This window comes from Hemicordylus capensis, chromosome 3, assembly GCF_027244095.1.
Source record: "Hemicordylus capensis ecotype Gifberg chromosome 3, rHemCap1.1.pri, whole genome shotgun sequence".
NCBI lineage: Eukaryota > Metazoa > Chordata > Lepidosauria > Squamata > Cordylidae > Hemicordylus > Hemicordylus capensis.
The window spans coordinates 149,222,852-149,695,498 of NC_069659.1; the positions used below are offsets into that span (position 1 = coordinate 149,222,852).

General features: G+C 42.8%; 2 protein-coding genes, 4 long non-coding RNA genes and 1 pseudogene across 10 annotated transcripts; 4 read left to right on the top strand and 3 right to left on the bottom strand.

Moving 5' to 3' along the window:
* Positions 1–9,396: 9,396 nt before the first annotated feature.
* Positions 9,397–339,604, bottom strand: CLYBL (citramalyl-CoA lyase). Of its 5 annotated transcripts, none has more exons than XM_053304757.1 (8): positions 339,456–339,604; positions 147,506–147,692; positions 50,295–50,483; positions 46,267–46,368; positions 44,303–44,396; positions 42,735–42,902; positions 32,230–32,349; positions 9,397–9,695 (listed from the first exon to the last, which is right to left on the bottom strand). In XM_053304757.1, exons 1-8 carry the CDS (start codon positions 339,536–339,538, stop codon positions 9,592–9,594), a joined length of 1,047 nt encoding a protein of 348 aa, XP_053160732.1. In that variant the 5' UTR covers positions 339,539–339,604; the 3' UTR covers positions 9,397–9,591. The 5 variants fall into 5 exon arrangements, 4 of the variants coding, with proteins under 4 accessions (XP_053160732.1, XP_053160730.1, XP_053160731.1 ...); XM_053304755.1 differs by lacking the exon at positions 339,456–339,604 and adding an exon at positions 238,163–238,292; XM_053304756.1 differs by lacking the exon at positions 339,456–339,604 and adding an exon at positions 238,163–238,292 and having other exon boundaries at positions 32,225–32,349.
* LOC128349436 (exosome complex component RRP40-like) lies at positions 141,571–142,390 on the top strand (annotated as a pseudogene).
* On the top strand, positions 238,463–274,043 carry LOC128348963 (uncharacterized). The gene is made up of 4 exons (XR_008318454.1): positions 238,463–238,536; positions 266,303–266,463; positions 270,712–270,833; positions 273,788–274,043. It is a non-coding gene; the product is annotated as an uncharacterized LOC128348963 (long non-coding RNA).
* Positions 277,153–278,511, bottom strand: LOC128348959 (uncharacterized). Its single transcript, XR_008318451.1, has 2 exons — positions 278,399–278,511; positions 277,153–277,449 (listed from the first exon to the last, which is right to left on the bottom strand). It is a non-coding gene; the product is annotated as an uncharacterized LOC128348959 (long non-coding RNA).
* On the top strand, positions 303,838–313,612 carry LOC128348961 (uncharacterized). The gene is made up of 3 exons (XR_008318453.1): positions 303,838–305,117; positions 307,778–307,854; positions 312,808–313,612. It is a non-coding gene; the product is annotated as an uncharacterized LOC128348961 (long non-coding RNA).
* Positions 339,488–355,114, top strand: LOC128348960 (uncharacterized). The gene is made up of 4 exons (XR_008318452.1): positions 339,488–339,665; positions 347,634–347,687; positions 348,056–348,283; positions 352,585–355,114. It is a non-coding gene; the product is annotated as an uncharacterized LOC128348960 (long non-coding RNA).
* A 2,787-nt stretch (positions 355,115–357,901) lies between these two features.
* TM9SF2 (transmembrane 9 superfamily member 2) lies at positions 357,902–429,543 on the bottom strand. The gene is made up of 17 exons (XM_053304754.1): positions 429,264–429,543; positions 420,823–420,890; positions 417,976–418,069; positions 415,170–415,297; positions 411,914–412,043; positions 409,044–409,168; positions 407,292–407,406; positions 406,575–406,654; positions 406,365–406,473; positions 380,285–380,417; positions 377,855–377,974; positions 376,577–376,634; positions 375,848–376,007; positions 375,252–375,403; positions 374,668–374,779; positions 371,428–371,599; positions 357,902–359,200 (listed from the first exon to the last, which is right to left on the bottom strand). The coding sequence occupies exons 1-17, from the start codon at positions 429,393–429,395 to the stop codon at positions 359,133–359,135; spliced, it is 1,956 nt and encodes a 651-aa protein (XP_053160729.1). The 5' UTR covers positions 429,396–429,543; the 3' UTR covers positions 357,902–359,132.
* Between the last annotated feature and the right edge of the window lie 43,104 nt (positions 429,544–472,647).

A 472,647-nucleotide genomic window follows, 5' to 3' on the forward strand; every position in this document is an offset into this window, starting at 1 on the left:
AAAGGTCCACGAAGACTAGTCCGTGGTCGCGGACTTTTCGGACACGCCCTCTGATACAAGAGCCCAGGCAAGAAACTGGGAAATCCGACACATCTCTAGATTCTTGTTTGATCAGCATTTGCAACCCGGACAGAGGGGCACCTGGGTAATTTTGGAGCCTGGACCGAAAGGCCTTTGGAGGTCCACGCTGCAAGCTAAGCATCACCCCCCCACACACACACATTTACACACAGGACACACGCAGTATTTTTCACACTGGGTTCTTGAGGGCGCAAACAACAGCAGAACTCACAAGAATGTAAGAATATGAATCAGCTACATTTATGCAAATATGCATTAACACAAACATTCCCACAGGCAAACTGAACATATTCCCACCTCATCGCACATATTTCTTTCCCCACTCGCCTCTCTAAAGCACCCGTCACATGTCACAATCACACTTGGCTGCCGGGCACATCCCGGGCTGGCAGCGCAGCGACCACACCACCCAGGATAGACTAAAGAGGCTTTGGGGTCCCCCAGCGGGTGTGGAAACCCTGGACTTCATCCCAAATCCAGGGGTAAGAGCACCTCTGGATTTGACTCCCCCTCCCGCCCTTCCCAATCTTCTTTGGTAATCTTATCAATTCCCCATCATCCCCTGCCGTCCATCCATTGGAAGAACATTTACCAAACAAAATGTTGATAGGAATAAACACCCCCATACAATCTCAGGGTTCTTCCCTGTTGAAGAACCTGCTTGTGATCCTACCCCCGAAACCCGTGTAATGAAAGGAGAGCCTCCTATACCGGGGTTGACAGCTCGGGTTTTCTTGTAAGGTTGCTGTATGTTTAACAACTGCACGACAAACAGAAATTCAACAGGTGCAGCTTGAACATGCAGTTACGGGAAAAACTTCGCGTCTTCATTGAACTGAACACTGTTAAAGGAACCCCGTCGAGGCAATGGACAGGGATGAAAACGTAATTTTAACCTTCGCATAACATATATATCGGCAAATTATAGTCTATCTTTGCAGATTTCAGATCGTTTCTGTAACTGAGTTCCTTAGGATAAATACTTCAAATCAAGTTCGATTAGGCGTTGCTTAGTACCCAATCTTTCACCCGTGGAAGAAATATTTGGAATGACTCCTAGGCACCGACTCTTTAAGAAGGCAAACTCTTAATTTGTTTAAATAATTCACAACATGCCCCGTAAAAAAAAAAGAAAAAGAAAAGATGAGTATATTTTCCTTTTGGGCAACTTCGGAAAGAAAGAAAGAAAGAAAGAACGAACGAACGAAAGAACATTTTCTTACAAATATCAACCTCATGAAGACTTGGTGCATCTCTCCCGCCCGCCCCTCCAATTCTTACATAAGTTTTTTTGCGGTCAGCCAATATAATTAATATGTAAATAAATAAATAAATAAATAAATAAATCCTGCTGTTTAATCCGATAATCTGTTTTATTTCACCTATTGGATTCCTAGGATCCGCTTAGAAAAAATGGATTAAAAAACCTAACCTAACCTAACCTAACCTAATAATAATAATAACAATAATAACAATAATAACAATAATAACAACCTAAATATTCTTTTAAGTGAACTACGGAGATTTTCCGTGTGGAAAAAAATTATGGAAAAGAAAACCACAACACATAAATGTTGCTAAAGCCAGATTCACCACCCCCACACAAGCACACCCAGTAGTCGAAGTTATGGACTTTGATTCTTTGATCACTTAAATGGACCGGTTAATCCATCAAGCATTCTTGATGCCTTGGGGACGGACACTCATAGATAGATAGACAGATAGATAGATAGATAGATAGATAGATAGATAGATAGATAGATTCGTTTCTTCTCTCCCGTAGAAATCACGAGTAGTGCATATAGCGTTAACTTTTCCGTTATCTTCCCCCCGTAACATTTTCTTGATTTTTGTTGACTTGGTGCCACAACTTTTCTCAGAGTGAAGAAACGAATCTATCTATCTATCTATCTATCTCCGATCCCAAGGCATCAAGAAATATGGTATTATAATCCATATCCAAAAGCCACTGGCTACATGTCTTTCCTTCCCCGCACTAATTTTTAATCTTAAAGAGGAAGAAATCCTATAAAATGGAACGGATCTTTCCCACACCTCGATTTCCCCTCTAAATGCACCCCATTGCCCACTGCTGGGGCAAAGGCGGATCTGACCGAGTCCATTGGCTTCCACCCCCACTAAGGAACGAGCCTCCTCCTCCCTCCCGAAGTCCGTCTGATCATCCTTGCTCATATAATACCACCACCCCTTGCTCCAGCAATTAAACGAGGGATGTCCCCGGTTGTCATTAAGTCTCCCATAAAACAATGAAGACATTATGTTTGAAAAACTCCCTCCGGGCAAGGGATTAAGAGAATACAACAATCCGCATCTCCAGGGACCGATTGAGAGTAATGAAGAAAAAAATGCAGAGACAGCCAGAGAGGTCTATTTTTGCTCCCCACCCCCGCCCGGGACGTCTTACCCCGAAGTCTGCCGCGGGAGGGAGGTGGGGTCGTCGAGGCAGAGCCGTCTAACTCAGTGCACTAGCCGCTGCCATAGCACACCCGCATGGAGGTCGGTCCCATCCATGCCAATGGGAGTTGATGCTAAGAAACCAAACCTGCCTAGAGTTGCTGCAGCCCAAGAATTAACTAACGACTCTCCTACATGGAAAGCATGAGGGTACTTCGGATAATACTGCTGGTCCAGGAAAGATGGGCAGATGATTTCAAATGGCAGCTTCAACTCAGACGTGGAGGCAGGGTAAGTCGGCAGAGATTTTGTGGCACAGCACACCCAACATGTACACTCAAGTCTGCCCCATGCTCTGCAATGGGGCTGCACAACTTCAGCTCTCCAGCTGTTGTTGGAGGACAACTCTCATCATCCTCAGATGCAGGAGGGCCGAAGTTGTGCAGCTATAGACAATACAGGCCCCGGTCTCTATTGTTTAGGACAGGGGTTCTCCAACTTGGGTCTCCAGGTGGTGTTAGACAAAGAACATTGTGGCTGGGGATTAGGGGAGTTATAGTACAACCACATCTGGAGCCCACCTTGAAGAACCCCTTAGTACTGAACATGGGAGTGGCATGAACGCCAAGGGTTACCCTCTTCTCCCCACTTGCAGGCCTCCCAAATGCATTTGGTTGACCCAAGGGTATAGCTATAATTGAGAGATGGGCTCAAAGAACCTGCCCCCCCCCAGCTCCAATCCTCCCTGTTGTCTTCATTATCTCCCTCAACCTGAGGAGCCGCCGGGAGAAGGGTGAACAGGGCCACCTTTCCCCTAGCTACATCCCTGGGTTGACCAGGGTGTGAAGTCCGATTCTGCTGGACTAGCTGGGCCCTTTGGCTTGACCCCAGAGGCACTCTTACCCCTGGACTTGGGGGAGAAGTCAGAGGCCTCCACACCCCCTAGGAGCCCCCAAATCCTCTTTAGTCTTTCCTGGGTGGTGTGGTCTGTGCCCTCAAGAACCTTCACGTGAAAAAATGATGCTTAATTTGCAGCTGGGTCTCCAAAGGCCTGCAGGTCCAGGCTCCAGAATTACCTCCTGCACATCTGGTTGATCCAGCAGGTTTTTTCTTATTTCCTTCAGTGCTCACGTGAGAAAAACCTCGTTTTTAAGACTTCATCCCCAAGTCTTAAAAAGAGGACAGCAATTTTTTTTCCTCTGCTGAAGAAAGCAAGCTATCAAAAGCCTTCTGAGAGTTGAAGAAACCGTCCACCAAATCCAAAGCCCCTTCAATAAAATCGTTCCTAGATAGACTCTGCGAACATTGGGCTCATACTAACCTTGGGTGTAAGCTCAACGGTATTTTAAAAGGCACAGGATCTGGGATTTTAAATAAAACCCTATAGAATAACATACTGTAAAAATTGAATTTTTATTTGAAAAAAGATAAGAGTCTCCAGATGAGTTGGGTAACAAGATATGATGGCAAGTTTTGAGGGGCTATGTTTGTAAGGGTCCATTTGTTTCTCCAGGAAACCGAAGACTGTCTCCCACCTAAAACCAAACCCGAGAAAAGCGTGAAGTACCAAGAGACAAGAGATGGGCTGGCTGCTAGTGACGTAGGACAGGGCCAAGGGTGGGCAGCAGGACTCAAACAAGAGACCACACAGGGGAGCTAGCCCACGACAAGCAGGGCATCAAGGCGCCCTTTTGGACGTCTATGCCCAGCCATTGCACCCGAGTCTGACATACCTTTAAAATGTCCCCCTCGGCTGCAGGTATTTGAGCAAGGGGGCTAGGTACTCCTTCTGTCACCGGGATGGGATCGTGGGAGTCGATGCTTTCTGGGACATGATGGGAGGAGGAGAATCACCGGGCCACAACCCTATTACCTCTTCTGGTGTCTAGCCTGTTTCCCTGTCGGGAGACCCGCTTCTCGACTGGCTGAGCGTTTGCATTTGAAGGACCTTCGCCTCCCTTCGATTCTCAGACACAGGAGATGGGTCACAGTTTAGAAATTGGGAGTCCCTTCCGCGCTAGCCCCCATCATTATCACCACCATCCACGGACTGAACTCCCTCCGCCCGATTCCCCCCGCCGCCTTTCTGCCAGCTCACTAGGGCTGATTTAAGTCTTTTTCCACGGAGGAGGCGTGAATAGCAGCGCCACTGGGGCGGGCGGGTTGGGGAACCGGGCTTGATATACGAACGTTCTTCGTGGGGACTTCTCTGTTCTAGTGCCTGCTGTTGCATACATCAAAGTCGCTGCAGCCCGATCCCAAGAAAGCACATTTACTCCGAAGGAAGTCCCGGGGCAATCGCAGCCGCCCTGTTGCAGTCTTGGAGTGTTTGCTTCCTCCTGAGTGAGCGCACTTCGGGCAGGGCTGGCAGATGCAAAAGGCGCGGGAACGGCGGGGTTAGGGGTGGTTGTGGTTGAAGGCCGCAGCAGACATTTCGCCGTAACAGACCTTGTTTTGACGGCGTACACTGATTGCAGAAACTCAAAGCTCCTTGAGTCGGGAGGGACCTGTTGCCAAGCACCTGTTTGTCGCATTCACTGTGGATATTTTTAGATGTTCACCAAAACATGTAGTGTGTGTGAAGAGGCCCCGAGGCCGAGGCAGGATATGGTCTCTCTCCAAGTTACCCCAAGACCAATCGGGCTGCCGCGTTTTGGACTAACCGAAACTTCCTTGGGCTTGGAAAGAGGCCTTTGAGAAGACGACGGCAAGCCCAGTAAACTACGGACTCCCCAAGGCAAAGGGTCCGCCGCCTCCCAAGCCACGAGTCAGGGGAGGACAGGCAGGCACAACGGCGGGCAAGTCCATTGTGCTGCTCTGCCCGCTGAGGGAAAAAGGAGCCCCAGACAGTCCTCCAGTTAACACAGGGATCCCATAATAAACCGCGCCACCCAGACAAAACATTCTGACTTCTGGCTCTCCATGAGTTCTGGATCAATCAGGACCTGGGTCTGTTTTCAAGAACTACGAACGCGGGCGAGAATTAGCGATCACCAAAGTGTGTGTGTGTGTGTTGTGTTGAACAGTTAGACGAGTCCATCTGTGCGGAACGATCTCCCCAGCCTCTGTCCAGAAGGTCTGCCTCCCTCTCTACACATCCAGTTCTTTCACACCACCTTTACCATGAGTTCACTCCTGGGTCAAGTGACCCATTAATACCGCCACTTTTTGACCGAGCGTGCCCTAGCAAGAACCGTGTGTGTGTGTGTGTTTCGCGCCGTTTCTTCTGTCTCGTGTTAACACTCCTAGCGTAGATTTCGCTGTCTGTAGACGGGAGGAGTAAATTCTTGCCGCTCATCCAGGGGCTGGACATGAGCAAGGGGCAACCTTGCCCTCTTTGCGAAGGAGAACGGGAACAAACCATTCCGTCCCTTGTGCGGGAAGTCGGTGCTTCAGTGCTCTTCTTTGCAAATCTCCAGGTTCCTCATCGCACCCCTTTCCCCTGTCTCTTGAGAGTCTGTCAGTCAACAGGTTCCTATCAGACCTTCTTTGTTTCTGTCTCCCAAGCTCCCTCCCCGCTCCCTGGCATGGCAGTTTACTTGCGATTGCAGATCGCCCTTTCCTCTTTGAGTCTTCTCCTTCCTGGGCTACCGATCTCTGTGCAGCGGACTGTCGCGCGTGTTTTCTTGGAAATAAGCTCCACTTGGCTCATTGGGGCTTACCACAGAATTGAGGCATAGTCCAGTGGGCTAATTTATAAAAAGATAAGCGTCATGGCCCAAGCTTCTCTGATAGCCGCCCCCAGCCCGCCAACCTAGAGCTTGCTCAGCGCCAAATGCACTTTGCACATGCTCGGAAACACTTTGGGGCAGATTACAGGACTGAGCTTCATTATTAGGAACAGGTCGTGGTGCTGAACCGTGGCTCAAATGCAACCCCGTTTTCTTTCCTTAACATGGGGAAAAACGAACTTAAGCAGAAGATGGGCTAAATGACTCACCTCCCCCCACCTCGCAAGTGTTTTCTATTTACCCGTTTAAGCAAACAGAGCAGCTTTCCCGGGGCGCCCGTCTAAGAGCAGCTTGTAGGTCATGAAAAGGTTGGGGCCCGGTTTGCAACTCCGCATTCTGCTAATTTCTTAAGAAACACTCGTGGCGGGGCCCCCGCACAAAAGGCGATGATTTAATGAGGAAGAGAAACAAACTGGCTGATTGTTGGCGCTTGCAACTTCCTTGGGAGTCCCCCTGGCAGCCACAAGCTGATCTCTGCGCCTTCAATGCGGCTCGCCTTCGGGAGGAGAGGCCGGCCTGAATAGAGGACAAAGGCAGCTTGTTCTGTTTATTTACCCTCCCTACAAGCTGGGTTAACCTCTCCCAAACAGCCCGGCTAAGCCCGTTAGCCGCACAGCCCAGATGACCCGCTGCAGAATCGCCACTGTCATGCAAACGAGCCCTCCGGCCCTGACGCGATCCCCACCTAGCATCGCCTTCTTCCACCAGGACGAGGCACCACCATTCACCCCAGCCAGCGTGGGCCAGCGCTACAGGTAGCCAAGAGGCTTCCGCAGGTAGGCCTTTGGAGCACGTTTGCACAGATCAGTCAGGGAAACGATGGACTTTACAGCAGGGATTGTCAGCAGGAATCCGGTCTGCCCTCTTCCAGGATCTCATCACAGAAAGGTGGTGGTGGTGGACTTCCGGAAGTAGGGGCAAAGCTCTGATGCTTTCCCGTCAAGAAAAGCTGTGGTGAACTTTGAAGGAAGCCAAAGGTGAAGGGAAAGAGGGGGTGGGTGTGAAAGGGCTGGACATCGGGAAGTATTTCCGGGAATATTTACAGTGATACCTTCAGCTTGTTTAGGCCTCAGAAAACCATGAGTAAATCATTCAGATTTACTCCGCTGATAAGTGTGCTTAGAACCACACCCTCAGAACTAAGAGGGGTAGAGGGATAAAATGCCATGACCTCAAATGGTGTTTTCCAGGACACATTTGCGGCAGATAAGCCTATTAATGGCTCTTAGTGAAGACAAGCCAAATGGAGCCTCCATGATTAGAGGCACTTCCCTCATGCATCTCCTGCCTGTGAGTTTCTTTCTCCTGTCCTCTATTTGGCTCCTATTGGAAACAGAATGCTGTTCTCAAATGTGGGTCCCCTGATGTGGTTGGGTCATCCCCAATTCTGGTCATCCCCAGCCACAATGGCCTTTTCTTGGCCTGATCCAGCAAGACCATTCTTATTCAGAAAAGAGTGGGCTCAGTGGTAGATCACCACTTTCATGCAGATGGTCTAGGTTCAGTCACTGGCATGTCCAGTTAAACGGATCTCTGGAAGCAGAGCTGGGAAGGGAGGGGCCTCTGCCTATTGGAGAGCTGCTGCAAGTTGGACCAGCCGATAAGGCAGCTTCGGCCATTCATTTTGTGCTCTTAAGGATTTTTACCACACTTCCCATGAATGTTTCTGCTTATATACACAAGGTCGCCTCCTGCCACTATGGGGCTTAGTGGTTGCTTGTGCATGGTTTATGGCACAATGGTTTATGGCATGGTCCTTTACAATCATGGAAAGAATAGAAAATCACCTTCTGAAGACCAGTTCAAAGAACCAACGTTCTCCATGGCTTGGAAACATTGGAACTTGACTATATGAAGGGGCTCACAATGGACCTAACACTTGGACAAGGCCACAAAAAGCAAGGTTTCTAAAAGTACGATGAAAAAGAGGGAATGTGTTTATGGTATCTCTTGTGAAGATACACTAATTCTACTGCTGTTTCCCTGTGTCATGACTGTACAATCAATGCAGAAAGAGTTGGTAAAAAGTACTTGAAATAACTTTCAGAGTAGCAAAAATGTGGCCTTTAAAACTTTCCAGGCATGGTTGTAGATACAAAGTGATGCTAAATTGTACAAGTGCTTGTGAATGGCACAGATCTGGGTTGTAGAAATGTTTGCAGAATGGTTAAAATGCATCCATTTCTGTGCTGAGAGGAATATTTACAAAACATCTGTCTCAGTAGCATGGAAATGGGCATACATCAAACTGTTCTAGTTATCGTACTAAGCATCTTAAGAAAACTAATGTAGGAGATGACTCTAAATCCTCCCTGGCTATGAGTACAAAAGGCTGGCTTCAGGCTTCTTAAGGGGTAACTAATCCATATTAAGTGTTTTTGAGTTTGCACTCTAAGTGCATGAATGGTGAATCTAATCAATTAGCAACTGTCAGTATTGAACCAAGGGGTGGTTGTTGTTTTGGATTAATTAATCCAGCACAAAAGGAAACGCACCTTCAGACCGAAAGCAGCTAGAGTTGGGAAGGGCTGCCAAGTCAAGTCACTGAAGAGGCTTCTTTACCTTTAAAAGTTGCATCAAGGGGAGCATTTCACCTGGCTTGGCTTTTCTGGTAGGAGATGACTTAGGTGGTGGAAATCCTCCCATCTTTGCAGCTCTTAGTGGTTCAGGAGCTGTCTCAGGGGCTGACAGTGGGGATTTCCATTAATTCAAAGCCAGTATCTTTTGGATATGGCTTACTCCAGACACATGTTAATTCTGCAAAATTTCTGTTTTTCATTACGGTAACCTGATACAAAAGAGAGCAGAGCTCCTATGCCTTTAATAGTTATGCAAAAGAGGGAATTTTCTCAGCCTCACATGACCAAGAAGAGCCCCTCTTCTACACAACAAATAAAAGGTACAGGAGCCCCTGTCCTCCTTTCATCTCATCACTGTGCTTCCCATGGAAAGTTTGCACAGTCAAAGATGGGATTGGTTGGATTTGTCTTGCTCCCCATTCATTAGTTGGAATTGGCTTTTTAATAAGTCAGTTTCCCAAATAATCAATTTTGTTTTCTGCTATGTCAGAACTAATGTTATGTGATGCAACACATACTGCCCTGTGATGTCACTGCATTGTCTTCTGCTTGGGAAATGGGTTGTATTTTACTGCTATGATCTGTAGTAGTAGTAGTAGTAACAACTTTATTTTGGTATATGACCAGGAAAAATGATCTGTGATAAGGAAGAAAATAAATGACAAGCTGTAGAGCACACGTAAACAGAGCTCCATTGCAGTATGAGCTTTTGCATTTTTCTACCTCCACATATTACATGATCCTTCTTTAAGCTGCTCCTAGAGCCCCCCTAGGGGAAGGTTCATTTAGCAGATCATTTTTTCTTGATGGCTGTGGCAAGCGTAACAATGTTCTGGGCTTGCTTCAGTAATGGCATGTCGATCATGCTGCCACGGAAGGTGAAGGCGCCCTGCAAAACAGAGAATATCAGATTCTTGAAAAGGATCTTGGGAAAGGAAAATTGCAGGCTTGGGTTGGTTTTACTACTTTGCTGCAAGACAAGAATCATTAGATCCCACATGAATCAAACTGATTCTTCTTGGATGTTGACTTTAGAAAGAGCCAAGAGGCACAAGAAAGGCAAATGTAAAGCAAAACACAAAAGATGTGAAAGAGACGAAAGAACTCCCTGCATAGAAGAAAACAATATATTTAACTCCTAGCCTGAAACCAGACCGAGCCAGAAATGATCCACAAGCTGAGGCACATTAGCCAGGGCGGTGGGAGAACAAGACACAGACAATTCATTCTGGCTCTTCCTTGAAAAGGGGGATGGGAAACAGCACAGCACTGGGCCCCTGCCAAAAGGACAAGAAGCTCTTCCTTCATGCTCCCCAGGAGAAAGTGAGCTGAGATGGGTGACTGGCAATAGTAGCTTGCAATTATAGGAGATGATTTCTAAATCATGCTAGCACTAAGATAAAGTAGCAATTCTTTTCTTTCTTGAGACAAAACACCTGTACTTGCCACATGTCAAAATGCTGTTCAGTAATACAATGATGCTATCCACAGGGAACATTGTTTTCAGCAGCCAAATTTCAAACTGGCTAGAACAGGGGTAAACAATGTTAAAGGTAATACAATTAAAAATCTTGTATTGCCAACTGATCCCAGCTTGGCAAAGCTGCAATCAGTGGCTGACCTATGAAGCACTTTGTGAAAGGATGTTGCCCTAGCACAAAGCTGTTGCACTAGCTATTTGTGCTAAGGCTGGAGCTTGCGGTCCTGACTAGTGTTTGCACTACTGCAACAATGCTTGCACAACTACATCACAACTCATTTGTTTTAAAGAGAACTTTTGCACAAATCCCTGTTTTTAGCACAGTTACATGATCTTCTTGTACTAGTGCAACTTTGCTCATTATGCAAGTACATTGTTAGGATGTCAACCAGTAAGAATTAAGAGGCACTGTACACAGTTGCAGGGACAATGCCACTGCTGCCAGGAATATGTCCCTGAGGGCTGCACAACACTCAAGGACAAGGACATAATCCTGGCAGAGAAAGGGGCTTTTGGAGGGAGGGGAAAGAAGTGAAAATTACCTCCCCTTTCATCTGTGCTGGGCTGTGGAGCAAGCCTCAGCGAAGGTAGATGCCTGATGCTCAGTGAGGGTGGAGCCCTTCTTCCACCCTAGTAGTGCTGCAGAAGATGTCAGTGACTACATCTTTCATTTTAAAAATGTAAATAAAAATTCATTTTTTTTAACTTAAAATGAAAACAGTATAAGTGCATGCTATTGAATGGTCATAATATTTACAAGTATTTCAAGAAAAATAATTTCCAACTAAAGCTTTGAATTCATTTGACTATAACTTATAAACTACATTCTGTATACATCTGAATGTATAAATATAACATTGGCTATGACATATAAACCACATTCATTATATAACATATAAACCACATTCAGTATAGATGTTTTATACACAGCTTTATATTCCCTACAATCAAGTATTTCAGTTTCAATAATTTTGATTATTGAAAATAAACTTTTAAAATATTCATACAGCATATGACATTAACATGGCATATGTTCTAGTTTTGTTTACGAAATATATGTATATGCTAAGTCAGATAACAATCTGTTTAGGGCCCTGGAAAATGTTCTGATTAAAATTCTTCTGGAAAACCTCACTGATTCTAATGAAAGTACCTCTAATTTGTGAATAAGTTCTGAGAGGGCTTTTTGAATAGTTGGCCATAACCAAGGTGTATCATGGATTTCCAAATGGCATAGAAAAGCCAAATATGTACAATGCGGACAATTAACATACAACCACAATCGTCGCTATTTTCCAAGTGAGAGGTCACTGACCCAAAACCTTCAGTGTAAGAGCCATTTCCCACCATGCTGACCACTGTGCAGTGCTGCACTTTTCCTAGCACAGTGAGGACCCTTTAAGAGAAACAGAGCCTTGTCGACCCCCAGTGCCATCTTGGAAGGCACTCCCAGAGCAGATGGAACTGTCGTTCTTCCCAGCGCTTTCCCCACAGAGCTCTAGTGCACACCTTCCAAGATGGTACCGGGGCTTTGTTTCCCTTAAAGGAGTCCCACTGACACTGGGCAAAGCACAGCACTGTATAGTGGCAATGGCTGCCTACCTTTGCACAAAGCCAGCAAGGTTGTGTGGAATAATTGGCTAAAGCTTCGCACAGACCTACTAAAGAAGAAGCCAAGGATTAAGGTTGATGGGTGCCACCACTGGCTCCTGCGCCTTGGAATGAAGAACACTGACATACACTTTCACAAGCAGAAAAGGTTGCATTGTAACAAGTGCAGTTACATTCATGAAAATGTTCTGAAGTTTCGTATTCCTTTTCATTATAATAGTTAGAGAGACAGTTAAAATATAAGGGTATCCAGGGCAAAGAACTGCATGCAGAATGAGTACTGTCGCTAGTGTAAGAGGATGGCTTAGTTGCGCTAAAAATGGGGATTTTTAAAGTTCCATTAAAACAGATGGGGTGTGCTGCAGTTGGGCAACCGTTGGGCAACCACACACAAACTTAAAGTTACGTGACTCTATTCTGGAACACAAGTTCCAGATGTAGTGCAACAGCTTTCTGTATGTGGTTTGCTACTCTGGATGTTGGCCAATATAATGAACATAATAGTTAACCAATACAATTGTTAAGAAATGTAACTAATATAATAATTAAAGGACACTTCCATTCTCTTTTTTCTCTCCATCATTTGATTTTTTTTAAAGTAATAGAAAGCAGATAAATATGCAATCTAAGAAATCAGATACATCTCAAAACATTTCTCATGAAATAATGTTTTTAATAAACAGATAGTTTTCTATTGGATTGTACTTATGAAGTTTGTGAAATATGATCTAGATATTTCAAGTATGGCGGCAAGAAAGAATTGCTTAACAGCTTTCAAGATCCAAGCATCCCATCACATTTTTAACATTCTTGTAGATTCCCCATATTATCATCATTTAAACATGAAATGCAGACTGAAGGAATAAAAAGGCTCCCATGACAGAAATGCTTGCCCAGTTCAAGGGATAATCAAGTAAATTCCAGATATCCTAAAAAGAAAGTCAGCATGGTGTAATCGCATCACACACTCTTCCCATGTGGTCTCCTTGTTTTCTGTCTTAGTAGAGCAGAGTAGAAAGCAGCAACCACATAGTAGATAATCTAATAACCAGCTCATAAACCAGAGCTTTCCAAGCCTTCTACTTTTAGGGAACTCCTTCCACAATGGGCTGGCTTGGACAATACCTTATTGGCCCACAGGATTAGAAAGGGGGCACTTCAAGAGCATGCCAGTTGTGACATCTTCTGTGGATGTCCTGATACCCTCCAGTGCCATCCCTTTGTTGTGCATGGGAGCTGTTAATCCAAATGCTCCAAATATTTGGGCCATTCACCCCCATGTGGTAAAGGGATGTGCTGGGAGGGTGTCAGGATGTCCACAGAAGAATCACAATGGTCATGATCTCAGTGTGTCCTCTTTCTGATCATGTGGGTTGAATACTTATTTATTTCTCTATGTAAACTGCTTTGGGAATGTTTGTTGAAAAACCGTACATAAATATTGGTAGTAGTAGTTGAAGATCAGTAACGGCAGATAAGCTTCCCTGAAGAACAGCTTACCCACTATTATCAGTCTTCCTCTGCAATGTGCAACCAGTGGAGAGTTATTGTATTTTTTTTGCTTTTTAAAATTTTTATTGGTTTCTACAATATCTTAACAATCCCATTAAATCTAAATAAGTAAATATAGACTTCCCGCTCATCAATCTGCACGATTCATTAACTATACAAATCAACCATTGCTATAGTAATTCAAAACATATATCCTACACATTGCAAACTCGATTTTGCTCTAGCCAACCTGCTATTATTATTAAATTTCAAACCCTGCTGAAAGGTCCATATTAGAAAAATCGTTCTTTATGTATAGCAAGAATGGTTTCCAATCTTCTTTAAAAGATTCCAGGTTTTCATCCCTTATCTGTACTGTAAGTTTTGCCATCTCAGCATATTCCAAAATTTTTATCAACCAATCTTCTTTTGAGGGCATTTCATTGTCCTTCCGTTTCTGCGCATATACTATTCTGGCCACCATGGTTGCATACATTAAAAATGTTAAATTTCTTCTGGAAAACTCTCCTTGCGTTATTCCCAGCAGGAAGGATTCTGGCCTCTTAGGAAATATCATTTTAAAAATGTTCTTCAACTCATTATATATCAGTGGAGAGTTATTGTAGAGGGACCTCGTTCATGCAGGGCAACAAAGAGGCCCAGGATTCTGCATCTGACCAACATGTCCCAGAATCTTCAACAAGACAAAGTCATGCCATACTAAACATGTTATTCGTCCAGTTCTTTAAAGTATCCCAATAGCTTGTTTAGTGTTGTTCTACCCCTGTTGTTCTACCCCTGCTAACTGGGCAAAGAGGCACATTTTTACATGGTGATTCTCTTTATTTAGCAGGGGGAGAATAACTGGCCCTATCCACCCCCACCACAGTATTTCCAGTGACTGTTGTGGTGTCTATCTTATGTTTCTTTTTAGATTGTGAGCCCTTCGGGGAAAGGGAGCCATTTTATTTATTTATCTGTTATTTCTCTGTGTAAACTGCTTTGAAAACCCTTGCTGAAAAGCGGTATATACATATTTGTTGTTATTCTGCATGAACGTATCCAGCACTCTCCACTGGCTGCACATTGCAGATGAAGAATAATAATAGTGGGTAAGCTGTTTTTCAGGGAAGCTTCTCTGCCGTTACCGATCTTCAGCTACTACCACCAATGTTACACAGAGAAATAAATAAATAATAAATAAGATGGACCCGTACCCAAAGTGCTCTAGACGTAAAATAAGGCAAAGTGTGCCATCAAGTCAATTTCGACTCCTGGTGCCCACAGAGCCATGTGGTTTTCTTTGGTAGAAAACAGCAGGGGTTTACCATTGTCTCCTCCCGCACAGAATGAGATGATGCCTTTCAGCATCTTCCTATACTGCTGCTGCCCAGCGATACCAGCAGGGATTCGAACCAGCAACTTTCTGCTTGTTAGTCAAGCATTTTCCCGCTGCACCACTTAAGGTGACTGCTCTAGGGGTGCACCTTGGTAATTTTGGAGCCTGGACCTAAAGGCCCTTGGAGGCCCCGCCCCCCGCTTCAAGTTAAGCATCACCACCCTACACACACACACGAAGATTCTGCGTGACACTAACACATGGTTTCTTGAGAGCACAAACAGCAACTGAACTCACAAGAACGTAAGAATATAAAACAGGTTTGTTTGTTTGTTTAACATATTTCTATACCGCCCCAAACCCACGTCTCTGGGCGGTTTATGCAAATATGCATTAGCAGAAACATTTCAACATGTAACTTAACATATTCCCATTGCACATATTTCTTTCCCTACTCTCCCCTCTGTCTCTAAAGCAGAGCTCACGCTCGGTTGCCTGGTGGCCACACCACCCAGGACAGACTAAAGAGGATTGGGGGGCCTCTGGGGTGTGTGGAGGCCCCTGGATGGCCGCTGGGAAGTCCAGGGGTAAGAGCACTGCTGAAGTGCTCAGAGATGAAGAAGCAACACTAGACAAATCAATCTATCTTCACATTGCAAAACCTCTGACATTTCTCAAAATTCCCTGGATTCTCAGTTTGGAAATTACTGTCTTAGATGAACAAAAGTAAGAGTAAGCAAAGGCACCACCTGCCATGGTGGCATCACTGAGGTTACTTATATTTCTTAAATATTTGAATATAGCAAAATAGCTCAAATTCTTCAGTCCCACTAAACAAAAGTTACTTGTGGTTTTTTTAACGTTTTAGTCACAAATTTCTTTGGAACACCACAGAATCTACAGATGGGTTGTGGCAGAGCAATATTAAAAGTGAACTTAAGTACTATTTAGAATTAGTGCACCTCTTTAAATGTGTCTGTTTTGCTATACTTTCTCACTGCAATAGTCAGGTTTTTTTGGGAAATGTTCTTGCAAGAATTCCCATGGAATGTAACAGTGAAAACTGGATGCATAGCAGCATCTGCCATTTGAGAAAGCACCAATTTAAGGAAACTGCACCCCTGGAACCATATTATCAAAATAATAGGTTGAAAACCTAAAGAAGGAAACTGTAGTGTAGAAAATGTCTATGAAAACAAAGGAGGATTAAGTGCATACATGATAGGTTATCCAGTAGGTTTAGATTTTGCAAAAAAAAAAAAAAAAAGGGGGGGGGCACTGAAAATTCTAACGAGAGAAAAAGATTATCCTGTTATTGGAAAGTGTATTGTAGCATTGTTGTATCCTGCATAAGCTGAGAGTGCACTCTAGAACACACCCAACCAGGGGTGCACCTAGGTAATTTTAGTGCCTGGACCACCCCTGCTGCAAGGCCCCTCCATACCTACCTTTGGGGGCCTCCTGCTGTGTCGGTCCGTGGTGTTTTTTAAAAAAAGGTTCATCCTCTACAAAGCCAAGGGGTGGCTGCCGGGGGTGAGCTGAGCAGTCCACCCACGACCGGTGACGGCAGGTGGAGCGATTGCTGGGCCTGTCCGTTTGGCGCTGTGGCTCTTGCTAACTGCAAGGCATGCCTGCACAGTTGAGAGAGATTATTGAAAGCCTGTGATGTCACCTCTTCGGCCAGAAGTTGCCGGAAGTACCTGGCATGCATGTGCGTGCTGGGCACATGCGCATGCACGTTGTGCTTATGCATGAGCCCACCCAATGCGCACATGCATGCCAGGTACTTCCAGCCACTTCCGCCCCAAAAGGGGATGGGGTGGCTGGGAGGTACGCTGCCACCCCAAAGGACTTTACAAAAATTGAGTACTGGAGGGGGGAAAGCGGAGGAATGGGTAAGTGTTTATTTCTACCCTTAAAGTCCAATTCCCACCCCCCGCCTTCAAACCTCCCAACCTCTCAGTGTTCGAACCTGTTCAGAGGTCCATTCAGAGGTCTGAACAGGTTCGTGCACATCCCTAGTGCAGGGTTTTCTCTCTGGAAATCTGATGAAACCTGTTGCTGCATGTAGACGTGCAGTGCTATTTCATGTCCATCTAATGCTCAACTTGTACATTTGTAAATAAACTAAAATTGCAAAGACACTTTAATCATTCAGTGATCACTCCTCCCGAGGAAGCCAAACTTGGGTAGTGCTTTCTCTGTAACCTCTCACTACTTGGGGAAGTGGGGATCACATATAACTATATAAACTCTAGTGGGCATAAAAACATCTTGAAAAGAGTTTATGCAAATGGCAGAACCTGGCTATCTATGGGATAAGTTTTCCTATGCATTGGGTTATGCATAGGTTGGAATGGCCTTTCATGAGTGGAAGAGACTTCACTAGTGGAAGGACACCTTTGGATCCAAGCCATCTCCAGAATATATGACTGCAGTTATAAAATATTAAGCAAAGCAGGGACAAACATTGAAACTATACTAGGGCAGTGACAGAAGAAATGTATCAATGTACTCCATACAGTATTCTGTGTTTCCTCTAGCTTCAGACTTGTATTTGAACCACCATTTAATGTGAACAAAATGTGGCAATTTTCAGCTGACAAACTCTGAGCAGGAATGGCTGCTTAATTCTAAGAAAATCCATGCCAAATACAGTGAAATGAAATGTAGGATTGCTGCCACTTAAATTAGCTGAAATGATATTTAGGCTGTATTGCTTTCCTTTGAGTTCTCTCAGTATGCCTTGAAGAAGGCCATCTGGCTAGAACATTACTTCTTTTGTTATACCCTGCTTTGGAGAAAGAAAGAAGGCAGCTGAGCACCATTATACCTGTGAACACTGGGGGAAAACCAGATATTTAAGGCTCGGAAGGTATGCTTTTGTGGCTTTTTTTGCTGCAAGCCAAATCCATATCCTATCATGCTTAATAACTCAGCCTGTTTCCATGAAGTGAGTGTGAAATACATATATTTATCACATTTTTATCCACCCTTCCATTCCTACAAGGACCAAGATTTGAGGGCTGAGGAGAAAAAAATGGAAACAGCATCAAGGTAAACTGTGTATTTCACATGTTTGGTCCATATTTAGAATGCAAAGCCCCAAAGGTTCTTGATGAAGGTTCTTTGCTATCATGGGCCAGATAAACCACTAGACGAAGTACTCTTCAAAGCAGGGTCCCAACCCAAATGGATTGTGGCTCCCTTACTATGGTTTTAATTAGCTAGAGCTTTAGTGAGAAAAATATTCCCTTCTTGAGCAAATCTTATCAGAATATACTGTGGCTACCCCATGATGATATGGTAAGGGGAGTAGTGGCCACATTAAATTTTAGGGTAGCGCTTGAAATATAGGTACCCTGGTGACTAACATACACACTTATGGAAGTATCAATCAATCAATCTTTATTACGGTCAAAGACCAGCCTGGATAAAGTACAGATACAATATAATAAAACTCATCCTCTCTAATAAAACGCTTGGTGTCCGTCCGTGGACGGACACCAAGCGTGTGTCCGTGCCTCCCAGCCCTGTTCTGGGCATGCGCGAAGCAGGGCAAGGGAGACACGATCGCCGGCACCCGGCAGCCATCTTGGGCGGCCAGAAGCGGCCGCCCCGAAGAAGCCGGAGAAGCGGCGGCGGGGGAGAGTGACTGATGCGGCGGCGGAGCCGCTGCCTCGGCCGAAAGAGACGGAGGCCGGGGCGGAGCGGAGGCCATGTAACTTTTTAAAAAAATTGCTCCCACGGCCGCGGCCGCCAACCGCCCACCCTCCCTCCCAGCTGCCGAGTCCCCCTTACCCTGGCCGACTGCTGTCGGCCGTAGACAGCCCTCAATTTAAGAGGCAGAGAGGAGCTCGCAAGCAGAGCTCCTCTCTGTGCAAAGCCTCTTGCCGAACTCAAGCGCCCAAAGCGGCAGTTCGGCAAGAGGCTTTGCACAGAGAGGAGCTCTGCTTGCGAGCTCCTCTCTGCCTCTTAAATTGAGGGCTGTCTATGGCCGACAGCAGTCGGCCAGGGTAAGGGGGACTCGGCAGCTGGGAGGGAGGGTGGGCGGTCGGCGGCCGCAAATTTTTTTTAAAGTTACATGGCCTCCGCTCTGCCCCCAGTCCCGGCCTCCGTCTCCCCGGCCTGGCGGGGGCAAGTGCCTGGGCCGATTTGGCCCTTAAAGGTGGGGGGGGGGGGGGCGGACGGCGGAGGGAGGGGGAATGGCCCCGTTACTAGCGCCCGTTATTCAACGGGCCAACATTCACTTGTGCTAAATAAAATATAACTCTAGAAGATAAGTATGATTATAATAGTAAAATGCAACTCTAAAAACTGTATGGAATTAATAAAATTAATTTTAAAATGCTACCGGCTTAGCCTAAAACCTGTAGGAAGATTAATAGAGTAAATGAATAGCTATCCTTAAAAGTAGGGCAACTAAAGGTATACAATGGTTATAATATATATAAGCTACATTAAAGCAATATAAAAGCAGTGAAGTAAAAGGCAAATTAAAATTATTATACAATCCAGCAAATAAAATGCTCAATAGTCAGACATCTGCTGCCAAGGATATTAACTGGCAGTCAGGACCCTACGGATCTTGCACACTTCCCCACAGAACCTAGCAACTTTGTACATGAAGGACTGATGGTCATCTGTGAGCAGCATCTTGGTGTAGACTTGACTAGAGCGGCCGGGGTATTTAAGAAGCAGGGGAGATATGAGCCTATCTCAACTGTCTTTATAAAAGGGACATGAAAGGAGCACATGGTCTATGGTTTCCACCTCCCCAGAGTCACAAGGACAGAGCCTTTCCATGAATGGGATCTTCTGTATTTGCCTTCCAGAATGGCAGAGGGAAGGGCATGACACTAGGCGAGGGTGAATGCCCTTCTATGGCTTGCTTATGGAAGTACAGTTTAATGACAGAAGCCCTTCCAAATACAATGAAGGCCATCTTTATTGGAGCAATTCATACAGGTGAGACCATTCTAACAAGCCATTGTTGGTCATTAGTAGAATTAATATGCTGGCTTGCTGAGTCCTACACCCCCCACCCCCAGCCGCATACTCGCTTCTGTCTTGAGTCCCTGCAGTCCCTGTTCCATTCCACCTTACCGAAGAAAGACACTGCTGCTGTGTGTGGAAGCCAGAGTCAGTATGCAGAATTGAGTGGCTTTTCCTTTCTGCACCCTTCTCTTGTTTCAGTTTTCTGCTAAAGAGACACATACTGGAAACAGCTGAGCTGGGTTATTCCTGGGTCCCAGCAGGAAGAGCAATCCTTTTATGTTAAAATCTGAATGAAGTGACCTTGGGCCAGTCACTCCCTCTCAGCCAAACCTACCTCAAGGGTGGTTGTGAGAATAACAAAAGAAGAGGGAGAACCATATGCATCACCCCTGAACTCTTTGGAAGAAGATGAGGAAAATGAAATACATATGTTTATACTCTTTTCTCTAAAGAGTAAGGCCATAGAGCTCCTACAGGTGATTTCTCCTCCATGCAAGTGACCATGTCCCTCCTCAGGCACGTAGGTACCTGAAATCATGTAGGGAAATGTAAGATTAATTGGATGGTATAAGACTGCAGTTCTTGTGGTCATGGAAGTTGGAGAAAGTAGAGAAATCATTGCTAGGCATATCTGCATACAGTCCAATTCATACTATAATTTCCCCACATGACTGGAACAGTGAGGCTGCAAGATAAAAACTATGCATTCTTTTAGACCAGGCCTGCTCAACTTAGGCCCCCCAGCTGTTTTTGAACTACAGCTCCCATAATCCCCAGCCACAGTGGCCAATAGCCAGGGATTATGGGAACTGTAGGCCAACATCTGCAGGAGGGCCGAAGTTGAGCAGCCCTGTTTTAGTCCTACCTTATGAGGGCTAAATTAGTCAAAGGTCACAGTCCAAACAATTCCAGTATTTAGTCTCATGTGTCCAAGCAGCTTTGGACCTAGGCTTCTTTTAAAGTAAAGACAAATGTAAGGTTTTTACAGCAGCAAAGTTACTCTGGAAGTGTCCTCAACACAGTCAGTTCCAACATATTTATCTCTCTCAAGGGCTGAACTTTGGAAAAACAACAACCTGTCTCTGCATGTTTCAAGCAGAAGCTGGCTATGCATGGTGTTGATAGGCCTGTGGTGTCTTATGAGTACACCAAAAAGCCTTCACTCCAGTCACAGGAACAGTTCTTCCCTCAACAAAAACGTTTTCCATTTTAAATTAACATGGTGACAAATGAATGGATAGATACATTCACTTCACTGGGGCATTCTTATTACATTAAAAAAAAAAATCTGATAGCTTTCCTAAAACATGGAGGATGGGTGGGAAGAGACAAAGTAGTGACAGATGAGCCAGCATTTGCCTCACTGGTATGTATGTCTGTCACTTCAGTTGTGAAGCCAGGAGAAAGCCAGGTTTGCATTGCTGGTTGAGAATGTTCTGTGAGCTCTGTTTTCACGTTATATCTTGTTCATTCTGACATCATCCACACCATGTCACATGGCAAACCATTTCTGAAATGGAGTGGATGTTCAAAAGCAAGTTGCAATATGGTTTGGGGACCTGCAATTTGAAGGAAAAAAGTTTTCTGTGGTTTTGATACAACTCTGTGTGCCTCGACCCAGTACAGGGTTGTGTGTGCAGAGTCTGTTAGAAGAGTACCAGTCACAACCAATCAGCTATTTGGTGGGGAAATGAAGTGGAACAATATCCACCCCGCTTCCTGATTTTCTTACAGGATTCTGCTTATGCAGCACTAACCCTGGATCGTGGAACAGATACCACTCATGTAGCACTCCTTTATGTATGTGCTTTCTCATATTTATTTATTTTATTTATTATTAAAACTTTTATACCGCCCTTCCAAAAGGCTCAGGGCGGTTTACATTAAAACACCATTAAAATCAGTTAATAATTAAAACAAAAATAATAAAGCATAAAAACAATAATGAACAATTAAAAACTGGCTGGATCAGAGCATAAAATGCTACTTGGTTTATGTGAGCTCTTAGTTTTCTTCTGCTTGATTATTCTTGATCATTCTAAGATCCTTTCTCTGAGGTTGCACCAGAAAGTAGTGTTAAAATAGCGGTCCACACTGCACATCAACAATTTATATTACTTTCCCAAATAATAGACTCCTGAGGATGTGGACAATCTTCTTGGAATGGTGCGGCCTACCACCTGTTCTCTTGACCCTTGTTCAACATGGTTTATACTATCAGGTAGCGGGGTTGTTGTAGAAGGCCTGGTAGATATTATAAATGCTTCTCTGAAGGAGGGCAGGATGCTTAGGGATGTGCACAGAATCAGCTGGACCAGTTCAGTTCAAGTCCTGACCGGACTCAAACCTGACTGGGCCAGTTTGACCAGGCCCTCAAATCCCCCCCGGTCTCATCCGGTCTGGTTGGGGGGGGCTTGCGAGTTTTTAAAAAAAATCTTTTGTCACTTACCCCCTTTGGGGGAGTTCCTTGAGGAGACAGCGGGGGGGGGTGTCCGTGGAGGTTCCCCTCTCACTGTTGGCCTCCCTTATTACTGCTAGTGGCCCATTCAGCCACTTTTTCGGCCCCTTCGGGCCTTCATACTGAGGTGCAGTGGCCATTTTGGACACCGCTGCACCTGTGCAATTGGCCTCTGTGAGGCCTTGGTCATGCCACTTCAAGGAACTCCCCTGAAGGGGGTAAGTGACTTAAAATGGGGAAAAACAACAACCAATAACTCACAAACCCCCAAACAGTCAGGGGTGTTTGGTCTGGGGTTGGACCGAACAGGGGGTGGTTCGGGTCGACCCCAGACCATTGAATCAAACTGGCTCGACTTCGAACCTCTTGAATGTTGAGTCGGTTTGCACACCCCTATAGGATGCCTCCTTGACTTGACTTAAGAAGGCAATTATTAGACCTTTTCTGAAGAAGCTTGCATTGATTCCTCGGATAAGCAACTACAGGCCTGTTTCCAACCTTCCGTGGTTGGGAAAGTAATTGAGAGGGTGGCGGCCTCCCAGCTCCAGGAAGTTTTGGAGAAAATTGATTCTCTAGACCCATTTCAAACTGTGGGGTGGAGACTGCCTTGATCGGCCTGATGGATGATCTCCAGTTGGGAATTGACAGTGGGAGTGTCTTTTGGTCCTTTTTGATCTCTTGGTGGCTTTCGATACTATCAACCATAGTATCCTTCTGGAGCGCCTGAGGGGGTTATGGGGAGGAGGCACTGCTTTGCAGTGTTGCCGCTCCTACCTCTCAGGCAGGTTCCAGAAGGTGTCTCTTGAAAACTGTTGCTCTTCCAAATCTGAACTTTCATATGGTGTTCTTCAGGCTTCATATTGTCTCCAATGTTGTTTAACATCTACATGAATCCACTGGGAGAGATCATCAGAAGATTTGGTGCAGGGTGTTATCAGTATGCTGATGACACCCAAATCTATTTCTCCATGTCAACATCATCAGGAGGAGAAGGCATATTGCCTCCCTAAATTCCTGCATGGAGGCAGTGATGGGCTGGATCAGGGATAAGAAACTGAGACTGAATCCAGATAAGATGGAGGTACTATTGTGCAGGGTCGGAACATGAGAGATGGGTTTGATCTGCCTGTTTTGTATGAGGGTCACACTTCCCCAGAAGGAACAGGTACATAGTCTGGGGTGCGTCTGGTGTCCCAGGCTGAGGCGGAGGAAACTCTCTGAAAAGCCAGAGGTGCTTTCTATCAGCTTTGGCTGATACGTGAGCTACATCCGTTTCTCGAGATGAACAGTGATACATCTGCTGCTAACCTCCAGACATGATTACTGCAATGCACTCTATGTGGGGCTGCCTTTGTACATAGTCCAGAAACTGCAGTTGGTACAGAATGAGGCAGCCAGGTTGGTATCTTGGTCATCTCGGAGAGACCATATTACTCCTGTATTGAAAGAGCTACACTGGCTGCTGATAAGTTTCTAGGTAAAATACAAGTTGTTGGTTATAACCCATAAAGGCCTTAACAGCCCAGAGACTTGCATTTTGGGCGGTATACAGGGGCGTAACTATAATAGAGCAAGGGGAGACAGTTGTCTGGGGGCCCACTGCCTTGGGGGGGGGCAGAGGCAAGTCACATGACTCTCTTCCCCAGCCACGAACCTGCCCGGGCTTCCTTCAGTTGTATTCATCCTCCAAAACTGATGTGAATGTTAAGACCTGGAGCTACCAGAACAGCACGACTTTCTCTAGTACCATTAAATGACTTGCATGCATCGTCCACAATTTACAAAACCCACCCCGGGCAGTATACAAACGTGCCAAGTAAATCAATAATAAATAAATAACCAGCCTAGGCCCTGGGTATTTAAGAAAATGTCTTCTTCGCCATGAATCCCACTGCCCATTGAGAGAATCAAGAGAGGTTCGACTGCAGTTGCCACTGGTTCATCTGGTGGCTACTCAGGGACAGGCCTTCTCTGTTGCTGCCCCAAGGCTTTGGAATATGCTCCCTGCTGAAATAAGAGCCTCCCCATCTCTGACAACTTTTTAAAAAGCAGTTAAGACACATTTGTTCATCCAGGCTTTTAATTAGATTTACAGTTTTAATAGTTGTGTTAAATTTCGAATCATTGTAATGCTTTAACCTTTTAATTTTGTTTTAATTTGAATTGTCTTGTTGTAAACTACCCAGAGCCACCTAATGGCGCAGCGGGGAAATGCTTGACTAACAAGCAGAAGGTTACAGGTTCAAATATCCGCTGGTACTATATCAGGCAGCAGCGATATAGGAAGATGCTGAAAGGCATCATCTCATACTGCCTGGGAGGAGGCAATGGTAAGCCCCTCCTGTATTCTACCAAAAGAAAACCACAGGGCTCTGTGGGTGCCAGGAGTCGAATTTGACTTGACGGCACACTTTACCTTTAAACCATCCAGAGATGTCAGTTTTGAGCGGTATACAAATGTGCTTACATACATACATACAGACAGACAGACATAAAAATAGCCCTGTATTATTCATATTTTACAAACAACCAGGAAAAGGCAATCTGTATATCTAACAATAAGAATTCAAATCCCCTCTTTGGCCCATGTGCTGGTTTGTTTGCATTATTGGTCCACTGATTTCAGTGAAAAAGTGAGAAGTGTTTCACTGATAAGTGCTTCTAAATCTATGCTGGATTGCAGCCATTAACTAAAAAAATACTACTTGAGATTTAATATATACTAGGATTTTTAAGATGCATTTTATCACAGTTTTGCCTGTGCTTTCATTATCTGTGTATATATAGATAATAGCATATCCGTGGCTAATGCCGTGTGTGGCAGCTCTCGTGAGAGTTCGTGAGCAGAAGCACCTGATTGGGCAGTAGGGATTCCATATGCAGATAGGGAGGAGGAGCCTGTGAGAGCAGAAGCACCATGGTGATTGGGCAGTGGGGATTCCATATGCAGATAGGGAGGAGGAGCCTTTGGTGGTTAAGGTCAGTTGGAATGCAACTGTTACTGGTCAGAAGATGTTCTTGATTGTAGAGGAGAGGAATCTATATATATATATATATATATATATATATATATATATATATATATATATAGGGTCTGCAAAGAGAGGGGTTGTGAGGGAAGAAACAGCCCCTTCAGGAGAAGGAAGCTGCAGTTGTGTGAATTAGATGAGGAAACAAGATGAACAAGATCTGTTAACTCAGGAAGGGAGAGCACGAGAGAGAGAGAAAGAAGGGAGGGGAAGAAAGACAGAGGGGAAGTGTGAGTGGAGGAGAGAGAAAGAGAAAAAGAAGGGAGGGGAAGAGAGAAAGAAGGAAGAGCAAGGGACAGGCCCGAGCCTGTTAGCAACCTGAGGGGACGAACAGCCATGGTGATGGCGGCAGCAAGGAAGGGCCCAGTCAACCACTGCTGCTGTTTGGGGCTACTGAGGCCATTGGTGGAGGAAGGCAGGCAAGCAAGGGACAGGCCCAGGCCTATCAGTGGCCTGAAGGAAATGAGCGGCGATGGCGGTGGTGGCAGAGAGGAAAGGCCTGGTCAACCACTGCTGCTGCTGTTCCTGTGGGGAGGAGCAGGAGCAGGGCTTGGGTGATGTTAGGGAAGTCTCTGGGGATAGGGGGCTGCAGCTTGACCAATAGGTGCAAGCAACGCTGCATCCGTGACCAAGAGGGGTAAGGGGAGATGGATGGAGGAGTGACCAATAGGAGTGAGGGGATGGAAGCAACCAGATGGAGGAGGAGGAGCAGGAGTGAGGGCGGAGGTGAGGGTGGAGAGATCTCTGAGGTGAGGGGGTTATGGGAGGGGTTAAGGGGAGCAATCAAGTACTAGCATGCAGATGCTCTGCATGGGTTAAGCTAGTATTTTTATTTTAATTTAATTTTATTTTTATCCTATTTTTCTACTAATAAACACTCAACAAAGCATCTTACATAAAATAAAACAATATAGTCAAAATTACAAGAAAAGCGATAAAGCTAAGACAATAAAATTGCAGAACTTTGCATAGCTTTAAACTGCTTACTACTTTATCTTCTTAGTGCTCCTATTTAGACGTCTTATTTTATTTACTCTGTTTTAGCCACTGCTTTTTGCATTTTATATATTTCACATTTTATATGCTCATATTTTTAAAATACAGATGTTTAATAATCTCATAGCTACCCTCTTTTCTAAGGGTAGCAGCTGTATAATATTATAGTTTTATAGTATTAGAGTAGTAATTCTAAAGTAATATAGTTTTATGATTCCATAATTTGGTTTTATTGTTATGAATGATGCTCTACTGTTCTCTACTACTCTACTCTTCTGTCTTATGCTGGTCTTAGACCCTAATAAAGATGACTGATTGAATTGCAGCGCTAAAAACATAACAATTTAGAGACTCTTAGATCAGAAACTGTCAAAAGCAAACAAGATAATGTTTGTAGATATTTACATCAATTTGGAGTTGTGTATGTTCAAGTATACACAAGGAGGAACCAGTGTGGTTTTGTATTGGATATAGACCAGGGGAAGTGTCAAACATTTCAAATATCTACTCATCTATTGAGATCACTGCATAACCTTCGGCAAGCCATTATCTCATGCAGCCTGGTTCTATGCATGTTTACTCAGAAGTAAATCTCACTGAATTCAGTGGTATGTAGCCATAGTTTAACCTACCTTTTAAGACTGTTGTGAGTCTCAGTCTGAAAGCTCCATGCACACAGTTTGGAGCATCCTGGAGGAAAGGCAGCCTTATTCATGTGTTAATTACATAATTCTGCATCAGTGATCATTTACAGATAGCTTTTGTATGCCAGTTTCTTTGCCCAGATTTTTCTCCCAACAACATATATGGTCTACATTCACCCCATAATTTTGTGAGCTTCGCAACATGATGTTTACCCCGCCCCCCCACTCAACAGCAGGCTTTTCTCCTAAGGAAATTTCAGCCCAGTTCTAGATATCAGAGAGTTTCATTTTTTGAGGTGTTTGTGTGTGGCGATGTAAGTGGGGTTTTGGCTGCATGCGCTTGGACTAGGGAGTTAATAGAATATAATTGCTGCCATGCACACACTAAGTGCTTTTTTCCAGGATAGAGCATAATGTGAAGCCGCTCTCTCTCTTACTCTCTCCCCCCACTCTCTCTGCAAAAGCTATTTGCCCACCAGAAAGAGGTGATCTAAATGTTGACAGGAGTACAGGATAAATACAGGGGGTAGAAGGGAAGGATAATAGAACAAGTCAGGGTGTGGCTCCACAAGTCTTAATTGTCCCTGGCCACAATCCACATTTTCTCTCCACATCAGTCTGAACAGGACACAAAGTCTGAGGTTGGCCCACATAAGAATGGAGCAACCCTTTGACTAGTAGCTAATTGCAGAAGAAGCGAAGCTCCTTTGTACCACAGCGACCTCTTGTTTATTATTTTCTTTATTTCCACATATTGTCAATCTCCTCCCTAAGGCTCAAAGTACAGCACTATTCTTGACCATATTCATCATATTCATAACTTTTCAGTGTGGCTGATCATGGATCTTTCCATTTTACAGATGAGAAACTAAAATGATAAGAAAGTATCTTGCCAAGTTGTAACCGGTAAATCCATGGCTGAGCTGGGATTTGAATTCACATTTGCCCAATCTACAATCCCCACTTCATACCCAAGTATTTCAACCTCTGAGCTAAATAAAATAAATAAATAAATTAAATTAATAAAATGAATAAATAAAGGTTCTGAGAAAAGAAAAGTTGAAATTTGCAACCTGTATAAATGATGCATATTGAGATAGCAACATAACATTTGCTTGTTATGTTGTTGTTTTGCAGGATAATAATTTTGCAATAATTTTTCAATGTTTACTAATTTACATACTTTATTTTTCACTGCTGCATTTAGAAATCACAGCAAATATACTGCCTGCCTATACCCTCGGATAAACAACTGGGATCTGCATTGCTGAGGGATCAAAGGTTTTACTGGTCTGAGTTGACATGGTCACATTTTTAATAAATTTACCTGTTTCATTGGTTGTTATATAATTGGTTATATTATTGATGTAAATAAACAAAATTTAGCCATCAAATGCCAGTTACATCATCTTGCCTCTAAACCTTTTCGGTCACCACACAGTTTCTAACAGGTATTTCTAACAGTTATGCTAAGCATAGCTAGGGTTTCCCCCTTAAAAGGGGCCCTGATCTATCTAACTCTAAATAAACTTGTGACTAATTCGACATTCAACACATTCAAAGAAGTGCTGGAATCCATTTCCAATTAAAAACAATATTGTAGGATAGACTGAATCCTCATTTCATGCATCAGGTTTATGCCACAGGTCCCAATCCACAATGTAACTTACATCTATTTCCTCAGCTAGCGTGGGCAAATGACACTTCTTGGTTAACAACAAGTGACAATCATTCAACTAAATATTTTAAAATTGCTTTCAAAGATGAGTGTACTAATAAAAACTATTAAAAACGAACAGCATGTGCATAGTTTTTATTTTTGTTTAATGCTTTCTAGATTCTGATACTTATTTCACACTGGCTTGTATCTGCTAGTTTGAAAGGCAGTATAAATGCTTTTATATAAATAAATATGCTTCTTTAAACAGTTAGTGGCATTACCTTTGAATGTATTTATCACTTATGGCTTATTTCCCATTATTATTTTCAGTTATAATTTTAAAGAAAAGTTATACAGTACTTTAGGCTAGATTTTCCACTTCTATTAGAGCAAAAGGGAGACCAGGACAAAGAGGTATTATAATACAGATGAAAAAGCATTTAAGGTTGTTTTTTTGTGTGCTTGTCAATAAGCTGTTGATTAGAGATGCTAATCAAGTATGTCAGATCTTAATAAAGTATAGTAAAAAAGGATACACTGACATATAAAAGTCATAGTGAGAGTGCCACTGTTCTGTTAGTTTGCTTTATAACAGGCTTCTATTCTATTTTTCTATTAAAATCATAATTAAAAAGTCATTAAGCATGAAGTTGTTACCTGATCAAAATGTCAGGTGCTGCATAACACTATTGAAGTATCCACTTATATCTCAATTTCTTTCTGATTTTGATTATTGCTTATTACTAACCCAATGTATTTTATTCTTCCAGAAGCAGCAGTGTCCTTCCCTCAATGAGAGCTGTTCTGTACCTTCCAAACTGTGATAAATTGTGTGAACTGATTGCTGTATGTATGTTAATGTAAACTATTGTTGATTGAGGGCATCAAACTTTGTTAGCTAAGAATTTCCAATTAACAATAAACTGTGATCCCAGAAGCTCAGGACCAGCAATTTATCTGTGAGCAAACTAGTCACTCTAATCCTTTGCATTTTGTTTTTTTTCCAGGCCTTCACTTTTGATTAATAACACACAAAAACACCACGGTAGGCTTAACAGTGTCAACCCAGAGTTGTAGTTTGGCTTTGCTGAAATGAACGCTAGTTTAATAGAAGAAATAGGGGGAGCAATGAAGTAGAGAGAGCAGCATCTATAGCAATTTGCAATCTGTACATTAGTCCTATAAGGAATACAGAGTAATATTTAAATAGAATATTCCCAGACAAAGTGGGAGGTGGCCTTAAATCATGATGACATTTTTAAGGCTGTCTTTGGACATGTCACACAAATCTCTTGTCATAAGAAGCTGCTTGTTTTGGAAATTTTAGTAATCAGATGTGATCAGGCTTTTTAAGACAGAGCTTTCAATACAGCAATGCAAACTCTGATATTCTGGAAACATTGATCAAACAGCATCCTATTTTACCTCACTGAGTGAGACCAAGGATTTGCCGAAATCAATGGCAAAGCTCTCGCTTACTTTGATGAGGTCAGAATTTAATCCTGTCGTGAATGCCCAATGTCATATTTATAAATACTAGGAGTTAAAAGCACGTCACAAAGAATCTATATATTTCCATGTATCACATTCAGAGGAAGCAGGCAAAACTGTTAGTGGAGAAGTTTAGCTAGGATTATGAAAGTGTTCTCTGAACTACCTGTTACCATCTAAGTGCTAATCATTATTCCAAAATTATCATCAGAGCACTTGCAGTATCAAAAAAGCAAATTTGGAGGAAACGAAAGTTTAAAGCTAAAGCACTTAAAAACAACTTGGAACAATAACACTTTTTCTAATGCCAGTTGTGAAGTTTTTTATATAGGTGTTTGAACAACAGGTCAGAAATGAATTTGCTGTTTAAAATGTATATGGCCTGATAAGGCAAACGCAGTAAACATAAATATTTTGTCTTGCTCATTGTTCCCTGCATTGCCTTTTTGTGTATCCTTCATAGTTTCCTGGAAAATATTAGCTGCCATGTGTGCATGGCATTGGCATACACAAAGATGGGCACAGAGAGATCTCAGGTACGAGGTGTACGGAGAATTTTTTTAAAAAGCATTTTTGTTTTGTTTATATAATTCATAGTAAGCACATGCAAATAAAGGGATGGCATATCTACAAAAGGGATGTAGGAAGGTAGTTACAATTATTGTAAACCTTAATCTAGTGTCCAATCTGGCCTTCAGTATCATAGCAATTTAATAAATTATGGTTTAAAGCTGAAGAACAGGCCTATAGATATACTACAACTAACTTACCTGAAAAGTAGGTACATCTTATGATAGAGCATACATTTGGTGCAAGCACTTAATATTTCTGCAGTAAAGTCATATTGTGCACGCAGATAATCTTGTAAGTACTAGCAGGCAACAAACACATGAAATACCACTATATATTTTCACATATCAGTCAAGTGCTAATGGAATTTGAGGGGGACAGCAAGAAGTGCATATGCATCTATATATTGTGTGTGCGTCTGTTAGCTTTGTTAGCAATTTTTTTTTGGCAATTACATAGTGTGCAAATTGCATTGGAAGAATCACACTCTCTCCACTGCACTTCTGGACACTTAAACTTCACTGGCTTGATAACCATTTCATATTTCGCTCTTATGAAAAGAAGCACATTTAATTGCAACTTTCCCCCCTCAAAAGTGGCAAACTACATTATCGCAAATAACCTTTAAGATAATTAGCTGACAATGCTGCAGTTAGCATAAAATTTTCCTTCAGGCAACCCCTAATTTAAGTGTTACTGGCACAAAGTGAAGACAGATTGTGCTTCACCACCACAATGTTTACATAGCAGAAACCCACAGAGCAGGAAACATGAGACTCAATGATGCACTAAATTAAGAACAATCATATTCGAGCGCTAATTTGCTCTCTTTTCTATCCAAAAAACCTCCAATCCAAAAATAAGTTCATATAGTTTCACCCTAACTGTACAGTGAGCAGAGGTCTATCCTGTGTAGAGCCACATATTGTGGGTAAGTGACACACAAGTGTCTGCAAGATTAGAACCCCAAAACCAGTCCTTGGTATCTGCTGCTTGAAAAAATGAAAATAAAAAGTGTGCATCATTTTATCTCTCCCTTGAAGTTATAAGGAGCCAAATAATGTGTGATTTTCTTTCCATTTTCTCCTTATCAAACATTTTATTAAAATAATCAAACATCTTACTAAGATAATATTATTAGCCGAATTAACGGGATGTCTAAATATACTACCCTCAGTTGCTGAAAGGATAGGAACACACACACACACACACACACACACACACACACACACTCTCACTCCAAAGGACCATCCAAAAAGTAACAGAACAACAAACAGAGAGCTTTTGAGTTGTTGCTTTGTTACTTTTTGTTCAGTCCTAATAAAAATAATACCTGCTTTGGATTATGGATTTTTCTTTTAATGGACCAACATGGCCATCTTTGATTTTGCAATTAAAAAAACAAAAATCAATACACATGATTGAAACTGCCATGTAAAGTGAATGCACCATATACTTTTATGCAAAAAAACCCCTCTCCTATTGGCTTAAAGAGTTACTATATTTTGTTAAAATACTGTATACTACTATTCTATCTAAATATACTACTGTTCTATCAAAAAGCTTACTGCACACATTACACTGTCAAGGCAGCATACTTTAATTTTTGAATAGCACTCTATTTTGCATATAGCAGGAAGAAAAGGGTTACCTTGCCTATGTGCTGATGTTCTTCGAAAGCAGAAATCAGTTCTTGTGCCCACTTTATTCTTTCAGGGCTTGGTGAGAACTGCTCCTGGACAACAGCAACTTGATTAGGGTGAATAACCTGCTTACCTACAACAAAGATTAATAACCTAAGGGTCAAGCATTAACAAACAGATGTTCTAGCAAAATGTTCCAATCACTTGAGGCTCTTGAATATTGCATAGACTCTCATGTTTGATAGCTAAGTTTTGAAAAACAAAACAAAACAAAACCTTAACTTCCTTCATTTTTAAGCTGCACAATAAGTAGTCCAACTTATATGAACAAAAATGTGCACAACACTAGCTACAACTTGAACTTTAAATATGCGCCTGATATTTCATTATTGTTCTTGATCAATTGTACAAAACATGGGAAGACTGATACAGTACAACCAGACTTTCAAAGGGATTCCTGTTCTCATGAAAGCGCCAGCTATGAAAACAACACTAACACTGAAGCCTAAAGTGTTTTTAGGGCTAGCTTTTTCTTCTGACAGAACTAATTATCTAAATTTCCCTCAAATTGTCAGCAACTATATTTTGTATAAATCCTGCATTTATTTGATGTATACCTTTCCTCGTTTCAAGGGCAAAATCATGAAACCCTTAAAGTCCTGGACATAATCCACCAGAAAGCTTACCTGAACAAGCCCCATGAAATGATGGATGCTGTTCAAGAGCATTACTTTCAATGGGGCTTGCACAGATAAAGTTTCCCCGGGGATGGTGCCCATTAAAACATCACCTTCATTCCACCTCTGCTCCCTTGGTCACCAAAAGCTAAATAAAATGTAAACAAAATCTTAACAGAATCATTGCTTATCTCAACTTTTTGCTTCAACGATCAGTTAATTGGTGCTGGTTGTAATGCACTGCATTCTGTTATTTGTTATATATATATATTTTATTGATGATAAAATATTGTGATAGACTGACCAGTGACTTTGTAATGTTTTGCTTGTATAACTGAGACAAAAAAAGAAAAAGCAATAAAAATATTGGAAACGTTTAAAAATCAGTCTGTGCATTCCTAAACTTTAAAGTTTAATGATTTTTATTTTTTATTTTTGCTTACAGTTATATCAGCAATATACGCTGACAAGAAAGAACATTTGATGTGATTATCTGTCATGAGAAAAATATAACATCCTTTAATTGTTGGAAGTTATTGTTCATTGTTACATTTGTAGCATTCCATTTCGTGACATAATAGCCTGTTTATAGTATTTTAAAATATATGTATGTGTAGGAAAAAATAACACACACACACACTACAGCAGAGTGGAAAGAGGGTTTTTTGCGGGGGTTAAAATAAACTAATATAATCAGGGCTCAAATTCTGAAAATACTTTCTTTTCCTCACAAATGCTCACATACTATGAAGATCCTGCTCTTTTATTAGATATTAAAATGAATTCTTTCTGGCATTATCTTGAGAAATGGAGAGGAAACAAAGTTAGCCAAGCACTATAGCAAATAATTTCATATAAAAATTAAATTATATAGCCCAAACTCTCATTTTTAATGCAAACAATATTTTTAAAAATTACTTTATGCAAGGTGACATATTGGTTTGGAAATGTGTTCTTTTTAAATAGGTTAAAATCCAGAGAAATAATTTGCAAAAATTAGATATAAATAATATAATAATGAAAAAGATGTGTCCCTAATTCCCATGATCTGTTGTGCAATAAAGTTTGTTGTTCTTCTGTAGTGTATAATAAATATACTGATAATAAAAATAAAATTGAAATCAACTTTACACAAACAACATTCTTCTTTCTAGCTGTCTCTTATTTAGGAAATTATATCTCAAGATACTGCATCATATTATTACATGATCATTCATCATAACTAGAATAATTTAATAATTTGAGATTCAGATTGTCCTATATATTCCATATGGATTTAAAAAAATTCTTCAAACACTGTTGTTTTTTGAAAGGAATTAAATAAATTAATGTCATGTTGTATAGGTGGTCTAACAGAAGCATCATTGTTCTAAATTAGCAGATATTTAACAGTGAAATATTGCTACTGAAAGTGAATATGCTTGTATTCTTAATTTTCAATCTGTTTTTCTTGACAGACTCACTTGTTTTTATTAATTGTAACTGATTGTAAGTAATTGTAATAATAGTTGTATGCGACTTTATATAGAAACATAGAAAAGTGCATATTTTAAGAGGAAAGGTTGCATTGTTAGGAGGAAGCCCCCCCAAAATCAGCCTTTTTTTTTTTTTTTAAGGTGAGTGTTTAGCTGAGATGAAAATCTGGGTGAGCTTTAAAAGTGACATATAGCTTCAGCCTTTTTAAAAACTGTGACATCAGCAAAAATATAAAAACATACCACTTGATTTATGACCCTGGGTTGCCTTTTGTTACACCTTATGTACTCAAACAACTGTATAATGGACTTCAATGTCATGGAGAAACGAGGGAAATATTTTAAACCAAACTGTTGTTATTGACAAGTTACGGAGAGGGTGCAGAATTGGAAGGCATTAAAATTTATGACCATGAAATCGTTTTTGCAGTACCACTTGATATATCGTACTTTAAATCAATACCTGTCAAGTCTTTTATGTAACTCTATGATGGTGTCATTTTTGTCTCCTACAAAAGATTGTAAAAAGAGAAAAACCTATAGTGTTTCATATTTATATCTAGCTTCTCAGCATGTTGTACTGGAGTAGCTATAATGATTGTCAGTTGTTAAAGTGTCATTCCAGGGTTTACTATTTTTATGTATATAAACATTATTACAGCTTATGGACATTTATCCAGACAGAATCCTGATATAAAGCCCATGGGTTACACCACACTGGCACCGGTAGCAGATCCTTAAAAATGTGCACATACACACACAAACCCACACACACACACCAAAAGACAAGGAAGTTTAAGGATCAATGCCAGGAGTCAGTTGCCATTACACTTTTGGGGATATGCCATTTTTGTTCTAAAGCTGGAGTGAGATGAGGGCATCTTATTGAACACAGAAGGCCAGGCTGGAAAGCTATTATGATCCAGAAGCTGTACTAATTAGCATATTTGACTGCATGCAATTAACATTATGCAAATTATTTAAACAAACTTAGTGAATGCCAAAGTAAAGTTGGAGGACATGTTGCACTAACTCAACAATATTCTTATTCCGACATTTGTACTCGCATTTGAGGATGGATCCTTGAAACAAGTTGATGCCGGTACAAGAAATTATAAAAGTTTGAAATAATATTGATTTACTATGAGTTATTTTAATGTACCATTTTCTAATCTGGTAGCATACAGATGGAGAACCACATAAGTGGAGTCAATGATCTGGTTGCTTTCTTCTCATACAAATGCCATTGCTATCCCACATTATTGGATGGTATAGTAAGAAGCCACAAAGAACCACCACACTATATGAAATGGTTCGAAGTACAGCTGATATACATTAGAAGTGATGACAAGTGGATGTATTTCTGCTTCTTGTGCTTTCAGTATAATGTCTGAAGTGGGAAGGTGCACAAGGTTGCAAGCTGTCGCATATTTGAGGTATTTCCCCTGCATGAGTTCCCCTTCAGAAGTGCCCCAGCAGAGAAAGCACAAGACATTGGTACATCAGCTTGCATCACTTTGAATAACATCCAGACCTGCTGTTACTTTTACAGAAAATACAAGATGGGATTTGGGTTCCAACATAAACTAACTGTCTGCACAAAACATGTCTCAGTATTAACATGGGACCCACAGAGCTTATGGTAACTATTAATGGCAAAACATTTAGTAACATCTTCTTGACATCTTAATACATCTTTCTGATGTTCCCTTTTAGTAACATCGTACACTGCAAAATAACATGTGTTTATTAGTTTTAAAAAGAAAATCGTGATAATTTTGCATGAGAAACCACATCTTAGAGGAATATTAAGACAGTAAATAGCATGAAGTTCTAACAGTTAAATATGGCTGATTTTATTACAGGTTGATTTTACCAACCATTGTCTTTGCATTTTGAAAATATTTGGTGAAAGTAAACATTGTTCTACATATAAAAGCCTCCTCATAGGAAGGGCCAGGCTTAGCCACGTTCTGTTAACTTTCATTACAATAAATATGTTGGTTAAAAAAAGATTTGAACGAGTTCCTGGCATCGAGACCAATGGCAGCACTGGTACATTATGGTTGTGCTGGTGCTACAGGGGTGATTTGTGTAGAACAGCTCTGCTGGATGAGGTCCAAGGCCTATCTAGTCCAGCATCCTGTTTCACAGTGGCCCACCAGATGCCTCTGAGAAGCTCACAAGCAAGAGGTTAAGGCATGCCTTGTCTCTTGCTGTTGCTCCCCTGCAACTGGTATTTAGAGACATGGTTCCTCTGAGGCTGACCTATAACCACCAGACTAGTAGCCATTGATAGATCTGTCCTCCATGAATTTGTCTAAGCCCCCTTTAAAGCCATCCAAGCTAGTGGCCATCACACATCCCGTGGCAGAGAATTCCAGAGATTCCACACACTGTGTGAAAAACTACTTCCTTTTGTTGGTCCTAAATTTCCTGCTCTTCAGTTTCATAGGATGACCTGTGGTTCTAGTGTTTTGAGAGAGGAAGAAAAACATATTTCTGTTCACTCTCTCTATTCCATGTAGAATTTTATACACCTCTATTATGTCTCCCCACATTCACCTCTTTTCCAAACTAAAAAGCCCCAGATGCTATAGCCTTGCATCATAAGGAAGGTGTTCCAGGTCCCTGTTCATCTTGATTGCCCTCTTCTGCACTCTTTTCAGTTCTACAATGTCCTTCTTAAGACACGGTGACCAGAACTGTATGTAGGACTTCAAATGTGGCAGCACCATAGATTTGTATAAGGGCATTATAATATTAGTATTTTTATTTTCAATCCCCTTCCTAATGATCTCTAGAGTGGAATTTGCCTTTTTCACAGCTGCCACGCACTGAGTTGACACTTTCAACGAGCTGTCCATCACGAACCCAAGATCTCTTTCCTGGTCAGTCACTGACAGCTCAGACCCCATCAGTGTATATGTGAAGCTGTTTTTGGGGTTTTTTTTTTGCCTCAAGTTGCATCACTTTACACTTATATACATTGAACCACATTTGCCATCTTGTTGCCCACTTGTCGCCCACACCCAGTTTGGAGGGATCATTGCTCCTCACAACATGCTTTGGATTTCACTACCCTAAATAGTTTAGTGTCATCTGCTAATTTGGCCACTTGGTTGCTGATCTATGTCTCTCTTGTAGCCCACTGTGCTCCCCCAAAATTTGTCCCTTAGGGTTGTCCCTTAGTTGTGACTCAGGGATGTATTCTCAGGAAGAACAATGGTCTTCAGATTGAAGGGGAGATTGACAAAAATCATACAACAGTGCAGTGTTAGCAGTACTAGCACTGGATTAGTCTGGATGTCAACCAGTGACTTCAAACCTTAGTTATTATATTGTATAAGATTTTAAGGAGATCAGAAAGTCCATATTAAAAGCTGATGACTTCACATCTATCTACAGTTATCATTGATTAATACAGTTTACCAATATACAGTCTAATCCTATGCATAGTTAGGTATGCCTGTTGCTACATAGGATTGTAGCCAGATCTCTCAGAGGTGACTATTAAGGCTGGAGGAAAGAGCAGGTGCTATATGTTTATGTTGAATGGTTCTGTGCAGGGGCATAGCCACCATTGGGCGACCGTGTTCAAAGAACCCGGGCCGCCGCCCCTCAGGGGCCACGCTTCACGGCTCCAACACGCCCCCTGTACCTAATGTCAGATGCGGGGTGGGGCTCATTTGGCTCCTGACCGGGGCCACACGGCCCCATTCGGGAGTTAAATAGCCATTGCTGCATTTGCAGCATGGCCAGGAGCAGATCTTCCCTGACTTAAAGGCAGGAAGGGCCGCTTCTGGCTGCACTGCAAACACAGCGGTGGCTCCGATCTAGCTCCCGAATGGGTCCACATGGCCGTGTTCTGGAGTTAGAGGGCCAGTACTGCATTCGCAGCGTGGCCAGGAGAGGCTCTCCCTTCCTTTAAGGCAGGGAAGAGCCACTCCTGGCCGCGCTGCGAATGCAGCGTTGGCCTGAATCTAACTCCTGAATGGGGCTTCATGACCCCGTTCAGGAGCCAGACCATGCCCCCCGCGTCTGACATCAAATGCGGGGGTGTGGCTAACCCCCCACATCTGATGTCAGACGTAGGGGGCAGAGCGAACGGGGCTGCAGCGGCAGCTGGACACAGGCCACCGCTGGTCTGGCTCCGCTACTGGTTCTGTGTTGTGGGTAAGTTTTTAATCTTGATTTAAAAAGTGATGCTTATGGCTGATTGGCTAATTATCTCCGGGCCCTGAACTGCCAGATTATCTTGCTCTCAGGGTCCAATGGCCTGCAAGGGTCCAATGGTCAGCCTCTAAATCATCCTTACCTGCTGTTACTACTTCTATCCCTCTAAATAGATGGGAATTTATGAAAAGGTTTGCTCATTCGGTGTAGTCTCTCATGCCAGAAGTATTACCAGTTAAGGACAGAATTCACTGACCAATCAAGTCCTTAAATCTATTCTTCATGCATAGGCACATTGAAATGAATGGAGATGACTAAATTGTGCAGTCTTGCTTTGAGTATGATCCAGATCTCCAATTCTAGGTCCAGCCAGTATTTTGTTAGTTTCTTATTTAAATTTATCTTGCTGAATATATAGCAGAGCTCTTAGAGAGGCAACCATATGGGCTGTGCCTTAAATTGTTGCACATAGTAGCCATGATAAACTAAGCCATTTGAGTGCAGTGGCTCACCATAAAGAGGGCGTTAATTTTGCCTTGCCAGACCAGATTCTGGAAGAGGAAGGTTTGCAGTGGCATGGTGAAACACACCTAATCCACACAGCAACATAATTATGATGATGATAAAAGCCATGACCTGAAGCATTTTTGATTACATACAAATTCTGACACCTTCAGTGGTAAGTATTCACAAGTTTTAGAAATACGGGCCAGTTTAAATCCATTATCCATTAAACCCCTGCTAACTTGGCAAAGAGGCACCTTTTAATGTGGTGATTCTCTTTATTTAGGAGGGGGAGAGTAACTGGCCCTATCCACCCCCAGCACAGTACCTCCAGTGACTGTTGCTGGTGTCTATCTTGTGTTTCTTTTTAGATTGTGAGCCCTTAGGGGACAGGGTTCCATCTTATTTATTTGTTTGTTATTTCTCTGTGTAAACCGCCCTGAGCCATTTTTGGAAGGGTGGTATATAAATTGAATTAATAATAATAATTAATAATAATAACTGAAGATACTAGCATGATCACAGAAGAAAACTATAGTCTTATGCCTTTGGGATACGCTATTCAACTCAATTATATTAAGGTGATTAAAGAATAATGAAAGGGTTGATTTTTCTCCCTTCTCCTGAATAGCGGACAGGATCCAGACTAAGTTAGCTATAACTAAGCTAAGCAACACTGAAATATATGAGACATGGCTAACTTAATTTCTATTAATTTCAATGGTTGATGTCTAAAAATATTCAGTAGTACTTTTCATGGTTTACTCTAAAGGACTACTTAATTTCAATAGGACTTCCATTGAGTAATTTAGTCAGGATGTGGATTTAGTCATGACTAACTTAGTCTGGATCCTACCCAGTGTTTAAATATTGAGCAGCAATTCTAGTGTACTTTAGTGATTATAAATACAATCTAGGCTAATGATTCCAGATTAAAAATCTGCATTAATATAAGTTTATGAGAATCTCCAAAACATTAAGTGAAATTGTGGAGAAAACCCAGTTGTTCAGCACATTGCCTTGATTGTGTGATGTAATTAAAACCAATTAAAATTAGTTTACAGTGCCTGACATCCAGACTAATGTTGTGCCATCGTGTGACAAGAGAGGGCCAATTTTTGACAACTCCCCTTTTCCTCTGACACCGTGTGTCTCCCAAAAATATGATTCTGAGGGCTGCACAACCATCAGGGACATATTTTTGTGATGCACAGTGGGCTTCTCAGGGAAGGGAAGATAGCTGAAAATTGTCCCTCCCTGCCTCTCACAACAGCGCAGCATTAGTCTGGATGTCAGCCACTGCCAGTGCTGGTCTGGATGTCAGAGAGTAAATAACACCCCCTGCATGTAATCAGGGATGGGGATGGCCTTGTACTCAGTGGCTGCATATTATAAAAAATGACACTGGAATGACCATGGCGGACTTAAAGGAAGCTGTCTGAGATAGGATGGCATGGAGTGCAGTAATCCATAGAGTGACCGAGAGTCGGACACGACTGAACGTATAGAGAGAGCATGTAATCTGGATTTTGTAGTAATGGATGAATACAATCTTTACCTGGTGGTTACTTTTGTTGTGTATGTAACCACTTGGTTAACTGGCTTGCTCTTTATCATCTTCCTGATTAGTGCGTAATCAGTGGTTGTATTCACCCAGAATCATGAAGTGTGGAATAGCTGCTTATTATTTTGTGAATGCAATTAGGAAGTGCTTTATTTAATCTGAAAAAGAAGATCCTGGTCTTGTGAACATCCTCCTCATCAAGAGCAGGTATTGGGATGAACGGGATCTATTCTATTTTTTGTGTCATTAACTATTAAGTGAATAGAAAATCCAGTTGTTCAGCACATTGCCTTGATTGCATGATGTCCCCTGCTAACTTGGCAAAGAGGCTCCTTTTAATGTGGTGATTATCTTTATTTAGCAGGGGGAGAGTAACTGGCCCTATCCACCCCCAGCACAGTACCTCCAGTGACTGTTGCTGGTGTCTATCTTGTGTTTCTTTTTAGATTGTGAGCCCTTTGGGGACAGGGAGCCATCTTATTTATTTGTTATTTCTCTGTGTAAACCTCCCTGAGCCATTTTTGGAAGGGCGGTATATATTATTATTATTATTATTATTATTATTATTATTATTATTATTAAAATAATTTTCAAGCAATTCAGGAATCAGAAAGGTCCATGTGAGTGCCTAAAGCATTCCTGAGCACACACAAGAAAGTGGGGGCTGATCTTTTTTCTGATGGTACCCCATAGTTTCATGGAGTCCCAGAGATCCCCTGATCTCTGGCACCTGTCAGGAGGTACATGGGGCTGCCACTGGAAGATAGGAGCTAAAAAGATTCTGTGCATGTGCAGAGCACTAGTGTTCTAGATCCCAATCATTGGCTTCAACAGGAGTGTGGCTGGGCAAAGGATGTAAAATCAGTAATTTTATACTATAATTTCAGCTTGACGGTTATACAAGTTCAACAAAACAAAAACACACCAAAAATGAGAAAGAGAGTAGACTCTTTGCTGAAGAGTGTCTCGTGTAATTCTCTGTATTCAGAATAATATTAATTTTGTTTGTTTTTGCTATTGTAGTTGTTAGATAAATTAGTGATCCTCAAGTGATTTTTCAAGCTGCATTTCTCCAGCAGTCAACAAGTACTGGATGCATTAGATTTTGGATGTCTTTCTTTTTATTTTAAACATATCTCTTATTAGATTAAAAGCTTTAAAGAGTATTTTTCCATAATAAAATCTGCATATCCGTACAAGTGTCTTGTACCTAACTTGAATGAGCTGTATCATTGAAATGCTGGTACTGTTGTTCTTTAAAGAACTCTATGATCGGTGTGTGGGAGCCAAGAAGTTGATTTTTATCACAAAGCTGCAATCTTTGTTATGTACCACATCTCATAGGGGCGCCTGCATGATCTAGCACACCAATCATGGGCAAACCGTCTGCGTTACAGGGATCGGCTGCAAGAAGCCTGCTGGTTGTGCTGTCTTGCCAGTACCCGTAGGTGTCATCAGGTGAGCAGGCAATTACTGGGAAACAAGCCAGAATATGAGAAAGCAACTCAAAGAAAAGACTGACAAGAAAATAACTATCATACCCTAATTAGCATATTGAGTTTTCCAACCCCAGCCCCTCATAATAAAAATGCAAACTATCAGGATTTTCCCCATTTACAGAAATGTATACATATCTGTGATGTGCAAATTAGAAAATAGTTTTATTCAAATGGGTGAAAGACTCTTCTAACCATTTGATTCCCATAATGCAGCAACTGCAGTTTTGTGCATAAATGCACACACATTTATGTACATCACTACAGAATGGGGAACTGAGCTATGTGCAGGTTTTCTGCCAATGTTATCTCTCCTCTGCATTGTAGGAACAGGAGGGTCTACAATACTGCACCCATAGTTTACACGGTACTTTCACGAATAATAAAATAGTAACACACATGGGTGTGACTTGTTGAAAGGCTTTTAAGGGACTAATTTTGCACTTGGAATTTTCCACCTGCTGTTTTACAGACAAAAGTAATTGCGAAATATTTTTCCGCATTTGGACGTTTCTGCTACTTCGCCAGTGAGCTTAAGCAAATGAGTAAGAGTCATGGCTGTGAAGCCCTTCTGTCTGATGATTAAGCAGAGACAATATCTTTTAAACATTATCTAAAAGTCGTACCAGTGAAACCCATTAGGGCACCCTCTCTTGACTGCTTACGGAGCCCCTCTTCATCTTGAAAATCAATATACACCAGGTCTATGGCCTGCAAGCCAAAAGCCTTTGCTGTGACAATAATTTTTTGCCTGGCATAAAGAATATCGTAGGTTTCTTTACTACTCGTTGAACCTGAAAAGAAAGAGCAAAATCAAATAGTTTTTAAATTTTGACTTCATTTTTAAAAATGTGGTAAAAGAATATGTATTTGACATGACATTTGTTTTCCTTTTGGAAAAGAAATATGGTGAACAGTTGAAAAGTTCTGTTCTCTAAATTTCTATGTAACAATTGTAAGAATGTTTTGTTGTTATAGACAAAAAACCAAAGGTGAGTCTGCAAAACTCTCCTTTTGAAATGTAAGGTTGAGCATTTTTGTCAAACTATAGGTCCTGAGAACAAAACTATTTAGGAGATTTTCCCTAGTATAAACTACGAAATGGATCTATTCCTATTAGCTATTTACTGTTATCTATTGTTATACCCTGGGAATCAATACTACAAAGATAGTGTTATGCATATAGTTGAACCAACTCACAGTGAGGCTCAAATTGCTTACTCTCAATAGCACCATGTTTTTTTGGTGGGATTACCCTGGAATAAGTGGTATGAGGAATACAGTTCTAGCTAAAAGGAGTTTAATTTTTTTCCATTACAGACTGATTATACACATTACTTGGAAGTAAGTTGACTGATTTAATAACAATTTCTTCAAATGTAGAATGTTAGCAAAAGATAAATGTTTACCCTAAGTCTTTAGATGGAAACTTTGAGGAAAATGATGGATAATGTCTGATATTTGCAAAAAGTATCCACAAAATCTGATTCCAAAGAATATATGATGCCTTCTACTCTATATATTCTTACACAAATACTAGAGCAAAAGAATAATGATCTCTAATGGGTATCACTTTTCACCATACAATAACCTTACATTGGATGAGAAATAAATTAAGGCTTTGTTCTTAAGTATTTAAAATATTGTTTCCTTTTATTTGACCTTATTGGAGCTGAACTTCATTCATACAGTTGTATACAGATAAACTAGATCAACAGGAGTATATGGCTATCAGAGGTAAATAAATATGGATAGAAGACTTTTATGTTCTTTTTGGTTCTTGGGAAATTATCTGGGTCTGAAGACAGGAAGACAAGAAGTGGCTGTTTTCATAGGGAAAGTCAAGGTTAAAATAGAATTAAACACTCAAGAGAACTAAAACTGAACCTAGAACAAATTATATACTGTAAGAATTCAAGACACCTAGAACAAATTATGTATTGTAGGAATTCAAGCAACAATAACCTTACTACAGATTAGCAAGGATTATGGGAGATAATGTACAGAAAGGCCTATTAAGGCAGTCAGTTAAGACAGCTAGATTCACTAGTAGTGGATTTCATTTTATAAAAAATGGCCACAATCCTGCATTGAGTTAGATATACTTAATAACACTGATTTCAATGGCATTGAATGTGACTAACTCTATGTAGGACTCTTGGCTGAATGTGTTTAAAAACAAAAAGGGAAACACCTATGCTGGCACGGAAATCTTCACCCCCGAAGACTACTGCATCCAAATGAAGGCCAACACGGGGTCCCCTTCTCAGTGTTTCTTCACAAACTGCCTTTAAAAGCAACACAAATGTTAGTGCAAGCAGCAGGTTGTCACAAATCATTTTTATTGTCCCCAAAATGTTAATATTTGAGCGAAAATTATTCCTGGGAGGAGGGGTTGTCAGGACTTCCCTGCATAGTTTTCAGCAGCAGCAGCAACAAAAATACATATACAAAATACATCCAGAGTATTTAAAACACAGATACAAATTAGTGTTTTTTTTAATTACTAAGCTTTTTAATGTACCAAGTACTTCAGAAGTATTATTAACAGTGAACACACTACTTTTCTCAGTAATATTTAACACTTGCATAGGCCTGCAATGCACTGATCTTTGGTTTAATACACTGATATCCAGTCAAAGCTACTCAATAGTACTACTCAGGTTTTACTCTATAAATCCTAATTGCAATAAGACTTTCATAGAGTAATTCAGTCAAGATGTCAGCCTCTGTAAGTGGAGGATGCAATCCCCTAAACACTTGCTGGGCAACAAGTTGCATTAATAACCATGTGAGGGGTGGGTGGGTGGTTCTTAATCTGGACTTTCCATCATTTATACTGCATATTCTCAAATAAAAGTAGTTAATTAAGAGGATATGGAAAGTGCAACAAGTAGCATACAAAATACTTCAAAAAGCCAACAACACTTCAAACTTCGGCAGGGTTTATATAATCTCAGTATTTATTATTATGTTTAAATGGAGATAGGTGGGACATTTGAAATAGTACATAGATGGCAAGAAAATTATGACCAGGCAGCTTTTGAATTGCTGTGCTCCTGCTAATACTCAAAGCTGCCGTTAGGGAGATGCCTGTTTGTTTTGAATATTATAATGAATATTGTCTATGGGTCTATATATAAGCTTCTATGAAACTTCTTGCACAAGGATATGCGATATGAGTTGACATTTTGCAGTAGTGACTTTACTCAGTCTTATTTCTTTGCAACTTGAGAGAGAGAAAAACAATTACATATAAAAAATAAAGTTAAACTAATGAGTAAGCTTTCCACTGAATGAGATGTGTATAATTAGCCATCCTTTACATTTAAGTTGAAAAATATCTTTGAAACACGCTGGATATTTTTATGTTGATCAATACAGTAGCTATGAGGGCCTCCGAGCAGTTCCTCAATAACACAAAACTTGTCCAGGAAACCTTGGCATAACTTGTGTGTGTACTCCAGTTTCAATTTCATCCTTATTATTATCTTTCCTCCACAGAAACAGACAGGCTTGGTGCCAAGAGAAGGAAGCTATTTGCATACATTTGATCAACGTCATATCTCAATGTAAAGATAGGGAAAGTAGAAATAACATTGATGTGGAGATGAGGAAAGAGTTCCACACACCTTAATACCATTTTCTTTATATATTGGATTGATCGTTCTTATTGTCATCACAGTAGAACACACGCTTCCCCCCCACTTTTTTTAAAGAACTGCTATTATTAGGCCTTGGGGTTTGTCATAATACAAGGACTCCCGAAATTATATATTTTAGGTCTACTTGAAAGGACTCGGTGAAGTCATCCATGGGATTTGCTAGTATATTCAAAAACATTCTATCTATATAGAATGTTCCGTATTTATTCAAGGCAAATATATTTTTATTAGTTTCCAATAAAATAAAATAAAATAGAAAAGCCCAAACACTAGTAAATAACTATTATGTATTACATGGAACTGGAACATCAATTAATTTTTTGACTAATTAATGCTTTCATATAAGAAATGCATACATCTGATATTGTAATCCAGTCTTTTCTTTACTTATCTAATAAATAATTAAGATATTATTTATTTAATGGTATCTATTATCTTGAAATCTAGGGCTTTATGCAGAAATGCCAGCTAAAACCATACTAATGTTTCTTACCTTAAAACTGAGCAAGCCCATTGCTGTTTCCACAAAAGGGATGAAATGAATAGGTTCTACAAGTGTTCGGCCTTTTAAGTGGCATGCAAATTTTTCTGTAAACTAAAATCAGAGTGTTATAAAGCGGGGAAATTATCAATTTTCGCTCCCAAAAATATCTATAAAACAGCGTGTCTGTCTAAACTTTGCACTCAAGTGGAATACAAACAAACAGAGAAAACAAAGCCCAGAACGCTAATGAAAAACCCCACCAAGCTTTGAAAGAAGTCTGTTCTGTTAGGCCTATCATTTAGAATGCCAGCGTTACTGTAAAGGTTTAGCTGCAAAAATATTTGCCTAACACCTATCACCCGGACTTAGTTAAATGCAAATCAGCAGGCTCTTAAAAACAAAGAAGTATTGATATACCTGACATTCTGTTTTGTTTCATGTCTGACACTGACACGGCTGTGAATGTTCCCCTGCTTTCCAAAGTGGCACCCACATTATTCATTACGGCACCGTTACCCTTTGTTCCAGGGGCCTTTTCTTCATAATTTTTAGCTTACCTAGGAAGGGCCTTAAAAAGGAAGTTTAATTCTTTGAAGACCAAAGCTTTCCAATTTTTTCCATGAGACCAGTTCACAGCTAGCTCTGAGCTGTCGGTGGGGTAGCCCAAATTCCAAAATCTATCATCTGGAAACATACAAAAGCTCTTGCACAGATTCCCCCCCCCCACTCCTTTCAAAAGGGAAGGGAGGGGGGGAAACACCTCTGTATATTGTAAATCTATTATGTCTGTCTAGATCTAGTAATGTGTTGGGAGATAAACATATCACAGGTACACTAAGGAAATTTCAGTCAATAAAGACGGGGAAAAAACCCTATGCACCAATTTTATATTTAAGGAATATTTAACCATTAATGGATATCAAAGGAAAGGGGAATTTTAATCATCTCCCCATTCAGTCTCAGTTGGGTAAATCATATCTAAGAGATTTGCATAAATATAAACCATCAAAGACTTTTCATCTTCAAAGGGGGTTTCAAGACCCTATAAGCTTTGTACTGTAATCATTGCAGGTCACAACCCTGCAGGAATAAGGCTGCTATGGCAACATAAAAAACTAATGCTTAAGGCTTAGCATAATATTCTGACTAATAGAAAGGAAACTCATTTTAAAAGCTGGCAGCCTATTTACCAGAAGCTGGATTAGAGGTGTTATTTCCCCTTTTAGCTCCCCCTAACTTCACCCCTCCCCAAAAGAAAGAAAAATCTAATCACTGAAATCTTTAAAAAGCTTCCAACCAATTTGCAGCAACTTTACATTAAGCCAAAATAAATCAGGCCTCTCTGCAACCAAATGTTTTGTGTACCCTCACTTTTGTGTGTGTATATCATCATCCTCGTCATCACCATTATCAACAGCATGATGATGTGGCCTGTCAAACCATTCTACAGACAGAATAGTCAGCCACAGAATATAAGGAATTAAGAGAGAGCCTGCAATTTAAATGTATGAAGTATACAATGCAAAACAACTAAGGGGGGGGGGAGACAACCCAAGCTTACGTATGCCTACTCTAAAGTAGGCCCCACTCTTTAGGGACTTACTTCTTAGTAAGTGTGCATAGGATTGCAACCTTAATCTAGCCAAAGGCCTGACTGAAGCAAAACATATAATAAAAAAACAATTTCAGCATGTCATTTTCTAGACTTGATAATTTTAAAAATTCAGCTGTTATAAACTGGTTAATGCCTGAAATGAAATCTTAAACAGCAACCCTTTTGTATTCCAAGCCATCTACAAACAGAAACAACATTGGTCTATTTATCTAATGCTTTATTTTAATGCATTTCATTTTGGAGCTAAAGGAGGGAGCTTTTAATCAAATATTGTTTCCCCTTTCCGTTTTGAGTTTAAATTTTTTTTATTAGCACTAAATACAAAAGGCAACTAGTAGAGAAGTTTCAATTAATCCCCCCCCCCAAAGGAGACAATTAAATGTTTCCGGCCTGGTAAAGTGTTCATTTCAGTGAGAGGGGGTGGAAAAAAAAGGAGGAGGCGAAAGAAAAAGAAAAAACAAAGATCAGGGAGGGGATGAAGTAGCAGGCCTTAGCAATTCTTTCAATTCCAGTGCACACCCGATAGTGTGTTGGGAAGAATGCCCACTGTTCAGGATTTGTGGGAGAATTGTCCCATGACAAAGGAGCGAGAGTTACGCTTGTTATAGTCCAATAAGCCATGCCAGTCAAACAAGTACCCATACTAGGGACAAAAGGAAAGCAGGAGATTCTCACACAAAAGAAAACAAGTAAGCCCATCTTTTAGTTGTGCATCAGTCTCCAGGTTCTATGCTTCACATAAATAAAAATCAAGGGAAAAAATAAACAGCAAAAAGCTTTCTATTAAACTAGCCATCTTAAAACAAAACAGACAGCATCCCTCAACTTGGTGCATCCTCCAGATGGAAAGGTTTAAGAGAAACAGATGCAGAGATTATTGTAGGCCAATACTGATCTATTTTCCAAAAAGAAAACATTAGAGATTAAAATCAGATATGAGAAAGGTGGGGTTGTGGTTTTCTTATATGTGAAGAAGATATGTGATATCTCATATATTATATGTGATACTTATATTAAGGTAAAACGACTGATGCCTTTGCTGGAATGGAAATATGAATACCTATCAAATTCCAGAGGCGTAGCTGTGTTAGTCTGTTGTAGTAAAATCAACAAAAAGTCTTGTGGGCTTGACTTTCAGATTTCATGCCATAATACATTTGTTAAACCTTAGAGTGCCACATGACTCTTCCTTGTTTTTGCGCAACCAGGAAGTAATGGCAATACTGAATGGTAATCAACACCAGTTCAATTTATTTTTAAAAACTGGGGGCAGGGCAGGGGAATAAATCTTTAGAGGCTGGCAAAACTGAAGGCCAGTTGTATAGAAAAGTGCAAAAATATTAATTCAGTTATTTATTGGTAATATTCTGTTTAGCCAATATTGTTTGGAGTTATTGTTTGGGGATTATCTTGCTTTTTTCTCATTATAGACTTTATATGAATCCTCTGTGTGCATTCAAAGTTGCCCCAAACTATGAAACAGCATAATGAAGCATGATGACTTTAGTGGTATTTTTCAGAAATAATGGTATCACTAAATAAAAATACCCCTCCTTAACAATTAAGACAATTATAGTATAATTAGGCCTATTTCAAAGTTTTCTTAAGTAATTTGACATGCCAACCATTTACATTTCAGGATTTTATTGGCTGAAAAGTCAGTCATGAAACACAAACACACCTGTCAGCAATTAAAAAGGAAGAAATAGAGAACTGGGCAGGAAATAATATCTGAGCTAATTAAAAACACTAGTTAAAAGCTTCCTGTTTGTTCTTCTAGTTGCCCTAAGGAATGACCTTTACGTCTTCTCCTCACTATAATTTTTTCATATGTTGCTAAAATGTTTCCTTCATCTATCCATAGTTTCCTACAACTTCCAGGGCATGTACCCTACACATTTACATGACAGTCAGTAAGGGCTGTGTGTGTGTGTGTGTGTGTGTGTCTGAGTGAGAGAGATCGAGATCGATCTTAACTATTTTTATTTTGACTCAGTGATATAATAGTGTATGAGAGAAATGTAAGTAAAATTAAATAATGCTTTGTGCAGAGGTGCAGATCCCGCCCCCTGCAAGTATTTGTGGAATTCCCCCTTCATTTTAGTGATTTCCCCCGGACAAACCTAAAAAACCCCATATCTTCTCCCCAAAAGTGTCTTTCTTCTGCTTCAAACAAAATTGTGAGGAATTGCTACTCAGGCTTCATCTCTTTGCATGAAGAACACACCCCTGGCTTTGTGTGTGTTTTGCATGCAATTCCAGTCTATACTTGGAACAATTACGCTCTGAAAGTTAGTTTTGAAGCTAAATTCCAATTTTGCTTCATGACACAGTTCTAGTTCATTTGTTCCAGTGGCTCGTTTGAAATTAGACCAAGACTTTCATCTAAAGCTATGAGAATAACAAATCTGTATTAACTCACCCATCTTATTTCTTCTACACTTTCAACTTTTGGTAGCATCAGGCTTGTAGGGAGAATGCTGGACTTCAAAATGACCTTTATATCTTCTTCAGCAAGACTACTGGACACTGAATTGATCCTCACACACTTTTCAGTCTGACCAAACTCAAATTCTTCTAGTGCTTTCACAGTTTTCATTCTTGCTTCTGCCTAAATTTTGAAAAACAAAAACAAGTAAAAATCTAAGCCTACATTTTATTATAAACTTAATAATTTGTTTGTTTTTTTACAGAACAGCACGGTAATCTAAAAGTCACCGCCTTAAACATAAGTGCCTAGCCACCACATTATAAGTTCAATGGGCTTAGTATTTTCAATAGTCTTCTAAGGTATAATGAGGCACAGATCTGTTACCACTTTCCAGATAAACATATGTACAATTAGTCAGTAACAGAGTTGTGCCCATGCTGAAAAGCTGAAAGACACAATAAAATTAAGATATAATTCATCCAATGTATTTGCATGAAAGTAAGATTATTGTTGGTATTATTTGTATAATTTCGATTTCTTACCTGTCCATACATGGACTTACTAATATGTTTCTTTCTTTATACTTATTAACCCATAACATAAAATGTGTATAAAAAGTTGAAAATCCCCCGAGTAAAGAGAACACCCAATATTCCAATATTATATTCAGAATTTACAATACATCCTGCATCAATGAGACAATAAAAAACCCAAACACATCTTCTCCAGTTGATACAGATTATATGAAAACACTGAAATATTGTGGACCATATCGGAATATTTGTTTTCTGAATAGATTTGTTGAAGTAAAACAGCTTATTGGGCCAAAGACAGCCAGAAAGCAAGCAAGCACTTGGACTCTACTTCCTGCCAATTTCAGTTTCAAAACACAAATTCCTTCAACTTGGCAACGGCCCTTAACCAATCCTCTTTGTCAAATGAACACTTATCAAAAGCAATTTCATTTGTGAAGAGTTTTTATAGTACTAATAAAACTTTAAAGCTTCTGACTGATGAATGTTTTAAGGGGGAGTAGGCAGGTTGATAGATACCTATTTGATTTGACCAAAAATATTTATCAAGGAAACAGGCAAACGAAGAAGAAGAAGGAAAAAAAAATCAAAGTTAATATGCAGAGCAAAACCAATCTGTTAGACAACACATGCCATTAGATTCAAACCAGACAGATTCAAATCTGGCCTTGTGCATAGAAGCAGAAGAGGTTGCAAAATGTGGTCTGATTTAGACAGTGTGAGGAAACAGTAGCTTACAGTTGTCAGGACTGATCAGGATAAGGTCTCTAAGACCAGTTTAAGACAGCTGTAAGATGTACTCATTTATGAGACCAATAATTAGGATAAGTTTCAACAGAAGACAGTGATGGCCCCTCACCAATGTGAAAGAGGCAGAAAGTTAATGACACTCAAAACAATAATCAACTTGGAACTACCACCCATGTATCCCCAATTGCTGGCTTTCATATGTGCTTATCAGATGGACAGAGAGGTAAAATTAGTGTGCACAGGCTGATCAGGATAACAGGAGTGTCATTGACTAGAGTTTAGGATGCATATATATAGGAAACAAAATTAAAAATCAATTTGTTGCTAATGAAGACATAAGCTGAAACAAACAACTAAAATTTGGTTTCCTCTGATTATCTCTGTTCCCAGTCATTTTCTTGTGTTGTGTGTGTGTTTTATAAAAACTACTCTGGCCCTCAAAATGGTTTGACATCCAGACTAGCACTATGGTGTTGCAACAGTACTGACCTCCAGACTAAGGCTGTACCATTGTGAGCAGTGTTCTTTCTAAGAGGGATTTGCAGATGTTGTTGACTACAATTCTCATAATCCCCAAGCAAAAGCCATTGCAGCTGGGGATTCTGGGAGTTGTAGTCAAAAACATCTGGGCATCCCTCTTAGAGGAACACTGATTGTGAGAGTGGAGAGAAATGGCAATTTTTGATAATCTTGCCTTCCTTCAGAAGCCCATGGTGTGACATGAAAATATGTACCTGAGAGTCGCACACCCCTCAGTCTGGAAATCAGCAATATTGCACCCATGCAGTGCTAATCTGGATGTCAGCCAGCATTACTGAAGATCAATGCTTCTTGCTTTCATGGATGGTGGAATCTTATTTGGCATAAGAACAGCAATGCCTACTTCTTCTGAGACAAAATGTTCCAATGTGCTAGGCTGCTTCAAGCAAGAGGCGAGTTGCCTTCTATTAACAGATTAAATCACCAAATGATAGCATAGTCCCGATTTTTAAAATACAAAAATGTATACATTCCACTCCCCCACCCCAAGTTATGTTAAAAGTCTTCTAAATTCCCTTACTCATAAAGGACAGATGATGCTTTTCTAGATATAAAATACTCAAATCAAAGTCTCTCTGAGGTGGTAAACCTGTGTCTGGGTCATACAACTGCAGACTGCTGGTGGAGTTTCATAGGACTGAATGCCCTTCCATTCAACAACAACAACAAATCCCTAAACAAAGAAAAATAGAATATCACAAAGAAGGTTCTAGTCTAGTCTTTCCCTTGGCATATAAATATTTAAAGCTGTCACCCAATTAAAGAAAAATAAGTCCTATTCACACACTATGTTCAACACTCATATGAGTATACAGTACATCCAGGTACATATCTGTATACAGGTACAGTAATTCACATGTTATGTTTAACACAGGTATAACAGTACACTTCCTATCTGTACCATGCTTTTGAGAGTCCTGTACCCACAATCACTCTTAAATTATATGCAAGTACAGTCTTTCACATAAAAACACATACAACTGTACAAACATCTGTAAACTCATACAATTTAATGTCCGAATAAGGCTAAAGTAAATTAATTCTCTGGGTTTTTGCCAATCGATTACAATTGCATACATCTGTATGAATAAAATTAATATTTCTTTTTAAAAATGAGAACAGCATACTTGTTATTTAGATGATGTGCAACCTGTGGGTCCATTCAATCTCATAAGAGGCAATCTGTGCATTGTTCATTGCACTGATACTCATGTTCATTGCACTGATATTCATGTCCCAAACAGATCCAGAAACACCCCATATTTCTTGGAATTTCTCACACTTCCCTCGCTTAAGGTCGGTCAATTTTCTTTAGGTGACAGCAGATTTCTTGTCAGTCTTCCTTTGCTAATACTTATTTTTAAATGCAAATCAATTGTATGATATTTGATAAGAACATGGGTGGTGAGGAAGTAAAAGCAGGGCAGAGAGCTGGTCAGAGAGGACAGGGGAATGAAATAGTAAAAGGGAAGGGGGACGATTAACAGGGCATGTGTGGGTTGTGGAGTGACCAGTTTCAATCTTTCCTGTAGGTATGTGTATCTGCTATAAATAAGGAACAATTTAAAATGTGAACAAAAAAACCCGAAGAGGCATTCTCCTTTCTCTCTCCTGCAGGAGGGAACACCTGCCTTTTGCAGTTTTTGTAAGTATTTGTATTAAAATAGTTAAAATATGTTTTGCAATATATTTAATTGGAGGCAATGTTTAAGTCAATCCAAAGTGTTTAACTTCTTTATCTGTTTAATTAACAAAATGTTGCAGCCCCCTACCAGGATTCTGTAATATTTTTGTGTGAAGGAGCTTTCCATCAGATGAGCCTTCACCTGTAATCAGTAGTATAACCCAGACACAGATTTCCCACCTCAGCAAGGAGGAGGCCTCAGGCAGTAGCTGTTAGCAATTTTTATAACTCAAATATGTCCATCCTTTGCTACATAGCTCTAAATAACCAACCAGCAACCACGTTATTCTTCCACTCCATATTTCAATAGCAAAATGTGTTACTGTGAGAGATAATATACTCTTGCCATCTGTTGGGTGGGGAACATAACCACTACATGTTAGCTCTGTTCATTTAAAGAGAAATAAGATCCCTTAGCAACAACAATGTTCAAAGGAAAAATAATCACACTGTTGTTTTCTCAAAGACAACTCTTTCTTCTAGTATGCCAATAACATGATTAGGGGTTTGTTTGTTTGAAATATCAGGATCATAAAAGGCTATAGGTAAGAAGATTCCAGAAACTCCAGTCATGTTTAGCAAACAAGATATGTGTCCTGCACCTTGTCTGGTTTCCTTGCCTTTTCTCAGAGATTACTGAATTGGTAATTCAGTGTGTGGTACATATGATATGAAGTGAATTTGATAAAATTCACATCCAAATAACTTGAAGCCATATTCTTACATTTTTCAGCGTTGAACAAACTCTGAAGTTTTTTCCCAACTAAAAAGAGAAGCAGCAGAATTCTTTTTAAAAGTGTATGTGTTCCTGAACTAATTCTTTGTGAAATCTTACTTAGAGTAGGCTAGTCTTCACCACCTATCAGGAACTTTCTGTCTATCACCACCACCTATCAGAAACTTTTCTTTTCTACTCCTATAGGGAGTAGATTTACGTCCTTCCTATGAAGTTGCTTGCCTCCATAATATGTGCATAGAGGAAGTAGAGGAGAGATTTTGAATACCTGCATGACATAGCTCAGAGGTTCCCAACCTTGGGTCCTCAGATGTTGTTGAACTACAACTCTCATCATGGCTTTTGGCCATTGTGACTGGGGATGATGGGAGTAGTAATCCAGCAGCATCTGGGGACCCTACATTGAGAGCCCTGGCAGGGGTGTAGCAAAGTTGAAGTGGGCCCAGAGACAAGATTTTAAAATGCCCCCCCCCGAAGCTCAGCTCATGAAGTAAAGAAATCTTAAATGAGGCTGAATAGTGGTAACAAAAAGCATAGTAAAATATATTTATATACCTATGTGCCACAATAGAACATCATCCTAAATTTTTTTTTTAAGGTTTTGTGGATGATGCAAGTCATTTAATGGTTCTAGAGAAAGACATGCTGTTCTGGTAGCTCCAGGTCTTAACACTCACATCAGTTTCCGAGCATGAATACAACCGAAGGAAGTCTGGGCGAGTGCATGGCTGGGGGAGTCAGTCATGTGACTTGCCTCTGGGGGGGGGCCAAGGCAGTGGGCCCCCAGAGAACTGTCTCCCCTTGCCCTATTATAGTTACACTCCTGGCCCCTGGTGTAGCAAAACTTACTCCTTGTTGAGAAAAAACCTAAACCTATTTATATTGTTATTCAGTGGCTTTTTCTTCTAGATGGGAGCTCCACAGAAGATATGGGAATCATCCTTCCAGAAGGTCATCCTCCTTCAGTGTAATACTGGATGGAATTTTTGAGTGTGCAGACTATGCAAATGGGAAGCTCTTAGGTGTGAGCAGTGCATGTGAACTGAATGCTTGCCAAGTTCTGGACTGGACTGATACTCAAATCAGAGAGGTTTATTTCCAAATAAATGTGTTTAGAATCAGTTCCTGGAAAATCCCTAGAGATATACCTAATGCCCATGTTTGCCCATGAGTACATCAAGTTTGCCCATGAGTACATGGTCTGAAGCACACATCTTGGGCCAGTCATACTTGGTCTAATCTACCTCATAGGATGCAAGCAAGCCTGGGCAATTTGGAGAAAGGATGAGATGCAAATGTAAATAAATTCATTCCATTCTACTCTATTTTTTCTATTTAGCTACTTTTATGCTGACAGGCTGCCTTATTTATTTATTTTCCATATATTATTTATTAATGACTACATTTATATCCTGCCTTTCTTCCATGATAGAATTCAAGGCAATATACTACATGTAGTTCCCAAGCAATCTCCCATCCAGGTGCTGACCAGACCAGAAGACTTGCTTAGTTTCAGCAAGGTTGCTGCATCATGACCTTGGACCTTCTCTATGAAGGGCTTATCTATCTATCTATCTATCTATCTATCTATCTATCTATCTTTGCAAGTACTGTTTTTGTGAGTACTGTTTTTGCAAGTATCCCCGAAACAGCTGCTGTGTACAGGAACGGGTAGTTTTGCTGTACAGTTCCCCCTATAGTGAGGGAGAAGCTTCTCCAATTGCTGCTACCTCCTGATCTCTCCTTTGCTCTGTAACCTCCCCCCACCCCTTTGCCTTACCTGTGCCTCTTTTGAAAGGCCAGGCTGCTGCACAGCTACACCTTGCTGCTAGTGTTCCACAGCCACAGCCATTTCCACTTGCAGGGGGTTGGGCCAGGGGGAGTGGTGCCATGCGCTCAGCAGGGCAGTGGGACCAAGTACCACCTGTCGTACTGTAAAGTGTCCCCAGTGGTACTTCTACCACTGGTTGAAAAGCACTGCCACATTACTAAAATTTCATGCTAGGCAATGAGTAATGTAAAAATTGTCTATATTTAAATGAATTTGTGTATGTAAATGTGCAAATATTTCCCCCTTTCTCTGCCAATGCCAGTAGCTCTTATTACAATAATATACACAAGTGTACAAATCACTCTGGGCTCCTTGGAGGAAGAGCGGGATATAAAATGTTAAAAAAGAAAGAAAGAAAAGTGTCAGATCTGAATTAAATTAGTCTACGTTCTCCCCAGTATATCTATGCATATATATAGCCAACCCAGAACTTTTATCAGAATAGTTTATATTTTAGAGTTATACATGTATCTTGTCTAAACAGATAAGTAATCTAAGTGGTTCATTCCTCAGGTCAGATCACTGCAAGTTAAACAAATTGGGACGATCCTATGAAAAGTAGCATCCAGATTCCATATAGCCTGAGCAGTGAATAACTATGGATTTAAAAAGCAAGATCAAAGAACTATTTGAGATTTATGTGGTAAAATATTTACTTATAATCTGTTCTAAGGGATGCTTAGCTATGTAAACTGATACCAATCATCATATTAATACCTTCATTTTAATATCTAATTCTGAACTGATGAGAAGCATGGGAGCCCTGTAATTTCTGTTACCAAATGGGAGAAAGATGGTGATTTCACCCACATAGGCACTGCTGATAAATCAAGCATCACCACAACGAGCAGACACTGAAATTAAAGAAGAGAATATGTGTGCAGTTGGTTCAACTGGCATCCATTAAAGCTAATAACTAATCATCTTCACAAGTTGCTAGCTCTGAATTATCAAATCTGCAAAGAAAACAACATCCGTCCACTTTTACACTCCAGTGGAAGAGGTGGTCCCTCGCAGCGGGGCTGCAGAGACTCGCCATCTGGAGAATAAATCGAGTGTGAAGTACAGTATAGCTTGGGACCAAGCTCCGTGGCAGCAGCTCAGCAGTTAGTTCATTAGTTCCAAACTTCTAGGGATTAGAGTGGTCTCAGTTCTACTGTCGGATAGGATAAGACAGACAGAATATGAGACTGGTGGCAGAAAGTGACAACTAGGACTGAGATCCTTAGGCTGCCAAGTATAAGTATAAATACACCTAAACAAATACCTTAAATAACAGCTTTACTACAAAAATGTCAAAACTACCAAGTATAAGTATAAATACACCTAAACAAATATCTTAAATAACAGCTTTACTACAAAAATGTCAAAATGTGTCTGAATTAGCCCCCGTCTTTTTAAACAAAACAACCACTAACAGTTATGTCAATGAAGAGGAGCCTCCACTCTTTAATGAAAAGAGGACCCTAGAACTTAAAAGGGAAATAAAAACCAAAACATTAATATAGGAATGGCTTGATAAAGATGTCGCTATTGATCTTTTTCTTTGCTAGACTAGAACAAAAGGAGAAGAGTAGCATTTTCTGCTTTTAGATCCAATCTAATGTGCACAATTTTTCTCTTGTCGTAGTTGCTCGAACCAGAACAAAAATGCAGCTGTAAATACTTCCTGGCTTATTGGAGTTGTATTTATTTATAGCTGCTCATCTTTCTCAACAACGTATCAGGTTTTGTGACTATACATAATCCAAGCGCTAATATAAATGTGGAAGTTCTTCTCCTTTCTAATGCTGTTAAAAGAAAATGAGAAGTTTGAACTATATGGAGAAGATGTGCAGGTTTTAAAAAGGATAAAAATATTTATCTACATCACAATTTTTACAGTGATACATGCAATAAGGATAATAAAGCACATCACACATTAAATGTGCTAAAAGTAATAAAGTAATGTAAATTAGAGTCTAATTGAATTGGGGTACTAAGCTCAAATTATTCCACAATGCACCATCCCAAGACTGATTAATTACAGTACCTTTCAATTCATGAAATGTTAAAAATCTGATCTAGTACAGTGTCAAGCAGATTGCAGCTTCTGCATGATAGTTAAGGGTAACTCCGTACATTTCACATGGCAGTAGAAAATTAATTACTGTAGTCGCAGCCAGAGTTAGCTGTTTTGTGACAGTACTGACATGATAAAACATGCAATTATGATTTAATGTTAGTCCCCTGTAGTGGTTTGTTTTTGCAGCCTGACACTGCTGATGCTTTTGTGTCTTGTCTGTAACAAATGCCACCATACTCTGGATTTCGGTTTCCTTTGTCAAAGTCAGCCTACATATTTCCTAAGGAGGGTCATTACTCTGGCAGGATTAGTTTGTGCCAAGGGAGGCACAAGAGGCTGGCACCCCTTCTCCAAAATACCAGTGTCTAAATGGTCAGGTCATTTTGTTTTGGATTGCCAACTGAGAACGCGATTGGGTCAGAAAATCATTAGGGGGGGAAATGAATGAATACACAGACATATATCAATTTATTCTGAAAATTTGTAGGGAAGTAATAGTTTGTGGTGGTTACTGCCTTCACATTCTAAACACACATTCAAAAGACCAAAGCTGAACTTGAGACCCTGTCCCAGTGAAAAGAAAAACAGATTTTTAAAAATGAAACCCTCATTCTTCCTTTTATTTACTTCCTCATTTCTTTTAATGGATTTTTTAAAAACTGTGAGCCCTGTGTTTTGTTCAGCACCAGGTCAACTGATGACTGTCACAAATTCAGAAAGATAGGCATCTGATTGAAACCATTTCCCACATGGTTTTATTAAAACCTCCTCTCTTAGTTATTTTGTACTTAAATAAATCACCAAGAGGAATTATTTTCATTTTTTCTTTAAAAAAATATTTTTACTTAAAAATAATAATCAAGCACACATCAAGAACCAGTGCTGAAAATAAAAATGGAATGAAAGAGAGAAAAAGCTCCCTTCCTTACATGGTTGCTGCTGGCATAGGGTGCAGATAAACACACAATAAAATGTATGTCATGATATGAGGTAAGTTATGCACATTAAAGAGAGGAAGGGGAAATGATACACAGCATGTTGTTTTCTATATTCTTTTGTAATGTGTAGTTCCATCCTGATCAATGCATCTTGGAAGCAATAAGTATTGGAAACGATAACTTTCTTCAGTTTCCCTTTGGAAGATGCAAGCTTATTTTCAAAAGCTTGCAAAGGCTCTTTCACACTAGCACTTTGGCATCTCTTCCTGACATGTCCCTTCATAAAAACACAGTACTGTTTCTCTATACTTTCTCTGTCTGTAGTGCCTGCTTCCCTCTGTATGGATCTTGTACGCAAGCCAACTACTGCAGTAAGTAGAAGCTCAGAGTATTTTGAACATTGCTTTAAAAAGTGAGAGTTTGTAATCTAGAAGTTTTTTTGTTGCCTTTTCAACAAACTTTTCAATGCACTCAGCACCTGTGCTTCTGTCCCAGTGTAGGCTGTTCATACCTGAAATATTAGTATGGTTGGTGTATGGGAAGTACAAGTATAGGAAGCTGTGCAGGAAGATGAATAGATCGTACCACCACTAGGCCAGTGTTACTGAGCAAGAAACAAAAGGATTGAAGGCAAGAGACAGAAATATAAAGAAAGAGATGGGTGATTTAGGCCTTGTAGCAATCCCCAGAAATACATGCGGCCACACAGCCATTAATTACACCAGGCCATAATTCTTACTGGAGACCACTACGTGGCCTAGCCTACACATGTCCTCCTTCCTTTCCTCAGTTTTTATGAATTAATGGGCATTTCCTGACTGAGACTCTCAGTCACCGAGACACCTCAGTCACTTGTTTACAGTCTGTAAACTAGTAGCAAGATCTACCTTACCATGAGTTATGGCCAGCAGCTGAGGCCTGGGATCAGCCCTACACCTCTTTTTTTCACCCACTACATAAAAAGGCAGGATCTTCTCTTTATTGATTATACTGAAGTTTCTTACTGTTTTAACATATCGACATAAGTGAGATCTGAAGGTCAAATAGTATTGCTGACCAGTTTGAATGAACTGCTGGTTGATGCCACCGATATTGTGATGACATCAATAACATTACAGAAGCTGTAGGAACTCTCAAAGGTTTTATTGAAACAAAAAGTGTGCTTTATTTGTTTTATTTGTGCTATATTTGTTCAAGCACAGCTCTTTATCAAGGATAACATCTATATAACCATTCTCACTGTGGAAGTACCACCTATTAGATATTTGACTAATTATCCACGATGAAGAAGTGTGCTCAGGATCTAAAAGTCACTTCCTACTTTAATATCCTCTTTGAGACATCTGCAACTTTGCTCTTCTGTGATATTCTTTTGTTATGCCTCTGCTTACCTTTCTATACTGGCTTCCGTTCCTATCCATGTCCAAATCATACAAAAGCTTCTTGCCATTACCTTCAAAATGCCCCATGCCCTTGCTTCCCTTATCACTCAATTCTCATATCCCTGTCTGTGACTTTAGCTTATCCAGCTCCAGACCATCAGCCATGCAAAGGTCACATCCGACCTCAAATGATGCCGTTTTTTCTCTTTTACTGCCTCTTATGCCTGGAATGGCTCCATTGATTCTACATCTCTTACGTTAGTCAAGAACTGCTCAAACTCACCTTTTCTATAAAGCTTTTAGCACAATAGTCCCCCTACATTAATTTCATGTAAATGAAATCGTTGCATATCCATTTCCCTCTCGTTCTTCTGTTGTCTATATAAATTGTAAGCCCCTTGCAGCAGGGACCTATTCTATCATACTTTGTAAAGCTCAAATCACAGAGATGGAATAATAGCAATACACAGATTTCCAATATTAACTTATAACTTTTGTTAGGGAGACACAGTAAGCCAAGCATCTATTCTCATACATTAAAGTTGTTAACATGACAGGGTAGGGAAGACAGGATTGCTTTTACCTCCCCCCCGCCCCGCCAGACAATCTTTTCACTTCCTTGGGCTGCACAGCCTGAGCGCCCACATGAGTCATGCTGCCAGGAGCAGCACGGCCATCTGGAGGCCGGGGAACACAGCCTGGTCTCCATAAATCCCACAACACACTGTGTGAGGAGTGCAATGCATTGGGGGATTTCCCTGCTGCCAGGCACTCTAGCCACCCAGCTCTGTAGCTGCTCTGCCTTCAGGCAGCCTGAACAGCCACACAACTGGGGACTTGCGCCCTTCTAACTCAGTAAAAGCCCAGGGGGAAAACTCGGGCTACCTGGTGGGGCAGTGCTGGGATTGGGTCCGATCCCAGCACTGCACACAAGCAGCCCTACCCGAGTAGGACTGCTTGTGTGAACAGCCCCATTATATTTATTTTAATCCCACTGCAGAGCCCGATTCAAATACTTGATGCACTGTCACAGAAGTGCTTAAGAATGGCACAACACAAAACATTTGGTTATGCTAGCAAGACAGGCAGGCACTTCAGAACAATTTTCCAAGTGCCATTATAATGGCACATCATATGTAAGCAACAGAAATGAAAATATTTAAAAGAACACTTTATAAAAATGTTGACATTATTTAAATGTGCCCACTTTTTATTTTTTGGTACGAGATTCTAAGGGTTTCGGAACATATAAAAGTTTTCTGCCTTTGCAGTCTGAAGACGTATGGGAATAATACTAGCAAGAAGAAGATGACTTCCTCTCCAACAGCAGGTTATTGTTGGAATAATTTTAAGTGAGACATCAATCTACTGTGTCAAACGCAAGAGGAGAAGTGTTATCTTCTTATTGGTCCTGTAATTACTTCTTCCATTCCCCAAGGATGCTGAAATGCAGCTACCAGTTAACCTTCCCTTATTTTATCCTTACTGCTGCTTTATCAAGTACATATGTCTCCTTCCATTCTAAGCTTTATTTCTCACTATAGGCCCTCTGGACAGGGCCCATATCATTTCTTTGTACTATACACTAGTGCAGCTTTGCCGCAAGATAAGTAGTAAAAATAATTACCAAAATTAATAGACACTAGTCACCAGCAGCAAAAGACAATGGCTGTGATCTAGCTTTAGCTGCAGGCCACTAGGTATAACAACTGTTGGTTATGGATGTGGATGTATATCCCCATTCGGCCCAAAGGCTTATCTGAGCCTAACTAAATAGGCAAAAGATGAGCATTGTGATATGGAAGGAGATAGGCATCTAGATGCACATTCAGTTGTGCATCAGTTACCCAAGAAGGCTGTTTAATCAGCCTCCCTTGCTGAATTAGAGTGGACACATCGCCAATTCAGAATAATATGGTAGGAAATACACATTGTAAGAAACCTTTATTGTGCACGTAAGTGGGCTTATGAGGGCATATGCTTGCCTACGGTAAACAAGAATTTGCTTAAAAAAAGAGAGAGTCAAGTGTTGTCAAATGTTTTATGTCTTTTCCTCCTAGGACATCAGGATATCTAATATTCTTAAATTAGTGATGTTCATTGTTTCACTCTCTCTCTCTCTCTCTCTCTCTCTCTCTCTCTCTCTCTCTCGCTATCATCATGCACTGCAATGGCTAGAATAGCTACTTCCTAGTTTCTGAATCGGTGTTACCATTTACTATTTAATATGTAAGGTGCGCATTTAAGTAGGAATGTCCTTCCTCTGTTGCTTATTTGGCATTTCTTCTTGGCCTTATTTAGGAAATTTAAATTCTGTTAGCTGTCTCTTGGCTAGCTTACACTTAACCCACCAGCTTTAATGAAAGCTAGATCTTCTCTTTGTTCAAGCAAGAATGAATCTTCCTTTTCAGTTTCAAAACGTTCTTCTGCAGTCATTGTCATCCATTCCAATGGAAGCTTTGTAACAAATTTCAAGCAGTTTAAGTTATAGCTGTATGCACCCTGAGCTGGGGAAACTTCTATAACTTATGCATTGTGTGAAGTTCTTTATTTATCATAACCTGCTCATAACCTGCTTCATAATGGAGAGGTGTAAGAAGCAATGAGGGGTACTGAAGCTCTAGCCTGAAGCTCTTGTACTGAAGCTCATGAGGTACTGAAGCTCTTGAGGAATCCTGATCATCAGCCCTATGGCTTCCAAAAGGTGAAGACAAACATAATGGCTTGCATGCTGTGCAGCGAGCCCGAGAGCATAGCGAACAGAGCATAGCAAACAGGACGTTGGAGTTTTGCTGGAGTTTAGTGGGAAATGTGAGGAGGAGACTGGAACAAGTCCCTGTGATCACAAGGAGCCTGGTGGAGAAGAGAAGGTAAGTATAAATCCCTCCCTCATATTCTTGAGAAAGGCTGTTTGGACAGTTAAATAGCTGACCATTACAGCTGAGATCTATCCTTCTAATAAACAATCTCTAAATACTGTAAACAGCCAACAAAACCAGTATGAAAGAAAGTCAGCATGGGAGGGGGCACTTCCCAGTGTATTGCACAGAGTGCCACATGTATGACTATTTGCCCCATGGACAGATGTGTGTGGGTGTGTGCTCAGGTTATGGGTGTGTGCTCGGTGCAAGGAGTTCTTGGCTCTCAGAGAACAAATTCGTTCCCTTGAGACCAAGGTGGAGGATCTGGAGAAGCCCAGAGAGACAGAGAGGCATGCGGAGGAGACCTTCAGGGACATGGTAGAGGCATCCCACTCCAGGGCTGACAGCTCCTCTGCTGTCAGGGAGAATGAAGGTCTTGGGCAAGGAGAACATCGGTCTGAAGAAGAGGGAAATGCTCCTTTAGAAGGGACCTCTTCAGTGGAAGATGAGCCCATATCCTCTTGCACAAGGGATACTCCTCCGGGGAGTGAGGGCCTCCCTGTAGTGGGTGACTCAATCATTGCCTGGTGCAAAGGTTGCACATCAGCACCAACGATGTGGGGAAATGTAGTTGGGAGGTCCTGGAAGCCAATTTAGGCTGATAGGTAGCATTTTGAAGTCCAGGACCCCCAACGTAGTATTCTCAGAAATTCTACCTGTTCCACGCGCAGGTACAGTGAGACAGGCAGAGCTGAGGGGTTTCAATGCGTGGATGAGATGTTGGTGCTGTGAGGAGGGGTTTAGATTTGTTAGGCACTTGGATACATTTTGGGGCAAGCAAGGCCTGTACAAAAGGGACGGGCTGCACTTGAACCAAGATGGAACCAGACTGCTGGAGCTTAAAATCAAAAAGGTTGCAGAGCAGCTTTTAAAATGACACCTGGGAAATTGCCGATGGGAGCTGGGCAGTATCCGGTTCGGCAAACACCATCCTTTTAAAGTGCGAGGGTGCAATAAATTCAGATAAAACAGAAGGGGACAGAGCAGAACCACATAAAGAGCAGACAGAAGGCTGTGCCAGCTGGTCAAAGAGTCAAAAGAAAGATAGCACACACCAGGGAAGAGATTCAGCGTATAAGTGCTTATATGCTAATGCCAGAAGCCTCCGAGCCAAGATGGTGAATCAGGAGAATTACTTCACTCCACAACACATGGAGTTTACTCAAAACCACAATACTAGAAGCCCAGTTAGGTTGTATACCCAAAAGGGGGAAAGGTACCGCTAAGTCCAGGAGGATGCCAGTATGGCTAACAGGTACCATCATGGAAGCCATAAAAGGGAAGAAGACTTCCTTCGAAAATTGGAAGGCCTGTCCAAATGAGGAGAACAGAAAGGAACAAAAATTCTGGCAAAAGAAATGCAAGGTGACAATAAGGGAGGCAAAAAAAGAGTTTGAGGAACATTTAGCTAAAAGTATCAAGGGGAATAACAAAAACTTCTTTAAAGATATCAGAAGTAGAGATGGGAGATGGCTGGACCATTAGACAATGAGGGAATGAAAGGGATTATTAAGGAGGATATGGAGGTTGCAGAGAAGCTAAATGAGTTCTTTGCATCTGTCTTCACGGCAGAGGATACTGAGCATATACCTGTTCCTGAACCAGGCTTTTTGGGGATGGAGGCTAAAGAACTGAGTCAAATAGAAGTGACAAGAGATGATGTTCTAAACTGTCTGGAAAAACTAAAAACTAACAAATCACCAGGGTCGGATGGCATTCATCCAAGAATCCTCAAAGAACTCAAATTTGAAATTGCCAGCCTCCTTGCTAAAATATATAACTTATCCCTGCAATCAGGCTCAGTACAAGAGGACTCGAAAGTAGCCAATGTAACACCAATTTTCAAAAAGGGACCCAGGGGCGATCCAGGAAATTACAGGCCGGTTAGCTTAATGTCTGTTCCACGCAAATTGATGGAAAGCATCTTCAAGGATAAAATTGTAAAGCACATAAAAGTACAGGCCCTGCTGGGAGAGAACCAGCATGGCTTCTACAAAGGTAAACCTTGCCTCACAAACCTTTTAGAGTTCTTTGAGAGTGTCAACAAGTGTATGGATCAAAGCGATCCAGCTGACATAGTATACCTGGACTTCCAAAAAGCTTTCAGCAAGGGACCAGTGCTTTTTAATTTATTCATAAATGATCTAGAAGTAGGGGTAAGCAATTTTATTATTATTTCTTGTTTACACAGTCAGACAGGTGTTATTGACTGGTTTGTTTTATCCAAACATCGAGTCCTTCCCAAGGACCTGGGATGCCAGAATTTTATTGTCAATTGTTATAGACATCGCCGCAGAATATAGGCTGTTCCCAGTAAAGCTGCTTTTTGTAATTGGCTGATGGTGATTTCTGTGGCCCCTATGGTGTTGAGGTGCTCTTCAAGGTCTTTTGGAACTGCACCCAGGGCGCCAATTACCACTGGGATTATTTTGGTCTTTTTCTGCCACAGCCTTTCAATTTCAATTTGTAGATCTTTGTATTTGGTGATTTTTTCTATTTTTCTTCTATTCTGCTATCCCCTGGTATTGCTATGTCGATTATTTTCACTTGTTTTTCTTTCTTCTCGACTACAGTGATATCTGGTGTATTGTGTGGCAGATGTTTGTCTGTTTGTAGTCGGAAGTTCCATAATATTTTTACATCTTCATTTTCTACCACTTTTTCAATTTTATGGTCCCACCAATGTTTGGCTACAGGTAGCTTGTATTTTTTGCATATGTTCCAGTGTATCATCCCTGCTACTTTGTTATGCCTTTGTTTGTAGTCAGTCTGTGCGATCTTTTTACAACAGCTGATTAGGTGGTCCACTGTTTCATCTGCTTCTTTACCAAGGCGGCACTTGCTGTTTGTGGTGGATTTTTTGACTTTTGCTCTTATTGCATTTGTTCTTAGTGCCTGTTCTTGTGCAGCCAGTATTAAACCATCTGTTTCTTTCTTCAAGTTGCCATTCTTATGCCATTGCAGGGCTTGGTGATGTCTGATTTTCCACTTAAATTGTGCAAATATTGACCATGCAGTGGCTTATTTTTCCCTTTTTCTGCTCGGTTCTTGACTTGTTCTTTCTTGTAGGTCTGCTTTGTTTCATTGGTGTTGAATAGTTTCGCATTATTGACCATTTGAAGTGCATCTTCTTCACTGCCCATTATATATTCTTCAAGGCCTGTTTTCTCCTCCTCTACTGTTTGATGGACTTGCAGCATTCCTCTTCCACCTGAGCTGCAAGGGAGGTATAGCCTATCGACATCACTGTGGGGATGCAGAGCATGATTGATGGTCATGATTTTCCTGGTCTTACGATCTAGCATCTCTAGCTCTGCCTGGGTCCAGTCTATTATTCCTGCACTGTATCTGATAACAGGTATAGCCCAGGTGTTTATGGCTTGTATGGTGTTCCTGCCATTGAGTTTGGACTTGAGGATTTTTCTAACTCTCCTGATGTATTCACTTCCTATTTTTCTTTTAACTTCAGTGTGTGCAATGTTATCAGCCTGGAGAATGCCCAAGTATTTGTAAGGTTCTTTCTCTTCCAGGTTCTTGATCTTGCTTCCATTGGGCAGTTCTATTCCTTCTGTTTTTCTTATTTTCCCTCTGTTCATTATTAATGCAGCACACTTGTCTAGTCCAAACTCCATTGCTATATCGCTACTGAATATACGGACAGTGTTTAGCAGTGATTCGATTCCTGACTGGGACTTTCAGTACAACTTCAGATCGTCCATGTACAGCAGATGGTTCATTTTACTGGATGTTTTAGATGTTTGGTATCCGAGGCCTGTTTTGTTTAGTATTTGTGAAAGTGGGGTCATGGTGATTACAAACAACAGAGGGGATAGTGAGTCCCCTTGGAAAATGCCTCTTCTAATGCTAACCTGTCCAAGTGTCTTGCCATTGATTGTTAACTGTGTACTCCACATGCTCATTGCTTTTTTTAAATAAATATCTGAATGTTTTTGCTGACACCAGTTGTTTCTAAACATTTTAGTATCCATGTGTGAGGCAATGAATCAAAGGCTTTCTTGTAGTCAATCCATGCAACACTTAGATTGGTTTTTCTTCTCTTGCAATTTTCTAAAATCATTTTGTCAATCAGCAGCTGGTCTTTTGTGCCTCTGGTGTTGGGGCAATTTCCTTCCTGTTCAGCTGGAAGCTGTTTGTTAGTTAATAAGTGTTGCATCACTTCATCTGCTATTATTCCAGTTAATAATTTGAACATGGTTGGCAAACATTTATTATTATTATTTCTTGTTTACACAGTCAGACAGGTGTTATTGACTGGTTTGTTTTATCCAGACATCGAGTCCTTCCCAAGGACCTGGGATGGCTGAATTTTATTGTCAATTGTTATAGATATCGTCGCAGAATATAGGCTGTTCCCAGGAAAGCTGCTTTTTGGGAAGGAAGAAACGTCGCTTAACCGAAAAAAATATACGGATGATGATGATGATGATTACTACTACATTTATATCCCGCTCTTCCTCCAAGGAGCCCAGAGCAGTGTACTACATACTTGAGTTGAGAACTTGGCCCCATACTTGAGAGCAGGCCCTGCTGTGAGTGAGCCAGCATTGCTTCCGCAAAGGTAAATCTTGCCTCACCAACATTTTGGACTTCTTTGAGAGTGTCAATGAGTGTGTGGATCAAGGCGATCCAGTTGACATAGTATACCTGGACTTCCAAAAGGAACTTTGACAAAGTTCCTCATCAAAGACTCCTGAGGAAACTTAGCGGTCATGGGATAAGGGGACAAGTACATTTGTGGATTGCTAACTGGTTGAAAGACAGGAAACAGAGGGTAGGTATAAATGGAGAGTTATCACAATGGAGGGAAGTAAGAAGTGGGGTCCCCCAGGGATCTGTACTGGGACCGGTGCTTTTTAATTTATTCATAAATGATCTAGAATCAGGGGTAAGCAGCGATGTGGCCAAATTTGCAGATGATATCAAAATCTTCTGGGTAGTGAAATCCAAAATAGATTGTGAGCAGCTCCAAAAGGATCTCTCCAAACTGGGGGAGTGGGCCACAAAATGGCAAATGCAGTTCAATGTTAGCAAGTTGCACATTGGGACAAAAAACCCCAACTTCATGTATACACTGATGGGATCTGAGCTGTCGTTGACGGACTAGGAGAAGAGTCTTGGGGTCGTAGTGGACAGCTCGTTGAAAGTGTCCACTTGATATGCGGCAGCTGTGAAAGAGGCCAATTCCATGCTAGGGATCATTAGGAAGGGGATTGAAAATAAAACAGCTAGTATTATAATGCCCTTATACAAAACTATGGTGCAGCCACACCTGGAGTACTGCATACAATTCTGGTCACCACATCTAAAAAAGGACATTGTGGAACTGGAAAAGGTGCAGAAGAGGGCAACCAAGATGATCGGGGCCTACAGGCCCTTTCTTATGAGGCAAGGCTACAATACCTGAGGTTATTTAGTTTAGAAAAAAGATGACTGCGGGGAGAAGCGATAGAGTTCTATAAAATCATGCATGGTGTGGAGAAAGTGGATAGAGGGAAATTCTTCTCCCACTCACATAACACTTGAACCAGGAGTCATTCCATGAAATTGATTGCCAGGAAATCTAGGACCAACAAACGGAAGTACTTTTTCACACAACGCGTGATCCACTTGTGGAATTCTCTGCCACAAGATGTGATGACAGTCAACAACCTGGATGGCTTTAAGAGGGGTTTGGATAACTTAATGGAGGAGAGGTCTATCATCGGCTACTAGCTAGAGGGCTAAAGGCCACCTCCAGCCTCAAAGGCAGGATGCCTCTGAGTACCAGTTGCAGGGGAATAACAGCAGGAGAGAGGGCATGCCATCCATCAACTCCTGCCTGTGGCTTCCACAGAGGCATCTGGTGGGCCACTGTGTGAAACAGGATGCTGGACTAGAAGGGCATTGGGCCTGATCCAGCAGGGCTGTTCTTATGTTCTTATTGCAGGCAGCAGAAGCTTCCTGTGAATGACATGGGCACAGCTGCTCTGACACACCATGTTGTTGTCACGGAACCTCCTCTGCCTGTGCTAGCAACGACTATAGGAAAAGCTGGCTTTGGAGGGTATCCATTAGCAATTTTGTCCAGTTTTGTATACCCGATTGTCTAGCTTTTAGTGCTTGCTCATATGATGAACTGAGTGACATCTCCCCAGAAGTTCTTTATCGGCTTGGAATGAGAAACAAGCATCTGTGCATGCACAGTCATCATTCAGCAGACCAGGTGACAAAAGCTATCTGAGATGTAGAAAGAACCTCAGTTTCTCATTGGTTGCTGCAAATTATCTGAATAGACCACTTGATCAAACTGCCTTTTGTCTGGTGAATATCTTCTCTATCATATGGTTACTCTATCTGATGGTTACTCACATGAGTTTTACATGGTTGTTTTCCCCAAACCAATTGAAAATCCTCATTTGTGTGTCTGTTGAATTTACAAATGGTTCTCTGCCACTGGCTGGTATTTTGGGTGGGTACAGTGCAGGTGAAGCTAGATGACAATTCCTAGGAGGAAATCTAACATACCGCTCAGAAATTAGACAAGCTTTTTCTGAATGCTTGCCAAAAAAGCTCACAAATACTGAGCCAATTCTGAGTTTGTCCATCGCCACTAGGTCAGTTGACTTGCCTATAGTGGCTGACATGATGTGCGAGGGCAATGAGGATGGGAGGATATTGTGGCATTGCTGTTGTGGACACAGACGCAGCAGTACCACTGAAGAGGGCACCAATTATGCTACAGCATGATCACAGTTTGGAGGGTTTTTTGTGTTTTCTTGAAGAATGACTGTGCACATGAATAAATAAATTGTCCACATAAATTGTTTGAAAAGTAGACAGCCAGCTTGAAAAAAGAAGGGGCGGGGGTGGGGGGGGGGGAGAAACAAAATCAACATCTAAACCAGCAAACCCATCTCCAACACTTCTTTGTGCAGGATGATCAGAGCACTGCCAAGTACACACAGCCCAGGTTTAAGTATATTTTTCTCATTTATTTTCTTTCCAGCATTTTTATATCACTGCAGAACAGAACACTGGTGGAGCAGAGGAAAACACCTTCTATCCAGCAGAGTTGCAATCTATTCCATCCACATTTTTCAGTTGTTGCACATGTGACCTAAAAGCTCAGTTCAGCTCCATTTATTTGATGTTTTCTGTGCTGCTGGTCTCACAGGCTGACAAGAAGTCCCACACTTTTAATTACGTTGTGTGCAGCAGTCGTTGGGTCCGCTTGTTCAATCAATTTAATTTTCAGCTGCTTGCTAAGGTCGAAACTCCTTGCTGGAAAATTGCAGGCCCATCTTCTGTAGAGTTTATTTCATTCAATATCACCCCATTGCAGTATGTGAAGACTTTCAGATATCGCCCATTCCCAGAAAGCAGGCAGTGGCCCAAACATGCCTCATTTCCATCCTGCCCTTCTGTGTTTTGTATTTCCAGGCAGCAGCTCCCCATCCTGCTATTTTGCTTTCAGTGAGGCTAGACAAACAATTTATTGAAGTGTTTTTGTTTGTTTTTGCCATTTCCCTCTCCTTGCCTCCAGTCGGTGTTTGCAAAGCATTTAACACTACACTAGACGGGTTAATTTACTGCACGGCTAAAAACAGGCTATTTGGAGTGTCTTGCAACACTGACATGTTTTCAGCTTGAAAATCAGATGTCTCCATCCCAAAGGAAAGAGTCCTTGCCAACGCTTTGTTTATACTGATGCCAGGTGCAAGCTGGCAGAACCGTAGTAGTGACACATGAACACTAAACAGTTTGCAAAAATGGTGCTCTAAAATGAAAGCAGGATCCCGTTTTATCACAAGAGATCCAGTTTTTAAAACATCCTACAACCTAGAGTGCAGAAAGTTGCTCCTACGCAAGGCCACTGTTTCCTTGGGTTCTTTTTACTTGTTTTTCAACGCCCACTTCTTAAATTAGATAGGTATTTCCATTATTCCACATGCCTCTACGGAAGAGGCTCATCAATGTAGCAGCAGAATCTCAGGCTGAGGTTAGTAAAATATTTGCCACAAATGCACTTTCAAAATGACCATCACTGGTGATCTCATGTCTCCTACATGTGTATATAAGTGGTATATAAATATCAATAATAATAAATATAATAATAAATACAATAATGAAATAAAGATGAAACGCTTCTCCCTTCTCATGCATTCCTAAATCTTTTTCATGAACCTTAATTCCCAAGGAGTCCAGGAACAGCTTGTTCAGACTGATTCTCTTTCTCCCCTTTCTCCCTACCCTATCACATTTGGGAGTTCATGCCTCATGTCTCTCCTCTACCTCCTTCATTAGAGCCAGGGGAAATGGGCCAAAAATTTTAGGCCTGTTGCTACAGGCACCCAAGGAGAAGCAAAGGGATGTGCTTAGCACACTTATCTACAATTTTTACGTGCTCTTAAAGACTCAGGTCTTTAAGATAAAAGAATGGAATCAAGTTAGATCTGCCCTTCAACATAAAGTATATTTGTACTTCTCTAGAGCTAAATCTTAAAACAATCCCAGTAATATGCAACTGTGTGCCATAACTACAATCCTATTTGCAAGGACTTGGGAGCAATCTACACATTGGTGGCCCTTTCATGAGCTGAGGCGAGGCGGTCACCTCAGGCAGTGGATTTTTGGAGCAGCAGCAGAACACTGAGATGTATCCTGCTGCCAGTGCCACCACCGGCAAACTGAGTGAGGAAATAAAGAAATAAATGGTTTGCTCTTTGGACCAATCTGATCCTTGCTGGTTTCACAAGAAATGCATCTTCTCACATTCCTTGTGAATCTTGTAGGAAGCTCAAGGAAAGAAGAGGCAACCTTCCCTCCTACCTGTCCCCTGCATCACTGTGAAAGCTTGCAACCCTTGGTTTTGAAAGGGAGCTGGTCCTCACTAGAGTCATGGGGCAAGGTAGCATTGGGTGCCTCATCTCAGGCTGCACAATACCTTGGGCCACCCCTGAATTCACACACTGGTCTTTGTCTCATTTTTGATACGAAGAAGTTACTCTGAATGCCAGTGCCGACACTGGTGGTCCCCCTGCAGCAGAGCAATCCTACCCTGGCGGCAGCATACTCCCTCTCCTGGTGGTGGCCTTCCCCCTATGATGACAGCATGCTCTTACCCTTCACACGCTGTGCTCCAGCCGTCTCTGCCCCCAAGGCGGCTGGGAATGAAAGTATTCATGTGCCCTGATAACACAGGGCACATGTGCACCCTCATTCCCAGCTGCCTTGCGGGCAGAACTCTGAGCAACTGGGAGATAGTAGTAGGCTGTAGGAGTAGTGGCTGTAGGATAGTGGCAGGCTGTAGGAGTGTGGCGCACTGCTGGGGGTGGAAGTTCAGCATGCTGCGGGCACTGAAAAAAGCGGGCAAGAGCATGGTGGAGTGTGGCAGCACAGGAGTGGATCGTCTACTGGCTGGTGACCGAGGAGAGGAGAAGCAAGTGAAGTGACCCATGTTCTTGAGACACATCCAACCAATTATAGCTCTGGCCCTGCTGAGTGCCATCAGGAGGTGGTGGCTTTGAGAACCAGGGCTTTTTCTTGGCAGTGACACCCCTCCTTTGGAATGTCCTTCTCTAGAGAGGTGTACCAGGTCCCCTCTCTGCTAGTATTTGAGCACATGGTCAAAACATATTGATTGGGGAAGGAAAGTTTGAACACTGCTCAATTTTTAATATTGGGTGTGATTTTGATGCAGCTTGGTGTGTATTTTTGTTGTGGGTAGCCATTTTAATTAACTCATATATTGCTTTTACTAGAAGTTGCGTTGAAGGTTTGATGTAGACCAAAAGGCAAACTGAGCTAACAAACAAACAAACAAACAAACAGCATGCTACTTTGATACAAAGAGACAAACATATTTTATAAATTGATTGATCCATCAGGGTAATTGATTGCTCCATCACTGTAAGAATCCAGCTGCCTTATTTCATGATGCAGGCAAAAAACACTGTTCTCCCAAACAAATCAAGAAACAGTGTGTGAACCAGATGATGTATATAAATATGTATATAATGTTCATGTAACGTTATATAATGTGCACTTAATGAAGTCATATATACCATATGAATTTCAAATATAACCACATCAGAGTGTATGGCCGATGGCTCAAAATCCAAAGATAGTTGAAGTGAAGTCCAAGCATTATAAATGTTGGGAAGTCAGTCCCCTTGGCCATTTCAGGAGACCTTCATTAAAAACTAATTTGCATGCAAGTTTTCAGAAATTAATATAATACAACAATGAACGTTCTGCAGCTTCTTAGCTCCTTATGAAGATTTAATATTTGTATATTACATAATAAATGACTTTTAATACTGGTGGTTCTCTTATATTTGCAGGGGAAGAGCAACTGTGCCTCTTCATTTCAGCACAGTGCTCCTTTCAGTGGCTGTTTACTAAAGATAAAGTGTGCCGTCAAGTCAGTGTCAACTCCTGGTGACCACAGATCCCTGTGGTTTTCTTTGATAGAATACAGGAGGGGTTTACCATTGCCTCCTCCCGTGCAGTATGAGATTATGCTTTTCAGCATCTTCCTAGATCGCTGCTGCCCGATATAGGTGTTTCCCATAGTCTGGGAAACATACTAGTGGGGATTTGAACTGGCAACCTCTAGCTTGCTAGTCAAGTCATTTCCCCGCTGAACCATTAGGTGGATACTAGGGGCTGTTTACTACCGTAGTGTCTCCCTTTTGTCACTTTTTAGACTGAGAGTTCTTTTGGGACAGGGAACCATCTTTCATTTCTTTGCTACGTAAAGCTTTTTGTGAGCCTTTCTGATCAAACACAGTCAATAAATATTGTTAATTCAAATTAGGGTCTTTTCCAAATGGTGACTTGAGTGCAAATTCTGATGGGACATCCACATAATGTTCATGTACATCATCTAACTTTTTATCTTTTTAACATCATCTGCTTTGTTAGTAGAAAAGCCATGTCTTTTTCAAGTTAGTGTAATTGACAAGACATGGCTTTTTCACAGCTTGCCAAGGGATGGTGAAATTTCAATCTCTTGTTGGAATTTGCACTGAAGTTGGAATTTGCACTGAAGTTGGAATATTTATTTATTTATTTATTTATTTATTTATTTTTGCATTTTTATACCACCTTTCGTTAAAATATAGCCCCAAGGCGGTTTACAAAAGTTAAAAACATACATACGTTAAAAAAAGTTTAAAACATACAATAAAAACACAATAAAAACAACATGCTAAGAGTATAAAAACATATAAAAACAGGCATAAAACAATGTTTTTGTATGTTTTTACAAAAGTTAAAAACATACAATAAAAACAACATGCTAAGAGTATAAAAACATATAAAAACAGGCATAAAACAATACAACAAATAAAAACACCCAGAAGCATCAGTAAAAACGATTATGTAAAAGCCTGGGTAAAAAGCCAAGTCTTTACAAGCTTTCTAAAAGCCATGATGGAGTTCGAGGAACGAATGGCCACTGGGAGAGCATTCCAGAGTCTGGGGGCAGCAACAGAGAAGGCCCTCTCTGCACAAATAAATGGATGACGTTCTGTGCAGGCTTCCATTGACACAAAGGACCTGCTAGGGCTGCAATTCTAAAGGCAGCCCTGGTGGTGTAGAGACAGGAGTGCTGCAGAATGTCAAAATATGAGGTTGCATGACCCTCAGGGTCATATTTCATCTTTATTAATTTACTTAAAATATCTATATCCCGCTCCTCCAGTACAATATTGCTCAGGGCGGGCTCACATACTGTGTATTTTGGTGATATACTGTGGGCTGCAGAGGGAAGGGGAGATTGGTGAAAATGGCCCCTTCCTCTGTTCAAGCACAGCAGTAATCTGGAACATTCATGTTCCACTAGCACTCCACATGTGCTAGTCTGGGTATCAGCCAATGCATTTCTAGAAATGGAAATTTTTACACAGAACAATAAAGTATTGGAAAATTTCCTATTTTTGAAATTGTGCTGCAGAAAAATTTCTACTCCACATCTCTGCCTGACATAGCAAGCTGTTAGCAGAATAGCAGTCTTATCTGAAGTACCAGGTGGTACAGTATATAGAGTTCCAGTCTCAGAGTAAGTCTGGATATTCAAACTGCACTTAGCCACAAAGAAGAACAAGTGTGGTGTAGTGAAAAGAGTGTTGGAAAAAGAGTGGGGAGACCCACATGAAAACCCTTGCTCAGTGATGAAACTCGGGTGATCTCACTATCTATTAGTTGAAGGGACAGGTCCACTGAAGACAAGGTAATACCTCGATTGTATGCTTGAGGCCTACATGTTTATCTTGTTGAGTGCAGAAGCAACTGCATCGGCCCTGATTCAAACTTAAGACTACACTGGGGGAAGGCAAACTTTAACTCTGCCCCTGACATAGTCCTGATCTGGACCCATTCCACCCCCACCCCCCGGTGCAATTTACTTCAAGAGGGAAACCTTCATTGGTGCCAGAGAATTGCTCTAGGCACAACTTTGCCTTTATCCTCTGTGCTTCCCACATTACCTGAACATACAAAACTATTTAGATGACAAATATTATTTAAACGCATTAAACAGTACATTTAAACAGCCTCCAGTTGTGAAATCATTCTCAAGGAACCAACAACGGCTGTAGAGGCATGGCCAAGGACACTCATGATAAGAGAAGAAGGGATGCTAGTAAGATGAGCAAGGGATCAAACAGCTGCTGTGAGCTTGGGTCCCCCTCCATGCAGAACTCTCCTACAATGGTCAGTAGCCCTGTGGTTGCAGAGTCGACACGGCAGAAACTCTGGCCCCAGTTACCATACAGAGGAAGGAGACCTGTGGGGAAGTTGCAAACCCTCTCTCGCTCACCCTGCGTCCCAGTGAGACACCAACAAAGGCAAGGCCATCTCTATCAATATATTTTTGAGACTCAAATTATTTGTGCAAGTCACTCAGAGTGCTTGGGATAGAGTGGAATTTAGATCAATTTGCCACATAGATAAGATAATTCCAACATGTAATACATGGAGATCTGTCATTTATGAGTACGTTGAATAAATCTGTTTGAAATGACAACATTAAGCCAAAGCAAGTCTTATTCTTTTTGTGATTTGTTTAAAAAAAATCACAATCAAGGATCCCAAGAAAGTCCTTGCACTTGTAGCTCCAGAAATGTGCCAGGAAAACAATTCTGACCACCTTATCCCTAGTGCTTGCAGTTTTCTAGACAAAGAAGGTGGCTGGTGGGGGGAGGAAGTAAATGAAACAATTATAGGGATGGAAAACTAAAGCAGAGTATGTATCTATCAAAAAGGTGCACAGGCTGAGTTGCAATGATTTTAATGGCTCCCCTCTTGCCCATCACCAGGTTGTGAGAGGTTTCTGGAGATCTGCAGAAAGAAATCTGAAGATGGACTGGAAGAAAGATTCATTTGGCAGATTATTTTATTATTATTATTATTTTTTTAAGAGGTAAAAGACAACATTAAGGATTTTTGGAGGAAAAAGAATAAAGCATGAATCTTGAATCCGTGCCTCAACAAAAATTGAAAGACTCAGATTTGCAGATGGCAAGTTGCTTGCTGCAATCTGAAAGGGTCTATGCTATAATGGCAGGAAATATGACTATATACACTTTCTTCCTCTGTCCATCTGCCACTGTTATGGTCTTGTGTGGGGGTGATATTATTCCAATTTGGACTGTTTGCAAGCAGATTTCTCTCATCACTTAGCAATTGTATTTGTCACAAAAGACCAAAAATATTTTTAGGGTAGATAGTTGAAACTACTACTGTCTTGCTACTGCATGATTTAGACAATGAAGTCATTGTACAGGAAGGACTACAACAGCTTTTCTCTGAAGAAGAACTCCTGCAGTTGAGAGAAGGATGACTCTTCAATAGATGAGTGTTTACAGATGCTGGGGGTGGAAGACAGACTTCTCAGCTACCACAATAGAAGAACAAGGTCAAATTAGTGCAAAAATTAGTAATTCTGACTGCATTTTCAATACCATTTAAATACTAGTACAGTCAATTAGAAAAAGTCACACAAAGAACTATCCTGTTGCAGAACACCAGTTAACATCCTGTCTAAATTATTCAGTAGTACTACTCAGGAGTTATTCTAAAGGACTACTAAATTTCAATAGAACCTATTCTAGTTTAGTCAGGATGTCAGTCACCATTAAATAGCATATAACCATGGGCCAGTTTACATATTCACAGGACCAAAGTGCTTCTTCATAAAGGAGCTGTGAATGGAACAACTCATGTTATCTATCTTGTCTCTTCTCTCCATTTGCTCCCAAACCATTCTTTTTATACCTGCTTCCCACATAAACACAAAGTAATCTTATGTCTATTTAATTAAGGGTTTATACAGAAACAACTCAATTTTATCCTTCCCCTTTCCCTCCCCTTTTCCTTTCTGACTCCACCCCACACACTCTCTACAGGATCCCCATTGGGACAAACTTCTCAACAACAAAACATAAAAGATTACTAGATAGAATACAACAATTCTCTTATTTGAAAAGCTGAGGGTGCAACTATATGCGACCTAAGAAGATCTGCAAAGAGATTTCCCTCTATTTTAAAAGTTTAATTTACCTGTGTGTTTCCCCCCATGGAGCAGGTAGCAGATAGGAAATTTTCATTGGGGAAATGGGGGGGGGGTTAGCCATCCCTTCTCCCATTGCTGTGATCCTGGTGGATTTGGAGTCAACTAACCCTTGGCTGCTCTTCAAATTAAAAAACAAAACAAAACAGTGGGAGACCTAGTTGCAGGGCCATCACAAGGTTGGAGTGGGCCTTGAGAAAAAAATCAAAGATTCCCCTCAGGTCCCCTCCATATTTGCTGCAGAACTGTGAGGACATGATGTCCTTTACAAAACATTTTCAGCACACTCTTCCTTCTCCTCCTCTACCACTTTTCAACAGCAGTATAAAAATATAACTCTTTCTTCCACTCCTATGCAAATAATATCATACACTCCCCCCGCACACAAATACACACTTCCCTGGGTCAGAAATTGTTGGACACATATACCTCCAAGTGAAGCCAAGATGAGTCCTCCAATCAGGAACCAGCAGCATGAGTCAGGGAGTCAGGAGGGGGAAAGTAAAGAGAGAGGAGTTGTCCAACCCAAGGGCACCCTTACTTCACATGTCCCTTCTTCAATTATAGCTATCACTGCACAGTTGCATCTTCTGTGGTCACATGAAGTTCGCCCCGGAGACACATACAGAAGTGAACTCATTTCCACTTGCTTTCTGGCACACTTACACAACCCATTAATTCAATAGATATTAGCAGCTCTGAAAGCCCTTGGGTTGAAGAGAAGGGAACAAATGTGCAAGTAACTACATAAAATAAGCAAAACAGATGTTTTGTGACAAAAATGGAACATATGACAAGATCTGCTACATGTATGTTACACAAGCAGAGTGCTACTTTTCCTGAACTTTTTTCTTGCAGAAAGTTTGAAAAAAAGACAAGTTGCTCTAATAAGAACTAATCAGCCTACTTTCTGTGCACTGTCTCTACAACTAGACCAAATTTGGTTCAAAGAGAGGTTCACAAGTTAGATCTCTTGCACCTCAAATGTTCATGCATCCGCCATCTTGGATCAGGGTGGATGGCATTATTACAAACTATATGATTGAGGTGTCCCTGTGTGTCATTCACTACAACTGTATCAAATTTGGTTCAAATGGGTTAGACAGTTCTCAAGTTAGTGCACTTGTGCTTCAAAAGTTCACACGTCCACCATCTTGGATCGAGGTGGATGACATCATCACAAACTACACCATTGGGGAATCTCTATGTGTCCATACAGCCGTAGCAAATTTGGTTCAATTCAGTTAAACTGTCCACAAGTCAGCCCACTGAGTCAGCCCTTCAAATGTTTATGTGTCTGCCATTTTGAATTGGGTTGGATGACATTGTCACAATCTACACCATTGAGGTGTCCCTATGTGTCCCCACAGCTGTAGCAAATTTGGTTCAAATTGTTTAAGTGGCAAGTAAGCCCACTTGCGCCTTGAAAGTGTATGCATCCACCATCTTGGATCGGGGTGGATGGTATCATCACAAAATTATGCTGTTGACCTGTCCCTGTGTGCTACTCATTGCAACTGTACACAATTTGGTTTAAATCGGTTAGACAGTCCACAAATTAGCCCACCTCAGCATCTTGCACCTCAGATGTTCACGTGGCCGCCATCTTGCATTGGAGTGGATGACATCATCACAAACCACACCATTTGGGCAGCTGTAGCAAATTTGGTTCAAATTGGTTAAGCGGTTCACAAATTAGCCCACATGTGCCTCCAAAGTTTATGGGTACACCATCTTGGATTGGGGTGGATGACATCATCACAAACTATGCCATTGAAGTGTCCCTGTGAGTCACTCACTGCAACTGTACCTAATTTGGTTTAAATCAGTTAGACAGTCCATAAATTAGCCCGCTTGCGCCTTGGATGTTCACGCAGCTGCCATCTTGGATTGGAGTGGATGACATCATCACACACCATGCCACTTGGGCATCCCTATGTGTCCCTACAGCTGTAGCAAATTTGATTCAAACCAGTTAAGTGGTCCACAAGTTATCCCACTTGCACCTCAAGTTTACGTGTCTGCCATCTTGGACTCAGGTAGATGACATCATCACAAACTATGCTGTTGAGGTGTCCCTACATGTCCCAACAGCTGTAGCAAATTTGGTTCAAATCGGTTAAGTGTTTCATAAGTTAGCCCACTTGCACCTCCAAAGTGTATGTGTCCGCCATCTTGAATTGGAGTGTATGACATCATCACAAACTATGCCATTAAGGTGTCCCTGTGTGTTACTCACTGCAACTGTATCCAATTTTTTTCAAATGGGTTAGACAGTTCACAGATTACCCCTGCTTGTGCCTTGGATGTTCATGTGGCTGCCATCTTGAATGGAAACGGATGACATTATCATTCACAATGCCATTTGGGCATCCCTATGTGTCCCTACAGCTGTAACAAATTTTGTTCAAATCAGTTAAGTGGTTTACAAGTTAACCCACACACGCCTCAAAGATAAGAACATAAAAACACAAGAACAGCCCTGCTGGATCAGACCCAAGGCCAGACCCAAGTCCAGCATCCTGTTTCACACAGTGGCCCATCAGATACTACTGGGGAGCCCACAGGCAAGAGATATGTGCATGCCTTCTCTACTGCTGTTTCTCCCCAGCAACTGGCATTGAGAGGCATCGTGCCTCTGAGGCTGGAGGTGGCCCACAGCCAGCAGACTAGTAGCCATTGCTAGACCTGTTCTCCATGAATTAAGCCCCTTTAAAAAACCATTCAAGCTGGTGGCCATCACCACATCTCATGGCAAGGAATTCCATAGATTAATTATGCACTGTGTGAAAAAGTACTTCCTCTTGTTGGTCCTAAATTTCTCAACCGTCAGTATCATGGTTGGGAAAGGGTTTTTCTAGTGCTGTGTGTTTGTGTGAGAGAAATTTCTCTCTGTCCACCCCCTCCATTCCATGCATAATTTTATACGCCTCGATCATGTCTCCCCTTAGTCACTTCTTTTCCAAAGTAAAGAGCCCCAGATGCTGTAGCCTAGTCTCATAAGGAAGGTTCTTCAGGCCCCTGATCATCTTGGTTGCCCTCTTCTGTACCTTTTCTAGTTCTACAATGTCCTTCTTAAGATACGGTGACCAAAGCTGTACGCAGTACTCGATGTGGAGATTTGTATAAGGGCATTATAATATTAGCATTTTTATTTTCAATCCCCTTCCTAATGACTCCTAGCATGGAATTAAACTTTTTCACAGCTGCCAGGCACTGAGTTGACACTTTCAATGAGCTGTTCACCATGACCCCAAGATCTATCTCCTGGTTAGTCACCGACAGCTCAGATCCCATTAGTATATATGGGAAGTTGGTTTTTTTTGCCCTAATATGCATCACTTTACACTTGCTTACATTAAACCACATTTGCCATTTCATTGCCCACTCCCCCAGTTTGGAGAGATCTTTTTGTAGCTCCTCACAATCTATTTTGGATTTCACTACCCTAAAAAGTTTAGTGTCATCTGCAAATTTGGCCACTTTGCTGCTTACCCCAACTTCTAGATCATTTATGATCAAGTTAAAGAGCACTGGTCCCAGTACCGATCCGTGGGGGACTCCACTTCCTACTTTCCTCCATTGTGAAAACTTTCCATTTTTTCCTGTCCTCTGTTTCCTGTCCTTCAACCAGTATCAATCCACACATGAACCTGCCTCCTTATCCCATGACTGCTAAGTTGACTCAAGAGCCTTTGGTGGGGAACTAAATATGTGCTTTAAACCAATGCTAATCAACACTTTACAAGGCAGAAATGAAGCAACCTGCAGTGCAGACATGGTGGGTCAACAAGGAGTCAAAATAGTTGCCCTTTGAGCTGGTTTATGTATATGAATTTAGAAAGGGAAAGAAAAACTCTCGAAAAGTGTGATCAGTCAAGATGCAATTTAGATCATTTTCCAACCTAGACGTATTGAGGTTCCTACAACCATGACTCGGGTCTATACCAGAGCTGCTATATACATGCATGTTTCATCCATAATTGACTGGAACATAAAGTGAAATAAGTCATCACTGATTAATCACCACAAATAGAGCTTTCCTATCAGTGTCAACTTTAACACAATATTTTTCAATGGAGCCAGTTCACACTTTCAGCTCTGAGTCTTCAGGTAGGGAGTCAATTTCTGAGAAGTTACTGCTGCAACCCTGCTACATTAAAAACAATGTGAGTTGTAGTGATTTCAGTATGTGCAGGAATGCACCCTAAATTATGCATGCGTGCAAGTGATCTGGTTCTTAGTTATTAGATGTACCAAGCAGCACTTAGTACCAGCTCATAAATTTGGTGATTTAACACAATCTGCTCAAAATCAGTAAGCTGGAGAAGAGGAAACATTGGGAACCAGCAGTACGTGTTTCTGGCGGGCATGATATCAAAACCTGAATAAGCCTGGTTCCCGTGTCGGATTCCCAACATTTCCCCAAGATCCTCCACAAATTTTTTTACCCTAAATTTGAAGTTGGGCAGAGGATCTCTGGAGAATGTTGGGAATCAAGGAACCAAATTTGGTGGGTTCAGACATTGCACCCTCTGGTTCATGCTGCTGGTTCCCAACATTTCCCCAGCAATTTCTCTGCTTACTGTCTTTAGGCAGATTACGTGAAGATCCCCATTGTGTTAAGTGCTTCCTAACAGAAATTATGGAATACATCCACTTACTTATGCCTCAAGCCTTTTGTTGTTGTTAGATTCTCACATGGATGCAGAGACATTAAAAACTTATTTCAAATATTTCACAATGACGGAAAGTCGGTCAAGTTGTTTGTTGATCAGCTTTTGCAGCAATCCCCCAATATTCCTTCCATACTGATGATCTTCAAGTCATTTCAGCAGTGGCACACCTAGGTAATTGGGGCACCTGGACCACCCCCACCGGGAGGCCCCCCCTTGCTGTGAGGCCCCCAAAACCTGCTTTTGGGGGACCTCCCTGCACCCGCCACACCTCAGTCCCCCCCATAATTTAAGCTGCCAAGTGCACGGCCAGGGGGTGACAGCTGGGGGGGGGGGAGCCGAGCAGGCCTATCCCCCGTGGTGGTGGCGGACAGAGTGACTGCTGGATCTGCCCCTTCATCCCAGCAGCTCTTAATAACTGCGAGGCACTCCAGTGCGCCTGCGCTGTTGAAATAGATCGCCACAAGCCCGTGATGTCATGGGCTTGTGACGTTCTGTTTCAGCTGTGCAGGAGCACTGGAGCGCCTCGCAGTTATCAAGAGCCACTGGACTGAACGGACAGGCCCAGTGGCCACTCTGTCCACCGCTGCGGGGGTAGGAGTGGGGGTGAGGCCTGCTTGACTCACCCCCCAGGCCATCCCTGGCCGTCCCCCCTTGGCTGCACAGTTTGGCACGGCGGGATGGGCACAGGGTGGCTGAAGGAGGCCCCCCTGTCCATTTGGAGCTCCCCTGGGCCTTGGAGGCCACAGACAAAGGCCCCAAGGGCCCGGGGTAAGAGCGCCTCTGCAATTCAGTTCAGTCTCTTGTTAAGAAATAGCAAAGCCTGTTTCTCTCCAACAGAATTTCTATTATGGCCTTTTATGTCAAAGGGGAAAAAATGTCTTTGTGTTTTTATGCTGTGTGTTTTTATGTTAACCGCCCAGAGACAAAAGTTTGGGTGGTATAGAAGTTTAATAAATAAAATAAAATAAAATAAAAAAATGTTCACCAACATATTACAAGTTTAATATCTCTTCTGAGTAGAAACATCTGTTTGGCACTTGCCACCTGCCACATTTTCTTCCAACTGCCAACTAGAAATAGACATTCTGATCACCTTGCAGGGCATTTAGGATAAAATTTTAATGAGGATTCTAATCTTCTAATTAGATTTATAGTTTTAATACTTTTAATGTTGGGCTTTAAATCATGATGATGTTTTAATCAGTTTTTATTTTGTTTAATTTGTATTGTTTTTCTGTACACCACCCAGAGACGTAGGTTTTGGGTGGTATGTTAGATAAAATAAATAGATAAATAAATTTCCCATCTTTCAGATTTGATGCCAAAAATTCTAAAACCAGAAGTATTTTGAAAAGACAAGTTATACATACAGAAAATTATCAACCTATTAATAGAAAACTAGGCTAAATGTAAAAGTATCGCAATGAAAGAACAAGACAAATTTAATTGACGGTCAATTAAATTGCAATTGACATGAAATTCTAGATACAATTTTCCTCTGGGTACACAATTGCAAAGAGCCACCCTTCCAGGGATGAGTGAAAGGAAAAGTAGAATCTGATTCCACTGGCTAAATAGAGCACTAGGGATTACACTGCCAGAGCTAAATTTAGGTTCCTAAGAACAAGTGGGCAGGCTTCTCTCTCCCCTCCAAAGAGTGAATTGACAGATCAGCTCTGTACCTGCCTTGTGCCTGTGGCAGATAAAGACTTTCTGTTTTAAGCAGCCTTTGGATTTTTCTTACATATAGTTTCTAATGCTGCACTTGCTGATGTTTGAGAGTGAGTCTCTTGGGCTTCTCTGCCCTTTGTATTGCTTCCCTTCTTTCTTTTATGTGTAGACGTCTGCCAATATGGGATTTGCAAACTGCTGCCAATATGGGATTTGTGCTGTTGCTACTGCCAATCTTTAATTTAGCATATGTACAAAGCTAATTTTTGGATCAGATACCAAAGCCTGGCATCTCTGCAGGCGTCAACCAGGTTATCATGTTTGCATTGTAATTGATCTAGATAGATAGATAGATAGATAGATAGATAGATAGATAGATAGATAGATAGATAGACAGAAGGAAAAGCTTTTCATCTTGTCATATAGTTATGATTTCAATACTTGGTCTTTTCTTCCATGCCTTAAATTCCCTTTTTTTTCTCTGTACTGTAGGTTCAGCCTATCAGATTCTCAGTCTGTGTTGCCTGAGCCAACACAGACAATGAAAGACTCTCAGCTCCCTACTGAGAACATCTTCAAATCAAAATGTAGACATTTTTCTCTTTGGAAGATGATTTCTTTTCAATTTTATTCAATCTACAGAGTCACAAGTAAGATAAGATACCAGTGTCATTTTTTGTAAAAACACGAAGTCCAAAAGAGAAATAAAATGAAAGATATTTCCATACCCAAAAAAGACTCTTTTGATCAGTATCCCCTTTAAGCAGGGACATCTGCAGCTGAGGAAGTGAGTCCTATAGGAAATCCTCTAGATTAATATGATCACCAGATAGAGGTGGTGTTAGAATGCCTGTGTATCTTTTCTAGACATGCTTCTGGAGGCTCCAGATCACTATTTCTCATTTCCCATCCCTCTCTTGCTGGCTCCAGCATGCCTAGTGAGGATGCAGCTGAGGCCAGAAAAAATGACTATGGACAGGCTGGGTCTATGCATGCAGAAGAATGAGGAAGGAAATGAGATAGCAAAATGGACTGTAGCATTTTAGACTACAGGTGGCAGATATCACATGTGAATGCTTTCACATATATATATTTTAAAGATTCTTCAATAAACTAGCATATAAAGGAGAATGGTTTCAGCCTAGCCCTTTGTCTGCTGGGCTGATTTGCTATTTGCAGAGAGTTTTTAAATATAGGGGATGTGACAATCTTTTATGACCCATGCTGAATAGTGAAGAATCTCAAGTTTGGAGAGAAAGAAGAAGATTCCAGATTTTGGCCTTAACTACTATAGATAGTGTATGTTCAAAACTACACCAGGATGAAATTCACTTTTGAATTGCCCTAAATACTATTAAACCCTCCAAATGCTCTCACTAGAGAAAACTCATTTAAGGAAACCAGCTCTGGCTTCGATAGAGAGCGCCAATATCTGAGGAAATATATCCCAATACACTTTTTGCTAAGAAGATGCACATTTATTTGAACACTGTATTCATGAATTAAATGATGTCTCGTATATGATAAAATCGTTAACAAAAACATAGCTGGCATGTTGTGTGCACTGTTGCACACTCTTAATGTTGCATGTGTTGTGAAAAATATTTGATGCAATGGGGGAGGGGAAATATTTATCTCCTTCCCTCTGCAGCCCTCCGTACCTCTCAAAAATATATTCCCCAGGGTCCTGAAACTTTCAGGAGGCACAGTGGGCTACAGAGAGAAGGGGAGATGAGCAAAAACCTTGCAGTCTAATGCCTACTCTATAACTTTTATAATATAAATGTAAAGTCCTCACACAAAATGCTGGTCTACATATGCCCTTGGCACATAACCTCTACATCACTTACAGAGTGTTCTGTATGAACTTGAACCTATGTGTGTACAGTAGGAATGTGCATGAAATGGATTTTGCATTTCGTTTTGAGTTTGAAATGAAATGCAAAATGCTCAAAACATTTCAACTGTTTTGAAAGCCATTTTGGAGGGCTGATTTTCCAGGGAGAGCTGGTCTACCAATTGGGGTTGGTGGGTAAACCAGGTCTCCACCCCAGACTAAGTGCATTGGCTCGCCTTGATAGACCAGTCCTCTGAGGCAGGCTAAAGCACTAAGTCCAGGGTGGAGGCCTGGTCTACTCGCCTTATGCATCAGGTACACCAGTCCTCCAAGGTGGGCCAAGCTAAGTCTGGAGAGGAGTCCTAATCTACCCGCTGACCCCAATCAGTAGATCAGCTCTTCCTGGAAAAAACAGCCCTCCAAAATGGTGCTCAAAACGTTTCGACTCAAAACAGGATTGTTGTGAATCAAGCTCAAAAGAGCTCATGGTGTCTTCTTCGCCATGAGCCCCACTATCTGTTAAGATCATCTGGAGAGATTTGTCTGTGGTTGTTGCCTTCTCCATTGCTGCCCTTGGACTTTGGAATGCAGTCCCTGTTGAAATAAGAGCCTCCCCATTTCTGGCAACTTTTTAAAAGGCACTGAAGACACATTTATTTACCCAGGCTTTTAATTAGATTTATAGTTCTAATATTTTTAATATTGGGTTTTAAATGTTTTACATTATTTTAATTGTTAATTGATTTGATGCTTTAAATGATTTTAATTGTAAACCACCCAGAGGCGGAGGTTTTGGGCGGTATAGAAATATTTTAAATAAATAAATAAAACAGACCCTTTAGTTTAAGGGCGTTTTATTTCGAGCTTGTAACACTCAAAATGACCCGTTTCAAGCTTGAAACATTTTGCACGTTTCTAGTGTACAGTCATATGTCTCTCCCACTAACATGATCAACCTGGCATAAAAACAGGTGTGCACAGATCACATGTGAGGACTACAAATTCATATGAAATATTCAATGTGCAGAAACAGCACATTGGTTGGGGTTGGGAAGGCAAGGTCAAGTCTCAGTTCCTCTTGTAGCCCTACTGAGACAGTACACAGTATATGCATATAGGTATTTGTACACATGTACATGGTTTTAGCTGTACTTGCATTCATGTTAAAATTGAACCTGGGTGCCAGCAGGAAGTATAATTCTGTAAATGCATTGAACATAATATACGAATACTGTCATGAAGGGGCAGTGTTGAGCCCCTTTGGGAACCACAGGCCCCCACAGTTATAAAGCAGGCAGTTTCCCAGACAACCACAGGCTTAAATACAAACAAACAAACAAACAAACAAACAAACACTTTATTGAACACAAAATGAGGCTTGGGCAGGACAAAACATACAGGGCATTCCCACGTGTTGCAGAACACTCAAGACAAACACGTGTCTGGGTGCTAATACTTAACTTCTGATGGATTATTTGATGTGTATGCTATGCTACCTAGTTACGTGTGTGTTCTACTATGTGTACCACAGAGTGGGAGAAAAGACATGGGTGAGGGTTGAAAAGGTGGAGACAGAACAGGGACAAACCCAGACACAGAACACAAATGAGGACGAGTCAGTAAAAATATTAGGAACCAGGCAGCTAAACACATTTGGGGAAAAGACACCAATGGAGGTTGATCGACAAAACGGGAGACAGGGACAGACACAACTGGGCAAAATCAGAGAGGGCAGACAAGCAGGCTTGGTTTCGAGGAACTGGAGAAGGGAATGGGGAAGGGAGCAAGTGAGCCTTGACCGAGACTGGGGAGAAGGAGTGGATCAATCCCATTCTGGGTTTCAGAGGTGGGGGCAGGAGCCAACTGACAGGCAAGCCCAAATGGGTTCAGGTAGACACACCAGGAAAGACTGGGGGGAAATGGTTTGGCTTTCTGGCTGCAGAGCTAGTCCTGAGGCACAGCTATTCAAACAAAGGGGAAGTGATGGATTCTGGGAGTGGAACTGGGAAAGGTGACTGTCCCTTTGGGGTCAAGGAGCCACCCAGGGGAACATGGATGTCAATGTATGATCTATGGGAGTTTAAACAATTGGAACCCATGGCAGAGGGGTTTGGGCAATCTGAGTTGCTTGGATTAAAAGGGATACCGGAGCAATACCTCTGGCTAGGGAATTGGCTGGCAGTCATCCTTTGTAGCCAACAGAGCTTGTTCCCTTGTCTCTTGACAGCAGTTCCAGTTCTCATGAGAGGGTGGTTTGCCATCAGAAACCCGGTGACTCCAGGGAGTGAAAGATGTCTCTTTTGCCTTTGATTGTGCTCCAGGTACTCTTGATGTTCAAACACCTTTCTCATGAGATGGTCTTTGGGACTGATCATCGGGTAAAGGGTCTTTGGGGATCCTTTTTATTCTGGGGAGGAGCTGACCATGGAAAAATCCCTTTTCCAGTATCTTGGTGAAAAACAGACTTGAAGCTTCTAGCCTGTTTGGCTGGAATTTCTCCCTCCCTCTCCCTCCCCCCCCCCGCCCACACTCATACCCATGCATACTCAAGATAGGAAGGGGGAAACGGGTAGAAAATGTAAGACTTTCAAGCACCGTGGAAAGATAGGTTGCCCTCTATAGTCACCTTATCCAATCAAGTTGGATAGACTGAAGTTTGAGAAAGACTGAGGTTTGAGAAAGAAGGTGAGGTATGAGAAACGTATAGCAGTTTCCAAACAAATCCCACTCTTGAAGGTTTTTGACAGTTAAATTTATAGGCTGAAAAAGGAAGCTGTCATAGGTTCCCTTCTTAATGCTTGCCCACTTAAAGAAACAAAAAGATTCAAAAGAGTGCTAGGAGCCATAAAGGAGATAGGGATTTGGGGCAATGTACAAAGCCCTTAATGGCTTGGGCCCAGGATATTTAAGAAAACTCCTTCTTCATATAAACCCCGCCGCCTATTGAGATCATAAGGGGAGGTTCGTCTGAAGGTGCCACCAGCTCATCTGCTAACAACACCGAGGCGAGTCTTCTCTGTGGTAGCCCCAGAGATGCGGAACGCACTTCCTGCTGAAATTAGAGCTGCTCCATCTCTGATGATTTTTAGGAAACAACTAAAGACACATATCTTCAGTCAAGCTTTTTAGCTATTTAGTGGTTTTTATTTATTTTAATTTGAACTTTTAAATATTTTAATTTTTTTTAAAAAAATTGTTTTCTTTTAATGTTGTAAACCACCTAGAGGCTTCAGTAGTGCGTGGTATACAAATATGCTAAATAAATAAAGTAAATAAAATTCCAAAGATCTGTGAACCCCTGGGGCGTTGGCCGAGATCTGGGAGAAAGAACTGGGCCATTTGGTCTTTACGTGCAGGAATGCATGGAGTGTGGAGAATGTGTCTTAGAAGGCCCATGTGATGGAGATGGGGTCTGGAGAAATCTTGAGGAAATGTGTTCGGAAATAACCATGCAGTCAGCCTTGTTTAGGGAACTGGGAGGCCTTTTTCAGACTCTCAAAGGAATAAAATGCATTTGCTATACTTCTTTTTCAGTTTTGGCTTCTTAGGCTATTCCTAATCCCAGTGTTAAACACTGTCACAACTTCCCCCCATCAACTTTTCCCCATTCCTGGACTTTTCCCTCTCAGACATAGCTCAATCCATGCCAAGCACCTCTGTAGGGATGCTAAAAAGAAGGGGTGTACTGGTGGTTCCATTTTGGGATCCAGTAACAATACCTGTACATTCATCCAGATCTGCATGTGCACATACATTGTAACAAAGATGTACGTGCTTTGAATATGACATGTGAACAGGGCTAAGTATACATGCTAGGATGATGTGGTTTAAATGGAAGAGATGCAGTAGCTATGGAAACATTCACTACTTATTTAGGTAGTTCTCTGAATGTCTATCCTGCCCCTTTTGCAAAGTTAAACAATAGTTAAAAATAAAATTCCACACACATAATAAAACCCCACACCTGCTTTACACTGACCATAGCAGCTCTTCCACAAAGTACATACTGTATGTTCAGACTTTGATGGCCTTCTAGTGACAGGGAGTTGCAAAACTGTGAGGCCGCCACTGAGAATGCCTCTCCATACATCTTTGTTTGAATGGGGCACATGGAAGATTCAATTAAGAAAATGCACTTGGTTATTGTTAATGATCACAGTTGTATACAGGCACAAACCATTAAGGGCTCTATAGGTCAAACCAGCACTTTGAATTGTGCCCAGAAGTCAATCGGGAATCCGTGCAGATTCTGAAACATTGGTGTAATTGGCAATTTTGAGGATCTTTCTAAAGGCAGGACTACATGCTACTTCAAACAAACTCCAGATCCCAACCACATAAGGAAAATGTGGGAGAGATGAAGCACCCTCTTTCTTGCCTGTTGCTTCTCCCCTGAAAATGCCCACAGCATTCCTTCCAAAGGGATTAATGTATTCAGTAAATTGTGTTCTGTGATGCAAGATTTAGCTCCGATCTTAGATGGCATAATAAAGATTCCATAGAAGGGACATACAGTTGTTTTGTTACCACTGTGTGTTGGAATAATTTCCTTTGCTGGAGCACATTTGCACTGTATCATCCTGACGTCTAATTAATGATGCAGGATGTACTCTCTCCCTCTCTCTATACATTTGCAATCAAGAAAAGGTTTGATTAAAAAAGAAAAGAAAAGGCAATTCTGTGCACAAAATGTATTAATGATTTTTCTTAAATGCTGCGTTGTGGAGAAGCTTGCCTACTCGCACAGCAGCAAACACTAAGCACCATAATGAGAAAGGATTATCCTTGTGCCTGCTCTTGTAGGTCTCGCTCCCCAGGCAGCCAAAAGAATGACTAAGTCACGCAGGTGATGCATTCACTGTAATGAGATGGACAAAACCTCAAAACCCACATCCAGGCTTCTAAGAGTACAGAAAAGAACTCCTTGTGTACCCATGCCTCTGGCAAAAGAGAAAGGGGGGTAGGGGGGAAATAGCGGTAGTGGTGGATGAAAACAAACCCACCCAGTGTCGGGAAAACCATATATATATAATATTTATAAAATGGCCTACTGTTACTACACACGGCACAGTCATGCAGAAAACCACAGTTTGATTTCCAATCCCAGCCTCCTGTTCCCTGGGCAGGCAGGGCTTATGAGAACTATGGAAGCAGCACACTGAGACAGTCCTTGGGGGAGGGAAGTGCCGCGTTTCATTCAACAGTTAGCCCTCTGGCTGATTAGTGAAAGGGACTGAAAAGGACTGACAGGCTCTTAAGGGAGCTCCGTCCGGTTCTTGGCTGGAAGGTTGATGGCCTTGGCACAGGCTCCTGAGTCACAGGAGGGGAGGCTTTCCCCAGCTTCTAAGCCCTATTCTTGAGGTTCCGTGTCACTGTCACAACAACTTTTCCCCATCAAGTACCAGTTAGGACTCCCACAGGAGTCTGGAGATAGCAAGCCACACACTGTGTCCCCCTTTGAGCTTTACATACACCATTCCCACTTGCAAGCACCTAGACTAGGAACAATAGCATGTCACTTCTGATTTGGTGAAAATACAAACTTGGGAAGCAAGTCATAAAACCAGCAACTCTATAGAGATCTATTTTGGTCCTTACTGTGACAACGTCCAAATATTTTCTCGGCTTTAACCTGAATCCTACAACAAACACTTTTACAACATGGAACTTCTGTCTGCAGAAGCGGTTTGAAAATTTCAAGAATATGTTTCCCCTTAATATCTGTTATGTTTCAGCACTGATGAAAAGGGAGCTATAATAAAGCCTCAGTTCTTCAGATCTCTCCTAACCGAAATCCTTCCTTACTGTTGACCTGTCTTATGCCTTCAACAATGATGGACCAATATTATCTTAATGACAATGTCAGAATGCAAAAGTGTTCTAAGAACGTTTTGTAGCATATACTAGGTTCACTCCATATCCATTTCTACTATAAGTAGTCATGGACGTGAGCCCAGTTCTGTGGGTTACATTAAGAGGTCAACAGAAAGTATGATTCTTGCCATCCTTAATTTGCCAGTGAAAAAGAACTAGAACATGTTGTGTATTTCTACAATGCCACAACTCAGGTGAGAGTTTATCCATAGTGGTGCCTTTGGCTTTAATGCTTAATTTACCCCATTGGTGGTCAATGTCTTCAGCCTAAAGATGGCTAAAGCTCCTCAATGAGCTGCTCAGGAACTGGAACCCCTCTGTTGATGATATCATTACAATGCCAAACAGCTTGGCTCAGAAGGTCTGATCTCAACAGGAGTGTCTTTGTCCTCATGTGTTAGGAGAGCAGGCCACAAGGTTGGAAACAATCTATTTAATTGTTGTTTTAACACTACAGTTATTACCCTGATACAAAGATATCATTTTACAGTACAACAGGAAGGGGAGCCACAAGAATTCAGGGTCAAGTCCAGAAGGGGCTCGCAGACCACTAGCTGGCTTGTCTCTGAGCTATGTTAACAGAGTTTGATCCATTTTACAGCCCACAGCAGCTTGAACAGCTTCCAGGCTTGGACTCAAAGCCTGGTGGTAATAAAGGGTTCTTCTATCCCATTAGGCCATGTTGTACTGATACTCAGGATGCATTAAAATCTAAAGGTTTTTCTACATTCAGCACTAAATGAGCTATATTGATTTTCCAGCAACATCGTTTGGAGGCAACTCACAGATTATCAATAAAACAGTGGCCACATTTGCACGTAACATGAAACTGGAAGTTGCTGAACCTGTGGTTAACTTTTCTAACCGTGAATTGCATTGTAGACTTTGTCCAACCGCAGCTGGGCAACTTCTTTTTTCAGGAGAGGGGAACACTTTCCATTTCTTGGTCCGCTGAGTCCACATCCCAGTAGGGATGGGCCCGGACCAGTCCGGAGGTCATTCTAAAGGCCTCCGGAATGGTCCAGACCAGTCCAGACCTGGGCGGTCCGGTTTGGGTGGGTGGGTGGGCTTTAAGAGTGGGTGGAGGGTTTACTTACCCCTCCCACCTCTTTCCCGTTCTGGCGTCGTAAGTTTAGTAGTAATTGGGGTGGCAGGATACCTCCCTGCTGCCCCTTGCCCGCTGCTGCTCTGCAAAACTCCCATTAGTCCTTTGCGCGCGCGCATGTCACAGAGATGTGAAGCACGCGCACAATGTGTGTGTGCGCAAAGGACTTCTGGGAGTTTTGCAGAGCAGCAGTGGGGAAGGGGCGGCAGGGAGGTATCCTGCCGCCCCAATTACTACTAAACATACGGCGCCAGAACGGGAAAGAGGCGGGAGGGGTAAGTAAACTCTCCACCCGCTCTTAAAGCTCCCCACCCACCCCAGTGCTGGGCCGCAGTTTGGCGGTTCCATGCACACTCCTACAACCCAGCAAGCTCTGTAGTACTCGCATCACCAGATTGTGGGCAAGGCATCAGAACATCTGCAGGGTGGCAGCCATTGGCCACAAGTTTCAAGGGGGCATGCCAAGCGTGATCATGCCTTTTTGGAATCTTTTCTAACTTTTCATTCGGCTGTTTCTTTCTAACAGTGAAGAAAGCTGATTCAGCTAGTGACTCGTACCAAAACAAATCACCCAACAATTCTAACAGCCTGGCTAAGCTTGTTGAGCCAAATTAATCCTGGTCAATTAGGGCAATTATAAAAAGAATTGACCTGGTTCAATGGCCTATTCTATACTCGTAGAAGCAAAAATGATTGAATGGAGGGACGCAGATGATCTTAAGATTTATGAACATTATTGCTAGCCTTTATGCTACAAAGGAATTATTGGACAATCACAGAAATGTCATACAGGGCATTCATTCATACAGGCCCAGGGTGAGTCAGCAGTCCCCGAATACCACCTCCCCAAACTAGCCAACATTGAGTCTACCGCCCATTTTTGGATGGGTAGTATAGAAATAATCAATCAGTCAATCAATCAATCAATCAATCAAATAAATAAAGGAATGCTTCCTGTGGTGGCAGGCCCACAACCGGCAGGATCACCAGTGAAGCGGTGACACCTTTTGTGGACAACGAGGGCCAGTCCCCTGACCCAGGAACCTATGTGTGTATTTTCTGCTTGTGTGGTAGTCGTGGGTGGGTATTTTATATTTTAGCTTCTGTTGTTTTAAGTCTTGGGTGAAATTAGTTTCTAATGTGTCTGGGTTTGTCTGGAGATGGGGCGACAGGTGGCGTATCCACTGATTATGAGGCAGTTATTCTGGTGGTGGTGGGAAATAGCAGAAGTAAAATGGCAAGTCAGCAGGCCATTACTGGGAAGGGAAATCAGAAATCTACTAGCTGTTTTCCCTTCTGGCTGTCCTGCCAGCTTTTTGACCGTGGAGAGCAGTGCCAACCACCAACAGAGCCTCACCTTGCTCCTTTGTAATGCCAGGTCTGTCCAGAATAAATCTGAAATAATCCATGATCTGATTCTGGATGAAGGGGCTGATCTAGTATGTATCACAGAGACTTGGTTGGGGGAGGCTACTTGTCCAGTCTGGTCCTAGCTTCTTCCTCCAGTACTCTGTTGAGGAGCAGATGAGGGGACGTGGGTGGGGAGGTAGAGTGGCTGTGGCCCGATAAGAACAACATCTCCCTTACCAGGATTCAACCAGGATAACATCTCCCTTACCAGATTCAATATGGTCATTTGTCTGACCATATTGAATACGTGTCCTTAAAGTTGAGGTCCAGGGATAGATTTGGACTTCTGGTTGATGTACTGATCACCCCGCTGCCCAACCAAGTCCCTAACTGAGCAGATTTACTTGGTCTTGGCCTTGGCTTGGAGTCTCCCAGACTTGTGGTGCTGGGGGAATTCAAGGTTCACTTTGGGACCAATTTGTCCAGGGCAGCTCAGGAGTTCATAGCAGCCATGATTAACATGGGCCTATCGCAAGCAGTCTCATGACCAACACATGTTGCTGGTCACATGCTTGATCTGGTCTTTCACTTTGATCAGAGTGGTGTTCTGTGGGTGGGGACTCCAGTGATTTCCTCACTGTTATGGATGGACCACCATCTGGTTAAGACTGGGTTTACAATCACACCCCACCTCTGCAGTGGTGAGGGGCCTTTTAGGATGGCCCTCCTGAGAAAGTTATTGGATCCAACAGGATTCCAAGTAGCCTTGGAAGGATTTAGTGTTGGCTGTGCTGGTGATCCTGTTGATGCCCTGGTGGGAAACTGGAACAGCAAACTCACCAGGGCAGTAGACATGATTGCTCCTAAGCATTCTCTCCGACCCACTTCAAAACTGGCCCCTTGGTATATGGAAGAACAACGTGGGCTGAAGTGGCAAGGTACATGACTGGAGCACAAGTAGAAAAAGACTTGACTCTAATCCGACAGATTACAACATAGAGGGTGGGGGAAGGCGAGAGAAATGGCACTCTGTAACTTTAGGAGGCCACTGAGGCTCTGTGGAGAGACACTGGATGCGGCAGGGGGTGGCAGCGGGGGCTCCACCAAGCTATCCACAAACTTGAGCATGAATGCAGCCTCCGAACATGCATGGAGGCCCAAAGTGGACTGCAGCTAGGCTGGGCTATCATTTGCAAGACTGGCTGGGGGCTTGGAGGAGCCCTGCAGTTGCATCCGATGTATGTCTGCTGCCTCCACCACCTCCATAGTGGCCTCCTAAAGGTACAGAGTACCCTTTCTCTCACTTATCACCCTCCGGCCTGTAGAATAGGGAATGCCCCCTTTACTTGCAGGATAGGGAATGCCCCCTTGCTGGATTCTCCTTTACAAGCATATCCCCGAAATGGTCCACAAACTGGTTTGATGGCTGGGCCGGACCTGGTTTAGCCAAACCTGAGACCTCACCTGGTTGGGTTGGTTCGAATCTGGTCCTGATCCAAACTGAACAGGCAAAACTGGTTCGGTGCATACCCCTAGTGTACTCCTCTTATATGTGGTTAGGCTGGATCAGTTTCAGTGACTCCTGAGCATGTGAACAAGCTGCTTGGAGCAGTGCGGCCTACCACCTGTTCTCTTGACCCTTGCCCGGCTTATACTACCATGTAGGGTGGTGGTTGCAAAAGGCCTGGTAGATATTATAAATGCTTCTCTGAGGGAGGGCATAATGCCTCCTTGTCTTAAGGAGTCAGTCATTAGACTTCTTCTGAAGAAGCCTGTATTGGATCCCTCAGAGTTAAGCAACTATAGGCCTGTCTCCAACCTCCCATGGCTGGGCAAGGTAATTGAGAGGATGGTAGCCTCCCAGTTCCAGGCATTCCTGGAGGAAACTGATTATCTAGACGCATTTCAAATTGACTTTTGGGTGGGCTATGGGGTGGAGACTGCTTTGGTTGGCCTGATGGATGATCTCCAATTAGGAATTGACAGAGGGAGTGTGACTCTGTTGATCCTTTGGGATCTCCTGGCAGATTTCAATCCTATCGGCCATAGTAGCCTTCAGGAGTGCCTAAGGGGATTGGGGGTGGGAGACAATGCTCTGCAGTAGCTGCTTGCCTCCAGATGATCAATCCTGACCATGTGATCCCAAAACTTTAGAAGGTACAGCTAAGGTACATTCTCCTCATAAAATAGATTCCAGACCTTGATCACATATAATTGTTACTAGCCTCTGAGAATTCATCTTCTTGGGGGGAAACTGTTAAGAGTTTTGATTTAGTAAACATTTTTGGTGGAAATCTATGGTGCTATTCCCATGACCACGCACATGAGGATAAACATAACCATGTAAACCACTCTGGGCTCCTCAGAGGAAAAGTGAGATATAAATGTAAAACTAAATAAATACCTAAATGGACAGAATGCTTACATGTATGAAACACCCATCACAAATTAAAGAACCACAGTTATCGGCTCACAACACAACATGTGAATGGGGCAGGGAGCGTGGGTGGGTGAGTGGGTGGGACAGGATCGCACCTACCCCCCCAATGATCCACTTCCTTTCCTTGGCTGCACGGCTCATGCGCCCACACGAAGGGGCCTGGAGCACCTTCCTTATGAGGCTAGGCTACAGCATCTGGGACTCTTTACTTTGGAAAAGAGGTGACTAAGGGGAGACATAATCGAGGGGTATAAAATTATGCATGGAGTGGAGAGGGTGGACAGAGAGAAATCTTTCTCCCTCTTTCACAACACTAGAACCAGGGGTCACCCCATGAAACTGAAGGTCGGGAAATTTAGGATCGACAAGAGGAAGTACTTTGTCACACAGCGCATAATTAATCTATGGAATTCCTTGCCATGCAATGTGGTGATGGCCACCAGCTTGGATGGCTTTCAAAGGGTTTTAGACAGGTTCATGGTGGACAGGTCTATCAATGGCTACTACTAGTCTGGTGGCTGTGGGCCATCTCCAGCCTCAGAGGCACGATGTCTCTCAATACCTGTTGCAGGGGAGCAACAGCAGGAGAGAGGGCATGTGCATACCTCTTGCCTGTGGGCTCCGCAGAGGCATCTGGTGGGCCACTGTGTGAAATAGGATGCTGGACTAGATGGGCCTTGTGCCTGATCCAGCAGGGCTGTTCTTATGTTCTTATGAATGGCGCTACTAGGACAGCACTACATTTCCAGGCTGGGGAAACGCCTCCAGAAATTCCTCAATGCACCGAATGAGAAGCACGGGGCATTAGATTTCCCTGCAGGCAAGGTGCTCTAGGGACCCAACTCTGTGGCTGCTCGTGCTATAGGCAGCCCAAACAGACACACGACTGGGATCCCAGGTAGAAGGATGCACTCCCACCCTTTTACCTGGGTAACAGCCTGGGGCAAAAACCTGGGCTACCTGGTGGGGCAGTACTGGGAAAGGGATAGATCCTAGTGCTCCACACAAACAGGCCTACATGGGCAGGGCTGTGGAAGCCCAGGTATATATAGTCAAACCTTCAGAACTTTCCAAAATAATTTAAAAAGGGATGTACATAGTTAACAGACAGCTACATAAATAGTAGACATTTTGATCAAATGTATGAGCGCATTTAGGATCTGCGTTCAGTATCAGATTGCTGCACTTGATAGCTCACAGTAAAAGCTGATATAAGGGGTGAAGGTGTAATTGTCATACAGGTTCAAAGAACCCATGCACAGCTGCTGTTGGGGCCACCACTTCCCTCCCTGTCACCACTACTGTGGGCACCCTGCAGTGCCTCTCCACATGTGGTGGCAGCTGCCTCCTCCCATACTGTGCAACCGTGGCCACCATGCAGCCTGGCTTCTGTGCCAGGCTGCTTGGTCAGCGGGAAGGCCACTGCCATGTGTGGAAGAGAAAGGGCACTGCATGCGGGAACCACTGCTAGGTTGAGGGAGCACGGGTCGCCCGAACAAAGGCCACCCATGCCCTCCCTATGCCACTGGCTGATGTGACCTTAGACCAGTAGTGGCTGGTGGTTCTTGGGACTGGGAGGGAGGGAACGCTAGGCAGGGCAGGTGATGGGTGGAGCCACAGGTATTAAGAGGTGGAGCCAATTGTGGGCAGCTGCAGAGGTGGAGCCAGCACTAGGCAGGTGCCTTAGGAATAACTGGCAAAGTGTAGATTTGTTGCTAACAAGTGGAAGCAAAATACAAACACCACAAGCACTTAGCGCACAAATCTCAATTGCTCATCAGCAAAGATACAGACAAATATGGAAAACATTATTGCTTTATAGTGCTTAACAGGACTACAGTAGTGTGTAGATTTGTATTTAACATGGCAAGATCAAACACAAGCACACACACAGAGGTAAAGAACTGTACAAGCTGTAAAAAAAGCACAGAACAGCTACAAAAGGCTGCTTCTGTGGAGAGTAATGCATTCTGAAGTCATTAATGCAGCTCTATCTGCCTGATTATTTCAAAAAAGAATACTACTAATAATAAATAACAAGAAAGAACGAACTCTGAGCCAGAGTGGTACAGTGGTTAGTGTGCTGGACTAGACTGGGGAAATCCAAGTTCAAATCCCCATTCAGCCATGAAACTCACTGGGTGACTCTGGGACAGCTACCTTTCAGCATAACCTTCCTCATAGGGCTGTTGGGAGGATAAAGGTAACCATGTAAACCACTCTGGGCTTCTTGGAGGAAGCACAGACTATACATGTCAAAGTAAATAAATCTCTATAAGCTACAGGTAAAGCAGAGACCAGCTACAAAAATGGAGAACAAATGCATTCTGGGCAGTCAAGCAGATAACTTTGAAATAAAGTTAGCCAAGTTTCATCCAAGAATTTGAAGTCTCTCTCTACCCACCCTTTCGTAAGAGGGAAATCCTGGGAGGCTATAAGTTGGTAGCCTTGAAACCCTAGACTAAGATAATAAGTCAAATACCAACATTCTGATTTCACAAATTCTTGTCTGGTATGTTTCCCAGACTATGGGAAACACCTATATCAGGCAGCAGTGATATAGGAAGATGCTGAATGGCATCAGCTCATACTGCGCGGGAGGAGGCAATGGTAAACCCCTCCTGTATTTGACAAAAGAAAACCACAGGGCTCTGTGGGCCAGGAGTCAAAATTGACTTGATGGCACACTTTACCTTTTACCTTTATGTTCTTGCATACTCATCATAAGCAGAGTGACATTCTAGAGGATATAGGGGAAATATCTGGGTCCTCTGCACTGTACATGGATACATCTTTTACAGTGCAGATCCTTTATATCATCCCCAGAAATAACAGCTCAAGCCAAAAGACAATAAACAAAATGTGAAGTACTGGTTTGGGGAGCCTCGGACTCCCTTCAAGGTGTGGTTTCAAAATTATATGAGCTGATTATAAACCACACATTTAGCCCTCTACTTGGCCTCAAAGTATCTTGTGAAAATGACTTCCAACAGGAAATCTAAGACCAGGAATGGTTGAACATTTGGAAATGCAAGCCAGTTACTTCCTTCTCGGCCTAAATTAAGGAGAATTTTCTCAGAGTTTTTCATTGATGGTACCTGACCCCAGTAAACTCAGCACACATTCATAAAGACTGTTCCCCACTTTTCTGGAGAGGTTGTGGGATGAATGGAACTTATTTTCATCTTTGGTGGACCTACCCCAGGGTCTTACACATTTGGTCAGAGGTATTCATAAAGATGAGCAAGATTACAAATCAGAAAATACGATTATGCCCCCAGCGGTTAGTAAATATATTTTCTGGGGTCAATACAGATGTGTCAAAAAAGAAGAAGTGTGTTTTTTGTTGTTTATTGTAACTTCTATTTATGGTAACTGATGCCAGGTTAGCTATAGCCAAGCACTGGAAAAATCAAACCATGTGGATGGATATCTGGTATAAGTATCTATGGCACATCACAATCTCAAAAAAGTTAACACATATTATTCGGTCCCGTGCAAAGCAGACCACATTAATATAATATGGTCAGATTTCATTCTTTATACCAATTGGGAGAATTATGGTTGTCTTCTTACCCCAGATAATATTAGAATGTGGATGGGTTGATGAATTGGGGTTTGTCGTATGATGTTTTGCAGTTTGTGTTTGGATTAATTTTGTTCTGTACTGTAAATTTTATACTAATAAAGTTGGGAAATAATAATAATAATAAAAAAATAACCAGAGTGACTTAGTTCTTAGTTACTTTCTTCTTGGTTGTTCAACCGCTGCAATGAGAGATGAAGCAAATTTTGAAATAAACCCTCTTTTCTTAGTGATGTTGACAATTTCAGTCAAGCATATCTTAATGAAATTAGAGATGCAGAAAATATTTTTTGACAGAGTCTATGAACAAAACAGCCAGAAGTGACTCCAGTTCTGTGAGAAAAGCTCATGCCGAGTGAGTGCGAAAGAGAGAGAAACTGGGGAGAAATGTTGATAATTGGATGATATGATTTTGGCAGGAATAGGCGTGTTTTATTAACCATCTACACTAAAAACATAACTTTCCAACTATTAACAGTTTTTACTTGCCAAAAGAAAATTATCAGCTCTGATTAAAGTACAGTACTTTCTAGCTAAAAACAATACAAAAAAAAATTCGAAGTCTCATAAACAAATGAGTATTCTTTCACATCTGCACTTCTAAGCACAGTAGAAGCAGTAAGTGCAGTAATACTTCAAAACGCCTAAAGTAAAACCACGCCAAAAACACACACACCATCTTTTAAAAATTTCACATTCTAGAAAAGGGACCAAAATAAATAAGGCAAGTTCCTAAATAACTTAAGGAAATAAAGTCCAGGAATTCAGAGTTATTTCTGAAGGGTTTGGTTTTGCATCCTGTGCCTCTGATAATCTCCTTCTGTTAGGTGACAAGGACCTCAAAGTCATGAAGGCAATGGCCAGATTTGTCCTGGGAGCCCTTCTCAAGCTTGTGAATGCAGATGTGAGGAGCGCAGAGAGTTGCACAAATGACTTATTTGAAATGGTAATATTATTTTTCAGCCTTTGGGGATATAACAATTTGTAATAATGTTCAATTTCCAGGTAGTTGTATAAAATCTTTGCTGCATTGAATTTAATTTTCTTCCTGAATATAACTCTTGAAAACAACTAACCCACTGCATTTCCCCACTTTAATTGTTACCAAAGTTTTATGAAAACACCATATAAGTGGTAGTGGTGATCCATGAGTAATATTTGAATATCTGGAGGTGTGTGTGCAAAAAGGTTAAGAACCCTTCCATTAAAGACATTCGAATAACTTATTTCAGTAAAATTTATTTCAAGGTAGTGTGCTTCCCACACTTACTTGGGGGTAAATCCCATTGAACTATGTAGGGCTTCCTTCTGGAGCAGGGGTGTAGCCAGGGGAGAGGGGGCCTGTGTTCACCCCCTCTCTGGTGGCCCCTTGGAGTGAAGGCCCCTTGGAGTGAAGGATATAATGAAAGATAGGACAGATGGAGTTGGGGAGCCCTCAGGAGCTTGGGGCTCTGGGTTCTTTGAACCCATCCGCTCAATTTTAGCTTCACCCCTGTTCTGAAATACACACCTCTAGGAACAGAATGCATGACAGACAGACCCAAAGTGCTCCGTGAATGAGAGCAAGGCACTTCTGCTCATGCACAGCGAGCCACCCATTCCCAACTTCAACTACAGCTTCCTACACTTCAACACACACCATTCGGGGAAGTTCCTTAAGCCTCAGGAGAAGCTTTTGGGGATACAGCAGTAAGAAGGGTGGTAGAAAACCTTTCTGTGCATGGGATTCTTTGAACGTGAGTCAATGTCCATAGCACTCATTGAACAACTAGGTCAGTTTTCAGCAGGTTTAGAAACCCATCCACACAGCTACACTCCTGCAATGAAATATCGAGTTTAGCTTTCTACTATAGGCCCCCCCCCATTATTTTTGACAGATATATGATGAAACATGACTGATAGCAGTGATTATAGTATGGGAAACATGCAGGCAATGTCCACTAATGGTTCCAAAATGAGAAAAGATTTGGGTAGGTTTCAAGGGTAGGCTTTCCAGTAGTCAGAGGCAAGACATGTATACATACACACCAGTGCTCCCATAGGTCACAGTTTCTCTCCATGAGCTAATCTAACTACTACTACAACTATTTTGTGTCAACCCCCCATAATCTGGGGACATGATGGAGGTCTAGGGGGAAGAGATAGGAGGAGATGAATTGGGGGATCCCCTTGACCCAAGCCCAAATGCTCTACATCCAGCTTATCCTGCTGCACACTGGAGATCCCAGGAACCCAACTCAACACCCCTTTCCAAGGCTCAAAGATTTCATCAAAAAATCAAAATCCCCCAGTGCTGGAGCCAAAACGACTTCAGCTGCAGCTTCCCCAAAGACAGGACTGAGCCAACCACCCTAAGTGGCAGCCTGTATAACCCTTGGTCCTTTGCTGGAACAATGCCGATGCTCCTGCTCTGTATTTAGATCCAGCTTGAGCTTTTCCGCTTCCTGTTGGAGCTGCCTGGGGTTTTCCCGCTTGGACTTCTGCCTCCCTTGGAGCTGTCTGAGGTCGGAATCCCCTGCTGGGACTCTTACCTCTGCATCCGCCCTTACCTTAGCTCTAACACCAGCTTGGGCAACGCCCCTGTCTGGAACAAGAAACTGCAGCTTGAATCCAGCAAATTAAATGACTACACATACAGTACTCACACTTTTACACCAGAACCAACTCCCTGATTATGTCAAACCACAAAGCACCTTTCAAATGTACGTAACAATGCATATCTGTAAACTAGGATTGCTGCCTAGGAGCAGTTGTGACTCAGACCATTGGTCCATCTAGCTCAGTACTGTCTACTCTGACTGGCAGCAGCTCTCCAAGGATACAGGCAGGAGTCTCTCCTACCTGAAGATGTCAGGGAATGAACCTAGGATCTTCTGCATGCAAGCATGCGGATGCTCTACTACTGAGCTATGGCCCCAATCCCTACAGATCTCTTACGGAGCTCACATGTAGTCTCCCATCCAAATGTAAACCAAGGCACACCCTGCTTAGCAAAGGGGACAATTCATATGTGCTACCACAAGACCAGCTCTCCTCCCCTTAATATTTAATCAGGTGTGTGGCCACCATTGAGAAGAGGAAGATGAGTGTCCCCCGGCCACCACAGCCCCAAGCACTTCCAGGGGCTGCGAGAGGCTCGTTACTGCTTTCCCCCACACCTTCGGGGGGCTGCCGGAGTCACTCGTCTATCCCTGTGCCAGGCGCACTGCACTGGGCTTTATTCATGCGCCACTGGAGTTTGGTCCGGAACGGTGCGTGAACAAGGTGTTGAGTACGACGAGCAGATGCAGGGGCGTAGCAAGGTTGGAGTGGGCCCAGAGACAAGATTTTAAAATGCCCCCCCCCAAAGTCCAGGGCCTCCGCACACCCCAGGCCCCCAAGGATTTAAGTCTGATATTCCAAAATAAGTATGCTGCCTGCAAATACATTTCACTGAATACACACACACACACATCACAATATATAGTGATATACATTGAGTACTATACATTTGTATTACTTTTAATGCCTAGAACACACTAGAAAGATGAATTATTAAAATGGGCCCCTCGCTGCAGATTAGCAAAGGAGACTTTCAACCATGCAGGGTGAACCTATGTTTGTTTTCCCAGAATTCTGAACAAATTCAGTCAAGTTTGATTGCAGGAGGTTTTTCACAGGAGGCTTTTAGAGCCCTTTAAGACACATCTCCTCTGGAATGGAGGTGCTGCATTCACATGTTGGCCAGATTTACCCTGAAGTCCCTGCAAGTTATTGGGGAGCAGTTCACACACAAGAAAAATAAAATAAAAGCACCACACATGCTTCACAGTTCTCACTCAGACCTTCTGGGTTGCAAAACAACTTGAACATAAGTCCATTTATAAATGAATGAATGAATAAATAAAATTAATAAAATACTGTTCCAGAAGTTTTTGCAATTTTCTGCCATGAAACAAGCCACTTATAGGACTTTTTAGATAGTTTTTTTTTAAGTCAGCAAATTTTCCAAGCTGTTTCAAAATAAATATTCAGAGACTTCTCGGTCCCTCCCCCCCCATATCCAAGCCCTATGGCAAGCAGATCCCTATATATGGGGGGGGGCGGGAAAGGTAACCACAAAAAGGAGTTCACACTCTACCTGGCAAATGCTGGTCTGGGTTAAGCAGGGCAGCAAGGGGTCTTCTGCTGCAGAGAACACTCTGGCTGCCTCCTCCTTCTTGGCTTGCTTGGGCCCTACTCGAGTTCAGGCTTCACTGCGGCCTACACGGAGGCCTCCGTGGAAGCCCCGCCCACCCGCTGATCAGCTGAGAGGCGGGAGAAAAGGAGCTCTTGGCAGCTTGCCTGCTGCATCGATTGCGGGCCAGCAGGACAAGCAGGAGAGACGGCGAAGAGGGCAAGTGGCTGAGGGGCCCTGGGGCTGGGCAGGGGGCAATGGGGAGTCACGTGAGGTGCCTCTGGGGTGCCCCTCCAGGCAGTGGGGCCCCCAGACAACTGTCTCCCCTTGCCCTATCATTGTTACGCGCCTGAGCAGATGGGCATCTCACCCACCTTGTTGCTGCTGACCACACCCCCTGGCGTATGACATCATACACAGGGTGTGTGGCTGGTGCATGCAGATGTGCACACACATCAGCACAGAGTCAGGGGGCTGCTGTTCGAGTTCATCTGGTAGTTGCTGGCAAGCCCCTTATGCCCCATATTTAATAATACATTAAATATAGTTAATTTAATACTAAATTAACTAGCGTTTCTCTCTATTTCTTGCTTAACATTTGATCATCATCATCATCTTTCTATAATTAGGATGTTTCCTTCCACTTGGGCACTGCAAAAAGCCATCCATGCACTTGGCTCTCAAGTGCTGTTGCTGTACTTGATTTGAATTAAATGACAAAGAGTAATGGCTGTATGCACAATTGTCTTGCTTTTAAAACTGTATAGCGATCCTCAAAGTTGAGGGGTTTAGTGCAGATATTCCCATTCTCCACATATTTTCTTTCAGCTTGCTGATTTTTCAAGATTGAACTTAATCACTCAATCTCCACTATTTTTTGAATGTGTTCATTTGATCACTCAGGGAACTGACCCCTTTTTTGGAGTGAACCAGGGAAGACTGAATGGCACCTTGACACTAAGATAAGCATTTCTAATTTTTTTGTAGAATTTATTATCAGAGAGAGTGGCAGACGTACCATATATAGTTTCTTAAGATGTATTGGTGAGAAATTATACCTTTCCTTCATATAGCAGCGTGCAGGTAAAATTTAGAAAAGTTAATGCCAGTAATGCACCATAGAAATTGAACACACATTTCACAATTGGCCCAAATCTGCTTCATACTCAGGTGTCAGAGCCATACAGGTTTCCAGCACAATGCAAAGTCACTTTTCCCATTTAAAAAACACCAATATGCCAGTATTGCTATTTGTATCATACAGCTATACTAGATGGTAATATATTATAGTTGGAATTTAAAGAGTTAACTGGAGATATTTAGCCTATCCTTTTCTCAGACAATAAGTAATGGACTCAGAGTGCAGTCTACATCCTACTGAAGTCAATAGCATACCCCATGTGGATGTGAATTTTAATTTGTTCTGAATTGTAATCTTTATGGCCATAGGCTGCTTCCACAGAAGTGACTACTACCTTCTGAAATAACAATTTTGTAGCCCATTTTCTAGTACTGCAAATCTGATCAATCCTTTCCTGCAAAATCTTTCAATGTTCTATCTGCCTCTTTCACAGTGCCTGAGATTACTGACCACAGCAGTGGGAAAAGATCCCAGTTTAAGACGTGAACATGGGATTACGACAGACAGATTAGACTGGATTAAAAATTCAACTCTTATCTCCTTTCAAAAACAGCCTTGCCAAGGAAATGGATTGCAGAGTCACAGGGATGAATTACATGGCTTATTATGCTAAAATGTAAATCTTATTAAATCAACTTTCACACTGTGGCATAGATCCTGAGAGCTGTGTCTGGGAAATGGGGGGAAAGGGAGTGACTAGGAATAACAAGATCCAATTTTTCATTCGAAATGGCAAATATGGATGAAAGAAGTTGACTCATACTTTCAAAATGGAATGCTTTCCTTCAAGAGAGAGCCCTTGTCCTGTTGTGGTTGTCTGCAAGGCAAGTTTGCAGGACCTTGGAGAGGTCTGAGGGAGCAAATTGACTAAATACCAGCAGAGGCAGACTGAACCATTTTAAGTATCTCTGAACCCAGACTATCCCTCCTAGGCTCCCTCTCCTTGCCCCTTTTTAGAGTGGGGCCTTAAGGAGGCAGCCTTTTGGCTTGAAGTCTGGCACTCTTACTGCACTCTACCTGCTTCTGCTGAGCTTGCTGCTGGCGCTGGCATGCAGTTAACAGAGGGCATGATGGTGTGGCAGTCACACCTTTTAGTGTGACTGGGTTCTGAGGGCACTGCCCAAGAGAGTTGCTTTGCAGGTCTCTGGCCTGATGTCAAGATCCAAAGCTGAAGCTGGTGCTAGTCCTGCCTCCTCAGCATCTGACTCAAGAGTCGCTTCTGTGAGCTGGGGCTATGCCCCAGTCTCTTTAACTTGTAGAACCTATGAATGTATTTATATATTCCAAAATTTCTACACCATTGCTTTTCTATCATAAACAATATTCAAGGCTGTGTACAATTCCAAGTAAAATTTTAAATCCATTAAAATACATTTCAAAATACATACAAAATATGCAATCATAATATTCATATCGAGAGCAAATGTCTGTCTGAACAAAAAAAGTCTGGGCTGCAAGATGAAACACATCCAGGAAGGGGGCCTGGTAAATATTTTTGGGGAGAGAGCTCCAGAGCCCATGGTTTCAGCATTTGCCTCTTCAGACAAATGCCACAGTAACTGTGATGAGAGTGGACAGCAGGATGAGTGACCTGCCAAGGCAGGACTTAGGGCATGCATTGAAATGGCTGGACTCACATACAGCCTTTTAAAGGTCTGAAGTGGCTTCTTATTTACAAATAAAAAACAGTGCTGAGTAAGACAGCCCCTCAAGTCACAATAAACCTTATCATTTTTGGCTCACTTTCCAAAAGGGAAGAATGCTTATTATCTAAATCTATACCTATATCTATATGTGTGTGTGTCCCACTAACAAGTTTTGCGTTTACAAACCAAATTCACAGTGCATGGGAAGGGGCAAAAAAACCAAAACAATTTTGAGGATTATTTTGCTATTCTGCCACATTGTTTCAAAATGGCAGCCTCTCAAAATATAGGCAGCAGTCCTTTGTCGCCCATGTTGGATACAAACCATATTCACAGTATGTGGCAGGGGGCCTTTAGAGTCACCATGTTAGAAGAAGCAGAAAGTAGGCTCCATTAATTCTACTTAGATCTACTTGTTTTGTTAGGGACCTTCATGAAGTGTCATATACACTAATATGTAGAGGGAGAATAAACTGAATGAGGATGAGGGAGAATAAACTGAAGCTGAATCCAGATAAGACAGAGGTACTTATTGTGCGGGGTCAGAACTCTAGGGACAATCTTGATCTACCTGTTCTAGATGGGGTCACACTTCTCCAAAAGGAACAGGTTCTCAGTCTGGGAGTACTTCTGGATTCACACCTCTCTCTAGTTTCTCAGGTTGAGGAGGTGGCCAGGGGTGCTTTTTATCAGGTCCGGCTGATACACCAGCTGCGCCCGTATCTTGAGATCAATGACCTCAAGACAGTGGTACATCTGTTGGTAACCTCCAGACTTGACTTCTGTAATGTGCTCTATGTGGGGCTGCCTTTGTACGTAGTCTGGAAACTTCAGTTGGTTCAGAATGCGGCAGCCAGGTTGGTCTCAGGATCATCTTGGAGAGACCATGTTACTCCTTTACTGACAGAGCTACACCGGCTGCCAATAGGTTTCTGGACAAAATACAAAGTGCTAGTTAGTATAAAGCTAGTTATAACTTATAAAGCTTAGGCCCTGGGTATCTAAGAGAGCGTCTTCGTTTGGTGGCTACACAGAGACGGGCCTTCTCGGTTGCTGCCCTGAGATTGTGAAATGCGCTCCCTACTGAGATATGATCCTCTCCATCTCTGGGAATTTTCAAAAAACACCTGAAAACCCATCTTTTCGCCCAAGCTTTCTCAGCTTCCTAAAATTTTTGGGTTTTAATCTCTAGTTTATTTTTAAATTTTTAAATTGTTTTAAAGTTTTTTTGTATATGTTTTTAACTGGTTTTATGCTATTGTTAACTGCCCAGAGATGAAAGTTTGGGATGGTGTACAAATTCAATAAATAAATAAATGAATGAATGAATGAATGAATGAATGAATGAATGAATGTGTATATGACACTTTCTATGTCATATACATATGACATATAAAGTGTAATATATTAATTAATTAACAACAACTACTACTACTACTACTTCTACAAAAAGACAAACGTCTGCCATGCAATACATAAGATATAACTATAGTCGAGAAGACAGAAAGTCAAAATAATCGACAGCAATACCAGGTAATAGCAGAATAGAAGAATACCAGGTAATAGCAGAATAGAAGAAAAAGAAATAGAAAAAACAATACAAAGATCTACAAATTGAAATTGAAAGGCTGTGGCAGAGGAAGACCAAAATAATCCCAGTAGTAATTGCCGCCCTAGGTGCAATTCCAAAGCAACTTGAAGAGCACCTCAGCACCATAGGGGCCACAGAAATCACCATCAGCCAATTACAAAAAACAACTTTACTGTGAACAGCCTATATTTTGCGACAATATCTATAATAACCAACAGTACTGATGATAAAATTCAGCTATTCCAGGTCCTTGGGAAGGACTCGATGTCTGGATAAAACAAACAAGTCAATAACACCTGTCTGACTGTGTAAACAAGAAATAATAATAATAATATTGATCTGACATCAAAACATATGGCCTTTGTGAACATGCCTACATGCCATTCACAAAATTCTCTTTTGATTATGATCCATTTTGTATCATTTATTTATTACATTGATATACCACCAGCTCTGGGCAGTGTGGCTCCTGAAGATCCATTCTCACTCTGGAGTTCTATCTCACACCAGAGAGGTACAATAATCCAGGGGACATAAAGACAATTTTTAAAAACAATGGCTTTAAGTTTCTTGTCCAGAAGATACATTACCAGAAGCATGTTAACATGCATTTGCACTTGAGCAGCAGAACTTACATTGTTTCCATTCCATTATTTCCATTTCCATTGTATTTTAATGTGGATACCTTCTCTAGGAAGAAGAAACCTTTAATGTGAATACCTTCTCTAGGAAAAAGACACAAGGTTGCCATAATGGTGGCTCCTTACCTGCCAGGAGCACAGGGCAAGAGAGCTCTGGAAAGAAGCACTCCTGTATGTCTAGTGGCTATCAGAATTAGTGAGCACTTTAGGCACATAGAAGCCTTTTTGCATGTGGGATCTCATGAAGAGACCCTAAAAGATGTTGAGGTTGTTCTCATGACTGGGCAGGCAGGGTGGGGTGGGGGACAGGTTTCCCAAACCTTGCCTTCCCCCCTGACAATACTCAGAAACCTAGTAGGAACACGCTCTACGCTCCCATGCAATCAGCCCTGCTCCTTGCAGTGCAGAGCCGATGGCTCTGAGGCCTGGACTCATTGTCCCAGCCTCCGAGAATCCCACAATGCACTGTGCAAGTGCACGGTGCATCATAGGGCTCCCCCAGTGAGGGGCAGTCACCCGTCAGTGTTGCAGCGCTGGCTGAAAGCAGCCGGACAGTCAGGGAAACATAGTTAAGGGAGCACTTAACCTCGTTTAAGAGGCGGGCTTCTTTGGCAGGTTTGCTGCTGAGGGGCTGCCGGCAGCCGGTTGGCTACCACAGGTTCCCACAGCAGCCAAGCCCGGGCTGGTCTTGGCTGCTCATGAGAACAGCCTCGTTCCCTATGCATTTCCTAAGCGAATGGTTTGCCTTTATTACTGGGAGGAATGAGTCATTTCCAGATGCTAAACATTTGACAGCCTGATCACATCTACGATTGATCTCAAGGGAATGGATACTTAGTTGTCAAGTCTGTCAAGCAAAATCATAAGATTTTAATAAAAGTTGAGGCATATTCCTAAAAGGGGTAAGTTCATCTGTAGGATGTTCAGATGCCCCTAGCAACTCATAATATTATGCCTTAATATTATGCCATAATATTAATATTATGCCTTAATATTATGCCATAATATTAATATTATGCCTTAATAGATTGCCATAATATTAATATTATGCCTTAATAGTATGCCATAATATTAATATTATGCCTTAATAGTATGCCATAATATTATGCCAAGATTTCTTAACCTTGGGCCCCCAGATGTTGTTGGACTACAACTTCCAGAATTCCTAGCCACAAAGGCCATGCCTGGGGATTCTGGGAGTTGTAGTCCAACAATATCTGGGGTCCAAAGTTAAGAAACCCTGCCTTAAACTATTACACCACCATAACCTCAAGAAGTTACATATTAAAGTTACACGACCAGTAGGAGGGTTAGCAGGGAGAGCGGGCTTAGCCCACTCTCCCCATAGACGATCCTGCAGTCGGGTCTGGGCAGCTGAATTGGCTGCCCACACGACTGTCGGCTCTGTTACGGAGCCGGCGGGTGCTGGGGGGAACGGGGGCCAATCAGCCCCCAGAAGCTCCAGCATGCCCCGCACGAGCTTTTTAACCCCCCTCCGGGGGTCTCCTCATGAGTTGCTGGGGTGCAGAGCCATGCCGTGGCAACTCATGATCTGAAAAACCGGGCTTGTGGAACACTTGCTCCGCAAACCCGGTTTAAGTGCCGGGCTACTTAAGCAGGTGAGGTGACCCACTTAAGAATCACCGAGCTCGCAGCCAAGCCTAATGGTTCTCATGATGGGAAGAAATCGGGCTAGCCTCCGCTAGCCCGATTTCCTCCCATCGTGTGACTGGCTTCATTAACTGCAACCACCTCAAAATTAGTAAAATACTAATTAGCAGCACAGCAATTTCTTTTCTTCATGTTCTGTATATTCTGTTGTGTATTATTGCTCATTGATATTTTTCTCAGATAGTTCCTAGATGGAAATTTTTGCTGTTTACATTCCCCATTTCCCCCCTTACTTATAGGAAATAATCTTATAGCCATTCATTTTTCTTTGTTCATGTCTAAAAAAAACCCCATTAAACTGTGAAGATTTGTTTCCTAGTTAATGTTAAGTCAGCTGCCGGTATTATAATAGGATTATGTTTTCCAGGATTTGAAAATCTCACTTGTTAGCCACAAAACATACTTTGACTAACAGCTATAAAATCTAATTTAAGCCCTACTGACATTAACGAAATAGCTAAAGCACAATTTCTGTTGAGCTACACTTAACATCCTCCTACTGCTGTAAATATATGAAATTCCCTTTGATGTGATAAGGAAACTGTTCAGTAGGATAAATGGGGTCTCCAGAGTCCAATCATTCCATCATCTCTGAGGCCTAACAAATGTTGTGTACATATTGCCAGGATTATATTGCAAGTTTATTTAAACAGATTAATCCATTTTTACATGCATTAATTCTCCCTTTTACATTATAAAAATGTAAATTTTAATGAGCTGCATTTCCTGTATGTAACAAATGGCCACAGAGGTGGTCTTATGTTTTTCTAGTGAAATGAACTGCAATCAATATGGTTATCCAATTAAAATTAGGGGCCTCCTGGATTCCGTAAGCAGCACATGTTCACAGGGCCTAGGAGGCTCCCATGTAGCTGGTGGTCCAGCCCTTGCTTGCTGCTTCTCAGCACTGGGAATACAGCTAGGCATTGAGGAAAGCACTAGGGCTGCCAACCCTCTAGGATTGGCCTGAATCTCCAGAATTGGCATCAATCTCCAGGAGGCTATTCAGGCAGCAGGCTTTACCGCAGGGCTTTACTGCGAGTTCAGGGCATAACCGATACTCCGAAGCAGAGAGGATTTTTTTTTAACCCGGGACATAAATTGGGCTAGGTTCTAATACAGAGGGGGGAAACCCGAATTGTGTGTGAAGTGCTCTCTGAAATCACATGGACTTGGGGGTAAATCTGGCCAATATGTGGACGAACACCACCCTCCAAGTAAAGCCACCATCTGAAAAAACGCCAGGTGACTATTGAAGGCAATCCTGGATATTTTAATGGCTTGATGATGTAAAAAAAGGCTGGAAGAAATTGGGGCAGGGGAATCTCCCGTAATAACAACAGTGAGAGTTGGCAACCCTCGGTGGGGCAGGATTCTCCAATATGTACCAGCTCTTAGTACGATCCCATAACCAGGGCTAGGGGGCATCCTGGACTCTGAATAACCTGTAGCTTTCTTAGGCCAACCTGAGTCTCAGTAGCACAACTCCTTACTGGGAACATGCAGCCTGCCAGCTGGCTTTAGTGGTATCTATTGGCAAGGGCGGCCAAGGTACAGGAGGCTCAATATGCATGCTGGCCTCTGGGGGCTGCATGTGGCACAACTTACCAGTCCTCAGGGTTCATCTGAATGCATGAAGGCCTCTGCATCCTGCTGTCAGGGCAGACAGCCCATAGGGTACAAGATACTTTCTTTCTTTGACCATTATAAGTTTATTAAGGAGAAGGTCCACAACTTACTTACATGTGATCATTCATGATACAATTCTTCTAAAACCATTCCTAGAATGACTTTGATGATGAAGAAATGTATAAGTGCATGGTTTTTCTAGCTGGAACTTTTTTTTTTTGGTGGAGGGGAGGTGCTTATTTGGCTAGGTGTGAGCCAACTCCAGGTGATCTTGGAAGACTGGGATCAACTGGAACTGTTTCAGTCTGATCTCCAGGCTGGTTTTGGAACTAAAACTGCCTCAGTCACTTTGATCAATAAACTATGCAGGGAACTGGAATGGGGGAGTGTGTCCCTATTGTTTCTACTGAATTCTCAGGAGCTTTGGATACAATTGACTTTGGTATTCTTCTGGACCACTTGGCCAGGTTGGGACTAAGGAGCATGGCTTTGTGGTGGTTCTGGTCCTACCTGGACACAGGTTCCAGGAGGTGGTGCTGGAGACCATTAACCTATGGAGTTCTATAGGGTATTATCTCCCTCCCTCGCCCCACCCACACTGTTTAAACAATTATATGAAACCATTGAAATAGGTCACCAGGAGAGCTGGATTGTACCATCACCAATTTGCAAATGAATCTCTGCTGCTTCCCTATGACCTTCAGAGGTAATATCAGTGAGTCCAGAGGCAGGGATGACTCAAGGTATCTAGGTACCTGAGGTTAGCTGCCAAATTCTAACTTGCTCTGCACCCACCAGGAAGGGCAAAACTCTTGCAGGCTTTGAAAGGAAATGTGAAGATTTCTCCAGCCGCTCCTTCAGCTGCCGTGGAGAAGGAACCCATTTGTGGCCTGCACCAATCCACTGCCTAATGCAGCTGCCACACTTGGCTTCATTAGCAGGCCCACCATGTCCACAGGGCCTTTTCAGTAGCCATACTCAGAGAGACTCTTATTTCTGGACCTTGGGCCCGTGGACCTTGGGCCCGTGGCCCCCCCCAAAGTCCGGGGGGCCTCCTGCACCAACCCGCCGCCGCCGCTGCCCCTGCCTCACCGCGAGGCCTCACCGCTGATTTTTTCAATAATTCTAGCTGCTGGGGGATGGGGGGGGTGAGCCGAGCAGGCCCCTATGGACTCCCCCCATTGTGGTGGCAGTAGCGGGTGGAGTGGTAGTGGTCACTGGGCCTGACTGTCCAGCCCAGCAGCCCCTGAGAATTGCAAGGTGCTCCAGTGTGCCTTCACAGTTATAATAGTGCATCATGACACTCACAGTTCTCAGGGGCCACTGGGCTGAACAGTCAGGCCCAGTGGCCCCAGTGGCTACCCCTGCACCTGCCACGGGGGGAGCCGCTCACCCCCTGCCCCCTGGCAGCTAGAATTATTGAAAAAAATTGGCAGTATGGCTTCGCAGCAGTGGGGGGAAGCTCGCAGCTGCTGCGAGGGGCTCGCGGTGATGGGAGGGACCTCACAGTGGGGGGGGGCACCATGGTGGGTGCAGTCTGTGAGGCCAAAATTACCTAGGTGAGCCACTAGCCATACCAGGGGTTCAGTTAACCAGATGGGTTCAAAGAACCTGGGCCCCCCAGATCCCTCCCTCCCTATTTTCTTCATTATCTTCCTCATTCTGAGGGGCCACTGGGAAGGGGGGTGAACATGGGCTCCCTATCCCCTAGATATGCCCCTGGGCCATACCCAGACTTTGGAACTCCATACCCCAGAAGGCTTTCATCTCCTCCCTCCTCCCCATCTTTAGGTTAGTTAAGACCACTCTCTTCCAATGGACCTTTCATCTGGACTAACCCGCTGTGGAATCTGGCCCTAATGATTTTGTCTGCTCTGGTTATGCTGTTTGCTCTTTTGTTGTCATGGCTTGGTTTATTTTTTGCTTTGATGTGCCTTTTGGTTGATTGATTAGAAGATGAGATTAACTTATAGATCAATTGTATTTATTTTCTTTATGTGAATTGCAATGAGTGTCCTTTGGGGGGCAGAAATACTGCATATAGCATTTAAATAAAATAAATACATTTGCACAAAAGAGGAATATTTTCATGGTTGTTAGTGGCAATTTTTCTGATTTGAGCCCATCGACAATCTCCTGTTGTATCCTCCTGAGATGCTGAAAATAACTGTTGAATAACTTGATAATAGAAGGTGATTAGAAAGTACTTTGGTATAGCTGTAAGGTATCAGGGTTCCTAAAGCAGGGGTTCTGGCAGGCAGAAGAACTCAAACTGTTAATTGTTTGTGCCATTGTGGGAGCTTGCCACAGGATGGAGAGACTTGCCTGCTTTTTGCTATTCCTCATCACCAGCACCGCCAGATATGGCAAGGAGTAAGTATTGTAGCTACTAGGCCTGTGCACCACCAGAAATATCGCACCAATGCTGATCTAATACTGATATGGCGGGGGGGGGGGAGGGATCAGGGAAGCTGACACAGCCTCCCCGACATTATTGGCAGCAGGTGGATATTGACCCGATATTTTTCTTCTGATCCTTACTGGAAGCTGGCTGGAGAGAAAGTCTCTCCAAGCTGGCTCCAGGCCTGGTCCCTCAGCACTGCACCTCTGATATTGGGGGAGGGGGAGTAACCTGGGTCAGGCAGCACCCACTGGGCCAGTGGATGCTTCTTGGGGGGTTATAGTTGCCCTCCATCCTGACTTTGGGGATGCAATCCTTAAAAAAACCAGCCCACAGCCCACTTGGAGACTTAGTCTCTCCAAGCCACAGGACTGGTTTTGTTCTGAAATTACTATGGGAAGTAAAAGGATTTCCACAAGAAAGCAGGGATTTTAGTCAGAATTCTATTGTATCAGAAATCCTTCTGATTATGCTTGAGAGTGGACATATCAGTCTGATAACTGATTCACAGCCCTAATAGGTACCAGCTCATATCAGCTGATAACTGTAACCAATAGGAACAGGGTTCCACTTGACCCTATGGAGCTGTTGTCTCTGGCTTGGCCCCTCATTCTGAGCAACTTCATGAGCTCAGAGATGGTTCATCCCTTGACCACCAGTATCCCAATTTAAATTGCTCCTAGACAGTCTATTATTAGGAACATTGGCTGACATGATAAGGAAAACTATGCAAAGTAATCCCATTGAAATTAAAAGGACAAGTTAGGCAATGCTTAGCTTATCCTTGTAATTTCAATGGACTACTTTGAGTAATTTCCCTCATCAGCCACTATTAATAATCATCCCTGTTCCCATACTATTCAAAATCACCATAGCAATCCACACTCAGGGAGAGGCCATAGCTCAGTGACAAAGCACATGCTTTGCACACCGATTCCCTGACATATCTGGGTATGGGCAGGAAAGGTCTGAGTCACTGCCAGTCACTGCAGACAAGCTAGATGGACTAATGGTGTGACTTGATATAAGGCAACTTCATATGTTCATACTTGAATTCAGTTCTCAGAATCTCTTAGCAACTTTGGACAAATCATAATCATGCCAAGTTCACACCAAGGGCCACGAAGACCAGCTCCAACAACCCTTATCCACTTGATCACAGTGTTCTTACTGTCAATGTCAAATAGTGAGGTACAGCTATTGATATGATGTAACAATAACAAATGAAGAAATAGGTTTGGGGTGACTGTGCCCCCAAAGAAGTCCACATATGGCAATAGAAAGACCTGGAGAAGTGGAGAGACACCATTTGGATTTCCTAAACTGAATTACTGCATCTGGTGAACTAAAAGGCAATTATATCACTGCAAAAATTACAGATAAATCAGGTTTCAGATGAGGAGGCCACATTTTTGGGGGGAGACAAAGCAGAAACTATGGTAATATGCATTTGTGTGGTTTTTTTAAAAAGCACATTGCAGTGAGGATTCTGTTAATTATATGAGGTATTGTTAGCAAGTATATCCAGGCTTTGAGAAGTTGAAACATGGACCCTGAAGCAGTCAAGACCCTTTAAAGATGCAAATTGGAGTCAAACACCGAAAACAGTAGGGTTCTGTTTATCCTTTCACAAAGGGTGCAAAGTACTAATCAGACTCTACTCTAGGCTGGCCACTTTGTTTACAACAAATAGGAAGACAGTTAGGCTGTAATTTCCCCTGCATAGTATTTGGAAACAAAAGAAATGGTTGCCAGACTTCATGTATTCAGAGTTGTGGCATAGAAAAACATTAAGAGCAACAAGTGAGAATTTGTGAGGGCATACATGCACTTTGCCACAGTCATATACACACAGGTATTTGCACAAAAAATAATGCACTTACTACTTACTGGTGCTATATTTGTGTTTATTAGTAGAAACAGGAGTAGCATATTGTCCAAAGAACATTGGAGCAAATGCTATTAAAATAAATCATATTTAACAGCGGGTGGTTTTTTTAAATCATGGAAAAAGAAGAAGAGTAACACCATCTTTTGGAAAAGTCACATAAAGTAGTTAATAGGTAGTTAATAGTTAATAATAAATAAATAATAAGTAGTTAATAGTTAATAATAAAACGTTAACTTCAGCGAGCGGGCGGCGGGAGAACTCCCTGCCGTCCGCTCGCTTCCCCGGCTCGGCTGCAAATGGCTTCTAGGAAGCCTTTTGCGCAGGCGCGCAAAAGGCTTCCTAGAAGCCATTTGCAGCCGAGCCGGGGAAGGGGACGGGGTCGGCAGGAGAGCTCTCCTGCCGGCTGCCTGTGTATTGGAAGGGAAGGGGTGGCAGGGGTCCTGTGATTAAGCAGGGGGCGGCCGCCAGCCGAGACACGGGGGTATGGAAGAGCCGGGCGGCAGGGACTGGGAGCTACCCTGCCGCCCGATTGCAATTGAAGCCGGAAATTTAAGGAGAAACGCGCGCCGCCGGAGGAGGGGGAGTGAAGCGGGCGGCAGGGAGGTATGCCGCCCGCTTACTCGAATATATACGTTCAGAATTCTTGAAGGGGTGAGTAAAGCCCCCACACACACTCTTTTGGAACCCCCCACCCAGTGCCGGACCGCAGCTCCGCGGTTCCGTGCACACCCCTAGTAGTTAAAGTGCTGAAATAATGACCTCTGAAGAGATCAGAGCTGTTTTAGAGCTAGCATGACTATATTAGTTGTACTCTAAACAGGAGTTATCACTTGTACAGCTCCACAATATTTTGTATATGTGCACCTTGACTTACCAAGCAAAGGACTACAGGTGGAACTCGGAAAATTAGAATATCGTGCAAAAGTCCATTAATTTCAGTAATGCAAATTAAAAGGTGAAACTGATATATGAGACAGACGCATTACATGCAAAGCGAGATAAGTCAAGCCTTAATTTGTTATAATTGTGATGATCATGGCGTACAGCTCATGAAAACCCCAAATCCACAATCTCAGAAAATTAGAATATTACATGGAACCAAGAAGACAAGGATTGAAGAATAGAACAATATCGGACCTCTGAAAAGTATACAGTGTACTGTGCTTGATTGGCCAGCAAACTCGCCTGACCTGACCCCATAGAGAATCTATGGGGTATTGCCAAGAGAAGAATGAGAGACATGAGACCAAACAATGCAGAATTGCTGAAGGCCGCTAATGAAGCATCCTGGTCTTCCATAATACCTCATCAGTGCCACAGGCTGCTAGCATCCATGCCACGCCGCATTGAGGCAGTAATTGCTGCAAAAGGGGCCCAAACCAAGTACTGAATATATATGCATGCTTATACTTTTCAGAGGTCCGATATTGTTCTATTCTTCAATCCTTGTCTTCTTGGTTCCATGTAATATTCTAATTTTCTGAGATTGTGGATTTGGGGTTTTCATGAGCTGTACGCCATGATCATCACAATTATAACAAATTAAGGCTTGACTTATCTCGCTTTGCATGTAATGCGTCTGTCTCATATATCAGTTTCACCTTTTAATTTGCATTACTGAAATTAACTGACTTTTGCATGATATTCTAATTTTCCGAGTTTCACCTGTAGATTACCACCATGCAGTTTCCTGTATTTCCGTCTGCTTTGGCAATTTGTTGATAAACAATACTTTTTTTCTTTTTTTAGTGAGCCACCTTGTTAGGTATGTGCAGAACTGGTTCTATTAGAACCTGGTTTGGATAGAACCGGCCCAGCTCAACTGGTTTGGACTCAACCTGGACAGGACCCCCTCAAAAGCGGTGCCAGTCTGAGTTTGAGCTGAACTGGCCACAATTCTAATGGTACCAGTTCGGAACCAGTTCATTGGTCTGAGGGACATGCTTGTAAAGGGGAATCCTGTGAGGATTCCCCTTGACAAGCAAAGGGGGGAACCCTGCATGCCTTTTAAAAACTCCTAATGGGGCACCTCTGGAGGTACTGTGCTGGGGGTGAATAGGGCTGTATAGCCCCCTAGAAACTAGTAGTGAGTGTTATACAACTTCTGAACCCAGTGGTTCCATTTGGCTATCATGAGTCTCTCAAAACCTCAATTCTCAGTGACTAAGCGTACTCTAAGCATCTCATTTGACAGGCACTTAGCAACTCAGAAAAATAAACTAACATAAATGTTGTATCTCCTGCTGTTCCTTCTTTGGCTAACAGGTCTTGAAAACAAAAAGAACCACCACTATTTTGGGTTATTTTTTAAAAAGAATTCCACACGATAGCTCTAACACAGGCATATACAACTTGCAACCCCTCAAACCATATACAGCCCACCAGCCATACGTTGTGGTCTGAATGGTGCTCAGTCACCTCTCTGTTTTTCAGAGCTAGCTTAATGAGAAGAAGGCTATACCACCACACACTTGGAACAGCAAAAATAGGGTGGATTGTCAAACACCTGGCAGTCACATAATCCAGGGCTGGTGGGCGGTATATGGTTTGCTGGGTCATCAACGTTATATTCTTTTTATGTCAATAGAAAGGTCTAATATTACTCTGAACATAAGCACTAATAAAGGCATTTTACTAACATACTGTAGTCTTCAATAATTTTGCCAAAATGTGTTCTTCACAGCATTTTTCGACACTATTCAGGGAGTAATTTTGATCGCGTCCCACTGAAAGTTAATTGGCTGTTTCTGAATCACTAGAAAAGTGCCAATTCAAAGCGTCCTTAACAACAAAAAAATTATAATTACTTTTTCCCCTGAGCTCATTAACAAGAAAATTGCTGATATTTTGACCTTCCCAGAAACGCCATGAATTCTCACACGAGGAAGATGGCTGCCTTACTGAGTAAAATAATGGAAACCAAAATAGAAAAAGAAAAGAAAGCCAGAAACATGTACTGTCAGCATTACCACAGGAGTGGCAGGCCTTCTAGGGCAATACAGGGATGAATAAGGCAATGAGAACACTTCACAAGCTATATGGATCAGGACTCTTCATGGATCAAAAACGCCTTGCAGAGTTTGTCTGTGCAGTCCAGCCTGCCTGATAGCCTCTCCCTTACCAAGGCAATTCTAGGACTCCCCAAATCTGATTGAAGACATTTCCCCAAGCTGCTGAGCCTTTTAATAATGGCAAGACACCTGGGAAAGCAGCATTCCCATTCCAATTTTCTGTGTCGTTTGAAGCAATGCGACCCCACCATGCTCCATGTATGTTTTAATCATTCTCTATCTTCTGCTCAGCTAGCTTTCTCCCTGTAGGAGTACAATTAGCTACTGCACTAATTTATAATAAATAAAGCAGAGACCTTGTAAAATACTCCGTTATCAGTGTCTCTTGTTGTGAAGTACTTGTTGAAATTCTCACTATGAGCCCAGTGAAATACCTGATACATTGACAAATCCCAACCATTTGGTTTTGTTATAAACAGATACAGGAAAATTGTTGATTTTAACTGAAGAAGTCAGAGATTCACAGAGCCCACCACAGGTGTTGTTTTTTTTAAAAATTATGCTGTAGTTGCTTTCAATAAGCTGGCATGTGTGAGGTTTTCCCCAAAACATATATCACAACTGACCCATTTTATGACTTCATCTCTTACTCAATGTTCTCGTTCAGCTCTATGGAACTGATAAGAATGAAAAATTGGAGGGCTCCTGATTAGGAGATGGTGTAAGGCAAGGAATGGGGACTCTACGTTCAGCGTACTATTTTTTCAGAACTGAGACCAAATCAAACAATTCCTGTAGAGTAAAAACATGGCCAGGTCAGCTTGTATGTGAATAGTATGCTCGTGAACCATATGGAACCTAAGTCTTCTATATATATATTGTTTAATATGAAACACAGAAACTCTTTTGGTTGTAATTCCTTCCCAAAATAAGTGGAATTGTTTACCGTAACAATAACTTTATTGTCTCTAGCCTCCTGCTGGGAATAACTCAAGGAGAGTTCTCCAAAAGAAACTTAACATTTTTAATGTATGCAACCACAGCAGCTAGAATAGTATATGCGCAGAAATGGAAAGACAATAAAATGCCCTCAAAAGAAGACTGGTTGATAAAAATTTTGGAATACGCTGAGATGGCAAAACTTACAGCACTTATAAGGGATGAAAACTTGGAATGTTTCAAAGAAGTTTGGTAACCATTCTTATTTTACTTAAAGAACTATTTTTCTAACATGGACCTTTCAGCAGGGTTTGAAATTTAGTAATAACAGCAGGTTGGGTAGGGTAAAATCGAGTTTGCAATGTGGAGTATATATGTTTTGAATTACTATAGCAATGGTTTATATGTATAACTAACATGAACCGCGCAGACTGGTAAGCGGGAAGTCAATATTTACCTAATTAAATGTAATTGGATTGTTAAGATATTGTAAAAACTAATAAAATTTTAAAATGCAAAAAACCCAAAAAACTTTATTGTCTCTAGCCATAGGGCGCTGCAAACAAAATGCAAACCACATAACAGAGTCTGAAATACACTACCAAAATGTATTCCCCTGAGCAATTGCACCAAAACATCATACAGTACTAGCCAGGCACAAAGCTGCTCACAGGGATACCTCAGAATCATTAATAGCACTTTCTTTCAAATAAGCAGCACAGATTTTCTTTGCTTCAACAGCAAACTGTTAAATGCTCATCACACAGAAGAAAATTTAAAGCTTCCTGGCCTGAACTGTCAGCCATATTAGAGAAATAGTAAGACAGAAATCTCTCTGTTGGGAGACTGTAAAGTGGATAATAAAGGACATAATTTGGAAGATGCTCAGTTTGCCCTTCCCCACATGTGCACTTCCTCAAAGGCTTTGTAATTTTGAGGTATGTAATTTTGAAGATTAAAGCGCCCAAGAATCCCATTTTAGGCCATATGACAAAACAAGTAATTTTTAATGTCGCTGTTACATTCAGATAATTATTGGGCAATCTTGTGTCCTGACAGTGCATGGCAACTGGAGAAGCAGAGAGTAAAATTCTGGAGCGCTTTTCACGATCGGTGATAAGAGCTCCGAGGCAGTCTGCGGGGAAAGTGGGTTTAACTTACCTTCCCCACAGACAATCTCCTACCCTGCCCGATTCCAGTGGTTCACACGAGTGTGCAGAACTGGGCTGGGCTCCCTTAGCCTGGTTTTGCACATGTATGTGAATAGCTTCACTATTTGTGTAACCACAACCTGCTCCCACATGTTGGCAGAAGGGAGAGGAATTCAGGGTTTCTACGCTCATTATTTTTGGATTTCAAATTAGACATTTGTCACCAGCAAGTGACCAAAGATGAAGGAACAAATCTTGGTTTTGAACAGAGAAGGCTGAACTGAGGTCAAGGTTCTTTTGGCACTGTTTACATGATTAAGTAGTTCTGAGCCACAACTCACATTGGAGACAATGACCAGGCTGTTAACGTTGATGGCAAAGATATTCTAAGTAATCGAAGACTGAGGCCCAGTATACTCACCTGCTGGGGCTAGTAGTGCTCTTTGTGTGGTGGAGGAATCTTGCCCTTCTTCACTGCGCACATAGAGTATGAGGCATGTGTGCAAGGCAAAAGCCTAACTATAGAGCCACAAGACTTTTGTATAATTATTTCTCCTCAAAATGTCTGTGTGTGTGTGTGGAGAGAGAGAGAGAGATCACCGAACTGGAGCCTATTCATGCATTATGTCCAGCGCATTCACAATCGGTGCACAGAATATGCCTGTACAAATCTGTATGCACATACAGTTATTCACACATTATATTCACCATACATACAGCAGCATGTGTTGTATTTTATCCAGTAATCTTTTGAAGTTTGTTTGGACATTTGTCCCAGAGGATACAGTAGAGAGTGTAGAGGAAGAGTCAGAAAGGAAAAAGGTTCTGGGGGCTGAAATCACTGGCAGAAGCCTATATAGCCCTGAGCAGGAAGCTTGCAGGAGAGACAAGAGGAGAGACAACATCTGCTCCCAGGTAGACCCCAGGGGGTGAGACTGGGTGCCTGCCTGTTTGCTTGTCCTGCTTGTCCTGCTGCCCCCCTGTCTGTTATCTGCCCCCCAGGACTGGTTGCTGTGCTGAGGTCAGGCCTTGCAGGATTGGGGCCGGGGAGGAGGGTGGCAGTTTCCTGCATTCCAGCTGCCTAGAGCTGCCTGCTCAGGGCTATATAGGCTTCTGCCAGTGGTGGCGGGCCCGCCACTGAAGGGGCGACACCAAAGGGGGTCACCCCTTTGGGGGAGCCACATTGGGGGACAGCGAGGGCAAGGGCCAGGTCTCTTGGCCTATGTATTTGTATGGGGGGGCATTTAATAGTGGAGCTTCTGTTTTAATTTGTCCTGGGTGAGACATTCTTAGAATGTGTCTGGGCTTAACTGGAGATGGGGAGACAGAGGGCGTGTCCACTGACTGTGGGGTGGCCATTCCAGTCATGGTGGGGAAAAGAAGAGGGATTGTTGGCAGGTCAGCAGGCCCTTACAGGGGAAGTGGTTCCGACTGCTTTGTACCGGTCGGAACCGGTCTGAACTGGTCGGAACTGGTCTTTCCTGCTTTGAACCAGTCTGAACTGCTTTGAACCAGTTTGAACCGGTCGGAATCGCTTTAAACCAGTCAGAACCGGTCTGAACTGCTTTGAACCAGTCAGGAGAGGTCTGAACTGGTCTGAACAGTTTTAAACCTCTCTGAACCACTTCGAACTGGTCAGAAATTCATTTTTAAAATCGTATGAGGGTCCGATTGCATTGGGGTTTGGTGGCAGGTACCCATAGGTGCCACCCTGTTTTGGAGCTTTGAACCGGTCTGAACTGCTTTGAACCAATTTGAACCGGTTGGAACCGCTTTAAACCTGAACTGTGATCTGTTTTGAACCACTTTAAACCGTTCTGAACCAGTCGAAACCGGTCTGAATCGGTCTGAACTGGTAGGAACCAGTCTGATCCGGTCGGAACCAGTCTGAACCGGTTCAGACAGGTTCCGAACAGCTCAAACTGGTTCTGACCGGTTCCAACCGGTTCCAACCGCTTTTGACCGGTTCAGACCGGTTTAAAGTGGTTCAAAGCAGACTTGTTTAAAGTGGTTCAAAGCAGTTCACAGTTCAGGTTTAAAGCGGTTCCGACCGGTTCAAACTGGTTCAAAGCAGTTCAGACCAATTCAAAGCTCCAAAACAGGCTGGCACCCATGGGTACCTGCCAAGAAACACCAATGCCGGTTGGGATCGGATCAAACTGGTTCTGACCGGTTCCGACCGGTTCCAACCGGCTCAAACCGGTTAAGACCAGCTCAAAACAGTTCTGACTGGTTCCGACCACCTCAGACCGGTTCAGACTGGTTCAAACCGGTTCCGCCCGATTTGGGTGAGTTCCAACCGGTTCCAACAGGATCCGACCGGATCGTACCGGCTTGAACTGGTTACTACCGGTTACGACCGGTTCAAACCGGTTCCGGCCGGTTCAAACCGCTTCCGACCGCTTCAAACCAGTTCAGAACGTTTCCAACCAGCTGAGACTAGTTCCAACCAGTTCACACCAGTAACGACCGGTTCAGACCGGTTCAGACCAGTTCAAACTGGTTCTGACCGGTTCTGACCAGTTCAAAACGGTTCTGACCGGTTCGAACCGGCTCAAACCGGTTCTGACCAGTTCAAAATGGTTCGGACCGGTTCAGACCAGCTCAAACCAGTTCCGAACGGTTCAAAACGGTTCCAAACGGTTCAAACTGGTTCCGACCGGTTCCGACCAGTTTAAAGTGGTTCAAAGCAGTTCAGACCGGTTCAAAGCAGTTCAGACCGGTTCAAAGTGATTCAGACCGGTTGAAACCGGTTCCAACCAGTTCCGATCAGTTCAAACCAGTTCCGACTGGTTTGTAGCAGCTCAAACCGGATCCGGACGGTTCAAACTGGTTCAGACCGGTTCCGACTGGCTCAAACTGGTTCTGATGGGTTCAAACCGATTCCGACCAGTTCAAACCAGTTCTGACAAGTTCAGACCAGTTTGAACTGGCTCAAACTGGTTAAGACCGACTCAAAACGGTTCCGACCGGTTCCCACTGGTTCCGACTGGCTCAGACCAGTTCCGGCTGGCTCAGACCGGTTCCGGCTGGCTCAGACCGGTTCCGGCTGGCTCAGACCGGTTCCGGCTGGCTCAGACTGGTTCCGACCAGCTCAGACCACTTCAATCTGGTTCAGACCGGTTCGGGTCAGTTCAAACTGGTTCTGACCGGTTCAAAACGGTTCCGACCAGTTCCAACCGCCTCAGAGCGGTTCGGACCAGTTCCGACTAGTTTGAAGCAGCTCAAACCGGTTAAGACCGGTTCCGACCAGTTCGGAACAGCTCAGACCGGATTGTACCGGTTCGGGTTGGTTCAAACTGGTTCCGACTGGATCCGACTGGATCGTAACAGCTCAAACTGGTTCCGACCTGTTCACACCGGTTCAAACCGGTTCAGACCAGTTCAAACCGGTTCTGACTGGTTCAAACCGATTCAGAACGGTTCCGAATGGCTCAAACTGGTTCTGACCGGTTCAGACCAGTAAGTACCGTTTCAGACCGGTTCCATCCAGTTCAAACCGGTTCTGAACAGTTCCGACCAGTTCAAAACGTTTTGGACTGGTTCAGACTGGTTCAAATCGGTTCAGACTGGCTCAAACCAGTTCTGACCTGTTCAAAATGGTTCAGACCAGTTTAAAGTGGTTCAAAGCAGTTCAGACCGGTTCAAAGCAGTTCAGAATGGTTCAAAGCGGTTCAGACCGGTTCAAAGCAGTTCCGACCGGTTCTGACCAGGTTAAAGTGGTTCAAAGCGGTTCAGACTGGTTCAAAGCAGTTCAGACCGGTTTGAACCAGCTCAAACCGGTTAAGACCAGCTCAAAACGGTTCCGACTGGTTCCAACCGCCTCAGACCGGTTCCAAGCAGATCAGACCGGTTCAGACCGGTTTAAACCAGTTCCGACTGGTTCCGACCGGTTCGGGTTGGTTCAAACTGGTTCCGACCAGTTATGACTGGTTCAAATCAGTTCTGACCAGTTCAAACCGGTTCCGAGCGGATCAAACTGTTTCAGAACAGTTCCGACCGGCTCATAAGAACATAAGAACAGCCCTGATGGATCAGGCCCAAGGCCCATCTAGTCCAGCATCCCGTTTCGCACAGTGGCCCACCAGATGCCACTGGAAGCCACAGACAGGAGTTGAGGGCGTGCCCTCTCTCCTGCCATTACTCCCCTGCAACTGGTACTCAGAGGCACCCTGCCCTTGAGGCTGGAGATGGTCCACAGCCCTCCCACTAGTAACCATTGATAGACCTCTCCTCCATAAAGTCATCCAAACCCCTCTTAATCCAGGTTGTTGGCTGTCACCACATCCTGTGGCAGAGAGTTCCACAAGTGGATCACGCGTTGTGTGAAAAAGTACTTCCGTTTGTTGGTCCTAGACCTCCTGGCAATCAATTTCATGGAGTGACCCCTGGTTCTACTGTTGTGTGAGAGGGAAAAGAATCTCTCTCTCTCCACTTTCTCCACACCATGCATGATTTTATAGACCTCTATCATGTCTCCCTGCAGTAGTCTTTTTTCTAAATTAAAAAGCCCCAGGTGTTATAGTCTTGCCTCATAAGAACGGTGCTCTAGGCCCCTGATCATCTTGGTTGCCCTCTTCTGTACCTTCTCCAGTTCAACAATGTCCTTTTTAAGATATGGTGACCAGAATTGTACGCAGTACTCCAAGTGTGGTCGCACCATAGTTTTGTATAAGGGCATTATAATGTTAGCCGTTTTATTTTCAATCCCCTTTCTAATGACCCCTAGCATGGAATTTGCCTTTTTCACAGCTGCCGCACATTGAGTCGACACTTTCAATGAGCTGTCCACCACAACCCCAAGATCCCTCTCCTGGTCCGTCACTGACAGCTCGGATCCCATCAGCATATGCTTGAAGTTGGGGGTTTTCGTCCCAATGTGCATCACTTTACACTTGCTAACATTGAACCGCATTTGCCATTTTGTCGCCCACTCGCCCAGTTTGGAGAGATCCTTTTGGAGCTGCTCACAATCCGTTTCGGATTTCACTACCCGGAAGAGTTTGGTATCATCTGTGAATTTGGCCACATCGCTCCTTACCCCTGCTTCTAGATCATTTATGAATAAATTAAAAAGCACCGGTCCCAGAACAGATCCCTGGGGGACCCCACTACTTACTTCCCTCCACTGTGAAAACTCTCCATTTATACCTACCCTCTGTTTCCTGTCTTTCAACCAGTTAGCATTCCACACATGTACTTGTCCCTTTATCCCATGACAGCTAAGTTTCCTCAGGAGTCTTTGATGAGGAACTTTGTCAAAAGCTTCTTGGAAGTCCAGGTAGACTATGTCAACTGGATCACCTTGATCCACACACTCATTGACACTCTCAAAGAAGTCCAAAAGGTTGGTGAGGCAAGATTTACCTTTGCGGAAGCCATGCTGGCTCACACCCAGCAGGGCCTGTTCTTCTAGGTGCTTTACAATTTTATCCTTGAGGATGCTTTCCATCAATTTGCCTGGAATGGATGTTAAGCTAACTGGCCTGTAATTTCCCGGATCGCCCCTGGATCCCTTCTTGAAAATCTGTGTTACATTTGCTGCTCTCCAGTCCTCTGGTACAGAGCCCAATTTCAGGGATAAGTTAAATATTTTAGCAAGGAGGTCGGCAATTTCACATTTGAGTTCTTTGAGGACTCTTGGATGGATGCCATCCGGCCCTGGTGATTTGTTAGCTTTCAGTTTTTCCAGACAGTTTAGAACATCATCCCTTGTCACTTCTATCTGACTCAGCTCTCTAGCCTCCATCCCTAAAAAGCCTGGTTCAGGAGCAGGTATATGCTCAGTATCCTCTGCCATGAAGACAGATGCAAAGAACCCATTCAGCTTCTCTGCAACCTCCATATCCTCCTTAATAATCCCTTTCACTCCCTCATTGTCTAATGGTCCAACTGCCTCCCTGGCAGGTTTCCTGCATCTGATGTACTTAAAGAAACTTATGTTATTCCCCTTGATACTTTTGGCTAAAAGTTCCTCAAACTCTCTTTTTGCCTCCCTTATTGTCACCTTGCATTTCTTTTTCCAGAGTTTGTGTTCCTTTCTGTTCTCTTTGTTTGGACAGGCCTTCCAATTTCGTAAGGAAGTCTTCTTCCCTTTTATGGCTTCCTTGACGGTATCCGTTAGCCATGCTGGCATCCTCCTGGACTTAGTGGTACCTTTTCTCCTTTTGGGTATACAATCTAACTGGGCTTCTAGTATTGTGGCTTTGAGTAAACTCCATGCACTCTGGAGCGAAGTGACTCTCCTGATTTCCCCCCTCAGCTTTTCTTTTCACCATACTCCTCATTTGGAGAAGTTTCCTCTTCTGAAATTCAAAATGTCTGTGTTAGACATCTTTGGTGATTCTCTCCCCGCATGTATGCTGAATTTGATGGCACTGTGGTCACTGTTCCCTAAAGGGTCGATGACACTGACATCACACACCAGGTCCTGGGTGTCACTCAGAATTAGATCCAAGGTCGCCTTCTCTCTGGTCAGTTCCATGACCAACTGTTCCAGGGCACAGTCACTGGCTGAAACTGGTTCTGACCAGTTCAGACCAGTAACGACCGGTTCAGACCAGTTCCAACCAGTTCAACCCGGTTCTGACTGGTTCCGACCATTTCAAAACGGTTCCAACCGGTTCAAACTGGTTCCGACTGGTTCAGACCAGTTCAGACCAGTTCAGACCAGTTTGAAGTGATTCAAAGCAGTTCAGACCGGTTCAAAGCAGTTCAGACTGGTTCAAAGCGGTTAAAACCGGTTCAAACCGGTTAAGACCGGTTTCAACCAGCTCAAACCGGTTAAGACCGGTTTCAACCGGCTCAAACCGGTTAAGACCGGCTCAAAATGGTTCCGACTGCCTCAGACCGGTTCCGACCAGCTCAGACCGGTTCGGATTGGTTCAAACTGGTTCTGACCGGATCGTACCGGCTCAAACTGGTTCCGACCAGTTCAAATTGGTTCAGACTGGTTCAGACCGCTTCAAACCGGTTCCGATCGCTTCAAACCGGCTCCGACCTATTCAGACCTGTTTCGACTGATTCAGACCTGTTCTGACCAGTTCCGACCAGTTCAAACCGGTTCCGACTGGTTCAAACCGGTTCAGAATGGTTCCAACCGGCTCAAAGTTGTTCCAACCGGTTCAGACCAGTTTTGACCGGTTCCGACTGGTTCCGACCAGTTCCGACTGGTTCCGACCGGTTCAGAGCAGTTTTAAGTGTTCCAACCGGTTCAAACCGCTTCCAACCAGTTCAAACTGGCTCATACAGGTTCAGACTGTTCCAACCAGTTTGAACTGGTTCAAACCAGTAAAGACCAGTTCCAACTGGTTCCGACCGCTTCCGACTGGTTCGGGTTGGTTCAAACTGGTTCCGACCCGTTCAAACCAGCTCAAACCAGTTCCGACCGGTTCAAATCAGTTCAGACTGGTTCCGACCAGTTCCGACTGGTTTAAAACGGTTCTGACCGGTTCCGACCGGTTCAAACTGGTTGCGACCGGTTCAGACTGGTTTAAAGTGGTTCAAAGCAGTTCAGACCGGTTCAAAGCGGTTCAGATTGGTTCAAAGCTCCAGAAGGGGGTGGTATCCATGGGTACCTGCCACCCAAACCCCAATGCAATCAGATCCTCATACAATTTTTAAAATCAATTTCTGACCAGTTCAAAGTGGTTCCAAGAGTTTCAAAGCTGTTCAGACTGGTTCAGACCTGTCCTGACTGGTTCCAACTGGTTCAGACCGGTTCCGACCGGTTCAAACCGGTTCAGACCATTTCCGAACGGTTCAAAATGGTTCGGACCGGTTCTGAACTGTTCAAACCGTTTCAAACTGGTTCAGACCAGCTCAAACTGGTTCCGACCATTTCAAAACGGTTCCGACCAGTTCAAACTGGTTCCGACCCTTTCAGACTGGTTTAAAGTGGTTCAAAGCAGTTCAGACCGGTTCAAAGCGGTTCAGATTGGTTCAAAGCTCCAAAAGGGTGTGGTACCCATGGGTACCTGCCACCCAAACCCCAATGCAATCAGATCCTCATACAATTTTTAAAATCAATTTCTGACCAGTTCAAAGTGGTTCCAAGAGTTTCAAAGCTGTTCAGACTGGTTCAGACCTATCCCGACTGGTTCAAATTGTTTCAGACCGGTTCAAAGCGGTTCCGACTGGTTCAAAGCAATTCCGACCAGTTCTGACTGGTTCAAAATGGTTCTGACCGGTTAGAAGCGGTTCTGACCAGTTCAATGCAGTTCTGATCAGTTTAGACCAGTTCAAAGCAGTTCCGACTGGTTCCGATCGGTTCAAAGCGGTTCTGAGTGGTTCAAAGTATTTCTGACTGGTTCAAAGCGGTTCAGATGAGTTCCAACCAGTTCCGACCAGTTCAAAGCAGTTCCAACCGGTTCCGACTGGTTCCAAGTGGTTCAGACTGGTTCCAACCGGTTCAAAGTGGTTCCAAGCAGTTCTGACCTGTTCCAACTGGTTCAAAGTGGTTACAACCGGTTCAAGGTGGTTACAACAGGTTTAAAGCAGTTCTGACCAGTTCAAAGTGCTTCCGAGCAGTTCAAAGCTGTTCAGACCGGTTCGGACCTGTCCTGACTGGTTCAAAGCGGTTCAGACCGGTTCTGACCGGTTTAACGTGGTTCCGACCGGTTCAAACTGGTTCAAAGCGGTTCAGACTGGTTTCAAATGGTTCAAAGCAGGAAAGACCAGTTCTGACCAGTTCTGACCCGTTCCGACCGGTACAAAGCAGTCGGAACCACTCTGAACCAGTTTAAAGAGGTTCAGACCCGTTCAAAGTGGTTCAGACCGGTTCCGACCAGTTCAAAGTGGTTCCAACTGGTTCAAACCAGTTCCAACTGGTTCAAAGTGGTTTCGCCCGGTTCAAAGCGGTTAAGACCAGTTCCGACTGGTTCAAACTGGTTCCGACCGGTTCAGACTCGTTCCAAGCGGTTCTGACTGGTTCTGATGGGTTCAAAGCGCTTCTGACCAGTTCTAAGCATTTCATACCTGTTCTGACTGGTTCAAAGCAGTACCGACTGGTTCAAAGTGGTTTCGACTGGTTCAAAGCAAATCCGACCGGTTCCGACTGGTTCAAAATGGTTCTGACCGGTTAGAAGCGGTTCTGACCGGTTCCAACTGGTTCAATGCAGTTCTGACCAGTTTAGACCAGTTCAAAGCGGTTCCGACTGGTTCCAATTGGTTCAAAGCAGTTCTGAGTGGTTCAAAGCATTTCCGACTGGTTCAAAGCGGTTCAGACCAGTTCCGATCAGTTCCGACCAGTTCTGACCAGTTCAAAGTGGTTCCGACTGGTTCCAAGTGGTTCAGACCAGTTCCAACCGGTTCCAAGTGGTTCCAAGCAGTTCAGACCTGTTCCGACTGGTTCAAAGCAGTTACGACCAGTTCAAAGTGGTTACAACTGGTTCAAAGCGGTTCTGACCATTTCAAAGTGGTTCCGAGCAGTTCAAAGCTGTTCAGACTGGTTCAGACCTGTCCTAACTGGTTCAGACTGGTTCAGACCGGTTCAAAGCAGTTCAGACCGGTTTAGAGCGGTTCCGACCGGTTCAAACTGGTTAAAAGTGGTTCAGACTGGTTCAAACTGGTTCAAAGCAGGAAAGACCAGTCCCGACCAGTTCAGACCGGTTCAAAGCAGTTGGACCCACTTTGAACCAGTTTAAAGCAGTTCAGACTAGTTCAAAGTGGTTCAGAGTGGTTCAAAGTGGTTCCGACTGGTTCAAAGTGGTTCCGACTGGTTCCGTCTGGTTCAAAGCAGTTAAGAGCAGTTCCAACACAGTGGTTCCAACCCATTCAATGCAGTTCTGACCGGTTCCGACTGGTCAAAAATGGTTCCAACCAGTTCAAAGCAGTTTAAAGCGGTTCCGACTAGTTCAAAGCATTTCCGACCGGTTCAAAGTGGTTCTGAGCAGTTCAAAGCTGTTCAGACCAGTTCAGATCTGTCCCGACTGGTTCAAAGCAGTTCAGTCCTGTTCTGACCGGTTTAAAGCAGTTCCGACCAGTTCAAACTGGTTCAAAGTGGTTCAGACTGGTTCCAAATGGTTCAAAGCGGTTCAGACTGGTTCAAAGCAGGAAAGACCAGTCACGACCAGTTCCAACCGGTTCAAAGCAGTCGGAACCACTTTGAACCAGTTTAAAGTGGTTCAGACCGGTTCAAAGTGGTTCCAACCGCTTCTGACCAGTTCAAAGTGTTTCCAACTGGTTCAAACCAGTTCCAACTGGTTCAATGTGATTTTGACCGGTTGAAAGTGGTTAAGACCAGTTCTGACCGGTTCAGACCAGTTCCGACCGGTTCAAACCAGTTCTGACCTGTTCAGACCAGTTCCAAGCTGTTCTGACTGGCTCCGACTGGTTCAAAGCAGTTCTGACTAGTTCTAAGCGGTTCAGACCTGTTCTGACTCGTTCAAAGCAGTTCAGACCGGTTCAAACTGGTCCGACTGGTTCAAAGCAATTCTGACCGGTTCCGACTGGTTCAAAGCAGTTCTGACTGGTTAGAAGCAGTTCTGACCAGTTCTGTCTTGCCAGCTCTTTGACCTTGGGGAGCAGTGCCGATCATCCTTGGAACCTCACCTTGCTCCTCTGTAATGCCAGGTTGGTCCAGAACAAATCAGAAACCATCCATGATTTGATTCTGGATGAAGGTGCCAAGCTGGTATGTATTACAGAGAACTGGCTGGGGGAGGCTGGGGGCCCAGTGTGGTCCCGGCTTCTTCCTCCAGGCTACTCTGTTGAAGAGCAGGTGAAGGACCGTGGGCGGGGAGGTGGAGTGGCTGTGGTCTATAAGAATAACCTTACCCTTACCAGGATCCCTGTTAGAGTGTCAGATCATATCGAATGTGTGTACTTAAGTCTAGGGACCAGGGATAGACTGGGACTTCTGTTGGTGTACCGATCGCCCCGCTGCTCAACAGAGTCCCTAACCGAGCTGACGGACTTGGTCTCGGACTTGGTGTTGGAGTCCCGCAGGCTTGTTTTGCTGGGGGACTTCAATGTTCACTTTGGGACCAATTTGTCTGGGGCGGCTCAGGAGTTCATAGCAGCCATGACGACTATGGGCCTATCCCAAGTGGTCTCGGGGCCGACGCACATTGCTGGTCACACGCTTGATTTGGTCTTTCACTCTGATCAGGGTGGTGTTCCGTGGGTGGGGACTCTTGTGATTTCCCCATTGTCATGGACGGATCACCATCTGATTAAGGTCGGACTCACAATCACTTCCCACCTTCACAGGGGCGAAGGACCTATTAGGATGATCCGCCTGAGAAGGTTATTGGATCCAACAGGATTTCAAGAAGGCTTGGAGGAATTTAGTGTTGGCTCTGCTGGTGATCCTGTTGATGCCCTGGTGGAGAATTAGAACAGCAAACTCACTGGGGCTGTAGACATGATTGCTCCTAAGCATCGTCTCCAACCTGCTTCAAAATTGGCCCCTTGGTATATGGAAGAACTACGGGGGCTGAAGCAGCGAGGTAGACGACTGGAGAGCAAGTGGAGAAGACTTGGCTTGAATCCGACAGATTGCAACATAGAGCTCATTTGAAGACCTATGCTCAGGTGACACATGCGGCAAAGAAGCGATTCTTTTCTGCCTGTATTGCATCCACAAGTTCATGTCTGGCAGAATTGTTCAGGGTTGTGAGAGGGCTAGTAAGTGCCCCTCCTCCCTTGAATCAGGATCTGGAACCATCAATTACCCGCTGTGATGTGTTTAATGAATTCTTTGTGGGGGAAATCTCTTGTATTCGGGCCGACTTAGACTCCGTCTCCACAATTACCTCAGTGTCTGATGTGGAGGAGTCCAGCGACTCCTCTTTTGTGATTAGGTTGGATCAGTTCCAGTTTGTGACTCCTGAGGATGTGGACAAGCTGACTGGAATGGTGTGGTTCTGTTCTCTTAACCCTTGTTCGATATGGATTATATTATCTGGCAGGGGAAGGAGGCAATTATTAAACCACTTCTGAAGAAGCCTACCCTGGATCCCTCGGACTTGAACAACTACAGGCCTGTCTCCAATCTTCCGTGGCTGGGCAAGGTAATTGAGAGGGTAGTGGACTCACAGCTCCAGACAGTCTTGGATGAAACTGATTATCCTGACCCATTTCAAACTGGCTTTCGGGCTGGCTATGGGGTGGAGACTGCCTTGGTCGGCCTGATGGATGATCTCTAACTGGGAATTGACAGAGGAAGCGTGACTCTGTTGGTCCTTCTGGACCTCTCAGTGGCTTTCGATACTATCGATAATAGTATCCTTCTGGAGCGTCTGAGGGGGTTGGGAGTTGGAGGCACTGCTTTGCGGTGGTTCCGCTCCTACCTCTCAGGCAGGTTCCAGATGGTGTCCCTTGGAGACTGCTGTTCTTCAAAATCTGAACTTTTGTATGGTGTTCCCGAGGGCTCCATATTGTCTCCAATATTGTTTAATATATACATGAAACCGCTGGGAGAGATCATCAGGAGATTTGGTGCAGAGTGCTACCAGTATGCTGATGACACCCAAATCTATTTCTCCATGTCAGCATCATTGGGAGAGGGCATAACCTCCCTAAATGCCTGCCTGGAGTCAGTGATGGGCTGGATGAGGGATAACAAACTGAGACTGAAGACGGAGGTAATCGTTGTCCAGGGTTAGAACTCGAGAGTAGACATGTGCATGGTCCGGAGCAGTCCGGACCGGCACCGAAGGGGGCCTTCCTTTTAGGGCGGGGAGGGCTTGCTTACCCCTCCCGCCTCTTTGCCCCCTCCAGCGCCCGTATTTAACAGAATAACGGGGCGCTGGAAACCAGCCGCCCCCCCGCCCCCCCCGCCGTGAGCAGATTTAGCCCAAAAACTACCGATACCACTGCCGCCGCCCGCCAGCCCTCCCTCCCTCCCAGCCGCCCGCCCGCCCGAGTCCTCACCCGATGCTTTGTAAATAACAAGAGGAGCTACCGAATGGAGCTCCTCTCGCTAGGCAGTCCTGCAGCATACTGAAGCTTTGGGTGCGCGCATGCGCACACCGCAAAGGACGCCGATCACCGGAGGCCCGGTCTACCCGCCGGGAAAGGGCCGGGTAGAACGGGCCTCCGATTGCCGGAGGCCCGATCTACGGCCCTTTCCCGGCAGGTAGACCGGGCCTCCGGCGATCGGCGTCCTTTGCAGTGTACACATGCGCGCGCGCGCGCAAAGCTTCAGTATGCTGCAGGACTTCCTAGCGAGAGGAGCTCTGTTTGGTAGCTCCTCTCGTTATTTACAAAGCATCGGGTGAGGACTCGGGCGGGCGGGCGGCTGGGAGGGAGGGAGGGCTGGCAGGCGGCGGTGGCGGCGGCGGTGGCAGTGGTATCGGTAGTTTTTGGGCTAAATCTGCTCACGGCGGGGGGGGGCCGCAGGGGGGGCGGCTGGTTTCCAGCGCCCCGTTATTCTGTTAAATACGGGCGCTGGAGGGGGTAAAGGGGCGGGAGGGGTAAGCAAGCCCTCCCGCCCTTAAAGACATACCCCCCACCCGGACCCGAACCAGCCAGGGCCGAACCGGTCCGGCAGTTCGGCCATTCTTTAGAATGGCCGCCGGACCGGTTCGGACACACCCCTACTCGAGAGATGATTTTGATCTGCCTGTTCTGGATGGGGTCACACTTCCCCAGAAGGAACAGGTACGCAGTCTAGGGGTGCTTCTGGATACAAGCCTCTCCCTGGTGTCCCAGGTTGAGGCAGTGGCCAGAAGTGCCTTCTATCAGCTTTGGCTGATACGCCAGCTGCGTCCGTTTCTTGAGGTGAATGACCTCAAGACAGTGGTACATCTGCTGGTAACCTCCAGACTGGATTACTGTAATGTGCTCTATGTGGGGCTGCCCTTGTACGTAGTCCGGAAACTACAGCTGGTCCAGAATGCGGCAGCCAGGCTGGTCTCTGGGTCATCTCAGAGAGACCATATAACTCCTTTACTGAAGGAGCTACACTGGCTGCCAATATGTTTCTGGGCAAAATACAAGGTGCTAGTTATAACCTATAAAGCCCTAAACAGTTTGGGCCCTGGGTATTTAAGGGAACGCCTTCTTCTGCATGAACCCCACCGCCCACTGACATCTGCTAGAGAGGAGAGGAGAGCTGGTCTTGTGGTAGCAAGCATGACTTGTCCCCATAGCTAGGCAGGTTGCATCTGAATGGGAGACTTGATGTGTGAGCACTGTCAGATATTTCCCTCAGGGGATGGAGCCACTCTGGGAAGAGCCGAAGGTTTCAAGTTCCCTCCCTGGCTTCTCCAAGATAGGGCTGAGAGAGATTCCCGCCTGCAACCTTGGAGAAGCCGCTGCCAGTCTGTGAAGACAATACTGAGCTAGATAGACCAATGGTCTGACTCAGTATATGGCAGTTTCCTATGTTCCTAGGTCCGTCTGCAGCTACCACTGGCTTGTCTGGTGGCCACTCGGGGACGGGCCTTCTCCGCTGCTGCCCCGAGGCTTTAGAAAGTGCTTCCTAGTGAAATAAGAGCCTCCTCATCTCTGACAGCTTTTAAAAAGTCTTTAAAAAAACACTTCTTCTCCCAGGCTTTTAAATTAATGTTGTTTTAATGGTTTTAATGCTGTTTAAAAATATTATTTTAATTTTTTTAAATTATTGTAATGTGTGTGTTCCCCTCCCCCTATTTTTGTCTTAACGAATGTTTTACTTTGTTTTTATTCTGTTGTAAACCACCCAGAGACGTAAGTTTTGGGCGGTATAAAAATGTTCTGATAAAAATAAATAAATAAATAAATAAATAAATAAATAAATAAATAAATAACCTTTGCACGTAGACTTTCTGTGCTTCCAATCCTCTAATTCTAACCCGCTACCTAATCCTCCTGTATCAAATTGGAGCCAGGACCTATCTAGTGGGTCACCTGGCTGCCAATACTGACTGACTAAGGAAGAACAGTACAGCAAGCCAATCCAGATCAGAATTTAGAAGCAGCAAGCCAGTCCTAAGCACAGACAACATTCTTTTTGTGGCTTCCATTAATGAGTTGGGAACTAATACTATTGCTCTGCAGACCTGTCTTATAGTAAAGGTAAAGTGTGCCATCTAGTCAGTGTCAGCTCCTGAAGCCCACAGAGCCCTGTCATTTGCTTTGGTAGAATACAGGAGAGATTTACCATTGCCTCATCCCGCACAGTATGAAATGATGCCTTTTAACATGTTCCTATATCGCTGCTACCCATTATGGTACTTACTGCCACATAAACTTCTGCACACCTACTAGTGACATATTTCACAATCCTTTTATAGACATTATGACCCCTGTGCACAGCAAACATGCGGTGAGGACAGTGAGATCCCACTCACTAGCACCCCACCACCACCATCATGCGGATACATTTGCTGGCCATACCTCTGAGCCTTTATGTGTACAGTGTTTGTCTGCAGGGGCAGTATAAACCATGGGGAAAGTTCTTCCATATGACATGGAACTCTGGAACCCCCAGGGTTCCACACTACATGGTGGAAATCTCCCTACATTTGGCACTCCCTCTGTAGACAAGTGTCACATGTGCAGAGGCCCAGACAGAGTGGTCAGCTAGTGCATCAGTGTCAGGGAACATAACTAGGCATTGTGCTTCCATTTGCTTTCCTCCACATGTTCTGGACAGGGCTAAAGTTGCTGGCTAATCATAAAAGTAAATTTCAACACTAATTGTCTTGTTAATTGTAAAACTATTGGCTCTGAGCTTTGTGGACTACCCAGGAGACTCAGGAGACCATGATTTATCCACAAGCTATGCAACGGAGCATAGTTTCAACTCCCTTGGCCTAAGGAGAAGTAGCCAGTAATTCATTTAGCACCACGGTAAGGACTGATAGAAATATTGCCATGTTGCCCTTACCTGGGAGCTGTAAAGAATTCTTTCTACTGCTTTAAAGGATTGAAGTATAACAATAGAAGAAGATACTGTCCTAGAAAGCATTCTAATAAGAGTAACGGTCTGATCTCTAAAGGAACGAACAATGAAATCTCTGTGCAATCCACTTTGGAAGAAGAAAGAAAGCCTGGATACACTCTGAAATAGGAGAAAGGCACTATTTTCACTCTTTAAAAGAAAGAAATGAGATAAGCCCACTGTATTTTTTTAAGATCCACTGTTCCACATATCTGGGTTATAGTGCTGCAATACATGAAGCACTGATTATCCAAAACTAAAGTAATACCTGCACGATAGGTTTTTAAATTATTTTTTTAAAACCCAGTTTTTAAAAATTATTTTTTAAAAACCCAGTTACTGCTACCAGCATCCCAGTAAATGTAGCGGTTTACCCACATACCCTCCAAGTCCTGTTATGATGCCTCATCATGGTGTGGGGGGGAGGGTGTTCCTGGGAGGGATGAGTGAAGTATGCTGGTAGATATACTCCCAGAAGGGTCATCCTAAGTGCAAAGGTCATCCCAGCTGCCCAGCTAAAGCAAGCAGGCACCTATATTGGGCAGCAGCAATACAGGAAGGTCCTGGAGGCAGACAATCACTTCAGTGACAATGACAAAGGCATCATTTCATACTCCGTGGAAGAAGGCAATGGTAAACCACTCCTGTATTTTACCAAGAAAACATGGATAGACCACATGGATAGACAAAATTTAATGTTTGTTGATGTAGTGCTGGATGATGGGCCCCTCAGGTCGGATGGTACTCAACATGCTACTGAGGAAGAGCTGAGGATCTCTCAGAGGACCAATGGTGTTTATGATGTGGTTAGACTAAAGCCTTTTGGACATGTAGCAGCTGATGTTGCTGTGCGGGAAAAGAAAATCCAAAGCTGCAAAGACAGAATTACAGTGGGAACGTGGAACAGAAGAAGCATGAATATGGGAAAGCTCAACACAGTGAAAGATTAAATGAATCAACTACAGATTGACATCTTGGGCATCAGTGAATTAAAATGGACTGAAATGGGACACTTTCAGTCAGAAAATCATACTGTTTACTACTCAGGACATGAAAAACAAAGAAGGAACAGTGTTGCTTTCATAGACAGGAAGGATATAGCAATGACAGTACTTGGGTACAATGCGGTCAGTGACCGACAAATATCAATTAGATTTCATGGACAACCCTTTAACATGACAATTCTTCAAGTCTATGCCCCAACGACTGATGCAGAAGAAGAGGAGTTTGATTACTTTTATGCTTAAGTTCAGTCTGAAGCTGACAGAACAGGCAAGCAAGATATGAGGCTGGTGGCTGGAGACTGGAATGCAAAAGCTGGAAAAGGTAAGTAGGAGAAAACAGTCAGACTGTATGGCCTAGGAAACAGAAACGAAGCAGGAGAACGGCTTATTAGTTTCTGCCAAGCCAATGATCTCTTCATTGCTAACACATTCTTCAAACAACTAAAGCGGCACTTATACACATGGACATCACCAGATGGAGTACACAGAAATCAAATTGATTACATTATTGGTGCAAGGAGGTGAAAGAGCTCAGTTATAACAGCAAAGACATGGCCGGGGGCCGATTGTGGAACAGATCACAAACTGCTCATGTGCAAATTCCAAGTCAAGCTAAAGCAGAAAAACAAAGCTATACAGCTTCCATGATATGATCTTGAGAATGTACCCACCATTTTTAAGGAGAACAAACACTTTGAAGTTTTGAACCTCATTGATAGGGAACCAGAGGAACTGTGGAATGAAATTAAAGAAGTTGTTGAGGATGAATGTGAAAAAAGACTGCCAAAGACCAAGAAATAGAAGAAAGCAAAATGGATGCCAGAACAGACGATGGAAATTGCCAAGAGGAGGAGAGAAGCCAAAGTCAAGAAAGATAAAGACTTCAGGAAGGAACTTAATAGGGAATTTCAGGAAGCTGTTGGAAGAGACAAGGAGCAGTACTACAGTGACATCTGTAAAGACCTTGAGGATGGAAATAGACATGGAAAAACAAGGAACGTTTTCCAAAAGATCTCTAAACTCAGAGGGAGGTTCCAACTTTGAATTGGTATGTTAAGGGATCCCAAAGGACAGATAGTAACTGATTCAGAAAAGATCAAACAGAGGTGGAAGGAGTATACTGAAAATCTGTACAGCAGGGATACTCTAGAAGATATTCCCTACTTGCAAGAACCTCTAGTACAGGAAGATGAAGTTAGATCAGCACTCCGGTCATTACCAAGTCAGAAGGCTACAGGAATTGATGGAATAGCTACAGAAATATGGCAGGCAACAGAAGAAGAATCTGTCAAAGTTCTAACCAAACTATGCCAGCAAATTTGGAGAACAACATAGTGCCCAACAGATTGGAAGAGGTCAGTCTACATACCCATACCAAAGAAAGGAGACTTAACAGATTACACAGACCATCACACAATATCCTAAATTTGACATGCTAGTAAAAAAATGATCAGGATCATCCAACGCAGATTAGAGCCCTATGTGGAAAGGGAAATGCTGGATGTTCAAGCTGGTTTCAGAAAAGGCCAAGGAACAAGAGACATCATTGCTGATGCATGCTGGATAATTGAGAAAGCCAAAGAATACGAAAAAGAAGTCAATATGTGCTTTATTGACTATAGAAAAGCCTTCGACTGTGTCGACAGTGTAAAGTTGTGGAATATCCTTAGGAAAATGGGTGTCCCAGTACATCTCATTGTTCTCATGAGAAACCTATACACAGGACAGGAAGCCACAGTCCAGACGGAACATGGTGAAACAGACTGGTCCGAGATCGGCAAAGGAGTAAGACAAGGCTGTATACTTTCTCCTTATTTATTCAATTTATATGCTGAACATATAGTGAGAGAAACTGGATTGGAAGAAGATGAGTGTGGTTTGAAAGTTGGAGGAATAAACATCAATCACCTGCCCTATGCTGATGACACCTCTCTGACAACTGAGAATGCAGATGATCTGCAAGCTCTAGTAATGAAAGTCAAGGAGCACAGTGAAAAAATGGGACTATGACTAAATATTAAGAAGACATGTCCAACCACGGCGCCCCTAAAGGAAACATGGTGGCTGCCATGATGTGCTTAGCTGAGGAGCGGGTAGGCCAAGTGGTGCTGCCAGGTGACGCACTGCTTCTCCCCGCGCAGCCGGAGGTGGATGGCGAGCGGCTCCGTCTGGCCACCAGCGGCCCTCAGAAAGGGCGTCTGGTTTACAGGCCAGGACTGAGGCGCGGCGGGGACAGGCTTCTGGTCACCAAGTGTGGGCTGCTGCGCTACTGGGCCCCTGGAGGGCAGGCAGGGAGTGGAAGTGGCTCCAGCGGAACCTACTGGGTGGACTCTCAGCAGAGGCGGTATGTCCCAGTCAAGGGAGATCATGTGATAGGCATAATGACTGCCAAAGCTGGAGACATATTCAAAGTGGATGTTGGAGGAAGTGAGCAAGCTTCTCTTTCCTATTTGGCGTTTGAAGGTGCAACCAAAAGGAACCGGCCAAATGTGCAGGTGGAAGACCTTATTTATGGCCAGCTCATAGTTGCTAATAAAGACATGGAACCTGAGATGGTCTGTATAGACAGCAGTGGCCGAGCAAATGGCATGAAAGCAATAGGACAAGACGGCTTCTTATTTAAGGTGTCGTTAGGACTAGTCAGAAAACTCCTGGCTCCAGGCTGTGAAATCATTCAGGATTTGGGAAAATTTTACCCATTTGAGTTGGTGTTTGGAATGAATGGAAGAATATGAGAAAAAGCCAAAACAATTCAACAAACTCTAATTGTGGCAAATGTCTTGGAAACGTGAGCACATGACTGCAGAACAAAGGAAACAAGCAGTTGCTAAACTGTTAGACAGCTGATGAGAAGAAGAAGAAAAATGATTTTTCATTTTATGTTCTAGATAGAAATCATAGATTACAAACACAAAAATAAAATTTTATTTTTTATATTTAAGATGATAAAATTTTAGTTCACTGGTTTTTTTTCCTTTTAGGCCTTGTCATGTGGCAAGCTGTGTCGGTTAATGTTCTGAGCATCAAACTCCATGTTTTGTAGTAGAATTTTTCTAAAGACCCCTGTAATGCTGACTTAATCAAGTGCCTTTGCTTTAACTTTGAAATAAAGGGAAGCTTTGTTTCTCTCATCCATGTTGTTTTAGCCTTCTGTTGGCTACTTTCAGTGATGTACAGCCCAGTCCAATGCATGATTGAGCCAGCATCAATCATCATCAATGAGCCAGCGTGGTGTAGTGGTTAGAGTGCTGGACTAGGACCGGGGAGACCTGAGTTCAAATTCCCATTCAGCCATGATACTAGCTGGGTGACTCTGGGCCAGTCACATATCTCTCAGCCACAGGGTTGTTGTGAGGAGAAACTTAAGTATGTAGTACACTGCTCTGGGCTCCTTGGAGGAAGAGCAGGATATAAAATGTAAAATGTAAACATGTAAATGTAAGGACTAAACTAATGACAACGGGTACAGCAACCAGCCTAATTATTGATAATGAAGACACTGGTGGATGGCTTCTGCCTTTTAGGATCGACCATCAACAGTAAAGGATCCAGCAGTCCATTGATACACCACAGACTAGCACTTGGTAGGGTTGCAATGAAGGCCTTGGAAAGGATATTTAGATGCTGTGATGTGTTTACACCTACAAAGATTAGAATCGTTTGGACAATGGTTTTCCCCGTGACACTCTATGGATGCAAAAGCTGGACGTTGAAGAAGCAAAATAGGAAAGCATTGATGCTTTTGAACTTTGGTGCTGGAGAAGACTTTTGAGGATACCATGGACAGCCAGGAAAACAACAAATGGACCATAGAACAAATCAATTCAGAATTTTCACTCAAGGCACAAATGACCAGGCTCAAACTATCATACTTTGGACATATGCGAAGATCCAGCTCCCTTGAGAAGTTCATTATGCTAGGAAAAGTTGAAGGAAAAAGAAGAGGACAACCAGCAGCAAGGTGGATGGACTCAATTACGACAGCAATGAATGCACCACTGAGAGACCTTAAAGGCCAAGTTGAAGACAGATTATCCTGGAGAGAATCTAGCTATGTGGTCACTAAGAGTCGATGCCAACTTGATGGCACTTAATCAATCAAACTCACTTACATAATCAGATAGGAGGTCACAACTGCTTCCTCAAGAGGCAATATTCAGGCCAGACCTTTTTGTTGATGGCCGAAATGATGAGGAAAATTACTCAAAGTAGTCCTACTGAAATTAAAAAGACAAATTAATTTCAATGGGACTACTCTGAGTAATTTTCCTCATCATGTCAGCCATTGTATCTTCTACCCTCCACCTAAGTACAATTCTCCACTTAACTTCTACAATTCTGAAGACTGTTTCTGATGAGCTAAAGAACAAACAAATTCCAATCTAAAATCTAATTCATAATCTAAATACAATCCAAAATTCTGGATTTCAAGTTTAGCTCTTTTCTAAATATAGAGAATTTCCCTAGTACTACATAACTTAATTAACAGAATATAACCATATTTGGGTAATCTGAATTTTGTTAGGTTTTTTTACTCTACTGTTTGAATAGAACTTAAACATCAAAGGCTTCACTGGATTGAGTGAGACAACTAACTACTTATTTACTAAATTTATATATTGCCTTTCAACATGGGTGTGCTCAAGGCAGTGTACAAAGACCAATAAGATATCAATGCATTAAAACAATAAAATATCACAGGCAATTAAATAATTAGACGTCAGCAAAGAATCAGGTATACATAAAACAATCTAGCAGCTAGGTAAATCAATTACAGTTAAAGGCTTGTCTTAAGAGATGCATATTTACAAGTCAGCACAAGATGGCTAACAAAGGAGCCTACCTGGCTTCTGGGGAAAGGTTGCATAGTCTAGGTGTCACCACTGGAAAGACTCTTTCCCAATTCCCCACCAACTGCACTTCAGATGGCAGTATGGATTCTGGAGCAGGGACCCTTCAGAATATCTTAATGTAGGGGCAACCTCATATAAGAGTTTAAGTACTATGGCCCTAAACTGTTTAAAGCTTTAAAGGTAATAACCAGCACCATGAACTGGGTCCAGACAAATCAGAAGCCAGTGAAGATAGGAACACAGGAACATAGGAAACTGCCATATACTGAGTCAGACCATTGGTCTATCTAGCTCAGTATTGTCTTCACAGACTGGCAGCAGCTTCTCCAAGGCTGCAGGCAGGAATCTCTCACAGCCCTATCTTGGAGAAGCCAGGGAGGGAACTTGAAACCTTCGGCTCTTCCCAGAGCGGCTTCATCTCCTGAGGGGAATATCTTGCAGTGCTCACACATCAAGTCTCCCATTCATATGCAACCAGGGCAGACCCTGCTTTGCTATGGGGACAAGTCATGCTTGCTACCACAAGACCAGCTCTCCTCTCCAGATGGTACAACAAGGAGTGTTAAATGTTCTTTGTAGCTCCGACAGCAGCCTAGCTGCTGCATTCTGAACTAATTGAGGTTTCCAAACCCGCCCCTCCAGTACACTACTGCTCAGGGCAGCTCACAACAATAAAATAGATACAATATACAATAAAAGTAATACAATTAACCAAACTATGTAAACAAGTTAAAAGTCAGGTTTAAAACCACAATCAGTATTAAGTTTCAAATTAAACGTTATTTTAAAAGCTAAAAATTGAGAATTATAAAAACTAAAAACTAAAGAACCTACCAGATATAATCAAAGATGGAGCATTAATTTAAAAAGCCTCTTTAAAAAGATGTGTTTAGCAGTTTTTAAAAAACACTGAAGGAAGGAGCATGGCGAAGCTCTTCAGGGAGGGCGTTCCAAAACCGAGGGGCCACAATGGAAAAGGCCGTTCTCTAGTCCCCACAATCGAATTTCTGTTAGTGACGGGGCCATGAGCAGGGCCTGAGATGATAAATGGAGGGCCCTGGAAGTTTCATATGGGTGAATGGAGTCCAACAGGTACCCTGGCCCCAAGCCATGTAGAGCTTTAAAGGTCAAGACCAGCACCTTGAACCTAGCATGAAAGCGGATTGGTAACCAATGAAGCTGCACCAGAATGGGTGTGATATTCATGAAGTGACTTGTGCCCACGAGCATCCTTGCAGCAGCATTCTGGACCAGCTGAAGCTTCAGAACAGTCTCTGAGGGCAGCCCCACGTAGAGTGCATTGCAGTAGTCCAATCTGGATGTTACCAAGGCATGAGTTACTGAGGTCAGGTCCAACTTCTCCAAGTAGGGTTGCAACTAGTACTTGGTAGATTTATAAATCTAAATTGGTAGATTTCTAATGCTACCAGTGCCAGCAATGTTATCAAGACAGTAATTCAATCAATTTGAATTCCTAGTTCATTTTTATTCCCCCCCCCGCACTTTATCTTTGGGGTGGTTAGTTCAACGCTTGATGGCTGCAGCATATGAGATGGCTTACCAGTGTGGCTGTGTTACTGAAGTTTGAAACGCCAAAATAAAACTTCTATATTCCCTTTCACCTAATGTTTCTCACTTCAGCTGCAAGTTTCCAAATATTATGAGAAATCAAGCAATAGCATATGCATGGGCGAACTGAAATAGCCCCAGATTAAAAATGGCTACTTAACACAGAGAAGGAGAGTTTTTGAAAGATTATTGTGTACATGGTTAGGATCCTTACATGACGTATCTGTTGCTGCACTGTACTCCTTTAGACTGCAGGTGGAAGAATGTTCCACCTGCTCTGGAATGTTCAAGTGCTCTCTCATACAGAAACAACCCAATCCCCAACAGTGAAAGTTAGCATGACAGAAAGAAGGCTAGGCTAGAGCATGCTAGTTTTGTATGTGCAGGGAATATTTTTCAGATATTCTGTTCTGTTCCACACCTGTTAGTGTTAGACTTTGGCAACAAGTACATCATGGGAGGCTGTGCACTTGTAAAACCAACCAACAAAACACCAACCTCAACCCATCCAACACTTTATCAATACATGGAACTGATAACTGTTCAAACACATTTTAAGCAAGCACAAGCCCTAGTCATTTATATGGGATGCAAAATACATGGGTAAAATTTCAATTATTAACTTGCTAACACAGCATAACATGAGCACAAGTCCAATGTCTTGTTCAATCTGTATTTTGTTCACAGGGTTTCCCCAACATAAGGATCTCATTTCCAACAAAGAGCAGCCTTCATGGAAACAGCGTGGTGTAGTGGTTAGAGTGCTGGACTAGGAACGGGGAGACCTGAGTTCAAATCCCCATTCAGCCATGATACTTGCTGGGTGACTGGGCCAGTCACTTCTCTCTCAGCCTAACCTACTTCACAGGCTTGTTGTGAGCAGAAACCTAAGTATGTAGTACACCACTCTGGGCTCCTTGGAGAAACAGCGGGATATGAAATGGTTTTTTTTTTAAAGGTGCCTTGGAAGGTAGCAGGCTGCAAGCTGGGCTTGAGTCTGGTGGCACTCATCATGGGGACTGTCTATAGGGCCTCCACAAATTGCACAATTGCAGTGACCCTACTTCAAGCCACTGCAACTGCGTGTGAAGCACAAGGCTACGTGAAGGCCCCTCAAAATAGGAATGCTAGAAACAGTGCCTCTGCATAAGTGCTGCTAGGCTGCAAACCCAGTGTTTGTAGTTCTTTGGGGCGGATTAGTCTAAACTGGACCACGATCACAAAAAACAGTGGAAATGGGAGAAGATCATATATGAGCTGGAAAAAATTATTTCAGTCATCATAAGGTTTTGCCTGCACTGTTGATTAGATTGGTGGCAAACTGGGAGGACAGTAATAAACATTCGACTTGTAAGGTTTGCAGTGACTTGCTTCTGTACTGCAGGCTTTCAGCAGTGTTTGTAAAGGAGGCTGAATTTACAGCACTAGGACACAGCATGATCCACCAAACATGGTTTAAATGCACAGCTGTACTGCAGCCTCTTACACCTTGCTGCCGTGGAATAATCATGCCCGACTCTATGAATAATATACTGCTTACCTTCCTGTTTAGAGCAACACCATCTTCACAGTCCAACACAGCAGAATCCACACCGAGGGATGGAATTTTTTTAATCTTTCTCTCATCATCCGCAGGCACATAGAGAACAGCTCTCCTGGGTATGTAACTGCGAGACTGTGTCAAGTGATAATCAAGCTTAGGAATGGCAACAGGCAGAAGAGAACTTCTGTAAAAAAAGAAGAAGTTATTTTTAGTCTCCTGGTAGGTTTTGGTTTTTTTCCTTCTATAAACACTTTCAATAAATTTTGCTGCCATTCAGTTATATATGATATATTATTATTTTGTTAACAAGTAGTAAAGTAGTGATTTACTCCATGGTAGGGGTGTGTGAATAGCTTTGGAACCGAACTGGTTAGACTTTGAGCCAGTTCAGTTCGACAGTTCGGGGTTGAGCTGAACCAACCCCAGTTTGGCTCGATCCTGGACCAAACCTCCTACAGTTATTTGGGGGGATTGTGGACCCAAAAGGTTTTTTAAAATCATTTCCCCCCCCAACTTACTCCCTCCAGGGGGAGCTTCTCCAAGGTGACAGGAGGGTCTGCAGAGGTTTCCCCCCACCTCTATTATTGCAGGCACCACTCAGTTTGGGCAGTCTTCGGCCCTTTCCGGGCCTTTCCCCTGGCGCGGCAGCCATTTTGGAGGCCACCGCACATGTGCAAATGACCCCTGCATGACCGGGTCATGGCCCAGGGGCCATTTGCACATGCATGGCGGCCTCCAAAATGGCCACGGCACCGGGGGAAAGGCCTGGAAAGGGCCGAAGACAACCCGAGGCGATGCCTGCAAAAACGGAGGCTGTCGGGAGGGAGACGGAACCTCTGTAGACCCCCTTGCCACCTCAGAGAAGTCCCCTTTAGACTTACCTTTAGAAGTCCCCTTTAGACTTACCAACTTACCTTTAGAGGGTAAGTTGGGGGAAAATTAATTTTAAAAAACACCTTTTGGTCCATAGACCCTCTGGGCCGAACCGGACCAGAAGGGTTTGAGGAGGTGCCAGACTTGGCCTGGTCTGGTCTGGTCCAGACTCAAACTGAACCAGGCTAGCCGGTTCAGTACACACCCCTACTCCATGGAGGTCAGAAGAGCATTTTATCCTTACTAGAGCCCTGTGAGTTTAAGGTTGCTTCACACATTATGTTCCTTCAGTATACACCTAGGTTTTTAAAATATACACCTAAAATGCAGTTTAGCTCCCAAACGAAGCCCTGGGAGAGCTGCTGTTGGCCATGCTGTCAACACGGTTCTGAAGGATCTAGCTCACAAACGGAGCTGCATGTTTGAGGGGTGGCGGCCCAGGTTCTTTGAATGCGTTTACTCAATGCTGGCTCCTCCCCTGATCCCCTCCCGTTTAGTTTAGCTTTGAGCAGGAATGTGAGATTGTGTCCGAGCCCAATCATCTAGCAACTGCACTATGTCCTGAACTGGAAAGGAGATAATTTTGACCTCCTCTTAGGAATAGCAATACAAATAAGCAGAAGCAACATTTCTGCAACATCTCCAGTAAAAGGGGTATCATACAATACTCATATGGAGGATGGTTGCTGGTGCTGATGGAAAGGTATTTCCAACTTCCCATGCCACTCGTGGCAACCAAGTCACAGCTCAGTTACCCATTCATGACAGTTTCCTTACACCGGGATAACCTGCTTATACAGGAATACATTATTAATATTTATATATCACCTTTGAACAAAAATGCTCTTAAAGTGCTTTGCTTAGCAAAAACAATAAGAAGATTGCATAGCAAAAAGGATCAGAAGACTGTCTTATCCCAAAGGGGCTCAAGGTCTAAACAGAAACACAAGGGAGATACCAGTAACAGACACTGAAGACACATTGTGTGGGAGTTCAATAGAGACCCTTACTCTGCCCCTGCGAAATAGAAGAGACACTACTTTAAAAGGATGCTGATGTTTAATGCCAGGTCGGTCTGCAATAAGACCTCCTCCATCTTCGATCTTTTACTGGAGGAACAGCACGACCTGGCTTGCATTACTGAGACCTAGTTGGGCCTAGATGGGGATGTTGCCCTATCTGAAATGTGCCCACCAGGTTTCCATGTGCTTCATTAGCCGTGGCGGGGTGGTGGTGATTTTCAAAGAAGATCTTGCATTGGTCAGGGGCCCTGCCCCGCACATGACTGGTTGTGAATGCCTTCTCATGATGTTGGGCCTACGCAACAAGATTGTGCTTCTGCTGATGTACCGGCCGCACCGCTGCTCAGCTGCTGCCCTCTCTGAGCTCCTTGACCTTGTGGCGGAGCTGGTGATTGAGACCTCTAGACTTATGATTTTGGGAGACTTCAACTTTCCAGCCCTAGGCGGGGCCTCCGTGTGTGTTCAGGAGTTCATGGCCTTCATGGCAACCATGGGCTTGTCGCAGGTAGTCTAGGGCCCGACTCATGTGGACGGACACACTTTAGACCTGGTCTTTGTCTTGGAGCAGTCGCAACGTGATTTGAATATGGGGGATATAGCCAACTCTCCCTTGCCATGGTCATTAAAAACAATCCCAAGGCAGTTTACAAAAGTTAAAAATCATACAATAAAAATGACAATTAAAAATTAAGCTAAAAATATAAAACAAATCTGATTTAAATATAAAATCAAACATAAAAACTATACATGGGTAAAACACACAGAAGCAGCAATAAAAACAATCATGTAAAGACCTGGATAAAAAGCCAAGATTTAACAAGCTTTCTAAAAACTGTGATGGAGTGAATGGCCACTGGGACAGCATTCCAAAGTCTGGGAGAAGCAACAGAGAAGGCCCTGTCTCACGTGCACGACAACCGAACTTCCCTCATTGTCAGCACCCAGAGCAGAGCCCCCTCAGATGATCTCATCAAGTGGGCAGCAACTCTTGGGAGCAGTATGCGGCAGCCTGCCTGTTTATGGCCACTAGGAGATATGATAGTGTGGCACCTCTCTTGAGGTCACTGCACTGGTTACCTATTTGCTTCCAGGTCCAATTCAAAGTGCTGGTTCTCACCTTTAAAACCCTTCAAGGCTTAGCACCTGCTTACCTTCAAGACCACCTCTCCCACCCAGTCCTGTCCAATCCTGTGAGATATTCTTAGGTTGCCCTTCATTCAGTCCCTGGTCTCAGAGAGGTCCATAGTACTATGGCCCATGGAAGGGCTTTCTCTGTTGTTGCCCCTTCACTTTAGAATCCCCCCACCCCCCAGATGGTCTGCCTCCTCCCTTTCAGCCTTTAAGATCTTATTGAAGATATTTCTTTTTCACCAGGTGTTTGCCCTTTAAATCTCTCTCTGTCTCTCTCTCTTTTAAATCTCGAGTGCTGTTCTTGCCCGTACAGCATCCTGAGTGGATTGGGTGGTATATTAAATCTTTTAATTAGATAGATAGATAGATAGATAGATAGATAGATAGATAGATAGATAGATAGTATCCTTTTGCATGGTTAGTAGGAGTTTACATATCTATTGCTATGTGTAAGTTGTAGCACAAGGGCTTTCTTTTTTGTCAAGTACAAGAATTGGCTGCTCTCCATATTTTGGAAGTGGCTCTCAGGAGCTGTTTTTCAAGGGGGTGGCCTCAAAAGCACCACTATGTATGGGCGTCCCCACTTATCTTCATGTAAGAAAATTACAGTGTGAAGTAGCCCTTAATGTAAAACTTAAAAAACTACAGTACCAATAACATTTTGATGTCATATCATATTTAGCAGTTATCTAAATCCAGCACACAGTAATGCAGCATTGGTGAAAAGGAGAAGATACCTAGAAGATTTGGAAATCATGAACCTCTATGATGCAGCTGCTTTGTTAAGACAGATGAGCTAATCTGATAGGTTCAACACTGGTTTATTGGTGATGTATGGAAACGCACCTATAGGGGCGTAGCAAGGTTGGAGCAGGCTCTGGGACAAAAAATGAAGATAGGTCTCTCCCTTCTGCCTTCTTCAGAGGGGTGCAAAGGGGAGAGCAGAGAGCATGGTGTCACCCAGATGGTGCCCCCCCAGGGGGCCAAAGGACATTTGTCCCCCACCTTTCAATTGTAGCTATGCCCGTATGCTCCTGGTATCTGTGACTCCAGAGCTTTAATCAGGACCCTTAGGAGACTGAGGCCAAGTGAACTAATGTAGACATGTACATCTCAGGTTTCAGAGTCCTTTCAGGGGTATTCAACCTTAGATCTTTTATTTGGCAGACAGCACGAATCCTCAGGATTAAGCAATGCTTGATACATACATTAAGAATTTGGCATGCAACTGAACAGTTCTATTTGTTCTTTTACATTTCAGACTCCAACTTCCAGCTGAAGCTGCTAACCTCAGGGACCTGAGTTGAATTCCCTAAGGTCTAAACTCAGGTACAGCTGCCCACAGTCCCACCTGTGGTGCATTCCCTAATCATGGAACCCATTTCCCACACCCACACTGCTGGTTTAACTGCAGACATTGAGTCAATTTGCTTGGCTGTTTCCTAGTATAACAGGAGCTCAGCATACATGACACAAAGAACTTTTCTTATTAAAATTCTTAAAAGAGCACTATAATCTGATATGCCATTATATACTATTTCGCTTTCTTCCATTTAAACTGATAAACCCATCAGGATATGTAAAACAAAGAACTGTAACAAAAGAAGTTTGAGCATGAGAAAAACAGGCTTTATCACAAATTATTTCCTTTGACTACAGCATGTAGGTTTCTAATGTTTTCAAAAAGCATTATGTCTTCATTATTTTCTCCATGAGCTCCATTAGTTAATGTGAGAAGTTGGGATTTTTTCCTTGACAGAATTTTCTTAAAAGGTTCAAGTCTACAAAATGCATATAAGAAGCATTTATTTATTATTTTTGTTTACAGTCAGACAGGTGTTATTGGCTGGTTTGTTTTATCCAGACATCAAGTCCTTCCCAAGGACTTGGGATGGCTGGATTTTATTATCATTATTGTTGCTGTTATTATTATAGATATGGTTGCAGAATATAGGCTGTTCCCTGTAAAGTTGCTTTTTGTAATTGGCTGATGGTGATTTCTGTGGCCCCTATTGTGTTGAGGTACTCTTTAAGGTGTTTTGGAATTGCACCTAGGGAGACAATTACCACTGGGATTATTTTGGTCTTCTTCTGCCACAGCCTTTCAATTTCAATTTGTAGATCTTTGTATTTTGTTATTTTTGCTATTTCTTTTTCTTCTATTCTGCTTTCACTTGGTATTACTATGTCGATTATTTTAACTTGTTTTTCTTTCTTCTCGGCTACAGTTATATCTGGAGTATTGTGTGGCAGACGTTTGTTTGTATGATGATGATGATGCTATTTACACACAGTCTACCAGATGTTATTGACTGGATTTGGTACATTAATTATCAGGCCCTTTCCAAGGGATAACTAAAGAAAAATGAAAGATAGTGTCATAGTATTCGTGCTGTCCCAAGTAGTGTGGCCTTCTGTAGCTGATGTGTTGTAATTTTATTGATGCCCAAGGTGTCAAGATGGTGTTCAAGTTTTTATTATTCTTATTCTTATTATTATTATTACAGTCAGACAGGTGTTATTGACTGGTTTGTTTTATCCAGACATCAAGTCCTTCCCAAGGGCTCACAATCTAAAAAGAAACATAAGATATACACCAGCAACGGTCACTGGAGGTATTGCGCTGGGGGTGGATAGGGCCAATTACTCTCCCCCTGCTAAATAAAGAGAATCACCACATTAAAAGGTGCCTCTTTGCCAGGTTAGCAGGGGTTAACAAAGAGCAGGGGTGCCTCTTTGCCAAGTTAGCATTTGTGCTCTTGACACCTATTTTAAAATAAATCTCTATAGAAAAAAGGAAGCAAGAAAAACTACAACCCAAGTCTCAGGTCTACAAAAGTACTGTGGTCACATTATACCTACTGTATAATGTATCTACCACTCCTGTATCTACCACTCCTCGCACTGCCCTCATTGCAACCTTTGGGCTAACTTGACTCTTGCACTTTAAAACAGGGGTTTCTAACCTTGTCGTGCTCCCAGACGTTGTTGGACTACTACTACTTACTATTATTATTTATTATTTAACAGCTCCCATAATCCCCAGCCACTTTGGGGATTGTTGCTGGAGACGATGGATGTTATGGTCCAAAAACACCTGGGGACCCAAGGTTGGGATCCCCTCTGCTTTAGAAACCAGGAAATCTTTAGACTTGTGCTAACATCTGAGAGCCTGTGTGGTGCAGCAAATAAAGTCTGGGTCTTGAACTGAGGTAAGCATATTCAATTCTTTATTCAGTCATTATTCTTATTGGATGGCTTTGGCCAGTCTTAGTCTATCACATGATTCTTGTGAGATAAAATGAGATAACTCCCATGTATATTGTCTCCTGACCTCCTTGGAGAACGTGTGCGATACAAATGTGATAACTAAACAGTGGCTGACATGATATGCAGCTTCGGTGGTGCAGAACTGCTGCAGAGATGCTCATTATCCCCAGTTCCAAGCATGACCTAGTAACACTATCATACCAACTGTTCTCTTAATCTCTCAGACTGTAGATCCAAAGCAATCCAAGGCCCTCTGGCTCACAGGTACAATAGCTAGGGCCACTGAGCAGACTAGGTCCCAACTCAGATTTCCTGAAGTTCCTTGTGATTATGGCTCTATATCTGACCCTACTAGTGCACTGATGTGCTCCCCATTGGTATCTATTCCTATAACCAGAGCTTTGTTATACTCTGGTGCTTGCACTGCTTTGGCAGAATAAAAATGCTGCATTTAATACCTCAAGTCTTCTGTCAAGAAAAAGTGGATACCTCAAACAGTATAAAATGTTCAACTAAATATATACTTGCTGCTGATTACACATATTGTACTCTGATGATCATGCACAAGGGCAAAGAGCTACATCAGACATGGAAATCCTAGGCTTGACCACTAAGAAACCTGGTCAGTGCTTCCTCACTTTTCAGATTTTACAAGGCATTGCAGCATATGAAATTACAGAAGGCTCCTATATGCATGATTCTCTCTAATGAAACAGGAAGATTTAAATTGTTTATACCAAACGCCACCAAATCTCGAGGACAAGCTAAAAAATTTAACTATTCATATACGCTTTTGAATTGCTTGATTGATATACCTGTGCTGCTCACTAATAATCCTGGTTATCGACCTAACATTCTAATCATTTTGTTCTGATGGCTTGTTTCGCAAAGAATTAACACTAATGAATGGCTAAAATACCTCAGATCATATATGTCTAATTACAGTCAAGAGCAGCTCTTGTCTGCATGTACATTTCAATTTACCTCTGGGGATAATGTTTGTTAATTGTATTTCTTTATATAGTGGTTGGGGGGAAAGCTGCTTACTCAAAAAGGGGCTAAGTGTTCTCTTCTTCCTCTTTGTTCCCACAAGAAGCTAAAGTCACTTCAAGAGCCACTTAATCCCATCATCCATGGTTACAATTGCCTTAAAGCATTAGTCAAAAAGAATCTGAAAGTAAATGCAGCTATATTGCATAATTAAATTCAGGTAGTTATTGCTGGGGGCACTTTCCAGGTCCAAATACATAAAATGGCACAGCAGGAATCTTAACTAAGGTAGTGTTTTAAATTTGGTCAACTACAATATTGCACAGATCGAGTAGAGGAATATGCAGGCAAACACACACAAAAAAGAGCCCCTCATACATAATGTGTATTGTAAGGCAAAAGAAAAGAGGAAGGACCTCTAACGTTTGAAGTGACAAGAACCTACAAAAGTCCATATGAAAGGGAAATAAAAATATCAAGAGAGAGAGAGGAAATGAAAAGAAAGCTGATGTTTTAACAAAGACCAATTCCTTACTATTAAAAACTAAGTAAAATTCAGGTGAATAGTATTTATTGATTTTATTCTGGATATCCTCAAAACACTTTTAAAAAAACTATGGCAAAGAAATTCAAGAGGGATTTTAGGATATGTTCTCTACTTGGCTATATGCATTTACTCAACATGAAATTTTAGTCCCACTGGTTTACATGGTTGGTTTACAAATACATGGTTGGGGTGCCAATTAATAAAGCAACATGTTTAACATGCAGATGTTTAACATGAGTTGATTATCTAACTATAAAGGGAGCTGATTTATCAACATTCTTTAATTAAGCTGAAACAAAAGTCATGCCAACCAACATATCAAACACATTCCTTTACATACGGATTTTCTCATTTCCCGCCCTTATTCAAAGACATTTTTTCATGATTTTTTTAAAAAAACCTCTCTTCCCCACCACAAAATACAATACTGTACAGATTGATTGATACCATCGAAGATTAGAAGATGTTACGCAAGAGACTTTAGAAATATGAGACAGTTGCTAGGAGATCCAATTTCTATTACATCTTACTGTAAACAGAAATTGGATAGGCACAAATAGGTTTGAGCCTACTGTAAGTGAAATCAATGGCTGACATCCTGAGTAACCAAGTGTGTGCACTGCACTCCTAGTATCAGGGCCCATGCAGTGCTAGCCCTTGTGCTGGTCTGTTGTGCTTTGGAAGCATGGGCAATCGTGTGCCAGAGAGCACACTTACTGTAGTTCACCTGGCTGTGCTCAGGGAAGTAGTGCAAGACCATCCATCATTTGGAAGTGCAGCATACCAGCACCAGCATTGCATGGACACTGATAGGAAAACTCACGTTTCATTAATCAGAATGTCAGCCAGTGTCTCCATTTCAAACTATCTAGAACACAACAGCTAAAAAAAAAAGCAGAGAAGGTACACAATTTCAAAAGTGCAATGTAGAGAAGTCCACTGAAGAGAAGAGTCAGTAATTTAAAACAAAAAACAAAATTAATTCCAGTGATGACAACTCTTAGATCTCACAGACTGGAACAGATCACACTATAGAGCAAGGAGTTGCCTGCTGGAAACCCAAACTGTAGTAGGAGGGGGATTAAAAAAACGGGGAGAGACGCTAAAATTGTAAGTTGTTTTGTGCTGGATTTCAAATGGCAACTAATATCAAGCAAGTCTCTTTAAAATAGTAGTCTTGCATGGTGTTTTTTTCTTGAAGCTATCATAAAATCAATTGAAATAAACACAAACAGGAAAGAATAAAAAAAAGAAACAATCTTCTCAAGGAATGATAGGACTGAGATCAACTAAAAAAGTAACCGACAAAGGCCTAAAATAATAGATCTCTCAACCATAAAATGATAAAATGCAATCATAGGTTAAATGGTTAACCAAGCCCAACCCTCCCACGAGCTCTAACCCCGTGACCTTTCCTTTAACCCATCAAGTAAATTATCTCAACTACACTGTGGCTTGCAACTATCCAGGAATCTTCTATACACAGTGGCCAGCTTTTCTGCTATTTACTGAAAAAGAAAGCTAAAGATCAATGGCCACAATCCAACACAGAGTTAACCATGCTTAAGTCCACTGAAATCAATGGGATTAAACATTCTGTTTAGCTAGATTGTCATAGAATAGTTAGTGGGACACAATGCAATTTTTTTAAAAAAGATTGTAAGGCTTATATTTAGAGATTTGGGAAAGAAAAAAAATAGACTCTCTCACAGGAGATTGGAACAAGCTATTTTTGTTGAGAAATTGAAAATATTGATCTTTCTCCATTTCATATATTGTAGCAAAACTTTGGCACAGGCTGACTTGAACAAGAACATTATTTAACAGCCACATTAGTTGTGCCACTTTTTCTTTCATTTTTAACCTACTTTCCAATAGTCTTATGAGATCACCTGGCATTCCGTGTGTCCGAGAGTGTGTGTGTGTGTGTGTGTGTGTGTGTGTCCGCCTCATCAACTTTGCAACACCTGAACCAATATGGACCAAATTGGGTACAGTTGTAGGGACCCACAGGGACACCTCAAGAGCGTAGTTTGTGATTATGTCATCCACCCACATACAAGATGGCGGAGGCGTAAATGTTTGAGATGTAAGTGGGCTAACTTGTAAATTGCTTAACCAATTTGAACCAAATTTGCTACAGCTATAGGGGCACATGGGGAAACCTCAATCTACCCCAATCCAAGATGGCAGACATGAGAACTTTTGAGGAGAGGGTGGGCTAACTTGTGGATTGTCTAACCGATTTGAACCATAATAAGGTACAGTTGTAGTGAGTGACACACAGGGACACCTCAATGGCATAGTTTGTGGTGATGTCATCCACTCCGATTCAAGAGAGGCATAAACCTTTGAGGAGCAAGTGGGCTAATTTGTGAACCGCTTGACCAATTTGAACCAAATTTGCTACAGCTACAGGGGCACATGGGGAAACCTCAATGGCATAGTTTATGATGATGTCATCCAGCCTGATCCAAGATGGCAGACACATGAACATAACACTAACTTGTAGACAGTCTAATTTATTTGAATCAAGTGAGGTACTGTTGTAGTGAGTGACACACAGGGACACCTCAATGGCATAGTTTATGATGATGTCATCCACCTCAATTCAAGATGGTGGATGTGTAAACTTTTGCGGCACAAGTGGATTAACTTGTGAAGCACTTAACCAATTTGAACCAAATTTGCTACAGCTGTAGGGATACTACCCAATGGTATAGTTTTTGATGATGTTTTGACCCTGATCCAAGATGGTGGATGTGTGAACTTTTGAGGAGCAAGTGCTGTCTAACCAATTTGAACCAAATTTGGTACAGTTTAGTGAATGACACACAGGGACACCTCAATGGTTTAGTTTGTAATGATGTCATCCACCCCAATCCAAGATGGCAGATGCATGAACATTTGAAGAGAGCTGGTTTATGGAGGAGAGCTGGTCTTGTGGTAGTAAGCATGACTTGTACCCTTAGTTAAGCAGGGTCTGCCCTAGCTGCATATGAATGAGGACTAGAAGTGTGAGCACTATAAGATATTCCCCTCAGGGGATGGCATGGAGCCACTCTGGGAAGAACAGAAAGTTCCCCTCCCTGGCTTCTCCAAGATAGGGCTGAGAGAGATTTCTTCCTGCAACCTTGAAGAAGCTGCTGCCAGTCTGTGAAGACAATACTGAGCTAGATAGACCACTGGTCTGACTCAGTATATAGCAGTTTCCTATGTTCCTATGAGGTGCAAGATATCTAACTTGAACCAAATTTAGTCCAGTTGTAGAGACAGTGAGAAGAAAGTAGGCAGATTATTTTTTACTATAACAACTTGTTAATATTTTCCTCTGTTGCCAGATTTGGCTTTTTTAAAGGCTTTTTTAAAGGTTATGAAAGGCCAGGTGCCTTTCATAACCAGAGAGCGGGAAGAAATCGAAGATGGCCATTTTCATATACTGCTTTTGAGTTACCAGAGGTTCACAGGTCACAATTGGAAAGAGAATAGTAGACTGGAGAGACCTTGGTGCAAACCACCAAGGCATGTATTCACATATATAACTACAATAATGTTGTTCCACTTCATTCAGAATAATCTCAAAATATATATTTTTACAATGCTTAAAAACACACACCCTGAAGAGAGCATTTAATAATCCTCCAGACTCAAGAACTTAAAGTAATTATTAACCAATACCCACAAATCTTTAATAAATGTCATTTTTATCTAGAGTATAACTTGGCTTAAATACTGTTACTTAACAGTTTTTTAATAAGTCCCAGAGGTAGCTAAATTCTCAATTAGCAATTTAAAAAATCTCCCCCTTTCTTTCAGTCCCACGAGTCAGTCTCTCATTGCAATTAATTTCTACGGTTTTTAATTATACAAATGGAAAATCATATGCATGTTGCATTAACTAGAAAAAGATGATATCGTGATATCCCATGAGTTTACTGTACATTATATACTTCACTGACTGTAGAACTCTTAAAAATAATTACAGACATAATCATCAAAACAACGCCGGCTTTAGAATGGATTCCCCAAGTAACTTTACAAAGATGGATGCTTGGGGTCATTTAAAAAACTGACTTCTTTAGTTGCTTCTCCTATTGGAGGTTAGCTGTCATTAAGGCTACTTGATCTTTTGACAATGCATCTCTAAACAGAGACACAGTGCTTCTACCATACCAGTCTCTATGGTTTTTCAACCATGATGTTTTCCTTCTTCCTGCTCTCCTCCTGCCCTCAATCTTTCCTTGCAATATTAATTGCAGAATACAATGTCTCTGATGTCTCATGACATGCCCCAAATATTCCAGTTTCTTTTCTTTTATTCTTAAAATTTCCATGTTCTTATTCATTCTTCACAGAACTTTTAAATTGGTGATTCAATCTACCCAGGATATTTTCAACATTCTTCTATACATCCATGTTAGAAAATCCTCAAGACTCATACACATATCTTTGGTGAGTGTCCAACTTTTCATTCAATAAAGCAAGACTGGGAAAACATAACACTTGGTCATTCTGATCCTTAAATTCAAATTAAGTCCATGGTTACATAATATTTTTTTCATTTTAGTAAAAGCACACCTTGCTTGCTCTATTCGTGATTTTATTTCTTGTGTATTATCCCATTTATTATTTAACCAGCAACCTAAACACCAGCAACCTATAGTAACATCATAATTATTTAACCAGCAACCTATAGTAACATCATATAGTAACATATGATGTTACTATATCTAATGCATTATTTCCCACTATAATGTTTGGCACATCAGGCTGCCCCTTTGTAATGACCATGACTTTAGTTTTCTTGGTATTAATAGTCAGACCACATTGTTAACTTGTTTGTACTACTCTATTTAACATTGCCTGCATATCATTCTCATTATCAGATATTAATACTGTATTGTCAGCATACCTAAGAGTATTTATTTGTTCACTCCCAACAACAGTTCTTTCCTCTACCTCATATAAAGCTTCATTAAATATTGCTTCAGAGTAGCTATTAAACAAAAGAGGTGAAAGTATGCATCCTTGTCGAAAACCCCGCTTGATATTTATAAATTCTGACAATTGATCCTCAACTCTAACTGCTGCTTTTTGGTCCTAGTAGAGATTGCCAATTATATGAATGTCCTTGTGTCCTCTAATACAATCCTTTTAAAGATTTCATTTAACTTAATATGCTGTACCCCATCAAAGGCTTTGTTATAATCAAGAAAACACAGAAACACATTTCTATTAACATCTCTACATCGCTGAATGAAAATTTAGATACCAAAAGTGCCTCTCTTGTTCCTAAGTTGTTCCTAAATCCAAACTGATTTTCACTTAAAATATCCTCACACTTGTGATAAATCCTTGAATGTATTATTCTCAAAAATATTTTAAGTGTGTTGCTCATGAGACTGATAATTCTGTATTTACTGCAGGTCTTCACATTGCTTTTCTTTGGAATTATGAAAAACATAGACTTTAACCAATCATCAGGGATAATTCCAGAGTCATAAACTGCATTAAATAAATCACAAAAACTGTCTATACAGTGTTTATCTAACCATTTCAATATTTCAGCAGGTATCTTATCTGGACCAACTGCTTTACCTTTTTTCACTAAATTTATAGCCTGTTTTATTTCATCTTTCTGAATTTTAGGGCCAGAATCAGTTCTTTCAATATCAAGGTTATCCAATCTTTCATCTTCAAATAGTTGTTTAACTTTTTTTTCCATGTGAAGTTTTTGTTTTATGTCTATTATAACATGCTTTTCATCATCTATTATTTGCACCCTTCTTTTCATATAAACCTAAAGTCTCCTTTATTTTCTTATGTAGGTTGAAATTATCATGTTTTTGTTGTAGTTCCTCTATCTCAGTACATCTTGCTGAAAAGATGTACTCTTTTAGCTCGTTTTATTTTCTGTTGTATAAGTTCATGTAACTTCTTATAGTTATTTCCATCCTGTGTCTTCCACTTCCTATGCTCTTCCATTCATTGTAAAATGTCTTCTGTAATCAATTTTTGCTTTTTCTTTGGTTTCTCAGCTTTTAGATTATTTTGGCATATACCAATCATCTTTTCTTTCATATGGTTCCATTTCTCATTAACATTTCCCAGCTGATGTTACTAATTTCTCCGATAGTCCTTGCTTTACTTTGTCTAGTTTCTTGATTATTTAGTTTTGCAATATCACACCTTTCCACTGCCTTACATTTCTGAATTCTCTTTACTTTCACCCTAAATTTTCCTATTAATGGATTGTGATCCAAATTAACATCTACTCCAAAGTAAGCTTTTAATGAGGTTATAGAATTCCTAAATCTCTTGTTTACTCGTATGTAATCTATTTGATTTCTAATTATTCTTTCCTTCTGTCTTGTGGGGATTTCCAGGTATATTTCAAGAAGTTTTCTTCTTGGCAGAATTGCAATAATAAATCTCCACGTTTGTTCCTGTCATCTAAGCCAAAATTGCCCAATATATCTTCATATCTTCCTTTTCCAATTTAAGAATTTATTTATTTTATATACTGCCCTTCCAAAAATGGCTCAGGGCAGTTTTAAATTAAAGTCTCCCAATATAATATTAATCTTGTGTTTTTTTAAATAAGTTTGAGTGCACCTTTTAGTTGTTCATAAAATCGATTAATATCTTCATCTCTCTCATTGTCTGGATTAGTTGCAGGAGTATATATTTGTATAAGATTAGTTTTAAAAGGTGTTGTATTTAATTGCAGAAGCATTATTCTATCCAAAATAGGCATAAAATTACTAAAAGCATTTTTAATTGCATTAGATACTATGATTGTAACTCAATTTTTATGTTCATTTCCACTACATCCCGAATAGTAAACCACATAGTTGTCCAAAACACATTTACCAGAATCTGGCCACCTCATTTCACTTATATCTAAGATATCTATCTGTAGCCTACTATCTCTTGCATTCTATTATCAAGTTTTCCAGCCATAAACATATTTCTTATATTCCATGAACCAAATCTATATTTCTTCCCGGGGGTTCTTAGCACCCTCTTGCCATTTAAGGCCTGCCAGGGACTGAGGGCCAAACTGGTCTTATTTGTAGACACATGCTGACCCCCGCACAGAGCATCTGTGCGCTCTTGGGGGCCGGCTACCTCTCTCTCCTCCCGCCTCAGTCTCCGGCCAGGCCGAGTGTGGCCGCCATCACGGCCGGGTCACTACTGCCGCCGCGGCTGCCTGGCAAGCCAATTCTCCCGCCGCCGCCTGGGCCCACCGCTGCTGCCGCCTGGGCCCACCGCGGCCGTGGCCTGAGCCCGCCACCGCCGCGCCAGGCCCGCTGCCTTGCCTTCGCAGCCACCCAGGCGCCAATTCTCCTGGGTGCGCCTTACCCAATCAGGCGCCCCCGCAGCCCAGCCAATCAGCTGGGCTGCCGGGACACACGTTCGAAAGGCACACCCAGGAGAATTATATATATAGATGATTATACATGGGAAAAATCTTTTAATGTAGTGGTTTCCCCTTGCCTTCCACATTATGCTGTGTTTTGCTATTAAAATGTATACCATTTCGCCTCCACTCTTCATCTGGAGCTGTTCTATACCCCTTGGTCTCTACCTCCAGTTGATGCTGAAAACGCAGCTGCCCACTTTCAGGGGAAATCTTATTGAATGGCAGCATTTCTCACTATGTCACAATGATTTCAACAACCATATGCAGCATTTTTTAAAGAGATCTTTCCCAGCAACCTCCCACTACAGTCTCAGCCACTGCCGTTCCATTGTCCACAACCACTTATTTGTCAAGATTAATTTCTTATTTCACAGCTAACCCCTATATCTAAGGGCCAATCCACAATCCACAACCTGTGGACACGCTCAGTAGCTTGGAACTGAGCCCTGAGAACTGGCACACCACTCTAAACCATTTGTACCCTAATGTAAGATGGTTGATAGGAACAGGATGGCTGGACCAAATAAGATGTTCTTTGGCCAAGTTGCATTAGCTGCCAGTTAACTTCTGGACTCAATTCAAGCTCAATTCAAGTTTTGACCTTTAAAGCCCTAAATCAGGCATCCCCAAACTGCGGCCCTCCAGATGTTGCTGAACTACAACTCCCAGCATCCCTAGACACAATTTTTTGTGGCTGGGTATGCTGGGAGTTGTAGTTCAGCAACATCTGGAGGGCCGCAGTTTGGGGATGCCTGCCCTAAATGATGTGTGACCCAGTTATCTACAGGATCCTATGAGTCTGCTCATCCCGAGATTGGCTAAAGAAGCCATGCTTTCTAGGCCACTACTGACAGATATATATATTAAGTAGAATTAGCTCCCTAGGAAGACTTGTCTGGTTCTATTCATGGATGTTTTAGAAGGCAGGTTAAAATGGGCTTCTAATGCAGTAGTGGTCTGATATTTTAGAGTTTGTTGTTATGCTGCTGTTTTGTCCTTTTGGTGTTCTTTTATGTACTTTTATGATTTGTTTTTATGTGCTCAATGGAAGCCACTTTGTTGACTGTTTAAATATGAAAAATGAGGTAAAAATTACGGGAATACATACATGAATAGCAAAGGGACAAAATAGTGCAGCATTAAGAATGCACCATTATAATGATTTCTTTGTCTGAATAGCAGGGTCCTAAGAATGTAAGTCATGTCGCCATGATTTTAAGATTAAGTTACGTTGTCATATTGATAATCCTGGTTCAGATAGTTGAACATACATTATCTCAGGAGTTTTTACACTAACCGAGTAAGGTAAATCAAAATTAGTATTTTCACATAGCAGATATGGGGGAGAGGGCTGAGGCTGAGAGAGCAGTGGCTAGTGAATTGCAAGATCATGACTGAGGTGAGATGGAACAAGGGCCTTCTTGCAAAAGTCCTACTTCAGAAATTTTGCGACAGTGCCTTAATCAATGGCAAAACTGGAGTAGAGTGTAATAGACTTTCAGCTATTTTGCAACATAGGAGTCTGTAATTGTGCCTTGTCTTTTGTGTACAACACCCAGCACAACATGTAGCCTAGGATCTATCTAATCTACAGCAATAATACAAAAAAATACAGTTTGGTATATTCTTAAACATTAACAAAAGAAGAAAACAACTTTGGTGTACAAAATGTAAACTAACATTTTAACAGCTGTACAGGCCAACTTGCTCCTGACAGCCATTTTTGTGCAACATATACAGTGCATATGCCCCTATTATGCACACAGTAGGAGTTTCTTATCTGTCTTGCACAGGTGCCATTAACTTGTGTGGCTATGATTGCTACTATCCACATCCATTTGGGTGACAGTGCAACACAATAAAACCAATTGAAACTTGCCCTAACTGTTAAGAACCAAAAGTTGTGCAGCTCCCAGCAGGTCCCAGTTTCCTAGACCATCTCTCTTATTTTTTAAATATCTATGGGCAGAATTTCCACATCAGCATCTTCCAGCACTATATCTGTACTCCTCCCCTTTCTTTTTTCTTCCTTAAAAACAGATCTTCAAAGCCAACCTTTTTTTCTGCTGGGTGTTTCACAGTGATTGAGAGTGAAGGGGAAGGAGACAAGCACATTGCACGGAAGACATGCTTGATTTGCCCATAAAGAGTGTTAAGGTGTTTAAAAATAACCAAGTCTTTCCAGAGAATGGAAATCAACTTTTCAAAGTTAGACATTTGCTATCATTAACTTAAAGAGTAAAAGCTAGAATGGATAGTAAACGAGGGAAAACGGGATACGGGGATAGAGAATGACAATGAAAACTATTTGTGTTTTGGGCTACGTATCTATAAGCCTTACTACAAACCTGCATTCTAATCTATAATGTTACTTGGAAGTAGATCCTATGATTTTGATAGGATCTGCTACCAACCAATGGCCAGGATCCACACCATTAGTTTAGTTCAGCTCACCCAAGGATGCTTTTGGCATGTGATTTTCAAACAGTGCCCTGTGAGGGGAGTTGCTATGGCAGTTCAGTCCCCAAATAGCAAAGCAAAACTAGTTTGGCGAGAAAGAAGCAAAGCAAGAATTCTTGAGAAAATTCCTTAGGATTGAAGAACAAAAAGGATTTATTTAAAGAAAAGGTTACAAATGAATGTGGAAAAGCCTGTTGCTTAACTTCAGCTATAAAGCATGGCTGAAGAGAGAGACCAAAACAAACAGCTATCTCTGAAGAGACAAAATGGAGACTAAAACTAGAAGAACAAAGAGAGGAGGAGTCTAGCACTTTTATCCATGACCCTAATCCCTCCCCTGAGATCACTATGAGACATTGCAGCTGAGAGCTGATGCTGCCAGGGTCCTGCTCCAGCACTCCTACTCATCGACTCGTGCTCCTGTCTATAAGTCCCAACTTCTCTCTCAAGGTTTTGAAATGATTTCTGGGCAACGGCTGAGCAAGCACATCTACCATTTGTTCATTTGGAGAATACATCATTTTACTAGTCCCTTTTCTTATGCACCCCGCACATAATGATATTTGGTTTTAATGTGTTTTGTTTTAAATTTAATTTTCTCCGTTTGTGAGATATGGATGCAGCTTTGACTATCCTCAAACATTTCGGTGGGTTTCGGTCTGTCTATGTTGAAATCCGACATTAGCTTGTGCAGCCATGCCACCTCTTGACATGCTTGAGTGGCAGATATATATTCTGCCTCAGTAGATGAGAAAGCAACTATTGATTGCTTGCAGCTACGCCAACTGACTGCTCCACCACCATAAAAGAATACATACATAATCACTGGTTGACTTCCAGTCTGTTTGATCATCAGCCCAGTCTATTTTAGGTAACCTGTTTCCATAAGTGTACTTGTTTGTTTGTTTTTTGGCCTCTGTAAGTCCCAAATACCTAGTAAATCATTTATTTTATCTTTTTGGTTAAGCAAATAGCTTCCATCCTCTTCTCTCTATGTGTTTCCCAAGATTGTGAAACAGGCCTAACTGTTAAGAACCAAAAGTTGTGCAGCTCCCAGCAGGTCCCAGTTTCTATCTATCTATCTATCTATCTATCTATCTATCTATCTATCTATCTATCTATTCTTTCTATAATTTTATTTCTAACTCACTATTCAAGTGCTTCATTATCATTATCAAGGCTGTCCTCTCTATTTTCATAACAAATGATCAGATCATCAATGAAAATAAGTATATATAGGTCCATCTGTTGCCTTGAGCCTCGAGTACATACACAGCCTTTCCTTGGGTATATCCCTCATTGAGGCGCTTCACATGACACATGTGAAGTGCCTGATGGGTTTCTGCAGGGAGAGTGAGCTTAGCCCACTCTCCCGACAGACAAGCAGCTGCTTTTAGCTGGGCAGCCGGATCGGCCACCCACACGGCTGCCGGCTCTGTCATGGTACCGGCGGGGGCTATGGGGATCGGGGGCTGCGCAACCCCCGGGAGTCCCAAGATGCCCCGCGCATGCTGGAAAGACCCCCGAGCCCGGCAGGCTGCAAGGTGGGGGTCTCCTTGTGTGTTGCCGTGGTGCAGAGCCACGCCACAGCAGCACACGAGCAACCAAACAGGGTTAGCAGAGCTCTGCTAAACTCGGTAAAGGGTAAGGTTACTTTAGGTGGTTTGCGGCGGGAAGCTGCGTGTTTCACGTGGCAACAGACGAGCAGGAGAAATTGGGTTAGACTCCCTTAGCTGGATTTCTCCTGGCCGTGTGAATAGCTTCGTTGACTAGCAACTGGTTCAATTTGAAATTCCAGGCTCTTTCCGCCTGCTTTAGTCCATGAATACTTTTCTGCAGCTTACATACAAGTTTTTCTTTACCAGGTTCCACAAATCTTGGAGGCTGCTCCATATGAATATCTTCTTTGATGTCTCCATGAAGAAATGAAGTTTTCACACCTATGTGATCCACTCTGCTGCATTTCTTTGCTGCTGCAATGCTTAGAAGTGTCCTTACTGAGGTGAATTTTACAACGGGAGCAAATGTCTCATCATAATCTTCCCCATATATTTGCAAGAATCCCTTTGCCACCAGTATCACTTTGTAACGCTGGACATCTTCTTCTGCATTTTGCTTAATTAAAAAAAACCCATTTGCACCCCACAGTCTTTTTTCCTTTGTGTGTTATTTTTGTGTAATTATTCAATTTCTCCTTTCACCACTTCCTTCCAGTTTTGTGCTTCAGTTGCAGGTAAGTTATAAATTTCCTTCTACGTGCTTGGTTCTTGAAACTTTTCTCCCTTTGCAATGTAGGAAAGTTTCTTAGGCGGAACTCCTTTATTTTGTTGTGTTGAATGTCAGGTTTAAAACTTACAGTGGGTCCTTCCTTTTAGTCATATTGACTTAATAATTTCTCTGAAAATTGGGCTCTAATTTTGGCAGTTCATTAGTGGTTGATTTTTCATTTTCACTGAAGTATGCTACATTGCATATTTTAATTCTCTCTGTGACAAGATCTAAAATCCTATATCCTTTACATCCTATGAAATAGCCAACAAGTATTCCTTCCTCGGATCTACAGTTGAGTTTTTGGCTTTTGGTATATAGGTGTATGCTTTAGATCCAAACACTCTTATATGGACTTCCTTCAAAGTGGGCTTGTTGCCATGCCATAATTCATGTGGCGTTGTTCCTGTGGCCTTTGTTGGCAATCTGTTTTGCAGGTAAGTAACAGTCATCACTGCATCTCCCCAAAATTTAGTAGCCAAACCAGCATCTACAAACATGCATCTCGTAATTTCCATAAGAGAACGATTCTTTCTTTCTGCCACTCCATTTTGCTCCAGAATAACTGTCTTTTGGTGTTCAGTGCCGTTCTCCTTTAGGAATCTTATGACATCATTCCCAGTGTATTCGCCACCATTGTCAGTTCAGAGGATCTGTGGCTTTCTCCCAAACTTGTTGCTCACTCTTGCAACATATTCTTTTAGTCTTTCTAGTACTTGTCCCTTTTTCACTTAACAGGTATGTCTATGCGTTTGTGTATCTAGAATAGTCATCAATGAAAGTAAGAACATATTCATTTCCTCCTGATGTATTAACTTACATAGGTCCACAAACATCACTATGAATCAGTTCCAAAGGATGCTGTTTCTCTTTCTTTGCATGGAAGAAAAGCAGCCCATGTTGCCTTTGCTCTTATACAGCATGCACACTTTGATTCACTGCTGCAGGGGGCTATTTTTAGACCCTTTACCAAATCCAACTTTTCAGCCTGACATATCATTTTGGCATCTCTATGGCCTAACTTTCTGTGCCACAAATCCAGACATCTTTTGTACGTGCATTCTTTCACAGTTTTGGCCTTTTCAGTCACACATTCTACTTCAAACAGCCCATTCGCTTGTAAAACTGCTTTCATAAGCAATTCCTGTTTATGAGTAATGAAACAGTGCCTCCCTTTAAGTTTTACTTTGTACCCCCTTTCTGTAGCATATTTTACAAACATCAGACTTGTTTCTAGAGTAGGCACATAGAAAGCTTCTTCAATTGTTAATCCAATGGTTTCTCCTTTCTCCAGTTTACAGGGACTCTGTGCAGCTCCTTTCCCTTCTGCATACATCACTTTTCCATCTGCCAAGTATAAAGGAATTTTACAACTTGTTTCTAGGTTTATATAGCTCTCCCTTTCTCTAATCAGGTTGCTTGTAGCACCTGAGTCAATGCAAATGCCACTGCTGCATTTTTCAGACTTAGCTTCCAAAACTTTATCTGTCCTTCCAATGTATGTCCTTTGCTTATTCACTTCAGTCCCTGATTGCTTGTGAGTTCTGTACTCTGTGTTCCCAGATGACTCACTCTCTTTGCAACTTTGTTTTGCTTGCCTTTTGTCTGCAAACTCTTTATTCTTGGAACACTTATTCTGCAAGTGTTTAGGGCTTCCACAAATAAAGCATTTCTTATTTCTTTGCAAGTTTCTAAATGCATTTTCTTTACTTTCCTTTGTTTGCCTCTGCACAAATCAAAGTCCTTTAGATGGTTAATTACGAATTGTAAGTCCTCATCCTTCTTGACTTCCATGATAGTCATGCTATAGTAATGTGGCAAACTATTCAACAGCAGTCCTTATCAAAATTGTATCTGGCATGATTACTTCTTGAGTTTGCAGTTGCCTAGAAATTTCTAACATTATATTTATGTGCTCAGACAGAATTTCTCCTTCTCTAAGTCTTTTATTACTCCATTGTCTTCCTAGATGCATTTTGGTGACCACAGACTTCTTTTTATATAATCCCTTCAGAGTTTCCTACATATCATTTGCATTTTCTTTGTCTCTTAGATGCAATAAGATTGGGTCACTCACCACCAAGCAAATCATTTTCATCTGCTCTGTCCTATTCTAGCCGCACAGAGACGTAAGTTTGGGCAGGGTATAAATTTAATAAATAAATAAACAAACAAACTGCTCTGTCCCATTCCCATGCTGGGCAGTCGGCCAAGGCAGGTCATTACAACTACAAGGATTTTTTTTTTAAGGTTACAAACAAATGTGAAAAAGCCTGCTGCTTAATTTCAGCTGTAGATCATGGCTGAAGAGAGAGACCAAAACAAACAGCCATCTCTGAAGAGACAAAATGGAGACTCACTCTGGAAGAACAAAGAGGGGAGGAGTCCAGCACTTTTATCCATGACCCTAACCCACCCACCTCCAGTGGTCAATATGAGACATTGCAGCTGAGAGCTGATGCTGCCAGGATCATAACTCCAACAGTTGCAAGGGTCTGCCATTCAAAAAGGAAACAAAAATCAAAATTCCATCTGGCCTTCCAAAGTTCCCAGTCATGCTTAAAGTAAAGTAGCTCTGGATCCTGAACATTATATTTTGGATTATAAGAATAAATAGCAGCCACTTACTTTGATGGGATAAATTAAGGTGTATATCATTGTGGAGGCCCAGTTCCCTGTCCTGGTCACCCCAGCCATGAAGGATCATGCTTCTATGTGCACAGCCCAATCTTGGCTTTTGTTCTAGGTCATGCTATAGGGTGACAGAGAGTCAGGAATGGGATCATTTGGATAGATAGATATTAGAATGATACATTTCATGACAACAGACATCCTTCCACATGTATTTCTTTTAATTTGAAACCACCTACAGGTTGAGTATCCCTTATCCAGACATCTGAAATCTGCAATGCTCCAAAATCCAGACACCACATCATAACAACCCCTCCCCCCCCAAAAAAACCCCCACATCTCAGCTCACTTGCTCGCAGATTCCCAATTTTGCTTTTAAACATGCAGTCAAAACTTACTTAGGTGAGTGGTAGTTGAGGGTATGCTGGTCTCTCTGTTGCTGTTGGCTGGCGAGACATAGCTGGGGAAAGCGGAAGCAGAGGCGCTGCTCAGCGCACTTTCCCGCCTTCTCCACAATAGGCCTGCAGTCTTTGCTGCTCCCGGATGCCGCCGGACCACTGATCGGCGGCGTCAATGTGCTCCAGGGGCCTCCTGGAGAACATGGGATCTGTGGCGGTGTTGTGGGTGGCCCAGAGCTGGCCCGCAGGGCGGGTAGCCAAGATCCCCTCAGCACTGGTATGTGAAGCACTCCGGGCGGTCTTGCCATGCAAATCTCATCTGCTCTGTCCTATTCTAGCCGCCCAGAGATGTAAGTGCCTCTGTAATGGAGGCAGGTTGGAGCAAGGAAGCAGGGTGGAGAAGATAGACTTAGAGACAGAAAATCATTATGCAAATATTCCAAAATCCAGAAAAGTCTGAAATACGGAACACTTCTGGTCCCAAGCAGTCCGGTTAAGGGATATTCAACCTGTATAATTTTTTTGCCTCTTAGGCCATCCATATTTACCCAAAATGGAACAAGAAGGACAAAGTGCAATGCAGCAATCACTGACAATTAGGATAGAACAGAACTCATAATACATTTACCCTGGAAAGGAATAAGAAATATTTGTTATACAAAAGACTGGTTAGAGATTTAGAACAAAATCTGAGGAAAGACTGGTGTCAAGAATCCCAACAAAGCACAGAATACTAAGCAACACTGCCTGACAACCTAACAAAGTGTGTGCAATAGTAGGGTCTGCAAGGATGCATCAAGAGTCCTTGCGCAACCGTCCCAGTCCTCTTGTGTTCCAGTCCTGTTGTGCAAGAGCGCCAATACTTCCAAGCAGTAATATCAACGTGCTCTATAAGAGTGAAAACATGTTGCTGATCCTCAGAGATGTATTTCCGCTCTTACAGAGCACTTCTGGAGCATGGGCAGCAATCAAAAGTATTAACACTCTTGTGCATCAAGCACAAGAGGACTGGGGGAATTGCATAAGAGATCTGCTGCACCTCCACATACTCTACTAATACACACACTTCATTAGTCAGGATGTCAGCCACTGAACACTGTCAAAGCAGAGACTGGAGATGCATAAAGGTCCTGAGAACTTGTGAAATTAATTACAGAGAGAAACACAATTGTGAAATAACCTGGACTGAATAATACTGAGGGGGGAGATCAGAATGACCACCAATTTGTAGGAGTCGGACTGAACATCCAGACATGGAACTATCTTGGAAAATACACAGATTCCAATATGGGAGTCAAATGAAAATGACAGCCCTTTTGTTACTGCTGTTGCTCTTTGGGGTCTAAAAATGCTACACAACATATGGATAGATTCAACTTACTAAAAACAATCAGAAACCAAAAACATTTTTATAAAAGTAGATCATTTCAGTTGTAGAAGAAACTTGTGTAAGTAAAAACTCTAAAATATATGTTAAATTCAACATCTTATGTTAGAATATAAATGTGCAGTAACATACCAGATTTTTTAGAAAGCACATACATACAATGAAGGCATCAAATCAACAGAATTGGGATGTACAGTTTTGTAGAATTAACATAAAGTTGTGTTTTACAAATAAGGAAGAGAGAGAAAAAGGAAATTCTACAGTCATTTTTTTAGTGTAGACATTCCAATCCCAGTGCATGGGGGGGTCTTGATTGCTTATAATCACAGGTTTTGTTCAAGTTCTTTTTGGAAGCACATTTCAATAGCTCATGGCATGCATTTCATATTTCTGAAGTTCTGAGCCACCAAGTCCCATTCATTGAGAGAAAGAAAATGTGGGATGCATTTATCTGTTTGTCCCCAAATATGGTCACCTTGATAGGCAGCTTACACTGCATGTTGCTGTAATGCCACAATTGTGGGAAGTATACTTTGTGGGTTTTGCTTTTTTAAATGGTGTTTGTAAAACAATTCTTATTTTGTCTCATCCACATTGCCAAGGAAACTTATGAGTGGGTACTGATAAACTACTGTAGAATGGATAAAGTTGTCTCTGTAAAGTGAACTTTGTAAGCATGAAACTGATGTGAATGTGGCCTTGGCTTATGTCCATCCATGTCCTCCATGATTACTTTTTCATTTTTCATTTACTGTACTGTAAAATTTACTTTACTGTAAAATGGAAACAGTATCACAGCTTGTGAAGTTATGGAACTTTCAAAGCTTCTGAGTTGCCCTTTCGGATGGCAACAGCACATGCAGTTATATTTCTGTGATTTTTCTCATTCTAAGAAGTATCCACAATTTATGTATATCAACTTCTGACATAAGATAATAGTAGGCAATTGATATAACAAGTTACATTGACAGTAGATATTGCAATGTCTTTGAAAATATTTTCTCCATCATCATGACCCAACACTATTCTTCACATGTGTTGTTTGAAGAATATTTAATACTTGGTGTCTCGAGTCACAGAATAATTGCAATTAGCAGGGCTAAAGGATCTACGAGAACCACTGCTACTCAGTGCAAACTCAGAACAGGCTAGATGGACCAATGGGATGGATTCATAGGCAGCTTCATAGATCTACATCTGCTTCTTTGTGGCCTGTACAAATTGCTCCACATTCTTGTTCTAGATTCAATCACCTACAATAGTTACCACCTGAATATGTGAAATGCAATCTAAAGTAAAGGTTCCAAACAGTCAGTTTTTAATGGAATTTTTCATAACATCCTGCCAATTCTTTGGAATGACAGAACTGGTAAGAATCTGCCTCCTAATTCCAATACACATTTACTCCTTTGCATGTTCCTTGCATTCAGGGTGGTCTATTTATACCAGATAAAGTCAATTAGTACAGGAGACATTTCCACATCTTTTCAGATATGAGGCTGAAAAGTGTCAAAGTAAAAAAACCAACTATCTATGATATATGTGGTCTCAAAATACTAGAAAGACTGTTCCATCATACTCTAAGAGCTGGTTCAGATGTCACGCGGAATTTCAGTTAAAGACTGGCTTCATGTAACATCCTCAGACTTCAGGAGTTGATGCTTCCCTCTCACATGGCTACATGAGCATCTAGTTATAATTTTGGTTAAAATTGATTAAGGTTGGTCAGGGATTTGGCATCTATTTTCAAAATCGTTGCTCTGCAAGGTGGCCTTTACCCTGGGTCAAGAGTGGCATTACATACAATATGACATTTGTGGAATTTTTTCCAATAGTGGTGGCAGGGACGTAACTATAATAGGGCAAGGGGAGACAGTTGTCTGGGGGCCCACTGCCTTGCCCCCCCGCAGAGGCATCACATGACTGACTCCCCCAGCCGTGCACCTGCCCGGGCTTCCTTCAGTTGTATTCATCCTCCGAAATTGATGTGAGTGTTAAGACCTGGAGCTACCAGAACAGCATGTCTTTATCTAGTACCATTAAATGACTTGCATCATCCACAATTTACAAAACCTTTAAAAAAATAATTTAGGATGATGTTCTATTGTGGCACATAGGCTGGCTCTCTCTCTCTCTCTCTCTCTCTCTCTCTCTCTCTCTCTCTCTCTCTCTCTCTCTATATATATATATATATATATTATACATATACATATACGTAATAAATAAATAAATTTTACTTCAGTGACCTTGCTACGGCCCTGAGTGGTGACTGCCCACATCTGGGTTCTTGAATTTAGGGACCATACAGTACAATTCTGGTGTGATAACCAGGCTACCATTCATGTAATTAATACGGAGACTTCACGAAACCCTCAGGTTATGCCTCTGGTTAGGCATTTCACTCTACATTGTTTACGTAACAATATTTTGTTTATGGCCAGACATGTTCCCGGTCTGGATAACAGTATCGCTGATGCCTTGTCTTGAATGAAGGTGTACCGCTTTCAGAACCTAGAACCTTCAGCCAGGGCAGATCCCAACATCTTTCCAGAAGACCTCTGGAGCCTTGGGAGTTAAAGGCTGAGCAGGCAATCTGCCTTTCTTTGGCTCCTAGTACCAGGAAGCGGTATACTGCTGCTGTGTAAGAGTCTGTCAAATTTAGGAATACTTCAGGTTTGACCGATGTCTGGCCTGTTCTGGTCGAGCATGTGTTATGCTTTTGTGTGCACCTGTGCGACTGTGGTCTAGCCTCATGTTCCATTGGCAGTAGGTTGGCAGCACTGGCATTTGAGGCCAGGTCATTGGGAGTTAGTGATTCTACATCTGATTTTAGGGTTCGTAAGGCCCTGGTTCATGGGCCGGTTCATCCCGACACTTGTGAGCCCATTTCACCTATAATGAACAAGTTGGTGACCCATCTTAATAATATATGCTTTTCGAATTCTGAAGTATTGTTATTTAAAGCAGCCATTTTGACAGCCTTTTTCGGTGCCATGTGGGCTAGCGAGCTGGTAGCGGCATCTAAATCAGATACCTCTGCCCACTCACTTCAGTGAGGGGATGTGAGTTTCGTGAAAAGGGAACTATTCGTCGCGCTAACTATACGTCACGGTAAAACTGACCAACGCGGTAAAGGATCAGTGGTTAAATTTTCTGTCAGTACCCCAGCTACCTTATGTCCAGTTCATGCTCTGTCCAATTACATACGTTATCTCTGCTAACTTGGCAAACAGGCACCTTTTCTCATCAGGGGCGTAGCAAGGTCGGAGTGGGCCCAGAGACAAGATTTTAAAATGCCCCCCCCCAAAGTCCAGGACCTCCGCACACCCCAGGCCCCCAAGGATTTAAGTCTGCTATTCCAAAATAAGTATGCTGCCTGCAAATACATTTCACTGAATACACACACACTCGTCACAATATATAGTGATATACATTGAGTACTATACATTTGTATTACTTTTAATGCCTAGAACACACTAGAAAGATGAATTATTAAAATGGGCCCCTCGCTGCAGATTAGCAAAGGAGACTTTCAACCATGCAGGGTGAACCTATGTTTGTTTTCTCAGAATGCTGAACAAATTCAGTCAAGTTCGATTGCAGGAGGTTTTTCACAGGAGGCTTTTAAAGCCCTTTAACACACATCTCCTCTGGAATGGAGGTGCTGCATTTACATGTTGGCCAGATTTACCCTGAAGTCCCTGCAAGTTATTGGGAGCAGTTCACACACAAGAAAAATAAAATAAAAGCACCACACATGCTTCACAGTTCTCACTCAGACCTTCTGGGTTGCAAAACAACTTGAACATAAGTGCATTTATAAATGAATGAATGAATAAATAAAATTAATAAAATACTGTTCCAGAAGTTTTTGCAATTTTCTGCCATGAAACAAGCCACTTATAGGACTTTTAAAGTCAGCAAATTTTCCAAGCTGTTTCAAAATAAATATTCAGAGACTTCTCAGTCCCTCCCCCCCCCATATCCAAGCCCTATGGCAAGCAGATCCCTATATATTGGGGGCGGGGGGGGCGGGAAAGGTAACCACAAAAAGGAGTTCACACTCTACCTGGCAAATGCTGGTCTGGGTTGAGCAGGGCAGCAAGGGGTCTTCTGCTGCAGAGAACACTCTGGCTGCCTCCTCCTTCCTGGCTGGCTTGGGCCCTACTGGAGTTCAGGCTTCACTGCGGCCTACACGGAGGCCTCCGTGGAAGCCCCGCCCACCCGCCGATCAGCTGAGAGGCGGGAGAAAAGGAGCTCTTGGCAGCTGGGCTGCTGCTTCGATTGCGGGCCAGCAGGACAAGCAGGAGAGACGGCGAAGAGGGCAAGTGGCTGAGAGGCTATGGGGCTGGGCAGGGGGCAATGGGGAGTCACATGAAGTGCCTCTGGGGTGCCCCTCCAGGCAGTGGGGCCCCCAGACAACTGTCTCCCCTTGCCCTATCATTGTTACGCGCCTGTTTCTCATGGTGATTCTCTTTATTTAGCAGGGGGAGAGTAACTGGCCCTATCCAACCCCAGCACAGTACCTCCAGTGACTGTTGCTGGTGTCTATCTTATGTTTCTTTTTAGATTGTGAGCCCTTTGGGCACAGGGATCTATCCATCTTATTTATTTGTTATTTCTCTGTGTAAACCGCCCTGAGCCATTTTTGGAAGGGTGGTATAGAAACTGAATAAATAAATAAATAAATAAATAAGGATGTGAGGTGATGATCAGGGTCCACTCTTTCATCATGATGATGCCTCCCTGTTGACACACTACCAAAATGCCAGCATTTCGGAGGCCCAGATTAGGATCATAGGACGGTGGCGCTCATCGGTGTATTGGCATTACAGTCGCACCTTGAAGTGTAAATGACAATGGTATTTACAATTTTAATATTTCTTTTATTTTTCAGGAATTCCGTGACCTCCTTACCAGGTATTGATATACGGGTACAGTTATATGTTATGAGCAAGTAGAAGAGCTCACATGACCAGAATGGGTACCCAGATGGGTTTTGCTGGCATGGTCAACTGGCTGGGTCATCATGGAATGACATGGACTGAGCTTTTCCCATTTTGTTTAAATTATTTCTAAGAGGGGAGTTCCCCACATTGGTGATTCATTTGGGGAGGTAATGACATTGGCTTGTTTCACAGCAAGGCTCTCATATTGCAAGTAATAGATGATTTTCGGAAATTTATTTATTTTATTATTTTATTTTATTTATCAAATTTCTATACCACCCAAACTTTAGTCTCTGGGCGGTTAACATAAAAACAATTAAAACACATATAAAAGTTAAAACAATGCAACAATTTAAACAATCTGAACTAAATAATTGAAAGTTCAGTTTCCGGATCTCGTTTTGGTTTGGTCCAACATGATTCCAAGGTTGCATTGGCGGGGCCAGGGCAGCATCTGATCTTTTAATCAGGCTAGACGTGGAGTTAACCATGAGATTGGCCATGCTGTGGTAGCTATGTGCGGATGTGTGATTCAGCATCCTGATATTATGGCTCAGGACATTTCCTGGTTTCGGCCAGATGGCATCCATTTGTCAGACCATGGGAACAATGTTTTCCTTTGAGACTTGCAGCGAGCAATTAGTAAACTTGTTGGTGGGTGGGGAAACCAGGAGGAAACTGAGGTTTGCCCTGCTTCTGTGCCAGATGAGTGTGGATCGGGGTAGGTTAATTGCATTGGTGTTGGGCTGGAGGGCTGTTATGGTGAGTGGGAATATGGAGGAAGGCATGGTGATCTTGCAACTTTCAGGCTGGATCCACTCTCACTCAGATGCATTCCAGCAAATGCCGCTCAGTGCCTCATGACCTGAGTTGAGGTGGCCTGGCATGCATCCCCTCATTGGGGGTAACCTTGTGGTTGAGAAGAGGTTTGATCTGGGCACCGAGCTGAATCAAAGCCTCGTCCTTTGCCCTCCTGTGGGCATACCTCTTATGAGATTGACCTACATAGGGGATACCCACACTTTAGTTCAATTCCTCGTTACAGGTTTTGTATTTATTCAATAAAGTGGCCCTAGTTTCTTCCAACTACTCGTGTTCTGTCATTATTTGGGTCTGGGTTAGCAATGCCAAACACTATGCAGCTATCCCTCACATTTTTTGCATGAACCTAATTTCAAATGACTTTTATTGTTCATAGTGATGATGGGAATCTCTCTTGGTTATTGATTTAATGTCACTATCAAACTCTTCAATTAGTCAACATATTTCTGGACCACCAGCCATCCGGCATCTTAGTGCTGAAGGATTCTCTGTCAGTCCCACTGCTCCACCTTTATCTTTGACTATGACATGATTTTGTTCATACACTTGGTCAAAACTTACTGCTGGGAAGAGGCAATTTGTTTTATTAACACACCAACCAGAGCTGAATACACTATGGATATCTGGCAATTTGGTCTGTTTTCCCTCAGTCCTTTAGATGCCCTGGTAGATAACATGCATAGTGATGATGGTAAAGTGGAGGGTGGGGGGGAAATCAGATAATCTCCTTCAGACTGTCATGATACAGAGAAAAATTACCTTCTCTGAGCAAACAATGAAAAGCAGCAAGACAATTTTAAAGCCCAGGTATAGCATCCAATCCTTGAAGATGGACTTTGCTTGGATCATATGGATCATATTATTTCCAACGTAGTACAAATCATTATTATTTTGATCTTGACATAGGATGTGCAATGGCTAATCTATAGGTGTAAATGTAAGTTTACTCTAATTGTCATTCCCCAGAGTAGATTCACTGATCAGTAAAGTGTTTTGGTATCCTCAATATTATTTCCTTTACTTTTGGAAGAGTATAGTATTAACTAACACTCCTGAAAAGAAAACATGAGGATTAAACACCAGTAATAATGTTCCTTCTAAATTAAATATCAGTAATGTTCATTCAAAAATTATTTATCTGAAAAGTAAATGTTATTAAAAACTAATTTTAATGTTCACTAGCTGATTCTCAATCTAAACCCCCCACCGAAATTAACACACATATTATCATGTGTTATATAGAGTTTTAAATACGAAAACAGCAACAAGAGCACCATTTTGACTGCCATATTAGAACCCATGCATTTTCCAAAATAACTCCACATCTGAAACTGACTATGAGACTATTACAGATCATGCAAATACAGACTTTCTTATCACAGCTTGTAGACTTTAATTAGCAGCACAATTGTTACAGAAACAGGACAGTGATTGAATACATACACCCCTTGTTGTGCTGGTCATAGCCCGTAATAAACTTTGAACTGAACTGAATACACACACACACACACACTTATATTTACAAGGAAGAAAAAGGGGAATTTTAAAGGGTAGGAGGCCAAAGAAAAGGTAAGAATTGGTGAAGTCATCCTTAACTTCAGTATAAGAGATCTAATCAGATCTCTTAGAATGTGGTTTCACTCATTTTCAAGACTGTGTTGTATATGTACATAAGAGCCTTTATACCTTAAGATCTTTTAGGATTTAGAAGGTCAGTAATCATCTACAAGATGACTATCTGGTCAAATAATGAAATATCTAAGAAAGCATACCAAATGTGATACACAAAGGAACAACAGATGAAACAGAGTGGGGAGGTGGGCACTGGTTGAATTAATAAGTCACTTTATGTATTTTCTACTTTATTAGTATTATTTTAAAAAACATACCACTTTCCAACAAAATAAGTTCTTAAGGTGATGTATACAGTTAAAGGAATGATAAAATGGTTTCTGATGTCAAAGGGCTCACAATCTAAAAGAAAAACCAAACAAAAACAAGGTAGACATGAGCAACAGCCATTGGGAGAACAATATGCTGAGATGAATTGGAAGAGTTGCTTTCCCCCTGCTTTTAGAGTCAGAGCTGTCACTTTAAAAGGTGACTCTTTGTTCAGTTAGCAGGAGAAAATAATCTTCATTAAATAATCCTGATGGCACATACAGATTGTTTGCAATGACCTTTTTAAAAATATTAGTAGTATTTTTACCAGGAGTAACTGATTTATGCCAAAGCGCGCGCGCACATGCACACACACACACACACACACCTGACTACCTGCATAAATTCACATTAAACGTATGCCATTCGTCTCAAAGGGCAAATCTGCCCATTCTTTAAAATCTTGTGCCCAAGGGATTCACAGTAGTGAGCAAGCCAACTAAGCAAATTATTTTTATGAGGTCTGATATCACACCACTGCTTTTCCATTCTTTAAAAACATATATAAATTTTCCCACAGCTCAAAAAATAATTTTTCATATTTAGATACTTTACAATTGCTATTGTTGTCACGCACCCTAAAAATATCCAGCAATGTTATGAGATCAATTTTTAAGCCAGACTGCCAGTAATATATGTATAAATGACAGTTAAGTTCTAGTACTAAATATTAATTCAGTTGGCATGGTAGCAACCAGTACACAAAGAATGAGTGAAAGTGTGTGTGTGTGTGTGTGTGTGTGAGAGAGAGAGAGAGAGCGAGAGAGCGAGAGAGAGAGAGTGTGTGTGTGTTGGGGAGGGGATATCCTGTGTATGCTAATTAAAAATTGTTGCAGTGAAGAACTTCTGTGTTATCTTTGCCTATATGCAATCATGGGGGCAGACATACACACTGAGGCCTGTGAGAGAAATGTATTTTAAGTTATAGCACTTTAAATAACCATCTCAACAAAACTGCGGGTTGGGTGGAGACCAGAAAAATAGTATAATCAAACAGAAGAACAGATGGCTGAACAGAAACAAAACTATTATTGAAAAACTGGCTCAAGGAAGCTAAGCAATGGATTATGGAGCAGAAATAATAATAAAAGAATTAGAAGTAGTAGAAATACTTGTATTTGGGGCATCAGAAATGACAAGAAAATAAATGTCATAACAGCAATTTAGCAATGTATCATGTACCCACTCTGCAGATATTAAGGCTCTGATCCCCCATAAGGCTAGGGTTGTCCCTTCGGAATTGTTCCTGACATTGAGGTAAAGTGGGGGAATCCTTGCTATTTCCATTACATAAATCTATACATATTTAAATATATTTGTATTTTAAACTCCTGGAATGCATGTATTTTGGAAGATATAATGGGTGTTCAAAGTTTCTTATTGGGGAAAACACAACACTAGTCATCTTCTATCATAAAATGTCTTCTTTAATCTTATCCAAGTTCCATTTTTCTTTTTCTATCCTATCCATAGGAAAACCACCAGCTAAAAACTCCCTTATAAACAAGGGTGCAAACATCATAATTCCAAACAGGTCTTCCTACTAAAATGTGATTATATAGAAAGGGAACAATCTGTTTATGGGATCATGCTACAGTCAACTGAAATTGCATCAGCGCATGAGCTAGTACAATGAGTGGAAAGATGCTGGACACAGACTGAAGAGTCCTAGGTTCAAATCCCAATTCAGCCAAATCCCAACTCAGGTGATGCTAACTGTGCAGCCTTCAGCAAATCACGGGCCAGTATCCAGGTTAAGGAAGCACTCATGCAGCATTATGGGAGAATGGCAATTATTTTCACCCCCTGCCCCTTCCTTCTGAAGTCCACTCAGACTCCTGGAAATATGTCCCTGGGGTTTGAGCAAACCAGAAGGAAGGGGAGATTGACAAAAATTGCCCTTCCCCTGTAGTATGTGCTGCACGTTCACTTCATGAGCACTTCCTTAGTCTGGATGCTGGTCACTGTCTTTAAAGTCGAATATATCTAATATATCTCATAGGGTTAGTACAGGGTTAGTACAAGGATGAAACCGGAAAACCTCATCTAAAATCCCATAGAGAAGAAGATAATTCAAAGGAGTCATCCTGAGAGTTGGAGGAAGGACCAGATAAGCATGAAATAAATACATCTTTTAAAAAATGAATACACACATTACAGAAGCCTTCTCTCGCCCCACAGTAAGCTAATGTGATAAATGCCCAATTAAACTTTGATTCATTCTACACTCCAGTGCAGCTGTACTGTTGTTCATACTTTGGGTCACTGAGACATTTGCAGTGTAGAAAATACCACACGTTTAAAGTGGTTTCCCAAGTAGTGTAAGGAAATTTCATGGACTACAAAGAAAAATCATATGGAAGAATGGTAGTAGGCATTACAAGGAAGCTGGGTTACAGAGTGAGCTGTTGAATTGTTGAAGAGAGAGTTGTTGAAGAGAGAGATTCCCCTCCCCAACATTTTCTTTAAATTTTCCAGATAGGCAACAGTTTTCTTCCTTCACTGTATCTAATCCCTGATTTATACTCCAGTCTACTAAATATAATTTTAAAAGGAAATAAGAATATCTTTCCTGCCATACTGTAACTATGGAGAATATTCTCTGAAGTTACTCATTTAAAACCACACTACCCTTTCTTTCAACATGGGGTGCACATTCTTTATTCTTTTATCTGTCATTAAAAAACCGAAGAATGTAATACCCAAAACTAATCACTACCTAAATCAACACAACATGACCTCCTTTCAAACACTTGTGTACCACTTTATTATAGAAGGTGGAGGACATATTTTTCCAGATATACTGGTTCAGTACACCCTGAGTGGAAGACCCTACCTTGGCCAACCTCACTGTCACTATCCTCCTCTGTTACATCCTCCATCTAGGCAATGTCATGGTTCATTTTGTCCCAGATTTCAAAGTCATCTTCCCACCTTGCTGTTCTATACTCTGCTTTGCCTAACTCTCAGCTTAGAGTTGGCACTTGGCTTCACCCTTTAGACTCAGATTTGATTTTAAAATTCTGATACAGCTTGACTTCTTGTTTTTCATTTTGACTGACAACTTTGGAGTGTGCTCTGGACCTTGGAGTCCTCTCTCCTTAGCCTCTGAGCCTTGATTCTTCTTGCCTGAACTGCTCATCCTTTTTCAGCCTTGCCCTGATCAAATCATGCTGAAAGCACATGGTGAATATGCCTTTTTACTAGTACTTTTATTTCATATATCAGCTTCAGTTAATATGTTGGACAATGAATAGGTTTTAAATTGCTCACATTTTTAACATGACATTTTGGCAGGCCGTTTCTGTGCTCTAGGTTATATAAAAAGGGAACTGCTGCTGCTTAATTCAGTTGGAAGAGAAGGAATTTTGAGAATGCATCCTACTTATCAAACAACAAAAATCTTTTAGAGCTTTTCTTCTTCTTTTAAGTGCAAACGTAACATACGCATGCGCAGCATCTGGATTAATGCAATAGGCCATTATAGATCTAAGAGCCGTTACGGTATATCAAGTGAATAAACTGAAAACGAAGACAGATTTATACAATGACCACAGTGGCACCCTGGGAGCCGTTACGGTCTATCAGGTCAAAAATGCACTCTTTAAAGAACACCTAAATATGTGTATAACCAATAGGCCTTAGGTCTCCAGAGTAACTAGCATGCACATTTTCAAAACAAGAATGGTGGAAGGGGGCAGGGGAGAAAGCAAGGCAAATCATTAATAGTTTAATGCCTAAAAGGTGTCTGCCTCATTTGAAAAGTGCACAGTTAAAAGAAGTTTTAAAATTGGTATTTTAAAGAAACATTTGGACATCTGTGTGCAATTTACTCAAGGCAAATACATTTTTGCTATCTTTAGAATAAAAGCAAAGCAAAGTGATTTAAAACTGCTGCAGTGTAAGACACATATTTAAATAAAATGACAGTCATAACAATTAAACGCCAAACCTGAATGTCAGGTTTGACGATAACATTACTCCATATTTCGTTTCTTCCACAGCAGAAAAGTTAAGGAGTCCAAGCTTAACTTCACTCATTGCTTTTACTACGTTGCCTCACAAAGCAAAGAGGTAATGCTTTTCAAACATTAAAACATCTAACTAAAAGGCCAAGTGGTACTTTCCAAATGAATCCTGCCATTAATCATTTTCTTACTTACTGTTCATTCTTGGCCTTCTCAGTTTTCTAAAGCGGTACTTGTTCCAACAGCAAACCTGCAGAAGAAGAACCCCTCTCTTTCTCTCTCTCTATGGCCCGAGATGACAGTAATGTTGAAAGAATGGCCTTGCTTGTCAGAGATTATCCAAGGGCTGTCCACTGCCTACACTTCTCTTTACTAGAGCCAAAAAGGCCTAATAAATGCTAATGCTCAGCATGACACATCAAGAACTTTAAGCCCCCAACATTGACTAAGAAGAAAGTCTCCCAAATTTACCAAAATTATCTGCAACACAATGGAGAAGAGAAGGAATTAATCAAAGTCTCTCTCTTAATGCAATGCTTGATTGAACTATCCCAATCCCTTTTCAAATGGGATAACCAAGTGGCAAGTGACCTCAATGACATATCCCAGAGAGGTACACAAGTACCACTTGTTCAATTTTTTTTCTTTTATGACCTCATTAGGAAGGATTTTGAAGATTGTTCCTGAATATTAGAACAAAGTGTCTCAACAGCACATCTCTAGGATTCTTAGATCTCTTGCGTTTTTTGCTCTTGTGATAGCTTTTGAATGGATGTTTAGAAAACATGCACACTTCTGGAGAAATAATCTACCCTGAAAAAATAAATCCCTTAAAGTTATCTTTTTCTTCTTCTAAATGGAGAACCTTGAAAAGTCTCCAAAGCAGCCAGGTTTTTTGCCAAAACCAACTCATGAGTGCATCTTTCTCTCCATCTCCCTTCCTGTTAATAGTCCCCATTAATTAGAGCTGGCGGCAGTTTTCACTTCCTTATCAGGAATGAGGCAGAGGCTGCCAAATCAGCTAGTGTGAAAATATTCCATTGCCAGTAATGTGGAGTTTTTTTTCCCCTCCCCCTAAGTGTTTGTTGATTCCATGCTTGGATTTAATTTGGAGGATTATATTTTATAATCAGAAACAAACAAACAGATTTATAACCAAAGATGGAAAGGCAAACAGCAAAAAAGCAAGCCAAGGACTGCAACTAAATGTACCATTTTTATTGACTTCTTAAAAACCAAATAACCTGGCATATTAGTGTGTGCATTCTGCAACAGACATTCAGCCCCATTGTACTACTTAGAAGAGAATAAAAGGAAACCCTACTGTTAGAAATCCAGCGGAACATCCCCACAACAGAGCACAACTGTTCCCTCATGCATGAATGGGATGGAGATGAAAGAAAAGATGGACTTCTGAGGTGCAGCAAAAAACAAAGACAACAAAAGTGCTGATCATGAGGGAATGACACAACTCATTGCTGCAAAAAGGATGAGAGAAAAGAGCTCAGACAATAGTGTAGACAGCTAAGTGACATGTAGAAGAATTGAAAAATCTACAGAAGTGCCTTTTCTCTCCACACTTGCCGAGAAACAATTAAATGTTGGTACATCTGTCATAAAAAGGATAATTGAAACCTGTTACCATCATTATGGACGGCAACTTAACTACCAAAACTGTAACTGTCCAATTAAATGTTGCCCCCTCTGTTATCTACACCACTTGCTAAAATGAAAAGCTTTAATTCCTCTGATAATTTGCCATGTCTGAATCTGTTATAAATTATATACTCGAATAGGCACATTCTAGAAGGTACATATACACACAGAGACTGGAGAGACAAGCAACTCAACAGGCATGCCCCCAACACACAAGCTGCCTTCTGCAAAATAACCAAGGTTTTCGACAGAGAGCCCAAGAACTGCATAATCGCCCCCAAACTCATTAGTCGTTGTTTACCCATCCAGATGTCCACCAGCCTGCAAAAACAATAGTCCTCTCTAAACTAATCTACTGACTGTTGCTACTTGCTTGATAACCTGCAGCAGCCGACCAAACTGAAGAGCAGTTATTGACCTTGTCAGGATACCTGATTAATGGATAAACGCTGTAATTGATTAGCGGAGAAGTGTGAATTAAAACCGAGAGTACAGCATCAATAATGAATCTCCGACAAAAGGTAGCTGACATAAAATGTAAAACGATTGCCTGCAGCTATATCTCATCAAAGGACACGCTTTTCTTAAAAACAGAAGAAGAGAAAACTTTAGCCCAGGGTCCTGTCCTCTGCAGTTCTTTAGTCTTTTCTCTTGGTAATGATGCTGTGGATTAAACCACCAGCAAAACGTTATGGGAACGACCCATCAATCCACCTTCATACATCAAACTATGCGAGGCAGTTAAATGACTCCATTATCCTCCTACTTCTTTATCCCTTCAAAGATTCCCTAGACTTCCTTCGTTTGTTCGCTCTGAAGTCCCTGCCATTATGTTTGCCGACCGTAAATTTTGCATGCACCCAGTGCCCCTTCCTACATGTTGTTGCTGCCACTGTGGCTGTATAAAATTGGGCCTACACAGCTTGTGACCAACCAAGCCAAATCCAGACTAGCAGCTAAGCACAGTGGCCCACCTAGGGCTCAATATATCTCCTGGCTTAGTTGCCCACCTTGGACTACTTACCACAGGAGGACTGCCAAGTACCTGACAGCCACAAACAAACCATGATTGGTGGGCTGCCTTTCAGGGGTGTAGTAAAGTTGGAGTGGGCCCAGAGACAAGATTTTAAAATGGGCACCCTCCTCACTGAAGGTCAGCTCATGAAGTAAAGAAATCTTAAATGAGGTTGAATAGTGGTAACAAAAAGCATAGCAGATATATATGCGCTTCTATGCAAAAAGCATAGAAGATACACACACACACACCCCTATGTGCCACAACAGAACATCATCCTAAATTCTTTTTTTAAGGTTTTGTAAATTGTGGATGATGCAAGTCATTTAATGGTACTAGAGAAAGACATGCTGTTCTGGTAGCTCCTGGTCTTAACACGCACATCACTTTCGGAGGATGAATACAACTGAAGGAAGCCCGGGCGGGTGTGCAGCTGGGAAGTCAGTCATGTGACTTGCCTCGGTTGGGGGACCAAGGCAGTGGGCCCCCAGACAACTGTCTTCTCTTGCCCTATTATAGTTATGCCCCTTCTGCCTTTGGCTAGTGAATCACAAGGTGTACAGGTCTTATACAAATATTGCCAGTTAGAATGTAGAGTTTTTTAAAAAGCTCCATATAAACAAACATATTTTTAAAAATTGCCTAAAGGTTTTATAATTAAACCCCAAATAGTTTTACAGGATCTAAACATTTAACCTAAAGGTGACTGTACCATTTCTTATTTGCTAAATTTCCAAGTTTCATCCAACCAGCATCCTTTGGCACTTGTGGTTGGACAATACAATGCCCAAAGATGTATAAAAACTGTCTCGGAGGGAAGCAAAGCAGATACATTCCCACCTCCCATTGCAACAGCCCTACCATTCACTGCCAGAAGCCAGCTCATAAATTGCACAGCCCAGGTGAACACAACCACATTAAAGTAGTCAAAGGTGTAGGGGCATAGCAAGGTTTGAGTGGGCCTAGTTGGGGCAAAATGTGAAGACGGGCTCCTGAGGGCCCCCTGCCAAGGAGATGCCTCTCCCCTCCCTCAAATCTTTGCTGAAGAAGAACTGTAAAGACATGTGGGGTATCAAAATGTTCTCAGCATGCCCTTTCTCTCACTCTATGCAAATAATACCACACACTCCTCATACACACAAGTGCTCTCTCTCTCTCTCTCTCTCACACACACACACACACACACACACCATCCCTGGCTCAGAACCATTTATTTATATATATATATATATATATATATATATATATATATATATATACATACATACATACATACTTTGGCTTGAAACTGAGATGAGTTTTCCAATCAGGAACCAGCAGCACGCAGGGGTGCCTGAGGGGGAAACTGAAGAGTGAGCTGTTGCCCAGCTAGTGCCCTCTCCCTCAGGACCCCAGGGAATTTGTATCCCCCTCCCCTACCATTTTTAGTGTAACCCAATTTACACTGATTAATCCACTTTCTAAATACTTAACAGCAGCTAAGCATACTAAGATCTGGGAATATGGTTATGGAATTGCACAAAAACTTCATAATGCATTCAGAAAGCAAAAAACAGCAAAACACCTCACACCACATTCATTCAACCACAAACCACAGTGGTTCTGTGAATCATCCTAAATACCCATTTTACATGTTGTGGTAGACTTCGTGGAATGAAGTATATTATGATACTCTATCTGTCATGTAGGATCAGCAAGTGGAAACCTTACTCAGCCTGAAGGAGAAGGTAGACGGGTTTTTAAAAATGTATCTTGTGAAAGGAGCCATTTTGGTAGCAATCTGTAATGAAGACATTCTGGCCTGACTCAGCTCTAGTTGTGTACAACAGTTTCATATGGGGATGCGAATCCTCATCCAAATTAAGAGACACATCCAGCTGGTTTAATGGGGCCTAGAGGAGTACCGCACCGTGAATGTGCATCCAGATACATTTCTGTGTTAGCTGTGTGGGCAGCTGGATTGGGGCTCCTAGCTCCCAGTCATCTTTGAATGTGTGATTCACAAAAGGGCTATTTGGATGTGACATCAAGTGGTCTAACAATATAAAAGAGGCTAGCCCAGTTAGAGCCAGGAGGCAGCAAGGATGGTGCTAGCCATTACACAATAAATTCCTTGCTTTGCTGAAATGCCTTTTGCTGGCCTATATATAGCCCAACTTTTGTGTAAAAGGATGGGGTAGTATATGGCAATGCAAACTCTATTCACCTTGACTATAACATACTGGCATAAGAACTCTGTAACATCTTGCATTTCAGTATCAGTAGGGTGAAATAGTCCAAAAGCATAACCTGCTAAGGAAGATGATCAAGGAGGTGACATTTCCTGTGGTTCTTCAAGCTGTTCAGCTAAAGAATGAACTTTACCTTCTGTAATAATGTTTGAAAGGGCAGAAGAGGTGATTGACATACATACATATCTTAGATTAGAGGATCATACATGAGCATTCAAGATAAGGAAGCTAGCTTATGAACTAGCTTTTCACCATCATACATTTGTAAAGCAACACAGAACGAAACCTAAAATACTAATGTAGAAAAGATATTGAACATACAATCGCACCCCATTAGACTATCAAATATATTGTACTATATGCATATTAATTAATTTACCTTTTAAAAATCTAATCAGTAATAAGATGCAAATTGGAGTACTGTATATGTTTTTAATATTCACTAGGGTACATTGTCCTGTCATCCTAATATTCCAGTTAAAATTTCCAAAAGCACTATAGGTACATTTCAATCGGGGGTGGGGGGACTCACTCGATCTAAGATACATAATATGATGTGGGCATACAACTGCACAATGTTTCCAACGATAAATGCGTAACATAACAATAAAAATAATAGTGAGGCTGGCAACCAGACAAAACCATGATATATTGTAGCCTAATAAGAGGATTCCTGGGATTAGCATCAACAGAGTTAAACAACATGGTTAAAAGAATGATCATCAGCACAGGCTTTCACAAGCTTTACTTCATTTCCTACCAAATATATAGTGGGCACAGCAAAGTACAACAAAGATCAGGTATTCCTGGCACTGAAAGTCCATTTAAATCTATAAACAGGAAAACCAGAGCAATTATCTTGTTGGCAATGCAGATCAGCTATTTGCTAGTTGCCATGATACAAAGAATCTCTGTGGCACAAGTGACAAAGAAATGCCTGCCGAACTAAAGAATTACAGACACATGACATTTGTATCTGATGTGCTAGAGAGCAAATCCGCCAGAAGATCAATACCATTTGAAGAGCATCGCCTGCCATGGAAAGGTCCAGTAATGAAACCAACACAGAGAACAGAACAGTAAAGTAGTTTTAAGTGCATGAGTTTCTAAAGGCTTCAAGAACTTGAGATGAAATAAAACTATTCAAAAACTGTTTATTAATGAACTTAAGATAGTAAGATGGGAAAAACCATTGTCCAAATGATTCTAATCTCTGTAGGAACGGACATGTTATGGCATCAAAATATCCTTTCCAAGGCCTTTATTGCAACCCTACTAAGTGCTAGTCTGTGGCGTATTTCTTGACTGCTGGATCCTTTACTGTTGATGGCAGAAGCTATCCATCACTTCAGTGTCTTCGTTATCAATTCTGAGGCTGATTGCTGTACCTGTTGTCATTAGTTTAGTATTCTTTACAGTTAATTGTAGTCTCATTTTTTGACTGTGCCCATTGACTTTCATTACTAGAGCTTGCAGATCATCTGCATTCTCAGCTATCAGAGTGGTGTCATCAGCGTAGTGCAGGTGATTGATGTTTATTCCTCCAACTTTAAAACCACACTCATCTTCTTCCAATCCAGCTTCTCTCAGTATATGTTCAGAGTATAAGCTGAATAAAAAAGGAGAAAGTACACAGCCTTGTCTTACTCATTTGCCGATCTGGAACCAGTCTGTTTCACCGTGTTCCATCTGGACTGTGGCTTCCTGTCCTGTATATAGGTTTCTCATGAGAACAATGAGATGTACTGGGACACCCATTTTCCTAAGGATATTTCACAACTTCACATGGTCAACACAATCAAAGGCTTTTCTGTAGTCAATAAAGCACATACTGACGTCTTTTTGGTATATTCTTTGACTTTCTCAATTATCCAGCATGCATCAGCAATGATGTCTATTGTTCCTTGGTCTTTTCTGAAACCAGTTTGAACATCCGGCATTTCCCTTTCCATGTAGGGCTATAATTTGTGTTGGATGATCCTTAGCATTCTTTTGCTAGCATGTCAAATTTAGGATATTGTGTGATGGTCTGTGTAATCTGTTAAGTCTCCTTTCTTTGGTATGGGTATGTAGACTGACATCTTCCAATCCGTTGGGCACTGTGTTGTTCTCCAAATTTGCTGGCATAGTTTGGTTAGATCTTTGACTGATTCTTCTTTGGTTGCCTGCCATATTTCTGTAGCTATTCCATAAACTCCTGTAGCCTTCCAACATGGTGATGACCAGAGTGCTGATCAAACTTCATCTTCCTGTACTAGAGATTCTTGCAAGTAGGGAATATCTTCTAGAGCAGTGTTTCTCAATGTTTTTGGAGTCATGGACTGGTACATTATTCATGCACAGGTTCCGGGACCAGCAGTTAGTAAGGGGGTCGTCCCCCTCATCCCCAACCACAGGCACCCCCCAAAAAACCATTTCAGGCAGTTCTCCAGAGCACATTTCCAGGCAACCATTGCTGCTGGATAATGTTCATTTTGAGGAAGTGAAATCAATGTTATCCAGCAGCAAAGGCTGCCTGTAAATGAGCTCTAGAGAGCTCCTGGTGGCCCCTGCTGGCCCAGAATTGGGTTTTTTTTTAGGGGGGGGGGTTGATTTTTATTAGTGATGCCTCATGGGTCAGTACCCAATGTTTCGTGGACCGGCACCGGTCCACGAACCGGTGGTTAAGAAGCACTGTTCCTGAGTATCTTGGATGTTGACCTCCCTGCTGTACAGATTTTCAGTATACTCCTACCTCTTTTTGATCTTTTCTGAATCAGTTACTATCTGTCCTTTGGGATCCCTTAACATACCAATTTGAGGTTGGAACCTCCTTCTGCGTTCAGAGATCTTTTGGAAAACTTTCCTTGTTTTCCGATGAATATTGCCATCCTCAAGGTCTTTCCAGATGTCATTGTAATACAGCTCCTTTTCTCTTCTAACAGCTTTCTGAAAGTCCCTATAAACTTCCTCTATCTTTATTTTTCTTGACTTTGGCTTCTCTCCTCCTCCTGGCAATTTCCACCATCTGTTCTGACATCCATTTTGCTTTCTTCTGTTTCTTGGTCTTTGGTCTTTATCTTAGGGCTGTGCAAAGCAGTCCTGCTTTGATTCAGGGAATGCTTCAGAGGGGTCCCCTACATGATTCAGAACCATTTGGAGGTGAAGGGACATCTTGCTTCACTTTGGGCTAAACCCTTCAGCCTGCCAAAAATTGCTTTGGTACTTTAGCACCCTCCCGCCTCCAAAAATACTTACAGGACTGGGCAAGAGACAGGTTGCTTTCCTGCATCTTCACTCCTGATGGCAAGGAAGCAGGCAATATCTTCTGGGCACTTTAACATGCCTTTTCCCCTTTGTCTTTATCTTATTGTTGGGGGCAAATAAGAGCCCCTGGTGGCGCAGTGGTAAAACTGCCGCCCTGTAACCAGAAGGTTACAAGTTCAATCCTGACCAGGGGCTCAAGGTTGACTCAGCCTTCCATCCTTCCAAGGTCGGTAAAATGAGTACCCAGAATGTTGGGGGCAATATGCTAAAATCATTGTAAACCGCTTAGAGAGCTCCGGCTATAAAGCGGTATATAAATGTAAGTGCTATTGCTATTGCTATCTCCCTTGGAGTCCTTGAAATGGCTCAGGTGCTCCTGGGAACTGATGCTGTGGAAGATGCTGCCACTAGAAGCAAATATACAGGAAAACTGCCGGTGTCCTGACACCTACCTAATCCTGAATGGGTGGGAGTGCTTTTTATGGATACTTTTATGGGTGGGAGGGCCTAAGCTTTTGATGGCCAAAGGGTTTGGTTCAGTATGCTGTGCCAACCACATGGCATTTCAATTTGGATTGAAGCAGACCAAAACCAAATAGCTTCTCACAGTCCTATTAACAATAATATTTTCAACCTACCCTTTCTCTAGAAAACTCAGAATGACATATGAGATTATCATAAGAACAGCCCTGCTGGATCAGGCCCTAGGCCCATCTAGTCCAGCATCCCGTTTCACACAGTGGACCACCAGATGCCACTGGAAGCCTACAGGCAGGAGTTGAGGGCATATCCTCTCTCCTGCTGTTACTCCTCTGCAAATGGTATTCAGAGGCATCCTGCCTTTGAGGCTAGAGGTGGCCTATAGCCTTCCAACAACTGGTATTTAGTGGCATCTTGACTCTGAGGATGGAGTTTGCCTAAAGCCACCAAACTAGAAGCCCTTGATAGACCTTTCCTCCATGAAGTTATCCAACCCTCTCTTTAAGTCATCCAGGTTGTTGGCTGTCAACACATCTTGTGGCAGAGAATTCCACAAGTTGATTATGTGTTGTATGAAAAAGTACCTCCGTTTGCTGGTCCTAAATTTTCTGGCAATCAGTTTCATGGGATGACCCCTGGTTCTAGTGTTATGTGAGAGGGAGAAGAATTTCTCTCTATCCACTTTCTCCACACCATGCATGGTTTTATAGACCTCTGTCATGTCATCTTTTTTCTAAACTAAATAGCCCCAGGTGATGTAGCCTTGCCTAATAAGGAAGGTGCTCTAGGCTCCTGATCATCTTGGTTGCCCTCTTCTGCACCTTTTCCAGTTCTACAATGTCCTTTTTAGATGTGGTGACCAGAATTGTACGCAGTACGCCAGGTGTGGCCGCACCATAGTTTTGTATGAAGGCATTATAATATTAGCAGTTTTATTTTCAATCACCTTCCTAATGATCCCTAGCATGGAACTGGCCTTTTTCACAGCTGCTGCACATATTCTGCCGTTACATACAACTTTGTCCTCAAGATTATTTCAGCTTTTATCTTTGACTACTTGCCTGGTTCCCAAAAATGACTAGGAATTATGCCCAGGTAGGTGGTGGCAGTGGGGCTTTTATATTTAACTTTTTTACACCATACCTTGATGGGTGGCAGCAACAGTTTCTGCAGTGTTTGAAGCACTGATAATCTTCCTAGTGGCTGGCTCCTGCCAGTCACTGTTTTCACCCCTCTAGAATGTACCAAGAAGCCACATAATGGCACAGCAGGGAAATGACTTGACTAGCAAGCCAGAGGTTGCTGATTTGAATCCCTGCTGGTATGTTTCCCAGACTATGGGAAACACCTATATCGGGCGGCAGCGATATAGGAAGATGCTGAAAGGCATCATCTCATACTGTGTGGGAGGAGGCAATGGTAAACTCCTCCTGTACTCTACCAAAGACAACCACAGGACTCTGTGGTTACCAGGAGTAGACACCAAATCGACGGCACATTTTACCTTTAGAATGTACCATAAAATGACTTTTCCCCAAGATAAGTGAAAACGTCATGTTTTCACTTCCCAGGTTCTGTGGCAGTTCCGTGTCTTATGTAATGTCTAGTTCTACCCTAAGAACAGAGGAAAGAGAAAGAGGAATAGTGGAATAAACAAGAAGCTCAGTTTGACATACATTAATTTAAGCAAGTGACAAGATAATAACAGAGAAACGCCAAGAAAAACAGCTGGAACGATGAGAAAGAGAAAGCAGCAAAAGTAGAGAAGTAGGAAGAAAAAGTTGCAGGTCATCCAGCGTAATGAAAAGAAAAGGAATTTGAAAAATAGGAACATCAGAGGAGTATAGAGAAGGCTTTTTTGGAATGTGAGGTACAATTTTAAAGCTGTTAATTTAACATAAATGACTTGATTGACAGTGTTTTCTGTACGGAATATATTTTCCCCCATTAAAACCCTTCTCGCCCCCCCCTCTTCAGTTCACTTTATTTTCCTCTGCTTTCTAGTAAAATAGACAAATACACACGTGGACAAATGTGTTGGTACCCCTCCACAAAAACAGAAGAACCCACAATTGTCTCTGAAATAACCTGAAACTGACAAAAGTAATTGGCACCCATTATTGTTTATTCTGCATTTAACAAAAATCAGACTTTGCTTTAGAGTTTTGATGCAACAGAATATTTCAAATAATAACACAAATGAAAATGGCATGGACAAAAATGATGGGACCCGTAACCTAATATTTTGTTGCACAACCTTTAGACTACAAACAAGCAATTCCTGTAGCTCTCAATGAGACTTCTGCACCTGTCAACAGGTAGTTTGGCCCACTCTTCCTGAGCAAACTGCTCCAGCTGTGTCAGGTTTGAAGGGTGCCTTCTCCAGACTGCATGTTTCAGTTCTTTCCAGTTCTTTCCACATCTGTTCAATAGGATTCCAATCAGGGCTCATAGAAGGCCACTTCAGAATAGTCCAGTGTTTTGTTCTTAGCCATTCTTGGGTGCTTTTTAAAAATTATTATTATTTTACACAGTCAGACAGGTGTTATTGACTGGTTTGTTTTATCCAGACATCGAGTCCTTCCCAAGGACCTGGGATGCCAGAATTTTATTGTCAATGTTGTTGCTGCTGTTATAGATATCATCGCAGAATATAGGCTGTTCACAGTAAAGCTGCTTTTTGTAATTGGCTGATGGTGATTTCTGTGGCCCCTATGGTGTTGAGGTGCTCTCTTCAAGGTCTTTTGGAACTGCACCCAGGACACCAATTACCACTGGGATTATTTTGGTCTTTTTCTGCCACAGCCTTCCAATTTCAATTTGTAGATCTTTGTATTTGGTGATTTTTTCTATTTCTTTTTCTTCTATTCTGCTATCCCCTGGTATTGCTATGTCGATTATTTTGACTTGTTTTTCTTTCTTCTCGACTACAGTGATATCTGGTGTATTGTGTGGCAGATGTTTGTCTGTTTGTAGTCGGAAGTCCCATAATATTTTTACATCTTCATTTTCTTCAACTTTTTCAATTTTATGGTCCCACCAATTTTTGGCTACAGGTAGCTTGTATTTTTTGCAGATGTTCCAGTGTATCATCCCTGCTACTTTGTCATGCCTTTGTTTGTAGTCAGTCTGTAGTCATTATTGTAGTCGGTTTGTAGTCATCATCATCATCATCATCATCATCATCATCATTATTATTATTATTATTATCATTTCGATTTCTATACCACCCTTTCAAAAATAGCTCAGGGCGGTTTACAAAGAGAAACAATAAATAAATAAGATGGCTCCCTGTCCCCAAAGGGCTCACATTCTAAAACGAAACATAAGATAGACACCATCAACAGTCACTGGAAGTACTGTGCTGGGGGTGGATAGGGCCAGTTACTCTCCCCCTGCTAAATAAAGAGAATCACCACGGTAAAAGGTGCCTCTTTGCCCAGTTAGCAGGGGTTTTAGCAGCTTTGGGTCATTATCCTGTTGGAGGATCCATGACCTGTGATGGAGACAGAGCTTTCTGACACTAGGCAGTACGTTTCAATGTCTTGATAGACTTGAGATTTCATTATTCCCTGCACAGACTCAAGGCACCCTGTGCCAGACGCAGCAAAGCAGCCCCAAAACATAACCGAGCCTCCTCGTTTCACAGTAGGTATGGTGTTGTTTTCTTTGAAAGCTTCATTTTTTCGTCTGTGGACATAGAGCTGATGTGACTTGCCAAAAAGCTCCAGTTTTGTCTCATCTGTCCAAAGGACATTCTCCCAGAAGCATTGTGGCTTGTCAATATGAATTTTAGAAAATTCCAGTCTGGCTTTTTAATTGTTTTTCTTTCAGCAGTAGACTCCTCCTGGGTCTTCTTCCATTGAGCCTACTGTCACTCAAAAAACGACGGATGGTGCGATCAGACACTGATGGACCTTGACCTTGGAGTTCAGCTGTATCTCTTTGGAAGTTGTCCTTGGCTTTTTGTCTACCATTCTCACTATCCTTCTGCATATTCTGGGGTTGATTTTCCGCTTGCGGCCGCGTCCAGGGAGGTTGGCTACAGTCCCATGGACCTTGAACTTCTTCATAATATTTGCAGCTGTTGTCAAAGGAACATCTAACTGCTTGGAGATGGTCTTATAGCCTTTGCCTTTGCCATGCTTGTCTATAATTTTCTTTCTGATCTCCTCAGACAACTCTCTCCTTTCTTTCTGTGGTCCATATTCGTTGTGGGACACACATTGATACCAAACAGCAGAGTGACTACTTTTCTGCATTTCAATAGATTGAATGACTGATTGCACGATTGGAGACATGTGTGATACTAACTAAATAAAAAAGTTAATTTGAAAAATCACTCTAATCCAATTATTTATGATCTTTTCTAGGGGTACCAACAAATGTGTCCAGGCCACTTTAGAATATCTTTGTAGAATAAGCAATACTTTATCTCTGTTCACATTTGCTTTGCTTTACTTGATGACATATCAAAGGCATGTAGGTATACATGGGATGATTACTTTCCATTTAATCACTTTTCAGAAGGCATAAAACACTTTTTCAATGAGTTGTAAGGGTACCAACAAATTTGTCCACGTGTGTATTTCATAAAATTAAATTATACATAATGTATAACATCAGTTGTATATAGCATAAACCAAGGAAGTATAGTTATCCATAAAGTAATAGTTTAAAATTAAATCACTGTATTTTGCCAAAATATAAATTCCCAACAGCTTCAATAGATTCAGGAAAAAGACTCATTTAAACTATTTTGTTAGTAACAGAGTTCAGTATGATTGTCAGAACAATTTTAAAAGGCTGTTCTTTCTTTTAGCTATTGCTATAGATAGAAGCAAAAATAAAATACAGTACAGACTTTTTGGCAGCTGACCTTAAAGCAAGAAGACATCCACAATAACAGTAATGTATTGCTTTCTTGGATCATGGCAACTTTCCAAGGGTTCTTTTCACCCTTTACCTTTCTCAGAGACAATTATACCCCTGGTTAAAATCAAGAAATTTACTACCAGACATGAACAAATTATAGCGACAAGAGACACTCCTGAATCTACAATTCATCACAGGCAACATTTGCTGAGTTATTTGGTTCATCTCTTATAATTTCTCACACATCACATAAAGCAGAGGAAAAAACATTGTTTTTACTATCTGATGAGTTTAATTAAACTGTGTACATCCATACACCAAAAGGAATAGTGTCTACAGCAGCAGACACAGTAGCGACACCAGGGGGGGGGAGGGGGCGGGGGGGGCATGGAAGGGACAATGCATTTATGGATGGACAAGTTGTGTTCCTAATATTAGATCTCTGAAACAGAAATGGGGGAAGGGGTTTAGGGGGAAAAGCCATTTGTCTGGTGGGCATTTACTCACAAATGCCACCCCTCTGGGAATGCCCTTGTGACTTAGGCAGCAGTCCTATGGGCACTTACTAGAAAGCAAGCCTCACTGAACTCAGTGGAACTTAAAGTAAAGTGTGTCATTGAGTCAGTGTTGACTCCTGATGACCACAGAGACTTGTGGTTGTCTTTGGTAAAGGTAAAGGTAAAGTGTGCTGTCAAGTCGATTTTGACTCTTGGCGCCCACAGAGCCCCGTGGTTTTCTTTGGTAGAATACAGGAAGGGTTTACCATTGCTACTTCTGAGTAAATGTGCATAGGATTGCGTTGAATCCCACACAAATCGCTCCTCATGCAAACACTTTACTTCCATAATGCCTCCCTTTTCACATTACACTACTCCTCTTCTATGATGAGAAAGACTGCATTACAAAGGTGAACAATGATTTTCCCAGGTCCTGTCCTATACAATGCTCATGCAATTAAAGGACTTGTACAAGAAGTTATCTGCATGAGTAAGCTGAGCACAGAAATGTCTGGCTAACTATACAAAGCAATCAACAAAATTAGGATAAGATTCACAAATCCTTTTCATTTAAATGGCAGATGGATTGGGAAGCATTTTCTTACAAGGGGAACTGTTGACTTTCACATAGTTTAAATGGCAGAGGTCTACAAATTTAAGAAAATAAACTTATTCACCATGGAGTTTGATTTCAGCACAAAGACTACTTGCGTTTCACATGCAAAATTTAATTATTATTCCATGACCCAAGCTGGAGTGCCACAGAAATTTTTCAGATAGAGAGATGAAGGAGTCCTACATTAATTCCATATATTTTTAATCTGAGTCTCACCTGTGTTGTTTTTGAAACAAGAGCAGTCAAACAGTTTTCCTCACTCTCAAGCAAACCTGAGAAATATAAGCTGTGGAGAGGGGCAAGAGAAGCACAATGCTGACTGGGTAAGTGCCATACAGCAAAAGGACCCGAGGAAGCTGAAGCTGATCCCAGTGGCAGTCTAGGAAAGATAGGAGGACCTTTTGAGGAACGTCCCTGAGAAACCCACTCTTCAGCAGGGGCACTATTAATCCAGGTTTTGGAAGGGGGAGGGTTTTGGAAGTTCAAATGCCCACTCTCAGTCTAGTTTAAATAGCAAAAAAGCAGGTATTTGAAGAATGTTTGTTTGATTTTACACTTTATATTTTGATAGTTAGATATGTGCTTCTGATGTCTGAAATATGAGGACTCAACCTGACCTCCTTAAATGGTGTCCCTGACTCTCAGCAGGGGAAGAAGGGATGACACCAAATATAGGGACACAAGGGAGAGAGCATCAAAGATGCAGAAAAGACTACTTATCCCTCAATTATTAATATGTGTTTGGAGTATCACAACTATTCTTCGAAGTGACTTCAATTTTAGTTTCTTAAAAGAGACCACAGAACTGTATTCTACGCCATTTTGAGATAGAACTCGGAGTCACCTCTGAGGAAGAGTTAGAATACTTGAAAAGTGTTGAATCTGATTTGCTAATAATTATTTGATCATAAAAAGTGTTATCTTATTTGCACCTTTGAGATTTTCTCTCCATTTGCCTCAATTTTCACCCCCAAACCAACAGACTGAGGCGCCTGAGGCAGGAAGACGGTTTGCTTGTTCCAACATCATTATTATCTCTTCCCCTCAAGCAGCAAACAACCCAAAGAAGAGTGACATTGTGGAGAAGGTGGTGTCTTTATTCCATCCCTTTCTACACTCTTTCCTCCATTCCATCCTTCCTTATCCCAAGTAACCTTTGAGAACCAATCATTCAATGCTGAAGAAAGTCAAATGACTATGTAGCAAACATTCCAGTGTGGTCTCAGAGAAGCAATTCCCTAATTGTAAATCAGGATAAACCTGAGATATGTGCGGGCTGCCAGAATGTTCGTCATAGATTTCTTGGGTTAAAGGCTAGAACCAGAAGTTGGTCTCATATGCAGACAGATCAGCTCAGCGAGAAAGAAGATCTCAACCATTATAGGTTACCAGTGGGGAGCTCCGTTCCATTACTCCCCGTCAATAAAGACACTGCCTACAACTCCCATCCTGTAAGTGGATGGCTTAAGGAGCATACATGTGAATAAGGTAACCAGATGAAAAAAGAGAATAGGGTTTCTAAAATGTTCAGGGCTAAATCAGAAGTGATGCAAGATATACGTAATCAGATTAATTAAAACCAGTCACAAGGAGCTCTGTTGTTAATCAAAGCAAAAGCGCTGGAGAAAGAAATGTTTAACAGTTACCACAACACAATTTCCCCAGTCAATTCCCATTCACCCCCGCCCCCCTACAATTGCTGTTAGTCCCACTGTAGGGAAAAACCCACACCTGGAACCTAGATTGTGCCTGTCTTTTCCCCACTGCTAGTCTAATAGCACTGGGGTGTGTGTGTGGCGGACGGGGGGCAGATTTTGATTGGGAAAATTTCATCTTTCCAGCACAGTAATGTTATACCTCAGCGTTTATTATATGCTTTCTCCTCTCTCAGTGCCTATAATGAACATATTTGGCTTAAGAATGAAAACTTCCTCCAACACATACATAAGGAATCAATTAGCTTTCAAAAACACAAAAAACTTTGGCAGAACCACATTTGATTTCTGTTCTTCCAGATAAGTAGAAATGTATATTAACACATATTATGAAAAATAGAGTGTGTGTATAATATCACATGGTCTCTTGATGTAACTGTTATACATAGCTGCAAGTACATGTAAGATTGGTTCCATTTGTATTGTGTGGTTTAAATCTCCATGTCTTTGGATCATAACATGTGATATGATCAATGATCATATTCCAAAACCAGAAACGAGAAAACATTCCCAAAACTAGAAGAAAGGAGAAAACTGCTTGCTCTTGGTTATTTAAAAAAAGCACACAGAAAACAGTTGAGTAAATATTTTACAGATTATTCCAAAAAAAAAGTAAATATTTTTAATTGTCATATATTTTTAAATATTTTAAATATTTAAATAAATATTTAAATATTTAAATATTTTTAATTGTCAAAAATACAATTCACATCTTGATCCTCCATGTATGAACTTGAAAGCAAGTCCTATTGGCTTCAGTGGGTCATACTTCCAATAAGCACACCCAGGATTACAACCTTCTGCTGTGTAGTATATATAGTTAATTGTTCACTCTGTTCTGTATCATGAGGGGGGGAAATTTAAAAAAAAGATTACTTGGCTATTTAAAATGTGATTTTGTCAATTTCCGAGCTTCTCTCAAGGTAAGCAGAGTTTAAGACATAACAAGATAGGTCAGTCTAAGTTGCTTTGGCATATTTGGAGTCTGCCAAACCACAGCCATGTGCTATCTTATTCCCAAGTGTTACCTATGCAGATGTTTCAAAGTGACCTGCTTTGCACCAGCAATTATGTAGCACAACTGTGCAGTCCAGATACAACTTCCAGATGGGCATGTTGAGCTCCCATTATGAAGATGACCCTTTTGACTATCAAATATGAATGACTTCTCATCTCAACCAATGCTATTTGAGAGAGATCTAACTTATGAAACCAATAAGCCAGAAGAGAAATCTTGGCAATATATATATATTTTGGTTAAGGATTTCCCCAACAATCCTAAACAAAGAAGAAACCAAGATAATGAGTTCTATAAAGTTACTTGTATTTAAAATAAACATGGGCATTCAATTATATTTTGATTGAATTGTTTCTTCTAATAATTCAGTCAAAAAGGTTTAGGTTTACAATTCTACTTCTTTAATATATTGTACATAAAATATACAAAGCACTTGCTCCAGAGATAAGAGCACAGAGCAGTTGACTAAGTGCACAAATCTGTAGGATTATCCACTTAGATGGGTAAAAAACCAATAATTCTAAAAACTAAAAAAATCAGGATCAGGATGCTCCATTAGTTTCCATCTTCAATCCAGTCTCTCAAAAAAAACCCATAACAAACAACCAACCCTGCATTCTGCAGGGAGCTTGTTGCTTCTTACATTGAGGCAGAATTTTCTGACTAGATTATCTAAAAGTCACCAAATAATTCTGGCCCAGATTTGAGGGGTTAGAAGCACCATTCTTCACTGGTTCCACTCTTCCCTGGTTGATCAGCATCAGAAGGAAACTGTTGCCCTACCCAATAGCATTTGTTTTGTGGGCACCACAAGGTTCTGTCTTGTCTCTAGTGCTCTTTAATATCTATATATGGAGATATTAAAGAGAAATAATTTAGAGTTTCAGAGTGTGTGTCAATGCTGATTACAACAAATTCTGCTTTGCATTTACATTGGATGATGCAGGAGCAATAACCACTTCCTTGAATAATTGCTTGGCTGATGGATGGGGACCAATAAGTGGAAACTGAATTCCACAAGACAAGATTGCTGACAATTAGCAGGTCAGAAAATGCAGGGATAGGTGGTATTGCAATTCTGAATGAGGTTACTTTCCCCCTGAATGATCAGGTGTGCAGGATGAGATTATATTTCCCGTGAAAGATCATATTCAGTCTGAAGATCAAATGTGCCAAATGCTGCCTTGCCAAGGTGGAGGCCAGGCCATGGGAGGCCAGTCCACTTTCAGAACTGTACGTTGCAAGCTTTGGAAGTGGCACGGGGAGGAGCAGGAGGGTGTAGGGGAAAGAAAGTTGCCAGTTCACTCTTCTCTCCTTGTGCTTCTTGCAAGTTTTGCAGGCAGTGCGAGGCGCTTCTTGCCTAACTTCCAGGGGGAAGACTGGTCCTGAAAAACCACTCAGGCAGGGGCGGAGCCCAGTGTTTTCTCTATTTTTTCCCCATCTGTGTGAGGAATGGGTTTTGTTCTAGGCGGCACTATCAAAGCATTCAGAATGGGCTTTCCTGATTCAGCCTGAGCGAGATCTAAAATTTACAGAACAGACATCAAAAAACTTGTGAGAGTGCTCACGTGTGCACGCCTTAGAAGGAACACTGGCGCCAGAGCCACAATTGTGTGAACGGGTTCAAGGACACCAATGGGAAAGGCCGCCGAAGCCAATAGGGGTGAGTGACTCGGGCTCCAGATGGGCCCCAAGTGAGCTCTCCCCCGCCCACGCCCAGGCTCCGGAGCCCTGAATGAGGTCTCTCCCATTCATTTCCGGCAGCATTTGCTGCCTGACAGCCTTTATTTCCCTTTCTTGCTGGAGGAAGATAAAGGGAAATAAAGGCTGTCAGGTAGCAAATGCTGCCTGAAATGGATGGGGGAGAGCTCACTCGGGGCTCTTTGGAGCCCAAGCCACATGCACAGGGTGTCACTAGAGAGGCCACCAGGTGGTCACAGACTGTAGTTTGGCTGGCTCCACGCCTGCACTCAGATGATAGTGGTAGGGGACATTCCAATAATCCGAAGCCTAAGGTGACTGCCTCACTTGGCCTCTTTAAAGGACTACCCCTGCAGAAGATACTCTTAACACAGTGTAACACTGGTGACCAGGAGTGCTTTGACAAGCTTCACTTGGTAAACCAGCCATGATCCTTCCGCTCAAATCAAGATAGTAATGCTTTGGTAACCATCTGTTTAGATTACTAAAATGTGCTTTACTTGGGGCTACCCTTATATGGTCAAAAGTTTCAAAATATGCTCATGGGTTTCAAAACGCTCTATTTCTTTCTTGGACTCCCTCAATCTCCTCTGCAATAAAAAGAAAATAATACTGATCTACTTTATAGGGTTGTTGTAGGTAGGGTTGGCTCTAAATTTCAGGTGCCCCACAGCAAACTGCCCTCCATTGGCTCTCTCTTGGTGGACCCCAAGACAATCACTCTCTAACCATTGCATGACACTACAGGCAGACAAGTGGTGCCAGGGATCAGCCCTGATATCAAGCAAGGAAACACAGCAAGGAAATGAATGAATGAATGAATGCATGAATGAATGCTCTATAATAAAAGGCTTGAGCGTGATCCCGTGTCTTTCTTCGGCCCATGTCTTTCTTGGCCTTTCTGGGCATGCGCAGAGTGCATGCCCAGAACAGCTGAGAAAGATACGGCTGCAGGGACACGGGCGGCCATGTTGGCAAGAGCAGCGGGCTAAGAAGAAACTACGGGGAGGGAGACGCAGGGATCGGGGAGGGCAGAGGCAGCGGCGGCGGGTCGAGCCCGGCCGCCGCCGAAGCCGGACAGGAGGAGGTGGCGGTGGGGGAAACCGGCCGAGGTGGCGGCTCTGCCGCCGCCTCGGCCAGAGAACACGGTACGGCCGAGCGGCCATGAGACTGGGCCCGCTGGCGGTGGGCGAACTGAGCCCGCTGGCGGCCGCCGGCGGGGAGACTGGCCCTGCTGGTGGCGGTGGCCGCTGCAGGGTGACTGGGGTCAATGGCGACGGAGGCAGGGAGAGGACTGGGCCTGGCCCGCTGGTGGCAGCGGCGGCCACGGTGGGCTGGGCCCACTGGCGGCGGCCACACTCGGCCCCGCCAGAGATGGAGGGAACGGGAGGTGGGGGGGGAGGAAAAAAAACGCTAGCGCCCGTTATTTTAACGGGCTAAAAAACACTTGTAAATAAATAAAATAGCCAACCAACCAGGAAAACAAGAGGGAAAGGAGAAGCTAAGTTTGTTAGGGCTGGTAATTTTTTAGGGTTTGATTTATGGCTGGCTGGAAGTGTGCTTTGTCAGAGGAGTTAGCATGAGTGGGGGATTCATTCCAAGTGAGTGACATTCCAGATTGTGGGAGGGGTCACATTCCTGAGGAGAGTCAGTTTGCCCTCTGATCTTGAATACAAGGTTCAGACCAGAGGAGCTTTCCTCCCAGGAACTTTGTGAACAGGAGTTTTCAAACAGATATCGAAGGAATTTTGCAGGAGATTGGCGGGGAACTCTATGGGGAGGTACACAAGTGGTCCCCCTTTATCATAGCGGGTACACCCAGCACAAGAATAAGGTGACTACTACCTGACTTTTGTAAAAAAAATTTAGGACAAAACTTAAAACCTTTAATTAGTTAACAACTGCACGCAGTACATAGCTTCAAGTGAATAAGCCCTATATACTTTAAATAGCCAATCAAACCAGTTATGAGGGTAGAATGCCAGCAGGGGATGGGGTGCTTCCCAGTGTATTGTACAGAGTGTCACATGTATGACTATCTGCCTGAGGGCCAGAAGTTGTGGGTGTGCACTCGGTGCAAATAACTCCTGGCTCTCAGGGGACAAGTTTGTTCCCTCCAAGCCAAGGTGGCTGATCTGGAGAAGCCCAAGGAAGCAGAGGGGTGTGTGGATGAGACTCTCAAGGATGTGATGGAGGCATCCCACTTCCAAGCTGACTGTGCTTCTGCTGCCCTGGAAAGTGAAGGTCTCAGGGAAAGAGGACATCAGTCTGAGGAAGAGGGAAACCCTCCCTCAGCAGGTGCCCCTTCCAAAGAACCTGTTGGAGTTCTTTGAGAGTGTCAACAAGCATGTGGATAAAGTGATCCAGTTTACGTAGTATACTTGGACTTCCAAAAAGCTTTTGATAATGTTCATCACCAAAGGTTCACCACCAAACGATAATGTTCACCACCAAACTTAGCATTCATGGGATAAGGGGACAGGTTCATGTGTGGATTGGAAACTGACTGAAGGCCAGGAAACGGAGGGTAGGAATAAATGGACAGTTTTCATAATGGAGGTTGGTAGGAAGTGGGGTCCCCCAGGGATCGGTACTGGGACCAGTGCTCTTAAACATGTTCATAAATGATTTAGAAGTTGGGGTAAGCAGCAAAGTGGCCAAATTTGCGGATGACACTAAACTATTTAGGACAGTGGAGTCCAAAACAGATTGTGAAGAGCTGCAAATAAATATCTCCAAACTGGTGGAGTGGGCGACAAAATGGCAAATGCAGTTCAATGTATGCAAGTGTAAAGTGATGCATATTGGGGCAAAAATACCCAACTTCACATATAGACTGATGGGATATGAGCAGTCGGCGACTGACCAGGGGAGAGAACTTATGGTCATGGTGGACAGGTCACTGAAAGTATCAACTCAGTGTGCAGCAGCTGTGAAAAAGGCTAATCCCATGCTAGGAATCATTAGGAAAGGGACTGAAAACTGCTAATAATGTCCTTATACAAATTTATGGTGCAGCCACATCTGGAGTACTGCGTACAGCTTCAGTCACCGTATCTTAAGAAGGATATTGTAGAACTAGACATGATCAAGGTGTATAAATATATGGAGTGGAGAGGGTGGACAGAAAGAAATTTCTCTCACACACACACAGCACTAGAACCAGGGGTCATCCCATGAATGTGAAGGTCTGGAAATTTAGGGCCGACAAGAGAAAGTACTTTTTCACCCAACACATAATTAATCTATGGAATTCTTTGCCATGGGTTGTGGTGATGGTCACCAGCTTGGATGGCTTTAAAAAGGATTTAGACAAATTCATGGAGGACAGGTCTATCAATGGCTACTTGTCTGGTGGCTGTGGGCCACCTCCAGCCTCATAGGTACAATGCCTATCAATACCGGTTGTAGGGGAGCAATAGCAGAAGAGAGGGCATGCACATTCCTCTTGCTTGTGGACTTCCCAGAGGCATCTGGTGGGTGAAACAGGATGGGTGAAACAGGATGCTGGACTAGATAGGCCTTGGGCCTAATCCAGCCGGGCTGTTCTTATGAGCCTTCAGCAGCTGCCCAATTATACTATCATCTTACATAATATATGTGAAGCACTTTGGCCACTCAAAATTGCTCTGTATATGATATTGTTATTATTAATTGAAGCTCGTCACTGACTTTTGTTGTTGTATTTTAAAGTGGGGAAATGATATATAGTTAAAAAAATTAATCTATAATGCATGCTCTTAAAATAGCCCAACATACAAAGGCGCTGTGTTAATTAAATACACGTATTGCTCCTACAGCATGCCTGATTAAGGCACAAGCACAGAGGTGCCTAAAATGCCAGTTTTAAAGACCATCAGGGTTATTTTCTGAGTGGCACGTTTCTAAACATTTCATTGCTGATTTGAATATATGTCAACACATTCTGCTGGTGTGCTATAAAACGTGAACCCTGTAAACAGAAGTGGGGGGAGTGACACACTCGGGATACAGAGCTTTTGTGTCAACACACTGTTTATGTATATGTATATGTATCTATATGTGTGTGTGTGTGTGTGTGTATGTGTGTGTGTGATTTTATAGAAATAAAATCATTTTATATATAAATCATTTTATATATAAAATTTTATACACACACACACACACACACACACATCATCATCTGTTTAGCAGCAAGCAACAATTAATCTTTTCAACTATCCATACAATGTTTTAAAGAACACCTGTGGAAGAAGGGGAAAGAGCTATTTAATTTCACTTTCATTGCCTTTCAGATCTTATCGATGTGAAATTCCTAAAACGTAACACACAATAAATTCTGCAATTAGAATGAAATTGTCAGCTAACAATATTTATTTCTCCTTTCCTCAGTGAATAAAAATACTTAACTCTAAACCTGTAAGTGAAAGGAAACCCCAGGAGTACTGCAAGCCTCAGAGGATTAATTTCACTTCCATGAAATGACATTTTATTCCCAAATCATTTAACCTCTGACTTCTCATAACTAGACAAATATGAACTGTGATTTAGTGACACTACTCAAAGGTGGTGTGGAAGCCATGTCAGGCAGGTATATTAATAAGTTTTATCCAATTTCTTTATAGATCACAACTGTCTGAAGCTAAATTTTTAATTTTATAAAAGTTCTGACATCCCATAATGGAATTAACATTTGTATCATAAGTTTATGTAAAGCTTTATTTAAAAAAAAACACATTTGTATTCTGCTTTTCTGCCAAGGAGCCCAGAGCAGTGTATGTGGATATACTTATTCTCACAACAACCCTGTGAGATAGATTAGGCTGAGAGATAAGTGATTGGCCCAGAGACAGGTATGTGTGACTAAATGCAACGTTATATTCCCCTTATGCCTTTCCCTTTCTCTCCACTGGGGCCAGGATTTTTTTTCTGCTTTTTTCTTTGAATACTTTGTAAACCATCATATACATACAGTGGACCCTCGACTTACGAACTACTCGACATCCGATGTTTTCGACTTACGAATGACAAAAATGGCCGCACGCTTACGAATTTTTCGAGCTACGAATGGAAACCGTTGGCGGTTTAGATGCGGTTTCCTCGACTTACGAATTTTTAGATGCGGCTTACTCGACTTACGAATTTTTTCAGACCTCCGTGGGTGCGCTTTTCGACTTACGAAATTTTCGACCTACGAACGTGCATTCGGAATGGATTAACTTCGTAAGTCGAGGGACCACTGTACATATATACTTATGTGCTCTCCCTCCCTCCCTCCTTCCCTCATCAGTCCCTCCTCCCCCATCTCTAGATAGATAGATAGATAGATAGTAACATATAAATAAGGAGTGAACAAACATCATCTCCTCTTTTATACATTCATATTTATTTTAATTTTTACAATGTAAACAGCAATCAGAAGGTGAAAATGTTTTATGGGGAAAAATAAGTAGTGAGGTGTAGTTAAAGACTACACATTTGTTAGTGCTAAGCATGCACAGAAGAGAAAGGGGAGCAGAGTCAGACATGAATGCTTGGCTGCTTAAAGCTCATGATCACTGGGTTAGTTTGGGTGCTCTGTCGGCTAAGACTACAATTCATGAGCTGTTTTCCTCCTAAATAATTCTACTAAAGTCCTCAGTCACATAAAACAACTGTTTTAAGAGGCTAGAGTGCTTCTTTCTGGGTACACTCAGCTTCTTATTTTCCCAAGTCAATTAAAAGTGAATAGATTCTATCACTCTGAATACTACCATCACTTCTGGGTCTTCCCAGATGGGAGGTCTTTTACCAGGGAATATAACTTTCATTGACTAGCTCTTTATGTACACCAGTCAATTTTAGCAATATCCCAGTTTCCACAGGGCAGTAAACCTTGCACAAGGAATCGCCCTTATAAAAAGAGAAAGAGAAAACACACCAGCAATGCAAGAAGGTATGCATAGACTCTGAAGAGGTGGTTGAGGTGGTTTTTGAAATGGCAAGCATAGATTTAAAAAATGGGGGCGGGGCTTAGTGATGTTGCAGACATTGTGCAATAGCCACTGCCACCTTCTTGACTGGGGTGTGCACAGAACTGTTTTTGGAGGTTCTGAATTCTAACCGAACCACCAGTCTGCAAATCGATTCAGTTAAACCAGCTGCCATTACAGGCAGAGTATCCTTGGGTTTTCTACAGATGGGTTCCAAGTATGTATGACTCCGACTACAAGCAGCAGCCTGAACACTGATACAGAGAAAGCAGACTAGTGGTGAAGTCTGCTGAGGCACTGGACCTGACACCAGTTTCAGCAGTCAGCTATGTCAAAGCCAAACACACCCAGAGCTGGTAACCCAGGGACTGTAAACTCAGAGCTAGGTGCCATGGAGAGGCCAGAATCCTTGCAGTCATGGGCCTCATGCTCTACAGAGCCCAATCACCAATGCAAGCAATGCAGCTGGCAAGAGAGAAAGGCAATGGAATGCTAGGCTCCAAGTCAGAGGGCTCTTCCTTTAAAGCTCTCCACTCCTCACTAAGGAGGCTAAACCTGAGGAGATAATCAAACCCAGGAATTACATAAGGGATCAGTTAATACCAAGCATTAGTTGGAACCTGTAACCTGTTTGGAGTTCTGAAGGTTTTGAAGTTCTTGGTGGACACACAGTTCTAGTGTTAGTTTCCTAGTTTTAGTGTTAGTTAGTTTGGACCATAGCCAAACCTCCTTCCTCCAAACCCCTTTGTGGGCTCAGCATCACCAGGACTAGACCAGTGTTTCTCAACCACTGGTCCGTGAACCGGTGCTGGTCCGTGAGCTGTTGGATACTGGTCCCTCACACGTAGAGGGGCGGGGCTTGGGAGCCACGGAGCCTGGGCGAGCTCTCCAGAGCTCATTTCTAGGCAGGCAGCCCTCGTTGCTGGATAACGTTAATTTAGCTTCCTCAGATGAACATTATCCAGCAACGAGGGCTGCCTGGAAATGAGCTCCGGAAAGCTCCTGGTGGTGGCCCCTACCGGCCCAAAATTGTTTTTAGGGGCCTGGGGTTGGGATGGTGTGAGGTGACCCCTATACTAACTGCTGATCCAGGAAACTGCACATGAAGAATGTACCGGTCCATGACTCCAAAAACGTTGAAAAACACTGGACTACTGAAAACTCAACTGGTCAGCTGTGAATTCTGAGCAGCAATGAGACATCAGGCTGTTCAGGCAAGTCTTCACATAGGTGAAAGATACTGGGTCTCAAAGTCCCACACTTTCTCCCCATTTCACCATCATCACCACTGTGGGGAGAGTTTCTCTCTTACAGGTCAGGCAACATTACTGTTTCATTCATTCAGTTCTCAAATTGAGGGGAGCAGAGAAGTGCAGAAGTCCCATCTCCCCAGTGGTGCTGTTCCTCCTGTGCCTTGGGGCCCAAGTCCATATGGGCCTCACTCTCACAGGGCCCCATCAGTACCCCCATGGCCTACCAGGAATTTCTTCCTTATGCTGCCACCGGCACCAACAGAGATTCCACCATACCAGCAGCCCAGTGCTTGCCAATGGGAGGTTCTCCCAGCACATGCAGGCAGGCTGCTTCTCCTTCCTCCACCAACTATCAACTGTTCAGTGGGTGGGGAATGGCTGAGTCAGAGAGTCCTAGGAGCATGTGCTGCTGCCTCTCTGCCTGCCAACCAATTCTTAGCTCTTCCAAGTGGCAGGCTCAGGAAACCCAAAGAGGCAGACACACTGTGGTGCTGGTGAGCAAGTGCTGTGTGGTGTGTGCCCACTGCTGCTGCCTGAACTTGCTGCATCCTTCCTGCTTGTGCCCCAGAGTCGTCCTGGCTTCTCCTGCTGCTCTCCACTCCATCCAGGTTTGATTGTCTCAAGAACGCTGTGTGAAACCACGGGTCGTGTGTGTGGGGGGATAAGCTCATTAGGTCCAGGTTCCTAAATTACGTAGCTGCACCCCTGCATCTCCCTCTGGGCAGTAATGCCAGAACAGGCCCATTTGAACTGTGCTGTGTTCTTTTAAAGGTATAATTTCAAGTAAACCAATGACATTTGGAAAGTAGTGGCTTCTTGTATGAAATTAAACTGTAAATTCAGTAGTTCTTTCCCATTTAGTAGAAGCAGGAAGGCTGTTCTGAAATAGCTCACTATTTCACTGTGAAAAGATTCAGGTTTTTTTACACTATTATGAGATCCAGTGAGCCATAATTGAGACATATTTTGCATGCATTCTACCCTCCCTTCCCAAACCTGAAAATATCAGGGAATCAGATCCTTTCTACAATGTGCATAAGCAAACTAACAAATTATAAAGCAAATTAAAAATTGAGCTGGAATGACAGTTCCCTCACATCTACATAAGGCAAACCTTTCATACAATTTCACTCATGCCATGTGCTGTCTGTAATAAACAACTGAAGTCAGGAAAAAACCCAAACCTGATCCTATTTAGGGCTTCTTTGCACATGATTCCCTGCTACACACTTCTCTTAGGAAAAAGGGCACACACAACATGTCTCCCAGAAACCCATTGTCTCAATTTTTATTGTAAAAATATTTGCAGGAATAATCTGTTTTTTGGTCTTCTGTCATGTACATTAAAGGTATTATATAAGTAATAAATAGAACAGTTACCTTATTAAAGAAATCTTAATCAATTGACTTCATGAGTGTTAACACATTAAATCAGTATACACTTGCATATGTATATACAATACTGAATATTTTTTTTTTTACATCTTTATCCCATCTTTCTTTCAAGGAATTCAGGACAGTGTACCCAGTTAGGGATGTTCATGCACGGGTTCAGCACTGAACCAGTTCGGACAAGGTCTGAGCTGGTTCGGCGCTGCAGGGAGGGGAGCAGGGACCAGGATTTTTTTTTTTTTTTTTTAAGGAGAGAAGGTCCTTACCTGCCCTCTACTGCTGCATGCGGCTGCTTCTTCTTTAAAATATGTTTATTATTTTATCCATAATATAAACAGAAAAACATAAGAAAAACAGAAATAACAAAAGAAAGATAGAAAAAAACAAGACGTGATCAAAACGATACAATTACAATGATTCTCATTATAGTCTGTATACTTCCATCTGAGTTCTTTACACCATCATCTCCCTCTCCCCTTCTCCAATCTGAAAGATAAATGGCTGCAAATTTAAAAACAGTCTGGTCAATAATTAGTGTACCTGTTATTTACACAGAGCATTCAGCATTAAATTTCTCTACAAAAAGAAACCAAATCTCAGGTAAGGAACCAAACTCTGTGATATCTTATGTTGCATAAATGGCTCCCATGTCTGAGGGAAAAAATCTTCAGATTTGTTCTTAATATATGCAGTAATTTTGGCCATTGATGCATAATCCCAAAATTTAAGATACTAACCTTCTAGAGACGGAATCGGATTTGTTTTCCAGCAAGAAGCACAGAGGATTCTTGCTTCCATTATCATATATAAAGAAAGTTCAGTGTATCTTACAGAAATATATGGTTTAGTGATATTTAACATAAAAATCTCTGGTGGGGGAGCAAATTCTATATGCAAGATTTACTGCATTTTCAAATCTATTGTTTTCCAAAAATTTTGAGCTTTTTTTGCATGTCCACCACATATGATAAAAAGTACCTGTCTGTTCTTTACATTTCCAACAATCCCCAAAGCATTTATTGTTCATCTTTGAAATCTCTACTGGGGTAATATACCAGCGTAGGTACATTTTATACCAGTTTTCCCTCAAGGTACTATTCACTGTAAATTTTATGTTCACCTTCCATTGAAATTCTCACTGTTGCATCTTTTTTGTTCTGTTAAAATTCTGCATCCATTTTATCATACAGTCTTTCACCTGTTCTGATTCTGAATCCTATTTCAGTAGTAATTTGTATATAAGACCCAGCAAATGCTCTGAATTCTTTGTTATTAGAGTTTCAAATTCTATCAAGTCTCTCAACTTTCCACCTTGCTTCTGTATTTCTTGGATTATGCTGTTAATCTGTGAGTACAATAGCCAGGAAAGATGTTCATCCCACTCTTGATTTAAACATTGAATGGATTTCATTTTTGAGCTTCCTACCATAAGACTTTGCAAATTGTATGCTCTCCATTGATCAAATTATTTTGCATGTTCTTCTCCATGGAAATACATATTCAATATCAAGGCTATAGGTAACAATGCTGGGCTTATCCTTTGTTTATACTTGCCCCATACCTTTAATAGGCTGTGCCTAATGGAATGATTTTTAATTTCTACATCCACTTTCTTTACCTCTGTCCACAAATATCTATGTAGACCATTAGTCATGTCTGATCCTTCCATATTTGTAACCCATCCATATGGGGCTTTGATTCACTCTGCAATCCACGTTAAACTACTGGCATGATAATACCGTTTCAAGTTTGGGGTGGCTAATCCTCCACAATCTTTTGCATCTTGCATAATCTTAAATTTCACTCTGGGCTTTTTATTTGCCCAAATAAAAGAGTTCACCTGTCTTTGCCATTCATTTAAAGTCTTCTCTTCAATTCTTATTGGTAACATTTGAAATAAAAAATTAATCCTAGGCAAGATATTCATCTTAATTGCTGAAATTCTGCCTAGCCATGAAAGATTTAATTTTTGCCATCTATTCAGATCAGCCAGTATTTTCTTCCATGCTGGTAAATAATTATTTTTGAATAAGTCTTTGTTTGTTGCCATTAACAATAATCCCCAGATATTTTACTGGTTTAATACTGGACTGAAATCCTGTTCTTTCTTCCAATTCTTTCCGTTCCTCATCCATGTTACCATCTGCATCTTACTATTGTTCAGTTTGTATCCAGAAACCTTCCCATATTGTTGAATTTTCTCCATTACATAGTCCAGTGAAATCTTTGGTTTGGTAATTGGTTAATTTACTACATCATCCGCATATAACCGCCCTGAGACATTTTGGAAGGGCGGTATACAAATCTAATAAATAATAATAATATAGCTTTAGCTTATGTTCTTGCCTGGTCATCTTAATTCCTGTTATTCTTTCTTCCCACTGTATCTCCCATGCCTATGGTTCCAGAGCCAAAATAAACAACAAAGGTGAAAGTGGGCATCCCTGTCTTGTACCTTTTGTAACAGAACATGTCTTTGATATTACCTCATTCACTATTAATTTCGCTTTCTGCTCCAGATAGATACTTTGAATCGAAGAAATAAAATACAGCCCACAATTCATCTTTCCAGCACCATAAACATGAATTGCCATTCCAAATTGTGAAAAGCCAGTGTTGTGTAGTAGTTAAAGTGCTGGACTAGGACCGGGGAGACCCGAGTTCAAATCCCCATTCAGCCATGATACTTGCTGGGTGACTCTGGGCCAGTCACTTCTCTCTCTGCTTAACCTACTTCACAGGGTTGTTGTGAGAAGAAACTTAAGTATGTAGTACACCGCTCTGGGCTCCTTGGAGGAAGAGCGGCATATAAAATGTAAAAAAAAATAAAAGACTTCTCGGCATCAAGAAAGACCATCGTTGTTTCCTTCCCCCCATGGTAATGTTCTCAATGGCATTCAAAATATATCTTAAATTATCTTTCATGCGTCTCTTCGGAACCAATTCAATCTGGTCAAAATGTATTATATCTGCTAAAAATCTCTTCAGTCTTGTCGCCAAAATAGCTGCAAACAGTTTGTAATCCACATTCAATAATGAGATAGGCCTTTAAGATTCCAGATGTGTTGGGTCCTGTCTTTCTTTAAAGATCAGTGTAATATAAGCTTCTTAACACTTGGCAGGTATACTGTAACAATGCTGTATTTCATTCATTGTCTGGGTTTAACCAGTATATCTTGAAAGTGCTTGTAGTACAAGGCCGAAAACCCATCTGGGACTGGCAACTTAATTTAGTCTTTGTATTGCCTCTCTAGTTTCCTCCTCTATGATTGGTTTATTTAACATCTCTCTTTATTGCTCTGTAAACTCTTTAATCTGCAAGTTATCTAAATATTGCTTAATCTTGTCCTTATTTGGGAATTTAATTTTATATAATCGAGAGTAGTACCCCGCATATTGTTCTGTCATTTTATCCGTTGACGAAACAAGTTCCTTGCCATTCCATATTGAAGTAATAGTCCTCTTCCCTTGCTCTTTTCACAGTTGATATGCCAGTAATTTGTCTGCTTTATTATCTTTCTCAAAATATTTCTGTTTAGTAAAGTTCATTTTTTGCTAAGTCTCTTTGGCATCCATTTTAGATTGTGAGCTCTTTGGGGACAGGGATCCATCTTATTTATTTATTATTTCTCTGTTATTTCTCTTGCCCTGAGCCATTTTTGGAAGGGCAGTATAGAAATCGAATAAATAAATAAATAAATAAATAAATAAATAAATAAAGTCTACTTGTTTCCGCAATTCTTTCATATTTTGTAAAATCTCTTCTTTAGGGTTTTATTTGTGCCTCAGTTCCAGTTGTTGTAATTCATTTATTAATGTTTCTTTCTGCATCCACACAGTTTTCTTAGTTTTTCTTCCCTCCCTCTTAATTCCACAATATCTCTTAGTTTTTATCCGTCTATCCCATTAATGAAAAAGAGAAAATGAAATTGCTCCACTTACAGCCACTGCCATCTTATCAAGTCAAAGTAAAAGAAGGGGGAAAACAACTGTCCTTGAGAATTTTGTAATTTAAATGAGTTCAGAAAAGAGTTTGAAATAAACACAACAGCAAACAACAAAAACAAAATTATGGTATTCGGCCGAACCTAATTCAGCTGATTAAATTGCTGTCTAATCATGAGAGCATTATAGCTTATTGCAAAGCCCAGAGGATGCAGACTGCTGTGGAGAAAGGAGTATAACTCAAAGCTGAATCTGTTGCCCTCCCTACGGCTTGGTCCCCTGACTAACTCAGGTTATTTTTATTTTCTTCATGATTAGCAGAAAAGCAGCCATAGCTCTTCATTGGTTCGCCATGACACCGGAACTGCACATGCCACATGTGGTGCCAGGATGCACATGGCGCTCGTGCATGCACGAACACCATGTGCATCCTGGCACAGTGTGTTGGTTCTTGGGACAAGCGCTGCTACAGAAGGAAACTGCATACAGCAGTGGAGAGCAGGTAAGGGCCTGTTCTCCTTTTAAAAAAAGAAAAAGATCCCACTCCCTGATCCCCTCCCTGCTGTGCCAAACTGATTCAGACATTGTCCAAACCGGTTTGGTGCCAAACCAGTGCACAAACCTTGTTTCGTGCATATTCCTATACCCTGTGTCCTCCTCCCCTCACTGTCCCAACCCTATGAGGTTGTGCTGAGAAATAGTTTGTCACCCAAAGTCACCAATGAACTTCATGACTGAGTGGGGGTTTGAACCCTCTCTGCCTGGCTCTAGTCTCTCTGTCCACACCACCACACTGGCTCTCAAAACCAAACCAAACCAAACCAAACCAAACCAAACATCCTTGTTTTTAGATGATGCATTAAATCTTACAGGAGGCATTTTTACCAGTGCAAGAGAGAAAAGGCAATGCCTTATCTAAGATTCTGCCCACCTGAATTTAAAAATGTACATTGAGCTGCTTACCAATTAATCAGGGTACTTTTTCATATACAAGTCATCTTTGACAAGAGAGGTAATAAGGTGATGCACACCTTTCTGACAGGTGATACTAATAAGAAAAGCGAGAAAATGAATGATCTTACATATAACTCAGTTATAAAAAGAACAACCTTCCACAGGCTTATCGGATTACCAGAGGGCAATCATTATTGGATGACCTATTGTGTATTGAATGAAAGAATGCCATGTTACCATAAATAGGTCTTGTTTCAACAGACCATTAACCAGTTGTCACTGATGAGTAAATTTTTCAGATAAGAGTTTGCCAATCCCTGCTAACTGGGCAAAGAGGCACCTTTTACTGTGGTGATTCTCTTTATTTAGCAGGGGGAGAGTAACTGGCCCTATCCACCCCCAGCACAGTACTTCCAGTTGTTGCTGGTGTCTATCTTATGTTTCGTTTTAGAACGTGAGCCCTTTGGGGACAGGGAGCCATCTTATTTATTTATTATTTCTCTGTGTAAACCTGAGCTATGTTTGGAAGGGCGGTATAGAAATTGAAATCATTATCATCATCATCATCCCCCCCGCAGTGAGGAACTACCTTGGCGTGGTTGTGGACTTGCGTGCTCTGAGGAAGGTGAGAGCTATGCCAGAGGTCCAACCATACTAGACAGGTCTCACCAGAGGAGCAAGACGAAGAGTGCCTCTCCCATCAACAATATGGTAAGACGTAACTTTAATAATTCTATACCGGATCGGTCGTCGCCCGGGTCAACAAGGACCGCACCACGTGCTGGAGTCCCTGGACATCTGGTGGCAAGTGGGCAACAGGACTCAGGATCTTCAGTTGAGCAACCAGGGCTGGAGACTGCAAGGTTAGGGAAGAAACGTCGCTTAACCGGAAAAAATATACAAAAAATGCCAACAAGGAAATAATGATTTGCTATTACAAGTCTAGTCCAACTAGAAGAGGTTATTTTAAAAGAATGTACCAAATTTGGAAAGAGAAGCATCCAGATACAGAAATAGCAGAACAAAGGCTAGCAGACCAGAGAAGATTCATAATAAGAAATAAAGTATTCACAGAAGTTGAGCTGGAAGAACTGCAAAGAGCAACACAGGCTCAAGATATGGAAGAAGAATTACCACCAACTGAAGACGTTGCTCAGGCGCAGGTGGAGGAGATGTGGGAAATAGAGGATGCCACTGTTGCTGAACTGTTTCAAAACCAAAACCAGGCAACCGCCCCTTTGCCTTCACCTCAAAAACCCGAATGCTGTTTAACAGAAAATCAACAAGAACTAAAGAAAAAAATAACTGAGCACATGAACCAAACAACCACCACGGTTCGACTTCCAGTTCTAAAAACAGTTGCCAAAAAACAACTTGCTCAGGCATTAAAAGATGTCAATGCTGCACTTGCAGAAATAACAACCAATAATTTGCAAGAAACAAACCAACTAATGTACAGTGCAGCAACAATAACAACACAAGAGCTCGGATATAAGATCAATGGACCTGTAAAAAAAGAAAGCAGTACATCACCTAAATGGAAGATTAGATTAGAAAATAAAATCGCCAGGTTTAGATTGGATGGTAGTAAATTAAAAGATAAGAAAGACAAGAAGCTGAAGAATGAAAACACCAAACAGTATCTGATCCAAAAATACCACCTAGATTCAAGGAAAATTAGAGAAGTCCTGGAAATAATAAAGCAGCTAATAACAGCAGTGTCAAAGAAGATTAGCAGATATGAAGCCAGAATTACACAGCACAGGCAGAATCTCCAATTCCAGTCAAATCAAAGATGTTTCTACCAAAGCATAGAAGGAGAAACTGCAAGAAACACAAAAAAACCATATAAAGAAGAAACAGTGCAATTCTGGGGGAAATTATGGGACAACCCAATAGATTATAATAAAAAAGCAGGCTGGGTGAACGAGGTCAAAAAATGTAACCAACAAATGCAAGATCTGATAATAACACCAAAATTAATAAGTGAAAGAGCAAAGAAAATTAAAAATTGGACTGCTCCAGGCGACGATGAGCTGCATGGCTTTTGGCTTAAATACCTAACAAGCCTTCATAAACAACTATCAAAACAGTTCAATCACATTTTGCAAGGAGGTGATATTGAACAATGGCTAACAACTGGGAACACTCATCTCATAATGAAAGACCGGCAAAAGGTGCAGTGCCAAGTAATTATAGACCGATAACCTGCCTGCCAAACATGTTCAAATTGTTAACTGGAATAATAGCAGATGAAGTACTGCAACACTTATTAACTAACAAACAGTTTTCAGTTGAACAGAAAGGAAATTGCCCCAACACCAGAGGCACAAACGACCAGCTGCTGATTGACAAAATGATTTTAGAAAATTGCAAGAGAAGAAAAACAAATCTAAGTATTGCATGGATTGACTACAAGAAAGCCTTCGACTCATTGCCTCACACATGGATACAAAAATGTTTAGAAACAACTGGTGTCAGCAAAAACATTCAGATATTTATTTAAAAAGCAGTGGGCATGTGGAGTACACAGTTAACAATCAATGGCGAGACACTTGGACAGGTTAGCATTAGAAGAGGTATTTTCCAAGGGGACTCACTATCCCCTCTGTAATTGCCATGACTCCACTTTCACAAATACTAAACAAAACAGGCCCCGGATACCAAACATCTAAAACATCAAGTAAAATCAACCATCTGCTGTACATGGATGATCTGAAGTTGCATGGAAAGTCCCAGTCAGAAATCGAATCACTGCTAAACACTGTCCGTATATTCAGTAGCGATATAGCAATGGAGTTTGGACTAGACAAGTGTGCTGCATTAATAATGAACAGAGGGAAAATAACAAAAACAGAAGGAATAGAACTGCCCAATGGAAGCAAGATCAAGAACCTGGAAGAGAAAGAACATTACAAATACTTGGGCATTCTCCAGGCTGACAACATTGCACACACTGATGTTAAAAGAAAAATGGGAAGTGAATACATCAGGAGAGTTAAAAAAATCCTCAAGTCCAAACTCAATGGCGGGAACACCATACAAGCCATAAACACCTGGGCTATACCTGTTATCAGATATACTGCAGGAATAATAGATTGGACCCAGGCAGAGCCAGAGATGCTAGATCATAAGACCAGGAAAATAATGACCATCAATCATGCTCTGCAACCCCGCAGTGATGTAGATAGGCTATACCTCCCTCGCAGCTCAGGTGGAAGAGGAATGCTGCAAGTTCATCAAACAATAGAGGAGGAGAAAAGAGGCCTTGAAGAATATATAAAGGACAGTGAAGAAGATGCACTTAAAATGGTCAATAACAAGAAACTATTCAACACCAATGAAACAAAGCAAGCCTACAAGAAAGAACAAGTCAAGAACCGAGCAGAAAAATGGAAAAATAAGCCACTGCATGGTCAATATTTGCACAATATAAGCGGAAAATCAGACATCACCAAGACCTGACAATGGCTTAAGAATGGCAATTTGAAGAAAGAAACAGAGGGTTTAATACTGGCTGCACAAGAACAGGCACTAGGAACAAATGCAATAAGAGCAAAAGTCGAAAAGTCAACAACAAACAGCAAGTGCCGCCTTTGTAAAGAAGCAGATGAAACAGTGGACCACCTAATCAGCTGTTGTAAAAAGATCGCACAGACTGACTACAAACAAAGGCATGACAAGGTAGCAGGGATGATACACTGGAACATCTGCAAAAAATACAAGCTACCTGTAGCCAAAAACTGGTGGGACCATAAAACTGAAAAAGTTGTCAAAAACGAAGATGTGAAAATATTATGGGACTTCCAACTACAAACAGACAAACATCTGCCACACAATACACCAGATATAATTGTAGTTGAGAAGAAAGAAAAACAAGTTAAAATAATCAACATAGTAATACTAGGGGATAGCAGAATAGAAGAAAAAGAAATAGAAAAAAGAACAAAATACAAAGATCAACAAATTGAAATTGAAAGGCTGTGGCAGAAGAAGACCAAAATAATCCCAGTGGTAATTGGCACCCTAGGTGCAATTCCAAAAGACCCTGAAGAGCACATCAACACCATAGGGGCCACAGAAATCACCATCAGCCAATTACAAAAAGCAGCTTTACTGGGAACAGCCTATATTTTGCGACGATATCTACAGTATAATAACCAACAACATTGATGATAAAATTCTGGCATCCCAGGTCCTTGGGAAGGACTCGATGTCTGGATAAAACAAACCAGTCAATAACACCTGTCTGACTGTGTAAACAAGAAATAATAATCCCTATCTAACCATCCTGATGTTGTGAAGCTCTTGACCAATTTCTTGTTCTTTGTCACGTCTATCCTGGTAGCTGCCAAGAGAAGCAGTAAAAAATCTCTGTGAAGGAGTTTGTTTGTTTGTTTGTTTATTAGCTTAAAAACCTGATAGCAACATTAGTTCAGGGTATGGTGCTATGATTGTGTCATTACATTGGGGCATTATTTTAATCAAAGTCTTTTTATCAACTATTCTGACTAAATGTTGCACCCAAATGATAATGAAAACATAATATGTACATTATGTGAAAGGTCATATCTCTCTGCTTTTCTGTGTGTACTAGTGGCAAAAAGACAGTCAGCACTTGATCTCTTATTATTTCTGCAAAGAACCTATTCAGTCTCTGGTGGCCACAGTTTAGTCATCCACCGCAAGTGCTTCAGATCTTGACTTCCGGTTGCAATCAAATCCCTTCTAGAAACTAGCCTGGCCCTGTGGCTAGCAGTTGACAGTTCACTTGCTCTTTAATTCGACATTCTTAGGCTCTTAAGCTATTTGCATGGGAGTAGCAACTTCTGTAGAATGTAGCAAGCTTGCAAGGCACCCTGCCATCCACCCCCAAAATAAACATGAAATCAAAGAATTACATGCAAATCAGCTTTTAAAGCTGACACAGCAATCCCCAGATGCACTGATTATCATAAAAGGTAATAATGTTCAGTGCATATGTGAGAGATTTTTTTAAAAAAACACTCTTAAAATGTGTTTAATTAAAGGGAGATCCTCACAGCGTGAAAATGGGGCACGTGTTCCTTGAAAAGCAAATTTAATGTTATAGCATGCTCTTAACTAATTACAACATCAAGCTTGGGAGATCAGTTATAAAAAGGGACATGGGAACATGATTGTGTACAGAAGAGAAAATGATGTCTGTACATGGTACTGGGGGAAAAATCTTGGGCTAACATGAATGTGATAAGTGAACACTTCCACAGTGATACTGTTGGATAGATGGTTGTACGGATGCTTACTGGATGACACTTTGCCCCTGGCTTCATGGCTGAAACATGGAAACACTATGGCCATCTGTTATATTTGCAGATATTCCCATCCTTATCACCAGGAAAATAATAACAATGCTGCTCCTGTGGAAGCTGTAAGAAATGTGCACCAGAAACTGATTGCTTGCATCAGATATTTTCAGGGAAGCTGGACCAAAGCAATGGGAAGCATATCTGTCTTTTCCGCTTGCCTAAGCACTGCATTCCAATTTTATTTCAAGAATATTGTGGGACATGAAGATGGTGACTAATGCCAGGAGAAAAAGAAAACCTTAGTATGACAAATGAAGTGCTCACAATTTGCGGGAAGGAGTTTAAAATAATTGGATGTAGGTTTTGAATTGTCCCTAAGTTGGGTTTAGCGTCCTTCCATTTACCTTTTTACTGCATTAACATTTCTTTTGTAGCAGCTGCTGCTGAGAACCTATTGTAAATTTGGGCAATTTGGACTTTTGTTCCATCTGTCCCTCCTCTCAGTCAATACTGCAGCATCAAAGGAAGCCAATTCAATGTAGGTTGGCTCCGACTCTAAATCCAAACTAAGAAAGATGTTAGAATTCAACACTGTTGTCTGTGTAAAGAATTTTTTTAAAGCAATAATAAAAATGCTGTTCAGGCTTGTACAGTTCTTAAAATAAGCATTTAAAACCTTCCACACAATGCTCACAAGTGAGACCAGAGTAATAGACTGGTATAAGTTGGTTCTCTCTGTAAATCCAAACTAAATAGATGTTAGAAATTGTTCCTGCACTGTGTCAAAGGCTGACTAGAGCTATTATCAGAAGGATGCTGCTTGGGGTTTCTTAGGTTGTGAAAATAATCTTCCTTAAAACTTCAGCATTAGTCAAGGCATGGCCGTTCATAATATTTCACAAAAAACATAACAAAAGCAGGAAAATCCAGAGCCTTAGAGCCAGTTTATTCAATGAGCAGACTCCAATGACAGTTTTTCCTAGACTGTACCATTTCAGGCTGCAGGAGGAATGTTGCATGATTTAATGTCCCCCTATTTTAAAAAGAAAAACAGACTAGAGTGGATCCTTTTCCTGGACACATTGGTTTTCTATCTTCAGGGAATTTTCCATGGCAGAGCATTCCAGCATTTAATCACCAGCTACACTCTGAAATGGTAAAGTTCAGGAAAAGTTTGCTGCTTAATTACTGAACCATCAATTTCCAATCAATAATGGGGTATTTTGCACCATCAAGATTATACTAGGCTCTTGGCAAGGAGGCAAAGAGCAACCAGCAGTCTAAATGTATGACACCACCTTTTTCTAACATGGTTAAGCCAAAGCCAGAGAAACATTACTGATACGTGAGGGGCAGAATGAAGAGTAGGATTGCCAGCTTAGGAGGTGGAGCCTGCTGATAAGGGAAACATCTGGTAGCTCAAGGGGACAGTCCCTATTTTCTGTTTAGTTTGGTTGCACATAATACATTAGGGGGTGGAGCCAGATAAACATGGGATGGAGCTAATAGGAATATTATCACACTAAACAGAAAACAGGAATGAAATTGCACTTGATCTTAGCCAAAAGTCCAAGACAGCCTTTTGCACATGCCTATGTAACTAGTCATTTCTTTGGATGCAGGCTTCTACAAATAAGCAAATATGTAGGTCTTGTTTTTTTAACAGAAGAAGAATGTGTGAAAACTGAATATTGTTACATAGAATAGATGTATAACGTTGTGCATGGACCACACCACCAGGAGGAACTGGAGGACAGATTCAGAAAGAGCGTAATGCTAACAAAAACAAAATAAACCTTATTCAATGAAAGAACATATTTTAGTTCCCACAAGTCCTCTCCAACCTAATACTTAAGAAAATACTTAAAGAAATACTTAAACAAAATATAAGAAACACGTGGTTTGGTTTTAAGTAGCATCTACCCTATTAAAACAAAAGGATCTGCTCTGAAGAAATTGCACTATAAACCTTGGGATTTTACAAGCAAAGTTTATATTAATTCTTTAGAAGCCCTTTGTGCTTATAGTTTCAGACAGAGTCTAAAATACACCAAATAAATATCAGCACAAAATTGTATACAGCTGTTAGATAGTCTAACCATTTCCAAATCATTATAATAAAACATAACGGGCACAAAGTAATATCTCTGATTTGAAAGAAAGTTGCCATCTAGTTCTCTCTTATCTTCCGAAGTGTGCAGAATTAAATGGCTACTAAAGTACTTGGTGTTGTTTTTTTTAATGGATCTACTCTGGGTTGTAGCAATACTTTTAAAAAAGTATCTTTTTTCTTAATATATAAGTTCTTAATATATGAAAAGAAAGCAAAGGTATGGGGAGAGTGATTTTGATATTCATTCTTGGGGAAAATAAATAAAGATAGCCCACATAAAACAGGAAATGAATTCAGAAAAGCATACAGCAGAAACTATAAAAGGAGGCTGAACTTCTCAAAGAAAATGTCTGCTTATTTGACTTACATTAGTTAGAATAACAAAAAGAACAAATATCTAACATCCAAGACCCTTCCAGAAGTTAAGTAGATGGCAGATCAAAGGAAGCCTTCTCTGGGAGAAGCAAAAGGAGAGAAAGCTTCTGAACAAATGTTTATAAAAGAAGGCAATAAAATGCCTAAACACTGCTTAATACCATGAATGTTCAAGAAGTCATAAGGAAGTATGCTGAATACAAAGGAGGCTTTCTCTGATCTAATGCTGGAATCCCTTCTTAGCCATGAACTCACTGGCTGACATCCAGATCAGCCTTCCAGTAGTGGCAAAGGAAGAAGCACCAGTGCAAGAGAAAGCTTTCCTAGATGTGCTGCAGTCACACAGCCTCCGGAGTGCAGGAGGAGTAGGGAGAAATTTTTTACGATTCACTCTAGCTCCAAAAGTGCCCTGTATCACCCCAAAACTGTGTTTCCTGTTTCCTGCTAAGGCAAGTTATAGAATTTGTACTAACTAGCAATACAGAAAAGACTAAAGTACAGTAAAGAAGAGTAAACTAATGACAACGGATACAGCAACCAGCCTCAGAATTGACAATGAAGACACTGAAGTGGTGGATAGCTTCTGCCTTTTAGGATCAACCATCAACAGTAAAGGATCCAGCAGTCGACAAATTTGCCACAGACTAGCATTTGGTAGGGTTGCAATGGAGGCCTTGGAAAGGATATTTTGATCCTTTAGGTATCTTTGTTGGTATAGACACGTGACGTGTCTATACCTACAAAGATCAGAATCATTCCGACAATGGTTTTTCCCTTGATACTCTATGGATGTGAAAGCTGGACTCTGAAGAAGCAAGACAGAAAAAGTATTGACTTTTCAAAAAAGCTTTTGAACTTTGGTGCTGGAGAAGACTTTTGAGGATACTATGGACAAACAGGAAAACTTGCTTCTGTAGGATTGCATAATATAATTGTTTCAAGAAGGCCAGGCAATTTGTAATGTTACCCCTGCTAACTGGGCAAAGCAGTAGCGGAGCCAGGCCAGTGGCGATGCTCGCCCCGCACCCTACGTCTGACATGGCCCTGTTGGGAGTTAGATCCAGGCCAGCTCTGCGTTCACAGCAAGGCCAGGAGCACCTAGCCTCTCCTGGCTGCAATGCGAACACAGCGCTGGCCCTAATATAGCTCCCGAACGGGGCAGTGCGGCCCCATTTGGGGGCTAGATTGGGGCCAGTGCTGTGTTCGTAGCATGGCCAGAAGTAGCTCTCCCTGCCTTTAAGGCAGGGAGAGCTGGTCCTGGCCACACTGTGAATGCAGTGCTGGCCATTTAACTCCCGAACGGGGCTGCACAGCCCCATTAGGGAGCTAAACCAGCCCCCCTGTCTCTGACATCATACGCGGGGTGTGTGTGTCAGGTTTGCAAGGTGTGGCCCCTGAAGGGCCACGGCCCAGGTTCTTTGAACCTGGTCACCCAATAGTGGGGAAAAGAGGCACCTTTTTAACATGCTGATTCTCTTTATTGAGCAGGAGGAGAATAACTGGCCCTATCCACCCCAGCACAGTACTTCCAATGACTGTTTCCTGGTGTCTATCGTATGTTTCTTTCTAAATTGTGAGCCCTTTGGGGACAGGGAGCCTTCTTTCTTTCTTTCTTTCTTTCTTTCTTATTTATTTATTTATTATTTCTCTCTGTAAAACCGCTTTGGAAACCTTTTTTGAAACATGGTATATAGATATTGTGTTGTTGTTAAGACAGAAGTAGAGTGCAACTGTTATTTAAACCTTCCATAGGCCCATGGTTCCTCTTTCAGTGGTACATTGCCATTGCATGTATTGCTTGTACCACACACATATGCAGGTGACCTTTGGCATAATAAGGGCAAACCAGAAGCCACTCTGCTCTTTCGGTTAAAGAATATTCAGAGTATCAAGAACATAAACTTGTGTGTGTATTATGCATCATAATTTCACATATTCAAAATCTTTTACTACATAACCATATTTCATTCCCAGACCAGAGATGCTAGTTTCTTTTATACTTCCCTTATAAAGCTGTATTCCAGACTTTTAAAAAATATGTGTTGGTCACCTTTCCAGTTTCTCCTTAAAGTGCACAATAACCATAAAGTTAGGGTTCCATAGGGAATTTGTTAGGTTTGACACTTTCTGCTTCATCCAGCATGTTAGATAACATAGTCCTCTGACTGACACTGCACAAAATAGGCAAGTATCTGCCCATATAAACATGTACTCCGAGACTGGTACTTCCTGAAGCAGAACCAAGTGATTTCAATAATCTACAATATACCAAAACACAGCAGGGGTGAAAGAGGATGATCATATCTGGATTTATTTCTGGCGCATAAATTCGAATGGGAAAGTTAACGGGAAAGGGACCACACGGGATGCAATTAGGTTAGAATGGTTCGAATTCAAATGGAAAAGGAAAAAATGGGGCCAAGAAGGGTGGAGCAAGGGCGAATTTACTTCACAGGTAAAAGAAGCTATCAGGGCAACTGGTCCAGACTATCTGTGTGACATTTATTTTCTTTTGAAGAAGTGGAAGATAACCCCAGAAAATCTCAAGCGTAACCATTTGGTGGAATCGTTGGAGAAAAACCTTTACATTTTAGAAAGCCTGTCTCCAAAACTATACGGAGTAAAAGGGCAACGTAAAGGATGAATACTTTAAAAAAAAAAAAAAAAAAAAGGATGGTCGGATTGATCTGTTTAAAGACCAAAGGAACCCATTCGTCCTGTAGGGTATTCGCTAGCAGACCTACCATCAGGTCCTTCCAATCAACCGAATTAAACCATGGTTACTGGAGGATAAACAGATCTGTCTCCAGATCGTCTGCTCCCAAGAAGCCCTTTTACTTGCAGAGCCTCCAAGTGAGAGAGTAGGCTATTTTTTGACAGGATGTCCCTCGACCAGGCATGTGTGGGAGCAGAGGTGCTCTTACCCCCGAACGCTGGGGACCCGGTCCATGCCCTCCAAGGTCCAGGGGGGCCTCAAAAATCCCAGGGTGGGCCTCTTGCTGCCACCCTGCCACTGCCCTGTGGCGCTGAACTGTGGTGCCAAAGTGCTCCAGAATTCTAGCCATGCCATGTGCACAGCTGGGGTCTAGGGAGTGTGGGGGTGAGCTGAGCAGGCCTCCCTCTCCCCCATGGTGGCGGTGGCAGCATCAGCGGGTGGAGCAGGAGTGACAGCTGGGCTCGGCTGTTCAGCCCAGCAGCCCTTGAGAACTGTGAGGAAGCTCCGTCGTGCCTGCTCAGTTTAGAATAGAGTGTCGCTTGCTGCTCCACCTGCTGACACCGCCATCGCCACCATCGGGTGGGGGAGGCCTGTTTGGCTCACCCTCACACTCCCCACGCCCAGCAGTACACATGGCACGGCTAGAATTCTTGAACTTTTCAGCTGTGGGGCAGCGCTGGAATGGGGTGGTGGCAGGAGGCCCCCCTGGGATTTTGAAAGTTCAAAAAATGCTCTAACTTTTTTAAAAAAAACATTTTTTTTTAAATTTTAGCTAATGGCGGTGGGGTGGGTGGGCTCCGAAGCCCTTCAGGTCTGGGCACCAAAAATACCTAGGTGCGCCCTAGGTAATGGGAGCTGCTTGGGAGCTCTTGAGTGCATAGCTAGGTTGGCCAGTCCTAAAAGAACAAACTTGGGAGGGGATTGCCTCGGGTGAAGAAGGCTGTATGGAGTTGAAAGGTCTGCTGAAAAAAGAGTGTCAGAAATGTAAAGAAACCCAGCAAGACAATCAGTTTGGGAAAACATTTGTTAATGTTTTTTGGTCCGTTCTGGTCCCCACTCTTTGACTGGTCAATCTATATGTGATCTTGGCTCTGTGCATACAAAGGACAAAGGTTCAAGCGTAAAGAAGAGCCAAATATAGAACCCTCAGTTAAATTTATGGTCAACGGACTGAGAGCCCTGGCGGACTTTAAAAAGGGGGAGCCTGTCTGTTGATCAACAGAATGTTGGGCCTGGATGCCGGAAGCAACCCCTCCGATCATGTGAAAGGGCACAAAGGCTTTCACATGACTCCTACTAACTGAGCAAAGAGGCACCTTTTAAAAGTGGTGATTCTCTTTATTTAGCAGGGGGAGAGCAAGTGGTCTTATCCATTAGGGGTGTGCATGGTCTGGAGTCCCCCCCGGTCCGGCACGGGGGGACTGTTACTTTAAGGGGGGTGGTAGTACTTACCTCCCCCCGCCACTCTTCCCCCTCCAGCTCTGGTCCTTTGAAAAATCTTCTTGGGGCGGCAGAGTTCCTCCCTGCCGCCCCTGCCCCCGTAGTTGTTCCTAAAGGGTTAAAGAGATGAGCGCTAGCGGCGTGCATGCGCCCTGCGCGGCGCGCGCTCGTCTCTGATGCTGATGCTCATCAGAGACGAGCGCGCGCGCTGCACAGGACACATGCGTGCCACTAGCACTCATCTCTTTAACCCTTTAGGAACAACTACGGGGGCAGGGGCGGCAGGGAGGAACTCTGCCGCCCCAAGAAGATTTTTCAAAGGACCAGCGCCGGAGGGGGAAGAGCGGTGGGGGGGGCAAGTACTACCCCCCCTTAAAGCTACATGCCCCCGCCCTCCCGACCTCCGAACCGGTCCGGCGGTCTTTTAAATTGTACCCGGACCGAACCGTGCACACTCCTATTATCCATCTCCAGCACAGCATCTCTCCAGTGGCTGTTGCTGGTGTCTAGCTTATGTTTCCTTTTTAGATTGTGAGCCCTTTGGGGACAGGGAGCCATTTTATTTATTTATATTGATGTAAACTGCTTTGGGAACTTTTGTTGAAGAACAGTGAGCCGGGTCTCACGATCGGTGAGACCCGGTTTGGGAAGCACAGCGGGGAAGCAGGCTAAGCCTGCTCTCCCTGCAGACGATTCAGGTGGGATCCCTGGGCAGTTGGATTGGCCGCCCAGACGATTGCTGGCTCCATGATGGAGCCGGTGGGGGCTGGGGAGCTCGGGGGCTGCGCAGCCCTCAGAAGCTCCAGTATGCCCTGCACGAGCACGCAGGGCATACTGGGGAGACCCCCGGAGTCGGGAGGCGGCTTTTCACCTCCCCTCCAGGGGTCTACTTGTGAGTAACTGCACCACAGAGCCGTGCCGCGGCTACTCATGATCTTAAAAACCAGGTTTGCGGAGCACTCGCTCCGCAAACCTGGTTTTATGGCAGGCGTATTTAGGTGGGTTACCCACCTAGGAACCACTGGGCTCGCAGCCCGGTGGTTCACACGATGGGGCAAAATGGGGATTTCGCCCCATCGTGTGAATAGCCTCAGTATATAAATATTTGACATGTTCGTATTCATTGTAAGGGCTAAGTTAGTTATGACTCTCCATGTATTAGTTCAGAGCTTTCCTTTCTAGTATGATGTCTTTGTATGTGTAAAGTGCAGTTTTGGTTTTGTATATATGTAAATTTTCTTTAGCATGTGTATTTAATTTAAAAAATCATTTCCCCCCTAAAAATCATTTCTCAAACATAAGAAATAAATTTGAAGATTTTAAAAAAGAATGGGAGCCTCTTCTTGTCTATTTAAAAATACACCATAAAATGGATTTTTCTCAGGCCTTTGAGGGCTATTAACAAATGTGTCAAAATATTCTTAAGTTTATATGATTATTGGGGAGAGAATGTTTAATCTACAGGCAAGAAATGGTTATTGTCAATAACACTTGTTCCAATGATTGAGATGGAAGTCTTCATCGTATGTCTTCATGAATGTTTGTATAAGTTGTGTTTGTCCTTTTGTGTTCTGAAACTTGAATAAAAAGTATATTTTTTTAAAAAACCATTTCTCAAACAGATAGCACATGGTGGGGTGGGGCAGTAGGTCCAGTTACAAAGCAACTTGTCCTTGATACCAAGGCCACAATATCAGGCACTCAAAGATAAGACATGAATGCTGAATGAACCATTGTAAGAGACACAGAAAACATGTTTTATACTCTGTCAAGGAAGAATGAGGTTAAGGTGTATGCACAGTCAATGGCAACCCACATTGGCCCCTAGAGCTGTGCACAACAGAACTGTGCCCATACCCTGACCATGCAGAATGCGTATACACATGGGGCAATAAATCATATCATGAAGAGTCATGGCCCATTTTGCCTCCCAACCCCCATTCACTATCAGTCCACAAAGCCAGAATTCGATCAATGGGAGGGCAAACTAAAAGTGGGCGGCCCTTCTGAGGAATGTGTTTACACCTTTAGTCCACATTTTGGGGATTTAGAAAGTGGTTGATAGGCATACTTTGTTTGCCTGGTCCCAACCAGTGTTCCCTCTAACAAGGATTCTCAGATGTTGTTGACTACAACTCCCAGAATCCCCAGCCAAAAGCCACTGCTGCTGGGGATACTGGGAGTTGTAGTGAACAATACCTAGGAATCCCTGTTACAGGGAACAATGTTCCCAATCAGTGTTTCCTCTAAGGCATGTGCACACTCACAAATTTATTTATTTATTTATTACATGTATATACCCCCCATCCAAAAGGCTCTGGGCGGTGCACAGCAAGTAAAAATCAAAGGCAAAGCTATTAAAACAAGCTACTTAAAACAATGGAAAAAACAATTTTAAAACAATTCAGAATCATTTAAAACCAATTAAAATACTTTAAAACAACTTAAAAACCTTGGAAGGCCAGGCCAAACAAGTAAGTCTTTAGGGCTCTCTTGAAAGCCAACAAGTCCAAACTATGGATATCTGCTGGGAGTGCATTCCACGGACCAGGAACAGCTAAAGAGAAGGCCCAGTACTGAGTTGTCACAAGATGTGCTGGTGTTAACTGGAAACGGACCTCTCTAGAAGACTTCAGCATGCGATGGGGATCATACAAAAGAAGGCGCTCTCTAAGATAACCTGGACCCAAGCTGTTCAGGGCTTTAAAGGTAATAAACAGCACTTTGTATTTTGCCTGGAAACATTGGCAGCCAATGCAACTGCTTGAGAACAGGCCTAATATGGTCTCTCCACATTACCCCAGAGACTGATCAGGCTGCTACATTTTGGACTAAATGAAGTTTCTGATCTACATACAAAGGCAGCCCCATGTAGAGCGCATTGCAATAGTCCAACCTGGAGGTTACCATCTGATGCACCACTGTTCTTGGATAGTTCTTTTCAAGGAATGGGCGCAGCTGTCGAATCAGTCGATAGAAAGCTCTCCTGGCCCTAACCTCCACTTGGGATACCAGGGAGAGGGCTGAATCCAAGAGCACTGCCAGGCTGCATATCTATTCCTTCTGGGGGAGTGTAACCCTATCCTGCACAGGAACATCTAGCTCATCCCTCAAATTTCAATCTCCCACAATGAGCACCTCCATCTTGTTTGAATTCAGCTGCAATTTGTTGTCACTCATCCAGCCCATTACTGCCTGTAGGCAGGTATTTAGGGAGTGAATGCCATTTGATGCTGCTGCTGCTGCTGCTGCTAAATAGATTTGGGTGTCATCAACATACTGATAACACCCTGCACCAAATCTCCTGATGACCTCACTCAGTGGTTTCATGTAGATGTTAAAAAACATTGGTGACAGAATGGAGCCCTGAGGGACTCCATATAATGTCTCCCATTTTGAAGAGCAACCGTCACCAAGCTCCACCTTCTGGAATCTGTCTGAGAGATAGGAGTGGAACCACTACAAAGCAGTGCCTCCTATCCCCAACTCTCCCAGGAGATCCAGAAGGATACCATGGCCGATTGTATCGAATGCTGCCGAGAGATCCAAAGGAACCAACAGAGACACCCCCTCTGTCGATTCCCGGGTAAAGGTCATCCATCAGGCAGACCAAGGCCGTCTTAATTCCATAGCCCACTCTAAAGCCAGTTTGAAATGGGTCTAGATAATTGGTTTCCTCCAAAATTGCCTGGAGCTGTTTAGCCACCACTCTCTCAATCACCTTGCCCAACCATGGGAGATTGGCCTATAACTATCCATCACTGAGGGATCTAGGCTTCTTGAGAAGTGGTCAAACAAGGAAGCATCCTACCCTCCCTCAGTGATGAGTTAATGATATTAACTAGGCCATCTCCAACAATTTCCGTGCTAGATAGAAGACTTAAACTGATCCAATCTAATACTGCAAGAGGGATTGCTGGCCACTACTTTAACAGACTCCACAGAAACAGTGGAGTCCAAATTGGTCCAAATACAGGAGATTTTGTCCTCAAAGAGCCCATCACAGCAGAACATAATCTCCTTTTTGATGTCCGCTCAGTTAATTTTGGATCCCGCTCACGTTGAATTAAGAATGCCCCACTCTGCATGCATGTGCACACAAACTGCCTTGATACTGCCGTCCAGAACAAAATTCATTCCGTATAGAGATTTAAAAAATTAGAGAGAAAAACTGGTTCCAACAACCAGCACTGTGTCCAACTAATTGCTGGAATCAGGAGGCCATGATGCAGCCAGTCTACTGACTCTTTTCAACTCTAACCTGCAGCCATATGGACTGATGACTCTTTGACGAACACACAGTAAAGGTCTGCACAGAGTAAGGTGCAGTTCCACCACAGCGCCGTCTGATCTCCAGGCTGGGGAGGGTAGAATTGCGTCCACAGTTGTTATTGTGTTACAAATATGAATTTGGGTGGGAGGAGATCTTTTGTAATAGAATAGCTAAGTAAACTATAAATAACACTCACATTACAAAGTTGGTAAACCCAGAAAAGCCCAAATAGAAAGGTTAAAACCCTATAACCTTTAGCCAATTAAGAAGCAGTGTTTGAGTTCTAACAATGAGGCAGATCATATATTATTACACAGGTACATGACTCCAGCATTTCACACTTGAAGCTTGTTCCAAAACCAAGTTATCCTCCTCCTGAAATTTAATCTGATTTAGCCCCATTGATGAGACTAAACTATTTTTAATCCAAACATCCTGGTCTTAATAATACTCTGGCACTCAAAGCAAAAGAATAAATATGGCCTAGCAGATTGCCCCAAATACACATGCTTAGGCTACCAGACATACAGGAGACAACATAAGAAAGAAATGAAAACTAATGTGAAATAGAACACAGAAATCAGAGTGTGTTTTGGTCTTACATTAAAAATACATCTCTTTGTTTTAAAGAAAAAAAATTAAAGCTTACATATACACATTAAGAAAAGATGACTGGTTTAGACAGATTGACTGTCTTTAACAAATTTCTCCATCGCTAGCTGCTCAGATATGCTGCATTTCCTAATTATCACCTTTAAAGGGCCATCTGGGCCCCATTCCTCACCATCAGGGGGCAATTCCATTTGCATTGTTCATGGGCTTAGTAGCCTAGTGGAAAAGTTCATTAGAAATTTGAAGAGATGCATTAAACCTAACATAGCAAATCAAGTATCTGATACCTAGCCCACAGGAGAGATAAACATTTAATACATATTTGCACACAACTTAACAAGTCACCCATGGGCAGCTCTTTACACCCCAAACTGCTAAAAGCAGCATTTAGGCTAGTCCCAAGTGGGAGAATTTGACTCTGTGCAGCTCTTCCCCCCGCCCCCAATTAAAAGGAGCATATCCACCTTCTGTTATCTTTAAGCTTAAGAAAGCAATTTAATCCCTTGGTTTTGCAGTACAAATATGGATTTTCCTAATGGTCTCTGGTATAAATTGAAAAGTTATGATACTAGCTACAAAGACAACACCACTGATTACCTGAGTCACAAAAAAGAGCATTTTCAGTTGCTATATAGTATTTTGATCAGAATTCATAGGAACACAGGAACTTGCGATATACCGAGTCAGACCATTGATCCATCTAGCTCAGTATTATCTATAGACTGGCAGAGGCTTCTCCAAGGTTATAGGCAGGAGTCTCTCTCAGTCGTATCTTGGAGAAGCCAGGGAGGGAACTTGAAACCTTCTCCATGCAGGTATGCAGATACTCTTCTGGGAGTGGCCTCTCCCCCACAAGGCTATTATCTTGCTGTGCTCATATATAGTTTCCCATTCAAATGCAAACCAGGGCAGATCCTGCTTAACAAAGGGGACAATTCTGCTTGCTACCACAAGGCCAGCTCTCTGTTCTTTGGCTGTTCTTTGGCTGGGCCAATAGAAGTCTGTATAGCATGGGATTTACTGGACCTGCCAAGGGAAGTCTGACCCTCTGTAGCACAGAGGATTTCTCTTTCATACATCACCTTATTTTGTGTAACAATATGGAAGGATGCATGCTATTTTAAATAAATAGTTGTTTATAGCATTTAATATGTTTTTGGTTGATCAGAGAGAGAGAGAGAGAGAGAGAGGATGAATGAATGAGTGGCCTGAGATTGCCCAGTCAGCTTTATGTCTGAATGGCAATTTGAACTCATATCTCCTGAGCCAAGCTGGACATTTTAGCCATCATTTATTAAAAGTGAATACTTAAAGGCATGTCTTTAGGCAGCAAACCACACAAAATGACATACGGGATCATATTGACAAAGATGATAGACTTGGCAGGCAGTCCTGTGATCACTTGTCTTCAATACTGAGAGCACTGAAATCTAGTGGTGTGGGTCAAGATTCAGGAATATATATGCCATGAACACCATTTTACATATCTTAATTGTATGGTTTTAACCTTCAGTAAGGTACTTTGGATATTTTCAACAAAAAAGTGAGATAGAAATTAATAATAACTAGCCTACCCGCACAGAGAATCTGTGTACTATTTGGGGCTGGCTGTTCCCCCCTCCCTCCTGCCCCACTCTCTTGCCCCCTCCCCTCCCTCCTGACTCCTCCTCCTCACTCTTGCCCCACCCTCTCTTGCCCCCCTCCCCCCTGCTCCACTCTGCACTCTCTTTCCCTTTCACCCCCTTTGTAGTCTCTCCGCTGCTTTCCCGCTGCTTTCTTTTCTCACCAGCCTGGCATGCCACCTCCCGCCCCTGGCGGCCAGGCCAGGCTTCACCACCACTGCCGCTGCCTCCCCTTTGCCTGGTACTGCCGGGATGGCCGTCCTGCCACCGCCTCCCGTGGGCAGGCCGGGCGTTGCCACTTCCGCCTCCCCCTTGCCTGGGATGGCCGTCCCGGCTGTCCCACTGCTGCCTCTCGCCGCTGCTGCCTCCCGCCAGCAGGCAGACCGGGCTTTGCCACCGCCCCCGCCGCCCCCTTACCTGGGACGGCCAGGACAGCCATCCCGCTGCTGCCTCCTGCAGACAGGCTGGGCTTTGCTGCTGCCGCTACCACTGCTGCCTCCCCCCCCATTTCCTGGGACAGCATGGCCTGGCCAGGCCAGGTTGTCCTGCTGCCGCCTCCCAGCGGCCGCCATTTTTTCTTTGCCCCAACTCTCACCCAATGCTAGGAACTCTCACGAGAGTTCTGCCGCCAAATCCAGGAGGACACGCACCGGCTAAGAGAATTAATATAATAGATAATGCCACTTCTCTATAGAAAAATATATTATTTTTATTTATTTATTTAAAATATAGATGTGGAATCAGCCCAAAGACTTTCCTCAAATAAACTTTCCACTAAAGATCTTCCCATATATAAATTTGAATTTGGGGTAGGTCATTAGTTTTCTGTCTGTTTTTCACTCTAAAATCTCATCCATTTGAATCACAGAGGAAGTTTTATGAACTACCAAAAAACTGTTTAAATTGCACGTTAAAAATCAGTCAAAACATGGTAATAATATACCAGAATTTAGAAATCCCTTGTCTAGAAAACAATGTCTAATCATCCTGTAACCAAGCTCATGTGATAACACACGAAAAACCCTTCCCTTAAAAAGCTAGTGTGTTGGACATTCTTGACAGCCACGTTCAGAGAACTGTGAACATAGCAGAGAAAGAGCTGTGGTTGCAGATACCAGAGCAATGTTGACTTTTTGGAATTCGAATGGGAAATACATTAAGTTCTGTATTTCTGTGTCACGGCCCACTGTCAACCAGCCCCATAATCTTAAGCTTCACTGCTGCCACCGAGTAGACTCCCCCCCCCCCAGGCTGTGTCTACTGAAACAGCCTCCCAAACCTCTCTTTCTTTCAAAGATAGGTAGGGCGGAAAGGCTTCTAAGCGTCGGGTGGGGGGAAGCAGAGTGAAGATACAAATCTTTACATCCAAAACAGGAAAACTTTACTTTAAAATAGTTCAGTTCAAAATGGTAGTTCTTTTGGAAAACTTATTACAAAGAAACAGCAACCATATGAGCATAAGGAACAAATAAAATAAGAGAAAAACACATCCAATCTAACCTTCACCTAATACTGTACCCTAGCTCAGGGTCTTTACCAAGAGTCTTCTTATCATCACCTCTAGTCAGCTTCTGCAGCAAGCCTGGCTTTCTCAGCCTCAGGTCTTGCTCTTTTCTATCCAGTTCTGGAAAGAACTGTTCTTTCAGCTGCTTTGAGAGTTCTTCAGTGAGTTTCAGCTCAACTCTCCCAGTGATTTCTCAGCTCTGATTTCAGCAGCTCTTCTCCCTGGTGCACCAATATTCCAGAGCTTCAATTCCAACTGAAATGTTCACTAACTTCAGCTCTGGACTAACTTCAAACTGGACTCCTTCACTTGAACTAACTTTCTACTGTAGGTAAACCTCCTTTTATACTCTTTCCCTCCCCTCCAATTTTTCTAAACAAACCAAATTTAAACAACTCAAGTTCCCTCCATTATTTTAAAACAGATCCAATTAAATCAAACCCTCTCTTTCCTCCAGAATTTAACCTGTACAACTCTTCTCCCTCCCAAACCAAACTGTAGAACAGGAGCTGTGAACTTTTGACCCCTGCACAGCTTCATTTTTACACAGAACACAGAGAGTCCGCAAACACATATGCAATATATAGAAATATGCAACACTAAAAAAGGAGATTCAGGTCTCATCCCTTTACACTCTGTGTGTGCACTTGTTCTTCCCTCCTGCTACAGACCCGGTATTACTACAGCAAACCCACATGCCAAATACTGTTCTTATGAGCAGAAGACTATTGCTAGTATTGGTAGCTGTGTTTTATCCATATATTATGAGAAAAATCTTATTTTTTCCCAGAGCACCATGATATCTGATGTTCATTAATAATATAAAAGCTTAGTATTGATTGGTCATATTCTAGCATGACAAGGAGATGAACTGGGGCTGTATAAATAACAAGGACTAGGTGTAAAAAAACAAACAAAAAACAGTCACTGCTATTTAAGAGAAAGTAGTAAAGTTTGAAAATACAGAACTGGGCAGACAGGAAGTGCCTGAATTTTACAAAACCTTTAAAAAATAATTTAGGATGATGTTCTATTGTGGCACATAGGTGTTTATATCTATATCTATATGAAGGAGATAATGAAGAAAATAGGGAGTTGTGGAGCTGGGAAGGCCTTCAGTAGCTGGGGCCCCCAGGTTTAAAAATCTTTGAAAATCCCTTTTATTTGATCCAAGACATGTGCTCAGCGCTCATGTGTCACTGAGCACCTCAATGTGTGTCTTGTGTCAGAAAAAAATCAAACAAAAGGATTCGCTTGTCTTGATGCCAAAAATGACCAAATCAGTTTTGGGTGATTTGGGACAGACAAAACGGGGGATGGGCTAAGAAATTCCTGTTAATGGGTGATCCAGTAGGAAAACAATGGAGGCCAGGTGTGGACAAAAAGAACTTCCAGAGGGTGCTAGAAAAACTATACAGGAGATGGAGATTGACAAAAGAGCCAATCTCCCTGGGGCAAGAGTGGATCCAAGAGGAAACTGGGCCATTTAGATACTTAAATGCAGGAATGTCAGAACATTGCAGACTTGTTCTGGAAGGATCTGAGCAATGGAGACTGTGTTTGAGGGAAGTTTCATGCTGTTGGGAATGAACTGTGCACTCAGCCTGATTTTAATACATCAGATAGTCTGTATTAGATTCTCATGGGAGTATTTGCCATGGGTTTCTCTCTTTAGAGCTTCCTAAGTTATTCAAAACTCTCATGCTAAAACACTGCTTATTCCTGGACTATTTCCTCACAGTCACACATCAACCATGCCAAATACTCCTGGAGCTTTCCCAGATTCAGAGTTGCCCCCCAAAAGCCACAAAAAGTGGATTTTTTTTAACCCCGCATAGAAATCGGGCTACACTCTAACACGCAATTTTTAAAAATCCAAATTGTGCATGAAGTGCTCCCCAATAGTTTGCGGGGACTTTGGGGTAAATTTGGATGATATGTGAAAGCACCCCCTTCATAGGCAAAATTAGGAAGGCAGCCAGGGCACGTGCCCTAGGCGCCATTTGGGGGGCACCAGTGCCATGTTACCCACACCTCCTCCCCAACTCATGAATTTTTTTAGATTTTTTAAAAAAGAATTAACCTGTAGCCCCTTCGGGGGGGCTTCCTAAAGGATACAGGGGGCAGGGGGGTCTGCAAAGGTTCCCCTTCCCCCCGCCGGCCTCTTAGAACAATGCTGCAGTCCATCCCGGTCTGATTTCAGGCCTACAAAGATCAGTGCAGCTGCCATTTTGGAGATTACTGCACATGCTCAAAAGGCCTCTGCGAGGCCTGGCAAGGCCTAGGACCTCGCAAGGACCATTTGAGCATGTGCAGTGGCCTTTTTTTTTTTTTAAGGCTGCCACACATGCTCAAATGACATCTGTGAGGCCCTAGTCTAGTTTTTTCCCTGATCTAGGGAGTCAGAAGAATGCACTGGACCCAAGCATTTAAAAAACAGATATAGATGGCACAAAAGTAAGTGGATAAAACATCCCTTAAAAAGATAATGTTGGTTTAATACCTTGTAAGCTGGCAAAACTGAAGGGTGGGTGGGAGAGGAAAGGAATAAAATGGAAATATTCACTCGCATGCTGTTTAATTCTCTATACAGAGCTCTATCTTTATCTGCATATTTGTTAAGCGATCTGATTATAAGGTTTGTGGGATTTCAAACTTGGCAAGTGCCTACCTTTAACTTGTGTGGTGCTTAAAAAACAAAACAAAACAAAACTGCTGTAAGAATTCACACCCAGAAATGTTGCATATAGAATGTATTGCCATCCCCATGTTGTACAGTCTTACCATACTGATAAATGGCTTGTCTTTTGAAATAAGTGGTTAACGTGCTGCAAATTATTCCCTTCAATTTAGCTGAATTGTACTCAAGTTTGTATTGCCTGTGTATCTCAAGTAGATTTGTTCAAGTTTCCTTGCCTTCTAAAAAAGTTATATATTAGAATGTCTTTAAAAAAAAATCAGTGCAACTACCTTTGTACTTTGAACACAATTGTTTTTAAAAGACACATTGAATAGTCATGCTGTGATTCTGATTGACTCATGCATTTGATAAACTAGACATAAAGTTTACTGTCCAGTCTGCTTGTTGCTTTCCCATTGCAACCATCTCCCTTTAAGACAAAAGCTGTTTGGACAGAAAAAAACCCATCTCTGAATTTCTTGGAGGCAGCAACCTGTAGTGAGGTGTGCAGAGGTGGCAGAGCATTTGCTAAAGAGAGCTTTCACTGCTTAGCTCTATGGAGGCATGCCCAGCACATAGATGTGCTGCGATTCCTTGGGAAGGCGACTGGCACATATGTGCCACATGTGTGGTTGTATGTGTGTGTGTATGCATGCGTGTGTTGCTTACAACCTGTTTCTCCTGAAAGTGTCTGGAATTGTATTTTTGAGCTGATATTATGGTAAAGTTATCTGAATGATGGGTGTCAGATGTTTGGACGGGGTGAAATTTCAGTGCTTGCCCTAGGTGCTATTTTCCCTAGATACGCCCCTTACCCCCTCCATTCCAGAGAAGATGTGAACTAAAAGCCAGGTGTGAAAAACTCTACATCCTGAAGGGTTGTAAACCAAACTAGGCTGTGTGTGTGTATACTGGAATCCAGTATTAGATCTGGAATCTAGTTTCCGTAACAATGTGAAACCACCCATTGATTTAATGAATTTAAAAGTGGTTATCACCACCACACTGTAAGTTTCATCACCTCCACAAGCAGTAGCCAATGGAGTGCACCGGGGGGACCTCTCAGCACAGTGACATCACACCACACATTTTGTATTACTAGTCTAGACATGACTTGTGGAGGAGAGGTGGTGGAAGAGGAGAAGACACGGGGCTGTGTTTTCCAGCAGCAGTCGTGCATAGCAATAGCAATAGCAATAGCACTTACATTTATATACCGCTCTATAGCCGGAGCTCTCTAAGCGGTTTACAATGATTTAGCATATTGCCCCCAACATTCTGGGTACTCATTTTACTGACCTTGGAAGGATGGAAGGCTGAGTCAACCTTGAGCCCCTGGTCAGGATCGAACTTGCAACCTTCTGGTTACAGGGCGGCAGTTTTACCACTGCGCCACCAGGGGCTCTTCCATCTTCCATAACATCTAGTTCTGGCCTGAAAACTGGCTCAGATCTCTTCTATACTTTGATAACATTTGTTTTGAAATGTTACACTTCATCACAGAAATACAAAATGAATTAAATGTTTACATGAACCTATATGAAATTGTGGCTTAAATGTTGCATTACTCCTCATTAACTCCATAACAAACAGATGGCAGTGATATATCTCCATTAATCTTTAGAGAAGGCCCCAAAAATGACAAGATAGAACACCAACCAATACAATACAAATCCCACTCTGATGTCTAGAAAATTACATCACTACTTACCACCACACCAGGAGCATGTTTTGTGGGTTGTATTGGGCTTTACCTACATGGCTCCTACTGACTTTAATGGGCATCACACAGCTAAATCTCCATGCATCATTTTGACACTTCAGAATAATTGTTCACTTCCATAAGAGGGTCAAGGAAAGGTTGAAGAACTAAAAGAATTCACTGAGGAGCACAGATTATGTGTACAGGATTGAATCTGCTTTTGAAAAATGATTGACCAAATGTACATAATGCATGCTAATGAACACACCGCTCGGCTTGTTTCCTTGATTAAACATAGCAGAGATGCTTTGTGCAGAGCAACAAGAACAGAAAATGGACAGGCATGCATAGCATAAAATGGAGAAGACATTAAAAATAGAGTTTTCTCTAGATATTACACTGCAAAATACACACACACACACACACACACACACCCCGCAATAAAACCAGCTTTCAAGCACGTTGAGCAAAGCTGGATAAGGTACTAGTGAACTCTTCCATGCCTCTCCTTCATCTTATAGATGGAGGAGCTTCCCAAAGTCTTGTTCTTTGGAGCTAGCCAGGATGTGGTTAACCCAGTATGAGAGCCTAGGGAGGTTCCTTCAAAGTTTCACCTTTGAGATTAGGTGTAAAGACTACATTCTTATCACATTTCAGTCATAGTTCAAGAAATTTAAATGTGAGTGAAACCAAAGGCCACAACAGAGGAAATCAACAGAAAAGCTAGACAAGCTCCCCATTTGGTGTTTTTGTGGGCACTGCCATAGTGAAACCCTTTCACTGGCAAATCAGTTCAAAACTGGCATCACCAAAGAAAACAGCAGACAGCAAAAGCTGCAATTTAATAGTGTTGTTTTCAGCTGAAGCCGCAAAAGCTAAATGTTTTAGGCATAAATACAGAAAAATGCAAACTGAGCATTCCTTTTTCTAAAATGTTTGCACAGAACCAATGCACAAGCAATCAAAATAATTTAATTTTCATATAAGCGCGCGCACACAGCGTTTCATTCATCTATTAATAAAATGTGTCAGTACTCAAGAATTATTGGCCTGCTCTGCTGCTTATTTTCAACAGGAGCTGGAAATGTTGTAGCTGTGAAGCTTGAGTAATTTCATTTAAATCTTCAAATCAACAACAGCTGGGTTTGCAGCACCATTTGGACATTAAAAACTTTTAATGTCCAAGTGGCTGCCTTGTAGTGAAAAATCTGCAGCAGCTTTCATCAGAAATGCCTCAGTGCTGAGAGAGAGAGAGAGTGCTGAGAGAGAAGTGACTGGCCCAGAGTCACCCAGCTAGTATCATGGCTGAATGGGGATTTGAACTTGGGTCTCCCTGGTCCTAGTCCAGCACTCTAACCACTACATCACGCTGGCGCTCGCTCTCGCTCTCTCTCTCTCTCTCTCTCTCTCTCTCTCTCACACACACACACACACGATCCTCTAGTACTTGTATTAAGTATGTGATGGGACACAATATATAGCACAGCAGAAGGAGGAAGAGGGCAGATATGTTTGCAGATATATGTCACAGTTAACATCACTCATCTGAGAACCAAAGAGTTCTTAAGATAAATAATACTGACATATACACTGTTATGGAATTTTTGGATGGAAATGTGAAGTTTTCTTCTTAGATACCAGTTCAAGAAAAACTAAGTTGAGAAGCAGGCGCAGAGCCAGCTGAATGGCAGCCTGGGTCTGGCCCCTCTAGCAACATCCCATGTGTGTGACATCACACGGAAAGGGGGCATGGCCTCGAGCTCCCAAGATCCTGAGTGAATTCTCCCCTGTCATTTCAGGCAGTGCTTGCTGCCTGAAAGCATCTATTTCCCTCTCTCTCCCTCACTGAAGGGAGAGAAAGGAAAATATTATTATGTATGTATTTTATTATTTATTTGATTTCTATACCGCTCTTCCAAAAAAGGCTCAGGGAGGTTTACACAAAGAAATAACAAACAAATAAGATGGAACCCTGTCCCCAAAGGACTCACAATCTAAAAAGAAACATAAAATGGATACCAGCAACAGTCACTGGAAGTACAGCACTAGGGGTGGATAGGGCCAGTTACTCTCCCCTGCTAAATAAAGAGAATCGCCACATTAAAAGGTGCCTCTTTTCCAAGTTATTAGGGGAAATAGATGCTTTCAGGCAGAAAATGCTGCCTGAAAAAGACAGGGGAGCTCTCACTCGGGGCCCGGGCATGGGGAGTTCACTCGGGGCTCTTCTGGAGCCTGAGCCATGCCCCTAAGGGCTTCAGCGGCTCTTTCCACTGATGAGAAGTCTGTAGCAGACTATTATACAGACATCTAAGAGTTCTGCAAAACTATTGGTACAAACAAAATTGTAAACCCAACACAGAGAACTGCTTCATATTTTATGTGGTGGGAAATTTAGATCTGCCGAGTGTATGCTTGATGGAGAGTTATAGCCAAACCCAAATCCCCAGTGAATGCCCTGATCAGTTAGGAATGCTTGCTTCATGCACACTTTATAATGTAAGTGTGTATTTGGGTATACTTCTAAAAACATAAAATATCAAGCAGCCCAGCAACTCACAGCATACTCTAAAATTATTTCGAATAATCTGATATAGCAAACTGAAAATCTGACTGAGATCTAACAAATAAAAAGATGACCAAGGATCAATTTTACATTCAACAAAAAATGGGAGAACGGTGGTTAGTTGCAAAAGGAAAAAGGGTTATTTTTGCCTTTCCTTCTTTAAACATCCTGCCATACTTTGCTTTATAGTAGCAAGAAGTTTTTTTGTCCTTCCAGCCTCACAAGAATGGTAAAGGGATGGATAAAAGCAACCTCATGCACATGTGGGCACATCCTCCAAAACATGCACAAACCCCAGTGGTGCTGTTAAGTCTGGACTTTCGAGCACAAGTCCAGAGCTCCGCATAGCCCTCTGCCCCATCCCTAGTGTGTGTGTGTGTGTGTGTGTGTGTGTGTGTGTGTGTGTGTGTGTGTGTCCAGCATGTTTCTGAGGCAGTCTGAAGTGCGCCTGAAAAAGTCCTCACCGCAGACCACACAGCCAGCTTCTTCTTTCTTCTCCCCTCTCCCTTCTTGCTGGATAACCTGTTCAGGCTGAAAGGCAGCAGGCAGCTAGTGGTTTTCAGGTAAGCAGTAAGGAAGAGGCTATGCCAGGTTCTTGCCCTGCAGCCAGTCTGGACTACAACTCCTAGGCTTCCTTTTGGTGCCTTGAAGGGCTGGAATCCCGAAAGGTTGCTGAAGAACTCTTACATCTGTGGCTGTTGCAACCTGCAAGATACAGGTTAGGGCATATTTCCAAGGTGGGGTGGTCATCGCTGAATGTGATGGAAGAGTCACTCCAAGCCACAACCCAGAGTTAAGCCAGCCCCCCAAACCCCTCTTCACTCATGTATCTATTTATTTTTTCTATGTATACAGCTTTGATAACTAATATTGATAAGTGAGCCCTGTAGCAAGGGATGGGTCCCTCTAAGGTAATTAGGTCCAGAGTCTGAAATTACCTATGTCTGACAATCCTCCCCCACCCCCACTCCAAATACAGGGACCTCTCCCTCTGCACATGCACAGAAATGTTAGCCTCACTATCAGGCAGTAAAAGCTCCTCCCTTTCCTTTTCAGGGCTGGAAAATGGAGTGGCTCCCTTAATCAAAGGAAGGGTGGGAGGAACCCCAGGGCATAAATAGGTAAATGCACATGCCAAACAGCAATGCAACCTATTTCCTAGATTATCTGAGAGCTGCAAATATCCAAATCTACAAGTCACTTGTACCATTATCGCTAATTACCTTTCAGAATGTACACACAGCAGTATGTGGCTTTTTCTGGGTAGTCAGGCAGAAAAAGGCTGCTCAGCAACCACTAAAAATGGCTCATTGGTTTCAATGGGAATATAAAGCTTTTGTTCAGCACTGTTAAGAACAATGAGACTTGAAGGTGCTGGATTGTGGTCTTGCTCTATTTCTTGATCTGATTTTTTTAATTGATGTGCAACATAAGATAAAAACTGAATTTCTGAGGAAATAAGCTGTAGATATTTTTACAGACAAACTATTTGTTTATTTTACACCTTCTGGTACCCTTTATTCATTGTTTACTATTAACATGCTTAATTCTTATGCAACAAAGAAAACATTTGAAGGTGCCTGCATTTTCCATTACACTTGATTTTCGTATAGTCTTCATAGACTTATCCATAAACCAGTTCTTTATACATTTGCTGAAGGGGTTAATTCTCAGCTTTAAAATGTAACTGTTCTTATTCAAATCAATCAGTTTTTTATAATAGCCATTCATAGACACTAAAATACACACAGACGCTTTCAAGGAGGTTATAGAGGTTTCTCTTGGTTGTATTTTCATTTCATTGCTTTGAAGTTCCAGCTGGCAATGTGGTAGCCCTACTTTCCAAGGAAGGCTGCCCTGAACAAATGTTGGGCAAATCCAAATCAAGTTTGATGACCATACATACAAGAAAACATCAGCTACCTGCATGGTTCTTTGTTACTCCAAATCGGGGTGGGTGGGCATTAGGTAGCTCCCAGGCTTATCTGAAGTAGCTCTCCAGGAGTTTGGGCTAGGGGTGTTTGACCAAACTGCAGGTCCATGAACTGATTTGGTCAAACTAACTGGCCGGTCCGTCTGACCAAACCAGCTCGAGCCAGTTCGGTGGTTCAAGGAGCTCTGCTTTTAAAGGGGAATCTGATGAGGATTCCCCCTTACAAACAAAGGGGAATTCTGGCTTGAAAAGGCTTCCAAAAGTTGTGGGGCAGCAGCAAGAGGATACCTTTAAAAGTATATGTAAGGTGCTTACTGGTTCGGCTGCAGCTGCCACTGCTCCTTAAATCCCCCTGGCACAGACCCAGTGCACAGCGTTCCTTCTAGAAAATGGCTTCCATGCATGTGTGGAGGCCAGGTTAGTTCCAGAACCATGCCACCGCTGTGCGGGTGGGCTATTGGGGGATGCACCATGCACCGTTCATGCACTTGCATGAACTGGCCTTGCACTTGCGCCATGCACTTGCACGAACCAAAAATTGCTGTTAGATTCGAATTTGGACTGAATTAAAACTGAACCGCATTACCCTGAACTGGTTCGGTCGAATCGACTGGCCAGTCCTGTCTGTTTGACTGAACTGGTTTGGTGGTTTGAGGTACTTGTAGAGGGGAATCTGGTAAGGATTCCGCTTTACAAGCAAAGGGATGGGGGAATCCAGCCAGGAGGGGGCAGCAAGAGAAATAGTTTAAAGTTCTTACTGGCCCAACACAGCTGTCGGTGTCACCATGCGCCCCCCTGATGCAGCCAAAGTTTGCAGAGATCCCTCTTCAGCATAGTTTCAGCCTCTGCAGATGTGCGGAGGCCATCTGTATGCCCACACAATTTGCATGCTGACACAAAAGATGGCTGCTGTGCTATATATTGTGTCCCATCACATACTTAATACAAGTACTAGAGGATCATATATACATATTTGTGTGTGTGTGTGTGTGTGTGTGTGTGTACACAGAGAGAGAGAGAGAGTCATTGACCCAACATCACAGAAACAATACAAAACAATGAAAATAATACAGTAATACAAAATACAAATAATTTAGATCAGCTCAGACCTGATCTTACATGCAGCAGCACAATATTCGGCCACACACAGTGTTGTGGATATACAGCGATCAGCTAATAAAAAAGTTGTATATCCATCATCCATTCTAACAGAGATGTTTGATAAGAGGGTGGAGATAAGAAAAATATGAATATTTCTGTAAAATGAATATTGTGATGCTGGTCACACGCTCAATTTGCTCTTTTGCTCTAATCAAGGAGGTGTTCCATAGGTGGGGACTCCTGTCATCTCCCCATTGTCATGGATGGATCTCGTTAAGGTAGAACTTACAGCCATGACCCACCTCTGCAGGGGTAAAGGACCTATTAGATTGGTCTGCCTGAGGAGGTTATTGGATCCAACAGGATTCCAAGAAGCCTTGGAGGGGTTTAGGGTTGGCTCTACTAACAATTCTGTCAACGCTCTGGTACAAAGATGGAATAATAAACTTACTAGAGCAGTAGACACAATAGCTCCTAAGCGTCATCTCCGACTTGCTTTAAAGACAGCCCGGTGGTATTCGGATGAGTTACAGGAGCTGAAGCAGCGAGGTAGAAGATTAGAGCACAAGTGAAGGACGACTTGGTGCAAGTATGATCAGGCACACACAGAGCATATTTGAAGATCTATGCTCTGGCAGTATGGGCGGCAAAGAAGCAGTTCTTTTCTGTCTACATTGCTTCTGCAAATTCACATCCAGCTGAGTTGTCTAGGGTTGTGAAGGGGCTAGTATGTACCCCTCCCCCTTAAATTTAAACTTGGAACCATCAGTCACTCACTGTGACGTCCTTAACAACTTTTTTTGTGGATAAAATCTCTCAGATTCAGGCCGAGCTGGATTCTACAGTTACTGCAGAGTCTAGAGGAGTCCAGCAACTCCTCTTATGGGATTAGCGTGGTGTAGTGGTTAGAGTGCTGGACTAGGACCGGGGAGACCCGAGTTCAAATCCTCATTCAGCCATGAAACTAGCTGGGTGACTCTGGGCCAGTCACTTCTCTCTCAGCCTAACCTACTTCACAGGGTTGTTGTGAAAGAGAAACTCAAGTATGTAGTACACCGCTCTGGGCTCCTTGGAGGAAGAGCGGGATATAAATGTAAAAATAATAGTAAAATAATAATAATTAGATTGGATCATTTTCAGTTTGTGACTCCTGAGGAAGTGGACAAACCTCTGTTGCAGATTCCAGATGGTGTTACTTGAAGACTGTTGTTCTGTTAAGTGAGAACTGAAGTGTGGAATCCCACAAGGCTTCATACTGTCTCCAATGCTTTTTGACATCTACATGAAACTGCTGGGAAAGATCACCAGGAGGTTTGGTGCTGGGTGTTACCAATATGCTGATGACACCCAGATTTCCTTTTCCGACCTCATCAGGAAATGGCATATCTTCCCTAAATGCTTGCTTGGAGGCAGTAATGGGCTGGATGAGGAATAACAAACTGAAGTTAAATACAAATAAGACGGAGGTAGTGACTGTGGGGAGCCAGGACTCAAGAGCTGGTTCAGATCTGCCTGTTTTGGATGGGGTTACACTTCCCCTGAAAGATCAGGTATGTAGCTTGGGAGTGCTACTGGACCCAAAGCTCTCCCTGGTTTCTCAGTGGCCAGGAGTGCTTTTTATCAGCTTCGGTTGATACATCAGCTACGTCCATTCTAAAGGTGAATGACCTTAAAACATTGGTACACATTTATTTATTTATTTAACATATTTTTATACCGCACAAAACTTATGTCTCTGTGCAGTTTACAACAAAATAAAAACAACCTTAAAACATTAGTTAAAAACAAAAACAAAAAATTTAAAACACAACAATTAAATTTTTTTTAAACAATATTCTAAAACATTAAAAACAATCAAAACAGTATCAGTTAAAAAGCCTGGGTGAACAGATGCATCTTTAAAGACTTTTTAAAAATTGTCAGAGATGGGGAGGCTCTTATTTCACTAGGGAGCGCATTCCAAAGCCTCGGGGCAGCAACAGAGAAAGCCCGCCCCTGAGTAGCCACCAGACAAGCCAGTGGCAAATGCAGACAGACCTCTCCTGATTATCTCAATGGGCGGTGGGGTTCATAACAAAGAAGACGTTCTTTTAAATATCCAGGGACCAAGCTGCTTAGGACTTTATAGGTTATAACTAACACCTTGTATTTTGCCCGGAAACATATCGGCAGCCAGTGTAACTCCTTCAATACTGGAGTAATATGGTCATATAGTAATATAGATGATACAGAGACCAGCCTGGCTGCCGCATTCTGAACCAACTGTAGTTTCCAGACTATGTACAAGGGCAGCCCCACATAGAGCACATTACAATAATCCAGTCTGGAGGTTACCAGCAGATGTACCACTGTTTTGAGGTCATCTATCTCAAGAAACAGATGCAGCTGGTGTATCAGCCAAAGCTGATAGAAGGCACCCCTGGCCACTGCCTCAACCTGGGACACCAGGGAGAGACTTGGATCCAGAAGCACCCCCAGACTGAGTACCTGTTCCTTCTGGGGAAGTGTGAACCCATCCAGAATAGGCAGATCAAAATCATCTCCCGAGTTTCGACCCCGGACAATGAGTACCTCTGTCTTATCTGGATTCAGTCTGTTTGTTATCCCTCATCCAGCCCATTACCAACTCCAGACAGGCATTTAGGGAGGTTATGCCCTCTCCCGATGATACTGACATGGAGAAATAGATTTGGGTGTCATCAGCATACTGATAACACCCTGCACCAAATCTCCTGATGATCTCTCCCAGAGGTTTCATGTAGATGTTAAACAACATTGGAGACAATACAGAGCCCTGAGGGATGCCATACAAAAGTTCAGATTTTGAAGAACAACAGTCTCTCACTCCCAACGCAGTGCCTCTCACTCCCAACGTCCTCAGACGCTCCAGAAGGATACTATGGTTGAGAGTATTGAAAGCCACTGAGAGGTCCAAAAGGACCAACAGAGTCACACTTTCTCTGTCAATTCCCAGTTGGAGATCATCCATCAGACTGACCAAGGCAGTCTCCACCCCATAGTCAGCCTGGAAGCGAGTTTGAAATGGGTCTAGATAATCAGTTTCCTCCAAGACTGTCTGGAGCTGGGAGGCCAACACCCTCTCAATTGCCTTGCCCAACCACGGAAGGTTGGAGACAGGCCTGTAGTTACTCAGTTCTGAGGGATCCAAGGTAGGCTTCTTCAGAAGCTGTCTAATAATTGCCTCCTTAAGACTAACAGTAATCTCCAGGCTTGGCTATTGTAATGCACTCTCTGTTGGGCTGCCTTTGTATGTAGTCCAGAAACTACAATTGGTACAGAATGCAGCAGCCAGATTGGTCTCTGGGACAACACGAAGGGTCCACATAACACCGGTTCTAAAAGAACTGCACTGGCTGCCAATATGTTTCCAAGTGAAATACAAAGTGCTGGTTATTACCTATAAGGGGTCCTTGTGCTCAGAAGGAACTAGGAGGGGGAAGAGAGAAGATGGGTGGAACATTTAATGAGGAGCAATGGAGTTTGCTGCCTCATGGTCAATAGCTAGCCTGAAGAATTATCTCATGGAGGAACATCTGCTGATACTTGGGAGACAGGACTGCAGGAAGCTTGAATACTCTCCTGGAATTTGGGGTGAGTTCAAAGGGGAAGGAATCCAGGGCTTTTTGGCTTTGGAAAGGCTTAGCCAGGGAACTGTGTGCTCGTTAGCCTGCGTTAGATTACTTTATTTTGGTGCTATGTAAATCCTTACACCTGATCTATTGTGTTTTATTTTGTAATGTAACCTTATAAGAAACTCTAGCCTGAGCCCTTTTTATCCAACCAGGGGCTGTAGAAGGCTCTGTACCCTGTAAAGGTGCTTTTAAAGGTTCCTTGCAACTGGGGGTGCTTTTAGAACTATCCTTGCAACTGGGTAACCACGATTTTTGAAGTGTGCCACTCCAAATACCAGCTGGGATGTTATTTGGAAGTAATCTTATAAAGTACGGAGTATTTCTTTTTACCTGTAACTCAAAGCTGAGAGAGCCTCAGACTGAAGCAGTCTGTAGTATTTTGAATAAAGCTTTTCTCTTTTTGTTCTTTATATTTCACCTGCCTCTGAGTGGATTTTCAACTCAGGAAAAAGGGGTTTTACTCTGGTGCAAACATGCCTCAATGTTAATTGTTCAGCAACCTACCAAGTTTTCTATTCACATGTAGATTGCATGTGGAGGGTTTTCTATATTTTTCCATTGATAAATGAAGGAGAGTTTCCCTGGAATTTCACCCACACCAGGGAGGGATTAAACTCTGTTAAAAGTGGGCGTGGTGGCAGCATTTACCAAGAAACTGTTAAGTTTTAAAGGAATAGCCTTTGTTGAGCAAACATGGAAGAAATGAATCAGCATTTTTCTTCCCCCACATGGACTTGCTCTGAAACAAAGGCTGGGCTTAAATCTGCTATTCGTTACAGCACTTTGGCCTCATAAACCTTAAGTACAGCAGGTATATGGTGGTCACTTCTGTGGAAGATGAACTTTAAGATAGCAAAGGCACTCTTCTGAGCGTTAGTTGCAACATGCTCACAGTGGACCCTCAAGAGCCATTTTCACTGAAAATACTAGCAGGTATTTATAACTACTTTACTTGATCAATTATCACCCATTAATCTCCCAGACATGTTTCTTGGGTGTATTTTTTTAAAGCAAAACCCATGATCTTAGACTTCTGACCATTTATAAATACTCCTCTTCATGGTATTGAGCTAACCTATGTAAAGCTCTTCTCATGCCAACAGATGTTCTAAATAGAATAACCTCATTGTAAGCATAAAGCAGCACTGCAATAGATTTACTGGCTAATTTAGGAGGGTGGAAATCCGGGTTATCCATGCATTCAATAAGAGTGTTGATATAAAGATTGAAAAGAAGTGGGGCCAAAATGCATCCCTGTTCTACTCCCTTCTGTGTGGGTACAGACTGGGTCAGATGTCCTTGGACACTGCATCTCACCCTCAGTGAAGTGTTCTCATGCAACATTTGGAGGCAGTCAGTCCTTTATTGCGGTCATAGATCAATACTTAGTAAAACATACATACTTGCAAAAAACAAACAAACTCAGCATAATAAATCAAACAGATTGTAACGCAAAACTGACAGGTTAAAATTAAGACAGTTGTGGTGAACTCCAGATAGAGCTTACTGAAAGCCAAAGAGAGCAGAGGACCCTCCATTACAATCATAAAACAGGATGCAACATTTGCATAAGGAGAAGCAACTGACGATCGATGGAGGAATTGGCAAGTTTACTCCACAAGCGCTCCCTAGAAAGGAGTCAAACATAGGAACATAGGAACATAGGAAACTGCCATATACTGAGTCAGACCATTGGTCTATCTAGCTCAGTATTGTCTTCACAGACTGGCAGCGGCTTCTCCAAGGTTGCAGGCAGGAATCTCTCTCAGCCCTATCTTGGAAAAGCCAGGGAGGGAACTTGGAACCTAGATGCTCTTCCCAGAGCAGCTCCATCCCCTGAAGGGAATATCTTGCAGTGCTCACACATCAAGTCTCCCATTCATATGCAACCAGGGCAGACCCTGCTTAGCTATGGGGACAAGTCATCCTTGCTACCACAAGACCAGCTCTCCTCTCCTGGGGAGGAAACATTGCCTTAAGGAGTCAAACACTGCCTTAAAATCAATAGAACCTGCATACAGTGATGAATACTTTTCAGCCAGATGCTGTAGAACTAGGGCCTGATAAAGAGTCGACTGACTGGACCTAAATCCTGCCTGTTCTTCCCTTAGTATGATCTCCTGTTCCAACCAGTCCGTGAGTTTAACATACAGGTGTCTAGAATATAATTTACTAATAATGCTCATTAGACTGATTGGTTGATAAATAGAAGGGTCAGAGCATTGGCCTTTCTTATAAATGATAACTATCACTGCTGTACCTCACTCCTCTGGAATACAGGCGGTATGATCAATATAAGTAAAGAGTACAGGGGCCCACCATTCAACATTCAATTTTAACAGTTCAGAAGGTATCTGATCCAACCCTGGGGCCTTACCCTGTTTGAGTTGGGTCACTAAACTAGCAACCTCCTTGGTGGAAACTGAGGGCCAAATCAGTAGGGAGTCTATCTGGGGGAATAAGGGCATTTCATAGGGGCAGACATCCCATACAAAGCTCAAAAGTGGGTTACCCACACATTTGCAGTGATGAGACAGCCCAGCCTAGGCCCACGCCAGAGGAATGGGCAGATACAATATTCCAAATAGTGATAGTATCATCAGATCTAGAGGCAACCCATTATTATTCCCAGGTTTCCCTAAGCAAAATTCTCTTTCCCCCTTTTATTAGGGGAAATAATATTATTTTTTCTGATCAAGAATGTGTTGTACTGTAATGCAGTTCTTATTGGCCCTATAAAGTTTAAACAACAAAAACAACAAATATTTATATACCGCTTTTCAACAAAAGGTTCCAAAGTGGTTTATAGAGAGAAATAATAAATAAATAAAAACTAGCTGAGCGGGTGCAGAGCATCTGCGCCTCCGGCTGGCTCACCCACCCACCACTGCCTTTTTCTTTCTCCCCTCCACCCACACCACTTTCTGGCTGGCCAGCCCACTTCTTCTCCCCCCACACACTTCTTCTCTGAGGGAGTATGAAGGTACCTGCAATGGCTTATCCATCAATTTAGGGGCACAAATAACATTTGAGGAAATATCCTTAGCACCATAATCACCTGCTGTAGCTCACATATCTAAGTGGCTGTCCGAAACAGAGTGCTTAGGTAGTAATGTAGATTCAGGGCAAGAAGAACTGACATCTATGGGTAAACATTCAGCTAGATCAGATGAAATGTGCGTATTCAGTGCTGATGAGTTAAAATTAGTTGCCACAAGTTCTGTACATCCAGTCTGCATGCCCTCCCTCACAGATAGGTCATTATTGTTCTCAACAGGCTGTAAAGGGATATCCCTGTAAACCTGAACAATTTCTGAAAGGTTTTTAGCAGTTCTAAAAGATGGAGGCTCTTCTCTCCTGGCTAAATATCTAGGCAGTGTCTCACCAGAGCTACTACCCACCTGACTGGGCCTTCTGCCAGGAGCTCCTGGCTGAGTTCTCATGTTATGTTGGGAATGCTGCCAATGAAAGTCAGATTTCTCTTTCCCAAGGTCAGAGTGATATTTTGTAGCAGCCCCAGTAAGAAGAGTATACTTCTGCTGAAGCAAAGGGAGGCCTGTAATATCCTTACGAATTCATACAGGCACAATACCAAATTTCTTGAGTGCCCACAGCATCAAAGTAAATTGTCAGGAATCTTGATTCCTTTGCAAAACATGAGATGTTTTAATACTGGCAGAAACAATATCTCTGTTACATGAATGATCCACAGAGTGCTTCATCTGAGGGGCAGGTTTAAAATTAGCTGATTCGTTTAAGCTAGTAGGAGGCTCCGAGTGTTGGTTCTCTCCCTTCATATCACCCCTTAATAAATCAATTGCCTTACACAAGGTTTGAAGTTTATCCTCCATCCCACGAAGTTTTTCAAAGACATTTAATCCAATTTCTGCCATGGTAAGAGCTTGTTTGGAAAGCATCTCAAATATACCTTTATCTAATTGTTCGTCAGAGTGCTGTGATTTACCTTGTGAGAGGCGAATCAAATCTGGCAGTAGCGTTTGTTCTCCTCCATCAAATGTTTCCAAAACTGAAAATTTGTTATTTATGGGAAGAGAAGTTATAACCCCAGCTCCTCATTCACCCAAAAGTGATCTAATCTCAACTGTTTTCCAGCCTGGGTATCCGACAGTTGAGTTGGTGATCACAGTCTTTTTTTCAGACCTATATCTCAGCTGGGATAGAATCCCAATGCATAAAAAGGCAGCAACAGTTGATTGTCTCATTCAAAACAAGCCACTCATCACATACAAAAACAGGGAGTAATAGCAGTAAGACAGTAAAATTTAAACTGAAACTAATTGAAGATAAAACAATAAATCAGCAGAAACACTCCAGAGCACTTGGCTGGGGCTGCTGCATTGTCGTCATCTTAACCTTCCATTGCCGAGGACCCTAAATATATAGCTGCCATACTTTATAAACTTCAGTGTGCTAGAAGTTCAATAGGCCTGGAAAGATCACCCTACTTAAGAATAAATGAGCGGCCTTCAGTTTCATAGGATGACCCCTGGTTCTAGTGTTGTGAGTGGGTGGGGGGGGGGGGTTTCTCTTTGTCCACTCTCTCTAGTCCATGCATAATTTATACATCTCTATCGTATCTCCCCATAGTTGCCTCTTTTCCGAACTAAAAAGCCCCAGATCAGGGGCAGAACCAGCATGAAATTACAGGGGGTGCAACAGGAACTTTTCCATAAAAGTTTTTTCCCCCCATATATAAAAATATTGGGGCTTGGATTTTCTCTCTCTTGCAAATGCACTATGCCAGAGGGTGTCAAACTCAAATCTGGAGGTGGGCCAGATTAGATTCTGATGCACCTCTAGGGAGCCACACATAGGCTTGCGTCCATCTCACACCACCTTCTATCTTCCTCCTCCTCTATGCTCATTCCTTTTCTTCCCCCCGCCATCCTTGCCCTGCCACTTAAATTAGCTGAATTCACTACTTTTTACACTAAAATACACTCAGGGAAAGATTGATTTTTTATTTGTTTTATTTTGTTGTAGAGAAATTCTGAACATAGCTGCCGATACCAGAGTTTGCATGGACAATCCTACCATTCTTCCCTCTTCCTCTCCCCCCTGCAGAGGTGTTGCTAGGTACCAAAAAGATCCAGGGCTTGGGTTCACAGCCTCCCCACATATTGATAATTAAACCCTTTCATGCTCTCTTAAAGATATCCAACACTGTCCTCCCAGGGGTGTAGCTATAATTAAGTGGATGGGTTCAAAGAACCTGGGCCCCCGACTCCACCCCTCCCTATCATTATATCCCTCACTCCAAGGGACTGCCAGAGAGAGGGGTGAACATAGGCCCTCTCTCTTCTGGCTATGCCCCTGCTTCTCCCCACTTGCTTACTTCATCCTAAAAATGAATCTCCTTTTCCTCCTACATCAGATTTCTCTGGCAATCAATATGCACACAGTTGAGAACCAGTGTGGTGTAGTGATTAGAGTGTTAAGACTAGAATTGTGCGACTTGCATTCCCCATTCAGTCATGAAACTCACTGTGGGACTTTAGCAGAGACTCTCTCTCTCTCCTCCAAACCTGCCTCACAGGATAGTTGTGAGGATAAAAGTGGGGAAGAAGATCATGTACACTATCCTGACCTCTTTGGAGGAATAACAGGATGTGTGTCATCATCATCATCATCATCATCATCATCATCATCATCATCTAATAGAACACAAGAACAGCCCTGCTGGATCAGAACCAAGGCCCATCTAGTCGAGCATCCTGTTTCACACAGTGGCCCATCAGATGCCGCTGGAAGCCACAGACAGGTGTTGAGGGCATGCCCTCTTTCCTGCTGTTACTCCCCTGCAACTGGTACTCAGAGGCATCCTGCCTTTGAGGCTGGAGGTGGCCTTTAGCCCTCCAACTAGTAGCCCATGACAGACGTCTGCTCTATGAAATTATCCAAACCGCTCTTAAAGCCATCCAGGTTGTTGGCTGTCACCACATCTCATGGCAGATAATTCCACAATTTGATTATGCGTTGTGTGAAAAAGAACTTCTGTTTGTTGGTCCTAGATTCTCCTGCCTGTGGCTTCCAGCAGCATCTGGTGGGCCACTGTGTGAAACAGGATGCTGGAGATGGGCCTTGGTCCTGATCCAGCAGGGCTGTTCTTATGTAGCTTTCCTGGCAATCAATTTCATGGGATGACCCCTGGTTCTAGTGTTATGTGAGAGGGAGAAGAATATCCACTTTCTCCACATCATGCATGATTTTATAGACCTCTATCATGTCTCCCCACAGTCGTCTTTTTTCTAAACTAAATAGCCCCAGGTGTTGTAGCCTTGCCACAAGGAAGGTGCTCTAGGCCCCTGATCATCTTGCTTGCCCTCTTCTGCACCTTTTCCAGTTTTACAATATCCTTTTTTAGATATGGCGACCAGAATTGTACGTAGTACTCCAGGTGTGGCTGCACCAGTTTTGTATAATGGCATTATAATATTAGCTGTTTTATTTTCAATCCCCTTCCTAATGATCCCTAGCATGGAATTGTCCTTTTTCACACCTGCCACACATTGAGTCGACACTTTCAATGAGCTGTCTACCATGACCCCAAGATCCCTCTCCTGGTGAGTCACCGACAGCTCAGATCCCATCAGCATATACTTGGAAGTTGGGGTTCTTCGTCCCAATGTGCATCACCTTACACTTGCCAACATTGAACCACATTTGCCATTTTGTCGCCCACTTCCCCAGTTTGGAGAGATCCTTCTGGATCTCCTCACAGTCAGTTTTGGATTTCACTACCCGAAAGAGTTTGGTATCATCTGCAAATTTGGCCACCTCGCTGTTTATCCCTGCTTCTAGATCATTTATTAATAAATTAAAAAGCACCGGTCCCAGTACAGATCCCCGGGGGAGCCCACTTCTTACTTCCCTCCATTCTGAAAACTCTCAATTTATACCTACCCTCTGTTTCCTGTCTTTCAGTCAGTAGCAATCCACACATGTACTTGTCCCCTTATCCCATGACAGCTAAGTTTCCTCAGGAGTCAATGATGAGGAACTCTGTCAAAAGCTTTTTGGAAGTCCAGGTATACTATGTCAACTGGATCACCTTGATCCACACACTTGTTGACAGTCTCAAAGAACTCCAAAAGGTTGGTGTGGCAAGATTACCTTTGAGGAAGCCATGCTGGTTCACTCCCAGCAGCAGGGGCATAACTACTATTAGGCAAGGGGAGGCATCTGCCTGGGGGCCCCCACGCCTCGAGGCCCCCCCCGAGGCAAGACACATGACTATATATTGTGAAGTGTGTATCAGCGAGGGGCCCATTTTAAAATTTTGTCTCTGGGCCCACTCCAGCCTTGTTACGCCCCTGCCCAGCAGGGCCTGTTCTTCCAGGTGCTTTAGAATTTTATCCTTGAGGATGCTTTCCATCAATTTGCCTGGAACAGACATTAAGCTAACCGGCCTGTAATTTTCCAGATCGCCCCGGATCCGTTTTTGAAAATTAATATTACATTTGCTACTTTCTAGTCCTCCGGTACAGAGCCCGATTGCAGGGATCAGTTATATATTTTAGTATAAATATACTTTTAGCCAAATGCACTCCAATCCTAAGCATGTAAACTCAGAAGCAAGCAATACAGTTTGATCTCTATTGACTACATTTCATTTAAGCTTAAAATCATATGCAACTATAGTGTATGTCTATATACTACAGTATATATACAGTGTATAGTGTGTGTTTATACACTACAGAAAGAAAAGCCACCAATTTGATTTCAATTAGGACAGCAGAATGTCATATATGGAGTTACCCCAATTTTGCAGAATTTAAAGACAACCAATCATTCAATGGGCAAGGGAGTTTTTAAAATGAGTTTATTTGATCTGATTTGTAAAGCCTTATTTTGAAGCAAGGATACAAAAACCAGACTTTTGGTGAGGTAGGGGAAATGCTTAATGTTCATTTTAGCAATTTGTGAGGCTAATTTCAAGAAGTTGGAGTATTTTAGTCCATTACCAGCTTATTAAAAAGATAATATGTAAGTTATTTATATATAAACTACTATTACAAGCACAAAGCAAAATAAAACAAAACATTAATGATTACGAGGGGAAACATTTTAAGAGAGAACCATTTTCTCATATTTTGCTATTTAAGCCATCTTGAGAGAGCTCTGTTGCTTAAAAAGTTGTGTGTGTGTGTGTGTGTGTGTGTGTGTGTAAAATAACAGTGCGGGGGGGGGGAGAAATAAACCCACACACAGAGACCAGATTAGAGCTATAAGCCGTGTATCTTCAGGAACAAGAACAGATACATTTTGTCAGAGCATCAAACCCACACCCCATTCTTTAAAAAGTTTTCAATACTTTTGTATTGACTAATTTCTTCACAAGAAGGTATACTGTTGGGATGTGGAGGGTTTCTCTTACAAATTTGTACTAGAACAGTTTTGGCATGCTTTGAAAATGATTTCTTTTTTTAAAGCTTAAAAGTCACTCTCTCACACACACGGGGTGGGACTTTTCTCACATGTACACACACACACACGGTTCATGGTGGGTGGGGGGAGAAAGAAACACGGTAGCTTGACAAAGGGGAACAAATCACACAAAAAGAAAACAGACAGCAAAGGGTTGTTTTTTACAAAATGTTTTACTTTCCTTCTTGGAGGGAGAGACCACCAGCCCAACAGCCAGCTTCCTTGGCTCTGCAACTACACACAAATTCCAAGCGGGGAACAGCAGAAGACTCCAGGAAAATCAATAAGGCTTGGAGATGGCAGGAGAAAAGTTAACCTTTAAAAAAACACACAAAAAAACTCTCTTCTACTGCCAATCTCCAGGAGAGTCAACACAAATTCATAGGGGGTGCAACTGCAACCTTGCACACCCCCTGGATCCACCCCCGACCCAGATGCTGTAGCCTTGCTCATAAGGAAGGTGCTCCAGGCCCCTGATCATTTTGCTTGCAATCTTCGGCAGCTTTCCCAGTTCTACAATGTCCTTCTAAAGAGAGTGTCTTCTTCATTATGAGCCCCACCACCCACTGAGATCATCTGAGGAGGTCCATCGCCAGCAGAGGCATATCTAGGGAAAATAGCACCTAATGCAAGCAATGAAATTGCACCCCCCTGTCCAAACATCTGACACCCATCTTTCAGATAACTTTACCATAATATCAGGTCAAAAATACAAGTCAAGCTCGTTAATCTTTTAATATTTCAAAAACTATTTTGCAGTGGATGTAGCCAGACCAAGAAAATGCTGGAAAACTACAAATTTCAGTATGCTGGGGCTCATGAAATACCCAAATACTATGTGGAGGTGTACTTGGAAAACTAAACAGAAGTGCCTGTCTAATTTTCTACTAGGCATTGTAGCATCACTATTATATAAGTTTTAAAAATAAATGGAGAATTTGACTTTTCCCAGATACTCTGAAAATAATTAAAGGATATACAGAGTAAACTATGTCACTGCTTGGAATATATTCTAGTATTTGACAGTTAAAATGAGAGAAAGAGAGCAAGAAACTCCCAGTGGGCCTTAATACTAAGGATTTCACACTGATTCAAAGACAAACTCACCATTAATAGCCATATTATGAAGACATCACATTTAACTCACTTATCACAAGAAGCAAAGTAAGAGCAAATGAATACAATCCTAGCTCATAAGCTTCAGCTCAGTATTCACAAGCCCTGATTCTCTGTACATAGTGCCAACTGAATATGTGTACAGTGACATATTAAAAAAAAATTAATATAATTTTTTTAACCTGTAGCCCCTTTGGGGGGCTTCCTAAAGGCTCGGGGGGGTGTCTGCAAAGGTTCCCCCTCCCTCCGCTGGCCTCTAGGGCCTCACAGGGACCATTTGAGCATGTGTGGTGGCCATTTTTTAAAATAATGTTGTTGTTTTTTTAAATGGCCGCTGAAAACAAAATGGCCACCGTGCATGCTCAAATGGCCTCTACAAGGCCTGGCATGGCCTAGGGCCTCAAAGAGGCCATTTGAGCATTCATGGTGGCCATTTTGTTTTTGGGAGCCATTTTTTAAAAAATAATTTTTAAAAATGGCGCCCCCCTTTGAGTGGCGCCCGGGGCACATGCCCTACCTGCCCTATAATAGATACACCCCTGGTCTCCAGCTACTGCCAACTTGTTTGGTAGCTACACAGAGACGGGCCTTCTCGGTCACTGCCCCGAGATTGTGGAATGTGCTCCCTGCTGAGATACGATCCTCCCCATCTCTGGCAATTTTCAAAAAACACCTGAAAACCCATCTTTTCACCCAAGCTTTCTCAGCTTCCTAAATTTTGCGGGTTTTAATATCTAGTTTATTTTTAAATTAAAAACCTGATTTCGGGATTTTAATCACTGTAATTGTTTAACTGCTGTTTTAAAATGTTTTTAAATTGTTAATTGTTATATTGTTTTTTTTTAATTTGTTTTAGCTTTTTACTGTTTTAGTGGCTTGTTTTAATTGTAAACTGCCTTGAGCCATTTTGGAAGGGCGGTATACAAATCAAATCAAATTAAATCAAATCAATAAATAATAATAATTGTGATTTTACATTTGCTTACATTTAACCGCATTGACTATTGTTAGAGGTTGTTAATTTTTACCCTCAATATGTAAAACAGCAGAGCACTAAGGAATGAGCACACACTCCAGTTACCTACAGAGGATGGCTTTGTAGCTACTCAGAGAAAACACATGGAGATCCTTGTAGAACTAAATACTAAATATTTATGGGTTAAATACACTTGGATAGGAAAGACCTAAACCTAATCTAAAGGACTACATAATGGATAGGTAAGGAGAGAGAGAGAGATGTTTCCATCTGCTCTCTAGGAGGAAAGGAAGTACTGTGACTCAGCACAGGAAGTGCGGAAGAGTCAGATCAGGGGTCATAGAGTAGAGACATATAGAACAGTCAGGGAGACCCTTACTCACTATCTCTACTCCCAATGCCCCTGGTGGTCATTAGGATAATTGGTGCAACACGTGAATTTGCCCAATAGCTTTGAAGGTAATTGAAGTCACCCATTATTACAGCTCTATCTCTCTTTGATGCCTCTCTGATTTGTTTCTCCAACTCCAGGTCACTCTCAGCATTTTGATTTGGAGGGCAATAGCACATCCCTAGTAACACATTAGATGTGCACAAACTGAGGTTTGTACACTGTTTTGGCACCACATGGAGGGGAGCAGCAAGCAAGATCTATACACCTATACACCAAATCTCTTATCTGGTGCTGGCATAAACTATCTCCCTTAGTGTCATTTGACCTTTTTGACCATCTGTCATGTGCTTCCATCTACTTTACTCCTGATTCTACTCTGTTCCCTTCTGGTTTATCTGAAATGTTTGCACCCTTGCACCTTAGGGGATTTTGCTTGTGGAACCAGATACCACCCAGTTCCTGTCAGCAATCCCCCAGGTGTCATTTTGAAAGCTGCTCTGTGACCTTTTTCATTGAAAGTGCCAGCAGTTTGATTCCATCTTGGTTCAAGTGGAGCCTGTCCCTTTTGTACAGGTTTTAAAGAAAAGGTAGTGTGTCGTCAAGTCGATTTCTTTGCTTGTCCCAAAATGTGTCCCAGTGCCTAACACATCTAAACCCCTACTCCCAGTACCACGCATTGATACTCCTCAGTTGATACCCATCATCCACACATTGATACCCTTCAGTTTTGCCTGTCTTGCTGGCCCTGTGCGTGGAACAGGTAGCACTTCAGAGACTGCTACTCAGGGGGTCCTGGACTTCAGTCTGCTATCTAGCAGCCTACATTTGGCTTCCACGACCTTCCGACTGCATTTCCCAACATCATTGGTGCTGACGTGCACCATGACAGCCGACTCCTCCCCAGCACTGCCTATCTAGATGCTGCGCGACATCCACAAACCTTAACACCAGGCAGGCAAATCAGTGTGCTGCTTACACATGGGGCACAAACCAATTTCTGTATGCCTTTAATAACTGAATCACCCATTATTAGGTGGCCCTCAACCTTCAGAGGAATATCCTCTATGCGAGAGAATATGGGCTCATCACTCAAGCAGGGGGCTCATCACTCAAGCATTCCATTCTTCCTTAGACTGACGACCTCCATGACAGCAGAGGAGCTGTCAGCAGTGGAGCAGGATGCCTCTACCACATTCCTGAGGGTCACATCCACATACCTCTTTGCCTCCCGGAGTTTCTCCAGCTCAGTCACCTTGGCTTTGAGGGAACAAACCTGTCCCCTGAGAGCCAGGAGCTCTTTGCACCGAGGGCACACCCATGACTTCTGCCCCTCAGGCAACTGTCAGCTAATTAAATGTTTTAAGATCTGTCCTCCAAGCAAATTACAAAAGTGGGGTAGTACTCACCTTCTCCTTGTGCTCGGTGTCTCCTTTATGATAAAGGGGGACTAGGGATATGTGAACCAGTTCAGGAGTTCAGTTCGGGGGTTCAACAGTTCAGGGTCAAACCGAAACACCACCACCCCGGTTCGGTCCGAACTCAGACACACACACCCAAAGTTCGGGGGGTTAGCGGTCTTAAATTTGTTTACCTTGTACTCCTCTCGGGGGAGTTCCTGGAGATGGTATGGTGGGGAACCAAACTGGGGGTGGGTAGGTTTCGAGGGGGTGCCAGACCAAACTGCCCGGTTTGGTTTGAGGCCGGGCCAGCCTTGAACCCAACCGGGCCAGCCAGTTCCGTGCACATCCCTAAGGGGAACCACTTGTGGTGTTCTCCACACACTTCCCTGCTAAACTCCATGGAAAACTCCTTTGATATCTGTTAGCAAACTCCTGTTCACAAAGCTCTGGGTACCAAAGCTACCCTGGTCTGAGCCTTGTCTTTTCAAGAGCTGCTTCCAAACTGAGCTACCTCAGGAATGTGGCCTCTCCCGAAAGTTGTGTGACTCACCTGCAGATAAACCCCACCCATTGTCTCTCTAGGCACAACTTAAACTGTCCTGTCAAAAACAAACCCCTAGCCAGCCATAAATAAAACCTCAGAAAAGATTAGCCCTAACAACTTACCTTGTCCTTTCCCCCTTGTTTTCTGGTTTTTTATTTGCATACATATATTTTCAAAGTGGAAGGTCCACATATAATTATAATAATAAACTTTGTTAGCCGTCCCATAACAAATTGTTCTTTGTGTGGCTATCCCTATTAATAATAATAATAATTATTATTATTATTTTACATTTTTTATCCCGCTCTTCCTCCAAGGAGCCCAGAGGAAACTTACATACTTAAGTTTCTCCTCACAACAATCCTGTGAAGTAGGTTAGTCTGAGAGAGAAGTGACTGGCCCAGAGTCACCCAGCTAGTATCATGGCTGAATGGGGAGTTGAATTAGGGTCTCCCCGGTCCTAGTCCAGCACTCTAACCACTACACCACGCTGGCTCTCTCCCTAGAGCCTACATGGTAGAGAAAGCAATGCAGACACTTTACCTTTGCAGAAGAATATCAGGATTGGAAGAGTCTTACCACTTTGTGGCAGCCCATGTATAATCCCTGCATGTTACTAGGGAACACCTTTGCCATTAGAGAACAGTAAACTTTCACCTCGGCAGAGCTGGCTATTGAAAAAGTGGAAAGGAAGCAGGTAGTTTTCCAATTGCTTCTTTTCAGCCTGAGACCCAAAGGGAGAAGGAGTACGCTCTGTGTCACACCATGAAGTCAATTTCCTTAACAAACTATTCCTTAAGAGGCAAGGGGGAACTTTTCATCATTCAAAGGATTTGGGGAGAGGAACTGGCCTCTGAGGAGGTACACTATGGTGTGCATCCTTCAAATTCAAAGCACACCAAGGATCTCTTCAGAAGTTGGGGCGGGGGGGGAGGGCTTGTTCCCCCACAATGATTTATTTGTGAGTAATCATGTGTAGACATCATCAACAAAACAGAACATGATTTGCTTTTTTTTGTCACAGGAAAGGTAAAGTGATGCATAATTAACAATTGACTGGTGTAAATTCTTTTGCATCTTTTAATTGGTGTGAATTAGATTAGAATTAAAATGCCTTTTATCTCACCTTTAGGGATGCAATCTAATCCTCGCAGCAATATGTCAAAGTTTTCCTCTTAATTAAACTTTTCAAATGAGAACTTAAGAAATACTTTAGAAACCAAAATATATTGTTCAGAAGCACAATGATTTTCTGAATGGTTGGAAAATTAAAAAATACTGTCTAGGTGACCTAAAACTCTAGTTAAAATTCAGCGAATAGCATCCTTACAAGGAATGAAGACAGAGGTATATGTGCAGACAGGATTGTTATATACCAGTGATTTGCAAACTTTATATCTTCAGGAGAGCTTTCTTTTGCTAAAAAGCCTCTGCATCTCTATCAGAGAACCAAGCAGATTCCAGGGTGCATGCATAGGTGGTATGGGGCACAGGCCAGGCCTGTTAGACTTCACAGTCATTTTGTGTGAATTGGGAAACTGCCATAGAACACACCCAACACTCCACCCAATACTCCTTGCAATCAGTAGAGGCCCTTGTCTGACAAAAAACTTGGAAAGTCAGAGCAGGGTTAGTCTGGATATCAGCCAGTGTGTACATTCCCAGCATAGGGGTAGGGGGTAGGTGCAAAGCTTTACATGCTACATATTTTAATGTTTGTGAAATGGCAAGGATTTCTCTTCCATTTCTTCAGCCCACTGACCGTTTCACCAAATTCTGTCTTGAAACGAACTACAGTGAGACTTTCTAGGTTCCAGTTCAGAAATTATAAATTATATAATCGGTTTTATTATTATGTTGATGGAAGTTAGAATTAATCATGAATGTTCTCATTTATTATATGAATTACGTAAATAATATATTAAATAATCAATATATTTAATTATTATGTAAATAATATATTAAATATCAAAATTACATGAGGCAATGTAACTTCAAACTAGGAGTGTGCAGAAATTAATTGAAAAAAGGAAAGGAAATGCAACTATTTGAAAGAATCATAGTCTCGACAATTTGAAAGAATCATAGTCTGAATTCTCAGGAATAAATGAGTGAGCATATAGCCTTAATACCAGAGAAAACAATTAGGACTATTTTAAGAACAATCCTATTTTAAGAAATGGGATAATTCCATTAGTGATGCCAATGAAAATTTCTGAATTAATGACTGGAGAAAAATTATGGGAGCTTGGAAAGGCTCACTTCAAGGAAGAAATGACCCTTCCAGTTTCAAACATTGTTCTCCATTTGGAGAACTTTGCTGGCATCACTCTCACCTTCCTGTTAAACAACTCTCCCCCACCACCCGCTACCTTTTTATTATTGGTCCCCCAGGGCGAGCATTTTCTCCTCTCTTATTATTTAATAGTCTTGTCTGAAAAGACACATGAGAAACTTTTTTTCCCTAAACTTAACTTCCATATTGCAGTAAAGGGGAGGGCATGGTCATTTTGGGGGGTTTTAGGCAGGTTTTGTTTGCTTGTGGTACATCTTTTTATCCAAGATAGGGAATAGAAGTGCCATTGGCCATGCGTAGGGACTGGTAAGTAAAAGGGGTGGGGAGAGAACAAGGATAATTCTTAGTCTCAAAATCACTCAAAAAAGTATCTGATTTTTTCTTCTTGTTTCCAAGACGAGGCCTTGGGAAATATCTAAATAAATAACCAGTATTTATAGAGTACCATGGCTATAAATGTAAGATACTAAATAGATATCACCACAGACAATGGTAGCATCATCTTTTCTTCACTAGTATACAGGACATAGGTAGAATTTCTGAAAAAAATAATCAATTAAAGAAATTAATAATTAATTGATATCTCATATTCATTTTATAATTAGTATTGCAGTGATCATCTAGTTCATATATATGATATAGATGCAAGGTCAATTTTCTTGCAACACTGTGATGGAAAAAACACATCCAAGCAATCATGTCATTTACAAGTGAGTGTACATTGTACACTTTACATTGTAAAGGAGTGGTAACTTTTTAAAAAGAGTTATCAACATAGCGTGTAAAATGTTAGCAGTACATTTACAATGGAAAAGTACTCCAAAGGTAAAACATCTTATGTGAATTAACTTCTCAGTTTCATATGCTTTTCCAAAAACAGTGTAAACCTTCTAAAATTGCTAATGTGCTGAATAAACCGCAAAATACATTTAATATCTTTTATGGGAAGTTGACCCGAAATAAAAAGTTATGTAGTTAAGGATTTTTGATAGTTCTTCATCCAACTTTCCCCCTTCTCTGTGGAGCAATGATGATTGAAACCTGATGGCTACTGCACAAAAGAAGGCCATAAAATATTTTATGTAGAAGTAAAACAGTAGCCATTAAAATTATGCTGTGATGTTGGAGTAGATATATAGCATGAAAACATGATAAACCACCATCAAGTGAATGTGATCAAATGCCATTACAATGACTAGTCTCAAACAAATAACATATACTAAAATGCAGTCACAGTATTTTTGCAAAATTACTTTGGGCAAAGTACCAAGAAAACACTATATCCTCTCTCCTAAAGGCAGTTTGCCAAAGAAATTGCAAATACACAAGCTTTAATATCTATAGCCAAAAACCACTTGGAAACTCATTATGGAATGGCTTAAAAATCAACTCATGATAAAATTGTTTTCTTTCACAGATTATCGCAGCATCCTGAAGAGAGCAACATAGGAAGGTGTGGGTGGCATTAAAGAAAACGAAAAAGTCCACCATTAGTAGAACAACAGAGGAAGGTGTTATTTTTTACCACACTAGACTTTGGTAAAGAAAACTACTTCCAGACTACATGGAACAATGGATGTGAGTGACTGAAGCAATCACCAGAGTAAAATACTGGACTCCTAGGGCATGTCATCATCTTTTCCCATAGGACTGTGCTATTACTGCTCAACCGTCCCAGGAAATCCAATATAGGAACATAGGAAACTGCCATATACTGAGTCAGACCATTGGTCTATCTAGCTCAATATTGTCTTCACAGACTGGCAGCAGCTTCTACAAGGTTACAGACAGGAATCTCTCTCAGCCCTATCTTGGAGAAGCCAGGGAGGGAACTTGAAACCTTCTGCTCTTCCCAGAGCGGCCCCATCCCCTGAGGGGAATGTCTTACAGTGCTCATACTTCTTGTCTCCCATTCATATGCAACCAGGGTGGACCCTGCATAACTAAGGGGGACAAGTCATGCTTGCCACCACAAGACCAGCTCTCCTCTCCAAAAAAAGAGATCCACAATGCACTGCAAGTTGGTGCTGGGAATCCATATGGCATACCAGTAACCCACTATCATCTGTACTGGGATTGGAAGCATATCAGTATGGAGTCCTCTGGGGCACAACAATCCTTTCTGGGGTATGAGATCTGAGGTTAGGTATACTAAAACTATAAATGAATGCATGTAAAAGTAATACCTTATAGTCCCCATTCTTACTTCTAATATGGCAGCACAGAAGAGACAAGCATCACTGTAGCTAGCAAGATGGAGATTTTTCCATATTGATGCAGTTATCTCTTACTGGATAAAATAAGAAACCTGCAATCATTCATTCTCAACTGAAGTTTAATGTATGCCCTTGAACAGCATCTGGTTTTCCAAAAGCGCAAAGACCCAAAGTAGACTGCCAAAGCCTCACTGCCACAGCTACTTCTACACACACCTTCTTTAGATGTAATGCTAAACACGGTTTAGCACCATGTGAACAAGCCTAACAGAGCCACAGATGAGTGGACTCTCCTGCCTTCTCATCCTCTCGCATGCATGACAGGAGTAGTGCACAGAGTGCTAAATCATGGTTTAGCACGAAGGCCTGATCCAGACACAATAGTTAGGGAGCAGGCTAGTACTCCTAAAGGGCTGGTTTTAGCAATGAAGCCTTCAATACTGATCCCTAATCTACATGTTATTATAGCCCCCGGTTTGGAGGCCACCACATAGTGGCTTCTTCAGGCAGTGACACAACATACAGTGCTGGCTAACAGCTGGATCCTCCATATCCAGACTTTAAGCTGCCTTGATGCTAATTCAGCTGAAAGGCAGAGAATAATGTCTCCAAAATAAACACATAAAATATTCTGTAGAGAGTCTCCATAGCAACACTATATATGGCGTTGAGACTCTCCATGCAATACAAAGATTTCACATGGCAAGTAGCAGTACATGATATGCCCCCTACTCTATGGACCAGTCCAGATGATACTTTTAAACGTGTGTTTAGTATATCTGTGATTTTTTTTACCCACTTGGAAAACAGATTTAGATGAAAAGACCAAAATGGCAGTGTTTTCTTCTAATCACATGTTTAGAATCCTATTGTACCTTCCTTTCAGAGATGCGGTGCTATCACTCCCCTCTCAATGGTTCCCAAGCTTCCTTTGTTGTATTTCCTGCTTCAAACACAACACCTTTCCATCGATATAAGTACATAAAAGGATAGAGGCTTACACAGTGATCAGCTGTTGAGATGCAATTCTTGTCCAAGGCAAAACTAAGAGCTTTCGCTCTTCTACAGAGACATGCTGACCTGCCTACTAGCTTGAAGTACACAAATTAAATAGGCATGTTTGGAGATCTCAGGGTGCACTAGGGGTGTGCACAAAAATGGTTTGTCTGGTTCGGTTCAAGTCTGAACTGGACTCAAACCGAACCGGGCATGTTCAGTTTTGTGCCGCCCAAACAAACCTGCCAGCTTGGCTCGAATTTGAGCTAGTTTGGGGTTCTAAAGAGAGAGAAAACACTCACTGCTAAGTCTGGCGGCCTTGGGGGTACTGCTGCGGAGGTGTATGTCCCCATGGTATCCTTTTCCCCTCCCCCTGTTCTTCTAAGGTCTGTTTCAGTTGTGGGGGGGACACCACACTGGAATTCAGATGATCATTGAATCACATGATAGTGACAACCCCACATTCTAAATGCTACAATTACATCTCGTGTTTAAATCCAGGGTAGATAATGTATGGTTTCCCATTCAGATTATCATTTGTACATGAATAGAGAAATCTAATCACACATAAAAAGTACCATCTGAACTGGCCCTATGTGGATCCTGTGAAGATGTAGCTCACCCCTTAAATTAACTGAAAAAGAAGCAAAATTCTATTCAACTGCCAGCTGTTGTGATTATTATTATTGTTTCAGTGACATACATGCAGAGGATTATTAGTTATTCAAGATTTTAAAGTACCTTTCTGTTTTTAAACAAATTTACACTAGAAAAAGATTGGTAAGAATAGTCTTATCTAGACTATACAGTGAAGCTACAGTCATGGCAGCATCAGCTGACTCATTTAAATATCAGCTTTTCTTAGGAAATGTCAACCAAGGTTTTACCCAAACAGAATTATTCATCAGGAAGAAAAAGCGATTGATTTCCATTTCTAACTAACTGTCTCATAAACACACACACACACACACACACACACACACACACACACACACACACGTAAGGAGCTGATTCCAGCCCAAAGAGCAACTTCTTTCACCCCTCTTCTTTGCCATTTTCTTCTTCATTCCCCCCTTTGTTTCACACAGACACTTGTCTCCCTCCATACCCCTCCAAAATTACATTAAGACCAGTCAAGTTCCAATTTATCTCTACAGCATTAGGTCTGTAGATGGGTGTTTACTGTGTAGTAACTATATCTGCTTACACTGCATTGCTATATCTGCTTCAACTCAACTGCCCCCCAAATATGCCATTCAGTCAAGGGAGAGAGGATCAGGCACAATCACTATTATGTCTACCCAACAGAAACAAGTGTCAAGTAGCAAAATACACACAGAACCTCTTAAAAATTTGTATCACCGTGCCATATCAGAAACCTTAATTCCACAGACAATACATCATTACTAACATTGACTGCAACAATATTTTACAGGGATGTTCATGGTAGTTTACTGAGATATATAATGTACAGTGTGCTTTACCGATATGATATATGACATGATATGATATATGACATGATATATAACAAGACAAGCAAAAAAAGAGACACGTTCCTCCTTCAAGGACCTTAATGTCCCAATTTCAACAGTAGGGACATACAGAGAGGCAATGGTAATAAATGGAAATTGAAGAGGCCAGGTAACAAGGGATTGAATGAGCAAGTTGCAGGAAGGTTTTGCAGAATTTCCTACACAGGCATATACTAGATTGTATTTGCATGGAGAAAGTAGTGATTTCCCTTTTGGAAACACAGAAAAATATGCACAATTCATTTTCCTTCCAGGCTACAACCTGGGACTTGCTGGGGGCTGGCATGAGATCATTCTAAAAATGTTTAATTCTTTCCAGTGCAAGACACATTACTCTCCTCCCCATTACTGGCAGCTCCTTTCTACCCATTGCTTGTCTTGTGTGCGTGCATTAGCATGTGCCGGCCATGTCCCTGCATATGGTGGCAGGGGGCATGGCTACTATAAGCAAGATGGACCATGCTTCCCTTCTGCCACATGCATTCTGCACTTCCTTCAAGCACTGTTTGGGTGAGGTCTCTCTCTGCTCCGAGCAAGGCAGAGAAGAAGCACCCAGCCAGCATTTGAACAAAGCCTCAGCTGGGAGGAGCAGAGAAGTCATGCAGTCAATTCTTCCCTTAGTGGCCACTGGTGGGGAAGAGTGGATGGACAAGTCCAGCAACCCCCAGAGGGATCGAGTGGAGCGGGGTGGAGAGCATTTGGTGGCCCTTGGAGGTATTGGAGGGAGTGGGGGAAAGCCACTGGAAGCCCCCAGAAATGCTCAGGGTGACGGCCTGAGGAAGGGCATCCCCCGATGCTCAATAGTAGCTGCACGCCTGCTCCTCTCAATGCAAACCTCAATTTGTCAAACATTTACAACACAAACTCTTAAGAAGTTCAATAGGGCTTTTAGAGAAGAAAAGAAAGATTAAAAACATTTCAGTGGTAAGCAATGGTCCAGTCTGCATCCATCTCTACCTGCTGCTACCACTCCAATCCATAAAAGATTATGAGTAAGTTTCAGGAATACAAACAGAAATGCTTATGAAAGTGCTACCTAAGTGTTCTATTTTCTGGTTCAACTAAGACTCTCATCATTCTAGCACATTCTACAAAGCTGAAATGGCAATAAGAGAGCATTGCTGGGTGAAGCAACTTCTAGCTGGCTTTGGTTCACTTTCCCAGACTTTTCTCAAATCGCTTCCTCTCTTTGGGGTGCATTCTGGTAAGTTACCACACTAGCAAACAGAACTAGATCAGTAATTAATGACTAAGAATTGCTCAATGTGTTTGGGTATAAAATCAAAAAAGTAGGGTTGTTAAAAAAAACAACAGATTTAAGCACCATCTGGGCTCTCTGGTCACAGTGGCATAAATTCCAAAGAAAGGCTTAACAGTGCATGATCTGAGAATCCCATCTGTTTTATCTAAAAATGAATCAAACACTTTAGCCATTTTTGAGTAATATGGGAGGAGAAAATCCCATTTCCTCAATGACTAGTTGCCTCAAATTTACTTTGAATTTTTACAAATTTTCTATCTATGCAGTTTTGTTTATATTAGTTTTGTTATATTAGTACTGTAATTATTTTAACACTGAGTGGAAAACCGGATGTTAACAAAAGACGGAGCTGCAGCCAACCTGTGTCTCTTGTTAACTCTCCTCCTCCTGATAATGTCTAGTATAACACAATACAATGTCATTGCTCTATGCATTTCCCCACCCTCAACAGCCAATGATGCAAGGTGGGGTGGGGAAGCGCACACCACAATGACATCATGTCATGTGTTATGTTATACTAAATATTATTAGTAGGAAGAGAAAAAGAAAGCTAGATGCAGATAGGCAGCAGCTCCGTGTCTCTGGCAATGCCTAGCACTGCCTTAAAAAAAGCAACTAGCCTAGATAGGTATCTTTTTAAAAATTACTACGTCTTAGCAGAAATCTCAAGAATACAAATGAACGAAAGCATACTACATCAAAGATATGCACAGTTAAGTTCACTAGATTCATTCAGCACCTCTGAAAAAGTTGCTGGAGTAAGAACGCTGTATATTTATATTCCTTATTAAAAGCAGGCCCCCATTGCCATGTTACTCCTCTCATAAGACCAGCTGCCAGCTTGTTTCTCTCCAAACAAAAATCCACCTTAATGGCCTTGAAACTCATTTCATGCTGTTTTGAATAAAAGGGACTTGTAGGTGGAGCAGATGAGGAATTTAAACTAATATGACATGTACGAAAAGAGACTACCAGTACACCTTAAGTAATCACTGGGAAATCCTACCTTGATTTGCTTTCTTGTGCTAGAAAGAATATAAATAAGGTTATTTTCTAAATGAAGACTGCCCCAATTATTATCACATCTCTTTCAGTTATAGTGATCTAGTATCAATTTATAGTTGTCTCTCTAGTACAAGTATCTAAGACACTTGTACTAGTGAATTAGTTTTCTCCAAAATTCTTATATAAAGCTGATGTGCTCTTCAAATTTACCTAGTGTTTATGGGTGTGATCATCCCAAGCCTGCTAGAGAGCCAAGGCACATATGGTGAGATTTGTGTGCAGAGCATTCTATAGGCATTTCAGCTATCGTGCAGGCTGCAGCGACTTATGTGCCTGCAGAAATGAAGTATCTTATACTGTAGCAAATAATTAGGACTGTGCTGACATGTGGCATAGTGACCCCATTTGCTTGACAATAATGGGGTGGTAGCAATGAGAGTATATGCTGTAACCATGACACACACATTTAATATGTGTGGGTCACATATTCAAAAGTGTAAGCAGCTTGCTGTCCTATTACAACCAATTTCTAATTTCTAAAGCACACACAAGCGGCCTAACTGAAAACCAACCAATTGCCCATCAAACCTGACATTCTTTACAGGAGGAACACTAAGGGCCTTTGCAGAGGATTAAAAACAACAACAAACTGGAAATCAACACTGCTGGCAGTACAGCTAGCTCAAATTCTGCACCAACAGTATGATACTCTATCATTGTATAATGACTGGTTGCAGGTGGAAGAGTGTGGTGTATTTAGCCAAAAAGGTTTTGTTTTGTTTTTGATAAAGTCTATGAAATCATAAGATAGTACAGAAGAAAAAAGGGGTGGCCTTGCTGGTTTTCAAACTTCCCCCCACCTTTTAAACCAGTAGTGTTTGAGTGCTTTAGTGCTGTGGCAGTATCCCAAGCAAATTCACAGCCAAATATGATAATTAGTTATTTTGACTAGAGAATAAAACAATTATCATCCTTAAAATAAGATTTAACCTTGTTGATGTACAAATCTATATTGTCTTGAAAGTGAAACACATTTATATAATTAATTCCTGTAGATGGACCAGGGGGATGCATAGGGATGTGGCAAGCCCTGCCCCTGCTGCCAGGGAGAAAGGGGAAAGGAAGGAGGAGGCAAAAAGAGCAGCGGGCAAAGCCCTGCCACCCAGAGGAGGAGAGAGGGCGGCGGGCAACGGTACCGGGCGGCGGGGGAGGAGGATGGGCAGCAGGTGAAGCCCCGCTGCCCTGAGGAGGACGACGGGCGGTGGAGGGCAAGAAAAGCAGCGGCGGGAGAGAGGAGGGAGAGAAAAAGCAGCAACGGGTGAAAGGAGGAGGAGAAAAAGTGGCAGTGGGCAAGAGGAAGGGGAGAAAAAGTGATGGTGGGCAAGATAAAGTGACGGCCAGGGGGAGAGAAAGTGGCAGCTGGGGAGAGGAGAAAGCGGTAGCTAGGGGAGGAGAGAAAGCCAAGAGCCCTGAGAAAACGCCTGAATGGAAGCCCCACCAGCCTTTGGAGGCGGGCAGCAGGTGCACAAAAAAATTAGCCAGCTCCAAATAGCGCACAGATGCTCTGTGTGGGGTCAGCTAGTTTTAATTATTAGATGTCCTTAAAGTGGTGCATCCATGTGGGGAGGAGAAATTTAAGCAGTTAGTATCTTGTCACTAGTAATGTCATAAGCACTATCCAAAAGGTGCCCATGACAAAGGTGCCCATGACATGCAAACCACACAGCACATCCACACTAGTATGGATGTGGTATCATACTTTTCCAGTCAAAGGAAACAAATTTCAGTGCAAGTTCTAGGAAAATGTACTACAATGTTCTATTTCCCTCAAAACCACTGTTATGTTCCATCATCCAAGTAAGGTCTTGTTAACATCTATTTTTGCTTCACAGCCTCCTCAGCTTTATGATGGGAACAGTGTTCTCTGTATGCCAAACAACCAAACTGAGAACTGGGAATTACTTTTGAGATTCTTGAATAAAAATTGCTGCGTAAGTCAAAATGATCAACATACAAAGCTTCACAAACCTTATTCCCTTTAGAAAAAATCAGGTCAAATAATGTTAATTTAAAAAGTTAATATGTGACACTTAATTTTTGTAATGGTGTGTGTGTGTGTGTGTGTGTGTGTGTGTGTGTGTGTGTGTGTGTGATGATGATGATGATGATCAATTCTGATTCTCACTACTTTGGACAGAATAAAAATGAAGACACTTTTGTTCTGACATGGCATTTCTTTAAGAGACTCAACAATCAATTTGAAAGATAAATCTTTAAAAGAAGCCATTTTCCATTACCCCAGTCCCAAATATACTTATTTCATGTGCTGGAGCAATCCACTGGTAGGGTCTCTGCCCACTGAAATAAGTGGCAACTGGACAAGAGTCCAGTAGATTATGTCCTTATTAAATATAAAGAAAAAACAGGAGGGAGGGCACCTTCTTTCAAAACAAATTCTACATTTTAATCACTGCTCTTTATCCAGCTACATTCAATATCGTTTCAAAGGAACAGACTTTCTAAAATCATGAAGATTAATAGAAATTTAAACTAAAATACGTCTTAAATAAACAAAACCTTTTGTTCTTTCATAGAAAGAACTACAAAAGTAAACTACAACATAGGAAAAGCCTTTTAAAACTGACAAAATGGCAAGTCAGAGGTCAGAGAGCCAAGCGGGGCAAGAAAGCCCTTCTTCAGAATGTGCAGGTTATTCTTCTAACTTCTGTGTCTGGATTGGCCTAATGATAAATTCCACATTAGCTCCACCCCTCACATGGAGCAGAAACACTTGAATTGCTGGCTGCCTCAACAGAAGTTTAGTTTGCTGATTGGACATGAAACAAAAGAAAACAGCAAGACACAATTTATAAGGGGGCAGCGAAGGCTGACACGCTATTGTACTCTAGAGGTATCCACAAGCTGTTAATTCCATTTTAACATTGTTAATAAGACTGTTAAACACATACGACTTTGTTCAGAGATCTTGAAAACATCAACAAACTAGTAGAAGACCCTCTAGAAGTAAAATATGATAAGTGTAAAAGCACAAAAGCTGTGGCTTTGTGTTTTTAAATAGAAAGGACATGAGCTTTGTTTTACCTACTTTGGAGGGCTAGGCATACTCATCCTCTGACTTTGACCAACCCACCCACATATGTTATTCAGGCCATATTTAGCTTATGGTCTTTAACTGGTCTACACTTTCTGTTTAAAGAAAAAATGTAAATCTGATCTGTTCCTTTTGCACACATATACCTTTTTCCTTTTCTCTCTCAGCTCCCCTCGCCGTGTGTGTCTCTATGCACGCAAATGTGTAGATTTAATCAGTGTGGAATGCTTTAAATGAATAAATTGGGTCTGACAGATTTATTGCAGTTAATTTAGCAATAGAATGGGAAAATGTTGGGATCTCAGCCTTTTAAGTATTAGGAAAACAATTAATCCATCACGTAACAGATATTTCTGCATTATACCCTCATGTCCAATTAAATAACATCAAGCAATTTTGTGAAGTAAAACAGGAAAAGCCTCAAAACCTTCAGGAAATAAGTTCAATTGCTTCAAAATCACTATTTTTAACATTTAAAAATTTAATAGCAACATTTTAATTCTTTGAATTAAAAAGGTATCAATCTTTTCTATAAATCCTTGCTTCTCTTCAATTTTATAAAAGAACGCGGTAGCATCTGTGGTAAGACAAGGAGGATCTAAGCAGGAACCACAAAAATAAAAGAACTATGCAAGGGAAGGAGGAAATTTCTTTTTATCTTTTAAGTATATGATCCAAGTGTCAAGTTTTTGTTTAGGATTGCTGCTTACTTTTAAAATTTTGCTCAAAGGAAAAAAAGATGGGATTGATCCCACAGTATATAAATGCAAATTAGCTAAAGGTTTACCTTAAAGCAATTTCATTTAATTTGCTTATTGAAAGAAACTTAGGTTTGTAAATGTTTGCACTCAGATAAGTATCTCATCACCTGCACTCACACAAGTACATATGTGCAAACTCACAGCATCAACAGCAGCAGCACATTACAACTAGAATTGCATGAATTAAATTCTTCAAAGCGATATTTTCTGGATATGGCTGTGTATTGTTGTTAGCAAAGAACAATGCAAGTGTGTAAGACTACCAGTATTGTAATAAGTAATAAAAATGTACATCTCAGTTCCAGACATACTGTACTTATAGAAGCATCCATTCAATTTATTTCAATGCTGTTTACTTTTGACCAAGCAGGTATATGTATGATTGTAAACTGCACCCCAATCCTAACTACACTATGTAGAAGTGCCATTGAAAGTAATGGGACTTGCTCTCAAGCAAAAGGTTTAGGTTGTTAAATAGGAAGCAATGTTTTGTGGCTTCATTTATAAAATTACATTCCTTGAATGTGCAAAATGAATATTCCATATATTTCTTCAGCTTTTGTCACTTAGACTCATGTTGACATTTATATGGGAAACAAAAACTGAGGCTATACAAGAGCTAAAAATATCACAAACTATGAGACTACAGGATTATAGTTTTAAGCATTTTGAATAAAAAGTGCAGTACTAAAAATGACAAGCTAAAATTCAGGGGTTTAGGGGGGAATGGCACATAACATCACTCTTGTGCAGGTAATTTAATAACATTAATAGACAAGCAAAAATAGGATTTGCTGTACTTAACAAAAATGAAGGGTCCCTCCCCCACAAAAATGAAAGGTACACTTTTCAATTTATCCCACCCCCCATTACAATGCAGTGACTGTTTTGCTGGTTTACATACCAGCTTAAGTAGTTCAGTTGCCATAACAACCTCATAAGTTTGTTCACCATTATCTGTTATTTCATAAAATCATTTTGGATCTGTTAATTCTAGGACAGCCAGGGACAGTTTCTCAAATAATTTAGTTCTCACTTTGCTCTTGAGAAGTCTGTTTCTTTCAAAATCTTGTACTCTGAAGATAAAGAAATCACCTCCCAGTTCCCATCACTAAAAATAAGCCTGCCACAATCAACTATCTTTTCAGCATTCAGAGCAGATTTATAAGAAATAAGTGACTTACAATGACTCTTAACTCTTTTAGGGGTTTTTTTTCCTACAAAGGAAAATAATTGCTGTTATAGATATGCATGAATAGTTTTCTCTACATTTCAACTATTACATATTAAAGAGATTTGTAGTTGTAATGATGAAAATAATAGTTCAATGAAAATTTGCATTCATGTGCCTTACTCCATTAAAAGATCTCATGGACTAACCAGGTAACTTCGAAAGGTGTGTTTTATTATTTGTGATGCTTTATCATGAAAAAGGAAAGAAAAGTGGAAACATTAGTGCTCTTCACTTCAAATAAATTAACATTCTTCGGCACCAAATAACAAAAACAGTGGACGACAGGATGTGACTAACAAATGCTGGGGAAAAGTCAAGCTGTGCTTTTAGCATATGCAGTGAAACCAAAGACTTTTCTTGCTTCTTACCAAGCTTGTGCATCTCAATGAGTTCAGAAGAAACACACTGGATTTATTTTCAAAGTTGCAAATTGCTGTGGATGTACTTCTAAGCAGAAGAAAGGGAACAGTGATATGCATTTACAATAGTATTCGGGATTAGAGAGAAAAAGGAAATTAGGGCTGCAATCCTACATGGAATTAGGGCATGCAATCTTACCTAGGAGCAAGTTCCATTGGATACAATGGAACTTATTTTCGAGTAGACATGCACAGGATTTGGGTGTAAATCTAGAAACTAAATATCTCAGAACTAACAAAGGGGATGATCCAGCCAAAAGTTAAACACTTCCTAAATTTAATTGACTTCTTTGTGAGAGATAAGTGTGTGCTTAACTTGTTTACTGAAATCAATGGCCCTTACAAGGTGCTATATTATGGCTGGATCATGCCCAATCTATTTTGATTGGGCATGATTGGTGTATTCTGAGCATACACCAAACAAATCATGTCAGCTGTTACAGAAAAACTGCTTAAAGGCTTAAAAGGCCAAAGCAAGGTAATATTAGATGTTTTTCAATTAAAGAAGAAGCAGAGTACAAATTTTACTTAAGGAAGAAAATAACAGAAGTGTATGTTCATATGCACACATATCAGATCATATTTATTTACATTGGTATTTTGAGAACCGACTGCATTTCCTACAGGAAAGAAAATGGTTTCCTTTTAAACGCTCCCCCCAAAGGACCCCTTTTTCATCTTTAGATCCTCAAAAACATTATTGGGGGGGGGGTGAGGGTATAATTTCTTTGTCCTTGAATGGAAATGTAGGCTGACACCAAATAAGAATGACAAGCTTCATTCATTTTACCTGAAGGGAGGGGGGAGGGACTAACAGACTTTACAACTGTTCTGCGAAATTTACACGGTATTATAAACAGAGGCTGACACCCACTGTTTCAGGGACAAAATGCAATGGTGCTTTGTTCTAGGCCTTTGCTGAGAGTTTTCTCTCTACCCTCAAATTCACCCCAGCTAATTCATAGTTCTCCCCGTACTTGTTTCCGTGTCAATACCACCACCCACTGGCCGTGATGAGAGATCGCCATTTCACTGCACTCTTCTGTATACCACAAAGCCCCTTGAGACTTCTCTTCTCAGTGTTCCAAAGGGGGGAGGGGAGCACAAGAGAGGAAAGACATCACCTCAGCATTCCTCAGTTGCTTTAGATCTTTACATTTGTTGTTTTTTTCCCCTTCCGTCCTGGAGGGGTGAGGAGAGAAAATAGCCACTTCAAAGAAGAAACTTTCTGCTTGATGCAGAGACAGAGTTGTTGTCCCACTGTTGCCATTATTATTTTATTATCATTATCATTATCATTATTATTAAAATCCTCTCATTCTTTTTGTCAGCTTGCTAATGAAGCTGTCATTATTACTGAATAAAACTAGGAGGCAGGACATGGCGGGGGAGGCGTTCACACACTAGCAGCTCCCTTTCCAATTTGTTTCCCTCTGAAGAAAATGAAAAATATCTATGGCACAGAAAATTACAATGAACAGCCTTCTGCTGTCTCCATTTTCATTTCCCACCCTGTGGTTTGCGCACATTATAAAATTCTGGCTGGCTCTATTCAATACCAGAATGCTTTCCACTTAGCTAGCTTCCATCTGTAGATTTCAGTGTGACATGTAAAAATATATTCTCATCAGCTCTATGAGGTAAAGAAATAATTCCTTTATATTATTATTGATAATTGGGGAACTGAGATGGCAGTGACTTACCGAGGGCCGCACAGAATATCCACATAAATTTCAAGAGTAATTTAAGACCGCAGAGTAACTTAGCCTGAAGTCACTCTATTGCAATATTGATTTAAGAACCACATTACCTCCCCCACCCCACCCCCTAAAAAATCATACTCAGGAATTATCTATATATATAATTCTCCTGGGTGTGCCCAGGAAAAATGCGTCCCGGCAGCCCAGCTGATTGGCTGGGCTGCAGGGGCGCCTGATTGGTCCTGGCGCACACCCAGGAGAATTCGCTGGCTGGGCGGCTGCGGAGGCAAGGCGGCGGGCCCAGTGCAACGGCGGCAGGCCAGGCCGCGGGGCCCAGCGAGGCAGCGGGGCGAGGCGAGGCGGCAGGGCGAGGTGGCAGGGCTGGGCGAGGCGGCGGGCCCAGCGAGGAGGCGGTGGCGGCGGGGGGCCCGGCCGCGGGGGCGGGGGCCTGATCCAGGACGACGGTGGCGAAGGTGATCTGGGCCCAACTAGAGGCACAGATGCTCTGTGCCCGGGCCCACTAGTGGTCCTTTAATATTAAACAGAAAGTCTACTTTCTGGAGTTGTCATTGTCCATATCTTCTGGCCTTACAAGATGTACATGAAAGTCAAACAGGGAATGATAAAAGGGATTGATATAATTTACAAGTAAATAATTACTTGTAAATTATAAGGATAGTTTCTGTGCCTAAGAAACACAGAGTTATAAGAGGGCAATGCCGTGCACTCTTTGCAATCTTCTATCTGAGCCTGTTCTGAACAGTGTTTTCTGTCACAGAATGCCCTGGAGAACTCTGCAATCCAATCACAGAATAACAGTAGCGGTAAGACTGAAAACAACAGCTATGAGCAAAGGTGATGAGGTACAGAAGTTCAAGGAATGTCTACTTGTTATGAGAGGTCAAGGTAGCAGTGTCACCTAGAAAGAAACATCCTTGAACTGAAGACTTATGCAGTGAATAAACAAACAAGGTAAATATTACACTAACACATGGATACAAATACTACACATATTTACATACCACTTTTCAACAAAAGTTCCCAAAATCATTTACATAGATATTAATAATTTAAAAAGTGGCTTACATAGATATAAATAATATAAAGTAACCTTATCAAGAACTGGACCATTGGTCCACCAAGAATTTTTTTTCCTGAATGGCAGTGATTTTCCCAGACAATCCCGTCTACCCAAGATATCTCCAGTTAAACCAATTGTCAGGAATTGAACCTCAGATTTTCTTCATGAAAAAGACATGCTTTACCACTAAGATAGGGCCTTTCCCAATCATAATCTAAAACCATGCAGGAAATGGTTTTACAGTATTATAATTGCAGTATTATAAAACTGCTTTGAGATTATATTAATGAAAAGCAGTATAGAAATCTAACAATAAATAAATAAAATAATCCTAGAAGGGACAATAATGAACTTAAACCTAAAATGAACAGATAGCCAATGAAGTAGAATGGAGATATTTCCAAAGACAAGGGAGTATCATTACATCTTGAAAATGCTCCATAAGAAAACAATAAAGAGTTTGACTCCTTTGTTAGAGCACTCTACTTATGTTTGTATGCCTTAACGCAACTCATTTGGATAGGTTTAGTTCTGTCAACCAATTACCACTTCAAAACAACCAAGATATCAGATGTCCAGGGTGTCAATCATTTACTTGAACTTCAAAACCTATCCACGGGGATGGGGGGTGAGTAAATGTGGGGAAAGACGTCAGTAAACACTGGTGTAAATCCAAAGAGAACTTGAAAAGATCCATCTAAAACAATATTTATAAAAGGAGTAGCTAAACTGACACAGCAAAACCATTGTCTTTTCTTCTTTAAAAAAAAACAGGTTCGTTTGCTGTTTTGCTATAGACAGCTGTGTTTTTACAGATGCATAACCATGTGTCTCCAGCAAAAAGGCCTACTTTTCCCCTCAGATGTGAAAGAAGATCAAAGGTTTAGACACAGAAATACAAGATCTTTTCCCCTTTGGAATGAGTGTGTGTGTGTTTGTGTGTGTGTGTGTGTGTACTTATGCAGTGGCAGAACACCAAAATTTCCATCTGTTATCCTTATGCAGTGCACAGGTTAACCTTTGCAGCAGGGCATGCAAGGCTGTTATCACAGCTAAGAAGCACAAATGGGTTCACATATATGCTCTGAGCATTTCAGAAAGAAGCAAACAAACCTGCACTAGGCAAGAATCAAATTTGTCCTCACAGAGCTGGAGGCTGAAACCTTCCTTGCTATAAGGCTGCATTGGCAAAACATGGTGCTGAATTAAATTCAGCTAGATACATTTTGATTTTTTTTACAGCATGGACTTTGGGAAACAAAAAGAGGTATTAATATATTGGTGGGGTTGGGCAAAGCTCAACTTCTTTGATACAGATTGAAATGGAACTAGATTGCACCAACAGGAATATTGCTCCCATTGTTTCTAGCTTGTACTGAGTGAGAAATGATCTCGCATTGGCAAGCATAAGGGCTAAACTAGATATGAAGGGGCAGTTTTGAGTGTTTAAACATGGAAACACCCCAATCATATAGAAAGAGGAGGGTGGGGTTGATTTTAAGAATGAAGGGGCATGCGGGAGCAGGCAGGTGGCACTGAACCCCCTTCATCCATACTGTGTGCCCACCTTATGCCCCTTTCTGGTACAGGATGAAAAGCTGGAGGGAAGAAAACCATGGGTGAGTTCTTCACTATTCACCTGTCTATCCTTTTTGCTGTTAAAATCAGCCCTGTCCCATCCCTCTTTTTATATGACTAGAGTGGTGGCATGTATAAGCACACAGAACTGCCACTAAATCACTCATTTCTGTAGGGTAGAGAGTAAAGCAATAGCCTGGGAAATGTATGTACAAAAAACATTTTCAATTTTATTCCAAATCTGTCTGTCTGTCTGTCTATCTATCTATCTATCTATCTATCACATAACCATAAACCTGCAAAGCATTTTGATTTCTCCCTTTATTGGAAACATCGGAGTAAGTCCAGAGGTAACAAGTCAGGTAAACAACAGCTGGAAGATACAATGTGATCTCCTGATCATACTGATCTAAGAAGAGCCAGGTGTTTCTAAGACACCAGGGGAGGCAGAATACTGCATTTATATGGCACAGAGGGTAACTCTGAAAATTTCTACACATCTGGCAAAATGTTGTTAAATATGGAGACGGACCAGACAACATGAACAAATTTCCTAATGGCACTAACATTCACTAGTGTATCCCCAGTATCTGGCATGTGCAGATTGTTGACAACCATGAGTGAATGTTCACAGTCTCTACATTTTTGACATTACCTGTAACATAGTACATACATTATATAAACACGGAAGGCAGGGACATATTTAATTTCATTAAAAATAAGTAGGTATCTTTAAATGTTCTTTGCTACTCTCTTATTGCTAATGTACCAATGTTAGTAATGAAGCAGATGCTCCTTTGCTAACCTCAGTTACTTTATAAATGCATCAATTCCTATTTACTTTGACTCAAGGTAATAAATTTTACACTGCCAAACTGAGAAAATGCAAAGATGTTCCATTATTTTTACATTCTCTGTGTTTGAGGGCACAAAATATTTTTTAAAAAATCTTTAAAATCAGCATGTAGTTATCATCAGTGATCAAAAGCATCAAAGCTTTCATTAGAAAATCCCCAGTGGTCTCTGCTTATGTTGCGGACTGTGCTTTAATGGAAAGGTGAGACTGCCATCTAGTGGATAGCTATAAATATATTTGTTATTTTTAAAAAATATATATTCTCAAGTACATATTCAGGATGAGTCATGATTATTATTAAATATTCCAGAATTATTATTAAAATTTGCAGCAAGTATTCACACCATTAATTGTAAATAATGTTAATTAGCTCCTTTAGGTAGCAAGGATGAAATATCAAATCTAATGTGAAGGGGGGAAAGCTTCTATTTGCTACATGTTTCCATATATTTAGTACATTAAATGTCATGCTTCCATATCAAGTCATAGAATATTGCATGTAAATCACAATTTTTTGACGATTCAGTAATGTCAATTTTCTGAAGCTCCAATTCCAGCTGGTTTTATTTATTTACATCCTCCCCCGCCCCATCAAGACAATTGACTTTATTGTAGAATCTATTGCCAAGTCCCACTGGACCCACAAATTGCTCCATGCAATTCCTTGTCTGGAATTGGTCCAATATCCATTGCTGGCAGTTTTACTGATGTTTCTCAAGCCACTATTTGAATACCATGACCATAGTTCTCCCATGTGGCTGGAAATCTGAAGAAAAACATTTTATCTTGGCGCTTACTCCGATGATGCAGAAGTATGAGGCAAGTACCTGCATGGAAAATAAGAGACCATTGCCACAGAGCAAAGGTGTGAACTCCTTTTTAAATTACCTTCTGAAATACATCTTGCTTCAGCAAGAAACAATTGTGCAAACCCAGTGCCTCTGACCTACTGTAAAATAGATGTCTGGTTGTTTGCCACACCCTTTGTAGAAATCTTCAGCATTGGGAGCTAATGGATCAACTCCAGGTTTCCACTTTCCTAGGTTTCTTCCACAGGCACTTTAAGGTACTCTGTGGCTCTGCTCCCTTCTAATTTGTTTCCCTTGAACCATAGACAAAAGGGAACATTATCTGGCATTCTTGATAGTTGCTTTCTTGAATTAGGAGATGACAAAATTTAAGAACTTATCAGTTAAAGTGAGCTTGTTTTGATTCAGAACTAGCTCTGTATCATTCAGACTTAGAAAAAGACTCTTACGACTACTAGCCAGAGGGATTTCCCTCCTATCTGCAAGAATCCTTCTGGACATCTGAGCAATGGCTAGCTTCTTACTCCAAATGAGTCACAACAGCCACATCCAACACATGTGTTTGCAAAAATAGCTCCACAAAATGGCAGCAGAGGTAACTCTACAAGTCAAATACGTTAGCAGCATGAACTCCACTGTTTATGAGTGAAAGTAATTCCTTTCTGGTTAAGGGTTCGCTTCCCCAAATGCAGCTGCACCATTTTCTACACTTCCTTCTAACATTGCATGATACCAGTAGTAGGATGGTGAGTGTGTCTGCCCTTTTAGCTCTGGCCCATTATTGCAAAGAGCCAATGTAAGTGACACTCCATTGACCTACTGACATGACTTGAATGCTGCATGGACAATAGTGAGAGAGCTACAGTCAGCCACTTACAAGTTCACAGACACTTTCAGCTTTGCTATCCAGTATGGAAGTAGTAGGAGAAAGAAAGGTCAGGACTTGTTAAAAGAGCTTCTGAAGTTATAGAGATAAGCATCAACATTTTCCAAATGCTACGAGTCTCCTATCTCAAATATTAGTTTGAATCTGCAGTGACCAGTCTCAGATTCTCAACACAGCACCGGTCTCTGTCTTTCATGCATTAAGTGACGAAGAGCTAATTTTCACATTGCTTCTTTCAGCTGCAAGGTACTCTTGCTAATATCCTGCATGAGTGAATACTACATGCGCATATTTTAATAATGTTTTCAGGAACAGCAGAACCAGGGCTTACTTTGAGCTAGGGCTCAAGCGGGCTAGTGCCAGTATCTGTTTTCACCGTCACTGCTCAGCTATTACAGCACTTTAAAAAGGGTGTGCTACTAGTGTGTGTAGAAAGGAACATTGGCTTACTGTGAAGGGTTCTTTTCCCCTGTGTGAGAAGATCATCGGGTAAGGTTGTATACTGAGCATGAACAAGGCAGAACTGGATCATGTGACTTGATTTGCAGCCAAAGGCTCCTCCCAGCCCCAGTTCCAGGGCTGGTACGAAGAGTGAGAGAAGTCAAGTGGAGAGAGAGCTGCTTCGAGTAGAGTCATCTGTATGTAAAAGAGAGCTAAAATTTTTGGTATGAAGAAGAGAACATAAGACAAGTATCATGGAGAAGAAAAACGGTGAGAAGAGAGAAAGCCTAGGAACTATAATCCTGAGAGCCGTCTCCCCTGGAGGTAAGGCATTCAGTTGGAAGCCTGTGGAGTAATCCCATCCCCAATTGTTATATAATCATACAGGTGGGGCTGATGAGCTCCTAACACAGGGAAAAAGAACCCTTCACAGTAAGCCAATGTTCCTTTTCCCCTTGTGTAGGAGTTCATCAGGTAGGGACATACCCAAGCTAGGAAGTAAAGACCAATGGGAGGGAATGATGTATCAGATCACCTGCTGAAGAACTGTGCAGCTGAAGGCAGCCTGAGGAGTGTAGAAGGGAGACACCTTGTAATGACAAATGAATGGTGTAATGGAAGACCAGGTACTGTAGCTGCCTGGCAGATTTCTGAGAGCGGTGTGTGGGCTGAAAAGGCTGTAGATGTGGCCGCGCTCCTGGTGGAGTGAGCGGTGATCCCTTCAGGAGGAGATAGGTTAAGGGAGGCATAGGTGAAGAGAATGCAAGACTTAATCCAACTAGCGAGAGTGGCCTTGGATACCCTGTTGCCCAAGGAGGGCGCATGAAAGGAGACAAAGTGTATTAGAAGACAAAGACAAAAGACTTGTGAATGTCCTTGGTTCGACGAATGTAAGTACGTAGGGTCCTGCGCATGTCCAATTTATGCCAGAGCTTTTCTTTGGGATTGGTGATTATGGTTGTGGGAGGAAAGGCGTAAAGGAGAGTATTTGGCCACAGTGAGTTCAAGGCATCTGTTGCCTCTGCTTGAAGGGAGTGCAACCTCAGAAAGAAGGAGATGGTTGGATGGGGAGGTGAACAGGTCTACCTTTGGGGGACCAAAGATGTTTGAAATTTGAAGGTCTGGATGAAGAGACCATTCTGTGGGGTCGAGGGATCTTCGACTGTGCCAATTTGCTTGAGTGTTTTCCTCCCCACTGAGGTGTTCTGCCGTGATGGACCTCAGGTTGGTCTCCGCCCATTGGAATAAGAGGTCAGACTCCTTCATAGGTGACTTTGACCGTGTGCCGCCCTGTATGTTGATGTGCACCTTGGCTGTGACATTGTCCGTCCAGATCAGGACGTGCTGACCTCGAAGGAGATGTTGGAACTGGATAATCACAAGGCAGACTGTGTGGAGTTCTAGCCAATTTACAGATATTTCTGATTCCTTGAGAGTCCACAGGGCCTGAGCTAGATGACCCAGACAATGGGCTCCCCAGCCGGATAGACTGGCATCTGTAGTCACCACGAGTCAGTGGGGTTCTAACAACAGGAGGCCTCAAAGGAGAGCCGGGGAGAGCCATCACCACAGAAACTGTCTGGTCATCTGAGGTAGAGGAATGATATGATGGGTCAAAGACATAATCAGGTCCTGGAATTGTAGGAGCAGCTACTGAAGGGGGCGGGAGTGCCATCTAGCCCAAGGCGTGCATTCCAGACATGTGATCATGGAGCCCAGGGCCTGGGATAGCTCCATGATATCCGCCGAACTCCTGTGGATAAGAGGGCATAGTTGGTTTGAGATAATTTCCCTCCATTCCAGTGAGAGGAGGATGGACTCCAGAGAGGTGTTGAAGAGGGCCCCTAGGTGAATCAGAGACTAAGAGGGGACGAGGGGACTCTTTTCCATATTCACCACAAATCCGTGGTCCTGCAGGGAGCAGAGTGTCGTCCTGATGTCCTCTTGGGCTTGAGCTAGTGATGGGGACCTGATGGGCAGGTTGTCCAGATATAAATGGATGTGGATCCCCCAGAGGCAGAGGTGCACGATAAGGGAAATCATGATTTTGGTGAATACCCGGGGAGCAGATGAAAGCCCGAATGTCAGGGTGTGATATTGGAAATGTTGGCCGTTGTATGCAAACTGGAGGAGAACTCGGTGTTCTGGCCTGATGGGGATGTGAAGGTAGGCCTCTGAGGGGTCCACTGTGTCCAGGAAGTCCCTCGGGCGTATGGTCTCCTTGATCGTGTGAAGGGATTCCATTCTGAATTTTTTCTTTTGGATAAAGCAGTTGAAGAACTTCAAGTTGAAGACCGCTCTCCAAGACCCATCCTCTTTGGGGACAAGGAAGAGGACAGAGTACATGCCTTGAAATTTTTGCATAGATGGAACACATTCTGTCGTTCAGATCTGGAGAAGATGGTGCATTGCTTGAAGCATCCGCATATGTTTGGCTGGATTGTTGGAGTGTGGTGAAGGCACGAAACACTGTGGAGGGTAGGAGATGAGTCCGAGGGTGTAGCCGTTAGATACTGAGTCGATTACCCAGTTGTCAGTAGACGTGGACATCCAGATCGTTACAAATTCTGACAACCTGCTGCCCACTGGGATCTCGTCATTGTCTGCATTGGGCGGAAGTGCAGAGGAGGATCTAGAGGTGAACCCCTTAAGTTGCCTCTGTAGCGCTGACGCCACTGCGGACAGAAATTCCAGGACTAGGAGTAGGGCTGACTGTAGAACTGCCTGTTGGAACGAAAGAAATGAGCCAGGGCTTGAAAAAACCCACGCGACTCCCTCTGGGTGGAGGGCATGGCCTTCTTTTTATCTTTAGTTTCAACTAAGACAGGATCTAGTGCTGGACTGAAGAAGAAGAAGGGGGCTGATGTCAGAGCAAGCCTTGGACTTAGAGTCCACACTCCAGCTTTTTAGCTATAAAGACCTGCGTACCGCCACCCCTGCCACCATAGCCCTAGATGACTTTTGAATACAGTCCAAGCTGGAGTCTGCCATAAGGGCTGTTGCTTCGGCTATTTTATTGATGCCCTGGCGAAGCTCCAGAGGGACTAGGGCCACGAGTTCCTTAGCCCAGAGCACAGAGGCCCGAGCAAAGATGGAGTTGGTAGTAGTGGCTTTATGGTGGCTGCTGTGGCGTTATGTACTTTTCTTAAGAGGGTATCACACTGTCTATCCTCCTGTGACTTTAACTGTTCCTGTCCCTCTGTATGTAAAATAGAGCACAACACTAGTTGGGCCACTGGAGGGTCTATTTTGGGGGTAGCCAGAAGCCTCATTACCTCTTGAGAAAAATGGTAGTGTTTCTTAGGAAGGTTGCCAATTAGCTTGGAAGATGCCAGGCATTGCCACTCTGCGCACACAGCCTGCAAAAGAGAGGAGGGAAGGGCACTGCCGCAGAGACAGGGGCATTAGAAGGAAACACATTCTGATCTAAGGTAGTCAATGGTTCCATGGATTCAGAGGGTGCCACATCATTAATTGTTCTCTTTGCCTTGGATAAAAGAATATCAACGTCTGCTGAAGAAAAAAGCCTAGATGAATTAGAGATAGCAGGCACCACCTCCTCCTCTGAGAGTTCCCCATCCTCCTTATTGAAGCCCATAGGTTCCGCCGGTTCCAAGTATGAGGAATCATAGGCAGAGGCGGAGATGGCGGCCTGGCAGGAGAAGCGGGGTGGAGGAAACTGTGGAGGCAGATGTGGGGCAGAAGCAGGGAGAAGGGGAGGTAAGGCAGGTGCCATAGGGATCAATACAGGAGAAGGGAGGGTCTAGGTCATTTTGGTCTCACAAACTCCTGAGAGGAGGAAGAGGATGAGTGTCTGCGCCGCCTTTTGCACCTGAGAGGCAGTGGCCTCAGCACGAATAGCCCCCGTTCCAAAACTGGAATGGCTTGCCTGCGCGGGCTAGAGTCCGGGGAGGAGGAAGATAGCTGATCACTGCCCCTTCTGAAGGGTAGCCGGAGTCGGCCAGGGGCAGGTGCCAGTGGGGCAGGTACTGCTGGCACATGTTTTGGAACCGCAGGTGGGTCATGAGAAGGGCCTGCCGGGGGAAGGCTCACTGGAGGTAAAGGGGTTTAAATATCCGGAGCCGCAGGTGGCTCAATAAGCGGAGCCACAGATGGCTCAATTGCGGGGCAGTCAGGCAGAAGTTCCCTCCAGAAGAATTCTTTTAGCCAATGTGTAACCCTTGGGGGAAAAGGCAGGGCAGGCATACTTACAGTTGTAGGCGAAGAGGGAGAGACGTCAGAGGGAACAGCAGGCGGAGGAGAATGCCTAAGCAGTGGGGAGGGAATGTGTGGACCAGCCGGTTCCCCTCAACCACTAAGCCCGTACTGGAACATAGGAAGGAACATAGGAAACTGCCATATACTGAGTCAGACCATGGGTCTGTCTAGCTCAGTATTGTCTTCACAGACTGGCAGTGGCTTCTCCAAGGTTGCAGGCAGGAATCTCTCCCAGGAATCTTGGAGAAGCCAGAGAGGGAACTTGAAACCTTCTGCTCTTCCCAGAGCGGCTTCATCCCCTGAGGGGAATATCTTGCAGTGCTCACATATCAAGTCTCCCATTCATATGCAAACAGGGCAGACCCTGCTTAGCTATGGAGACAAGTCATGCTTGCTACCACAAGACCAGCTCTCCTGGCAAGGCTAAAGATGCCGGGACATCACCCGAAGAGAACCGGTTGTCCCCCTCGGGAGGCAGCAGTTTGTGATGGTGCACTTTCGTTTTTGAGTGTTTGCAGACTGCTTTTATCAAGAGCCTCTCACTAAGCCAAAGGCTTTCAGCTCTAGACATGGTCTCCCTGTGGTGGTGCTGCTGCTTCTTCTTTGGTGATGGTTGGCCTCCACAATGTTTTGATTTCTTAGGAGCTTTGGAAAATAGTTGCTCCAAGGGCTTGGGTGCCTGACTAGAAGCCGCAGTCGACGCTGAGGAGGCCGAAGCTGCTGGCACCATGCAAGCAGGGGCTGCTATCCCCGAGTTGCCCAGCTCCTGCGGCAGCTGGGACCCTTCTGAGAGGGAGCCCTGTAGGAGCTCCTCCGCATGAGCTAGCTCCATAACAGTGATGTGCACGGACCAGTCCGGAGGCCATTCTACAGGCCTCCGGACCGGTCCATTCTTGGGGCGGTTTGAGGTTCGCACGCTGGGGTGGGGATTCCTTTAAGGGCGGGGGGAGGGTGTACTTACCCCTCTCACCGTTCTCCCCCCACTGGCGTGCATTTTGTTGTAAGCATTTGGAGTGGCAGGATACCTCCTTGCTGTCCCTTTTCCCTCTCAGAGGCAAAAGGCTTCAGAAACCCCCAACCCAGAGCCGGACCGCAGCTCCGCGGATCCATGCACCTCCTTACTCCATAAGTTTGTGCCCAAAAATCTCTTTTGAAAAGGTAGGACAAAAAATAATACTTTTAGTTTCATTTTCCAAACAGCCGGATCAAAACAGAAAAAGGAAATCAATTTCAAGGTTTTTTCTCTGCCAAATTGAGAACAGCTCTCTTCTCAACCTTGCACAATCTAAGGGAGAGGGAATAGGAGAAGAAATAAAGCATGAAGTGCTGTAGAGCAAAGTAGTAAAAAAAACCCTAGGTAGCAAGAGCTCTCTCCACTCACGTCCTATCACGAGCAAGACAGAACTGGAACTGGGGCTGGGAGGTGCCTTTGGCTGCAAATCAACTCACATGATCCAGTTCTGTCTCGAGCATGCTCAACCTACCTGATGAGCTCCTACACAGGGGGAAATGCCTTTCCATCAGCATTGAATAATCACATGCCCCTCACATTTGAGATCAAAAATCAGACATGAGTTCCAGGCAGGTTTGAGCTCAAGAACCTCTCTTAAAAAATTAAGCACTGGGCTAGGGATGTGTACGAACCAGTCTGCAATGAATCAAGCCACAACTAACTGAGCCAGTTCGACTGAACTGAACCAGCCTCCAGGAAAGAAAGTTCAGTGCACGATTGACCCAGATTGAGCATGATCAGTTGCAGACCATTCAATCCAGTTCGATGGTCTGAAGGGCTATGCTTGTAAAGGGGAATCTGGTAAGAATTCCCCTTTACAAGCAAAGGGGAATCCTGCCTTGAAAAGGCTTCTAAGGGTAGTAGTGTGGGCAGCAAAAGGGCGCCTTTAAAATTAGGTGCTTACCGAACATCCAGTGGCAGCAGCGCAGTCCCAGCCTCCAAGGATGTGCCTAGGTCACACAAAGAGGCTCCGCACATCCGCAGAGGCTGGAAACGCACTGCCGCTGGAGAATTGGTAGGCACCTACTTTTAAAAGTGCCCTCTCAATGTACCTCCCCCCGGCCACCCTTAAAAGCTTTTTAAAGGTAGGATTCCCCCTTTTCTTGTAAAGGGGAATCCTCACCCGATTCCCCTTTACAAGAATAGCCCTTGGACCAGTGGACTAGGTCAAATCAGTTCAACCTAGTTCGATTAAACAGACCAGACCAGTCGGTCCAACTGAACTGGTTCACGGACCTGCGGTGCAGTTCTAATTTGGTCCAAATTTGAACCTAACTGCAAAAATTGGTCTGTGCACACCCCTACACTGGGCGGGCAGGGCATAGAACCTTGACCTTTTCTTTACAAGTACTTATTATTTCATACAAGGTATGTACACGTATATACCAGAGATGTGCAAGTCAATTCAACTTGAATAAATTCAAGCTCAAATTGGGGTGATTAGAGCTTGAATTGAATTATACCTAAAATTGAGGTCGAATCACCCCCAATTTGAGCTCAAATCAATTCAAGTTGCAGAAACCAATTTGTGTCTGTATTTTTCCCTTGCTGATTGGTTTTCTGGCACTGGATTCCGATTGGCTTGAGATCTCCTTGCTTCTTGGTTGGCTTGTTGTCATTCAAATCAAGTGTTAGCATTGGCAACTGTGTCCCCATTGGCTTGGGGGAGGGAGCAGGAAGGGGGGAGACTAAAGAAGGGATTTTCAAAATGTATTTAAGGGGCTGGTTGAAGGCAGAGAGACAGATAACCATTTTGTGCCTCAGGAAAGAAGGACTGAGAAGCAGCACTGAGATGAGAGCAGAGACGACTGCTGCTGCTCTCAGCTGGCCAGCCTACCTACCTACCCACCCCAGTGAATGGAGAAAGAGAGAGAGAGAGAGAATGCCTGCTGGGCTTATCTGACTCTCTCTATTTTTTCTTTTTCATTTGCAGCACCAACAACTGCTTTCCCCCCGCCCCCGCACTTCTAATTTATTTAAACACCAGCCCCAGTGGCTTGAATTGGGTGCTGGCTGCTTGGAATTTATCCCTATACGCCCCCCCCCCGCTCATTGTTTGTAGTGAGCCCCCAGCGGCTTTAATAACTGGGATGCTGTACTTAAAAAAAAAAATCAGCCCCAAGCTGCACCTCTTTCCTACTGCTGTGTGCCGTGTGGATTAATATTTGGTTTTTGTAGGCTGGTCTGTTCTGTCTAGTGCCTGCTCGGTCTGCCAAGCACCCTCAGTTACCTCTGTTTTCCTTTTTTTCAGGATTTTTAAAAAAATTGTTTGGGTAGGTACCCAGCTGCTAGCACCCACCTCCCCCCCCCCACCGCTGCTGTTGAGTCCCGGTGTCTGCTTGTCCCAGAGTGCCTCCAACCCGCCTGGCAGACTTCAGCTGAAGATGCTGGAGTGGAAGCCCACAGCTGAAGATGCCAGAAGGTAAGATTCCCCCCGCCTTCAGTTATTAGAACTTAGAGTTATTTAAATAGGGCCTAGTTTGGGCAAGGTGGGGTTAGGTGGGTAGTGGCAGGACTGTAGGACAGTAGGTGGGCTTGGGTCAGACAGGCCACAGTGATCCCCTGCCCTTTGCCTTCCTTTCCCTTAGACTTGCCCCATTGTTGCTCGGTCCCCTAAAGAAAAGCCCCCCCCCAACAAAAAGCCTGCTTCTTTATTGAGGAGGGGATTTAATTTTTCTAGCTTCTGTGTATGCACCACAGTGCTAAAGATAGTGATGTCTGTGGCACACAAAGCATAAATAGACCACACAAACCCAACACTCCCTTAAAGGAGCTTCTTCTCTCCCCCACCCCCCGCTGCCCCCTCCAACAATCAGAGTTAGGGCTTAATTCTTTAAAAACATTTTTAAAGGGTGCGAGGCAGAGCCAGGAGCAGATTGCCAGGCAGAGGCGGGGTGATGCTGCTGGTCATCCTTACTGCTGTGGTGCCATGCAGGTTCACCTTTCCGGAGGTGTCTGGTCCAGCAGAGCAGCAGCCTGTGGCAGCCAAGGTAGAAGGGGGGTGGGAGGCTCCCCTGTCAGGGAAGGAGCTCTTCTTCTTGAGGCAGTGGAGGAGGTGTTGTCAGCTGCTAGCACTGCCAGATCACTCTCTCCATTCCCCTCTCCTAACCCCACTGGCAGTGTGTCAAACCCCCAACCCGCCCATCTGAGACTGAGAAGGAGCAGGCAGAAGTCATTCCAGTTGTTACTGGACCTTCTCAGCCCCAGACAGAAGGCGGCGGTGGTGGTGGTGGTCCCCAGAATAAACCAGCAGCTCTAGTATCAGCACACCAAAACTGTCCTGAACAAATAGAAGCATGGAGTGGGACCACTTTGAGCTCTGTCATGGTAACCCACATGATGCTGTCTGCATCAACTACAGGACATAGGTCATGTGTGGAGCGGTGCCACAAGATAGCAGCTTTCTTCCACCAGAGCAAAAAGGGTAGGTGGATACTCAAGGAGAAGCAGCTTGAGCTGGGCCTACCTGAACACCAGATACCTCTGGATGTTCCAGCCCAGTGGAACTCCACCAAGAGCCAAACAGCCATGCCCTGGCAAGGAAGTGGTTGGAAGTGTGTGACCTATCCAACCAGGACTGGGCACTCCTTTCTAAGGTTGCCTTGGCACCCAAGCTGTTCTTTGTTGCTACGAACACCTTGTATGCTGAAGCAGCAACACTAAACCAGGCTTTGCATACCACTTTCTCTTCAGGAGGAGGATGGGTGAGCTTGTTGACCTTGTTGACCATGGGAAGCAATCACCTTGGCAGGTCAGCTGAGGACAGTGGCAGCTCAGGTCTTGTATTTAATATGTTCTTGGTGATTGCTGTGAGATGAGCTCCATGTCTGGTCTTGAGACTAACTTGTGCTTCACTCACTGCTCTGGTTTGCTCTGCAATCTGCATTGCAAGGTGGACTCACTCAGTCAAAATGTGGCTGAAGATGTTGCTGTAGTTGAGCTTATGGCTACTCTTGCTGCTAACAGTGCTGCTGTGGCAGCTTTGTAAGTAAGGATGGAGTCATAATTGTGTGTGGGCGAGCAACTTGTACCAATGATGTTACTGCTGTGCAGGCACTGTGGCTGGCAGCAGACTCTAGATCAGTGATTCTTTTTTGGCCATTTTTGGATTGTATGTTTGGCAAAATGTGGTGTTTGGGGAGGGATTGTGTGCCCCTGTTCTGCAGTGTTTTCAAGGCAGGGATACAAAATTTGTGCGCTCTGCTTATTTTGGCCATAGGGAACAATGTGGAACTCTAATCACCCCACTGTTTCCCATGGGTAGGTCCTAGGGACACCAAAATGGATTGGGTGGTAGGGCATGATGGGTGCTACCTACCAGCCAACCCACAAAAGAAATGTGCAAGTGGAAGATTTTTAAAATTTTCTTAACCTCCCCCTGCCAAAAAAACCCCAAACCCACAGGATGTGCAAAAAATTCAAATGAATTGATTCTGAAACTCCTTGCAAATAATGGGATTCAATCGAATCAATTCAAATTCAAATTGAATTTGCTCGAATTTGATTCGAATTCACCGGGATTCAAATGAAACTGCAAGCAGTTTCAAGTCAAATCAGTTCAAATCAATTCATTCACATTTTTTTGCACATCCCTAATTAGAACAAATAAATAAGCAGCACTTATCAGGGACTTTAAAGCGTTTGCTTCACATACATGACATACAGTGCTCCTGCTAACTGGGCAGAGAGGCATCTTTTAACATGGTGGCTCTCTTTTATTTGGAAGGGGGACGGACAGCAACTGTCTGGTGATGTAAAATATTAAATTGTTAAAGCCCTCCCTCTTCCAGGTTTTCTCTCTCTCAGTGTCAGGGATAACCAGGCATAGCTGTGAGTCATCAGCCTTCTCCTCCTCTCTCCTTCCCTGTTGTTATGTATTACCCAGGTGTTTATTTAGATTGGGAGAAAGTCTTGGATACAAGTGTGGATTTTAAACAGTGGGATAGAGAACACTGAAGCTGATGTATATACATCGAAAAGTCTGTTCTTTGTTGCAATTCCCTTTTTCTATCTTTTAATTTATGCAATAAAAAAGGTCTGGAGAGCAGAATTATTAAAGCATTAGACAATAAGTATTAGTCTTACCATTAACATATTGCAGTAAATATTTACTCATGTCATCATTTATTATCATTTAATGCTTAAGAGTTATTAAAAATTGACAAGAAAATCACCATAAAAATGTCATCAATATCAGTAAGTAGGAGTTAGTCATTCAGCCCCACCTTCTTTTATCTTCACCATTGTTTTTCTGTCTTGAGTTGTGAACTTGCTAACCATTAATCAATATAATCCCAATAATTTAAATGTCTCCCTTAGATGTCAGTGTCTCCTTTCTGATTATTTTAAAATTGTGAACCCTTTGGGAGCAGGGAGCCACCATCTCATTCCTTTTGCTATGTAAGCTGCTTTGTGAACATTTTTGTGTTGCAAAGTGGTAATATTTTTAACCATGACATCTCAGTAATCTCTACATCCACCCTTCAGGATGGTCAGTATTATCATAAGAGGGAGGGGCTTCTGGATCAGCCCAAAGGTCCATCTAATCCAGTATCCTGTTTCCCACAGTGGGTAACTGGATGTCTTTGGGAAGCCCAGAAGCAGGGCATGGAGGCAAACAGCCCTCTTCGGCTATATCCAGGGACTTAAGTTGTAGTACCTAGACATCCTAACTAATATACTTATTCTACAAATGGCAGGTTACAGAGGGTGAGAGAGAAGGGGTTGCCTAAGCCCACCCAGTGAATTCATGGTGGTGATTTGAATGACAGAACTTCCCAAGTCACTGCTGGGGCTGTGAATCAGTGTGTCAGTCACTATGCTACAGTAGTCCTCCAAAGCTACATGTTTCCACCAGGAATAAAATAGAGGCTTATCACACATGTGAGATGCACATTATTACTGATCTCATCATATGACTTACAATGAAAGCTTTCCACGTGTCATTTACAATACTGATTTGAAAACTGAAATATACTGATGGGAGAGGCTGCAAAGACAAACAAGGGAGAAAGAAGGGTGAGCAGGTTGGATTTCAGCCACCAGGGTATTGGAATCGAGTTATAGAAAGAACTGTCAGTAGTGGTGCAGTGAGGGCAGGGGAGAAGAGCAAGTGCTGTCCCAAGTCTTGCACAGTCTAAGATGAAAGGTGAAACATACACAGGTACATATATATCTCAAGGGAGGGCACATAATATTAAAGGTCAGAAAACTGTCACTTTACTTCTTCTAATCTATTTCACCCTGAGAGAGGGGTTTCTTACCCAAAATGCCATAATAATTCGTGCTGACTTTGGTTGCAGAATTTCCAGGATTCACTGAGAGCCAAACTACATGTCGCACACTGCACCATAGTGTAACAGGAGCCTGAGATCTTTGTTTTTTGAACAAGATAATCTGCTTTGGGAGGGGGCAATTAGGAGAAAGACAAAGGGGTCCTTCTTCCACCAGCTATTTCTCTGCTCCAAATCTTATCCCTAAGTGATGAAATCACTCCATCAAAAAATATTTTGTTTTTAAGGCAGGGAAACAATCATTATACATGTTTGCATGTAACACACAGTTTGAGCTCAATAGACAGTATAGCTTGGGATAGCTAGTTCAATTCAGCTCAGCTCCCCTTCATAAACACAAAGCACTCTGAGTATCAGGGGCGTAACTATAATAGGGCAAGGGGAGACAGTTGTCTGGGGGCTCACTGCCTTGGGGGGGCAACAAAGGCAAGTCACATGACTGACTCCCCCAGCCACGCACCCGGCCGGGCTTCCTTCAGTTGTATTCATCCTCCATAATTGATGTGAGTGTTAAGACCTGGAGCTATATATTACTATGCTTTTTGTTACCACTATTCAGCCTCATTTAAGATTTCTTTACTTCATGAGCTGAGCTTCGGCGGGGGGGGGGGGGCATTTTAAAATCTTGTCTCTGGGCACACTCCAACCTTGCCACGCCCCTGCTGAGTATTGCTAAGATGATAAGTAACTGGGTAACCTGGTAAAAATGCTGTCAAAGAGAAGCTAAACTGTTGCACAGAAAAATAAAGAAGATATTTTTTCTGCTCTTACACTAACCTTACATTTTCAGTTCTGATAAACACCATAAACCAGAATTTGGAGCTCATTTTCTAAGCAGTCATTCTCACTGAAGAATCTGCAGGCAAGATGATGCACTACAATATTTCCCACCAGCGAGGACTACAATATTCCCCACTGATAGTATATTTCTAGGTTTCTTTGTCAGCAACTCTTTCTCCACAAGCATAGGCTGCATTTGCACATAAAGCAGAAACACTAGACCCATGGTTCCCTCCCCCCCCCCCCCCGCTCTCCTGTCCAAATGTGAATGTCACAGAGAGCTCCCTCTCTGTAGTCTCACTGACTGCAGAGAGGGAGGGGAACTGGCTTCCAGGGCTTCCATGACTGAAGGATAGCCCCAGCAGCCAATAGTAGCCAGACCGAGGGAGGAGCAGTGGGAGGGGTGCACTGTTTCCTCTAAGGTGTGCATACATGTGCGCGCTCACAAGTTTTTGGATGTCTGCTCAGTTCATTTTAGATCCTGCTCAGGTTGAATCAGAGGGCCCCCTTCTGAATGCAGGTGCACACACACAGCTTTGATTCTGCTGCCCAGAACAAAACTCATTCTACACAGAGAAGAAAAAAATTAGAGGGACCACTGGAGGAGTGTGCGTCGAGCCAGGGGAGGGGATCTGTGTCACGCCAGGCAAAAGCAGCAGCAGTGGGCATTGGCCGGTGGCAAAGCTGGCTGCATCCCTGAACTGACCACTGCAAGACCTCTATATTGGTTGTGGGCAATGCTGTGGGCACCACAGCTTCAAAAGTCCGACTGCACAGACTCTTTCAACAGTCAAGGTGCATTTTTCTGCATCTTAAAACCCAATTTTGAGGATTAATTCTGAAATTACAATTGATTGTGTCCTAGAGAGGGATATACAAACAGCACTTTTCTGGCATGCAGTCCAAAGGCTGAAACTATAAAAATGGACTACAAAATCATTTAAATACCACTTACATAGGAACACAGGAAGCTGCCATATACTGAGTCAGACCATTGGTCTATCTAGCTCAGTATTGTCTTAACAGACTGGAAGCAGCTTCTCCAAGGTTGCAGGCAGAAATCTCTCTCAGCCCTGTCTTGGAGGGAACTTGGAACCTTCTGCTCTTCTCCATCCCCTGAAGGGAATATCTTAGTGCTCACACTTCTAGTCTCCCTTTCATATGCAACCAGGATAGACCCTGCTTGGCTAAGGGGACAAGTCATGCTTGCTACCACAAGACCAGCTCTCTTATCACAATTCCTCAGTCTGAAAAAATGTCAGCAACTCTTTAAACCCCTATTCAAAGGAGAAAAATGTTAAACTGTTCTATCTAAGACATTTTGCAATGGATCTTCACCACATTTGTAGGGGAGGTGTCTCTTGTCACCTAGTGAATGTGTTCTGATGGCCAGGCAGATCAGACAAATTGTTTTGATTTTATAAGCAATAGAATGTTCAGAACTTATAATGGTGGAACACTAAAAACACTCTCCATCTTAACTATACTGGCGCTATTGAACCAGTATAACAACATTACAGAATGCAGACCATTTACTTCAAATCTTGCAATTCAGTATTTTACCTATGATTGCAAAGAACGTTAACTTCCCCCCATATAGGTTCCTTAAAATATTTAGATAGATTTATATATAGATAGATATAGATATAGATATAGATATAGATATAGATATAGATAGATGTGTGTAATCACACAAATCGATCATAAATCATTATCTGCATATTTAATAGACCTGGTTCCTGAACTGTGACTAAATACTTTTCAGTAAGGTGTTCTCTAGTAGATGTTCATTAAGAGTTGTTATTGCATTTGCTTTTGTTTTCTTCAGTTTTTCAACTAAGATTATTTTACCTACCATCTTTAACTGGCTGTTAAAAGAATTTGCTTCTGCATTTCATCTATAACTTTATACATTTTACTAATTGATAAATACACCTTCTCCCAAACATCCTCTAAAAGGGAGCGGGGGCATAGATGTGCAATAAAATCTGGCAACCCCAACTTGATCATATATTGCTTTTTCAGCTTTTAAAATGATTTTTAAGGCTAGAGTAGCTGTACACATACCCCCCCCCCAAAAAAAAGCTCCTAGAAGCAAATGTATTTTGTACAGTGCGTTGTAGAAGCTGTTAACATTTCACAGTTTTGGTTGGTTCCAACACTCCATTGTCTTGTGCTAGTAGTAAATCATCATGAGTGTCTAAATTATGCTTTTAATAGTACAACACACACATCAAAAAACTGAGTTGTATTTTGAAAAAATCCGTATGCTGTGCCCAGGAGAGAAGTGGACAGACTGAGAAGCATCTGTGGTATTGGGAGGGGGAATGAAAGTAGGGGAGCGGGCGGGGGAGAAGAGTGGGAGAAAATGGAGCCATTAAGTAACTGCTGCTTTTACTGAGTAAAAGTACAGTTGAATTTGTTTTATGCCTGGAAAGCACTGAGTGTATTCTTGTTCAATTTAGCTATACATTTGTGGTTTCCCTCAATTTGAAAGCTTTAGTTCAGAAAAACTGACATGTTTCATTTAACAATATATAGTAATTTTGAAAAAAATTTAAGTTGTGTGTTGCTTTCACACATTCATACAAGAGACTTTAAAGAGCAGAAATCTTATAATGAGCCATAACTTTGACATTTCCCCTCAAAAGTCTGCATGCAAAACACATTCTTAATTATGTTACTCTCTCCTCTTCAGGAAGACTGCCTCCATTCAAGACCTTTTCTAGCTGCTAGCTGCACAGGTTCCTCAGTTTTAAGAACACATTTACTTGTAAGCCAGATCTGCAGCTTCCCAAAACTGCTCCAGATAGCAAGTTAAACCTTGAAACAGCCACCTCTGCAGGTAGATAACAGCACGTAAGTAGACTAAGAATAACAAATAAGAGCCAGGCACCTGTATTCTACCAAAGACAACCACAGGGCTCTGTGGGCTCCAGGAGCTGAAATCGACTGGACGGCACACTTTACCTTTACTTTTAACAGGGAGCAGGAACCTAAATATTAAGCCCTCTATTTCTAAAGTTCACACAGAGAAGCCCAAACTGGAGGCATGGCAAGGGAAGACTGAATTTGTGCCGAGTAGCAACTCCACTATTCTTGCACGAAAATATTCCAGGGTCACAATGAAACCAATCTTTCCCCCAAATCCATTCAGATGAAGGTCAGCATATGTATGCTTCCCTCTGTCTCCAGGGAATACAGGGTAGTGTACAGGCACTAGCCCCGAGCAGGCGAGGGGGTGGGGTGGTTAACTGTGGTGGAAGTAATGTGCAATGTTGGTTTCCCTCAGTCAATACTGGACATTCCTTCCCTCACAAGTGGCTTGGGGGAAAGAGAGACAGACCCCATATTTCCCTTCCAAAGTGACTAGAGGAAGGGCACAAGTTTGATATGCTGCCTGTAAGGCCATTTCTCACACTTTGATATGCTGCCTGTGAGGCCATTTCTGGCCCTGCAACATCTCTTTTGGTAGGGGCAGAAGCAAAGTGAGGCCAAATCCTCCTTTCTCCCACAAGCAATGGGGGTGGGGGTGGGGAGTGGGAACCTTGATTCAGAGATAAATGCACCCTTTGGCATACTGTGTCTGACCCCAATCCTTCTCCATAACAACACATTGGAGGCAGAGAGAAGCTGAGTTCTCCCTTCCCTGCTGAAGATCCTTGGGGCGAGGGATTTCCTCATATTCTTGGCCTAAAATCAGGCTATGAGAATTCTTTTGATTCTGCTAATTACTTTCTTAACTACATCCCTTTCTCTCCTTTCAAATTATTGTATTTACCAGAAACCAGTAATCCTGGCATCCTTTCACAATTTATTTAGGCTTCAGTCCTGCAGATTGTTATGCTGCTTATATCCCCCTGATTTTGACAGGAGTTAAGCAGCCTAACTGTGTGCAGGACTGTAGTCTTAGATATCTTCAAATGCTAGACATTTATCGGCAGCAGCTAATCAAACATACTTGGGCATCAATAATTAAATGAGAAAGAGGAAAATTCTGTAACATTTGTACAAAATTGTCCCTACATATAAAATAAAAGCTGTTAAATAAAACTAATATCAATAATCAGATTTTTAAAGCTAGCACAAATGCTTAAATGTATTCTAAAAAGAATAAACACAAAAATACCAACATGAGTTAATTTTTAAAAGTTCACTAGCTTATACCTTTCTATTAAAATGTTTTTATCGTTTCACAGATCATAAGGATGAAAGACAATTTATGTCATCTAAAACACAGATAAAATGTTGGTTTCCATTGAAATGCCTTTTAAAAAAGTTAACAAATGGTTTATAAAATGCTCTGTACGCTAAAAAGACTAACGATATGAAAACCACATGTAGAACTTGATGGTGTAGAGTTCTAAAACTACTGCAGGTATGCCTGATGTGTGGGTTCATTTAGAAAACCATGCATCTCAAACTCTAAGACAAAAGGTGTCTTATAATAGTTACCAAAAATAAAACCCAGGGGTGAATAAAAGCAGCAAAAGTCAGTGTGCTCATATAAGAAATGACAGAAACTCACCAAGCCTTCATATGTAAAAGGGCTGATATGTATCCAGAAAGGGAATATTTTCAACAGTCAAATTACTTTTCCATTTTGTCCCAGGACTTTAAAAGTTAAAGGCATCGTTCTGCCAATTGCAAATGCCCCATCTAGCACAGACCACCCACAACTACTGATTTTCCATCTGGTGAACAAAACAGACATCTCCCTAATTATTTTTTAAAAGGGGGGTTTCCCCCCTCCCCTAACATGCTTCCTTTATTTGTCTGTGACCTGGAACTTAATGGAAAACCGGGTAGATGCCAACCATATTTCTTGTAAAGTAGCATCCTATTTTTCTCCTCTTTAAAAAAAATGCTTATTTGAAGCTATTACATATGCTGCTTTCTAACAATCTGCATCATTACACAATTCAAGCCTGAGATTAGTACAGTTTTACACTTAACACTGAATATTTTAATCAGTACATTAAAGCAGAACAGTACTCGGCTTACAGTCTCTTATGCTGAGCTCCCATATTGCCAGTGTCAAAATTTATGCCTTTTTCCAGTAAGATTCTCTCCACTGCCAGCAATACACTCAGAAATGCCAACTGTAATTAAAATCTGGCACTCTGTGCAGTCACTAGCAGACATTTTTTTAAAGCCCTTTTAAAATTATTTTTACTGTATTATCGTTATTATTGTTAGGCAAAAAGACAAGAAACATTTTATACGCTTTTGAAGACTGACAATGAACAACATGGGAACAACTGTCCAGGAAATCAGCCTTGGGAAAAGCTATAAACTATGTTCAATGTGGAATACAGGCACAGGGAAAGAAATGCACACACCAGGATCACAGATTTAAGTACTACAAACAGCATCTATATACTGTTATGTCTAGATGAAATGTACATACTGTCCAAATTGAGGCCGGCAAGCTGCTCATCATGTAGTAGAATAAACAGCAAAATAAGTCATTTATAGCTGAGTAGGGGTTAGTAGCATTTCCTCCCTTTCAAGTACTTTAAAAATGTTTTAAACTTAGTATACTTTAGGTTTCCCACAATCCAGGCAACACAAATTTGCAGTTGAAACCTGAAAATTTATGAATATGGTGGATATCCTGTATCCACCATTCCCACTACTCACTGTACCTCTACAGATTCCCCCCCTGTATATTTCTTACCTGACAAAAATCCCAATATTTTAACCAGAAGAGTTAAGTTACACAATTTTCCATATTTAGCCCAGATAACAGATAAGGAGTTTCTGGTAGAGGAGTTTCCGGTAGAGTGTTTGAATTACAATAACAGATTGCTGGATCTAATTCCTCTGGAAAGTAGTATGCTCACCTACAATGAGTAGCTGATCTAGAAAAGGATGGGCTCTAAAAATATCAGGTTCTGGATTCTAAAAACTGATGCGGCAGTGTCAAGAAGAGGTAAACAAAGCTCTCGTAATAAATAATATGAAGAACATGTTATTTCATAGGACAACCACAGGATTTTACAACACAAAGATCCTTGCTAACTGAGCAAAAAGGGACTTTTCAAAAGTGGTGATTCTCTTTATTTAGCAGGGGGAGAACAACTGGCTCCATTAAACCCCAGCACAGTATCCTTCCAGTGGCTGTTGCTGGTGTCTTTCTTATGTTTCTTTTTTTAGACTGCGAGCCCTTTGGGGACAAGGAGCCATTTAATTAATATATAAATATTCTTCTCCTTCGTTGACAAAGACATCCATTAAAAAAAATTCAGGTAAGGTCTGGGTTTTAAGTTACCAAAATCCATTCATGCTGGTGACTGGACTGTTTGGGTCAGAGATGCTAACTGTCAAAGGAAACAGGCTTACATGTATTTTTTAGAAACATATTAATTTGTTCATTCACAACAGTGCCAGTGCTTTGGTAAGCTGAACATCATTACAGTGAATTGTCTTGATCTGGGTGCAGTATAGGGGACACCTCTGATGGTGGTCTCTGTCATAGACACCACACCATTGTGACACAGATTTTAAGTCCCAGATAGCACATTCAATGACCAAGAAGCATGGTAGGAAAATTCACCCATCCATTTCCCTCAAAAATAGACCGAAATGCATCTGGCAAAATAGCTGAGTGATGCAAAGTGGTGGTGAATAAAATAGACACTCCAATATATTTATTCTTCACACAATAATAATTTTTAAAAAAACAAATTAAACTTGGAATTTTGGCAAAATGCAGACAAATTCTTCAATGAAACACTTTAATAATGAACAACAAAACAGTTCTGATATTAATCTATTTAAATGCAAGTAATTAAAAATTAGCAACAGACAAGTTAAGCAGATCTCATTGCATCATGTATCACAGATCTTAGGCAGCAAAAAGGATACGGTCACAATATGTTGGATTTTATTCCGGCTTGAAGTTCACTGTGTGACTCACTGTGAGGCCATGGCCAACACCTTAAGTCTTTGTCTGATCTAACTTGTAGGCTTAGGGAACTGTCTGGCAGGGGGCCCCACTGGCCTTACCGGCTCCAACCTTCCCTCGGCAGCCAAGGCCAGAGAGGCCCCAGGCAGGGCGGGCGGCTGGGCAGAGCAGCCTGACGAGCGGCCAGCCAAGACGCTATGGGACCAAGGAGCCAGGCTAGAGGCGCCGGGGGAAGGGTGGGGGCGAATGAGGGAGGAGGCAGCAGCAGACAGAGGCGCCGCTGAAGGGGATACAGGTGACAGCAGCCTGATATGGCAGGGCAGAGGTCCAATTAGCGGGAGCATGGGATACATCAGTTGTCAGGAGGGATTTAAGGCAGGCTCGGCCAGTGATGAGGGGCAGTTGCAGGGTGAGTGGTGGAGGAGGAAGTGGAGGAGGAAGAGAAACTGTCACAGTGATCCTGAGGAACCTGAAGGAGGAGGACTCAGGTGAACCAAAGCCCCCTCTCCTCAAAAACTCTGAGGCCCTGCCTCAGGTGGGGGGGAGGGGTGAGAAGGAGAAGTGAACAAGAGAATGGCTGTTTAGAGACTAGTGTCAGGGGCGTAACTATAATTAGGCAGGGGGAGGCCGTTGTCTCAGGGCCCCCTGCCTTGGGAGGGGCCCTCAGAGGCTCTCCCTCACCCAGCGCCTACCCGAGCTTCCTTGTGTCACTTCTTTTATTTTTATTTTTTCAATTTCATAATGTTTTTTCTCCTTGTTCCGGCGCCGGTATTTCCTTGTTGTCTCTGTCTCCGTCTCCACTCGCCACCCTCGTGGGACTGGGGGCTCCTCCCCCATCCATTGGCTGGCTGGCTGGCAGGCACCTACCCTGGTGGTTCCTCATGTGATCCAGAGAGTCACATGATCAGATCAGATCAGCTGCTGCCTGGAGAACTCACCGGCTGAGCAAGCAAGAGATCACCACCCCATTGCAGCCTGCCTGTGCCTGCCCTGACTAGACACAAACAATTAATCAATCTAGTTAAGGGAGCTCAGAGGAGGACTCTCGGAGTCAGAGACTGTGAAAGACAACAACAACAACAACAACTGTCTTAAGACATGGAGGAGGAGCGGTAGCAGGAGGAGTCCTCAGGTTAGTTAGGACACAGTGACGAGGGGGAAAGGCGCGTGGTGGGGCTAATGTGCGGTTGGTTTTTACTAAGAGAGGAGGTTGTGTTTGTCTCCCTGACCCTGATGACCAATGGCCCCGCATGGTCCCCACTTCTTTCCTCCCTCCCGCCTGCTTCTCCCCTTCTCCCGGCCTGTTCTCTGCCTGCTCGCCCGCATGGTCCCTGGGTCTCCTTCCCCCTCCCCTGCCCACATGGTCCCTGCTTTTCTCGCCCGCCCACCTGCATGGTCCCCAGCCGAGTCCCCTCTTCTCCCCACCTTTCCCTGCCCGCCCACATGGTCCCTGCTTTGTGTTCCGCTGCATGCATGGTATTTTGAATGTTTTTTAAAAAGCATTCTGTTTTTGCAGCAGCAACCTTCCTGCTGGGGCGTGGGGGGGGGGGGAGGGAAAGAGAGAGAGAGAAGCCCAAAAAAATAAGCCATCCCACCTCCCTTTACAAGCATCGTTGCTTGCCTCTGTTAAGTGTCTCCCTTATCTGCCTCTTTGGGCCTGGGGGAAGAAATGTATGTGGCACTGCCGATGGCTCATGTAACCTATGATGCTGTTCTATACTGCAATTGTGTTGCAAAGGTTGGCCTCTGGTGGAATATAGCTGGTGGAATATAGCTGGCATGATGCAGGGTTGACTTTGCATGTCTCTGTTGCTTGCCTCTGTTAAGTGTCTAAGTGTTGCTTGCCTCTGTTAAGTGTGTCTCTTTTTGCCTCTTTGGGCCTGAGGGAAGAAATGGAACATAGGAAGCTGCCATATACTGCGTCAGACCATTGGTCTATCTAGCTCAGTATTGTCTTCACAGACTGGCAGCATCTTCTCCAAGGTTGCAGGCAGGAGTCTCTCTCAGCCCTAACCTTGCAACTAGTTGGGATAGTTAGCAGAGACATCGGGCCAGGGGAAGGAGAGGTAGGCGGTGATGGTGGGCGGGGGGCCCATTTAAAAATTTTGTCTCTGGGCCCACTCCAACCTTGTTACACCCCTGACTAGTGTCATGATAGGAACTAAGAAGTTTTTAACCTTTGCAATCTTGGAATTCATGTTTAGCCTCAACTTGCAACACAAGACCATTATTTCTCTAATGTTTGTGTCACGTGCTTATATTTCTTCTCTGCCCTGCTCTACATAAACATGTAATAATTTCCAACTGTCTCTTGAAAAAAATCCTAAACAAAAACTGGCAGTGGAACGGCAAAGAGGCACCTTTTTACGCGGTGATTCTCTTTATTTAGCAAGGGAAGAGTAACTGGCCCTATCCACCCTCAGCACAGTACCTCCAGTGACTATTGCTGGTGTCTACCTTATGTTTCTTTTTAGATTGTAAGCCCTTTCGGGACAGGGATCCATCTTGTTTGCTATTTCTCTGTGTAAACCACCCTGAGCCATTTTTGGAAGGGCAGTATAGAAATCAAATAAACCAAGTTGATCAGAACCTTGAAAGATTACATATTTCAACTTATAGACCCCAGCACTCTGTATGCAAATTATACAGTGCAAAGTTGTTTCAACTTCCTTTGTTTAAAAGGGGAGAGGGAAGAAACTAATGGAAAACTGGGTGCATGTATGTGCACACAAAGTTCTAAACTAATTTCTGTATTATTGTGGGGGGGAGGTTGCATTATTTCAACTAAATATAAAATAAATATATTCTAGTTGTACAGCCAATCTTTGTAATACAAGCATACTAGTATCTAATAACAAAACTCCCACTGAGTTTAATAGACCAGGAATTCAACCTACATAAACATGTAATCATTTCCAACTGTCCAGAGAAAGCGATTCAACTTGCTGTGTTGCTTATTGAAGAGAGAAAATGCTACACTCTGCGTACAAAGGTGTACACTCCACAGTATATTATAATTCATATCTTAGAAGAGAATGATTGGACATTAAACTACAAAATTGATCTCCTCTCCAATATCATCAACTAATTATTTGGAAGGCTGTTTGGAAGCAGTCATTTAATAACCTGTCCAGAGCTGCAATACTCCCAAACTGAATCTATATTATAAAGCGAACTTTTAAAGAAAGTGTGTTTAAGGTTAAGTAGGTACTAGCTATCAAAAGAGTCTGTTTATCATGAAAGAAAGAAAGGAAGCAATAAGCTTTGCCAAAGGCAGCATGCCCATAAACATTTTACTGCAAGGTAATCAATATGATCACCAAAAGATTTACTAGCAAAAAGAAAAGTGAACCTAGAATGTAGCACACAACCAAGATTGAAGACAGTAGCGGTGAACAAAATCTAAGACCTAATAAATAAAAAGAAAAGTTTGGGAGAAACTTACTCCCTCTAATTAGAAGTACCATCACTTGAAAGTAAGCCCTTTGTTTTTGCTTCTAAGTATGCTTAAGATCAGATATTTAGTACCTAATAACAGTCTTCAAATGTGTCTTTTCTGATGTGGTACGGTTCTTATACAGAAGGTTACTGTTTCAGATTGGACTGGAATTCCTTGTTTGAAAGCACAGCTCACAACTAATTCATGTGGGGGGTAGGGTCACTGAAATTTCAACTAAATAGAAAATAAATATATTTTAGCTAAAATAGAATACAATTTTATTGCTTCCTCCTCCATATGAATATTAACAGAGGCTAATAGATGCTTCCTTCTCCATATGAATATTAACACAGGAAGAAGAGGCTTCTCCCCAACCTGTACACCTTCCATTCGGAAAGAGGTTTTCATCTGCTGATGTTCTACATTCCAGGTCTCGTCAGAAGACTGTACTGTATCCAGAACAGCACTTTTGACATGCAGAACCAGGGAATGAATCCAATATTCTTGTGTTTAAAGTTAAAAGATGCTGTTCTGCTGCTGAAGCTAAGCTGATTCATCCCTCTACATCAAGGGTGTAGCTATAATTGATCAGATGGGTACAAAGAACCTGGGCCCTCCAGCTCCTGAGGGCCCTCCAACTCCATCCCTCCCTATTTTCTTCATTATCTTCCTCACCTTGAAGGGCCACCGGGGAAAAGATCAAACACAGGCCCCCTCTCCCCTAGCTACGTCCCTGCTCTACATTGCCTAGATCCACCACACAAAAGCTATTCTGAGCTCTTTGGAGGTAGAGTGAGAGCACATGTGACACAGGGGAAGTTCACTTAGTAACCTGAAGTGGACAGTGGCTGCCTCAGCCTACCAGGGTTCCAACAATAAAGGTGTGGGACATCATGTACAGGCATCCCTTAGGTCCTTGGAGGAAGGGCAGAATAAAAATATAACAAATAAAGTTATGAGTACTATGAGACAATGCAGGTGAATTGGCTAATTCATCATGTAAAATATGAAGAGGAAAAGAAGAAGCTTCTTTCTTTTCAAAGAAGAAGCTTCTTTCTTTTCAAAGAAGAAGCTTTGAACTGTAATAAAGTATCTACATGATATACTTTATTATGGTCATTGACCAGCTGTGAGTCCATTAGATCACAGAAATACAAAAGATAAACAAAAACAGAACCAGCATAAATTTGCCCGGGTTCTGACTGGATTCTGATCTCAAAGGATGAGAGAAACATAAAATTCATCAGATGACCTTGCAGCCTCGTTAAATATGAGGAAATAAACACAAAATGAAAATCACAGTTAAAAATGCAATAGAAAAGAACATGGCCCACCGTTTCAGCTTCTATACCACAAGGGCATATGCGTACACAGAAAGGAATATTTTGATACTAGCCGACCCCGCACAGAGCTTATGTGCGGTGCTTTGGGGCCAGCTGTTTCCCTCTCCCTCTCCCTCCTACCCCGGTCTCTCCTCTCTTCCCTTTCCCTCCAGCCCCATGCTCTCTAGTCCTCCCCCCTCCCATTCCTCCCCCCCCCCACAGAGCCTCACCAGGCAGTGGGCAGCCAAGAATGGCCCCGCAGCCCACCCGCTGCTGTCGTTTTCTTCTCCCTCCCATCTGCCTGCCGCCGCCAAGGCTTTTCTCTCTCCCCTCCACCCGCTGCCTCCCCCCTTCCACCCGCCGCCACTGCTTTTCTCTCCCCCACACCCGCCGCCACTGCTTTTCTCTCCCGCCCACCACTGCCACCACTTTCTTCCCCCTCTCCTCCTCACTCGGCCAGGCCTCTCATCAAAACTTTTGCAGCATGTTGCGAGAGTTCCGCCACCAAATCCTGGACACGCATGCCAGCTAAGAGAATTAATTATATAGATTTGTCCTCAAGAAGGGTCAAAGATAGTACATTAAAATGTGCCATTGTAAATTCCCTCCAGTGTGTCAGAACAAATAGGTTGGCAAGATATCTAACTTGCAAAAAATCATATTTATTTATTTATTTATTTATTTATTTATTTATTTTATATGCCACCTGGCCCAAAGGCTGTAGGCAGTTTACAAAAATAAACAAAATAAAAACAGAATAATACCAACCATTAAACAGCAATTACAAATTTAAAACATTCAGAAATTATTAAAAGTCTGGCTAAAAAAAGTGTGTCTTAAGGGCTCTTTTAAAGGCTAGTAAAGATATTAAGCCACGAATGTCTATAGGGAGTGCATTCCACAGCCCAGCCCTGGAGCAACTATAGAGAAGGCCTGCTTCTGTCACCACCAGAGGAGCTGGTGCTATATGGAGATGGACCTCTCTTGATTATCTTAATGTGAGGTGAGGATCATGCAGAAGAAGGCATTTAGACTAACAAAGCTGGGAACCAGATTCATATTTTTTTGTAACTCAATATCCAGAATATATTGTTTAAGAGTTACTTTGGCTTTATCATATCCCAAAGATAAACGCAAGGTTCCCCACCAGGGCCTTCCTCCAGCCAGACTGAAAAACATCAACTAATGTCAAGGGAGAACTTTGAAAGATGTAAATTTCTAGGTCCTCATCCAAAATGCTACTATAATGTTCACTACCTCATTTCAAAGAGATTGTTTTTTAAACAGAAGGAGGTTCAAAAGAACAAACAGAGCAATTAAGATCATGAGCAATCTTTAAACTTACACAACATTAGAATAAAGTACGTAACTGGAATTGCTTTCTCTCTAATGCAGTACAAATAACCTCTGCTAACTGGGCAGTGAGGCACTTCTTAAAGTGGAGCCTCTCTTACATTTACAGGGAGAGAAAGCAACTACAGAATCTGTATTCAGCCCAGCACAGCACCCCTCCCCATGGGCATCCCACGTGTGTCCCTTTTCAGATAGTGAGCCCTTTTGGGATAGGGAACCATCTTACTATTTTGTTTACTGTGTAAACTGCTTTGAAAACTTGTTTTCTTGGAAAGTGGCAGTGTGGTGTAGTGGTTAGAGTGTTGGATTAAGACTGGGAAAACCTGAGTTCAAATCCCCATTCAGCCATGAACCTCACTGGGTAACTCTGGGCCAGTCACATATCTCTCAGCCTAACCTCCCTCACAGGGTTATTGTAGGATAAACATAACCATGCATACCACTCTGGGCTCCTTGGAGGAAGAGCAGGATATAAATGTATCACCATCATCACATCTAAACAGTATTAATAAATAAAATAATAATAATAATAATAAGCAAAACATCAAACTATTATTAGAAAGGCTAGTTCAAAATGCTTTTCAGTCTTTATCTCCATATCAATCCCATGAGATTATGAGAAAACTGAGGCTGAGCATCTGTGCAGACATTGTATTTGTAAATATTTTCCATTTTTTAAAAAATTGCTATTAAAATCTGGTGGAGAAGCACCAAAAATCACAGCAGCTAGTTCTGTGATTAAATATCAAGACACAGTTCCCCCAGTTACTGGAGTAGCTGTTGCAATCTTCTGGGACTCCCTGCTTCCATTTTAAACTGCCCACCATCAGTTGATCACTTACTTGAACAAATCCTTATAAGGGGTAGCCAGCTGCAGAAACCTCTGTCTGAACCAACTACAAAGCACAGTCACTGGCCGAATTCATACATAACACAGAACCGAGGGTCCAGGTTTAGCTACTGCTGTTGTTGCAGACACAGGTTTGGGGCCTCCTTCCTCAGTCACTCCCTGTGCAAATGCAGAAACTCCAATGGGATTAGATGAGAGATTATGACCAGAGATGGAAACTCTCTCCTCCGAAAGAGTTCAGTATAGCTTCCTTTCACCAGTGCCTAGCCTTCCATCTTCTGACCCGCACCCATTCCCTGGTATAGCCGAATTTGACACAAACTAAGTCTCCCTTGTTGGAAGCAGGGTGGCCCAAAGCACTGCACTGCCTGGGGCAAAGCAGCAAATGCCATTAGTGGCAGCCAGCCTCCTTTCAAAACTGACCCTTGAAAGCTCTTTGAAAGTAGCTTGGGTTGCCATATTTTGGCTTCCCAAATCCGAGTGCTTAATTTGCATATTATGTAAATCGGCTTGAAACTAATTTTTGAGCAGAATAGTGACTGCACGTTTTGCTCCATGACTCCGCTTCTACAAGGGCTAGAGCTTAGGTGTTTTTTGTTTGTTTGTTTAATGAAAGCTGAAATCTGGGTGGGCAGCTCTTGCAGATCTGCTGGTGTCTCAATAACCTGATGCCTGAAGCAATTACCTCACCTCATGAAAAGTGAGCCTCTGGTTGTAAGCATGCATCTCGGTCCCACATTTGCATGTTTTTGCAGTTTGGCCCTAAAGATCTAAGTAAAAGTCTCTAACTAGAGGAACTACAATGTTCCTACAGGATGAAGAGAAGAAAAATTAGCTACACCTTATTTAAAACAAGAAAAACAAATTATGGGGCAAGGCTACCAGTGCAATGAAAGAATGCACCATCATTCAGCAAAGTACTTTCTCTAACCTTCAAACACAGAGTGCTTGGCTGCTGGAATTAGGCAAGGTCAGATCAGATCAGGCTAGGCCAATGAAAATGCTTATGCAGAATACAGACCTGGGTGTAGATGGCGAAGGGAGCCCACGACAAAACTGCATGCATTGTGGAGATGACTCTAATTGATTATCCAACTGCAGATACTGGAAATACACTTCCAAATGTATTATCACTAGAGACGATAATGGGCTGTATGATGGATAACAAGCTGGAGTTGAATCCAGATAAGACGGAGGTACTGTTTGTAGGGGGTTGGGACACAAGAGATGGTTGAGATCTTCCTGTTCTGGACGGTGTTACACTCTCCCTAAAAGACAGGTCCATAATCTGGGAGTGCTACTGGTGGTATGCTGTGCTGGGGTTGGATAGGGCAAATTGCTCTCCCCCTGCTAAATATAAGAGAACCGCCACTTTAAAAGGTGCCTCTTTGCTCAGTTAGCAGGGGTTAGGGTTAGACCTATAAAGCCCTTAACGGCTTGGGTCCAGGGTACATAAGAGAGTGCCTTCTCGGTCTTTATGTGGCTTTTGAAGAACTGCCTGGCATAAGAGGACTTAAGATCAATATAAGGCATCTCCAATCCATGCTCTTTCCTGAGAATGACATATGGATTTGAAGTTTAAGAATACACACAAAGCATGCTTACATTCCAGCACTCTGGGTGAATATCTGCTTTTGGACAGACAATTTAACTTTAAACATTTGCATGCAAATAGTGTATAAACAACAAGCTGGAATCTGACTCCTTTAAATACGAAGATTAGAAATCTACTTTCAAAACCCTAATATTGTTCAGAAATGTGGGAGGGATTTGTTGCACTTTCAGTTTGTTTGTTTGTTTGTTTGTTTGTTTGTTTGTTATGATTTTCTAAAACTTGTTTTTATCCATTTGCATGAAGAAAGCTACAAGTCACTCAAAGGCAAGAGGACAAGAGGGATTTAAGCAAATGCTATTTGTGGGATATATCTTGGAAAAACAGTACTTGCTTCTTCTTTTTTAATATCCTGAGCAATAAAGATCTTACAAGACTTCGAAAGAGAGGGAGGCAGGGAGGTACTGCCCCATAAGTTATCAATTCCAGGCCTTGGCTTCCTAATTGACAACCTCAGGGCTACTTTCATCACTTGTCGACTTCAAACCCACACTCAATTTTTCCTTAAAGATGACGCTACATCAGTAGCTGTATGGTGTTTATGGACATATTGCAGCATACAGAAGGATTTCCGATATAGTTTGTATTAGCAGAGTAAGGAGACAGGGATTATATTAAAAGGAGCACCAAGGCTGAAAACAGACAGTAAGTACTAGTCAACATTTTGTACTGACCCAAGGATTATTTTAAGCCATCTAAGTAATATGGCACAAAACAAACTCTGAAACTGAAAGCTCAAATGTAGTATTTGTATTCCAAATGGTATTTTACATGACCTACAATATACTCAACACTATAACATGTTTTTAAGGCAAAATAAAAAAGCTGCTGTTGGAAGGGTGCACAAACACATCGTCATATTTGTGGCAAAACAGAGAATGTGTAGCATCTCTGAAATTAGCTGTACATCACCAAGAATGCAAATAAATAAATAAATAAATATTCACACAATATATTAAAAAGTAGTTAAGGCCTGAATTATATTAAATTTTTTAGCAGGTACATAACAAAAAATGAAGTAATTATTATTAAAGAAGTCTACCCATTTGATATAAGCCAGTTTCAAACTAATAAAGACAATTATTCCAAATTATCAATAGTAATAAATCCCATCTACAAGGGTTTTATACTATTGATAATTTGGAATAATTGTAGATGGGTATTATTTCTATAGATACTTTGGGATAATTATATTTATTAGTTTGAAACTGTCATGTATCAAATGGGTAGACTTCTTTATTAATCTTTACTTCATGTTTTGTTATGTAAGCACTGTAAAATATTCCCCTTAGGGGATGGAGCCACTCTGGGAAAAGTATCTAGGTTCCAAGTTCCTTCCCTGGCATCTCCAAGATAGAGCTGAGAAAGATTCCTGCCTGCAACCTTGGAGAAGCCACTGCCAGTCTGTATAGACAATACTGTGTAAGATGGACCTATGGTCTGACTCAGTATATGGCAGCTTTCTAAGGTCATAAAGTCATGCATGGCAAGCTCCCCCCACTGCAGCCGCGACCCAAGCCCCGCCCTCACTGCAGCCACGACCTGTTGTTGCCTGCCCTCTCTGGGGTGTGAGAGGAAAGGGTGAGTGGCAAGAAGGGGAGGAATGGGTGAGCAGGCGTGGGGAGGAACAGGCGAGCGGGCAGAGGAAAGCAACTGCTGAGTGGCAAATGGGGGAGAAGGAAGAGGTGAGGTGTGAGTGGGCGAGGGAAAGTAGCTGCCAAGCGGTGAGTAAAGGGTGAGCGAGGGGGGGGAGATGGGGAGGGGAGAGGGGAGGCCGAGCAGGGGGAAAGGCCAAGTGAGGGGGGGCCTTCTGCCACCCCGCCAAGTTCCTGGGGTGAGGAAGGCTGACTGAGAGATTGGGAAAGCCGGGTGCACTGATGCACAGGTGCTCTGTGCAGGTTCAGCTTGTTCAATATAAATGTCTCTCTCTTTAACCTCCCCAAGTGACCATTAATAATCCCTAAAACATTTTTTATTTCAAATCTTTACCAAATAGGATTTTTAATGTCACTAATGTGTCCAAAAGACCCCAAAAGTCATATCATCTAAGGACACATTCCTTTCTTAATCATCCCATCACAACAACTACCAAACAAGTTAGTAAACTAAAAACTAGGGATGTGCATGAATTGTGAGTCAAAGAGTGATTAGCAGTACAGCCCTGGTACCTTTAAAAGGGAGGAGAGCAGGTCCATACCTGCTCCTCCTCTGCTCGCTGCAGCTTCCTGTTTGGGCAGCACTCTTCCGTGCTCTCCTCCCTTTTAAAGGTACTGGGACTGCACTCACTCTTCAACAACAACAACAAATATTTATATACTGCTTTTCAACAAACACTTCCAAAGCAGTTTAGACAGAGAAACAACAAATAAATAAATATTTATTTCAAATCGTGGTTTGTGCACATCCCCCCCCTCCAAATACAGAAACAGGACTGAAACGTAAAGCCCTATGCAGCCACAAATTCTGTTCCCTCTCCACTAAAAAGTTGTTTAATATCTCACCGCTGAATTTCTTTGTCTGGAAATTGGGAAGGATAGCAGTCCTGCAATGGCTTGGGGATTATGGGAGTTGTAGTCAACAACACATTGGAGTCCCTGTTAGAGGGAACACTGCCAGCCTATGACAGCATGTGCAGATTGGGCTGATGATTTGCAAAGTAAGCTATTTATGAAAGATAAAACAAGATTGGATCAATAACACTTGGAACAAGGTACCACCCATTTACAGTATCACACACTGCAGCCACACAACTGCCTGGAAAGAGAGGACAGTTCAAACAGTACAGAGAGCTCAGGATCATTAACTCACTAGGCAAGGATCACAAGCTCAGAAAAGTGTTTAGCACTGGAGTGAGAACAAACAGCTATCTTCTCAGGACAGCAGCCAAAGCAATACAGTAAACTTAGTCTGGCATTTCCAGTAATTATTATTGATTACAAGATGAGAGTTAAGCAAGCAGTTATAACAATCTCATCCTAAAAATACAGTCAGTTTATGCTAAAGGAGGTTTACATGTGAGCCCTTACTGCACAAATTCACAATTTGCTTAGCATAAATAATCACTTTGGAAAGATTAAAATGACAAGAAGTCTGCAGATGATTTCTATGTTTAATTTTTATACTGTTTCCAAAAATCTGCATATCATTCATAAAAACAGTACAATAACCAAGTAACATGTTATGCTTATCCTGTTATATTCTTATTTGGGGATTGTCAGTCTCAGGTGTGAAGAGTCTGGAGTAAGTCCATCCAAATTAAGACATGTTTTTATGAATCAAGAGGATCTGAGCACACTATTATAATTTTAATTGTATTTATTAAGTAGCTGACATAGTGTGCAACATTATGAATGCAGTAGAACATAATGTTTACATCGTTTTGGAAAAGCACTGTTGTGCAAGCACAAAGAATGCCCAAATGGAACTGTGCAACAGTGTGGCCATTATTCTAATAGTGGTTGTATGTCAGCCACTATTTTTATACATTTTAAAAAACTGATTAACCTTCTGATTTATTGCAGATTGCCACCACATTGTCAAGCTTACTTTCTACGGCCAGTGGAGGCTAAAATTATGTACTTGTTTAACACAAAAGCTGGGAGTCTCAACATTCTAAATGGATCCCTTGTGACATACAAAAAGCCACGGACAACCCAAAAGCCGTATGTTGCCCATTTCCACACCTCAATATTTCTCAGGTAGTTTCACCACAATAATTCAGTCAGTCTTTTTCTAAGACAGTAGCCTACAAGCTGGGCAGACCAAGTCCTATCCCCATGACCCACATCATGATCCCCAGCGTCCCAATAGAGTTCCTTGAGGCAAATGAGAGCCAGCACAGCAATCAGAGAATGAGATGGTTGAAGCAATTTGCATCACACAAATGACCCCACTTCTATCTGTGGGCTCCAGGACTACAGGAACATCTACCACGAATCAATGGGTCCTGGCTAGAGTATTGGATCCTGAGTTCAGATCTCTGCTGAGTCAGGAACCTGTCACTTTCTGCACCTTGCTGTCCCTCAGCCTAATCTGACCCAGAGCGTTCTTCTGATGATAAATGAGATAAATATAAAGCACTTCATATGCTGAAAATAACTCTAAGTCATACATAACAATTAGATCTTCCTCTTCTCAGTTCAAAAGCAACAGGCCAGCAAATGATGGTACTTAAATGTAAGAAGAATGACAGAAACATATTTAGCAGTGCAATCCTATGCATGTTTACGTGGAAATAAGTCCCACTGAGTTTAACAAAACTTACTGCCAAGTAAGTCTGTTGGGTGCTGCAACAAACTGGAAAGAAACTCTATATCAAGAAGAACCCCAGCTGTAGACTCTAACATATATAGAATAGGTATACATCTAAATACATTTCTCCCCTCTTCACAAAGAGATATCAGCCCCGAAGACACTGAAACAATAGACTATTATGTCCACTTTCTGTAGGCAGATGTTTTCCGGTTTTCCTCTAAAAACCATAAACCACATTTGCAGTGTTGATAATCTACGTCTGTAGCCTCCATTACAAGCCGGGAACCTTCCAGGGTGTAGAATTTAAGTTTACAAGCCTGTTTTGCTTTCCTACAGGCACTTTGAGCTTGTAAATGGCACCTTTCAGTGTCCCAAAGAACGAAGGGCAGCTAGTCCCAAATTCTCATGTTGCTTAATGGTCTCACATAAAACGGGGTCCATGGAATTTTTATTGCCATCCCAGGACAAACTCGCAGGTGAAGAACCACTAGGGAAAGGATGTCTTGTGCTTTGCCCCTCCAAGCTTTCCAGGTGCATGGAATTTTCCCACTCCTTTCTTGAACAATTAATAGAGCTCTCAATATAAAGTCTCTAGACCAAACGTTAGAGCAATGGGAAGCAAATCAAATGGAGCATTCTTCAAGAAGAAAAATGTCAGAGATCAAGGCATGTTGACCTCAAAGTCAACAAAGCTATAGAACTTTTTACATAAAAATAACTAAATTAATGTATTTTTTCTTTCCAATTCCACATGCAGAAACCAACCTCTTTCCTCCACCCTGCAAAAAAACCCCACCTACCTAACTTTTCAGTTCCCATAGGAAATTCATGAAGGTTGCAAACCAATAGGTACACTGTTCACAAGTGATATTCAGAGCATTAAAAGGGAGAAATGTGTAAGGATTTTGGCTGCAACCCAAAGCATATTCAGGATAGTCTCAAAAAGTCCTATTTAATCTATGATTGTTCTGGCATGAAGAGTTTGTGGACTGCAGCTTCTGAATGCTACAAATTACTTCCAAATTTAATGACTCGCAACATGGCAAAAACAGTGGTAATGAGCTATGGGTTTCTGCTAACAAAACAAAAAAAAAGTACTAGAGGCAGACAAATGAAAGAGGAAACCAGTAAATTGTAAGTAAGATTGCTAATTTGGTTCATGCACAGTTTTAGTTCAGCTGTGGGTGTACCAAACAGGACTTGTGTCCTTCCCAATCAGGAAACAGGATTAAACATTTTAAAAATATTTTACTACAGAGCTGGATTCTCTTTCAATTAAGGGGCAAAAATTTCCCACAGATTCAGGCACTTCAAATAAATTAGGACCTTGTCTTGATCCTCTACATATTTAGGTACAAGACACAGGAGTTAACAGGAAATGTGTGTTCTCCAGTCAGTCTCATTAGCTTGTTCTGCCACACACATCCTGAAACACATGTTTTAGATGCTTAAAAAAAAAACCCAAAGCACCCAAGTAAGTGCAGTACCGATGCCATGTTGCTCACACAATATGCAAGACACTGGCACTATAGCATTAAAGAACTTCACTGGTGTTTCTGCTGCAATCTTAGACCACCACCAAGTTTTGGCAAATGTCTTTACAGACCTATTGTTACACTTAAATTGAACATCTATGCATTTACATGATATTGTACACATCTTCAAAGGAAGAGGCAATTTCAGTTTGTGTATGTACTAATGGCACAGCGGGGAAGCAACCCCTGCTCACTGGGCAAAGAGGCACCTTTTAATGTGGTGATTCTCTTTATTTAGCAGGGGAAGAATAACTGGCCATATCCACCCCCAGCACAGTACCTCCAGTGACTGTTGCTGGGGTCTATCTGATGTTGCTTTTTCGATTGTGAGCCCTTTGGGACAGGGATCCATCTTCTTTGTTATTTCTCTGTGTAAACTGCTCTGAGCCATTTCTGGAAGGGCGGTATAGAAATCGAATAAATAATAAATAATAATAACCTGCATAGAGAGCAGGAGGCTGTTGGTTTGAATCCCCACTGGTGTGTTTCCCAGAATATGGGAAACTCCTGTATCAGGCAACAACGATATAAGAAGGTGCTTAAAGGCATCATCTCATACTGCATGAGAGAAGGCAATGGTAAACCCCTCCAGTATTCTACCAAAAAAACCACAGGGCTCTGTTGTCTCCAGGAATCAACACCGACTCGACGGCACAACCTTTCCTTTCCATGTACTAAAATATGAATTTGCACCACATTTTCTCATGAACATAGGATGGTCCCTGTGATTGTCGGTGACTATGGGCACTGAATTATATAAGAGTAGCTGTCTTTGTGGTACATAGAGAAGTTTGATTATAATAAAAAAAGTGGATTCATTTTAATAGAGAACTTTACTGTTGTGAGTTCTGGTTGTGTCAGTTCTGTGTTTCCTGCAGCTGAGAGCTGTAGGCCTGTCTTGTTCATTGTTTTTCAGTCTACTTGGGGTTCTTTTTTGTGGGAGGTAGTTGCATTTATATTTTCTTTGCACTCCAAATAAGACACAGTGCTTGTTGTCTGAAACATTGCTTGCCCAGTCACTACTTATACTTGTCAGAATTTTCATGTAAACACACACGTACTGGTGTGTCATATCCGTTTCACCAATTCCCTCCCTCCCTCAGCTTTCTGCCTTCCAGTACTGCCAGCCAAATCATTCTATTGATGTTTCAAAGGCAGAGTATATTGAAAATATCCACCCCGCATTAATCCCTGGCATCTGATAAGGCAGAAGTATACTGTCTCCAAAAGTGGAAAGTTAAGTTAGTAGCCGTGCCAGCAGTAGGATAATTGCTGAAGTCACCCTAAAGCAGCAAGAGAATGATGTTTCCTTGAAAAGTCAACATTTCTGGCCATAGTTATCCATGCCCACGTTTCATCTTGACTGGGTTACTTAATGTGCTCTACTTGGGGCTGTCCTTGAACTCTCTTCAGAAACTTCAGTTGGTCCAGAGTGAAGCAGTACAGGTCTTGATTTGTACAAGACCCACTATACATAGAAGACCCAGTTTTTTCAGCTGCTGCACTAACTTACCAGGTTGTTTCCAGGTGCAATTCAAGATGCCAGTTTTAAAGCCGTAAACCAGGCTTCCCCAAACTGCAGCCCTCCAGATGTTCCTGAACTACAACTCCCAGCATCCCTAGACATAATTTTTTGTGGCTGGGTATGCTGGAAGTTGTAGTTCTGGAGGGCCGCAGTTTGGGGAAGCCTGCCTTAAACGATCTGGGGGTGTGTGGTCAACATACTTGAAGGGCCACCTTCTCCCACAGGAATGTGCCCATCCTGTGAGAACATATTGGGTTCACACAGACATCAACCCAGGAGAGACTGAATATGAAGAAGAGGGGAAGTCCGCCCCAGCCTGGATCCCTGACAACCCCTGGGATCCACCTGAGCCGAAGTAGCTAGACTGGCCCCTCCCTCGGAGCAGCCCTGGAGCACTGAAGATCCCACCTGAGCGTCCTCTAGTAGTATTCCAGGATGTTTGGTGGCTAGCAAACCCTAGGAGCTCCCTCCATCAACACCCCCCCCCCGCTCTTTAGGAGCAGAGAAGTGATGCTGAGTAAGAGCTGAGGTCTGGTAGCAGCACACACCCCTGGCTGCTTGGGGCATGTGTCCCAATGGGTCTACTCTGGAGGAGGGGGAGATCACATCGCATGCCTCCTTGGGATGAGGACTACCCTAGGAGTCCAGATAGGGACAGGACCCTTGCAAGACATAAATGCCTTCAGTTTTTGTCAGCACTTTGCTGGTTCAACACCTTCTCTAGAGAGCGTGTGCTTCCAGCCTGCCTTGCTGCTCCACATCCTGCTGCCCTGCCAGAACCAGACTTGCACAGAGTATGTCAAGAAGCCCACTTGCATCTGCCTCCTCACTTGGTGCACTGGGTGGTCATGTGAGAGGCAGCCTTCTCATTGGCTTCTCCTGTGCTATGGAACTCCCTTCCCCTAGAATTCCAAACAGCCACTGCTTTGGGGATGTTCAGTGGCTAAAAAAAACCCGCTTCTTTAGTTGGAGGAATTCTTTTTTGTATTCTATATTGCATACATTTTAAAATGTTCATTATCTAAGCTGTCCTGAATTTCTTAACAGATAGGCGGTATACCTTTTTAACAAATAAAGTTTTCAATTCCCCCCCACCCCGCCGTAACACTGTTAAGAGAAAGCGCAGGGTGAGAATTACTCTAGAATTGCGCTATTTTTCAGCACTAGATGATGCAGCTGAGATCACTATTATCTGTTTCAATTTCATCACAGTTTTTCAAATCCATTACAGTTTTTAGAAAGCAAGTAAAATCTTGGCTTTTTACCTAGGCTTTTAAGTAAGTGTTTAGTTTGCTGCTACTTTGTATCTTATGGTTATATTGTACATTTTTGAAAAACTTTTAATTAGATTTGTATTTTTATATTCCATTTTAATTCTAATTGTGTAGTTTTTATGGTTTTATACTGTTTTAAATGTTTTCTAACCCGCCTTGAGATTTTAATGAAAAGCAGTATAAAAATTAAATAAAATACATACATAATTTCAATTTCCTGAGGCTATATTAAGATGCTTCTTATCTTTCATCTCTCTCTCTTCATATATATACATGCATATGAACGAACACACACACACACAGAGTTTTCTTCATCTATTCCTCAAATGTTAACTGTCCTCTAAAATGCAGGTCCTAACTAAGGCTGTATATGCAATTTAAACCCTCTTATTGACAGGTTACAGAGATGTACAGAGGGGCAAAAAAAATCCCTATTTGACATGTACACTAATGGGATCTGACCTGTCAGTGACTAACCAGGAATGGGATCTTGAGTTTGTGGTGTATAGCTCAATGAAAATGCTAACTCAGTGTGTGGCAGCTGTGAAAAAGGCAAGTTCCATGCCAGGATCATTAGGAAAAGGACTGAAAATAGAACTGCAGTGCTAATATTATAATGCAGGGCTTGACAAACCCCAAGTACCAGGAAACCTTGGCACCTGGAAGTTTAACTGTAGCGCCTAGAAAAACCCAGCTCAGAATCATAGCAATGCCATCCCTTAGGCCAGTGCCCACAATCACCACCCTTCCATTTTCCTATCACACTGCCCTTCAGAATTCCCCCCCCCTTCTCTAACACCAGAAGTCATCCAACGAACTTAGTAGGAAATGTAGCACAGACAAAAGTAAGAACAATTACACACAGTGCATTAATCTTATATAATTTGTAGACAAAGGATGTGGTGGTAACCACCAGGCTACATGGCTTTAAAAGGTTAGACAAATTCATGGAGGACAAGTCTATAATTGGCTACAAGTCTTGATGGTAAGATTGTACCTCCCAGGATGGAAAAAAACTGATGATTAAAAAAAAAAAATCATAAGAATCCATGTTTAAATAACGTACTATATTTCTCATTTTAAAATCCACATGGTTAAAATTAAATCTCATCACCTCAACTTATAGTCTCTTAAAAATGAATTAATGTCTCTCTTCTATACATGGCTCTCTTTTGTCTATGCTTGGAGTTACCTATCAAACATGGGCATTCCTTTCAGTTTCATCTCAAGAAAGTGTCTCTAGACTGCCTGCACTGTCCAGTAACTAGCAGGTTAGATCTTGCTTCTGAAAATGTCTGAGCTTTTATAGTGTCTGCTTCTAAGCAGAGTGAAATCATATCTGCAAACAGTCAGGCAGGATTGTTATTTGTGGTTATGCTAGGTTGCGGCAGATCCATTAGAGAAAAAGAACAGGTATTACGTATTATTTCCTTTTTTTAAAAAATCATAAGAACATAGGAAACTGCCATATACTGAGTCAGACCATTGGTCCATCTAGCTCAGTATTGTCTACACAGACTGGCAGTGTCTTCTCCAAGGTTGCAGGGAGGAATTTCTCTCAGCCCTATCTTGGAGAAGCCAGGGAGAGAACTTGAAACCTTCTGCTCTTCCCAGAGTGGCTCCATCTCCTGAGGGGAATATCTTACAGTGCTCACACATCAAGTCTCCCATTCATATGCAACCAGAGCAGGCCCTGCTTAGCTAAGGGGAGAAGTCATGCTTGCTACCACAAGACCAGATCTCTTCTCCTTTTTAAGATAATCAAATTATCTTTAAAAATTACAAAAAATATACCCTTCTAGATGTTGTAAATGCTCTACTGAACTGTAAATTTACATGTTCTAATGATAAGATTTCCATCATTGTTTAAGAAATGTGAAGAAACATGAGCAGGGAACTTAATTTAAATCATTGGTTTAAATCAGGTTTTTCTCTTGGTGAGTTAAATCATGATTTAAATAAATGAAGTAAATCACTTTTATTTAAATCCTTCCAGGTTCAGAGGCATGCAGGATGCATCCTGCAAGGCATGCAGCAGCACCCTGCCAGGTTCAGAGGCAATATGCCCCTGAATGTTAGTTGCTGGGGAGCAATGGCAGGAGAGGGGACATGCATTCATATCCTGCTTGTGGGCTTCCCAGAAACATCTGGTGGACCACTGTGGGAAATAGGATGCTGGGCTAGGCAGGCCTTATGCCTGATCCAGCAAGGCTGCTGTTAGGTACTCTTGGCTGAATAGGGCAGGGGCAGGAGGGAATCTATAAGATTAACACTGAAAGGTTTCAATTGTGGCTCCAGTTCTATTTGGTACACCAGATATAACTGAGGCCACAACTTAAACCTTTCACTGTTAATCTTATAGGGGTTTTTTGTTGTTGTTTTTTTAAAAAACCATACCACCTAGTTATCCTAGTTTATGGCCCATCCCAACTTCTAGTTAATCTAGGCTGCAGCCACATAACAAATAAAAAGTCTCAATGTAGGTATTTGCAGCATTCTGTGAGAGTATCACTTAGAACATAAGAACATCCCTGCTGGATCAGGCCCAAGGCCCATCCAGTCCAGTATCCTGTTTTGCACAGTGGCCTACCAGATGCCGCTGGAAGCCACAGGCAGGAGTTGAGGGCATGCCCCCTCTCCTGCCACTACTCCCCTGCAACTGGTACTCAAAGGCATCCTGCCTTTGAGGCTGGAGGTGGCCCACAGCCCTCCGACTGGTAGCCATTGATAGACCTCTCCTCCATGAATTTATCCAAACCCCTCTTAAAGCCATCCAGGTTGTTGGCTGTCACCACATCTTGTGGCAGAGAGTTCCACAAGTTGATTATGAGTTGTGTGAAAAAGGAACATTGGTCTTACCGTGAAGGGTTCTTTTTCCTGGTGGTAGGAGATACTCAGGAAGGGTTAGGAACTGCACATGCCCGAGACAGAACTGGACCATGTGATTCTTGTGGGCGTAGCTGGCTCCCCAGTTCCAGGACTGTTGAGCGAGGAGCATCTGGCCCATAGAGAGAGCTATGTGTTCGAAACCTACAAGAAATGTGAACTAAATAGGGGAGACAGAAAGTCTAGAACAGATAACACCGTGAGGATAGCAGAATGAAATAACCTGAGACAGATTCTGAAACCCTGAGAGCTGCCTCAACTAATTGATAGGCCAAAATAACAAAAAAAAAAAAAGGCCTGTACCCCCCAAGACTGTAGAGAGAAGCTATCAACATTCGGATAGGTGCATCCGGGTGGGGCTGAGGATCTCCTACCACCAGGAAAAAGAACCTTCACAGTAAGACCAATGTTCCTTTTTCCTCTGGTGGTAGGAGATCCTCAGGAAGGGATGTGCCCAAGCTGAAGACACTGATCCCTGGGAGGGCAAGATGCACTTACAAAACCTGCTGCAGCACTGTGCAACCCAAAGCCGCCTGCTGCTCGGAAAATTCCGGAATTTTATAATGTCGAATAAATGGAGTGGCAGATGCCCATGTGGCCGCCCTGCAGATCTCAGAGAGAGGAACATGAGCAGAGAACGCCGCTGAAGCGGCTGCACTCCTGGTTGAGTGGGCCATTATACCCCCTGGTGGCGGCAGGTTGAGAGTGGAATAAGCTAAAAGAATACAAGACCTGATCCAGCCCACCAGGGTGGCCTTAGAAACCTTGTTCCCCAAGGTAGGACCATGAAAATAAACAAACAGAGCATCTGATTTTCGGATGTCTTTAGTTCTCTTAAGGTAAACGCGTAAAACTCTACGTACATCGAGGTTATACCATAACTTCTCCATCGGGTGTACCGGAGAAGGACAAAATGAGGGCAAAACAATGACCTGTGACCTATGAAACTGAGAATTAACCTTAGGTAGAAAAGTAGAATCAACTCGCAGCAGAACTGTATCAGACTGAAAAGTGCAGAACTCTTTTTTCGATGACAAAGCCCCCAGTTAGGAGACCCGTCGGGCCGATGTAATTGATACTAGAAAAAGTACCTTGTAGGACAAAACCTTCAGAAGGATAGATGAAATGGGTTCGAATGGGGCCCTAGTCAGAGCGTTGAGAAACTTATTAAGATTCCAAGTAGGGAAACGCTTGATGGGTGGAGGTGCCAAGTTGGAAGCGCCAAGTAGGAACTTCGAAATATGTGGATGTAGCGATAGATGGTAGCCTGCGGAGAGATTGAGAACCGAAGCTAGTGCTGACACTTACCGACGTAAGGTCGCCGGGTGGAGTTGTTTGTCTAAACCTGCCTGCAGAAAATTAAGAACCTCAGGTACCCCTGCCGAAAGTGGGTCCAAGCTGGATGTGCGAGCCCCGGTTAGAAATGCTGACCATGTCGTTTGATAGATCCTGTGAGTAGAATCCCGCCTAGAGGCCAAGATGGTATTCTGCACCGGCGATGAGTATCCACTATTCACTAAGTTCGAGCGCTCAACCTCCAGGCGGAGAGCTGTAGCCATTGTGGTTCCGGGTGGTGTATCAGCCCTTGAATCAGCAGGTCCTGGCGTGTTGGAAGATGCCACGGAGGACCTACCGCCAGTTCCATGATGCTGGAGAACCACGGGTGACATGGCCAGTGGGGAGCTATGAGAATGAGTTTGGCGCGTTCTCGAAGCGCTTTCTTGAGTACCTTCATGATGATGGGAACTGGAGGGAAGGCATATAACAGAGCTTTTGGCCACGGAGAGTTTAGTGCGTCCGTCCCTTCCACTAGTGTTGAGTGGTATCTTGAATAATAGCGGGGAAGTTGATGGTTCTGTGCTGATGCGAATAGATCCACCTGGGGATCGCCTAGGATTTGAGTCATTTGAAGGAAAACTTCTGGGTGGAGAGATCACTCGCCTGGGTCGAGTGATTTGCGGCTGAGCCAATCCGCAAGTTCATTGTCCTCCCCTTTTAGGTGTTCCGCTGATATTGATAGGAGATTGTTCTCTGCCCATTCGAAGAGGAGATTGGACTCTTTCATCAGTATTCTGGACTTGGTGCCCCCTTGTCGGTTGATGTGAGCCTTTACTGTTACATTGTCCGTTCTGACCAAAACATGATGATGTTGAAGCAGTTCTTGAAAGCTGAGAAGCGCCAGGCGGGCCACTCTGAGTTCCAGCCAGTTGATGGGTCGCCTCTGTTCCTTTAGAGACCAGGAGTCCTGTGAAACCTGAGTCTGGCAGTGGGCCCCCCATCCCAACAGGCTGGCATCGGATGTGACTACCACCCATGCTGGTTCCTCCAATGGGAGGCCCTTGTTGAGGGCTGGGGACATCCACCATAGTATGGACTCCCGGACGTATTGCGGAATCAGGACCTGAGCTTTGGAGCAGGCCATGATGTCGTCCTGCCAGGGGAGTAACAACCACTGTAGGGGGTGAGAATGCCATCTGGCCCACGGAGTGCAAAGGAGACAGGCAATCATGGAACCTAGGGCTTGGGCCAGAGTCATAACGTCCTCCGGGGTCTTGGTAAGTAGCGGACGAAGTTGTTGGGTAACCTTTAAACATCATTCCGGTGGTAGGAAGATCTTCCCCCAAGCAGTATCGAAGAGGGCCCCCAGATGAACCAACATCTGGGTAGGTTCGAGATGGCTCTTGGTTCGGTTGACTACAAAGCCGTGGTCCCTTAGAGCTGTCAATGAGGTGCAGACATCTTTGATGGCCTGTTCCCACGAGCGGGCTCTGATCAAGAGGTTGTCCAAATAGGGGTGAATGTGGACCCCCTGGAGGCGGAGGTGTGACACCAGTGCTACCATAACCTTGGTGAACACCCTCGGGGCAGATGAGAGGCCGAAGGGAAGGGCGCGATACTGATAATGAACCCCGTCGTAGGAAAAGCGTAGATGCTTGCGAGAGCTGGTTCTGATCGGAATATGCAAGTAGGCCTCTGAAAGGTCGATAGAGGCCAAAAAATCTCCCAGCTGTACGGTCTCCTTTATGGTGTGCAAGGATTCCATCCGAAACTTTCGTTTTTGGACAAAGCGGTTGAATGCCTTGAGATCTAATACAGCCTTCCATGTTCCGTCTTTCTTTGGAACTGGAAAAAGGATGGAGTAGGTGCCTTGAAAAAGCTGGGAAGGAGGGACCCGCTCGATTGCTTGCATCTGAAATAAGTGCTGCACTGCCTGAAGCATCCGTACATGTTTGCGAGGACTGGAAGATTTTGGTGTGGGGATGAAACGCTTGTGAGGAACCGAAGAGAACTTGATGTCGTAGCCATTGTTCACCACGTCTAAGACCCAGACATCCGATGTTGAGGACATCCACGTGGTGCAATGGTCCGACAGTCGTCCGCCTACAGGAATGGTGTCATTGTTTCTTGCGATTGGCAAAGGAGCCAAATTGCTTGTGTGGGTATCCTCTGTAATTGCCCCTGAATCGTTGTCTGCATTGAGGTCTGAAGGAACCTCTGGAAGGAGTGAATCGGGAATCTCGCACTTGATAATTTTGGTTGAAGCTATGCAAGTATGGTTGATTGAAAGCTTGTCTATATGGACGGAAAGATCTGGCGGAGTAACGAAAGGTGCCACGAAAACCCCCACGAAAAGACAGCATAATCTTTTTCTTATCCCTAGAATCTATCAATACAGGATCAAGAACAGGTCCAAAAAGCTCACTGCCTGCAAAAGGTGCTGATGTTAGGGCTAGCTTTGATTTATAATCCACGTTCCAGGATTTAAGCCAGAGAGACCTACAAATTGCCACGCCTGCAACCATGGCTCTAGAGGATTGCTGGATGTTATCTAAGCTAGCATCGGCCATTAGTGCAGCTGCCTTGGCCATTTTATTAATGCCATGGCGAAGCTTGGGCAATTCGGGGGGGACCATCTTAACAAGTTCTTTGGCCCATAACAACGATGCCCTGGCAAAAATTGAGCTAGTCGTTGAGATTTTAATAGAGGAGGAAGAGGCGTCGTGGACCTTCTTAAGAAGGGAGTCACAGCGACGATCTTCCTGAGACTTCAATTGTTCTTGACCCTCTGACTGAATTACGGTTCCCGAGACCAGCTGGACCACGGGAGGGTCCACTTTAGGGGTGGCAAGGAGTTTGGTTACTTCCGCAGGCAACATGTAGTGTCTCTTCGGAATGTTACCTATGGGCTTGGTTGCGGTGGGTCGCTGCCACTCAGCACACATGACCCTTCTAAATAATGGAGGAAAAGGAACTGCTGGACTCACCAGTTCAGAGGCGGGAAACACTTGTTGGTCTAGCGTAGAAGTTTGGCTCTCTGGTTCTGGCGGAGATACATCATTAATTACCCGCTTAGCCTTTGCTAGGAGGATCTCAAACTCTGTAGAAGAAAACAGCCTGGCCGAATTAGGGATAGGTGGGTTCACTTCTTCATTGGAAAGTTCCCCTTCCTCCTTATCTGATTCAATGGGACCAGAGGGGTCCTTAGGTGGCAAGTGTGGTGAGCCCCCTTCTGAAGAGGAGTGTGTGTGTACAGGAGAGTTTGGCCTAATAGGGCGCATGGGAGGGAGTGTAGGTGGAGGCGGCATGAGGGGGGGAGCGGGTATCGAAGGCACCGAGCGCCTAGGTTGTTTCCGCTGGTGCCCTTCGTTAGGAGGAGGAGGAGGACGAGCGCCTGTGTTTTCTGCTTGGTCTATGTGGTAGTGGTCTGGGAAAGAAAATTCCACGCTCAGATATAGGGATAGCCCTACGTCTAGGACTTGAGTCGGGGGAGGATGATGAAAGTCTATCCGAACCTCTCCGGTTGGATGAGCGCCTGTGAATGTTTCTGCTCCCTTGCACTGGATTAGGAGCGTCAGCCACCAGAGGGAGCCTGTCTGTTTGTACAGGAGGTGCCTGAATTGCAGTTACTGGTGGTTCTTGCAACATTTCCCGCCTAAAAAACTCCCTCAGCCACTGAGTGGCTCCAGGGGAAAACGGATCTTTACTCACGGGGGAAGCAGTAACTGGTCTGATAGGAACCTCCTGCAATGAGTTCCCAGGAGGAGAAGTAGCCCTTGGTGTATCCACTGCTAAGTTCTCTTGAGGCATAGGGTCAGTCGCCAGAAGGTTGCCCACCGGGCACCGGCCACCCTGTTTGCTTTGAGATCTTTTCTTGTGCCCCTCCTTTACTTTGGCGCCGTTTCCCAATGTTTTGGACTTAGAGCGGCAACACACTGCTTGAATCAGCAAGCGTTCACTAAGACATTTGTGTCCCTCCGCTTTGGCCAGGGACTCTTTACGTTTCTTTTTGGTAATCTGGTCCCCCAAATGCTTAGACTTTTTAAGGGCTTTGAAGGGCAAGTGCCCTGAGGAAGATGGTTCCATCGCCAGCGCCACTGGCGCAGCGGAATCACAAGTCAGGGCAGCATTTATCGCGTCTGGAGAGACCGCCAGGGTGGATTGATTTCCCCACGCGTTGCCCAGGTGCTGCGGCAACACAGAAGCCTCTGACATCGAGCCCTGCACGAGCTCTTCAGCATGGGTAATGTCCATAACAACAGACGAAAAGTTAACAAACAAAAGGTAAAACTAACTTTGAATTAGCCAATTGTATTCCAAATGTAAAGTAAAAAGGGTTTTTTACATTTTTATTTTTAATTTTTTAATCTGGAGCCGAATGGAGTGCGAGCTCTCCTCCTAGCCTCGCACAAACTAAGTAGGAGGATAGGCAGTAATTAGAAAACTGAAAGGGAGACAAGAAAAGACAGACCAAAATGTAGAATAAATGCAGGAGCAACTGAGCTCTCTCACAAAGGTCTAGTCCTGAGCGAGACAGAACTGGAATTGGGGAGCCAGCTACGCCCACAAGAATCACATGGTCCAGTTCTGTCTCGGGCATGTGCAGCTCCTAACCCTTCCTGAAAAAGTACTTCCATTTGTTGGTCCTAGACCTCCTGGCAATCAATTTCATGGAGTGACCCCTGGTTCTAGTGTTGTGTGAGAGGGAAAAGAATTTCTCTCTCTCCACACCATGCATTATTTTATAGATCTCTATCATGTCTCCCCGCAGTAGTCTTTGTTCTAAACTAAAAAGCCCCAGGTGTTGTAGTCTTGTCTCATAAGAAAGGTGCTCTAGGCCCCTGATCATCTTAGTTGCCCTCTTCTGCACCTTTTCCAGTTCAACAATGTCCTTTTAAAGATGTGGTGACCAGAATTGTACACATTACTCCAAGTGTGGTCACACCATAGTTTTGTAAAAGGGCATTATAATATTAGCTGTTTTATTTTCAATCCCCTTCCTAATGATCCCTAGCATGGAATTGGCCTTTTTCACACCTGCCACACATTGAGTCGACACTTTCAACGAGCTGTCCACCACAACCCCAAGATTCCTCTCCTGGTCAGTCACCGACAGCTCAGATCCCATCAGCATATACATGAAGTTGGTGTTTTCGTCCCAATATGCATCACCTTGCACTTGCCAACATTGAACCGCATTTGCCATTTTGTCGCCCACTCCCCCAGTCTGGAGAGATCTTTTTGGAGCTCCTCACAATCTGTTTTGGATTTCACTACCCGGAAGAGTTTGGTATCATCTGCAAATTTGGCCACCTCGCTACTTACCCCTGCTTCTAGATCATTTATGAATAAATTAAAAAGCACCGGTCCCAGTACAGATCCCTGGAAGACCCCACTTCTTACTTTTCTCCATTGTGAAAACTCTCCATTTATACCTACCTTCTTCTTCCTGTCTTTCAACCAGTTAGCAATCCATACATGTACATGTCCACTTATCCCATAACCGCTAAGTGTCCTCAGGAGTCTTTGATGAGGAACTTTGTCAAAAGCTTTTTGGAAGTCCAAGTATACTATGTCAACTGGATCACCTTGATCCACACACTTGTTGACACTCTCAAAGAACTCCAAAAGTTTGGTGAGGCAATATTTACCTTTGCGGAAGCCATGCTGGCTCACTCCCAGCAGGGCCTGTTCTTCTAGGTGCTTTACAATTTTATCCTTGAGGATGCTTTCCATCAATTTGCCTTGAACGGACGTTAGGCTAACCGGCCTGTAATTTCCTGGATCGCCCCTGGACCCCTTTTTGAAAATCAAGACAAGTCTCTGCACTATGCTGTAGTCAGCTGTAAGTCAATTCCAACACCAAACATTAGAGACAGCTTGAGACATTACCCAGCAGCACCTAATAGAAGATGCACAAATGACTCATGGAGAGAGACACAAGTAGTAGATGCATATATAACTCTCACACCTCCCACAGGGAACAACTAACCACTTCAGATGTTACCCAGAAGTGATGAAAGAAGATGCCCAAATCACCTGAGCATCCTCTTTACAGTGCTTCTAGATACTGAAGCTGTCTTATGCATGTGTATGAGCTGACATAATAACTGAGGAGTCTCATCCTGTCATGCGCTATGCCCATCTGCATGGCAGTGTGCATGACACTGCAACATCACATCCAGAGGAGATGACTACTTCTGTCAGATGAGTGATAATTCACACTACTTCTGAATCAGTGTGACAATGACATCTGCTAATGAATATATGGTGGCCAACACTCTCCATTCTGGCCACTTCTTTGCTGTTGCAATAACCCATTGGATCAGGTCTTAAAATTAGCTGACAACTATGAGGATTAATTACAACCATGCTGAGGACTTCACTTGGTAATCCAAAGTCATTCGAATGACATACCTTTCCACTCAGGTACATTTTTATTTTTAAAGAAGTTGACATTCTGAGCTTTAAAACAAAAAACAACCTACACTTTTAGTACTACTCAGTCCACACTAGACTAAGGCAATAATTGTATTCTGACACAGCAAACCAAGTGTAGCTGCAACTTAGCATAACAGCTTGTTAGTGTCAGCCATATATAAGGTCCTTATTTCAAGACTTTGGTATGACATCTGCACTGAATTATATCCAGCTGGGATCATGTTTCAATGACCAATATGGACAGATTACTGGAACTTTAAAACCTTGCCCTCTTTGTAATTGACGTTTAAACTGTTTGAAGTTTCTCATTAAGTCCATTTTACAAATTAGGTGCAGATGTATAAAGCTAAATGTACAGTACTAGGGGAAATTAGGTCACCTGAAAGCTCAATATAAAATGTCTCTGTTAACTGTTTAACTACAATGAGTACATTAAATTTTAGAAAAACGACTCGGTGTGTCCCAAATTCTTTAGTTTCATCACTTCCTTTTCATTGCGGAAGAGACTTCACAATGGATAGACATTTTGTAATGTCATTAAATAAAGGAATGAAAGGAAGGAAATTCGGTTGTATAATGACCAGCTGAGCTGTTCTTTCATTATAGTGTATCCAGTCATCTAGAAATGGAAAAAGGAAGAAAGGAAGACCTCAAAAGTCTTCCCAATACCATGATAACAAGTTATTCAGATTTAGACCAAGTAGTTAAAGTGTTACTTTGTCTTTATACAAAAAAGACTTCCCCTGGTTCTATTGTCCTGTGCCAAATTCATCTGGGAGAAGAAATCTCAGTACATAGTATTCATAGGATTCTGCAATAAATCTTGGCAGAGAGTATCTTTGTCTGTTAGTCAGGACAAAGTTGGTCAGGATTTATCCAGGACACAAAGGCAAAAAATGAAAAAGTATATATTCTCTTATTTATGCCAAAGAAGCAGGCCGTATAGGGAAATTATGACATGATGCTTTGAACTTAAGGGTAGAGGAGACATTAAAAAAGAACATTATGTATTTAAAAGATATATTCTTCACCTGAAACAAAACATACAATATCAAAATCAGAAACAGGAGCAACAAATATGGGAATCAGGGGCACACTTCAGGTAAATAAAGAAGGAGCAAAACACTTGTTTACCAGAATTATTGTGGAAAGGATAAAAAGCACAAATTCAACTTCCACTTTCAGTGGCTGGATCTCAGGAAAGCCTCTTAGCTACTCATGGAAGATCCTGAATCTATTTTTCTGAAGTTAAAAGCATATCAATTCTACAAAGTTTATCAGTATAACAACCCTGGGGACTTTAGGGAGGATGCTGAAAATTACCTAACAGAGATTCTTGTTCTTCCCCCTGCCCTGCCACCCACAGTTTCCAGGGTTAGTAATAACTAAAGCAATTCTAAGATGGCAGGAACTGTCAGATTTCTGATTTTTCAATGTGCAGACCAACTTCAACTTACAAATATAAAGCCTTGCCAAAGATCTCCACTGGGAATCCAGCTTGTTCAAAACTGAAAACATAGTTGGTACTTTCCAACAAGCATTATTTATATGCCACAATTGTTATATACTAACACCTATATACCAACATTGTGGTAAACAACAGTGCACACAGCACAATGGGGTAGCGGATATCATTTTCCACTGAATCATAATAAAATTAGTTCAGAATGAAGGTAAACAAATCGATATAATATATCTTTGAAATGTTCTTATTAAATATACTCAGGCCTCATACCTATGTTCACTTCTCTGGGGAAAGGGCGCATTGAACACAGTAATTGTGCTCTTAGCCATTTCATGAAAGACTAACATTTGGGGGGCGAACCCTCAAAATGCCCCGGAAACAAGAGGAAGTATTAGCTTTCAGTCTTAAAGGTCAATGTTTATACTGTTCAAAACAGAAATTTAATTGTTCAAAATTTTAAAAAGCAAAAAGAAGTAGCCTCAATTCAGAGACAGTGTTTCAAATTTGTATAATTTTCCAAACAAGACTCTGACTGTCACTGGCTCTTCATGATTTGGTTATTTCCCCTCAAGATTTTCTGTTTGCTAAAATACTGCAAGACAAGAAGGAACTTTTTAACTGATTAACAAAGAAAGCATGTTTGGATAGATTTCAACTTTCATTGCATTAGCACCCTCCAGTGTCCAAGTTTTGAAAATACAGCATTGGTGTTAGCTTTCCAGAAAGGCAGTCATTGCAACTTACTGTTCAATTGGAAGCTAAGAACATGAAGTGAAAACCTTTTATTTGCCCTATCAGTTAATTGGTATAACACCTCTTGTAGAGAAGCTGATGAGAGCCCAAGATAACGCTGAAACCATACTCTGTGCAGGTTCATACAAGGTCCATCAATATTGGACCTTGTATTGGACCTTGGAAAGGAGAGCTGGTCTTGTGGTAGCAAGCATGATGTGTCCCCTTAGCTGGTTGCATATAAACGGGAGACTTGATGTGTGAGCACTATAAAATATTCCCCTTAGGGGATGGAACTGCTCTGGGAAGAGCAAAAGGTTCCAAGTTCCCTCCCTGGCATCTCCAAGATAGGGCTGGGAGAGACTCCTGCCTGCAACCTTGGAGAAGCCGCTGCCAGTCTTTGTAGAAAATACTGAGCAAAATGGGCCTATAGTCTGATTCAGTATATGGCAGCTTCCTATGTTCCTAATATTATACAACAAAAAGGGCGAGTTTGTCAATAGCTTCACCTACTTCCAGCTGCAAACTTCACCCATCACATGACAAATATGCCATATGATGTGGACAATATTTCTGCTAGTGTACCACAACACTTGACAAGTCACAGATACTAGGAAGCCAGGGCACCTAGAAATGTAACCATGGTGCCTAGACTAGGATTTTCAGAGGTAGAGTTACTTAATAAAATGTTGATTTGTCCCAGAAAGCCCTGTTTCTGTTCAAAGTATGTTATTTATAAAGGAGATATAGAGAAACCCACTTACCCCCTACCTCCACAATGCTTGTCAGTAAGTCTAGTAATTTTGTCAAGTTTCCAAATTTTGTCTGGCTCCTAAATGTTTAGGCTTGCTCCTAGAGCCAAAGAAAAACAGTCAAGGCCCATATCACATCCACTTTCCTTAATAAAGGAAAATAATAAAGGTGTGCCCTGAGAGGAAGGCATGAAAGGAGAGACCCAGGCCAGGGGAGAGCATAACATTGGCGCCCATAGCGACCAGCTCTGCCCTGTGAGGACTGTTTGGGGCACCCCTTCCCCCCACTTTCCCAGGAGTATGGAAAGACCAGTGTGCCCTGAGAGGAAGGCATGAAAGCAGGCACCCAGGCCAGGGAGCTCTTGTCCTCAGCTCCTGAGAAGACCAACAGCCCAAGACAACTTTTTATTAATATTCTGTAATTTGCTTCTTTTAATATTGTAATCCGCTTTGGATGCCTTTGTCAAGGCAAAAAGGCGGTATGTAAAATGCAGTAAATAAAATAAATGAATAAATAAATAATGCGGATCTTATTAATTTAGCTGTAGCACACAGCACCCAGTACTATGATGCGGCTGTATAATTTGTGCAGTGGAAATCTAAGCATGCCTATTCAAAAGCAAGTGCCACTGTGATCAATGTAACTGTGTAACAGTTACAGTGCTACATAATGTAACAGTTATCATAGTAACTGTGCTGATGATTCCATTCACATGGCCTCATTACTTGTCTATCCCATGGACTAATGTTGTACAGGATATAATTATGCATTTTGTGCCAAATGGATTTTTTTTCTTTAAATATAAGCGTTCAGCCTATCTGAAGCCCAGTATTTCAAGCTTATGAATCAAACAATTTGAACTATAAATTCAACCTTTTAAAATCACTGGCTGACATCCAGACTAGTGTGCTAGGCACAAGAGAATTTGTGTGCTCTTAAGTGTATGGAGCCTCACAAAGTTGCAGTGCTCCATGATGCTACACAACAGCTAATAGTACATAGGAACATAAGAAACTGAAATATACTGAGTCAGACCATTGGTCCATCTAGCTCAGTATTGTCTTCACAGACTGGCAGCGGCTTTTCCAAGGTTGCAGGCAGGAATCTCTCTCAGCCCTATCTTGGAGAAGCCAGGGAGGGAACTTGAAACCTTCTGCTCTTCCCAGAGCGGCTTCATCCTCTGAGGGGAATATCTTGCAGTGCTCACACATCAAGTCTCCCATTCAGATGCAACCAGGGCATACCCTGCTTAGCTACGGGGACAAGTTATGCCTGCTACTACAAGACCAGCTCTCCTCTCCTTAGAATAGTAGATCTTATTTGGGATACATACAAGTGTTGTGCAATGCATTGTGGAATATGTCAGCATTTTCCTCTAACACAATAACTAATTTATAGCAAACACTACTTTCTTTGCACAACATCACTGCCTACCGCAACAGCATTACATTACAACAGCACAACACTAGTCTGGATATTGGGAATTTCCTCAAGTCCTTCTTACAACAACAGTTTCTTTATCTAAGCACAGCGTCATAATAGGATAGTGGCCACTTGCTTGGACCTTTTCTACTTTATAGCTGAAGATACTAGTTTTGATTAAATTCCTGTAGCCACAGTAAAGGTATGCACCAACATGCATTACAATTCTCATGTTGTGTGGAAACATGCATTAAAAGTATAGAAAAAACACCACATACTTTTATTTTTTTGTCCTTATCTTGTGAGGAAGGAAGATTAGTTAGATGGTATTAAGTAGATTGTTTGCTGGTTTAAATGGAAGACTTTAAGTGGAAGATTAATTACACTTTCAGTTGATCACTAGCAAGCACAAATTTTATCTTCTAAGGTTTCAAGTGCACCTGCCTAGTTGTTTTTAGCTGGTTTGTAAAGTGGTGTAATGATGGGTGATAACTTTTATTAAATTTTAGGGTGTCTCAAAGGGGGATCTATGTAGAAGGTGTCATAACATAAACACATTTATTTAAACTAGCTTAACCCGGGCAGAGCATCTGCACACTAGATTGCTCCCCTCATCTCAGAGATCTCTCCACCCTCACCTGAGCCGCACTCCTGCTCCTCCTCCTCCATCCTGTTGCTTCCATCCCCCTCACCCCTCTTGGTCACTCTCCACCCCTTTACTCCACCCCCTCACCCCTCTTGGTCGTGGCTGCAGTGTTCCTGGCGCCTAGTGGACAAGCTGCAGCCCCCAATACACAGAGACCTCCCCACCCTCACCCAAGCCCTGCTCCTCCCCAAAGGAACAGTAGCCCTGGTTGACCGGGCACTTCCTTGCTGCCGCCACCGCCATGGCCGCTCATTCCCCTCAGGCCCCTGACAGACCCAGGCCCGTCCCTTGCCTGCCCGCCTTCCTCCTCCAATGGCCTTGGTAGCCCCAAACAGCAGCAGTTGTTGACTGGGCCCTTCCTTGCTGCCAATAGGTGTCGCCGTTCCACTCAGGCCACTGACAGGCTTGGGCCCATCCCTCGCCCTTCCTTCTTTCTCTCTTCCCCTCCCTTCTTTTTCTCGCTTCCCTCCACTCGCTCTTCCCTTCTTTCTTCCCCTCCCTCCTATCTCTCTCTCTCCCTTCCTGAGTTAACAAATCTCGTTCATCTTGTTTCCTCTTCTAATTCACACAACGGCAGCCTCCTTTCCCTGGGAGCTTTCCAGATTAGACCCTGCCCTGGGGTCACAACAAATCTCTGAAGTGTGCTTCCACACTTCCTGTTTTGTGACACTGCAGTCCCTACGCTGACAGCAGGGTGCCATTCATATTTCAAATGCCTTGTTTTGAATTTAATCGCTATGATATAGTGCTGTGACATTGTATATCCAGGGTAAAAGAAGTTGCTGGTTTTTGAGGGTTGTTAGTTTTCACGAGACTGCTCCTCCTGCTGGGCGCATTGCTATTTATGTTTTCAAAGCACTTTGCTGGAAGGATTTTGCTGCTGTTGAGCGGCTAGTCTGGAAAGCACCCAGAAGGGGCTGTTTCCTCCCTCGCAGACCCTGACCACTATCCTTTTATTGTTATACTAGTGATTTTTGGCCCGTTAAATAACGGGCGCTAGTGCAGTTGTGAGCTCCGGGCCCCTGCCACCATTCCCCCTCCCGCCGCTGTCGCCCGCCTCCATGCCGCGGCCGGTCTCCCCGGCCGGGCAAGGGCCCCAAAGATTCCCCCCCGCCTGGCTTCGGCGCCGCCACCTCGGCCGGCTTCCCCCGCCGCCTCTTCCCCCCACCCGGCTTCGGCAGTGTGGCCAGGCCTTGGCCATGGCTCCCCCGCCGCCTCGGCCGTGCCTCAGCCACTTTCCCCCGCCGCCTCTTTCCTTGCTTTGTGGGGCTTCCTCGGCTTATTTGCGGAGGCCGCTTCTGGCTGTCCAACATGGCCGCCTGGTGCTGGCGGTCGTGTCTCCTTCGGCCCGTTCTGGGCATGCACTCCAGAACAGCTGAAGGAGGCACGGACACACGCCTGGGTGTCCACGGACGGACACCAAGGCTTTTATTATAGAGGATTAATTCTCCTGGGTGTGCCTTGGAATGTGCATCCCAGAGCCCAGCTGATTGGCTGGGCAGCAGACGCACCTTATTGGCTGAGGCGCCCCCAGGAGGATTGGTTGCCGCCACCATGGCCCGTCTGTGGAGGCCAGAGGTGGCGGACCCGGCCCTGCCGCGGAAGCAAGGCTCAGGAGGGGGGAAAGAAAGTCAGAAAGGGTGGCAGAAGTGGCAGTGGGGAGAGGTGGCTGGGCCTGGAAGCAGAGACTGAGGCAGAAGGGGGGGGAGAGGTAACAGCCAGCCCCAAAGAGCGCACAGATGCTCTGTGTGGGGTCAGCTAGTATATATTGATTCCTCTTCTCTACAATCAAGAACATCTTCTGACCAGTAACAGTTGCATTCCAACTGACCTTAACCATCACAGGCTCCTCCTTCATCTGCATATGGAATCCCCACCACCCAATCACCATGGTGCTTCTGCTCTCACAGGCTCCTCCTCCCTATCTTCATGTGGAATCCCCATTGCCCAATCAGGTGCTTCTGCTCACAAACTTTCATGACAGTTGCCTCACACATGATTAGCCAAGGTTCACCTTAGAGAATTAGATAGATATGCAGTACAATCCAAATCGTGTTTACTCAGAAGTAAATTGTACCAGTAGGATTTACTTGGTAAGAAATGTACTTCCACTTGCAGCTTAAATAAACTAGACAGAAAGCAGAAATTAAGGTGGCAATCCTATTACCTCAGAGTAAGTCCTCACGAGCCAGATAGGATGGACAAGCACAAATGAAGTAAATGGGACTAAGCTCCAAATAAACATGGATATCACTAATATTATTTAATAAACTGAAAGCTTTACTTTTGAAGAGCAGCTAACCTGCAAGCAATATTGCCTGCTAGGAGAAGAGACTATTTTAACCACCACACAGTTTTACTGCAAGGACGATAAAAGCGCGGGCATTGTCCAAAACATGATTCTGCATTTTGCAGGCATGCTAGCCTATCTAGTTTTTCCGCGTTAGCACGGGATATCGATCGCAATTTGTGCGTGTCGTTAATACAAGCATTGCTCTAGCCGACGTCTAGGAAACGGCAGAGAGGCAGGCGACAACGCAAAAGCAGGCAGGAAAGCCCCATTGCTCTGAACTTCCCAGACTACCCCGCGCCCAAGTCTTATTTCTCCCTCCAGACCCCCGCTTCGAGAAGGAGGGGAGGGTGCGCCTGTCAGCCCGCTCACTCGGTTTATTGCGTCACTCACAATCTCCGCCTCCTCAAGCTTGGACCCGCCGCCAGGAGACGCCGCAGCCCCAAAGCCGCCGTTGTCGTCACCTCCGCCATCATCGCCGTCCTTTGCCCAGTCTTGGCCCCGCCCACTCCACGTCGTATTGGTCGAAAAGTGGAGCGCAAGAAAGCAACTTCTGGCGCGGCGCGGCGCCTCTCATGCCCAGGATCCCTCCCGTTCTAAGAGGTGGGGCTGCCTGCAAACTGCCGCCTTCTCTCTAAGCTGGGCGGCGTGAAAAATAGAGATAGTCGCTGTAGAAAGGGAGTCTCGGGGCGGGGGGTCATTACGCTCTCACAGATGCGGAGGTTCAAAGCATGATATGCCGCAAAAATTGGGAGCCGCTTCCATTACGATTCATTGCAGGTTGTCCACAAACAGCCCCTCTCTCTGATTTTTTCCGATCCACACATAGACCTTCTCCACTGCGGGTTTCACCCACGAGGCCCCCCCATGGGTAGATGGGCTGAGAGAGGAAAGAGCACCAGTCACCCGCAAGCGCCTGACAACGGGCCCTTGCGTGCTCCCTCCATTTCCCAATTGGCTCAGGTGTTGATAAGAAGCTGGGTGCCCCCCTCTTCTCCTTGGGGAGCGCTGCCGCCCCCCGCAAATGTTCAATGCGAAAAGGCCCATGTGTGGATCGGAAAGAGAGGCTGTGTCTGTGGACAACCTTGCAGTGAACTTCAATGAAAGCGATTCCCAATTTTTGCAGCACATCCTGCTATGAACCTCCCGGTCTGTAAGAACTTACTGTTACTACAGTCAGTTCGCTATCGGCCATGCCATGTAAACACTCAGTTCAATGCAGGGCTTGACAAAACAAAAATCCTGCTATTAAACTATAGGCGGCAGCAGCATTAACATATGTCCAGTTTAAGACTGTTTTAATGCTAATGTATTACACATGGGGGGAAATACATATTCAAAACTCACTTAAAAGTAGAAACAGAGAGAATCCTAGTCTACTGATGGCTTTACAGATTATCACCAGCACTTCACATTGAGTCTAGAAACAAACAGGTAACCCATGTAGCTGGTACACGTTCCAGATAGAATTCTGAAAGATGCATTTTGGACCGATTGCAATTTCTGTAAAGGCAATTCTAAATAGGTAGCATTGCAGAAATTCAAGTTTGTCAGAAAGAACTAACATTCCTGTCAGGAAATGTGCCTGTAGCAAAATGTGTATATTTCTAGGGACCGGGGCAGATTGGGATTCCTGTGGGTGTACCCAACACCCCACTGCCCAACTGAGTCCCTCACTGAGCTGATGAACTTGGTTGCAGAGTTGGCATTAGAGTCACCCAGACTTATAATGGTGGGGGACTTCAGTGTTCACTGCAGGACTATCCAGCCCCAGCACAGTACCTCCAGTGACTGTTGCTGGTGTCTATCTTATGTTTCTTTTTAGACAGCGAGCCCTTTGGGCACAGGGAGCAAACTTTCTTATTTATTATTTCTCTGTGTAAACTGCCCTGAGCCATTTTTGAAAGGACGATATAGAAATCGAATAAATAAAATATGTTGGGTGCAATTCAGGAGTTCATAGCTGTTCAAACATTCACTTTAGTCTTTAACTCTGATCAGGGAGGTGTTCCATAGATGAGACTCCTGTAATTTCCTCATTGTCATGGATATACGACCACCACCTGGTTAATGTTTGATTCACAGCCACAACCCACCTCTCAGAGGTGAAGGACCTATTAGGATAGTCCATCCAAGGGGGCTATTGGACCCAGTACCAGTTCTGTCAATGCCCTGGTGGAGACTTGGAATAGGAGACTCACTAGAGCAGGCCTGTTCATCTTGGGCCCCCTAGCTGGTTTTGGACTACAACTCCCATAATCCCCAGACACAGTGGCCAATAGCCAGGGATTATTTATTTTATTTATTTATTTATCAAATTTGTACACTGCCCAACCTTTAGTCTCTGGATGGTTAACAATAGCATAAAACAAGTTAAAACATATACAAAAACTTAAAACAATTAAAAAATCAACCACAGATTAAAACCTAAACATTTAAAAAGCTGAAAAAGCTTGGGTGAAGAGGTGGGTTTTCAAATGCTTTTTAAAAATTGTCAGAGATGGGGAGGATCATATTTCAGTTGGGAGCACATTCCACAGTCTCGAGGCAGCAACCGAGAAGGCCCGTCCCCATGTGGCCACCCACCGAGCTGGCGGCAACTGGAGACCGACCTCTCCAGATGACCTCAATGGGCGGTGTGGCTCATAATTAAGAAGATATTCTTTTAAATACCCAGGTCCTAAGCTTTTTAGGGTTTTATAGGTTATAACCAGCACTTTGTATTTTGCCCGGAAACCTACTGGCAGCCAGTGTAGTTCTATCAGCAAAGGAGTGATGTGGTCTCTCTGAGATGACCCAGAGACCAACCTGGCTGCCACATTCTGGACCAACTGGAGTTTCGGACTATGTACAAAGGTAGCCCCACATAGAGCGCATTGCAGAAGTCAAGTCTGGAGGTTACCAACATATGTACCACTGTTTTGACGTCATTCATCTCAAGAAACGGATGCAGTTAGAGTATTAGCTGAAGCCACCGCCTCAACCTGAGATACTAGGGAGAGGAGTGGATCCAAAAGTACTCCCAGACTGAGAACCTGTTCCTTTTGGAGAAGTGTGACTCCATCTAGAACAGGCAGATCAAAATAATCTCTGGAGTTCTGACCCCACACAATAAGTACCTCCATCTTATCTGGACTCAGTCTCAGTTTATTTTCCCTCATCCAGGCCATTACTGCTTCCAGGCAGGCATTTAGGGAGGTTATGCCATCTCCTGATGATGTTAACATGGAGAAATAGATCTGAGTGTCATCAGCATACTGATAACACCCCGCACCAAATCCCCTGATGATCTCTCCCAGCAGTTTCATGTAGATGTTAAAGAGCATTGGAGAGAGTATAGAGCCCTGTGGGACACCATACATAAGCTCAGATTTCGAAGGGCATCAGTCTCCAGTCGACACCATCTAGAATCTGTCAGAGAGGTAGGAACAGAACCACTGTAAAACCTCTCACGCCCAACACTCTCAGACGAGTGTTGTAGGCAAATATCTGCAGGAGGGCCAAAGTTGAGCAGCCCTGCACTAGGGCAATAGACATAACTCCTAAGCATTCTTTCTGACCTGCTTCAAATTAGCTCTGTGGTACACATAAGAACTATGGAAGTTGAAGTAGCAAGGTAAGACAACTGGAATGCAAGTGAAGGAGAACTCAACTGCACTACACTCTGACAAGGCACAACAGTGGGAGAGTAACTGGCCCTATTCACCCCCAGTACAGTATCTCCAGTGACTGTTGCTGGTATCTATATTATGTTTCTTTTAGATTGTGAGCCCTTTGGGGACAGGGATCCCTTTTATTTATTTATTTATTATTTATCTGTGTAAACCGCCCTGAGCCATTTTTGGAAGGGTGGTATAGAAATCGAATAAATAATAATAACAAACAACAACAACATACATACAGCCATTTGAAGGCCTATGTTGTGGCAATAGGAGCAGCTGATGACACCCAAAATCTATTCTCCATGTCAGCTTCATCGGGAAATGACATGACTTCTCTAAATGTGTGCCTGCAAGTGGTAATGAGCTGGATGAGGGATAACAAATGGAAACTGAATTGAAACAAGATTGAGGTACTCATTGTGGGGGGCTGTAACACAAGAGATGGGTTAGATTTCCCTTCCAGAAAGAACAAGTATGAAGCTCAGGAATATTCCTTGACCCAAGCCTCTCTGTGGTACCGCAGACAGAGTCAGTGGCCAGGAATGCTTTTTATCAGCTCTGGCTAATATGCCAGTTACACCTGTTTCTGGGGGAAGTGACCTTAAAAAGGTGGTACATACTGTATGCTGGTAACCTCCATGCTTGACTACTATAAAGTGTTTTATGCTGGGCTACCTTTCCAGACTATGTATAAACTTCAAAATGTGGCTGCCAGGCTGGTCTGCAGGGCAAACTCAAGAAACCATAGCCCTGTTTAGTCATTCTCCCCCCACCCCGCTTTTTTAAAAGAAACCCACTGTACACAATTACAGCAGGCAAAGCAGGTCAGAAGTCCTGTCCCACTGCATCAGTTACTCTCCGGCCCAGGCTCTGAATGCTTTCATTTGAAAAGATGAGTGCCCTAAGCAGAGATGTTCAAATTTGAACTGGCCCAGTTTGGTTGGCACCATTTCAGTTTTGGCTAGTTCAAACCAGCACAGTGCTCTACTGGTAAAAGGGAATCTGGTGAGGATTCCCCTTTATGTCACGCCCTTGGTCTCAGATAGCGAGGAGGAAGGGGAAGCTGACAGCCTTCCAGCCGATGCAGGGGTGCCTGAGGGGCAGAGCCCTGCTGTCAGTTCCCAAGAGACGGCTGAGGAGGGTCCAGCTGGTGTTTCAGAGCAGGCACAGCAGTCTGGGGCAGCAGAGACAGTGACGGACAGACTAGAGGATGAGCTGTGCGGGCAACCCCCACTGACTCCACAGCACAGGCATGTCACAAGACGAAGAGCACAGCTGGAAACTATCAGGAGGAGTAAACGCCTCTTGCAGAGGGCTGATAAGCCTTGAATCCCTGCCAGCTGAGAGTTATCAGCTTGGACTATAAGGCATGTCAACAGCTTTCTGTTAGCTGCTGGAAGACAACATTTGTCAACCCTCGTGTCGACAGCTTTCAGCCTGAGCCTGATATTCCGAGCTGTGTTCCATTTCTGCAGCCCAGTTTGTATTGTGGACTATCTTCCTGGACTTCCCTTCTGGGTGGCCAGATTGCTGATACTTTACCAGTAAAGTGGCAGTGGGGCTTCCCTAAGTCTAGAGGGTCAGTAATTACAAGTACTATTTGTTGTGGTGGCGGCCCCAAGCAGCAGGGCATCTCTTTCCCACCCCCCACCGGCCTCCCCCAGAGTAGCCTGGGCCAGCGGCGGCCTGGTTCAGGCCTTCTCTGGTCCAGTTCTGGCCTTTGTGAACACATGGAGGCCATTTTAGTTTGTGCAGAGACCAGACCTGGGTCGGAGAAGGCCCAAACTGGGCCGCCACTGGACTTGGCTACTCTGGGGGAGGCTGACAGGGGTGGAGGAAAGCCGCCCCTGATGTCCCCCGGGGCCGCCACAGCAAATTGTACTTATAAGTAGTTACTTACTCCCATCCCACCCCTCTTAGGGAAGCACCGCTGCCCCTTTACTGGGAAAGGGGAATCCGGTGAGGATTCCCCTTTACAAGTAGAGCAGCCAGTCCAGTTTGATCTCAAGGCCAGTCCGGTTTGAACCCGAACCCATCAAGCCAAGCTGGTTCAACGTTGAGCCTGGCTCGAATTGAGCTGGCTCGCACACCCCTAGCCCTAAGCATGATCACTGATGTTTCCATGATCAGCAGCCTGAATGTACAGACATCTGAACATCAGTACAACATAATAGGGCAGTTCACATGGCCATAACCTGGGTAGAAGATGAGCCCTACACAGTTTCAGGAGTTGGGAGCACTTCTGTGTTAGAGAAAAACAAGGTAGGCAGTGGGGAGCTTGATCGTCTGTCAAGCATCCAGTTGGGTAGGATGATTTTCCTACCAACCACATTCAGAAACTGAGACTGGAAACTGGGTAGAGCATGCTCATCCTCTTTAGCTGGAGGCCTGGGACCTGACAGACAATCAAGCCTCCGCCTTCTACTTTGTTTCACACACAATTGCAAAATGGGAGCACACCAAGTTCTTGAAACTGGGTAGGACTAATCTCCTATCCAGTTTATGGTCATGTGAACTGCCCTGATTGCTTTTTCTTTGCTTTGGAGTGAAAACCTGTGCACATTAAAATATGACTCTCTTTCTCAGCACTTTTCTCCTAAAAGCATTGTCTGTCCAGCTCCAAGGTATGAGAAGACTGACTGTCTGAAGGCCAGACTAGATGATCAGGATGACCAACATGTTTATTGCAGAAAACTCGCAGAAAACTCCGTGGTAAAGCCTGCTGTCTGGGAAAGCTCCAGAATTTCAAATCAGTCAAGTGAAGAGTTTTGCATTCTGGAAATATTTATTATTATTATTATTATTATTATTATTATTATTATTATTATTATTATTAATTCGATTTCTATACCTCCCTTCCAAAAATGGCTCAGGGCGGTTTACACAGAGAGATAATAAATAAATAAGATGGCTCCCTGTCCCCAAAGGGCTCACATTAAAAAAACACACACACAAGATAGACACCAGCAACAGTCACTGGAGGTACTGTGCTGGAGGTGGATAGGGCCAGTTACTCTACCCCTGCTAAATAAAGAGAATCACCGCAGTAAAAGGTGCCTCTTTGCACAGTTAGCAGGGTTACACACATTAAATTTAGGTTTTTCAGCTTGTAGGTGGTTCCACTCCTACTTCGAGGCCCATTCCCAAAAGGTGGTGCTGGGAGACTACTGCTCAACCCTTTGGCAGTTGTGCTATGGGGTTCCGCAAGGTTCCATTCTTTCCCCTATGCTGTTTAACATCTACATGAAGCTACTAGGAGAAGTCATCAGGAGATTTGGTTTGAGGTGTCATCAATATGCAGATGACACTCAGTTGTATCTCTCTTTTTCATCAGACACAGGTGAAGCAGTGACTTTGCTGAATTGGTGCTGGGATGCAGTAATGGACTGGATGAGAGTGAATAAGCTGAGACTCAGTCCAGACAAGATTGAAGTACTGTTGGTCGGTGGTTCCTCTGCCTTGGTGGATGATGTTTAGCCTGTTCTTGATGGGGTTGCACTCTGCCTGAAGGACCAGGTTTGCAGTCTGGGGGTGCTCATCAATCCATCACTGTCCTAGAGGCTCAAGTGGCTTCTGTGGCTCGGAGCACCTTTTATCAGCTTCAGCTGGTATGCCAACTGTGACCTTACCTGGACAGAGATAGCTTGGCCACAGTTACTCATGCTCTGGTAATCTCTCGCTTAGATTACGGCAATGTGTTGTACGTGAGGCTGCCTTTGAAAACGGTCTGGAAACCAGCTTGTACAAAATAGGGCTGCAAGGTTATTAACTGGGACTGGACTTTTTGATCAAATTACATCCGTGCTTTGTCAGCTGCACTGGCTCCCAGTCCGTTTCTGGGCCCAACTCAAAGTGCTGGTTTTACCCTTTAAAACCCTAAATGGCTTGGAACCAGGTTACCTGAGAGAGTGCTTTGCCCCATATGTCCCTACCCAGACTTTAAGATCTTCTTCAGAGGCCCTCCTCTGGGTGCCCCTGCCAAACAAGGTGAGAGGGCTTTTCAAGGTGAGAGGGCTTTTCAAGGTGAGAGGGTTACCAGGGAGAGGACCTTTTGGGAGGTTGCACCCCATTTGTGGAATAACCTCCCCAGTGAGGTTTGCCTGGCTTCATCACTTTGTTCTTTTAGACACCAGATAAAGACCTTTTTGTTCACATAGGCCTTTGGAATTTGGGTTTTCAAATTTGGGTGTTCAGATTTGTTCTGATTTTTAAATAATTTTACAATTAGTTTTTAAGCTGCTTTGTATTGTATTTTGTATTTTCTTTTTACATTTTTTCCCTGTTATGATTTAATCTGTTATGTATTTTTATTGTATGTTTTAATCCTCTGTTGTGAGCTGCCCAGAGAACAATTTGTTATGGGATGGCTAACAAATAAAGTTTATTATTATTACTGCATGTGGAATGCATCCTATACTTTAGGTTCTCAAACATGTGCAGTAGGATTCTAAGCATGTTGACTCAGAAATAATTCCCATTATGTTTACTGGGACTTTTTGCTATGTACATAGAACTGCATTCTTAACATATGATAGCACTTGCAATGCCAACAGCATTTTTAACTGAACCAAATGTATTTGTGTTTATTTGTAAGAAGCATCCTGGGCTAAGGTAAGATATAGTCTATCTTTTCTTAATATTCAAATGAGTTGACTTGAAAGTAAGATGGACAGTAATGCCATTACAAATAGATGTACTTGTTTGTGTAAAAACAAAAGAAAGAAAAGCATTGAGGACTGTGGAGAATATTAACAGGGAGCTATTAATGAGCCTCAAAGGTAAATATAAACACACATAATCACAGTGGAGTTTGAACATAATAAGAAATGACCTCCTGTTCTGCCTCAGGTTAGCTTAAGACAACTTCATATTAACATTTCCTTGATCTTTATTCATTTTGATTTACAAGGGAGAAATGAGCATCTTGGCAGTCAAAGAGTGATGTACACCTGACTATCTGAATGTAAGTAGATATTTTCTTTGTCATATTATTAAAAAAAATAGGGAACAACTAACTGTCAAGGTCAATCTTCAAAACATACTTGATCTCTTTAGTTGAAAAGTCACTTTTGATGGCCAAGGAGGTCCATTAAAGATATCCTTTAATGAGGAAAGAAGTGAACTCAAACTGTTGGTTTCTCTGTGTGCATTTCAAGGGCCCTTAAATGGCACAAATGTTACCTGTGAAATAACTGACTGATTGTACATGTTTATATTAATCTATAAGTTATCCTGTGCTCATCTCCTTTGAGCAGTAAATCATCTGCAGTATTACCATTATGCCACTGAAAGTTACTCTATATTTTACCTTAAACCTCCTTATAAAAACAGGTTGCTTACCTGTAACAGATGATCCTTGAGTGATCCTGGATATTCACACAACGGGGACATGCACCTGCACTGTAGACTGATCGGGAAGATTCTAAAGCTCTGTGCAATGCTCCTTACTCCGTCCACTATGTGAGTGTGTTTGTTATACCGGGTGGTTGGAGCACTGCTATCCTTGGTTCTTGGACGACCGTCGAACTTCAGTGACTATCATGAGAGGAACTGGATAAGGTATGTGAGAGAACAAGTGAGTTATTAAATAAATACATAGTAGCCCAGCATACTTCCTCCAAAGAAGAGGAGAGATAGGGTGAGATGTGTGATAACCCAGGATCACTCAAGGATAATCTGTAACAGGTAAGCAACCCGTTTATCCTTGACATGATTCTGTTGTATTCCCACAACTGGGTGATTAGTAAGCTCCATCTTGGAAGTGGGTGTCCTTGGGATAATCATGCTGGGATTAAGATAGAACTTGCTTTAGAGTACCCCTCCCAAAGTGCACATCTTTGGAGAACCAGAGGTCCAATGCATATTGCTTGATGAAAGGGTGTTCCAAAGACCATGTTGCAGCTCTCCTGATTTTCTTCCATGGAGGCTCCAGCGAGATTAGTGGCAGATGAAGGTACCTTGTAGAATGGGCCTTTATGCCCACTGGTGGATCTTTGCCTTGGTGTTTGTACATCTCTGTTATGGCCTGGACTGTCCAACAAGACAAACGCTGGCGAGTAATCTTATTACCCTTTTTCTTGGTTCTATAAGCCACAAAGAGTCTTAAGTCTTTGCAGAAGGAACGTGTTCTGTTAAGGTAGAAAGCTAATGCCCTGCGGATGTCTAAAGTGTGTAGTGACCTGTGCAAAGCTGAATGTGGGTAGCAAAAAATGCAGGTAAATAATAGAATCGAACATAAGGGGGGTCCGATCTTAGCGTGCACAATTCACTGACTTGACATGAGGATGTGACAGCTATAAGAAAAGCTGCCTTGATTGACAAGAAACAAAGAGGTAGAGTAGCTATGGGCTCAAAGGGTTCTTTCACAAGGCCAGCCAGTACTAAAGAGAGTGACCATGGGGTTGCATATGAACATACATGTGGGTACAGATTCTTCAAGCCCTTGAGGAATTTTTTTGAAAGGGGGTGGGAGAAGACTGAGTTGGTGTCAATTCCTGCATGGCAGCTAGATATGGCTGCATTGGAGAGTCCAACAATTTTAAGGTTGGATAGATATTTGAAGACTTGTAATACTGAGGCTTTGGCAGGAGAGAAGGAGTGTGTAGCCATAGGCTGCAGAGCATTTCCACTTGGCTGCACAGGTTTTCCTAGTAGAGGGTTTTTTCTCATTAAAGAGGATATGTTCTAGCACGGCCTCACTGGGTTCTGGGGCATGATCTTCCAATCAGTGAGTTTCAGCATCTTTACATCTGGGTGGAGGATGTTCCCCTTATGCATCGAGAACGAGTCCGGAATCTGAGGTAGAGGTCATTTCCTGCCTATGGAAAGTCTCAAAACAGTAGGATACCATTCTTATCGTGGGCAGTTTGGAACTATCAAGATGCAGTATGTCCCTTGATGAAGAATCTTGTCCAGAATGCAAGTGATCAAGGGAAGGGGTGGGGAAAGATAATACAGAGCCCTGTCCCATGGAAGGAGTCTCCTAGGGATCTGGTCTCCACGCCAGCTCTCAAGCAGAACAAATTGCACTTTGCATTTTCCTCTGACACAAAGAGGTCTACTTTAGGAAACCCCCACGTGTAGAAGATAGGTAGGAGGTAAGTCATGGACAGACTCCACTCGTGTGCATCCAAGTGATGTGCAGGGCGGCTTAGTGTATCAGCTTCCACACTGTCCACTCCCTTGATGTGGATGACTATAGGGTGAACATAGTATTGGATACACCAGTACCAGAGTTGCAGTGCTAGACTGCACAAGGGGTGAGACACAGGGTGAGACACAGTACCTCCATGATTGTTCACACAGGCGATGGCCGTTGAGTTGTCCATCACAATTTGGACCACTTTCCTTTGTATCACGGGCCTGAATGCTTTCAGAACGAGGTAGCAGGCCAGTAGCTCTAGAACATTTATGTATAACTGTTTGGGGGTAATAGTCCAAGTCCCATCCACACGATGGGTCAGGCAGTGGGCTCCCCGCCCATCGTTGGAAGCATCTGAAGTCACAATCACTTCTGGGAAACATGACTGCAATAGAATACCCTTTTCCTGATTCAGTCTCAGAGACCACCACAGGGAGGAATTTTGAACGGTCCATGGTAGGTGTATGATTTGTGATGGTGATCCTGTTAGAAGGTTGGAATTTCTCAAGAACTAGAGTTGTAAAGGCCACATGCGAAGCATTGCATGTGTGACTGCGGAGGTACAAGAGGCCATAAGGCCCAGTAGAACCTGTACTTGCTGTGCTGTTCGCATTGGTGATATCAAGGCCTGATTTACATGGCGGCTTAGTTTGAGGATCCTTTCTTCCAGAAGGAAAACTCTTTGTTCGCATCTATTTATTATTTATTGTTAATTATTATTAATAATAATAATTAGATTTCTATAATGCCCTTCCAAAAATGGCTCAGGGCGGTTTACAAAGAGAAATAACAAACAAATAAAATGGCTCCCTGTCCCCAAAGGGCTCACATTCTAAAAAGAAACATAAGACACACACCAGCAACAGTCACTAGAAGTACTGTGCTGAGGGTGGATAGGGCCAGTTACTCTCCCCCTGCTAAATAAAGAGAATCACCACGGTAAAAAGGTGCCTCTTTGCCCAGTTAGCAGGGCGGAATCAGTAGGGCTCCTATAAAAAGGATGGACCTCCAAGGAATCATTTTGCATTCCTTGATATTGACATTTATGCCTAAAACCTGTAATGCTTGCAATAATGTCTGTAGGTCCTGTTTGAGATCTATGCCAAGTGACTCGACCATGTCAATTATAAGAGTGTGTCAATTTTTCCTCTCTTCCTTCAGTGAATCCGATGACTTTTTAAGTTCTTTCTCATCTGGCAAAGGTTCAGAAGGTGCTTCTGTAGTCTGTGATTCCACATCAGAATCTGGGTTTGGATCCTCTGGATTGCAGGAATGAGAAGCAGAAGTTGGAGATCTCTCCAGGCTGTTATTATCAGGGTTCTGAGGACTTGTAGGTTGGGTGTGGCCCATCAGGTTGGACAGGTGGGATCAGTAGTATGATTGGAGGTAAGGTCAGAACAGGCAAAGCTGGGATAGTAGGCTTTGGTGGTGAAAACATGTCAGTCTGAGTTGCCATGGTGGCTTGACTAACAGTTATGGAAGCATAGTCAGATGTCACAGTGTGATTACAACCCTTGACTTGCATACCTCTTGTGGGCGTAAGATGTTCTTGTCCCTAGTGGGTTCAGGAAAACACATTACACGTAATGGCTGAGCATGTTGAGCAGTGATCAGTGTGGACATAGCCACTGAAGGTTGGATGAGTGGCAAGGTAGAAAGAACGATATTTCAGTTTTCCATTGAATAAGGTTTCTTCCTCCATGAGCCTCTTTTGAGAGAGCAATGAAAGAGATAGTGTTTTAGGTATTTCTATCATGATGTCATCTGTGTCACCAAGATTAATCATATCAGGACACAAGGGTGAGGTGGGGTATTAGCCTTGTATTAGTGCCACACTGGCTTTGGATGGCAATGCCAGTATATTATATGGAGGAACCTCTGTGGTCACAGTCAGGGATTGAGATGTTTTGAGAGAATCTAGGGTCAAGGTCTCTGAAGACTTTTGTTGGTGCTGAGCAGTGGAAACTATGCTCAGCTTTGGTATTTTGAATGTCGGAGCGATGTCGTTCCTGACATCAGGATGCCCGATATTGGTACTGGTATTTCTGTTGACTTGGAAGTAGTAGACTTTGGCATCAAAGGTGGCTGGGAATGGTCCTCCTTTTATATCAAACATTTTACATGATCCTTTTCTGACGTTGACAGTGTTGATGTTGAGTCTACCTTCTTCTGTTTTGGGTTGCTCAATGTCAAGGAGGTATGTGACCTCTTCATCTCCGATTTAAACTTCCCATGTTTGGCCTTCTTCAAGACTGAAAGGATGAAAAGATTGGAGGACGAATGAGTCTTTGATGTCGACTACTTTGATGTCAAGGATAGCCCAGTATCAGGGCTTGGAGTCTTATGCTTAGGGGTTGGCATCGTTTTGTTGCTAAATTCCTTAGGCAGCTTAGCAGCCAGGGTCGAAGTCTTAGGCATCAGCTTTGATGTCAGGGTAGCCGTTGGGGTTGGCATCAGCTTCTCTGGTAATAGTGCCAAATTATAAAGAGCGTCTTTAAGTCTTAGATCTCTGTTTTTCCTTGTTTGTTTAGAAAATTTCTCACAAATCTTACAGAGATCAGTTTTGTGCTCTTCTCCCAGACAGAGGCAGCACAGGGAATGTCTATCTGAGGAGAGAAAAATGGCTTGGCATTTCCCATACCTCTTAAAAGTTTTCTTTTCTGTCATGAAACAAATAACAAAACGAAAAACATAAAAGAGCAATACATTCACTTTTCAGTGAACCTGAGCTGGCAAACCTTCAAATCCAAAGCAGTAAGAAGAACCTTCCGAAGCATCCTTACTCAGCAGCAGTCGGAAAGGAACTAAGGATAGTGGCGCTCCAACCACCCTGTATAATGAACACACTTATGTAGTGAGTGGAGTCAGGAGGGTCGCGCAAGGTTTTAGAATCTGCATAACAACTGAACAGAGTACAGTGAAGGCACAAAACCTTATCTTTACAGATCCTTTAATATAGTCAATTTAAGACTACCTTACAACTCACAAAAACAACTTCTTATTCAAATATGGTTAACATTACCTTTTGGTATTTTGTTTTTTCCCCATACTTCTCAATTTTATCACTTTCCTGGCGGGATCTATAGGATACTGAAAAGATGACTGGTAAATGTCAGAGATCAAAGCTTTGCCTTGTGGTGGCAGCAGATCAAAGCTTTGCCTTGTGGAGCCCCTGGTGGCGCAGTGGTAAAACTGCCGCCCTGTAACCAGAAGGTTGCAAGATCGATCCTGACCAGGGGCTCAAGGTTGACTCAGCCTTCCATCCTTCCAAGGTCAGTAAAATGAGTACCCAGAAATGTTGGGGGCAATATGCTAAATCATTGTAAACCGCTTAGAGAGCTTCCAGCTATAGAGTGGTATATAAATGTAAGTGCTATTGCTATTGCTATATGAAACTGAATTAGATAATCAGATTTTTCACGTATTCTATATGCCATAGGTCAGCCTTATAGGTTTCCAGGAAAGTGATTAAGCTGACAGGAATAGCTTTATTAGTCATTATTTTCATCTGAAATAGGTTTTCTTAGCTGATGACACACACAATTTTTATCTCAATCCATTTGTTTTCATCCTTTACATTCTCTGGTAAATGATCAGGATGAAAGACTATAACGAACTAATGTTGCCTGCCTTTTCACCATAATAAGCTTTTTATGTGTATTACAGAAGTTTTCAAAACGTTTAATGTGTGTTAGACTGGTAGCTGTTCTAGCTTTAACTCATTTAAGTCTTCTTCAAATGTTTCTTTCATTTCCCCTTTGTTACAAAGTCAGTATTTTACAATCTGTTTGATGCTAACAGAGTTAAATTAAAAGGCTTTTAAGAAAAGAGTCAGAAAAGTAAAATTATGCACTTTCTGTTTAAGATTAAGAACAAATAGTGGAAGCACTTCTAAAATGTCTGTCCCTGGTGATATTGGTTTGGGGGAAGTTTTCTTCAATTCTTAAAAGCTTTTTCATTAAAAAAAATTGTTCAAGTTTCTGAAAGATTGCCCAGTCCTTTACAAAACTTCTATAACCAAAAGGACCTCATAATTACCTGCAAAGTTTTCAAAGATACCCCCTCATTTCTATTTCTCTTACCAACACAGATTGTACATTTAAAGCGACATACTACAACCTGTTAGAGTGCAGAAGCCTCACTGTTCAGTTGTCTGGAAACAAACAAGAATTGGTCTCTGAAGGCCCCTTTCTGCAGACCTCTGCAAGTAAGCTCCTGTAGGTTACCCAGTCTTCCTATCTCTGACTCAGAAGCTGACAACTCTACCATAATGCTCCCTGTATAAAGTTATCTAAACAGCTTTTATTTGTATACAGCCCAGGAAAAGCAGGTGCTGTACACCAGTCCAAGTTAAGTACAAGCCAAATCTACAGTTTAATGATAGGACACCAAAGGGAGTGGATAAAAACAGGAAAAGAGAAAGATCAATTCAGATCTGTTGCTCTGGATCCTAAACAAAATGGTGGTGGCAGAAAGCCAAACAGCTGAACAGAAGGAAGCAATTCCTTTCCAGGAGCAAGAGAGAAAGGATACACATTAGAAATGAATGATGCTACTAAGCAGAACAGGGAGAAGGCTAGTAATAGAAAAGTAGGACAAGTAATGCAGGGTGGGGACATCAGCACAGAGAAATAGGGAAGAGAAGCAAGACTGGGAAGAATGATCGGAGGCTGCAGCATTATTTCCTGAAGGATGGAAGCTCTTTACACTCCAGAGAGTACATTCGCTTCCTATAACCTTCTAGGTCTAATCTATGCTCCTAGTTTTGTGCTACAAAGCCCTAAGCATTTTCAGTCCTCGATACTTTGGAAGCCTTTTACTCACCTTACGATCTATATCTTCATGCCCAAGGCAGATCCTCATAATATATAATGAATGCATCAGCTCAGGACAAAAAAAGGCATGGTGGGATGTTTTCTTGAGGGCTGCTCCACAGTTAACATCCGCCCCAGCAAGTGGAACAAACTCTGAGTAAACTCCATAAAGCATGTAAGAGTGGGGAGATTGGTAGGGGATCACCAGATTGAACATTTTTCTTAGGTCTGAAGAAATGTCTATAACCTAAGCACTTAAGACTTCAACACTAAGAATTAGACATTTGGGAAGAATCTATCTATCTATCTATCTATCTATCAATCATACACTAAGGTCCTATGTGGCAAGCCCTGCCCTGGGCCGCCCACACAGTGCTTTACCAGTCAGAGGTAACAGAACAGAAGCACTGTGGTGATTGGGCAGTGGGGATTCCATATGCAGATAGGGAAGAGGAGTGGGTAGGGGGCGAGTGAGTGAGCAAGGGGCAGGGAGGGGGTGAGCGAATGGTGGGGATGGGGCAAGTGAGCAAGTGGGTGGCAGGGACGAGTGAGCGGGCGAGGGCAAATGAACGGGCGAGCAGAGGGGAGAGGGCGAATGAGCGAGTGGGTGGCAGGGAGAAGGTGAGTGAGCAAGCATATGTCAGGGAGGATGCAAGTGAGAGAGCAAGCGAGCGGAGGAGGGGCGAGTGAGCAAGCAAGCGGGGCAGGAACGGGGTGAGTGAGAGAGCGAGCGGGGAATGAGAGAGCAAGCACAGGGCAAGTAAGAGAGTGGCGGGGAGGGGGTGAGTGAGCGGTGGGGAGCGGATGAGTGAATGGTGGGGAGGGGCAAGTGAGCAGCAGGGAGGGAGGGAGCGAGCAAGCAGCAGGAAGGGGGTGAGTGAGTAAGCTGAGGGAATAGGGCGGGTGAGCAGGCGGGCAGAGGGGAGAGGGCAAATGAGTGAGCGGGTGGCAGGGAGGGGACGAGTGAGCAAGTGAGCAGCAGCAGGAAGGGGTGAGTGAGAGAGTGAGCAGGGAATGAGAGAGCAAGCAGCGGGGACAGGGCAAGTAAGAGAGCTGTGGGGGGTGAGTGAGTGGTGGGGAGGGGCAAGTGAGCAAGCAATCAGCAGGGAGTGAGCAAGCAGGGAGGGGGTGAGTGAATGAGTGAGCAAGTGGCAGGGAGGGGGCGAGTGAGAGTGGGTGGCTGACCCTGAGAAATAAAGCAGGGGCTGTGGCAGGGGGCAAGGAGGACAACAAAGTCCTAATGCACAGATGATCTGTGCAGGTCCAGCTAGTAATCTTAGAACAATCCTAGAAATTCCTCAGGACTCTATCTTGTCCCGCATGGTGTCTAACCATGCTCATATAAAACTTCTGGGAGAGGGTGCCTGGACACCTGGTGTACTGCGTCACCCATTTGTGGGTAGCATCTCTCTCTATTGCTCCCATCAGATTCCAAGGAGACAGGGGAGCCACCTTGTACCAGTGTCTTGGTCTGTGATGGGTTGGACATGGCTGACAAAATGAAACATAATCCAGAAAAGACATGAATGCTTTTAGTCAGAAAACCACTAATCCAGAACGAGTGGAACAGCCTGCTTGGAATGGGTAACACTCCCTCTGAAGAACTGCAGTGTTGGGATACTCCTGGACAGGCAGGTGTTGGTTGTGGCCAGAGCCACCTTTACACACCTTTGTGCAACTGGAAAAAGTAGATCTGGTCAAACAGAAGGCTTGGTCATATTCTGATTGGACTATTCAACACACTCTGGGTGAGGTTGTCTTTGGGGATTGTTCATAAACTGCAACTGGTACATCATCTACATCTGGTTCCATTCTTTATGATGCCCAGTTCAAAGTGCTGGTTATCACGTTAAGGTTCTAAACTGTTTTGAGTCTGGGGTATTTGAAGGAATACATGCTCCCATGCGATTCTCTTGCTCCTTGAGATCAGCCAGCAAGGCTGTGCTCTGCATCGATCTTCTTTGTGAAATGTGGTTGGCAGGTATGCTGGATAGAGCCTTCTTCTTTCTGGCATCCACACTTTGGAACTCCATCTCTCTTGGCATTGCACAGATTGGGGGAAATTGCTTTGTTTAGGTGGGCCTTCACTTTGTTTTAAGTTGGCACTTTCTGACAGAATGATTTTGGTTGCTACTGTCAATATAATTATAACTGTGTTTTATTGCAATTGTACACTGCTGAGTCTGAGGACCTCTGTCAAAAGGCAGCCTTAACATTTTTATAATGAACTAATTCTAAATATAGTCTTTGTGTTCTTACCACACTATCCCACCAGCAGCATGCAAATGTTGGGGTAGCTCCCACCTAATAGAACCTGTAGTTAGTCAAATCCAAGGAGATGCATTTTCTATGACTAGAGGCCATGATCACAATACTGCAGTATTAAAGGAACTCCATTGGTTGCCAGTTAACTTTCTGGCACAATTCAAGGTGCTACCTGTGTGCTTAGATTTTCATGGACATCAAAAGATATTCCCTTCTTGGGTGGTTCATCAGGCCCCTCACTGCTTGCATTTAGACACAGGGTCAAAATGTATTTGGTAAAGATTTTGTATAGGTCCCAATGCTGCTGCCTTTTAATTATTAGGAGCTTGATTCGTGCCTTTATTGTGGTTTCATTGCATTTTATTTTAACTGTAAGTCATCTTAAGGGTTTAATGTGCAAAATGAATAAAAATAAAGGCAATGTTATCCATAAATGAAAATAGCCATCCCTAGTGAGAACAAACAGAGACTGGTTCACTCTGCTCTCAGAAAACCTTTGGCTAGGGCAGGGCTGCTCAACTTCGGCTCTCCTATAGATGTTGGCCTACAACTCCTATAACCCCTGGCTATTGGCCACTGTGCCTGGAGCTGATGGGAGATGTAGTCCAAAAAATAGCGGGTGGGGTGGGGGGGCTAAGCTGAGTAGGCCTGGGCTAGGGTCATATTTCCTATCAACTATTTTGCACAGCATGCCTGCATCTCATACAGGGCTTTCCCTCACATCATCAATGGAACAGCACCAAAAGCTGAAGCTTTATTGGTGCTAACGATACAGCCCTGCTACAAATTGGACAAGACATCACCTTTCAAGTTTAAAGCTTAAATCCCTCTCCTGTGCTAGACATGGTGAAACTTAACCAATACACACATTGCTACATGTTTTGTTTTTGCTGTTTCTAACGCATCCTGGGCTTACTTGTATAACTACCAAGTTACAAGATGTTAAATTACACACTCTTAACAAAAGATACTTTTATTGAATTTTAATATTCAAGCATCATTAGTTTATGATCTTTAGAAAGAGCATATTAGAAAAAACTTTTCTCTCTCAAACTAATTTATGAACCAAAAACGTGCAATAACATGGTAGCATGTGTGCTCTCTTAGGAAACATGCAGACATTACAACAGGCGAACATGACAAAACTAAACAACTCAAGATGATCAGTGTATTTCCATTGCAGTTTTCGAAGATGCACATGGATTAATTTCTGTTCTACAAACAGGAACTTGAACTATGTCTGTTAATGTGAGGTAAACAGTAACTCTGCTCTTGTGTATGTCAAATGACAAAACAATAATCAATTCTGCATAATATGCATCATTAAAATCTGTTGTAAACATACTTGGTAGTACATTTTACTTCTATGTATGCAGATCTTCTCAACATATTATCCAATTTCTTAATCTCTAGTTGCACTGGTAGAATAGAACTGACACTGCAGTCCAGTTATGAAGTTTCATTCTAATGCAGGACAGGATTACTATTTTTATGTAATATGAAACAGATTAACAGAAGTTAAAATCAACCAAGAATTTCACACACAATAAAATAATCTACATATTTTTAAAACATCTCATCAATATATTTGTATTTACAGGATTCTGACTTATTTATAATGTGTAATTATCGACTGAAAATGTATACAGTATTTATTACAATTATGAATGTACAGATCCCAAGATGAAAGAGGCACATTGTTTAAAAGGCCAACAACACTGGAATCTAATGAAATCACAGAAAAAAGGAGAAGGATTTATGGCCATTACTCCAGTATATATATATATATATAAAAACCAAATTAAAAATGACACACTGAAGCATCCTTCAAAATCATGATATAAAGTAGTTATTTCCTTTTCAGAAAAATAAACCCTACCCTACAAGCCTAGAAAACTATATTTACAACCATAGTTTAAGTATCATTAAATTCTCCAACCATCACTTCTAGCCTGTCTCTAGAATTTAAAAGTTCTAGTGTAGTAATATTTATAAATGCATACAATATTTAACTTCAATCTTCATTAAGAACACCCAGGTGAAAACAGATTGCAAAGTCACAATACAAATGCTTAAGTAGAGGAAAAGTGTATATTCAATATCATTTGCAAAACATAGAAGCCAACATTTCAGATAAAGCTTAAATTCTTCTCCAAGAGTATGTCTTTGAATTAGATTGATATTTTCTTCAGTCAACTTTTACCACACTGTATATTTTGGTCACAAACCAAAAGCATGCGAAGAATCCAATTGTTCCTACAAAACACATTCAGAAACAAGATTGTATTAAAAATGTACTATAAGATTAGCTGTTAGTAAATAAACATACACTTCAACTGTTATTGTGCCTAATAAAAATATAAAGAGATCCCACATCTGCAGTCTCTTAACATTTTCACTGTCGCATTGCCTACAGGAATCAAATGTGCAGTGTCAAGACACTGTTCTGCATTACACCAAACTGAGACTTTAAGGAAATCTCCCTATTTAGAGCTGTAACACTGAACCAGGAGCACAGGAAGTTCCCCTCACTGGCCCAACAAATGCAAATACATTCTACTTTTAGCACGATAAACTGGGTAGGTGTGGATGATGTAGCAGCTCTTGCTCCAGCAAAGGAATGACTATTGCCTTTGTATCCCCAAAATATGCTTTTTCAAAATTGAAGTCAGAAGGTTTGGGCCTCCACAGGTTTCTTTTGGCATGTATAGACAAAACCTGAATTCAAGTCAGACCACACTTACACAAGACGAAGAACAGAGATTGTTCATCTAGTTTTTGGGTGGGAGTGTTCCCTCTTTAGGTCTCCATGCAATGAGACTATGCACTGTGCAGTCTGATACTATGCATATTTACTTAGAAATAAGTCCCACTGATATCAAGAAGGTACACTCCTTGAACTTGATACCCTTTATTTCTAGATTAATATGTACAGAATCAGGCCATACTGTATATAGTGTGCACAAGATTTCATCCTTAGTTTATATGCATATTTGGAACTGTTTTCTCTGGCAATCATCTCTGAAGAACAATAAAATGTATACTCCATTTTCCCATAAAATTTATGCTCAAGCAATGGAAGTATTACTTTTGGATAGTGTATGTGTCAATTTCCATAACCAGATAGCATGCTGAAGGATACTGGAGAGTGCAACAGCATTTTTGGACAGTCTGCTCATGACTACAAGGTAATCAGCTGTTCCCCCCCCAACCAACAGAAAATACTATCTTTAACCACCACCACCCCTTGAAGATGCAAGTCTGAGGAAGAACATAATTTGGCATCTGTGCATTGATTTTATATATTTGAGAACTTCGCCACAAGTAGTAGTATATATAAATGGACTTAAACATATTATTTGAAGTCTGTGTTTTATGTAATTAATGGAGAATTCTGTATGAGTATACAGAACTAACCAATGGACAATATAGATGATTGTAAATAGGTATTATTCCCTTTTTTGCTGCTAGATTTTTCTGCTTTTATATGACAGGGTGTGTGTGTGTGAGAGATAGAGAGAGAGAGAAAGAGAGCGGGAGGCACAATGAAGATTTTTAGCAACAGTTCATTCACTATGAAAAATTTCAGCAAAAAACATGAATGATATCATGGTAATTTTTTTTCCACACTAGCTAAGCTACTGATGTTTAACTGACTCATTTACTCTGAGACACTGTTGTGGGCCCAGCTGTGAGTCAGAGATTTGTCACATAGCTCCCAGTACTTAGCCTGCTGCGTCTGATCAATGACCCGGAATGCAGTGTGAGAAGCAAGTGCCCCAAGCATGTGCTACACCGACATAGCAGCAGGGCACCGTCAAAACCCTTCTTGAGGCTGACCATTTTTAACAGATGAGTAAGCAGCAATATAATAGTTTTGATACAACAATTATGACTTTCTCTTTTTAGCTTTTATATCATCTTGACACAGGCAGCTAGATGCCTTTGGGGCCTGCATGTGTAATTTCTGATAACTCGCTAGAGTGATCTCATTTTAGTGTAATGAAATTTACTATGTACTCCTTGATATACTACTACTTTTCTCTTGTAAACAATTTATGAACTTTTTGGGGAATGGGGGAGGAGAGGAGAGCAAGACTCACTGTGCACAGTATCAGTATATAGCTGAAAGAGACTCAGTGTTACAAAATCTTGCACAACAATGTGCAAACACTGAAATAAATGAGAATGTTAAAATGGAGTCCACTTCACATTCTCCTTGTATTTGGATAATACAATTCTTCTGATAGTGTAGATCTATTCATATAAAATAGAATATTAGGATTTATCTGCTAAATCTCTTTTCTACAGTGGAATGCTGTGCATTTGTGTACAGTTTGCTCCTCCCGCTCACCCCAGAGACAGAGCCAATAAAATTTCAACTTGTTTTGAGTCCTATATATAGGGAGAGCAGCACATCCCAGTTACAGTTCTCTATGAGCCAGCAGCATCAATACCTAAGAACTAAAAGAACATACAGAATATTGCACGTCACATCAAATATGACAGCTGAAGAACAAGGGAAAGATCCTCATGTAACGCTCCCTAAGGAAAGTACTAACAGTTCCAAAGAACCCTGGGGTGATGGAGATCCCACCCCCACAAAACCACATGGATAACCATGTCAGATAACTGTGTTTTTCCCAAGGAAAAACAGGTTCTTGACCAAAACAAGACAACCAAGAGTGTGGGTTGGATGCACTCCATTCCACTGCAGAGAAGGAATTTAGAGGTGAGTCCCATTGTTCTATTCTCCTGCAGATGAGGAGTGTATCCATGTACAGGATATTCAATAGCAACCCACGGAGGCTGGGGTCTTCTCGACCTCGATCAGGAAGGAACCATTTGCTGAAGAACCCATGCAGTGTTCCCTCTAAGGCGTGAACGTGTGTGTGTGCACTCACATGTTTTTTGATGCCCAATCAGTTAATTTTAGATCCTGCTCAGGTTGAATCAGGAAGGCCCCACTCTGAATGCATCTTGATACTGCTGCCCAGAACAAAACTCATACCGTACACAGATGAAAAAAATTAGAGAGAACACTGAACCCATCCCCCCAGAGGCATCAGCTGATACTCAGGAATGTAACTTGTAGTGCTAAACAAATGAGGAGAGGGAAGTCTATGTTGCCACCCTACAAATATCCATCAGAGTATCTGAGTAGAGAATGCTGCTGATGCAGCCACACTATGAGTGAATGAGCAGTGGCTATCAGTCCTTCTAGAAGAATGTTTTCGCTGGCCTGTTTTAGTTCTCTTCCTTCAGCAGTACTGGAGGGCAGGGTTTAAGAAGATCCCTTACAAGGAGTGGCTATGCCTGTGCGAAGATGGAGCACTCAAATCAATAGCCCATGTTTTACTATAGTCTATGTACTTTAGAGATTTTCACATTTCTTTTATAGTTCCCTTATTAAGAAATTTAATATTAAGAAATTTCCCAGGTTGCTCAGAAGAATTTTGTGTTTGTTTTCTACTCTTCGATCAGGATTCTGAGGTTTTGTACAATGTGGCCAAATGTGTATGGTGGCCAATATAATCAGATAAATGTTAACTCCTAACTCAAATGGCACAGTATAGGATGGATTATTAACACAGTTCATTACTGTTTGCTATCTGTTAATCTGTCTACTTTTGTTTTGCTGGTCAGGGACTGAAAGTTTAACTGACTGACTGACTGACCCATCCTTCTGAATTAGCTATGGGCCACTGAGACAAGGCAGAGGGTCAATACCTTCCTCCCCAGAGATGTAGGGTGAAAGGAGACAGTCTCCTAAACTTCTCAGTGCAATTGATCTATATTCAGCATATGCCACAGTCGCTTTGAGGACACAAAGGCTTGGAACAAGAAAATGAGAGCATAAGGTCTTGGGCCCAATGGAGAAGGAATTCTCCTTTTCAGGTCTGAGGAAGACATATTCTGGGTAAAACAGACAAAGCTGCTTCCTGGTAGAAAGAGCCCCAAGTTCAGAGAATCAACAAGCAGAGGTTATTGCCACAAGGAACACCGCCTTCCAGGTAAGCACTTTTAAAGAGGGCCTTGGTTAGAGTTGTTAATACTTATTAAAATCCCAGGTTGAGAAGCAATGAACTTGTGGTGGTTGTAGCAATTATGCACACACACCCCTCAAAACACACTTAAGAAAACACTTAACATGAGTATGCTGGCTAACTGACTTCCCCCAAAGACACTGGAAGACAGGTAGAAATGGCAGACACCTGCCTTTTGAGCATGTCTGGTTGAAGACCAGAGTTAAGGCCCTTCTGTAGGAAAACAAGGATGCTTCAACAAGGATGATGGATGTTTCAAGGATAAAAACGATGTTATCTATCACTGAAGAAGAGCCCACTTACAGTCCAAACTAAATGATGAAGTAGCAGCAAGGCATGAATTAGAAGAATCAAGAAGCTGGAACATGATTCATGTTCCTTGCACACAGCAAAATCTAATCTAGAAAGTGAATGTAAAACCCTGCGCCAAATCTGGAGATTCTCAATGATGCTTAATGATGCCTGGACAGGATCTATATTGCCTGACCAGCATGATGAGACACAGAAACACCACTCATGGTGCAGATGACAGATCAAAGGGAAGGGTTTGATATTCAAAGTGGCATATTGTGTTGGGAGCCGCCCAGAGAACAATTTGTTATGGGGCAGCTAACAAAGTTTATTATTATTATCCCCCTGGCAGTAGACAAACCATAGGAACTTCCTGTAGGAAGGCTATATGGGAATATGGAGGTAGGCTTTTGTGAGATTGATAGAAGTAATGTACTATCTCTTCCTCAGGGCCACGAGGATGGTGCACAGGGTCCCCATTCTGAACACCACTGCTGTATGATGCAACATAAGTGCTTCAAATCCAGAATGGTCCTCCAGTCCCTGTTCTTCTTCAGGGCAATGAAAAAAGTTGAGTAGATGCCAGAACATATTTTGGTCTTGGAAATGGTCTACCGCCTGCAACATCAGAATATGCTTTTGCGGGTTTTGTGATCTCAAGGAGGGGAGAAAATGGTTGAAGGATTCAATGAGAAGATTCAATTTGTAACTCAATAGTTGGCGTGGGTTCCTGCCCAATGATCTGCAAATAGTTGCAGTCGGCCCCACACAGACATCTCATACTGGGCATCATTGTGCCTTCTTGGTACTTGAATTCTTGCTGATGATTGGATGTAACCCTCGTTTTGGGGACTGATGGTCTCAAAGGCCCCTGCTCTTGGGTCAGTAGCATCTGTCCTGTCTGAACTGCTATTTTCGAATGGAGCCTTGAAGGGATGCACAGAAGTGACTTAGATTTCCTCTTGTCTTACCAGCTGGAGGATGGCATGGCTTCTTTCTTAGCCTGACTAGGAATAAGAAAAGTACTTGCTCTGGAGATTCTCCAAATAATTTGCTACCCTTAGGAGGAAGAGTGGCCAGATCTGCATATCTGAGATCCACATTTCTATCTTGTAAATCTAGAAGTGGCCACCGATACTCTCATTGCCAAGAAAGCTGCTAGGGATGTGCTCGAAATGCTATTTTGCGTCTGAATCGCGGACACGTCCCTTTAAAAGTGAGGGCTTACAGAGACCATTTAAAGCAGAGGAGACAGGTCCATAGCTCCCCCAGCTATGTGTGGGCATAGCTGGGGGGAACACCGGGATTATGGCAATGGCAATCAGAGGAACAGCAGGTATGGGACTTCTCTCCTTCGCTTTAAAGGAGCTGTATTTTTAAAGGGATGTGCCCAAGATTCAGATGTCAGATCACGTTTCGGGACACTCCTAGAAGCTGCTTACATGATCTTCCAAGAATTGCATCACATTTTTTGTCATCTGAGTTTTTAAGGTCACTTCCATCCTTGGGCATACAGTGCTTGACACCAAAGTGATGACTGAAGCTTTGACCAGGGGAACTTTAATCATGTTCATGATTTGTAAAATTTCTTTGTGGCTGCACCTGCCCTCTAGAGTGTTTTGCTATTCAGTTGGTATGACATCTTGGAATAATTGATAACGGGATATTTTTCTAGCATTGGTAAGATTGGAACACCTCCTGTGCTCCCTTCTTGCTTGTTAGTGGAGGAGCTGGGGTTTGATCCTCAAACTTAAGAAGCCTGCATGCCACTTTTAACAGAATTCAGAAATGCTCTGGTAAAAAGGTAAGCAATGTGAAAGTGTGTGGGTGGGGAATCACTTTCTCATCTGAAAAGTCCCTCCTCCTTTATTTTTTAAGATGGTGTTGTCAGGCTCTCAAGCAGAATGGCTGGGAGGGGTCTCCGAAAGAAAATTGTGTGTGTGTGTTGGGGTGTGTGTGTCCAGGAAAGGTTTGATCCTCCAGGGTATCAGTATGTGGTCTAATGGGTGGAGAGGTCACATATTCTCCTATTTTACCAGAAGTCATTATGGGGCTCTCACAATTGAAGCTCACCAGATAAAAATTTTACAAATTACAAATTTTACAAATTACAAAATTTTACAAATTACAAATTTGACTGATGCATTAAATGCCAATGGAATACGTTTTAGGTGGGAACTACCAGAGGGAGTTTCCTTCTTCTACAAGGGTAAGAAGAATAGATTCACTGAGCTGCTTAAAGTGCAAGAATTTTGGCGGAAATACAAAAAAGACTTATCTCCTGAGCATTCTGCTTCCTCAACACATAATTAGAACTAGACTACATGGATTACAAACAAAATTACAGATTTTTTTCTTGGAACATTAATGGCTTAAATTCAGAAGTTAAAAGAAATAGAGTTTTTCATTTTCTTAAGAAACAAAATTTGGACATTGTGTGCTTACAAGAGACCCATATTAGAAAGCAAGATAGAAAAATTTTGGTTAATAAGGCTTTAGGACAAGAATTTGTTTCTTCAGGAAAAAAAAAAAAGAGGGGTAGTATTTTATGTCAAACAACAATTTGAACCCAAATTGATTTTTAAAGATGAAGAACGCAGGTTATTAGCATTGGAAATTCTAGTTTCCGGGATTAAAGCAGTGATAATTGGAATTTATGCCCCTAATGAAAAGAAAGTTGAATTTTATAACTACTTGGATCAAAAGATGGCGGAGTTATCGAATGTCAATTTGATTATATTGGGAGATTTTAATGGAGTTGTTTCGACATCTTTGGACAGAAAATCCGACATATCGGATAGGAACTTACAAGGTAAACTTCCCAAAGTATTCTTTGACTTAGTAGAACACATGGATCTTTATGATTTGTGGAGAATTCCAATGCAAAATAGTATACTTATTTCTCTGAAAGATATCAATCACATTCAAGGATAGATATGGTTTGGACATCTAAAGCTATTACACCATGTATGGAAAGGATGGATATTTTACCTAGGACTTTTTCAGATCATAACCCAATTTGTTTTACATGGAAGAAGAAAAGAACGACTTCATTTTGTTGGAGATTGAATGAATCCCTCTTGAAAAAAGCAGACGTTGTGGGGAAAGCTAAAAAGAAACTAAAGGACTATTTTGAATTGAATTTAAACCAGGGAATAGACAATAAAATTGTCTGGGATGCAAGTAAAGCAGTTATGAGAGGTTTTTTTATACAGCAAAATTCATACTTTAAAAAGCAAAGAGGATTGAAAAAAGAGATATTATTGATGCAGATTTCCAAAAAGGAAAGGGAATTATTATGAGCTAAAGATAAGAAGACGGTCACTCAAGCTATCAAAATGTTGCAACAACAACTTTCTATGTTGATAGCAAATGAACTTGAACGGAATTTGAAATATGTTAAACAAAGGACATTTGAGTTTGCAAACAAACCAGGCAAGTTGTTAGCTTGGAAAATTAGATCTGAGAGGAAGAAAAATTATATATCCAAAATACTTACAAAAAATGGGCTCTCTTATGATGGAAAGGAAATAAGAGCAGAATTTTAAAAATATTATTCAGAACTATATAAAGGCAAAATAGTTGAAGATAAAAAAATTGAGCAGTTTCTCAGGACCAAAAATATTCCAAAACTCACTAAGGAACAAATAGAAATTATGAATGCTCCGATAACAATTATGGAAGTAACAGAAGCAATAAATCAAGCTAAGCACAACAAGGCCCCAGGGCCTGATGGACTGTCAGCTTTGTACTATAAATCATTTAAAGATCAAATCCTACAACCTCTTCAATGGACTATGAATGATATTTTACAAAAAGGGATTATGCCGGATTTGTGGAAGTATGCAAATATTGCAGTAATCCCAAAACCAGATCAAGACCTAACGTCAGTTAAAAACTATAGACCAATTTCACTTTTAAATAATGACTACAAACTTTTTGCTGCCATTTTGGCAAGAAGAGTGAAGGTTATATTAAGGCATTTTATTCATGAAGATCAAGCTGGATTTTTGCCAAAGAGACAACTGAGAGACAATGTCAGAACAGTCTTGAATGTATTGGAGTACTATGAAAAACATAATGATAAACAGATGGCGATGATTTTTTTGGATGCAGAGAAAGCTTTTGACAATATTTCGTGGCAATTTATGTGGAGATTACTAGAGGTAATGACTGCTGGCAACAATTTTATTAGGGCAATTAAGACAATTTATTCGGAGCAATATGCTAAGATTATTATAAATGGGGAACTATCAGACAACTGTGTAATACAAAAAGGGACTAGACAAGGATGCCCACTTTCCCCATTGCTTTTCATATAGGTTCTAGAAGTGCTTTGTAGATCTATCAGAGAAGATGATAAATTACATGGTCCCAAAACTGGGAAACAGGATTACAAGTTGAGAGCCTTTGCAGATGATGTTGTGCTGTTTTTAGAGAACCAAATGGACAAGATTGAAAGACTCTTGGATAAAATACAACAATTTGGTCAGCTGGCTGGATTCTATATAAATAAGACTAAGACCAAGGTCTTAACTAAAAATATGGATCAGAAAACCAAGGACAGATTCTCTGAAATAAGTGAGTTGAAAGTGGAGAAGAAAGTTAAATATCTGGGGGTCTGGTTATCAAATAACAACTCCTTGTTGTTCATAAACAACTATGTTAAAATATGGAATTCAGTGAAAATTGATCTACAAAGATGGTCTAAAATGAATTTGTCTTTAATGGGAAGAATCTCAGTGGTGAAAATGAATGTTTTGCCTAAAATGTTGTTTCTCTTTCAGACTATTCCCATAATTAACACTTTAACTTGTTTTAAGCAATGGCAGAAGGACATAACTAAGTTTGTTTGGCAGAGGAAAAGACCAAGAATTAATTTTAAGAATTTAACAGATGCAAAGGAAAGAGGTGGTCTTACCTTGCCAGACCTAAGGTTATATTTTGATGCTGTTTGTTTGACATGGTTAAAAGAATGGATAACATTAAGGAACCCTAGAATTCTTGATTTGGAAGGATTTGACAGAAGGTTTGGATGGCATGCGTATCTGTGGTATGAAAAAAGTAAATACATAAAGACTTTTTGAACCACTATGTAAGAAGGAGTTTAATGAGGGTGTGGTTAAAATACAAAAATTGGTTTGAACCTAAAACTCCGTTATGGATATCTCCGATTGAGGCCTTATCACGTAAAGAAGTAAATATGCAAATGTGTTGGGGTACCTATAGGGATTTGTTACATTTTCAGGAAAAGGATTGTAAGTTAAAAAGTTTAACCGAAATACAAGATTTGGTTAGAGATTGGTTTCACTATCATCAGCTAAATGAGAGATATAAGAAAGACTTTAAAGTTGGATTTGAGGATCAGACTTCAAATTTTGAGAAGGAATTATGTCAAAATGATGAAAAATTAGTTTCTAAAATGTATAAACTGTTGCTTCTGGAGGAGACAAGAGAGGAAGTGGTTAAAACGACTATGATAAAGTGGGCTCAAGATGTGGGGTGTAATATAGAAATGGCAGCCTGGGAAAAGTTATGGAAAAATGATTTAAAATTCACTGCATGTTATGCTATTAAAAAAAACTATTACAAAATGATGTATAGATGGTATCTGACACCAAAAAAATTGGCATTAATGTATAAAAATGTTTCAAACAAATGTTGGAAGTGTGGACATTCTGAAGGCACATTTTTTCATATGTGGTGGACCTGTGGGAAGGCTAAAGCCTATTGGGATATGATATATAATGAATTAAAGAAAATATTTAAAATGACATTTCCTAAGAAGCCAGAATCCTTCCTGCTGGGAATAACACAAGGTGTAATCTCTACAACTAATTTAACATTTTTTATGTATGCTTCTACAGCGGCCAGAATTATATATGCACAGAAATGGAAGAGTAATTAACTGCCTTCAAAAGAAGACTGGCTGATAAAAATTTTGGAATATGCGGAGATGGCAAAACTTACAGCACTAATAAGAGACCAAAACTTGGAATGTTTTAAAGAAGATTGGAAACCATTCTTGTTATATTTAAAGAATGACTTTCCTACTATGGACTTTACAGCAGGGTTTGAAATTTAGTAAAAAACTGCAGGTTGGGTAGACTAGTTATGTTTGTAAGGGTTTGAATTTATGTTTTGAATTATTATTATAGCAAGGGTAAATTTTATAGTTGATGATTCACGAAGAGATGTGTGCGGGAAGTCCACCTTTTTGTGTGTATTTGCAATGAATGATAATACTACTGTTAAAATTAATAAAAATTGAATTGGGGGGGGAGTCATTATGGGGTCAGGTGAACTCCTCCTATAAGAGGCACCAGAAGAGGAGCATCTCTTCACTCTTGGTCATCTGGTGTGGAAAATATCTGTTTCTTTTCCCACTTTTTTCCAGGTGTCCCCTGCTAGGTAAAAAAATATTTGTATCAGCTGCAGAAGTGGGCATGTGATTGGGATTCTGGGGCTTGTACCTGTCCCACAATCAGTCTCCTGATCCAGGCTCTGACAACTTGAGGGACTGAATCTCCTCAAGGAAAGGGATCTGGGCAGGGAATGGTTTCATTGGGCCAATTGGGTGGACTCACCTTGGGCTTGGTCTCCTTATCCAGAGTACATCATTTGCTAACTTGTTTATCCATGCACCGTGGCTCCCACAGGGCCTCATGCTCTGGGGAAAGAGGCTCAGCACTTGTAGGGCTTGTTCTGTTGTCCTAATTGGAACAGGGTGCTGCTGGTGGGGATGAAGTCCTCCCTGGTCAGGTGAGTGGAGCCTTATCTGTCTCTCTTACTGCTTTTTTATTACAAATTCTAAAGCAATTTTTTAGTACCAAAAGCAACCCCCAGGTGTTGCTTTTTTAGTACCAATACTAAGCTTTCCCCATCTTGAGGTATTCCTACTTTGGGGGGAGGGGTTGGTTTGTCAGTGAATGAAACATCCTATTTGAAAATCTCAGCTCTTATGGTTGCCAACATGGATGTAGAAGGTGTGGCTTAAGATAAAAAAAATTCTGTCCCCCTTCCTACCTTGCCTACCTAATCCACAGGAGGAAGAAAAGCATGTGGGGGGACAGTGTTCCAAGTGAGATACCACTCAAAGAGCAAGCCTCTCCCTATATATCCTTGTTTCAAGGAAGTACCACCACCTAGGGACTCTAAAAAACTGAAATTCGATTGGCTGTGTCTGGGCTGAGTGGGAGGAGAAACCCATACATGGATGCACTTTTTGACTACAAGACTTCTGTTTAGCATTTCTAAAAGTAAGAATTCAGAGTGCAACAGTACAGATAAATAGAAAGAATTTACACTTTGCATTTTAAAGCTAACTCTGAGATGGTCCCAATCTGCTTTCAGGAACTACACAACTGACTGCAACCATTCTTCTGCACCAGTTTAGCCAGGAAGTTATAGAAGGAGTACAAAAATGAAGAGAAATGTATACTTATTATATTTAAACATCCTTGTACTTTGTTGTAAACCACCCAGAGATGTAAGATGGCAGTATAAAAATATCTTAAATAAAATAAAATAAAATAAAATAAAAGGTCATGACATTTAGGGCCACTTTTTACATTAACATTTTAAAGGGTATTATTGCCTTGGTAGATGTAAGACTTGGATCCAAAAGGTGTCCTCCTACTAGTGAGAAACCTCTTCCATGCACAGAAGGGCTGTTTCCAACCCAGCAGAAGAGCAGAGCATAGGAAGAGTGACCCTCAATTCATATAATTTCTTAAATTTCCACAAGACTGCTTTAGTTCTTTTCAAGACCTTTTAACAGTCCATTATAGTTTTGTGGTATGTTTTTGCATGCAGCCAGCATTTTCCTTATTCATCATGTTTTTCATACTGTTATGCTACTCCAGTAAGCTGTGGTGCTGCACAGCAAGCAGTCTTTTGCTAGCAGTTGCACCAGAGCTCATGGTACAGAATTCATTTATTTGCTCCTTCTGTTCATGAATCTTCAGATCCAAAGCAGACTTTTCTGAAATGAAGGTGTCTGCTCTAAGGCAAATGAGTTTTAAACTGAAATCCGATTACCTTTACAATTAAAGCATGGTTTAAGTATAGTTTGGATTAGTATGTATTTAGAATTTTTGTCCATTCTACCTTAAAGGCTTGGTAACAAAATGTATGCATATTTACCTGTAAAAAGGAAGAAGATCAATACCATTATCATGGTGTAGCCGAAGTATAAAATGGTGCTTGCTGTACCCGTAATTTGAAGTTTGGAAAAAAAATAGTGTACTGCATATATTAGAAAATAAACAGCAGTAAAGCCACTAGTGAGGAATGAGCGCCACTGCCAATGGTAGTCCTAGAAGAAGGGAGAAAGATGGTTGCAAAATTAGGAGTGCTATTAGACCTACTAGGTTACAATAAACGTTTACATGCAGATAAGAAACTGAAGATAAACTATCCCTAGATAGGATATTGCACATTTAACATGTAGGCCAGGCCTGCGCAGCTTAGCTCCCCCAGCTGTTTTTGAACTACAACTCCCATAATCTGCAGCCAGTGGCTAATAGTTAGGGATTATGGGAACTGTAGGCCAACATCTGCAGGAGGGCCGAAGTTGAGCAGCCCTGATGTTGGCCTTTAAGAGGAATGCTCAAGGTATACCCACCTTGAGCATTCCTCTATTTGGAACTTTTAAAAGTGTATGTTATTGGCAGAGCAGTGATCTTCACTATTGTTCATGAGTGGACCACTATGGCAAAAAAAAGAAAACCCCTTCAATGTGAGAGTCATTTCCCATTGTGCTGACCTCTCCATAGTATTTTGCTTTTCTCAGTGATGGGAAGGTTGGAAACACTAGGAGGAAAGCACTAGGAAGCGCTCCACTTCTCAGCACTCTGTGTAAGCCTTCCAAGATGATGCAGAGGCTCAAGATGAATTAGTTTCCCTTGTAGGAGCCCCCAGTGCTGGGCAAAGTACAGCACCACACATTGAGAATGGTCATCTCCACATGGTGCCAGGGAGACTGTGCAGAATACTGTGTTCAGCTTTGTCCAAAGCTTTACACAGGACCAGTAAAGAATGAGTTAGGGAGCAGCACTTAAGGTTGATGGGGGCTGCCACTGGCCCCCAGGCCTTACAATGAAGAACAGTGGCTTAGAGAAAATCATTTACTAAATGTTCATTTAGAGAAACAGTACAGCTCCATAATCAATTTCTTTTTAGTTCTAAGCACAATGACACAGGCCAAAGCCCTTTCTAATGATCACATGGGCTGGATTTCCAAATAGATCCAATAGATCTATCCCTGCTAACTGAGCAAAGAGGCACCTTACAAAGTGGTGATTCTTTTATATTTAGCAGGGAGAGAGCAACTGGCCCTATCCAACCTCAGCACATCCCTCCAATAGCAGCTGTTGGTGTTTATCTTATATTCCATTTTTAGACTGTGAGCTCTTTGGGTACAGGGAACCATCTTATTTATTTATTTGTTATTTTTCTATATAAACTGCTTTGGAAACTTTGTTGAAAAGAGGTATATAAATAGTAGTTGAAGTACTGTTCCACAATAGCCAGAGTCAGTATCTGGCCCAGGGTTGTACTCTCTTGCAACCCTTTCCTTTCCTACAGTCCACAGTAGGGTCAGTACAAATTCCCTTAAGACCATGGAAAGTTTTTTGATACGATTTATTTTTTCATTTGAAACAGCAAGCTTCATCCACCACATCTGCAAATCACATCATGAAAAATATGCAGGATGTATTGTAAAGGGGGAAAAGGCTTTGGTAAAAGTAGTATGCATTCACTTGGCCAAATCAGATGAGACGTGGTTAAAATATTGTGATGATCAGAACACACTGCCTGTACTTGATCCAATCAAGCAACTTTACAGAAGAGAGACAGCTAGGAAACTGATGAAGTCCAACTTATCTTAAATTAAAACTATTCAAATATTTGGGAGCACAGAAGTCTGTCAGATTCCTAGTCTAAAGCTTAGTAGAGCTTAATCGGTACACCACCTAGAGATTTCTATTTTTTTAAAATAAAAAAATAGATAAATAGTAGTACAGCACATGCTCTACATTCAGAAGGTCCCAAGTTCAATCCCTGGCATCTCCAGGCAGGGACCCCGTCTGAAACCCTAGAGAGCCACAACTAGTCAGATCAAAAGGTGATCTGAGCTAGGTGGTCAACTTCCATAGAAGGCAGTTTCATATGTTCATGGGTACCAATTTATGCATCCATGACATATTATGCAGAGACAGTGTGGTATATGCCTACTATGTTAGACTAGGACTGAGGAAACAAAGGTTCAAATATCCATATAGCCATGAAACTCACTAAGTGACCTTGGGCCAACCAGGAGCGTACAGCCTAACATTTATTTCACATTTGAGAAAAAAACGGAGGATGGAAGGAAGAGAACTATGTATGCTACCCAAAGCTCTTCAATGGGATAAACATGTTCACTTCAGGAAAGCAATCTACTTCCTTTCTTGGTAAGAGAAAGTGAAAGTCAAACTGCATATTGCACTTAGGCTCGCCTCCCTTAAAGTGGCTTCAGGAACTACTTTAAGAGAGAGCTGACCTGCTGCGATACAAAGGGTCCAGTGGGATTTTTCACCTTCTCTTGGCAAGTTTTACTAACAGGAAGGATCTCAGTTTCTCAGTATAGAGCAGTCCCCCCCGCCCATGCTGTTTGGGAAGAACGTTTCACACTTCCCAAAATGTCACCTTTTGCTGCAAACTATGAACCCCACAAAAATTTGGGTTAGCCCTACTTACAGATGTTATATTAAATGAGAACTCATAAATTTTGTCTATCTGACCATGAGCAAGAAAAGTCATCATCTCAGGTTTATTTCAGAATTGTTCAGGTATGCCGTTGAGCAGTAGATTAAAAAAAAAAAAATCTTTAGCAACCCATACTTGATATGTTAATGTTTTGCATTAAATAAGAAGACTTAAGAACTTTTTTTTGTTTTTAGGAATCCTATCAACATCTAGCAACAGCAACTTTTCCTTAAAGGTAGGCAAAAATCTCTTTATATTTATAGCTTGATTCTTGTTTATCAATATCAATATAGTTTAAAAACCATTAGCAAAAGGTTTTGGTCTAGAGATAAAATTATTTCACTATAGATCTTCACTGCCACTTTCCAAAGATTTATGAATTTTAGAAAATTCTCACCATGAAGGATAGTAAGTTCCAAGTTACAACCATCCTTCCTGCACTATGAATTACATTATTTTAGATTCAGTGTTTAAGCACTTGCCTTGCAGGATATACATATCTGCACTTGGAAGACAGTATTTCTTTGATGATGTTTAAACACACTAAGAGGATCTTTTTTGCTATTTAGTCTAAAGCCCAGAAAATAGAACTTTGATAAGTCTTATTTTATGAAAAGGTTTCCTGTAGCTTACCTCCGCACATAAGTGGAAATAGCAAAGTAGAATAGTAGCTTCAGAACATGTGATAACGAGAATAATGAACACCAGAAACAGGAAGCCAAACATGTAATACATCTGATGAGACCTAGGAAAAAAATATTTAAATAAAACAGAAAAGTAGTATTGGTGCAGCTTAACGTGTGCAAACACTGGGTTTTATCTAACCATCCTATCTTGTAAGTAGCAAGTGTGGTTTGAGATTCCAGCAAGATGATCTGGAGACTCCTCAGCCAGTGTGCACCCACAATGTGCCATTTAAGAGAGACCATGGTATAAGTACAGTCCTATTCTTAATTTAGCTTGAAGTTGCATGTACTGTAGATCTTTGACTCTGGATTCTAATGCTTTGACTCTATATAGATCTTTGACTCTGGATTCTTATTCTTTGACTCTATATAGATCTTTAACTCTGGATTATACTCTCCAGCTACCTGTCCCAAGGCTTGCAAGGCCCTCTGGGACATCAGAACACTAGAACCAGTAGTAACCAGAGGTGCCGAAGAGCAGAAAAATGTACTTTATAAGGAATTAAGCATTCAATAAGTACACAGGCTTACCATATGCTATTAAGAATAAAGAAAAGTTGTATAAAGATGCATCCAAAAGGTAGAATGCCTCCCATGATGATGCCAGGCAATGGTTTTGTGTAAAATGACTGTTCAGGAATCTGACGGGGAATTTGATTAGTACGAACTGGATGTTCTATTGCCTATAAACCATATAAAGAAAGGTAGAGTGAATTTCTAAACAGTAATGATTAAATATAGCTTAAACACCACAATCTGAAGCAAGTACCTATTCAAAATAGTTTACAGTTGTATTGACTTCCTTTTGTTGTACTAAGAATCTAAGATAAGCCTGGAACTGAAGATTTCAGCACACCCAATGTGTAATTTGGGTAATTATGTGTAATAATCCTTGACAAATTCAAAATATTATTCTTTGAAGCTGACCAAGATCCAGGAGTTTATGCAGGGATGCTGTAATTTGTTCATGCTTTCTACAACCACTCAGTCATTCAATGTAGACATGACCACAATCAGAACAGGACTCAACCTTTTTTATGCAGACAGCTTAACAATTTGCAAGTGTGCCATTTCTTGCATGTTACAGTATATTCACATAAGTAGTACCAGAAAGACAAATAACTTACATTCTTCTTAAAACCAAAGTAGGCCCCAATGAATGTCAATGGTACAGATATGCAAAACCAGAGTGCCAAAACAGCAACCAAGGTGCCAAACGGAATGGCTGCTGAAGAACCTTCTCCCCAAAGAATCAGGTTCATGATAAAGAAATCTGCAAACACAATGCTAAAAGAGATACAAGACTTTTAAGTAACAATGCTCGCAGTTGATTGAGTTTAATGTTACTGAAATCATATTATAGTATGCCTAGCTTAACATTAAAATCAAATGACATGCAGAAAATATCAGGCGGAGAGGTCAAGCTAGCCTTTCTTCCTTAATCTAACAGGACTGAACTCCAGCAGGAGCTGACGTTTCAACTAAACAGCTCCAAATACATGGTTGTCTTAACTACACTTCAGGGGATGGCTGCTTGCTGTGATTAAGCAGAAAGATTCAACATAGGCATTGTACAGTATATGACACCCCATGAGACCAACAACAGTGTGGTCTGAGAAGGAGCCTAAGGAATAACGCCAAGAATCAATGAAGAGCAACCCTGTCTGAAGAGGTACTTCTGTCATGCTGGCCTAATCAACTTTTCACATGGCAAAAGTAAACAAGGTTACCAGACTAAATAAGGCAAACCGTGCATAGCCATATGTCGTGTTGACAATTTTTACATGCATTACAGAATGCTGGTAGTTAAGCTTATCACAGATAAAATGTAATAGTAAACACAGCAATTAGCTTACCCAGGACAAAGGAAAGCTGTCAGGAGAACATTTGTCTTCCATTTCTCACCCCCAAATGCTGCATAAAAATAAGCCCCACACATGGGACCACCAGTTAAATACATATACTTTATACGGAGTAGGCCTGCAATTCTTCAGCTTTGAAAGACCGAAGCCGAATAACGTGCACATCACCCCCAGTCCCACACAGAGGCAGGCATCCCCACCATTCACCTCCATGAAGGGTGGTGCTGTGCTCAGGGAGGGCCCTTAAAAAGAAACCAGACCTGCAGGAAGCCCCAGCAACATCTGGGAAAGCACACAAAGAGCCCTGGGAAACTGTGTCCTTCCAGTGCTTTCCCCATAGAGGATTACACTTCCCAGCATTCTGTGCATACCTTCCCAGGTGTCATGGTTGCTTCCTGTGGCTCCAGTTCCCTTTAAGGGCCCTGCCCAGTGCTGTGAACAGCACTGCTCTGCATGAAGGTGAGCAGTGGGAACAGTCGCCTCTGTGTGGGGCCAGGGGAATTTACACATTGTATTTCTTTAAATATTTGGAGTCAAATAATTACATTGGCCTAATATGCAGCACATTCAAACACAACATTCAATTTCTTTGAGTGAATTAGGACAACATTCTAATTATCATGATCTAAGGAAACATGCCAGAGGAAACAAAAAACTTATTGTGTTCATAAGATCAAATAACGATCTTAGACTGACCACTTGGCATGTCAGTGCAAATTACTGCTAGTTTATGACTGAAAATATAAGTCTATGACATGGCATGAGTTCTATATAATTTATGGGTTAATTCTTGTTTAGTATCCCTACCCAAAAACTATTAATTTAATCATGGCTGTGAAGCTCCGATTCAACTATTTTGCATGAAATATTTATGCAGTCTTACCACATTCAACACAAAGTGTACACAGTACTGCACATATACATACTGAAACAAATGTGGGCATTCCATGCCAGTGTACAGGTATTGATTCTGCATATCAAAATGCTATGCAATTTCAAAAGCCTGCAATCTGATTTCCACATCAAAATGTCAGTTACTGTTTGTTCCTACAAATAGTTTGAAACAGGAGCAACTAACATTAGTTATATGATATGAGAAAAGACAATTTGAAAGATTACTTGAATCAGAATAGCCTAAATCTGCACACAGTCTCTCTTATTTTGAACATGTCTCTATCTTGCCCAGAGGGTGCAAAGAAGAAAAATCACCGTGATGATAATTTAGACTAACGACCCTAAGTGCTGTCATATTAAATACATTTATACACTTACATTTGTAGAACCTGGCAGCAACATAACCTGCTGGAGTTCCAAGCAGCACCCACAAGACCACGGCGCACGTCATTAGCGCCCCCCGATTTGCAGGTGACAGAAATCCCAGGCAAGCAAAGACTGTGAAAAGAAAAAGGCAATAATCTAGAGCATTCTGAAAGATGTGTGTGCATTTTACCTGGCTATCTTATACACATCATTTGGGCATATAGGTGGCCCTCGTTATCCACAGGGCTTCCGTTCTCAGCTACAATCGCAGACAATGAAACCGTGCATAACGAGACCTTGAATGAATGGGAATTGCGGAGTTAGGTTCCTGGAGGTCAAAAAGTGGGGCAGAGGCAGAAATAAGAGCAATAAAATAACCTACCATGCTCTGTAGGTCTCCAGCTGTCCAGCGATGGCCCCCCAAAGCATTGATTTTCCGTGAAAAACTACGGGGTGTTTTTTCTTTTTACAAAATAGTCATAAAATGGCTCGGTTCAGCAAAATGGTGGCTGGAAATGACCTTGGAAGTCATTGCTGGCCACCTAGGAACCATGGATAGGTGAATTTGCACAAATTTTAAAACCAAGTATAACATAGTCAGGTCTCCATTGCCTGACCACAGATACATGAAACCGCAGGTGCCGGGACCGCAGATAATAGGGCCACCTATACTGGCTAGGAATGATGGGTTGGTACAATGTTTCTTTCCTTTTTCTAGAAGTTTCAGATTTTCACTTTGACAGGTTATTTATACTTGGAACCAGAGCCTATGCCATGCTGCCTGATCACCTAAACCAGTGTTAGGCAACCAATAATCTCTGTAGGCTCACATTCTTCTATGTAAGCCCTCCTATGGTTAGCATTGCAACCACACTAGCATTGCCACTAAAAGTTAATGGCCTACTTCAGATGACCCAGACCACCATGGTTTGTTGGCTTGGGAATGCAGGCTAGCAAGTGCTGTCTGTTCCTTTCCTCAGTGCAGGTGCAAAGCTGTAAGGCAAAAATCCTGGTTTGTTAAATTATAGCTCCATATATATCTGAACCTACACACTGTGGTTTATAAGCCATATGAAACTTGGAACTTGATTTCATATCCCAATTTCCCAGATTCAGTCAACATGGGCAGCTGTGGTTTAACAACCCAGGATAAAGAGCTGTGAAACTCATGCTTTGGTAATGTTCAGATTGTACTACGTGGGGCTGCCCTTGAAGACGGTTCAGAAGCTTCAGCTGGTTCAGAATGCTGCTGCAAGGATGGTTATGGGTGCAAATCGCTTCACGAGTATTACACCCATCCTGCGTCAGCTTCATTGGCTACCAGTCCACTTTCGGGTTAGATTCAAGGTGCTGGTATTGACCTTTAAAGCCCTACACGACTTGGGGCCGGGGTACCTGTCGGACCGCATTTGCCTATATGAACCTGCCAGGGCCCTCCACTCTTCATCTCAGGCCCTGCTCATGGCTCTGCCACTAACAGAGATTCGATTGGCGGGGACTAGAGACAAGGCCATTTCGGTTGTGGCCCCTCAGCTTTGCAACACCCTCCCCGAAGTGCTTCACCATGCTCCCTCTCTCAGTGTTTTAAGGAACAACTAAAAACATTTAAAGAGGCTTTTTAATGTTTCACCTGTTGTGCATATCTGGTAGGTTCTTTAGTTTTTATGTTTAGCTTTGAGATTTTAATTTGGAATTGTAAAAGCTAATTTTGATTGTCGTTTTAGCTTGGATTTTTAACTTGTTTAATTTGGTTCATTTTATTAGTCTGATTTTATATTGTAACTGTTTTATAAATGTTGTGAGCCACCCCGAGCAGTAATGTACTGAAGGGGTGGGGTATAAATGTTATAAATGAATGAATGAATAAATAAATGAATAAATAAATAAATGAATGAATAAATAAATAAATAAATAAATAAACAAGCCAGCCAGCCAGCCAGCCAGCCAGCCAGCCAGCCAGCTACTGTATTCTGTTTTATAATGTATACTTTTTATGGCCGCATTTTTAGTGTGTTTTTGTTTTATTGTAAGTCATCTTGTGAGACTTTGTACATGAAAGGCAAGATATTAAGTCTTTTAAACAAACAGTGATTCCCATCATGCACAAGGTGAGGAGAATAGGGCAGTACACAGGCTTAGTACTTCTTCAGCTTGCCTCCCCAGTTTGTTGGACCGAGCATCAAGTAACTGTTTGAAATCATAGTTAGCAGCAGATTTGCAAATTGCTTTGGTGCAATCTTTAGTGAAGTACGCATGTAAAATTACCATACTTAGCTTTTAAACTAAAGTGGGGGTGGGATGCGAAGGCTCTTATGAGAGGGGAAGGAGAGCACTTTTGATCATCTTAACCATGGTTAGGCAATCAGACAGTAATAAGCTGCATCAGGTTTTAGAAGCACCCACCAACTGGTTTACCCACATACCCTTTTGTGGCTTACTTACACAGAGTAACAAAAGTCATGATTAAAATCTGCGTCCCAGAGCCTAAAAATACAGAAAGCAGCATTCCTTTCCTTGGCGGCCTAAATATGTCACCATGAACCAGTTTCCAGCCAAATTCCTCCTGAGCATCTTCCTGAAAAGGAAATAAATAAGTTTAGCATATTGGTGGGAATACACACAAGTTACAGTTCTTATGACTCCATCCAGGTTTTTTGTTACAAGAATGAGCAGTGGCAAGCCTCTGGGGGCTAGACTCTGGTCTGAGAGCAAACCATGATTTGTTGCGTTCAAACGAAAAGTTGCTGCATACTGAAGCAGAAGTTTCTTACTACTTCCACTTGTGTGTGAAGGGCAAGGAGAGAGTGCACAAACCCAACGTTTACCACTGCTCGTTCTTGTAACAATCCATAATTTGTTATATAAGAGTCAGGCCTACATCCCCTTCATTATAGAATTATATGTGTGTCTGGATGGGGAGAGATGGAAGCATTGGCACTCACCTGAAAGGTCATTCTCCTCAGAAGTATGGGTTGTATCCGTGGATCATGGGATTGCTTACGACCTCCTGCTCTGAGACAGGGCCAATCAAAGACTTCTCCTCCCACAGGAGAACGGGGTGATCCCCTCAGTTTCCAGTTTGTAGACAGCTACCACCCACTCCAAAAGAAAGAACACATGAACAGGCTATAAATAACTCATGCACTAGCCATTCGCCCTGCACCCCATTCTGTAACCCACGGGTGACTGTGAAGTCAGACCAGAGGACAGGGTGGGGACGGATAGAACCCATACTTTTGAGGAGAATGATCTTCCAGGTAAGTGCCAATGCTTCATTCTCCCTCAGAAGAGGGTTGTATCCATGGATCATGGGACCTGCCAAAGCTCCTCCCTGCACTGGTTGGGACCTATGGTCTAGTCTCATGAAGGCACTTCCTGCTGTAGCACCTGCCTGCTAAAGGCGGCGTTGGCCGAGGTCCAGTCGTGGATCTTATAGTGCCTCACAGAGGTGGACAGGAAGGCCCAAGAGGCAGCCCTGCAAATATCAATCAGGGGCACTAAGGTGGAGAAGGCGGTGGTAGTGGCAGCACTCCTAGTGGAATACGCCGTGCTTCCTGCCGGCGTCGGTGTGCCAGATGCCTCGTATGCCAGACGAATGCAGGCACAAATCCAGCAGGAAAGCATGGACGTGGACACCCTCTTGCCCAGAGAGCAGTCCCTGAACAAAATGAAAAAGGAATCTGATATTCTAAGAGGCTTGGTATGGCGAAAGTGTATCCGTACCACCCTGTGAACATCCAAGGAGTGCCACTCCTTTTCCCTGGGTGAGGACGAATTGGGGCAAAAGGAAGGCAACATTAGTTCCTGAGCCCTGTGAAACACGGTGTTCACCTTGGGGATATAGGTGCAGTAGGACATAGTCAGGAAAAACAAGGCACAGTTCCTTGCGCACAGAAAACATCCCCAAGTCTGAGAATCGCCTGGCCGAGGTGATGGCAACCAGGAACAGGACCTTAAGGGACAGGATTCTCAAGGGTGCCGCCCTCAGTGGCTCGAAGGGTGGCTTTGTGAGGGCCCTGAGGACCAAGCTCAAGTCCCATGTGGGAACCTGTGTACTGTGGGAGGCTTGAGCAAAACAGGAACCTCTGGACGAGGTTTGAGGAACCTCTGGACGTGTGGGTGCGCGGCAAGGGAGGGAGCCTCCTGGACCTGGAGGACGGACGAGTTGGCGAATACCTGTCTACAAAAGGTGTTGGGGCGAAGCCCTTCATCCAGCCCTTTCTGCAGGAACTCCAAGACATGGGGCACTGACACAGATAGTGGAGCAACCCCCTGTGTGGTGCACCATTTGGAGAAGATCCTCCAGGTTGATTGGCAAACCCTGACAGTGGAAGGTCAGCAAGAAGCCAGTATGGCGTCCTAGAGTGCCTCAGAGTACCCACATTCCCCTAGGGCCCTCTGCTCAATCTCCAGATGGAGAGGCTGAGCCAGTCTGGCTGCGGGTGGAACACTGGGCCCTGCCTGAGCAGATAAGGATGGCTTCCAAGGGGCAGGGACGGTTCACTGGACAATGCCACTAGGTCCGAAAACCAAGGGTGGGGCAGCCAGTGTTGGCCACCAAGACAACCTCCGCATGGAGTAGGTGGATCCTTCGCACCGTTTGCAGGATTATGGCTACTGGGGGAAAGACATAGAGAAGGCCAATGGGCCAGGGGTGTGTCAGGGCATCTGCCCCCTCCGCCCCCAGGGACCTGTATCTGGACAGGAAATGGGACAGCTTGGCATTTTCCAGGGAGATGAATAGATCCATCACTGGGGTACTGAACCTTAGGGCGATCCTCTGGAACGCACGAAGGTCCAGTGACCACTCGGCTTGGTCTATCTGGGACGGGCTTAACCAGTCCACGACCATGTTTTGGATCCTGCTGATGTGGTCTGCCTCGAGGGGCAGGAGATTTGCCTCTGCCCATCTCATCAGCCTGGTGGACTCTTGCATCGGGAACGGGACCTGGTTCCCCCTTGGAGATTGACATGTGCCTTTGCGGTGGCGCTGTCTGTCTTGACTAGCACGTGGTGATTTGGGAGTTGGGGAAAGAACAGCTTGAGTGAGTTCAGTATTACCCGGAGCTCCAGCCAATTTGTGGAGCCGTTTCTTTCTTCCGCGGACCACTGGCCACGCGCTACCAGATGCTTGCAGTGGCCTCCCCAGCCCTGAAGGCTGGCATCCGTGGTCACCTGAATCCGGTCTACCTGGAAGAACCGGACACCCTTTCAAATCACTGGGGAAACGCACCATGACAATGACCACCAGACCATCAGGATCACTCTCAGCTGAGACCTTTGTGTGATGAGGTCCTGGTAGGGTAGCAGGAACCATTGTAGGGGGCATGAGTGTAATTGACTCCATGGCACCATCCCTATGGTGGATATCATGAGTCCCTGTAGCTGGCTCAGGGAGAGCATGTCTGACCATGGCTGGGCCATTAAGGATGGCCACCCTGAGATCAGTTTTGCCCGGCGCTTGGGTGGGAGGCATATCATCCCCCTCTTTGTGCCAATGAGTGCCCCCAGTTGGAGGATCTTGGTCTGGAGAACTAGGGAGCTCTTTTGGAGGTTCACCACAAAGCCACGTGCCTCCAGGACCTGCAGGGTGGAGCAGACATCCTCCTGGCCCTTGGGAAGCAACGACTACCGGACCATCGGATTGTCCAGATAGGGGTAAAGGTGGACACCCTTGGTCCTCAAGTGCACCACACATGCCACCATGATTTTGGTGAACACCCAGCGGCGGGGGGGGGGGGGTGTCGAGAGACCGAAGAGAAGAGCTCGGTACTAGAAGTGGTGGTGGCAATAAGAAAACTGCAGGAAGTGCCTGTCCTGAGGGTGGATGGGAACGTGAAGATATGCTTCCTTGAGGTTCACTGAGACAAGGAATTCTTCCTTCTGAAGGAACAAGATGGATCAAAGGGTCTCCATGTGGAAGCCCTTCTTTCTCAGGTATCAGTTGATGTACTTCAGGTCTAGGATAGCCCTCCACTCGCCGTTCTTTTTGGAAACCAAGAAGAGGATTGAGTAGACTCCTTGACCCTGCTCCCCTGGCGGGACAGGCTTGATCATCCTGATGTTGAACAGATGCTGTATGGCCTCCATCATCAGGAGGTGCTTTGACCTTTGATGGGACTGTGGGGAGGGGAGGAAGTGATCTGGGGGCTGGGGAGTACTCCAGGGACACAGTTTGGAGGACCCACGCATCCGAGCAGGTTTGCGCCCAGGCCTGGGCAAAATCCTGTAACTTGCCCCTCAACTGGGATACCTGGGGTGGCGGAGGATAGTCATTGGGCGGGGTTACGCTTGAAGGCAGGCTCGGCCGAATGATCGTGCTGTTGCGTGCGGCGTGGCTGGCGGTCCCAAAAGGAGGGCTGAGCTCTGGTCCCGGTGAACCTGTCCTGCCTGTTCTCTGGCACGAGCGAAAGGATGACCTGTAGTCTTTGGAAGTGGGGCGGGGGGAAGAGGCAAATCTGCAGCGCTCCTGCCGCTGGTTCCCCAGGGGCATAGCCTTCTTGTTGTCCTTCATTTTGATTAGGATGTGGTTGAAGATCTCCCTGAACAGCTTGCCCCCTTTGAAGTCTGAATTGGCCAGATTGGACCAGGACTTCTGGTCCACCTTCCAGTTCTTGAGCCATAGCTGGAATCTGGCTGTAATATTTGACACCAGAGCCCTGGCAGACAGCTGTGCCACATCAAGAGAAGAATCCGCCATGAACATGGCCGCCTTGCCCAGTTTGTTGAACCCCTGCCTTAGGGCAGTTGATTCTGGGGGGAACAAGGGGGAAAGTTCCCTAACCCAAAGCACAGCCATTCTAGCAAACATGGAATTGGCTGTGGACGCCCGAATGGACAAGGCGTTTGCCTCATGCGACCTGTGTAAGGCAGCATTGCACTTCTTATTCTCTGTGTTTTTTAGGGTCTTGTCCTCATCCTTGGGGAGCACTGTTCCTGTCACGGGGGTGGCTACCTTGGCATCCACCAGTGGCACCTGCAACTTCTCCATGAGAGCCGTAGTAGATGTATACTGGCACCTTACCGCAGGAGGGGGACCCTTGCTCTTGGTGGGCTTGTCCCATTCCTTTTGAAATATGTCTAAAAATAACTGTGGGCAAGGCATAGTTACCTTGTGCGTTTGCAATGAGGGGAGCAGTGCGGGGTCCCCTTCGGGCTTACTAGTGCTGGAGTGGGGTTCTTCCTCCAGTCTGAGAGCCTCTCGCACCTTGTGCAGCAGCACGGGGAAATCCACCTGTGAAAACAAGTGATTTTGGGGCTGCTGGGTTGCATGGGACTCCTCGTCATCCCCAGAAAGTTCCCCTTACTTGCGGTCTGAATCAGAGGCGTCAGAAGGTGGATGGGTGGGCTGGGGAAACTAGGGATTCCCCAGTGTTGGGTGGCAGGGGGAGGGCACTGAGGGAGCCCTGTTGTCCTGGTGGTTCCTTGGGCTGGAAGGGCCAAAGAGGCGACCCAGGGGGTAGCTGGCCGTTGCCATGGCCCCTGCCATCCCAAAAGGGTTTGCCAAGATGGCCCCTGCTGCCATGCCGCACGTGCTTGGGCCTGGATTTAAAATGGCTGCCAGCTCAGAAGAGGCGGGAAGGCCTGGGTAGAGCAGGGGAATGGGTGGCTAGGGAAGCTTCTTGAACTCCTGTGCCATCACCCAGAGGAGGAGGGCTGCAAAGGCAGGAGGTATGTCCTCCTCGCCAGCAGGAAGAGCCTCTACACTGCAATCAGCAGAAGAGGGAAGAGTGACCGCGCAAAAGCTCTTGTTGGGGGGGGGGGGCGGGTGAGAGGCACCCATGCCCATGGACACCTGGTAAGACTCACCCTCCTGGCAGGCCATGATAGCTGGATCCTCCCGTATAGGGGTCACGGCCATGGCTGCGCCCTCTGCCCCGGTGTCTCCTTGAGAGGAGACCCTGGAGGATGCCTGGGAGCTAGTCTCCTTCTTGGAGCCCTTCTCTTTATCCCGTTTTGCGGCCTTGTTTGCCTTTGCCACCCGAGTCATGGGTGCAAGAGTAGTCGCCGCTACCCACTCAGCGTGGCACACCAAGTGCACCACGGAATCGTCCGAGAGGGAGGGAGAAACTTCCCTCTCACTGTGCGAGGACTCCGTCTCCATGTTCTGGGCGGGGGGGGGAGGAATTCCTTTCTGGCTGCTGCTGAGCTTCCTTGCTTCTCCGAGTACCCTCTCCTCTCTCTTCTGGTACCCAAAGAGGTTAAACAGGTGACTGGATCCCGAAAAAAAAAACGAAGAATGAGACAGGGCAAAAACTGGAGACTGAGGGGATTGCTCCGCCCTCCTGTGGGAGGAGAAGTCTCTGATTGGCCCTGTCTCGGAGCAGGAGGTCGTAAGCAACCCCATGATCCATGGATACAAAACTCTTCTGAGGGAGAATGTGTGTGTTCACAAAAGCACAAAAAGCAAGCAAACAGTACTGCAGAAGAGTAGGCTCTGGGTCCTGCAAATGCTGAAATAATAATACAAACAAACATAAATAAGTGAACAACATTGGAGAAGTTAAGAAGAGTCATTTTAAAAATGAAGCAACTACTATTCTTAGTATCTTAGCTCAGACAGATTTAACAGGGACTATAATAAATTCTTTTTCAGTTCTATCAGAACCCCTACTGAAACTAGCGAACAACAGAATGTAGATGCAGACATTTCCAGAAACTTGGTGGGAAGCAAAAGTAATCATAGCTGTTAGGCAAGGAAAATCGTAAGTGTTAAGCAAGGGAAAGATCCAGCTGAACCGCATATAGGCCAATAGCTCTTTAAACAAGATTTTAAAATCTAGTTTAATGTTCTTTCTACTCAAAGGTAAACTTATCTCTACGGATCAAATGTCATAGGTAAACTCATCTCAACATACGAAACAGGCTTGATTAAAAACTGTAAGCTCAATATATACAAAACTATTCATATTTATAGCACACAATGCTCAAAAACAGAATTATTGTGCTTTTTTGGTTGCAGAAAAAGCCTTTGATTGACCAGAATGGTAATATTTACTGCAGGTTGTTCTTCTTCTTTTTTTTTTTAAATGGTATTTGAGAAGGAATTTATAAAGTGGTTACAGGTAACAGAAAAACTTCCTTATTTGCCTTGAGGGAGGTCTGTTGCAGAAATATGCTCTTCTTTTCATTCTCATCTGCTTCAACAGTGCCTCCCTGGATGTGGAGTAGCTCCAGCATTTTGCTCAGTAAATGTGGGAAAGCCAAAGGTAGGAAGAAGAAACTGGAGTTGCTGTTCTCTGCCTTGTCTGAAGGCTGTGAAAGTTTCCTCAATTCTGCTGAGGCATCAGTATCCTCACTCTTGAAAGGTTGCTGAGGTATCTTCTCCCATGTGTGCTGGTCTGGGCTGTCAGCAACCAAAATTACAGTAGGCGATGGCTTATCTATGACATCGTCCTCTATAGGAAGTGGGGAATCGATGAGTCACTTGATGTTTTGCCTGGTCCTGAGCTGGAACAGAAGGTGCTACTGGCACAGTTTGGGACTGAAAATGGCTGAGGATGATGCAACTGCATTCTGCAGCATCAAGGCTGGCACATGATCCCCAGTGCCTGGAGCAGTAGTCTGGATTAATTTGTGGTTTCTGTGCAGTTACTGTCTGCGTTGCCACTTGTCCTTGGGTGACTGTTAGTTCTGCTGGTCCCCTTGCAATTGGTGATGGATCTCCCACAACATCCATCACTGGGGAGGACTTGTTTAGACAACTGGGGGTTGGTGCAAGCTCTGCAATTCCTTCCACTATGGATGCACTGCTGGCTAATTGTTTCTCAACCTTATTCTTCTCCTCATTGGTTTTATTCTTCTCCATTAACATTCTACAGTGGGAAGTTGAGACGGTCTCCTGGCAAGTCTGCAAAAGGCATTTGAAATTATTACTGCGGACCCGCAACACGGTGTCTTCCTGCAGTGTGCCATGTGGGAACAAAATGATGCCAACTTGAAGTTACCTTTTGCCCAATATTTATTTGTACACGCCCCAAACATCCGTCTCCAGGTGGTCTCAGCAACATAAAACAAATTACAAACTGAAACTAAAACCTTAACACAATTTAAAATCACTAGTCTAGTTATGTATGTATTTTACATACATAAAACGCCTGGGTGAATAAATGTGTCTTTAAAGACTTTTTAAAAGTTGTCAGAGATGGGAAAGCTCTTATTTTAGCAGGGAAAGCATTCCAGAGTTTTGAGGCAGCAACAGAGAAGGCCTGTCCCTGTGTAGCCACCAGAGAAGCTGGTGGCAACTGCAGATGAACCTCTCTGGATGATGGAGCTCATAGTGAAGACATTCTCTTAAATACCTTCAGCCTAAGCTGTTTAGGACTTTATAGGTAAAAAAAATATGACCACCTTGTATTTTGCATGGAAACCTATTGGTAGCCAGTGTTGTTCTTTTAATATAGGAGTAATATGGTCTCTCTGAGATGGCTCAGAGACCAACCAGGCTGCTGCATTCTGTAGCAACTGCAGTTTCCGGGCTATGTACAATGGCAGCCCCACATAGAGCACATTGCAGTAGTCAAGACTGGAGGTTACCAGCATAGGTACTGAGTTAATTTATCTCAAGAAACTGACACAGCTGGCGTATCAGCCAAAGCTGATAAAAAGCACCTCTGGCCACCACCTTAACCTGGAACACCAGAGAGAAGTTTGGATCCAGAAGCACCTCCAGACTGCATACCTGTTCCTTCTGGGGAAGTGTGACCCCATGCAGAACCAGCAGATCAAAATTGTCTCTTACAGGGCAAAGAGGCACCTTTTAAAGTGGCAATTCTCTTATATTTAGCAGGGGGAGAGCGACTGGCCCTATCTAACCCCAGCACAGCATCCCTCCAGTGGCTGTTATCTGCCCTATGTTTCTTTTTAGATTGTGAGCCCTTTGGGTACAAGGAACCAGCTTATTTATGTATTTATTTTTCTATTTAAACTGCTTTGAAAACTTTGGTTGAAAAGCAGTATATAATTTTTTATTTTTTGTTGTAGTAGTAGTAGTCGTCGTCGTATCCCGAGTTCCGATCCCACACAATAAGTATCTCCATCTTATTTGGATTCAGTCTCAGTTTGTTATCCCTCAACCAGCCTATCACCACCTCCAGACAGGCATTTAGGGAGGTTATGCCCTCTCCCAATGATACTGACATGGAGAAAAAGATTTTGGTGTCATCAGCATACTGATAACACCCTGCATCAAATCTCCTGATGATTTCTCCCAGCTGCTTCATGTAGATGTTAAAAAGCACTGGAGACAATATGGAGCCCTGGGGGGCGCCATATGAAAATTCAGTTTGTGAAGAGCAACAGTCTCCAAGGGACACCATCTGAAATCTGCCCAAGAAATAGGACTAGAACCACTGCAAAGCAGCACCTCCCACCCTCAACCCCCTCAGACACTCCAGGATACTATATTCAATAGTACTGAAAGCTGCCAAGAGAATCAGAATCAACAGAGTCACACTTCCTCTGTCATTTCCTAATTGGAGATCATCCATCAGGCCAACCAAGGCAGTCACCACTCCATAGCCCGCCCAAAAGCCAGTGTGAAATGGGTCTAGATAATAGGAATGCGCATGAGCCTGTTTGGCCATCTATACACAGACTGAACATGTTCTGAACCCCGATGTTCGAACCGGTTCAGATGCAGACGAGGGGGTCTTTTTAAGATGCAGGAAGGGTGTTCTTCCCTCCCCGCTGTGCTTCCCCCTAGTCAGCGTAATACCGAAAGTGGTGTGCGCGCGCATGTATATAGTGCACATGTGTGTATACGTGCATGCCAATTTTGGTATTACACTGACCGGTGCGGCAAGAGGGAATACAGCTGTCCCACACCAGTGATTTTTAACGCAGTCCCACACCAGTGATTTTTAACGCAGGGGGAAGCATGGCGGGGAGGGAAGAACACCCTCCCCGTGCCTTGAGGAGACCCCCCTCCCGCGTCCCAGGCGTTCACAGAACCAGTTCCATGCACAGCCCTACTAGATAATCAGTTTCCATCAAGAGTGCCAGGAGCTGGGATGCCACCACCTTCTCAATTACCTCACCCAGCCATGGAAGGTTGGAGATAGATAATGGCTTAACTCTGAGGGATCCAATGCAGGCTTCTTCAGAAAAAGTCTAATGATTGCCACCTTAAGGCAAGGATACATCCTGCCCTCTCTCAGAAAAGCATATATAATCTCTTCCAGGCCTTCTACAACACCCCACCCTGCCCGATAGTATAAGCCATGTCGGACACGCATCAAGAGAACAGGTAACAGGCTGCACTATGGACAAGCAGCTTGTCCACATCCTCAGGAGTCACAAACTGAAGCTAATCCAGTCTAACCACATAAAAGGAGTTGCTGGACACCTCCGCATCACACACTGCAGTAATTGTGGGGTCTGAGTCTAAGTCAGCCCGAATACAAGAGATTTTATCCACAAACAACTCATTAAGAATGTCACAGAGGGTAATTGATTGTTCCAAATTCTGATTCAAGGGAGGACGGGCATGTACTAGCCCTCTCACAACCTTGACAAGTCCACTGGATGAGAGTTTGCAGGTGCAATATAGGCAGAAAAGAACCACTTCTTTGCGGCACATATCTCCTGAGCATAGATCTTCAAATGTGCTCTATGATGTAATATTTTGGATTCGAGTTGAGTCTTTCTCCACTTGCGCTCCAGTCATCTACCTTGCCACATCAGCCCCCATACTTGTTCTGTATACCAAGGGGCCAGTTTTGAAGTGGGTCAGAGAGGATACTTAGGAACAATCATGTCTACTGCCCTGGTGAGTTTGCTGTTCCAATTCTCCACCAGGGCATCAACAGGAACACCAGCACAGCCAACACTAAATCCTTGCAAGCCTTCTTGGAATCCTATTGGATCCAATAACCTTCTTGGGAGGACCATCCTAATAAGCCCCTCACCCATGCAGAAGTGGTACGTGGTTGTGAGCCTAACCTTAACCAGATTGTGGTCCTTCCATGACAGTGGGGAAATCACAAGAGTCCCCACCCATGGAACACCACCATGGTGTTCAGATCAAGTGTGTGGCCAGCAACATGTGTCAGTCCTGAGACCGCTTGGGATAGGCCCATAGTTGTCATGGCCACTATGAACTACTGAACTGCCCTGGACAAACTGATCCCAAAATGAACATTGAAGTCCCACCACCACCAGCCGCCAGGGAGGCTCCAATGCCAAGCTTGAGACCAAGTCCATCAGCTCAGGATGGGACTCCGTTGGGCAGCAGGGTAAACGGTACATCAACAAAAGTCACAGTTAATCCCTGGTCCCCACTATTAAGTACACACAGTCAATATGGTCAGACACTTCCACAGGGATCCTGGTAAGAGAGTCGTTATTCTTATAAACCACAACCTGAATTAATCTCCCAAGAGTAGCTCAAGTCCTTGTTATAATAGAACACTGTTAAGGGAGATAAAGCTTGGCTTCTTTTTTTAAATTAAAGCCAATTAAGTTAAAGAGCCTTCAAACATAGGCTGCTTTTTATAATGGAAAGATCTTGCCTAGCATCATGCCAAAGCATATACTTTAATGGAACAGTTGTTTCTATAAAAAATAGAAATAGAACTATGAAGAAATTATATACATTGAAATCAAAGCAATCAATGTCACCTTGCAGGCAGAAACCCAAAGTTCTAAAGTCAGAGTTATCGCACGCTCTCTCTTATTTAACATTTTATTTAGTCATTTGTCTTTCACCTTTTAGGCATAATAAAAAAGCAAAACACAAAATTACATTGAAATATACACAGAGAATGATGAAAGCAGAGTCAAATTTAACAGAGCTAAAAGCCTCACAAAAGAGTAAAGTTTTAACAGCCTTCTTGATTGAGGCCAGGGACTTGACCTGCAGATCTTTCTGGGGAGGATGTTCCATTGGTGCAGTGCCACCACTGAGAAAGTCCCTCTCTTTGCTCAAGCCAAACCTGAGAAAGTGATGGGCCGGAGAGAAGGGATTGAAATAATCTTAAGCTTTGAACAGGTTGATATGGGCACCTGCAGTCCTTAAAGTATCTTGGTCCCAGTTTGTGAAGGACACTGGATGCTGCAAAAGCTAGAATTAGCACTTTAAATATGGCTCGGAAGCTAACTGGCTACCACAGAAGAGGTGTACAATGTAGCACTGTAGTCCCACATGCACACTTGCGACAGCATTCTGGACCAGTTTCAAAGACAGCCCCGCATAGAGCATGTTACAGTAGTCTAATCAGAATGTGACTAAAGCACGGGTGACTGATGTCAAATTTGCTTTCTCCATGTGGGTTCACAGTTGACATACCAAACAAAGCTTGTAACATGCACTCTTGGCCACTTAGATACTCAAGGATAGCATCTGATTCAGCAACACCACTAAGCTTGTACACGGCAAGAGAGTGTGAGCAATGTATAATGCAATGTAATATACTTAATACACTTAGCTAATTACTAGGAGGACATTTATAATACTTATTTCAATTATGTATAAGTATTATAAATGTCATCCTAGCCACTAGCTAAGTCTGTAAGTAATGTTGTCAAATATGAAGTCACTCCAAACATTTAAAAGTCATGTTTCAGGCTCATCTGAATAAGATCTCGGTTCTTCTAATGCTTTTGGGGTAAGATACTATATTCCAAGTAATGTTCAATCTTAAAATATGTCAAAAAAGGGAGAAAAGCAAGCTTCCAACTAGCTGTTCTCTCCCCTCAACGAAAAAAGCTGTGGCAGACAATGAATAATTCATTTTCTTGTATCTGTATCTCATTACTGCTCTTCCCACTCCAAAACCAAAGTGCACCCAAAGCCTATCTTCTAGATGAAAAGGCTAGGAAACAATTCTTGAAGTATAGTTTTGTTTTAACTTTCAAATTTTACTTGAAACAGAGATCTATGGAAAGAAAATAACTCTTTTAAGGAAAGTTTAGAAATAATTCTTGAGCTTCTGTTCGTATCTGTCAAATGGAAAGAGAACTGGCTTTCTCAAAAGGTTTTTTCAATCAGAGAGAAAATCACTACTTAAAAGGTTTTCAGTCCAGTTTATTTGTTCTGGCCATTGGCCATAGCAATACATAATAAAAAAGAATGCCGGTAATAGTAACACGTGTCAGGCAAATGGTGATTGAGCCATCTCGTTACTGTCAGCTGAATAACTAAGTCTCATTGACATGAACTATAGAGAAACTCATTAAGCCAAGGTAATACCTACAGTGATGTTTCCCTTAACTATAAAACACCAATTTCCTAGGGGAAGACTAATAAAATAGAGATTTGAAAAACTGTCTCACGTACCCAGTATCACCAGCCATGCAATATTATAGGGATGTGCACGGAATCACGGAGCTGCGGTTCGGCATTGGGGTGGGGGGCTCTTTAAGGGCGGGGGGAGGATATACTTACCCCTCCTGCCGTATTTCCCCCGCCAGCGCGTTCGTTTTGGAAAGCTTTTGGGGCAGCAGGATACCTCCCTGCCGCCCCTTCCCCTAGTTGTCGGCAAAAGGCTTCAAAAAGCCTTTTGCGCGTGTGCACGTCGTGCGTGCACGTCGTGCGCACACGTCATGTCTCTGCAACACGCATGCGCACGTGACACAGAGATGATGTGCACACGCGCAAAAGGCTTTTTGAAGCCTTTTGCCGATGACTGGGGGAAGGGGCGGCAGGGAGGTATCCTGCCGCCCCAAAAGCTTTCCAAAACTAACACGTCGGTGGGGGAAATGAGGCGGGAGGGATAAGTACACCCTCCCCCCGCCCTTAAAGAGCCCCCCACCCCAGTGCTGGACCGCCGAACCGTCCTCATGTCTGGACTGGTCTTCAGAATGGCCTCCGGACCGGTCCGTGCACATCACTACTATATTATAGCATCACAACAGGAATTCAACAGGTAGGTATCAGGTGCAATATGCAATGATATTTTAAGCCATTTATTTGAAACTAGTAGAATGTAACACAATGATACAACAGATAGGTAGTGAGGCCACATGTTAAAAGCAGTCTCATTAAAAAGCCTCAGTCACAGAAGATAAAGCAAATATTTTACTCCCCATTAGTATCTACTATTAACACACATGTTTATGGATGTGGAACTATGCCACAGAATATGTTGTGCTCCCTTTTTCATTTAGGGATATTCTAATCTCTGATAATATCCTAAGCACGTATGAGGGGTTTAATTTCACAAAGATCAGCTGACTAATGCTTGCCAAATGGGTGAAGAGGCACCTTTGTTCTGCTAACTGAGCAAAATGCTGACACTTTTCTATTTGGCATAGGGAGAAACATCCATCCCTGCGTTGCATCCCTCATCTGCCTGTTGCTGATGTTCCATTGTACTTTCATTAAGATTTTGAGCCTATTTGAGGCAGTCAGGGTACCATTCTCATTTCTTTTCTATGCAAATCAAGTTGACTTGGGGAGGGGTTTAAAAATGGTATACAAGTATCAGTGAAAACAGGTTGCTTACCTATAACTTATTATCTGGAGGTGATCCATTGTCAGTCATGAGAAATCAGTTACTGTGACTGTGCAGGGACCTTCTGGATGGATTAATTAGCTCCTCTCTGGAGTCCCTCCCTGCCGTGCACATGCTCAGTGCCTTCTTTTACCCAGCAGTCGATCACTTGATTCCGTTTATTGCAGAGCACCTGACGTTCAGATGATTCTTGAAGTGTCCAATCAACTGAGAGAGCCAGCATGGTGTAGCGGTTAGAGTGCTGGACTAGGACCAGGGAGACCCGAGTTCAAATTCCCATTCAGCCATGAAACTAGCTGGGTGATTCTGGGCCAGTCACTTCTCTCTCAGCCTAACCTACATCACAGGGTTGTTGTGAAAGAGAAACTCAAGAATGTAGTACACCGCTCTGAGCTCCTTGGAGGATGAGCGGGATATAAATGTAATAATAATAATAATAAATAATAATAATGATGATGATAATAATAATAATTATTATTATTATCACCACCACCACCATGTTCAAATTATTAACTGGAATAATAGCAGATGAAGTGATTCAACACTTATTAACTAATGAACAGCTTCCAGTTGAACAGAAAGGAAATTGCCCCAACACCAGAGGCACAAAAGACCAGCTGCTGATTGACAAAATGATTTTAGAAAATTGCAAGAGAAGAAAAACAAATCTAAGTGTTGCATGAATTGACTACAAGAAAGCCTTCGATTCATTGCCTCACACATGGATACTAAAATGTTTAGAAACAACTGGTGTCAGCAAAAACATTCAGATATTTATTAAAAAAGCAATGAGCATGTGGAGTACACAGTTAACAATCAATGGGCGAGACACTTGGACAGGTTAGCATTAGAAGAGGTATTTTCCAAGGGGACTCACTATCCCCTCTGTTGTTTGTAATCTCCATGACCCCACTTTCACAAATACAAACAAAACAGGCCTCGGATACCAAACATCCAAAACATCAAGTAAAATCAACCATCTGCTGTACATGGACAATCTGAAGTTGTATGGAAAGTCCCAGTCAGAAATCGAATCACTGCTAAACACTGTCCGTATATTCAGTAGCGATATAGCAATGGAGTTTGGACTAGACACGTGTGCTGCATTAATAATGAACAGAGGAAAAATAAGAAAAACAGAAGGCATAGAACTGCCCAATGGAAGCAAGATCAAGAACCTGGAAGAGAAAGAACCTTACAAATACTTGGGCATTCTCCAGGCTGATAACATCGCACACACTGAAGTTAAAAGAAAAACTGGAAGTGAATACATCAGGAGAGTTAGAAAAATCCTCAAGTCCAAACTCAATGGCGGGAACACCATACAAGCCATAAACACCTGGGCTATACCTGTTATCAGATACAGTGCAGGAATAATAGACTGGACCCAGGCAGAGCTAGAGACTCTACAGGTGAAACTCGAAAAATTAGAATATCGTGCAAAAGTTCATTAATTTCAGTAATGCAAATTAAAAGGTGAAACTGATATATGAGATAGACGCATTACATGCAAAGCGAGATAAGTCAAGCCTTAATTTGTTATAATTATGATGATCATGGCGTACAGCTCATGAGAACCCCAAATCCACAATCTCAGAAAATTAGAATATTACATGAAACCAATAAAACAAGGATTGTCAATAGAACAATATCGGACCTCTGAAAAGTATAAGCATGCATATGTATTCAGTACTTGGTTTGGGCCCCTTTTGCAGCAATTACTGCCTCAATGCGGCGTGGCATGGATGCTATCAGCCTGTGGCACTGCTGAGGTGTTATGGAAGACCAGGATGCTTCAATAGCGGCCTTCAGCTCTTCTGCATTGTTTGGTCTCATGTCTCTCATCCTTCTCTTGGCAATGCCCCATAGATTCTCTATGGAGTTCAGGTCAGGCGAGTTTGCTGGCCAATCAAGCACAGTAATCCCATGGTCATGGAACCAGGTTTTGGTACTTTTGGCAGTGTGGGCAGGTGCCAAGTCCTGCTGGAAAATGAAGTCAGCATCCCCATACAGCTCGTCTGCGGAAGGAAGCATGAAGTGCTCCAAAATCTCCTGATAGATGGCTGCGTTGACCCTGGACTTAATGAAGCACAGTGGACCAACACCAGCAGATGACATGGCTCCCCAAATCAACACAGACTGTGGAAACTTCACACTGGACTTCAAGCATCTTGCATTGTGTGCCTCTCCATTCTTCCTCCAGACTCTGGGTCCTTGGTTTCCAAATGAGATGCAAAAGTTGCTCTCATAAGAAAAGAGGACTTTGGACCACTGAGCAACAGACCAGTTCTTTTTTTCTTGAGCCCAGGTAAGACGCTTCTGACGTTGTTTGTTGTTCAGGAGCAGCTTGACAAGAGGAATATGACATTTGAAGCCCATGTCCAGGATCCGTCTGTGTGTGGTGGCTCTTGATGCACTAACTCCAGCCTCAGTCCACTCCTTGTGAAAGTCCCCAACACTTTTGAATGGCCTTTTCCTGACAATCCTCTCCAGGCTGCGGTCATCCCTGCTGCTTGTGCACCTTTTTCTTCCACACTTTTCCCTTCCACATAACTTTCTATTAATGTGCTTTGATACAGCACTTTGGGAACATCCAACTTCTTTTGCAATTACCTTTTGAGGCTTTCCCTCCTTATGGAGGGTGTCAATGATGGTTTTCTGCACAACTGTCAAGTCAGCAGTCTTTCCCATGATTGTGATTCCTAATGAACCAGACTGAGAGACCATTTAAAGGCTCAGGAACCCTTTGCAGGTGTTCTGGATTGATTAGCTGATTGGAGTGGGACACCTGGAGCCTAGACTGTTGAACCTTTTCACAATATTCTAATTTTCTGGGATTGTGGATTTGGGGTCCCCATGAGCTGTACGCCATGATCATCACAATTATAACAAATTAAGGCTTGACTTATCTCGCTTTGCATGTAATGCGTCTATCTCATATATCAGTTTCACCTTTTAATTTGCATTACTGAAATTAATGAACTTTTGCACAATATTCTAATTTTTCGAGTTTCACCTGTAGATCGTAAGACCAGGAAAATCATAACCATCAATCATGCTCTGATGTCGATAGGCTATACCTCCCTCGCAGCTTAGGTGGAAGAGGAATCCTTCATGTCCATCAAACAGTAGAGGAGGAGAAAAGAGGCCTTGAAGAATATATCAAGGACAGTGAAGAAGATGCACTTCAAATGGTCAATAATGAGAAACTATTCAACACCAATGAAACAAAGCAGGCCTACAAGACAGAACAAGTCAAGAACCGAGCAGAAAAAGGGAAAAATAAGCCACTGCATGGTCAATATTTGCACAATATAAGTGGAAAATCAGACATCATCAAGACCTGGCAATGGCTTAAGAATGGCAACTTGAAGAAAGAAACAGAGGGTTTAATACTGGCTGCACAAGAACAGGCACTAAGAACAAATGCAATAAGGGCAAAAGTCGAAAAATACACCACAAACAGCATATGCCGCCTTTGTAAAGAAGCAGATGAAACCGTGGACCACCTAATCAGCTGTTGTAAAAAGATCACACAGACTGACTACAAACAAAGGCATGACAAAGTAGCAGGGATGATACACTGGAACATATGCAAAAAATACAAGCTGCCTGTAGCCAAACATTGGTGGGACCATAAAATTGAAGAAGCTGAAGAAAATGAAGATGTAAACATATTATGGGACTTCCGACTACAAACAGACAAACATCTGCCACACAATACACCGGATATAACTGTAGTCGAGAAGAAAGAAAAACAAGTCAAAATAATCGACATAGCAATACCAGGGGATAGCAGAATAGAAGAAAAATAGAAAAAATCACCAAATACAAAGATCTACAAATTGAAATTGAAAGGCTGTGGCAGAAAAAGACCAAAATAATCCCAGTGGTAATTGGCGCCCTGGGTGCAGTTCCAAAAGACCTTGAAGAGCACCTCAACACCATAGGGGCCACAGAAATCACCATGAGCCAACTACAAAAATCAGCTTTACTGGGAACAGCCTATATTCTGTGACAATATCTATAACAACAGCAACAACATTGACAATAAAATTCAGCCATCCCAGGTCCTTGGGAAGGACTTGATGTCTGGATAAAACAAACCAGTCAATAACACCTGTCTGACTGTGTAAACAAGAAATAACAACAACAACAACAACAACAGTCCATACAGGTAAGTCATCTGCCAGTTTTACAACAACAACAACTGTCCATACAGGTAAGTCATCTGCCAGTTTTACAATGCTGCAGCAGGGAGGTATGGGTGGGTCTCATGACTGACAACTGATAACCTCCAGATCATAAGTTACAGGTAAGCAACCTGTTTATCTGAAAGTGAGCCATTATCATGAGAAATGGGTGACTAACCAGCTTTCCCCCTCATGGTGGAGGGTGAAGCCGTTCCATCCACTACTCTAGAGCTCTCTTTAGTACCTCACATCCAAATTTGGCTGTGGAGTCCTTTATTGGGGCACAAAAGATTTTAAAGCCAGAAACGCCACCATCAGTTCTAGGAAGTTGATGTTCACCTTCTGCTGTTGTGTCGCCAACAAGTCTTAAGTCTGATTACTTGATGAGCCCCCCCATCACTACAATGAGTCTGTTGTAACCCACTCTGTCAGACTCAGAGGTTCAATAGGCATGTCTTGCAGTAGATTATCCTGCACTTTCCACCATCGCAAGGACTTCAGTACAGGCAGGGGGATTTTCAGCAGCAACTGCTGAGTGTCAACATTTGGGTGGAATGACTACAGAAACTAAAGCTGTAGTTGACACATACGTAGGCGAGTATAGAGGACAGTTGCTTTGCAAGAGGCCATAACAGCAACCTCTGAACCTGTTCGGCCTACTGTAACAGTTGGTTTTTGAACACCTCCACCAAAGAACAAATGTGAAGATACTGTTCCTCCAATAGGTATGCCCATTTTGATAGCGTGTCCAACACTGCCCCAATGTAGTTTATCAAACTTGTTGGTTTCAGTTTCGACTAGGTCCAATTGACCTGGACCCCAAAATCCTCCAACAGTCGCAAGACATACTGGATCTGGGATTCTAATTCTGACCTGACCTGGTGCACCAGGAGCCAGTCATCCAGCGAAGGGAAAACAACCATACTCTGTGTCTGCAGGTAAGCCACAATTGCCAACATACATTTGGTAAACACCCTCAGTGCCGTAGACAAGCTGAAGGGCAGGACCCTGTACTGGATACTGAGCTTCCTACAGCGAACCACAAATACTTCCAGTGGTTGTGTTGAATTTTGATATGAAAGTACACGTCTTTGAAATCTAATGTAGCAAGCCACTCCTCTTTGGCGAGGAGTGAATGAATTCCTTGCAAAGTCATCATACAGAACTTGTGTGCATTGATGAACTGATTGAGGCCTCAGAGATCCAGGCCTCAGAAATCCATAATCACCCTGATCCCACCATCTCGCTTCGGGATGAAATGATATGTGTAGAATCCCTTCAGCCAGTCCATCCACCGCACTGGCACTATCGCTCCCTTCTCCAACAGAGTCCATATTTCTTCCCACAAAGCACGGGTTGGGGAAGTGATCTTCATGCCCTTGAAGTCTAGCAAAGTTTTGAACTCGATTGAGTAACCAGTATTGATAACTTTTAAGACCCATTGGTCTAATGTTATCTGGTGGCATGCTGAAGCATGACTAGCCAGTCTGATGACATAGGGTGGCAAAGGAGGTGGTATTACAGGCATGCCACTGACAGCTAGTAAACTGCAGCAAGCAATGATGGTATGTGCAGTGGATGATCTTGGAGATCAAAGGGATTCCCTTTGGAGGTGTCTTTCCCAGTATGGGGCCCTTGATTTATGTTCTTCTGACCAAAGCCCTTTTTGTGGTATGGCTTGTACTGTTTCTTAAAATCTTTACAGTCTTGATACCGGAAGCCAGAATGTTGTCGCCTGAAGTTCCAGTAGCAAGAAGAGCCTTGAGCAATTCATACAGTTGACCAGGGTTTCTTAACCTTGGGCCCCCAGATGCTGCCGGACTATAACTCCCATCATCCCCAGATATAACTTTTGTAGCTGAGGATGATGGGAGTTGTAGTCCAAAAACATCTGGGGGCCCAAGGTTAAGAAACCCTGCAGTAGATGAAAAGCTCTTAGCTATAAACTTTGACTTCTTTAAAGAATCCATTTTAGAGTCAATCAATCAATCTTTATTACGGTCACAAACCAGCATAAAGTATAAGGGTGATTACATGTTAAAAGTGAGAGTAGATAAAAAGTAATCCTCTATAATAAAGAGCCACGGTGTAATCCCGTGTCTCCCTGTCCATGTCTTTCTTGGCCGTTTTGGGCATGCGCAGAGCGCATGCCCAGAACGTCCGAGAAAGATACGGCCGCAGAGACATGGAGGCCATGTTGGGAGCGTTGGAAGCGGCAACGAAGCAGAAGACTCAACCCACCTCCCCCCGCCCACCGCTCCCTTTCCCGAGTCCAAAAAGGGCGCCAGAGAGTCAACAGCCGGACGAGTCGCAGCAGCCACTCCGCCCCTTGGCGTTGCTTTGTCCCCGACACACCACACACAGCCCGCTTGCAGGGGGTGGGGGACGCGCCGCTGCCCCCGCCCCGCCCAAAGCAGTGCCTGAGGAGAGCCGCCCTCCTTCCTTGGGGCCAGGCAGGCATTACGCCGCTACTGCTGCGCAAAGCGGGAGTGGGGGTGGGTGGGGTGCGAAGCCAACCTGAGGGTCGCCCTGGTAACCCTGGACAGCTGCCCGCCTGCCCCTCAGCCGCACTGGAGGGCTACGCGAGCCGCTCTCGCCGTCGCCCCAGACACGGAGCACCTTCTCCTCCTTACCCGCGGCTCTCTGTGGCTACAGGCAGCGGCGCGGCTTCCTTCCCTCCCTCAGGAAGGATCCCGTGGCTGGCAGCCTCTCTTAGGCTGGCCCTCGATGCCTGCCGCCGCTGCTCCTGCGGGGTGTGAAGAGTTGTCTCCTCCTCCCTCCGGCCGCCCTAGCTGGAGGTGGTGTGCAGGCGGCTGCCGTGGTGGAGGGTAATGAAGAGGGAGCCTCGCACGCCAGCAAAGGAGCATGTGTAACCAGTCTACTAGCACCCGTTAATTTAACGGGCTTAAAATCACTAGTTACATATAAAATGGTACATATTAGAACTAAAAGGACTAAAAATAGTAGATAACACCAAAAGCATGAGGGCCTAAAAGCCTAAGAAATAGTAAAAGTCATAAAAATGCATGAAAGCCATAAATGGGGGGGGGCATAAAAATGGATGTAATAAAGTTAAAAGACATGAGAAGACAGAAATATATCAAAGCCTGAGTAATAAAACTGTAAAACAGCCAGGTTAAAAGTTATAAGGAACAGTAAGAAGGGAGGAGCGTGAACAATTGCAGGGCCTGCCCAGAGTCACCAAGAGTCAGATTAAGGCTGATTGGACTCACTGCCTATCATCTGCCGACGAATGCTGATCGCAGCCACACAGTACCTGGCAACGCTATACGTGATGGCAGGCTTAGAGAGTAGCAAGGAGCTGTAGAATTGGCTCGAACGTCTTGGATACTTGCTTAGCAATGGAAGGATGACAGAGGCACGAATGTCTCTATAGAACAAGCAGTAGAAGAGAACATGCTCAGTAGTTTCGATCTGCCCTAGGCCACAGGGACATAGTCGCTCTGCAAATGGGGTCCTTCTATAATGGCCTTCTAGCACTGCTGAAAGGAGGCCATGACAGCAAGCCAAAGTGAATGCCCTTCTGTGCTTTGGAACCTCCAGTTGGGTAAGGTATGCTGCTGGAGAAGCAGAATATCTAAGCCCGTCACTGATATGAAATTTTGGGACACTGCTGAGATTGGTCTGGCGCTCACCATTGTAGAGTCTGTTGTCTCACTAGAGTCCTTTGCCATCGAGCGGCAGATTTTCAGTGCGATCTCTCATGTCATTTTGCAGGGTCGAAGAACGCAACCAGGCATGGTGCCTGAGACACTCTGCAGTGGTCATTGTTCTAGATTTAGTTTCTGCAAAGTGTTTGAATGTACTCAGCTGCTGTCTGGTAAGTTCAGCATTTCCTCATATTTAGACACAAAGACCTCTGATTTCAGTGAGGAGAGCACCTTCTGTAACGAGTCCCATAGGCAATAATTGTAATGGGCCATGCAGGCCGTGTAATTTGCAATGCGAATAGACAGGCTCTCAGTTGAGTAAATGCGGCATCCAAAAAAGTCCAACTTCCTACCCTCTTTATCAGAAGGGGTCGAATGACGGTAGCCTGATTTAGATGAGGCCGCACAGTCTATTAATAATGAGTTTGGAATAGGATGCTTTAAAAAGGTAAGCCTGTAATTCCTTTCCTCTTGGATGTGGTAAAAACTCTCTTGACACTTGGAAGTCGGGGTAGAAGTTTGCAGGACCTCTCACGCTGCCTTAGCCACTTTTGTGATAACTGGTCACATGGGCAATGTGACAGATTGCGTTGATTTGTACTGTGGCCATCATCTTGTAAATGGGGTCCTCAAGGTCTGCAGCAGGGCGTTTTATCTCTAGACCTAGAAACTCAGCCATCTGCTGTATCATTTTAGTGTACAATTTCAATTCCTCGGTAGGTAAAGTAGACGGTTATGAGTGTATGTCTGAAGATGAGCTGGAAACCCGCCCCCGCCATCATTGGTGTCTTGCTCCGACGAATAGGAGAAACCTTAAGTGTCAGAATGTATAGGAACCATTTCTGGAACCGGCAATGGGCCACCCACCATTGGTGAGTTGGCAGAGGCAGTCGTGCACTATCTCCAGCAGGAATAAGTGGCATTGGATGCTGAGGCAAGGATGGTGCCAAAGGTGCGACAGGCACATCAACCGGAACAGGTGTAATCTGAACACCCGACACCCCAACAGTCACCACTGGCATAGTATGAGGCGGGGTGGGGCAGCAGGCTGAGGAGGTAGCACTCGCTGTACAGGCACGGGTGTCTGTCATGCAACATGGCCTTGTAGCATATTTTGCACTTTCCAAAATTGAAGCTCTGCAAAGTCCAGTTGTGTTGCAGGAGACATGGTGTGTTTGAAACCACACACGTGCAGAGGGTCCCTTTGCGGCACAAAAGGTTGTGAAGGGACAAATGTGGACGTCGGTTCCCACAGTGCCGCAGTGGTGGAAGGCAGCAAAGTGACCATCAACGTAGCAGGTTGTACAGGTTGGAAAGACCCATTCTGGTCGTGGAACATGCAAAAGGTGACAAAGATGGGGTATTAGGAGTTGAGTCTCCTTCCGCATCAATATCCACATCCAAGCAGCTACTCAGGAACCCTGAAACATGGAGTCAGAAGGAGTGCTGATGGCAGAGTCCAACATACTCATTAGTGACTTCACAGTGCTCTGATCTAAGAAGGTATCAGTATTGTCAAATAATAGCAGAGGAGACCTCACCAGCTTCCATGTGGGAGACAACGTCAGGGGCTCATGAGAATGAGGAGACACTGTTGCCAATGGTGAACTCAGAACATTCTGCCGAATCAACTCATGCTTGACATAGGTCATCGATATTAACGTGTTCAGTATCGGGGTCAGCAGTGAAGTTGACGTCAACATAAACGTTGATGTTGACAGACATGGTAGAAGGCCAGGGGAGATCAGTGGAGCCTTCGATGTTGAAGGTTTTGGTAACAAAGAAACCACTGATGTTGACGAATCTTGACACTGAATAGACATAGGCAAGGGAGTTCTCGATCTCGATGGATGTGGAGTTTTCGATTTGTGCTTCTTCGGAGGTGGAGAGTCAGAGCCGGAAGAGACACAATGCCGTTTATGTTTCTTATGTGCATTGGAGCATTGGAGCTTCTAGGTTTTCTGAAGACGATCTCTCCTGGGTCACTTGCCAAGGTGCACGCAATGTGTACGCACAGACTATGACTCCGACATTGAAACTGTCAATGTTGACTTCGGCGCCAAACCCACAGATGTCAATCTCGATGTCGACTCCAGTCTCAACGTTGGTGGAAGCAGCACTTTGCCATACAAAGCCGCTCTGAGGCGCAATGATCAGTTTTTCAAAGTTCATTTTGAAAATGATTTGCAAATCCTACAAGCAGCAGGAACATGCTGTTCACCCAAACACAACAGGCAGTTGTCATGTTCATCAGTAGAAGGCAATTTTGCTCTACACTGAGAGCAACATTTGAAAGTAGTCTTTTTTCTTTCCGCTCCCTCCATTCTAACGGAAATGTCATAGAATTCCAAACAACCAAATCCAACATCCAGAAACCAAAGAATAGTAAACTAACAGTCTGTAGGTCAAAAAAACCAACACAAAACCCACAGTCAAATCCGATTGAATAAAGCTTTCTGTTCTAATAACTGAGGAGCAACAACCCGAATGTCTTGACGCATCAGCGGTCAAAATGAAACTGAATCAAAATGGCGCACAACTTCAGGGTAAAAGAAGACACTGAGCACGTGCATGGCAGGGAGGGGCGCCATAGAGGAGCTAATTAATCCATCCAGAAGGCCCCCACGCTGGTACAGTAACCCATTTCTCATGATGGCAACAGATCACTTCCAGATTAATTTATTAATGTTCACAATAGTTCTGAGCGTTTGTCCTTTTTGTTACCAAAACAACTTATCTTGGGGCTGCAAACAGCACCCCTTCCTATGACTTGGAATTGTCGAACCATAAATTCCATTTTTGGGATACCTGAGCTCACAGGATCTCTGTGCAATGCCCACATTTGGCCAATTATGCAATTCGGTAGCTTATCACAAACAAAGCATGGTGCAATACAGTCCTAAGTCACCAGAACAAAGGACTGAAGGGAATCATCCCCAAAACCTCTCTTTGTCTCCCTCCTGTCAGAGGTAATTCAGATAACCATGTGGCACATCCCCACCCCACTGTCAACAACCTAATGAGCTGGCGAGGACTAAGGAGTGAAGTCATTAGACTTAAGAAAAACTTCTCTCTACCTGGAGACACATCTCCAGGTGGCTCTTAGGTAACTTTTTAAGGTCATCTATTCAGACCTCCACATACACTTCACCCAAGTCATTTCCAGCCTTTTGTTCAGAAGGTCTACACCCAAGCTGACCAACTCCTGCCAGCATGGACTACATTGTTCTACCTGAGTTTCGGCCTCTCCAGGAAGGGAGCGTGATTTATGCATTTCCCCTGGCCATATTTCGGAGTACATTTCGGCATTTAAGCCCTTTCTACAACAAGCCTTAAGCTGATTTATCTACAGTTTGGACCTTATGCTAAAATTCCTCTTAGAGAGATTCTTGTTAAGACTATTAGTTAAGATTTTATTACTTTGCCTAATCCTCTTTTCATATTATGTTCTCCTCCCCCCACCCCAAATAAATCTTTAAATTACATATATGCTTCCTCATCATTTCCAGACCAAAGCTTTGCTCAAGATTAATACTGTAATAGATTGCTCCCCACACAATCAAGCTTATTCACCACAGTAACCCAAAAATATAGTTGGAGCACTCCGGAGCAGATCTATTAAAATCTTCTAGACACAGCTGGAACAATATAAGCTTAATGTGGGTAACAAATAATTATTTGGTCACCAAAGTATATATCCGGAACAGGACTTGACAGAAGACAGCTTCACACAATATAGGAAATGGCAATCTGCTGGTTCCCAGAGCATGGCAGGAAGCCCAGCTTCCAGTGTTGGAACTGTTATGCCGATACTGGGTGTATTGTACGAACCCGTCAATGTCTGCATATTCTGCCCAACATGTTGATGACAAGCTCAATGTCAGCACAGTGGTCCCAATACCAGAAGCTGGGCTTGCCACCTTGCACCAAGAATCAATGGTTTGCCATTTCCCATGTCACATGAAGCCACCCTGAGAAAGTCCTCGCTGATAGGCTAATTACTCAACATTCTACTCAACAGAAGTTCCATTGATATTAAAATGACAAGTTAGACTTTCATTGAATAATTTAGTCAGGATGTCAGTCAGTAATATCTGGAAACTATGTTACAACACAAGACTGTATGTAACCCGGTATTTTAGGAAATGGAAACTTTTAAACATTTATACCTGAAAAAAGCAGCTTTATAAACCCCTATACTTACAGTAGAGTCCATCTGATTATATCTTGCAATGTCTTTATGCAGAGTTCTTAGCATAATCATAGCTACCATTCCAGAGAGGAAAAGGACAATCACCAGAGAATTCATAATACTACCAAAAAAAAAAAAAAAAAGGCCAACTGTTAAGATTAACATTATACCCAAAAGACTGCTCCAATATGCGGAATTACAAAATTAAAATGCTGCCCTTACCTAAACCATTGTATATGTGTGTGTGGCATGGATTCTAAAATGTAATCCCATCTGGATGCCCATCTGATATCCTTATTTTCCTGAAAAGTAAATAGTTATGTTACCACATGTCTTATTACAAGAAAGTGAGAAGTATCTGGCCAGTTTTATACTGAAAATGGCAAAACAACTATAAACAGTTAAAATGCTACCAGTCACTCTTCAGGATACCAGACAGTTTTTCAATCCTCTGACTTGCATTTTTTATTTTAACTACAGTAAACCCATCATTGTTTTCAGTGCTGATATCCAAATGTTATGCACTCTGAAAAACACTGCATGCACACAACAGCGGAGGAACTATTTTCTTCCATCTCTACATCCTTTTGCAGCCCACTGTATTTCCTGAAAATGTTAATATTTTCTGAATAAGTTAGTTTTGAATTACACTGCAATGCCAGCATGGTGGGCACATGTATGTCAACTTAACTTGCTGTTAGACCATGATTCATGTTGCCCATACCCTTCAGAATATTGAGAATCCTAACAAAGTAAAGTTCATTTAGCTATTAAACAGAGTTATTCCCCAATATAATTCAATATAATTTTAAATGAACTATACCTCTTAAGTTATTTATCAGCCTTCACTCCTTACTTTACATTTCCTAAACACACCTAAGATTTTTCAAATCATGTTTCCTCCAGAAAATGAAAGGAATAAGCTTTAAACACACCAACCTCAAAAGAAACTGAATATGTATAGGCAATTTTGACCTCTCCAGTAGAAACTTCATTACTTAAACCCATAGGTGGTCCTGAACAGTCTGGATTGTCAACATTTGTGTGCTTAAAACTGTTTAAAAACAAAACAAAAAAGGAATATCTAAGAACAGAGATGAAGATAACAAATATGAGCACAATAACCATACTTGGTTATTAATTGGTCTAAAACATTAAAGTCATTGACATGAGTTATACCTACAATACAGAAGAAAGCAGAGGTAAAAGGAATGAGTAGCAAGACATTTTGGAGTGGTCAATGGAACTACAAAACCCTTTCCTGCTATGAGAAAGTTTCCCTAGATCAACAGACAGGATTGCAATAATAGAATATCTAATATCAATCATAATAATGTTTGATTGTGACTTCTTATACAATACAGTGGGTATAGGAAAGAATCAGATGTGCAAGGTTGATAGAGAAGTATCTCAACAGACTCAAGGCTGTTATTAAAGCAAAAGGTGGTTCAACAAAATATTGACATGGGGGGGGGTGATCCTTTTTCAATCTCAGTAATTCTTGTTTTTTTATTTCTGACACTTTTTCTGGACTGTAATTGTGATGTTTTTCAGTTGGATGTTATAGGTTGCATTGGATAAGTACAGCTGGTGAAAGGAATTTTCTTTGTGTTTTCATTTCAGGATGTAAGGGAACCGGAATTTAAGGTCTATCAAAGGGGGTGATTCTTTCCTATACCCACTGTACACGTGGAGGCTCACACTAACAAATGTATACAAATTGGTATGAGTCTTCCTGGCCCTCCAGTTTCACAAAGAATTATTTAATAAATATAGCAGGAACTTGTTTCAATACTTCGAGAGAGAGAATAAAACCTCTCTCTTTTTGTCCTGGATTAACTTCTGATTGTATAGAAGAAACAAGCTTTTAGCTTGCAAAGGATGCTTTGGGAGAGGAGAGCTGGTCTTGTGGTAGCAAGCATGACTTGTCCCCATAGCTAAGCAGGGTCTGCCCTGGTTGCATATGAATGGGAGACTTGATGTGTGAGCACTGCAAGATATTCCCCTCAGGAGATGAAGCCGCTCTGGGAAGAGCATAAGGTTTCAAGCTCCCTCCCTGGCTTCTCCAAGATAGGGCTGAGAGAGATTCCTGCCTGCAACCTTGGAGAAGCCGCTGCCAGTCTGTGAAGACAATACTGAGCTAGATAGACCAATGGTCTGACTCAGTATATGGCAGTTTCCTATGTTCCTATGTTGAGGTGGGAAAGGAAGATGACTAGCTTTCAGCTACACAAAGAGCAAGAATTGCCAGAAGTAAACAGATTAAACTGAGAATTTAACAACAAAACTACTGACAGCTCAAAAGCATTTAACTTGCATAGGATCACTTCTTCTGCTCCAGAACTTATTTCAACACATTATGAATATTAATCCCCAGAAGCAGGTGTTCTATACTGTACATTTTAGACATTTATTTGGGGGCAGGGACAGAGACAATACAGATGGGAGTCATACTGGCAGAAATGTTCTCTGCAAGTACCATGCGTATTTGTTTATTTTTGCTTTTCTAGAAGAACTAAAATCTTAGAACTTGTTTAATCCACATTCACCGCTGGATATTTGGCATATCATAGAAGTCCACCATAGATGGTATGTAAGAGTCTTTAAATCTTTTAGACCCAATTTTACAAATGGCTACAAAGTATGCTTCATGCAGCCCAAACATTTCCATACTTAAAGCTAGATGGTTACCTTTTTGGTTCAAGTTTAGCAGCTACTAGTCGTGCTCTGGATGCTTCATTTTCTACATGATGATAGATTATTTTGATGTCCACGTGGTTGAATATATAAAAGGTATTATGCTCATGAAACTCTAACTGCAGAAAAAAATGAAAAACGTTAACCAAGTAGAGATAAGATAAATACAAAGACACAAAACACAATTTCAACTTGAGTGAGCAAACATGAATAGCCTTTGAAATATAAGGAATTCTGGAAATATCTGAAAAGAGCATCTGCATCCTTGCATGCAAAAGGTTTCAAGTTCCCTCCCTGGCATCTCCAAGATAGGGCTGAGAGAGACTCTTGCCCGCAGCCTTGGAGAAGTCACTACCAGTCTGTACAGACAATACTGAACTAGATGGACCAATGGTCTGACTTGGTATAAGTCAGCTTCCTATGTTGGACTGTTACTGAGTGGCAGAGAATAAACTTTCAGTTTAGTAGAATGCTGGCTTTGAGAAAGGAATGGTATTTAAAATCTACGAAGTAGACTTTAAATACACTTACTGTGCATTTTCAAAGCCCTGGATTTAATTCTATCTCCCTTTTCAGTTAAAAGATCTCAAAGTACAGGACTGAGAAAGATTTTATCCTAAGACCCTGGAGAACTGCTGCTAGAAATGTGGCCAGTACTGGCCTAGATGGATGAGAGCTGGTCTTGCAGTAGCAAGTATGAACTGTCCCCTTTGCTAAGCAGGTTCTGCCCTGGTTTGCAATTGAACAGGTGACTACATGTATGAGCACCGTAAGATATTCCTCTCAGGGGATAGGGCTGCTAGTTCCCTCCCTGGCATCTCCAAGATAGGGCCGAGGGAGACTCCTGCCTGCAACCCTGGAGAAGCTGCTGCCATTCTGTCTAGATCAGGGGTGCACAACTCAAATGTTCCAGGGAGCCAGAAACAACCATGAGGATGTATGGGAAGGCCGAAGTCAATTTTCAGTGCATTGATTATTGCAGTAAAATTAATTATAAAGATAAATATTAAAGCAATTACTAGTTAGTTGTGTCCTTCTCTCCCCCCATGGGCTGCATTTAACCAAGAATAGTGGACAGAAAATAAGCCCTTTCCTTGCTCAGTCAGTGGGCATCTTCCCAGCCCCACACAAATGCCAAATTTCGGGGCTCCTAATAGCTACGTGGGCCATCAAAAATGTTCTCATGGGCCGAATCTGGCCCCCAGGCCTTATGTTGTGCAGGGCTGGTCTAGATAATACTGAGCTAGATGGTCAGACCATTAGTTTGACTTGGTATAAGGCAGATTCCTATGTTCATAAACAATGGTCTGACTCATTATACGACAGCCCCTTACATACTTGCTAGGAAACCGAGCACCCTCTTTTATGCTTCATTCCCATTTCTGTTCACCAAAAACAGGGTTTTGAGAACAATGAAATATTACCTTGCAAGGGAGAGAGCTTTAGGGGAAAGTGCTCCCCCTTGAAAGGCAATATTTCACGGTTCTCAAAACCCTGCTTTGGTAAAGATAGGAAAGCGTCAACAAGGGCGAGTATCTCTCTGCACTTCACTTTCACCAACTGGAGAAAGCAAGGAGAAAATGTAAAGGTTTATCCCTAAAGTATTCCCATGACCAAAAGGAATGGCTACCAACAAGTTCTGAATGGCAACATACAATCGGTACTACAGTTCCCATTTCTGCATATGAACATTATGACAACAAAAAGATACATGCATATGGGAAAAAGCAAACACTGTCCCAAACAGTTATAAAGTTTTGGTTTTCTCTCTTTCCCTGCCCCCACAGTATTCTATCCTAATCTAGCTTTCTAAAGTATTCTGCAGGCAATATAGTGGGTATATACCAAACATACAAATCATAGTGATCTGAGTTCTAAATATTTGTCCTGACATAATGTTAATATTCACACATTAGTCCAGCAGAAAAACATCTTGTGATAAGTCACTTCAGAGAATTGAGTTATCACGTAGAGACACTGAAGTCCATGTTTTGGACACTGTTCCCAAGTGCAACTTTAAATCAAATTCAAGAAACAAAATGCAATTTATTAAATTTATATACCACCTATTCATATGGGTATGCTCAAGGTGGTGAAAAAGGTGAAAAGGCCACATTTTAGACCAATGTTCATTTACAATACAAAATCTATAGTTAATGTTCTAGTTACAACTAGCTGTACATTACTTTGGTATGCAGCATCATAAATGCTGGGAATGCACAAAAGTCAAACATATGTAGCAATTAAATCAAAAGCAAGTTCTAACATATCTGACCTGCCAAAACATTGTAATAACTTTTATTTAATTTATTTTATTTATATATTGCCCATCTTAAAGTAACGCAGAGCAATTTACATTAAAAATCCAAACCATTTAAAATATTAACATGAAACTCATTTTAAAACCATTTAAAACCAGTTAATTATTATTAACTGCCAGGCTGAAAAGATGGGTCTTTATGGCTCTCTTGAAGGCCTCCAAAGATGATAAAACTTTTATACCCATGGGGAGCACGTTCCACAACCTAGGGGCAACAACTGGGATGGCCTGATCGCAAACGGAACTTGAAATCCCCATGAAACTACAGAAATAATTGTATTCCATGGCTCATATACTAGAGGTTGGCAAAAATATTCCCTCTCCCTTGCATGTGCGAAACATTTCTACATGTGTACAATGTTAGTTTGTAAGTCGATGTTTCACAGGCAAGATCTGTTCCACATGCAGATTGAAAGTTCATTTGAACCACACCACAAGTCATCATATCTACACAGATAACAGAACATAAACCTAAACGTTTCTGGGGAAAGAGACACACAAACAGATATCCGTCATGCATTAATAAAAGCTTTTTTAAACTTGCATTGATAACGCAGGCATCTTTGGCATGACCATCTTTTGTTATATAACAACCAATAGGAAATCCAGGATTGCAGAATCTTTGGTTATCTTCTACCTCGTAGCACCATGTTACAGGCATATTATCCACAATCCTATACAAGGAAATTGAAAAATATAGTATTTTGGAATAAAGTAGATTATTATTTTATTTATTTATTACATTTCAGTACTGCTTAAACCTGAGGCTCTAAGCACTTCACATGAATTAAATAAAAACAAGAAATAAGAGTTAAAAACAATGGGGGAAATGTGTGTGTATGTTATATATTTATATATATATATATGTATACATACATACACACACACACACACACACGCACACATATACATATACATACACACACACACACACACACACACAGAAAGAGAGAGATAGTGTGTGTTAGGCCATTTTAAAAGTTGTGTGTTTTGATCACAAGGTACCACACAATAGTTCTAAATGTCAAGAACTAAAGAACTTACTTTCTCAGGGTGGGGGGTGGGGAGATAAGGAAAATAACTGGGCAGCAGGGTTCTCTCTGATTTTTTAAATCTGTGTGCAGAATGAGTTTTGTTCTGAGTGGCAGTATCGAGGCAGTGTATACGCACGTGCATTCAGAGTGGGATGTTCCCAAATCAACTGAGTGGGATCTAAAATTAACCTTGAGCGGACATCAAAAAACCTGTGAGTGTGTGCACGTATGCACGCCTTAGAGAGAACACTGCTGGGCAGCACCCAGACTAACACAGCTCTGCTTAAGAATATTTCACTCACACAGAAGGGAAGTAATTTTCACGGATCCCTCCCATCTGCTGCCCCAATGCAGCAAGAAAATATGTGACTGAGGCTGATGGACCATCAGGGATATATTTTCAGAGGGAATCGGGGGTGCAGGGAAGAGGGTGAAAATCTTCCCTTCCCTGCTATGTGAGCGAATCATAATTACATGAAGACAGTGTTTGTCCAGATTTTGAAAGCAACCAAGGTTTGTGGAATGCTGTAGAACCAGCCAAAAATAAATATTTTACAAGATTAGTATTTTGACTACACTCACCTCTTTTCTACCCTATTCTCTTTATATTTACAGATTAGTTTAAGCGGAATTTAATCTTTTTAGAGATTTCAGTAGATTAATTAGAATGGTATGACAACATTCCAGAGCATGTTTTACTGGTATAATACGTGGTCAGGCTTCACTTCCACTTAATGTACATCAGTATATAAATGAAACATTGAGGTATGTCTTAATGCTACAAAACCCCTGAATCACTTTTTCCATCATGTGTCTTTTTGTTGTCATTAGCAAGTTGACAAGCAGGAAGAAAAAAGTTTATACTTTAAGTTTATAGATTAATTCTTGAGGAAGTGCATAGCCAATAGATCACTCAGCCTTATAATTAACAAATATAAGGGATAGCAACAATTTATCTTTAAGAAAGTGTGACTTAGTTCACTTAGAAACTGAACTTCTTCCTGATCTACAACCTGAAGCAAAACAAACAGCAATGAAATAGTCATTTCCCAATGTAGCAACCCACCAGCCAGCTCACATGGAATGAATTATCGCTGAGTCACCCCTCCCTGTTACCTGGCAAGCTGACTAGATTTAAAATTTATTAAAAAGAAAATAAGAATTTCTGGTAGATTGTCTCCCTGCCACCAAGAACTTCTTGGTTAACAGAGTTACCTCTGACGGGAATAGGAATGCTATAACTTCCCACTCCCTTTCCTTTCTAGTAGGCAAATATAAAAACATGGCACCACTTCTATATGCCTAAGTGGAGAAGTAGCAGGCTTTGCTATTCTGTTGAAGGCATGTGAACTAGAGGCTTCCCCTCCCCCTCTCCCAGTCAGTCAAACACTCTGAGAGGGCTTGTAAAACAAAGAAAACAATTTATTGATTTATTATTTTTAAAAAAGAACAAGCCAGTTCAGGATTTCACACATAGCTGTTACAAATATTAGCTCAGAGTATTCAAAATGCCCAGACGTTCTCAGGCGGCACTTAACTTGGCAAGACTCCATTGCTCCTCTCTCACCTGGGCATCCCTTCTTCTTCCCAGAATCCCCTCAGGAGCCCTTTTTGTCCCAACCACTCGTTAACCAACTGGGTCATGACCTAGGGTCTCCAGTCTGTCAATCAAGGTTAACTGCCTTTTCCCAGTTAACTATCAGCGCTGGCTGGCTGCCCACTACACACAAAACCACACACTTTGCCATTTTTATTCAAATCACTTAAATGTCACAGACTAAATATCACAATGAAAAATTCAGATCAATAGCTCTAAGTCTATTCTAGGGATGTGCACGGACTGGTTCCAGGGCCCTGTTATGGACCTCTGAACCGGTTTGAAGGACCAGCGGTTCAGAGGTGGGGGTTACCTTTAATAATAATAATAATAATTATTATTATTATTATTATTATTCAATTTCTATACCGCCCTTCCAAAAATGGCTCAGGGCGGTTTACAAAGAGAAATAACAAATAAGATGGCTCCCTGTCCCCAAAGGGCTCACATTCTAAAAAGAAACATAAGACACACACCAGCAACAGTCACTGGAGGTACTGTGCTGGATGTGGATAGGGCCAGTTACTCCCCCCCTGCTAAATAAAGAGAATCACCATGGTAAAAGCTGCCTCTTTGCCCAGTTAGCAGGGGTAAGGAGCAGCGAGGGTGCTCCTCCCACCACCACGTTTCCTCCACCGGCACTGGGTTTAAAAATAGTCCCGCAAGGCAGCAGTGTGCCTCCTTGCCACCCCAGTGCGCATCAGACCAGAAGTGCCCAGTGCACATGCGCACATCACGTCATGTTCGTGCACACCAGACACTTCCAGTCCAACATGAACCAAGGCGGCAAGGAGGTACACTGCCACCCCATAGGATCATTTTTAAACACAGTGGATCATTTAAACACATAGGATCATTTTTAAACACAGTGCCAGTGGGGGAAACGTGGTTGGGGGAGGTAAGAGCACCCTCCCTGCTCCTTAAAGGTAACCCCCACCCCCGCCGAACCAGCTGCCACCAGTTCCATGCACATACCTAGTCTATTCCACTAACACAAATGTTAGGCACACACTTAACTCTCTTCTTAGTGAAGTCAATTGTGCTTTTGACTGAATAATATAGCATTGGTTCTATTGTAACTTGCAATTATCTTAAAGTGCAAACATGCTACCATTTTATACCTGCCACTGAAACTAGACTAAAATATTAAAAATTAAATGTCTACTCACCAGTGATGCTGATAGTTCAGTAGCATACTCTTTTTCAGAAAATCTAGTTTTTGTACGTCTCCTGAATTCTTTAGATTATATACTTTTTTACAGACACTCTTGCATACCTCTTTTTTCTTAAACACAAACTAAGAAAAACAGAAGATTTAGTTTTTTCTTCCTCTAACACGTTTTTCACTCAAACAATCTGAAGATTAATAGCAAAAAGTTATAACTGCTGAACAAAATTACAAAGCACTGAGTTGCAGATTTATCTCTGGTTCTCCAGTCAGTGTATTATATACCGTACACTGCTTCTTTTAGGTATATGACATCACAGTTATCGTTCCTTAATTTTCAACTGATGCATTACAATCAATATACCCACGTGCCTAATAAAAGAACCTTAACACATGCACACACATGAAATTCCAAATTCTAATAAAAAATTTAGTTTGGTCACACATTCAAATCATGTCACAACAGCTGGGTGTTTGGGTTTTTGAGTCCTGAACAAGTCATTTAACTAGAGAGCCAGTGTGGTATAATGGTTAGAGTGCTGGACTAAGGCTAGGTCCAGCGTGTTCCCTCTAAGGCATGCGCTCACACATTTTTTGATGTCCACTCAGTTAATTTTAGATCCTGCTCAGGATGAATCTTGAAGGTCCCATTTTGAATGTATGTGTGCACACATGCCTTGATACTGCCACCCAGAATAAAATTCATTCCACACACAGATGAAGACAAATTAGAGAGAACACTGCTGGGGACACTCAAGTTCAAAGCTCAGTTCAGCCATGAAACTCACTGGGGGACTCTGGTCAGCCACTTATCTCTAGCCTAACCCTGCTTCACACGATTGCTGTGAGAATCAATATATCCATGTACTGGGCTCCTTGAAGGAAGGGTGGGATATAAAATGTAGCCATACCAACATATATAGGTTCTGTTGAACCCTCAACTGGAAAAATCATTCAGATTAACACTTTAAAAGCTTACAGGTTATCAGTTGGGTTTCTAAATGGCAGAATCTGCCAGCTACATGGGAGGAACATCACACACACTTAAAATGTCAGCTGGATGCATTTTTATACACACCAATCTCATTTAGGCTTCCTTGTCAGAGTCACTAAACTACAGGCAAAAAGTCTGCTGCTTTAAGGCTACTGTCTATTAAAATCTCATCAAGAAAACCAGATACTGAAATAAGGGTGAGAAACAGGACATTTGGTGACTAAGCTTGGTCCTGGGAGAGATTCTAATAATACTATAGCTGCAGGTTGAAATTATTAGTGGATCACAATCAGTGCCTAGATCAGGAACAACACTGGAAAGATAAAATCCAGTCCCAGTACAGCATGCTTCCAGTGGATGTTGCTAGTCTGTGAGCCCTTTGGGAACCATCTTCTATATATACATATACTATATGGCTTAGGTGGTCCATGGCAAATGGTGCGTGGCAAGACCCACTGTGGCAGTCTGGTGTGCAGAAATTTCCTTTCCTGACTCAGGTCAGTCAATGAATAAACTGGCTGAACACGGGATCAGCATAAGCCTGTCAGCATCCTGAGGGGAATGAGCAGCCATGGCGGCGGCAGCAGTGAGGAATGACCCAGTCAGTTGCTGCTGCTACTCCTGCGGGGAGTAGGGCTCTGTTGAGGGTGGGGAGGTCTCTGGGGTTTGAGGGCTGTGGCTGGGCAATTGGCACCAGCAATGCTACAGCCGCGACCAAGAGTGGTGAGGGGGATGGAGCAATGGGATGGAGGAGAAGCAGGAGCGCAGTTCAGACGAGGGTGGAGAGAACTCTGAGGTGAGGGGGCTGTGGCAGGGTGGTGGTGAGGGGAGCAATCCAGTACTAGTGTGTAGATGCTCTGCACGGGTTACGCTAGTCATTATTAATTTATCATTTATTTTTCTATGTAAACCACTTTGATAACTTTTGTTGAAAAGCAATTATAAGTAGCAACAGCAGCATGTTTCCAAGCTCTCCACTCTCTCTCTCTTTCTCTCTCTCTCTCTCATTTGAAACACAAACACACGCAGCACAAATTAGTCTCTTCTAAATGGAACAAATGGTTCTTTTGGAAAGGGATAATGGATTCAAAAACCCAAATTCCTTGGAGCAACAGATAAATTCCATAACCCAGAGTTATTCACTGTAAGACCCAGAGGCAAGAAGTGGCCCCCATCAACCCTAAGTGCAGCTCCCAGACCAATTGTTTATTATGTTTCCCAGACTATGGGAAACACCTATATCGGGCAGCAGTGATATAGGAAGATGCTGAAAGGCATCATTTCTTACTGTGCGGAACATAGCAATGGTAACCCAAAGATGAATAGTCTGCAAAGTCCCTCTGCACCATGCAGAGATTATCATTTTCACCATGCAGTGTTAAACTTTGCCCAATGCCAGGAGGCTCCTTTAAGGGAAATAGAGCCCCTGCTTGGAAAGCATAGGCAGAGTGCTAGGAAGCATAGCCCTTCCCAGTGTTTTCCTTCTAAAGCTCCTAAGAGAGGGCTCTGACTCTCTTAAACAGCCCTCCCAACACTAAGAAAAGCACAGTACTGTGCAGACGTCAGCACAGTTAGAAATGGCTCTCACACTGAAGGTTTTCTGCCAAACTGGCCCCCCTTTGAAAAATAGTGAAGATCATTGCCATTACCATTGAAAGAATATATACATAAATACACCAAGAAACACTTTTTACACATCTTGCCTAAGTTATATAGAACAATCTATATAAGTAAAAGTGTACCAGTAGCTGGGATCCTATTGTTATTTTACTTTTGACTCTGCATATTCTTGTGTTTAAAGCAAAGTATATACCTTGTATGGTGATGGCTCAATCCTCTCTCCAAACAACACCTGACCAAGATTTTCAGATGGACGTTTCTCACCAGGCGCTTGGCAAAAATCAAACCTATGATAGAAAGCAGAACTATTTAATGCATCATTTAATCAGGCTGCAACCCTAGTTGGAAATAGCAATCAAATTTCTTTTTACACTAATCAAATTTGCATATGAGTAAATCAAAAGTTTATGATGAAAATCAGAATTTAACATTTATATACTGCCTCATACCAATGTCTCATGGCAGTTTACAAACATGTAGGCATATTCTCTTCCATTAGACACTCACCAAACGCTAAAAAGCAAGCAAACAAGAAAGGTATGTGGCCATGCCTTCTGATAAAGAAAATGCCTATCTGGCAGGATCACTAAACATTCACCCTTTAGAGCATCCTGTTCCCCAAAGTGGATAGTGAAATGGAATTCTTCCTACCTGCTGAGAAAGTAGATTTTTGCCAGACATTTTAAGCTCCCAAAGAGGAAAATAATGTGTATGTGAAAGGTGAGACTACACTCAACCTACCAAATCACTGCCAAAATCACTAAGACAGGTGTGCAGCAGTCAGGACTTCAAGCTGCTGTTGCCTCCCAGAAGAGATTATGAGCAGTTGTGTCAGGAAAAAGCAGAGCATGAGTCTTTTATACTCCTTGTGAATCCTGCTGCAGTATGAAAGAGATACTTCTTTGCTGCTGCCTCCTCTGGGGACCCATCCCAAAAGGAAATGAGAGACTGCCACAGTGGCCTCTGCAATATGATGGGGCCTCTGGGCTCATCTCCCATTTTCCAATGAAAGCAATATCAGGAGGGAGCACCACTGGGACAAACAACAACAGAGTGTAGCTGCTATGCTTACTCTTTCAGGCACACTACTCATCAAGAAAGCCACCTATAGGGCAGTGGGGAAAGCAACCTGCCTAGAGAGCAGGAGGCTGTTGGTTTGAATCTCTGCTGGTGTGTTTCCCAGAATATAGGAAACTCCTAAACTGGGCAGCAGCGATATAGGAAGTTGCTGAAAGGCATCATCTCATAATGTGTGGGAGAAGGCAATGGTAAACCACTCCTATATTCTACCAAGAAAACCACATGGCTCTGTGGTCGCCAGGAGTCGACACTGACTCGATGGTACAACCTTTCCTTTTCTTTCCTACTCATCAAGAAGTCTAATATAAGCCCAGAGGCCCAATCTCTCATTCCCTGATGGGAGAAGTGCCCACCTGAGGCAAAGAGCTATAGGAGACCACAATATAGGATCAGAAACAAAAATAGCAAAAGATTGGCATGGGCAATCCTTGATTAATTGAATCTGCTTTTAAATCAAACAAGAGCTTCAGTCAATCCATTGGCTTGATTAACAGCACAACCTAAATACTTCATTCTAGATGTGAAAGATAATGCAGGTCTGCCAACAACTGGGTCTTTGGCAAAAAGTGATTCATAGGCTGATGTTCTGACTAACACAATGGACTGCATTCCAGACTAAAGCTGCAGCGGTACTCATGTAGAAGGGAGGCATTTCTGCCACTCTCCCCTTCCCTCTGAAGTGCTCTTTAACACCTGAAAATGCATCCTTGAGGTTGCACATCAGAGAAAAAGGGAGAGTGGCAAAAGCCATGCTACCCTTCCCCACAGCTTTAGTCTGGAATGCAGCACGCTTTGTGTGCACTGTGTTAGAATATCATTCAAAATTAATTTATCGCAGTTTGAGTTTTTCATAGACTAACATTCTGAATCACACCTTAGTCAAAGCCATCCCATCTGAAAACATCTTGCAATTGACATCATGACAACTGTATACATTAAGCATGAAACAAGTTCTACTGATTTCAGTGAAATTTTCTACCAAAAGAGTGCTTAGAGTGGCAGCTTTGAGCAATGAAAGATATAATTCTCCATACATATGATTTGCTTATGTTTTAGTCTAGATAAATTTATCTACACTAAAATTCCCAAATTAATACATGTATTGAGATAGTTTTGTGTGTTAAAGATGACTAACTAAAAGCTTTGATCAGGGATTCATCCATGTTGGCTTGACTTCTTAGCCAGCCATTATTTGGGCTTCCCACTTACCCCTCCCAAGGTGTCAAGCACACTCAGAGAAGTGGGAAGGACGAGGAATCATTTCTGAGTAGGAGGAGAGGATAACTTCCCTCTCTATCTCCCAGTACAAATGACAGAAGATATACTCCTCTCCTAACACTGTGTGCAAATAAAAGATATGAGGGAAGAAAGGGGATTGGTGGCAACCATAAATAATCACTGGCTAGTGAGCGGGTTTGAATCCCCACTGGTATGTTTCCCAGACTATGGGAAACACCTATATCGGGCAGCAGTGATATAGGAAGATGCTGAAAGGCATCATTTCTTACTGTGCGGAACATAGCAATGGTAACCCCCTCCTATATTCTATCAAAGAAAACCACTTGGCTCTGTGGTCGCCAGGAGTCAACTCCAACTCGATGGGACAACTTTACCTTTAGTGAGCTAACCTAAATTTTTAGATCCTTGGTGATGGCTCCATGACAAGCGATAAGCAGAAGGTAATGTTTATCTTTAATTTAATTGCCTTTAATATTTTATCTTCTGCAAAACCCTAGAACTGGATCACAAAATAATCTTTTATGAAGGAATGTTGATCCTATCCAATGACAAATTGAGCGGATTTAGCAAGCTAAACCTGATTCAGTTGCTTCCAACCAAAGATAAAATAGGTTCTACAGTTGAATGAGGACAAACATACATTGGGGGGAAAAGCATTCAGAAAGTAATTCTTCACTGGTCATTAACTATCAATTTAAAGAAGATGGTTTAATGTACTTACGCAGTATATTCATATGGAAGGACGGATTCTACTGAGTCGAGTCTATTTACAAACAGTTCTATTGCAGACTGCAAGAGACAAGAAAATGTTACTATACTTACACCAAAGGTAGATTGTTAGTGAGTGAGAACTATCAAAATGAAAAAATTATAAAAGATAATCAGATTATAAATTACCATAAAGCATTGTTTCCATTATATAGTAAAGATGCACTTGCCAATTTTACAAGTTATAGAGAACTGCTATTTTGAATTGCGAACACTGTATATTATCTGTCTATTAAAATAAGCAACCCAGTAAGCAAACATATTCATCAAGATAAACTATCAAACTGCACAATCAAGCAATAAATATTTTTAAAAATGGTATATACAGTGGTCCCTCGACTTACGAACTTAATCCGTTCCGAATGCATACTCGTAGGTTGAAAAGTTCGTAAGCCGAAAAGCGGTTTCCCATAGGAATGCATTGGAAACGGATTAATTCGTTCAGGATCGAAAAGGGGGGGGGCTTTACTCACCCCTTCCATGAAAGTAAGGCACTGTACTGTACTGTATTCCTTGTAGTAATCGGGCGCTTCAAGCTGCCTCGGCGCAGGCTCCCGCTTCTCGTAGCCATAATCGGGGCGGCAGGATCGCTCCCAGTCCCTGCCGCCCCCTTCAAGCTCAGTCCCCCTCGGCTGGCGGCCGCCCCCTGAAGCTCCCCAGAGGTCCCCCGCCGCCCCCTTGTTTCCAAATCTAGCCCCATTTAAGAGGACGGCAGGAGAACTCCCTGCCGTCCCCTTCCCCCTTGCCGGCTGGGCTGCAACTGGCTTCTAGGAAGCCTTTTGCGCGCCTGCGCAAAAGGCTTCCTAGAAGCCAGTTGCAGCCCAGCTGGCAAGGCAAGCAGACGGCAGGGAGTTCTCCCGCCGCCCGCTCGCTAAAGTTCCTTAACTTTTAGGGAACTTTAGCGAGCGGGCGGCAGGAGAACTCCCTGCCGTCCGCTTGCCTTGCCGGCTGGGCTGCAACTAGCTTCTAGGAAGCCTTCTTCCTAGAAGCCAGTTGCAGCCCAGCCGGCAAGGGGGAAGGGGACGGCAGGGAGTTCTCCTGCCGTCCTCTTAAATGGGGCTAGATTTGGAAACAAGGGGGCGGTGGGGGACCTCTGGGGAGCTTCAGGGGGCGGCCGCCAGCCGAGGGGGACTGAGCTTGAAGGGGGCGGCAGAGACTGGGAGCGATCCTGCCGCCCCAATTATGGCTACGAGAAGCGGGAGCCCGCGCCGAGGGAGATTGAAGCGGGCGGCACCCTGCCGCCCGATTACTACAAGGAATACAGTACAGTACAGTGCCTTACTTTCATGGAAGGGGTGAGTAAAGCCCCCCCTTTTTAAGTGGAACCCCCCACCCCAGTGCCGTTCGGATGTCGAAAAATTCGTAAGCGTGCGGCACATTTTTCCGTCCGTAAGTCGAAAATTTCGGATGTCGAGTAGTTCGTAAGTCGAGGGACCACTGTACTGTACTAGAGATATGGGTTTCCCGGGAAATTTTTAACTGGTAATTTTTCTGGAAAATTTCCCAAAGGACTCCCCCCACCCCAACATCTGGACTAGCACTGCACACATGCAGCAGTGCAAGTTCCAGACTATCCTTGCACTAACTATTGAGCAGGGGAATGGGTGATAGTCTCCAGCCTCTCCTTCCTTCTGAAGCCCGCTGTGCACCACAAGAATATGTCCCTGAAGGCTGTGTGATAGAGGGCTCCAGAAGGAAAAGAGATCAGTGAAAACTGACCTTTCCCTTGTTCACATGACAGCGCAGCAACAATCTCGAACTTGCACTGCTGCACGAGCACAGTGCTAGTCTGGATATCAGGCAACACATTTTTACTAACAGAAATTTTTCCTCAGAAAATAAAGTAAACCCTACATTTTTGTACTGTAGAAAGGATAAATGGAAAACTATATGCAGTTATTCTGACAAATTAAATGAAGTGAAAGGAAGGGGAACACAGAATGGATTTTTTGTGGAATTTTTAAATTAAAAAAAGAATAACTTGCAGTATTCCTAAAACAGCATTTATCAACACAAATACAGAACTATCAAATTAATCATTGTTGGGTCCCTTCCCTAACATTGCGACTCTGGAATTTGTACAATCTGAATTCCTACGGGCAGTGCTCCAAGTATCGAGATGTGTCACCAATGCCACTCTGCATCTGGAGACAGGCCTGATCAAGCTGGAGGCTAGGGCACTCCCAGATGGCCATTCTCTGTTATTGGCTCAGACTATCCTTTTGCCCAATTGGTCTTGCCCCGCTAACCCCATGTGATGATTACCAATCTAGCTGGGTTCAGACAATTTAGACAACAATAGCAACTCTGGGCCTTTGCCCCTTGACCCTGCTCAGCATGGGCTACGAACAGGCAAAAGCAACCATCAAGCAGCACATTACAGACATTGAGCACCTAACCAATCTCAGCAGAGTCTCAAAATTTCATATCAGTGATGGGTTTAGATATTCTGCTTCTCCAGCAGCATACCTTACCCAACTGGAGGTTCCAAAGCACAGAAGGGCATTAGGGGTGTACATGGTCTGGTGCACCCCTGGTCCGGCACGGGGGGGGACTGTTGCTTGAAGTGGGGGGGGTAGTACTTACCACCCCCCCGCCGCTCTTCCCCCTCCGGCGCTGTGTCATTTGAAAAATCTTCTTGGGGAGGCAGAGTTCCTGTGCCGCCCCTGCCCCTGCCCCCGTCGTTGTTTGTAAAGCCTTCAAAGAGATGAGCGTTAGCGGTGCGCACGCGCCCTGCGTGGCGCGCACGCTCGTCTCTGACGCTGCCGCGCGCGCCGCATACATCACAGCGCGCGCGTGGCAGTGTCAGAAACAAGCGCGCGCATGCCGCGCAGGGCACATGCACGCAGCTAGCGCTCATCTCTTTGAAGGCTTTACAAACAACGATGGGGGCAGGGGCAGCAGATGAACTCTGCCGCCCCAAGAAGATTTTTCAAATGACACAGCGCCGGAGGGAGAAGAACGGCGGGGGGGGGGAAGTACTACCACCCCCCCGCTTAAAGCAACAGTCCCCCGCCCATCCGGACCGGTCCGGTTGTCTTTTGAATTGTACCGGACCGAACCATGCACACTCCTATTGCTGTCATGGTCTCCCTTCAGCAGTGCTATGGTCTATGACCGTAATAAGACTGTTATAGAAGGACCCCATTTGCAGAGCGACTATGTCCCTGTGGCCTAGGGCAGACTGAAACTACTGAGCATGTTCTCTTCTACTGCTTGTTCTGTAGAGACATTCGTGCCTCTCTCATCCTTCCATTGCTAAGCAAGTATCCAGGTCGTCCAAGCCAATTCTACAGCTCCTTGCTACTCTTTGACTCTAAGCCTGCCATCACATACAGCATTGCCAGGTACTGTGCGGCTGCGATCAGCATTCGTCAGCAGATGACAGACAGTGAGTCCTATCAGCCTTAATCTGACCTTCAGTGACTCTGGGCAGGCCCTGCAATTGCTCATGCGCCTCCCTTTTTACTGTTCCTTATAACCTTTAATCTGGCTGTTTTCCAGTTTTATTACTCAGGCTTTTATGTATTTGTCTTCTCATGTCTTTTAACTTTATTACATCCATTTTTATACCCCCTCCGGTTTGTTTGTTTTTGTTTTTTCATGCCTTTTTATGATTTTTACTATTTCTCAGGCTTTTAGGTCCTCATGCTTTTGGTGTGTTATCTACCATTTTTAGTATTTTTAGTCCTTTTAGTATTAATATGTACCATTTTATATGGTACACCTTTTATCTATTCTCACTTTTAACATGTAATCATCCTTATACTTTATGCTGGTCTATGACCGTAATAAAGACTGATTGATTGATTGAATGAATGAAATTGATCATTAAACTGGAAATAGTAAACTGTGCAATGTAAAACTGACCATGTTACCTTTTAAAGTAACTGGGGAAATGAAATGAGTTAGACAAGCACAGTACAGATTAAAAAATCTGTACTGACTTATCTGGATGCAAGAACTGAGCTGGAACAGACCACAGAACCATCTAGTCCAGCTCCCTGTTTCCAACAGTAGTCAGTCAGACACACCTACAATACCTACAAGCAGGTTATGAAGGGAACAGCTCGATCTCATTGTTAAGTCTTGAGCACCTGGTAGTAAGATCTATCCTGCTTTTGAACATGGAGGTTCCTTCCATTGACAAACCTGCCTTTAGAACTTGTCTAATCGTTTTTAAAAACTGTCTAGGCCAGTAACTGTCACATCTTCTTACAGTGACTTCCATACATTAATTGCATGTTGTACAAAGAAAGAGACTCTTTTGTCTGTACCACAAAGAGCCTCGTATTCTGGAGATGCAAACTGACAGGCAGATTTTTCTTTACACGGAGATTAGTACCAATGCAGCAGAGTGAAATCGGCGAAACACCAGTATGAGAAGGCTACAGTAGAACAATAAAATGGGACAGATTTAAGCCTGAGAAAGTCAAAGTCAAGTATTTCAAATGATGAAACCAAATGTATGATAACAATGATTATAAAATGGCAGCTACATGCCTTGTGGATACCCCAAGATGGAGGTGAAAGAGACACACTTAAATGCCCCACACTGATTTTAGGCTCATACTGTCAAATTGACTTTTAATTTTATCACATCATTCCTGATATTCTAATGTAATGTTCACTTGGCAGTTTATTATTGTCAGTATTAAAATGTTTGCTATCTCATTCCTTTTTGCATCCAACACAACTCCTTGTCCCTATCTCCACAGTTTTTGCCACCTTCTCATTCCAGCCTTGCTTCTCATATCTCCCTGCCGAAGGCCTTTTACTCCACTTATTTTATTTATTTAAAATATTTATACCCCTCTTATTTATTCAAAATATTTATATCCAGTGTACTACTGCTCGGGGCGGCTCAAAACAATAAGATAGACACAAGATACAATAAAAGTAATAAAATTAACTAAATTAAACAAAAAAGTGTCAGATTAAAAACCACAATCGTTATTAGGTTCAAATTAAAACTTAAAATTATAAAAAGTTAAAGAAGCTACCATATATAACAAAAATAATAATGGAGCATTCGAAAGCCTCCTTTAAAAGGTGCGTTATATGCTTTTTAAAAACACTGAGGGAGGGAGCATGGTGAAGCTCTTCAGGGAGGGCCTTCCAAAAAGGCGCAGTCTCTAGTCCCCGCCAACCAGATCTCTGTTAGTGGTGGGGTCATGAGCAGGGCCTGAGATGATGAGCGGAGGGCCCTGGCAGATTCATATGGGTGAATGCAATCCGACAGGTACCCTGGGCCCAAGCCATGTAGGGCTTTAAAGGTCAATACTTGCACCTTGAATCTAGACCAGAAGCAGACCGGTAGCCACTGAAGCTGATGCAGGATGGTTGTAATACTCGTGAAGTGACCTGCACCCACGAGCATCCTTGCAGCAGCATTCTGAACCAGTTGAAGCTTCCAAACAGTCTTCCGGGGCAGCCCCACGTAGAGTGCATTGCAGTAGTCCAATCTGGATGTTACCAACGTATGAGTGACTGAGGTCAGGTCTGACTTCTCCAAGTAGGGTCGCAGCTGGTGTACCAGCCGTAGTTGGTAAAAGGAGCTTCTGCACACCGCCGCCACCTGCGACTCCAAGGACAATGTTGGGTCCAGAAGCTTTGTCTTTCAGAGGGAGCATGACCCCTTCCAAGACCAGATTTACCTCATTACTCAGATGATCAGTTCTATCAACCCAGAGTACTTCCGTCTTATCTGGATTGATTTTCAGCTTGTCTGCCCCCAACCAGTCCAGAACAGCCGCCAAGCCTCAGTTCAGGGAATCCACTGCCTCCCTGGTGTCTGCTGACTTAAAAGATAGGTAGAGCTGGGTGTCATCAGCATATTGATGGCTCCGCAGCCGACACCTACAGATGACCTCTCCCGGGGCTTCATGTAAATGTTAAACAGCACAGGGGACAGAATAGATCCTTGTGGCACCCCACAGGCCAAAGGCCAAGGGGTGGAGCAGGCATCCCCCAGCACCACTTTCTGAGTACAACCCCCTAGGTAGGAACAGAGCCACCGTATAACGTGCCCCCAAGTCCCAACCCAGAGAGACGCCCCAGAAGGATACCATGGTCAATGGTATCGAAAGCAGCTGAGAGGTCCAGTAGGATCAACAGAGTCACACTCCCTCTGTCTATCTCCTGGCGTAGGTCATCCACCAGGGCGACCAAGGCAGTTTCAGTCCCATATCCAGGTTGGAAGCCAGACTGGAAAGGATCTAAGTAATCAGATTCATCCAGGGCTGCCTGGAGCTGAGGCCATAACACTCTCCAACACTTTACCCAAGAAGGAGAGGTTTGAAACTGGTCGAAAGTTATTTAAGTCATCTGGGTCCAATGAGGACTTTTTAAGGAGGAACCTAATGACTGCCTCCTTCAGGCAAGGTGGGGACCACCCCTGCTCTAAAGAGGCATTCACCACCCCTGCCACCCATGGACCTAGTTCCTCCCTACAAGCCTTCATCAACCATGACGGGCAAGGGTCGAAGCCACACATGGTAGGCCTCAACTTTCCAAGCAGCTTGTCCACCTCCTCAGGCAACACAATCTGAAAACCATCCAATATAACAAGACTAGATGGTGCTTTAGCAACATCCAGTTCTGGTGCCACAAAAATCTTGGCATCCAAGTCAGAACGGATATGAGCGATTTTGTCTGCAAAATGTAAAGCAAATCAGTCACAGTGGGCTGCCGAGTGTTCTGTTTGATGGTCTTTGGGGTCCTCACCTAGGAGACCTCAAACCACTCGAAAAAGCTCCACTGGATGACATGCCCTTTATTCCTCCTATTCTCCCACCTTCAGCCACCTGAAAGCCTCTTACTCTCCAGCATAACTCCGCTCATTCTTCATTGCTCTGCCATACAAAAGGAACTTCCTCCCTGGACACACATGTCCATTTAATCTCTCTCTCCCTTCAATCCCAGCTCAGTATCAACATCCCAGGTCTTTGGAATAACCCCTTACATTCTCATTCCCTACTGCAGTGTTTCCCAACCAGTGAGCCGCAAGACAGTGACCACCGTGCCACACTAACTTGCTCCAAGTCAACTCCAAAAGTGGAGAATCTAAACTCCCTGCTTTTGTAATTGACTTGCTCCTTATGTACCTTAGGGGGGTCCTTCTCAGTGCCAGCTCCAGGAGAAATGGATTCAGATAAGAATATAATTAGAGGAGGAAGGAAGTGAAAATAAATAAATAACCATGTGGCAGTATCTGTGTTGGGGATTTGTGTAATCTGTGTTTACATTTTAAAATGTACCTTGTGATTAAAAAAAGGTTGGGAAACACTACCCTACTTTAGCCAGCAACATAAAACTTCACTTATTCACATTCATCCTTTGCTATCCTTCCATCCCCCTCCCTATCCTCCGCTGTCTTCCTCATAATGCACTTTAAACTGCAAGCTCTTATTTCTTATAAAATTCTGCAAAGTGCTATGCATAAAGGTGGTGCCAACAACAAACAAGTAGCTCTAAGTAGAACTAGTGGATTCTACTTTCTGCTTCTTTAACAGGATTCTAACCTAGGACACAACCTGAGGAACCATATCAAGTACACACTTGATAACCATTCTGCAGCATCCTGAAAGGAAGGGCTGCCCTTTAGAAAAAAGGCCTAGCTAACTACTTGCTGTCCACTTCCAGACAAGCTAACCTCTTGGCTGTCCACTTCCACGTGTCAGAACGCTGACAGCATACAAGTGAAGCAAGCAATGCACTTCAGGCAGGGGCGTAACAAGGCTGGAGTGGGCCCAGAGACAAAATTTTAAAATGGGCCCCTCACTGATACACACACACACTTCACAATATATAGTCATGTGACTTGCCTCTGGGGGGCCCCTCGAGGCGTGAGGGCCGCCAGGCAGCCACCTCCCCTTGCCTAATGGTAGTTATGCCCCTGACTTCAGGATGCTCTTTCAATGCTTTCCGTCTTGTTTGGTCAATGACCGTAAATAAAGACTGACTTGACTTGCTTCCTATCAATCAACTTGCCCTGTCAGATGCCAGAAGAGGAGACACCCGAACTAGCTCCGACACAGAGAGAGAGAGAGAGAGTGGGGCAGGGTCCAGGGACATTTCCTAGGTTATCAACTTAGGGGCGTGGCCGTGTCTTCGATCTTGGCACGTCGCCTAACGACAGGGGCTTAGCAAGTACTGTTTTGCGTAGCTCCAAACACATCTGTCCAAGTGGGAACGGACACAAGGAAGAGCTGCGGGGCTGTCCGTGGACAGACACATACAAGAGGGCTCCTTCCCCACAACCCAGAAGTGCCACGAGAGCAGCAGGTTGGAGGACGGGCGAGAAGTGAACAAGGGGGACCCCCAACCCCGACTTCCGCCGCCTCTCCTTCTCTGGGCAGAGCCGGCCTGCCCGCCAGACAGCCAAGTACGGACCTTGCAGTCATACTTCGCCGGCTCCTCCTCACAGAAGTTGACGGGCGCCAGTCCCGGGAGGTAGAAGCTCCGGGCGGAGGGCAGAGCGGCCGCCAGAAGCGCGACGGCGAGCAGGAGCTGCGCGAGACCCATGGCGAAGGGAAGGACTGGCGGGACCGGGAAGGACGGGAGCCGAAGCGAGCGCCCTGGCCTCTCAGCGGACGAAGAGCGCCTCCTGCGCCGCCACTTCCGGCTTCCTCAGACACGTCACCCAGCCACCTTCCCCACGCGCCGGCAAAGCGGAAGTGCGTGAGGAGTAACTTCCAGTCGACTCCTGGGTTTGCAGGACTGGTTACCATAGAAACGGCGTGGAAAGGCGGGCCCAACGGGCAGATGGGTTGGGCTGGCGCAATCTCCCTTCGGTCGGACTCGGACGCCGGGCTCAGGCTGGGCTGGGGTCGAAGTCGGATCTAAGAGAATTTAAACGCTTGGATTTAAGTGGTGTTTACAGAGGCTCGCCTGATGTAAACCACGGTTCTCATCCGTGTCTATAAACTGCCAGGGTGCAACAACGTGGATCCTGACAGATCCTTTGACTCATTGTATTTTAGTCTTAGGTATTTTATTTATATTGTTAGCTGCCTTGGGCCTCACATCTGAGTGCGCTAAAAATCATTTTTGGCACTACAAAGATGCAAAAGCATTGATCTTTCCCCCCCACCCCCATCTATGGGCAGAATTCAGGGCCGGCTCTAGGGGATCTGGCGCCCAGATGCAACACTCTGTTGAGCGCCCTTAGTTATCGTGAAGAATAATAATTCGGAATACAATTAGTGTGTATTCAAAATTTAATACACAAAGATTTTATGTAATTATGTACATAACATTGTATATAATATAATTATGTATTTTTATTATTATTTTTATTTTATTATTATTTTGCATTTATATCCCGCTCTTCCTTGAAGGAGCCCAGAGTGGTGTACTACATACTTACGTTTCTCTTTTACAACAACCCTGTGAAGTAGGTTAGGCTGCGAGAGAAGTGAAAACACACTCTCTCTCTCTCTCTCTCTCTCACACACACACACACACACACACTTAAGGGCCTGTGATGGGGGTTTCAGGCAGATTGGGTGGAAGATACTGCATGAGACGGCTGAAGATGGAGTCAGAGCTGAAGGAGGAAGGGCAGGCAAAGAGCTAAGGTGCCCGTTCCCGTTCAGGAAGTCAGTTTACCAGGGAAGAGAGTCATTGCTGGCTAGATACTGATGACCTGGGGAATGGCTACCCAGTTTTAATTGTTAATTTGTTTTAATTGTTTATCATGTTGTGAATTGCCCTGAGCCATTTTGGAAGGGTGGTATATAAATCTAATAAATAAATAAAATAAAGAGACACCAGATTGAGGACTGCAAGAATTCAAGCAAGCCATCAGGGAACAGCAGCCAAGCCTGTTTGAAAAATTCAAGGCTGAAGAAACCATCCCAGCTGTCAGAAGGCAGGCCTGGCTTAGAACCGTCCAAGGCGTGTGGCATTTAAAGGGATAGCACACCTTTGTCATCAGCTTCTGTGATTGCAACTTGAAAGGACAATTAGGGGGAACTGATGGAAATGTCAGTTACAGATTCAAACTGATACAATAGGAGGAGAGCTGGTCTTGTGTTGGCAAGCATGACTTGTCCCCTTAGCTAAGCGAGCTCTGCCCTGGTTGCATATGAATGGGACACTTGATGTGTGAGCACTGGAAGAGATTCCCCTCAGGGGATGAAGCTGCTCTGGGAAAAGCAGAAGGGTTCAAGTTCCCTCTCTGGCTTCTCCAAAGATAGGACAAAAAAAATTTTATACGACAAGATTTTTGTATTGAACCAACAAACTACCAAAGTATACAGTACGTTGCCAAAGCACAATTATATACAAAGTGGTTGTTTGTACATGATATATCTACAAAGATTTACACACAAGGATTTGGAAACACACAAGTTATGAAGTATATGCAGGTAGTACTGTAACTCGGGGGTGGGGGATTACAAGGCACATCAGGTAATGGGGTGGGGTTTTTTACGTCCGACGTCCATTTCCACAATTTGTTCTGAGAGAGATTCCTGCCTGCAACCTTGGAGAAGCTGCTGCCATTCTGTTAAAACAATACTGAGCTAGATAGACCAATGGTCTGACTCAGTATATGGCAGCTTCCTATCTTCCTATGTTCCTACATGCAAATAATGGTGGCGCAGTGGTAAAACTGCTGCCCTGTAACCAGAAGGTTACAAGTTTGATCCTGACCAGGGGCTCAAGGTTGACTCAGCCTTCCATCCTTCCGAGGTCGGTAAAATGAGTACCCAGAATGTTGGGGGCAATATGCTAAATCATTGTAAACCGCTTAGAGAGCTCCGGCTATAAAGCGGTATATAAATGTAAGTGCTATTGCTATTGCTAATGCGCCATGCACAGTGTGGCACACAAAAACATTATATCTCACCTCCAGCCCCTCACCTCTGGCTCTGACTTTACAAGAAGTAAGGTCTCCAGGATAGCTGAGAAGAGATAAGTATCTGCCTCTCAAGCTATATTATTTATGGCATATAGAAGAACAGGTTCATTTCTCATGGGGTTATGAAATCGCATGGCTCCTCTGTCCCTTACAGATTATTATTACATTTATATCCTGCTCTTCCTCCAAGGAGCCCAGAGCGGTGTACTACATACTTAAGTTTCTCTTTCACAACAACCCTGTGAAGTAGGTTAGGCTGAGAGAGAAGTGACTGGCCCAGAGTCACCCAGCTAGTTTCATGGCTGAATGGGGATTTGAACTCAGGTCTCCCCAGTCCTAGTCCAGCACTCTAACCACTAAACCACATTTATACACATGCTACATGGAAGATGCTGAAAGGCATAATCTCATACTGCACGGGATATGGCAATGGTAAACCCCTCCTGTATTCTACCTAAGACAACCACATGGCTCTGTGGTCACCAGGAGTAGACACCAACTCAATAGCACACTTTACCTTTACATGTCCAGAACTGAATGAGGAGTGTGTGTGTGTGTGTGTGAGTGTCTTTGTGTGTGAGAGAGAGATATCCGTATGTATATTCTTTAAACTAAGGTGTAACATATAAGTAAGGTATTCATTACAGCAATTCACTGGCCAGCATGAACAACCACTCACAAAATCCTTCTTACTCCCCTCTATCTCATCATTGAAACTTACACAAAATCACACACAGGCTTTTTTTTTGGGTGCCAATTAATCGGAATTTTGTGGATACATTCATGATTAAGCAGGCAAAACACTCAAGTAGTCCTTGCTCCTTATTTTCACCCTTTAAAAAATAGTCCCTACCTATGCCTGTAAATTCTACTCAATTAACTCAAAATAATCATACTGACAATTAAATTGAACATTATACTGCATTAAGCAACTAAAACATACTGCATTTTTGCATTTTTGCCCTGGATTCTACAGGCACTGCATGTTTTTCATTCAATACTCTGCCATCCCAAGAATCACAGACACAGAGTGATTCCATGCCTGATATCTCCCCATTTCATAAAACGTACATCCCCCATAAGCACGCCTCCATTTTTGCTCACTGTTTTTGAAATAGGAATGATAAAGGATGCTTCCTCTTTGAAATGAGACTGTGCCTGTGGTCTTGCTCCCCCATGTCTCCTTTCTCCTAGCCCAGAACAAGCAAGGGGAGGAGGAGAGCCTCTTTCTACTTGGCTCTGGTCAAGTTTGTTTGAGTCCCTTTGCAAAACAAAGAGAGTCCCTTTGTTTTGACTTGATGACTTGTTGACTCAGACTGAGCCAGAACCCAGAGGGGGCAGCTGGGAGAACAAAAGGAAGCCACCCCACCCATACCCACCTCTGTGAGTCTGTCTGTCTTTGCATTGCAATCCACTTCGGAATCCACTTGGCTGCAGAGAAGAAAGAGACGGAAAAGCCTATTGCTTTTCTTCAAGTTCCATCGGCACCTTCCCAGACTCCAGTGGGTGGTGCTCCGATGCAACGCATCTCGTGCTTCATAGGAAAAGCCGGCCCTGGGCAGAATAAGTTTTGTTCCATGCAGCAGTATCAAGGCAGTGTGCACACAGGTGTATTCAGAGTGGGGCCTTTCTGGGCAGGATCTAAAATAAGAACATAAGAACAGCCCTGCTGCATCAGGCACAAGGCCCATCTAGTCCAGCATCATGTTTCGCACAGTGGCCCACCAGATGCCGCTGGAAGCCACAGACAGGAGTTGAGGGCGTGCCATCTCTCCTGCCATTACTCCCCTGCAACTGGTACTCAGAGGCACCCTGCCCTTGATGCTGGAGGTGGCCCACAGCCCTCCGACTAGTAGCCATTGATAGACCTCTCCTCCATGAAGTCATCCAAACCCCTCTTAAAGCCATCCAGTTTGTTGGCTGTCACCACATCCTGTGGCAGAGAGTTCCACAAGTGGATCACGCGTTGTGTGAAAAATTACTTCCGTTTGTTGGTCCTAGACCTCCTGGCAATCAATTTCATGGAGTGACCCCTGGTTCTAGTGTTGTGTAAGAGGGAAAAGAATCTCTCTCTCTCCACTTTCTCCACACCATGCATGATTTTATAGACCTCTATCATGTCTCCCCGCAGCCGTCTTTTTTCTAAACTAAAAAGCCCCTGGTGTTGTAGTCTTGCCTCATAAGAAAGGTGCTCTCGGCCCCTGATCATCTTGGTTGCCCTCTTCTGTACCTTCTCCAGTTCAACAATGTCCTTTTTAAGATGTGGTGACCAGAATTGTACGCAGTACTCCAAATGTGGTCGCACCATAGTTTTGTATAAGGGCATTATAATGTTAGCCGTTTTATTTTCAATCCCCTTTCCCTAGCATGGAATTGGCCTTTTTTACAGCTGCCACACATTGATTGGACACTTTCAACAAGCTGTCAACCACGACCCCAAGATCCCTTTCCTGGTCCATCACCGACAGCTTGGATCCCATCAGCATATACTTGAAGTTGGGGGTTTTCGTCCCAATGTGTATCACTTTACACTTGCTAACACTGAACCGCATTTGCCATTTTGTCGCCCACTCCCCCAGTTTGAGGAGATCCTTTTGGAGCTGCTCACAATCCGTTTGGGATTTCACTACCCGGAAGAATTTGGTATCATCTGCAAATTTGGCCACATCGCTGCTTAACCCTGATTCTAGATCATTTATGAATAAATTAAAAAGCACTGGTCCCAGAACAGATCCCTGGGGGACCCCACTTCTTACTTCCCTCCATTGTGAAAACTCTCCATTTATACCTACCCTCTGTTTCCTGTCTTTCAACCAGTTAGCAATCCACACATGTACTTGTCCCTTTATCCCATGACAGCTAAGTGTCCTCAGGAGTCTTTGATGAGGAACTTTGTCAAAAGCTTTTTGGAAGTCCAGGTAGACTATGTCAACTGGATCACCTTGATCCACACACTCGTTGACACTCTCAAAGAAGTCCAAAAGGTTGGTGAGGCAAGATTTACCTTTGCGGAAGCCATGCTGGCTCACTCCCAGCAGGGCCTGTTCTTCTAGGTGCTTTACAATTTTATCCTTGAGGATGCTTTCCATCAATTTGCCTGGAACGGACGTTAGGCTAACTGGCCTGTAATTTCCCGGATTGCCCCTGGATCCCTTTTTGAAAATCGGTGTTACATTTGCTACTTTCCAGTCCTCTGGTACAGAGCCTGATTTCAGGGATAAGTTAAATATTTTAGCAAGGAGGTCGGCAATTTCACATTTGAGTTCTTTGAGGACTCTTGGATGTATGCCATCCAGCCCTGGTGATTTGTTAGCTTTCAGTTTTTCCAGACAGTTTAGAACATCATCCCTTGTCACTTCTATCTGACTCAGCTCTCTAGCCTCCATCCCTAAAAAGCCTGGTTCAGGAGCAGGTATATGCTCAGTATCCTCTGCCATGAAGACAGATGCAAAGAACTCACTCAGCTTCTCTGCAACCTCCATATCCTCCTTAATAATCCCTTTCACTCCCTCATTGTCTAATGGTCCAACTGCCTCCCTGGCAGGTTTCCTGCTTCTGATGTACTTAAAGAAGTTTTTGTTATTCACCTTGATACTTTTGGCTAAATGTTCCTCAAACTCTCTTTTCGCCTCCCTTATTGTCACCTTGCATTTCTTTTGCCAGAGTTTGTGTTCCTTTCTGTTCTCTTCATTTGGACAGGCCTTCCAATTTCGGAAGGAAGTCTTCTTCCCTTTTATGGCTTCCTTGACGGTATCCATTAGCCATGCTGGCATCCTCCTGGACTTAGTGGTACCTTTCCTCCTTTTGGGTATACAGTCTAACTGGGCTTCTAGTATTGTGGCTTTGAGTAAACTCCATGCACTCTGGAGCGAAGTGACTCTCCTGATTTCCCCCCTCAGCTTTCTTTTCACCATACTCCTCATTTTGGAGAAGTTTCCTCTTCTGAAATTCAAAATGTCTGTGTTAGACATCCTTGGTGATTCTCTCCCCGCATGTATGCTGAAATTGATGGCACTGTGGTCACTGTTCCCTAAAGGGTCGATGACACTGACATCACGCACCAGGTCCTGGGTGTCACTCAGAATTAGATCCAAGGTCGCCTTCTCTCTGGTTGGTTCCATGACAAACTGTTCTAGGGCACAGTCATTTAGCGTAACTAGAAATTTGACCTCTTTTTCCTGACTTGAATGTGAATTTACCCAGTCTATGTGTGGGTAGTTGAAATCACCCATAATTACAGCCATGCCTCTCCTTGACACCTCCTTGATTTCCTCCTGCAACTCCCAGTCAATGTCGGCATTTTGATCCGGAGGGCGATAGCACGTCCCCAGTAGCACGTTTCCTTTCCGGCCTTGTATAGTCACCCACAGGGTTTCTGTGGAGGACTCCAGTCCACTTAGGTTTTCTAGCTTGTTAGATTCTATCCCTTCTTTAACATACAGTGCTACCCCTCCTCCAAGGTGCCCCTCCCTGTCCTTTCTATAGAGTTTATACCCAGGGATAACAGTGTCCCACCGGTTCTCACTGTTCCACCATGTTTCTGTTATGCCCACTATGTCTATTTCTGCGTTAGCGACCAAGCACTCCAGCTCACCCATCTTGGCTCGGAGGCTTCTGGCATTGGCATACAAGCACCTATACACTGAATCTCTCCCCTGATATATGCTATTCTTTTGACTCTTTGACCTGCTGGCACAGGCTCCCGTCTGCTCTTTATGCGGTTCTGCTCTGTCCCCTTCTGTTTTATCTGAATTCTTTGCAGCCTCACACTTTAAAGGATGGCTTTTGCCAAATGGGATACTGCCCAGCTCCCATCGGCTGTTCCCCAAGTGTCATTTTAAAAGCTGCTCTGCAACCTTTTTGATTTTAAGCGCCAGCAGTCTGGTTCCATCTTGGTTCAAGTGCAGCCCATCCCTTTTGTACAGGCCTTGCTTGCCCCAAAATGTGTCCCAGTGCCTAACAAATCTAAACCCCTCCTCCCGGCACCAACGTCTCATCCATGCATTGAAACCCCTCAGCTCTGCCTGTCTCAGATGTATAAAATTATACATGAAGTAGAACGATTAGGCAAAGATAATTTTATGCCCCTCTCTCACAACACTAGAATTGGGTCACCCTATGAAACTGAAGGACATGAATTTTAGAAGTATTTTTTTCACACAGTGTGTAATTAATCTATGGAATTTTCTGCTACAGGATGTGGTAATGGCCACCAGCTTGGATGGTTTTAAAAGGGGCTTATTTTTATTTATTTATTTTTACATTTCTATACCGCCTTTCGTTAAAAGAAAACCCCAAGGCGGTTTACAAAAATTAAAACATACAATAAAAAGCAGTAAAAACATCAAGCTAAAAACAAGCATAAAAACAAGACAACAGATAAAAACACACAAAAGCAGCAGTAAAAAACGATTATGTAAAAGCCTGGGTAAAAAGCCAAGTCTTTAAAAGCTTTCTAAAAGCTGTGATGGAGTCCGAGGAACAAATGGCCACTGGGAGAGCATTCCAGAGTCTAGGAGCAGCAACAGAGAAGGCCCTGTCCCGAGTGCACGACAGCCGGGCCTCCCTCACTGTCGGCACCCGGAGCAGAGCCCCCTCAGATGTCCTTGTCAAGCGGGCAGCAACCCTTGGGAGCAGGCGGTCCCTCAAATACCCCGGGCCCAAACCATTTAGGGCTTTAAAGGTCAAAACCAGCACCTTGAATTGGACCCGGAAACAAACCGGCAGCCAGTGCAGCTCTTTCAAAATGGGGGTGATATGTTCCCAACGGGCAGCTCCGGATAAAACCCTCGCTGCTGCATTTTACACTAGCTGCAGTTTCCGGATATTCTTCAAGGGCGGCCCCACGTATAGCACGTTACAGTAATCCAGCCGCGACGTGACTAAGGCGTGGGTAACCGTGGCCAGATCTGCCTTCTCGAGAAAGGGACACAGCTGGTGCACCAGCCAAAGCCGTGCAAAGGCACCCCTGGCCACCGCCTCCACCTAAGCCTCCAAAAGCAGAGCCAGGTCCAGTAGTACCCCCAAGCTGCGTACTTGCTCCTTCAAGGGGAGTGCAACCCCATCCAGAACCGGTAAAATCTCCTCATCCCGATTGGCTCTCCTACTGACCAACAGTACCTCCGTCTTATCCGGATTCAATTTCAGTTTGTTAGCCCACATCCAACCCATCACGGCCTCCAGCCCCCGATTCAGGACATCCAGCGCTTCTCTAGGATCAGATGACAAGTAGAGATAGAGCTGAGTGTCATCCGCGTATTGCTGACAACTCAGTCCAAATCTCCGGATGACCTCTCCCAGCGGCTTCATGTAGATGTTAAACAGCATGGGGGACAAGACCGAACCCTGCGGGACCCCACAGGCCAATGGCCACGGGGCCAAGCAGTAGTCCCCCAGCACCACCTTCTGGACCCTCCCCCCAAGAAAGGACCGGAACCACTGCAACGCAGTGCCTCCGATTCCCATACTCAAGAGGCGGCCCAGAAGGATACCATGGTCGATGGTATCGAACGCCGCCGAGAGGTCCAGCAGAACCAACAGGGATGCACTCCCCCTGTCTAGTTCCCGGTGTAGGTCATCCACTAGAGTGACCAAGGCAGTCTCAGTCCCATACCCGGGGCAGAAGCCAGATTGAAAAGGGTCCAGATAATCCGTATCATCCAAGACCCTCTGCAGTTGGGACGCCATCACACGCTCCATCACCTTGCCCAAAAAGGGAAGGTTAGACACAGGTCTATAGTTGTCCAGGTTGGAGGGATCAAGGGAGGGCTTTTTTAATAGAGGTCTCACCACCGCCTCCTTGAGGCATGATGGCATCCTGCCCTCCCTTAATGAAGCATTAACGATCCCCTCCAGCCATCTGCCTGTCCCCTCCTTGGCAGCTTATATTAGCCATGAAGGGCAAGGGTCAAGAGCGCACGAAGTTGCCCGCACACTGCCCAGGATCTTGTCCACATCCTCAGGCCACACCAACCGAAAAGAATCCAACACAACGGGACCAGATGGTACCAGAGGCACGTCTGCCAGAACTGCCAAAACTCTGGAGTCCAGGTCAGCACGGATGCAAGCGACTTTATCTGCAAAGCGACAGGCAAACCGATCACAAAGAGCTGTAGATGACTCCTCCCCCATTGTCCGGGGGGATGTGTGGAGCAAAGTTTTCACCACACGAAACAGCTCTGTTTGTTTGCACTAAGCAGATGCAATGGAGGCGGAGAAAAAACATTTCTTCGCCGCCCCCACCGCCACGGCATAGTTCCTAAAATGGGCTCTAGCCCGTGTTTGATCGGATTCGTGACGACTCTTCCTCCAGCGTCGTTCTAGCCGTCATCCGAGTTGCTTCATCACCCTAAGCTCCGAGGAAAACCAAGGAGCAGAACGGGCTCCACCAAGCCGGAGAGGGCGCTTGGGGGCAACCGTGTCAACAGCCCGGGCCATCTCTCCATTCCAGAGATCAACCAAGGCCTCGACAGGGTCACCAGCTCTGGACACTGGAAACTCCCCGAGGGCCGTCTGAAATCCAAGTGGATCCATAAGCCTCCGGGGGCGGACCATCTTAATCGGCCCACCACCCCTGCAGAGGGCAGACGGAGCAGTCAAACTAAACCCCACCAGGTGATGAACTGTCCATGACAAGGGAGTGGTCTCAAATTCCCCCACCTCCAGATCATTTATTTCCTGGTCGGCAAAAACCAGATCCAGAGTGTGTCCCGCCACGTGGGTAGGGCCCGATACCAATTGAGACAGGCCCATGGTTGCCATGGAGGCCATGAAATCCTGAGCCGCACCCACTAGGGGGGCCTCAGCGTGGACATTGAAATCCCCCAAAACAATGAGCCTGGGGGAACCCAAGGCCACCTCCGAGACCACCCCCACCAGCTCAGGTAGGGAGACTGAAGTGCAGCGGGGTGGTCGGTACACCAGCAGAATCCCCAGCCTATCTCGGAGGCCCAACCTCAAGGACAAACACTCGAAATTCTGAGATTGCCTGACCGGGCACCTGGAAACGGGGAGGGTCTCTCGAAAGATGACTGCAACGCCTCCTCCCCGACCCTCGAGGCGGGGCTGCTGCACGATCTGGAAACCTGGAGGACAAAGCTGAGAGAGACCAACCCCGCCCAGCGCATCCAACTAGGTCTCCGTCACGCATACCAGGTCAGCACGCTCATCCACAAAATTGTGGATGAGAGATGTTTTAGCGTTAACTGACCTGGCATTCAGCAGTAGCACCCTAATCCTCGAAGGAGTGTTTTCAGAGCTCCCTAGGGTCAGAGGGTTGGGAGAAGGGCCAGAAAAGGAACAGGCCTCAATTGCCTGGACCGTTTTCCCCTGTAACGGCCTGCCCAACTCCCACCGCCATACCTCCCTCTGCCCGCTACCCGTGATATTGCTGCCCCCACTCCAGACCCACTTTTTCGCTCTCCCAGACACATCCCCCCAGACTAACCCACCACAGCTTTTTGGCTTAATTTAAAACCAAGGACCAGACTTATACAATCTCTGCTGACTTCTTGATTGGAGGAAGATGGATCTTCAAGGCAGGAGGAAAAGGTCTTCAGGGCTCCAGGCAGCTCGCCCCATGGCTGAGAGCCACAGCTGAGGGCTTAGACAAATTCATGGAGGACAGGTCTATCAATGGCTACTAGTCTAGTGGCTATAGGCCACCCCTAGTCTCTAAATACCAGTTGCTGGGGAGCAAGAGAAAGAAAGAGGGCATGGCTTCACCTCTTGCCTGTGAGCTTCTCAGAGGCAACTTTTGGGCCACTGTGTGAAACACGATGCTGGACTGTATAGGCCTTGGGCCTGATCCAGCAGGGCTGTTCTTAGGTCTTATGAATTCTACTAGCAATTAGGCAGAACTTGGTGACTACATAAGAAATCTTGTCATCATGGTCCCATAAAAGATGACCTATATAAAAATCATCAGAACAGCCTGGAAGATTTGATAAATATGGGCTAATATACACACTGTGAATGTCTTTATAAAAGCTACAGTATAATAATACATGCACTGTTGATTTGATAGCTCCTGAGTTCTCTCCACAAACGGGACTTCGTTAAATCTATCTTCAAGCACGGCATTGTGCAGAACCATGCCTGGGTAAACACCCTGTGATACTTGGCTATTGTGGATAAGGCCTTGATCAATCTGTTCGGCATCCAGGACTCTTTGACAGAGCATCAACTTGGCCTAATACAGCAGAAACCTTTATTCCATGTCTATTGGAGCCTTCAGATAATGTTTCACAAGGAATGGTTGCAGATTGCTATGTGCTGGAAGTGTAATTTGTACGAGGGTACACTTACACATATAGTTTGGTCCTGTCTGAGTATCGCACCATTTTGGTCTGAAATTCATAAGGTAGTCAATATGACATTGTAGTTATCATTGTCGGTTAAGGACATTCATGTTTTGTTGGGGTATATCCCCAGCATCTGGAATTTAGCACTATATCAAGAACTGTGGATTCTCTGTGCTTGGAGTGTTGCCAAAAGGATTGTAATACAACACTGGAAAGACAAATTCACTCCTGAATTACAGTTTAGGATTACTGATATGTGTTCTTTGTCTACGTTTGAACTGGGGGCTTTTTATCGGCAAGATAAAGAAGAAGAATTCTTAGTGATTTGGTTGAACTTCAATGAACTGTTTGTGCTTTGAAACATAGGTCAATATTCTTTAAGAAAGTCATTTGTGTGTGTGTGTGTTTTAAAAAAAAAAAATCCCTTTCCCCACCCATTCTGCATTGGTTGTATCCTATCATGTTAAGCTATGTTAAGGGATCTATTTTCTTCTTCTTTTAGTTATATTTATATGCATTATTATCATCCTTGATTATATGTATATTCTGTAACCTTATTGCAATAAAGAAGCCTTGAAAAAAGCCTTGTAGGCCAGCCTTGAGGAACCCTACAATCGCATGCCCCACCTTATGTCCCCAGAAGGATACTGCTGCTGAAAGGGAAGGTTCCATTTAGCCATCATGGCTAATGTCCACTGACAGAATGATCCTCCACAAGTTTTTCTAATCCCCTTTTAAAGCCATCTAAACTAGAAGCTATTACCACATGCTTTGGCAGCAAATTGTAGAAATTAATTATGCATGGTGTGAAATAATGCTTCCTTTTGTCTTTTCTGAACCTACTGCCACACTATTAATTTTACTGGGCACGGGCAGACAAAGTTCTAGTATTATAAGAAGGAGAGAAATTTCTTTTTTAACACCATTCACAATTTTATAAACCCTTATAATGGTCTCTTCCCCTCATCCCACTAAACTGAGGAGATTCAATTGCTTTAATCTTTTGCTGCAGGGAAGGTACTCTAATTGTTTCGTTCTTACTTTTTCCAGTACTATACTATCATTTTTTGAAATTAGGTAGTCAAAACTGTATACCAGATGCAGCTGCACCATAGAGTTACATTTTATTTATTTATTTATTTATTTAAAATAGTTCTACTCTGCCCCTCCAGTACACTACTGCTTGGAGCGGCATTGGGTTGTATCTTAAGTTCCATTTGCTCAAGGAGTGGGTGATGGTCACCAGTCCCAGCTTTCCTCAACCCATGTCTCCCGAAAACCTGCTCCTGAGATGAACATGGTGGCTTGCGGCATTGGGGGCTGCAGGGGGAAGGAGGGACTGGCAAAAATTATGTCCTTTACACAAGTGGAACTGCTATCTACTTGCAGAGGAAGCAGTTAGGGTACAGTCCACTATCAAACTGACTAATATACTGAGGGAAATTACTCAAAGTAGTCCATTGACATTAAAAGGACGTTAATGCCTTTTTAATTTCAGTGGATCGGTCTACTTGGGAAATTTCCCTCAGTATATCAGCCACTGTCAGTTTTATTTTTTAATCCCTTTCTTAATAATTCAGCATGGTGAATAATTCAGCTTTCTTAATAATTCAGAGAGCCAGTGTGGTGTAGTGGTTAGAGTGCTGGACTAGGACCGGGGAGACCCGAGTTCAAATCCCCATTTAGCCATGAAACTAGCTGGGTGACTCTGGGCCAGTCACTTCTCTCTCAGCCTAACCTACTTCACAGGGTTGTTGTGAAAGAGAAACTTAAGTATGTAGTACACCGCTCTGGGCTCCTTGGAGGAAGAGCGGGATATAAATGTAAATAATAATAATAATAATAATTCCATAATAATAATAATTCCAAACACTGAATTCACTTTTTCAATGCCACTGCCCACTGAATTTGCATGCATTTACATGAACTATCATTTGCCATTTTCATGTAGTTTTACATCTGACAAAATCCAGAATGTAATCCTGAAGATTTGAGATAAATATAAACAACATCTAGCCCCAGAGATCTCTTCACTAGCCTCCAATCTATGATATAAATATTTTATAGATTTTAGATAGAAGCCTTTTATAACTATTAAAAATTACTAAGCTGTCAAAGAATATTCAACATCTATTAATATTATGCATCATGACAACATTTTGAATATAGTCCTAGAGCTGTAATTACATTAAAAAAAAAAAATTTAAGCAAGTTGTTAATTGAGATCCTTTTGGCACAGGTTTTCAGCTAGAGAGTCGGGAAACTTTGATATCTGGCTGAGATACAATATAATCAAGTACACCGATTTCAAACAAGGTAGTACAATTATTTCATTCCTACCTGTGGACTCGGACTATATTCAAAATGTTCTCATGATTCATAATATTTACAGATGTTGAATATTCTTTGAGAGCTTAATAATTTTTAATGGTTATAAAAAGCTTTTATCTAAAATCTATAAAATATTTATACCATAAACTCAAATTCTAGAGAGCACTGGGATAAATAATTTAATATTTGGATCATGGCTGGCATCCAGACCAAATAACTTTGGAATAGTCTTTTTGAAATTAAGCAGTCCTTCAGAGTAACTTCTGAGTGGTACCATTGAGTAATTTAGTCTGGGTGTAAGCCATTCTATTTTATTTATTTATTTAATTTGTTATATTATATTTGTACAACTCCCCAAACCTCCATATCTGAGAGGTTTACAGCCATTGAGAAGAAATGGGTATGTATTTGCAAGGACCTATTTAAATACATCATGACTAAAAGTCCTATAATTTTTTTGGTCAAACTTCTACATAGAGAGTATTACTGTATACTAGTAAACTTGCACATAAAATGTATAGTTCAGTATCTAGTTTCTGCTGGAGATGTCACAATGTCATAGGTATCTTTTCCCATATTTAGTGAGAATGTATGCATATTAAGAAATGAGGGAAATAAATTTTTGTTTTGTAGCCAAACTAATAGTGGCTATGAGATCTCATTTATGATTATGATTATTATTATTTATTATTATTACATTTCTATCCCACTCTTCCTCCAAGGAGCCCAGAGCAGTGTACTACATACTTGAGTTTCTCTTTCACAACAACCCTGTGAAGTAGGTTAGGCTGAGAGAGAAGTGACTGGCCCAGAGTCACCCAGCTAGTTTCATGGCTGAATGGGGATTTGAACTCGGGTCTCCCCGGTCCTAGTCCAGCACTCTAACCACTACACCACGCAATGATAATCTGATTGGGTTATTAGAAGCGGGTGTGTAAAGAGTGACATAAGCTATTGGTGGCCAATATGTTTGTTTGTTTGTTTATATATATTTAACATATTTTTATACCGCCGGAAACTCATGTCTCTGGGTGGTTTACCACAAGATAAAAACAGAAAGTAAAACATTAGTTAAAAACACAAACTAGAAATTTAAATGGTAATTGCAGATAGGTTCCTTTTGCAAAAACCTGGAAGCAGGCTCAGTTACCATCAATGGAAATATGAGAGTTCAAAATCTGAAATATAATTTGAATGAACAAATACCTCTAGGAGAGAGGAATTCATGCAGTTGAAAAATGTGTCCAGAGTTGGAACACTTTTCTGCAATATTGAAGACTATGTCCAAACAATTTTAATTCTAAACCGCCCTGAGCCAGCTTGGAAGGGCGGTATAAAAATCAATCAATCAATCAAACAAACAAACAAACAAATAAATGTTAAGCAAGAAGTGTTCTCTCTGATTTGAGTTATGTTGGTATGGATTGTTGGGGATCAGGAGTGGCAGGACACAAATGGGATCTGGGTCAGGGCCAGGGCTAGGGGTGGTGGTGAGGCCACCAGGGGAGATGCCAACAGAATCTTCCTGTAACAGGAAATGGGTGGCTTCCTGTTACAGAGGCAATAGGGCAGCTCTTGCAAGAGGAGAAACTCTCATTAGATGGAAGCTCTTCTCCACAGTAGGGCTGTAAGGCTTGCCAGGGCCCTTTTAAAACCAGAGCAGGTCGATGATGGAGATGATAGCAAGTAAGAGTGAAGGGCAGAGCCATTTGGAGATGCACAGACGCTTTGTTCCCCACAACTGGGAATCTGCCTAGAAAGGATATGGGGAAGAAGACAAGTGCAAACACATCCTTGCTCCCTACACTGAGATCCCAAGGGGGCAGGCATCTAAGGCAAGCAGGAGACCTGGATGACAGTTTATTCCACCATGAACATATATTGCAATGAGAGATTCTGAGGGGGAAACAAACAACGTTTAACGCCATTTGAACATTGGCATTTAAAATGACAAAGTCATTTCTTAGCTCTATCTGCTGACAATCCGTGAAAAACCTACCTCTTTTTTTAGTCAGAATAAAAAACCAAAAGAAAACCACAGGGCTCTGTGGGTCGAAATCGACTTGACGGTACACTTTACCTTTTACTTTTTAAAGGGATGGTTTTAAAATGGATTGTCAGCAGATGGCGCTAAGAAATTATACAGTGTGTTAAACATAGTTTGCATGCCTTATAAAATCTCTCATCACAATTTGTGTTCATAGTAGCTAGACCCTGGACATGGATGCATATTTTGCTTTTCATGACACTGTATATGTGGGGTCATGTGGAAACATTTTCTAAGATTTGAAGTATGTGTTTTGTTTATATTTATAAATTTGAAAACTTCTTGTGTTATTTTGGAGTTCATTACAATCTGCTTTGGATTTTACCATCTTGAATAATTTGGTATCATCCACAAACTTTGTTCACTCACTGCTCAGCCTTTATAAGCAAATTAAAAAGCACCTGTCTGACTGCCAACACAGATCCTGGGGCTTTTAATTGCAGGATTATGTGACTAAGCATTAGTTGCACAGAAGCCGCTTTGGAACTGCAGCCTGAAGCCAAAAAAAAAGTTCTGAGGGTGTTCACATAGGGCTGGTTTGACGTGGTGGTCCCTCTGTTCATTTCAAATTTTTCCCATGGACCATTCGTACTGCTTGTTCCCAGGTCATTCGCTGGCCAATGGCTTTCTAGAGTAGGCAGGATGCTGCACCTCCGCCCACCCCCCACAACACATGAGTGGTACGTGCTTCTAAAAACCTTCATGTAAATGAATAACAACATGTATATATCCCTCATGGTGTGTAAAGGTGGGCAGGTATTTTAATTTGGCTTCTGTTTAAAATCCTGGGTGAGTTGAGTTTTAATGTGTCTGGGTTTGTCTGGAGATGGGGAGACAGGGGGTGTATCCACTGATTATGGGGCAACTATTCTAGTGGTGGTGGGGAATAGAAGTAATGTTGACAGGTCAGCAGGCTGTTGCAAGGGAAGGGAGATCAGAAACATAATTGCTGTTTCTCCTTCTGGCTGTCCTGCCAACTCCTTGACCTTGGAAAGCAATGCTAACCACTCACAGAGCCTCGTCTTGCTTCTTTGTAATGGTCGGTCCAGAATAAACCTGAAATCATCTGTGATCTCATTCTGGATGAAGTGGCTGATCTGATATGTATTACAGAGACTTGGTTGAGGGATGCTGGTGGCCTGGTCTGGTCCCAGCTTCTCGCTCCAGGGTACTCTGTTAGGGAGCGGGTACAGGGATGTAGGCAGGGAGGTGGAGTGGCTGTGGTCTATAAGAACAATATCTCCCTTGCCAGGATTCCTGTCTAAGTGTCTGACCATATTGAATGTGTGTACCCAAGTTTGGGGACCAGGGATAGACTGGGACTTCTGTTGGTGTACTGATCTCCCCGCTGCCCAGTAAAGTCCCTAACTGAGCTGACCGACTTGGTCTCGAGTTTGGCATTGGAGTCTCACAGGTTTGTGGCGCTGGGCGACTTCAATGTTCACTTTGGGACCAATTTGTCTAGGGAGGCTCAGGAGTTCATAGCGGCCATGACACCTATGGGCCTATCCCAAGTGGTCTCGGGACAGACATATATTGCTGGTCACATGCTTGATCTGGTCTTTCTCTCTGAACAGGGTGGTGTTCCATGGTGAGGACTCCAGTGATTTCCCCATTGTCATAGACGGACCACCGCCTCGTTAAGGTTGGACTCATGACCACATCCCACTTCCACAGGGACAGGGGGCCCATTAGGATGGTCCTCCTGAGAAGGTTATTGGATCCAATAGGATTCCAAGAAGCTTTGGATGGATTTAGTGTTGGCTCTGCGGGTGATCCTGTCGACACACTGGTGGAGAATTGGAATAATCAACTCACCAGGGCAGTGGCTACATTAACTCCTAAGCATCCTTTCCGACCCACTTCGAAACTGGCCCTTTGGTATATGGAAGAACTATGGGGGCTGAAGCGGCAAGGTAGACAACTGGGGAGATCTATGCTCAGGTGATACGTGCAGCAAAGAAGCGATACTTTCCCCCCCATATCACGTCTGCAAGTTCATGTCCGGCAGAGTTGTTCGGGGTTGTGAAGGGGCTAATGTGTGCCCCTTCCCACTTGAATCAGTACTTGGAACCAACAATTGCCCGCTGTGACATTTTAAATGAGTTTTTTTGTGCACAAAGTATCTTGTATTTGGGCTAACTTTGATTCAAATTCCACAATTGTTACAGAGTCTGATGCTGAGGTGTCCAGAAGCTCCTCTTATGTGATGACCATAACTGAACTGAAATCAGTTTCAGTTTGTGACTCCTGAGGATGTGGACAAGTTGCTCAGAATGGTGCGGCCTACCACCTGGCCTCTTGATCCTTGCCCAACATGGCTTATACTATTTGGCAGGGAGGCTGTTGTAGAGGGCCTGGTAGAGATTATAAATGCTTCTCTGGGGGAAGGCAGGATGCCTCCTTGTCTGAAGGAGGCAATCATTAGACCACTTTTGAAGAAGCCTGCCTTGGATCCCTCAGAATTAAGCAACTACAGGCATGTTTCCAACCTTCCATGGCTAGGCAAGGTGATTGAAAAGGTGGTGGCCTCCCAGGTCCAGCCAGTCTTGGAGGAAACTGATCCTAGACCCATTTAAAACTGGCTTTCATGCGGGCTATGGGGTGGAGACTGCCTTGGTCAGCCTGATGAATTATCTCCACTTGGGAATTGACAGAGGGAGTGTGACTCTGTTGGTTGTTTTGGATCTCTCGGTGGCTTTCAATACTATTGACTATAGCATTCTTCTGGAACGTCTGAGGGGATTTGGGGTAGGAGCAGGTGCGTATCTAGGGTAGGGCAGGCAGGGCACGTGCCCTGGGCGCCACTTGAAGGGGGGGGCGCAAATTCTTAAAATTAATTTTTTTTAAAAAAAATGGCCACCAAAAACAAAATGGCCACTGCACATGCTCAAATGGCCTCTGTGAGGCCCTAGGCCATGCCAGGCCTCGCAGAGGCCATTTGAGCATGTGCGGTGGCCATTTTTTAAAAAAACCAATTATTTTTAAAACTGGCCACAGCACATGCTCAAATGGCAGTGGGAGGGGTAACCTTTGCAGATGCCCCCCCTTCCATGGCCTATAGGTAGCGCCCCAAAGGGGCTACAGGTAGAAAAAAATTAATTTAATATAATATGTCACTGTACACATATTCAGTTTGACACTATGTACAGAGAATCAGGGCTTATGAATACTGAGCTGAAGCTTATGAGCTAGGATGGTATTCATTTGCTCTTACTCTGCTTCTTATGATAAGTGAGTTAAATTTGGTGTCTTAATAATATGGCTATTAATAGTGAGTTTGTCTTTGAGTCAGTGTGAAATCCTTAGTATTAAGGCCCACTGGGAGTTTCTTGCTCTCTTTCTCTCATTTTAACTGTCTTTCTGAAATACTAGAATATATTCCAAGCGGTGACACAGTTTACTCTGCATAGCCTTTAATTATTTTCAGAATATCTGGGAAAAGCCAAATTCTCCATTTATTTTTAAAACTTATGTAATAGTGATGCTACAATGCATAGTAGAGAATTAGACAGGCACTTCTGTTTAGTTTTCCAAGTATACCTCCACATAGTATTTGGGTATTTCATGAGACCCAGCATACTGAAATTTGTAGTTTCCCAGCATTTTTTGGTCTGGCTACGTCCACTGCTAAATAGTTTTTGAAATTTTAAAAGATTAACAAGCTTGACATATTTTTCAGCTGATATTATAGTAAAGTTATCTGAAAGATGGGTGTCAGATGTTTGGACAGGGGGCGCAATTTCAGTGCTTGCCCTAGGCGCTATTTTCCCTAGATACACCTCTGGGTAGGAGGCACTTCTTTGCAGTGGTTCCGCTCCTACCTCACGGGCAGATTCCAGAGACTGTTGTTCCTTTAAATCTGAACTTTCTTATGGCGTCCCTCAGGGCTCCATATTGTCTCTGATGTTGTTTAACATCTACATGAAATCCCTGGGAGAGATCATCAGGAGATTTGGTGCTGGGTGTTATCAATATGCTGATGACACCCAAATCTATGTCTCCGTGTCAGCATCATTGGGAGAGGGCATAACCTCCCTAAATGCCTGCCTGGAGGCAGTAATGGGCTGGATGAAGGATAACAAACTGAGGCTGAATCCAGATAAGATGGAGGTACTTATTGTGCGGGGCTGGAGCTCAGGAGACGATATTGATCTGCTGGTTCTGAATGGGGTCACATTCTCCCAGAAGGAACAGGTATGCAGTCTGGGGGTGCTTCTGGATCCGAACCTCTCCCTGGTGTCCCAGGCTGAGGAGGTGGCCAGAGGTGCTTTTTATCAGCTTTGGCTGATACGCCAACTGCGTCCATTTCTTGAGATGAACGACCTCAAAACAGTGGTATATATGCTGGTAAGCTCTAGGCTGAATTACTGCAGTGCGCTCTGTATGGGGCTGCCTTGTATGTAGTCTGGAAACTACAGTTGGTCTAGAACACAGCGGCCAGGTTGGTCTCTGGGTCATCTAGGAGAGACCATATCACTCCTGTGTTGAAATAATTACACTGGCTGCCAATACGTTTCTGGGCAAAATACAAGGTGCTGGTTATTACCTATAAAGCCCTAAACAGCTTAGGCCCTGGGTATTTAAGAGAACATCTTCTTCACCATGAGCCCCACCGCCTATTGAGATCATCTGGAGAGGTTCTCCTGCAGTTGCTGCCAATTTGCTTGGCAGCTACTCGGGAATGGGCCTTCTCCGTTGCTGCCTCTGGACTTTGGAATGAGCTCCCTGTTGAAATAAGAGCCTCCCCATCTCTGGCAACTTTTAAAAAGGTGCTGAAGACACATTAACCCAGGCTTTTAATTAGATTCATGGTTTAAATTTTAATGCTGGTTTTAAATGATGTTTATGTTAATGTTTTATTTATTTATTTATTTATTTATTTATTTGATTTATATACCGCCCTTCCAAAATGGCTCAGTTTTAAATGTTTAAATGATTTTAATTGTTTGATTTAGTTTTGATTTTAACTGTTAATTTATTTTAATTGTTTTTATTTGTTGTAAACTACCCTGAGCCATTTTTGGAGGGGCGGTATATAAAATAAATAAACACACACACACACACACACACACACACACACACACGGATCTTCCGCAGGATCACCCAGCTGGCAGCCTCCCTCCATCCCTCCCCTCCCCACCCCACCTGCCCTCCTGGTTGGAAAGCAGCAGCAGAGGAGGTGGGGAAAGCAAGCCAAGCCAGCCGGGGTGGCGGAGAAGCATGGAGGCAGGTGTGCAGATCCTTTTTTCTTTGTCTTTTATCTCCCCCCCCCACCTCCGGTGGTTGATGTTCTTGTGGAAGACCATCAGCAAAGACTGTTGTCTTGCTCGTTCCACAAGATCACCCAGCCAAAAAAATAAAAAATTAAATTAAATTAAATGTGAAGAAAAAAAGTTGCCACTCTATCACTATGGCCCCTCCATAAATCTCAGAAGAAATGCTGGAGTATCCCAAAAAGCTGTTGTAGAAAGTGGAATTTTTGGATTGGGAATAATTCAATCTAATCTCCAATACACAGGGGGAAACCAGAATTGTGTGTGTAGTATTTCCCAATACCACAGGGACTTCGAGGTAACCCCCCACCCACTCACCCACCCATGTGCAAATGCACATCTAAGACTCCTGTGGAACTTCAAAGTAAATTTGTCATCTGGGAAAATCCCCTGGGAAACTCTGCCTTTTACTTCCTCCACTTCAAGAATTGCCCTTTCCATTCCTATACCTATTTTTAACCCATTTCCAGTTCATAAAGGACCTGCCCTCTTATCCCATGGCTGCTGGGTAGCTGCTGATAGACCATTTTGTGTTCCTAAGATTGTATATTAATTTATATTCATTAATTCAGCAGCAGCAAGGCAAATCTGCTGACTAGTCTGGAGGAAAAGGCAAAATGGACTATCCCCCTAACTCAAGTACATTAATAGCTTCATGTCTCCACCTCAACAAAAATTTTATCATCCTGCCTTGGAACCTCTTCCCGACAGTAGAAAGGGTCATGACCCAGAACAAGTGAAGTATTTCTGCTTGTGAAATAGGGAAGTAGGTTCTGGATACTGGACATAAGACCAGCTCTGCTGGATCAGGCCCTAGGCCCATCTAGTCCAGCATCTTGTTTTGCACAGTGACCCACCAGATGCCGCTGGAAGCTACAGGCAGGAGTTGAGGGCATGCCCTCTCTCCTGCCATTACTCCCCTGCAACTGGTACTTGGAGGCATCCTGCCTTTGAGGCTGGAGGTGGCCCACAGCCCTCCAACTAGTAGCCGTTGATAGACCTTTCCTCCATGAAGTTATCCAAACCCTTCTTAAAGCCATCCAGGTTGTTGGCTGTCACCACATCTTGTGGCAGAGGACACAGGTATCCATATCCACTGTGAATATTACTGTGGAATAGCACTTCCTCCTATTTCTGCACTCTAAAACAGAAGCAAGAAGTGCACATAATTATATCTGGAATAGAGCCATTTGAATTGATGCAGACATGGGTAGAAGTCATGGAGAAGTACACCTTAGCTGTCTTGAATTTCCTGCTTTTGTTTGAACTGCTAATTAATCAGGTCCATCCATAAAAATCATTTTGGTAAAACCGGTTTTATAGGTTTTGTATGGGAGATCTGGCAGGGTACACAAGGTTAAAAAACCAAACACATAAATAATGTACTGCTTTAAAATGGAGAGATTATCAACAAATTATGTAAGATTCTTTTTTTTAATCTTTTAAAAAAATAAAGTCAATGAAAACATACAAAGCAGGTCGATATAAGGGTAAAAAAGAGCGGGAAAAATACTTTAAAATGTTTTAATATTTCCTTTTATAGTATAAAAGTTATATGATCTATGTTGCTATTACCCCACTTCTTTTTTTAGCAAGTTATTTCAAATTACAATTGCTCCCGAACTATCATGTTGTTATGACAGATTTTTAATTAAAAATTGTTCATATAGTTTTCATTTTTATTTTGTATTTTTTATTTCATTTTGTTTACATGTTGTTTACACTTTTCCTGTAGAAAGCTCAGGATGGCATGCATGATTCTCTGCCCTTTATCCCCACAATGACCCTGTAAGGTTGTTTAGGCAGAGACAGAGTGACTAGTCCAGGGTTACCCAGTGAGCTCCTTGGTTTTTGGGGATTCAGAACTAAAACTACCCTAGGGCTTGAAACGAGTTTGAAACGTCAGTCACTATGCCAACCTATGTATTGGCAAGCCTCCCTCCCGACGGCTCTGTTCTGCCCCTCCCAACTTTGCCTTTTGAGTTCCTCATTCTGGTAATATATTTTCCTGCTGCTGCTATGAGCAAACATCCTTCCCCTCCCTTTCTTATGCTGAAGAGAGAGAACCTTCTTTTCAGATAGCTGTGGCATTGCTCTCCATAGTGGGGGTGCTTACGCCACTCTTACACCACTATTGCCTCAGTTTACAGATTCCGACAAGGGGTTTTTTTGGTCTCTGTTTGGTCAGAGATAATAGCAGAGCAAAAAACAAAACAAAACTAGAAACATAGGAAACAATGCTTCTCTTCAACTTACTTCAGTTTGCAAGGTCTTCTGCAACATTTGGCTTTTTGCCAAGGTGGACAAAAGGTTAGTCCTGACCCTTTCAATTTATGTACCCACTCTGTCCCACAGCTGGACATTTCTTGCACCTCCTTCTCCATAACCCTACAATGTTTTCTTTTTCTCCCAGCCAGCCCCTAGGCTGGAAAGAAGTCAGTGGGAGACAGGAAGAATTGCTTGGCGAATGGTGGGCAGGGCAAGGGAAGTTAAGCATCCCTCCAACCCAACTTTTCCCAACGAATGCCTATTACTGTTAAGCAGCAAAAACGTGCTTAACAAAGTAAAATGTTGTATGGCCATTAGAAGCCAAAAAGTACCTCTCTTAGGATATAGAATGTCTTCAGAAATCTAAAACATTCAGCAGCATAAGAGAGGCACTTTTTGTAATTGATGTCAAATAGAAATGGGCTGCAGTAATACTTGTAAAGTGATTTTGAACAGATTCATTTGTCCTCCATTTCCAAGCCACTTAAGTCCCTGGCTGGATGCCCAGATCGAGCTGTCAAAGTATTTTATCAGGATGAATTGAACGATGGAGTGGTGGAAAGGTACCAATAACAAATTGCCTTCCTAGTGATTTATTAAGAAGTATATATTTCCTGAGAAATTGGTCCAACCATTCTCACTCACCAGCTTTAAAAATGTGTTACCAATTTGCCCAAAATATTAATCAAGGAATAAACATAATTATCATAGCCATTTCTGAACAACTCTCTGAATCTAGATGTCAACGATTTATGTAAAATGCTTTCTCAGTATCCTGCCGAGAGTTCTTTACAAATACTGTACTTTATTTTTCCTAGCACAATATATTAATTACATACCAAACATGCTCTGAAGATTTATCATCTCTAAAGTGGAGGCAAATGTTCACTCTCCTAAAACTCACTGTTGTCCCTATAAATTATGGGAAATGGTTCCTATGTTTATTTCATTTACTTTGGTTCTGTTGTCTCTCCCTGTCAGATAAAAGAATTAAGATTAAAGCAGTTCTTAAATAGGGTGCTATAAAGCTCTAATACATTTTATGGGGGTGGGCTTAGGAATGGTTTAATACAGTGTGTAATGCAGGAATAAATAGTTTAGCATGGTTTACTTATCTGAGCAGTGTAATGTCAGATAAATTTATAGGCATTGCATCAGCTTCCATTGTTTATTTCTAGTAACCTAGGTTACATTTATCACACCACAACACTAACCACAATTTATTTCTGTCTAACCACAATCTGTACCAAGATTTGAAGTTGGCTCATCCCCTTGGGTCCCAGAGCATTGTCTAAAAGCACACAATACAGCCACCTTGCTAAGCTAAGCAGGTCTTAGTGTGGTCTGTGCCTGGATGGGAGACCCACGTATTCCACCTTTGAGAGTAGGACTATAACTCAGTGATAGAGCATCTGCTTTGCATGCAGAAGGTTCCAGGTTCAATGCCTGGCATCTCCTGTTAGGGCTGGGAAAGATTCCTGCCTGAAACTTTGGAGAAGATGCTGCCAGTCAGTGTAGAGGAGGAGGAGAGTTGGTCTTGTCAGAGCAAGCATGACTTGTCCCCTTTGCTAAGCAGGGTCTGCCCTAAGCAAAGGGGTCAAGTCGTGCTTGCTATGTCAAGACCAGCTCTCCTCCTGCTCTATAGCTGCAAATTAATGGGAGGCTGCATGTGTGAGCGCCGTAAGATATTTCCCTTAGTGGATGGAGCCACTCAGGGAAGAGCACCTGCATGCTTGCATGCAGAAGGTTCTAAGTTCCCTCCCTGGCATCTCTAAGATAGGGCTGAGAGAGATTCCTGCCTGCAACCTTGGAGAAGCCGCTGCCAGTCTGTGAAGACAATACTGAGCTAGATGGACCAATGGTCTGACTCAGTATATGGTAGCTTCCGATGTTCTGATGTTAACATAAACCATCTGAAATATGAAATCACCGCTAAAATAAGCTTTCATTTGGTGACTCTTCCCTTCAAGGGCTGCTGCTCACACAGCAGTCTGGAGCAGCTGCAAAAACATGACCACTCTAGGCGGCGGCTAGCATTTCTTGCTGGCACTAGAGCTGAAATCCTTTTGGCTGCAGTCTGCCTAGCAACACAACAGATTGATCGCTCTGCTTAGCAATACATTCATTTGGGCACAGCCACTCTCTTCTTAAAAGTGAAACAGCCCAAATGGCCTGCAGACACGGTGAACAAAGAATCCTGCCCAGCACCCACAGCAGGACTAACTGTAGTCCTCCTCTCCTGGGTTGTGCCCTAGAATTAAGCAGCACCTGGGAAGGAAAACCCTACACGACAGCAGTTCCCTTTTAAATTGTTTTCCATCCCTTCTTCATGGTTGTTTCACACATTTTTCACAATCTTGTTTCACAATCTTGTTTTGCAATGCAATAGTCATTCTGTCTAATTACTTGCAAAGTACATGGAGGTGTTCCCACCAATCAAGTACTCAAGATTACTGTCTTGAAGTCAGGGGTGCACAACTTTGGCCTTCCAGCTGTTGTTGGATTTTAATCCCCATCATCCTTAACTATTAGCTACTGTGGCTAGGGATGATGGGAGTTGTAGTCCAACAACAGCTGGACAGCCAAAGATGTGAAGCCCTGCTTTAAGGCATCCCTGCCGGTGGTTGAGAAGCACCACCAGTCACCTGATAGCACACACAGGACAAATATCACCCCAGTTAAAAAAAGGTAGAAGGGGTCATGAGATAATAACGTGACACTCCCCACCACATGGGTCCCCTACTGTGATTAAGGATGGGGAAGTCCATTTCCCAGCAAACCACTATGGAGGCTGATATGGGAGAACAGCAGGAGTGGTTTCAACATGCTGCTTCAGTCATGTGCTCATGCCCAAGGTGGAGGAGGAGGCTGTGAGAAGGCTGCAGCAAAGAAGGTGTGTGCTGGCCTGCTACAGAGGCTGCAGTGTCTATTCTTGAGGAGGAGTATCACTTCATGCCTCCAAGCTTCAAGACAAGCTTTGCGATGCACATCAGCCATCCAGAAGGCAGAGAACCAGTATCAGAACACTATGGTCCCCCTGGCATACTTGATGACAGAGGAGACAGAGGCCAGCAAGAGAAAAGAAGGCACATTTTATTTATTTTACCACATTCAATGCATTCATATACTAACATATATATAAAATCACATTCATATATTACCCTACATAAAATCCCAGGACAGTTTACAATCTAAACAAACAGCAGCTGAACCCAAAAACCATACAGTATAAAACAGATTATAATTGTTGTAAACAAAAATTTTGGAACATCATAAACTAAAAGCCTCATGAAACAGGTGTGTTCTCAAAAGTCGTTTAAAAACAACTAGAGATGGGGAAATTCTAATTTCATTTGGGAATGTGTTCCAGAGCCTTGGGACAACTCTAGAGAAGGCCAGGTTTTGGGCTGCCACTAAGCGAGCCGGTGGCAACTGCAACCAAACCTCCCCTGATGCTCTTAATAGGTGGAAGGGTTATGAGGAAGAACGTGCTCTCTTAAATACCCTGTGCCCAAACCATTCAGGGCTTTACAGGTAATAACCAGCACTTTGTATTTTGCCCAGAAACTAATTGGCAGCCAGTGTAGTTCTTTTAAAATAGGAGTAATGTGGCCTCTATGGGTGGCCCCGGAGACCAACTTGGCTGCCACATTCTGCACCAGTTGCAGTTTCTGAACTACATACAAAACCAGCCCAACGCAGAGCACACTGCAGTAATCAAGCTTGGATATTACCAGCATATGCACCAGTGTTCTAAGGTTGTTTGTCTCGTGAAATGGACATAGCTGGTATATTGGCCAAAGCTGATAAAAAGCACCCCTGGCCATTAGCTCAACCTGAGATATCAGATAAAGTGGAGTCCCTTTCTTGTGGGATTCCACAGGGCTCGGTCCTTGCTCCCATTCTCTTTAACATCTACATGAAGTTGCTGGGCCTGGTTATCTGTCAGTTTGGGGTAGTTTTTTATCAATATGCTGATGAAACTCAGCTTTATATCTCTACCGCTGGTCAAACAGGTGATGCCATTCATGAGCTGGCTTAGTGCCTAGAGGCTGTCAGGACTAGGATGGGCCCAAACAAGCTCAGGCTTAATCCCTCCAAGACCGAGTTGCTCTTGTTCAGGTTGCAGTTTGGCCAATTGCTCTGTTTGAGCTTATCTCTTGACATGGTTCAGCTTCCCTTGAGAGAGATGGTTCATGATTGGGCGGGGGTCCTTCTGGACTTGCGGCTCCTGCTTGAAGAGAAGGTGGAGGTGGTGGCCAGGGGTGCCTTTGGCCAACTTCAACTTGTTCACTAGTTGCAGCCTATTCTCGACCGGCAGGCCCTGACAACTGTAACTCATGCCTTTGTTACCTCTCACTTGGATTACTGTAATGTGTTCTACCTAGGGTTGCCTTTGAAAACAATTCAGAAGTTTCAACTAGTCCAGAATGCAGTGGCCCGCCTCCTCATGGGTGGCCGTAGAATTGATAGTTTTACACCTCTTTTTATGGTCGCTGCACTGGTTGCCTGTTCGCTTCCTGGTCCAATTTGAAGTGCTGGTTCTCACCTACAAACCCCTTATGGGCTCAGCACCTGTATATCTCTGGGATTGCCTCTCTTGGCCAGTTATATCCCACCCGGTGAGGTCTTCTCACTTGGCCCTCCTTAGTGTCCCAGGCCCTGGTGTAATGTGTGGTGCCTGGGCTCATAGGAGGGCTTTCTCTGTGGCTGCCCCCCCTCTTTGGAACACCCTCCCCCCAGATTCGCTCGGCCCCCTCCTTAGTGGCTTTTAAGGTCCTCTTTAAGACCTACCTTTTTCGCTAGGCTTTTGCCCTTTAAATGTTTTTTTAAAAAAATTATTGCTATTGTTGCTATTGTTATTGTTAATTGCTTAGAGTCTTTGGAGGAGGCGGTATACAAGAAATTTTAAATAGATAAATAAATATCAGGGAGACATTTGGATCCAGAAGTACTGCCAAGCTACGTACCTTATCTTTCAAGGGGAGTGTAACCCCACCCACAACAGGCAGATCTAAAACGCTTCCTAAGTTCCGGCCTCCCCCAGCAAGTACCTCCATCTTGTTTGGATTCAACTTCAGCTTGTTCTCCTTTGTCCAGCCCAGCACATCTCTGTCCATCATGAATGAGGATGAATGGGTCAACCAGTGTTTCTGCAGTGCAGAAGCTCCAGAATATTACTAGAATTTCTGGCACATGTAGTAGGGCAATTTGGATGAACTGTCACACCCATGTGATTAGGGAAAGGCGCCCTAGTGTATAAAGAGAGGGCAAGGATGTGCATGCTTACATCATGAGTTCATCCTTATCATGGGGTGGTGGGCTGGGTAGACAACATATCATTGAGGTGTATCTTCCCATATGTATCTTTGTGGAAGGATTCCTCTTATTTTCCATGTATTGCATTTAAGAGCAATGACTCTGCTTTAAGGTCAGCATCTTTCCAGGGAAAGTAGTTGACCATTCCATCCTGAACAGACAGCAGTGTGGACCAAACAGCCAGCCAACTACTTCCATTGGCAATTACTGCAGAATATGGGAGAAAGTGGTAATCAATCCTTCAGCCCCTTGAACTGCAGTTTATGAAATAGCTGCTCTGAAATTCTATCCTTTTAAATTTAATATACTAGTGTGGCTTCATCATAACGTGCACTATATGGAAAGGAAAACTCAAATCCTCTAGAACTCTATTCCTTTCCAAAATAGATTACAGGTTATATGCTACTAGAAAGTGATCCCCTTAAAAATTTAAGTATTTTCCCCTTTTAATTTGAGAAAAACATCAGAGAACTCCAAGCTTTAGAGTGATCCTCCCAGCCCGTTCCTTAAGAAAATATGGCCCAGCCTCATGCCGAGCTAATCATGAATGTTTGTCGTTAGAAACAAGGTCAGAAACATCTCCATGAGACTATGAAGGATATAGTGCTATAAACACTAACCATGAAAACTCTGATGTGCATTTTGTTTTCCGTTTGTAAATTAAAGATATTTAACATTTATAGACTTGGACTGCACATGTAACCACTTTCATTATACTTGATGGTGGAATATTTCCTTTATTTACCCCCCTGCTCTGATAAACCAAAACACATTTCTAATAAACATTCAATGAGATTAAAAGTAAAGCCCCTTCTTTTATGAAAGGTACATGCCAGACTCATTATTAAAAGTTTATCACTTAAGTAAAGTAAATACCCTGCACTCCTAAACATATAAAGCTTGCTATATAGGAGAAGCAATAATTTCTCTGCTGCCATGTATACTTCATGGCATCAGTTGGTGATGTACAGTATGAGTTTTATTGTAAGGAAATTAACACATAAACCGTATGCTTTAGAGTTGCCCATTCTGAAACACAAAGCAAAAACCTCATGAGGACACATACTCCTTTAAAAAGTGCAGGGCCCATTTGTGCATCAGTTCTGCATACAGTTAAGTGCTACAGTGCTTATCTAACTCCAGTTTACTTCAGTGGGATTTAAGCATTGCTAACGTGCATGGAACTCTTACCACTGCTAAAGTGCCTGGAATTTATACCCAACAATAGATCGCATATGCGCCAATAATCCTATTTGCCAGAGACAAACTCTATTTTCTAGTGCAGAAAAACACTGTACCTATTTTTTTTTTTTACCTTTCATGCATGCCCATTAGAATCCTTCAGGTTTCACTCGTCTCTCTCAGGCCCATAAAAGTTAAGGCCAGAATCCTAAGTGCACTTACTAGAGCGTTGGAACCACTGAACTCACCTATCTTTAGGATCATGTTGCTTATCTTACTAAGGAGCAGATGCATCTTCATTCTTTATTTATACGATGTAGAGCCCTATTGGTGTAGGTACAAAAATAAGTACGTACATATTAATTCATGCACATGCTAAATGTTGCTGAATGCATCTGTATTGCCGATACCATATCATAATAGCTTGAATAATCCTACTTTCCTTGCGCTGATCAAAGGAGAAACAAGATATGATGGTGGGAGAGCCATCCTTGGATCTCTGACAGTCGTTCCCCCCCCCCCAGTAAAACAGCTGCAGAGAGAGTCAGATCAGGGTCACCAGAGTACTTGAACCTTTTCACCCTACTCAATTTTCCTGATATGAATGCCCCCTCCCCTGAAGCAGCTTTTTTCTCAAGAGGGGAAAATATGCAGTTCCTATTGGGGTATTTGCCCCCAAGCCAATCCTCTTGAAGCTGCAGTGATGCCCTTTGGACCAGACTTCTGGTCTGAAGTCCAGCCCTCCACCATCCAGGCCCTGCTCCAAATGTCCCACAGGTGGGGGCTGCACCAACAGCTTGCACTGTGCCACTGCTACCGGGCACCCCCCTTGAAGCCAGCCCCCCCCCCGTCCACCAATCATGCAAGCTTGCAGCCTATGCAGCCGGCTGACCCACCCGTGCAGCCAGCCTCATCTCTTGTTGCATGGAGAGAGGGCCTCTGAGGACTGGGAGTGGCTGGGGCTGCGCCCCCTGCGCCTGCACTGCCTCAGCGTGAGCAGCAGCGAGAGAGAGAGACTGAGATGCTAGCACTAGCAACAGCCCGAGAGAGACTGAGACACAGAGACAGACAGAGAGAGAACCCCACCCCCTCGGCTGAGCAGTGGCTACAGACATGAGTGGAGAGGCAGAGGCAAATGGCGGCACCAGGCAAACGCCTGCAGTGGGCCAGTCAGCACATGCCTTCCTTGCTTGCCATCGTGTACACCCCACCCCCAGACCAACAGGGAACTACCACCTGATCAGTCCAGTCCAGAGAACAGCAACAGGTAACAGTGCGAGTGAGTGAGTGGGGGGAAGGTAGTGCATTCAGCTGATTGAAATGGCAGGATTGTCTATGCAAAATGTGGTATCTGCAGGTCAGTGGGAAGTATCTAATTCAAAATTTCTTCTAAAGATAATTTTGAAAACGTTTCCAGCTTTCCCTGAGCATGTTCTGCTGTAAAAAAAAAACAGTGCATTGCAGTGTATCTTCTGTTGGCCGGGGGAAGGGGCAGGGGCCGAGGGCTAGGGGCAAAAGGCCTTTAGGTGCAGGCTCCAAAATTACCTAGGTGCAACTTTTTGCACCTCCTTTTATTTTATTGAGGGTGGGAGGACAGAGAAGGATCAACCATGGATCTCCCAAAACCATGTCTAGTTTGGCACCAAGTTAAAAACCTTGCCACTTGTATATAACTCATACTGAAAAAGTACACTATGTACATTTAAAGTGAGGATACCTCTACTGGGGCACAGCAACTTCAGAACCCTCATGGAAACATTCTTCTTATTCCACTTGCCTAATGATCTTTATATTGTTGTGCACCCCCTGGACCCTTCACTTCCCCCGGCGATGAAAAATTCCAGTGGTAGCACTACTTGGGTTTGGTTTCCTTTGGAGAGAGAGCACTAGGGATTTATGGCATTTTAGTAATATTTGCTTTATTTACAGATATCCAAGATAAACAAGTAGAGCATCCGTGGAGGTAATCTGCATGCTTATATTTTACTAGGCAGCAGATCTGCTACCTCACATCAGGTTGCCAGAGAGAGATGCCCTAGCATCCCAGAGTACTTTCAATCACTCTCTGCTCTTTCTCTTTGTCTTTTGAGTCTGTCTGTTCTAAGCTTCTCCTTTGTTCACACATCCACTTCTTGCCCACCCCTCCCAGCTGGACTTACACAAACTTTGATGGCTTTCTCCATTCTAAACATTCCAGAGAGACCTTGGAACCCCCAGAAACTATCTCCTAACAATTAACCCATATTGAAGAGAGCACTTTCTTCTCCATTAACTCTGCCGCCTATTAAGATAATCAGGGGAGGTCCGGTAGCGGTTGCTACTGGATCATTTTGTGGTGACCCAAAACCAGACCTTCTCTAGGGTTGTCCCAGGGCTCTGGAACATACTCCCAAATGAAATCAGAATCTCCCCATCTCTGGTTGTTCTTAAATGAGTTTTGAAAACACACCAATTTTATCAGGTTTTTAGTTTATGATGTTTTACAGTTTTATTTCTGGTATTTTTAATCTATTTTATCTTATTTTTTAGGTTTTAGTTGCTGTTTGATTAGGTTGTAAACCACCATTTTATATAGGGTAGTGTGTGTATAAGTATGTGTATATATATGTGTGTGTGTGTGTGTATGACAAATAATAATAACTAAATGCCATCATTAAGGAACATTAGCATTCTTCTGTCAAATCTCAGACCCTGATCAGTCAGGTCTTTAAGGCAAACCCATAATGAAAAGCCTAGTCAAAATAATCAGGCAGCAAACTCGCAACAATATGCTACAATCCCAAGATCGGGTGAATGTCAGCATTCACTTGTGAATGATGAGAGTCCCAGGTGAATATTGTGAATATCCAAAAACATCCACACTTCGGGGGCATAGGTCCGCCACTCTGCACTGCCAGTCATCCAGCTTCAAAGTTGTGGTGGAGCTGGAATTAATCACAGTATAGGATACTGACAGGTAAAGTTGTGCCGTTGAGTCGGTGTCGACTCCTGGCACCCACAGAGCCCTCTGGTTTTCTTTGGTAGAATACAGGAGGGGTTTACCATTGCCATCTCCCGCACAGTATGAGATGATGCCTTTTAGCACCTTCCTCTATCGCTGCTGCCCAGTATAGGAGTTTCCCATATTCTGGGAAACACACCAGCGGGAATTCGAACCAACAACCTCCTGCTCTCTAGGCAGGTTGCTTCCCCACTGCGCCATTAAGTGGCTACTAATTTATGCTTAAAGGTGCCTCTCGCTGCCCCCCTGCTGCTTACTACTTAAATGGTTGAGGAACACTGGACTATGTTCATTGTTCCTAATAACATTGTATTATGCCGACAATGTTAAATAATAACATTGTATTATGCCGACAATGTTAAATATGTAAGAACTTGAGAGAAAAGGATTTTACAAATTTCTAGTTTACTTACTTAGTTTCTAGTACAGCATATACAGAGCATAGAATATAGACAAAGCATAAGACATCAACATGTAATTGATTACAAAGGGTTTTAGACGAAAGTAATTGCAAGGAGCATTAGTACCTACAAACTGCAAAAGAATCAAGTGAGGTGACAAAAGCAACATGATTCTCCATTTGGGAGTTAAACTTTTATACCATAAAATTTCTCATAATCAAGCAAAAATAATGTTAAGAAATATGTCAGCATTCCAATTGTTCTCATAATAGAAACAACACATAGATCCTTACATGATACTCCCAACTCAGATATACAATTAACCTCTGGCATGTAGATACAAATCCCTTCACCAATCCTCGTGTTTGAGGAAAAAAGAACACTAGATGGCTAACTAAATAAAAAACACATCCTGAAACAAAAAAGCATGAGGTTTCAGGTGAAAAGGCTACAAGCAAGAAGCTCATTGCTCTCCAGACCAGAGTCTAATCAAATTAAAGGTAAAGGTAAAGTGTGCCGTCAAGTTGATTTCGACTCCTGGCGCCCACAGAGCCTTGTGGTTTTCTTTGGTAGCATACAGGAGGGATTTACCATTGCCTCCTCCCTCACAGTATGAGATGATGCCTTTCAGCATCTTCCTATATCGCTGCTCCCGATATTACCCAAGAAAAAAAAGAGCAATTCCATTCTCAATATCCATGACAATACAACCTACTATGTGCCTACGAGTGACTGATTTATTAACCTGAATGGAGTAAATAAAATGACAGGAAGATGTCAAAGATAGGTCACAACCTCTCTGAAAGGGTACCAAAAGTCTTCTGGTGACACTGAAATCTGCTATTGAATAATATTTTTCTCTTATTTTTGTGTATTAGCCCTTATCCCAAACCACAGGCTGAAATGAAGGCAACATGGCGGGGGTGGGGGGATATTATAGCCTATGGGAGTTTGCAAGAGCACACTCTGAACATTGTAGAAGTGTACACTGGTTTGTAAAAACTGTACTCTCAAGGGGTATAGCCCTCGTTTTGGAAAAGCTCCTTGGTAGCCAAAATTTTCTCTCTAAGAATGACTCCTGGGATCTTAGGGGATAACCCTCACTGCAGACTTATAGAGTATACTAGTAATTTTAAGCCCGTTAAATTAATGGGGGCTAGTAGGGTTGTGTCGATCTGTTTGTTAGATCTGTATTTCATCCTCAACAAGGTTTTTTTCTTTTCCTTTTTTTTTGCGGGGGCGGGGGTGCTTGTGTGTCACTTTATCTTTTGCCGTTTCGACGGATGGGCGGCTGGGGCCCGAAAATTCATGCCCTTTGCTGTGTTTGCTGCCCGTGCCGCCGCCGTCTTTTCTCTCCCCGCGGTCAGGCCAGACCTGGCGTCGCCGCCTCTACCCTGCCCGCGGCTTGGACGGTCCCGTTGCCACCGCCTCTACCCTCCCCGTGACTTGGCCAGTCCCGTTGCCGCCGCCTCTGGCCTCCTCGGGGCCGGGCCGGACCCTCTGCCGCCGCCTCTGGCCTTCCACGCGGCCGGGCCGGACCCGCCCCCGCCTCTACCCTCCCCACGGCTTGGCCGGTCCTGTTGCTGCCGCCTCTACCCTCTCCCCGGCTTGTCCGGTCCCGTTGCTGCCGTCTCTGGCCCTCCACGCGGCCGGGCTGGTCCCGCCGCCGCCCAGAGTGCTGCCCACCGCCCCCGCCTCTACCCTCCCCGTGGCTTGGCCGGTCCTGTTGCCGCTGCCTCTACCCTCCCCTCGGCTTGTCTGGTCCCGTTGCCGCCACCTCTGGCCTCGCCACGGCCGGCCCAGACCCTCCGCCGCCTCTGGCCTCCCCGCGGCTGGGCCGACCAACTGGGCAACATGGCCGCCTGGTGCCAGCGGTCGTGTCTCCCTCGGCTGTTCTGGGCATGCACGCTGCACATGCCCAGAACAGCCGAGGGAGACACGGACGCAGACACCATCCTTCAAAGACACGGACGCACGCCAGGCACTTTATTATATAGGATTGCTATAAGTATTGCAGACTTATAGAGTATAGAGTATAAATCCAATTACAACAATTATCAATATACCAGAAATGCAGAAGTCTAACTCCGTGGAAACACAAGAAAAAAAGGTTAAAGTCCTCCCTCCAGTTTTTATTTAATACATTAACAGAGCTCTGAATCTTTGTCCCCAGGCAAACTCTACAAACCGTTAAATTAAATTAAATAACTTTTATTTAAAAAAAATACAATTTATGTTATGTCAATATATGCAAATTCAAGCTCCAATTCTATATGAAATAAACTTAAGAAAGGTAAGTTGTTGAAACATCTGTACTAGGCCTGACAACAATCTGAACAGAAATAAAAATACACGGAGTCTTACCAGATATAAAGTGTTCTTACACCTGTGCAAGTCCTTGTGATAACTATTTGAAAGTTATCTTCTACTTTAATAGGACTACAATATATATATCTATAACAAAATACCAACCTGTCCTTGAGTCTAAATGTCTCTGTAGTGAAGAATATATTAGGCTGTGTATTCACAGTGGCTGGCATCCTAATGAAGCATGCCTACTTTGAGGGACTGCAGCAGTCTGCAGGGATGTGTGGGGAACCCGTTTGCATATTGCTATGCACCCATGCACCAGAAGTGCCCTGTACGGTCAGAAACACACATGAGGGGTCTCTGGAGCATCTCTGTAGTCCCTCAAAGCATGTGGGCTTTATTAGTCAGCTTGTCAGCCAATGGACTGTTAAAATTTGACTTATTTGAGGGGGTCGGAATTCAGAAGTTTGTTTGTTTCCTTGATTTAAATACAGCCCTTCCAAAAATGGCTCAGGGCCGTTGGATGTGATGAGCTGCTCTGCCCTGGATTTTCTTCTTCTTCTTCCTTTCCGTAGAGCACACAGGTCTTAAGCAGGCCCTGGGAAGGTGGAGGAAGAGCCGGCCACTCTCTGGCCCCTCGAGAGCGGATGTGATGAGTTCCTCTGGTCCAGGCTACTTTTAATAAAATTGCGGCATGTTTAATGGCACTAGTTTATGGCTGCCTCTTTCTTTTCCTTCCACTGTTGGGGACACCCCCCCTGACCCCAACGTTAAACTCAGAGCCACCAACCCAGAATTATATGGAACCCAGGCCTGTGTCTGATTCCATTTTATAAGAGTTCAATTAAATGCCTGAACTCAAGGTGAACTGACACCCAGGTCTATTGCCTGCCTCATGTACTGCTCTGTGAAGGCGGAGGCAATCCAGCATTGTATTGTGAAATGGGCACTCACAGAAACACAAGGGCTAGGCCTGAGCTAATCAATATGCTAAAATGTAACTCACTATCAGATAATGTCTGTGGAAGAGGCCAGGGGCTGATCTCCCCTTTCCTGTTGCAAGAAGTCTATGTTAATCTTTGTCAATGATTGCTCTGCTATGCCCAAAGGGGATTACTCAATTGCTGTCTATAGAAATTCCACCCTAGAAGAACACCTGTAGATTTAGTCCTTTTACTAACACCTTCTGGGACCAGGCCCAAATCTGGGGACAAGAGAAGAGGCCCATTTGCAGCTCAGAGATGCAGATTTGCTTTGGTCTCCTCCCCAAGATAGCAGCTAACAGAAAATGGGATTAAGATCTCCCTGGACTGCCTTAATAATTAAAAAGACATTATCCAGAAGGTAACAGCAAGTTGTCACCTTTTGGGACCCAGGAAAGATGATGGGAGATCAAAGGAAGATACAACTATAAAGAATAGCTTACTGGACAGAGAACTGGCAGTCTCTTGCCTACAAGCAATCTTGTGCCTACAAGCAAGATCTGCTCATGAGCAATCCAAGGGTTTGCTGCCCAAGCCGTGGGGCTAGAGGCAGGAACTCTTTCCATGGGAGAAGGGACTGTTTGTGACTTCTGCTGCGAAGTAAGAAGTCAAGACTTCCCCAGCCATGGTGCTCTGACTCCCAGCCGTGCTCTGAGCAAACTGCATGCTTGATCTAAAAGCTCCTGTCTCCAGCCAAAAGCTTCTCCCCTTCAGCTGAAAGCTCCACCGTTCTCAAGCCTCTGATCCTGGTAATATGCTGCCTTCACAAGCCTTGGATCCCTACTTTCCTCCTCCTTACTAATCACTGCTACTCCCTTCCTAAGCCCCCCCCTCCTCCTCCTTTTTCTGCTTCTCTCTAAATGTTTTATTTAGGATTTGTTAGATTGTTAGATAGCTGTAATTACTGATTGCACACACATGTGTTAGTTAGGCACATTACACTACACTCTGAATCGGAAACATGTTTTTAATGTGGATTATTTTATCCTGATGAGCAACTGTTTATCATAAAGCCCATTAAATTTTCTGAGTGTGTCTCTCTCTATCTCTGTTTGCACGCCCAGATCCTACATGGTCACCATCTCCAAGAACCAATTCAGTTTGTGTATGATGTGACTTTGCCTCTTTCCCTCTGAGCATGTACAGAGTGTGAAACCAGGTATAGTTTGCAACACCACCTAGAAAGTAATAAGTTTTAAAAGCTGTCAACAGAAGGGGTAGCTTCTGAGTGTGCACAGAGCCTGTAGCTTAAGGGGAGAGTACATTTCTCCCCTCATAGCCCCCGGCTTTCACTCCCTCCCTCATGTAAGTGTGCATACAGAATTGCAGGCTCAGTCATCAGAATGCTGCTTGGAAAGGGAAAGCCAGTGTGGTGCAGTGGTTAGAGTGTTGGACCAGGACTGGGGAGACCTGAGTTCAAATCCCCATTCAGCCATGAAACTCTGTGGATGACCTGGGCCAGTCACTTAGCTCTCAGCCTAACCTACCTCACAGGGTTGTAGTGAGGATAAAACATAAACCATGTACACAGCTCTGGGCTCCTCTGATGAAGAGCGGAATATAAATATCAATTTTTAAAAATCTCTGGGTTATGCAGTCTAATATTGCAAGCAGGCTCTGCCAGGACTTGAGTACCTATGTCCATTTATGTTGGAGATGAACTTCCAGTGCATCGACCTTTTGCACCAACTGTCCTAATGACCACTAGGGGCATTGGGAGTAGAGACAGTGAGTCAGGGTCTCCCTATCTATCCCTACTCTATGACCCCTGAACTGACTCTGCAGCACTTCCTGTGCTGAGTCACAATCCTTCCTTTCCTCCTAGAGAGCAGATGGAAACATCTCTCTCTCTCCTTACCTATCCACTATGTAGTCCTTCAGATTAGAGATAGGTCTTTCCTAGCTAAGTGTATTTAACCAATAAATATTGTGTTTAGTCATACAAGGATCTCCATGAAATAGCTGCAATATCCGAACCATCCTCTGCTACCTGCTCTGTAACTGGAGTGTGTGCTCATTCCTTAGTGCTCTGCTGTTTTACCTATTGTGGGTAAAAACAGCAGAGCACTAAGGAATGAGCACACACTCCAGTTACAGAGTAGGTAGCAGAGGATGGTTCGGATATTGCAGCTATTTAAAGAAAAGACATGGGATGCAAGTTGAACACTTGGACATAAAGACTGCCTTCCTACATGGGGAAATCGAGGAATACATCTACATGCAACAACCACCAGGCTTTGAGGAACCTGAAAGGAAGGGGCTAGAAGTAAGGCCCACTAAAATCAGTAAATCGTTCATGATTTGCTGAAGGGGGTGTGGAGAAGAGGAGGCGGACGAGACCCTCGATGTCAGGGTTGGGGGAGGTCACCCAGAGTCTTGTGCTTACAGGATTCCCACACTGTAGGACAGCAACAGAGACTCTTCTAGTTCTTGCAGGGCTGGAAGAACAATATTGATTCACCACACTCCTGTTCATGCTAGAGACAGTCTTGCTTGATGACCCAAATGAGCTCCATCATAGGCCCATTTACTCAGAAGCAAGACCACAGATTGGTGAGGGGGGATGAGAGAAAGGGAAAGAAAGGCTCCATTCTTGCTTGAGATCTCTCCTTGTCCTATGCATGTTTGATCAAAATTGAGTTACTGGGTGGCCCCCTAAAATAATGAACTTTCTTCTCAGTAATTTCTTCCAAGCTTTGCAGAAGGTTTGGAGGAAGAGAAAAAAGGGGCCCCAAATTCTAGCCTGGGTACTTTGCCCCAGTCTAATGCACGTTTGCGCATGTGAATCCCAGAGAAATCAATGGTTTCCCCTCATTAGATGTTCTGTGCTTTGCTGAAGGGCCAAGAGGCCAGGAAAGAGTCTCCACATTCTTGCCTTGGATCTCTGCTGACCCTGAGCCTCTGTGCACTTACTCAGAAGTAAATCCCAGTGCAATAAATGGACTAACTTCTCAGTAACTTCTTCCAAGCTTTGATGAAGGACTTTGCTTCATCCTTTGGTACAGGGTGAAAAAAGAAAGCAAGCCCACATTCTGGCTTTGGAGTCTCCACTGCACTCCACAATCACAAGACTTGCTGGAGGAGGAGAGGAGCAAAGCACAGCCAAAGTGGTTGCCGGCAGCAAGGATGTGAAGCAACCATTTCTTGAAGACAGGGGGAATAAAATAGAGAAAAGGGGCAAAGAGAAAAAAACAACACCAATAAAAGGAAAAAAGTTGTGAGGAGAAAAGGAGAGAGAAGAACCATGGACACATCCTGAACTTAGAAGAAGGGCAGGCTAGGGCCTGTTCACATGATTAAAACCATGTCCATTTATCATTATATCATAAGATTAACTCAGAATGCACACTCCCTATTTCCAGATGTGAGAACGTGGCAATTTTCAAGTGTTGGGGGTTGGCAAAAAGCCAACCCGACATTTACTCAGGATCATGAATCTTAGATCTGAACTGTGGCTGTTGATCCGGGGCAAATGTTGGATAGGTGTGGTGCCAACCCTACAACGCTGAAAATTTCCAGGTTCTCCGGACTGCAGGTTTTAGTGATTAACTGACATTGTTTTAATTGTCATGTGAACTGCCGCTCTCTCTATATAAGCAGGCCCTTCTTCTTCTTCTTCTTCTTCTTCTTCTTCTTCTTCTTCTTCTTCTTCTTCTTCTTCTTCTTCTTCTTCTTCTTCTTCACTGCTCTTCAACCAACGTTATCAAAGTGGTTTACAAAGAAAAATAAATAATACATAAATAAGATGATCCCCTGACCCTAAAGGGCTCACAATCTAAAAAGAAATATAAGGCAGATACCAGCAACAGCCACTGGAGGGATGCTGTGCTGAGGTTGGAAAAGGCAAGTTTCTCTCCTCCTGCTGAATATAAGAGAATCACCACATTAAAAGATGTCAGAAATGGAGAGAAAAGAAAACTTGCTCAGCAGAACTGAGAGAAAAGGAAATGAATTATAGTTTTCTTTCATCCCTATATACATAGTCTTGGATACTTATGAAAGAACCCAGTTAATTTTAGTGAAGGATTTGCCTGCACCCCTCAATCAGAAATTATTTGTCTCTTTTTACAGACACCTACATCAGGGGCTTGGACCTCTCTTCTGAATAGCAAATCTAGCTTTTCCATTTAGACACTTAGAATTTTTCTATAGTCCTTAATAGTTGATGCCAATGTTTTTGGCTCAGTCTAACAAAAATGCTAGTGTATTTTTATAGTACTGTTTTTATGTGCTCAGAACATTTTGTTTTTGTAAGGCAGATCAGCATTATTATCCTAATACTGTTGTTAAAACATTAATTTCCCTGACTGACAGACAGACTAACCCCACAGTGGCATGTCAGGTTTTTCCTGGTGTGTGAGGAGGAGGGGGAATTTCCAGCAATCACCTGCATTAAATGTCCCTGAGGTCCCCCCAACCCTCAGGGAGATCATTGTGGGAAGCATAGATGGCTTCAGAAGGAAGAGAGGCTCACTGAAAAAGTCTCTACCCCCTCACACAATGGAAATCCCTGATAGAGAGATTATGTCCGAGGTGTTATTGGGTGTTAAGTTTTTAATGCACGTGCTTTAAGTTTGTTGTTTTTAAATACAGAAGCTACTAATATAGTATATAAACAGTGGCTTGCCTCAGGTCACAGAGTAAGTTCATGGCTGAGGGGAGAATTGAACCAGGGACTTACCTGTGGACCTTTACACTGCAGGCTCAGACCACATTAGCAAGGGGTAAGTACATGGACATGGTCTGCCTCAAAGGAGTTTCCCATTTTAATAATGGCATTCCCAGTGTAATGGAGCCACAGAGCAGTTTCTTCAGAAACCCCAGCAGGGTCACTCACAGGAGATGAGAGCAGTGATAGAGCACAAAAGAGAAGAAGATCCTTTTGCATTAATCTAGACTTGAGAAAAGAAGAAAGAAGAGTTTCAGCTCCCAACTTTCCCAGCAGCAGCTTCCTCCTCATAATAGTTCTCAACAGCCCTTGAACAAGATGATGCTATGGGAATGTGTGAGGCAAGAGAAAATAGTGTGCAGGGTATATGAGTGAGGTGTGTGTGTGTGTGTGTGTGTGTGTGTGTGTGTGTGTGTGAGAGAGAGAGAGAGAGAGAGAGAGAGAGAGAGAGAGAGAGAGAAGCAAAGAGGGCAGAAAGAGAGTGCTTACCTTTCTCTGAGGTATGTGTGCCTTTAACAGACACTGTGCATTTAATAAAAGTAAAAGAGGCAACAATTCATAGGTGAATCTTTTTGTATGTAGAAAAGGTGCAAATTTTCATTTCTGATTGTGGGACAAACAAGATGTTGTCTCAGCAAACATGTAGCCTTAAGCCCGATTTTTGTTAATCCTTTCCATATAAATACTAAGATGGGGCTGGGAAGAAATTTATGGAGGAAAATCAGCTGGTGAAGAGTGCTCATCTCTTCCTGCAGCCACAGTTAAAATGCTCTCCTCCTCTCCCCACACCACCACACCAATTGTTTTAAAAGTTGCTTATCACGGACTGCAAAACTGCAAGTGAGCCCAGCCATTCTTGGGGTGGAACATTTGCAGTGCGCATGCGTGCGCACACACACACACACCCCGCCCGCCAGTCCTCTCATGTAAGTGGCCTTTCTCTTGATCTTGCAATGCACACCTACATTTGCAACACACATACCCAGGGTCAGGCTTGAGGGTGGGCAAGTCAGGCAGTCACCAAAGACTGAAGGCAGCATTAAGCGGAGTTTAACGCACTGTCTGCAGTGAGCTAGGGAGAAGATGAATTAAAAACCACACAACTAAACTGACCATGGAGAAGCATGGAAGGCACCATTTAGGGCCAACCCATGATGTGCCACGGCTAGCCACCCACTAGAAGCCTCTGCATACCCTCAGACATTTCATCAAGGCAAATAGGGATATGCCTGTGAATGTGTAGGAAGCATAGCCAAGCAGCTGGGGAGGTGTGGTGTAGAGATGTGCCTACAAGCATGCTACAAAGCAGGTCATAAAGTGCATGCAGAGCACAGTATTCCAGATTACCAAAGCAAGTGAGCCAAACTCAAACTCTCCAACATTTGCAGATGAAAACAGGGACACACTTGTGACCACTAATGCTCATACAAAGGATTCTTGCCCAAGGGCCCCCAGCCCCACTATGACACATGGCTTCCACCCACTTTGTGCTGTGCACTGCATAGTGCCTTAGTGTTGTGTACCCGTTGACATGCAGGTGCACGAGGGACCCTACTACACATTTCTAGAAACTCTGCGGAGGGAGCCGAATCTTGAAGAAAGCAACTCCAGCAACTCACTTCAAAACAAAAACAAAAACTGAACGAGGCATCCCCAAAAGACAAAAACAGGGACAGGGACTGACTAGTGGCAGATGCTAGAAAACAGGGACTGTCTCTGCTAAATAAGAACTGTTGCAGCCGATGCCTCTGAACTGGGGGCAGTCAAATTAAAATGTGGACACACTTTTGGGAGGCGGCGGGGAGACACCCCTAAAGTGGGG

Excerpts from the sequence above, each read along its gene's own strand:
- CLYBL (XM_053304755.1), bottom strand. The coding sequence starts at position 238,266 with ATGGACTGCAGCATTGTTCTAAGAGGCCGGCGGGGGGAAGGGGAACCT. Across the intron at positions 50,484-147,505 it reads GTGTTGCTCTAAACAGGAAG|GCAGAAGCAAGAATGAAAAC; the intron begins GTAAGCAGTATA and ends TTCAAAATTTAG. Across the intron at positions 32,350-42,734 it reads TGCCCTAATGGGTTTCACTG|GTAAGCAGGTTATTCACCCT; the intron begins GTACGACTTTTA and ends TCTTTGTTGTAG.
- TM9SF2 (XM_053304754.1), bottom strand. The coding sequence starts at position 429,395 with ATGGGTCTCGCGCAGCTCCTGCTCGCCGTCGCGCTTCTGGCGGCCGCT. Across the intron at positions 407,407-409,043 it reads GCTAAACTTGAACCAAAAAG|TTTTAAGCACACAAATGTTG; the intron begins GTAACCATCTAG and ends GTTTTTAAACAG. Across the intron at positions 406,474-406,574 it reads ACACATATACAATGGTTTAG|TATTATGAATTCTCTGGTGA; the intron begins GTAAGGGCAGCA and ends TTTTTTTGGTAG.